Source organism: Anomaloglossus baeobatrachus, chromosome 1 (genome assembly GCF_048569485.1).
Source record: "Anomaloglossus baeobatrachus isolate aAnoBae1 chromosome 1, aAnoBae1.hap1, whole genome shotgun sequence".
NCBI lineage: Eukaryota > Metazoa > Chordata > Amphibia > Anura > Aromobatidae > Anomaloglossus > Anomaloglossus baeobatrachus.
Genome location: NC_134353.1, coordinates 740,173,157 through 740,698,011, shown reverse-complemented (window position 1 = coordinate 740,698,011; position 524,855 = coordinate 740,173,157). Strand labels below are relative to the sequence as shown.

Sequence of the window (524,855 nt, the reverse complement as noted above, 5' to 3'; positions counted from 1 at the left end):
AGGCAATGATCAGCATTGTCCCCTCTTCTGATGGACGGGAGGGGCGGAACTTACATAGAACATTCAGCGTCTGTGCTGTATACTGGTGGAGACTCTGTCAGGGCAGCAGGGTTTCCACTGACTTCCAGGTGGGCAGTGAAATCGCTCTCTTTAATAGCAGCAGGCAATCGCCCAGCAGATACACAAAGCCGGGGGCCGGGTGATCACTGCTGCTATTACTGCTCTCCCCACCCATAATTCCGCCCAACTCTCAGCTCCGGCTTCAGTGGAAAGAGGTGGGCGGGATTATGGGCGGGGAGAGCAGTGCATATGCATTTTTTAAGTAGCTGGGACATGTGTTACCCCAGAGCTGGCTGCAGTGATCATGTTCCGCTGCAGTTTGCAGCACAAGGTCCATACTGGGCTCAGTGCTGCGATATATTTCAGCTGGATGTGGTACTCTGTTTCACATCCAGTTGAACCAAGTGCTGAGGTCGAGGACGGGCCCTTTGAAGCCCCGAGCCCGGTCACAGTGGCAACCCCTGCGACCGCGATCGTTACGCCCCTGCCAAAGCGACTTGAAGCTGTAATCGCAGCAAAAGGTGGCACTACAAAGTATTAACTTAAAGGGGACAAATAATATTGCACGCCCCACTTTTCAGTTATTTATTTTTTTAAAAAGTTTAAGATAAGCAATAAATTTTGTTTAACTTCACAATTGTGTCCCACTTGTTGTTGATTCTTCACCATAACATTACATTTTTTATCTTTACGATTGAAGCTTGAAATGTGGGAAAAGTTTGAAAAATTTAAGGGAGCCTTGAATATACAGTGCCTTGCGAACGTATTTGGTGTATATACACTACAGTAAAAACGTTTAGGGTCACTTAGATATTTCCTTATTTTTAAATTAAACAGAAATACACTCTATATATTGTTAATGTGGTAAATGACTATTCTAGCTGCAAACGTCTGGTTTTTAATGCAATATCTACATAGGTGTATAGAGGCCTGTTTCCAACAACCACCACTCCAGTGTTCTAATGGTACATTGTGTTTGCTACATGTGTTAGGCTGGGTTCACACATAGCGACAGCGACGTCGCTGTTACATCACCATTTTCTGTGACCTTGTAAGTCGCTGTTATGATCGCTGCTTAGCTGTCAAACACAGCGACGCAGCAGCGATCATAACGTCGCTACATGTGCAGAGAGCAGGGAGCCGCGCACACTGCTTAGCGCTAGCTTCCTGCTCTACTAGCTACAGTACACATCGGGTTAATTAACCCGATGTGTACTGCAGCTACATGTGCAGAGAGCAGCGCACACTGCTTAGCGCTGGCTCCCTGCTCTCCTAGCTACAGTACACATCGGGTTAATTAACCCGATGTCTACTGCAGCTTCATGTGCAGAGAGCAGGAGCCGGCACTGGCAGCGTGAGAGCGGCAGAGGCTGGTAACGAAGGTAAATATCGGGTAACCACCTTGGTTACCCGATGTTTACCCTGGTTACAGCTTACCGCAGCTGCCAGATGCCGGCTCCTGCTCTCTGCTCGCTTTATTTCGTCGCTCTCTCGCTGTCACACACAGCGATCTGTGCGTCACAGCGGGAGAGCAACAATAAAAAAAATGAACCAGGGCTGTGTGTAACGAGCAGCGATCTCACAGCAGGGGCCAGATCGCTGGTCAGTGTCACACACAGCGAGATCGCTAATGAGGTCACTGTTGCGTCACCAAAACCGTGACGTAGCAGCGATTTCGGTAGCGATCTCGCTATGTGTGAAGCACCCCTTAGAAGGCTAATGGATGTTTAGAAATCCCTTAAAAACCCTTGTGTAAGTATGTTAGTACAGCTGGAAACAGTTTTACTGATTAGAGAAGCTATAAACGGACCTTCCTTTGAGCTAGGTGAGAATCTGGAGCATTACATTTGTTGGTTCCATTCACAATGGCCACAAAAAGAAAACTTTCATGTGAAACTTGACAGTCTATTCTTGATCTTAGAAATGAAGGATATTCCATGCAAGAAATTGCCAAGAAACTGAAGATTTCCTACAACGGTGTGTACTACTCTCTTCAGAGGAGAGCACAAACCGGCTCTAACCAGAGTAGAAAGAGACGTGGGAGGCTCCGCTGCACAACTGAGCAACAAGACAAGTACATTAGAGTCTCTAGTTTGAGAAATCGACGCCTCACAGGTCCTCAACTGGCAGCTTCTTTAAAAAGTACCAGTGTCAACGTCTACAGTCTATGGGTGCAAGAGAAAATGAATTGGATTCCACCCTCAGCATTCTGCGATTGTTTTCTTGGTCCTAATAGGGCTGAGAAAAAAAATCACTCATGGGAGTCGCCCCATAGAGTAACATTGGTCCAAGTGTAATGCGATTTTCAATCACATTTCACTCGCTCCGTTTTACTCGCTGTGTGTCCTTAGCCTAAAGGGTGCTTTACACGCTGCGACATTGCTAGCGATTGATAGCGATGTCGAGCGCGATAGTGTTAGGTCCTGGTGGTGGATCCTCGGGGCCGTGTACCGGACTCCTCCAGTGAGGCAACCCGGAGCTAACCCCTATACAGGGACTGTCCGGTCACCCCACCAGAGGGCCTAGATGCACGGTAGCTGGAGCACTAGTGGTACAAGGTCAGCGTCCTTCAGGGGACTGGTAGCAAGATGTCTCTAGAGTCACAGAGTTCCTGGAGGCAATGCAGATGACATAGACCAGGTTCAGGTACTGGATAGGAACATCAGGCGAGATCTGGATCCTGCTGGACATAAGGGCCGAGATCACAAGGTGAAGTCGGGGATTGGAGACAGGTTCAGGCTGAAGGAAGATGATGGGAGTCACAGCCAACAGTCACCAGAGGACTTCCTGGGCAATCCGCAGTCAGGACCAGGTTAAGGTAACAGGAATGGCTCTGTGGAAGACACAGGATTAGAGAGAGGCAAGGCACTAGGAGACCTGAACACCTAGCTTACAGAACACATTGAACAGGCCCTGCCCACATGGAAAGGGGAGTGTTATATATACTCTGCACCTGTCTCAGCCATATTCTGTTTCAGGAGTGCTGGGCCTATAAGACAAGGTGAGTGGGCACAGCCCCGCCCTATACACATGCAAGTGCCTAAGAATCAGAGTCAGACTGAAGAGACCAGGAACAGGACGCAGGAGAGCACGAGCGGGAGCTGCAGCCGTGACCGGTGGGCACGTGAACCAGATCAGTGGGTAAGGAGTGATGCCCTGACGGTGAGACTGGATCAGTAGGTAAGGAGCGGTGCCGTGTGGCGTGACCGGATCAGTGGGTTATGGGCGGTGCCGGGACACCGCGAGCGTGACAGATAGCACCTGCCCCCGTCGTTCGTGCGACATTTGGTGCTCGCTGCCGTAGCCAACATTATCGCTACGGCAGCGTCACACGCACATACCTTTGCAGCGACGTCGCTGTGACCGCCGAACAATCCCTCCCTCAAGGGGGAGGTGCGTTCGGCGTCATAGCGACTTGACTGCGGCGTCACTAAGCGGCCAGCCAATAGAAACGGAGGGGAGGAGATGAGCGGGACGTAACATCCCGCCCACCTCCTTCCTTCCGTATTGCCAGTGGACGCAGGTAACGTCGTTCCTGGGGTGTCACGCATAGCGATGTGTGATGCCGCAGGAACGACGAACAACATCGTACCTGTGGCAGCAGCGATATTAAGGAAAGGAGTGACGTGTCAACGATCACTGTTTTTGAATGATTTTGCGACACTCCTTGGTGTCACATGCTGCGATGACGCTACCGGCGCCGGATGTGCGTCACTAACGGCGTTACCCCGACGATATATCGGTAGCGATGTCGCAGCGTGTGAAGCACCCTTAAGACTGAATAGGGGGTATCAAGCTACACCTAAAGATAGGAAGTTACCGGGAGAGTCGGGATTCCCTACCGCCTTGGAGAAGTGGGGGAAAAGAAAACTTGTGAGCTGTGCCTGATACTAGATTAAATATGCAGATAAAAAAATGTCTTTATATTGCCCACCATACTCAATGAATCTGGAACATCGACAATGGTACCTCCATTTTAAAACCAATGTGCATTTTTAACTGCAGCAATTTATGCGTGGCATAGACAAATCTGATCAGATATTGCAGTTACAGTGATGCCACCTGTAAATATGTTACCTGGTGCAAAAAAGTTGCTATCTATCTTATAACTTTGAATGCTGAGTTAAAGGGAACCTGGTAGGTGCAGTATGCACCCAGAACCACGAGCAGTTCTGGGTGCATATTGCTAATCCCTGCCCCTGTATACACTAACATAGTTAAAGTGACCTGCCCCAGGGCTATGGGGTACTCGGTCCCGGGCCGTATATGTACGAGGATTGGGGTGTAACGACCGCGGTCGCAGGGGACGCCACTGCAACCGGGCCCGGGGCTTAAAAGGGCCCGTTCTGGACCTCAGCACTTGGTTCAGCTGGATGTGAAACAGAGTACCACATCCAGCTGAAATGTATCGCAGCACTGAGCCCAGTCTGGACCTTGTGCTGCAAACTGCAGCGGAACATGGTCACTGCAGCCAGCTCTGGGGTAACACATGTCCCGGCTACTTAAAAAATGCATATGCACTGCTCTCCTCGCCCATAATCCCGCCCACCTCTTTCCACTGAAGCCAGAGCTGAGAGGTGGGCAGGATTATGGGCGGGGAGAGCAGTAATAGCAACAGTGATCACCTGGCCCCCGGCTTTGTGTATCTGCTGGGCGATTGTCTGCTGCTATTAAAGAGAGCGGTTTCACTGCTCTCCTGCCCACCTGGAAGTCAGTGGATTCCCCGCTGGGTCCTGACAGTCTCTCGTCCAGCATACAGCACAGGCACTGTATATTCCATGTAAGTTTCGCCCTTCCCGTCCATCAGCAGAGGGAGAAAAGCTGATCATTGCCTCCTCCTCAGCACAGCGATCCCCTGCATTGCACTCATTTCAGAGCATCACAGCAGTAAGCCACATCCTCCGACACGGGCCTGCTGTGGAGTCTCAGGCCTGTGCAGGAAGTGCAGCTGAAATACAAGAAACCTCTGAGGAGATTGTATCCCTCCCTCCTGCATGTCATCGCCCTGTAGTCGACACTAGCAGGAGGGGAGGCTCCAGAGGACACAATGTGAGCTGAAGTGAGTACTGGAGCTCCCTGAATGATGTCTGTAGCCCCCTCTGTCCTCTTCTATCCTCCTATTTGCCCCTCACAGATGCACTCTCTTGCCCCCTCCCCAACTCCCCTGTTCTCTGCTTCACATATTCTCCTTTTTGACCCTCACAGATGCACTCTCTTGCCCCCTCTTCACTTTTCTCCTTCACCTATCCTCCTATTTGCCCCTCACAGATGCACTCTCTTGCCCCCTCCCCACTCCCCTCTTCTCTCCTTCACCTATCCTCCTATTTGCCCTTCACAGCTGCACTCTCCTGTTCCCTCCCCACTCCCCTCTTCACCTATCCTCCTATTTGTCCCTCACAGATGCACTCTCTTGCCCCCTCCCCCACTCCCCTCTTCTCTCCTTCACCTATCCTATTTGCCCCTCACAGTTACACTCTCCTGTTCCCTCCCCACTCCCCTCTTCTCTCCTTCACCTATCCTCCTATTTGCCTTTCACAGATGCACTCTCTTGCCCCCACCCCACTCTTCTCTCCTTCACCTATCCTTCTATTTGCCCCTCACAGATGCACTCTCTTGCCCCCTCTTCACTTTTCTCCTTCACCTATCCTCCTATTTGTCCCTCACAGATGCACTCTCTTGCCCCCTCCCCCACTCCCCTCTTCTCTCCTTCACCTATCCTCCTATTTGCCCTTCACAGCTGCACTCTCCTGTTCCCTCCCCATTCCCCTCTTCACCTATCCTCCTATTTGTCCCTCACAGATGCACTCTCTTGCCCCCTCCCCTCTTCTCTCCTTCATCTATCCTCCTATTTGCCCCTCACAGTTGCACTCTCCTGTTCCCTCCCCACTCCCCTCTTCTCTCCTTCACCTATCCTCCTATTTGCCGTTCACAGATGCACTCTCTTGCCCCCTCCCCACTCCCCTCTTCTCTCCTTCACCTATCCTCCTATTTTCCCTTCATCGCTGCACTCTCCTGTTCCCTCCCCATTCCCCTCTTCACTCTTCACCTATCCTCCTATTTGTCCCTCACAGATGCACTCTCTTGCCCCCTCCCCCACTCCCCTCTTCTCTCCTTTACCTATCCTCCTGTTTGCCCCTCACAGCTGCACTCTCCTGTTCCCTCCCCACTCCCCTCTTCTTTTCCTATCCTCCTATTTGCCCCTTACAGATGCACTCTCTTGCCCCTTCCCCAGTCCCCTCTTCTCTGCTTCACATATCCTATTTGCCCCTCACAGATGCACTTTCTTGCCCCCTCCTCCACTCCCCTCTTCTCTCCTACACCTGTCCTCCTATTTACCCTCACAGATGCTCTCTTGCCCCCACTCCCCTCTTCTCTCTTTCACCGATCCTCCTATTTGCCCCTCACAGATGCAGTCACTTGCCCCCTCCCCACTCCCCTCTTCTCCACCTATCCTCCTTTTTTCCCCCTCATGGCTGCACTCTCTTGCCCCCTCCCCACTTCTCTGCTTCACCTATCCTATTATTTGCCCCTCACAGATGCACTCTCTTGCCCCCTCCCCACTCCCCTCTTCTCTCCTTCACCTATCCTCCTATTTGCCCTTCACAGCTGCACTCTCCTGTTCCCTCCCCACTTCTTTATTTCACCTATCCTCCTATTTGCCCCTCACAGATGCACTCTCTTGCCCCCTCCCTACTCCCCTCTTCTCTCCTTCACCTATCCACCTATTTGCCCCTCATAGCTGTACTCTCCTGTTCCCTCCCCACTCCCCTCTTTTCATATCCTCCTGTTTGCCTCTTACAGATACACTTTCTTGCCCCCTCCCCAGTCCCCTCTTCTCTTCTTCACCTATCCTATTTGCCCATCACAGATGCGCTTTCTTGCCCCCTCCCCCACTCCCCTCTTCTCTCCTTCACCTATCCTCCTATTTGCCCCTCACAGATGCTCTCTTTCCCCCACTCCCCTCTTCACTCCTTCACCTATCCTCCTATTTGCTTCCCACAGCTGCACTCTCCTGTTCCTCCCCCACTGTCCTGTAGCTGATGATGCCTCATTGCTGTCCTGTGATGGTGGTCTAGCCTCCTCATCTTCATGGTTTGCTGTCAGACATCCAACTTTCTTATTTCTTTGTGCATACAGTGTGTTTAAAAATGCAGACATACAGTATATAACCTAAATATATAACAGATATAGTGTGTATGTCTGCATTTGTGTGAAGAAGTTACTGTGTACATCCGACATTTTAGTGATAAAATTCAGACATTAAAAAGCATAAATAATACTAAAAGCACAAAAAAAAGCGCTTAAAAATGGCAAAACTCGTGTACCATTAAAAAAACAACTACCATATTATATGCAAAATTAATAAATCTATAATGTTATTCTTAGCACAAATACGTACAGAAAAAAAGGTGAATGGGGCCATATACAAGGACGGAAACATATACGAGGATGGGGGGACAAAGATACAAGCATGGGATGGGAAAACTGGATGCTGAGGGAATAAGGCTCTTTCTCTCGGAACCCAGCTTCTGCATGCTTTGTTATACATTTGTCCCTGAACCCCACTTTTCCCATGCTCTTCTAAACATCTTTCCCTCAACACTCAGCTTTCCCATGTTCTATAACACATCTTTCCCTCAGCATGCAGCTTTCCCATGCTCTGCTATACATTTTTCCTTCAGTACCCAGCTTTCCCATGCTCTGATAATCAAGAGCAAGCTGGGTGCTGAGGTAAAGATGTACAGCAGGGCATCAGAAAGCTGAATGCTGAGGTAAATATGCATAGCAGAACATCGGAAAGCTGGATGCTGAGGGAAAGATTTAAGTTAGGTTCCCGGATTACAGAGATATACCTTGCCGTTGGTTTCCAGGCTTACATGCATTGGCCAATACATAAACTAAATATCTCTCTTTTGCAGTAATGCAGTGCCATATTTGCCTTTGTACATATTTGGCTTTTTCAGAGTGCAACTGTATACATTTATAGTTACTATGTTTTTTCAGTTAGCACCTGTTCACATTTGTTGGATGTCCGGGTCAGTTTTTTGATATTTCGAGGGAAAGATGTATAGCAGAACATGGGAAAGCTGGATGCTGAAGGAAAGAGTGATATCAGAGTATGGGAAAATTGGGTGCAGAGGAAAAAATATGTACAGAAGACCATGGGAGGGCAGGGTGCTGAGGGAAAGATCCGATTGTCAGCATAATTATCCTGTACTCCGAGCTGGAGGTAGCTGAAAGGAGATGGGGGGCCCAGGTCCAAATTTTGCACCTGGGCCCATTGAACTCTAGTTACGCCACTGTATGGGGATGGTGTGTCACAGGTGTGTAATGGCCGATGCCCTGTTCCGTGACACTGGAGGTCGCTTCAAAAGGGGTTATATACAGGGGAGATTAGAGAGTTTATGTCGTGAAGCCACTTGCTGGTTGCCGCTAGGTAGATGGAGCCACCGCTGCATAGTCTATTGTCACTGGGGCTGGTGGTGATGGCAGCTTGGATGTTGGGCCCTCCGCCAGTAAGGCCGAGCCCCAGGGGAGTGAATGATGGAGTTCGGCGTGGAAAGAAGGGAAACTACACTATGGGAATGCAGTGCAACTGGTGTTTACTCACAGCGGTGGTAATGCTGGTTCACTGTGGATGGCTAGTTTTGACCCCTGGTCCCTTTAGTCCCGGTGACGGTGTGGTAACCTGGTGGCTTTTTTCCCCTGCCCCTCTCACTGGTTGGAGTAACCTCGTGGCTTGGAGCATCTAGGGGATCCCCTCCTGTTTGTCGTTCAGTGTTCTGTTCTGGTCCCTGGCTCTCTCGTTACTACTCGTGCCCCCAGATTCTTGGGTAAGTGGGTCCTGGGTGGTCCCCTCACTGTGCAGGTATTTGTCAGGTAGCCTGAAGCGTTCGCCTGACCTAGGACCCTGTGCCCTGTCAGTGCTATGGTTCCCTCCCTGGCAACCACTTTCCTTTACTAGCTAGGTCACTGCTACATGACCCCGTCTGAAGACACATCCGTCTCCTACAACTGTCACTACAGACTGCCTCACTGTTTCACTCCTCCCCCACGGTTGTCGTCTAGTGGGCTGGATCGGCTCCAAACCTGGGTGGCCATCCATTGGGTACGAAACTAGTCAGTCACCAATAATTGGGAGAGGGAAACTGGGGGTGTTTATGTGTTTTGATGTTACCGGCACTGGTCTGCCAGGTCCCTGGGGGTAGGCCCTGCATCTTTGAGAGGATGCAGCACCTTGTAGTGCCCTGATGGGTTCAGGGGCGCTACAAAAGCGATCTTTAGAAAAAGTATTTCTAAGGATCTTTATCTTATGCTAATGAGGCCAGCGACTAGCTGCCAGGGCGTTATATCCTCCGACTAGCCGTCCTCTTAGCATGTTAGTACGCCCACAGGGGCGTACTTACATGCTTTTCAATGCAGCATTACCAGCGGTGCCGTGCGTATCTGTGTTTGCTGTGACCGTGCTTCTGAAGAATGCTGGGCACTTCTGGTCATGCGCAGTATGAAGCTGGGTCTATGCATCCTGACTTAAGAGAGGTCTACTGCGCATGACTGGAAGTGCCAGGGCATTCAGAAGCACGGTCACAGCAACCGCTGGTGACGCTTCATTGAGTAGCATGTTAGTACACCCTGTGGGCGTACTAACATGCTAAGAGGGCACCTAGTCGGGGGATATAACGCCCTTGGGACTAGTCTCATTAGCATAAGATAAAAGAGCTTTAGAAATACTTTTTCTAAGATCTGTTTATCTATGCTAGTGTATACAGGGACGGTTATGCAGGGATTAGCAATTTCCACCCCGAACTGCTCGTGGTTCTGGGTGCATATTGCACTTAACAGGTTCCCTTTAAGGCTTGTTATTGACTTTAGGGTTTGTTACATCCAACAGATGGCGCCAGAGATCAAATCCTCTTCCTTCTGTAGAGGCTATTTGTATACATACAGTAGGTACTACCGGGTAGTATTTAGGGTTTAAATTCAGCAATCCAAATGTCATTCATAAAATATCAAGTGGAGCTTGTCACATATCTTGTAACTACAGACGAAGATGTGGAGTCACCCATTGTAACTGACACTGATGCCAGGAAGATATTTTATAAGCAAAACACCACCTAGCCTTGCCAAATTAAATGCACAGAAATGTTGCAGGATTTGAGAAGAGGGATTAGCAAACTAGTCATCTGAGGAAAGGTACATTAACACTGTATGATTATTGTGGACACTTGTTCCTAGAAATGCAAATTTCACGATAATTGTGCATTCTAACTAGGCTGCTGTTTACAAATTGAACAGGCAAAATAGTCAATTGCTGGGTGAAATGATCTTTTGCTTTGAACAAAAGATATTCGTTCTCAACAGCACATTGTGACCTGTACTGCTGAGAACAATGGCATCCAATGCGCACTGCATGATCTATTAAAGATTATTCAGTGTGCGTCTTAAGCACAGTTAATCTGTGAAAACAGGCTATTAACCCCTTAAGGAACTAGCCACTCACATGTTAATGACCAAGCTTCATTTTTCAAATCTGACGTGTCACTTTATGTTGTAATAACAGTGGAATTCCTGAACATATCCAAGTAATTGAGATGGGTTTTTTATGACACATTTCACTTTATGTTAACTATAAATTTAGGTCTTTAAGTTTTTTTGGGATTTCTTGTGTGTGAAAATATCTCAAATTTGACAAATGTATTGAAAAACAATTTTTTTAATTTTTAATTTTGATGCTCTTAAACCACATAATCATACCACACAGAATAGTTAATAAATAAAATGTACCACATGTAAAGCAGACATCAGCATCATTGTTGAAAATACTTTTTTTCTTAGGATGTTAGAAGCATTAAAACTTTAGCAGCAATTTTTCATTTTGTTTGATACGCCTTTTGACGGCGGCTGCTAAGGGGCCTTTAACGGTTATTCCCATCTTCAAGATCCTATCCTAATGTGTATTAGGTGTAATAATAATGATACAGTGGATCCTTGGTTTACGAGAACAATCCGTTCTGCGAGTGTGGTCGTAAACACACACACACACATTATACTCACCTTACCCGCCGTTCCCTCGGCGGCCTCCTGGTTTTTGTAGCTGTATGTGTATGTGTATCCGGTAACCATCGCGACGATGCAGGAGCTTTAATGGTATCATTAACCAAAAAGGATTTACGTTTTTTTTGGGAGAGGCCTGTGAACATTGCATCTTCAGCCGACTCCATAGGTTTTCCATCTTGAATCCCCATGGTGGAGCGAACAAGCCCTAACTAGACCATCCATCCCCTCCAGAGGAAAGCATGATTTCCTTGCCTCATCTGCTGAGGAGAAAGAGCCGTCAGAAGAAGAGACGTCCGACCCGACTTCGGAACTAAGGGAGGAGTCAGGGAGCGGAACTTCTTTCCTACGTTTTTTAGACGCCTTCAAGGTTTTTAAGGAAGATTGAACCTCAGTGTGGATTAGGTCCCTAAGGTCCGTTGCTGGTATATAGGACGCAGGGGCTTCTTCCTGTATAGTTTTTTGAATACAGGATTCACAGAGCCATTTTTGGTATGAGCGCGGTAATGCTTGGGCGCACAAGGGGCATTCCTTATTTTTCTGTTTACTCTGACATTTCCTATGGACCTAAACACAGTTATAGTCAAGAAGGGGGACATTAGCTATTGGAGTACATTCACGAAGATCACTCGCCCATAGCCAGAAAAAGACGGATACCGGATCTGGATGCGGAGACGAGGTGGTCGTCTGGTGGACTTTATAGGGTTTGGATCTGCTATGATCTTCCTTCCTCTTCTGAATGGCAGTGTCACTCTTAGAGTGACTACATGCACTGCTGCTTTTCCTGGATGTTCGATCCTGGGATGGCTTCTGAGAAGGCTCCCTGCATCATCGGGGTGACTGCGGGTTTCCATCACTGGAGAGGGCTGGAGCGAGGACCGCTCTCACGGAGTCAACTCCACATTTTAAGGGTGGAGGACCGCCACAGCCCCCTCTAGCGTTGCCTCCTCCGGATCTGTCACCCCGGAAGTGTTCCTGTATACTTCCGGGGCAATGCAGCGGTGGCGTGGCCAGTCACTGCGCATGAGCGGTCAGGCATATCCCGACACCCTCCCCATGCGTGCACACATGACCCGGAAGTGTTACACACATCCGGCAGCGCAGCAGGGAGAGTGCCCGCTCGACCGCACACCGACCCCGGGGCACAGCGTGCACGCCGGCCAGCAATGAGGGAAGCAGCCCTCACCCTCCCGCAGGCGCGGTTTCCCTAGCGGCCTTACCCAGACCAGAGCAAACCGTGCGGGACACTGGAGAATGGAGCCCACAATGGCACTCCCACCGACAGCGCTTCCAGACCCAGAGCTCTGCCATTCCCTCGGACACCGCACGGATGCTACTGAAGCCCAGGTACTGCTATAGGTTCTGATTCATCAGGACTGGAAACCAACTGATGAGGGAGAGGGACCGTCTTTTTTTTTTTTTTTTATATAGGTTTCTTGTCCTAATGGGGTGGATCCCACTCTCAGTGGGTGCTGTCATGGCGATAGGAAACAACAGTTTTCATGATGTTTGGTGCAGTTTTCTGCCAGGATATGTAAATTTGATGCTGAAATGTCTGCACCAGATTTTTTCATCAAATTTGCATCTCCTGGCAGAAAACTGCACCAAAACAGTTTGTGCACTTTTTTGCTAAATTATGTAGATTTGGTGCTGAAATTTATACACCATATTCCTGCACCCAGTCTGCATTTGCTGGAAAAAAAATCGCATCAACACCATATCATACTGCATGCGGTTTTCAAGCTATTTTATTGCCAGGAGATGCAGATTTGGTGCAGGAATATGGTGTATATATTTCAGCACCAAATCTGCACCTCTTGGCAAACTCACCCCCCACAGTTTTCTGCCAGTAAATGCAGGTCTGTGAACTCAGTGACCTTGCCTGAGGTGAGGTCACCTGATGTCATTTTACCTGCAGTCACAGGTGGGGTACCATGGGAACCTCATGACAGCAAATAAATTGAGTGATGTCACCGCTTATCACTGAGGCTGTCAGTCTCTGGCTGAAGCCACAACGTGTGGACATGTTCTGTGCCCACGTGCTGGGACATCAGTATGTATGTAGTAGAGCCGTAATCATCATAGGACCTTGTGTGGATTACATCAGAACTGGGTGTTTGGGGTTAATAAAGGGGTGAAAGAGGGTGGGGGTTTTTTGTATTTTACTTCAAATAAATGATTTTTTCAGTGTTTGTGTTTATTTCTTTTTACTTACAGATTAGTACTGGGGGTGGTCTCCCATTACTAATCTAGGGCTTAGTGGCAGCTGTGAGCTGTCATTAACTCCTGATATTTCCCAAATTGCTACCGCACCAGGGCAATAACCATGGGCCTCCCTATCCTCAGAATACCAGCCACCAGCTGTCAGCTTTATCATGACTGGGTATCAACATTGGGGAAAACCACATTTTGTTTTTTTTTTTTAATTTAACCCCTAACGGACGAAGCCAGTTTTGTACTTAATGACCAGGCCATTTTTTGCAATTCTGACCAGCGTCCCTTTATCAGGCTATAACTCTGGAACGCTTCAACGGATCCCAGTGATTCTGAAATTGTTTTTTCGTGACATATTGTACTTCATTATACTTATAAATTTAGAACGATATTTTTTGCTTTTATTTGTGAAAAAAATTGAAACCTTGATGAAAATTTTAAAACATTTTGCAATTTTCAAACTTTTAATTTTTATGCTCTTAAATCAAGAGAGTTATGTCACACAAAATAGCTAATAAATAACATTTCCCACTTGTCTACTTTACATTAGCGCAATTTCTGAAACAAATTTTTTTTGGATTTATGAAGTTAGAAGGGCTCAAAGTTCATCAGCAATTTCCCATTTTTTCAACAAAATTCACAAAACCATTTTTTTAGGGATCACATCATATTTGAAGTGACTTTGAGAGGCCGAAGTGACAGAAAATACCCTAAAGTGACATCATTCTAAAAACTGCACCCCTCAAAGTACTCAAAACCACATTCAAGAAGTTTATTAACCCTTCTTTTGCTTCACCATAACAAAAGCAAAGTGGAATGAAAAATATATATATATATTTTACCTAAAAATGTTGCTCTTGCGCCAATTTATACACTTTTTGAAGAAGTAACACAACAAAATGGAACTCAAAATTTGTTACCCAATTTCTTGTGAGTGCACTGATACCCCACATGTGGTCAGAAATCTATGTTTGGACAAATGGGAGGGCTCAGAACAGAAGGAGCAATATTTGAATTTTGGAAAGCAAATTTGGCTGAAAAAGATTGCGGGCACCATGTTGAAATTGTAGGGCCCCTAAGGTACCTAAACAGCAAAAACCTCACACAAGTGACTGCATTTTGGAAACTAGACCCCTCAAGATATTTATCTAGATGCTTGGTGAGAACTTTGAACACCCGGGGGCTTCACAGAATTTTATAACGTTGAGCTGTGAAAATAAAAAAATATATATTTTTACCACAAAATTGTTACTTCAACCAAGTAGCTTTTTTTTTTTTTGTTTACAAGGGTATCAGGAAAAAATGCAGCAAAAATGTATTGTGCAATTTCTCATGAGTATGCCAGTACCTCAAATGTGCTGGAAATCAAATGTTTAGGTGCACGGCAGGGCTCGGATGGGAAGGAGCACCATTAGACTGCAAAATTGGCTGGAATCATTAGTGGGCGCGGTGTCACGTTTGGAGAGCCCCTGAGGTGCCTAAACAGTGGAGCTCCCCACAAGTGACCCCATTCTGGAAACTAGACCCCTCAAGGGTTTTATTCAGGGGTATAGTGAGCATTTTGAACCCCCAGGGGCATCACAAAAATGTTGTTCTAGCAGCAAATTTTTCACTTTTTGGCTATGTGCCCACGATCCGGTGACACTGAGTCTGTGGAGATGTGAGTGATATCCACGGCCACGGTCCAGGTTCGGGCTGCTGCTGACTTTAGCTCTATTCTCTTCACAGAGAACTCTCGTCTCCACAGCATACATTGACATGTTGCAGCACCAAATGACAGTTTGTGCTGTGGAGAAAATAAGCACCATGGGCAGGAGATTTCTAAAATTCCTCCCACTGCACTTCTACTGTACAATGCAGCGTTATGGACGCAGTGAAAACTCAGCATCCAAAACGATTGAAACCCTAATCACGGGCACGCAGCCTAAAAAGCTAGGATGGATGGATGGATGGATGGACAGACATATGTCAAACACATATATAATGTCCTACCCCCCTACATATTCTAAGCTGACACCCTTTAGTGACTTTCATGTGGCACTAAAGGATGCCTAGACTTGTATTTAGCCAAAAAATAAATAATGAAAAAAAAAAATACAAAAAACGTGAGTCCCCCCATTTTTCATAGCCAGCTTGGGTAAAGCAGATGGCTGCAGCCTGCAAACCACAGCTGGCAGCTTCACCTTGGTTGCTGATCCAATTTGGAGGGTCCCCAGGCTCTTTTTTTTATAATTATTTATAAATAAATAGTAAATAAAAAAAAAGAGAATTTTGTTTACTTACCGTAAATTCTTTTTCTTATAGTTCCGACATGGGAGACCCAGACCATGGGTGTATAGCTTCTGCCTCCGGAGGACACACAAAGTACTACACTAAAAAGTGTAGCTCCTCCCTCCGAGCATATACACCCCCTGGATGACCACATCTAGCCAGTTTAGTGCAAAAGCTGAAGGAGGACATCCACCCACAAGTAGAGATAGAGTAAAACCCGGACTAACCGGAACTTCTGTCTACAACAACAGCCGGTGAAAACACACGGAACAAGAACTGCCAACAGGCAACAGGGAGGGTGCTGGGTCTCCCATGTCGGAACTATAAGAAAAAGAATTTACGGTAAGTAAACAAAATTCTCTTTTTCTTCATCGTTCCTTATGGGAGACCCAGACCATGGGACGTCTCAAAGCAGTCCATGGGTGGGAAATAAACAGAAACTGAGAAGTAGGCAAAACCTAACTTCACAAATGGGCGGCAGCCGCCTGAAGGATGCGTCTGCCCAAGCTCTCATTTGCCGAAGCATGAGCATGCACTTGGTAGTGCTTCGAAAAGGTGTGCAGACTAGACCAAGTGGCAGCCTGACAGACCTGCTGAGCCGTAGCCTGGTGCCTGAAAGCCCGAGAGGCACCGACAGCTCTGGTCGAGTGCGCCCTAATCCCCGGCGGGGGGGGAGCACCTGAGAATTTTGGTAGGCATCGGATATGGCCGACCTAATCCAACGAGCTAGGGTCGGTTTAGAAGCCGAGAGACCCTTGCGCTGACCTGTGGTCAGCACAAAAAGAGAGGTGCACCGCCTAAGAACAGCGGTGCGTGACACATAGATCCGGAGCGCCCGCACTAAATCTAAAGTATGCAACGCTTTCTCAAAGCGATGCACAGGGGCCGGACAAAGGGAAGGCAATAAAATGTCCTGGTTAAGGTGGAAAGGAGACACCACCTTAGAGAGAAAGTCCGGAGTCGGACGGAGAACCACCTTGTCTTGGTGAAAAACCAAAAAGGGTGACTCCGAAGAGAGCGCAGCCAAATCAGAGACTCTCCTGACAGAAGTTATGGCCACCAGAAAGACCACTTTCTGTGAAAGACAAAACCTCCCTAAGAGGCTCAAAGGGGGGTTTCTGTAAGGCCGTGAGGACCAGATTGAGGTCCCAGGGATCCAGAGGCCGCCGGTAAGGCGGAATGATGAGAGATGCGCCCTGCATGAAGGTGCGCACGTGGGCCAGTCGGGCGATACGCCGCTGGAACAACACTGACAGAGCCGAGACCTGTCCCTTGAGGGAAATGAGGGATAGTCCTAGCTGCAGACCGGACTGTAGAAAGGACAGGATGGTCGGCAAGGAAAACGGCCAAGGAGCATGGCCGGAAGAGCGACACCAGGACAGGAAAATTCTCCAAGTCCTGTGGTAAATCCTGGCCGAGGAAGACTTCCGAGCCTGAGTCATAGTGGAGATGACCTCGGAAGGAATGCCTGAAGCCGTCAGGATCCAGGACTCAAGAGCCACGCCGTCAATCTGAGAGCCGCAGAATTCTGGCGGAAAAACGGACCTTGTGAGAGAAGGTCTGGGCGGTCCGGGAGATGCCACGGCACCTCTACGGACAGACAGAGCAGGTCTGGGTACCAAGCTCGCCTGGGCTAGTCTGGAGCAATGATTATGACCCGACGGCCCTCCATTCTGATCTTGCGCAGGACTCTGGGCAAGAGAGCTAGAGGGGGAAACACGTAGGCCAGACGGAACTGGGACCAATCCTGAACCAGCGCATCCGCCGCCAAGGTCTGAGGATCGTGGGAGCGAGCCACGTAAACCGGGACCTTGTTGTTGTGCCGGGATGCCATTAGATCCACTTCTGGAGTGCCCCACTTGCGGCAGATTGACCGGAACACTGCCGGATGCAGGGCCCACTCGCCGCTGTCCACGGTTTGACGGCTGAGATAATCTGCCTCCCAGCTTTCTACGCCTGGGATGTGGACTGCGGATATGGTGGACTTGGAGTCCTCCGTCCACTGAAGGATACGTTGAACTTCCAACATTGCCAGGCGGCTGCGTGTCCCGCCCTGGTGATTGATGTAGGCAACTGCTGTCGCGTTGTCTGACTGGACTCGAATGTGCTTGCCCGCCAACAGGTGGTGAAAGGCTACGAGAGCTAGGAGCACAGCTCTGATTTCCAGCACATTGATCGAGAGGGCTGATTCGGACGGAGTCCAAGTGCCCTGTGCTCGGTGGTGGAGAAACACTGCTCCCCAGCCGGATAGACTGGCGTCCGTGGTGAGAATCACCCAGGACGGGGCCAGAAAGGAGCGCAAATGGGACAGAGAGAGGGGCCGAAGCCACCACTGAAGAGAGCTCCTGGTCTGTGGCGACAGAGCCACTGGCCTGTGCAAGGAAGAGGTCCGCTTGTCCCAACAGCGGAGAATGTCCAGCTGCAGGGGACGCAGATGGAACTGGGCAAAGGGAACCGCTTCCATTGACGCCACCATCTGACCCAGCACCTGCATGAGGTGCCTGATGGAATGACGGTGGGGCCTCAGCAGAGAGCGTACCGCCAGATGAAGGGACTGCTGTTTGACTAAGGGCAGCTTCACAAGTGCCGGCAGAGTCTCGAATTGCATCCCTAGGTACATAAGTTCCTGGGTCGGGGTCAGAGTGGACTTGGATAGATTGACAAGCCACCCGAACTGGACTAGAGTGGCGAGAGTGAGCGAGACACTCCGCTGACAGTCTGCACTGGATGAAGCCTTGACTAGAAGGTCGTCCAGGTAAGGAATCACTGCCAACCCCTGGAGGTGCAGAACCGCAACCACTGCTGCCATGACCTTGGTGAATACCCGAGGGGCCGTGGCTAACCCGAAGGGGAGAACCACGAATTGGAAATGTTCCTCTCCGATTGCAAAACGTAGCCAACGCTGATGTGAAACTGCAATTGGCACATGCAGATAGGCATCTCTGATGTCGATGGATGCTAGAAAATCTCCTTGGGTCATTGCGGCAATGACCGATCGCAGAGATTCCATGCGAAAGTGCCGCACCTGAACATGCTTGTTGAGAAGCTTGAGATCCAGGATGGGCCAGAAGGAACCGTCCTTCTTGGGGACTAGGAAGAGGTTTGAGTAGAAACCTCTGAACCGTTCCCGGGCGGGAACCGGTACAATTACTCCGTTGGCCTGCAAGGAAGCCACGGCCTGAGAGAAGGCGGCGGCTTTGGAGCAGGGGGGAGCGGACAGAAAAAATCTGTTTGGCGGGCTGGAAGAAAATTCTATCCTGTAGCCGTGAGAGATTATATCTCTCACCCACTGATCGGAGACGAGTTGGAACCACACGTCGCCAAAGTGGGAGAGCCTGCCACCGACCAAGGACGTTGCTGGCGCAGCCAGATAGTCAAGAGGAGACTGCCTTAGTGGCAGCGGCTCCTCCGCTCTTCTGAGGACGCGGCTTCGTGCGCCAGCTGGGTTTTCGATCCTTGGCTGAGTTAGTGGACGAGGCTGAGGGCTTAGAGGATGACCAGTTAGAGGAACGAAAGGAACGAAACCTCGACTGGTTCCTGCCCTGGACAGGTTTCCTGGTTTTAGTTTGTGGCAAGGAAATACTCTTCCCGCCAGTAGCTTCCTTAATAATTTCATCCAGTTGTTCACCGAACAGCCGGGACCCAGCAAAGGGGAGCCCAGCAAGGTACTTCTTAGAAGAAGCGTCTGCTTTCCACTCTCGAAGCCACAAGATCCTGCGGAGCGCGAGGGAATTAGCGGAAGCCACCGCCATGCGGTGAGAAGCCTCCAGAATGGCAGACATGGCATAGGATGAAAAAACCGAAGCCTGGGAAATTAAGGCAACCATTTCGGCATATGCATCTCCTCCAGAGAAGCAGAGACGGCCTTAAGAGCCCACACCGCTGCAAAAGACGGGGAGAACGAGGCCCCTGCCGCCTCATATACAGATTTGGCCAGAAGGTCAACCTGGCGGTCAGTAGGATCCTTAAGTGAGGTGCCATCGGCCACAGATACAACTGTCCGGGCTCTAGACACCGGAGGATCTACCTTTGGTGAATGCCACTCCTTGACAACCTCTGGTGGAAAGGGAAAACGTTCATCAGAACTACGCTTTGGGAAGCGTTTGTCAGGACAGGCCCTGGGCTTGGTCACAGTGGCCTGAAAACTGGAGTGGTTAAAAAACATACTCCTTGCTCTCTTAGGTGAGGTAAACTGGTGTTTTTCTACCAGAGAGGCTTGTTCCTCTGACACTGGTGGATTGAGGTCCAGTACGGAATTAATGGACGCAATCAAGTCACTAACATCCGCATCCCCTTCAGATAAAACAATGGGGTACATAGAGGTAGCGTCCGAGCCCACAGTAAAGGCATCCTCCTCGCCCTGCAATTCAGCTCGTGAATCAGAGCCGTGGGACGAGGAAGGAGAAGAGTCCCTGCGTCTCCGTTTAGGAGGCCGGGAACAGATGAAAAATCCTCTGTGAGCTCTCAGAGCGAGTCGGAGCAGCAGAGGCGCCCTGAGAAGGGGGCTGATGCATGGTCAGCAGAGTCCGGGACAGCTGTCCCATGGAGTCGGCAAGGGACTGGGAGATAGCTTTAGAAAACGAAGCTACCCAAGCCGGGGGTTCAGCCACCGGTGCCGGAGCAGCCGGAGGGACCCCTGGGGAGACTCCAGGCTGAGGCACCACCATGTTAAAGCAGGCATCCCAATGTGGATATGTGCTCGGTTCAGGCAGTATGAGCTGACATGCAGTGCATATAGAGTAAAGCCTTGCAGCCTTGCTCCTAGTGAGAGACATGCTGCTGAGGTGGAGGTTCTGCAGTAAAGAACACACTCCTTCAGAATGACCCCCAGAGAGTACAAGAAAGTCCACAACCAGAGGTTGTGGCCGTTTTGTGTGCCCTCCGGATTCCACAGCTTGGACCCCCAGACAGATGCAGAGCTGCAGCAGCCAGCGCCGATCAGTGTGTGAACGCTGATAAAATGGCGCCGGAGTGAGGAGGGGGGGCGGAGGATTAGTCCAAGAGCGGGAACCGGAGGGCCAAGGGGATATACAGGGGAGGGAAACATCTCCTCAGAGAGGAGTGTCCTACCCTGAGCTGAACGGCTGGTGGGCGGCGCCGCACTGTCCCCCTGCATGACTGACATGCAGGGGCAGTGAAAACGAAACTAGGCAGCAGCCGAAGCCGGGGCCTAAATTTTCCCATGCGGCCGACGAGCAGGCACCCTCGGCGCGGTTCTCAGGAGAAAACCAGAGAACCGGCCGGAAATCACAGCAAAGTGAAATAACCCACTCTCCCCACAATAAATGTACAAGGGACCACACAATAACGTCTCAATACTTAGCTTATGAGACGCAGGGCCAGGTCCCTGAAGGGTGAGCGCTCCGTCCGGCAGGGTCCTGAAAGGGCTGCGGATGGAGACCTGTCTCCTGCAAAGCAGTGAGAACCGTGATGGCTCCCACTTCAAGCCAGAGCCCGAGGGATGGTGAAGGAGCGCGGCATGTAAGGCTCCAGCCTTGTAAAATCAACCTTAACAGCACCGCCGACACAGTGGGGTGAGAAGGGACATGCCGGGAGTCCAGTTTGGACCCGCTTTTCTTCCAACTCTTTGAAATCAAAAATCAGATGAGAATGCATGTGTGTGTGACCTCCTGAACACAAAGCATTGAACTGGCTAGATGTGGTCATCCAGGGGGTGTATATGCTCGGAGGGAGGAGCTACACTTTTTAGTGTAGTACTTTGTGTGTCCTCCGGAGGCAGAAGCTATACACCCATGGTCTGGGTCTCCCATAAGGAACGATGAAGAAAAAAACATTGGGTCCCCCCAGATTGGATCACCAGCTAAGGTAAAGCAGACAGCTGTGGTCTGGTATTCTCAGGGCGGGAAGGTCCATAGTTATTGGCCCTTCCCAGCCTAAAAATAGCAGGCCGCAGCCGCCCCAGAAGTGGCGCATCCATTAGATGCGCCAATCCTGGTGCTTTTTCCCAGCTCATCTGTTGCTCTACTGTGGTGGCAAACGAAGTAATATATGGGATTGATACCAGCTGTGTAATGTCACCTGGCATCAAGCCCTGGGGTTGTCATGTCACGGCGTCTATCAGATACCCGACATCACACACCCAGTGAATAATAATAAAAAAAAAAAAAAAAAAGACAGCAAAAAAAAAAAAATTAATTTAAAAAAGTCTCCCCAGCACATTCCCTCTTTCACCAATTTATTGAAGAAGAAAAAAAAAATCTGGTCCGCCATAATCCATTTTGGAGTTCCCACGACGACTCTGTGTTCCAGTATATGGGGATACGCTCAGGGAACGTATACACCATCTTCTGGAAGTGCAGGCACTGCATTTGAGGAGTGTGAGTGCAGTGATACTGCACTCACGCTCCCCAGCTCGCAGCTCAGCAGTGTGAACCTGCAGCAAGCTGTGTCCCTGCGTGCAGAGAGCCAGCTGACAGGCGCTCTGCGCATGCAAGGCGAGCAACATTTCCCTGAAGACAAGGAGAAGGAGGGGCACGGGGGACCGATGCTGCAGGAGGAAACGGGAGATACCGGGGGTGACAGCCTGACAGGGGGTGACCTGGGAGGACCTTTCTGTGCCATCTGCCATGTCAGATGGCACAGAAATCAAAGGAGGAGGATGAATGCAGCGGGACACAACTCGTGCGGCGGCGGCCATTTTAGATCGTCAGAAGGGGGGACGGGAACCGGGGGGTGAGGAGATTTTGGCCACACTGGGGACCGGGGGAGGATATTCATCTCCCATCTGACATGTTTGATCATGCCATATGGGAGAAGAATCATTTTTTTTTACCGGCGCGACATTAACTTTCACGTCATCGCCGTTACACGGTTTCTAACGGTGATCACGTGAATGAGGACTGGAAAAACCAACCCTGATTATGATCTCCAGGGTCTCAGCTACCCCAGGTAGCTAAAATCACAGAGATTTTCTAATTCTGGGGGGCGCTATACCCTTTTTTCCGACCGCCGTAAAACAGTGTCGGATCGGAAGAAATACCCTTAATTACCGCCGTTAAAAGGCGTATCGGCGTTCGTTAAGGGGTTAAAAAAAAAAGCCGCATATGATCCCTCTTATTTTGATACACAGCTAAGATAAGTACACGGCTGGGGGCTGCAGCCTTTAGCCGTATGCTTTATTTGTGCTGGATATCATAATATGGGGGACCCTATGCCAATTTTTTTAAATTTATTTCTACACCATGATAGAGACGCACACAGCATCTGTGATTCTATGCAGTTAGATAAGCTGTCTCAGTGTGGGGACACGGTCTGACTGCAAACAATCAATCTGTGGACAGCCGGTGGGCGGGGGAAGCAGTGCATATGTGAGGGTAATGAGTGGCCGCAGTGGTAGTGTTACAGACGCACAGGAGACTGGTATAATGTACTTGCTTTATTCCTATATTTTTTTTTTTCAATTACAAGGGTGGTTAGAGCCGGAGAGTTACCCAGCGAACTTAGGGCTCGGGATCGGTGCACATGTACTAGAGATCCCTCGCGGATCCGGACTTTTACAGACCAAATTCGCCTATCACTATTTACAAGCAGTCAGAGAGATAGGGTGGGTATATGTGAACAGTCATTCCGACCTAAGGCATGATACAAGAGGTAAAATGGAGACCATTTGTCTCATTCAGGCATCTGTGTGTGGAGGTGTGCATACTACCTCAAGCCCCCTTCACACGCATGTGTCTCTGGTACGTGTTTGTTCCGTTTCCGTATATACCGGAGACACGAACACACGTACTCCAATGTTATTCAATGCTTGGAGTTACACGTGCGTTTTTCCGTACGGTCCGTGTGCGTGATACGTATGTGTATCTGTATTACACGGATGCATGTACATTTTCTGCACGGAACACGCACCCAATGAAAGTCTATGGGTCCATGAGCACACGTCCGTGACATGGATGCATCTCCGTATGGTCCGTGTACGTTTTGTGCTTTTTTGAAGCGATGTCGGTCAATCTTTTTTTTCTGTGTATGTCTGTCAATCTCCCTCAGTCCGTTGGTCAGTCTCTCTCTCGTCTGTCCCTCACTCAGTCTGTTGGTCAGTCTCCCCCCTCTCTCATACCCACCGTTCCCCGATCACCGGCGCGGCGCTGCACAGCTGTTTAAAAAACCTCCGGCGGCTTTTACTATGTTGATAAAGCCGGCCGCTCATTATTCAGTCTCGTATTCCCTGCTTTCCCCGCCCACAGGCGCCTATGATTGGTTGCAGTGAGACACGCCCCCACGCTGAGTGACAGCTGTCTCACTGCAACCAATCACAGCCGCCAATGGGCGTGTCAATATCGAGCAGTAAAAAAAAAATAATTAAGAAAAAACGGCATGCGGTCCCCCCAATTTTGATACCAGCCAGGGTAAAGCCACACGGCTGAAGGCTGGTATTCTCAGGATGGGGAGCTCCACGTTATGGGGAGCCCCCCAGCCTAACAATATCAGCCAGCAGCCGCCCGGAATTGCCGCATCCATTAGATGCGACAATCCCGGGTCTGTACCCGGCTCATCCCGAATTGCCCTGGTGCGGTGGCAAACGGGGTAATAAGTAGTTAATGGCAGCAGCCCATAGCTGCCACTAAGTCCAAGATTAATCATGACAGGCGTCTCCCCGAGATACCTTCCATGATTAACCTGTAAGTTAAAGAAAATAAACACACACAACGAAAAATCCTTTATATTAAATAATCAAAAAAAAAACCCCACCCTCGGTCACCACTTTATTAAGATCTGAAAACCCCTCCAGGTCCGGCGTAATCCACGGAGGTCCCGCGACGTTCTCAGCTCTGCTACATGAAGGTGACAGGAGCTGCAGTAGAACACCGCTGCTCCTGTCAGTTCCACGCAGCAACTGAGGAGAGAAGCGCGATCAGCGATGATGACACTCAGGTCACTCGTGGCCACCGCTGGATCCTCCAACTGTGACAGCAAGTCTCCCGAGAGACTGAAGTGCGCTGCGCGATCAGTGATGAAGTCACACTAAATTCATCCCAGCATGGGTGGCCCAGCAGGCAGGAAGAGTCAACCTGTGGATGGCAAGACGGATAACAGTACCTGAGTTGTATAATAGGGCTGGTTGTAGAGGCAAGGAGACTCCTTGACAGCTGTTTCGCTGCGTTGCTTTATCCTTTTGTGTGCATACTTATGCTGGGATGCGGTACCCTCATTTTGTCCTAGCCTGGGTGTCCCTGCAGCGCCTGAGTTAACCCTTACTGCTGTGGTGGTGTGTCCGTATGGAGAAATATACTTTGACACTTTGTCTTCTAAATTAATGAATTTAGATTCATGGTATACTCTCTCCTCCTTTCCATTCTCCACCGGGCCACCACCCTGTTACAAGCTTGATATGATGGCATAGATTTTCACTCCTGTCATACACATCGGCTGGTTGTGAGGCAATTTGTTGCCCACACTTTAACCACTTCATATACTCCCACATTAACGTTAGACTTGTCCTAATTTTGTGTCTTTTGTACCATATATTATGTGATTTTATCTAATAAAATGCAATTTTTCATACGTACTTTCTTGTCTTATCTCCTCTGTCCTCCTATTGTGTTTAGTACACAAGCAGTAGGAGAAAAAAGCCAGTAAAAACTTCTCAACAGAGGAACATGAGAAAAAAAAGTCATAACCAAATAAGGTACTGAGAGAACCAAGGCCCAACAGGGCAACAGGGTGGGTGCTGTATCCCCTAATGATGGCTAAGAGAAACCGATTTTACAGTGAGTACACAAAAATCCGTTTTTCTCTGACGCCTCATTGGGGGACACAGGACCATGGGACATCCTAAAGCAGTCCATGGGTGGGAAAAATAAAAACAAGACAACGCAACCCAAGGACTAGGAACCAGTCCCAGACAGCCTGGAGCACCTACTGAGAGAAGGTGCTCTACTGCCGTTTGCAGAATTGTCCTACCCAGATTTGCCTCAGCTGAAACCTGGGTATGGACTCTGTAATGCTTTGAAAACGTATGTGGGCTAGACCAAGTCGCAGCCTTACACACCTGTTCCACTGAAGCCTGATGCCGAATGGCCCACGAAGCGCCAATTGCTCGCGTGGAATGAGCCCGCAGCCCACCAGGAATGGGCTTGAGTTGCAAGCGGTAGACTTCCTGGATCGCAGAGCGAATCCAGCGAGCCAGAGTTGCCTTTGAAGTTGCCTGTCCCTTCTTAGGCCCCTCAGGAATGACGAATAAAGAGTCAGTTTTCCTAAAGGGGGCTGTCCTGGATATGTAATATCTGAGAGCTCTGACGAGGTCTAACGAATGCAGAGACCTTTCCACCCTATGAACTGGGTGTGGACAAAAGGAAGGCAGAACAATGTCCTCGTTCAAATGAAACGGGGTAGGAACCTTTGGAAGAAAATCCGGAAGGGGGCGCAGAACCACCTTGTCCTGGTGAAAGATCAGAAAAGGCTCGCGGAAAGAGAGTGCTGCTAGCTCCGAAACCCGTGTGATGGACGTAATTGCCACCAGGAACGTTACCTTCCAGGACAGAAAAGCAAGGGAGGATTCCTTGAGAGGTTCAAAGGGGGACCTCTGGAGACCGTCCAGAACGAGACTGAGGTCCCATGGTTCCAGCGGCTGTTTGTACGGGGGAACTAGATGGGAAAACTCCCTGGAGGAAGGTCTTGACCTGCGTTTTTTGAGCCAGGCGGCATTGGTAGAAGATTGAGAGCGCTGAGACCTGCCCTTTAAGGGAACGGAGAGCCAACCAGCAGAAAATCGAGAATTCTGGGGATGGCCAGAGGCAGAGGCTGGACGTTCGTTTCCCTGCACCATGAAAGGAAGATTTTCCACGTACGGTGGTAAATACGGGATGAAGCAGGCTTTCGGGCGCTGATTATGGTGGTAATAACCGCGGGGGAGAATCCTGCTCTTGTTAATACCCAGGTCTCAATGGCCATGCTGTCAGCTTCAGGGCTCTGGAGTTCCGATGGGAAATGGGCCCTTGTGTCAGCAAGTCTGGGATGTCTGGAAGGCGCCAAGGTAAGTCTACGAGCATTTGTACTAATTCGGCGTACCAGGCGCGCCTGGGCCAGTCCGGTGCTATCAGTATCACCGGGACTCCCTCTGCCTTGATTTTCCTGATTACCCGCGGCAGCAGAGGTAAGGGTGGAAATATGTAAGGCAGGCGGAAGTGGAGCCAGGAGCAGACTAGAGCATCCGCGCCGATGGACTGCGGATCGCGTGACCTGGCTATGAACGCGGGTACCTTTGCGTTCAACCTTGAGGCCATTAGATCCACGTCTGGTGTACCCCAGCGAGTGCAGATGTGTAGGAACACTTCTGGGTGGAGAGAACACTCTCCGGCGGCCAGGCCTTGGCGACTTAGAAAGTCTGCTGCCCAGTTCTCTACTCCCGGTATGTGTACCGCTGATATCACTGACCCTGTCGATTCGGCCCACCTGAGGATCCTGTAGGCCTCGAGATAAGCTACTTGCTGCAGGTGTACCCCTTGGCGATTGATGTAGGCTACAGCTGTCACATTGTCCGATTGGACTCTAATCTGATGACCCGCTAGCAGAGGGCAGAATGCCCTGAGCACGAGGAAGATCGTGCAGATTTCCAGGATGTTTATGGGTAGGGAAGACTCCTGGGGCGTCCAACGTCCTTGAGCAGTGTGGTGCCGGTACAGTGCTCCCCAGCCTAGGAGGCTGGCGTCAGTGGTCAGGACCAGCCAGTTCACTGGGAGAAAAGATCTCCCCTTCGATAGGGATGAGGACCGAAGCCACCAGCGGAGTGCGTACCTGACTGAAGGCGTCAGGTGAAGATGTCTGTCTGGGGAGAAGGGGCTCTTGTCCCAGGCCGCTAGAAGGGCTAGCTGCAGTGGGCGGAGGTGCAGTTGAGCAAAGGGTACTGCTGCCATAGCCACCATCCTGCCGAGCACCTTCATGCTGAATCGAATGGAGCGAGACGGAGGACGTAGAAGGCAGCGTACCGCTCGTTGAGGAGCGATCGCCTTGTCCAGGGGGAGATAGATCAAGCCCTGACGGGTGTCCAGGGCCATGCCCAGGAAGGTGAAGGATCGTGATGGGATCGGGGATGATTTGTCCAGATTCACTAGCCACCCTAAGCGGGATAGGGTGTCCACAGTGATCTGTACGCTGGTTGAGCAGTCACGGAAGGAGGGGGCCTTGATGAGGAGGTCGTCCAAGTAAGGGAGAACGACTACTCCCCTGGCGTGAAAGATGCTCATGGCGGCCGCCATGACTTTGGTGAAGACCCTTGGTGCGGTGGCAAGGCTTAAGGGTAGAGCTACGAATTGAAAGTGGGAGTCCTGAACTGCGAAGCGGAGGAACTTTTGGTGATCTGGGGCGATGGGTATGTGCAGGTACGCGTCCTTGATGTTTAAGGCGAGGAATTCCCCTTCAACCATGGATGCAATAATGGACCTTAGGGACTCCATTCTGATTCTCCGTATGTGCACCTGTTTGTTCAGGTGTTTGAGGTCCAGGATGGGTCGAACTGACCCATCCTTTTTGGGGACCACAAAGAGGTTGGAATAAAAAAAAACCCTGAACTTCACGTCGTCCAGGACAGGTATTATCACTCCTGCTGTTTGGAGCGAGTGGATTGCTGAGAAAAGAAGGGAATTTTGTTTACTTACCGTAAATTCCTTTTCTTCTAGCTCCAATTGGGAGACCCAGACAATTGGGTGTATAGCTACTGCCTCCGGAGGCCACACAAAGTATTACACTCAAAAGTGTAAACCCCTCCCCTCTGCTATACACCCTCCCGTGCATCACGGGCTCCTCAGTTTTGGTGCAAAAGCAGGAAGGAGGAAACTTATAAATTGGTCTAAGGTAAATTCAATCCGAAGTATGTTCGGAGAACTGAAACCATGACCAAGAACAATTCAATCTGAACAACATGTGTACACAAAGAATAACAGCCCGAAGGGAACAGGGGCGGGTGCTGGGTCTCCCAATTGGAGCTAGAAGAAAAGGAATTTACGGTAAGTAAACAAAATTCCCTTCTTTGTCGCTCCATTGGGAGACCCAGACAATTGGGACGTCCAAAAGCAGTCCCTGGGTGGGTAAAAGAATACCTCGTAATAGAGCCGTAAAACGGCCCCTTCCTACAGGTGGGCAACCGCCGCCTGAAGGACTCGCCTACCTAAGCTGGCATCTGCCGAGCGTAGGTATGCACTAGATAGTGCTCCGTGAAAGCGTGCAGACTCAACCAGGTAGTCGCCTGACACACCTGCTGAGCCGTAGCCTGGTGCAGCAACGCCCAGGACGCACCCACGGCTCTGGGAGAATGGGCCTTCAGCCTTGAAGGAACCGGAAGCCCAGCAGAACGGTAGGCTTCAAGAATTGGTTCCTTGATCCACCGAGCCAAGTTGACTTGGGAGCTTGCGACCCTTTACGCTGGTCAGCGACAAGGACAAGAGCGCATCCGAGCGGCGCAGGGGCGCCGTACAAGAAATGTAGAGTCTGAGTGCTCTCACCAGACCTAACAAGTGCAAATCCTTTTCACGTTGGTGAACCGGATGAGACAAAAAGAAGGTAAGAAGATATCCTGATTGAGATGAACAGAGGATACCACCAGGAAGGGGGACTTTACATGACAGCGCTGCTATGTCAGACACTCTGCGGAGTGACGTGACTGCCACTAGGAAGACCACCCTCTGCGAAAGGCGTGAAAGAGAATATCCCTCATTGGCTCGAAGGGTGGATTCTGAAGAGCCGGTATCACCCTGTTCCGATCCCAGGGTTCTAGCCGACGCTTGTAAGGAGGGACTATGTGGCAAACCCCCTGCAGGAACGTGCGTACCTGAGGGAGTTTGGCTAGACGCTTTTGAAACAAACACAGAAAGCGCCGAAACTTGTCCCTTAAGGGAACCGAGAGACAATCCCTTTTCCATTCCGGATTGAAGGAAGGACAGAAGTGGGCAAGGCGAATGGCCAGAGAGTAAATCTCTGATCAGAGCACCAGGATAAGAAGATCTTCCACGTCCTGTGGTAGATCTTGGCGGACGTTGGTTTCTTGGCCTGTCTCATAGTGGCAATGACCTCTTGAGATAACCCTGAAGACGCTAGGATCCAGTACTCAATGGCTACGCAGTCAGGTTGAGGGCCGCAGAATTCAGAATGCGTCTGCCGCCAGAGCTCTGTGATCTTGAGAACGTGCCCTGCATGCCGGGACCTTGTTGTTGTGCCGGGACGCCAATAGGTCGACGTCCGGCCTCCCCCAGCGGCAACAATCTCTTGAAACACGTCCGGTCGAAGAGACCATTTCCCTGCGTCCATGCCCTGGCGACTGAGAAAGTCTGCTTCCCAGTTTTCTACGCCCGGGATGTGAACTGCGGAGATGGTGGAGGCTGTGGCTTCCACCCACAGCAGAATCCGCCGGACTTGCTGGAAGTCTTGCCGACTGCTTGTGCCGCCTTGGTGGTTGATGTATGCCACCGCCGTGGCGTTGTCCGACTGAATTCGGATCTGCCTGCCTTCCAGCCATGGCTGGAACGCTATTAGGGCTAGAACACTGCCCTTATCTCCAGAACATTGATCTGGAGGGAGGACTCTGCTGAGTCCATGTACCCTGAGCCCTGTGGTGGAGGAAGACTCCCTGACAGACTCGCGTCCGCCGTGACCACAGCCCAGGATGTGGGCAGGAAGGATTTTTCCTTCGACAAGAGTGGGAAGAAGCCACCACAGAAGGGAGGCCATGGCTGCCCGAGAAGGAGCAACGTTCTTGTCGAGGGACGTCGATTTGCTGTCCCATTTACGGAGAAAGTCCCATTAAAGTGGGCGCAGATGAATCTGCGCAAATGGAGCTGCCTCTATTGCTGCCACCAACTTCTCTAGGAAGTGCATGAGGCGCCTCAAGGGTGTGACTGGGCTCGAAGGAACGATTGCACCCCTGTCTGTAGTGAACGCTGTTTGTCCAGCGGAAGCTTCACTATCGCTGAGAGAGTATGAAAACTCCATGCCGAGATATGTCAGTGATTGGGCCGGTGTCAATTTTGACTTTAGGAAAAATTGATGAACCACCCGAATCTCTGGAGAGTCTCTAGAGCAATGTTCAGTCTGTGTTGGCATGCCATCCGAGAGGGGGCCTTGACCAGCAGATTGCCTGAGAGAGTAGGACCGCTACCACCGTTGTCATGACCTTGGTGAAGGCCCGTAGGGCTGTCACCAGGCCGAAAGTTAGTGCCACGAACTGAAGGTATTCGTTCCCTATGGCGAAGCGCAGGAAGCGCTGATATTCTGGTACAATCGGCACGTGGAAATAAGCATCCCTGATGTCGATTGATGTTAGGAAACCTCCTTGGGCCATCAAAGGTGATGGCAAGCGGAGAGATTCCATCCGGAACCGTCAGGTTCTCAGTCCGTTGAGCCGTGTGAAGTCCAGAACGGGGCGGAGTGATCCGTCCTATCTGGTACCACGAACAAGCTGGAGTAAAAAGCCGCGACTACGTTCTTGAAGGGGAACGAGGATCGCAACTCCTCCTGCCTTCGGAGTGTTCCCCAACTGGAAACGTGCATTGGCTCGCTCGGGGGACGGAGATGCTGTGAAGCAACGAGTCGGAGGACGAGAACTGAGCTCTATCCTGTGACCGTAAGACAGAATGTCTCCTACATCGGTCTTGGACATGTGGGGACCACTCCCCTGACCTGGACCGCCATGCAGAAAAGGTTCTCTGTGCACGGCGGAGGATGAAAATACCACCGCCTGAGACGTCAAAGACGCTAATTGCGGAGCACAGGATGACCGCAATGATCTGAGACAGAGCAGCTGAGATAGCCTGGAGTGCCCACCCCTGCAGAGGCTGGGGCAACGGACGCGCCTATGGCTTCATAGATGGATCCCATTAGGAGTTCTATCTGTCTGTCCGTGGCATTCTTGAGCGTGGACCCGCCAGCCACTGCTACTACTGATCTAGCCGCCAGTGCGAGACTGGCGGGCACCTTATGACACTGAGCCGAAACCTTAACAACGTCAGAGGGGAAGGGACAACGTGTGTTATAAGGCGTTCAGTAAAACGCTTGTCCGGGAAGGTGTGCTTCTGGACAGAATCTGTGAAGCCTTGAGAGCCACGTCCGGACTGAGTCCTGGGTTGCGACCTCCGCCCCATCCTCTAGAGGGTCCTCAAGCTGAGACCCTAGAAGTCAGGGAAGATTCCAAGCAAGGCTGCTTAGCCGGACTGGGACTGCGGTTCGTGCTGGAGTTTACCACGTAATAACTAGAGGCCACCCCAGGAACACGCTTCGTCGCAGACCGAGGGAGGCCTGGGGCGATCCCGCAGTGCCCGGGGCCTGTGTAAGGGGCCGGTCTGGACTGCAAACTCCTAGTCTCTTAGCCGACCATTTGTCCATAGCCTGAGACATGGATAGTGAAAATGACCCAGAGAGTTTCTCAGCAAAGCTGTAACTCTGTCCCTGCCGCCTGGACAGGGAACGCCGGCGAAGCTCAACCAGTGAAACTGCATTCAAACATTATATAGCCATATATACAGTGTATCACATATACAGTTCATCACTCTAGGGGGCCCAGCATCGAGAAGAAGCCCCCTGGTGTACCGACCCTGAAGCAGTGTGCTGCTGAAAACATGGCTGTCGGCGTGTACAGTGGAGGGGGGAGCCGTGGGCATAACCCCAAAAGTGCGAGAATCTGGTGCCCTGAGCGAAACGTGAGGGAGGCGGAGGACAGCCAAGTGTGCTCCAGCCGTCACTGCTAGCCTCCGACTGACCGTCCCGCCCTTCTCCCTGACTGGCAGGGCCAGGGACGGGAGTTTAAGGCGCTAGGCCGCAAAAGCCGGGAACTAAAGTTACCGACCGCGGCCGGCCAGCAGGCGCGGTCGGCGCGGTAGTCGCCAAGTCTGAGGCGAAGCTGCTCTCTGCGCCTTCCCCAAGGGGACACTGAGTCCTTGAGGGGATCAGTTCCGTAGCGTGATTAGTGAGGGGGGCGGAGGACAGCGAAGTGTGCTCCGGCCCTCACTGTCGGCGTCAGCCCGACTGTCCCACCCTTCCTCCTGACTGGCAGGTCCGGGGGTGGTATAATGATTGAACAGTGCCCGGGGCTGGACTGTAAGGCTTCTCTAGGAGTAGCCAAAAATCAACAGTGCGACCATACAACAAGTATATATATATATGTACACTTCGGCACTCAGTGGGGCCAGCACCTCAGGTGCTGCTTACCGACCGCTCACAGCGGTTGTGTGATCACCAGAATCCGTGCCCGGGCCCCCCTGATGTTGTCTCTCCTCTCCAGCGTCAGAAGTGCTGACAGTAATGGCTGCCGGCGTTCTGTGGGGAGGAGGGGGCCGTGGGCGTGCCCTAGAAAGTGCGGGAATCTAGTGCCCCACTGTGCTGAGTGAGGGGGGAGGAGGATACAGAGTATGCTCCAGCCCTCAGTGCTGCCGTCCTGTGCAGCGTCCCGCCCTTCCCCGGCAAATAAGCACGGCCGGCGCGGTAGTCCCCGGCGCACTAACACACCCAGCAGTGCTGCAGTGTGTATGGCACAAGCGCTCCATGCGCGGTCCCCACGGGGACACAGAGTACCTCACAGTAGCAGGGCCATGTCCCTGATGATACCCGGCTCCTGTCCAGCAAGTTCCCCAGGGGCTGCGGAGGGAGCACGGTCCCAGTGCCTGGAGACCGATTAGGATCCCACTTCACCCAGAGCCCATCAAGGGATGGGGAAGGAAAACAGCATGTGGCTCCTGCCTATGTACCCGCAATGGGTACCTCAACCTTAACAACACCGCCAAGAGTGGGGTGAGAAGGGAGCATGCTGGGGGCCCTGATATGGGCCCTCTTTTCTTCCATCCGACCTAGTCAGCAGCTGCTGCTGACTAAGATGTGGAGCTATGCGTGGATGTCAGCCTCCTTCGCACAAAGCATAAAAACTGAGGAGCCCGTGATGCACGGGAGGGTGTATAGCAGAGGGGAGGGGTTTACACTTTTGAGTGTAATACTTTGTGTGGCCTCCGGAGGCAGTAGCTATACACCCAATTGTCTGGGTCTCCCAATGGAGCGACAAAGAAAGGCTTTGCGTCGTTTGAGTCTTTGGGGGGTTTGAGAGAAAGAACAGACTCGGGGGTCGGGTCCTGGTAACCGGAAGACACAAGGTCTCGCACCCATTTGTCGTCTGAGGCGGCAGCCCAGATGTGTTGAAAAGAGCCGCAGTCGACCTCCTACAAGGAGTGTGTCTTCCTGGGCGCCGAAGGAGTCATAAGGGAAGAAAACGTCGTGGACGAGTCTCCCTAGTCCTGGACTGTTTCGGTCTAGGCCGTCATGACGAAGTGGGTTTCGGGGAGAGCTGAGGTGGTCGGTCCCTGCATAGTCCGCGGCTGGCGGTGGGGACAGCATGATGCCGACCAACCATATGAGTTCCGAAGGAGCAGAACGAGGACTGTGGACGTCTGGTGAAGGTCGTCCTGGACTTCAGCTGGGGGAAGGAGGTACTCTTTCCTCCCGTGGCGTCAGAAATGAGCTTGTCCAGACGTTCGCCAAACAATCGGTCTGGAAAAAAGGTAAGGCCCGTGAGACTTCTTGGAGGCAGAGTCCGCTCGCCATTATCAGCGCCAGAGAGCTCTACGGATGGCTATGGCTATGGTATTTGAGGCGGCAAACGCTGCGCAGGTAGCAGCGTCCATGGAGGCCTGCATGAGGTACTCCGCCGCAGCGGCAATTTGAGCTGTTACCTCTGTGAAGGTATGAGGGAACTGGGATTCCTCAAGCGAAGTGTAAAGGGATTCTGCCCAGACCGAGATCGCCTTTGCGACCCACACAGAGGCAAAGGAGGGCGAGAGGGAGGAACCCGCAGCCTAAAAAGCAGAGCGGGCGAGGTGCTCCACCTGTCTGTCGGGTTCTTGATGGAGGAACCATCGGGTAAAGACAGGAGCATCTTTGTGGCAAGGCGGGAGACCGGATCGGCCCAGACCTTAGGGACAAGGCAAAAGGTTACCGGGACTCCATAAGTTTTTGGTTACCGAAGCGCCTGTTAGGCTTCTCCCTTTGCTTTGTGAGGATATCCTGAAACTCTGGGTTATCAGCGAAAACCTTTTGGGGTTTCCTTGCCCTCTTAAAGGAGACCACAAGGTCAGTGGTAGTGGATGGGGGATCCTCCACATGCAGTGTTTGGTTGACTGCTGCTATAAGGGAGTCTATTGCAGTTTCATCATCTGGGGAGGATGAAACCAAGGAATCCTCCTAGTACAAACAGCATTCTCCCTCCTCCAGCTCTTCAGAAGCCGTGGAGCGTGTGGGAGAGCCTGCCCTGTGTGCTCCCGAGGGAGAGTCATGGGGGCCATGAGAGAGTGCTGGAGACACCTGGCAGTGTGCTCTTTTCCTGATCCCTGCAATCGGTGAAGCATGTGCCCGGATTACCTCAGAAGGATCCTCCTTAGGGGTATCCTCAGGCTGCGTTCCGTCCAGGGACCCAGAAGGGTGTGGAGGACGACATTGTATAGCCTGCACCAGGTCCCCCCCCCCCTCCAGCCAGCACGCAGCTAGGAAAAGAATTAAACACTGTTCAGGATTCCTGGGGCTCTCCTCCTTGCAATCAGGAAGGGACTTTCTGCACCGTCTTTTCTCCCTTTGTCTGGGAAACCAGTCAGGGGGGGGATCTCACCTTAAACACTGCTTCAGTCCAGGCAGTGGAAATCGAGTCAGCTTGCCGTCCGGTCACACAGTGCAATGTTCAACTCAGAGCCTGCAAAGAGGGGCTGAGGAATTGTGCTTCTGCCCTGGGCTCTGGAAAAATCGGTGCCTGTGGGACCCGTCGTCCAGTGAGATGCAGCCCAAAATCCAGCGTCGCAGGAGGGGGTACGTGGAGGCAGCACTCCGCATTCCCGCCCATTAATGGTATTGGGAGATCGGTCGCAAAAGGAAACAGTCGCACTCAAAAAAAAATAACAAAACCTTGAAAGATGTGCCTCCTACAGACACCAAGCTAAAACTGAGCTTGCCTGGCCCGGCCAGGGGTGTATACTGCAGAGGAGGAGCTATGCTTTTGCATCTACTTAGTGTCCTCCTATGGATAGGCAGCATAACACCCATGGTCCTGTGTCCCCATGGTCCTGTGTCCCCCCAATCAGGCGTCAGAAATATAAAAAATTTTATTTTTTTTTATATTTTGCTCAATTAAAAACAAAATATTTAAACAAAACATTGAAACATTACATTTTTCAGTTATTGAATTTTGACGACACCTTCCCTTCAACCCCTTCAGCCCCCGGGTCACTTTCCGTTTTTGTTTTTTGCTCCCCTTCTTCCGAGAGCCGTAACTTTTTTATTTTTCCATCAATCTTTGCATTTAAGGGCTTGGTTTTTGCAGGACAAGTTGTACTTTTAAATGAAACCATAAGTTTTACCATATAGTGTACTGGAAAACGGCAAAAAAATTCCAAGTGCGGAAAAATTGCAAAAAAAAAGTGTGATCATACAATAGTTTTTGGGAAATTTTACTCACTGTGTTCACTATATGGTTAAACTGATGTATCTATGTGATGCCTCAGGTCAGTGCGCGTTTGTAGACACCAAACATGTATAGGTTTGCTTGTGTCTAAGGGGTTAAAAAAAAATTCACAAGCTTGTCCAAAAAAAGTGGCGAACGTTTTGCGCCATTTTCCAAAACCCGTAGCGTTCTCATTTTTCGGGATCTGAGGCTCAGTGATTGCTTATTTTTTGCGTCTCGACCTGTCGTTTTTAACGGTACTATTTTTGCGCAGATGCTACGTTTTGATCACCTATTATTGCATTTTGAGCCAAATTTGCGGCAACCAAAAAACGTAATTTTGGCGTTTGGAATTTTTTTGCCGCTACGCCATTTACTGATCAGATTAATTGATTTTATATTTTGATAGATCGGGTATTTATGAACGCGGCGATACCAAATATGTATATTTTTTTAACCCTCTAATTTTCAGTGGGGTGAAAGGGGGGTGATTTGAACTTAGGTTTTTTTTAAAATTTTTTTTTTTTTTTTTTTACTTTTTTTATTTTACTAGTCCCCCTAGGGGTCTATAGCGATCAGCAATCCGATCGCTCAGCACTATCTGCAGATCTCAGCTACAGAGCTGAGAACTGCAGATTTGGTGCTTTACTTTCAATGCCGGCTGTATTCCGGCATTGAGATGAAGTGAGTCATGTTAGCTACAGGCGTCATCACATGACCCTGTGCTACCATGGCAACCACCGCAAGTCACGTGATCATGTAACGTGACTTCCGGTGGGGGCGGGGTAAGTGACTTTCATGGCGGCGCGCATATACATATCGCTGCCAGATTTTGGCAGCGGATGTAATGGGTTAATGGCCGCGGGTGGAAGCGATTCTACTCGCGGCTAGCAGGCACATGTCAGCTGTTGAAAACAGCAGGTATGTGCGTGGATCGCCACCGCCTGCCCGCGGCAGGGGGCGGGGCTTAACGGCACACGATCCATGACGTACCCAGTACGTCATGGGTCGTTAAGGGGTTAAGGTTTAGTCTTCTCAGTGTTAAACTATACACATCTATAGTGTGTCTGTCCAAAATGACGCCATTACAGTGACAACCGTCGCCACAGCGCGTGCGCTAAAGAGCCTGCGACCAACGGCTCAGCTAAGGTTCCCTACACACGTAACCAGGGTACACATCGGGTTACTAAGCAAAGTGCTTTGCTTAGTTACCAGATATTTACCCTGGCTACGTGTGCAAGGAGCCAGCGCTAAGCGGTGTATGCTGGTAACCAAGGTAAATATCGGGTAACCAAGCAAAGCGCTTTGCTTAGTAACTCGATGTGTAGCCTGGTTGTGTGCAGGGAGCCTTAGCACTCCGCATGTATACACTGAACGAACACACACACACACAAATAGTCACCTGTCCCAAGCCATGCAGTGCCCAGCACTGACGTCCTCAGCGCCATGGCCACGCTCGCACACATTACCCCGCTCGGCTCCGCCCCCCGCATGTATACACTGAACACATACACACACATACACACTTGGATAGTCACCTGTCCCCGGCACTGAAGTCCTCAGCGCCATGGCCCCGCTCGGCTCCACCTCTCCCACAACACATTACCTCGCTTGGCTCCACCCCTCCCACGCACATTACCCCGCTCGGCTTCGCCCCCCCACACTCCGCATGTATACACTGAACACACACACACACACACACACACACACCTACCTGGATAGTCGCCTGTCCCCAGCCATGCAGTCTTGGCACTGATGTCCTCAGCGCCATGGCCCCGCTCGGCAAAACCCACCCTGCACTCCGCCCCCCGCACACATTACCCCGCAGGATGGGGGCACATGTCAGGATGGTGGCTGCACCACGATGGGGGCACATACCAGCATTGGGCCACATCACAGCATCAGCATATTTTTACACGGTTCATGGCCTTCTTTCATTACAAGCCATGGACATCATTGAACATTAGACTCATCTATTAAAACTGTTCCTTCTGTAGTTTGTCATTTTAAAACCAAAAACAATTACGATACAAGAATACTAAATTAAACCTAACCCATCCAGTCCATTCATTACCTTATTATTCAATCTGCTAACCTACATACACGTACTATACTACAAGATACGTTAGAATCGGACCACCTTCTAGTATCTATATAAAAGCATTACAACCATGAGAAAAGAGACAAGCAATGTGGAATATAAACACTAGTAAATTAGCAATAATTAAATATGTAAATCACCACGATAAGTCTATGTTAGTACAATGAATTTTATTTGCTCCCTCTAAGGTATAATTACCTCATAGGATATTATTTCCCCAAACAGGTTTATACAGTCTCAAAACGTTCAATAGTGCAACCTGTGCAAGCAAGAAATGACAAACATTGTCCTTTTCACTTTCTTATAAACATGAACAATTGAAGGCAAAAAAAAAAAAAAAAAAAAATCTTACCGATATTATAGATAACTATTCACATTTGTACATTACAATTTTAAACAGCTCAAGAAACTCTACAATGTCTTACAACATAGTAAATTGTATTCAAGTTACAGAGAAGGCAAAACACCACACAGCAGGGAGCCTTGAGTGATCTACGCAAGTGTACCATTCAAGATGTGCCTTATTTTACCAAATTTGTTTTCATTAAATTACAATAAAGCAATTTGTTAAAAGGAAAAAACAAAAAAAGAAAAAAAAAAAAAAAAAAAAGAAAAATGGAATTGAATTGTTCCCATTTTTTATATGTCAAAAGGGGAAAAAGAAATGCAATAGGCACAAGCCCTTTGCTGCAGCACATTAGAAAATGTCCTTTTTTTACACTTAAAATTACACTTTTCATCACAATTTTTAAGAGCATGTGTTGAAATAGCATCATACACAGAAGAAAATGTACTCAACTTAAATAATTAAATTTAAAATACTATGTAAAAATGAAAAAAGGGCTAAGTAGAGACCGGGAACTGATTGTTACCTATGGATTGCCTAAGTCTTTGTATTCATGCTGTCAAAGACATTCGCTGCATTAACCAATGTGAAGGAGGAACACAAATATATCCTTTTAAATACAGTGCATTTATGAATGCATGCATCTTTATTACACAAGTTAGGAAAACCTTTTATATACATATATTTGTCTATGCATCATACACTCCATGTACATGCACTTGTGGAAAACTCCCCTTTAAAAATTATTGATTACCAAATAAGACCCTGAGCACTATATGGGAAAGGAAAGAAACAAAGCAGTGCATCTCTGCCTCCATGTCACAAGGAGGAAGGAAAGTGTTCTAGGGGGTAACAAACAAAAAAACAACCCACAAAATTAAATAAGGACTATGAAAGGTGGAGCTGACGGAAAGCACCAACAATGGAAAAAAAAACAATTAAAAAAAAAAAACAAAACTAGTATGTGCCATTCTAAAGGAACTTGCAGATTGCCACAAAGATCTCTTGGTGTACATCAAGTCCTGGTATTCAGTCTACTTCTTTGTAGATGAACTCTTTGGAATCTGTCCCTGATCCATACGCACTGTAATGGTTTCCACAGTTTGTCACTACTAAGTCCAGGTTTCTGCTTGGCAGATATTTACGGGGTGCTGAAATTGCTGATACTCTGAGGATGAAGTTGCTGCCACATCTGTTGCTGTTGTACCGCAATCTGCTGAGACTGGTCTGAAGTCGATAACAGGGTGATGAGTGATGATACACAATTTGCTGGAATGATTAGCCCTGCAAAGAGAAAGCAGATTTTAAAAGGTTAATGACTAGATCTCCACTTTTGACAATTTCATATAGGAAAGTGAAGAGAAGTTAATTACAATCAAACATACAAAAAACACCTTTAAAAAAAACTTTAACCCTTTCACACCTGGGCAAATTTCCGTTTCTTTTTTTTGCTCCCCTTCTTCCGAGAGTCGTAACTTTATTTTCCCGTCAATCTAGCCATATGATGGCTTATTTTTTGTGGGACGAGTTGTACTTTTAAATAAAACCATTTAGTGTACTGCAAAACGACAAAAAAATTCCAAGTGCGGAAAAATTGCAAAACAAGTGCAATTGCACTATTATTTTTGGGATATTTTATTCAGTGTTCACTATATGGTAAAACTGATGTGTCGATGCGATGCCTGAGGTCGGTAATGAGTTTGTAGACACCAAAACATATATAAGTTTACTGTTACCCAAGGGGTTTAAAAAAATTCAGACACTTTTTGCACCATTTTCCGAAAACTGTAGCGTTCTCATTTTTTCGGGATCTATGGCTCAGTGACTGCTTATTTTTTGAGTCTCAAGCTGATGTTTTTAATGATACCATTTTTTGCACCGATGCTATATTTTGATCGCCTGTTACTGCATTTTGCGGCGACCAAAAAACATAATTTTAACGTTTAAATTTTATTTACTGCTACGCCGTTTACCAATCAGATTAATTGATTTTAAATTTTGATAGATCGGGCATTTCTGAACGCGGCGATACCAAATGGGTATTTTTTTTTAACCATTTAAGTTTCAATGGGGCGAATGGGGGGGGGTGATTTGAACTTTTAGGTTTATTATTATTTTTAACTTTACTAGTCCCCCTAGGGGACTAGAACGATCAGCAGTCTGATCGGTCATTCTTTTCTGTAGATCACAGCAGCATTGCTCTGATAAGCAGAAAAGCTGCTCTCCTCTCACACACGGCCCTCTGCCAGCTGTAAGAGGAACTGACTCATGATAGCTACAGAAGTCATCACATGACCCTGTGCTACCATCGGATTCACATGATCACGTCATGTGACTTCCAATGGAGCCAGGCATGTGAGTGCTTACCGCGACTGGGATGTACACATAACTGTCCCCTTTTGACAGCGCGGTGCAGGGGGTTAATATTCATGAGTGGATAGCAGATCCCCTCGTGCCCGATAGCCACACGTCAGCTGTTCAAATCAGCTGACATGCTCAAAACTCGCTGCCGCAGTACATTTAATGTCGGTGACTGGTTAATAGCCTGTCAGTATACAGTGAAAGAAACTAGGCAGACAAACATGATCAACCAGACTACTCAGAATGTAGCATTGTCCCAGGGCACCAATACAGGAGTCTACAGACAATGGTGCTTTTACTAAGAGAAAGCAAAAATGTTTTCTGATCTTGCACAAAAACCAAAGGGGTTGCAATCAGGAACTTAAATTTCAGGGGCATCACAACCTCACATGAGCCCTGGCATCGCAAGGCTGGACATTGATGGAAACATCCAGGCACAGGAGGGGAGTATAGGCTTTTTTTTATTATTTTACCTGGTGGACATGTGTGGAATCAGACCAGGTTGTCCTTGTAGTGGAAAACAAATAAGAAACCTTCGCATTTAACACTGAGTATATTGCTTCACTATCAGTTTTTGAGAAGTCAATTGATTGTCATAAGGTGTTTGCTTCAGTAAGTTATTTGTAAGCAAACTTTATTTCTGATAACTTTAAAGTTACAATAAGGTGTCTTTGTGCATAAAATTTGTATTTTTTGTAGTACAGCAACATTTGAGGGGCTATGCCATCAGATTAGAAAATGGAAATGCTATTTCAAGAATTATTCATGTGAGGGGGGGGGGGGGGAAGCAACAATGTAACCAAATTGTATCCTGGGAATAAACACCAGTTAGATATTATGCTGCATGCTGAGAATGTTGTTGAATGACAACTTCTGCATCCCCTACAGGTTTACTTACCAACAATTCTTTGCCCGTCTTCAGTTCGTAATCGAACTATTTGCATTTTCACATTTGTGCCACTAACTGACGCAAGAACTCCTTCCACTTTAGTCCAAACACTTAGAACAGAACCACAGAGAACATAATATGTCCGACAGCGTAGGCCGATCTCACACACCAGTCCCAAGCTTGCCTTTTTACAATTGCCTCTCCTGCAGAGAAAACAGTTTTAAAAACAGTTACACATATATACATACACACAATTCTCTATTGGTAGGGAAGTTGCACTGCTGTGCTGACTGCACCATGAAAACAACCAGTTTATTCGAAGGTGTAAATGTTGTTCTGTAAGTGGTAATTACTATAACCTACTCACCAATAAGCATGGGTACATATATCAGCAGATGAGGTGTACTGTTCTTTCCAGTGTGAAAAGGCATCATCAGATGTTACCTGACAATACAAGAAAAGCCAACATTTAAAACCTTGACATTACTTGTGAACATGACAATTGCTAGGAAACTTACAAGAATCCTAACATGTAAACATTTCAGCCTATCCAACATGCCCGCTAAAAATACATAAAAAGAAGGGAATTTTGTTTACTTACCGTAAATTCCTTTTCTTCTAGCTCCTATTGGGAGACCCAGACAATTGGGTGTATAGCTTCTGCCTCCGGAGGCCACACAAAGTATTAGGGTATGTGCGCACGTTGCTTTTTACCTGCTTTTTTTGCAGCTTTTTCTTCTGCGCTGTTTAATGCCAAAATGGATGTGTTCTTCTATTCAAGCAAAGTCTATGGGAATTTGGGTTTCTTGTTCACACTATGTTGTTCAAAATGCTGCCTTTTTGTGGCAGAACTTTGGTCAAAAACTCAGCTTTGCAGTGCAAAACCCAAATGGCAAAAACAATTGACATGTTGCTTCTTTGAAAAGCTGAGTTTTTGACCAAAGTTCTGCCACAAAAAGGCAGCATTTTGAACAACATAGTGTGAACAAGAAACCCAAATTCCCATAGACTTTGCTTGAATAGAAGAACACATCCATTTTGGCATTAAACAGCGCAGAAGAAAAAGCAGCAAAAAAGCAGGTAAAAAGCAGGTAAAAAGCAACGTGCGCACATACCCTTACACTTTAAAAAGTGTAACCCCTCCCCTCTGCCTATACACCCTCCCGTGGATCACGGGCTCCTCAGTTTTGGTGCAAAAGCAGGAAGGAGAAAACTTATAAATTGGTCTAGGGTAAATTCAATCCGAAGGATGTTCGGAGAACTGAACCATGAACCAAAAGAACAATTCAACATGAACAACATGTGTACACAAAAGAACAACAGCCCGAAGGGAAACAGGGGCGGGTGCTGGGTCTCCCAATAGGAGCTAGAAGAAAAGGAATTTACGGTAAGTAAACAAAATTCCCTTCTTTGTCGCTCCATTGGGAGACCCAGACAATTGGGACGTCCAAAAGCAGTCCCTGGGTGGGTAAAAGAATACCTCAATAAAAAGAGCCGAAACGGCCCTCCTCTTACAGGTGGGCAACCGCCGCCTGAAGGACTCGCCTACCTAGACTGGCGTCTGCCGAAGCATAGGTATGCACCTGATAGTGTTTCGTTAAAGTGTGCAGACTAGACCATGTCGCTGCCTGACACACCTGCTGAGCCGTAGCCCGATGCCGCAATGCCCAGGACACACCCACGGCTCTGGTAGAATGGGCTTTCAGCCTTGAAGGAAGCGGAAGCCCAGAAGAGCGGTAGGCTTCGAGAATCGGTTCCTTGATCCACCGAGCCAAGGTTGACTTGGAAGCCTGCGAACCCTTACGCTGGCCAGCGACAAAGGACAAAAAGCGCATCTGAACGACGCAGGGGCGCCGTGCGAGACACGTAGAGCCGGAGTGCTCTCACCAGATCCAAAGAGTGCAAATCCTTTTCACATTGGTGAATTGGATTAGGGCAAAATGAAGGTAAGGAGATATCCTGATTGAGATGAAAAGGAGATACCACCTTAGGGAGAAATTCCGGAACCGGACGCAGAACCACCTTATCCTGGTGAAAAACCAGGAAGGGGGCTTTGCATGATAGCGCTGCAAGCTCAGACACTCTCCGGAGTGATGTAACTGCCACTAGAAAGGCCACCTTCTGCGAAAGACGTGATAAAGAGACATCCCGCAGCGGCTCGAAAGGTGGTTTCTGAAGAGCCGTTAGCACCCTGTTAAGATCCCAGGGTTCCAGCGGACGCTTATAAGGTGGGACTATGTGGCAAACTCCCTGCAGGAACGTGCGGACCTGCGGAAGCCTGGCTAGACGCTTTTGAAAAAATACGGAGAGCGCCGACACTTGACCCTTGAGCGAGCCGAGTGACAAACCCTTGACCATTCCGGATTGGAGGAATGAAAGAAAAGTGGGTAAGGCAAACGGCCATGGAGAGAAACCGTTATCAGAGCACCAGGATTAGAAGATTTGCCAAGACCTGTAATAGATCTTGGCGGACGTTGGCTTCCTGGCCTGTCTCATGGTGGCAATGACATCCTGAGATAATCCTGAAGACGCTAGGAGCCAGGACTCAATGGCCACACAGTCAGGTTGAGGGCCACAGAATTCAGATGGAAAAATGGCCCTTGTGACAGCAAGTCTGGGCGGTCTGGAAGCGCCCACGGCTGACCCACCGTGAGATGCCACAGATCCGGGTACCACGACCGCCTCGGCCAGTCTGGAGCGACGAGAATGGCGCGACGGCAGTCGGACCTGATCTTGCGTAACACTCTGGGCAGCATCGCCAGAGGAGGAAACACATAAGGCAGTCGGAACTGCGACCAGTCCTGAACTAACGCGTCCGCCGCCAGAGCTCTGTGATCCTGAGACCGTGCCATGAATGCCGGGACTTTGTTGTTGTGCCGTGACGCCATGAGATCGACGTCCGGCGTTCCCCAGCGGCGACAGATCTCTCGAAACACTTCTGGGTGCAGAGACCATTCCCCCGCATCCATGCCCTGACGACTGAGAAAATCTGCTTCCCAGTTTTCTACGCCCGGGATGTGAACTGCGGAGATGGTGGAGGCTGTGGCTTCCACCCACTGCAGAATCCGCCGGACTTCCTGGAAGGCTTGACGACTGCGAGTGCCGCCTTGGTGGTTGATGTATGCAACGGCAGTGGCGTTGTCCGACTGGATACGGATCTGCCTGCCCTCCAGCCACCGCTGGAAAGCTAATAGGGCTAGATACACTGCCCTTATTTCCAGAACATTGATCTGAAGGGAAGACTATCGGAGTCCAGGTTCCCTGAGCCCTGTGGTGGAGAAAAACCGCTCCCCACCCTGACAGGCTCGCGTCCGTGGTGACCACAGCCCAGGTTGGGGGTAGGAAGGATTTTCCCTGCGATAGAGAATTTGGAAGGAGCCACCACTGAAGTGATGTCTTGGTTGCAAGGGAAAGAGAGACGGTCCTGTCGAGGGAAGCCGACCTCCTGTCCCATTTGCGGAGAATGTCCCATTGGAGCTGCCGTAGATGGAATTGCGCGAACGGCACTGCCTCCATCGCTGCCACCATCTTCCCCAGGAAGTGCATGAGGCGCCTTAAGGGGTGTGACTGATTCCGAAGAAGAGATTGCACCCCTGCCTGCAGAGAAAGCTGTTTGTCTCGCGGTAGCTTGACTACCGCTGACTGTGTATGAAACTCCATCCCGAGGTAAGTCAGTGATTGGGTCGGTGTCAACTTGGATTTCGGGAAGTTGATGATCCACCCGAATTGCTGGAGAGTCGTCAGAGCGACTGTAAGGCTGTGTTGACACGCCACCCGAGAAGGGGCCCTGACTAGGAGATCGTCTAGGTAGGGAATCACCGAGTGGCCCTGAGAGTGTAGGACCGCCACGACGGATGCCATGACCTTGGTGAAAACCCGTGGGGCTGTCGCCAGGCCGAAAGGCAATGCCACGAACTGAAGGTGTTCGTCCCTGATGGCGAAACGCAAGAAGCGTTGATGTTCGGGTGCGATCGGCACGTGGAGATAAGCATCTTTGATGTCGATCGATGCTAGGAAGTCTCCTTGTGACATCGAGGCGATGACCGAGCGGAGAGATTCCATCCGAAACAGTCTGGTCCTCACGTGTCTGTTGAGCAGTTTGAGGTCCAGAACGGGACGGAATGATCCGTCCTTTTTTGGCACCACGAACAAGTTGGAGTAAAAGCCGCGACCACGTTCCTGAAGGGGAACGGGGGTCACAACTCCTTCTGTCTTCAGAGCGTCCACCGCCTGAAAAAGTGCGTCGGCCTGAGCGGGGGGCAGAGAGGTTCTGAAGAAACGAGCCGCAGGACGGGAGCTGAACTCTATCCTGTAACCGTGAGACAGAATGTCTCTCACCCATCGGTCTTGAACATGTGGCCACCAAAGCGGGAGAGCCTGCCACCGACCGAGGATGCGGTTAGTGGATGCCGATAGTCATGAGGAGGCCGCCTTGGAGGCAGTGCCTCCTGCGGCCTTTTGGGGGCGTGACTTAGGCCAGAGGAACTCCTATGCGTGGTGGTCCTTCTCCTGCCTGCTGGACGAAGAGGATTGGGGCTTGGCGGAGGGACGAAAGGACCGAAACCTCGATTGTATTTTCCGTTGTTGAGGTCTCTTAGGTCTGGACTGGGGTAAGGAGGAGTCCTTTCCCTTGGATTCCTTAATAATCTCATCCAATCGTTCGCCAAACAAGCGTTCGCCAGAAAACGGCAAACCGGTTAAGAACCTCTTGGAGGCAGAGTCTGCCTTCCATTCGCGCAGCCACATGGCCCTGCGGACTGCCACAGAGTTAGCGGATGCCACAGCTGTACGGCTAGCCAAGTCTAGGACTGCGCTCATGGCGTAGGAAGAAAAAGCTGACGCTTGAGAAGTCAAAGACGCAACTTGCGGAGCAGAATTACGTGTGACAACATTAATCTCGGTCAGACAAGCTGAGATAGCTTGGAGTGCCCACACGGCTGCAAAGGCCGGGGCAAAAGACGCGCCCGTGGCCTCAGAGATGGACTTCACCAGGAGCTCTATCTGCCTGTCAGTGGCATCCTTTAGCGATGAGCCATCTGCCACCGATACCACAGATCTAGCCGCCAATCTAGAGACTGGAGGATCCACCTTGGGACATTGAGCCCACCCCTTAATGACTTCAGCGGGGAAGGGGTAACGCGTGTCAGTGAGGCGCTTAGTAAAGCGCTTGTCCGGAACTGCTCTGGGCTCCTGGACAGCGTCTCTGAAGTTAGAGTGATCGAAGAACGCACTACGTGTACGTTTGGGGAATCGAAACTGGTGTTTCTCCTGCTGAGGCGCCGACTCCTCCACAGTAGGAGGTGGGGGAGAGAGATCCAACACCTGGTTGATGGACGAGATAAGATCATTCACTAATGCGTCCCCCTCAGGTGTATCGATGTTAAGGGCGACGTCAGGGTCAGAACCCTGAGCTGCGACGTCCGCCTCGTCCTCTAGAGTCCTCAAGCTGGGAACCCGAGCAGCGTGAAGAAGTCGGGGAAGATTCCCAGCGAGCCCGCTTAGCCTGTCTAGGACTGTGGTCCTGGCAGGAGTCCTCCGCGTGGGACCTAGGGCCCAACCTGGGAGCGCGCTGCGGCTCGGACCGAGAGGGGCCTGGAGGTGACGATCCAACAGGGGCCGGGGCCTGTGTAAGGACCGGTCTGGACTGCAAAGCTTCTAGCAGCTTGGCAGACCATTTGTCCATAGACTGAGCCATGGATTGTGAAAGTGACTCAGAGAGTTTCTCAGCAAAAGAGAACTCTGTCCCTGCCGCCTGGACAGGGGGAGCAGGGGGGTCTACATGAGCCGAGGGGTCCACAAGTGACCGAGGCTCCGGCTGAGCAAGTGAAACAGGGGTCGAGCATTGCTCACAGTGAGGGTAGGTGGAACCCGCAGGTAACATAGCCCCACAAGAGGTACAGGTTGCAAAAAACCCCTGTGTCTTAACAGCTTTGCTCCTTGTGGACGACATGCTGTTGTCACCCAGGAGAATGATCACTGAGTGTATATGGGCAAAGAAGGGAATTTTGTTACTTACCGTAAATTCCTTTTCTTCTAGCTCTTATTGGGAGACCCAGACGATTGGGTGTATAGCACTGCCTCCGGAGGCCACACAAAGCAATTACACTAAAAAGTGTAAGGCCCCTCCCCTTCTGGCTATACACCCCCAGTGGGATCACTGGCTCACCAGTTTTAGTGCAAAAGCAAGAAGGAGGAAAGCCAATAACTGGTTTAAACAAATTCACTCCGAGAAACATCGGAGAACTGAAAACCGTTCAACATGAACAACATGTGTACCCGCAAACAAACCAAAAATCCCGAAGGACAACAGGGCGGGTGCTGGGTCTCCCAATAAGAGCTAGAAGAAAAGGAATTTACGGTAAGTAACAAAATTCCCTTCTTCTTCGGCGCTCTATTGGGAGACCCAGACGATTGGGACGTCCAAAAGCTGTCCCTGGGTGGGTAAAGAAATACCTCATGTTAGAGCTGCAAGACAGCCCTCCCCTACGGGGAGGCAACTGCCGCCTGCAGGACTCTTCTACCTAGGCTGGCGTCCGCCGAAGCATAGGTATGCACCTGATAATGTTTGGTGAAAGTGTGCAGACTCGACCAGGTAGCTGCCTGGCACACCTGTTGAGCCGTAGCCTGGTGTCGCAATGCCCAGGACGCACCCACGGCTCTGGTAGAATGGGCCTTTAGCCCTGACGGAACCTGAAGCCCCGCAGAACGGTAGGCTTCAAGAATTGGTTCTTTGATCCATCGAGCCAGGGTGGCCTTAGAAGCCTGCGACCCCTTGCGCTTACCAGCGACAAGGACAAAGAGTGCATCCGAACGGCGCAGGGGCGCTGTGCGGGAAATGTAGATTCTGAGTGCTCTCACCAGATCTAACAAATGTAAATCCTTCTCATACCGATGAACTGCATGAGGACAAAACGAAGGCAAAGAGATATCCTGATTAAGATGAAAAGAGGATACCACCTTCGGGAGAAACTCCTGAATGGGGCGCAGCACTACCTTGTCCTGGTGGAAGACCAGGAAGGGAGCCTTGGATGACAGCGCTGCCAGCTCAGACACTCTCCGAAGAGATGTGATCGCTACCAGAAAAGCCACTTTCTGTGATAGCCTAGAAAGTGAAACCTCCCTCAGAGGCTCGAAGGGCGGCTTCTGGAGGGCAACTAGTACCCTGTTCAGATCCCATGGATCTAACGGTCGCTTGTACGGGGGTACGATATGACAAACCCCCTGCAGGAACGTGCGCACCTTGGAAAGTCGTGCTAGACGCTTCTGAAAAAAGACAGATAGCGCCGAGACTTGCCCTTTAAGGGAGCCGAGCGACAAACCTTTTTCTAACCCAGATTGGAGGAAAGAAAGAAGGATAGGTAATGCAAATGGCCAGGGAGACACTCCCTGAGCAGAGCACCAGGATAAGAATATCCTCCACGTTCTGTGGTAGATCTTAGCAGACGTGGGCTTCCTAGCCTGTCTCATGGTGGCAATGACCCCTTGGGATAAGCCTGAAGACTCTAGGATCCAGGACTCAATGGCCACGCAGTCAGGTTGAGGGCCGCAGAATTCCGATGGAAAAACGGCCCTTGGGACAGTAAGTCTGGTCGGTCTGGCAGCGCCCACGGTTGGCCGACCGTGAGATGCCACAGATCCGGATACCACGCCCTCCTCGGCCAGTCTGGAGCGACGAGTATGACGCGGCTGCAGTCGGATCTGATCTTGCGTAGCACTCTGGGCAAGAGTGCCAGAGGTGGAAACACATAAGGGAGCCGGAACTGCGACCAATGTTGCACTAGGGCGTCTGCTGCTAGAGCTCTTTGATCGCGAGACCGTGCCATGAAGGTTGGGACCTTGTTGTTGTGCCGAGACGCCATTAGATCGACGTCCGGCCTTCCCCATCGGCGACAGATTTCCTGAAACACGTCCGGGTGAAGGGACCATTCCCCTGCGTCCATGCCCTGGCGACTGAGGAAGTCTGCTTCCCAGTTTTCTACGCCGGGGATGTGAACTGCGGATATGGTGGAGGCCGTGGCTTCCACCCACATCATAATGCGCCGGACTTCCTGGAAGGCTTGCCGACTGCGAGTCCCGCCCTGGTGATTGATGTATGCCACCGCTGTGGAGTTGTCCGATTGAATTCGGATCTGCTTCCCTTCCAGCCACTGCTGGAAGGCTAGCAGGGCAAGAAACACCGCTCTGATTTCCAGAACATTGATCTGAAGGCTGGACTCCTGCTGAGTCCACGTACCCTGAGCCCTGTGGTGAAGAAACACTGCTCCCCACCCTGACAGACTCGCGTCTGTCGTGACCACCGCCCAGGACGGTGGTAGGAAGGATCTTCCCTGTGATAATGAGGTGGGAAGAAGCCACCACTGCAGAGAGTCCTTGGCCGTCTGGGAAAGGGAGACTTTCCTGTCCAGGGATTTTGACTTCCCGTCCCATTGGCGGAGAATGTCCCATTGAAGTGGACGCAGATGAAACTGCGCAAACGGAACCGCCTCCATTGCCGCCACCATCTTCCCGAGGAAGTGCATGAGGCGTCTTAAGGAGTGCGACTGACTCTGAAGGAGAGCCTGCACCCCCGTCTGTAGTGACCTCTGCTTGCTCAGCGGAAGCTTCACTATCGCTGAGAGGGTATGAAACTCCATGCCAAGATACGTTAGTGATTGGGTCGGTGACAGATTTGACTTTGGGAAGTTGATGATCCACCCGAACGCCTGGAGAGTCTCCAGTGCAAAATTCAGGCTGAGTTGGCATGCCTCCTGAGAGGGTGCCTTGACCAATAGATCGTCCAAGTAAGGGATCACAGAGTGTCCGTGAGAGTGCAAGACTGCTACCACTGCTGCCATGATCTTGGTGAACACCCGGGGGGCTGTCGCCAGACCAAATGGCAGAGCCACGAACTGAAGATGTTCGTCTCCTATCACGAAGCGCAGAAAGCGTTGGTGCTCCGTAGCAATCGGCACGTGAAGATAAGCATCTTTGATGTCTATTGACGCTAGGAAATCTCCTTGGGACATTGAGGCAATGACTGAGCGGAGGGATTCCATCCGGAACCGCCTGGCGTTCACATGCTTGTTGAGCAGTTTTAGGTCCAGAACGGGACGGAAGGAGCCGTCCTTCTTTGGAACCACAAAGAGGTTGGAGTAAAATCCTCGGCCCCGTTCCAGAGGGGGGACAGGGATCACGACTCCTTCTGCTCTTAGAGAGTCCACCGCCTGCAGCAGGGCATCTGCTCGGTTGGGGTGTGGGGAGGTTCTGAAGAACCGAAGTGGAGGCCGAGAACTGAACTCGATTCTGTACCCGCGAGACAAAATGTCTGTTACCCACCGGTCCTTGACCTGTGACAGCCAAATGTCGCAAAAGCGGGAGAGCCTGCCACCGACCGAGGATGCGGAGGGAGGAGGCCGAAAGTCATGAGGTAGCCGCCTTGGAAGCGGTTCCTCCGTTTGCTTTCCTGGGGCGTGAGTGAGCCCGCCAGGAATCTGAGCTCCCTTGTCCTTTCTGAGTCCCTTTGGACGAGGAGAATTGGGGCTTGCCCGAGCCTCGAAAGGACCGAAACCTCGACTGCCACTTTTTCTGTTGAGGTTTACTTGCTCTGGGCTGTGGTAAGGAAGAGTCCTTACCCTTGGACTGTTTTATGATTTCAGCCAATGGCTCACCAAACAGTCTGTCTCTAGATAATGGCAAGCTGGTTAAACATTTTTTGGAACCAGCATCTGCTTTCCAGTCCTTTAACCATAAGGCTCTGCGCAAAACCACAGAATTGGCGGCCGCCATAGAGGTACGGCTCGTAGATTCTAGGACAGCATTGATAGCATAGGTCGCAAACGCAGACATTTGCGAAGTTAGGGACGCCACCTGTGGCACTGCTGGATGCATGATAGCATCCACCTGTGCTAAACCCGCTGAAATAGCCTGTAGTGCCCACACGGCCGCGAATGCTGGAGCAAACGACGCGCCGATAGCTTCATAGACAGATTTCAACCAAAGGTCCATCTGTCTGTCATTGGCATCTTTAAGTGAAGCGCCATCTTCTACTGCGACTATGGATCTAGCCGCCAGCTTGGAAATTGGGGGATCCACCTTTGGGCACTGGGTCCAGCGTTTGGCCACTTCAGGGGGAAAAGGATAACGGGTATCCTTAGAACGTTTAGAGAAACGCTTGTCTGGATGAGCGTCGTGCTTTTGGATCGATTCTCTGAAGTCAGAGTGGTCCAAAAAAGCACTTAATTTACGCTTGGGATACAGGAAATGGAACTTCTCCTGCTGTGCAGCTGCCTCCTCTGCAGAAGGGGCTGGGGGAGAAATATCCAACAGCCTATTAATCGCCGATATAAGGTCATTAACCATGGCGTCACCATCAGGGGCATCCAGATTGAGAGGGGCCTCAGGATTAGACTCCTGATCACCGTCCTCAGTCTCATCACAGAGAGACTCTTCTCGCTGAGACCCTGAGCAGTGTGATGACGTCGAGGGTCTTTCCCAGCGAGCACGCTTAGGCTGCCTGGGACTGTCATCTGAGTCAGAGACTTCAGCCTGTGATGCTTGAGACCCCCTTGAAGTACGGATTAGTTCCAACTGAGGGGGACCAGTGAGCATAGCCACAGCAGTGTCCATAGTCTGAGGAACTGGCCTGGCCTGCAAGGTCTCCAGGATCCTTGTCATAGCCTCAGACATTTTATCAGCAAACACTGCAAAGTCTGTCCCCGTCACCGGGGCAGGGTTCACAGGCGTCTCTGCCTGGGCTACCACCACAATAGGCTCTGGCTGGCGAAGTGCCACTGGGACTGAACATTGCACACAATGTGAATCATTGGAGCCTGCTGGTAGATTAGCCCCACATGCAGTACAAACAGTGTACACAGCCCGTGCCTTGGCAGCCTTGCGTTTTGCGGATGACATGTTGCTGTGTCCTCAGAGCAGTACAGAGTGTCCAGCCAGAAGCGACCTTACAGTGCACTATATAAATATATATATATATATATATATGGTACCAATAAAGAAGTACACTAATATATCACTGAGGCACTAGTGGGGCCTGCACTACTGTGCAGCTTACCACCCGCTTAGGAGCGGTGTGTGGTCGCCAGAAATCCCTCTAGTCTGGGTCTCCCAGAGCCTGCTGCCTCCTTCCAGCCAGATCGCATGTGTAATGGCTGCCGGCGTCCTTGTGGAGAGGGGGGGCGGGCCCTGGGCGTACACCGACGAAGAGCGGGAAGTCTGCTTCCCCTTGTGCCTAGTGAGAGGGCTGGAGCATGTAAATAAGGCTCCAGCCCTCGGCGCAGCCATTGAGCAGCGTCTTTCCCCTACCCTGATTGACAGGGTGGGGGCGGGAACGAAGCGGCGCTAGGCCGCAGAAGCCGGGGGCTAAAGTTAAAAACGCCGCCGCCGTACAAGCGCGGTCGGCGCCAAGCCCCCGGCGCACTACAAGTCGCAGCTGCGCCGCCGCTCCAGGAGCGGTCGGCGCAGTAGTTCCCAACACACAATCGTCACTCAGCAAAGCTGCAGTGACCTAATCCCCAGCGTACAGCGTCACTGTCCCCGGCGCACTATAACGCTCAGCAAGCCCTGAGAGTGTCCGTGCCTGCCGGGGACACAGAGTACCTGAAGTTGCAGGGCCATGTCCCTGAACGGCACTCCCGCTCCCAATCCAGCAGGTTCTATGGGTCTGTGGATGGAGCCCGGCCCCAGGGCTTGGGGGCCGGCAGGATCCCACTTCCACAGAGCCCCTCAGGGGGATGTGGAAGGAAAACAGCATGTGGGCTCCAGCCTCCGTACCAGCAATAGGTACCTCAACCTTACAAGCACCATCACGGGTGAGAAGGGAGCATGCTGGGGGCCCTATATGGGCCCTCTTTTCTTCCATCCGATAGAGCCAGCAGCTACTGCTGACTACAAACAGTGGAGCTATGCGTGGATGTCTGACCTCCTTCGCACAAAGCAGAAAAACTGGTGAGCCAGTGATCCCACTGGGGGTGTATAGCCAGAAGGGGAGGGGCCTTACACTTTTTAGTGTAATTGCTTTGTGTGGCCTCCGGAGGCAGTGCTATACACCCAATCGTCTGGGTCTCCCAATAGAGCGCCGAAGAAAACAGGGTATACAGCCCGACCGAACAGAAATATATATATAAATATGTATCTATTCCGGCACCCTAGGGGGGACCAGCACCGGGTGACCGGTGTGGCTTACCGACCGCTAACAAGCGGAGTGTGTGCATCCAGATTCCCAGCCTTAGGTCCCCCGGAGCTGCAGAGCTGTTCCTGAGAATCCTCCACCGGCAGAATGCCCAAAAAATGGCTGCCGGAGATCTCAGGGGAGGAGTGGAGCCGTGGGCGGCGCCAGGAAAGTGCAGGAATCTGGAGTCCCCACAGTGATCAGTGAGGGGGGAGGAAACATGCAGGATGCTCCAGCCCTCACATCCGACGTCAGGTCGGCAGTCCCGCCCTTACCCCTGACAGGCAGGCCCGGGGGCGGGATTTTAGCGACTAGGCCGCGATGCAGCCGGGGACTAAATTTGAGACCGCGCCCGACAAGCAGGCACGGTCGGCGCGGAAGTCCGCCGGTCTTCTCAAATCAGCAGCTGCCGCAGCGTCCGGGAAGAAGGTGCGCTCCCTGCACAGTCCCCTATGGGGACACAGAGTACCTTAGAGTTGCAGGGCCCGGTCCCTGAGGTTGAATAGACTCCGGTCCGGCAGATTCCCACAGGGGCTGCGGAGGGAGCACGGTCCCAGCAACCGGATGACCGTTCAGGATCCCACTTCTCCCAGAGCCGCTAAGGGATGGTGAAGGAGACGGCATGAGGCTCCGGCCTTTGTACCCGCAATGGGTACCTCAACCTTAACACCGCCGACGTAGTGGGGTGAGAAGGGAACATGCCGAGGGCCCCGTGGGGGCCCTCTTTTCTTCCAACCGACATAACTAATATGAGAATGCATGAGTGGATGTGTGCCTCCTTCCACACAAAGCATAAAACTGAGGAGCCCGTGATCCACGGGAGGGTGTATAGGCAGAGGGGAGGGGTTACACTTTTTAAAGTGTAATACTTTGTGTGGCCTCCGGAGGCAGAAGCTATACACCCAATTGTCTGGGTCTCCCAATGGAGCGACAAAGAAAAAGAATTTTTCGGGAGTTGTCCATGTTTTGTTCACAGCTAAACTGGTCCAATCTGCTATGAATTACCATTATTAGCATATTTTAAAAAAATAAATAAAAATAATGGATTACAATAGAATTTGAGATATTTGCCAAACAGAATACAAATGCACATACTAATTTACAACCAAAGCGCACCAGATTTGGAGCATCGGTAAGAAGGGAATTTTGTTTACTTACCGTAAATTCCTTTTCTTCTAGCTCCTATTGGGAGACCCAGACAATTGGATGTATAGCTTCTGCCTCCGGAGGCCACACAAAGTATTACACTTTAAAAAGTGTAACCCCTCCCCTCTGCCTATACACCCTCCCGTGCCTCACGGGCTCCTCAGTTTTGGTGCAAAAGCAGGAAGGAGGAAACTTATAAATGGTCTAAGGTAAATTCAATCCGAAGGATGTTCGGAGAACTGAAACCATGAACCAAAAGGAACAATTCAACATGAACAACATGTGTACACAAAAGAACAACCAGCCCGAAGGGAACAGGGGCGGGGGTGCTGGGTCTCCCAATAGGAGCTAGAAGAAAAGGAATTTACGGTAAGTAAACAAAATTCCCTTCTTTGTCGCTCCATTGGGAGACCCAGACAATTGGGACGTCCAAAAGCAGTCCCTGGGTGGGTAAAAGAATACCCCGATAAAAAGAGCCGAAAACGGCCCCCTCTTACAGGTGGGCAACCGCCGCCTGAAGGACTCGCCTACCTAGACTGGCATCTGCCGAAGCATAGGTATGCACCTGATAGTGTTTCGTGAAAGTGTGCAGACTAGACCAGGTAGCCGCCTGACACACCTGCTGAGCCGTAGCCCGGTGCCGCAAAGCCCAGGACGCACCCACGGCTCTGGTAGAATGGGCTTTCAGCCCTGAAGGAATCGGAAGCCCAGAAGAACGGTAGGCTTCAAAAATCGGTTCCTTGATCCACTGAGCCAAGGTTGACTTGGAAGCCTGCGACCCCTTACGCTGGCCAGCGACAAGGACAAAGAGCGCATCAGAACGGCGCAGTGGCGCCGTGCGAGACACGTAGAGCCGGAGTGCTCTCACTAGATCTAACAAGTGCAAATCCTTTTCACATTGGTGAACTGGATGAGGGCAAAATGAAGGTAAGGAGATATCCTGATTGAGATGAAAAGGGGATACCACCTTAGGGAGGAATTCCGGGACCGGACGCAGAACCACCTTATACTGGTGAAAAACCAGGAAGGGGGCTTTGCATGACAGCGCTGCAAGCTCAGACAGACACTCTACGGAGCGATGTAACTGCCACTAGAAAAGCCACCTTCTGCGAAAGACGTGATAGAGAGACATCCCGCAGAGGCTCGAAAGGTGGTTTCTGAAGAGCCCTTAGAACCCTGTTAAGATCCCAGGGTTCCAGCGGCCGCTTGTAAGGTGGGACTATGTGGCAAACTCCCTGCAGGAACGTGCGGACCTGCGGAAGCCTGGCTAGACGCTTTTGAAAAAACACGGAAAGCGCCGATACTTGTCCCTTGAGAGAGCCGAGAGACAAACCCTTGTCCATTCCGGATTGAAGGAAGGAAAGAAAAGTGGGTAAGGCAAACGGCCAGGGGGTAAAACCCTTATCAGAGCACCAGGATAAGAAGATCCTCCAAGCCCTGTGATAGATCTTGGCGGATGTTGGTTTCCTGGCCTGTCTCATAGTGGCAATGACATCTTGAGATAACCATGAGGACGCTAGGAGCCAGGACTCAATGGCCACACAGTCAGGTTGAGGGCCGCAGAATTCAGATGGAAAAATGGCCCTTGAGACAGCAAGTCTGGTAGGTCTGGGAGTGCCCACGGTTGACCCACCGTGAGGTGCCACAGATCCGGGTACCACGACCTCCTCGGCCAGTCTGGAGCGACGAGGATGGCGCGGCGGCAGTCGGACCTGATCTTGCGTAACACTCTGGGCAGCATTGCCAGAGGGGGAAATACATAAGGCAGTTGAAACTGCGACCAATCCTGAACTAATGCGTCCGCCGCCAGAGCTCTGTGATCCTGAGACCGTGCCATGAATGCCGGGACTTTGTTGTTGTGCCGAGACGCCATGAGATCGACGTCCGGCGTCCCCCAGCGGCAACAGATCTCTTGAAACACGTCCGGGTGAAGAGACCATTCCCCTGCGTCCATGCCCTGGCGACTGAGAAAGTCTGCTTCCCAGTTTTCTACGCCCGGGATGTGAACTGCGGAGATGGTGGAGGCTGTGGCCTCCGCCCACAGCAGAATCCGCCGAACTTCTTGGAAGGCTTGACGGCTGCGCGTGCCGCCCTGGTGGTTGATGTACGCGACCGCCGTGGCGTTGTCCGACTGTATGCGGATCTGCCTGCCCTCCAGCCACCGATGGAACGCCTTTAGGGCTAGATACACTGCCCTTATCTCCAGAACATTGATCTGAAGGGAGGACTCTGTCGGAGTCCAGGTTCCTTGAGCCCTGTGGTGGAGAAAAAACGCTCCCCACCCTGACAGACTCGCGTCCGTCGTGACCACAGCCCAGGATGGGGGCAGGAAGGATTTTCCCTTCGACAGAGAAGTGGGAAGAAGCCACCACTGAAGAGAGGTTTTGACTGCCAGAGAAAGAGAGACGTTCCTGTCTAGGAACGTCGACCTCCTGTCCCATTTGCGGAGAATGTCCCATTGGAGTGGACGCAGATGAAACTGCGCAAAGGGGACTGCCTCCATTGCTGCCACCATCTTCCCCAGGAAGTGCATGAGGCGCCTCAAGGGGTGTGACTGGGCCCGAAGGAGAGAGTGCACCCCTGTCTGCAGCGAACGCTGTTTGTCCAGCGGTAGCTTGACTATCGCTGAGAGAGTATGAAACTCCATCCCAAGGTAAGTCAGTGATTGGGTCGGAGTCAATTTTGACTTTGGGAAATTGATGATCCACCCGAACCTCTGGAGAGTCTCCAGAGCAACGGTCAGGCTGTGTTGACATGCCACCCGGGAGGGTGCTTTGACTAGGAGATCGTCTAAGTAAGGGATCACCGAGTGGCCCTGAGAGTGTAGGACCGCCACAACGGATGCCATGACCTTGGTGAAGACCCGTGGAACTGTCGCCAGGCCGAAAGGCAGTGCCACAAACTGAAGGTGTTCGTCCCCAATGGCGAAACGCAGGAAGCGTTGATGCTCTGGTGCGATCGGCACATGGAGATAGGCATCCCTGATGTCGATTGATGCTAGGAAGTCTCCTTGTGACATCGAAGCGATGACAGAGCGGAGGGAGTCCATGCGAAACCGTCTGGTTCTCACGTGTCTGTTGAGCAGTTTGAGGTCCAAAACGGGATGGAATGATCCGTCCTTTTTTGGCACCACAAACAAGTTGGAGTAAAAACCGCGACCACGTTCCTGAAGGGGAACGGGGATCACAACTCCTTCTGTCTTCAGAGTGTTCACCGCCTGAAAAAGTGCATCGGCTCGCTCGGGGGGCGGAGATGTTCTGAAGAAACGAGTCGGAGGACGGGAGCTGAACTCTATCCTGTAACCGTGAGACAGAATGTCTCTCACCCATCGGTCTTGGACATGTGGCCACCAGGCGTCGCAAAAGCGGGAGAGCCTGCCACCGATCGAGGATGCGGTTTGGGGAGGCCGAAAGTCATGAGGAGGCCGCCTTGGAGACGGTGCCTCCGGCGGTCTTTGGAGGACGTGACTTAGACCGCCATGCATAAGAGTTCCTCTGGCCCTTCTGTGGCCTGTTGGACGAGGAGGATTGGGACCTGGCTGAGGGCCGAAAGGACCGAAAGCTCGCTTGAATTTTCCGTTGCTGAGGTCTGTTTGGTTTGGACTGGGGTAAGGACGAGTCCTTTCCCTTGGATTGCTTAATAATTTCATCCAATCGCTCGCCAAACAATCGGTCGCCAGAAAATGGCAAACCGGTTAAGAACTTCTTGGAAGCAGAGTCTGCCTTCCATTCGCGTAGCCACATGGCCCTGCGGACTGCCACCGAATTGGCGGATGCTACCGCTGTACGGCTAGCAGAGTCCAGGACGGCATTCATGGCGTAGGATGAAAATACCGACGCCTGAGAAGTCAAAGACGCAACTTGCGGAGCAGAGGTACGTGTGACCGCATTAATCTCAGACAGACAAGCTGAGATAGCTTGGAGTGCCCACACGGCTGCAAAGGCCGGGGCAAAAGACGCGCCTGTGGCTTCATAGATGGATTTCATTAGGAGCTCTGCCTGTCAGTGGCATCCTTGAGCGATGAACCGTCTGCCACTGATACTACGGATCTAGCCGCCAGTCTAGAGACTGGAGGATCCACCTTGGGACATTGAGCCCAACCCTTGACTACGTCAGAGGGGAAGGGGTAACGTGTGTCATTAAGGCGCTTAGTAAAGCGCTTGTCCGGAAATGCTCTGTGCTTCTGGACAGCATCTCTGAAGTTAGAGTGATCGAAAAAAGCACTCCGTGTACGTTTGGGAAACCTAAACTGGTGTTTCTCCTGCTGTGAAGCCGACTCCTCTATAGGTGGAGTTGGGGGAGAAAGATCTAGCACCTGGTTGATGGACGCTATAAGGTCATTTACTATGGCGTCCCCCTCAGGTGTATCAAGATTGAGAGCAACGTCAGGGTCAGAGCCCTGAGCTGCGACCTCCGCTTCATCCTCCAGAGAGTCCTCAAGCTGAGACTCCGAACAGCGTGATGAAGTCGGGGAAGATTCCCAGCGAGCCCGCTTAACCGGTCCGGGACTGCGGTCCGTGCCGGAGTCCTCCCCGTGAGACCTAGGTGCCACCCCAGGAGCACGCTGCGGCGCAGACCGAGAGGGGCCGGGGGCGATGATCCCGCAGTGCCCGGGGCCTGTGTAAGGGCCGATCTGGGGCACTTATAAATAAGACCTGGGATAGGCTGAAAAGGGTGAGAGGGGTGACCCGGTTAACCAAGTTTACACCTATCTGGGATAACAGTAATCTCCCGGAGATTCAGAAAATGGGGAATATTGAGGAGTGGAGACGCAAGGGTGTAATATACATGCATCAGATATTGGACGGAGGAATTGTGAAATCGTTCCCGCAGTTACAGAGTGAGTTTCAGTTACCGGCGTCCGGCTGGCTCCACTACAGCCAATTAAAACATGCGATTGCAGCCCAAGCGGCTAAACAAAGTGTGGCCATACAGACTGACCTGGTACTGGAGTATGTGTGTAAGGGCGGAGGAAGCACTAAAGGGATCATTTCTGGCACGTATAAAGATATACTACATACCTTTCTGTTAGAATACCCAATTAAAACTAAATCTAAATGGGAGGAGGAAGTTGGGCCGATAACGGAGGAGGTGTGGGAGAGTATCCTGGCGTATGTCCCTAAACTTTCCATGAGCGAACCGGCCAGACTGTCTCACCTATACGTGATTCACCGGGTATATAGGTCTCCCTTACTGATGTTTAAAATGGGGTTGAAAAGGAATTCGGAGTGTCCAAGGTGTCAGGGATCTGACGCAGGTATTTTTCACATGATGTGGTCTTGTCCGAGACTGGTCTCCTTTTGGACTAAGGTTATCCACAAGATAGGAAGAACATATGGGTGTGTTCTCCCCAGGGAACCAGTGATCTGCCTATTGGGATATGTTGAGGAGCTTGGGGTGGTCCTGGATTAAAAAAGACCCCCCGACCAGGGGAGAGTACATTAAAAGGGTGAAGTGTATTCTTCAGCTGGAACGGGGAGTATATGAAAGAAGGGGGAATGTTAAAATGTTTGAGAAGCTCTGGTCTCCTTGGCTGCAATGCGGATAGGACGAGTGATGGACCAGTAAACTGATATGGGACGGGGATAGCCGTCTGAGACCTCTGATGTGTATGTTTTGTTTTATTTGTGTTACTAGTTGTTCCTCCTGCACAACGGGATGGTTCTATACTACAGTTGAAGGGTATTATAAGTGTGTACTATATGGGATGTAGTATCGGGGAGAAGTGTTGCTGCCGGGGTGGGGGAGGGGGCGGGAGGGGGAGTTAAAGGGGTAATAGATGTGATAAATTTAATTTGGATGCCGATTTGTTATTCTGTTGTATGTATTCTGTTTTAATAAAAAAGTATCGGATTTAAAAAAAAAGGGCCGATCTGGACTGCAAGGCTTCTAGTATCTTAGCAGACCATTTGTCCATAGACTGAGCCATGGATTGTGAAAGCGACTCAGAGAGTTTCTCAGCTAAAACTGCAAACTCTGTCCCTGCCACCTGGACAGGGGAAGCCGGCGGTTCTACGTGAGCAGAGGGTCCCACCAGTGCCCGAGGCTCCGGCTGAGCGAGTGCCACAGGGCGCGAGCATTGCTCACAGTGAGGGTAGGTGGAACCTGCAGGTAGCATAGCCGCACAAGAGGTACAGGTTGCAAAATAACCCTGTGTCTTGGCACCCTTGCTCCTTGTGAACGACATGCTGTTGTCTCCTATCCTAGGAGAGTGATCACTGAGGGTATATAGCCAAAAGCAAAACAATGCGGCCGAACAGAGAAAATGTATACATATATATATATGTATACATATATATATATATATATATATATATATATATATATATATATATATATATATATATATATATATATATATATATATATATATATATATATATATATATATATATATATATATATATATATATATATATATATATATACACACATATATATATATATATATACACACATAGATATACATACATACATACATACATACATACATACATACATACATACATACATATATACATACATACATATACATACACACACACACACTTCGGCACCCTAGGGGGACCAGCACCGGGTGACCGGTGTGGCTTACAGACCGCCCAAAGCAGTGTGTGTCCACCAGATTCCCTGCCTTGGGTCTCCCAGAGCTGCAGAGCTTGTTCCAGAAGTCCTCCACCGGCAGAATGTGTTTAAAAAATGGCTGCCGGAGCTCTCAGGGGAGGAGGGAGCCGTGGGCGGCGACTAATAAAGTGCGGGAATCTGGTGCCCCACAGTGATTAGTGAGGGGGGAGGAGGACACCTAAAGTATGCTCCAGCCCTCACTGTCGACGTCAGGTCGACCGTCCTGCCCTTACCCCTGACTGACAGGCCCGGGGGCGGGAGTTATGATACTAGGCCGCATGAAGCCGGGGACTAAATTTAATACCGCGGCCGGCAAACAGACGCGGTAGTCCCGGTCGTCATAAAAATAAAGCAACCGCTGCAGCGTCTGTGACAAAAGCGCTCCATGCACCGTCCCCAAGGGGACACAGAGTACCTTTAGATGCAGGGCCCTGTCCCTGATGATACCAAGTCTCCTGTCCGTCAGATTCCCACAGGGGCTGCGGAGGGAGCCCGGTCCCAGTGAATGGATGACCGGTTAGGATCCCACTTCTCCCAGAGCCTCTAAGGGATGGGGAAGGAAAACGGCATGTGGCTCCAGCCTTTGTACCCGCAATGGGTACCTCAACCTTAGCAGCACCGCCGACTTAGTGGGGTGAGAAGGGAGCATGCCGGGGGCCCTGTGGGGGCCCTCTTTTCTTCCATCCGATACAATCAGCAGCTGCTGCTGACTAAAATGGGAGCTTGAGTGAATGTGTGCCTCCTTCAACACAAAGCATAAAACTGAGGAGCCCGTGAGGTACGGGAGGGTGTATAGGCAGAGGGGAGGGGTTACACTTTTTAAAGTGTAATACTTTGTGTGGCCTCCGGAGGCAGAAGCTATACACCCAATTGTCTGGGTCTCCCAATGGAGCGACAAAGAAATCAAGTGCTTCAGAAGATCTTAATTCTCAAAAGCAAAAAAAAAAAAGTTAACCACAGACAAACCAAGCAGACCAGTGTGAATCCAGGTAATTCCTCTAGTACTTCAATAATAGGTAAGGGTACCAAACACAAAGTTTGGTTCATGAATGATTGGGTCTCTAGTATTCAGTGAGGTCCCTTATAAGACAAGCAAAAAGACTTAGCACACACTTCCAAGTTCATCCTGGAGGATTTTTACCTTCTTATATTTCTTTTTCAATTCTGCCAATGTTTCAAGTTTTAGCTGCTTTCCAGTATTAGGCCTGTAGACAAGGAAAAGTTTCTTTTTGGGGTTGATTTCCTTAACTAAAACAGCAGTTTTCTTATTATTTCTTATCTGCAAATGAACAATATTTAAAATAGTTACAAAAACAGTGTGAAGGAAAAAAAAAAAAAAAAAAGTTAGCAAAAGATAATAAACTGGAACTATACAAAATATTAAAGCAGCCACAAGCTCTCAATGTAACTCAGTCAGAATGATGCTTTCATAGACCGTTGTGACCTCTGGTGTGCTTCATGAAACACTGGAGTTGCCGGCAGGTCACAAATCGAAAGAGAACAACAGGAGTAAAAGACTAAGATGCCGGCAGGAGAGTATAATACAGGGGGCATGGGACTTCCATTTAGGGTACGCTCACACAAGCGTATGAATCGGACGAGTGCAATGAGAGAAAATCTCTCATTGCACCTGGACCAATGTTAGTCAATGAGGCAGAGCAGTCGGTCAGCTTTTTTTTCCATTCCAGATTCAAGATGAGAGAAAAGTCACAACATGCTGTGATTTACTGCCAAGATTTAAGATAGAGCCTTAATGAGTTGGAAATTTAGTTTTGCGCCAGGAATGCTGTACGGTATGGTTTTTTTTTTGTTTTTTTCTTGGAGTTAGGCAGTAATGCTGCATTTGTAACATAGGGCTCCAATTTATGCCACTACATAGTCCTACGTTAGCACATGTCACCCACACACCTCAGCAACAGAGGGCCAGGGATTTTTCAACATTTTAAGCTACTAGACAACACCTTTAACTGCAGATATTGTTGTATATATCTTACCTGTAGTGATAAATAAAACCCATCCTCCGTTCCGGTTTGTTCAGCCCAGATTTTAGTTGCATCCTCCCAAGACATTCCTCTTTCTACACTTATCTGTAAATAGTAGAATATTGATTCGTCAATTACTTCTGTGAGCATTTCCTTACTGTTCAAAAGAACAGTAACTTTATAAAAAAAAAAAATAAAAAAAATTATTAATATATATATATATATATATATATGAAGGGAATTTGTTTACTTACCGTAAATTCCTTTTCTTCTAGCTCCAATTGGGAGACCCAGACAATTGGGTGTATAGGCTATGCCTCCGGAGGCCGCACAAAGTATTACACTTAAAAGTGTTAAGCCCCTCCCCTTCTGCCTATACACCCCCCGTGCTCCCACGGGCTCCTCAGTTTTGGTGCAAAAGCAAGAAGGAGGAAAAAGAATTATAAACTGGTTTAAAGTAACTTCAATCCGAAGGAATATCGGAGAACTGAAACCATTCAACATGAACAACATGTGTACACAAAAAAAAAACAGGGGCGGGCGCTGGGTCTCCCAATTGGAGCTAGAAGAAAAGGAATTTACGGTAAGTAAACAAAATTCCCTTCTTCTTTGTCGCTCCATTGGGAGACCCAGACAATTGGGACGTCCAAAAGCAGTCCCTGGGTGGGTAAAATAATACCTCGTAGGAGAGCCGTAAAACGGCCTCTTCCTACAGGTGGGCAACCGCCGCCTGAAGGACTCGTCTACCTAGGCTGGCAGCCGAAGCATAGGTATGCACCTGATAGTGTTTCGTGAAAGTGTGCAGGCTCGACCAGGTAGCCGCCTGACACCTGCTGAGCCGTAGCCTGGTGCCTCAAAGCCCAGGACGCGCCCACGGCTCTGGTAGAATGGGCCTTCAGCCCTGAGGGAACCGGAAGCCCAGCCGAACGGTAGGCTTCGAGAATTGGCTCCTTGATCCACCGAGCCAAGGTTGATTTGGAAGCCTGTGACCCTTTACGCTGGCCAGCGACAAGGACAAAGAGTGCATCCGAGCGGCGCAGGGGCGCCGTACGAGAAATGTAGAGTCTGAGTGCTCTCACCAGATCTAACAAGTGCAAATCCTTTTCACATTGGTGAACTGGATGAGGACAAAAAGAAGGTAAGGAGATATCCTGATTGAGATGAAAGGGGGATACCACCTTAGGGAGAAATTCCGGAACCGGACGCAGAACCACCTTGTCCTGGTGAAAAACCAGGAAAGGTGCTTTGCATGACAGCGCTGCTAGCTCAGACACTCTCCGAAGTGAAGTGACTGCTACTAGAAAAACCACTTTCTGCGAAAGGCGTGAGAGAGAAATATCTCTCATTGGCTCGAATGGTGGTTTCTGAAGAACTATCAGCACCCTGTTCAGATCCCAGGGTTCTAACGGCCGCTTGTAAGGAGGAACGATGTGACAAACCCCCTGCAGGAACGTGCGTACCTGTGGAAGTCTGGCTAGGCGCTTCTGGAAAAACACAGAGCGCTGAGACTTGTCCCTTAAGGGAGCCGAGCGACAAACCCTTTTCCAGTCCAGATTGAAGGAAGGACAGAAAAGTGGGCAAGGCCAGGGAGAAAAACCCTGAGCAGAGCACCACGACAGGAAAATTTTCCACGTCCTGTGGTAGATCTTGGCGGACGTTGGTTTCCTAGCCTGTCTCATAGTGGCAATGACGTCTTGAGAGAACCCTGAAGACGCTAGGATCCAGGACTCAATGGCCACACAGTCAGGTTGAGGGCCGCAGAATTCAGATGGAAAAACGGCCCTTGAGATAGCAAGTCTGGTCGGTCTGGTAGTGCCCACGGTTGGCAGACCGTGAGATGCCACAGATCCGGGTACCACGACCGCCTCGGCCAGTCTGGAGCGACGAGGATGACGCGGCGGCAGTCGGCCCTGATCTTGCGTAACACTCTGGGCAACAGTGCCAGCGGAGGAAACACATAAGGGACCTGAAACTGCGACCAATCCTGAACTAAGGCGTCTGCCGCCAGAGCTCTGGGATCTTGAGACCGTGCCATGAACGTCGGTACCTTGTTGTTGTGCCGGGACGCCATGAGGTCGACGTCCGGCACCCCCCAGCGGCAACAGATCTCCTGAAACACGTCCGGGTGAAGGGACCATTCCCCTGCGTCCATGCCCTGGCGACTGAGATAATCTGCTTCCCAGTTTTCCACGCCTGGAATGTGAACTGCAGAGATGGTGGAGGCCGTGGCTTCCACCCACATCAAAATCCGCCGGACTTCCTGGAAGGCTTGCCGACTGCGTGTGCCGCCTTGGTGGTTGATGTATGCCACCGCTGTGGAATTGTCCGACTGAATTCGGATCTGCTTGCCTTCCAGCCACTGCTGGAACGCTTTCAGGGCAAGATACACTGCCCGTATTTCCAGAACATTGATCTGAAGCGAGGACTCTTGCTGGGTCCATGTACCCTGAGCCCTGTGGTGGAGAAAAACCGCTCCCCACCCTGACAGACTCGCGTCCGTCGTGACCACCTCCCAGGATGGGGATAGGAAGGATTTCCCCTTCGATAATGAAGTGGGAAGAAGCCACCACCGAAGGGAAGCTTTGGTCGCCTGAGAGAGGGAGACGTTCCTGTCGAGGGACGTCGGCTTCCTGTCCCATTTGCGTAGGATGTCCCATTGAAGAGGACGCAGGTGAAACTGCGCGAAAGGAACTGCCTCCATTGCTGCCACCATCTTCCCCAGGAAGTGCATGAGGCGCCTCAAGGGGTGTGACTGGCCTTGAAGGAGAGATTGTACCCCTGTCTGTAGTGACCGCTGCTTGATCAGCGGAAGCTTCACTATCGCTGAGAGGGTATGAAACTCCATGCCAAGGTATGTGAGCGATTGGGCCGGTGTCAGATTTGACTTTGGAAAATTGATGATCCACCCGAAACTCTGGAGAGTCTCCAGGGTAGCGTCGAGGCTGTGTTGGCATGCCTCTTGAGAGGGTGCCTTGATCAGGAGATCGTCCAAGTAAGGGATCACCGAGTGACCCTGAGAGTGGAGGACCGCTACTACAGTAGCCATAACCTTGGTGAAAACCCGTGGGGCTGTTGCCAGGCCGAACGGCAGTGCCACGAACTGCAGGTGTTCGTTTTCTATGGCGAAGCGCAAGAAGCGCTGGTGCTCTGGAGCAATCGGTACGTGGAGATAAGCATCTTTGATATCGATCGATGCAAGGAAATCTCCTTGGGACATTGAGGCGATGACGGAGCGGAGGGATTCCATCCGGAACCGCCTGGTCTTTACGTGTTTGTTGAGAAGTTTCAGGTCCAGGACAGGACGGAAAGACCCATCCTTCTTTGGGACCACAAACAAGTTGGAGTAAACACCGTGACCCTGTTGCTGAATAGGAACAGGGACCACCACTCCTTCTGCCTTCAGAGTGCCCAGCGCCTGCAGAAGAGCCTCGGCTCGCTCGGGAGGCGGGGATGACCTGAAGAATCGAGTCGGGGGACGAGAGGTGAACTCTATCTTGTAACCGTGAGACAGAATGTCTCTCACCCAACGGTCTTTTACCCGTGGCAGCCAGGCGTCGCAAAAGCGGGAGAGCCTGCCACCGACCGAAGATGCGGAGTGAGGAGGCCGAAAGTCATGAGGAAGCCGCTTTGGTAGCGGCACCTCCGGTGGCCTTTTTAGGACGTGACTTAGACCGCCATGCATCAGAGTTCCTTTGATCTTTCTGAGGCCTTTTGGACGAGGAGAATTGGGACCTGCCCGCGCCCCGAAAGGACCGAAACCTCGACTGCCCCTTCCTCTGTTGGGGTATGTTCGGTTTGGGCTGGGGTAAGGATGTATCCTTTCCCTTGGATTGTTTGATGATTTCATCCAAACGCTCGCCAAACAATCGGTCGCCAGAAATTGGCAAACTGGTTAAGCGCTTTTTGGAAACAGAATCTGCCTTCCATTCCCGTAGCCACAAGGCCCTGCGGAGTACCACCGAATTGGCGGCTGCAACCGCCGTACGGCTCGCAGAGTCCAGGACAGCATTAATAGCGTAAGACGCAAATGCCGACGTCTGAGTGGTTATGGACGCCACCTGTGGCGCGGACGTGCGTGTGGCTGCGTCAATTTGCGCTTGACCTGCTGAGATAGCTTGTAGCGCCCATACGGCTGCGAACGCTGGGGCAAAAGAAGCGCCGATAGCTTCATAGATGGATTTCAACCAGAGCTCCATCTGCCTGTCAGTGGCATCTTTGAGTGAAGCCCCATCTTCCACTGCAAGTATGGATCTAGCTGCCAGTCTGGAGATTGGAGGATCCACTTTGGGACACTGAGCCCAACTTTTGACCACGTCAGGGGGAAAAGGATAACGTGTATCCTTAAGGCGCTTAGAAAAACGCTTATCTGGACAAGCATGGTGATTCTGGACTGCCTCTCTGAAATCAGAGTTGTCCAGAAACATACTCTGTGTACGCTTGGGAAACCTGAAACGGAATTTCTCCTGCTGAGAAGCTGACTCCTCCACCGGAGGAGCTGAGGGAGAAATATCCAACATACGATTGATGGACGCAATAAGGTCGTTCACTATGGCGTCCCCGTCCAGAGTATCAAGATTGAGAGCGGCCTCAGGATCAGAATCCTGATCAGCTGTCTCCGCATCATCAACCAGAGATTCCCCCCCCTCTGAGACCCTGCACAATATGATGATGTCGAGGGAAAATCTAAGCGAGCTCGCTTAGTCGGTCTGGGGCTGGGGTCTGTGTCAGAACCCTCAGCCTGGGATCCATGAGATACCCCGGGAGGACATTGTTGGTCCAGCTGAGGTGGGCCAGGGAACAAAGATTCAACAGAGTCCCTGTGCTGAGATACCGGCCTGGACTGCAAGGCTTCTAGTATCTTAGCCATAGTCTCAGAGAGTTTTGCAAACTCCGTCCCCGTCACCTGAACAGTGTTAGCAGGTGGCTCCCCCTGGGCCCCTCTTAGCAGAGGCTCCGGCTGAGTAAGTGCCACAGGGGCCGAACAGTGCACACAATGAGGGTCAGTGGAACCTGCCGGTAGCGGGGTCGTACATGCGGCGCAGGCAACATAATAAGCCTGTGTTTTGGCACCCCTGCCTTTCGTGGGCGCCATGCTATTATCTTCCCTGAGTAACACAATAGGGTATATAGCCAGAAATCAACTGTGCACCATACAGTGTAAAACATATATACCATAAACATATAATGTTACACTACTGCACAATGGGGCTAGCACCACAGGTGCTGCTTACCACCCGCCTAAAGCGGTTGTGAGGCCACCAGAGTCCCTGCCTGGGTCTCCCAGACTTTGTCCCCCTCTGCTGCGTCCGAGGAGCTGACAGGAATGGCTGCCGGCGTCCTGAGGAGAGGAGGGAGCCGTGGGCGTGACCCAGAAAGTGCGGGAACTGGTGCCCGCACTGTGCACAGTGAGGGGGGTGGAGTATGCAAAGCATGCTCCAGCCCTCAGTGCTGCTCGTTCTGTGCAGCGTCCCGCCCTTCCCCTGCCTGTCAGGGCTGTGGGCGGGAGGAAAGGAAACTAGGCCGCAAAAAGCCGGGGACTCTAGTAATAAACGCGGCCGCCGTAAAAGCGCGGCCGGCGGGAAAGTCCCCGGCGCACTACAAGTCCCAGCCGCGCCGCAGTGTTTCCATGGCCGCGGCGGTCAGTGCGGCAGTCCCTATACATAAACACACTCAGCAACGCTGAGTGTGTAATGGCACATATTAACCCGGTCAGCGCTGTGGTCCCCGGTGCACTAGCACACCCAGCAAAGCTGGAGTGTTGCTGTGCGCGGTCTCCACCGGGATACAGAGTACCTCCAAGTAGCAGGGCCATGTCCCTGAACGATACCCGGCTCCTATCCAGCAGGCTCCACAGGAGTTGTGGATGAAGCGCGGTCTCAGTGCCTGGAGACCGATAGGATCCCACTTCCACCAGAGCCCTAAGGGGGATGGGGAAGGAAAAACAGCATGTGGGCTCCAGCCTCCGTACCCGCAATGGATACCTCAACCTTACAACACCACCGACAAGAGTGGGGTGAGAAGGGAGCATGCTGGGGGCTCTATATGGGCCCACTTTTCTTCCATCTGACATGGTCAGCAGCTGCTGCTGACCAATCTGTGGAGCTGTGCGTGCATGTCTGACCTCCTTCGCACAAAGCAAAAAACTGAGGAGCCCGTGGGAGCACACGGGGTGTATAGGCAGAAGGGGAGGGGCTTAACACTTTTAAGTGTAATACTTTGTGCGGCCTCCGGAGGCATAGCCTATACACCCAATTGTCTGGGTCTCCCAATGGAGCGACAAAGAAATATATTATATATATAATATATATATATAATATAATATAATATATATAATATATATATATATAATATATATATATAATATAATATAATATATAATATATATAATATATATAATATATATAATATATATATATAAATATATATATATAAATATATATATATATATATATATATATATATATATATATATATATATATATATATATATATTATAATATATATATATATATATATATATATATATATATATATATATATATATATATATATATATATATATTATATATATTATATATTATATATATATATATATATATATATATATATAGAGTCAGCCAGGAAGAAGCCAAGTGACTCAGATACTTTAATATTTCACTTTAACAACATTAGACATACCAACAGTCAATGAGGGTTGGACAAAAAAAAACAAAAAACCCAAAAACTCTTGGGCTCCCAAGTCGAAAAATGTTGTTTAAATACTTGTTTGCCAATTTAAATGATATACTTTTTAGATCTGTTAAAATAAAACACTTGTTTAGCTATTTTCTGGGATCTAGATCCCCCCCCCCCATCCCCCATCATTTAGGATATGTGTGCATGCTGCAGATTAAATGCACAGACATTTTCTGCACCAAAAAACACATGCGCTTTTTTTGGGAAATACCTGGAAGGGCTAAACAATGCAGGAAAAACGCACCAACAACGGACATGCTGCAGATTTTTTTTCTGCATCCAAAACTACAAGGAAAAAAAAAAAAAGCAGCAACGTGCGCACAGCACTTCAGAATTCTCATTGACTTTGCTGGTATAAGGATAGACATGCAGATTTGGGTAACAAACTGCACAATAAAATGCACCAAATCTGCAACACAAAAACCTCAATTGTGTGCACACAGCCTCAATCGTTCGATTGAGCAGTTTGAGGATTCAATTTTTTTTTTACTCCGTGACCTGTATTGGTACCATTTTGGGATACAAAGCTTAAAAAAAAATGAAGCTTTGTATGTACAAAGCCCCGGCTACCGCAAAGAGGAACAAAAAAACCCCCAAAACCTTACCGTATACAATTCCACATGACCTGACGTGGAATAACCTGGGGTCAGAAACTTCTTCACTTCTGCTTTTCTAACCTTTTCATCACCAGAACCAAGATCTGTGCAAACAAATAATGCAATTAAGAGTGATATAAAACAATGCAATAAAAAAAAAAAATATATATATTTTCAGATGTAAAGTTTAAGTGGATTAAAAAAAACCTATGTGAGCCCCATTATTCCATTACCTAGAATGCCCATGTCATATCTGCCATTTTTCTTAGCGTTCTGTATAACTGCATTGAGCGTGTCAGAGAAATACTGAAAGAGCGCATTTTGCTGGTGCACTTCCATGCCCAAAATACGATTGAGAAACTTTCCAATGTTGTTGTAATCTGTAAAAATAAATTTTAAACACTTGTTACTTGCGTATAAGCAGTTTCTTAAGATTTGCATGACTTGCTCATTAGTGATCACACTGCAATCATGCCTTCTCCAAACCAAGCACTGTGCAGACATCTGCAGGTTCGTTCGGTGCTGAGGATTAAAAGTGTATAGTGGTAATTCTGCTTTAGGCTACTTTCACACTTGCGTTGAACGGTATCCGTTGCATTGCGTTGTGTAACGGATGCAACGGATGTGTTGCATATAGTGACACAACGGATGCAACGGATGCTGCAAAACAACGCAATTCGTTTTGATTTTTTTTTTTTTTTTTCCCCGGTTTTACCAGCGGCAGACTATAGTGAACGATCAGCTGATCGTTCCCTGCAGCCGGCCGCTGGGTGATCAGCTGATTGCTCCCAGTAGCCGGCCGCCGGGTGATCAGCTGATCGCTCCCGCCCGCCGGGTGATCAGCTGATCGCTCCCGGCTGCCGGGTGATCAGCTGATCGCTCCCTGCAGCCGGCTGCCGGGTGAACAGCTGATCGCTCCCGCCCGCCGGGTGATCAGCTGATCGCTCCCGGCTGCCGGGTGATCAGCTGATCGCTCCCTGCAGCCGGCTGCCGGGTGATCAGCTGATCGCTCCCGCCCGCCGGGTGATCAGCTGATCGCTCCCGGCTGCCGGGTGATCAGCTGATCGCTCCCTGCAGCCGGCTGCCGGGTGATCAGCTGATCGCTCCCGGCCGCCGGGTGATCAGCTGATCGCTCCCTGCAGCCGGCCGCCGGGTGATCAGCTGATCGCTGTCACTTGCCGGCGCCCGGGCATGCCGGCGGGCGGGCGCTCAGCTGAGCGCTGTGACTTGCCGGCGGCCGGGCATGCTGGTGGCCGGTCATTCAGCTGAGCGCTGTCGCTTGCCGACGGCCGGGCGCTCAGCTGAACGTTCGGCCACCGCGAGCCAAAATAAAGTTTGATTTAAAAAAAAAAAAAAAAAAAAAAAAAAAAAAAAAGAGCATGCGCAGTGAAATCCAGAGGATTCCGCTGCTCAAAATAACGTTACATGCTGCGTTCCTCCCGCTGGGCGGAAGCAACGGAGCGTCGCCCAGCGGAAGCAACGCAGCTCCTTTTGGTACAATCCGTCAACCATACAAGTCTATGGGAAACAGCGGAATCCGTTAACGGATTCCGCTGTTTCCCAAAAGGGCGGATTGTAACGGAAGGAAAATAACGCAAGTGTGAAAGTACCCTTAGTCATGCTGTGGACATTGTGTTTTGATAGTCAGTGGGGCTTTCTAGCAGCACACTATTGCAAGCCCTTGAGAGAAGAAATCAGCAGCTGTCCAAATTGGGCTACATTACTGTAATTGTGCAACAATGTTTCTACTATTTAGAGTAAGGCTGGTTTCACACTACGTCTTTTTAACATCCGTTGAAAACGTTTTTTTTAGCGGAAGTACGGATCCTGCTTTTACAGCAAATACCGTATGCAAACGCATATGTTATTTTGCAGGATCCTGCACTGGATGTTTAGGGGCGGGCATTAGAGTCATGTGATCGGGAGTGAGGGGAACTAGACTGGGAGCCGGCTTCTGACAGCTGCAGACGCTGGTAACCAAGGTAAACATCGGCCTTGGATACCCGATATTTATCTTGGTTACGAGTGTCTGCAGCTGCTAGGAGCAGGGCTGCCTGCACGCGTAACCAACGTAAACATCGGGTAACTAAGAGAAGTGGTTACGCGATATTTACCTTGGTTGCGAGTGTCCGTAGCTCTCAGGTGGGGGAGAGGGAGGGAGGGAGGAAGGGGGAAAGACAGATAGAGAGAGAGAGGGTGAGGGAGGGAGGAGAGAGAGACAGATCACGCGAGACTGGTTCTGGGCATGCTCAGTACTTTCTGGGCATGCTCAGTACAAAAGCAGGATCCTGTCTATCAGCACGCCAGCGTTCACCTGCGTTCGCGTGCGTTATAGTGCGGATCCGGTGACTTGCAGTATTTTGACGCAGCTCAAAAACGCTACAAGTAGCGTTTTTGAAACATGTTAAAAAACTGCAAGTCACCGGATCCGCACTATAACGCACGCAAACGCAGGTGAACGCAGGTGGACGCGAGTCCATTGCAAATGCATTGAAATGAAAACGCATTTGCACTGGATCCGTACTTCCGCTAAAATAACGTTTTCAACGGATGTTAAAAAGACGTAGTGTGAAACCAGCCTAAGGCCTAAGACACGGTATGAAAATCAGTGCGAGTGGAGTGCAATATTAAAAAAAAAATAAATAATCGCATTCCACTCAGACCAATATTAGCCCATGTGAGAGCACCCATGAGCTATTTTTTCTCAGCCTAATCGGACCCGAGAAAACAATCGCAGCATGCTGCGATTGTAATGCGATCATTGTATCTCTTGCACCCATTCAGCTGAGGTCGCTCGCACGATCGGACCTCAGCCGCAGAGATACTCGGCTCTGCTGTGCTGCCAGCGTGAGCCAAGTGTCATGCGAGGGGATCGCAGTAATCCCAGTGTGGCCCCAGCCTTAGGGTGCGTGCCCTTGATCAGTGTTTGCAGCGTTTTGGATGTAGAGTTTTCGCTGCGTCCAAAATGCTGCGTTGTACAGTACAAGCATAGTGGATGGGATTTCTAGAAATCCCATGCCCATTGTGCTTTTTTTTTCTGCAGCAAACACTGACCTGCGGTGCGGCATTCCAAGCCGCAGCATGTCAATTGTTTGCTGCGGATTTGCATGCTTCCTCCGTAGGGAGAAGACAAGTGAGACAGCAGTGCACCAAACCCTGATCGTAGGTAGGAGCAGCTACAGTCTCCTGCGGAAGAGACTCGCGGACCCACAGGTCAGGAGCCGCTGCATCCAGGATGCAGAGTCCTGATCGTAGACACATACCCAAACAACAAATTGTCTTATGCAGGAGTTTAGCGAAGCTGCACAACCCTGACAAAAACGGTTAGCTTTTTAGCAACACTGAATGAAGTTCCAGATTCAGTCCACAAAAACATTACTTTACCATACACACTGAATTGTATAAAGCCATCTTAGTCTTGTAAAGACATAGAATCTACTAGAAAATGCATAATTCATACCTTTATCAAGAGTCAAAATCCCAGAGCGATCTTCTACATTTATAAGTCCAACTCCAATCAACCCTTGACGGACATCTAGAATTGGAAATGCAAACGTGTTAGTGTGCGTCCTTGTGTCTTATGATACAAAAGTCCATTCTGGTGGATATTATGCACTTAAAGCAAAAATCAATTTGCATTTCTTAGACGCAATTTACTTCACCTTTAAAGAAATCCCCAGGATAATCTGCAGGGGAAGAAACCAATGGGGAATCCAGGCTTACAATCGACTTCATAACAATTTCCAGAGCGTTCCTGCCGTACTGAGAATACCAAAGAAAGTGGCAGTGAAAAACAGTCTTCAGGAAAACGAGGACAATTTGTAGCTACATAGGACAATTAGGATCATTACCTTGTTATCAAAGTTAAAGCGACTTAAATCCCTAGATTCTGTTGCTCTTCGATCACCATGTGTCAAAGCCCCCTATAAAAAAGCAAAATAATCAATTTCACAGTATTAAACACAAGTTCTTAGAGCTGGCCAGACATCTTCTCATCAGTCGAACTCGATTATTTCAATCAAGTATTGTGTATGGTGGTGACGTTATCTCTTATGACAGTAAACAATGCTATTAAAAAACAAAACTGAATTCAACAGCATTTTTTGTTTCTGCACGAGATCCCCCTCTGTGGAATGACTGTGGGCCAAATAAGAGCTCACTAGTAAAGTCTGCACTCAGTGACTACGTTGCAGGAATAGCATAAGTTTTATTATATGTAAAATGGATCAAAATATAGCAAAATTCATGAGGGACAGACTGGCACTGTGCATAGCCTCACAACAGAAGCATTTATCGCTGACGTGCAACTTACCAAGCTTTCCAATCTCTTGGCAACAATTGAAGCAAATCTTTGTTCTCCAGCTAATTCTGAGATGAGGAAGACATATTCTGGAGCAGTAACTTGATTCGATCTGTGTGTCCTACCTACAACAAGCCAAATTGTATGAAAAAAAAAAATTAAAAAACTAAAAATTAAAAATCGCAAAATGCACTTTTTTTTCTTATTGCATGGAAAGAAAGCCTGTGTATATTTTCCTTATCTAAATCACACTCACCGAACTGCTGAATAGCTCGATCTGCACTCCAGGGTAATTCCAACGTCATATGTACTCTTCTCCTCTGATTCTTAGCTCTGCGATCAGCTTGTAGTGAAATTCCTGAACTGGCAGCTTCTGAGATGATTGCTATATTCTAGAATACAAAAATCTTTATGTAAGTAAACTATACGACTTCTGATTTTTTAAGGACATCCCAAACTGCGAAATGTAGTGAATATTGACTGTACATGTGCAAGGTTTATATTTACTTAGTATAATTTGGTGGCTGCTGGGATAAGAACCGCCATCTAAGTAGAGATGTATTTTACCTATTTTTCAACATAAAGGGGATACAAGAAGGGAATTTTGTTTACTTACCGTAAATTCCTTTTCTTCTAGCTCCTATTGGGAGACTCAGACAATTGGGGTGTATAGCTTCTGCCTCCGGAGGCCACACAAAGTATTACACTTTAAAAAGTGTAACCCCTCCCCTCTGCCTATACACCCTCCCGTGCATCACGGGCTCCTAAGTTTTGGTGCAAAAGCAGGAAGGAGGAAACTTATAAATTGGTCTAAGGTAAATTCAATCCGAAGGATGTTCGGAGAACTGAAACCATGAACCAAAAGAACAATTCAACATGAACAACATGTGTACACAAAAGAACAACAGCCGAAGGGAACAGGGGCGGGTGCTGGGTCTCCCAATAGGAGCTAGAAGAAAAGGAATTTACGGTAAGTAAACAAAATTCCCTTCTTCTTTGTCGCTCCATTGGGAGACCCAGACAATTGGGACGTCCAAAAGCAGCCCTGCAGGAATCGAAAGCCCAGAAGAACGGTAGGCTTCAAGAATCGGTTCCTTGATCCACCGAGCCAAGGTTGACTTGGAAGCCTGCGACCCCTTACGCTGGCCAGCGACAAGGACAAAGAGCGCATCAGAACGGCGCAGGGGCGCCGTGCGAGAAATGTAGAGCCGGAGTGCTCTCACTAGATCTAACAAATGCAACTCCTTTTCACATTGGTGAACTGGATGAGGACAAAAAGAAGGTAAGGAGATATCCTGATTGAGATGAAAAGGGGATACCACCTTAGGGAGAAATTCCGGGACCGGACGCAGAACCACCTTATCCTGGTGAAAAACCAGGAAGGGGGCTTTGCATGACAGCGCTGCCAACTCCGACACTCTACGGAGCGATGTGACTGCCACTAGAAAGACCACCTTCTGCGAAAGACGTGAAAGGGAGACATCCCGCAGTGGCTCGAAAGGTGGTTTCTGAAGAGCCTTTAGAACCCTGTTAAGATCCCATGGTTCCAGCGGCCTCTTGTAAGGTGGGACTATGTGGCAAACTCCCTGCAGGAACGTGCGGACCTGCGGAAGCCTGGCTAGACGCTTTTGAAAAAATACGGATAGCGCCGATACTTGTCCCTTGAGAGAGCCGAGAGACAACCCCTTGTCCATTCCGGATTGAAGCAATGAAAGAAAAGTGGGTAAGGCAAACGGCCAGGGGGTAAAACCCTGATCAGAGCACCAGGATAAGAAGATCCTCCAAGTCCTATTATAGATCTTGGCGGACGTTGGTTTCCTGGCCTGTCTCATAGTGGCAATGACATCTTGAGATAAGCCTGAGGACGCTAGTAGCCAGGACTCAATGGCCACACAGTCAGGTTGAGGGCCGCAGAATTCAGATGGAAAAATGGCCCTTGAGACAGCAAGTCTGGTCGGTCTGGGAGTGCCCACGGTTGACCCACCGTGAGGTGCCACAGATCCGGGTACCACGACCTCCTCGGCCAGTCTGGAGCGACGAGGATGGCGCGGCGGCAGTCGGACTTGAACTTGCGTAACACTCTGGGCAGCATTGCCAGAGGAGGAAATACATAAGGCAGTCGAAACTGCGACCAATCCTGAACTAATGCGTCCGCCGCCAGAGCTCTGTGATCTTGAGACCGTGCCATGAATGCCGGGACCTTGTTGTTGTGCCGAGACGCCATGAGGTCGACGTCCGGCGTCCCCCAGCGGCAACAGATCTCTTGAAACACGTCCGGGTGAAGAGACCATTCCCCTGCGTCCATGCCCTGGCGACTGAGAAAGTCTGCTTCCCAGTTTTCTACGCCCGGGATGTGAACTGCGGAGATGGTGGAGGCTGTGGCCTCCGCCCACAGCAGAATCCGCCGAACTTCTTGGAAGGCTTGACGGCTGGCGTGCCGCCCTGGTGGTTGATGTACGCGACCGCCGTGGCGTTGTCCGACTGTATGCGGATCTGCCTGCTCTCCAGCCACCGATGGAACGCCTTTAGGGCTAGGTACACTGCCCTTATCTCCAGAACATTGATCTGAAGGGAGGACTCTGTCGGAGTCCAGGTTCCCTGAGCCCTGTGGTGGAGAAAAAATGCTCCCCACCCTGACAGACTCGCGTCCGTCGTGACCACAGCCCAGGATGGGGGCAGGAAGGATTTTCCCTTCGACAGAGAAGTGGGAAGAAGCCACCACTGAAGAGAGGTCTTGGCTGCCAGAGAAAGGGAGACGTTCCTGTCTAGGGACGTCGACCTCCTGTCCCATTTGCGGAGAATGTTCCATTGGAGTGGACGCAGATGAAACTGCGCAAAGGGGACTGCCTCCATCGCTGCCACCATCTTCCCCAGGAAGTGCATGAGGCGCCTCAAGGGGTGTGACTGGGCCCGAAGGAGAGAGTGCACCCCAGCTTGCAGCGAACGCTGTTTGTCCAGCGGAAGCTTGACTATCGCTGAGAGAGTATGAAACTCCATCCCAAGGTAAGTCAGTGATTGGGCCGGAGTCAATTTTGACTTTGGGAAATTGATGATCCACCCGAACCTCTGGAGAGTCTCCAGAGCAACGGCCAGGCTGTGTTGACATGCCACCCGGGAGGGTGCCTTGACCAGGAGATCGTCTAAGTAAGGGATCACCGAGTGGCCCTGAGAGTGCAGGACTGCCACAACGGATGCCATGACCTTGGTGAAGACCCGTGGGGCTGTCGCCAGGCCGAAAGGCAGTGCCACAAACTGAAGGTGTTCGTCCCCAATGGCGAAACGCAGGAAGCGTTGATGCTCTGGTGCGATCGGCACATGGAGATAGGCATCCCTGATGTCGATTGATGCTAGGAAGTCTCCTTGTGACATCGAAGCGATGACAGAGCGGAGGGAGTCCATGCGAAACAGTCTGGTTCTCACATGTCTGTTGAGCAATTTGAGGTCCAAAACGGGACGGAATGATCCGTCCTTTTTTGGCACCACGAACAAGTTGGAGTAAAAACCGCGACCACGTTCCTGAAGGGGAACGGGGATCACAACTCCTTCTGTCTTCAGAGTGTTCACCGCCTGAAAAAGTGCATCGGCTCGCTCAGGGGGCGGAGATGTTCTGAAGAAACGAGTCGGAGGACGAGAGCAGAACTCTATCCTGTAACCGTGAGACAGAATGTCTCTCACCCATCGGTCTTGGACATGTTGCCACCAGGCGTTGCCAAAGCGGGAGAGCCTGCCACCGACCGAGGATGCGGTTTGTGGCGGCCGAAAGTCATGAGGAGGCCGCCTTGGAGACGGTGCCTCCGGCGGTCTTTGGAGGACGTGACTTAGACCGCCATGCATAAGAGTTCCTCTGGCTCTTCTGTGGCCTGTTGGACGAGGATGATTGGGATCTGGCTGAGGGCCGAAAGGACCGAAACCTCGCCTGAATTTTCCGTTGCTGAGGTCTTTTTGGCTTGGATTGGGGTAAGGACGAGTCCTTTCCCTTAGATTGCTTAATAATTTCATCCAATTGCTCGCCAAACAATCGGTCGCCAGAAAAAGGCAAACCGGTCAAGAACTTCTTGGAAGCAGAGTCTGCCTTCCATTCGCGTAGCCACATGGCCCTGCGGACTGCTACCGAATTGGCGGATGCTACCGCTGTACGGCTAGCAGAGTCCAGAACGGCGTTCATGGCGTAGGACGAAAAAGCCGACGCCTGAGAAGTCAAAGACGCTACTTGCAGAGCAGAGGTACGTGTGACCGCATTAATCTCAGACAGACAAGCTGAGATAGCTTGGAGTGCCCACACGGCTGCAAAGGCCGGGGCGAAAGACGCGCCTGTGGCTTCAAAGATGGATTTCATTAGGAGCTCTATCTGCCTGTCAGTGGCATCCTTGAGCGATGAACAGTCAGCCACTGCTACTACGGATCTAGCCGCCAGTCTAGAGACTGGAGGATCCACCTTGGGACATTGAGCCCAACCCTTGACTACGTCAGAGGAAAAGGGGTAACGTGTGTCATTAAGGCGCTTAGAAAAGCGCTTGTCCGGAAAAGCTCTGTGCTTCTGGACAGCATCTCTGAAGTTAGAGTGATCGAAAAGAAGGGAATTTTGTTACTTACCGTAAATTCCTTTTCTTCTAGCTCTTATTGGGAGACCCAGACGATTGGGGTATAGCTACTGCCTCCGGAGGCCACACAAAGCAACTACACCAAAAAGTGTAAGGCCCCTCCCCTTCTGGCTATACCCCCCCCGTGGTATCACGGGTTCTCCAGTTTTAGTGCCAAAGCAAGAAGGAGGAAGCCAATAACTGGTTTAAACAAATTAACTCCGAATAACGTCGGAGAACTGAAAAAACCGTTCAACATGAACAACATGTGTACCCGCAAACAACAAAAGAATCCCGAAGGACAACAGGGCGGGTGCTGGGTCTCCCAATAAGAGCTAGAAGAAAAGGAATTTACGGTAAGTAACAAAATTCCCTTCTTCTTCAGCGCTCTATTGGGAGACCCAGACGATTGGGACGTCCAAAAGCTGTCCCTGGGTGGGTAAAGAAATACCTCATGTTAGAGCTGCAAAACAGCCCTCCCCTACGGGGATGTCACTGCCGCCTGCAGGACTCTTCTACCTAAGCTGGCATCCGCCGAAGCATAGGTATGCACCTGATAATGTTTGGTGAAAGTGTGCAGACTCGACCAGGTAGCTGCCTGGCACACCTGTTGAGCCGAAGCCTGGTGTCGTAATGCCCAGGACGCACCCACGGCTCTGGTTGAGTGGGCTTTCAGCCCTGAAGGAACCGGAAGCCCAGCAGAACGGTAGGCTTCCAGAATTGGTTCTTTGATCCATCGAGCAAGGGTGGCTTTAGAAGCCTGCGACCCCTTGCGCTGGCCAGCGACAAGGACAAAAAGTGCATCGGAACGGCGGATGGGCGCCGTGCGAGAAATGTAGATTCTGAGTGCTCTCACCAGATCTAGCAAACGTAAGTCCTTCTCATACCGGTGAACCGGATGAGGACAAAAAGAAGGCAAAGATATATCCTGATTAAGATGAAACGAGGATACGACCTTAGGGAGAAACTCCGGAATGGGGCGCAGCACTACCTTGTCCTGGTGGAACACCAGGAAGGGAGCTTTGGATGACAGAGCTGCCAGCTCAGACACTCGTCGAAGCGATGTGATCGCAACAAGAAACGCCACTTTCTGTGACAGACGAGAAAAGGAAACGTCCTTCAGAGGCTCGAAGGGCGGCTTTTGCAGAGCAACTAGTACTCTGTTAAGATCCCATGGATCTAACGGCCGCTTGTACGGGGGCACAATATGACAGACCCCCTGTAGGAACGTGCGCACCTTAGGAAGACGTGCTAGACGCTTCTGAAAAAACACAGATAGTGCCGAGACTTGCCCTTTAAGGGAGCTGAGCGACAAGCCCTTTTCCAACCCCGATTGCAGGAAGGAAAGAAAAATGGGCAATGCAAATGGCCAAGGGGATACTCTCTGTGCAGAGCACCAGGATAAGAAAATCTTCCACGTTCTGTGGTAGATCTTAGCAGACGTTGACTTCCTAGCTTGTCTCATTGTGGCTACGACTCCTTGAGATAATCCTGCGGACGCTAGGATCCAGGACTCAATGGCCACACAGTCAGGTTCAGGGCCGCAGAATTCTGATGGAAAAACGGCCCTTGGGACAGTAAGTCTGGTCGGTCTGGCAGTGACCACGGTCGGCCGACCGTGAGATGCCACAGATCCGGATACCACGATCTCCTCGGCCAGTCTGGGGCGACGAGTATGACGCGGCTGCAATCGGACCTGATCTTGCGTAACACTCTGGGCAAGAGTGCCAGAGGTGGGAAGACGTAAGGGAGCTGGAACTGCGACCAATCTTGAACCAAGGCGTCTGCCGCCAGAGCTCTTTGATCGCGCGACCTCGCCATGAATGCCGGGACTTTGTTGTTGTGCCGGGACGCCATTAGGTCGACGTCCGGCACTCCCCAGCGGCGACAGATTTCCTGAAACACGTCCGGGTGAAGGGACCATTCCCCTGCGTCCATGCCCCGGCGACTGAGGAAGTCTGCTTCCCAGTTTTCTACGCCCGGGATGTGAACCGCGGATATGGTGGATGCTGTGTCCTCCACCCACATTAGAATGCGCCGGACTTCTTGGAAGGCTTGCCGACTGCGCGTCCCTCCTTGGTGGTTGATGTATGCCACCGCTGTGGAGTTGTCCGACTGGATTCGGATCTGCTTTCCTTCCAGCCACTGTTGGAATGCTAGTAGGGCAAGATACACTGCCCTGATTTCCAGAACATTGATCTGCAGGGTGGACTCCTGCGGAGTCCACGTCCCCTGAGCCCTGTGGTGGAGAAACACTGCTCCCCACCCTGACAGACTCGCATCTGTCGTGACTACTGCCCAGGATGGGGGTAGGAAGGATCTTCCCTGAGACAATGAGGTGGGAAGAAGCCACCATTGTAGAGAGTCCTTGGCCGTCTGGGAAAGAGAGACTTTCCTGTCGAGGGACGTTGACTTCCCGTCCCATTGGCGGAGGATGTCGCATTGAAGTGGGCGCAGATGAAACTGCGCAAAGGGAACTGCTTCCATGGCTGCCACCATCTTCCCGAGGAAGTGCATGAGGCGCCGTAAGGAGTGCGACTGGCCCTGAAGAAGAGATTGCACCCCTGTCTGTAGGGACCGCTGCTTGTTCAGCGGAAGCTTCACTCTCGCTGCTCGAGTATGGAACTCCATGCCAAGATACGTTAGTGACTGTGTCGGTGACAGATTTGACTTTGGAAAGTTGATGATCCATCCGAAAGTCTGTAGAGTCTCTAGCGTAGCATGTAGACTGAGTTGGCATGCCTCTTGAGAGGGTGCCTTGACAAGTAGATCGTCTAGATAAGGGATCACCGAGTGTCCCTGAGAGTGCAAGACTGCTACCACCGCCGCCATGACCTTGGTGAAGACCCGTGGGGCTGTCGCCAGACCGAATGGCAGAGCTACGAACTGCAGATGGTCGTTTCCTATCACAAAACGTAGAAAACGTTGATGTTCTGTAGCAATTGGCACGTGGAGATAAGCATCTTTGATGTCTATTGAGGCAAGGAAGTCTCCTTGAGACATTGAGGCAATGACAGAACGGAGAGTTTCCATTCGGAACCGCCTGGCGTGCACATGTTTGTTGAGCAGTTTTAGGTCCAGAACAGGACGGAACGAGCCGTCCTTTTTTGGAACCACAAAGATTGGAATAAAACCCTCGCCCTTGTTCCTGAGGCGGTACAGGAACCACTACTCCTTCCGCTCTTAGGGAGCCCACCGCCTGCAGCAGGGCATCTGCTCGGTCTGGATGTGGGGAGGTTCTGAAGAACCGAGCTGGAGGACGAGAACTGAACTCGATTCTGTACCCGCGAGACAAAATGTCTGTCACCCACCGGTCTTTGACCTGAGACATCCAAATGTCGTAAAAGCGGGAGAGCCTGCCCCCGACCGGAGATGCGGAGGGAGGGGGCTGGAAGTCATGAGGTAGCCGCTTTGGAAGCGGTTCCTCCATTTGCTTTCTTGGGGCGTGCGTGAGTCCGCCAGGAATCTGAGATTCTTTGCGTCCTCTGAGTCCCTTTGGACGAGGAGAATTGTGTCTTGCCCGAACCTCGAAAGGACTGAAACTTCTGCTGCCACTTCTTCTGCTGAGGTTTGCTTGGTCTGGGCTGGGGTAAGGAAGAGTCTTTACCCTTGGACTGTTTAATGATGTCAGCTAATGGCTCGCCAAACAGTCTATCTCTAGATAATGGCAAGCTGGTTAAACATTTTTTGGAACCAGCATCTGCTTTCCAGTCCTTTAACCACAAGGCTCTGCGCAGAACTACCGAATTGGCGGACGCCATTGAGGTGCGGCTGGTAGATTCTAGGACCGCATTGATAGCGTAGGACGCAAACGCAGACATCTGCGAGGTAAGGGACGCCACTTGCGGCACCGCTGGATGTATGATAGCATCCACTTTTGCTAAACCAGCTGAAATAGCTTGGAGTGCCCATACGGCTGCGAATGCTGGAGCAAACGACGCGCCGATAGCTTCATAGACAGATTTTAACCAAAGGTCCATCTGTCTGTCATTGGCATCTTTAAGTGAAGCGCCATCCTCCACTGCAACTATGGATCTAGCTGCAAGTTTGGAAATCGGGGGGTCAACCTTTGGACACTGGGTCCAGCGCTTGACCACGTCAGGGGGGAAAGGATAACGTGTATCCCTAGAACGTTTAGAGAAACGCCTTTCTGGATGAGCGTCGTGCTTCTGGATTGATTCTCTGAAGTCAGAGTGGTCCAACAAAGCACTCAATTTACGCTTGGGATAGAGGAAACGAAACTTCTCCTGCTCTGCCGCTGCCTCTTCTGCTGAAGGGGCTGGGGGAGAAATATCTAACAGTCTATTGATGGCTGAGATAAGATCGTTTACCATGGCGTCCCCATCCGGGGCATCGAGATTGAGAGGGGTTCCAGGATTAGACTCCTGATCACTCTCTTCAGACGCATCACAGGGAGACTGATTGCGCTGAGACCCTGAGCAGTGTGATGACGTTGAGGGTCTTTCCCAGCGAGCTCGCTTAGGGTGGCTGGGGCTATCATCTGAGTCATAATACTCAGCCTGTGAAGCCGGGGACCCCCTTGCAGTCTGAATTAGTTCCAACTGAGGGGGATTAGAGGACAGAGACCTCGCCGTGTCCATAGACTGAGCCCCAGGCATGGATTGCAAAGTTTCAAGGATTTTTGTCATAGTCACAGACATTCTATCAGCAAAAACTGCAAAGTCCGTCCCTGACACCGGGGCAGGACTTACAAGCGTCTCAGCCTGGGTCACTACCTCTCCGGACTCCGGCTGGCGAAGCAGCACCGGATCTGAGCATTGCACACAATGGGGGTCATTGGAGCCTGCTGGTAGAGCAGCCCCACATGCAGCACACGCAGTGTACACAGCCCTAGCCTTGGCAGCCTTGCGTTTTGTGGATGACATGTTGCTGCGTCCTCAGAGCGATCTGGGGTATCCAGCCAGGAAGCGACCTCACAGTGCAAGAAATAAATAAATATATATATCTGGTGACACAGTACACCAATACACACTGAGGCACTAGAGGGGCCAGCTGAAATGCCGCTTACCGCCCGCTTAAGAGCGGGTGTGTGGTCGCCAAAAGCCCCCTAGTCCAGGTCTCCCAGAGCCTTGCGTCCTTCCTCCAGCCAGACTGCATGTAATGGCTGCCGGCGTCCTGGGAGAGGAGGGGGGGCGGGCCCTGGGCGTTCCTGGCTAAGAGCGGGAAGCCTGCTTCCCTCTGTGCCTAGTGAGAGGGCTGGAGCATGTAAATCAGGCTCCAGCCTCCGTCGCTGCTGCGAAACAGCGTCCCTCCTCTACCCTGATTGACAGGGTGGGGGCGGGAACGAAGCGGAGCTAGGCCGCAAAAAGCCGGGGACTAAAGTTATAAACGCCGCCGCCGTAAAAGCGCGGTCGGCGTGTCCCCGGCGCACTACAAGTCACAGCAGCGCCGCCGGTCCAGTGGGGGTCGGCGCTGCGTTCACACAACACAAAAGTCCCCCAGTAAACTGCAGGAACACCAACTCAAGCGTTACGGTCCCCGGCGCACTACAACGCCCAGCCAGCCCGGAGTGTGTCTGTGCCTGCCGGGGACACAGAGTACCTGTATGATGCAGGGCCATGTCCCTGATTGTACTCCTGCTCCGTATCCATCAGGTGCTATGGGTCTGTGGATGGAGCCCGGCGTCAGAGCTTTGAGGCCGGCAGGATCCCACTTCCACAGAGCCCTATCAGGGGATGTGGAAGGAAAACAGCATGTGGGGCTCCAGCCTCTGTACCAGCAATAGGTACCTCAACCTTACAACACCATCCACGGGTGAGAAGGGAGCATGCTGGGGGCCCTATATGGGCCCTCTTTTCTTCCATCCGACATAGTCAGCAGCTGCTGCTGACTAAAATCTGTGGAGCTATGCATGGATGTCTGACCTCCTTCGCACAAAGCTTGAAAACTGGAGAACCCGTGATACCACGGGGGGGGTATAGCCAGAAGGGGAGGGGCCTTACACTTTTTGGTGTAGTTGCTTTGTGTGGCCTCCGGAGGCAGTAGCTATACCCCAATCGTCTGGGTCTCCCAATAGAGCGCTGAAGAAAAGCACTCCGTGTACGTTTGGGAAACCTAAACTGGTGTTTCTCCTGCTGTGAAGCCGACTCCTCCACAGGTAGAGGCGGGGGAGATAGATCTAGCACCTGGTTGATTGACGCTATAAGGTCATTTACTATGGCGTCCCCTTCAGGTGTATCAAGATTGAGAGCAACATCAGGGTCAGAGCCCTGGGCTGCGACCTCTGCCTCATCCTCCAGAGAGTCCTCAAGCTGAGACCCTGAACAGCGTGATGAAGTCGGGGAAGATTCCCAGCGAGCCCGCTTAGCCGGTCTGGGACTGCGGTCCGTGCCGGAGTCCTCCACGTGATACCTAGGGGCCACCCCAGGAGCATGCTGCGGCGCAGACCGAGATTGGCCTGGGGGTGATGACCCCGCAGTGCCCGGGGCCTGTGTAAGGGCCGGTCTGGACTGTAAGGCTTCTAGTATCTTAGCAGACCATTTGTCCATAGACTGAGCCATGGATTGTGAAAGTGACTCAGAGTTTCTCAGCTAAAACTGCAAACTCTGTCCCTGCCGCCTGGACAGGGGAGGCCGGCGGCTCTACCTGGGCCGTGGGTCCCACCAGAGCCCGAGGCTCCGGCTGAGCGAGTGCCACAGGGCCCGAGCATTGCTCACAGTGAGGGTAGGTGGAACCTGCAGGTAGCATAGCCGCACAAGAGGTACAGGTTGCAAAATAACCCTGTGTCTCGGCACCCTTGCTCCTTGTGACCGACATGCTGTTCTCTCCTAGGAGAGTAATCACTGAGGGTATATAGCCTAAGACTAAACACTGCGTCCGAACCTAGAAAATGTATACAAATATATATATATATATATATATATATATATATATATATATATATATATATATATATATATATATATATATATATATATATATATATATATATATATATATATATATATATATATACACAGTTCGGCACCCTAGGGGGACCAGCACCGGGTGACCGGTGTGGCTTACCGACCGCCCAGAGCGGTGTGTGTCCACCAGATTCCCTGCCTTGGGCCTCCCAGAGCTGCAGCCAGAAGTCCTCCACCGGCAGAATGTGTTTAAAACATGGCTGCCGGCGTTCTAAAGGGAGGAGGGAGCCGTGGGCGTGATCAATAAAGTGCGGGAATCTGGTGCCCCAGAGTGATGAGTGAGGGGGGAGGAGGACACTAAAGTATGCTCCAGCCCTCACATTCGACGTCAGGCCGACCGTCCCGCCCTTACCCCTGACTGGCAGGCCCGGGGGCGGGAGTTTAATGCACTAGGCCGCAAAAGCCGGGGACTAAATTTAATACCGCGGCCGGCAAGCAGGAGCGGTCGGCGCGGTAGTCCCGGTCGTCACACAAAAACAGCAGCCGCTGCAGCGTCTGAGACCAAGTGCTCCATGTACCGTCCCCAAGGGGACACAGAGTACCTTTATGATGCAGGGCCTGTCCCTGATGATACTCAGTCTCCTGTCCGTCAGAATCCCACAGGGGCTGCGGAGGGAGCCCGGTCTCAGTGCCTGGATGACCGGTTAGGATCCCACTTCTCCCAGAGCCTCTAAGGGATGGGGAAGGAAAACTGCATGTGGCTCCAGCCTTTGTACCCGCAATGGGTACCTCAACCTTAACAGCACCGCCGACTTAGTGGGGTGAGAAGGGAGCATGCCGGGGGCCCTGTTAGGGGCCCTCTTTTCTTCCATCCGATACAATCAGCAGCTACTGCTGACTAAAATGGGAGCTTGAGTGAATGTGTGCCTCCTTCAACACAAAGCATAAAAACTGAGGAGCCCGTGATGCACGGGAGGGTGTATAGGCAGAGGGGAGGGGTTACACTTTTTAAAGTGTAATACTTTGTGTGGCCTCCGGAGGCAGAAGCTATACACCCCAATTGTCTGGGTCTCCCAATGGAGCGACAAAGAAATAGGCATTTATAGCATATACATTCCCCAAAATCCATTACCATATAGCCATAACCGTCCCTCATGAACCCCTTAGGCTATGTGCCCACGGGGACAGTGTCCTGCGGATACATCCGCAAGACATTCCGCAGGTGCTCCCAGGAAACAGCACCACAACTTTTGTCTGTTTCCATGCTGCGGAATGTCCTGCGGATATGGTGCGGGTTTTCTGCATTGAGGATACAGTACCATGGCTTCGGCACTGCATCCTCAATGCAGAACAAGTGCTGCAGTGATCGGGGTGCTCATACTTACCTCCGTCATGCAGCACCTCGCTTTCCGGCGGCCGGGTCACTGTCAGGCAGCGTCTGGTTCACTGTGCTGGAGGTGGGCGGGTCACATGACCGGAGCTCGTGCAGGCCCCGCCCACCTCTTCCTTCCTGTACCTGGCTGGATCCACCGCGCTGCTGTACACCGGACGGAGAAGTGACTCGGGTCTATCAAGGCAGGTAAGTATATGGGACCCTGCAGAGAAATCCGCAACAATAATTGACATGCTGCAGATTTTTCCGCACAAAAATCCGCACGATTTCCGCTGCGGAAAAATCCGCAGCGTGAGCACAGCATTTCTTAAATGCCATAGAAATGGCTGGGGAGTAGCTGTGCTGCAGATTTCTGAAAAATCCGCGCATTTTCCGCAGCGTGGGCACATAGCCTTACTGACATCTGAAGAACATGTGCTGTGCAAATTAGCAGAGGGTGTACGGAGCAGGCTCACCGGGCTCATCCCATACCCGGTAAGTAAAGGCTGTGTGTTACAGCCAGGATCTGTCTAACAGCCGCGGGTGGACCTAAGCTTCACCCATGACTGTACACCTGTTAAAATGCTGATGTAAAACTCTCGACAGCCATAATAACAGTGTGCTGGCATGTGGGGCATCAATCCATAACCCCACCAGCATTCCTGTGATGCAATCGCAAGGCACCGATGGGTTTGTAGGACATCCTGGCGTCTGGTGAAGACTTCTGGGCCTGTCATTACAGAGATCCAGAGAAACCCCACCGGGGTGGGGGTGACAGAAATGGGCTGCAGTGGGAAGTCATTAAGATATCTTGCAAAATGTCTAAAATGTATAATACCAACCTTTTCACCATCCATAAACCTCTGTTTCTCAGTGATATTTAGGATTTCTACGGGTACATCAAGTTCTGATCGAGACTCGTACGATATGCTTCCATCGTCATTACTGACCACTCTACCTTTCCGACCAGTCATCTTTAAAAAAAGCAAATACAAGTATAAAATACAAACCCAGACAACACTACAGTGTCTTATATGGTCGCTTAACACAAAAAACCCCTACACCCACCACCCCACTTGTCTGATGGGTTCTGTAAAAACAGTTATTTCCGGAAAAAAAAAAAAAATTACCTCTGCCACATTATCGGGTCCTCCGAGCTCATCAATAAGTTCATCCAATGTATTTGGGGGCAAAGCTTCTGCCAAATTATCTAGTTTATCGAGGAGCTCTTTCTTCATTTGTTGCGCCCTTTCCACAGAATCTTGACTGGTTATGCAGCTGTTACTGGAATTGGCATTACTGGAAATTGCATTACTAGAAATAGCTAAAAGAATAAAAGGAATGCGGTTATTGTCTTGGACTTATTAATCAACAAAAAATTATTACTGTGCGTGTTATAAAACTTTTCTTAAATCACCTGGAAGGCTGGGGACAGTACTTGTTGGAACAGATTTGACAGCAGATGAAAAGCTGGGCCGCTTGGACCCAAGCCCTGATGCTAATAAGGCACTTTGAATGGAGTCAGGATCAATGCTTTTCTTTTTCTTTTTATCTTTACTCTTCTTGTGTTCTTTTCTAATCAGCCAAGGATCTGTAACAAAGCGTGAAGATGCAAATCTATTCAGCAAAAGGACATACAGAAATGTACTTTTTTTTTAACTTCTTTAAAAAGATAAAGTTAATACCATCTTCGTCATCGCCACTCGATTCATCTCTAAATGGATTAAAATCATCTTCATCATCTCCGGAGCTCACAGATTTAAAGCTTTCACTTTCGCTTTCAGCTTCTTTATCAGAAGAGTCAGATGCACTATCCAACTCATCTGAACTGCTGCCAGCAAGTCCACCTGTTTTACGAGGTTTCTTAGAATTTCGTGATAGAGCTTCACCTAAAATGATTCAATAAAATTAATATTTATAAAAAAATAAATAAACAAACATCTTATCCCAAAAACAAAATACACAAAACAAAGACAATCACCCACCTTTCCTCTTCTTTGCTTTACTATCCTTGCTAGGGCTTTCCCTCGGAGAATTATTATTGCTTTGTGCTGTTAGGTCTATTCCGAGAAGACTAAACAGTTTCTTACGATCGGGAGCAGGAAAGTGCTTTTCAACTAAAGATTGCAGTACTCCCCTAAGATGCAAAATAAGTAACATTGTCATTTTCTATTACATAAATACTGATCAATTTCTAAAAATAGCAATGAAAACACCCTTATCCTATATTCATCACATAAAAATCTAAAAACAATTAAAAATATATTTTTGGCATTTCTTTGTTGAATAGACAGAAGGGAATTTTGTTTACTTACCATAAATTCCTTTTCTTCTAGCTCCAATTGGGAGACCCAGACAATTGGGTGTATAGCTATGCCTCCGGAGGCCACACAAAGTATTACACTAAAAGTGTAAAGCCCCTCCCCTTCTGCCTATACACCCCCCGTGCCTCACGGGCTCCTCAGTTTTGGTGCAAAAGCAAGAAGGAGGAAAAAATTATAAATTGGTTTAAAGAAAATTCAATCCGAAGGAATATCGGAGAACTGAAACCAATCAACATGAACAACATGTGTACACAAAAAACAGGGGCGGGTGCTGGGTCTCCCAATTGGAGCTAGAAGAAAAGGAATTTACGGTAAGTAAACAAAATTCCCTTCTTTGTCGCTCCATTGGGAGACCCAGACAATTGGGACGTCCAAAAGCAGTCCCTGGGTGGGTAAATAATACCTCATAATAGAGCCGTAACGGCTCCGTCCTACAGGTGGGCAACCGCCGCCTGAAGGACTCGCCTACCTAGGCTGGCATCTGCCGAAGCATAGGTATGCACCTGATAGTGTTTCGTGAAAGTGTGCAGGCTCGACCAGGTAGCTGCCTGACACACCTGCTGAGCCGTAGCCTGGTGCCGCAAGGCCCAGGACACTCCCACGGCCCTGGTAGAATGGGCCTTCAGCCCTGAGGGAACCGGAAGCCCCGAGGAACGATAAGCTTCGAGAATTGGTTCCTTGATCCACCTAGCCAGGGTTGATTTGGAAGCTTGTGTCCCTTTACGCTGGCCAGCGACAAGGACAAAGAGTGCATCCGAGCGGCGCAGGGGCGCCGTACGAGAAATGTAGAATCTGAGTGCTCTCACCAGATCTAACAAGTGCAAATCCTTTTCACATTGGTGAACTGGATGAGGACAAAAAGAGGGTAAGGAGATATCCTGATTGAGATGAAAGGGGGATACCACCTTAGGGAGAAATTCCGGAACCGGACGCAGAACCACCTTGTCCTGGTGAAACACCAGGAAAGGGGCTTTGCACGACAACGCTGCTAGCTCAGACACTCTCCGAAGTGAAGTGACTGCTACTAGGAAAACCACTTTCTGCGAAAGGCGTGCGAGAGAAATATCCCTCATTGGCTCGAACGGTGGTTTCTGAAGAACCATCAGCACCCTGTTCAGATCCCAGGGTTCTAACGGACGCTTGTAAGGAGGGACGATGTGACAAACCCCCTGCAGGAACGTGTGTACCTGTGGAAGTCTGGCTAGGCGCTTCTGAAAAAACACAGAGAGCGCAGAGACTTGTCCCTTAAGGGAGCCGAGCGACAAACCCTTTTCCAATCCGGATTGAAGGAAGGACAGAAAAGTGGGCAAGGTAAATGGCCAGGGAGAAAAACCCTGAGCAGAGCACCACGACAGGAATATTTTCCACGTCCTGTGGTAGATCTTGGCGGACGTTGGTTTCCTAGCCTGTCTCATAGTGGCAATGACCTCTTGAGATAAACCTGAAGACGCTAGGATCCAGGACTCAATGGCCACACAGTCAGGTTGAGGGCCGCAGAATTCAGATGGAAAAACGGCCCTTGAGACAGCAAGTCTGGTCGGTCTGGTAGTGCCCACGGTTGGCCGACCGTGAGATGCCACAGATCCGGGTACCACGACCTCCTCGGCCAGTCTGGAGCGATGAGGATGGCGCGGCGGCAGTCGGCCCTGATCTTGCGTAACACTCTGGGCAACAGTGCCAGAGGAGGAAACACATAAGGGAGTTGAAACTGCGACCAATCCTGAACTAAGGCGTCTGCCGCCAGAGCTCTGTGATCTTGAGACCGTGCCATGAATGTCGGGACCTTGTTGTTGTGCCGGGACGCCATTAGGTCGACGTCCGGCATGCCCCAGCGGCAACAGATCTCCTGAAACACGTCCGGGTGAAGGGACCATTCCCCTGCGTCCATGCCCTGGCGACTGAGAAAGTCTGCTTCCCAGTTTTCTACGCCCGGGATGTGAACTGCAGATATGGTGGAGGCTGTGGCTTCCACCCACAGCAGAATCCGCCGGACTTCCTGGAAGGCTTGCCGACTGCGTGTCCCGCCTTGGTGGTTGATGTATGCCACCGCTGTGGAGTTGTCCGACTGAATTCGGATCTGTTTGCCTTCCAGCCACGGCTGGAACGCCTTTAGGGCAAGATACACTGCCCTTATCTCCAGAACATTGATCTGAAGGGAGGACTCTGTCTGAGTCCAAGTACCCTGAGCCCTGTGGTGGAGAAAGACCGCTCCCCACCCTGACAGGCTCGCGTCCGTCGTGACCACCGCCCAGGATGGGGACAGGAAGGATTTCCCCTTCGACAGAGAAGTGGGGAGAAGCCACCACTGAAGGGAAGCTTTGGCTGCCCGAGAAAGGGAGACGTTCCTGTCGAGGGACGTCGACTTCCTGTCCCATTTGCGCAGAATGTCCCATTGAAGTGGGCGCAGATGAAACTGCGCAAAAGGAACTGCCTCCATTGCTGCCACCATCTTCCCTAGGAAGTGCATGAGGCGCCTCAGGGGGTGTGACTGACCTTGAAGGAGAGATTGCACCCCTGTCTGTAGTGAACGCTGTTTGTTCAGCGGAAGCCTCACTATCGCTGAGAGAGTATGAAACTCCATGCCAAGATATGTCAGTGATTGGGCCGGTGTCAGATTTGACTTTGGAAAATTGATGATCCACCCGAAAACTCTGGAGAGTTTCCAGAGCAATGTTCAGGCTGTGTTGGCATGCCCCTAGAGAGGGTGCCTTGACAAGTAGATCGTCTAAGTAAGGGATCACCGAGTGTCCCTGAGAGTGTAGGATTGCCACCACTGTTGCCATGACCTTGGTGAAGACCCGTGGGGCTGTTGCCAGGCCGAAAGGCAGTGCCACGAACTGAAGGTGTTCGTCCCCTATGGCGAAACGCAGGAAGCGCTGATGCTCTGGTGCAATCGGTACGTGGAGATAAGCATCTTTGATGTCGATTGATGCCAGGAAATCTCCTTGGGACATTGAGGCGATGACGGAGCGGAGCGATTCCATCCGGAACCGCCTGGTTTTCACATGCTTGTTGAGCAGTTTTAGGTCCAGAACGGGACGGAAGGATCCGTCCTTTTTTGGCACCACGAACAAGTTGGAGTAAAAACCGTGACCCCGTTGCTGAAGAGGAACAGGGAGCACCACTCCTTCCGCCTTCAGAGTGCCTACCGCCTGCAGAAGAGCCTCGGCTCTGTCGGGGGGTGGAGATGTTCTGAAGAAACGAGTCGGAGGACGAGAGTTGAACTCTATCCTGTAACCGCGAGATAGAATGTCTCTCACCCATCGGTCTTTTACTTGTGGCAGCCAGGCGTCGCAAAAGCGGGAGAGCCTGCCACCGACCGAGGATGCGGGTTGAGGAGGCCGAAAGTCATGAGGAGGCCGCTTTGGGAGCGGTTCCTCCGGCGGTCTTTTTAGGACGTGACTTAGACCGCCATGCATCGGAGTTCCCCTGACCTTTCTGAGGCCTTTTGGACGAGGAGAATTGAGACCTGCCCGCGGTCCGAAAGGACCGAAACCTCGATTGTACCTTCCGTGGTTGAGGTCTGTTTGGTTTGGACTGGGGTAAGGATGAATCCTTTCCCTTGGATTGTTTAATGATTTCATCCAATCGCTCACCAAACAAGCGGTCGCCAGACAATGGCAAACCGGTTAAGAACTTTTTGGAAGCAGAGTCTGCCTTCCATTCACGTAGCCACATGGCCCTGCGGAGTACCACCGAATTGGCGGATGCCACCGCCGTACGGCTCGCCGAGTCCAGGATAGCATTAATGGCGTAGGACGCAAACGCCGACGCCTGAGTGGTTAAGGACACCACTTGGGGGGCAGATGTACGTGTTACTGAATTAATCTGCGCCTGACAAGCTGAGATAGCTTGGAGTGCCCATACGGCTGCGAATGCTGGAGCAAAAGACGCGCCGATAGCTTCATAGATGGATTTCAACCATAGTTCCATCTGTCTGTCAGTGGCATCTTTGAGTGAAGCCCCATCTTCCACTGCAACTATGGATCTAGCCGCCAGTCTGGAGATTGGAGGATCCACCTTAGGACACTGAGTCCAGCCCTTTACAACCTCGGGGGGGAAGGGATAACGTGTGTCCTTAAGGCGCTTGGAAAAACGCTTGTCTGGACAGTCTCGGTTTTTCTGGATTGCCTCTCTGAAGTCAGAGTGATCCAGGAACATATTTAATGTACGCTTGGGAAACCTGAAACGGAATTTCTCCTGAGAAGTAGACTCCTCAATTGGAGGAGCTGGGGGAGAAATATCCAACACCTGATTGATGGTCGCTATAAGGTCATTCACTACTGCGTCACCTTCAGGTGTATCTAGGTTGAGAGCGGCTTCAGGATCAGAATCCTGATCTGATACCTCCGCTTCATCCTCCAGAGAGTCCCCCTGCTGGGACCCTGAACAGTGTGATGAAGTGGAGGGAATTTCCCAGCGACCCCGCTTGGGCGGCCTGGGACTGCGGTCCGTGTCAGAGACCTCACCCTGGGACCTATGGGTTACCCCAGGGGCACTTTGCTGTTCCAATTGAGGGGGACCAGGGGTCAAGGATTGGACAGTGCCCGGGGCCTGAATCACCGGTCTGGACTGCAATGCTTCCAGTATTTTAGCAGACCATTTATCCATACTCTCAGACATTTTGTCAGCAAAGGCTGCAAACTCCGTCCCTGTCACCTGGACAGTGGTAGCAGGTGGTTCCACCTGGGCCACCAGTCGCAGAGGCTCCGGCTGAGTAAGTGCCACAGGGGCCGAGCATTGCACACAATGAGGGTCAGTGGAACCTGCCGGTAGTACAGCTGTACAAGAGGTACAAGTTGCAAAGTACGCCTGTGCTTTGGCACCCTTGCTTTTTGCGGATGACATGTTGTCTCCCCTGAGAACAACCAGGAGGGTATATAGCCAAAAATCAACAGAGCGACCGTACAGTGCAAATGTATAGCTATATATATATATATATATATATATATATATATATATATATATATATATATATATATATATATATATATATATATATATATATATATATATATATATATATATATATATATATATATATATATATATATATATATATATATATATATATATATATACATACACACACTTCGGCACTCAGTGGGGCCAGCACCACAGGTGCTGCTTACCGACCGCTCAGAGCGGTTGTGTGATCACCGGATTCCCTGCCTGGGTCTCCCTGTGTTGTCTCTCCTCTCCAGCGTCTGAATCGCTGACAGGAATGGCTGCCGGCGTTCTGTGGGGAGGAGGGGACCGTGGGCGTGCCCAAGAAAAGTGCGGGAATCTAGTGCCCCAGTGTACTGAGTGAGGAGGGAGGAGGATACTAATGTATGCTCCAGCCCTCAGTGCTGACGATTTGTGCAGCGTCCCGCCCTTCCCCTGACTGGCAGGCCTGTGGGCGGGAATATACGACACTAGGCCGCAGAAGCCGGGGACTAAAGTTATAAGCGCGGCCGGCAATAAGCGCGGCCGCGCGGTAGTCCCCGGCGCACTAACACACCCAGCAGTGCTGCGGTGTGTATGGCACAAGCGCTCCATGCGCGGTAGTCCCCGGCGCACTAACACACCCAGCAGTGCTGCAATGTGTATGGCACAAGCGCTCCATGCGCGGTAGTCCCCGGCGCACTAACACACCCAGCAGTGCTGTAATGTGTATGGCACAAGCGCTCCATGCGCGGTCCCCACGGGGACACAGAGTACCTCATAGTAGCAGGGCCTTGTCCCTGACGATACCCAGCTCCTATCCAGCAGATTCCCAGGGGCTGCGGAGGGAGCACGGTCCCAGTGCCTGGAGACCGATCCGGATCCCACTTCACCCAGGGCCCATTAAGGGATGGGGAAGGAAAACAGCATGTGGCTCCTGCCTGTGTACCCGCAATGGGTACCTCAACCTTAACAACACCGCCGACAAAGTGGGGTGAGAAGGGAGCATGCTGGGGGCCCTGTTATGGGCCCTCTTTTCTTCCATCCGACCTAGTCAGCAGCTGCTGCTGACCAAGCTGTGGAGCTATGCGTGGATGTCTGCCTCCTTCGCACAAAGCATAAAAACTGAGGAGCCCGTGAGGCACGAGGGGTGTATAGGCAGAAGGGGAGGGGCTTTACACTTTTAGTGTAATACTTTGTGTGGCCTCCGGAGGCATAGCTATACACCCAATTGTCTGGGTCTCCCAATGGAGCGACAAAGAAAATAGGTTAAAAAAAAAACAAAACCACAAAACAAACCGCAGACATTTAGGATTTTCTTGGCCTGTGTTTTTAAAAGGACTATTCTCAAGTTCTCTTTAGCAGCACACAACTCTCCCGCCTTTTCACCGCCTGATTTCTGGCAGGATGAGCTCTACTTTTTCACAGTCTGGTGTATAGCAGAGATGTAGTAGTAGTAGTACAACTAATAAGCTCATCAAACGTTCTGTGTACGTGGCTTGTTCTAGAGCAGAGGTTCCCAACTCCAGTCCTCAAGGCACACCAACAGTGCATGTTTTCAGGATTTCCTTAGTATTGCACAGGTGATAATTTAATCACCTGCAAAGGTGCTGAATCCAACACCCATGCAATGCTAAAGAAATCCTGAAAACATGCACTGTTGGTGTGCCTTGAGGACTGGAGTTGGGAACCTCTGTTCTAGAGTGTAAATACAGTGATAACAGGGCATTTGAACAAGCAAGTGTCTCCCTGTACAAGCAGAACCCTGATGGTGTGGTGCCAGGGGAAGGTGATTACATAGGACTGCTAAGAGCACTATCAGGAGCTAAGATTCGGAAGCGAGCAGTTAATGGCTATAGAAATCAATGGACTAGAGAGTTGACTGGCATTTTAGGAGTTAATTTTTCTAGGAATGTAACTACTGGGTCAGGGAACCAGTGGCCGAGCTCCATAGAAACAAGCTGTAACTTATGAAAGATAAACAACAAACCTAAAAAAAGTAAAAAAGCATCTGATAAAAGACTTGTGACTACCTCCTACGGACACTAGGCTAAAACTGGTTTGGCCCAGGGTCTCCAAATGGTTGCAGCCTGCAGGGGGGAGGAGTCCATTTTCTTTAAAGGGGTTTTTGAACAGCAAAGTTAATCAAGACATATTGGACTCATAGCAAGTTCCACAATTGGGTAGGTTTATTAAGTTAAAAAAAAAAAAAAAAAAAAAAAAAGTCCCTGTGCTGAGGATCTTATAGATATGTCCTTACAATGGCAGTGTGACTGTACAGGGACATGCACAGGGGTAGAAAAGACAAATAAAATAAATATTAAACATCCAATTGTGCAACTTATTCTTTCAAGATCTATTGATTGATGGGAAGACCCCTTTAAGTGCAATCCTTGGTATGAGCCGCCTCGAGCCAGCAGCATAGACTCCATGGCTTCCAATGTCCCCCAATGAAACGATAAAGAATGAATGACGATAGAAAGGGCAAGTCAATTGCAAACTTACTTATTTTTATGCAGTCTACTTAACCCCTTCACGCCCGGCCAATTTTTTGCTTTCCGTTTTTTTTTCGCCATTCTTCTTCTGAGACATGCAACTTTTATTTTTCAGTCAATATGGTCATGTGAGGCCTCATTTTTTTGCGGAACGCGCTATACTTTTAAATTAATCCATAGGTTTTACTATATAGTGTACTGGAAAACAGAAAAAATTCCAAATGCAGAAAAATTGCAAAAAACTGCGATAGCACTATTGTTTGAGATATTTTATTCACTGTGTTCACTATATGGTAAAACTGATGTGTGGGTGTGATGCCTCAGGTCTGTGCGAGTTCATTGACACAAAACATGTATAGGATTACTTTTATATATGGGGTATAAAAAAAAAAAAAAACAACAACAAAAAAAAAACGGAAGTTTATCAAAAAAAAAATGGCACACGCTTTATGCCAAATTCTGTGACCTGTAGCGTTATCATTTTTTGGGATCTGTGGCTCAGTGACTGCTTATTTGTTGCGTCTCGATCTGACGTTTTTAACTGTACCATTTTTGCGCAGATGCTACGTTTTGATAGCCTGTTATTGGATTTTGCACAAAAGTTGTGGCGACAAAGAAGGGAATTTTGTTTACTTACCGTAAATTCCTTTTCTTCTAGCTCTAATTGGGAGACCCAGACAATTGGGTGTATAGCTACTGCCTCCGGAGGCCACACAAAGTATTACACTTAAAAGTGTAAGGCCCCTCCCCTTCTGCCTATACACCCCCCGTGGGATCACGGCTGCTCAGTTTTAGTGCAAAAGCAAGAAGGAGGAAAGCCAATAAACTGGTTTAAGCAAATTCAATCCGAAGGAATATCGGAGAACTGAAACCATTCAACATGACTAACATGTATACCCCAAAAAAACAGGGGCGGGTGCTGGGTCTCCCAATTAGAGCTAGAAGAAAAGGAATTTACGGTAAGTAAACAAAATTCCCTTCTTCTTCGTCGCTCTATTGGGAGACCCAGACAATTGGGATGTCCAAAAGCAATCCCTGGGTGGGTAAAATAATACCTCGTGATAGGCCGTAAAATGGCCTTTTCCTACATGGGGGCAACCGCCACCTGCAGGACTCTTCTACCTAGGCTGGCGTCCGCCGACGCATAGGTATGCACCTGATAATGCTTGGTAAAAGCGTGCAGACTCGACCAGGTAGCCGCCTGGCACACCTGCTGGGCCGAAGCCTGGTGCCGTAATGCCCGGGACGCACCCACGGCTCTGGCAAAATGGGCCTTCAGCCCTGAGGGAACCGGAAGCCCCGCAGAACGGTAGACTTCAAGATCTGGTTCGTTGATCCACCGAGTCAGGGTGGATTTGGAAGCTTGCAACCCCTTACGCTGACCAGCGACAAGGACAAGAGTGCCTCCGAGCGGCGCAGGAGCGCCGTGCGGGAAAGTAGGTTCTGAGAGCTCTCACCAGATCCAACAAAAGCAAATCCCGATCACATTGATGAACTGGATGACAAGACGGTAAGGAGATATCCCGATTGAGATGACAGGGGGATACCACCTTAGGGAGAACTCCTGAATCGGGCGCAGAACCACCTTGTCCTGGTGAAAACACCAGGAAGGGAGATTTGCAAGACAGCGGTGCTAGCTTGGCCACTCTCCGAATAGACGTGACCGCCACTAGAAAAGGCCACTGTCCGTGAAAGGCGAGAAAGGGAAACATCCCTCATAGGCTCGAAAAGCGGCTTCTGGAGAGCTATTAGAACCCTGTTCAGATCCCAGGGCTCTAACGGCTGCTTGTAAGGAGGGACGATCTGACAAACCCCTTGCAGGAACGTGCGTACCTGTTGGAGTCTGGCCAGGCGCTTCTGAAAAAAAAAACAAAAAAAAACACAGAGCGCAGAGACTTGTCCCTTAAGGGAGCCGAGCGACCAGCCTTTTTCCAACCTGGATTGCAGGAAGGAAAGGAAAGTAGTCAATGCCAATGGCCAGGGAGAAACGTCCTGAGCCGAGCACCAAGCTAAGAATATCTTCCACGTCCTGTGGTAGATCTTGGTAGAGCTTGGTTTCCTAGCCTATCCCATGGAGGCAATGACCTCTTGAGATAATCCTGAAGACGCTAGGATCCAGGACTCAATGGCCACACAGTCAGGTTCAGGGCCGCAGAATTCAGATGGAAAAACGGCCCTTGAGACAGCAAGTCTGGCCGGTCTGGTAGTGCCCACGGTTGTCCTACCGTGAGATGCCACAGATCCGGGAACCACGACCTCCTCGGCCAGTCTGGAGCGACGAGGATGGCGCGGCGGCAGTCGGACCTGATCTTGCGTAGCACTCTGGGCAACAGCGCCAGAGGTGGAAACACATAAGGGAGCCGGAACTGCGACCAATCTTGAACTAAGGCGTCCGCCGCCAGAGCTCTGTGATCGTGAGACCGTGCCGTGAAAGCTGGGACCTTGTTGTTGTGCCGGGACGCTATTAGGTCGACGTCCGGCATCCCCCAGCGGCGACAGATCTCCTGAAACGCGTCCGGGTGAAGAGACCATTCCCCTGCGTCCATACCCTGGCGACTGAGGAAGTCTGCTTCCCAGTTTTCTACGCCCGGGATGTGAACTGCGGATATGGTGGATGCCGTGTCTTCCACCCACGTCAGAAACCGCCGGACTTCCTGGAAGGCTTGCCGACTGCGTGTCCCCCCTTGGTGGTTGATGTATGCCACCGCTGTGGGGTTGTCCGCCTGAATTCGGATCTGCTTGCCTTCCAGCCACTGCTGGAAGGCTCGTAGGGCAAATTACACTGCTCTGATTTCCAGAACATTGATCTGAAGGGTGGACTCCTGCTGAGTCCACGTACCTTGAGCCCTGTGGAGGAGAAAAATTGCTCCCCACCCTGAAGACAATGAGGTGGGAAGAAGCCACCACCGAAGAGACTCCTTGGCCGCCTGAGAAAGAGAAACGTCCCTGTCGAGGGGACGTCGACTCCCCGTCCCATTGGCGGAGAATGTCCCCTTGTAGTGGACGCAGATGAAACTGCGCGAAAGGGACTGCCTCTAATGCTGCTACCATCTTCTCTAGGAAGTGCATGAGGCGTCTCAAGGGGTGCGACTGGCCTTGACGGAGAGATTGCACCCCTGTCTGAAGTGAACGCTGTTTGCCCAGCGGAAGTTTCACTATCGCTGATAGAGTATGAAACCCCATGCCAAGATATGTTAGCGATTGGGTCGGGGTCAGAATTGACTTTGAAAAGTTGATGATCTACCCGAAACTCTGGAGAGTCTCCAGCGCAACGATCAGGCTGTGTTGGCATGCCTCTTGAGAGGGTGCCTTGACGAGTAGATCGTCCAAGCAAGGGATCACAGAGTGACCCTGAGAGCGCAGGACTGCTACTACTGCAGCCATGACCTTGGTGAAGACCCGTGGGGCTGTCGCCAGACCGAAAGGCAGGGCTACGAACTAAAGGTGTTCGTTTCCTATAACGAAGCGTAGAAACGCTGGTGCTCTGGAGCATGTCCATTGATGCTAGGAACTCTTCTTGAGACATTGAGGCGATGACGGAGCGGAGGGATTCCATCCGGAACCGCCTGGTCTTCACATGCTTGTTGAGCAGTTTTTTAGGTCCAGAACAGGACGGAAAGACCCGTCCCTTTTGTGGCACCACAAACAAATTGGAGTAAAAACCGTGACCTTGGTCCTGGAGAGGAACAGAGATCACCACTCCTGCCTTTAGAGAGCACCCGCCTGCAGACGAGCACCGGCTCGGTCGGGAGGTGGAGAAGTTCTGAAGAATCGGGTCGGAGGACGAGAACTGAACTCGATCCTGTACTCTTGAGACAGAATGTCTCTCACCCAACGGTCTTTGACCTGTGGCAGCTAAATGTCCCCAAAGCGGGCGAGCCTGCCACCGACCGAGGATGCGGAGAGAGGAGGCCGACAGTCATGAGGAAGCTGCCTTGGTAGCGGTTCCACCGGCTGCCTTCTTTGGGCGTGACTGAGCCCGCCAAGAATCTGAGCTCCTCTGAACCTTTTGAGTCCTTTTAGACGAGGACAATTGGGCCCTGCCCGAGCCTCGAAAGGACCGAAACCTCGACTGTCCCCTCCTCTGTTGGGGTTTGTTAGGTTTGCGCTGGGGTAAGGAAGAATCCTTAGACTTGGACTGTTTAACGATTTCATCTAATCTCTCACGAAACAGTCTGTCACAGAAAATGGCAATTAAGCACTTTTTTGGAAGCAGCATCTGCCTCCATTCCCTTAACCCCAAGGCTCTGCGTACAACCACGGAGTTGGCGGACGCCCCTACCGTACTGCTCGTAGAGTCCAGGACAGCATTAATAGCGTAAGACGCAAATGCAGACATTTGAGAGGTTAAGGACGCTACTTGCGGAACAGATGTATGTGTGACGATGTCAATCTGCGCCAGACCAGCTGAACTAATTTGTAGTGCCCATACGGCTGCGAATGCTGGAGCAAACGACGCGCCGATAGTTTCATAGATGGATTTCAACCAGAGCTCCATCTGTGTCAGTGGCATCTTTAAGGGAAGCCCCATCTTCCACTGCAACTATGGATCTAGTCGCCAGCCTGGAGATTGGAGGATCCACCTTTGGACACTGGGTCCAGCTCTTGACCACGTCAGGTGGAAAGGGATAACTTGTATCCTTAATACGTTTGGAGAAACGCTTATCTGGATAAGCGTGGTGTTTCTGAACTGCCTCTCTGAAGTCAGAGTGGCCAGAAAAGTACTCAATTTACGCTTGAGATACTGAAATGGAATTTCTCCTGCTGTGAAGCTGACTCCTCCACTGGAGGAGCTGAGGGAGAAATATCCAACATTCCATTGATGGACGCTATAAGATCATTCACCATGGCGTCACCATCCGGTGTATCCGGCTTGAGAGCTGTCTCAGGATCAGAGTCCTGATCAGCTACGTCTGCCTCATCATTAGAGTCCTCCTGCTGGGACCCTGACCAGTGATGAAGCCGAGTGCCGCTCCCAGCGAGCTCGCTTAGGCTGTCTGGGACTGTTGTCCGTGTCAGAGCCTTCACCCTGGGATGCATGGGACCTCCCCGGAGCACTGATTTGTTCCAAATGAGGGTGGCCCGGGAGCATTGAATCAACATTGCCCATGGTCTGTCTGGACTGCAAAGTCTCTAAGATGTTAGTCATAGTCACAGACAATCAGCCGAAACTGCCACTCCGTCCCTTTCCCTGGACAGGGTTCACAGGTGGTTCCTTTGGCCACCTCTAGCAGAGACCCCGGCTGAGCGAGTGCTACAGGGGAGCATTGCACACAATGGGGGTCAGTGGAACCTGCCGGTGGAACGGTATCACATGCAGTACAAGCAGCATAGAAAGCCTGTGCCTTGGCACCCTTGCTTTTTTGCTGCTGTTGTCTAGCCATCTAGGATAGTATATAGCCAAGAATAGCGACCGTACAGTGGGGGAAAGGAGAGAGTCATCCACTGCTCAGGTATTATTAGAGTTAGGCTAACGTCTCAATGCACAATGATGTTAAAGCAATATGGTATATATGATTCGTGCGGTGCTGTATGATACTATCGATCATACACTGTGAATTTATATTAGTGTTTGGCCACACTTATTACAGCTTTGTGTGGCAAAAGGCTGGTTACGGCTTTGCTTGTGGACTGATAGGCAGAAGTGTGTCACTGTATTGTATGCCTAAATCCATGCGACATTTTGTCGGACATATAAGGCTATCAGTGTGTCACTGCTTCTATGCCTAAACCTAGGTGAAACCGCTAGTATTATCTATTTATCGGCTGTTAGTAGTATATTAAAAAAAATTGTTTTTGCCAGTGAGGTATTTTGAACATAATATTAGACTATTTGGTATAGAAGTTTCTCCCCTAGTCCTTTGGTGTTATGTTTAGATATATGTCTACAAAATAGAGGCCGATATTTCATGTCCCCTATTACTGCTTTTACATATAAAAATCAGCCGGTTAATTGATATTTTCAGAGGCAAAAATTTAATACTTTTTTTGCCAGTATGATAAGCCGCTGCACTGTATGAATCAAACCATATATATATATATATCAAAAACTAAAATTTTAAAAAATTGATGATCACTGCATAGCAGGATATGTATTGCCAAACCTTTCTAACCTGTGACAGTTTTTTGGATGTAACATAATCTCCTTTGTGGTGTGGTGTTTGTTTGAATAAAAAATAAAAAATGATGGAATGAAAAAACCTTTTGAATTTATTTCTTAGCGTTTCTTCAAAATACCCAGGTAGATTGCCCATGGTCTGTCTGGACTGCAAAGTCTCTAAGATGTTAGTCATAGTCACAGACAATCAGCCGAAACTGCCACTCCGTCCCTTTCCCTGGACAGGGTTCACAGGTGGTTCCTTTGGCCACCTCTAGCAGAGACCCCGGCTGAGCGAGTGCTACAGGGGAGCATTGCACACAATGGGGGTCAGTGGAACCTGCCGGTGGAACGGTATCACATGCAGTACAAGCAGCATAGAAAGCCTGTGCCTTGGCACCCTTGCTTTTTTGCTGCTGTTGTCTAGCCATCTAGGATAGTATATAGCCAAGAATAGCGACCGTACAGTGCAATGTATAGCATACAAGCATAAAGTACAAATGAACACTTCAGCACATGCAATACACGCAGCATAGAAAGCTTGTGCCTTAGCACCCTTGCTTTTTGCTGCTCTTGTCTAGCCATCTAGGAGGGTATATATCCAAGAATAGCGACCGTACAGTGCAGTGTATAGCATACAAGCATAAAGTACAAATGACCACTTCGGCATTAGTGGGGTCAGCACTTCAGGTGCTCTTACCGCCCGCACAAAAGCGGGTGTGTGGTCGCCAGAATCCTGTGACTGGTTGCCCAGAGCTTGTCTCCCTTCTCCAGCTCGGACTGCATGCAGGAATGGCCGCCGGCGTCCTGTGAAGAGGGGCAGGCCGTGGGCGTGCCCCAGACAAGAGCGGGAAACTGGCGTCCCACTGTGTCCAGTGAAGGGGGCTGGAGAATGCAAAGCAGACTCCAGCTCTCGGCGCTGACTTTCTGTACAGCGTCCCGCCCCTCCCCTGACTGGCAGGGCTGGGGGCGGGAACGAAACGAAAACTAGGCCGCAAAGCCGGGGACTCGAGTAATAAGCGCGGCCGTCCTATGCACGGCCAGCGCGGAAGTCCCCGGCGCACCACAAGTCCCAGCCGCGCCACAGTGTAAAACACCCAGCCGCGGCAGTTCCTAATACATAAATTCACTCAGCTAAGCTGCAGTGAATAAAAGCACAAGCGCTCCGCGCTGTTGTCCCCGGCGCACTAACACTCCCAGCAATGCTGGTGTGTGTGTGCGCGATGTGTACGGAGACACAGAGTACCTTAATGTAGCAGGGCCCTGTCCCTGACGATACTCAGCTCCATATCCAGCAGGTTCTCTGGGTCTGTGGATGGAGCCCGGTCTCAGTGCCTGGAGACCTGTAAGATCCCACTTCACCCAGAGCCCTGAGGGGGATGGGGAAGGAAAGCAGCATGTGGGCTCCAGCCTCCGTACCCGCAATGGATACCTCAACCTTACAAACACCGCCGACAGAAAGTGGGGTGAGAAGGGAGCATGCTGGGGGCCCTAGTATGGGCCCTCTTTTCTTCCAACCGACATAGTCAGCAGCTGCTGCTGACTAAAAACAGTGGAGCTATGCGTGGATGTCTGACCTCCTTCGCACAAAGCATGAAAACTGAGCAGCCGTGATCCCACGGGGGGTGTATAGGCAGAAGGGGAGGGGCCTTACACTTTTGAGTGTAATACTTTGTGTGGCCTCCGGAGGCAGTAGCTATACACCCAATTGTCTGGGTCTCCCAATAGAGCGACGAAGAAAAGTCATTTTGGCGTTTGGAACTTTTTTGCCGCTATGCCGTTTACTGATCAGATTAATTGATTTTATATTTTGATAGATTTGGTATTGCTGCGTTCAGAAATGCCCAATGAGTGTACGTTTATTTTTTTAACTTTGAATGGGGCGAAAGGGGGGTGATTTGAATGTTTAGGTTTTTTTAATTTTTTTTTTTTATTTTACTAGTCGCCCTAGGGGGTTATAGCGATCAGCAATCCGATCGCTCTGCCCCATCTGCTGATCACAGCTACACAGCTGTAAACAGCAGATACGCTCACTTTCTGCTTCACTCGGCTGCGGGCCAAGTGAAACTGAAAGTAGTTTATGTCTAGTACAGGAGTCATCACATGACCCTGTGCTACCATGACAACTACCGGAAGTCACGTGATCACGTCATGTAACTTCCGGTATCGGGCGGTAAGTAAAAGTTTACCACCGATGCCGTTATAATGGCGCTGTCACATATTGACAGCGCCATTTAACGGGTTTAACGGCACGAACAGATAACGATTCTGCTCAAGCCTAGCAGGCACACATCTCAGCTGTGAAAATCAGCCGGCAGCAGACCGCGGGCAGCAACATTATGATCGCTAGGATTATTAATATTACTGTCCGCGGTCGTTAAGGGGTTTAAAACAAATAACTTGAGACTACCCATTAACCCCATAACGACCCATGACGTACTGGGTACGTCATGGATCGTGTGCCGGTAAGCCCCGCCCCCTGCAGGCGGCCGCGATCCGCGCACATATCATCTGTTATTAACAGCTGACATGTGTGCCTGCTAGCCGCGGGTGGAATCGCTTCCACCCGCGGCCATTAACCTCTTACATTTCGCTGCCAAAATCTGGCAGCGATATGTATATGGGCGCCGCCATGACAGTCACTTACCCCGCCCCCACCAGAAGTCACGTGACATGATACCGTGACTTTCAGTGGTTGCCATGGTAGCACAGGGTCATGTGATGATGCCTGTAGCTAACATGACTCACTTCCTCTCAATGCCGGAATACAGCCGGCATTGAAAGTAAAGCAGCAAATCTGCAGTTATCAGCTCTGTAGCTGAGATCTGCAGATCGTGCAGAGCGATCGGATTGCTGATCGCTATAGCCCCCTGAGGGGACTAGTAAAATTAAAAAAAAAAGTAAAAAAAAAAAGTTTTAAAAAATGAAAAAAAAATAAAAAAACCCTTAAAAGTTCAAATCACCCCCCTTTCACCCCATTGAAAATTAAAGGGTTAAAAAAAATACAAAAAAGAGAAATTTGTTTACTTACCGTAAATTATTTTTCTTATAGTTCCGTAATGGGAGACCCAGACCATGGGTGTATAGCTTCTGCCTCCGGAGGACACACAAAGTACTACACTAAAAAGTGTAGCTCCTCCCTCTGAGCATATACACCCCCCGGATAACCAATTATAGCCAGTTTAGTGTAAAAGCTGAAGGAGAATAGCCACCCACAAGTAGAGATAGAGCAAAAACCGGAACAACCGGAGCCTCTGTCTACAACAGCCGGTGATAACACGCGGAACAAGAAACTGCCAACAGGCAACAGGGAGGGTGCTGGGTCTCCCATTACGGAACTATAAGAAAAAGAATTTACGGTAAGTAAACAAAATTCTCTTTTTCTTCATCGTTCCTATGGGAGACCCAGACCATGGAACGTCTCAAAGCAGTCCATGGGTGGGAAATAAACAGAAACTGAGAAGTAGGCGAAACCTAACTTCACAAATGGGCGACAGCTGCCTGAAGGATGCGTCTGCCCAAGCTCGCATCTGCCGAAGCATGAGCATGCACTTGGTAGTGCTTCGAAAAGGTGTGCAGACTAGACCAAGTGGCAGCCTGACAGACCTGCTGAGCCGTAGCCTGGTGCCTGAAAGCCCAAGAGGCACCGACAGCTCTGGTCGAGTGTGCCTTGATCCCCGGCGGGGGAGGCACTTGAGAACACTGGTAGGCATCAGAAATGGCCGACCTAATCCAAGGAGCTAGGGTCTGTTTAGAAGCCGAGAGGCCCTTACGCCGACCTGTGGTCAGCACAAAAAGAGAGGTGCACCGCCTAAGAACAGCGGTGCGCGACACATAGATCCGGAGCGCCCGAACCAGATCTTTTTTTTTAAATCAGATACTTTTTTATTAAAACAGAATACATACAACAGAATAACAAATCGGCATCCAAATTACATTTATCACATCTATTACCCCTTTAACTCCCCCTCCCGCCCCCTCCCCCACCCTGGCAGCAACACTTCTCCCCGATACTACATCCCATTTAGTACACACTTAGGATACCCTTCAACTGTAGTATAGCAACCATCCCGTTGTGCAGGAGGAACAACTAGTAACACAAATAAAACAAAACATACACATCAGAGGTCTCAGACGGCTATCCCGGTCCCAGACCAGTTTATTGGTCCATCACTCGTCTTATTCGCATTGCAGCCAAGGAGACCAGAGCTTCTCAAACATTTTAACATTCCCCCTTCTTTCATACACTCCCCGTTCCAGCTGAAGAATACACTCCACCCTTTTAATGTACTCTCCCCTGGTCGGGGGGGTCTTTTTTAATCCAGGACCTGGCGATTAGCTTTCTTGCCGCATACAGCAGCCTAGCAATGACAATTTTCATAGTATTTTCCACCCCAAGCTCCTCAACATATCCCAATAGGCATATCACTGGTTCCCTGGGGAGGACACACCCATATGTTCTTCCTATCTTGTGGATAACCTTAGTCCAAAAGGAGACCAGTCTCGGACAAGACCACATCATGTGAAAAATACCTGCGTCAGATCCCTGACACCTTGGACACTCCGAATTCCTTTTCAACCCCATTTTAAACATCAGTAAGGGAGACCTATATACCCGGTGAATCACGTATAGGTGAGACAGTCTGGCCGGTTCGCTCATGGAAAGTTTAGGGACATACTCCAGGATACTCTCCCACACCTCCTCCGTTATCGGCCCAACTTCCTCCTCCCATTTAGATTTAGTTTTAATTGGGTATTCTAAAAGAAAGGTATGTAGTATATCTTTATACGTGTCAGAAATGATCCCCTTAGTGCTTCCTCCGCCCTTACACACATACTCCAGTACCAGGTCAGTCTGTATGGCCACACTTTGTTTAGCCGCTTGGGCTGCAATCGCATGTTTTAATTGACTGTAGTGGAGCCAGCCGGACGCCGGTAACTGAAACTCACTCTGTAACTGCGGGAACGATTTCACAATTCCTCCGTCCAATATCTGATGCATGTATACTACACCCTTGCGTCTCCACTCCTCAATATTCCCCATTTTCTGAATCTCCGGGAGATTACTGTTATCCCAGATAGGTGTAAACTTAGTTAACCGGGTCACCCCTCTCACCCTTTTCAGCCTATCCCAGGTCTTATTTATAAGTGCCATTGTAGGAGATGTTCTACCCAGGAGCCCCACCGCACCATCCTCTAGTCCCATTACCAATGGACTTCTACCCACTATGTATTCCAGTACTTCTTTAATGCCCCCATCTTTCTCTCGATCAGACCAACCCCTGAGGTGTTGACATTGCGCCGCTATATAATACAATTCCGGATTTGGGATTGCTAGACCCCCCTCATCCTTCGGCCTTTGTAAAGTCTCTAATCGCACCCTAGGCTGCTTTTTACCCCACACCAGGTCACTAAACAGCGAGTTTATCCCTTTAAATCTTTTCCTTGAAATACAAACAGGGGCATTGTGCAGTATGTATAGGAGTTTAGGCATTACTACCATCTTTAGTAAATTAACCCTTCCAACAACTGACAAATGTAGCTTGTTCCAGGCATCCACCTTGGTTCTCAATTTTTTAAGGAGCGGCCATAAGTTCACCTGTATGTATTTTTCTACTGGCAGAGATATCTGGATACCTAGATATTTAAATTCGTCCACATTCTTCAATTTGTTAGCCCCAGTATCCTCATTTGTCCAGGCTACTTCCCCATCCACCTTAAAGAGGCTCGATTTAGACCAATTAATGGTCAGTCCCGAAACTTCTCCAAATTTCTCTATTATCTGCATGGCATGATCCAATGAGGCTGATGGATCCCCTAAGAAAGAAGGGAATTTTGTTACTTACCGTAAATTCCTTTTCTTCTAGCTCTTATTGGGAGACCCAGACGATTGGGTGTATAGCACTGCCTCCGGAGGCCACACAAAGCAATTACACTAAAAAGTGTAAGGCCCCTCCCCTTCTGGCTATACACCCCCAGTGGGATCACTGGCTCACCAGTTTTAGTGCAAAAGCAAGAAGGAGGAAAGCCAATAACTGGTTTAAACAAATTCTCTCCGAGTAACATCGGAGAACTGCAAACCGTTCAACATGAACAACATGTGTACCCGCAAACAAACCAACAATCCCGAAGGACAACAGGGCGGGTGCTGGGTCTCCCAATAAGAGCTAGAAGAAAAGGAATTTACGGTAAGTAACAAAATTCCCTTCTTCGTCGCTCTATTGGGAGACCCAGACGATTGGGACGTCCAAAAGCTGTCCCTGGGTGGGTAAAGAAATACCTCATGTTAGAGCTGCAAGACAGCCCTCCCCTACGGGGAGGCAACTGCCGCCTGCAGGACTCTTCTACCTAGGCTGGCGTCCGCCGAAGCATAGGTATGCACCTGATAATGTTTGGTGAAAGTGTGCAGACTCGACCAGGTAGCTGCCTGGCACACCTGTTGAGCCGTAGCCTGGTGTCGTAATGCCCAGGATGCACCCACGGCTCTGGTAGAATGGGCCTTCAGCCCTGATGGAACCGGAAGCCCAGCAGAACGGTAGGCTTCAAGAATTGGTTCTTTGATCCATCGAGCCAGGGTGGCTTTAGAAGCCTGCGACCCTTTGCGCTTACCAGCGACAAGGACAAAGAGTGCATCCGAACGGCGCAAGGGCGCCGTGCGGGAAATGTAGATTCTGAGTGCTCTCACTAGATCTAACAAATGTAAATCCTTCTCATACCGATGAACTGCATGAGGACAAAACGAAGGCAAAGAGATATCCTGATTAAGATGAAAAGAGGATACCACCTTCGGGAGAAACTCCTGAATAGGACGCAGCACAACCTTGTCCTGGTGGAAGACCAGGAAGGGAGCCTTGGATGATAGTGCTGCCAGCTCAGACACTCTCCGAAGAGATGTGATCGCTACCAGAAAAGCCACTTTCTGTGATAGTCTAGAAAGTGAAACCTCCTTCAGAGGCTCGAAGGGCGGCTTCTGGAGGGCAACTAGTACCCTGTTCAGATCCCATGGATCTAACGGCCGCTTGTACGGGGGTACGATATGGCAAACCCCCTGTAGGAACGTGCGCACGTTAGGAAGGCGTGCCAAACGCCTCTGAAAAAAGACGGATAGCGCCGAGACCTGACCTTTAAGGGAGCCGAGCGACAAACCTTTTTCTAACCCAGATTGCAGGAAAGAAAGAAAGGTAGGCAATGCAAATGGCCAGGGAGACACTCCCTGAGCAGAGCACCAGGATAAAAATATCCTCCACGTTCTGTGGTAGATCTTAGCGGACGTGGGCTTCCTAGCCTGTCTCATGGTGGCAACGACACCTTGGGACAATCCTGAAGACGTTAGGATCCAGGACTCAATGGCCACACTGTCAGGTTCAGGGCCGCAGAATTCCGATGGAAAAACGGCCCTTGGGACAGTAAGTCTGGTCGGTGTGGGAGTGCCCACGGTTGGCCGACCGTGAGCTGCCACAGATCCGGATACCACGCCCTCCTCGGCCAGTCTGGGGCGACAAGTATGACGCGGCTGCAATCGGATCTGATCTTGCGTAGCACTCTGGGCAAGAGTGCCAGAGGTGGAAACACATAAGGGAGCCGGAACTGCGACCAATCTTGCACTAGGGCGTCTGCCGCCAGCGCTCTTTGATCGCGAGACCGTGCCATGAAGGTTGGGACCTTGTTGTTGTGCCGTGACGCCATTAGGTCGACGTCCGGCACCCTCCAGCGGCGACAGATTTCCTGAAACACGTCTGGGTGAAGGGACCATTCCCCTGCGTCCATGCCCTGGCGACTGAGGAAGTCTGCTTCCCAGTTTTCTACGCCGGGGATGTGAACCGCGGATATGTTGGAGACTGTGGCTTCCACCCACATCAGAATCCGCCGGACTTCCTGGAAGGCTTGCCGACTGCGTGTCCCCCCTTGGTGGTTGATGTATGCCACCGCTGTGGAGTTGTCCGACTGAATTCGGATCTGCCTTCCTTCCAGCCACTGCTGGAAGGCTAGTAGGGCAAGATACACTGCTCTGATTTCCAGAACATTGATCTGAAGGGTGGACTCCTGCTGAGACCACGTACCCTGAGCCCTGTGGTGGAGAAAGACTGCTCCCCACCCTGACAGACTCGCATCTGTCGTGACCACCGCCCAAGACGGTGGTAGGAAGGAGCTTCCCTGTGATAATGAGGTGGGAAGAAGCCACCACTGCAGAGAGTCTTTGGCCGTCTGGGAAAGGGAGACTTTCCTGTCCAGGGATGTTGACTTCCCGTCCCATTGGCGGAGAATGTCCCATTGAAGTGGACGCAGATGAAACTGCGCAAACGGAACCGCCTCTATTGCCGCCACCATCTTCCCGAGGAAGTGCATGAGGCGTCTTAAGGAGTGCGGCTGACTTTGAAGGAGAGCCTGCACCCCAGTCTGTAGAGACCGCTGCTTGTCCAGCGGAAGCTTCACTATCGCTGATAGAGTATGAAACTCCATGCCAAGATACGTTAGTGATTGGGTCGGTGACAGATTTGACTTTGGGAAGTTGATGATCCACCCGAACGCCTGGAGAGTCTCCAGTGCAACATTCAGGCTGAGTTGGCATGCCTCTTGAGAGGGTGCCTTGACCAGTAGATCGTCCAAGTAAGGGATCACAGAGTGTCCCTGAGAGTGCAAGACTGCTACCACTGCCGCCATGATCTTGGTGAACACCCGAGGGGCTGTCGCCAGACCAAATGGCAGAGCTACGAACTGAAGATGGTCGTCTCCTATCACGAAGCGTAGAAAGCATTGGTGCTCTGTAGCAATCGGCACGTGGAGATAAGCATCTTTGATGTCTATTGATGCTAGGAAATCTCCTTGAGACATTGAGGCAATGACTGAGCGGAGGGATTCCATCCGGAACCACCTGGCGTTCACATGCTTGTTGAGCAGTTTTAGGTCCAGAACAGGACGGAAGGAGCCGTCCTTTTTTGGAACCACAAAGAGATTGGAGTAAAATCCTCGCCCCCGTTCGTGAGGGGGGACAGGGATCAGGACTCCTTCTTCTCTTAGAGAGTCCACCGCCTGCAGCAGGGCATCTGCTCGGTTGGGGTGTGGGGAGGTTCTGAAGAACCGAAGTGGAGGCCGAGAACTGAACTCGATTCTGTACCCGCGAGACAGAATGTCTGTTACCCACCGGTCTTTGACCTGTGACAGCCAAATGTCGCAAAAGCGGGAGAGCCTGCCACCGACTGAGGATGCGGAGGGAGGAGGCCGAAAGTCATGAGGTAGCCGCTTTGGAAGCGGTTCCTCCATTTGTTTTCCTGGGGCGTGAGTGAGCCCGCCAGGAATCTGAGCTCCCTTGTTCTTTCTGAGTCCTTTTGGACGAGGAGAATTGGGCCTTGCCCGAGCCTCGAAAGGACCGAAACCTCGACTGCCACTTTTTCTGTTGAGGTTTACTTGCTCTGGGCTGTGGTAAGGAAGAGTCCTTACCCTTGGACTGTTTTATGATTTCAGCCAATGGCTCACCAAACAGTCTGTCTCTAGATAATGGCAAGCTGGTTAAGCATTTTTTGGAACCAGCATCTGCTTTCCAGTCCTTTAACCACAAGGCTCTGCGCAAAACCACAGAATTGGCGGACGCCATAGCGGTACGGCTCGTAGATTCTAGGACAGCATTGATAGCATAGGTCGCAAACGCAGACATTTGCGAAGTTAGGGACGCCACTTGCGGCACTGCTGGATGTATGAAAGCATCCACCTGTGCTAAACCAGCTGAAATAGCTTGGAGTGCCCACACGGCCGCGAATGCTGGAGCAAACGACGCGCCGATAGATTCAAAGACAGATTTCAACCAAAGGTCCATCTGTCTGTCGTTGGCATCTTTAAGTGAAGCGCCATCCTCTACTGCGACTATGGATCTAGCCGCAAGCTTGGAAATTGGGGGATCCACCTTTGGACACTGGGTCCAGCGTTTGGCCACCTCAGAGGGAAAAGGATAACGGGTATCCTTAGAACGTTTAGAGAAACGCTTGTCTGGATGAGCGTCGTGTTTCTGGATCGATTCTCTGAAGTCAGAGTGGTCCAAAAAAGCACTTAATTTACGCTTGGGATATAGGAAATGGAACTTCTCCTTCTGTGCAGCTGCCTCCTCTGCAGAAGGGGCTGGGGGAGAAATATCCAACAGCCTATTAATTGCCGATATAAGGTCATTAACCATGGCGTCACCATCAGGGGCATCCAGATTGAGAGGGGCCTCAGGATTAGAATCCTGGTCACCGTCCTCAGTCTCATCACAGAGAGACTCTTGTCGCTGAGACCCTGAACAGTGTGAAGACGTGGAGGGTCTTTCCCAGCGAGCTCGCTTAGGCTGCCTGGGACTGTCATCTGAGTCAGAGACTTCAGCCTGTGATGCTTGAGACCCCCCTGAAGTACGGATTAGTTCCAACTGAGGGGGACCGGAGAGCATAGACACAGCAGTGTCCATGGTCTGAGCAACTGGCCTGGACTGCAAGGTCTCCAGGATTTTTGCCATAGTCACAGACATTTTATCAGCAAAAACTGCAAAGTCTGTCCCCGTCACCGGGGCAGGGTTCACAGGCGCCTCTGCCTGGGCTACCACCACAATAGGCTCTGGCTGACGAAGTGCCACTGGGACTGAACATTGCACACAATGAGAGTCGTTGGAGCCTGCTGGTAGATTAGCCCCACATGCAGTACAAACAGTGTACACAGCCTGTGCCTTGGCACCCTTGCGTTTTGCGGATGACATGTTGCTGCCTCCTCAGAGCAGTACAGGGTGTCCAGCCAAGAAGCGACTTTACAGTGCACTATATAAATATATATATATATATATATATATATATATATATATATATATATATATATATATATATATATATATATATATATATATATGGTACCAAGAAAAAAGTACACTAATATAACACTGAGGCACTAGAGGGGCCAGCACTACTGTGCTGCTTACCGCCCGCTTAGGAGCGGTGTGTGGACGCCAGAAATCCCTCTAGTCTGGGTCTCCCAGAGCCTGCTGCCTTTCCCCAGCCAGACCGCATGTGTAATGGCTGCCGGCGTCCTTGTGGAGAGGGGGGGCGGGCCCTGGGCGTACACCGACGAAGAGCGGGAAGTCTGCTTCCCCCTGTGCCTAGTGAGAGGGCTGGAGCATGTAAATAAAGCTCCAGCCCTCGGCGCTGTTAATTGAGCAGCGTCTCTCCCCTACCCTGATTGACAGGGTGGGGGCGGGAACGAAGCGGCACTAGGCCGCAGAAGCCGGGGGCTAAAGTTAGAAGCGCCGCCGCCGTAAAAGCGCGGTCGGCGCAAAGTCCCCGGCGCACTACAAGTCGCAGCTGCGCCGCCGCTCCAGGAGCGGTCGGCGCAGTAGTTCCCAACATGAAACGTCACTCAGCAAAGCTGCAGTGACCTAACCCCGGCGCACAGCGCTACTGTCCCCGGCGCACTATAACGCTCAGCAAGCCTGAGAGTGTCCGTGCCTGCCGGGGACACAGAGTACCTGAAAGTTGCAGGGCCTTGTCCCTGAACGGCACTCCCGCTCCAAATCCAGCAGGTTCTATGGGTCTGTGGATGGAGCCCGGCCCCAGGGCTTGGGGGCCGGCAAGATCCCACTTCCACAGAGCCCTCCAGGGGATGTGGAAGGAAAACAGCATGTGGGCTCCAGCCTCTGTACCAGCAATAGGTACCTCAACCTTACAAGCACCACCGCGGGTGAGAAGGGAGCATGCTGGGGGCCCCATATGGGCCCTCTTTTCTTCCATCCGATATAGCCAGCAGCTACTGCTGACTACAAACAGTGGAGCTATGCGTGGATGTCTGACCTCCTTCGCACAAAGCAGAAAACTGGTGAGCCAGTGATCCCACTGGGGGTGTATAGCCAGAAGGGGAGGGGCCTTACACTTTTTAGTGTAATTGCTTTGTGTGGCCTCCGGAGGCAGTGCTATACACCCAATCGTCTGGGTCTCCCAATAGAGCGACGAAGAAAGTAATAAATCGTCAGCATAAAGAGCTATTTTCTCCTCTAAATGCCCATACTTAAATCCATGGATCTCCTTTGTTTTCCTAATGGCCGCCGCCAGAGGCTCTATTGCAATAGCAAATAGGAGCGGCGATAGTGGGCAGCCCTGCCTCGTTCCCCGGTGCAACTCAAACGCTGAGGAGGTCATACCGTTAACTCTAACTTTAGCAGTAGGCCTATTATACAACAGCTGCACCCACTTTACAAACCGTGGGCCAAAACCCATATGCTGCAACACTTTCCACAGATACCCCCACTCAACACTATCGAACGCTTTCTGGGCATCTAGCGAAGCGATCACCCTCCGGCCAGGGTTGTCAGGCGGCAACTGTAGATTAAGGTACAATCTCCTGATATTAGCAGCTGTCGACCTATTGGCCATGAACCCTGATTGGTCCATATGGATTAGGTTAGATATAACTCCAGTCAGCCGGTTTGACAACACCTTAGCCAGAAGCTTCACGTCCGCTGTTAATAACGAGATGGGTCTATATGAGTCTGGAAGCCTCGGATTTTTATCCTCCTTAGGAATTACTACTATTATTGCTTCTCTCATAGATTCAGGCAATACACCTTCCCCCTCCGCCACCTCAAAGACTTTCAATAGTTAGGGTAATAGGATTTCTTCTAACTGTTTATAAATTTCAACTGGTAGCCCGTCTGCTCCCGGTGCCTTGTCATTGCTCATGCCATGCAGAGCGCCCTCCAGTTCATCAATAGTAATAGGTGACTCCAGTTTCTCTCTATCCACCACAGACAACACAGGAAGCTCACCTCGCTCAAGAAATGAGTCCACCTCTTCCACCCTCATCTCTCCGCTAGAAGAATATAGCGTGCGATAGAAATCTTTAAAGACCCCAAGGATCTCCTCAACCTCAGTGACCTGTGTCCCCTCCACCGTGTCCATACCATGCACAAATGAACTACTCCTTTGAGCTGCAGCTATGACCGATAATAGATGACCAACTTTTTCCCCCTCCTCATAAAAATGCAATTTTTGGAATGCCTGCTTCCTTACCGCCTTCTCCAAAAGCATCTTATTAACCTGTTCATGCGCCTGCCTAAGATTTTGCTTCGCGTCCGTTGTAGTACTCCGGATTGCTTCCAGCTCTGCCTTATCTAAGGCCTCCAGCCTATCTTTCTCATCCTGCCTCGTCTGTGTTTTACGTTTACAGATATCCCTGAACAGGAGCCCCCTGAGGTATGCCTTCATCGCATCCCATACCACCAGCGGCCCAGTGCTACCCTCGTTATGGATAAAGAAATCCCCAAGATCCCGTTCTATATTCCCCATATTAATATGACGGATCCATGCTGGATGAAGCGTCCACTCTCCCCTCCTTCCCCCTGTCAGGGTCCCCCGTCGTATGGACACTAGAATTGGGCTATGATCTGAAATCACTCTTGTCAGATATTGCACGTCGCTTATCATTGCATCCATCAGATCACTAGCTAGAGCCATGTCAATGCGGGACAGAGTGTTATGCGAGGCCGAATAACAAGAGAAGCAGGATACCCTCCCATTCCTCACTCGCCAGGCATCCACCATTCCAAGTTCCCCAATAAGAGTGCCAAATGAAGTCATACAACTATCCTGGATACCTGGAGGTCTACTACTCCTATATCAGTACAGATCTATCACATTATTGAAGTCCCCCACCAGTAAAAAAGGGATTACTCCCCCCTTCTCAGAGAACTCCCTTATCTCCCTTAGTTTAGTGCACTTATATGGAGGTGGTATATATATTGCAGCTATACACATGAGTCTGCCAAATATTTTACACTTGACGGCCACACACTGTCCCTCTTTATCCACATACACTTCTTTCTCTTCATATTGCACAGAGTTATGGATCAGCAGTGATACACCCCTTGCATAGTTGGAAAAGGTGGAGTGATAGGCCTTCTGCACCCATCTCCTATTTAAAACATGTGTTGTCTCCTTTGTGAGATGCGTTTCTAGTAGACATATTACTGACGGGTTCTGGTCTTGAACATATTTAATTAATGCCGCTCTCCTAGACCTATCTGATAACCCTCTAATGTTCCAACTCAACACCTTAATTCTATCCCCCATTATCCCACCCAGTAAAACCATCAAACCTTGTAGTATCTCCCCATGCTGCCTCTACCCTACCCCTTTCCCCCCTCCCCCCCTGCTCCCCTCCCCTCCTACTCCCCACCACTTCCTGTTTTCGAGTACTCCCGTGAAGCATCGGGATTTCCAAACCTGGTCCATAATCCCTACTAAATTCCCCCCTACCTCCCTCACCTTCCCCTCTTAGACACATTTTAAAACTCGTCCCTTTTCCAACAATTCTCCACTCCCCCCCTTTCTATGTATAATCATATTCCACTCAACCAATATAACAGTAAAATGGCGAACAGTAATTAAACTGGAATCTCAAATTGTAAATACCACCACCGCGCCTAATTAGGCAGTCCCCATGTCCTGCGAAGCTCACATCAAACCCTTCGCATTCCCCCTGCATACTACCTCAATCCCAAAGGGAAGGAGAAAAAAAAAAAAAAGAAAAAACAAGAAGGGTCCCCTGTAAGCTCCTAAGGATGTTGTAGAGCCTCAGCCGGCCTTCTCCAACACACTGCAGATTCAGACAGTCAGCTCATTCCTTCAAACGGATCCGCTTTTCGTTTGCGTCCAACCACTGCATGGCTTCCTCTGGAGTTGTAAAAAAGTGCACCCGCTCCAACGCAGTCACTCTTAGCTTTGCCGGGAACATCATTGAGTATTGCACCCCCATCTCTCGCAGGCGCCTCTTTACTCCTGTAAAAGTCATACGTAGCTTTTGAACAGAAATGGAGTAGTCCGGGTATATGGAAATTCTCTGGCCGTCAATCATAAGATCCTCCATGTCTCTTGCCTTTCGCAGTATAGTGTCCCTGTCTCTGTAGTTGAGGAGCTTGGCTAGCATAGTGCGAGGGCCCCTGCCTGCTGGTTGGGGCTGCATCGGGACTCTGTGTGCACGTTCCACGGCATAGAGCTTGGATAAGACATTAGCACCCATTTTCCCCCTGAGCCAGTCTTCTACATATTCAGTGGGGTTTCTTCCTTCCGCTTTCTCAGGGATGCCGACAATTCGGATGTTATTTCTTCTAGAGCGGTTCTCTAAATCATCATTTTTTGCCATGATTTCAGCTATCTGCTGCCCGAACCAGATCTAAAGTATGCAACGCTTTTTCAAAGCGATGAACAGGAGCCGGACAAAAGGAAGGCAAGGAAATGTCCTGGTTAAGGTGGAAAGGAGATACCACCTTAGGGAGAAAGTCCGGAGTCGGACGGAGAACCACCTTATCTTGGTGAAAAACCAAAAAAGGTGACTCCGAAGAGAGCGCAGCTAAATCAGAGACTCTCCTGAGGGAAGTTATGGCCAGTAGAAAGACCACTTTCTGTGAAAGACGAAACAAAGAAACCTCCCTAAGAGGCTCAAAGGGGGTTTTCTGCAAAGCCGTGAGGACCAGATTAAGGTCCCAGGGATCCAAAGGCCGCCGGTAAGGCGGAATGATGTGAGATGCGCCCTGCATAAAGGTGCGCACCTGAGCCAGCCGGGCGATACGCCGCTGGAACAGCATTGACAGAGCCGAGACCTGTCCCTTGAGGGAATTGAGGGATAGTCCTAGCTGCAGACCGGACTGTAGAAAGGACAGGATGGTCGGCAAGGAGAAAGGCCAAGGAGCATGGCCGTAAGAATGACACCAGGACAGGAAAATTTACCAAGTCCTGTGATAAATTTTGGCCGAGGAAGACTTCCGAGCCCGAGTCATAGTGGAGATGACTTCAGGAGGGATACCAGAAGTCGTCAAGATCCAGGACTCAAGAGCCACGCCGTCAATCTGAGAGCCGCAGAATTCTGGCGGAAAACCGGACCTTGTGAGAGAAGGTCTGGGCGGTCCGGGAGATGCCACAGCACCTCTACGGACAGATGGAGCAGATCTGGGTACCAAGCTCGCCTGGGCCAGTCTGGAGCAATGAGGATGACCCGACGGCCCTCCATTCTGATCTTGCGCAGTACTCTGGGCAAGAGAGCTAGAGGGGAAAACACGTAAGACAGACTAAACTGGAACCAATCTTGAACCAGCGCGTCCGCTGCAAAGGCCTGAGGATCGTGGGAGCGAGCCACGTAAACCGGGACCTTGTTGTTGTGCCGGGATGCCATTAGATCCACTTCCGGAGTGCCCCACTTGCGGCAGATTGACCGAAACACTGCCGGATGCAGGGACCACTCGCCGCTGTCCACGGTTTGACGGCTGAGATAATCTGCCTCCCAGTTTTCTACGCCTGGGATGTGGACTGCGGATATGGTGGACTTGGAGTCCTCCGTCCACTGAAGGATGCGTTGAACCTCCGACATTGCCAGGCGGCTGCGAGTCCCGCCCTGGTGATTGATGTAGGCAACCGCTGTCGCGTTGTCTGACTGGACTCGAATGTGCTTGCCCGCCAACAGGTGGTGAAAGGCTACGAGAGCTAGAAGCACAGCTCTGATTTCCAGCACATTGATCGAGAGGGCTGATTCGGATGGAGTCCAAGTGCCCTGTGCTCTGTGGCGGAGATATACTGCTCCCCAGCCGGATAGACTGGCATCCGTGGTGAGGATCACCCAGGATGGGGCCAGGAAGGAGCGTCCCTGAGACAGAGAGAGGGGCCGAAGCCACCACTGAAGAGAGCCCCTGGTCTGTGGCGACAGAGCCACTAACCTGTGCAAGGAAGAAGTCCGCTTGTCCCAACAGCGGAGAATGTCCAGCTGCAGAGGACGCAGATGGAACTGGGCAAAGGGAACCGCTTCCATTGACGCCACCATCTGACCCAGCACCTGCATGAGGTGCCTGATGGAATGACGGCGGGGCCTCAGCAAAGAGCGCACCGCCAGATGGAGGGACTGCTGTTTGACTAAGGGCAGCTTGACAAGTGCCGGCAGAGTCTCGAATTGCATCCCTAGGTACGTGGGTTTCTGGGTCGGCGTCAGAGTGGACTTGGGCAGATTGACAAGCCACCCGAATTGAACTAGAGTGGCGAGAGTGAGCGAGACACTCCGCTGACAGTCTGCACTGGATGAAACCTTGACTAGAAGGTCGTCCAGGTAAGGAATCACTGCCAACCCCTGGAGGTGCAGAACCGCAACCACTGCTGCCATGACCTTGGTGAATACTCGAGGGGCCGTGGCTAACCCGAAGGGGAGAGCCACGAATTGGAAATGTTCCTCTCCGATTGCAAAACGTAGCCAACGCTGGTGTGAAACTGCAATTGGCACATGCAGATAGGCATCTCTGATGTCGATGGATGCCAGGAAATCCCCTTGGGTCATTGAGGCAATGACTGATCGCAGAGACTCCATGCGAAAATGCCGCACCTGAACATGCTTGTTGAGAAGCTTGAGATCAAGGATGGGCCGGAAGGAACCGTCCTTTTTGGGGACTAGAAAGATTTGAGTAGAAACCTCTGAACCGTTCCCGGGCGGGAACCGGTACAATTACTCCGTTGGCCTGCAAGGATGCCAAGGCCTGTGAGAAGGCGGCGGCCTTGGAGCAGAGGGGGAGTTGACAAAAAATCTGTTTGGCGGGCTGGAAGAAAATTCTATCCTGTAGCCATGGGAGATGATATCCCGCACCCACTGATCGGAGACGTGTTGAAACCACACGTCGCCAAAGTGGGAGAGCCTGCCACCGACCAAGGACGTTGCTGGCGCGGCCAGATAGTCAAGAGGAGGCTGCCTTGGTGGCAGCAGCTCCTGCGGACTTCTGAGGACGCGGCTTCGTGCGCCAGTTGGGCTTTTGGTCCTTGGCTGAGTTAGTGGACGAGGCCGAGGGCTTTGAGGACGACCAGTTGGAGGAACGAAAGGAACGAAACCTCGACTGGTTCCTGCCCTGGACAGGTTTCCTGGTTTTAGTCTGTGGCAAGGAAGTACTCTTCCCGCCAGTAGCTTCCTTAATAATCTCATCCAATTGTTCACCGAACAGCCTGGACCCAGCAAATGGGAGCCCAGCAAGGTACTTCTTTGAAGCGTCTGCCTTCCACTCTCGAAGCCACAAGATCCTGCGGATAGCGAGGGAATTAGCCGAAGCCACCGCAGTGCGGTGAGAAGCCTCCAGCATGGCAGACATGGCGTAGGATGAAAAGGCTGAAGGCTGTGAAGTTAAGGCAACCATTTCAGGCATAGAGTCCCTGGTGAGGGAATGCATCTCCTCTAGAGAAGCAGAGATGGCCTTGAGAGCCCACACTGCTGCAAAAGACTATATTACGTACCGGTAATGGGATTTTCCTGAGTCCACGACAGCACCCACGAGAGAGGGATCCGCCCCCTTCAGGACAGGAAACCTACAGATAAAAAAGGGGCGGTCCCCCTCCCTCATCAGTTGGTTGCAGAGACCGGGAGAGGAACCGCCAAAGAATTAGTAAATAACACAGACCAATCCCAGGACACCGAAGCGTGAGAAAAAACAAACAAAAAAAAGGGCAGGGGTGTAAAGGGTGCTGTCGTGGACTCAGGAAAATCCCATTACCGGTACGTAATATAGTCTTTTCCTTTCGTCACGACAGCACCCACGAGAGACTTAGAGAGAAGACACACTGAGGGCGGGATAACCACGGGAAAAGCCAAGCTGCCAAAACGGAAGGTTAGTGGAAGAACCAAAGGCCAGCCGGCAGAGCCCGGAAAAGTTGAAGGAGAAGACCAAGGCACAGTCTTACAAAACCGTCGAGGAGACATCCGCCACAGCCACCAAGTAGGAGGCCACCCCGCAGGAGAACGATCCGTCACCGAGGAGGACAGGAGAACAGGCTGCTACAGACGCGAGGGAAACCGTAGCCCACAGCCATCGGGGCAAAGGCCGGCACGACACCAGAGGAGCACAGCCGGAACCCTGAAAGACAGAAAACAAAAGACCCATCCAGCCGCCAAGGGGCCGCCGAGCGGGGGTGGGGGGGGGGGGGGACAGCGGCCCCCCAAGCACGGACGCGAAAGGAAGGAAGGGAGAAAGAGCACATGACAGAGAGGGGCAAGAAGGGCGCAAAGGGTAGGGCGCCCAGCCCCAGAGCAAGACCCCAGGGAGGAGAGCCGGTAGACGGGCCGGCTGGCAGCGGCCCCCAGCCGGAAGGAAGCGCACAACCCCTCAGAACCCGCAAGACGGGATGTAAACAGGGCGCCCAGGGCAGAAACAGTCACCCGGAGGGGACCGACCGAGAGACCCATAACCCTTCCCGACAGGAGAACGGCAGAACAGAGGACAACGGAGGACAGCAGATGAGGAGGGAGGAAGGGAGGGCAGGAAGAGCATCCACAGCCGACCACAAGGTTGGGTGCGGACTGGCGGCCTACAGCGCAGCAAGGACGGGAAGGCAGCAATGCCCCGAGAAAAAACACCAGAAGCGAAGCAAGAAGCCCGAGGCGCCAGGCCCGGCGCAAGGCGGCAGAGGTGGAAGACCAGAACACAGGCCCCCGCGGCCCAGACGCACAGAGGGCCAGACGCACAGAGGGCCAGACGCACAGAAGCCCCCAGAGGCACAGAAGCCCAGAGGCACAGACGGCCAGAGGCCCGGCTGCAGGAGACACAGAGGCCCAGAGGCACAGAGGCCAAGAGGCACAGAGGCCAAGAGGCACAGAGGCCAAGAGGCACAAAGGCCAAGAGGCACAGAGGCCAAGAGGCACAGAGGGCAGAAGGCACAGAGGGCAGAAGGCCAGGAAACACCAGGGCAGGAGGCCCAGAGGCCCGAGGCCAGGAGGCACAGAAGCAGGAGGCCAGGAGGCCCAGAGGCACAGGGCCCGGAGGCCCAAGGCCGGGAGGTCCAGAGGCCAGGAAGCCACAGAGGACACAAAGGCCAGGAGGCCCAGAGACCAGGAAGGCCGGAGGCCCAGAGACCAGGAAGGCCGGAGGCCAGGAGGCAAGGAAGCACAGAGGCCAGGAGGCAAGGAAGCACAGAGGCCAGGAGGCAAGGAAGCACAGAGGCCAGGAGGCAAGGAAGCACAGAGGCCAGGAGGCAAGGAAGCACAGAGGCCAGGAGGCAAGGAAGCACAGAGGCCAGGAGGCAAGGAAGCACAGAGGCCAGGAGGCAAGGAAGCACAGAGGCCAGGAGGCAAGGAAGCACAGAGGCCAGGAGGCAAGGAAGCACAGAGGCCAGGAGGCAAGGAAGCACAGAGGCCAGGAGGCAAGGAAGCACAGAGGCCAGGAGGCAAGGAAGCACAGAGGCCAGGAGGCAAGGAAGCACAGAGGCCAGGAGGCAAGGAAGCACAGAGGCCAGGAGGCAAGGAAGCACAGAGGCCAGGAGGCAAGGAAGCACAGAGGCCAGGAGGCAAGGAAGCACAGAGGCCAGGAGGCAAGGAAGCACAGAGGCCAGGAGGCAAGGAAGCACAGAGGCCAGGAGGCAAGGAAGCACAGAGGCCAGGAGGCAAGGAAGCACAGAGGCCAGGAGGCAAGGAAGCACAGAGGCCAGGAGGCAAGGAAGCACAGAGGCCAGGAGGCAAGGAAGCACAGAGGCCAGGAGGCAAGGAAGCACAGAGGCCAGGAGGCAAGGAAGCACAGAGGCCAGGAGGCAAGGAAGCACAGAGGCCAGGAGGCAAGGAAGCACAGAGGCCAGGAGGCAAGGAAGCACAGAGGCCAGGAGGCAAGGAAGCACAGAGGCCAGGAGGCAAGGAAGCACAGAGGCCAGGAGGCAAGGAAGCACAGAGGCCAGGAGGCAAGGAAGCACAGAGGCCAGGAGGCAACAGAGGCACGCGGCCAGGAAGCACAAGGCACAGAGGCCCGAGGCCAGGAGGCACCGAGGCCCGAGGCCAGGAGGCACCGAGGCCCGAGGCCAGGAGTCCACAGAGGGCAAGAGGCCAGGAGTCCACAGAGGCCAGGAGTCCACAGAGGCCAGGAGTCCACAGAGGCCAGGAGTCCACAGAGGCCAGGAGTCCACAGAGGCCAGGAGTCCACAGAGGCCAGGAGTCCACAGAGGCCAGGAGTCCACAGAGGCCAGGAGTCCACAGAGGCCAGGAGTCCACAGAGGCCAGGAGTCCACAGAGGCCAGGAGTCCACAGAGGCCAGGAGTCCACAGAGGCCAGGAGTCCACAGAGGCCAGGAGTCCACAGAGGCCAGGAGTCCACAGAGGCCAGGAGTCCACAGAGGCCAGGAGTCCACAGAGGCCAGGAGTCCACAGAGGCCAGGAGTCCACAGAGGCCAGGAGTCCACAGAGGCCAGGAGTCCACAGAGGCCAGGAGTCCACAGAGGCCAGGAGTCCACAGAGGCCAGGAGTCCACAGAGGCCAGGAGTCCACAGAGGCCAGGAGTCCACAGAGGCCAGGAGTCCACAGAGGCCAGGAGTCCACAGAGGCCAGGAGTCCACAGAGGCCAGGAGTCCACAGAGGCCAGGAGTCCACAGAGGCCAGGAGTCCACAGAGGCCAGGAGTCCACAGAGGCCAGGAGTCCACAGAGGCCAGGAGTCCACAGAGGCCAGGAGTCCACAGAGGCCAGGAGTCCACAGAGGCCAGGAGTCCACAGAGGCCAGGAGTCCACAGAGGCCAGGAGTCCACAGAGGCCCAGAGGTCACAGGAAGCCACAGAGGCCAGGAGTCCACAGAGGCCCAGAGGTCACAGGAAGCCACAGAGGCCAGGAGGCCACAGAGGCCAGGAGGCCACAGAGGCCAGGAGGCCACAGAGGCCACCGAGCACAGACCAAGAGGGCACCCCAGCGCACACCCCAGTGCAGACACCACCAGGACGCCTGCCACAGCACAGCATGAGGGACGCTGATGGCAGAAGGACCGTCCCAGAAGGGGACTAACCCCGGACAGAAGGACAGGGGGAAGGGCTGGCAGAGATCCACAGCCGAGCACCCCCCCGATCCGCAGAAGCAGGAACACAGCCGGGCCACCGTCGTGGAGACAGAACGCGGACGCGGCAGGCCCAGGATACCCCTTCCCGCGTGCACACGCCGTGCAGCGGTGAAGACACAGGCACGCGTCAGGGAGAGGCTCCGGCCCGACCGCCATAGCAACTCACCAGCACCGCAGCGTCCGGCCAGGATGGAGGGGACCACGGGCTTCACTAGGAACCTTCCCGGCCGCTCCCCCGGAAGCGCTCCTGCATACTTCCGGGTCACTACAGCAGGGAGCGTGCGCTGACGCGGCAGGGCCCCCCCCCCGCCGCGAGCACGCTCTGCTGCAGGCGTCATATCCCTGGAGGCAAAGCCGGACCAGGAGAAAGAGGACGAGGTGCACCGGAGGACGGAGTCCACGAGGGGAGCTCCACCAACCGTGCTTCCGGATCCTGAGCTCCGCCGTTCCCTTGGAGACCGCACGGACTCAACTGGACCCAGGTACTGTAGGTTCCGATCCCTGCAGGACAGAAAACCAACTGATGAGGGAGGGGGACCGCCCCTTTTTATCTGTAGGTTTCCTGTCCTGAAGGGGGCGGATCCCTCTCTCGTGGGTGCTGTCGTGACGAAAGGAAAAGATGGGGAGAACGAGGCCCCTGCCGCCTCATATACAGATTTGGCCAGAAGGTCAACCTGGCGGTCAGTGGAATCCTTAAGTGAGGTGCCATCAGCCACTGATACAACGGTCCGGGCTGAGAGTCTAGACACCGGAGGGTCTACCTTTGGTGAATGAGCCCACTCCTTGACCACCTCTGGTGGAAAGGGAAAACTGTCATCAGAACCACGCTTTGGGAAGCGTTTGTCAGGACAGGCCCTGGGCTTGGTCACAGTGGCCTGAAAACTGGAGTGGTTAAAGAACACACTCCTTGTTCTCTTAGGTGAGGTAAACTGGTGCTTTTCTGCCAGAGAGGGTTGCTCCTCTGATACTGGCGAATTGAGGTCCAGTACAGAATTAATGGACGCAATCAAATCACTAACATCTGCGTCACCCTCGGACAGATCAATGGGGCACATGGAGGTAGCGTCCGAGCCCCCAGTAAAAGCATCCTCCTCGTCCTGCGAGTCAGCTCGTGAATCAGAGCCGCGGGACGAGGAAGGAGAGGGGGCCCTGCGTCTTTTAGGAGGACGGGGTCTGGGACCAGATGAAGAATCCTCTGTGAGCTCTGCAGAGCGAGCCGTAGCAGCAGAGGCACCCTGAGAAGGGGGCTGATGCATGCTCAGCAGAGTCCGGGACAACTCTCCCATGGAGTCGGCAAAAGACTGGGAGATAGACTTAGAGAAGGATTCTACCCAAGCCGGGGGTTCAGCCACCGGGGTCGGAGCAACCGGAGGAACCACTGGGGAGACTCCAGGCTGAGGCACCACCATGTTAGAGCAGGCATCACAATGTGGATATGTGCTCGGTTCATGCAGTACGAGCTTACATGCAGTGCATATTGAGTACAGCCTTGCAGCCTTGCTCCTAGTGTGAGACATGCTGCTGAAGTGGGGGCTCTGAACCAGAATGACCCCCAGAGAGTGTATAAGCAGGTCCACAACCGGAGGTTGTGGCTTACCAGACCGTTTGTGTGCCCTCCAGATCCCACAGCCCGGACCCCCAGGGAGATGCTGCAGCCAGCGCCGATCGGTGTGAGAATGCTGATAAAATGGCGCCGGAGCGAGGAGAGGGGGCGGGGCCTACTCCAAGAGCGGGATCTGGAGGGCCAAGGAGATATACAGGGGAGGGAAACATTTCCTCAGAGGGGAGTGTCCCTCCCCTCTGCCGAACGGCCGGTGGGCGGAGCCGCACTGTCCCTCTGCATGACTGACATGCAGGGGCAGTGAAATCGAAACTAGGCCTCAGGCGAAGCCGGGGCCTAAATTTAACAATGCGGCCGGCGCGCAGGCACCCTCGGCGCGATTCTCAGGTGAAAACTAGAGAACCGGCCGGAAATGTCACAAAAGTTAAACAGCACACTCTCCCCAACCATAAAGTACAAGGGACCCCCCGACAATAACGTCTCAGATACTTAGCTTGTGAGACGCAGGGCCAGGTCCCTGAGGGATGAGTGCTCCGTCCGGCAGGGTCCTGAAAGGGCTGCGGATGGAGACCGGTCTCCTGCAAGGCAGTGAGAACCGTGCTGGCTCCCACTTCAAGCCAGAGCCCGAGGGATGGTGAAGGAGCACGGCATGTAAGGCTCCAGCCCTGAAATCAACCTTAACAACACCGCCGACACAGTGGGGTGAGAAGGGACATGCCGGGGGTCCAGGCTTGGACCCGCTTTTCTTCAAACTCTTTTCAAAAATCAAAAATCAGATGAGAATGCATGTGTGGATGTGTGCCTCCTGAACACAAAGCATTGAACTGGCTATAATTGGTTATCCGGGGGGTGTATATGCTGAGATGGAGGAGCTACACTTTTTAGTGTAGTACTTTGTGTGTCCTCCGGAGGCAGAAGCTATACACCCATGGTCTGGGTCTCCCATAGGAACGATTAAGAAATACACACATTTGGTATCGCCACGTTCAGAAATGCCCGATCTATCAAAATATAAAACCAATGAATCTGATCAGTAAACGGCGTAGCGTCAAAAAATTTTTTTTTAACCCCTTAGATACAAGGAAACCTATACATGTTTGGTATCTACAAACTCGCACTGATCTGAGGCATCACATAGATACCTCAGTTTTACCATATAGTGAACACAGTGAATAAAATATCCCAAAAACTATTGTACGATCACACTTTTTTTGCAATTTTTCCGCACTTGCAATTTTTTTGCAGTTTTCCAGTACACTATATGGTAAAACTTATGGTTTCATTTAAAAGTACAACTCGTCCCGCAAAAAACAAGCCCTCATATTGCAAGATTGATGGAAAAATAAAAAAAGTTACGCCTCTCGGAAGAAGGGGAGCAAAAAACAAAAACGCAAAAACGGAAAGTGCTGAAGGGGTTAAAGGGGTTGATCAATTCAATGTGAGAAAAATCTTACTTTGCAGTAGATACAAAATCATTCAGTTCACCACCTCCTTCCTCTAAAGCTTCCAGAGTTCTTGCTTCTCCAGTGGACTGGAGACCAATAACTACACACTGGAACACAGAAAGCAGCAAGTTAATGCATTGCAATCCTTCTGACATTTTATACGATACACAAAACTCAGCTTACCTTTCCATTTTTTATTTCTTCTCTGGCAAGCTGTACTACTCTTCTGACTTTGGATGCTATGCAGAGGTATTTGAAAAACCTCTGGTGTGCAGACCAGAACTGACCCCACATGGACTTTTTCATCCGCTGTTCGGCATCAATAAGGTCCGCGGCTTGTTGAAAACGCTCTCTGGCCAACACCCACTAGAGGTAATAGATGATAAAACATAAGTGTGTAATCTTTACATTAAAAGGGTTATTCCCATCTCCAAGATCTTGTCTCAATATGTAGTAGGTGTAATCATAACATTAGCAAAATACTAACAATTTGAAATATAGTATACTGTAGTTCTCCTGATTAGCTATGTCACTTACCTCATGTGCAGAGAATCACAGTAGTTTAGGAATCCATGGCTACAACCACTCAGACAGTTAAAGGGAACCTGTCACCACTTTTTTTGGTCTATAAGCTGCAGCCACCACTACCAGGCTCATATATACAGTGTCATACACACTCGCCGGCATTTAGGTCCTGAGCAGGGCAGATCAAAGTATTGTAGTGCGCCTGCACAGGACTGGCGAGTGTGTATGACGTAGACGCGTCATGCACACAGGCTTCAGAAAGAGGACAAGATGGACGAAAGAGAAGGAACCGACTCGGGGGTCTGGTCCGAAATTCTATGTGGTAACCGGAAGATACAAGGTCTTGCACCCATTTGTCTGAGGCGGCAGCCCAGATGTGTTGAAAGAGCCATAGTCGACCTCCTACAATGAGTGTGACTTCCGGGGCGCCGAAGGAGTCATGAGGGGGGAAAACATCGTGCACGAGTCTCCCTAGTCCTGGACTGTTTCGGTCTAGGCTGCCATGACGAAGTGGGTTTCGGGGAGAGCAGAGGTGGTCTTTCCCTGCGTAGTCCGCGGCTAGTGGCAGGGGCAGAACGGGATGTCGACCAACCAAATGAGTTCCGAAAGGAGCGGAACGAGGACTGTGGACGTCTGGTGAAGGTCGTCCTGGGCTTCAGCTGGGGAAGGGAGGTACTTTTTCCTCCAGTGGCATCAGAAATGATCTTGTCCAGACGTTCGCCAAACAAAATCGGTCTGGAAAAAAGGGAAGGCCCGTGAGAGACTTCTTGGAAGCAGAGTCCGCTCGCCATTGTCGGAGCCAGAGAGCTCTACGGATGGCTATGGTATTTGAGGAGGCAAAAGCTGCGCAGGTAGCAGCATCAATGGAGGCCTGCATGAGGTAGTCCGCCGCAGCGGCAATTTGAGCTTACGTCTGTGACGGTATGAGGGAACTGGGATTCCTCAAGCAAAGTGTTAAGGGATTCTGCCCAGACCGAGATTGCCTTTGCGACCCACACAAAGGCAAAGGAGGGCGAAAGGGAGGAACCCGCAGCCTCACAGGCAGAGCGGGCGAGGTGCTCCACCTGTCTGTCTGTCTGTCAGGTCCTTGATGCAGGAGCCATCGGGTAAAGGCAGGAGCATTTTTGTGGCAAGGCGAGAGACCGGGGCGGGGGGGGGGGGGACCGAGGGCGGATCGGCCCAGCCCTTAGGGGCAGGTGAGGCAAAAGGGTACCGGGACTCCATGAGTTTACGGTTATCGAAGCGCCTGTCAGGCTTCTCCCTTCGCTTTGCGAGGATATCCTGAAACTCTGGGTGATCAGTGAAAACCTTTTGGGGTTTCCTTGCTCTCTTAAAAGGAGACAACCTGGTCAGTGGTAGTGGATGGGGGATCTTCCACATGCAGAGTTTGGTTGATTGCTGCTATAAGGGAGTCTATTGCAGTTTGATCATCTGGGGAGGGTGAAACCAAGGAATCATCCTGGTACAAACAGCATTCTCCCTCCTCCAGCTCTTCAGACGCCGTGTAGCGTGTGGGAGAGCCTGCCCTGTGTGCTCCCGAGGGAGAGCCATGGGGGTCATGAGTGCGTGCTGGAGACACCCGGCCGTGTGCTCTTTTCCTGATCCCTGCAACCGGTGAAGCATGGGCCCGGATTACCTCAGAAGAATTCTCCATAGGGGTATCATCAGGCTGCGTTCCGTCTAGGGGCACAGAAGGGTGTGGAGGACGACATTGTATAGCCAGCACCAGGTTCTGTGACAGTTTTTCCATGGATTGGGACAGAAACTGCCCATTCCGGTGGGCTGGGAGCCCTACGCTCTGGGCTGACGGTTGCGGCGGTGGTAGGGTCTTGGGGGGCTATAGGGGCACAGGACTCGCAGAGAGAAGAGGTGTGTTTACGTTGTAGCTCAGCGTGGCAGTGCAGTGCAGTGCAGGCTGAATAATAGACTATGTGAGCCTTAGTACTCTTAGTACCCTTAGAATTCTGCATGTTCCTAATAGGAGTATGCCAGGAGGGGGAGCAATGATATGCAGAGCTACAAGTGAAGCAGTGGGAAGCAAGGATTGTATTTGCTTCGGTGTACCTCACCAGAATCAGCCGATGGCCCTGCGTCCTCAGGAAGGAGTCTCTGTGGAGATCTTTGCGCGTTTTCCTGGGGGGCGGGCTTAGTGCTAAAAGAGTGCCAAGAAGAAGTCAGTGTGCCTCCCTGCTGTCGGCAGTAAAAAAACGGTGGGAAGGGAGCCTCTGTGACAGTTTCTCCCCCTCCCTCCAGTCAGAACACCGTTACCAGTAGATTATCTCTACAGGAGTCCCTGCAATCAGCAAGGGGCTCCCCCTCCTCCAGCCAGCACGCAGCTAGAGGGAATACACACTGAGTTTATGAGCCCTGGGAGCCTTCCCCCCGCCACCGTTATATTATTATCTCTGCAGGATTCCCTGCAATCAGCAAAGGACTTTCCTCTCCTCCAGCCAGCACGCAGCTATGGTGGGAATAAAGACTAAATTCAGCAGTCCTGGGAGCCTTCCCTGCACAGTCTTTCTCCCTTTGTCTGGGAAACCAGTCAGGGGGGATCTCACCTTAACACTGCCTCAGTCCAAGGAGAGGAATAGCAGAGTCAGCCTGCTGTGTCCGGCCACACAGGTGCAATGTATCAACTCAGAGCCTGCAAAGAGGGGCTGAGGAATTGTGCCTCTGCCTTGGAAAATCGGTGTCAATGGGACCCGTTGTCCAGTAAAAGGCAGCCCAGGATCCAGCGTCGCAGGAGGGGGTACGTGGAGGCAACACTCCGCGTTCCCGCCCGTTGGTGGTATTGGAAGATCAGTCCCTAAGGGAAACAGTCGCCCTCAAAAAATAAAACCTTTAAAAGGATGTGCCTCCTACAGACACTAAGCTAAAACTGAGGTTGCCTGGCCCGGCCAGGGGTGTATACTGCAGAGGAGCTAATGCTTTTTGCATCTACTTAGTGTCCTCCTATGGATAGCAGCATAACACCCATGGTCTATGGTCCTGTGTCCCCCAATGAGGAGTCAGAGAAGAAGGGAATTTTGTTACTTACCGTAAATTCCTTTTCTTCTAGCTCCTATTGGGAGACCCAGATGATTGGGGTGTATAGTACTGCCTCCGGAGGCCACACAAAGCATTACACTAAAAAGTGTAAGGCCCCTCCCCTTCTGGCTATACACCCCCAGTGGGATCACTGGCTCACCAGTTTTAGTGCAAAAGCAAGAAGGAGGAAAGCCAATAACTGGTTTAAAACAAATTCACTCCGAAGTAACATCGGAGAACTGAAAACCATTCAACATGAACAACATGTGTACCCGAAAAACAACCAAAAATCCCGAAGGACAACAGGGCGGGTGCTGGGTCTCCCAATAGGAGCTAGAAGAAAAGGAATTTACGGTAAGTAACAAAATTCCCTTCTTCTTCGGCGCTCCATTGGGAGACCCAGACGATTGGGACGTCCAAAAGCTGTCCCTGGGTGGGTAAAGAAATACCTCATGTTAGGGCTGCAAAGACAGCCCTCCCCTAAGGGGAGGCAACTGCCGCCTGCAGGACTCTTCTACCTAGGCTGGCGTCCGCCGAAGCATAGGTATGCACCTGATAATGTTTGGTGAAAGTGTGCAGACTCGACCAGGTAGCTGCCTGGCACACCTGTTGAGCCGTAGCCTGGTGTCGTAATGCCCAGGACGCACCCACGGCTCTGGTAGAATGGGCCTTCAGCCCTGATGGAACCGGAAGCCCCGCAGAACGGTAGGCTTCAAGAATTGGTTCTTTGATCCATCGAGCCAGGGTGGCTTTGGAAGCCTGCGACCCTTTGCGCTTACCAGCGACAAGGACAAAGAGTGCATCCGAGCGGCGCAGGGGCGCCGTGCGGGAAATGTAGATTCTGAGTGCTCTCACCAGATCCAACAAATGTAAATCCTTTTCATACCGATGAACTGCATGCGGATAAAAGGAAGGCAAGGAGATATCCTGATTAAGATGAAAAGAGGATACCACCTTAGGGAGAAACTCCTGAATGGGGCGCAGCACTACCTTGTCCTGGTGGAACACCAGGAAAGGAGCTTTGGATGACAGCGCTGCTAGTTCAGACACTCTCCGAAGAGACGTGACCGCTACCAGAAAGGCCACTTTCTGTGAGAGTCGAGAAAGTGACACATCCCTCAGAGGCTCGAAGGGCGGCTTCTGGAGAGCAACAAGGACCTTGTTTAGATCCCACGGATCTAACGGCCGCCTGTACGGAGGTACGATATGACAAACCCCCTGCAGGAACGTGCGCACCTGAGAAAGTCGTGCTAGACGCTTCTGAAAAAACACGGATAGTGCCGAGACTTGCCCTTTAAGGGAGCCGAGCGACAAGCCCTTTTCCAACCCAGATTGCAGGAAGGAAAGAAAGACAGGTAACGCGAATGGCCAGGGGGATACTCCTTGTGCAGAGCACCAGGATAAGAAAATCTTCCACGTTCTGTGGTAAATCTTAGCAGAAGTGGACTTCCTAGCCTGTCTCATGGTGGCCACGACCCCTTGGGGTAATCCTGAAGACGCTAGGATCCAGGACTCAATGGCCACACAGTCAGGTTCAGGGCCGCAGAATTCCGATGGAAAAACGGCCCTTGGGACAGTAAGTCTGGACGGTCTGGTAGTGCCCACGGTTGGCCGACCGTGAGATGCCACAGATCCGGGTACCACGACCTCCTCGGCCAGTCTGGGGCGACGAGTATGACGCGGCCGCAATCGGATCTGATCTTGCGTAACACACTGGGCAAGAGTGCCAGAGGTGGAAACACATAAGGGAGCCGGAACTGCGACCAATCTTGCACTAAGGCGTCTGCCGCCAGAGCTCTTTGATCGCGAGACCGCGCTATGAAGGTCGGGACCTTGTTGTTGTGCCGAGACGCCATTAGGTCGACGTCCGGCACCCCCCAGCGGCGGCAGATTTCCTGAAACACGTCCGGGTGAAGGGACCATTCCCCTGCGTCCATGCCCTGGCGACTGAGGAAGTCTGCTTCCCAGTTTTCTACGCCCGGGATGTGAACTGCTGATATGGTGGATGCTCTTTCCTCCACCCACATCAGAATCCGCCTGACTTCCTGGAAGGCTTGCCGACTGCGTGTCCCTCCTTGGTGGTTGATGTATGCCACCGCTGTGGAGTTGTCCGACTGAATTCGGATCTGCTTTCCTTCCAGCCACTGCTGGAAGGCTAATAGGGCAGTATATCTTGCCCTGATTTCCAGAACATTGATCTGAAGGGTGGACTCCTGCTGAGTCCACGTCCCTTGAGCCCTGTGGTGGAGAAAAACTGCTCCCCACCCTGACAGACTCGCGTCTGTCGTGACCACTGCCCAGGATGGGGGCAGGAATGATCTTCCCTGTGATAATGAGGTGGGAAGAAGCCACCATTGCAGCGAGTCCTTGGCCGTCTGAGAAAGGGAGACTTTCCTGTCTAGGGAAGTTGTCTTCCCGTCCCATTGGCGGAGAATGTCCCATTGAAGTGGGCGCAGATGAAACTGCGCGAACGGGACTGCCTCCATTGCTGCCACCATCTTCCCTAGGAAGTGCATGAGGCGCCTTAAGGGGTGCGACTGACCCTGAAGGAGAGACTGCACCCCTGTCTGTAGTGACCACTGCTTGTCCAGCGGAAGCTTCACTATCGCTGAGAGAGTATGAAACTCCATGCCAAGATACGTTAGTGATTGAGTCGGTGCCAGGTTTGACTTTGAAAAGTTGATGATCCACCCGAAAGTCTGGAGAGTCTCCAGCGCAACATTCAGGCTGTGTTAGCATGCCTCTTGAGAGGGTGCTTTGACAAGTAGATCGTCTAAGTAAGGGATAACCGAATGTCCCTGAGAATGCAAGACTGCTACCACTGCCGCCATGACCTTGGTGAAAACCCGTGGGGCTGTCGCCAGACCAAATGGCAGAGCTACGAACTGGAGATGGTCGTCTCCTATCACGAAACGTAGAAAACGTTGATGCTCTGTAGCAATTGGCACGTGGAGATAAGCATCTTTGATGTCTATTGATGCAAGGAAATCTCCTTGAGACATTGAGGCAATGACGGAGCGGAGGGTTACATCCGGAACCGCCTGGCCTTCACGTGCTTGGTGAGCAGTGTTAGGTCCAGAAGGGAACGGAAAGAGCCACCCTTTTTTGGCACCCCAATCAGATTGGAGGAAAAAACCGTGTCTTGTTCCTGAAGAGGAACAGGGATTACCACTCCTTCTGCCTGCAGAAGAGCATCGGCTCGGTGGGGGGGGGGGGGGGGGGGGGGGGGGGAGTTCTGAAGAATCGAGCCGGAGGACGAGAACAGAGCTCTATCCTGTACACGTGAGACACAATGTCTCTCACCCACCGGTCTGTGACCTGCGGCAGCTAAATGTCGCCAAGCGGGAGAGTCTGCCACCAACCGCGGATGCGGAGAGAGAGAGCTGAAGTCATGAGGAGACCGCCTTGGTAGCGGTTCCTCCTGCAGCCTTCCTTGGGCGTGATTGAGCCCGGCCGGAATTTGAGCCCCTCTGAGCCTTTTGAGCCCTTTTGGACGAGGACAATTGGGACCTGCCCGAGCCTGGGAAGGACCGAAACCTCGACTGTCCCCCCAGGACAGCATTACTAGGGTAAGTCGCAATGCAGACATTGCGAGGTTAAGGACACCACATGCGGCACAGATGTACATGTGCTCAAGACCAGCTGCGCAAGACCAGCTGAAATAGCTTAGAGTGCCCATACGGCTGCGAATGCCGGAGCAACCGACACGCCGATAGCTTCACAGACAGATTTCAACCAGAGGTCCATCTGTCTGTCAATGGCATCTTTAAGTGAAGTCCCATCTCCACTGCAACTATGGATCTAGCCGCAAGCCTGGAGATTGGGGGATCCACCTTTGGACCCTGGGTCCAGCGCTTTACCACGTCAGGGGGAAGGGATAACGTGTATCCTTAATACGTTTGGAGAAAACGCTTATCTGGTAAGCGTGGTGTTTCTGAACTGCTTCTCTGAAGTCAGCGTGGCCAGAAAAGTACTCAATATACGCATGAGATACTGAAAAAGGGATTTCTCCTGCTGTAAAGCTGACTCCTCCACTGGGGGAGCTGAGGGAGCAATATCCAACATTCCATTGATGGACGCTATAAGATCATTCACTATGGCGTCACCATCCGGTGTATCCGGATTGAGATCGGTGTCAGGACCAAAGCCCTGATCAGCTACGTCTGCCTCATCATACAGAGAGTCCTCCCGCTGGGACCTTGACCAGTGATGAAGCCGAGTGCCGCACCCAGCGAGCTAGTTTAGGCTGTCTGGGTCACCCTGGAATGCCTGGGACCCCCCCGGAGCACTGATTATGTTCCAAATGAGGGTGGCCAGGGAGCATTAATCAAGATTGCCCATGGCCTGTCTGGACTGCAAAGTCTATCAGCCGAAACTGCAACTCCGTCCCTGTCCCTGGACAGGGTTCACAGGTGGTTCCTTTGGCCACCTCTAGTAGAGACCCCGGCTGACCAAGTGCTACAGGGGAGCATTGCACACAATGGGGGTCAGTGGAACCTGCCGGTGGAACAGTATCACATGCAGGAAAAGCAGCATAGAAAGCCTGTGTTGCTTTTTTGCTGCTGTATTCTAGCCATCTATGCAATGTATAGCATACAAGCATAAACACTTCAGCACATGCAATACAAGCAGCATAGAAAGCCTGTGCCTTGGCACCCTTGCTTTCTTGCTGCTGTTGTCCAGCCATCTAGGAGAATATAGCCAAGAGTAGCGACCGTACAGTGCAATGTATAGCATACAAGCATAAGTACAAATGAACACTTCAGCACATGCAATACAAGCAGCCTATAAAGCCTGTGCCTTGGCGCCCATGCTTTTTTGCTGCTGTTGTCCAGCCCTCTAGGAGAATATAGCCAAGAGTAGCGACCGTACAGTGCAATGTATAGCATACAAGCATAAGTACAAATGAACACTTCAGCACATGCAATACAAGCAGCCTAGAAAAACTGTGCCTTAGCACCCTTGCTTTTTTGCTGCTGTTATCTCGCCATCTAGGAGGGCATATAGCCAAAGATAGCGACCGTACAGTGCAGTGTATAGCATACAAGCATAAAATACAAATGGACACTTCGGTATTTAGTGGGGTCAGCACTTCAGGTGCTGCTTACCGCCCGCCTATAACGCGGGTGTGTGGTCGCCAGAGCCCTGTGAGTGGTTGCCCAGAGCATGTCTGCGTTCCCCAGCTCGGACTGCGTGCAGGAATGGCTGCCGGCGTCCTTCTCCAGCTCGTGTGACGAGGGGCGGGCCGTGGGCGTGCCCCAGACAAGAGCGGGAAACTGGCGTCCCACTGTGTCCAGTGAAGGGGGCTGGAGAATGCAAAGCAGACTCCAGCCCTCGGCGCTGACTGTCTGTACAGCGTCCCGCCTCACCCCTGACTGGCAGGGCTGGAGGCGGGAACGAAACGAAAACTAGGCCGCAAAGCCGAGGACTCGAGTAATAAGCGCGGCCGTCCATGTGCACGGCCAGCGCGGAAGTCCCCGGCGCACCACAAGTCCCAGCCGCTCCACAATGTAAAAAACACCCAACAGCGGCCGGCGCGGCAGTTCCCAATACATAAAGTCACTCAGCAAAGCTGTAGTGAATAATAGCACGAGCGCTCCGCGCTGTTGCCCCCGGCGCACTAACACTCCCAGCAATGCTGGTGTGTGTGTGCGCGCTTGCCCGGGGACACAGAGTACCTTAATGTAGCAGGGCCTGTCCCTGACGATACTCAGCTCCATATCCAGCAGGTTCTCTGGGTCTGTGGATGGAGCCCGGTCTCAGTGCCTGGAGACCTGTAAGATCCCACTTCGCCCAGAGCCCTGAGGGGGGATGGGGAAGGAAAACAGCATGTGGGCTCCAGCCTCCGTACCCGCAATGGGTACCTCAACCTTAACAAACACCCGACAAAAGTGGGGTGAGAAGGGAGCATGCTGGGGGCCCTAGTATGGGCCCTCTTTTCTTCCATCCGACATAGCCAGCAGCTGCTGCTGACTAAACAGTGGAGCTATGCGTGGATGTCTGACCTCCTTCGCACAAAGCAGAAAACTGGTGAGCCAGTGATCCCACTGGGGGTGTATAGCCAGAAGGGGAGGGGCCTTACACTTTTTAGTGTAATGCTTTGTGTGGCCTCCGGAGGCAGTACTATACACCCCAATCGTCTGGGTCTCCCAATGGAGCGCCGAAGAAAAGAGGAGTTTAGATAATGCATAAATGGTCCCATCAGATAAGCAGTGGGTGCTTGGAAAAGACATTATAGACACAGGTCTATATACCAATTAGCCGAAAACATGAAAAAATAAATATCTACATCGGAGAGAAAATAATCCAATAGTTGTTCTGTCTGCTGAACTCACATGGCTCCAACCATATCACCCAACCATTCTCAGCAGCGATTAACAGGCTGCAGTTTATACAGACAGAAATAATCCAGCTGTCACTGAGAAGGGAGTAGAGTGTTCTGGTCATGAAAATAGCCAACTACCGCTATACTGTATACCAACTGCTAATAGACAAATGACGAAAATAAATATGTGCTCTTCTGACTTCTAGGATTATGGACAGATGCTTTTAAATCTAAAATATTGTGTTCCATTAAAATGGGTTTTCCAAGACCATGGAACGGCTGCAGGTCTCCCAACCTAAATTTACTAGCTTCATAAGCATGAGGTCAGGAGACTGCAATCAGTCCATGTATCGTCAACCCATGACACAAGAGGACACGTGACTTTTGCATAATACCATTGGCCTATTAAAAGAGGTTGCACACTACTTGTACAACTTCTTAATCATGGTGTCTGCACCCCTTTTAAAACAAATGCACCCATTCTCCCCTCTGGAACTGGTGTAGTTGTAGCGGTGTCATTACTAGATCTCCTAGAGTTCAAAAAATCTGGTGTCACGCAATGCCTGCGGCCAATCAGCAGCTGTTGCACTCTCCCCGCCATAGGACGTATCACATACATCTAGAGAAAGAGCAGTGGCGCTTAATTGCTTCGAAGGTAAGTGATTTTGTCCAAAGCATGGAGAGTGAAGCGTTTGCTTAGTGGCTATAGGATTCGCATGGTCTCAGACTGTTATGTGAGCAACAGGAGAGCTAGTAAAGACTCCGGTGATGAGTAGATGTGTACTTTTTAAAAAAACAAACAAAAAATGAGAATTAATCAGAATGAGAAGGGGTTGCCTGAGTAGTTGACAAACCCTTTAAGTCTTAATGTGTATGAACAATGGGTTTATCTAGGTAACAAAAGAGACTAGGGCCTCTCCAAGACAGGTGATCAGTATTTAAAGTCATAAAGACCCACTTAAACGATGCAGTTTGTGTAGCACAAGTTTTGCATGAAAATAGGACTATATGGCTAGTTAGAAAATATCACTTATAATGGAATCATTGGATTCAATCCTCAAGCTAAAAACACAAAGCAATTCTTACCAGTTTTACAGATTTGTTGTACATTTTCACATAATCCTGGGAGAGGGGAACTTCTTCAATTTTGAAAGTAACACCAGTAAAGCTCAGCTGTCTTGCAATATACATGCCCCTCAATTTCATATCCATGGCCACAATTTCCATGGCACCAACACCCCTGCAGAGAAATCATAAAAACATTAAGATATAATAAAATATTATATTTATATAAAAAGGAAGACCGCAAACAAATTTCAAACCTTCTTTCAACGGCCTGAATGAAATCGTTAAATTCTCGGAAGGGAGTGCCTTCACCCCAAATTCCCAAGCGGTTCATATAGGCCATATTTCTGGGCTCAGAGGCACCTGAAATAAAACATTTCCTTATAATCTGTAAAGGAAGCTGAATATTTGGGTATTTTACAAAACCAAACCTTATCTACATACCTGTGGCACTGGCGTATATAACTCTGGCTTTGGACAGTTTGTTCTGAAGCTCTAGCACTGCTAAACCAGTTTTTGTTGGTTTTGAGGATCCAACGGGACACAGATTTTTTGCCTTGTGACATTCATCAAACACAATCTATAGTTTAAGTCATTAAGGAAACTTGTAAAGAAATGTAAAGGGTGCTTTACACGCTGCGACATCGCTAGCGATATAGTTAGCGATGTGACAAGCCAGATCGCAGATAAGATATGCCGAGATCGCACATAGGTCATTTTTGTAGCACCAGTAACATGTGCGATCTCGGCAAATGGTATGTGCGATCTGGCGTGTTACATCGCTAACGAGATCGCTAGCGATGTCGCAGCGTGTAAAGCACCCTTAAGATGTGCATGTATAGCCATTACAGGTAAATCAGCATTTAACCTAAACCCTGAAGTATCAGTCATATCCATTGGTTCAGACCTTTATTTTGAAAACAAACTCACCACATTCAAACCTGCACTAAAACAATCTATAGAAAAAAAGTGAACATCAGTAACAGTTTGTGATTAAAAGGATACAACGCCATCAAAATCTTCTCCGCACCAGTGAAGGAGCTGCTTTAAGCGGGTTTTGTATTTACCACCAGACTGGCTTTCACCAATCAGTGAGGAGTATGTAGCAAATATAACACCTTTCTTTACACTGCCATTATGTTTTGATGAAATTTTTCCATATTTAAACTATAGAAAGAAAAAAAAATGAAATAAAATTACTGAATTCATAAAAACCAAAGTACAGGTTTCCAAGTCAGGCTGCTTTCACACTACATTTTTTTTTAACAAACGTCATGAACGTTTCTTGCTGTAAAAGCGGATCCAAAAAAACGCATGCAAACGCATGTGTTATTTTGCAGGATCCTGTCACTTTAAGTTTATGGGGCGGGCATTGAAGTCATGTGATCAGGAGTCAGTGGAACTGAATGTGACAGACTGGGAGCCGGCATCTGACAGCTGCGGAGGCTCGTAACCAAGGTAAACATCAGGTAACTTGCTTGGATACCCGATATTTACCTTGGTTACGAGCATCCGCAGGTGCTAGGAGCCGGGCTGCCTGCTGCCTGCACACGTAACCAACGTAAACATCGGGTAACTAAGAGAAGCGCTTTGCTTGGTTACCCGATATTTATATTATTATATAATAGCAGAAACGTAGTTAATATCAACCTTAATATTTCAAAATGTAAACCAGCAAGGTCTCAAATCACATAAATCTCCTAGGAGACACTAATATAAGACTTAACATTTAATATGTTGATTAAAAAGTGAACAGGGTCACTGAAAAACGTGACATACTAAACACAAAAAACAACAAATACATATATGGTGTTAGATCACAGCCCCACACGTATTATCAAAATAGGTGCACTAGCACACCATCACACTCAGTACCAATGTCAGGCCATTCGAGAATCAACACCAATGTATATGACACATTTATATGTCCATATGAGCATCATGGACATTGAAACCTAAGAATTAACCCCTTGTTTAACTATCCTAGGAACTAACCACCTAATATAGGGGTACCCAGAAATAGAAGGGGAACAGGTCTCACTCGAAGTAGCGGGCTATATTAATGCAGCAAACCTGGAACTCGACTGTCATAGATCGAGTATACTTGCTTCCTTGATTTGTTAATGCATTTTTGGGTGAAAACTTCCATCAATGTACACATAACTTCCGACGCGTTTCATTAATAATCCTCAGGGAAGTCAATAATCCAAACCAGAGGGTAATACCACCGTCATAAGGGCAAGCATCCCCAGTGGAACCCCAGTGCTGGACCAAGAAACAGGTTCTATAAGTCCTTGTGCTAGGCCACATCAATTGCCCATCTATGAACGCACACTAGAACAAATAAGACTATTAAACCACCACTCATTGCAGAATCATAGGGGAAAAGGTCCCGAAATCAGGAACACTCACCAAAGCACGTCCTCCACATGTATTCTGTTCAGAAATGTGCCGCGCTGCCGGCCTCATGGGCCGCGCCATCTTATATCACGCGCGCATGCGCAGTACACCCCATTCAATGGTATGACGCACAACCGGAACCACCCGAAACCGGAAGGTAGCGCGTCATCATTATCCGCCGCCCACATCATCACATGATGTCGGCCGCCCATCCGGTGACGCTAAATCCGGAAAATGGAACGCAAGCTAGGAAACATCATAAATTCGCGTCATTACCTTACTCACGCTTGCGCTCCAATACTGAAAAACACTAGCAGTGAACGAGAACAAGCTCCATTCATAACGTTTCAAGTTCATCACAGGCAGAATGCAACACCCCTCAGATAAAAACACACCACTAACATACAGTGATGTTAAGGCAAAAGACACCCCCTCCACAGGAATCGATCAGAGTAACCCCACTATCACATAGTCGGAGAAAATTACAGGCTATGTCCCATCATACAGACGGCCCCTAAACACATAAAGCACCATCAAAAAGATCTAGAAAGAGGGCAGACCACCAATATCAATCCAGAAGGCCTAGAGCAAAAAACCCCCTGAAAGAACTACAAACCACCCCACAAAGAATCCTCAAGCTATAACAGGAGAAAGAAAGGGAGGAAAAACCAAGAAGAAGGGAATTTTGTTTACTTACCGTAAATTCCTTTTCTTCTAGCTCCAATTGGGAGACCCAGACAATTGGGTGTATAGCTACTGCCTCCGGAGGCCGCACAAAGTACTACACTTAAAAGTGTAAGGCCCCTCCCCTTCTGGCTATACACCCCCCCGTGGGAGCACGGGTCCCTCAGTTTTAGTGCAAAAGCAAGAAGGAGGAAAGCCAATAACTGTTTCAAAAACAAATTCAATCCGATAAACAATATCGGAGAACGTAACTTATCAACATGAACAACATGTGCACCCGAAAAACAAATACCCTAAGAAAAAACAGGGCGGGTGCTGGGTCTCCCAATTGGAGCTAGAAGAAAAGGAATTTACGGTAAGTAAACAAAATTCCCTTCTTCTTTTTCGCTCCTAATTGGGAGACCCAGACAATTGGGACGTCCAAAAGCAGTCCCTGGGCGGGTAAAAGAATACCTCGTGATCGGGCTGTCAGGCAGCCCTTTCTTACAGGTGGGCCACCGCCGCCTGCAGGACTTGTCTACCTAGGCTGGCATCCGCCGAAGCGTAGGTATGCACCTGATAATGCTTGGTAAAAGTGTGCAGACTCGACCAGGTAGCCGCCTGGCACACCTGCTGAGCCGTAGCCTGATGCCGTAATGCCCAGGACGCACCCACGGCTCTGGTAGAATGGGCCTTCAGTCCAGAAGGAGTCGGAAGCCCAGCAGAACGGTAGGCGTGAAGAATTGGTTCCTTGATCCACCGCGCAAGGGTGGATTTGGAAGCTTGCGACCCTTTATGCTGACCAGCGACCAGGATAAAGAGTGCATCCGAACGGCGCAGAGGCGCCGTGCGGGAAATGTAGATCCTGAGTGCTCTCACCAGGTCCAACAGATGCAAACCCTTTTCAAATTGGTGAACTGGATGCGGACACAAAGATGGTAAAGTGATATCCTGATTGAGATGAAAGGAAGATACCACCTTGGGAAGAAACTCTGGAATTGGACGCAGTACTACCTTGTCTTGGTGAAACACCAGGAAGGGAGATTTGCAAGATAACGCCGCCAGCTCTGACACTCTCCGAAGAGACGTGACCGCCACCAGAAAAGCTACTTTCTGTGAAAGCCGAGAAAAGGAAATCTCCTTCATAGGCTCGAAAGGTGGCTTCTGGAGAGCAATTAGAACCTTGTTCAGATCCCAGGGTTCCAATGGCCGCTTGTAAGGGGGAACGATATGACAAACCCCTTGCAGGAACGTGCGTACCTTAGGAAGTCGCGCCAGGCGCTTCTGAAAGAATACGGATAGCGCAGAGACTTGTCCTTTAAGGGAGCTAAGCGACAAACCTTTTTCCAACCCAGACTGCAGGAAGGAAAGAAAAATAGGCAATGCAAATGGCCAGGGAGAAACTCCCTGAGCAGAGCACCAAGATAAGAATATCTTCCACGTTCTGTGGTAGATCTTGGCGGAGGATGGTTTCCTAGCCTGTCTCATGGTGGCAACCACCTCATGAGATAAACCTGAGGCCCCTAGGATCCAGGACTCAATGGCCACAGTCAGGTTCAGGGCCGCAGAATTCAGATGGAAAAACGGCCCTTGAGACAGCAAGTCTGGACGGCCTGGTAGCGCCCACGGTTGTCCTACCGTGAGATGCCACAGATCCGGGTACCACGACCTCCTTGGCCAGTCTGGAGCGACGAGAATGGCGCAACGGCAGTCGGACCTGATTTTGCGGAGCACTCTGGGCAACAATGCCAGAGGTGGGAACACATAAGGTAGTCGGAACTGCGACCAATCCTGAACTAAGGCGTCTGCCGCCAGAGCTCGGTGATCGTGAGACCGTGCCATGAAAACCGGGACCTTGTTGTTGTGCCGTGACGCCATCAGGTCGACGTCCGGCATCCCCCAGCGGCGACAGATCTCCTGAAACACGTCCGGGTGAAGGGACCATTCCCCTGCGTCCATGCCCTGGCGACTGAGAAAGTCTGCTTCCCAGTTTTCCACGCCTGGGATGTGAACTGCGGATATGGTGGATGCGGTGTTTTCCACCCACGTCAGAATCCGCCGGACTTCTTGAAAGGCTTGCCGACTGCGTGTTCCCCCTTGGTGGTTGATGTACGCCACCGCTGTGGAATTGTCCGACTGAATCCGGATCTGCTTGCCCTCCAGCCACTGTTGGAAGGCTCGCAGAGCAAGATAGACTGCTCTGATTTCCAGAACATTGATCTGAAGGGTGGACTCTCTCTGAGTCCACGTACCCTGAGCCCTGTGGTGAAGAAACACTGCTCCCCACCCTGATAGGCTCGCATCTGTCGTGACCACCGCCCAGGATGGGGGTAGGAACGACTTTCCTTTTGACAATGAGGTGGGAAGGAGCCACCATCGGAGAGAGTCCTTGGCTGCCTGAGAGAGGGAGACATCCCTGTCGAGGGACGTCGACTTCCCGTCCCATTGGCGGAGAATGTCCCATTGTAGAGGGCGCAGATGAAACTGCGCGAAAGGGACTGCTTCCATTGCTGCCACCATCTTCCCTAGGAAATGCATGAGGCGCCTCAAGGAGTGGGACTGGTTCTGCAGGAGAGATTGCACCCCTGTCTGCAGAGAGCACTGCTTGTCCAGTGGAAGCTTCACTATCGCTGAGAGAGTATGAAACTCCATGCCAAGATATGTTAGTGATTGGGTCGGGGTTAGATTTGACTTTGAAAAGTTGATAATCCACCCGAAACTCTGGAGAGTCTTCAGTGCCACGTCCAGACTGTGTTGGCATGCCTCTTGAGAGGGTGCCTTTATAAGTAGATCGTCCAAATACGGGATCACGGAGTGACCCTGCGAGTGCAGGACAGCTACTACTGCTGCCATGACCTTGGTGAAGACCCGAGGGGCTGTTGCCAGCCCGAAAGGTAACGCTACGAACTGCAGGTGTTCGCTTTCTATAACGAAGCGTAGAAAACGCTGATGCTCTGGCGCAATCGGCACGTGAAGATAAGCATCTTTGATGTCTATTGATGCTAAGAAATCTCCTTGAGACATTGAGGCTATGACGGAGCGTAGAGATTCCATCCGGAACCTCCTGGTTTTTACGTGTTTGTTGAGCAACTTTAGATCCAGGACGGGCCGAAAGGACCCGTCCTTCTTTGGCACCACAAACAGATTGGAGTAAAAACCGTGACCTTGTTCCTGAAGAGGAACGGAAGTCACCACTCCTTCCGCCTTTAGAGCGGCCACCGCCTGCAGCAGAGCATCGGCTCGGTCGGGCGGTGGGGAAGTTCTGAAGAAACGAGTTGGAGGACGAGAGCTGAACTCTATCCTGTACCCGTGAGACAGAATGTCCCTCACCCAACGGTCTTTGACCTGTGACAGCCAAATGTCGCCAAAGCGGGAGAGCCTGCCACCGACCGAGGATGCGGAGAGAGGAGGCTGAAAGTCATGAGGAAGCCGTCTTGGTAACGGTTCTTCCTGCTGTCTTTTTTGGGCGTGACTGAGTCCGCCAAGAATCTGAGCCCTCTGATCCTTTTGAGTCCTTTTTGGACGAGGAGAATTGGGACCTGCCTGAGCCTCGAAAGGACCGAAAACCAGACTGACCCCTCCTTTGTTGGGGCTTGTTTTGTCTGTGTTGAGGTAAGGATGAGTCCTTACCTTGGAGTGTTTAATGATTTCATCCAAACGCTCCCCAAACAATCGGTCACGAGAAAAAGGCAAACTGGTTAAGCACTTCTTGGAAGCAGAATCTGCCTTCCATTCTCTCAACCACAGGGCTCTGCGCAAAACCACGGAGTTGGCTGACGCCACCGCCGTACGGCTCGTAGAGTCCAGGACAGCATTAATCGCGTAAGACGCGAATGCAGACATTTGAGAGGTCAATGGTGCCACCTGCGGGGCAGATGTACGTTGTGACCGAGTCGACTTGTAGAAGCCCAGCTGAAATGGCTTGGAGTGCCCATACGGCTGCAAAAGCTGGCGCCAACGACGCTCCAATAGCTTCATAGATGGATTTCAGCCAGAGCTCCATCTGCCTGTCAGTGGCATCTTTAAGTGCCGCTCCATCTTCTACTGCAACTAAAGATCTAGCTGCAAGCCTGGAGATTGGAGGGTCCACCTTGGGACACTGGGTCCAACCCTTGACCACGTCAGGGGGAAAAGGATAGCGTGTATCTTTAAGCCGTTTAGAAAACCGCTTCTCAGGATAAGCGTGGTGTTTCTGGATTGCATCTCTAAAGTCAGCGTGGTCCAGAAAAGTGCTTAATTTACGCTTGGGATATCTGAAATGGAATTTCTCCTGCTGTGAAGCTGCCTCCTCCGCAGGAGGAGCTGGCGGGGAAATATCTAACATCCTATTGATGGACGCTATAAGATCATTCACTATGGCGTCACCATCCGGTGTATCCAGATTGAGAGCGGTCCCAGGATCAGAATCTTGATCAGTTACATCCGCCTCATCACCCATAGATTCGTCCCGCTGGGAATCCTGACCAGTGAGACGAAGTTGAGGGCCCCTCATAACGAGCCCGCTTAGGTTGTCTGGGACTGTTGTCTGAGTCAGAATCGTCACCCTGGGGTGCATGTGACACCCCCGGAGCTTGGAAGTGTTCCAGCTGAGGGGGACCAGGGAGCAATGATGCCACAGTGTCCATGGTCTGAGTTACTGGTCTAGACTGCAATGTTTCAAGAATCTTTGACATGGTCATAGACAATCTGTCAGCAAAAGCTGCAAACTCTGTTCCTGTCACCTGGACAGCATTCACAGGTGGTACACTCTGGGTCACGTCCAGCAGAGGCCCCGGCTGTGCAAGTTGCACAGGGGACCGAGCACTGCACACAATGGGGGTCAGTGGAACCTGCCCGTAGAGCAGCCCCACATGCGGTACAGGCAGCATATAATGTCTGTGCCTTGGCACCCTTGCGTTTTGCGGACGACATGCTGTTACCTCCTTGTAATCTAGGAGGGTATATAGCCGAGAATCACCAGCGACCGTACAGTACAAAGTATTTGCAAACACAAAATATTCAGTATACAAACGGCACAAGTGGGGGTGAGCCCTTGAGGGCTGCTTAACGCCCGCTGAACAGCGGGTATGAGGCCGTAGAATCCCGTGTCTGGGTCTCCCCCGTCTCCCCTCTGCAGCTCAGCGTGCAGGCAGGAATGGCTGCCGGCGTTCTGTGAAGAGGGGCGGACCGTGGGCGTGCCACAAACAAAGTGCGGGAAACTGCGTCCTACTGTGCCTGGTGTGAGGGCTGGAGTATGTAAAAAAGACTCCAGCCCTCAGCGCTGATGCTCTGTGCAGCGTCCCGCCCTCCTCCTGACTGGCAGGTGCGGAGGCGGGAACGAGACGAACTAGGCCGCAAAAGCCGGGGACTGTAGTAATAAGCGCCGGCCGTGATATATGCACGGTCAGCGCGGAAGTCCCCGGCGCACCACAAGTCCCAGCCGCGTCGCAGTCCCAGCGGCCGGCGCGACCGTTCTCCCTGAGTCTACCCACTCAGCTAAGCTGAAGTGAGGAAATGGCACAAGCGCAGCAGCGCTGTTGTCCCCGGCGCACTAACACACCCAGCAATGTGCGGTCGTGTGCGCGCGTATGCACGGGGACACAGAGTACCTTGACGGAGCAGGGCCATGTCCCTGACGATACTCAGCTCCATATCCAGCGGCTTCTCCAGGGGCTGTGGATGGAGCACGGTCTCAGTGCCTGGGAGGACCGGTAAAATCCCACTTCGCCCAGAGCCCTAATGGGGGATGGGGAAGGAATCAGCATGTGGGCTCCAGCCTCCGTACCCGCAATGGGTACCTCAACCTTAACAAGCACCACCGACAGAAAGTGGGGTGAGAAGGGAGCATGCTGGGGGCCCTGTATGGGCCCTCTTTTCTTCCATCCGACATAGTCAGCAGCTGCTGCTGACTAAATAGTGGAGCTATGCGTGCGTGTCTGACCTCCTTCGCACAAAGCAAAAACTGAGGGACCCGTGCTCCCACGGGGGGGTGTATAGCCAGAAGGGGAGGGGCCTTACACTTTTAAGTGTAGTACTTTGTGCGGCCTCTGGAGGCAGTAGCTATACACCCAATTGTCTGGGTCTCCCAATTAGGAGCGAAAAAGAAACTAGGTGCGCACTACATCCAACCCTCACTCTTTGGAAACTCTCCCTACCTTACTGCAGAGGTTGGCACCGTAAACAATACCCACGCCCATGGCGCCCCCACTCACCGTCGACTGGCCCTCCTACACTACCCCTATACGCTAGGGTGCACCTAAAAAGGGGGTAAAAGATAGTTGCTCATTAAGGCCATTTGGGGCCATGGTACCCAGTGTGTAAATCCAAAACCACTCCTTACGGAGTATCAACTTGTCCCAGTTGCCTCCTCTTGGTGGTGGTCTAATGTGATCAATGCCCATAATCCTGATACAATTCTCATCTCCATCGTGGTATGCATTGACATGTCTAGCCAATGGGGTGTCGTTCCTATTTCGGATGTCATTCTTGTGCTCGCCAATCCTCTTTCGTAGTAGGGACACGTCACCCTGTATATGACACCTCTAGTCCTACACGTGATAAGTGACCTAATCTCAAATGTCCTGTCATTGATCCGACCACGGAAAGTCTTACCCTCTTCAACGAGGAAACAGTTCTTACAATTGTGACACTTAAAACAACCTCTAACCCCACAGATCAACCATGGTGGTCTGTCCTCTTTGAAAAAGCTGTGGACCAATCTGTCCTTCAAAGATCTCGCCTTCCTATAAGTTATAGAAGGATGATCCGATATGTATTTACCCACAATTGGGTCCATCTTCAGGATCGGCCAATGCCTACAAAGAATTTCACGTAGGCCAATTGCCCCATTGTCAAATGTGGTGATATACCTCAACGGCTCATTCAGCTCTTTGCTCTTGGGTCTTGGATTAAGAATCTCTGTACGGTCCATATTACAAACTGATTTAAAGGCTCTCTCAACCTCCTTTTTCGGATAGCCTCTTTCATCCAGCCGCTTTGTTAGATCCTCAGCCTGCACTTTAAAGGCCTCGTCACTAGAGCAGTTGCGCCTCATCCTTAAGAATTGGCCCTTTGGGATGCCCTTTTTGTGAGACCTGGGGGTGCGCACTCTCCCATCGTAACAATGAGTTGGATGATGTCTCCTTCCTGTACGTACTTGTCATTAGCTTACCCTCCGGTCCCCTTTCTACCAAGACATCCAAAAAAGCCAGCCTGTTGGGATGCATCTCAAAAGTAAATCTAAGGCCCATGTTGTTACTATTCAAAGAACCCACAAAGTCCCTGAAACCATCCTCATGACCCTTCCAAATATTTACCTTGGATACGAGTGTCCACAGCTCTCAGGCAGAGGGGCAGAGACACAGCGTGAGGGGGGGCAGAGACACAGCGTGAGGGGGGCAGAGACACAGCGTTGAGGGGGGCAGAGACACAGCGTGAGGGGGGCAGAGACACAGCGTGAGGGGGGCAGAGACACAGCGTGAGGGGGCAGAGAGACAGCGGGAGGGGGGCAGAGAGACAGCGGGAGGGGGGCAGAGAGACAGCGGGAGGGGGGCAGAGAGACAGCGGGAGGGGGGCAGAGAGGACAGCGGGAGGGGGGCAGAGAGACAGCGGGAGGGGGGCAGAGAGACAGCAGGATGGGGGCAGAGAGACAGCGGGAGGGGGGGCAGAGAGACAGCGGGAAAGGGGCGGGGAGAGAGACAGCGGGAGGGGGGGGGGAGACAGCGGGAGGGGGGCAGAGAGACAGCGGGAGGGGGGCAGAGAGACAGCGGGAGGGGGGCAGAGAGACAGCGGGAGGGGGGCAGAGAGACAGCGGGAGGGGGGGCAGAGAGACAGCGGGAGGGGGGCAGAGAGACAGCGGGAAAGGGGCGGGGGGAGAGACAGCGGGAGGGGGGAGGGGAGACAGCGGGAGGGAGGGGGGGAGACAGCGGGAGGGGGGGGGGGAGACAGCGGGAGGGGGGGGGGAGACAGCGGGAGGGGGGGGGGGGAGACAGCGAGGGAGGGGGGGGAGACAGCGGGAGGGGGGGGAGGAGAGACAGCGGGAGGGGGGGAGACAGCGGAGGGGGGGAGACAGCGGGAGGGGGGGGAGACAGCGGAGGGGGGGAGACAGCGGGAGGGCGGGGGGAGGAACAGCGGGAGGGGGGGGAGACAGCGGGAGGGGGGGGGGAGACAGCGGGAGGGGGGGGGGAGACAGCGGGAGGGGGGGGGGAGACAGCGGGAGGGGGGGGGAGACAGCGGGAGGGGGGGGGGAGACAGCGGGAGGGGGGGGGGAGACAGCGGGGAGAGGGGGGGGAGACAGCGGGAGGGGGGGGGAGACAGCGGGAGGGGGGGGAGACAGCGAGGGGGGCGGGGGAGACAGCGGAGGGGGGGGGAGACAGCGGGGGGGGGGAGACAGCGGGAGGGGGGAGACAGCGGGAGGGGGGGGAGACAGCGGGGGGGGAGACAGCGGGGGGAGGGGGAGAAGCGAGGAGGGGGGAGACAGCGGGAGGGGGGGGAGACAGCGGGAGGGGGGGGAGACAGCGGGAGGGGGGGGGAGACAGCGGGAGGGGGGGGGAGACAGCGGGAGGGGGGGAGACAGCGGGAGGGGGGGAGACAGCGGGAGGGGGGGAGACAGCGGGAGGGGGGGGAGACAGCGGGAGGGGGGGGGGAGACAGCGGGAGAGGGAGGGGGGGGGGAGACAGCGGAGGGGGGGGGAGCAGCGGGAGGGGGGGGAGCCAGAGGCGCAGGGGGGGGGAGCCAGCGGGAGGGGGGGGGAGCCAGCGGGAGGGGGGGGGAGCCAGCGGGAGGGGGGGGAGCCAGCGGGAGGGGGGGAGACAGCAGGAGAGGGGGGGAGACAGCGGGAGGGGGGGAGACAGCGGGAGGGGGGGAGACAGCGGGAGGGGGGGAGACAGCGGGAGGGGAGGGGAGACAGCGGGAGGAGCAGGGGCTGGGAGACAGCGGGAGGGAGGGGGGGGAGACAGCGGGAGGGAGGGGGGGAGACCGCGGGGAGGGCGGGGGGGAGACAGCGGGAGGGAGGGGGGGAGACAGCGGGAGGGAGGGGGGGAGGACAGCGGGAGGGAGGGGGGAGACAGCGGAGGGAGGGGGGGAGACAGCGGGAGGGGGGGGGGAGACAGCGGGAGGGGGGGGGAGAAGCGGGAGGGGGGGGGGAGACAGCGGGCAGGGGCGGGGGAGACAGCGGGAGGGGGGGGGGAGACAGCGGGAGGGGGGGGGGAGACGGAGGGAGGGGGGGGGAGACGGAGGGAGGGGGGGGGGGGGGAGACGGAGGGGGGGGGGGGCGAGAGCGGAGGGGGGGGGGGGGAGCCGGAGGGGGGGAGACAGCGGGACGGGAGGGGGGAGACAGCGGGAGGGGGGGAGACAGCGGGAGGAGGGGGGGGGGAGACAGCGGGAGGGGGGGGGGAGACAGCGGGAGGGGGGGGGGGGAGACAGCGGGAGGGGGGGGGGGGGGAGACAGCGGGAAGGGGGGGGGAGACAGGGGAGGGGGGAGGGAGACAGCGGGACGGGGGGGGGGAGACAGCGGGACGGGGGGGGGGGGAGACAGCGGCGAGGGGGGGGGGGGAGACAGCGGGAGGGGGGGGGGGGAGACAGCGGGACGGGGGGGGGGGGGAGACAGCGGGAGGGGGGGGAGACAGCGGGAGGGGGGGGGAGACAGCGGGAGGGGGGGGAGAAGCGGGAGGGGGGAGGGAGACAGCGGGGGGGGGGGGGAGACAGCGGGAGGGGGGGGGAGACAGCGGGAGGGGGGGCGGAGACAGCGGGAGGGGGGGGGAGACAGCGGGAGGGGGGGGGAGGGAGAGACAGCGGGAGGGGGGGGGAGACAGCGGGAGGGGGGGGGAGACAGCGGGAGGGGGGGGGGAGACAGCCGGGAGGGGGGGGAGACAGCGGCTGAGGGGGGGGGAGACAGCGGGGGGGGGGGGAGACAGCGGGGGGGGGGGGAGACCAGCGGGGGGGGGGGGAGACCAGCGGGAGGGGGGAGACAGCGGGAGGGGGGGGGAGACAGCGGAGAGGGGGGGGGAGCCAGCGGGAGGGGGGGGGAGACAGCGGGAGGGGGGAGAGACAGCGGGAGGGAGGGGGGGAGACAGCGGGAGGGGGGGGGAGACAGCGGGGAGACAGCGGGAGGGGGGGGGGGGGGGGGAGACAGCGGGAGGGGGGGGGGGAGACAGCGGAGGGGGGGGGAGACAGCGGGAGGGGGGGGAGACAGCGCGGGAGGGGGGGGGAGACAGCGGGAGGGGGGGGGAGACAGCGGGAGGGGGGGAGACAGCGGGAGGGGGGGGGAGACAGCGGGAGGGGGGGGGGGAGACAGCGGAGGGGGGGGGGAGACAGCGGGAGGGGGGGGGAGACAGCGGGAGGGGGGGGGAGACAGCGGGAGGGGGGGGGGAGACAGCGGGAGGGGGGGGGGAGACAGCGGGAGGGGGGGGGGAGACAGCGGGAGGGGGGGGGGAGACAGCAGGGGGGGGGGGGAGACAGCGGGAGGGGGGGGGAGACAGCGGGAGGGGAGACAGCGGGGGGGGAGACAGCGGGGGGGGAGACAGGCGGGGGGGGGGGGGAAGACAGCGGGGGGGAAGACAGCGGGAGGGGGGAAGACAGCGGGAGGGGGGAAGACAGCGGGAGGGGGGGGTAGACAGCGGGGGGGAAGACAGCGGGGGGGGGAAAGACAGCGGGGGGGGGGAAAGACAGCGGGGGGGGGGGGGGGGAGACAGGGACTGATCACGCGAGGCTGGTTTCTGTGCATGCTCAGTAGAGCGAGCAGGATCCTGTATCAGCATGCAAGCGTTCACATACGTTTGCGTGCAGTATAGTCAAGATCCAGCAATTTGCAGTATTTGGACGCAGCTCAAAAATGCTACAAGCTGCGTTTTTTGAAAAATGTTAAACTGCAAGTCGCTGGATCCTCACTAACGCACGCAAACGCAGGTGAACGCATGTTGACACGAGTCCATTGCAAATGCATTGAAATGAAAACGCATTTGCACTGGATCAGTTTTTGCGTTAAAAAAATGTTCAGGACGCATGTTAAAAAAACCAAACAAAAAAACGTAGTGTGAAAGCAGCCTCACTTACAATTTATATTATCTTTTACATTTATAAAAACAAAAACTGGTGAACACACCTTGTTTAAAGAATGGACCTGAATATTTTTTGCTCCAATATCCCTCAAGTCTCTTTCAGCATCATACTTTAAGTCATTTGAAACACTGAACCTGCAGAGCAAAAACAAAATTGATTGACAACATAATTCCAATAGATCTTAAATGGTACTAAAATAAAAAAAGGGATTGTAAGAGGCTAGAAAAATTAACTTACTTTTCACTACATATGGCTACATGCACATGTTGAGTATTTGGCGAGTTTTCTTATATCAGTATTTAAAAACACCACAATTCTCAAAATTAGAGCCATAAACAGGCTGGCCTAGCCTCGGAATAGCTAAGCCAGCACTTACATATGCATCAAAACCAGAGGAAACAGTATTAGTGCAAAAAGGTACAATTTTATTAGAAAAAAAATCAGAGGTAAAAAAAGCATATTAAAACCAGCTACTTAGAGACATGGGGAATATCATATCATTAAGGTGAGAATGGCAGGGTTCCCTGTTGAAAACGCATGTATGTATCCAGCCACTCCCAAACCCAACAAATGCACAAAGTTCCACATATATAAAGAGGAGAAAACACTCCAAATATAAACTATGTTTTAAGGGTTAAAGGTGGGCAAACATCAGAATGAAATAGAATAGCATAAATGCCATAGTTAGCTAAAGTGCTAGTACAAGGGAACCACTGTAAAAGCATACTCAAACGGCATGACAAGACCCCAGGAATATATCTAAAAACCACTGACGCGCGTTTGGCGAGGATAGTCTTCAAGGAGGGAAGATCCTAATGGCATATAAAGGCCCACACAGCTATAACTAACCCCTCCATTAATGAAAAATCCACAGCAGGTGTGTTATATGCAGAGAGAGAGTCAGGAAGTAAGGACAGCCACCGGAAGTCCCGCCCCCATCGGCTGGCCGGAGAGCGCAGGCGCAGAGCCGAGGACACATCGCCCGGACAACCACAGCGTGCATCTCATCACGGCCTGCTCGAGCAAGGCGCACGCGCCCCATTCGAGACTGGTCACCAAGCAGGGGTGCGCGCACACACACATGCGCGCGTGCAACCCCAGGGAAACGTCACCCCAGAAACAGCGGACGCGCACTTAGCCAGGCCACTGTCGACAGGGAGTGTAACCAGAGACACCAAACAACTGACATCAGGATATAGAGAAGTGAGTGAATGCTACCAATGGGTGAGTAGCATATCGGAACACAAAGGCAAAGTAATGCATAAGTATAAATGTGTGCAAATAATAAGATATATAATTGGGACATTAATACTGAGCATTTGTGCAACAATCTTCAAAACCCTTAAAACATGATATTTTATATATTTGGAGTGTTTCCTCCTCTTTATATATGTAGAACTTTGTGCATTTGTTGGGTTTGGGAGTGGCTGGATACATACATGCATTTTTAATGGGTGACCCTGCCATTCTCGCCTTAATTATATGACATTCCCCATGTCTCCAAGTAGCTGGTTTTAATATTTTTTTTACCTCTCTGATTTTTTTTTTTTACTATAAAATTGTACCTTATATCAGTATTTATAGTGGTGATTTTAATTGTTTGAACCTCCATCTATTCAGCCGTGCGGGCTCACCCTGTTATCCCCATGGTTCGTCATTTGGATACATGACTTACTATATTTCCATGGGTTTTCATCTCTAGCCTGTTGCACTATACATGTTCGGGTGAATGTGCTATATTTCTGTCCTCATTTCCCTGTGTTTATTCTAAACACTGTATACTCTAATTTAATATTATGGAAATCCAACCTGTTTTTATATATTCTATAATAAATTTGTTTTTTATATGCATCAAATAAGGTTGTGACTCTGATTTATTATGACTTCTCTACGCACACTGAGTCCTTTTGCTCTTTTGTATTCAATATATGTGTCAAGGACGTGCTTTAGCGGCCATTTGATAGCCGCATATGTGTTTCCACGACTGCGTTTTTTTCTATTTATATCAGTATTTGTAGCTAAACTCCAAAGTGGGTGATAAATACAGAAGTGGTGTCCGTGTTTCTATTATACTTATCCTCTGATTGGTCAGTATTTTACCTCAGTAATTGTAGCCAAAACCAGGAGTGGAACAAATACTAAATGTGTGTACGAGACCCAAGAAACACTTGGCAAAAAAATCTCTTGCTAAAATCTGTGCGTGTCTTATGGTCCAGAGGCAGCTTCGTGAATGGAGAAGAACGCTGACACCGCATGCTTCCCAATCCACAGAACTGCTCTTTCCTTTTGCCGTACACTGATCAATGTGATCAGGTCAGAGCAGGAGAGGAAGATTACTGGGATCTGAATGAACGGTGCACCAGCTGAAGGCCCAATTAACTCAAGGTCCTTTCAGGTCATGTGACCGATCTGTCCTCACCTATTGTACCATCACCCATTCCCTGTAGACTGTAAGCCCTCGCGGGCAGGGTCCTCTCTCCTCCTGTACCAGTCTGTTATGTACTGTTAATGATTGTTGTACGTATACCCTTTCACTTGTAAAGCGCCATGGAATAAATGGCGCTATAATAATAATAATAATAATAATAATAATAATAATAATAACTAAAAAGTCCTTCAGTTAATGGGGTGGAAGGTCCTTGAGATGTGCAGATCCTGCAGTCTGCATTCCGGAACTGTAAAAAAGAATTTTGTTACTTACCGTAAATTCTTTTTCTTATAGTTCCTATTGGGAGACCCAGACCATGGGTGTTTAGCTTCTGCCTCCGGAGGACACACAAAGTACTACACTAAAAAGTGTAGCTCCTCCCTCTGAGCTTATACACCCCCTGGTAGCCAGTTTAGTGCAAAAGCTGAAGGAGAATAGCCACCCACAAGTAGAACCGAGTAAGAACCGGAACAATCGGAGACTCTGTCCACGACAACAGCCGGTGATAACACACGGAACAAGAAAATTGCCAACAGGCAACAGGGAGGGAGCTGGGTCTCCCAATACGGAACTATAAGAAAAAGAATTTACGGTAAGTAACAAAATTCTCTTTTTCTTTATCGTTCCTTTGGGAGACCCAGACCATGGGACGTTCCAAAGCTGTCCCTGGGTGGGAATAAACAGAAAAAACTAAGAAGTAGGTGGAGCCTAACTTCACAAGTGGGCGACAGCCGCCTGAAGGATGCGTCTGCCCAAGATCGCATCTGCCGAAGCATGAGCATGCACTTGGTAGTGTTTCGAAAAGGTATGCAGGCTAGTCCAAGTGGCAGCCTGACAGACTTGTTGAGCCGTAGCCTGGTGCCTAAAAGCCCAAGAGGCACCGACAGCTCTGGTCGAGTGTGCTTTGATCCCCTGCGGGGGAGGCACCCGAGTACTCTGGTAGGCGTCCGAAATGGTCGATCTAATCCAACGGGCCAAGGTCGGCTTAGAAGCAGAGAGACCCTTGCGCCGCCCTGTGGTTAGCACAAAAAGAGAGGTGCACCGCCTAAGCGCAGCGTTGCGAGACACACAGATCCGGAGAGCACGCACCAGATCTAGAGTATGCAGCGCTTTCTCAAAGCGATGAACAGGGGCCGGACAGAAGGAAGGCAAGGAAATATCCTGGTTAAGGTGGAAGGGAGAGACCACCTTAGGAAGAAAGTCCGGGGTCGGAGGGAGAACTACCTTCTCTTGGTGAAAAACAAAAAAAGGTGACTCCGAGGAGAGCGCAGCCAATTCAGAGACTCTCCTGAGAGAAGTTATGGCAACTAGAAAGGCCACCTTTTGAGAAAGACGATACAAAGAAACCTCCCTAAGGGGCTCGAAAGGGGGTTTCTGCAATACCGTGAGGACCAAGTTAAGGTCCCAGGGATCCAAGGGCCGCCGATAAGACGGAATGATGTGAGACACACATTGCATGAAGGTGCGGACCTGAGTCAGCCGGGCGAGACGCCGCTGGAACAGCACTGATAGAGCTGAGACTTGTCCCTTGAGAGAGTTGAGGGACAGTCCTAGCTGCAGACCGGACTGTAAAAAAGACAGAAGGGTCGGCAAGGAGAATGGCCAAGGAGGATGGCCGGAAGAGCAACACCAGGACAGGAAAATTTTCCAAGTCCTTTGATAGATCTTGACGGAGGAAGACTTACGGGCCCGAGTCATAGTGGAGATGACTTCAGGAGGAATACCAGAAGCCATCAAAATCCAGGACTCAAGAGCCACACCGTCAATTTGAGTGCCGCAGAATTCGGGCGGAAAAACGGACCTTGCGAGAGCATGTCTGGACGGTCCGGAAGATGCCACGGCATCTCCACGGACAGTTGGAGCAGGTCCGGATACCAAGCTCGCCTGGGCCAGTCCGGTGCAATGAGGATGACTCAACAGCCCTCCATTCTGATCTTGCGCAGGACTCTGGGCAAGAGAGCTAGAGGGGGAAACACGTAGGACAGACGAAACTGGGACCAGTCTTGAACCAGAGCATCCGCGGCGAAGGCCTGAGGATCATGGGAGCGAGCCACGTAAACCGGAACCTTGTTGTTGTGACGGGATGCCATTAGGTCCACGTCCGGAGTGCCCCACTTGCGGCAGATTGACTGAAACACTGCCGGGTGCAGGGACCACTCGCCACCGTCCACGGATTGACGGCTGAGATAATCTGCCTCCCAGTTTTCTACGCCAGGGATGTGGACTGCGGATATGGTGGACTTGGAGTCCTCCGCCCATTGAAGAATGCGTTGGACCTCCAACATTGCCAGGCGGCTGCGTGTCCCACCTTAGTGATTGATGTAGGCAACCGCTGTCGCGTTGTCTGACTGGACGCGAATGTGCCTGCCCGCCAACAGGTGGTGAAAGGCTAGGAGAGCTAGAAGCACAGCTCTGGTTTCCAGCACATTGATTGAAAGGGCTGACTCGGACAGAGTCCAAGTGCCCTGTGCTCTGTGGTGGAGATGTACCGCTCCCCAGCCGGATAGGCTGGCATCCGTGGTGAGAATCACCCAGGACGGAGTCAGGAAGGAGCGCCCTTGGGACAGCCACCACTGAAGAGAGCTCCTGGTCCGTGGCGACACAGCCACTAACCTCTGTAAGGAGGAAGGCAGCTTGTCCCAACAGCAGAGAATGTCCAGCTGCAGAGGACGCAGATGGAACTGGGCAAAGGGAACAGCCTCCATGGAGGCCACCATTTGACCCAGCACCTGCATCAGACGCCTGAGGGTATAACGGCGGGGCCTCAGGAGAGAGCGCACCGCCAACCGGAGTGACAGCTGTTTGTCTAAGGGCAACTTCACAAGTGCCGGAAAAGTCTCGAACTGCATCCCTAGGTACGTGAGACTCTGGGTCGGAGTCAGAGTGGATTTGGGAAGATTGACAATCCACCCGAATTTTGCTAGGATAGCGAGAGTGAGCGAAACACTCTGCTGACAGTCTGCGCTAGATGTACCCTTGACCAGAAGGTCGTCCAGATAAGGAAGCACTGCTAACCCCTGGAGGTGCAGGACCGCAATCACTGCCGCCATGACCTTGGTGAATACCCGAGGGGCCGTGGCTAACCCGAAGGGGAGAGCCACGAATTGGAAATGATCCTCTCCTATCGCAAAACGTAACCAACGCTGATGTGACACTGTGATTGGCACATGTAGATAGGCATCTCTGATGTCGATGGACGCCAGGAACTCCCCTTGGGTCATAGAGGCAATGACTGATCGCAGAGACTCCATGCGAAAATGCCGCACCCGGACATGCTTGTTGAGAAGCTTGAGATCCAGGATGGGCCGGAAGGTACCGTCCTTTTTTGGAACTGGGAAGAGATTTGAGTAAAAACCTCTGAACCGTTCCTGAGCGGGAACTGGGACAATCACTCAGTTTGCCTGCAAGGACGCCACGGCCTACGAGAAGGCGGCGGCCTTGGAGCAGGGGGGAGTTGAGAGAAAAAAAAATCTGTTTGGAGGGCTGGAAGAGAATTCTATCCTGTAGCCGTGAGATATGATGTCTCTCACCCACTGATCGGAGACTTTCTTTAACCAAGCGTCGCCAAAGTGGGAGAGCCTGCCACCGACTAAGGACGTGGCTGGAGCGGGCCGAGAGTCATGAGGAAGCTGCCTTAGTGGCAGAACCTCCTGCGGTCTTCTGCGGACACGCTTTTGGGCGCCAGTTGGATTTCTGATCCTTGGCTGAGTTAGCGGACGAGGCGGAAGGCTTAGAGGATGACCAGTTGGAGGAACGAAACCTCGATTGATTCCTACCCTGGGCGAGTTTCCTGGTCTTTGTTTGTGGCATGGAAGTACTCTTCCCGCCAGTAGCTTTTTTAATGATTTCATCCAGCTGTTCAAACAGCCGTGAACCAGCAAAAGGGAGCCCAGCAAGAAACTTCTTGGAAGAAGCATCTGCCTTCCACTCTCGAAGCCACAAAATCCTGTGGATAACAAGAGAATTAGCTGAAGCCACCGCAGTGCGGTGAGCAGCCTCTAGCATGGCAGACATGGCATAGGATGAAAAAGCTGAAGCCTGAGCAGTTAAGGTAACCATCTCAGGCATAGATTCCTTGGTGAGGGAATGCATCTCCTCTAGAGAAGCAGAGATGGCTTTGAGAGCCCACACTGCTGCAAAAGTCAGGGAAAACGCGGCCCCCGCAGCTTCATACACAGATTTGGCCAGAAGGTCAATCTGACGGTCAGTGGAATCCTTAAGTGAGGTGCCGTCAGCCACCGACACAACGGTCCGGGCTGATGGCCTAGACACCGGAGGGTCTACCTTTGGGGAGTGAGACCACTCCTTGACCACCTCAGGTGGAAATGGAAACCGGTCATCAGAACCACGCTTTGGAAAGCGTTTGTCAGGGCAGGCCCTGGGTTTGGTCACAGCGGTCTGAAAACTGGAGTGGTTAAAGAACACACTCTTCACTCTCTTAGGCGAGGTAAACTGATGTTTTTCTGCCAAAGAGAGTTGCTCCTCTGACACTGGCGGATTGAGATCCAGCACAGAATTAATAGAAGCAGTCAAATCACTAAGATCTGAGTCACCCTCAGAGAAATCGATGGGATACATAGCCTCCGAGCCCCCAGTGAGGGCATCCTCCTCATCTTGAGAGTCAGCTCTTGAGACCGAGCCGTGGGATGGGGAGGGGGAGGAAACCCTGCGCCTTCTCTCAGAAGGACGGGGTCTGGGATTAGATGATGAATCCTCCGTGAGCTCCGATGGACGGAGGTCAGAGGATAGGAGTCCTCTGTCAAGAGTATTAGAGGCACCCTGTGAGGGGGGCTGATGCATATTCATCAAAGTCCTGGACAAAAGCCCCATGGTCTCAGCACATGACTGGGATATGGACCTAGAAAAGGATTCTACCCAGGCCAGGGGTTCAATCACAAGGTGCAGCAGCAGCCTGAGAGACCACTGGGGGTGAGACTCCAGGCTGTGGCACCGCCAAGTTAGAGCAGACATCACAATGTGGATAGGTGCTCGGCTCAGGCAGCAGGAGCTTACATGCAGTGCATGCAGAATAAAGCTTTGGAGCCTTGCTCCTTGTGTGAGACATGCTGCTGGAGTGGGGGCTTTGCAGAGAATGAACCCCAGGGAGAATATACAGAGGTCCACAACCGGAGACCGGCTGTGGCTTACCAGACCGCTGGGCGCGGTGTTGTGTGCCCTCCAGATCCCGAAGCCCGGTCCCCCAGTCGCAGCACCTCAGCAGAGATGCAGAATGCAGGATGTCCCAGAGCAGAGTGAACTCTGCTTGAGAAGAGGGCGTTCCTATAAAAGAGCGGGAACTGGAGGGCTATAGAGACCTGCAGGGAAGGAGGGACGCCCCAGCAGTGTGGAGTGTCCCTCCCCTGTGCAGAACGGCCGCCGGGAGGAGCCGAACTTGTCCCTCTGCATGAGTAACATGCGAGGGCAGGAAAATGAAACTAGGCCTCCGGCGAAGCCGGGACCTAAATTTAAGCGGCGAGGCCGACAAGCAGGCACCATCGGCGCGGTTCTCAGGCAAAAGCTAGAGAACCCGCCGGAAAAGTTAAAACAATCACATACAGCATACTCTCCCCTTACAATAAAGAACCGGGACCCCCAACATAAACGTCTCAGGTACTTAGCTGCTGAGACGCAGGGCCATGTCCCTGGGGATGAGTGCTCCGGTCCAACAGAATCCTCAAGGGGCTGTGGATGGAGACCGGACTCCTGCCAGGCATGGAGACCGTGCTGGCTCCCACTTCAAGCCAGAGCCCAGAAGGGATGGTGAAGGAGCACGGCATGTAAGGCTGCAGCCTTGTAAATCAACCTTAACAACACCGCCGACACAGTGGGGTGAGAAGGGACATGCCGGGAGTCCAGACATGGACCCGCTTTTCTTCAAACTCTTTCAAAAAGTCAAACAAATCAGATGAGAATGCATGTGTGGATGTATGCCTCCTGACAAAGCAATAAACTGGCTAGGACTGGCTACCAGGGGGTGTATAAGCTCAGAGGGAGGAGCTACACTTTTTAGTGTAGTACTTTGTGTGTCCTCCGGAGGCAGAAGCTAAACACCCATGGTCTGGGTCTCCCAAAGGAACGATAAAGAAATGTGGTAGTGTGCACATACGTCTATGTGCATATGTAGCAGAGCTGTGTGTGCATGTATAGGTGCATATGTGGAAGAGCTGTGTGCGTATAATACATACCGCAGAGAGCTGCTAACAAATTTATTACCTCCCTATTCTACTCTAATGCATTAAAATTAGTGATAATGACCCTTTCGCTTTAGATCACCAAAAATATAAAATTATATATGATTTGTTTTATTGTCTACTTCATGTCTTGCTTTTTCCCCTCGCTCCAGAAACTTTTATTTGCAGGAGCAGAAACGTCACTTTTTTTGAAAAAAAAAACCCCACACCTTTCATTTTTAGACCATTATGAATAATATGAACTACCATCAAACTAAAATTCCCGAGTGTTTCATTAAGTGAGATACCTTAGGCAGGAGTCTATAGACTAATTGGTAACATACCGTATTTTTCGGATTATAAGGCGCATTAGCAATGAGAGCCTGCTAAGACGCCTAGATTCATATATAAGGCGTACCGGATTATAAGCCGCAGCGCATTTAGTTCATGACAGCTGCGAAAAGGCCGGGATGCAATCCGGAGTTCAGGTGAGAGCACCGGAGATGAGCCCGGGATATCTGCAGCTGTCATGAACTGAACTGCAATTGCCGGGGATTCAAATTACTCGGCACTCACGGTACAGTCTAGGCTGCACGCCGGAGCTCAGGTGAGAGCTCCGGAGTGCACTGCAGGTACCTGAATCCAGGACTGGCATTACTGGAGTTTCCTCCGGTAGCCAGTCCGACGCTGCTCTTATGTACAGCATTCTAACATGTTGTATATAAGAGCGCAGGCCACACTGTAGAACATAAAAACTCACCTAAATCGGTCGCTCCGGTGTTGGTTGGCCAGATGGGCGGCGCTGTTCTCCGGGAATGGCGCCTCCTCTTTCGGCCATCTTGCTCCTCCTCTGTCTTCTGAAGCCTGTGTGCATGACACATCCACGTTATACACACTCGCCGGCACGGAGGTCCTGTGCAGGCGCACTTTGATCTGCCGTGATCAGGGCAGATCAAAGTACGGTATTGTAGTGCGCCTGCGCAGGACCTCCGTGCCGGTGAGTGTGTATGACGTGGACGCGTCATGCACACAGGCTTCAGAAGACGGAGGAGGAGCAAGATGGCCGAAGGAGGAGATGCCGGTCCCAGAGAACAGCGCGGCCCATCTGATCAACCAGCACCGGAGCGACCGTTTAGGTGAGTAAGCATGTCTCTTAACAGGAGGCATAATGCTCGCTCGTATTCATATACAAGGTGCACTGGACTATAAGGCACACTTTTGATTTCTGAGAAAATCATAGGCTTTTATGTGCGCCTTATAGTCCGAAAAATACAGTAGAAAAAGGCACTACAAGAGCTTGATAAACAAGATCGTTACAATATAGCAGTGATACAAACACAAGACAGACAAAACCAATCACTCCCAAAGTAATTATCCCATCTATAAATCCAGAATCAATACAAATACCTAACTCATTGTAAGTAAAAGGATTAAAGGGAACCTGTCAGCAGAAATTTCGCAATAAACCTAAAAGATTCCCCCTCTGCAGCTCCTGGGCTGCATTCTAGCAAGGTTCCTGGGCGGCATCCTCACTTATGGAAATGAGCGATGGGGGATGGTGTAAAGCAGCAGGAGGGCGACTAACGGATGCAAGAGAGCCCGCCCCCATGTACATAAAAAAGGATTTGCATACAGAAAGGTAAGACTTTATAAAGTATTTATTTTGGTCTCAAAGGGGGCACAATAACAGGAACCTTGCTAGAATGCAGCCCAGGAGCTGCAGAGGGGGAATCTTAGGTTTATTGCAAAATTTCTGCTTCCCTTTAACTGTTCTATTAGTAAGAGTTAGTCAGGAACAGCAGTTGCTAGTGTAACAACCCAGGCAGACCAGACATTTAGGCTATGTTCACAAAACCAGTAACATGGTTATATACAGTATATTAAAAAAAAAAAAAAAACGCATTTAAAATTTTCTGCTTAAAAAACAAAAAGGGTGGCAAAGGGAAAAAAAAAAAATACAACTAGCAATTTAACAATTAGCATATTTGTAATCATGACTGCAGGGTTCCCCCTCTTTGAGGCCATACCAATGAAGTTGCTCTGGGTCTTAATATGCATTTCTTAAGAAGACTTAAAAGCAACAGTCAGATGTAATTTGTGTTTATTGAAATGTAATGATTTGGAGTGGTGTTTTCTACTCACCACAAAGATCTTTTTCTACTTAGCAAGTAGTTTTCAAAAATTATTCCAGCGATTGTTCTTCCTTTTCCTACTCCTGCCCCATCCCCAATTAGGAATCCAGCTCGCTCACCATTGGGAAGGAAGGTTTCATGTTGCTATGAAAACAGAATAAAAAGGTTATGTACGCAAACTAAAAAAGGAGACAACTCAGTGTGTTAAGCTAAATAATAGCTATGACACAATGGATACATATGGGTAATAAATCACAAGAATGAAGACACCAACCTGTGCAGCATAAGTGACCGCTTCCAACTGCAGAGCAGACAGCCAGCCGTTATCAATGGTCTCTTCAGGAATGGTGGTTTGGAACCAAACATCTGGAGGAGTCACACTTGACAGGGAACTGGTTTCCACAACAGGATCTGGATGTCTCAGCCCAACTTTAACTAGAGAAGAAATATATAAAACTTATACTAATAAAAGGTCAAGCTCTCAAATCATGAGACGAAAAAAAAAACAAAGACATCCCGGCCCACTGAAACCTGACACATTGAATACAATATAAAACTCTTAAATTTTCCTTGGATGCTTCATCATACACAGTTCTAAGATGGGAAATGTATATGCAGCAATGCACAAAAATTATTTGCAGGACCAGAAACTGTTTGTCTAATACTTTCAGATCTCACAATATATGCAGTTTTCAGTGAGTGTCAGAGCTCATCACATTTAAGTACAAAAATGCAGATATTAAATGTCACATACGTTTTATTGGCATATATTCAGCATACGTCTCAGCATGGCCCATCTCTTCTTCATCTTCTTCCTCGGGCTCATCCTCCTCTTTTACTTTCTGAAATAAACATTGTAGATCATGGTAATACAAATTCTTGTAAGGCTTTTTTTGGTGGATGTACTACTTTGTAAGGCTTTTTTTTGGTGGCTGTACTACTATATGAGATGAGACTGTTGTATTTACTCTGAAAAGCGAATGACAGAATTGCTGAATAAAGCACTTACATGAGTTGGGGAAAAGCTTCTCATTTTAATATCATCATTGATCCATATTCTGGTCACTTCTTTATTAGTAATATCTTTTTTTGCACCGTTGATCAGATCAGCTACAAATAGAAAATTTTAGAATGTGAAGACAAACTAAACAGAATTTTTTGCAGTATTTCAAAGCAGTAGTCTATAACATTTCCTGAAAACACAGCAAGCCTTTAGATTGAGGTTTAAGGGAGATTAAAAGGGAACCCATCACGTGGTACAAGCAGTCTGATCTGTAGACAACATAGTATAGAAAAGGATAAGCTAAGCAGTATAATATATTAGGTTGGAAAACACTTAGTATAAAGGCTCATTCACATGACCGTTCCGTTTGTCCTGGTCAGTTCCTGTTTTTTTGCGGACCCACGGACAGGACCATCTTTTCAATGTCTTTTGTGTAGGATCGGATGGCACATGGAAGAACCTCCGTATGCATCCGATCCTACAAACAAAAAAACACATCGGATGCCGTGTGTCCGTTCCGTTATTATATAAACATGTCATATTCTGTTCCATAACGGACCGTGACTCAATACAAGTCAGTGGGCCCACAAAATCCCTGGACGCTGCACGGAAGCACTTCCGTGTGACCTCCGGGTTCCCGTGCAGTCTGTGTCCCGCTCCCTGCCAGCCCCACGGCTGCCCGCACAGCAGTGTCAGTGTCTGCCCGCAATGCAGTATCAGCAGCTTCTCACCCTGCAGTGCGGGCAGCCGCGGGAATGACGAGAGCTGCTGTCAGGAGGTTAGATAAGATCATTACCTGCTGTGACGATCTCCTGCACTCCTGACGTCAGCGCTGTCACTGCCTTCTATGCCCGTCTCGCGGGCGGCCCGAGACTGTCACTAGCGGTGACGTCATGGGCTCCCGCGATTCTTCGCTGTGAACGCAGCGGGCATAGAAGTCAGTAACAGCGCTGGCGTCAGGGGAGTGCAGGACATAGTCACAGCAGGAAAATAATCTCATCTAACCTCCTGACAGCAGCGCTCATCATCCCCTGCAGTGATCTGGTCTCACCTATTGATGTTAGCTCAGGTCACTGCATTGCTCTCCCAGCCAATGGGGAACCTTCTGTTCTTCAATGACTGGGACATCGACTATGGTATGGATCATCGTGGGATCCCCTTATTGGATTACGCCGGACCCGGATTTGATTGTTCTTTTCAAAAAATTGGTGAAAGAGGGAATATTTTGGGGAGTATTTTTTCAAATAAAACTTTTTTTGTTGTCCATTTTTTTTTCTTACTGACTGGGTTGGTGATGTCAGGTATCTGATAGACGCGTGACATCACTAACCCCAGGGCTTGATGTCAGGTGACATTACACATCTGGCATCAACCCCAAATATCGCCCAGTTTGCCACCGCACCAGGGCAATGGGATGAGTTGGGGCAAACCACCAGGATTGGCACATCTTATGGATGCGCCACTTCTAGGGTGTCTGTAGCCTGCTATTTTTAGGCTGGGGAGTGTCCAATAACAGTGGACCTCCCAAGTCTGAGAACACCAGACCACAGCTGTCCGCTTTACCTTGACTGGTGATCCAATTTGGGGGGGACCCCGTGTTTTTTGTTTAAAATTATTTAATTTAAAATAACAGCGTGGGGTGCCCTCTGTTTTGGATTACCAGCCAAGGTGAAGCTGCCAGCTGTGGTTTGCAAGCTGCAGCCGTTTGCTTTACCCTAGATGGCTACAAAAAGATAGGGGGGACCCCCACGTCATTTTTTTTAATTATTTATTTTTTTGCAAAATACAAGGCTAAGCACCCTTTAGTGTCACATGAAAGTCACAAAAGGGTGCCAGCTTATATAATGTCCCAGCCCCTGCATATTCTATGTCTTTCTCATCTATCTAGCTATCCCTCTATCCATTCATTCCTCTGTCTCTATATCTACCCATCTCTATATCTACTCATCTATCTTTCTTGTGGCTTCCGTTTTTTGCAGTCCGCAAAAAAAAAAAAAAAAAAAAAAAAAAAAAAACGGAAGGCACACGGATGATACACGGACCGTATACGGAATGAATGTCACACAAATTCATCCGTGGAAAATGGAAAAAAAAAAAAAAAAAAAAGGACCATTTTTTGCGGCCCGCAAAAAAACGGAACGGTCGTGTGAATGTAGCCTAGCTTGTATTCTATTCATTCAAATCCCTGATAGAATGTATACGAGTCCATTGGGTGGTCTTACTAGTGATTGACAGCCATCTCTGCATGTAGTTATACAGGCAAGACTGTCAATCACTGAGTTGGACCACCCACCGGATTTTTAAGCATATAAAAACACCAAGGATTAAAAATAAAATGAAAGTTTTACTGATCAGCTCTTCCTTCTCGATATCATCCTCCCAGCAGATCAGATACAGTTACCAATACAACAGGTTCCCCTTAAATCAGTCTAACTTTACAGTGCAGGAATGTTTCTGATGCTTTTCAAGAATGTCAGAGGAGTTCATGGTGCAATGTTAGGTAATATGGCTGTATGAGTCAAACACCACTTAAAGAGGAAGTTATCAAATTACTTGTGTATGCCATTTGGAAAATTGCTATGAAAAGGAGTGATTATGGACTTGTACTGATGACCTGTCGTAAGGATCAGTCGTCAGCATATGACTGGTGGGGAGCCTGCACTTGGTACCCCAACAGATTAGCGTTTTTCAGAATAGTTTGCTAAAACACAGCTTTACACTGGCCGATCTCTGCTATTGAAGGGAATTGGAGCTGATCAGCAGTATAAGAGAATGGCCACTATAGTTTATGAAGTCATGCTCTTCTAGATTTTTAACTCATTCTATAAGGCCTGGGATAACCCCTTTAAAGCAATCAACACTACCTTAGAAGATGAAAATTATGTATTGCTTCATGGAAACATTACAGAAAATGAAACACCGAAAACGTGTATTTCAGCATATAAAAGTGGAGAAGCGAAAATAAGGCAATTCCCACTCCCCAAAGTTGGAAACAAAACTTCTATAATAATTGCAGATTTTATCAACAGTGACTTTTACACCAGTTTACAAGGTTCAGAGCAGCTGCTTGAAATTAAAATACATCCCACAAAAATCCCGAGTGAACAGAGTGTGCGCGCTCTGAAGCTGACGACAAGTGATGTGAACAGTGATCTCCTGCATCCAGCACCCAACTACTGCCTTACCTGTTTTGGTGGCACTTACCACCTTCGGAGTGAATATAACAATTTCTGTAACAGACAGAACATATTTGGGAATGCTGCAGAATACCAACCACAACCATAATATGAACAGCTACAGACATACTGCTCTATTCAAGATGCTACAGAAAAAGAGAATTTTGTTACTTACCGTAAATTCTTTTTCTTATAGTTCCGTATTGGGAGACCCAGACCATGGGTGTTTAGCTTCTGCCTCCGGAGGACACACAAAGTACTACACTAAAAAGTGTAGCTCCTCCCTCTGAGCTTATACACCCCCTGGTAGCCAGTCCTAGCCAGTTTAGTGCAAAAGCTGAAGGAGAATAGCCACCCACAAGTAGAACCGAGTAAGAACCGGAACAACCGGAGACTCTGTCCACGACAACAGCCGGTGATAACACACGGAACAAGAAAATTGCCAACAGGCAACAGGGAGGGAGCTGGGTCTCCCAATACGGAACTATAAGAAAAAGAATTTACGGTAAGTAACAAAATTCTCTTTTTCTTTACCGTTCCTTTGGGAGACCCAGACCATGGGACATTCCAAAGCTGTCCCTGGGTGGGAATAAACAGAAAAAACTAAGAAGTAGGCGGAGCCTAACTTCACAAGTGGGCGACAGCCGCCTGAAGGATGAGTCTGCCCAAGCTCGCATCTGCCGAAGCAGGAGCATGCACTTGGTAGTGCTTCGAAAAGGTATGCAGGCTAGTCCAAGTGGCAGCCTGACAGACTTGTTGAGCCGTAGCCTGGTGCCTAAAAGCCCAAGAGGCACCGACAGCTCTGGTCGAGTGTGCTTTGATCCCCGGCGGGGGAGGCACCTGAGTACTCTGGTAGGCGTCCGAAATGGTCGATCTAATCCAACGGGCCAAGGTCGACTTAGAAGCAGAGAGACCCTTGCGCCGCCCTGTGGTTAGCACAAAAAGAGAGGTGCACCGCCTAAGCGCAGCGGTGCGAGACACATAGATCCGGAGAGCACGCACCAGATCTAGAGTATACAGCGCTTTCTCAAAGCGATGAACAGGGGCCGGACAGAAGGAAGGCAAGGAAATATCCTGGTTAAGGTGGAAGGGAGAGACCACCTTAGGAAGAAAGTCCGGGGTCGGACGGAGAACTACCTTCTCTTGGTGAAAAACAAAAAAAGGTGACTCCGAGGAGAGCGCAGCCAAATCAGAGACTCTCCTGAGAGAAGTTATGGCAACTAGAAAGGCCACCTTTTGAGAAAGACGATACAAAGAAACCTCCCTAAGGGGCTCGAAAGGGGGTTTCTGCAATACCGTGAGGACCAAGTTAAGGTCCCAGGGATCCAAGGGCCGCCGATAAGGCGGAATGATGTGAGACGCACCTTGCATGAAGGTGCGGACCTGAGCCAGCCGGGCGAGACGCCGCTGGAACAGCACTGATAGAGCTGAGACTTGTCCCTTGAGAGAGTTGAGGGACAGTCCTAGCTGCAGACCGGACTGTAAAAAAGACAGAAGGGTCGGCAACGAAAATGGCCAAGGAGAATGGCCGGAAGAGCGACACCAGGACAGGAAAATTTTCCAAGTCCTGTGATAGATCTTGACGGAGGAAGACTTACGGGCCCGAGTCATAGTGGAGATGACTTCAGGAGGAATACCAGAAGCCGTCAAAATCCAGGACTCAAGAGCCACGCCGTCAATTTGAGTGCCGCAGAATTCGGGCGGAAAAACGGACCTTGTGAGAGCAGGTCTGGACAGTCCGGAAGATGCCACGGCATCTCCACGGACAGTTGGAGCAGGTCCGGATACCAAGCTCGCCTGGGCCAGTCCGGTGCAATGAGGATGACTCGACGGACCTCCATTCTGATCTTGCGCAGGACTCTGGGCAAGAGAGCTAGAGGGGGAAACATGTAGGACAGACGAAACTGGGCCCAGTCTTGAAAAAGAGCGTCCGCGGCGAAGGCCTGAGGATCGTGGGAGCGAGCCACGTAAACCGGAACCTTGTTGTTGTGACGGGATGCCATTAGGTTCACGTCCGGAGTGCCCCACTTGCGGCAGATTGACTGAAACACTGCCGGGTGCAGGGACCACTCACCACCAACCACGGATTGACGGCTGAGATAATCTGCCTCCCAGTTTTCTACGCCAGGGATGTGGACTGCGGATATGGTGGACTTGGAGTCCTCCGCCCATTGAAGAATGCGTTGGACCTCCAACATTGCCAGGCGGCTGCATGTCCCGCCTTGGTGATTGATGTAGGCAACCGCTGTCGCGTTGTCTGACTGGACTCGAATGTGCCTGCCCGCCAACAGGTGGTGAAAGGCTAGGAGAGCTAGAAGCACAGCTCTGGTTTCCAGCACATTGATTGAAAGGGCTGACTTGGACGGAGTCCAAGTGCCCTGAGCTCTGTGGTGGAGATGTACCGCTCCCCAGCTGGATAGGCTGGCATCCGTGGTGAGAATCACCCAGGACGGAGCCAGGAAGGAGCGCCCTTGGGACAGGGTGAGGGGTCGAAGCCACCAATGAAGAGAGCTCCTGGTCCGTGGCGACAGAGCCACTAACCTCTGTAAGGAGGAAGGCCGCTTGTCCCAACAGCGGAGAATGTCCAGCTGCAGAGGACGCAGATGGAACTGGGCAAAGGGAACCGCCTCCATGGAGGCCACCATTTGACCCAGCACCTGCATCAGATGCCTGAGGGTATAACGGCGGGGCCTCAGGAGAGAGCGCACCGCCAACCGGAGTGACAGCTGTTTGTCTAAGGGCAACTTCACAAGTGCCGGAAAAGTCTCGAACTGCATCCCTAGGTACGTGAGACTCTGGGTCGGAGTCAGAGTGGATTTGGGAAGATTGACAAGCCACCCGAATTGGGCTAGGGTGGCGAGAGCGAGCGAAACACACCGCTGACAGTCTGCGCTGGATGTACCCTTGACCAGAAGGTCGTCCAGATAAGGAAGCACTGCTAACCCCTGGAGGTGCAGGACCGCAATCACTGCCGCCATGACCTTTGTGAATACCCGAGGGGCCGTGGCTAACCCGAAGGGGAGAGCCACGAATTGGAAATGATCCTCTCCTATCGCAAAACGTAACCAACGCTGATGTGACACTGCGATTGGCACATGTAGATAGGCATCTCTGATGTCGATGGACGCCAGGAACTCCCCTTGGGTCATAGAGGCAATGACTGATCGCAGAGAATCCATGCGAAAATGCCGCACCCGGACATGCTTGTTGAGAAGCTTGAGATCCAGGATGGGCCGGAAGGTACCGTCCTTTTTCGGAACTAGGAAGAGATTTGAGTAAAAACCTCTACACCGTTCCTGAGCGGGAACTGGGACAATCACTCCGTTTGCCTGCAAGGACGCCACGGCCTGCGAGAAGGCGGCGGCCTTGGAGCAGGGGGGAGTTGAGAGAAAAAATCTGTTTGGAGGGCTGGAAGAGAATTCTATCCTGTAGCCGTGAGATATGATGTCTCTCACCCACTGATCGGAGACTTGCTTTAAACAAGCGTCGCCAAAGTGGGAGAGCCTGCCACCGACTAAGGACGTGGCTGGAGCGGGCCGAGAGTCATGAGGAAGCTGCCTTAGTGGAAGAACCTTCTGCGGACGCGCTTTTGGGCGCCAGTTGGATTTCTGATCCTTGGCTGAGTTAGCGGACGAAGCGGAAGGCTTAGAGGATGACCAGTTGGAGGAACGAAAGGAACGAAACCTCGATTGATTCCTACCCTGGGCGGGTTTCCTGGTCTTGGTTTGTGGCATGGAAGTACTCTGCCCGCCAGTAGCTTCTTTAATGATTTCACCCAGCTGTTCACCAAACAGCCGTGAACCAGCAAAAGGGAGCCCAGCAAGAAACTTCTTGGAAGAAGCATCTGCCTTCCACTCTCGAAGCCACAAAATCCTGCAGATAACGAGAATTAGCTGAAGCCACCGCAGTGCGGTGAGCAGCCTCTAGCATGGCAGACATGGCATAGGATGAAAAAGCTGAAGCCTGAGCAGTTAAAGTAACCATCTCAGGCATAGATTCCTTGGTGGGGGAATGCATCTCCTCTAGAGAAGCAGAGATGGCTTTGAGAGCCCACACTGCTGCAAAAAGCCGGGGAAAACGCGGCCCCCGCAGCTTCATACACAGATTTGGCTAGAAGGTCAATCTGACGGTCAGTGGAATCCTTAAGTGAGGTGCCGTCAGCCACCGACACAACGGTCCGGGCTGAGAGCCTAGACACCGGGGGGTCTACGTTTGGGGAGTGAGACCACTCCTTGACCACCTCAGGTGGAAATTGAAACCGGTCATCAGAACCACGCTTTGGAAAGCGTCTGTCAGGGCAGGCCCTGGGTTTGGTCACAGCGGTCTGAACACTGGAGTGGTTAAAGAACACACTCTTCACTCTCTTAGGCGAGGTAAACTGATGTTTTTCTGCCAAAGAGAGTTGCTCCTCTGACACTGGCGGATTGAGATCCAGCACAGAATTAATAGAAGCAATCAAATCACTAAGATCTGAGTCACCCTCAGAGAAATCAATGGGATACATAGCCTCCGAGCCCCCAGTGAGGGCATCCTCATCTTGAGAGTCAGCTCTTGAGACAGAGCCGTGGGATGGGGAGGGGAGGAAACCCTGCGCCTTCTCTTAGAAGGACGGGGTCTGGGATCAGATGATGAATCCTCCGTGAGCTCTGATGGACGGAGGTCAGAGGATAGGAGTCCTCTGTCAAGAGTATTAGAGGCACCCTGTGAGGGGGGCTGATGCATATTCATCAAAGTCCTGGACAAAAGCCCCATGGATTCAGCAAATGACTGGGATATGGACCTAGAAAAGGACTCTACCCAGGCCGGGGGTTCAGCCACAGGTGCAGCAGCAGCCTGAGAGACCACTGGGGGTGAGACGCCAGGCTGCGGCACCGCCAAGTTAGAGCAGACATCACAATGTGGATAGGTGCTCGGCTCAGGCAGCAGGAGCTTACATGCAGTGCATGCAGAATAAGGCCTTGGAGCCTTGCTCCTTGTGTGAGACATGCTGCTGGAGTGGGGGTTTTGCAGAGAATGAACCCCAGGGAGAATATACAGAGGTCCACAACCGGAGACCGGCTGTGCCTTACCAGACCGCTGAGCGCGGTGTTGTGTGCCCTCCAGATCCCGAAGCCCGGTCCCCCAGCGCAGCACCTCAGCAGAGATGCAGAATGCAGGATGTCCCAGAGCAGAGTGAACTCTGCCAGAGAAATGGCCACCGGAGCGGAGAGGGGGCGGGACTAGGGGCGTTCCTATAAAAGAGCGGGAACTGGAGGGCTATAGAGACCTGCAGGGAAGGAGGGACGCCCCAGCAGTGGGGAGTGTCCCTCCCCTGTGTAGAACGGCCGCCGGGAGGAGCTGAACCTGTCCCTCTGCATGAGTGACATGCGAGGGCAGGAAAATGAAACTAGGCCTCCGGCGAAGCCAGGGCCTAAATTTAAGCGGCGAGGCCGACAAGCAGGCACCATCGGCGCGGTTCTCAGGCAAAAGCTAGAGAACCCGCCGGAAAAGTTAAAACAATCACATACAGCATACTCTCCCCTTACAATAAAGAACCGGGACCCCCAACATAAACGTCTCAGGTACTTAGCTGCTGAGACGCAGGGCCATGTCCCTGGGGATGAGTGCTCCGGTCCAACAGAATCCTCAAGGGGCTGTGGATGGAGACCGAACTCCTGCCAGGCATGGAGACCGTGCTGGCTCCCACTTCAAGCCAGAGCCCAGAAGGGATGGTGAAGGAGCGCGGCATGTAAGGCTGCAGCCTTGTAAATCAACCTTTAACACCGCCGACACAGTGGGGTGAGAAGGGACATGCCGGGAGTCCAGACATGGACCCGCTTTTCTTCAAACTGTTTCCAAAAGTCAAACAAATCAGATGAGAATGCATGTGTGGATGTATGCCTCCTGACACAAAGCAATAAACTGGCTAGGACTGGCTACCAGGGGGTGTATAAGCTCAGAGGGAGGAGCTACACTTTTTAGTGTAGTACTGTGTGTGTCCTCCGGAGGCAGAAGCTAAACACCTATGGTCTGGGTCTCCCAAAGGAACGATAAAGAAAAACTATTATCTAGAAAGGTGTAAGGGGAAAAAAAAAAAAAAAAAAGAAGTTGCTGTATCACATATTAATCCTATTAACCCTTTAAACTTTGGTCATATGAGATTCACTGGACCCCAAGAGTTTATTTTTGTCATATTCCCACAAGTATGGAAGCTAGGTATCTGAGAGTTTCAGTAGGCTCCTACGGTAGCTCGGGCGCCCCTCCCTCAGTGCATCATAAGATACAGCGTGAACTACACGTGCCACGGCGAGGTGCAGAGACCAATAGTAAACGTATTTTGGGCGCTACTGATGGTTAGAAGGGAATGCAGCAGCAGATTTTTCCCTCCTAATTGAGGGCAGCATGATGTAGAAGAGACAAAATCTGACTCCAGTGATGTGTCACTTATTGGACTGTTAGTTTTTTAAAAAAAATCACTTATCAGGAGATCACCACTAGAAGATTAGTAAACCTGCTGCCAGGTAATCCAGCCACACTCCCACCACCAATTGACAGCTTTCTGCCTATGCACAGCGTACACAGAAAGCTGCCAATCAGTGGTGAGGGAGTTATACAGAGCTCAGCAATGAAAGAACTGGTACATCTGCAGCAGATCAGAGATTTAATCTAAACTGCAGCAACAGCCCAGTAAGTGACAACTGGACTCAGGGTCTCTGTCTCTACATTAAAGGGAACCGGTCACCAGTTTTATGGCCTATAAGCTGCGGCCACCACCAGTGGGCTCTTATATACAGCATTCTAACATGCTAGATATAAGAGTGCAGGCCGCTGCGAGAGCATAAAAAACAAACACTTTATAATACTTACCTAAACCGGTCGCTGCGGTGCTGGTTGGCCCGGTAGGCGGCGCTGTTCTCCGGGACCAGCGCCTCCTCTCTCGGCCATCTTGCTCCTCCGTCTTCTGAAGCCTGTGTGCATGACGCGTCCACGTCATACACACTTGCCGGCACTGAGGTCCTGTGCAGGAGCACTTTGATCTTCCCTGCTCAGGGCAGATCAAAGTATTGTAGTGCGCCTGTGCAGGACCTCCGTGCCGGCGAGTGTGTATGACGTGAACGCGTCATGCACACAGGCTTCAGAAGACGGAGGAGCAAGATGGCCGATAGAGGAGGCGCCGGTCCCGGAGAACAGCGCCGCCCACTGGGCCAACCAGCACCGCAGCGACCAGTTTAGGTAAGTATTATAAAGTGTTTATGTTGTCACAGCGGCCTGCGCTCTTATATATAGCAAGTTAGAATGCTGTATTTAAGAGTCCACTGGTGGTGGCCGCAGCTTATAGGCCATAAAACTGGTGACAGAACAGCTTAAAGGGAACGTAAGAGTAGCAAAAACCTGGTGATGGCCATGACTATTTTTCCATCATAGTTGCATAAAGGCTATTGTTTCTATAGGACAGGTGATAGTTTTAAAAATCTGCACGTAGCAGAGCTGTGTGCTTAATACATACTATGGAGAAACACGAAGAATAGAATACATATACATACATACATACATACATACATACACTCTAAGGTGTGTCTTATAGTATAAAAAAAATGCGGTAGTTCAAATTATGGTTTCTTGTGGGCTTCACAGGAGAGATAATACAGCAACAGGGTTGGGGTGGGATTAGGCACAGTAAGGTACACCCGTGCAGGATCCTAGGACCTAAATGCTGTCAGCAATAGACTCTTCTCAAAGAATGAGTAAAACTACATTTTTTAACCCCTTCAGCCCCCAGCCTGTTTTCACCTTAAAGACCCGGCCATTTTTTGCAATTCTGACCAGTGTCACTTTAGAAGGTTATAACTCTGGAACGCTTCAACGGATCCTGGCGATTCTGACATTGTTTTTTCGTGACATATTGTACTTCATGTCAGGGGTAAATTTAGGACGATATGTTTTGCATTCATTTGTGAAAGTTTAGAAAATTTTGCAAATTTTATGTCCATAAATCTGAGAGATGTCACACAAAATACATACTAAATAACGTTTCCCACTTGTCTACTTTACATCAGAGCAATTTTCAAAACATTTTTTTTCGTTAGAAGGGTTCATCAGCATTTTCTAATTTTTCCAACAAATTTTTTTTTTTTTTTTTGTTTTAGGTACCACATCACATTTGGAGTGATTTGAGAAACCTAGGCAACAGAAAATACCCAAAAGTGAGCCCATTCTAAAATCTGTACCCCTCACCCTGCTCAAAGCCTCATTCAAGAAGTTTATTAACTCTTTAGGAGCTTCACAGCAACCAAAGCAATGTAGAAGGAAAAAATGAAAATTGTATTTTTTTTAAACACGTTACTTTAGCCAAAAAATTTAGCATTTTCACAAGGGAGAAAAAAGAGAAAACGCACCATAAAATGGATTGTGCAATTTCTCCTGAGTACACAGACCTCATAGGCGGTGGAAAATAATTGTTTGGGCGCACGGTGGGGCTCAGAAGAGAAGGAGCGCCATTTTACAGCAAAATTGATTGGAATTATTAGCAAACGCCATGTTGGGTTTGGAGACCCCCTGAGGTGCCTAAACAATGGAGCTCCCCCACCTGTGACCCCATTTTGGAGACTTCCCACCCCCCCCCTTTACAAAAAAAAATTATTAGTTTGGCGAAATAAAAAATATGGGACGTAAAAACAAAATAAAAATATAAATAAATAAATAAAATAGGAGTGCCTGCAACTGACACTAAGGCAAGTGCCACACGTGAGAGCGATGCACGAATCTCGCATTGCATCATCCAAAACAGCCGCCCACTCCTGTCTGGAAGAGAGCGACCGTGCCGGATGATGCGATGAGAGACTCGTGCGTTGCTCTCATGTGTGGCACTGGGCTGACCCTTACAATAGTCAGTAAAAAATACTGTAGTTGACGATTACTACAGTATAAATTTACTGGCCCTACACAGGGATGGAAAAAAGATGGATGGAGCATCGGAGAGGGCGCGGCGGAAGATCAGGGTAAGAGGTGGGGGAGGGGGCAGCAGATGAAGAGGATGGGGAAGAGCAGGCATCGGGACATAAGTGGTAAGCCGGCCGATCAGCTGAGCGCTCCCTGCAGCCGGCCGATCAGCTGAGCGCTCCCTGCAGCCGGCCGATCAGCTGAGCGCTCCCTGCAGCCGGCCGATCAGCTGAGCGCTCCCTGCAGCCGGCCGATCAGCTGAGCGCTCCCTGCAGCCGGCCGATCAGCTGAGCGCTCCCTGCAGCCGGCCGATCAGCTGAGCGCTCCCTGCAGCCGGCCGATCAGCTGAGCGCTCCCTGCAGCCGGCCGATCAGCTGAGCGCTCCCTGCAGCCGGCCGATCAGCTGAGCGCTCCCTGCAGCCGGCCGATCAGCTGAGCGCTCCCTGCAGCCGGCCGATCAGCTGAGCGCTCCCTGCAGCCGGCCGATCAGCTGAGCGCTCCCTGCAGCCGGCCGATCAGCTGAGCGCTCCCTGCAGCCGGCCGATCAGCTGAGCGCTCCCTGCAGCCGGCCGATCAGCTGAGCGCTGTCACATGCCGGTGCCCGGGCATGCCGGTCGCTCAGCTGAGCGTTGTCACTTGCCGACGGCCGGGCGCTCAGCTGCACAATCGGCCACTGCGAGCCAAAATAAAGTTTGTAAGAGCATGCGCAGTGAAATCCAGAGGATTCCGCTGCTCAAAACAACGTTACATGCTGCGTTCCTCCCGCTGGGCAACTGAGCGTCGCCCAGCGGAAGCAACGCAGGTCCTTTTGGTACAATTCGTCAACCATACAAGTCTATGGGAACGTTAACGGATTCCGCTGTTTTCCAAAAGGGCGGATTGTAACGGAAGGAAAACAACGCAAGTGTAAAAGTACCCTAATACTCGCGCATTTGTTCCAAATAGCGTATGCAATGCAAGCCAATGGGTAAACTCGCAATGTAACGAGTAACCCGAATGCCGCACCATTCGCTACTCACATGATGAATAAGGATGATATCCAAAACATGTCCTCTTTGATTGCTACAATGGATCTATGTTTTTAACATGAAGTGATTTCTATTTTGATAATAAAGTTATGGATTTCTTATAACTGGACTTTGGATGCTGGGAATTCTCTTTTTGGATCTTTATTTTGATTTTTGGCCAAAATCTGTTTCCTTGCACCGTCGTCTGGGACCACAAGCTTCCAAGTACCTCCTGATTGGGCGAGCTGAAAAATTCAGGGTTTTTTGCGAGTATTAGGCTCTGTGCGCATTAGCTGGATTTTCCTGCGGATTTGCTGCAGAAAGTGTTCTTAACCTTTCTGCAGTGATTCACCAGCAAATCCTAGGGGGGAAAAAAAAAGCTGTGCGCACTAGGCTGAATTTGACAGCTGCAGGTTTTGCTGCGGGATTCCCGCAGCAAAAACAATTACATGTCACTTCTTTTCCGCAGGTACCTGCAGGATTTCACTAATGTAATTGCGAAATCCTGCAGGGAACAACCTGCGGAAAAACGCACCAAATCCTCACCAAAGCGCATGCGGATTTCGGTGCGTTTTTTTCTGCAGGAGCAGAAATCTTGGAGAGCCTGCAGAATTTTCTTAGGAAAATTCAATTTTCTAGTGCGCACAAGGCCTTAGGCAGTATTCGTTATGAGTATAGAGAGTACGAATACTCACTCAACTCTACTGCAGTTATCTGGCTGGTGAGTTTTAACAGCAGCTGTCACTTATTTCTTCTTGCACTGCGTAAGAAGGGAATTTTGTTTACTTACCGTAAATTCCTTTTCTTCTAGCTCCAATTGGGAGACCCAGACAATTGGGTGTATAGCTACTGCCTCCGGAGGCCGCACAAAGTACTACACTTAAAAGTGTAAGACCCCTCCCCTTCTGGCTATACACCCCCCCGTGGGATCACGGGTTCCTCAGTTTTAGTGCAAAAGCAAGAAGGAGGAAAGCCAATAACTGTTTCAAAAACAAATTCAATCCGATAAACAACATCGGAGAACTGAACTTATTAACATGAACAACATGTGCACCCGAAAAACAAAATCCCTAAGAAAAAACAGGGCGGGTGCTGGGTCTCCCAATTGGAGCTAGAAGAAAAGGAATTTACGGTAAGTAAACAAAATTCCCTTCTTCTTTGTCGCTCCTAATTGGGAGACCCAGACAATTGGGACGTCCAAAAGCAGTCCCTGGGTGGGTAAAAGAATACCTCGTGATAGGGCTGTCAAGCAGACCTTTCCTACAGGTGGGCCACCGCCGCCTGAAGGACTTGTCTACCTAGGCCGGCATCCGCCGAAGCGAAGGTATGCACCTGATAATGTTTGGTAAAAGTGTGCAGACTCGACCAGGTAGCCGCCTGGCACACCTGCTGAGCCGTAGCCTGATGCCGTAATGCCCAGGACGCACCCACGGCTCTGGTAGAATGGGCCTTCAGTCCAGATGGAATCGGAAGCCCAGCAGAACGGTAGGTGTGAAGAATTGGTTCCTTGATCCACCGCGCAAGGGTGGATTTGGAAGCTTGCGACCCTTTACGCTGACCAGCGACCAGGATAAAGAGTGCATCCGAGCGGCGCAGGGGCGCCGTGCGGGAAATGTAGATCCTGAGTGCTCTCACCAGGTCCAACAAATGCAAACCCTTTTCGAATTGGTGAACTGGATGCGGACACAAAGACGGTAAAGTGATATCCTGATTGAGATGAAAGGAAGATACCACCTTGGGAAGAAACTCTGGAATTGGACGCAGAACTACCTTGTCCTGGTGAAACACCAGGAAGGGAGATTTGCAAGATAACGCCGCCAGCTCGGACACTCTCCGAAGAGACGTGACCGCCACTAGAAAAGCCACTTTCTGTGAAAGCCGAGAAAAGGAAATCTCCTTCATAGGCTCGAAAGGCGGCTTCTGGAGAGCAATTAGAACCTTGTTCAGATCCCAGGGCTCCAACGGCCGCTTGTAAGGAGGGACGATATGACAGACTCCTTGCAGGAACGTGCGTACCTTAGGAAGTCGCGCTAGGCGTTTCTGAAAAAATACGGATAGCGCGGAGACTTGACCTTTAAGGGAGCTAAGCGACAAACCTTTTTCCAACCCAGACCGCAGGAAGGAAAGAAAAATAGGCAATGCAAATGGCCAGGGAGAAACTCCCTGGGCAGAGCACCAAGATAGGAATATCTTCCACGTCCTGTGGTAGATCTTGGCGGAGGATGGTTTCCTAGCCTGTCTCATGGTGGCAACCACCTCATGAGATAAACCTGAGGCCGCTAGGATCCAGGACTCAATGGCCACACAGTCAGGTTCAGGGCCGCAGAATTCAGATGGAAAAACGGCCCTTGAGACAGCAAGTCTGGACGGTCTGGTAGCGCCCACGGTTGGCCTACCGTGAGGTGCCACAGATCCGGGTACCACGACCTCCTTGGCCAGTCTGGAGCGACGAGAATGGCGCGGCGGCAGTCGGACCTGATCTTTCGGAGCACTCTGGGCAACAGTGCCAGAGGTGGGAACACATAAGGTAGCCGGAACTGTGACCAATCTTGAACTAAGGCGTCTGCCGCCCAAGCTCGGTGATCGTGAGATCGTGCCATGAAAACCGGGACCTTGTTGTTGTGTCGTGACGCCATCAGGTCGACGTCCGGCATCCCCCAGCAGCGACAGATCTCCTGAAACACGTCCGGGTGAAGGGACCATTCCCCTGCGTCCATGCCCTGGCGACTGAGAAAGTCTGCTTCCCAGTTTTCCACGCCTGGGATGTGAACTGCGGATATGGTGGATGCTGTGTCTTCCACCCACGACAGAATCCGCCTTACTACCTGGAAGGCTTGCCGACTGCGTGTTCCCCCTTGGTGGTTGATGTACGCCCCCGCCGTGGAATTGTCCGACTGAATTCGGATCTGCTTGCCTTCCAGCCACTGTTGGAAGGCTTGCAGGGCAAGATAGACTGCTCTGATTTCCAGAACATTGATCTGAAGGGTGGACTCTTTCCGAGTCCACGTACCCTGAGCCCTGTGGTGAAGAAACACTGCTCCCTACCCTGATAGGCTCGCATCTGTCGTGACTACCGCCCAGGATGGGGGTAGGAACGACCTTCCTTTTGACAAAGAGGTGGGAAGAAGCCACCACCGGAGAGAATCCTTGGCTGTCTGAGAGAGGGAAACATCCCTGTCGAGGGACGTCGACTTCCCGTCCCATTGGCGGAGAATGTCCCATTGTAGAGGGCGCAGATGAAACTGCGCGAAAGGGACTGCTTCCATTGCTGCCACCATTTTCCCTAGGAAATGCATGAGGCGCCTCAAGGTGTGCGACTGGCCCTGAAGGAAAGATTGCACCCCTGTCTGCAGCGAGCACTGCTTGTCCAGTGGAAGTTTCACTATCGCTGAGAGAGTATGAAACTCCATGCCAAGATATGTTAGTGATTGTGTCGGGGTTAGATTTGACTTTGCAAAGTTGACAATCTACCCGAAACTCTGGAGAGTCTTCAGTGCCACGTTCAAACTGTGTTGGCATGCCTCTTGAGAGGGTGCCTTGATAAGTAGATCGTCCAAATACGGAATCACAGAGTGACCCTGCGAGTGCAGGACTGCTACTACTGCAGCCATGACCTTGGTGAAGACCCGAGGGGCTGTCGCCAGCCCGAAAGGTAGCGCTACGAACTGCAGGTGTTCGCTTCCTATAACGAAGCGTAGAAAACGCTGATGCTCTGGCGAAATCGGCACGTGGAGATAGGCATCCTTGATGTCTATTGATGCTAGGAAATCTCCTTGAGACATTGAGGCGATGACGGAGCGGAGAGATTCCATCCGGAACCTCCTGGTTTTTACGTGTTTGTTGAGCAACTTTAGATCCAGGACGGGACGAAACGACCCGTCCTTCTTTGGCACCACAAACAAATTGGAGTAAAAACCGTGACCTTGTTCCTGAAGAGGAACGGAAGTCACCACTCCTTCCGCCTTTAGAGCGGCCACCGCCTGCAGCAGAGCATCGGCCCGGTCGGGCGGTGGAGAAGTTCTGAAGAAACGAGTTGGAGGACGAGAGCTGAACTCTATCCTGCACCCGTGAGACAGAATGTCTCTCACCCAACGGTCTTTGACCTGTGACAGCCAAATGTCGCCAAAGCGGGAGAGCCTGCCACCGACCGAGGATGCGGAAAGAGGAGGCTGAAAGTCATGAGGAAGCAGTCTTGGTGACGGTTTTTCCTGCTGTCTTTTTTGGGCGTGATTGAGTCCGCCAAGAATCTGAGCCTCTCTGATCCTTTTGAGTCCTCTTAGACGAGGAGAATTGGGACCTGCCTGAGCCTCGAAAGGACCGAAAACCAGACTGACCCCTCCTTTGTTGGGGTTTGTTTTGTCTGTGTTGGAGGTAAGGATGAATCCTTACCCTTGGAGTGTTTAATGATTTCATCCAAACGCTCACCAAACAATCGGTCACGAGAAAAAGGCAAACTGGTTAAGCACTTCTTGGAAGCAGAATCTGCCTTCCATTCCCTCAACCACAAGGCTCTGCGTAAAACTACGGAGTTGGCTGACGCCACCGCCGTACGGCTCGTAGAGTCTAGGACAGCATTAATCGCGTAAGACGCGAATGCAGACATCTGAGAGGTCAATGGTGCCACCTGCGGAGCAGATGTACGTGTGACAGTGTCGACTTGTGTAAGCCCAGCTGAAATAGCTTGGAGTGCCCATACGGCTGCGAATGCTGGCGCCAACGACGCTCCAATAGCTTCATAGATGGATTTCAACCAGAGCTCCATCTGTCTGTCAGTGGCATCTTTAAGTGCCGCTCCATCTTCCACTGCAACTAAGGATCTAGCTGCAAGCCTGGAGATTGGAGGGTCCACCTTGGGACACTGGGTCCAGCCCTTGACCACGTCAGGGGGAAAAGGATAGCGTGTATCTTTAAGCCGTTTGGAAAACCGCTTATCGGGATAAGCGTGGCGTTTCTGGATTGCGTCTCTAAAGTCAGAGTGGTCCAGAAGAAGGGAATTTTGTTTACTTACCGTAAATTCCTTTTCTTCTAGCTCCAATTGGGAGACCCAGACAATTGGGTGTATAGCTACTGCCTCCGGAGGCCACACAAAGTACTACACTTAAAAGTGTAAGGCCCCTCCCCTTCTGGCTATACACCCCCCCGTGGGATCACTGGCTCCTCAGTTTTAGTGCAAAAGCAAGAAGGAGGAAAGCCAATAACTGTTTTAAATACAAATTCAACCCGAGAAACAACCTCGGAGAACTGAACTGTTCAACATGAACAACATGTGCACCCGAAAAAAACAAATTTCGTAAGAAAAACAGGGCGGGTGCTGGGTCTCCCAATTGGAGCTAGAAGAAAAGGAATTTACGGTAAGTAAACAAAATTCCCTTCTTCTTTGTCGCTCCTAATTGGGAGACCCAGACAATTGGGACGTCCAAAAGCAGTCCCTGGGTGGGTAAAAGAATACCTCGTGATAGGGCCGTCAAACAGCCCTTTCCTACAGGTGAGCCACCGCCACCTGAAGGACTTGTCTACCTAGGCCGGCATCCGCCGAAGCGTAGGTATGCACCTGATAATGCTTGGTAAAAGTGTGCAGACTCGACCAGGTAGCCGCCTGGCACACCTGCTGAGCCGTAGCCTGGTGCCGTAATGCCCAGGACGCACCCACGGCTCTGGTAGAATGGGCTTTCAGTCCTGATGGAATCGGAAGCCCAGCAGAACGGTAGGTGTGAAGAATTGGTTCCTTGATCCAACGCGCAAGGGTGGATTTGGAAGCTTGCGACCCTTTACGCTGACCAGCGACAAGGACAAAGAGTGCATCCGAGCGGCGCAGAGGCGCCGTGCGGGAAATGTAGATCCTGAGTGCTCTCACCAGATCCAATAAATGCAAACCTTTTTCAAATTGGTGAACTGGATGCGGACACAAAGACGGTAAAGTGATATCTCGATTGAGATGAAAGGAAGATACCACCTTGGGAAGAAATTCTGGAATTGGACGCAGAACTACCTTGTCCTGGTGAAACACCAGGAATGGAGATCTGCATGATAACGCCGCCAGCTCGGACACTCTCCGAAGAGACGTGACCGCCACTAGAAAGGCCACTTTCTGTGAAAGACGAGAAAGGGAAACCTCCTTCATAGGCTCGAAAGGCGGCTTTTGGAGAGCAATTAGAACCTTGTTCAGGTCCCAGGGCTCCAATGGCCGCTTGTAAGGGGGGACGATATGACAAACCCCTTGCAGGAACGTGCGTACCTGAGGAAGTCGCGCCAGGCGTTTCTGAAAAAATACGGATAGCGCGGAGACTTGACCCTTAAGGGAGCCAAGCGACAAACCTTTTTCCAACCCAGACTGCAGGAAGGAAAGAAAAGTAGGCAATGCAAAAGGCCAGGGAGAAACTCCCTGAGCCGAGCACCAAGATAGGAATATCCTCCACGTCCTGTGGTAGATCTTGGCGGAGGATGGTTTCCTAGCCTGTCTCATGGTGGCAACCACTTCATGAGATAAACCTGAGGCCGCTAGGATCCAGGACTCAATGGCCACACAGTCAGGTTCAGGGCCGCAGAATTCAGATGGAAAAACGGCCCTTGAGACAGCAAGTCTGGACGGTCTGGTAGTGCCCACGGATGGCCTACCGTGAGGTGCCACAGATCCGGGTACCACGACCTCCTTGACCAGTCTGGAGCGACGAGAATGGCGCGGCGGCAGTCGGACCTGAGTTTGCGGAGCACTCTGGGCAACAATGCCAGAGGTGGGAACACATACGGTAGTCGGAACTGCGACCAATCTTGAACTAAGGCGTCTGCCGCCAGAGCTCGGTGATCGTGAGACCGTGCCATGAAAACCGGGACCTTGTTGTTGTGCCGTGACGCCATCAGGTCGACGTCCGGCATCCCCCAGCGGCGACAGATCTCCTGAAACACGTCCGGGTGAAGGGACCATTCCCCTGCGTCCATGCCCTGGCGACTGAGAAAGTCTGCTTCCCAGTTTTCTACGCCTGGGATGTGAACGGCGGATATGGTGGATGCCGTGTCTTCCACCCACGTCAGAATCCGCCGGACTTCCTGGAAGGCTTGCCGACTGCGTGTTCCCCCTTGGTGCTTGATGTATGCCACCGCTGTGGAGTTGTCCGACTGAATTCGGATCTGCTTGCCTTCCAGCCACTGTTGGAAGGCTTGTAGGGCAAGATAGACTGCTCTGATCTCCAGAACATTGATCTGAAGGGTGGACTCTTTCCGAGTCCACGTACCCTGAGCCCTGTGGTGGAGAAACACTGCTCCCCACCCTGATAGACTCGCATCTGTCGTGACCACCACCCAGGATGGGGGTAGGAACGACTTTCCTTTTGACAATGAGGTGGGAAGAAGCCACCACCGGAGAGATTCCTTGGCTGCCTGAGAGAGGGAGACCTCCCTGTCGAGGGACGTCGACTTCCCGTCCCATTGGCGGAGAATGTCCCATTGTAGTGGACGCAGATGAAACTGCGCAAAAGGAACTGCTTCCATTGCTGCTACCATCTTCCCTAGGAAGTGCATGAGGCGCCTCAAGGGGTGCGACTGGCCCTGAAGGAGAGATTGCACCCCTATCTGTAGCGAGCACTGTTTGTCCAGTGGAAGTTTCACTATCGCTGAGAGAGTATGAAACTCCATGCCAAGATATGTTAGTGATTGGGTCGGGGTAAGATTTGACTTTGAAAAGTTGATAATCCACCCGAAACTCTGGAGAGTCTTCAGTGCCACGTTCAGGCTGTGTTGGCATGCCTCTTGAGAGGGTGCCTTGATAAGTAGATCGTCCAAATACGGGATCACGGAGTGACCTTGCGAGTGCCATGACCTTGGTGAAGACCCGAGGGGCTGTCGCCAGCCCGAAAGGAAGAGCTACGAACTGCAGGTGTTCGCTTCCTATAACGAAGCGTAGAAAACGCTGATGCTCTGGCGCAATTGGCACGTGTAGACAAGCATCCTTGATGTCCATTGATGCTAGGAAATCTCCTTGAGACATTGAGGCGATAACGGAGCGGAGAGATTCCATCCTGAACCTCCTGGTTTTTACGTGTTTGTTGAGCAGCTTTAGATCCAGGACGGGACGGAACGACCCGTCTTTCTTTGGCACCACAAACAAATTGGAGTAAAAACCGTGACCTTGTTCCTGAAGAGGAACAGAAGTCACCACTCCTTCCGCCTTTAGAGCGGACACCGCTTGCAGCAGAGCATCGGCTCGGTCGGGCGGTGGGGAAGTTCTGAAGAAGCGAGTTGGAGGACGAGAGCAGAACTCTATCCTGTACCCGTGAGACAGAATGTCTCTCACCCAACGGTCTTTGACCTGTGACAACCAAATGTCGCCAAAGCGGGAGAGCCTGCCACCGACCGAGGATGCGGAGAGAGGAGGCTGAGAGTCATGAGGAAGCAGTCTTGGTAACGGTTCTTCCGGCTGGCTTTTTTGGGCGTGATTGAGTCCGCCAAGAATCTGAGCCCCTCTGATCCTTCTGAGTCCTTTTGGACGAGTAGAATTGGGACCTGCCTGAGCCTCGAAAGGACCGAAAACCAGACTGTCCCCTCCTCTGTTGAGGTTTGTTTTGTCTGGGCTGAGGTAAGGATGAATCCTTACCCTTGGAGTGTTTAATGATTTCATCCAAACGCTCACCAAACAATCGGTCACGAGAAAAAGGCAAACTGGTTAAGCACTTCTTGGAAGAAGAATCTGCCTTCCATTCTCTCAACCACAGGGCTCTGCGTAAAACCACAGAGTTGGCTGACGCCACCGCCGTACGGCTCGTAGAGTCCAGGACAGCATTAATCGCGTAAGACGCGAATGCAGACATTTGAGAGGTCAAGGGTGCCACCTGCGGAGCAGATGTACGTGTGACCGTGTCGACCTGTGTAAGCCCAGCTGAAATAGCTTGGAGTGCCCATACGGCTGCGAATGCTGGCGCCAACGACGCTCCAATAGCTTCATAGATGGATTTTAACCAGAGCTCCATCTGTCTGTCAGTGGCATCTTTAAGTGCCGCCCCATCTTCCACTGCAACTAGAGATCTGGCTGCAAGCCTGGAGATTGGAGGGTCCACCTTGGGACACTGTGTCCAGCCCTTGACCACGTCAGGGGGAAAAGGATAGCGTGTATCTTTAAGCCGTTTGGAAAAACGCTTATCTGGATAAGCGTGGTGTTTCTGGATTGCGTCTCTAAAGTCAGAGTGGTCCAGAAACGTGCTTAATTTACGCTTGGGATACCTGAAATGGAATTTCTCCTGCTGTGAAGCTGCCTCCTCCGCAAGAGGAGCTGGTGGAGCAATGTCTAACATCCTATTGATGGACGCTATAAGATCATTCACTATGGCGTCACCATCCGGGGTATCTAGATTGAGAGCGGCCCCAGCATCAGACTCCTGATCAGTTACATCCGCCTCATCACACAGAGAGTCGTCCCGCTGGGACCCTGACCAGTGTGATGAAGTTGAGGGTCGCTCATAGCGAGCCCGCTTAGGTTGTCTGGGACTGTCGTCCGAGTCAGAGCCGTCACCCTGGGGTGCATACTCCTTCGCACAAAGCATAAAACTGAGGAGCCCGTGATCCCACGGGGGGTGTATAGCCAGAAGGGGAGGGGCCTTACACTTTTAAGTGTAGTACTTTGTGTGGCCTCCGGAGGCAGTAGCTATACACCCAATTGTCTGGGTCTCCCAATTAGGAGCGACAAAGAAAAGAGCTTAATTTACGCTTGGGATATCTGAAATGGAATTTCTCATGCTGTGAAGCTGACTCCTCCTCAGGAGGAGCTGGCGGAGAAATATCTAACATCTTATTGATGGACGCTATAAGATCATTCACTATGGCGTCACCATCCGGTGTATCCAGATTGAGAGCGGTCCCAGGATCAGAATCCTGATCAGTTACATCCGCCTCATCACCCATAGATTCATCCCGCTGGGATCCTGACCAGTGAGACGAAGTTGAGGGCCCCTCATAGCGAGCCCGCTTAGGCTGTCTGGGACTGTCGTCCGAGTCAGAGCCGTCACCCTGGGGTGCATGTGACACCCCCGGAGCCCGGAAGTGTTCCAGTTGAGGGGGACCAGGGAGCAATGATTCAACAGTGTCCGTGGTCTGAGTTACTGGTCTAGACTGCAATGTTTCAAGAATCTTAGACATTGTCATAGACAATCTATCAGCAAAAAGCTGCAAACTCCGTTCCTGTCACCTGGACAGCATTCACAGGTGGTACACCCTGGGTCACGTCTAGCAGAGGCCCCGGCTGAGCAAGTGCTGCAGGGGCCGAGCACTGCACACAATGGGGGTCAGTGGAACCTGCCGGTAGAGTAGCCCCACATGCGGTACAGGCAGCATATAAAGTCTGTGCCTTGGCACCCTTGCGTTTAACGGACGACATGCTGTTGCCTCCTTGCAATCTAGGAGGGTATATAGCCGAGAATCACCAGCGACCGTACAGTGAAAAGTATTTGCAAACACAAAATACCAAGTACACAACGGCACAAGTGGGGGTGAGCCCTTGAGGGCTGCTTACCGCCCGCTGAAAAGCGGGTATGAGGTCGTAGAATCCCGTGTCTGGGTCTCCCAGGCTCCCCTCTCCAGCTCAGCGTGCAGACAGGAATGGCTGCCGGCGTCCTGTGAAGAGGGGCGGACCGTGGGCGTGCCACAAACAAAGTGCGGGAAACTGCGTCCTACTGTGCCTGGTGTGAGGGCTGGAGTATGTAAAACAGACTCCAGCCCTCAGCGCTGATGCTCTGTACGGCGTCCCGCCCTCCTCCTGACTGGCAGGTGCGGAGGCGGGAACGAGACGAACTAGGCCGCAAAAGCCGGGGACTGTAGTAATAAGCGCGGCCGTGATATATGCACGGCCAGCGCGGAAGTCCCCGGCGCACCACAAGTCCCAGCCGCGTCGCAGTGTGACTGACCCCAGCGGCCGGCGCGACCGTTCGCCCTAAGTCTACCCACTCAGCCAAGCTGTAGTGAGGAAATGGCACAAGCGCAGCAGCGCTGATGTCCCCGGCGCACTAACACACCCAGCCATGCTGCGGTGTGCGCGCGGTATGCACGGGGACACAGAGTACCTTGACGGAGCAGGGTCTGTCCCTGACGATACTCAGCTCCATATCCAGCGGCTTCTCCAGGGGCTGCGGATGGAGCACGGTCTCAGTGCCTGGAGACCGGTAAAATCCCACTTCACCCGGAACCCTAATGGGGATGGGGAAGGAATCAGCATGTGGGCTCCAGCCTCCGTACCCGCAATGGGTACCTCAACCTTAACAAACACCGCCGACAGAAAGTGGGGTGAGAAGGGAGCATGCTGGGGGCCCTGTATGGGCCCTCTTTTCTTCCATCCGACATAGTCAGCAGCTGCTGCTGACTAAACAGTGGAGCTATGCGTGCGTGTCTGACCTCCTTCGCACAAAGCAAAAAACTGAGGAACCCGTGATCCCACGGGGGGGTGTATAGCCAGAAGGGGAGGGGCCTTACACTTTTAAGTGTAGTACTTTGTGCGGCCTCCGGAGGCAGTAGCTATACACCCAATTGTCTGAGTCTCCCAATTAGGAGCGACAAAGAAACATGCAATGTTCACCACTAAACGCTGCGTTCATATGCAATGAAGGATTTTGTCCCAATGCTGCCAGCGACAGGACGTACTTTGTGAGCGATGCACTACCGTCCCTCAGATTACTACAGCAGCCATAGTGTGAGATGTATGTACGCTAGCCCCACTGTCTCCTTAGTGATGTACAGACTCCAGCCCCAGCATCTGCTATATTATGTATATTCTCCACCCCCAGTGTCTCCTTTCTGATATACATACACAACAGTGTCTCTTGTGATGTATATGGCAGATTCTCAGTTTCTCTTATGTGATTTATACGGCAGACTTCCCAATGAGCATTATAAATGTAACCTGAACAATAATGAATTTCCCACCGTGAAAACACATGCAGTGTAATATGCTTCTGTGTTCGGTACAACTTACTGCTGCGGGGTCTTAACAAAACTTATCACAGACTTGTCTGCACTCCAGACCGAAGCAAAACTGGAAAAACAGTCATGAGTAGCAACATCATCACCACCACCTAACATCCCATGTTGCATCAAAGAAGCAGTTCCAGCCAGCACATTAGGGATGAATTAAATGCTGTAACTAAATATAGAAAGATCATTTCAAAGTTGATCATGTTATATGGGCTACAACTGATTGTATAAAAGACTCAAATAGCGCGTGGCAGAAAAATAAGGTTCCCCACCCCTGGACTAGTGCGCAAGAGAAATTTGCTTTGTATGTATGACAAATTGACATAGCAAAAATCGCAAACCAATCAGTACAAAATTAAAAAAGGGGCTGGCCAGGTAAGGAATGAAAGTCCGATTCTCTGGTGTACAACAGCAAGAGCGGGCAGCCACACTCGTGATTTCAAGTATGCAACTTGCATATATGAGGTCATGTGCAGACTAAATGCGCGTGGCCTCGCTCAATTCACTTGTCCTGAACGAGGCTGCACAAGTGTAGTTGGAATATGTTGCAGTAAGTATGCAAATTTCATACTGTCACATGACCACTTATTCTCACAGACTACGGGAGAATCATGACCGCACGTGGGGCACATGCAGTGAGGATTCAAAAGTTTGCAGTCACAGAAAGACTAAGGCTAAGTTCACACTTGTGTTTTGCATCAGTCACAGTCATCAGTTGCGTGACTGATGCAATGGAAGCGTTGCAGATAGTGGCACAACTGATTTGACTGATGCTGAAGAAAAAAAAAAAACAAAACTACACGATCCGTTTTGGGGTTATTTTTTTATTTATTTTTTTTTACAGTTTTACCGGCGGACGGCTTTTGTGAACAATCAGCTGATCATTCCGGCCGCTGGAACTGAATTTACAGTCATCATGGTTTTTTTATTGTGCGCATGCTCACAGCAAAAACGATACACCGCACACAAAAATAAATTACATTCAGCGTTGCTCCCGCCTGACGGTCAGTCGGTAAACTACTGATTTGTCAGCGGTGGATGCAACGCAGGACCATCAGTCCCAATCTGTCGCTAATTGAAGCCTATGGGGGAAAAAACTGATTCCTGCAAAATATTTAGCAGGATACCGTAATTCCTCAAGGCGACGGATTGTGACTGATGCAAAACAATGCAAGTGTGAACTTTAGGCTAAAGACTTTCAACCCGAAGCTGGACATCCTTGTTTTCTGATTCCAAACAAGGAACTCAGCACAGCCTGCAATGACCAGATGCATGTTAACAGGTAAGAGTTATACATACTTGCAGCAGTTGCAACTGGCTGGGCGATATTTGAAGGTGGTTTCAGTTTCATTAATTTATTAAGACTGCTGGTTTTCAGAAGGTCTTTTAGCTGGATTTGTTCTTTAGAAGGTACAGCAGATACAGTGGTTTGGACGACAGGGGCAGCTGTAGATGGTCTTGTTGCAGCGGCGGTTTGAAGAATTTTTGTCACTGTGATAGTCTGGCGAGCTGAAGTAACAGTAGGAGTCTTTGTCATCACTATTGTGTTGCCAAGTGTTGGTAATTGATTTATTTGATTTAGGACAAAGGTTGTAGTTGATGGAGGCTGAAAAAGAATTAAAAAAACACACACACACCTGTAAATAGTTGTTGACTTTGAAGTCTTATACATACAGTTTCCAGTACATTAAAAATAAATAAATAAATTAAATAAAATGGAGCAGAATGAGACCGTACCATTAAAAAAAAGTATGTGCACAAAGTATTTGCACCAGAAATTTCAGCATCACATGTGCATCTCTTGGCAGGAAAAATGCTGCAGATTTGGTGCAGATTTTTCCCCACTCAGAACATGTGAAATCTTCAGCAAAAACACTAAGAACCTACATGAGGCAGATTTAATTCTGCTGCAAATATGGAAGGCAAAAATAAAAAAAAAAAAAAAAAAAGAATCTGGTACACAAGGCTTCAGGAATCTCATTCACTTTGCAGGGACTAGGAAATTCTTCACGTTTTGTCATACATCAGCGCAGGAGAAAAAACCCCAAAACAAATAAAAATGCAACAAAAACTTCAACGTGTGCTCAGGGCCTTATTGTGAAATCTTTCTTGTATGCAGATATGAGCCCAGAGTTCAGGTCAGGTTACATGATCTACAGCGGCATTAATGACTTCCGATTGGTAAACACTTACCATTCCACGGTCATGTAACATTCTGTTTAGGGCCTGTGCACATGTGGTTTTGTTTCATTTAAATCGCAAAACCTGAAAAGGTTTCCTGATTATTGAGAATCCAGAGGCTCATGAACAAATTGCTACTTTTTGACTTGTAAGCTAGGTGCAGATCTAAAGGGGGCTTTACACGCTACGACATCGCTAATGCGAACTTGTTGGGGGTCACGGAATTGGTGACGCACATCCGGCCGCATTAGCGATGCCGTTGCGCGTGACACCGATGAGCGCTTTTGCATCGTTGCAAAAATGTGCAAAAATCGCTCATCGGTGACATGGGGGTCCATTCTCAAATATCGTTACTGCAGCAGTAACGAGGTTGTTCCTCGTTCCTGCGGCAGCACACATCGCTCCGTGTGACACCGCAGGAACGAGGAACCTCTCCTTACCTGCCTCCCGCCCGCAATGCAGAAGGAAGGAGGTGGGCGGGATGTTACGTCCCGCTCATCTCCGCCCCTCCGCTTCTATTGGGCGGCCGCTCAGTGACGTCGCACGGACCACCCCCTTAGAAAGGAGGCGGTTCGCCGGTCATAGCGACGTCGCCGGGCAGGTAAGTATGTGTGACGGGTCTGGGCGATGTTGTGCGACACGGGCAGCGATGTGCCCGTGTCGCGCAAAAGATGGGGGCGGGTACCCACTAATATAATATAATATAATATAATATATATATTATATATATATATATTCTCTCTCTCTCTCTTCAGCCTCTTACACACGTTCGTGAAAAACCACGCACGTTTTTCACGGACGTGTGTAAGAGGTGCATTTTGCCCTTTGTGAGCAGTGTTTATGGCCTAAGTGCGTTCTCCATGTGTTATCCATGATAACACATGGAGAGCGAGAACTTTCTACTCACCTGTCCCTGGCACTGATCTTCAGTCTCCGGTCCTACCGACTCCCAGCTGCTGCTTCCGGCTGCATTGAAGTGAATATTCAATGAGCGGCGGTCAGAAGCAAGCGACAGCAGTGGCAGAGACAAGAGGGCTGGGGAAGGGGAGTAAAGATTTTTTTTATTTTCTCAAACACGTGTGTTTTCTCAGGCACGTGTCACACGGAACACCTCTGTGTGGTCCGTTTGCGTTCCGTGTGACACCGTGATGCCGGAGAAAAACTGACATGTTGACGTGTGGAGCACACGGACACACATATGCTCCACACATACACATGGCCCATGGCAGAACACACACGTGACCGCAGACCCATTGATTTTAATGGGTCTACGTGTGCCCGTGTCTCCGGTACGTGAGGAAAAGGACCAAACACGTACCGGAGACAAGGACGTGTGAAAAGCCTTAAGCTGCGTTTTTCCTGCCAAGAGATGCCGAAATAGTGCAGCAATATCTGCACCAAATACTGAACGTGCGCACATACCTTTACACAGGATGGTTTTGCTCATTCTTAGTAGCTGTTTACACTGAAATCATTCATGATAATCTTTCAATGTAAACACAGTCTGACTAGTTTCACAATTTTAGGAGACAGAGGCTGGCACACAATGTAGCCAATAAATAACATACAGTTTGGCCTAACTTGAGGGAAGGGGAAAATAAACCCATTACATTTTCAAATAAATAGTATGCAATTCTACATAATCAAGCTTTAACCTGTTTCAATTTAGTGCAATCATAAAAAGGAATTTTTTCTTCTTTACTAAAAAAACCCAAGAAGTATTTTTTCTATAAACCACAATTACACAACATTTTGTACAAGTATTTGTCTTTTACTTTCAGTTTTTTAAGGAGGTAATAAGTATTTGTAAAATCGACAATTTCAAAGATTACATTAATATCTTGCAAGGTATAAGACTTAGGCCCTGTGCGCACTTACCGGATTTTGCCGCGGATTTTCTGCGGATTTGCTGCATGTTTCGCTGCAGAAAATGTTCATAACATCTCTGCAGTGAATCACCAGCAAATCCTATAAAGAAAAAAAATCCTGTGCGCACTGGGCGGAATTTGACAGCTGCATGTTTTGCTGCGGGAATCCCGCAGCAAAAACAAGTGCATGTCACTTCTTTTCCGCACATCGCTGCGGGATTTCACTCCATTGACTCCAATGTTAATCATGAAATCCCGCAGGGAATAACGCAGGCAGCAAATTCTGTGCGGTTCACTGCGTTTTCCTGCGTTATTCCCTGCGGTATTTCGCGGTTTACCTCCGGTAATGTACATCGCCTGTCTGCTGTTTTGCAGGGAAGTGATGTCATTACAGGAAGAGGAAGCAAAGCAGAGAGTAAACACAAACACATCACAGACACAGAACACACATAGAAAGAAAACGGAAATATAGAAAACAAAGAACGTGGGCTCCGCTGTATATTTACCGTCCAGCCGAGGTAAGCACACAGCGGCGGCCCGGTATTCTCAGGCTGGGGAGGGAGAGGGGCAGGGTTAATGTCCCCTGCCTCACTCCCCCTCCCGCAGCCGAGAATATCAGCCGCAGCTGCCCCGGCACTGTCGCATACATTATGCGGCAGCACCGGCGTGTCCTCGGCTCTTCTTGCCGCCGTGTAGCAGTGGCAGCAAGGTAATACAAGGGGTTAATGATGGTGGGGGACCACCGCCATTAACTCCAGGCTTGATCATGGCAGCGGCTATGTGACAGCTGACATGATCAACCCGTAAGTAAAGTGAAAAAAACAAAGACACCGAAAAATCCTTTATTTTAAATAAAACAAACAAGCCTCGTTCACCATTTTATTAACCCCTCCCGCACCAAAGCTCCGGCGTAATCCACCGCTCCGACGTCCTGCGCTGCTTACATCCAGCCGCGACTGTCACAGACACAGCGCTGAATGAAAGCAGCAGACAGCAGAGGTAATTAACGGTCATTTCCCACGGCCGGTAATGTGAACTCACTGCCGACCGTGGGAAATGCAGCGATCTGTCCTCTATCTATCCCTCTGTCTATCTATCTATCCCTCTATCTATTCTTCTGTCTATCTACTATCTCAGAATTAAATGACTTTTTTTTTTTTTCCAATGTGCTTTATTGCATTGAATGCAATAAAGCACATCCCAACCCGCACGCGGCAAAACCGCGAATAATACCGCGGTAAAACCGCAGCAAACCGCGACAAACCGCATGCGGTTTTCGGGTGCGGTTTCCCGCGGTTTTTTACCGCGTGTGCGGTAATCTTTGAGAGCATGCGGAATTTTCTCAAGAAAATTCCATTTCCCAGTGCGCACATAGCCTAAAGGACGGGCACATTGTCCTGAAAAAACTAGAAGCCCTGGAAAGCGCTCTTATTCCTCAATTTTTGCCCAAACTTTGATTACTAGAGATGTGCAATATCCTCCTGTGATTGAATTCCACTAACTCTTGGGACAACGATGGTGGCATAATTTTAACCGATTAATTGAAGTAGTAAACTGCCAAAACTATGCCAACTTCACTTCTTTATCCACCCCCCCCCACCCCCCGAAATAGAAAAGGAGCAGGCAAGGAATGTTACGGGAGATTTTTGCATCCGAAGCGAAAACCAAGTGTTTCCACTCAGACTCTCTTCTCATCCGTAACATCTTTTCTTGCAAGTTCAAAGATTAGTAACAGGGTTTTTGAAGGTTGAATAAGATGGACATTGATCTTACACGTCATAAATTTCTTTACCAGACAGACGTGCTTGATGACCGAACGATGAAGGGAATTTTGTTTACTTACCGTAAATTCCTTTTCTTCTAGCTCCTATTGGGAGACCCAGACAATTGGGGTGTATAGCTTCTGCCTCCGGAGGCCACACAAAGTATTACACTTTAAAAAGTGTAACCCCTCCCCTCTGCTATACACCCTCCCGTGCATCACGGGCTCATCAGTTTTGGTGCCAAAGCAGGAAGGAGGAAACTTATAAATTGGTCTAAGGTAAATTCAATCCAAAGGATGTTCGGAGAACTGAAACCATGACCGAAAAGAACAATTCAACATGAACAACATGTGTACACAAAAGAACAACAGCCCGAAGGGAACAGGGGCGGGTGCTGGGTCTCCCAATAGGAGCTAGAAGAAAAGGAATTTACGGTAAGTAAACAAAATTCCCTTCTTTGTCGCTCCATTGGGAGACCCAGACAATTGGGATGTCCAAAAGCAATCCCTGGGTGGGTAAAAGAATACCTCGATAACAAGAGCCGAAAAACGGCCCCCTCTTACAGGTGGGCAACTGCCGCCTGAAGGAGTCGCCTACCTAGGCTGGCATCTGCCGAATCATCGGCATGCACCTGATAGTGTTTCGTGAAAGTGTGCAGACTCGACCAGGTAGCCGCCTGACACACCTGCTGAGCCGTAGCCTGGTGTCGCAATGCCCAGGAAGCACCGACGGCTCGGTAGAATGGGCTTTCAGCCCTGCAGGAATCGGAAGCCCAAAAGAACGGTAGGCTTCAAGAATCGGTTCCTTGATCCACCGAGCCAAGGATGACTTGAAAACCTGAAATCCCTTACTCTGGCCCGCGATAAAGACAAGAGCGCATAGGACCGGCGCAGGGGCGCCGTGCGAGAAGTGTAGAGCCGGAGTGCTCTCACCAGATCTAATAAATGCAAATCCTTTTCACATTGGTGAACTGGATGCGGACCCAAAGAGTAAGAAGATATCCTGATTGAGATGAAACGGGGATACCTTAGGGAGAAAGTCCGGGACCGGACGTAGAACCACCTTATCCTGGTGAGACACCAGGAAGGAGGCTTTGCCTGACAGCGCTGCTAGCTCAGACACTCCTTTGAGTGATGTGACTGCCACTAGGAAGGCTACCTTTTGCGAAAGGCGAGATAGAGAGATCCCGCATCAGCTCGAAAAGTGACTTCTGAAGAGTCGTCAGCACCCTGTTAAGATCCGAGGGTGCTAACGGACGCTTGTAAGGTGGGACTATGTGGCCAACCCCCTGCAGGAACGTGCGGACCTGCGGAAGCCTGGCTAGACGCTTTTGAAAAAACACGGAAAGCGCCGATACTTGTCCCTTGAGCCTTGAGAGAGCCGAGAGACAAGCCCTTGTCCATTCCAGATTGAAGGAAAGAAAAGTGGGCAAGGCAAACGGCCAGGGAGTAAAACCCTGAGTCAGAGCACCAGGATAAGAAGATCCTCCAAGTCCTGTGATAGATCTTGGCGGACGTTGGTTTCCTGGCCTGTCTCATGATGGCAATGACGTCTGGAGATATCCCTGATGACGCTAGGAGCCAGGACTCAATGGCCACACAGTCAGGTTTAGGGCCGCAGAATTCAGAAGGAAAAATGGCCCTTGAGACAGCAAGTCTGGTCGGTCTGGGAGTGCCCACGGTTGACCCACCGTGAGGTGCCACAGATCCGGGTACCACGATCACCTCGGCCAGTCTGGGCGACGAGGATGGCGCGGCGACAGTCTGACCTGATCTTGCGTAACACTCTGGGCAGTAGTGCCAGAGGAGGAAATACATAAGGCAGTCGAAACTGCGACCAGTCCTGAAGTAGCGCGTCTGCCGCCAGAGCTCTGTGATCCTTGGACCGAGCCATGAATGCCGGGACTTTGTTGTTGTGCCGAGAGGCCATTAGATCGACGTCCGGCGTTCCCCAGCGGCAACAGATCTCTAGAAACACGTCCGGGTGAAGAGACCATTCCCCTGCGTCCATGCCCTGGCGACTGAGAAAATCTGCTTCCCAGTTTTCTACGCCCGGGATGTGAACTGCGGAGATGGTGTAGGCTGTGGCTTCCGCCCACAGCAGAATCCGCCTAACTTCTCGGAAGGCTTGACGACTGCGTGTGCCGCCCTGGTGGTTGATGTACGCAACCGCCGTGGCGTTGTCCGACTGTATGCGGATCTGCCTGCCCTCCAGCCACCGCTGGAACGCCTTTAGGGCTAGATACACTGCCCTTATCTCCAGAACATTGATCTGAAGGGAGGACTCTGTCGGAGTCCAGGTTCTCTGAGCAGAGTGGTGGAGGAAGACCGCTCCCCACCCTGACCGACTCGCGTCCGTCGTGACCATAGCCCCGGCTGGGGGCCGGAAGGATTTTCCCTTCGCCCAGGAAGTGGAAGGAAAAAGACGTTCTTGTCTAGGGACGTCGACCTCCTGTCCCATTTGTGGTGTCCGATAGAAGCGGACGCAGACGAAACTGCGCAAGGGAACTGCCTCCCTTGCTGCCACCATCTTCCTTAGAAAGTGCATGAGGCGCCTCAAGGGGTGTGACTGGGCCCGAAGGAGAGAGTGCACCCCTGTCTGTAGTGAACGCTGATTATGCAGCGGAAGCTTCACTATCACTGAGAGAGTATGAAACTCCATCCCGAGGTAACTCAGTGATTGGGTCAGTATCAGTTTTGACCTTAGAAATTTGATGATCCACCCGAACCCCTGGAGAGTCTCCAGAGCAATGGTCAGGTTGTGTTGACATGCCACCCAGGAGGGTGTCTTGACTAGAAGATCGACTAGGTAAGTGATCACCGAGTGGCCCTGAGAGTGTAGGACCGCCACCACTGCTGCCATGACCTTGGTGAAGACCCGTGGGGCTGTTTCCATGCCGAAGGCAGTGCCCCGAACTGAAGGTGTTCGTCCCCGATGGCGAAACGCAGGAAACGTTGATGCTCTGGTGCAATCGGCATATGGAGATAAGCATCCCTGATGTCGATTGATGCTAGGAAGTCTCCTTGTGCCATCGAGGCGATGACAAAGCGGAGAGATTCCATCCGGAACCGTCAGGTTCTCACATGTCTGTTGAGCAGTGTGAAGTCCAGAACGGGGCGGAATGATCCGTCCTTTCTTGGTACCACGAACAAGTTGGAGTAAAAACCGCGACTACGTTCTTGAAGGGGAACGGGTAACGCAACTCCTCCTGCCTTCAGAGTGTTCACCGCCTGAAAACGTGCATCAGCTCGCTCGGAGGGCGGAGATGTTGTGAAGAAACGAGTCGGAGGACGAGAACTGAGCTCTATCCTGTAACCGTGAGACAGAATGTCTCTCATCCAACGGTCTTGGACATGTGGAGACCGCTCCCCTGACCTGGACCGCCATGCAGAAGAGTTTCTCTGGCTCTTCTGCTTCTTGAAAGCAGAGACTGCCTTCCATTCTCGTAGCCACATAGCCTTGCGGACTGCCACCGGATTGGCGGATGCTACCGCTGTACGGCAAGCCGAGTCCAGGACAGCATACATGGCGTCGGATGAAAAAACCGACGCCTGGGACGTCAAAGACGCTAATTGCGTAGCAGAGTATGACCGCATTAATCTCAGACAGAGCAGCTGAGATAGCCTGGAGTGCCCACACTGCTGCAAAGGCTGGGGCAACGGACGCTCCTATGGCTTCATAGATGGATTTCATTAGGAGCTCTATCTGCCTATCCGTGGCATTCTTGAGCGTTGAACCGTCAGCCACTGCTACTACGGATGTAGCCGCCCGTCTAGAGACTGGAGGGCCACCTTGGAACACTGAGCCCAACCCTTAACCACGTCAGAGGGGAAGGGATAACGTGTGTTATTAATGCGTTTAGTAAAACGCTTGTCCGGGAAAGCCCTGTGCTTCTGGACAGCATCTCTGAAGCATTGAGAGCCACGTCCGGACAGAGTCCTGGGCTGCGACCTCCGCCTCATCCTCTAGAGAGTCCTCAAGCTGAGACTCTTGATGAAGTCGGGGAAGATTCTAAGCAAGACCGCTTAGCCGGTTTGGGACTGCAGTCCGTGCCGGGGTCCCCCACGTAATAACTAGAGGTCCCCCCAGGAGCACGCTTCGTCGCGGACCGAGCGGGGCCTGTGAGCGATCCCGCAGTGCCCGGGGCCTGTGTAAGGGGCCGGTCTGGGCTGCAAGCTTCTAGTATCTTAGCAGACCATATGTCCATAGACTGAGCCCTGGATTGTGAAAATGACTCAGTCTTTCAGCAAAAGCTGCAAACTCTGTCCCTGCCGTCTGGACCGGGGACGCCGGCGGTTCTACCCGGGCCGAGTCCAACCAGTGCCCCAGGCTCCGGCTGAGCGAGTGCTCACAGTGATCACTGAATATGTACCGCCGAACTGTGAAAATGCATACAATTATATATATATATATATTAATATATATATATATATATATATATATATATATATATATATATATATATAATATTATATTATATTATATTATATTATATTATATTATATTATATTATATTATATTATATTATATTATATTATATTATATTATATTATATTATATTATATTATATTATATTATATTATATTATATTATATTATATTATATTATATTATATTATATTTATATATATATATATATATATATATATATATATATATATATATATATATATATAATATTATATTATATTATATTATATTATATTATATTATATTATATTATATTATATTATATTATATTATATTATATTATATTATATTATATTATATTATAATATATATATATATATATATATATATATATATATATATATACATATATATATACATATATATATACACATACATATATATATACATACATATATATATACACATACATACATACACACACACAGTTCAGCACTCTAGGTGGCCCAGCCCGATGGGAAGAAGCCACCTGGCTTACCGACCGCTCAAGCAGTGTGTGCTGCTTAAAAACATGGCTGTCGGCGTTTACAGGGGAAGAGGGGGCCGTGGGCGTAACCCCAAAAGTGCGGGAATTTGGAGTCCCGGAGTGAAAAGTGAGGGGGGCGGAGGACAGCCAAGTGTGCTCCAGCCCTCACTGTCGGCGTCAGACCGACCGTCCCGCCCCTCCCCCTGACTGGCAGGTCCGGGGGCGGGAGTTTAAGGCACTAGGCCGCAAAAGCCGGGGGCTAAAGTTAAAAACCTCTGCCGGCCAGCATGCGCGGTCGGCGCGGTAGTCCCGTACTACCCCCGCAATCGCTGCCAAGTCCAAGGTGCTCCATGCACCGTCCCTAAGGGGACACTGAGTACCTATGCGGGGATCTGTGCCATAGAGTGATTAGTGAGGGGGGCGGAGGACAGCCAAGTGTGCTCCAGCCCTCACTGTCGGCGTCCGACCGACCGTCCCGCCCTGCCCCCTGACTGGCAGGGCCGGGGGCGGGAGTTTAAGGCACTAGGCCGCAAAAGCCGGGGACTAAAGTTAAAACCGCGGCCGGCAAGCAGGCGCGGTCGGCGCGGTAGTCCCGGCGTCATACCAATCACTGCAGTCGCTGCAGCGTCTGAGGTCCAGGTGCTCTATGCACCGTCCCCAAGGGGACACAGAGTACCTGTAGATGCAGGGCCCTGTCCCTGATGATACTCAGTCTCCTGTCCGTCAGATTCCCTCAGGGGCTGCGGAGGGAGCCCGGTCCCAGTGCCTGGATGACCGGATAGGATCCCACTTCTCCCAGAGCCCCTAAGGGATGGGGAAGGAAAACGGCATGTGGCTCCTGCCTGTGTACCCGCAATGGGTACCTCAACCTTAACAACACCGCCGACTCAGTGGGGTGAGAAGGGAGCATGCCGGGGGCCCTGTGAGGGGCCCTCTTTTCTTCCATCCGATAAAATCAGCAGCTGCTGCTGCTGACTAAAATGGGAGCATGAGTGCATGTGTGCCTCCTTCAACACAAAGCATAAAACTGATGAGCCCGTGATGCACGGGAGGGTGTATAGCAGAGGGGAGGGGTTACACTTTTTAAAGTGTAATACTTTGTGTGGCCTCCGGAGGCAGAAGCTATACACCCCAATTGTCTGGGTCTCCCAATGGAGCGACAAAGAAAGTTTATTTTTAAGAAGCTCCGACCTACACCTGATGTAGTTAACTTTTCTCTGTCACAATTTCAAAATGACATTTTCTACTAAAAATTATTAAGTGCACGTGCACTTGTCAAAGTTAAGACTTGTTTCCATAGCAGCAAGATGTATTTTCGTCTACTAGAAATATTCAGCAACTAATTATCAGTAGCCTCATACTGCTACTGCAGATGTGTCCTCAGATCTCCGCAGGTATATGACATTGCTCATGCTTTGGAATCCTTTTTGTGGTTTGTTTTTTTGGAAGATAAAAATGTGTAACTTTTTTTTTGTTGTTTTTGGGAGAATATGGGAAATCCATGAATCCTGCATGCGTATATCAGTCATACAAGGCATTACCTAAATGCCTACACGCTGCCAAGCATAAAAGGCTATCGGGGTAACCAAAAATCTTATTTTTCTAAGTATATCAACGTCAATCTATTTTTACTCACTGCTTGATGGCCCCCACGGAGCCCACACACGGCCTAGCGGAGCCCACACACGGCCTAGCGGAGCCCACACACGGCCTAGCGGAGCCCACACACGGCCTAGCGGAGCCCACACACGGCCTAGCGGAGCCCACACAGTGTTAGGGGCCACACAATAAAAAGATACTCACTTCTCTTTCCCCTGCTGCTCCTGGTTTCGGCAGCAAATTCTCTCAAGCTCTTCAATGCCCACCAATAATTGAGGTCATCGCACCCTCTGGTCTGAGACATCAGATAAAGAAGGAAGAGGAGAGCTGTCTGCTCCCTTCCCCATCAATTACTGCTTTCAACTGTATCAACATCCAAGACCAGCATCTTGGGCCAAATAAAGTCATCATGAGGGCCAGATTTGGGCCGCAGGCCAGAGTTTAACATATGTGGTCAAGAGCCAATACATCTCAGTGTCACACTGCCACCGTTAGCTTATCTTCTTCCATAGTGCATCACGGTTCCATCTCTTTCCCAAGCAAGTGACAAACACAAAGAATGTAAGTCATTAGACAAGGCTATTTTAATTGCTCCACAGTCCAGTTCTGATGCAGAGGTGACTCTTGTAAGAGTGTTTGGTCATGGACAGGGGTGAGCATGGTTCTTCTGACATGTTAACGGGTATGCTGCTAGCTGAGATTCAGTGTTTGCGCCTTTCCATCACCGCCTGAAGTAGCTTTCAGCAATACGTATTAGTAGTGCTTCCGTAGAAATGCACCATATTGCCGAACATTCACTCCCAATAAGCATCAATGAACGGGGCGTGGCTTGAGCTTGATGGCAGGCAGACGTGCTCTGTAGGAGCTCTTGCAAGCTGAGGTGGCAAATAACATAGCAAAACCCACCTGGCACTCTCTAACATGCCGGGGAAGAGAGGCACAGCACCACAGACTGGACCACCAGCCCTGAGAAGCAGCAGCGCAGCAGTGGATCGTCTGTTCAAAGGGGGGAAGCTCTCTCCGGTCTCCAGGCCTGCTTCAGTAATGGCACCTGCATCCATGAGGCAGGGGCCTGCAGCAACAGCAGCCGTCAGTGGTGGCAGCGGGACAGAAGTGGCGGTGGCGATGCATAGCGTGCAGGTACAGGGCGGTACCGTCAGAGATCAGCTGGGCCCGAGATCTCTGCTTTCGTCACAGAGACCAGTGGTGCAGGGGTATACAGGAGGTGAGGCTGCTGCACAGAATACTCAGAAGGAGGGGGGCGGTGGAGTTCAGGCCCCACAGCAGAGCTTGATGAGCCAGGCTGGTGAAGAGAGCAGGAGTCTGGGCACTGATGGAGATATGCATGGGGGTAATGAATGCAGGGCCTCCCAGGCATGTCAGGAGTTGTCAGGCTCCCAAAGCAGTCAATCCCCACACAGTCAGGGGAACCAAAATGGAGGTCAGCTCACACAAGGAGTTAACCCAGGAAGCTCCACTGTGGATACAGAGCGCATCCTGCAGCTGCTGGCTGCTCTCCCCACCAAACATGACCTGGACAATCTAGTTACTAAAATGGAGGCGGCACATGAGAGGGCTCTGTCCATTGTGAAAGGGGACATTGATGCTCTGGATACACGCACCACTGCAGTGGAGAATGATGTGTTTACACTATTTGAAAGAGTTAACACACTGGAGCAAACTCTATCCAAAGCTAGTACACACCTGCAAAATGTCGCCATCCTGTTAGATGATCAAGAAAACAGGGGGAGGCGAAATAATATTCGTTTAAAAGGCATCCCAGAAGAGATAGCAGCAGCTGCCCTCCCTAAGGGTACTTTCACACTTGCGTTATTTTCCTTCCGTTACAATCCGCCCTTTTGGGAAACAGCGGAATCCGTTAACGGATTCCGCTGTTTCCCATAGACTTGTATGGTTGACGGATTGTACCAAAAGGAGCTGCGTTGCTTCCGCTGGGCGACGCTCCGTTGCTTCCGCCCAGCGGGAGGAACGCAGCATGTAACGTTATTTTGAGCAGCGGAATCCTCTGGATTTCACTGCGCATGCTCTTTTTTTTTTTTTTTTAAATCAAACTTTATTTTGGCTCGCGGTGGCCGAACGTTCAGCTGAGCGCCCGGCCGTCGGCAAGCGACAGCGCTCAGCTGAATGACCGGCCACCAGCATGCCCGGCCGCCGGCAAGTCACAGCGCTCAGCTGAGCGCCCGCCCGCCGGCATGCCCGGGCGCCGGCAAGTGACAGCGATCAGCTGATCACCCGGCGGCCGGCTGCAGGGAGCGATCAGCTGATCACCCGGCGGCCGGGAGCGATCAGCTGATCACCCGGCAGCCGGCTGCAGGGAGCGATCAGCTGATCACCCAGCGGCCGGCTGCAGGGAACGATCAGCTGATCGTTCACTATAGTCTGCCGCTGGTAAAACCGGGAAAAAAAAAAAAAAAAAAAATCAAAACGAATTGCGTTGTTTTGCAGCATCCGTTGCATCCGTTGTGTCACTATATGCAACACATCCGTTGCATCCGTTACACAACGCAATGCAACGGATACCGTTCAACGCAAGTGTGAAAGTAGCCTAAGTCTGTAACTTTAATTTTCAACAAAGTGATGGGAGCTGCAGAGGACTCCACTTATGTGATCGACAGAGTCCACAGAGTGTTCCGCCAGGGGCCGGGTGACACAGCACAGCCGAGAGATGTTCTGTGCAGACTGCATTACTACACGGATAAAGAAGCCATACTGAGGAAGGCATGGGTCCATGGAACCGTCTCTTACAAAGGGTCTGAAATCAAGCTTTTTCCTGACATATCAGCCAGAACCCTGTATATGAGGCGTCAGCTTCTCCCTATTCTACAAAAAATTAAAGAGAAAGGAGCATCTTACAGATGGGGACATCCATTTCACCTAATAGTACGCCACAATGGAGACCAATATCTGCTGAAGCGGCCGGAGGAGGTGGAGGGTCTCTTCCAATTTCTTGATACACCGGCAGTAGAGATCCCTAACTGGCTACATATGGACAGACCCGCCGGGTTACCCCAAAGAAGAAGAGAAGGTGGACGCCGCCGTGCAAGACCTCAGAAGAGTTCCAGGGATCCCAAGCCGGCCGGAGAATCTTCCCAGGAGGAGCCAGATTGAAGACTTGGGTCTGATTGCGGTTTTTTATCTTGTGGTGGGGGGAGCGGGAGATGTGGGAGGATGGCCCCTTATAGGCCGGACGCGAACTTAAATATTGGGTTAATTGCTACTTGAAATGTATTTGTCTCTCTTTTCTTGGGTGGCAGGGAGAGAGGTGGAGAGATTATTATTCCCCCTCTATGCTCTCTTTTATCAGTTTGTGTTCCTCCCTCTTCTCTCTTTTTCTCTACCTCTTCTCTCTCTCTCTTCCCTCTCTTTCTCCTCTCTCGTCCCTTTCTCTCTTCTCTCTCTCTCTGCTCCGTCGTTTCTCTTTCGCCCCTTTTTCTCTCTTCCTCCACTCTCTCTCTTCTTTATCTTTTTCTCCCCTTTTCTATCTCTTTCGCTCTCCCTTTCACACCACCTCTCTTTGTCTCTCTCTCCCCCTAAGGGGGTCTCACATGGACCCTTCAATTGATAATGTTGATGGATAGTCTGATAAACGTGTTGTTCTTCTAAGAAATGTGCCTCTCACTGCCCTGTCGTGTAACGGGGGGGGGGGGGTGAGACGTGGGTTTTCAGTTCACTATAATATTGTCATTTCTGCCTCGAGCTTGTTTAGCTTTTGCCCTTGGTCTTCCACGCACCCCAAGGGTGGTTCTCCCAGCTGGAGAGCACCAGGTCTCTAAGTTCTTCAGAGACTGCATAGTTTTATTGTGTGAAACTTACTGGCCATTCCTTTAGGCCAGCTGTTACTGTTCATATTTTCTGTCTGCTAATACTTCTCGTTTTTTTTTTTTTCCCCCTCTCTCTCTGCTCTTTCTTCTCTGCTGCTAGTTCTTTTTTCTACCTGATTCTTGATCCCCCCCCCCACCCGATCCTTACCCCACTTTCCCGTATCCGGTCAGTGTTTTGTAGGGGGTTCAACAATGTTCCTGACCCAACATGCATAAACCAGGGAACTCGGAGGTGAAATGTGGGACATTGAATGTGAAAGGTTTACATAGCCCGGGTAAGAGGTCTATCCTGGCAAATACGTTAAAAAAAATGGGGGTCCAAATTGCATTCTTGCAAGAAACGCATCTGTGCAAACATAAACCGTTTAAATTGACATCACGCTGGTTCCCTGAGGCGTATCATAGCTTCTCGCCGGACCCGAAGTCCCGAGGTACTAGTATTCTTGTCTCGCGCTCCATCCCTTGGGAATTCATGGACTCTCGCAGTGATGACAGGGGACGGCTATTGTTGGTGAAGGGCAGGATCGCTACGCATATTTACACATTAGCTTCTATATATCTCCCCAATGTGGGGCAAATTGATACCCTGGCCGGATTTGTTGAAACTATGGAGGATTTCGTGGAGGGGACACTCATTATGGGGGGGGATTTCAATATCGCTCTAAACCCAGCTCAGGACACCTCCTCGGGGGCCTCTACACATCCTACATCAGCCCTCCGCAGGCTGCGGTACTTATTACATGAGCAGCAGCTCGTGGACACATGGAGATTGTTACACCCGTCTGACAGGGACTACTCTTTCTATTCAAATGCACATTGAGTATACTCCAGATTGGACTACTTTTTTGTAAAACATAAAGACCTCGAAAGGATCTCCAAAGCCCAGATAGATAGCATAACATTCTCTGACCATGCACTTTGCACTGTGTCTATGGTGCTACAGTCTCCGTTTCCACAGCAGTGGCAATGGAGACTGAACACTTCCCTACTGGAGGACCCTGAAAGCCTTCAGTCAGTACAGAACTCCCTGACTGAATACTTTACGTTGAACACGGGTGGGGATACATCACCAACGACGGTCTGGGAGGCCCACAAATGTGTTATTCGAGGGGTTCTCATACAGCAAGGGGCAAGAAGAAAGAGGGAAAGGGAACTAGAGGTCAACAGACTGCTAACACAGCTGAGAGATCTGGAGACACAACATAAGCAGATGCCCTCGGCAGAGGTGGGAGGAGCCTTATTCAAAGTCCGGGACGAGCTACGAAAACTACTCAACAGCAAGGCAAAAGGGGTCCTCAATAGATGCCGTAGACATTTTTATGAATACGGGAACAAGTGTAGCAAGACATTAGCGAGAGCACTCAGACAACAACAGGCGACAACCTTTATATCAAAAATTTCCCCTACACACCCTCAGGGATCAATATTACATTCTTCGGCAGAAATTGCGGAGACGTTCCAAAAATTCTATGCATCCTTATATAATTTAGAGACACATGACCCCACTTTGTCAAAATCATCTATTAAAAGTAAAATTTCAGAGTACATCAGAGAAGCAAAAATGCCGCGGTTGACAGACTCCGAGATAGCCGCATTGGAAACTCCAATTTCAAATCAAGAGCTGGTGGACGCAATAGGGTCATCCAAATCGGGAAAGGCACCTGGGCCTGATTGACTCCCCCTCGTATACTACAAAAAACTTAAGGAGATTATATCCCCACACCTCCTGTCAGCCTTTAATTCTAGGGCTTCAGAGGGCTCAACTCCCAATGCAGATTCATTGAGAGCACACATCACGGTAATACCTAAGATGGGGAAAGACCCAACACAATGTACTAGCTATCGCCCGATATCCCTGTTGAATATGGATACAAAATTATTTGCTAAAATCCTTGAAAGCAGGCTGGCACCTCTGATCTCTCAAATAATCCACCCAGATCAGGCAGGGTTTATGGCGGGTCGTGAGGCACGTGATAATACAGTTAAGGCCATTAATTTGATATATAAAGCTAAAAGTGGGGGTCTACCCTCTATCCTGCTGTCAACTGATGCCGAAAAGGCTTTTGATAAAGTGGATTGGACCTTTATGGAAGCCACGCTCGGGTGTCTGGGGTTGGGAAGTGGAATGATGGGTTGGATCATGTCTTTATACTCGGTACCCTCGGCGAGAGTCCGAGTGAATGGGATTCTGTCGGACCCATTTAAAATATCTAATGGCACCCGTCAGGGATGTCCGCTGTCTCCCTTAATCTTCATCTTGACGCTAGAACCCTTCCTCAGACACGTACGAGCCAACTCAGATATTGCGGGTATTGGGGTGGGCCATGTTACGCACAAAGTAGCTGCATATGCGGACGATCTCCTGTTTTTCGTTTCAGCCCCCAAGATCTCCCTGCCCAACTTAATGAGGGAATTCCGGAGATACTCCAGTTTATCAAATTTCAAGATAAATTTCACGAAATCTGAGGCCCTTAACATAAATCTCTCATCCAAAGAGGTGGAAGAGTTGAAGGGATCGTTTAAGTTCCGATGGGCATCCCAATCTCTAAATTACCTGGGGATACGGCTGACTGGGGATCTCGGTCTGCTCTACTCTCAAAATTTCCGTCTCTGCTGTCTTCCATTAGGCGAGACTGTGACAGATGGGGGAAATCATTATTCTCTTGGTTTGGCAGAAGCCAGATTTACAAAATGAATATCTTACCTAGAATTCTATATCTACTGCAGGCGCTCCCAATCAAAATACCCTCAGGATTTTTCAAATCTCTGGAGTCCATTCAGTCCTCCTTCATTTGGGCAGGTAAATCGGTACGAATAAAAAGAGCTATTTTGCACAGGACCAAGTGTAGCGGGGGGATTGGGCTGCCAGACATGAGAAGGTATCATTTAGCAGGTCATCTAACTAGAATGATTGATTGGTGCAGGAACGGGTCTCAAAAGGCTTGGATACAAATTGAACAGTCCTTTTCCCCAATTCCCCTCAACAAATTGCCATGGGTGCTCTCGGAGGTCCCTGCAAGCTTGAAAACACATCCAACTATCGGGTCAACTGTGAAATACTGTAATACGGGGAAGGTGCAATCAGAAATGTTACCCAGGCAATCGAGCTTGACGCCAATCCTGAGCCATCCTGCCTTTGAGCCAGGCAGAGCGGATCCAGTTTTTCAGTCTTGGGTTCGGGGCGGGGTGGATCGGGTAGAGGACTTTGGAAACCGGGACACCTGGCCGTCGGTAGAGGGATTGGCAGCTAAACAGGATCCCAGCTCACTTGGTCATTGGAGATGCTTGCAACTGGCACACTTTTTCAGTAGCCTTCCAGCCAGATCCCTCTTTCAGCGACCCAAGACACAGTTTGAACAAATATGTATGGGACCAGGCACGATACGGCATTCTCTTTCGGCAGTATATTCGCTCTTATCTTCGCCCCCGGACCAACAAATCCCCCCTTTTGCTTCACAGTGGGAACGGGATCTGGGAATCCAGCTGACACCAACACAGTGGGAAAGGGTCTTCAGATTGGCGCACACATCCTCCATCAGCTCCAGGTTTCAAGAGGCTAGCTACAAGCTGCTAACCAGATGGTACAGAGTACCTTCGAGGTTACATGCGATGTTCCCAACGGTTGATCCCATGTGCTGGCGGTGTGGCACAGCAGAGGGCAACATTCTACACGTGTTCTGGGAATGTGAGGCGATCCGGCCCTTCTGGAGGGGAGTGTCTGATATCATTTCACGGGTGACGGGTGGAGAGGAGGAATTGGGACCTGCTGCCGCCCTGTTACATCACTGCGGGACTTCTGAAAAAATATACAAAAAAATCTCTGAGGAAATTCCTCATCATGGCGGCGAGAGTGTGCATCCCAGAGAGATGGAGGAGCACAGCACCCCCCTCGCTGGTTCAATGGATCAATAAGGTCAATGACCTCGTGTATATGGAGGATCTAACTTCATCATTACACAACTCATATGAGAAATTTTGGGCCACGTGGAGGGAGTGGATGGACTTCCAGCATTCGGAGGACTATGGTGCTCTGGTGGGCAGTGTTGAGGCGGCTGAGGGAACCACAGAAGGTAGTACATAAGCGGATCCCCAGACCCCCCCCCCACCCCTTGTTACCCTCACCTGGCCCCTCCACCTCCCAGCCCCCCCACCACCCCTTCTTACCCTCACCTGGCCCCTTCACCTCCCAGCCCCCCCCCCCACCCCTTCTTACCCTCACCTGGCCCCTCCACCTCCCAGCCCTCCCCCCCCACCACCCTCCTCCTTTTCCCCAGTTTCTCACTCTTTTCTATTCTTTGTTTTATTTCTCTTGCTTTCTTTCTGGTCTTTTCCTCTTTCGCTTCTTACTATTCTTGGTGAGTTACGTATGTTACCTGTTAAATGTGAATTTATTCTTTGAAAAAGCTAGATGGAACCTTGAATGTCTATACACCTGAAAGGGGGCATTTGCGGGAACATTTTCTGTCACAATGTAAAAATGTAAAGTGTGCCTTATGTCCTATTTCTTGGTGTGTTGAATGTATCTTACAAAGGTCCATTTGATCTTAAGAACTGTTACGTGTACTGTTAAAGGATTACATTTATAAATAAAAGAATTTAAAAAAAAGAAGGGAATTTTGTTTACTTACCGTAAATTCCTTTTCTTCTAGCTCCAATTGGGAGACCCAGACAATTGGGTGTATAGCTACTGCCTCCGGAGGCCGCACAAAGTACTACACTTAAAAGTGTAAGGCCCCTCCCCTTCTGGCTATACACCCCCCCGTGGGAGCACGGGTCCCTCAGTTTTAGTGCAAAAGCAAGAAGGAGGAAAGCCAATAACTGTTTCAAAAACAAATTCAATCCGATAAACAATATCGGAGAACGTAACTTATCAACATGAACAACATGTGCACCCGAAAAACAAATACCCTAAGAAAAAACAGGGCGGGTGCTGGGTCTCCCAATTGGAGCTAGAAGAAAAGGAATTTACGGTAAGTAAACAAAATTCCATTCTTTTTCGCTCCTAATTGGGAGACCCAGACAATTGGGACGTCCAAAAGCAGTCCCTGGGTGGGTAAAAGAATACCTCGTGATCGGGCTGTCAGGCAGCCCTTTCTTACAGGTGGGCCACCGCCGCCTGCAGGACTTGTCTACCTAGGCTGGCATCCGCCGAAGCGTAGGTATGCACCTGATAATGCTTGGTGAAAGTGTGCAGACTTGACCAGGTAGCCGCCTGGCACACCTGCTGAGCCGTAGCCTGATGCCGTAATGCCCAGGACGCACCCACGGCTCTGGTAGAATGGGCCTTCAGTCCAGAAGGAGTCGGAAGCCCAGCAGAACGGTAGGCGTGAAGAATTGGTTCCTTGATCCACCGCGCAAGGGTGGATTTGGAAGCTTGCGACCCTTTATGCTGACCAGCGACCAGGATAAAGAGTGCATCCGAACGGCGCAGAGGCGCCGTGCGGGAGATGTAGATCCTGAGTGCTCTCACCAGGTCCAACAGATGTAAACCCTTTTCAAATTGGTGAACTGGATGCGGACACAAAGATGGTAAAGTGATATCCTGATTGAGATGAAAGGAAGATACCACCTTGGGAAGAAACTCTGGAATTGGACGCAGTACTACCTTGTCTTGGTGAAACACCAGGAAGGGAGATTTGCAAGATAACGCCGCCAGCTCTGACACTCTCCGAAGAGACGTGACCGCCACCAGAAAAGCCACTTTCTGTGAAAGCCGAGAAAAGGAAATCTCCTTCATAGGCTCGAAAGGTGGCTTCTGGAGCGCAATCAGAACCTTGTTCAGATCCCAGGGTTCCAATGGCCGCTTGTAAGGGGGAACGATATGACAAACCCCTTGCAGGAACGTGCGTACCTTAGGAAGTCGCGCCAGGCGCTTCTGAAAGAATACGGATAGCGCAGAGACTTGTCCTTTAAGGGAGCTAAGCGACAAACCTTTTTCCAACCCAGACTGCAGGAAGGAAAGAAAAATAGGCAATGCAAATGGCCAGGGAGAAACTCCCTGAGCAGAGCACCAAGATAAGAATATCTTCCACGTTCTGTGGTAGATCTTGGCGGAGGATGGTTTCCTAGCCTGTCTCATGGTGGCAACAACATCATGAGATAAACCTGAGGTCCCTAGGATCCAGGACTCAATGGCCACACAGTCAGGTTCAGGGCCGCAGAATTCAGATGGAAAAACGGCCCTTGAGACAGCAAGTCTGGACGGCCTGGTAGCGCCCACGGTTGTCCTACCGTGAGATGCCACAGATCCGGGTACCATGACCTCCTTGGCCAGTCTGGAGCGACGAGAATGGCGCAACGGCAGTCGGACCTGATTTTGCGGAGCACTCTGGGCAACAATGCCAGAGGTGGGAACACATAAGGTAGTCGGAACTGCGACCATGTTTTCCACCCACGTCAGAATCCGCCGGACTTCTTGAAAGGCTTGCCGACTGCGTGTTCCCCCTTGGTGGTTGATGTACGCCACCGCTGTGGAATTGTCCGACTGAATCCGGATCTGCTTGCCCTCCAGCCACTGTTGGAAGGCTCGCAGAGCAAGATAGACTGCTCTGATTTCCAGAACATTGATCTGAAGGGTGGACTCTCTCTGAGTCCACGTACCCTGAGCCCTGTGGTGAAGAAACACTGCTCCCCACCCTGATAGGCTCGCATCTGTCGTGACCACCGCCCAGGATGGGGGTAGGAACGACTTTCCTTTTGACAATGAGGTGGGAAGGAGCCACCATCGGAGAGAGTCCTTGGCTGCCTGAGAGAGGGAGACATCCCTGTCGAGGGACGTCGACTTCCCGTCCCATTGGCGGAGAATGTCCCATTGCAGAGGGCGCAGATGAAACTGCGCGAAAGGGACTGCTTCCATTGCTGCCACCATCTTCCCTAGGAAATGCATGAGGCGCCTCAAGGAGTGGGACTGGTTCTGCAGGAGAGATTGCACCCCTGTCTGCAGAGAGCACTGCTTGTCCAGTGGAAGCTTCACTATCGCTGAGAGAGTATGAAACTCCATGCCAAGATATGTTAGTGATTGGGTCGGGGTTAGATTTGACTTTGAAAAGTTGATAATCCACCCGAAACTCTGGAGAGTCTTCAGTGCCACGTCCAGACTGTGTTGGCATGCCTCTTGAGAGGGTGCCTTTATAAGTAGATCGTCCAAATACGGGATCACGGAGTGACCCTGCGAGTGCAGGACAGCTACTACTGCTGCCATGACCTTGGTGAAGACCCGAGGGGCTGTTGCCAGCCCGAAAGGTAACGCTACGAACTGCAGGTGTTCGCTTTCTATAACGAAGCGTAGAAAACGCTGATGCTCTGGCGCAATCGGCACGTGAAGATAAGCATCTTTGATGTCTATTGATGCTAAGAAATCTCCTTGAGACATTGAGGCTATGACGGAGCGTAGAGATTCCATCCGGAACCTCCTGGTTTTTACGTGTTTGTTGAGCAACTTTAGATCCAGGACGGGCCGAAAGGACCCGTCCTTCTTTGGCACCACAAACAGATTGGAGTAAAAACCGTGACCTTGTTCCTGAAGAGGAACGGAAGTCACCACTCCTTCCGCCTTTAGAGCGGCCACCGCCTGCAGCAGAGCATCGGCTCGGTCGGGCGGTGGGGAAGTTCTGAAGAAACGAGTTGGAGGACGAGAGCTGAACTCTATCCTGTACCCGTGAGACAGAATGTCCCTCACCCAACGGTCTTTGACCTGTGACAGCCAAATGTCGCCAAAGCGGGAGAGCCTGCCACCGACCGAGGATGCGGAGAGAGGAGGCTGAAAGTCATGAGGAAGCCGTCTTGGTAACGGTTCTTCCTGCTGTCTTTTTTGGGCGTGACTGAGTCCGCCAAGAATCTGAGCCCTCTGATCCTTTTGAGTCCTTTTGGACGAGGAGAATTGGGACCTGCCTGAGCCTCGAAAGGACCGAAAACCAGACTGACCCCTCCTTTGTTGGGGCTTGTTTTGTCTGTGTTGAGGTAAGGATGAGTCCTTACCCTTGGAGTGTTTAATGATTTCATCCAAACGCTCCCCAAACAATCGGTCGCGAGAAAAAGGCAAACTGGTTAAGCACTTCTTGGAAGCAGAATCTGCCTTCCATTCTCTCAACCACAGGGCTCTGCGCAAAACCACGGAGTTGGCTGACGCCACCGCCGTACGGCTTGTAGAGTCCAGGACAGCATTAATCGCGTAAGACGCGAATGCAGACATTTGAGAGGTCAATGGTGCCACCTGCGGGGCAGATGTACGTGTGACCGAGTCGACTTGTATAAGCCCAGCTGAAATGGCTTGGAGTGCCCATACGGCTGCAAAAGCTGGCGCCAACGACGCTCCAATAGCTTCTTAGATGGATTTCAGCCAGAGCTCCATCTGCCTGTCAGTGGCATCTTTAAGTGCCGCTCCATCTTCTACTGCAACTAAAGATCTAGCTGCAAGCCTGGAGATTGGAGGGTCCACCTTGGGACACTGGGTCCAACCCTTGACCACGTCAGGGGGAAAAGGATAGCGTGTATCTTTAAGCCGTTTAGAAAACCGCTTCTCAGGATAAGCGTGGTGTTTCTGGATTGCATCTCTAAAGTCAGAGTGGTCCAGAAAAGTGCTTAATTTACGCTTGGGATATCTGAAATGGAATTTCTCCTGCTGTGAAGCTGCCTCCTCCGCAGGAAGAGCTGGCGGGGAAATATCTAACATCCTATTGATGGACGCTATAAGATCATTCACTATGGCGTCACCATCCGGTGTATCCAGATTGAGAGCGGACCCAGGATCAGAATCTTGATCAGTTACATCCGCCTCATCACCCATAGATTCGTCCCGCTGGGATCCTGACCAGTGAGACGAAGTTGAGGGCCCCTCATAACGAGCCCGCTTAGGTTGTCTGGGACTGTTGTCTGAGTCAGAATCGTCACCCTGGGGTGCATGTGACACCCCCGGAGCTTGGAAGTGTTCCAGCTGAGGGGGACCAGGGAGCAATGATGCCACAGTGTCCATGGTCTGAGATACTGGTCTAGACTGCAATGTTTCAAGAATCTTTGACATGGTCATAGACAATCTGTCAGCAAAAGCTGCAAACTCTGTTCCTGTCACCTGGACAGCATTCACAGGTGGTACACTCTGGGTCACGTCCAGCAGAGGCCCCGGCTGTGCAAGTTGCACAGGGGCCGAGCACTGCACACAATGGGGGTCAGTGGAACCTGCCCGTAGAGCAGCCCCACATGCGGTACAGGCAGCATATAATGTCTGTGCCTTGGCACCCTTGCGTTTTGCGGACGACATGCTGTTGCCTCCTTGTAATCTAGGAGGGTATATAGCCGAGAATCACCAGCGACCGTACAGTACAAAGTATTTGCAAACACAAAATATTCAGTATACAAACGGCACAAGTGGGGGTGAGCCCTTGAGGGCTGCTTACCGCCCGCTGAACAGCGGGTATGAGGCCGTACAATCCTGTGTCTGGGTCTCCCCGTCTCCCCTCTGCAGCTCAGCGTGCAGGCAGGAATGGCTGCCGGCGTTCTGTGAAGAGGGGCGGACCGTGGGCGTGCCACAAACAAAGTGCGGGAAACTGCGTCCTACTGTGCCTGGTGTGAGGGCTGGAGTATGTAAAAAAAGACTCCAGCCCTCAGCGCTGATGCTCTGTACAGCGTCCCGCCCTCCTCCTGACTGGCAGGTGCGGAGGCGGGAACGAACGAACTAGGCCGCAAAAGCCGGGGACTGTAGTAATAAGCGCGGCCGTGATATATGCACGGCCAGCGCGGAAGTCCCCGGCGCACCACAAGTCCCAGCCGCGTCGCAGTCCCAGCGGCCGGCGCGACCGTTCTCCCTGAGTCTACCCACTCAGCTAAGCTGAAGTGAGGAAATGGCACAAGCGCAGCAGCGCTGTTGTCCCCGGCGCACTAACACACCCAGCAATGCTGCGGTGTGCGCGCGTATGCACGAGGACACAGAGTACCTTGACGGAGCAGGGCCATGTCCCTGACGATACTCAGCTCCATATCCAGCGGCTTCTCCAGGGGCTGTGGATGGAGCACGGTCTCAGTGCCTGGAGACCGGTAAAATCCCACTTCGCCCAGAGCCCTAATGGGGATGGGGAAGGAATCAGCATGTGGGCTCCAGCCTCCGTACCCGCAATGGGAACCTCAACCTTAACAAGCACCACCGACAGAAAGTGGGGTGAGAAGGGAGCATGCTGGGGGCCCTGTATGGGCCCTCTTTTCTTCCATCCGACATAGTCAGCAGCTGCTGCTGACTAAATAGTGGAGCTATGCGTGCGTGTCTGACCTCCTTCGCACAAAGCAAAAACTGAGGGACCCGTGCTCCCACGGGGGGGTGTATAGCCAGAAGGGGAGGGGCCTTACACTTTTAAGTGTAGTACTTTGTGCGGCCTCCGGAGGCAGTAGCTATACACCCAATTGTCTGGGTCTCCCAATTAGGAGCGAAAAAGAAAAAAGCATCAATGAACCTGGGCACCCATGACCCAGCTACTGGCTCAACAATTGTCTTTACTACCTATATGAAACATGGTCTAAGAAATCACTGCATATTAAACACTGCACAACACTTGCCATTTTGGAGATGCCCTCCCAAATGTATTTTGCTCTGAGTGGATGTGCAGACATGTTTATATGCATGTGACCTTCTCTTTTGAAACTGTCACTTTTTCATACTCTGACACTCCACAGTATGTCATTATACAGTTTATTTTAAATTGACAGATCATGTTAATATTGCAGAATGTATTCCAACAAGGTACATAAACTTATTTTTCTACCATTGATTACCTTTATATGCTTTAATTTTGCATTCCACATGTGCAAAATAGAATGAAAGTGTAATTCACTGAAAAAATGTAGGCTGCTTAATAATGTGGAACAGCCTTCTTAAGTAGTCTTGCCTTTATTTTGGACACACCTGCCAAAATAATGTGGCCAGGTATCTGCAATTGCTTTCAGTGATATAAAGAGCCCTGACACACATCACCATCAATGAGTTTAAATGACAAAAAACATTTCTAACCTTATCACTCCTAAACTCTTTTTGCATAATAATTTGGAACAGTGTATATCCAATGTCAATCTATTTTCACTCACTGCTTGATGGCCCCCACACGGCCTAGCGGATATGTATAAACATTCTTGGTTATTGTGTTGTCAGTGTTCACATAGGCAGCATGTTGGCAATGTAAATCAGTGTGCTAGTGTGTGAACAGCTTACACATTTATTCACAATTTTGGATGAAATCCGTTTGCATTTAAGGTTTCCTAGGTTGAAATTTCCATAAAAATATGAAAATCAGAGGCATCCTTTAGGCCCTGTCCGCACACTGCGTTTTTACCCGCTTTTTTGTGTTTCTGCTGCAGATATTTCTTGAGAAAATGGTTGAAACCTTTCTGCAGACATTCCCCTAATGGAAAAAAAAAAAAAAAAAAGCTGTGCGCACACCATTTTTTTTCTCAAGAACATTCTTTCTGCACAATTTCTTGAGAAAAAGAATGAGCATATCACTTTTTTTCTGCAGGTACCTACGGTTTTTGCCATAGATAAATAATAAAAAAACGCATCAAAAACGTGGTAAAAAACGCATGTTTTTCTGTGCGTTATTTGAACGCAAGTGCGCTAATCTGTCAGACTCAAGAAATTTGAAAAAAAAAAATTTTTCTAGTGCGCACAAGCACTAGAAAAGTGAAGCGAGGTCACAGGAGGCAGAGGTTGTGCTGGCAGGCGCGGCGTCTGTGGCGTCCGTGGCGGCAGCAGCAGCGGGCAAGTGGTGCAGCAGGCCAGTGTGGGGAGTGTCCCACTGTCCGCAGTCCCAGTTCAAATGATGGCGCCTGGAGCGGCGCATGCACAGATGGAGCTCTTGGATGAGAGCTCAATCTGCACATGTGCTGACTCCCTGCGCCATCATTTGAACTGGGACCGCGTACACACTGGGAAACCTACCGTATAGCCACCTGCACGCACAGAGTGGCAGCCAGCAGGCCACCCACCTGCACAGAGGCAGCTGGCACAGGCAGGCACCCGACTGCCGCCCGCACGCAGCCACCCGGCTGCTGCCCGCACGCAGCCGCCCAGCCGCACGCAGCCACAGGCACCAGGCTGCCGCCAAAATGCAGCCACAGGCACCCGGCCGCCTGAACGCACCCGATTGCCGCAGACAGGCCCCCCAGGTAAAGCTATATTTGGATTTTAAGACGTACCCCTCTTTTTGCATAGTGATCCTAAACCCAATCACCCATTATCTTTTTGTAACCACACAAAAGGAAAAGAGAAGATTGACATCACATGCAAACATGTGCGGCCCACACTTGAAGTCGTAATGCAAACTAGCATTACACTACATTTTCATGGAAAGAAGGGAATTTTGTTTACTTACCGTAAATTCCTTTTCTTCTAGCTCCAATTGGGAGACCCAGACAATTGGGTGTATAGCTACTGCCTCCGGAGGCCGCACAAAGTACTACACTTAAAAGTGTAAGACCCCTCCCCTTCTGGCTATACACCCCCCCGTGGGAGCACGGGTCCCTCAGTTTTAGTGCAAAAGCAAGAAGGAGGAAAGCCAATAACTGTTTCAAAAACAAATTCAATCCGATAAACAATATCGGAGAACGTAAGTTATTAACATGAACAACATGTGCACCCGAAAAACAAATACCCTCAGAAAAACAGGGCGGGTGCTGGGTCTCCCAATTGGAGCTAGAAGAAAAGGAATTTACGGTAAGTAAACAAAATTCCCTTCTTTTTCGCTCCTAATTGGGAGACCCAGACAATTGGGACGTCCAAAAGCAGTCCCTGGGTGGGTAAAATAATACCTCGCGATCGGGCTGTCAGGCAGCCCTTTCTTACAGGTGGGCCACCGCCGCCTGCAGGACTTGTCTACCTAGGCTGGCATCCGCCGAAGCGTAGGTATGCACCTGATAATGCTTGGTGAAAGTGTGCAGACTCGACCAGGTAGCCGCCTGGCACACCTGCTGAGCCGTAGCCTGATGCCGTAATGCCCAGGACGCACCCACGGCTCTGGTAGAATGGGCCTTCAGTCCAGAAGGAGTCGGAAGCCCAGCAGAACGGTAGGCGTGAAGAATTGGTTCCTTGATCCACCGCGCAAGGGTGGATTTGGAAGCTTGCGACCCTTTATGCTGACCAGCGACCAGGATAAAGAGTGCATCCGAACGGCGCAGAGACGCCGTGCGGGAAATGTAGATCCTGAGTGCTCTCACCAGGTCCAACAGATGTAAACCCTTTTCAAATTGGTGAACTGGATGCGGACACAAAGATGGTAAAGTGATATCCTGATTGAGATGAAAGGAAGATACCACCTTGGGAAGAAACTCTGGAATTGGACGCAGTACTACCTTGTCTTGGTGAAACACCAGGAAGGGAGATTTGCAAGATAACGCCGCCAGCTCTGACACTCTCCGAAGAGACGTGACCGCCACTTCTGAAAGAATACGGATAGCGCAGAGACTTGTCCTTTAAGGGAGCTAAGCGACAAACCTTTTTCCAACCCAGACTGCAGGAAGGAAAGAAAAATAGGCAATGCAAATGGCCAGGGAGAAACTCCCTGAGCAGAGCACCAAGATAAGAATATCTTCCACGTTCTGTGGTAGATCTTGGCGGAGGATGGTTTCCTAGCCTGTCTCATGGTGGCAACAACATCATGAGATAAACCTGAGGTCCCTAGGATCCAGGACTCAATGGCCACAGTCAGGTTCAGGGCCGCAGAATTCAGATGGAAAAACGGCCCTTGAGACAGCAAGTCTGGACGGCCTGGTAGCGCCCACGGTTGTCCTACCGTGAGATGCCACAGATCCGGGTACCACGACCTCCTTGGCCAGTCTGGAGCGACGAGAATGGCGCAACGGCAGTCGGACCTGATTTTGCGGATCACTCTGGGCAACAATGCCAGAGGTGGGAACACATAAGGTAGTCGGAACTGCGACCAATCCTGAACTAAGGCGTCTGCCGCCAGAGCTCGGTGATCGTGAGACCGTGCCATGAAAACCGGGACCTTGTTGTTGTGCCGTGACGCCATCAGGTCGACGTCCGGCATCCCCCAGCGGCGACAGATCTCCTGAAACACGTCCGGGTGAAGGGACCATTCCCCTGCGTCCATGCCCTGGCGACTGAGAAAGTCTGCTTCCCAGTTTTCCACGCCTGGGATGTGAACTGCGGATATGGTGGATGCTGTGTTTTCCACCCACGTCAGAATCCGCCGGACTTCTTGAAAGGCTTGTCGACTGCGTGTTCCCCCTTGGTGGTTGATGTACGCCACCGCTGTGGAATTGTCCGACTGAATCCGGATCTGCTTGCCTTCCAGCCACTTTTGGAAGGCTCGCAGAGCAAGATAGACTGCTCTGATTTCCAGAACATTGATCTGAAGGGTGGACTCTCTCTGAGTCCACGTACCCTGAGCCCTGTGGTGAAGAAACACTGCTCCCCACCCTGATAGGCTCGCATCTGTCGTGACCACCGCCCAGGATGGGGGTAGGAACGACTTTCCTTTTGACAATGAGGTGGGAAGAAGCCACCATCGGAGAGAGTCCTTGGTTGCCTGAGAGAGGGAGACATCCCTGTCGAGGGACGTCGACTTCCCGTCCCATTGGCGGAGAATGTCCCATTGTAGAGGGCGCAGATGAAACTGCGCGAAAGGGACTGCTTCCATTGCTGCCACCATCTTCCCTAGGAAATGCATGAGGCGCCTCAAGGAGTGGGACTGGTTCTGCAGGAGAGATTGCACCCCTGTCTGCAGAGAGCACTGCTTGTCCAGTGGAAGCTTCACTATCGCTGAGAGAGTATGAAACTCCATGCCAAGATATGTTAGTGATTGGGTCGGGGTTAGATTTGACTTTGAAAAGTTGATAATCCACCCGAAACTCTGGAGAGTCTTCAGTGCCACGTTCAGACTGTGTTGGCATGCCTCTTGAGAGGGTGCCTTTATAAGTAGATCGTCCAAATACGGGATCACGGAGTGACCCTGCGAGTGCAGGACAGCTACTACTGCTGCCATGACCTTGGTGAAGACCCGAGGGGCTGTTGCCAGCCCGAAAGGTAACGCTACGAACTGCAGGTGTTCGCTTTCTATAACGAAGCGTAGAAAACGCTGATGCTCTGGCGCAATCGGCACGTGAAGATAAGCATCCTTGATGTCTATTGATGCTAAGAAATCTCCTTGAGACATTGAGGCTATGACGGAGCGGAGAGATTCCATCCGGAACCTCCTGGTTTTTACGTGTTTGTTGAGCAGCTTTAGATCCAGGACGGGACGAAAGGACCCGTCCTTCTTTGGCACCACAAACAGATTGGAGTAAAAACCGTGACCTTGTTCCTGAAGAGGAACGGAAGTCACCACTCCTTCCGCCTTTAGAGCGGCCACCGCCTGCAGCAGAGCATCGGCTCGGTCGGGCGGTGGGGAAGTTCTGAAGAAACGAGTTGGAGGACGAGAGCTGAACTCTATCCTGTACCCGTGAGACAGAATGTCCCTCACCCAACGGTCTTTGACCTGTGACAGCCAAATGCCGCCAAAGCGGGAGAGCCTGCCACCGACCGAGGATGCGGAGAGAGGAGGCTGAAAGTCATGAGGAAGCCGTCTTGGTAACGGTTCTTCCTGCTGTCTTTTTTGGGCGTGACTGCGTCCGCCAAGAATCTGAGCCTCTCTGATCCTTTTGAGTCCTCTTGGACGAGGAGAATTGGGACCTGCCTGAGCCTCGAAAGGACCGAAAACCAAACTGACCCCTCCTTTGTTGGGGCTTGTTTTGTCTGTGTTGAGGTAAGGATGAGTCCTTACCCTTGGAGTGTTTAATGATTTCATCCAAACGCTCCCCAAACAATCGGTCGCGAGAAAAGGGCAAACTGGTTAAGCACTTCTTGGAAGCAGAATCTGCTTTCCATTCTCTCAACCACAGGGCTCTGCGCAAAACCACGGAGTTGGCTGACGCCACCGTCGTACGGCTCGTAGAGTCCAGGACAGCATTAATCGCGTAAGACGCGAATGCAGACATTTGAGAGGTCAATGGTGCCACCTGCGGGGCAGATGTACGTGTGACCGAGTCGACTTGTATAAGCCCAGCTGAAATAGCTTGGAGTGCCCATACGGCTGCGAAAGCTGGCGCCAACGACGCTCCAATAGCTTCATAGATGGATTTCAGCCAGAGTTCCATCTGCCTGTCAGTGGCATCTTTAAGTGCCGCTCCATCTTCTACTGCAACTAAGGATCTAGCTGCAAGCCTGGAGATTGGAGGGTCCACCTTGGGACACTGGGTCCAACCCTTGACCACGTCAGGGGGAAAAGGATAGCGTGTATCTTTAAGCCGTTTAGAAAACCGCTTCTCAGGATAAGCGTGGTGTTTCTGGATTGCATCTCTAAAGTCAGAGTGGTCCAGAAAAGTGCTTAATTTACGCTTGGGATATCTGAAATGGAATTTCTCCTGCTGTGAAGCTGCCTCCTCCTCAGTAGGAGCTGGCGGAGAAATATCTAACATCCTATTGATGGACGCTATAAGATCATTCACTATGGCGTCACCATCCGGTGTATCCAGATTGAGAGCGGACCCAGGATCAGAATCCTGATCAGTTAAATCCGCCTCATCACCCATAGATTCGTCCCGCTGGGATCCTGACCAGTGAGACGAAGTTGAGGGCCCCTCATAACGAGCCCGCTTAGGTTGTCTGGGACTGTTGTCTGAGTCAGAATCGTCACCCTGGGGTGCATGTGACACCCCCGGAGCTTGGAAGTGTTCCAGCTGAGGGGGACCAGGGAGCAATGATGCCACAGTGTCCATGGTCTGAGTTACTGGTCTAGACTGCAATGTTTCAAGAATCTTTGACATGGTCATAGACAATCTGTCAGCAAAAGCTGCAAACTCTGTTCCTGTCACCTGGACAGCATTCACAGGTGGTACACCCTGGGTCACGTCCAGCAGAGGCCCCGGCTGTGCAAGTTGCACAGGGGCCGAGCACTGCACACAATGGGGGTCAGTGGAACCTGCCCGTAGAGCAGCCCCACATGCGGTACAGGCAGCATATAATGTCTGTGCCTTGGCACCCTTGCGTTTTGCGGACGACATGCTGTTGCCTCCTTGTAATCTAGGAGGGTATATAGCCGAGAATCACCAGCGACCGTACAGTACAAGTATTTGCAAACACAAAATACTCAGTATACAAACGGCACAAGTGGGGGTGAGCCCTTGAGGGCTGCTTACCGCCCGCTGAACAGCGGGTATGAGGCCGTAGAATCCCGTGTCTGGGTCTCCCCGTCTCCCCTCTGCAGCTCAGCGTGCAGGCAGGAATGGCTGCCGGCGTTCTGTGAAGAGGGGCGGACCGTGGGCGTGCCACAAACAAAGAGCGGGAAACTGCGTCCTACTGTGCCTGGTGTGAGGGCTGGAGTATGTAAAAAAAGACTCCAGTCCTCAGCGCTGATGCTCTGTACAGCGTCCCGCCCTCCTCCTGACTGGCAGGTGCGGAGGCGGGAACGAACGAACTAGGCCGCAAAAGCCGGGGACTGTAGTAATAAGCGCGGCCGTGATATATGCACGGCCAGCGCGGAAGTCCCCGGCGCACCACAAGTCCCAGCCGCGTCGCAGTCCCAGCGGCCGGCGCGACCGTTCTCCCTGAGTCCACCCACTCAGCTAAGCTGAAGTGAGGAAATGGCACAAGCGCAGCAGCGCTGTTGTCCCCGGCGCACTAACACACCCAGCAATGCTGCGGTGTGCGCGCGTATGCACGGGGACACAGAGTACCTTGACGGAGCAGGGCCATGTCCCTGACGATACTCAGCTCCAAATCCAGCGGCTTCTCCAGGGGCTGCGGATGGAGCACGGTCTCTGTGCCTGGAGACCGGTAAAATCCCACCTCGCCCAGAGCCCTAATGGGGATGGGGAAGGAATCAGCATGTGGGCTCCAGCCTCCGTACCCGCAATGGGTACCTCAACCTTAACAAGCACCACCGACAGAAAGTGGGGTGAGAAGGGAGCATGCTGAGGACCCTTGTATGGGTCCTCTTTTCTTCCATCCGACATAGTCAGCAGCTGCTGCTGACTAAACAGTGGAGCTATGCGTGCGTGTCTGACCTCCTTCGCACAAAGCAAAAAACTGAAGGACCCGTGCTCCCACGGGGGGGGGTGTATAGCCAGAAGGGGAGGGGCCTTACACTTTTAAGTGTAGTACTTTGTGCGGCCTCCGGAGGCAGTAGCTATACACCCAATTGTCTGGGTCTCCCAATTATGAGCGAAAAAGAAACGTTAGCAGCTTATCTAGCAAATGTTAAAAAATTAAAAACAATCAAATGTTTTTCCCATTTTATACCATTTTAAAAAAAGGTTATAGTATTTTTACAAAATTTACTTAGAAAAAAAAAAAATTAAAATAGATAAGTACGAGTACACAAAGTACCAAACGTACCTGGAGGATCAGTGTGGAACTGCACTTTTTACAATTTTTCAACACCCTTGGATTTTTGTTTCCTGTTTTCCAGAGCATCACATGATAAAGTGAATGATTTCTTTCAAAAGCACAACTCATCCCGCAAAAAAAAAAAAAAAAAAAAAAAAAAAAAAAAAGTAAACCTTCATAAGGCTATGGGATTGGGGAAAAAAAAAATGATTATGGCTCTTGGAACAAGGGTAGGAAGAAAAGTAAAGTGCAAAAAATGGAAAAATCGCAAGGCCATGTGAAAGGGTTAAAGTGGTTCTTCTAAAAATAGAACAAAAAAAATAAAAATAAATATATAATAAATAAATAGTAAAACAGAAAGGTATTTTTAAATAAAGAGGTTGTTCACTATTTTTACATTGACGTATCCTAACGATACGTCATCAATGTCCGATTGGCCAGCATCCAACACCCCTGTGGATCAGTGCAGCCAGAAATGCTCAGCTCCGGAGCTCGCCCGTCAACTGATAGCGGCCATGGCCAGGTTGTGCACTTCCGCCTCCCTTTCAAATCAATAGGAGGCAGATGTGCAGTACCTGGCCGCGGACACTATTGGTAGACAAAACCGCTCTGGAACTGAGCATTCCGTCCACGAGGAAGAGCTGATCAGTGGGGGTGCAGGGTGTCGAACCCCGATCGATTAGACATTGATGACTTAATGTCGCAAGGATAGGCCATTAATGCAAAATTAGTGGACAACCTCTTTAATTAGCAAAGGACAAAAGTTGTGTCTAATGAGGTAATCACTACAGAATTAAAACGGCTATTATCTGATACAATTACAGAAACCTCTGTCCTACAATGTTAGGACAGATAGCTATGAGCATGTGCAGTAGGAAGCGCGGCTGCAGTGACCTGGACATACTTATTTAGAAAAACGAGGTGGACCTAAATGTGAACAGCAACTGCAGCAAGTCAACACTTTGTGCGTTTTTGTCCTGTTTTTTTTTTTTATCCCATCCAGCTATGGATTTCACACACAACAAAAAAAAGAAAAACACTGCATAGGACAAAAACGTGCAAAAACCCCTGTTTTCCAGCACAAGGTGCAGTTTTTCGAGCACACATACCCTTTTCTTTTAGATGGCTTGTTTTGTAATAATCCTTATGAGTAAATAGGCTGCTGATCACCTGAAGAGCGCTTGTTCGTCAGGTAAAATGATCTTTTGTGTAACGTGAAAGATCATTGTTCTCTGCAACACATCGTGCTGTGTAAACAGGGCTTGCACTGCAGAGAACTATGGCAGCTCCTGAGCACTGAACAATCTACTATAGATCACTCCATGCACATTATTTATAACAATCTGCTTCTGCAAACAGACCATCAGACTGGTAAACGTTTACCAATCACTAGTCGTTTTAGTGCTGCCGGTCGGTCTGTGTAAGGGGTGCTTCACACATAGCGAGCTCACTGCCGAGATCGCTGCTGAGTCACGCTTTTTGTGACGCAGCAGTGACCTCATTAGCGATCTCGCTGTGTGTGACACTGAGCAGCGATCTGGCCCCTGCTGCGAGATCGCTGCTCGTTACACACAGCCCTGGTTCGTTTTCTTCAAAGCCGCTCTCCTGCTGTGACACACAGATCGCTGTGTGTGACAGCAAGAGAGCGACAAATGAAGCGAGCAGGGAGCAGGAGCCGGCGTCTGACAGCTGAGGTAAGCTGTATCCAAGATAAACATCGTGTAACCAAGGTGGTTACCCGATATTTACCTTAGTTACCAGCCTCCGCAGCTCTCACGCTGCCTGTGCTGCCGGCTCCGGCTCTCTGCACATGTAGCTGCTGTACACATGGGGTTAATTAACCCGATGTGTACAGCAGCTAGGAGAGCAAGGAGCCAGCGCTAAGCAGTGTGCGCGGCTCCCTGCTCTCTGCACATGTAGCTGCATTACACATCGGGTTAATTAACCCGATGTGTACTGTAGCTAGGAGAGCAAGGAGCCAGCGCTCAGTGTGCGCGGCTCCCTGCTCACACTGGTAACTAATGTAAACATCGGGTAACCATACCCGATGTTTACCTTAGTTACCAGTCTCCGCAGCTTCCAGACGGCGGCTCCGTGCAAGCGCAGCGTCGCTTGCACGTCGCTGCTGGCTGGGGGCTGTTCACTGGTCGCTGGTGAGATCTGCCTGTTTGACAGCTCACCAGCGACCATGTAGCGATGCAGCAGCGATCCTGACCAGGTCAGATCGCTGGTCGGATCGCTGCTGCATCGCTAAGTGTGAAGGTACCCTAAAAGGGCCCCTAGTATATGTTCCCACTGAGTTTTGGTGTTGGAGAATTTGGGAAAATTGCACACACAATTCAACGCACCCACAAAACAAATTGTCAAAAAAAAAAAAAAAAAATTAACAAAAAAGCCCTGTGTGAACATAGCCTAAAAGGTACCGTCTCACTAAGCAACATCGCTAGCAACATCGCTGCTGAGGCACAACTTGCTAGCGATGTTGCTGTGTGTGACATCCAGCAACAACCCGGCCCCTGCTGTGAGGTCCTTTGTTGTTGCTGAATGTCCTGGACCATTTTTTAGATGTTGCTCTCCCGCTGTGAAGCACACATCGCTGTGTGACAGCGAGAGAGCAGCAACTAAATATGCAGGCAACAGGAGCCGGCTTCTAGGGATGCTGGTAACAAAGGTAAATATCGGGTAACCAAGAAGCCCTTTCCTTGGTTACCCGATATTTACCTTCGTTACCAAGCGCAGCATTGCTTCCACACGTCGCTGCTGGCTGGGGGCTGGTCACTGGTGAGATCTGCCTGTGTGACAGCTCACCAGCAACCCGTGTAGCGACGCTCCAGCGATCCCTGCCAGGTCAGGTTACTGGTGGGATCGCTGGAGCCTTGCTTAGTGTGACGGTACCTTAAAAGGTGGCTTTACACACTGCAACATCGCAAACGACATCGCTGTAACGTCACCGGTTTTGTGACGTAATAGCGTCCTCCCCATGACATTGCAGTGTGTGAAACACATCAGCGACCTGGCCCTTGCTGTGAAGTTGCTGATCGCTACAAATCGTTCAGGACCATTCTTTGGTCCTTTGTTTCCCGCTGTGCAGCAAAGTCTCAGTGTGTAAAGGGGACTTAAAACACTGGAAACGAGTGATGTGTCACAATATCTGTCAATCACCATTCTCTGTCAGTCGGTCTCTCCCTCTCGGTCTCTATTCTCTCTCTGTCGGTCCGTCACCATCTCTGTCCCTCTCTCACAGTCTGTCGGTCATTTTCCCCTCCTCTCTCATACTCACCGATCCACAATGCGGCGCTGCACGGCATTCACACTGCTGTGGTGGCTTTTACTATTTTGAAAAAGCCGGCCGCTCATTAAACAATTTCGTATTCCCTACTTTCCCCGCCCACAGACGCCTATGATTGGTTGCAGTGAGACACGCCCCCACGCTGAGTGACAGGTGTCTCACTGCACCCAATCACAGCAGCCGATGGGCGTGTCTATACTGTGCAGTGAAAAATAATTAAAAAAAACGGCGTGCGGTCCCCCCCAATTTTAATACCAGCCAGATAAAGCCATACGGCTGAAGGCTGGTATTCTCAGGATGGGGAGCTCCACGTTATGGGGATCCCCCCGACCTAACAATATCAGTCAGCAGCCGCCCAGAATTGCCGCATACATTATATGCGACAGTTCTGGGACTGTACCCGGCTCTTCCCGATTTGCCCTGGTGCGTTGGCAAATCTGGGTAATAAGGAGTTATTGGCAGCCCATAGCTGCCACTAAATCCTAGATTAATCATATCAGGTGTCTCCCCGAGAAACCTTCCATGATTAATCTGTAAATTACAGTAAATAAACACACAACTGAAAAAAATCATTTATTAGAAATAAAAAAAACAAATTCCCTCATCACCAATTTAAATCAGCCCCAAAAAGCCCTCCATGTCCGGCGTAATCCACGGACCTCCAGCGTCGCTTCCAGCTGTGCTGCATGGAGGTGACAGGAGCAGCAGAAGACACCGCCACTCCTGTCACCTGCACGCAGCTAATGAAGACAGCCGCGCGATCGGCTGAGCTGTCACTGGATCCAGCGGTGGATGCAGCGATGGCCGCGGGTAACCTCAGTGACAGCTCAGCTGATCGCGCTACTCACCGCCGCTCTGGTCAGCTCCATGCAGCAACTGAGGTGAGTAGCACGATCAGCTGAGCTGTCACTGAGGTTACCCGCGGCTACCGCTGCATCCACCGCTGGATCCAGTGACAGCGGGTAACCTCAGTGACAGCTCAGCCGATCGCGCGGCTGTCTTCATTAGCTGCGTGGAGGTGACAGGAGCGGCGGTGTCTTCTGCTGCTCTGGTCACCTCCATGCAGCACAGCTGGAAGCGACGCTGGACCATCCTGGATTCCGCCGGACAAGGAGGGCTTTTTGGCGCTGATTAAATTGGTGATGAGGGAATGTGTTTGTTTTTTATTTCTAATAAATGATTTTTTCAGTTGTGTGTATTTACTGTAATTTACAGATTAATCATGGAAGGTTTCTCGGGGAGACGCCTGCCATGATTAATCTAAAACTTATTGGCAGCTATGGGCTGCCAACAACTCCTTATTACCCCGATTTGCCAACGCACCAGGGCAAATCGGGAAGAGCCGGGTACAGTCACAGAACTGTTGCATATAATGTATGCGGCAATTCTGGGCGGCTGCTGACTGATATTGTTAGGCTGGGGGGCTCCCAATAACGTGGAGCTCCCCATCCTGAGAATACCACCCTTCAGCCGTATGGCTTTATCTGGCTGGTATTAAAATTGGGGGGGGGGCCACACGCCGTTTTTTTTTAATTATTTATTTATTTCACTGCACAGTATAGACCCGCCCACCGGCTGCTGTGATTGGGTGCAGTGAGACACCTGTCACTCAGCGTGGGGGCGTGTCTCACTGCAACCAATCATAGGCGCCTGTGGGCAGGGAAAGTAGGGAATACGAAATTGTTTAATGAGCGGTCGGCTTTTTCAAAATAGTAAAAGCCGCCGCAGCAGTGTGAATGCCGTGCAGCGCCGGGAATCGGCGAGTATGAGAGAGGAGGGGAAAATGACCGACAGACTGAGAGAGGGACAGAGATAGTGACGGACCGACAGAGAGAACAGAGACCGAGAGGGAGAGACCGACTGACAGAGAATAGTGATTGACAGATATTGTGACACATCACTCGTTTCCAGTGTTTGACTAGCTAGGTCGTTCTGCAGGTCCGGATCGCTGTTGCGTCGTTGGCCAGGTTTGCCTGTTTGACAGCTCACCAGAGACTTTGTAGCGATCCCGGCCAGGTTGGGATCGCTGGTGGGATCGCTGAAAGTCTCAGTGTGTAAAGCTGGGTTTACACACTGCAACATCGCAAAGGACATCGCTGTAACGTCACCGGTTTTGTGACGTAACAGCGACCTCCCTAAGTCTCTGCTAAGTCACTGGTGAGCTGTCAAACAGGCAAACCTGGCCAACAACTCAACAGCGATCCGGACCTGCAGAGCGACCTAGCTGGTTGTTGGGGACGTTGATAAGCAGCCTTTTGAAAGGGAAGTTGCTAACAAAGTCGCTGCAAAGTCTTTCACATGCTGAAACTTTCCAGCGATGCATGCTGCACAGCTGGAATCAAAGGACCTAGAAATGGTCCTGAACGATTTGTAACGATTACAACTTCACAGCAGGGGCCGGGTCGCTGATAGGTTTCACACACTGCAGCATCCCAAACAACATCGCTATTGCGTCACAAAACCGGTGACTTTACAGCGATGTCCTTTGAGATGTTGCAGTGTGTAAACCCAGCTTAAAGGGGCCTTTAGAAGAAGGCCAGAAAATCTGAGAACTCAAGCTGATAATGGATGTTTGTCAATAGAAACACCTGGATTTATGACAGACACTTCACACCTCTACAGACTGACTCCAGACACTAAGCCATATCACACCCACAACATCTCCATTGTAAGAAAACATTCAATTCATTACCATAGCTTATCTCAAGGAGGCATCATGCACAAAAGTCCTTAAATGTTGTTTGTGTCAGCAATTCCTTTGTAATTATGCCTGAAAAAGGAGTGTTTGTGCTAGAAAGCTTGGGAGTATAATCTCTTTGGCTAGTCAAAGGTATCACTCCTAGAATACTGTGTCTTTTTAGTGTATAAGACCATTACAACAGAGGAAGACTATTGCCAAACTGGATGTAGAGCTGTGTACGGCTGTGCTTGTGCTGCCATTCAAAAGGTTCTGTTGGCAAGACAAGGACAGCACACGGAGGCACTCAGAAGCCAGACACAACCCACCAGTGGAGAGCATCAAGATATCAAGGAGTCTTCAGATAATTTCAGGCATTAGAACTTCTTTGGTGAATAGAAGCCACAACACATTTGTAAACCGATCCTCAATTCACGCAGCGCAAACAATGGGCAGCATGAACCCGAGCCTGTGTAGGACTGTAGACACGTATGTTTAACTGTGAAACACTGGCATTTAGAGAACACACCGGGTCACCAGTTTCCCCATTGTTCTGGAGTAATTTGTACCTTTCAAGTGGCTTTAGTATTTGCGTCTCAGGCTGCTTTCACACATCCGGTTTTTGCAGTGCAGCTCAATCCGGCTCAAAAACCTATGCAACGAATGCGGCGGGAAAAAAAAAAAAACGGATCCGTTGCATAAGTTTTTCCATGCGGCCCGTCCGTTTGACGGATGTGGCTTGATACTGAACATGCACAGTGCAAAAAAAACCGCATCCAGCGACCAGATGCAGTTTTTGCCGGCGTCCATAGACTTGCATTGTAAATCGCGCCGTATCCGGCAGTTGCGTTTTTTCTGCAAAGCACCGTATTGTGCCGCTCAGCAAAAAACGGATGTGTGAAAGCAGCCTTACTCTATACATTTTGCTCCACATTTTTTTTGGTTCCAAATGTTTTAGATAGATTAACAAGATGCAGCCTTTACTTGATGTTATTTTTGTATTTTTAGCACATCTCAGTTCATTGCCTCCTGCCTTGCAGTAAGGTTTTCAGGGGGGAGTTTCCAATTTGGTGCAAATTTGACTTTTCAAAGGTTTTTTTTTTTTAGGCTATGTGTCCACGTTGCTTTTTACCTGCTTTTTCAACTGCAGCGTTTAATGCCAAAATGATGTGTTCTGCTTTTCAAGCAAAGTCTATGGGCTATTGAGTTTCTTGTCCGCACTATGCTGTTCAAAATGCTGCCTTTTTGGGGCAGAAATTTGGGTAAAAACTCTGCTTTGCAGTTCAAAACGCAAATGGCAAAAACAATTGACATGTTGCTTCTTTAAAAAGCAGAGTTTTTGCCCAAATTTCTGCCACAAAAAGGCTGCAGTTTGAACTGCACAGTGCGCACAAGAAACCCAAATTCCCATAGACTTTGCTTGAAAAGCAGAACACATCCATTTTGGCATTAAACGCTGCAGTTGAAAAAGCAGCAAAAAAGCAGGTAAAAAGCAATGTGGACAACACTAGAAATCCCCAGAGAGGGGTCATTTAACATTTCTACCATTGTAACCCTATGGAGCTCGAAATTTCTGGGACTTCGTGTTAAAGCATTTTTAATTTTGCATCAAATTTAACTTTTAAAATTTGTCACAAAAAAAGCAAGTGAATATCACAAGAAAAAAAATAATACGGAATTCAATAAATCAGCCTCACAGCTTCAGCAGAAGCCGGGGACCACGGGGAAAAGCATGACCCCACTGAAAGGGAACACTGAAAACTGCCGGCAAGCATAAAAAAAAAAAAAACAAAAAAAAAACCACAAAACCCCACACTAAAAATTATATTATAATATACACACACACACAATCATATGCCAAACACTTTCTATATGGGGCAAGTGAGTTATCTAAGCCAACTTGATATTGGGCCGTAGTTCTTCAGTTTCTACAAACAGGTGTTATGGTCCCTTCCAACAACAATGCTTTAATTTCTTCATAAAACAAACATCCTATAAACATAGGTATTGTATTTGATAAAACTTACTTGCTGGTGGACAGGGACGGGTCCTGGAGCAATGACACCAATATCCAAGGAATCGCCATCAAAGAGATCATTGGGGCTGATGCCGCTCTCACTCAGAGCAGCGAGCAACAAATCTTGTCCTGGATCCATCATCTTGGAGTGCATATGAGGGGGAAAAAGTGAATATTAGAAGCACAGAAATACTCCCGGAGTACACTACATTGACCCTTGCAAGAAATGGGGACAGACAACAAGGTCCTGTCCTTTATGAGCCACTTCAGGGGGTGCGGCTTTTCATTAATACCATTAGGGATTTGCCCTTGAGCAAAACTGAAGTAAAACTAGGGGCAGCCCAATAACAAAAGGCTGAGCCATTCTCACCCTCAACAAATATATCATTACCATCTCTAAAGAGCACTGGAATAGAGGAGACCAACAACAAACAGCAGTCCACAACCAGCAGCAGGACACAATCAGGGGCAATCACTTTACATATGAGAGACTGAAGGACATTGGGGGATGCGGATCTCATCTGGGACCCCTGAACAATCGCTTCTACCAAGGGGTTCCGTGTGCTGTGCGATAGATACATACCGGACAGCACACGGATGTGAGAATCAGCCACAGGGTTAGGGAGTGACATCTAAAGCCCAAGCAACAGAGTGCAGTGATCAGGACCCTATGCCAGCTGTTTGGCACCACAAAGTATGAGCACAAAGGGCAATGATGACTGCCCTGTAATAGTCAATCACCTGGGCAATCCTGGAAAAGAAAGAGGCGAGAAACTGGAAGATCTAAGTGACTACGGCCATTGTGCCCGCAGATCTAGCCGGGTCTCTGTGCGGGCTGGCCGCAGTAGGGACCTGATCACACGAGGGCAGAGCTAATGTAGCCGGGAGCTGTTCACACGGAGCACACTGCCGGCCGCAGAGCCCCTGTAGACGTGCGCTGTGCAGGGACCTGTTCACACGGAGCACACAGCCGGCCGCAGAGCTCGTGGGCCGGCACTGAATGGCTCCCACCCGGGCACCCGCCGAGCAGAGGTCAGCGCCCGCACCACCACGTGGTCACGATATAAACTTCCGGGTTGGGCCAGGATGACTAATGCAATGACCAGTGATGCAGGAGAACCGGACCGTGCGTGTCCCGGGGTGAGGGAAGCGGCCGCACCGGAGCGCTACACTGCCGGGATAATGCCGCACGCAGCCAGCACCGGCCACACATGGAGGGGCCGCGGAGACCTGCTCGGTATCTCGGGCCTTCGGGGGCCGCAGCTGACCCTCCACAAGTCCTCACAAACAAGATTTCTAGTGTACGGAGCCTCCCCGCCCCCAGCCCGTCTGCCCGCCCTCCCCGGTCACTCACGGTGCTGGTCCCGGAGAGGTCGCCTCACAGCTGCTGTGTCCACACCAAACTGCTGCTGTTATCCGAGCTGCTGCTTTCTACCTCACAGCCGCCATCTTTACCGGGGAAACACCACAGCTCAGCACCACGTGACCCGCGCCGTCCGAGGCCTGTTCACCCGCCCACACTCCGGCCCGGCCCCGCTGTGACCGTCTGGCCGCGCTCTCCCGGCTTCTTCCCAGCACACGCGTCTTCGGTGAACACCGCTCTGGTGATTTTATTATAATCCATTATTATTCTTATTTTGCAGGGTTTCAAGAGAAGGCAGTTTACAGCCACGTGACATGAGGTCCCTCCCTCTAGGAAATGACGTCGGGGGGCGGCACCAGGCGGGGACTCGTCCTAAGGTGTCCGCCATCTTGAGAAGGTCACGTCCGTTGTGAGTATGGTCCGGGTCAGATGATCGGGGGTGTGGCATCCGGGAGTCTCGCGGTGTTTGCCGATTGCACGCTACTGTTCAAAATGGATTCACAGGTGTGATGTCCCAGGGTGAATAGGGCAGGTCCGCGCTGGGCAGCATTGATGGCTCCTAGGGAAAGCCTGGAGTGGATCCTACAGAGAAACAATGGAAAAGAAATGGCCGCCATATATACAATCAGGGGCGGACTGGGGTGTCTGGGGCCCACAGGGGGAATTGACTCCAGGGGTCCACCCTACAGCGGTATGCAAATACCTGTTAGCCGTTATCCCCGTTATAGCGGAGCGTTGAGTGTAAAGCACAGGCGGCTCCTGCACATCTGTGCACCATAACTGATGTATAATTACTGTAGTTTGCAGTAAGGGGGATATTAGGTGAAAAGTGATCACCGATCCACAGGTTAGGTAAGTGATAACTTATTGATTAGTGAAATCCAACCAGTGGAAACCGCTTATATGCCCATTATACAATGCAGCGGCAGCAGGTGGGGTGTGTGACCGCAGCTCCATTCATCCTCTTTGGGGCGGTCAGAAAAAGTCAAGAACAGCACTTGCAGCCACTGAAGGATCAGGGGTCGAGTCAGACATGAGCTCCAGTGTAATGGGGATAAAAGTTGCACATTTTGCCGATCAATCGGGTCCCAGCAATCAGACCCCACTGATGAATAAGTTATCACTTATTCTTAGGACACGTTCAGTATTTGATCAATATCGTACATCAGTATTTGTAACCAAAACAAGGAGTGGGTGAAACATACAGAAGTGGTGCCCTTGTTTCTATTATACTTTTCCTCTGATTTTACCACTCCTGGTTTTGGCTACAAATATTGAGGTAAGATACTGACCAAATACTCATCGTGTGCACGAGGCCTTAGAAAAGGTGATCACTTGTTTTCAGAGGAGAACCTCTATAAGTGCATATTTGCTGCAGTGTAATAACAGGACATGGAGAGGTTAAATGTTGAAGTATTTGATCTTTACTGGAAATAAAGAATCTTCCCCATATTGAGATCAAAGAGAAAATGTGACCTCCATACACAACACAATCCACAATACCAAGACCAATAATACCACATACAAGGGAGAAATACCACCACACCGTGACCAGACCACCTATTATCATCACATAGTGACCGAATACAACCACATACAAGAGAGAAATACCGCCAAACGGTGACCATATAACATTTTACCAACACATAGTGACTGAATACAACCACTTACAAGGGAGAAATACTGCCACACCGTGACCGAATACAACCACATATAAGGGAGAAATACCGCCACACCATGACCAGACCACATGTGGAGGTCACCTGAGCTGTAGTATGTTTGTTTAAACGTAATAAGAATATCCGTGTATATAAATAATCAAAATGTAGATGTAGTTATATAATTATCTGTCTGTCTATGTAGCCATCGCACAGACTTATAGAATAATTCAAAGTTGTATAATCATGAAGGAGTTAACCAAAGATAATGAAGCCAAAATGTGAAGCTACAAACTCTTATCAGTAGTGTCCACACAGAATGTTTTAATGAACAGATGTATTGTACAAATGCTGGGAGAAATAGGGGAGTGAAAGCACTCCTTCATTAGCTTCAAGGTTATTTATGCTTACTTACTGTATAATTGGATCTATCGTATTATACGAGTCAGTTGCTGACGCTGGCTGAACAGAGAGCATGTCTGTGTTCTTTGTCTTATATACATTGATATATATATATTGGCACTGATATACAGCTAATACGGCACCGTCTCTGGATATCCCAAATGAGGACTCCATTCGCAGTCTGCAACGCAAATTCCTCCCTTGACACACACACTGACCAAATAGTACTAAATACAAAGGAAAAATACCGCCTTTTCATGACCAGACCATGTAGTGACCGAATAATATCACATACAAGGGATAAATACTGCACACTATGATCAGACCACATATTGACCAAATAATACCACATACAAGAGAGAAATACCACCACACCGTGACCAGAACACACATTACCATCACATAGTGATCGAATACAGCCACATACAAGGGTCAAATACAAACACCCCATGACCAGGCAACATAGTGACCAAATAATACTACAATAATGATCATGAATAAAAGCCACAATACTAATAACACTAATATTACCATCAGTGCCATTATACACAGGCTCTGTATATACTGTCAGTGTACAGGTAATACAGTGATCGGTGACATTATACGCCGGAATTCTGTATATAGTGTACAGGTAATACAATGATCACTGGTGACTGTATAAACAGGAAATCTGTATATAGGTAATAGTGATCACCAGTGTCAATATACACAGGAGGTGTTACGTCACCGCCGGAGTCTGCTCCAGCGACTTCTGCTCCGATCGCCAGGCGACGCCGTGTTCCTGCCGTAGATGGTGGTGGTGATGGGAGAGGAGTCGATGCCAGCAGCACCGGTGGGTGCAGGCTCCGATCATCCACTGGGCTGGGTTATCTTGGGATCTGCAGTACCGCTGGCTGACTGTAGGTGGCGGGTGTCTCCCAGCTGAAGTACCATCATTCAGCTACAGCTAATGGGAAGACACCACACCCTTCTTATTCCCCCTCCTGTCTGCTGGCCTCTGCCAGAGATAGTTCTGATTCTGGCTCATGTGCTGTTTGTTTTGTGATTCCTGTGCGCTGACTTGCTTGTTGTTGACTACCCTTCTGCCTGCTGTTTTGTACCTCGCTGCCCGACCCGGATCTGACCACTGCTACGTTTTCTGTTTACGCCTTTGCCTGCCGATTCTGTCCCTGTTCTGCTGTTCCTGGTTTGACCCTGCCTGACGACTACTCTCATCGGACTACAGCCTTCCACGGATAGAGATCTCCAGGGCCTTGTGTAATTCCAAATCCCTGTATAGGGGTTAAAGGGTTTCAGGGTGCTGGGGTCCTGCTTGGTGAGGGGCTTCCCTTTAGTCTGTCCATTACATCCTACCTGAATCTGTTTATCCAGGCAGGTGTTACAGGAGGTCTGTAAATAGTGTATCGTGTGTGTACATATAATACTGACTTACCAGTGACGTCTCTAGTTGAAGGTATTCATCATCGTCTTCCTCTTCATCTGGCGCTGACCGCCATCACTTCTTCCTGCCATGACGCAACTCTGCAGAGAATAACACACTGTCACCTAAAGCTGATCACTCCCAGAGCACTTCCCACACTTTTTCCACAATTCCTACACTACGACACTCCCTCCACCCCCCCCCATGGAAGACCGTAGCCTCAAAATTAAATTATATTACAGCAATAATGTCTCCCTTCCTGGCCCCCTTCATTTAATAATGTCTCCCTTCCTGGCCCCCTTTTATTTAATAATGTCCCCCCATTTGTGCCCCTATGTTCCCCCATCCCAGACACAGAAATTCCCACAGACACACATGCACACTTACATACGACACAGACACAGACATGTTGGCACACACACAGACGGGCACACGTACACATAGGCAGACACATAGACATGCACACACACAGAAAAATGTACACAGGCAGACAGGTGCACATAGACAGACACATGCACATATTCACACAGACATGCACATGAACACAGACCCACACACATACAGTACATATCCACACTGATGCATGCACACATACAGACATGCACAAGAATGCAGCCAGGTACATGCATTCATGCACGCACACAAACACACACACACACACACACATATAAATATGCAAACCCATGCACACATATGTAGACACACAGACAGGCACAAGAATGCACACACAGGCACATACGTGCACACAGAATGCAGTGAGGCACATGCACTGACAAGCACAAATACATAGACGCAGGCATACGCATGCATAGACATTCACAAGAACGCAGACATGCACATGCATGCAGACAGACACAAGAACGCAGACAGGCGCATGCAGGCATAAGAAAACAGGCATATGCATGCACAAGAATGCAGATACAGTGCCTACAAGTAGTATTCAACCCCCTGCAGATTTAGCAGGTTTGATAAGATGCAAATAAGTTAGAGTCTGCAAACTTCAAACAAGAGCAGGATTTCTTAACAGATGCATAAATCTTACAAACCAACAAGTTATGTTGTGCAGTTAAATTTTAATACATTTTCAACATAAAAGTGTGGGTCAATTATTATTCAACCCCTAGGTTTAATATTTTGTGGAATAACCCTTGTGTGCAATTACAGCTAATAATCGTCTTTTATAAGACCTGATCAGGCCGGCACAGGTCTCTGGAGTTATCTTGGCCCACTCCTCCATGCAGATCTTCTCCAAGTTATCTAGGTTCTTTGGGTGTCTCATGTGGTCTTTAATCTTGAGCTCCTTCCACAAGTTTTCAATTGGGTTAAGGTCAGGAGACTGACTAGGCTACTGCAACACCTTGATTTTTTCCCTCTTGAACCAGGCCTTGGTTTTCTTGGCTGTGTGCTTTGGGTCGTTGTCTTGTTGGAAGATGAAATGACGACCCATCTTAAGATCCTTGATGGAGGAGCGGAGGTTCTTGGCCAAAATCTCCAGGTAGGCCGTGCTATCCATCTTCCCATGGATGCGGACCAGATGGCCAGGCCCCTTGGCTGAGAAACAGCCCCACAGCATGATGCTGCCACCACCATGCTTGACTGTAGGGATGGTATTCTTGGGGTCGTATGCAGTGCCATCCAGTCTCCAAACGTCACGTGTGTGGTTGGCACCAAAGATCTCGATCTTGGTCTCATCAGACCAGAGAACCTTGAACCAGTCTGTCTCAGAGTCCTCCAAGTGATCATGAGCAAACTGTAGACGAGCCTTGACATGACGCTTTGAAAGTAAAGGTACCTTACGGGCTCATCTGGAACGGAGACCATTGCGGTGGAGTACGTTACTTATGGTATTGACTGAAACCAATGTCCCCACTGCCATGAGATCTTCCCGGAGCTCCTTCCTTGTTGTCCTTGGGTTAGCCTTGACTCTTCGGACAAGCCTGGCCTCGGCACGGGTGGAAACTTTCAAAGGCTGTCCAGGCCGTGGAAGGCTAACAGTAGTTCCATAAGCCTTCCACTTCCGGATGATGCTCCCAACAGTGGAGACAGTTAGGCCCAACTCCTTGGAAATGGTTTTGTACCCGTTGCCAGCCTTGTGACCCTCCACGATCTTGTCTCTGATGGCCTTGGAATGCTCCTTTGTCTTTCCCATGTTGACCAAGTATGAGTGCTGTTCACAAGTTTGGGGAGGGTCTTAATTAGTCAGAAAAGGCTGGAAAAAGAGATAATTAATCCAAACATGTGAAGCTCATTGTTCTTTGTGCCTGAAATACTTCTTAATACTTTAGGGGAACCAAACAGAGTTCTTGTGGTTTGAGGGGTTGAAAAATAAATGAGCCTCTGAATAAACTTTTCACAATTTAAAAAAAAAAATAAAAAAAGAAATAACATTCTTTTTTGCTGCAGTGCATTTCACACTTCCAGGCTGATCTACAGTCCAAATGTCACAATGCCAAGTTAATTCTGAATGTGTAAACCTGCTAAATCTGCAGGGGGTTGAATACTACTTGTAGGCACATGCATGCAGGCACAGAAATGCATACCGGCACATAAATGCAGGCACAGGAATGTAGACCGGCACATGGAGGCACAAGAATGGAGACAGGCACATGCATGCAGGCACAAGAATGGAGACAGGCACATGCATGGAGGCACAAGAATGGAGACAGGCACATGCATGCAGGCACAAGAATGAAGACAGGCACATGCATGCAGGCACAAGAATGCAGACAGACACACGCACTAAACTACATACATACACACACAGGTACACAGATTATACTCATTTATACAAGAAAAGTCATATAAACAGACATCCAAATGTACACAAGCACACACACATATTAGAGGAGTTTTTACCTTCCCTCAGCTTCTCTCCCATCCGGCCCGCAGGCTCCAATGAAGATCCTCTCCGGCAGGAAGCAGCAACGCTTGCCACGCTGCCTGATTTCACAGTTAGCAGATGCCGCCGCGTCTGTTAACTGTGAGACTGTCGGGGTTGAACACGAACAATTGTAGGCGCAGTGCAGCCCCAGCCAATATAGAAACAGGTGGTCCGCAGCCTCGGCACTGCCGCTGGTGGAGCTGCCTGGGGCCCTCCATGATAGCCTATCCCAGGGCCCTATGTGAAGCACGGGGGTGCTTTTAAGGCCCGGGGGATACTCGGGCAGCCCGGTGGGTCAGTCCAACTTTGCATATGATCTCCCTAGGGTTAAGCCTGGAGTGGATCCTACACAGATAAAGAATGGAAAAGATATGACCACCATACATACATGATCTCCCGAGGAAATGCCTGCAGTGGATCCTACACAAAGAATAGAAACAAGATATGGACACCATACATACACGATCCACCATTGGTAAAGCCTGGAGTGGATCCTACACGGGGAAAGAATAGAAAAAAAAAAGATATGGCCACCATACATACACAAAAGCAGCCAGATGAATAAATTATAAATAACGCCTAAAATTTAACTTTTACTAAATATACTTTAAAAAGTTCATAAAAAAAATCATTGGAAAAAAACACTTGTTTCATGGCTAAAACCATGCATCAATAGCATACCCAGTATAGAAGCCCCGTCATCAAACGTTTTTTAGGGCCAGACACAGGTACCTTCACAGATAGGTATTCATTAATTATATAGGGAGCATAATTATCTCCACAGCAAAACGGTATTAAAATGGAACTCTCACACCCAATTTCAGTAGAGTCCCGCACTCTGGTCGATAGCTGTTCTGTTCACAGAGTTTCCGGTTTATTTAAGGTAGATGAATGGCCCTTATCACATAGCTCAGAATCCCCCAGTAACTCAGCCGGTATCTGCGTACAATATCAATAACCTAAAATATCAAGAAGTATTAGCTACCTCTTACATTCCCAGTCATAAAAGAGGTCATTTTCTGCAGCAGGATGGTGCTCCATCTCATACATCCATCTCTACAACAAAGTTCTTCCTGGCAAAGAAGATCAAGGTGCTCAAGGACTGGCCAGCCCAGTCACCAGACATGAACATCATTGAGCATGTTTGGGATAGGATGAAAGAGGAAGCTTGGAAGACAAAACCAAAGAATCTAGATGAACTTTGAGAGGCATGTAAGCAGGGCTGTGGAGTCGGAGTCATGGAGTCAGAGATGGTGTTCATTTTGGTGGAGTCGGAGTCTGTATAAAATGTACCGACTCCGACTCCTAAAATATATAATAAATTGGGTACAGTAGTTCAATGCAGAATGTGCTGAATATTTTTTCATAGGAATTTGGGAAAGTTATGAAATGTCCTATAAATGGCTGTTCTATTCCTGATCTAAGGCTGCATTCACACACAGCGTTTTTGCTGCATTTTTTGAGTATACGTTTTTCAGCTGCAAAAGCAGATCAGCTTTTTAAAAAACTGCATCACCTGAAACCGTTTGATGCGGTTTTTTAAAAAGCCGATCTGCTTTTGCAGCTGAAAAACATATCCTCAAAAAAATGCAGCAAAAACGCTCATAGATGTTTTCAGTAGCAAAAGCAGATTAGAAAAACACCACACAAACTGACATGCTTATTCTTTGTGAGGATCCGTTTTTGAGCCCAAAAACAGATCCTCACAAAACAATGCTTCAAACATGATAAGTACAATTAAACTGATGAATGAGAGTAATGAGCAACAGCTAGAAGAAAATTTAGGATTCAGTATGTTAGAGATGGAAGGCCACAGTGCTGTTCATGTAACGGAGGAACAAGCAGATATTACAACAGAAGAACAGCAAAATGATACTTTAGAACTAGATGATCTTGTTGAAGCTGCTTCAAAACACTTTCATATTCATCACATGCGCTGTGTTGTGCACAAGCTGCAGGTGGCAATAAGAGATAGTCTGCAAGAGGGACATGCTGGAAATCTGATTGGAAAAGTGAGGAAATTGGTTATTGCCGCCAGAACCCCTAAAATTGATTCCATTTTGAAGAGACGTGCTGGGAAAGGGGCAATTGTCGATCAAGCCACTCGGTGGGGCAGCACTTATTTAATGATTGAGCGATTGCATGAACTAAAACCGTTTCTTATAGATATGGCGAACCCTCAAGTAACCCTAAATGAAGGTCAATGGACACAGGTGGCTGAACTGAAGGAATTGCTTAATCACCCATTTACCGTGACTAAAAAATTACAAGCTGAGAATTTAACTCCTGGCATTTTTATAAGGGAGTGGAAGAACTTGCTATTTTGCCTGTCCCAAAAAGGGGGTTGAATCACAGATGGCATTTCTGCTTCAATGAAATGGAGAGAAACACAGCTATTGGAAAATAAAATTCTTCTGGCAGCTGTTTATGTGGACCTAAGTCATCGTATACTGCTTGATGATCAACAGCTTACTAAAGGAAAAGAAGCTCTGACTGAGGTAGCAGTTAGGATGAGTGGCCTACAGGACTGCCAGGCGCAAGAGGACTTAGGTCCTGACAGGGCTACTTCTGCCATATCTTCATCCTCATCAGATGAGGAGTTTAACTTTAACAAGTATTTGAATGACATGTTGCAGGCAAAGCGTTGCTGCAAGGAAAAATATTTCACTCCGTCTCCTATAGCAAGCAGATTGACCATATTTCAGCAACATTTTTCACTTGCTCTCAAATAATAGAAAAATTCAACCAAATTCAATCAAAACTGACTGTGCCTGAGGCCATTCCTTTATACCCGGAAATTGTTAGGCCCTGTGCGCACTAAAAAATGGAATTTTCTTAGGAAAATTCTGCAGGCTCTGAAAGATTTCCGCACCCATGGAAAAAAATACCCAAAAAAAACTACACCGAAATCCGTATGCGTTTTGATGCGGTTTTAGTGCGTTTTTTCCGCGGGTTGGTACATGTATTTTAATGCATTTAATGCAATAAAGCACATTGAAGAAAAGAAAAGGTAATTTCCTTCTGATGTAGATAGATAGAGAAATATATAGATAGATAGATAGATGGATAGATAGATAGAAGGATAGATAGATAATCAATAGATTGATCTGTCCTCTATCAATCAATAGAGTCCCTGTGAGGACACACTGCAGTTCTCACGGTCGGTAGTGTGTTCACATTACCGACCGTGAGAAATGACCTGTAGTTACCTCTCTGCAGGCTCCTTACGAGGCTGCTATCTGTACAGTGTGTCAGTCGCACCTGGATGCAAGCGTCATGAGACCTGCGTGGATTACATCGGAGCTGTGTGTTGGGGGGGGTTAATAAAGGGGTGAAAGAGGGGGCTTTTTTGTCTTTTATTTCAAATAAAGGATTTTTCGTGGTGTGTGTTTATTCACTTTACTTACGGGTTAATCATGAAAGCTGTCTCATAGACTCTGCCATGATTAAGCCTGGACTTAAATGGCAGCGATCCGCAACGAAAATGAAACAAAAATCAAATCATTGATCATTTCACACAAAACTCCAAAAATGGGCCAGACAAAAGTATTGGCACCCTTAGCCTATTACTTGGTTGCACAACCTTTAGCCAAAATAACTGCCAACAACCGCTTCCGGTAACCATCAATGAGTTTCTTACAATGCTCTCCTGGAATTTTAGACCATTCTTCTTTGGCAAACTGCTCCAGGTCCCTGAGATTTGAAGGGTGCCTTCTCCAAACTGCCATTTTGAGATCTCTCCACAGGTGTTCTATGGGATTCAGGTCTGGACTCATTGCTGGCCACTTTAGTAGTCTCCAGTGCTTTCTATCAAACCATTTTCTAGTGCTTTTTGAAGTGTGTTTTGGGTCATTGTCCTGCTGGAAGACCCATGACCTCTGAGGGAGACCCAGCTTTCTCACACTGGGCCCTACATTATGCTGCAAAATTTGTTGGTAGTCTTCAGACTTCATAATGCCATGCACATGGTCAAGCAGTCCAGTGCCAGAGGCAGCAAAGCAACCCCAAAACATCAGGGAACCTCCGCCATGTTTGACTGTAGGGACCGTGTTCTTTTCTTTGAATGCTTCTTTTTTTCCCTGTAAACTCTATGTTGATGGCTTTTCCCAATAAGCTCTACTTTTGTCTCATCTGACCAGAGAACATTCTTCCAAAATGTTTTAGGCTTTCTCAGGTAAGTTTTGGCAAACTCCAACCTTGCTTTTTTATGTCTCGGGGTAAGAAGTGGGGTCTTCCTGGGTATCCTACCATACAGTCCCTTTTCATTCAGATGCCGACGGATAGTACGGGTTGACACTGTTGTACCCTCGGACTGCAGGGCAGCTTGAACTTGTTTGGATGTTAGTCGAGGTTCTTTATCCACCATCCGCACAATCTTGCGTTGAAATCTCTCGTCAATTTTTCTTTTCCTTCCACATCTAGGGAGGTTAGCCACAGTGCCATGGGCTTTACACTTCTTGATGACACTGCGCACCGTAGACACAGGAACTTTCAGGTCTTTGGAGATGGACTTGTATTCTTGAGATTGCTCATGCTTCCTCACAATTTGGATTCTCAAGTCCTCAGACAGTTCTTTGGTCTTCTTTCTTTTCTCCATGCTCAATGTGGTACACACAAGGACACAGGACAGATGTTGAGTCAACTTTAATCCATGTCAACTGGCTGCAAGTGTGATTTAGTTATTGCCAACACCTATTAGGTGCCACAGGTAAGTTACAGGTGCTGTTAATTACACAAATTAGAGAAGCATCACATGATTTTCAAACAGTGCCAATACTTTTGTCCACTCCCTTTTTTATGTTTGGTGTGGAATTATATCCAATTTGGCTTTATGACAATTTTTTTTATTTTTTTTCATTGAAGACAAATTAAATGAAGATAATAATACCAAAGAATTTGTGATTGCAATCATTTACAGGAAGAAACTGAGTATTATCTGACAGAATTGCAGGGGTGCCAATACTTTTGGCCAGCACTGTATATAAAATCTGCTATATATTACATAGTGTTTTACATATTTACAATTTATTACCGTTTTTTGTGTTCTAAAGTTGTATTTTAATATATTTTGTTCTATCTAAGTATCTTGATTATTTTATCATAAAAATGATTAAATGTCTGATGTTAACATTGTACTACAATACATTTTTCACTTAAATATAAGCAATATATGTGGGAGTCGAAGTCGCAGTCGTGGAGTCTGAGTTGGTGCAAGGGAAACTGAGGTGTCGGAGCCGCAGGTTTGGCTTACCGACTCCACAGCCCTGCATGTAGGACTGCATTCTTTGCTATTCCTGATGACTTCACCAATAAAGTGTATGAATTATTGTTGAACCACATGGATGCATTCCTTCAAGCTCTTGGAAGTCACACAAAGTATTAAATATAGGGGGCTTTACATGCAGCGGTATCGCTAGCGAGCGTACCCGCCCCCGTCGTTTTTGCGTCACGGGCAAATTGCCTGTGGTGCACAATATCGTTAGGAGCCGTCACACGGACTTACCTGCCTAACGACGTCGCTGTGGCCGGCGAACCACCTCCTTTCTAAGGGAGCGGTTTATGCGGCGTCACTAAGCGGCCGCCCAATATAAGTGGAGGGGCGGAGATGAGTGGCCGTAACATACCGCCCACCTCCTTCCTTCCTTCCTCATTGCCGGCGGCCGCAGGTAAGCTGTAGTTCGATATTCCAGAGTTGTCACACACAGTGATGTGTGCTGCCTCGGGAACGAAGAGCAACCTGCGTCCTCAACAATCAACGATTTTTTTAAAATGAACGACGTGTCAACGATGGACGATTTAGTGAGTATTTTCCATCGTTAACGGCCGCTCGTTGGTGTCACACGCAATGACGTCGCTAACGATGCCGGATGTGCATCACAGAATCTGTGACCCCGGCGATATATCGTTGCGTGTAACGGGGCCTTATGGCTATAATAGCTCCACAACTTAATTTACCAATGTTATGCAACATATCTTTGTATTATAAAACAGGAGGAAAATGAGTAACTTGCTTCAAAAAATATGTATTTTATTTTCATTTCACATTTCATGTGCTTAATTTTAGTGATACTTTCTTTGTCGCTCCATTGGGAGACCCAGACAATTGGGTGTATAGCTATTGCCTCTGGAGGCCACACAAAGTATTACACTTAAAAGTGTAAGGCCCCTCCCCTTCTGGCTATACACCCCCAGTGGGATCACTGGCTCACCAGTTTTGTGCTTTGTGCGAAGGAGGCAACACATCCACGCATAGCTCCACTTTTTAGTCAGCAGCAGCTGCTGACTATGTCGGATGGAAGAAAAGAGGACACATATAGTGTCCCCAGCATGCTCCCTTCTCACCCCACTGTATGTCGGAGGTGTTTGTAAGGTTGAGGTACCCATTGCGGGTACGGCGGCAGGAGCCCACATGCTGATTCCTTCCCCATCCCTTTTTACAGGGCTCTGGGTGAAGTGGGATTTACCGGTCTCCAGGCACTGAGACCGTGCTCCATCTACAGCCCCTGGAGAAGATGCTGGATGGAGCGGAGTACATCAGGGACATGGCCCTGCTTCCTCAAGGTACTCTGTGTCCCCGTGCATTTGGCGCTCACACCGCAGCATGCTGGGTGTTGTAGTGCGCCGGGGGACATCAGCGCTGCGGCGCCTGTGCCATAGCCTCATTCAGCTTAGCTGAAGCAGGCACACTTATGGGACTCGGCCGCGCCGGCCGCTGGGACTGCGGCACGGCTGGCACTTGTAGTGCGCCGGGGACTTCAGCGCGGCCTGCGCTTTTACGGCGGCCGCGCTGATAACTACAGTCCCCGGCTTTTGCGGCCTGCTTCCGTTCGTTCCCGCCCCCAGACCTGCCAGTCAGGAGAGGGGCGGGACGCTGCCCACGTCTAGGACTCGGGCGCGCCGGCCGCTGGAACAGCGGCGCGGCTGGCACTTGTAGTGCGCCGGGGACTTCAGCGCGGCCCGCGCTTTTACGGCGGCCGCGCTGATAACTCGAGTCCCCGGCTTTTGCGGCCTGCTTTAGTTCGTTCCCGCCCCCAGACCTGCCAGTCAGAAGAGGGGCGGGACGCTGGCCACTTCTAGGGCGGTCGCGCCGGCCGCTGGAACTGCGGCGCGGCTGGCACTTGTGGTGCGCCGGGGACTTCAGCGCGGCCCGCGCTTTTACGGCGGCCGCGCTGTTAACTCGAGTCCCCGGCTTCTGGGCCTAGTCTCCCTTCGTTACCGCCCACAGCCCTGACAGTCAGGGTAGGGGCGTGACGCTGCATAGAGCAGAGCTGAGAGCTGGAGTATGTTTTGCATACTCCACCCCTCTCACTGTGTGCACTGTGAGTCCGGATTCCCGCACTTTCTCAGGCACGCCCACGGCTTCCTTCTCTACAAGGACACCGGCAGCCATTAGTGTCAGTTTCTGTACGATACAGAGACAAGTGTGGAAGACCCTGGCATTCTGATAGTCACACAATCGCTGTAACAGGCGTTAAGCAGCACCTGTGGTGCTAACCCCACTAGTGCAGAAGTGCACTTATAGATATGCTTGTACTATATACATTGCACTGTTTGGTCGCACGTTGTATATACCCTCCTGGATTATGCGGAGGAGTTATCAGCATATTCTCTGTGTAAAACAAAGGTGCAGAACCACATGTTTTTCTATACAGCTGGTACAGCATGTACGGCTATACGGCCGGCAGGTACATAGACTCCCATTGTATGCACTAATGGCCAGGGGATGAGGACGGTGTCTGCAGTATTTACTGACAGTTTTTCTGAGACTATGGCTATGATACTAGAAGCCTAGCAGTCCGGACATGTCTCTCACAATATGGGCACTGTTGAATCATTGATCCATGGCCCCCCTCAGTGTGAATAACTAACAGCTCCGGGAATGTCACACGCATCCCAGAGTCACGGCTCTGCACGGACGTCAGTCCCAGACAGCCTAAGTGGGCTCGCTATGAGCGGCCTCGGTTTCATCAGGGTCCTAACAGAAGGACTCGCTGTGTAATGAGGCGGAAGTAGCGGCTCAGGATTCTGATCCTGAGACCGCTCTCAATCTGGATACACCTGATTGTGACGCCATAGTAAATAATCTTATAGCGTCCATCTATAGAATGTGGGTTATTTCTCACAACTCCTCCAGTGGAGGAGTCAGCTTCACGTATTTTTCTGGACCACTCTGCCTTCAGAGAGGCAGTCCAGGAACACCACGCTTATCCAGATATGCGCTTCTCCAAACGGCTTAGGATACACGCTATCCCTGTCCCCTGACTTGGTCAAGGACTGGACCCAATGTCCCGAGCGGCATCCTCCAATCTCCAGGCTTGTAGCTAGATCCATAGTTGCAGTGGGAGATGGAACTGCAAACTCAAAGATGCCACTGACAGACAGATGGATCTCTGGTCGAAAGCCATCTATGAGGCTGTCGGCGCACCGTTGGCTCCGGCATTCTCTCCCTTGGGGCACTCCAAGCTATTTCAGCTTGTCTTACACAGATTGACACGGTTACACGTACATCTGTGCCGCAGGTGGCATCCTTAACCTCTCAAATGTCTGCATTTGTTTCTTACGCGATTCAGGTTGTCCTGGACTCTGCGAACCGTGCGGCGGTAGCCTCCGCTACTCCGTGTTTTTAAGCAGAGCCTGGTCTGCTCGTTAAGTGAATGGAAGGCAGATTCTGCTTCCAAAAAAGGTTGCCTAACCAGTTGCCTTTTTCTGCTGACCGACTGTTTGGTGAGCGTTGGATGTAACCATCAAACAGTCCAGGGGTAAGGATTCATCCTTTCCTCAGCCCGGACACAACAAACCCCAACAGAGCAAGAGGCAGTCGGGGTTTTCGGCCTTTTCGAGGCTCGGGCAGGTCCCATTTTTCCTCGTCCAAGGTGGACTCAAAAGGATCAGAGGAGCTAAGATTCTTAGCGGGCTCAGTCTCGCCCAAAAAAGCGACAGTCGGAAAACCCGCTTCCAAGGCGGCTTCCTCATGACTTGCGGCCTCGGTCGGTAGCAGGCTCTCCCGCCTTGGCGATATTTAGCTGCCATAGGTCAATGACCATTGAGTGTGAGACATTCTGTCTCACGGGTACAGGATAGAGCTCACTTCTCGTCCTCCAACTCGATTCTTCAGAATTTCTCCACCTCCCGGCCGGGCCGCTGCTCTTCTGCAAACAGGGTGCACTCTATAGGCAGAAAGAGTGATGACCCCCGTTCCTCTTCAGGAACAAGGTCACGGTTTACCCCAAATTCTTTGCGGTACCTATAACAACGGGCCGTTCCGTCCCGTTCTGGATCTAAAAATGCTCAGCAAGCTCGTGGACACCAGGCGGTTCCGGATGGAATCCCTCCGCCATGTCATCGCCTCAAGGTCCCAAGGATATTTCCTAGCATCATTAGGCATCAAGGATGCTTATCCACACGTGCCGATTGATCCAGAGCACTAGCGTTTCTACGCTTCGTTATAGGAGACGAACACCCTCTGTTCGTAGCTCTACCTTCCGGCTAGCGACAGTCCAACTGGTCTTCGCCAAGGTCAGGGCAGCAGTAGTCACAGTCCTGCACTCTCAGGGTCACTCTGTGGTCCCGTATTTAGACGATCTACTTGTCAAGGCACTCTCTTAGGAAACATGCCAACACTGCCCGAACGTTGCGCTGGAGACTCTCTAGAGTTTTGGGTGGATCATCAACTTTTTAGAGTCAGATCCGACCCCGACCCTATCGATAACATATCTAGGCATAGAGTTTCTTACTCTCTCAGCGATAGTGAAGCTGCCGCTAGACAAACAGCATTCACTACGGGCTGCAAGCTCTTCTTTAAGAACCAGTCGCACACATTGACACGCCTCATGCACTTCCTACGTAAGATGGTAGCAATGGAGGCAGTTCCTTTCGCGCAGTTTTACTGCGTCCACTACAATGGGACATTCTCCGCCAATGGGACGAGGAGTCGACGTCCCTCAACAGAGTCGTCGTTCTTCTCAGGCGGCCAAGGAATCTCTACGGTGGTGGCTTCTTCTCACCTCTTGGTCAAAAAGAAGGTCCTTCCTATCCCCGTCCTGGGCGATAGTTACGACAGACGCGAGTCTATCAGGGTGGGGAGCAGTTTTTCTCCACTACAGCGCTCAGGGTACGTGGACTCAGCAAGAGTCCACTCTTCAGATCAATGTTCTTGAACACAGAGCAGTGTATCTTGCCCTACAATCCTTCCAACAGCGGCTGGAAAGCAAGCATATCCGACTTCAGTCGGACAGCTCCACAGCGGTGGCATACATCAACCACCAAGGAAGAACGCGCAACCGGCAAGCCTTCCAGGAAGTCCGGCAGGTTCTGATGTGGGTGGAAGACACGGCATCCACCATATCCACAATTCACATCCCAAGTGTGGAAACTAGGAAGCTGACTTCCTAAGTCGCTGAGGTGTGGCCGAAAGAGTATGGTCTCCTCACCCGGACGGGTTTCAGGAGATCTGGCGCCGCTGACAGAGGCCGGACGTCGATCTAATGGCGTCACGGCACAACAACAATGTGCCAGCTTCATGGCACGGTTTCACAATCATCGAGCTCTGGCGGCAAACGCCTTAGTTCAGCATTGGTCGCAGTTCCAGCTACCTTAGGTGCCACCTCTGGCATTGTTGCCCAGAGTACTGCGCTAGATCAAGACCGACTGCGGCCGCGCCATCCTCGTCGCTACAAATTGGCCGAGGATGTTGTGGTACTCGGTTCTGTGGTGCCTCACGGTAGGCTAACCGGGGGCACTACCAGACCAATCAGACTGGCTGTCTCAAGGGCCATTCTTCCATTTGGATTCTACGGCCCTCAACCGGATGGTGTGGCATTGAGTCCTGGAACCTAGTGTCGTCAGGATTACCTCAGGACGTGGTTGCCACCATGAGACAGGCTAGCATACCAACGTCCGCCAAGATTGACCACAGGACGTGGAAGATGTTCTTATCTCGGTGCTCGGCGCAGGGTGTTTCTCCCTGGCCGGTTGCATCGTCTATGTTTCCTTCCTTCCTGCAATCTAGGTAGGAAAATGGGTTGTCGCTCAGTTCCCTTTAGGGACAAGTCTCAGCGCTATCTGTATTTTTTCAGAAACGACGACTTCCTCAGGTACGCACGTTCCTACGGGGAGTTTGTCTTCTCAGCACTCCGTACAAGCGGCCGTTAGAGCCCTGAGATCTGAACAAGGTTCTAATTGCTCTCCAGATGCCGCCTTTCGAGCCTTTGAAGGATGTCTCCCTTCCCGTTTTTCACGGGAAGTGGCCTTCTAGTAACGGTCTCGTCTCTTAGGAGAGTTTCCGAGCTAGCAACGCTCTCATACAAACTCCCTTCCTGGTCCTTCACCAGGACAGGGTAGTTCTGCGTCCGGTTCCGGAATTTCTCCCTAAGGGGGTATCCCATTTTCATATCAATCAGGATATCACCTCACCTTCTTTGTGTCCTCGTCCAGTCCATCAATTTCAGAAAGATTTGCATCTGTTGGTTCTGGTGAGAGCACTCAGGTTCTACTTCCCGCATGGCGCTCCTGCGCCACCCGGATGCACTCTTTGTCCTTGTCGCTGGTCGGCGTAAACAGTCGCAAGCTTCCAGATCCACCCTTGCTCGGGGGCTCGAGGAACCAATTCTTGAAACCTACAGTTCTACTGGGCTTCTGGTTCTCTCAAGGCCGAAGGCCCATTCTACCAGAGCCGTGGGTGCATCCTGGGCATTACGGCACCAGGCTACGGCTCAGCAGGTGTGTCAGGCACCCACCTGGTCGAGTCTACTTACTTTTACCAAGCATTGTCAGATGCATACCTACGCTTCGGCAGACGCCAGCCTAGGTAGATAAGTCATTCAGGCGGCGGTTGGCCACCTGTAGGAGAGGGCCGTTTGACGGCCCTATCATGAGGTATTCTTTTACCCACCCAGGGATTGCTTTTGGACATCCCAATTGTCTGGGTCTCCCAATGGAGCGACAAAGAAGAAGGGAATTTTGTTTACTTACCGTAAATTCCTTTTCTTCTAGCTCCAATTGGGAGACCCAGCACCCGCCCTGTTTTCTCGGGGTTTTTCTGTTTTTTCGGGTACACATGTTGTTCATGTGGTATGGTTCAGTTCTCCGATGTTTCCTCGGATTGAATTGGTCTTTAAACCAGTTATTGGCTTTCCTCCTTCTTGCTTTGGCACTAAAACTGGTGAGCCAGTGATCCCACTGGGGGTGTATAGCCAGAAGGGGAGGGGCCTTACACTTTTAAGTGTAATACTTTGTGTGGCCTCCAGAGGCAATAGCTATACACCCAATTGTCTGGGTCTCCCAATTGGAGCTAGAAGAAAAGGAATTTACGGTAAGTAAACAAAATTCCCTTCTTTGTTAAATAAGTACAAAATACATAGAACCGTATCTAGATCAATAAATAACAACAATTTAAATGGCCGAGAGGAAGGGTGTTAAAAAAGGGGCACAAATTAATCCTGCCAATCTCAAAATGTATAATACGTATCAATAACATGAAAAATTATTTTACATGAAAATATCCACGTGTTCCTACATAAAAGAGTAATTACACCACATGCAGATGAATAAAAAGCAATTTCCCCACTGAGGATTGTGCGAAGAGCTCAATAAGTACATTGCACATACTACCACCCACATTGATCAGTCAAGATCAGAATGTCCTGGTTAATGTAACCCATTCAAAAAGCAAGATCAGTCGGTGGAGCAGTGTCAGCAGATGCCGAAGCAGAGCCCATGCACAGCTTGCTAAAAAGGGACTCAAAGGCCCAAATTCTCACCAGCAAGGGTTGTCAATATGTCAGAAAATAGACGTGTATAACTATATCAAAGAAGGTTGCGCATGACGCTCCGATCAAAGACTGCACAACATACTGACCAACCGGGTTATAGGAGGATGTGCATAGTAGTTACCCAGTCTTGGTACAGTAATGTTAGTACAAATCCAAAAGAGAGCAACCGCACACCTCATTAAGGGGGTCCCAATATTAAATTATATTAATGGTGCAGACAGTCATGCAGAGGTCCCACCCGCATCGTACACAGAACGCTGCACTGATAGTCACCACATACTCCTATCTCCAGGCGTCAGTATGCTATAAGAATCATGTGCCTGGGACTCAATGCAGCAATACTGAGTACATGCAGGAGAAGACCCACTACATACCGTACAATGCTGGTGTAACGCAGGGAACACAACGGCAGGCAGGAAGAATAGATGAGGAGGGGAATACACCCCGAAACAGACTCCAACGTACGTTTCACGAGGAAATATAATGTAACCACGCTTCGTCAGGGAGTGGTTTGTCCCAGTGACCGGCAGGTTTAAGTAGCCGGAAAGCAGCCCGTAATCAGCTGTATAGAGTGAATGGATTATCAACGGCGCATGCGCGCGCGGCGCTCCCAGATCCCAGAAACCTCACCGGCCGTCATGGAGACGGCGCATGCGCGAGAGCAGAGACGCGTCGCCATAGCTCCCGAGCATGCGCCGATGCCAATCAGAGACGGTCAGGAGGAGAACGGGCCGGAGGCACAGCACACGCACGCGCACCATCCATAGCAGGTATTACAGGAAACACATGAGTACATTGTTTAGATATACCCCATCTATATAAACACTACCGACGATATAAATGATCAATAACCATGACATACAAAAATAAAATATAACATCATAAATATTAAGTACAAATCTTGAATCCATGTCAGTAGTAGGTACGTCAGTAGTTCATTCCAGTATATCCAATGTATATGATATTAAGCCAATTCGGATGGACGACAGACAGATCCGAGCTGCTTAGGGGGGACATATGAAAGAAGGACAAAAGACCAATAAATATCACAGAAACAAATAAATAACGTTAAAAACATTAATCCTTCAAACCCTTAAAGGGAGAAATCCCAAAAGGGGGATGTCATAAAAAAGAGGCAAAACTCAGAGCCTCATTAAGGCCCGAGGGGGTGACTGTACCCAACGTCACCATCCATCTTGTCTCGCGTTGGGCAAGCCTTTTCTTGATATTGCCACCTCTGATACCACCATGAACCACCTCAATTCCACGCACAGATAAAGATTTTGAATCACATCCGTGGTGGATCTTGAAGTGGCGTGGAATGGTCTTCAGAGAGGCAACATCCTCCACGGTCCGAGCCGCAGCAATGTCCCTGACATGTTCGCGGACGCGGATACGTAGCTCACGCGAGGTCAGGCCAATGTAAATCAGTGGACACCCACAAACAGCATAATATATGACGTTTGAGGTGCCACATGACACATAATCCCTGATCTGAAACTCGCGCGTCCCGTCCGCTGATGAAAATACTGAACTCCGCAGGACATTGCTGCAGGCCAGGCAGTGGCCACATGGAAAGCAGCCCACACGAGGATTCCTCGAACCCAAGAAACCAGATACTGGCGGAACATAGTGACTTTTAACAAGTACATCACGAAGATTGGCCGATCTTCTGGCCGTCATCATAGGGTGATCTGAGAGCGAGCCCTTCAAAAGTGGGTCAGTACTCAGAATGGGCCAGTGGCGGTTCAGGATGGCTCTAATGTTATGCCATTCATGGTTAAAGGTAGTAATAAACCTGGCCACTGAACCATCTGATACATCTTTGTGTCTCGCCACGAGAAGCTGGGATCTCGGAGTATTTTTGGCCCTAAGGTAACCCCTCTTAATACTGCGATTGCTATACCCCCTTTCTCGGAAGCGTGACATGAGGTCGGCAGCCTGTTCACACATCTGTGCTTTTTGATAAGTGTTGGATCCTATGTATTTAATATCTTTGTATTAGAAGTTAATTATTTGTTTGAATTTCACATTACTTTCTGTGGCGGACAAAACTTTTGTCTTGCCAAAATCTGACCTTTCTGTGTTTATTAAATGATCAATATTTCAGCTTTGCAGCAACTTTATTTTCATAACCTAAACCAAATTTGGGAGGGTTTCAGCTTTCAAAGGAGTAATTTATAAAACCAATGGATGAATTTAAAGTCAGGTTATACCGTAAGCTTTTATTTACATAACATGGGTAAGCAAAAGAACTTCTGTCAGGGAGTGTATATAGTCACAATTAGTTAGTTGCTCGTGGTAGTAACCGTGTATACCTAAGGTCCTGCAATACTCTGGACATGAGGTAAGCGACATAGGGAATCAAAATAACTATTCTACACTTCTAATTGGAGGTATTTGCTAATATTAATATTATTACACCTCCTACATATAGTGATAGGATCTTGGAGATGGAAATACCCCTTTAAGTAAACATTACTTTGAGTCTTTATTGTAAGTCATAGAACAAAACTTGATCCATTTCTTAAAACAAGACATGTGTATGGGTAGGGTCGTTCTTTCCAAATCAAGAGAATTCATCTTCCTCCTGAGGACTTTCCCTATTTCTCGTCTCTACTGCCTCTTTCACAGGATTCAAAAACTGATGAATGCCTTTATTTGGGCAGGTAGAAAGCTATGGATTGTGAGGGTCCTCGATTTTGATGAAACTGGTTGAAAGCTTAAGCTGCATTTACACTGGCTGAATCAGAAACAGGCAACCCAATGTAAGATATTAGAATAAAAATATATGAAATGTCAGTACATAGATTTGTGCAAATGGAATGCATCAAATTTTTATTATCTCTGAATCCAGTGAATTTGAGCAATTTTCTAAATTACTGGAATAGCCACCTCCATTTTACACATTACAGAAGATTACATCAACCACATATGGCTCACATGACCTTAAGACCCTGTGCACACGTTCAGTATTTTACTTCAGTATTTGCAGCCAAAAACCAGGAGTGGAACAATCACAAATAATGTACCTTGTTTATCGAAAAAATAAGCCCTCCCCCAAAAATAAGCACTAGCAGTAATTTCCATGCTTTTCGGAGCAAGGTTTAAATATAAGCCCTACCCTGAAAATAAGCCCTAGTCACGGTTCAATAATGAAGAGTCCATGCAGCTAACAAAGTAAAGAATACTGCAGGAGACTTTATTATAGAAAGAAGACAACCCTAAAAGAGAAAAGAAAGAAGACCCCTAATCATACCAGATGGCAAGCGGGAGAAGCTGCAGTAGATCGCACACCCACACACATCAGCTTGTGCTGACAATGAGATCGCACACCCACACACATCAGATCGCACACCCACACACATTAGATCGCACACCCACACACCTCAGATCGCACACCCAATCACACATCACATCGTACACACACCACATCCAGTGATACCGATTGCTTCTGGCTGGCAGAAAATCCTGGGACGCAGTATGGTGGCACATATAGAGGACCTGTGGCGGAACGCATTGATGTGTTTCACCGTCGAGTCCTCAATGCATTCCACTGCACTGTGTCCCATCTTCCCCTGCTGGCCGGAAGCAATCCGTATCACTGGATGTGGTGGGTGAGTATGTGTGTGAGCGATCTGATGTGTGTGTGTGTGTATAAGGGCGTCTTTTGCACGTTGCAACATCGCACGTGCGATGTCGGTGGGGTCAAATCGAAAGTGACGCACATCCGGCATCACTTTCGACATCGTTGTGTGTAAATTCTAGATGATACGATTAACGAGCACAAAAGCATCGTTATCGTATCATCGGTGCAGGCTCCGACTTTTCCATAATTATGCTGCCGCAGCACACATCGCTGTGTGTTACGCCGCAGGAGCGAGGTACATCACCTTACCTGCCGCCGGCGGCTCTACGGAAGGAAGGAGGTGGGCAAGATGTTTACATCGTGCTCATCTCCGCCGCTATGGGAAGCCTTACGTGGGACGTCGCTATGACGCCGCACGACCCGCCCCCTTAGGAAGGAGGCGGTTCGCCGGCCAGAGCGACGGTCGCAGGGCAGGTGAGTGCATGTGAAGCTGGCATAGCGATAATTTTCGCTAGTCCAGCTATCACAAGATATCGTACCTGCGACGGGGGCGGGGACTATCGCGTGCGATATCGCAGCATCGGCTTGCGATGTCGCAACGTGCAAAGCCCGCCTAAGTGTGTGTATAAGTGTGTGTGTTGGCTAGAAGCAGGGGAGGACTGCGTGGAGCATACCTGCAAGGAGCGCCCGCTGAAGATCGCAGGAGGACCTGGGTGCCACGCAGATGTCCGGGGTCTGGTAAGTATGATTCCCCTGGGAGGGGGGGGGCTGCTTTTGAGGGGGATGCACTTACCCCCAACCGTGTTGCCCCAAAAATAAGACCTATCCGAAAATAAGCCCTAGCGCTTCTTTCGGGGCAAAAAACCCCAAGCTATAAGACAGTGTCTTATTTTTGGAAAAACACTGGTATAATAGAAACACATCACCACTTCTACATTTTTTACGCACTCCTGGTCTTGGTTATCAAAAACTGAGGTAAACAAAGTCACCAAATACTCAACGTGTTCATGTGGCGTATGTGTGGTCGACCGGGCTTCCGCAAAATCCCTTGAAGTGATTGCATCACATGGTATAACATAAACAATAAGGCAAGACTATCATAACCCGTATGAAAGCAGACAAAGAATTCAGCAGCCATTTTGTGGTGAATCTGGATAGTTAGTGAATATCACAGCCTATTTAAGCAGCATATACCCAATATACAAAATATAAAAATCAGCTTTGTTTATATTCAAATTAAAAACTACCCCAGACAAACACAACAATACGACAATATTCAAAACAACATAAAAGCTGTGAATATACACAAAAAAATTATCAATATAGTGCAATGATTATGTAGGAAGTAAGAAAAAGTAGTAGAATTCCTAGTAACCAAATTTACATCAGGGCACATACAGTACAGACCAAAAGTTTGGACACACCTCATCTCTAGAACATCTGTTAAGAGGAGACTTTCTGCAGCAGGCCTTCATGGTAAAATAGCTGCTAGGAAACCACTGCTAAGGACAGGCAACAAGCAGAAGAGACTTGTTTGGGCTAAAGAACACAAGGAATGGACATTAGACCAGTGGAAATATGTGCTTTGGTCTGATGAGTCCAAATTTAAGCTCTTTGGATCCAACCACCGTGTCTTTGTAGAAAAGGTGAACGGATGGACTCTACATGGCTGGTTCCCACCGTGAAGCATAGAGAAGGAGGTGTGATGGTGTGGGGGTGCTTTGCTGGTGACACTGTTGGGGATTTATTCAAAATTGAAGGCATACAGAACCAGCATGCCTACCACACCATCTTGCAGCGGTGTGCTATTCCATCCGGTTTGCATTTAGTTGGACCATCATTTATTTTTCAACAGGACAATGACCCCAAACACACCTCCAGGCTGTGTAAGGGCTATTTGACCAAGAACGAGAGTGATGGGGTGCTACGCCAGATGACCTGGTCTCCTCAGTTACCAGACCTGAACCCAATCGAGATGGTTTAGGGTGAGCTGGACCGCAGAGTGAAGGCAAAAGAGCCAACAAGTGCTAAGCATCTCTGGGAACTCGTTCAAGACTGTTGGAAAACCATTTCCGGTGACTACCTCTTGAGGCTCATCAAGAGAATGCCAAGAGTGTGCAAAGTAGTAATGAAAGCAAAAGGTGGCTACTTTGAAGAACCTAGAATATAAGACATATTTTCAGTTGTTTCACACTTTTTTTAAGTATTTCATTACACAAGTGTCAATTCATAGTTTTGATGCCTTCAATGTGAATCTACAATTTTCAGAGTCCTAAAAATAAATTCTTTTAATGAGAAGGTGCGTCCTAACTTTTGGACTGTACTGTACATTATTCTAACTAGGAGGTCAAAAAATTCACTTAGGTTTCTAATGGGGGGATAGCAATGTATCATTGTGTGTCAAAAAATGATGACATTGGTGGGGTGCAAAAGTAAACAATACCTAATTGGATCTGCCCCTACCTATCAATGGAGTAAACACTCTAATTTACACAGTGTTCCCATTCCTCAGGGACTTTCCCTGTTTCTCTTCCTATACTCCCTATCAAGACACCAATCTAATGATGAGATTATATATAGGGAGAATCACAAATGTGAGCATAAACAATAGTGTTATGTTACTTATCTGTCATCCCCACAGAAAACAGTTGGTATGCATTGCCATTATTTTTACTTCATAGCTCTATGTCGTATCTCGACGCGTTTCTCCCCAAAAATACTGCTTGGGGCTCATCAGAAGATCAAAAGAGGCACAGTGGCCTCATGATGCTTTCCAGGATTAGACAAATGTAATCCTTTCCATTTTTATTTATTTTTTTTCAACAACTGAAAACATTTCCAAGTATTAATGTTTTGTTTTTGTTTTTTGTTTTTAATGCTAATATTTTTTTTAATGGTATAGAATCTGAAAAATAATTTTAAAAGTTGGACATTTTCCACTTTTGAACACTAGGTGGAGCAGCTGTTGAAATTTACCATGAAAAGTTAGCGGACAACTACGGTAGCTCACTTTACGACTACAGTTAAGTGGGTAGGATCTGCTCACATGTGTGTGATGTCTCCTCCCCTTTTGGGCACTTGCAAAAACTATAAGGGAGAAAGAAGTTTAAGATCACAGTACCCAGCCATGTTCTTTGTGACTGCAAGGTAATACTAAGATCTGGATAGTGTCACCAAGGAAGGCTGGCAGCATTGACTCTGTAAGGTCCTTTTCACATGTCCATGTTTGCAGTGTGTGTGGTACCCATTGTCTGTTTTCACAAGAACTGGAGACTGCATATGTGTAGTATAGGGAACCAAAACTGACTGACCCTGACCACTCGGGGCTAGTGGGGAGGAGTGGAGACAGTTGGTTGGACCCCCAGAGATGGTAGGTGGAGAGGAAACTGGGCATGACCGAGCGCCTGGAGTTAGTGGGTGAGACCGGAGATGTGGGAATGACCTGGCTTTTCTTTTTGCAGTGCAGTGGAAGAAACATTAACTTTTAACTCCATCTGGCCATGGAGTTCTTTATAATAAAAACGGGGGTCTGAGAGTAAGACACTCAGACAGGAGGGCCATGCCCCCACTTGTATAATTAAAGCAGCATACTTATAGCTTAGTTTGAGGGTGTGATGCCCATCTTAGTGGGCGTGAACCGGCATTATTATGCAAAGGGAGATTTCACTTCCCACTGCACCACTCCCGCCTGGGTATCTTACCCTCATACCCCTTGCTCTATTATAAAGAATTCCAAGACTCCGTGGACTTAAAAATGAATGCTTATTCCCAGCCTGTCACACCCAGTATCTCCACTTCCACCCACTAACTCCGTGCGGTCACCCCACTGGATCTGCTCCTGCTCACAAACTCCAGGCGGTCACGCCCACTGGATTTGCTTCCGCTCACTAGCTCCTGGGCAGTCATGCCCACTGGATTTGCTTCCACTCACTATAGGCGGTCAAACACACTAACTTTGCTCCTGCCCACAAACTCAAAGCAGTCACACCCAGTTGCTTCCGGTCCCTATACTACAAGTATGTCCTATAGACACGATCACACAATACTCATTAAAATCTGTTACTTTTCACACCTCCATGTTTTAAGTTGGACTATGTGTTTGTGTGAACCACACGTGTGTGCATGTGATCCACATGGAGACAATCATTTTTTAGCACAAATGACAAGGACCGATAGAAGTTTATGGGTGCGTGAAAAACATGCACAGCACATGGATAGCATCTGTGTGTCATCCATGTGCCGTATGTGTTACGGATACAAATTAAATGCATTCAAGAAATTAAAGATTTTTAAAACATGCAAAGATGATAGTTTGAGAGAGAAATAGATGATAGCTAGATGGATGGAGAGAAAGATAGATGATAGATAGCTAATAGATAAAGTTTACAGTGATTAGCCAAATAAATAATTGAAAGAAATCGATGTGGGGTCTGGTCCCCCCCATTTATGATACCCAGCAAAGGTAAACCAGACAGCTGAGAGCTGATATTATAAGGTTGGGAAGGTCCATAGTTATAGTCCCCGCAGAAGTGTATTACATTAGATACCCAAATTCTGAGGCTTCGCCTCGGCTCTTCTCGATTGGCCTGATGTGGTGGCATTCCAGGTAATGGTAGTTGGGGTTGATATCAGCTGGTATCAAGCCCTGGTGTTAGTAATGTAGAGTTGTCTATCAAACATACCCATTACTAATCTAGTAATCCCAAAAAAAAGACACGTACACTAAAAAATATATTTTTTTTCAATAAACACTCTCAAAACTTTCATTCATTTACCATTTTATGTAAAAAAAAAATAAATTCATGCAGCTCCACCAAAGCCCACTGAATCTGCCACAGTGAAGGACGGCTTTTTTCCAGGGTTGAGGCAGACAGGGGGGATGTCCTCCCACGGCCCTGCCCTGGTAGTTTCCTGAAGGGGCCCCTTTTTTCTAATTTTTCCCGCTGAAGGATTGATTTTTTTCCTACCTGCTAGCCGGTGTCGGCCGTGCAGTGTCTATTCTGAGGAGGGGTGGGGGGAGTTCAGCTGCGCACCTGTGTCGGCACCCGGCGGTTGTCCTTACAGGATTTGCCACTCCATCCCCTCGGTCTGGTTGCAGCTTGGCGCCCGGCGGCTGTCCCTGCTGAGTTCACCACTCTGTCCTCCTGGTCTATGCTCCTGCTCGGCGCAAGTGGCTGTCCCTACAGGTTGTGCACGCCGAGGCATGGATTCCCACCGCAGCAGTTCCGGGTAGAGAGTGACGTCAGAAGACCGGAAGTCACTTCTGCGTATGCGCGGGGGGCGGCAAGATGGCGCTGCCCACCGCTAACAAGCTTTATGCATGGAACAGGCAGTAGACTGCTCCTGGGGGCTCTTCCTTCGTTTTTCCATTGACACAAGGAGGCGGTCGCAGCATCCAGGGAATGGCGAGGGTCGCTCCAGTGCGAGACGACCCGACCAGTGGTCAACAGCTTCATGCAGGAGTCCTCAGATAGCCTCTACAGGCCCGGTACCGTATGGCTGTGGTGGGTAAGTGACCTCCAGTGTACTATTTCCATAAATGGAAATTTCCCTTTTTCCTTCTTCTTGCCTGTATCCTTGGAATAAGCTTGGGAAAAATCTGGAAAGAGGGGAATGTCCCTTGTGCAGGTCCCCATTGCCTGCTGACAGCCAGAAGAAGTTGTGTAGTCTTTCTATCAGGAAGACCATAGCAGAGGAGGCGCCGGACATAGCTACCAGCCTTAATGAAGTTATTAGAGCGGAGGTCAGGGAGTCCCTGATGGATTTTTGTTCTCTGCCGATCATGCCTACCACCTCCAGCATGTCCAGAGTTCGGGCCGAGAGTCAGGGGAGGCTTCGGACTCTGCCACGGATTCCTCCTCTTCTTTTTCTTCCGTTTCATCCTCGGAGGAAGATGTGGGAGGCCGACAATGTTTTCCGGCTGCTGATGCAGTGCAGCCTGTCAGTTCTACAATGGGTCTGGTGGAGATGAAGGGTCCAGAGCCTATAGAGGATCTTATATTCGGAGACCTTGAACATAAAAGGCGACATTCCTTCCCTGCCCACGCCAAACTTAAAAGATTGATCTTTTATTGATCTTTTTTGAACGGATCAGTGGAACAAATGTGACGCCCTGGACTAGCCAGGTAGTCATAGATAGCGCCCCCGCACACCAGTCCCACACAAGGTAACACCAGCCAAACTACATAAACCCTAGTCACCTCCCTCAGTGCTTAATGGACACACCAGAGGGCGGAGCCAGGCGGTTGGTCACACCCACCGAGGAGTTCAGAGGGCTTGAGGCAGGAAAGAGTTCAGTTGAGTTGTAGACAGATTAGTGACAGGAGTGAAAGAGAGTGGAAGCAGGCCTGTGTGACAGGCCTGTAGTAGTCTGACTGGTGTGAGGGTCGTAGCCCGCACACCTTGGCTAGGAGGCAGACAGTGGCCTAGCCTGCAGGAGCCAGGAAGACAGCTCGGTGGAACCGTGGTGGACCGGGACAGGATAGTGGCCTGCCGGTACCGACCCGGGGAACCGACTCGGAAACCAGAGCACACAGGGGGGTACTCAGACCCTGAAACGAGGTCCAGAATCCACTGGACTGAGTTAATGTACTGATTGCGGTCTGGACTATAGGTCCTTTCCCACCCAAGTGCCGACTGAAGACAACAGCCCACCGAGGGAGATAGAAAGCCACCGCACAGGCAGAGAGATCCCACGGGCCAGCGTCTGCGGGAAAATGGGCTCCTCCGACATACACAAAGTTGGGGAGCGGACTCCCATCGCTGAAGCGCAGGCAGTCTACACATACACTACACGGTGCAGGAGAAAGGCAAAGACCACCGAACTGGGTGGGGGAGCGGACGCAGCCGGCTGTGGGCACCGACCACCATCAACTTTGTCTACCAGAGACTTGTGTGTGTCAATAACAGTGAGTATCACAGTGCCATCCGGCCGCGCACCGCCCAGCTACTTTACCCAACGGGTCCCGGGGCCATCATCCCTGCCCACGGATGCATCACCATCTCCCCCGGGTGCCCCGTAACCGCAGCGGTGGTGTTTACACCTTCACCACATCCCGTGGGTGGCATCACGAACTCAAACATGGCTCCGGCCGTACACCTACCTACCACCCCCATAAGTAGCGCCAGCACCCTTTCAGAGCGAAGTGACCCCGGGTCGAGCCACCCACCAACGAGCCCGGATTCGAGCGGCTCGGCTGCAGCCGAGTGCGGGGCGGTACACAAACCTAAGTGGAGGGCATACCCTCCAACTTTGTTTGAGAAACAATACCCTTTTCAGGATGGGGATTCTTCCATGTGGGTCCATTGTCCCGAGATTGACGTGGAGGTGGCCAAAACAGCGAGGCAGTCCTTTCTGCATTTTGGAGTCCTCAGTTTCTTTACAGTTCTACTTGGCCGGATGGCTGACATGGTGCAGGGAACCTATCTTCGATCCGCCTGGAAAACATCTGCAGGAGCGCTTCGGCCGGCAGTCGCGGGTGCCTGTCCCTATTGGTCTGGCTGCAACAGTTGGAAGTCCAGATCACAGTGGAAGCCCCTCGCGATTGAGTCCTCGCTGCCATTCCTCAGGCTAAGGGAGCAGCGGCTCTCTTAGCCGATGCCTCCGTGGATACTCTTTGCTTATCTGCCAAGTCGGCGGCCCTGTCTAATTCAGCAAGGTGATCGCTTTGGTTTAAGGGGTGGCCGGGAGGCTCACGTTCGAAGTCTAAGCTCTGTGCCATGCCCTGCGAAGGGAAATATCTGTTCAGCACCGTGGCTTCCAAAGAAAGGGGTTCCCCAAAAGGACACAGCCCTCAACGCAAGAAGGGTGGAGAGACACTAAGAGACAGTGTTCAGGCTTCGTGTTCACTCCATCCAGTGAAGGTCAGTAGAGATGCAGCTCACTTTGCAGCAGGAAGTGGAAGGTCTCCTCAGGAAATCTCCTTAGGTTACGGTTCCTAGATTAGAGGAAGGCTTTGGTTTTTCTTCTCCGCTGTTTCTCGTAAGAAAACCAGATGGCTCCTTCAGAACTGTTATTAATTTGAAGCACCTCAACAGTCATGTGGTGTATCATCATTTCAAAATGGAGCGGCAATACAGCTACTGTTTCCAGGCTGTTTCATGGTAGTCCTGGATCTCAGGGACGCGTATTATCATGTTCCAATTCTCGCTTCCTATCAGAGGTTTCTCAGGGTCGCCCTCCCTATCAGTGGGGTAGTAAGACATTTCCCGTTCAGGAGGAACATTGAGCCCAGATTTGGTCTGGTAGTCTCTATCCTTCACAGTCTGGGGTGGTTCTTGAACCTTGAGAAGTCAAGGTTACAGCCCTCCACCAGGCAAACATTTTTGGGCCTGATTCTGGACTCTCGTTCTCAACTCTGCTTTCTCCCTCGGGTGCAGGTGTCTTGCATCAGGACACGAGTCTCCCTAGTCATCGCGATTCCAGTCCTAACTCTGAAAGGCCATATCCCTACTAGGGTCCCTGGTAGCGTATATCCCTGTCGTTCCCTGGGCAAAATTATACACACGGGTCCTTCAGGGGGAGGTATTGAGAGCACAACGGCTATTGAGAAAGTGTTTGGAGAGGTACATCGCTCTTTCTTCCGGAGTTGTTCTTTCCCTCCGTTGGTGGTTACAGGTTCGGGATCTCTTGATCTCTTCCCTGGTCTCCTCAGTTTTCGGATATTGTCACAACGACTCCATTGCACTAGCTTGGGGGGGCTCACTTGCGGATCTGGTGGTGCAGGGAACCTGAAGTCCTCAAGAAAGTCGACACTCCTCAAACTTCAGGGAGTTGTCTGCAGTTGGAAAGGCTTCACAGTGAGCCAAGCTTTTGGTCTGTACTGTACATAGATACACTTCATACATGTACTTACAAACACATTACAGATATTAGTAATCTGGGGAAGCCATCCGCAGCCTCACCTCCCCTGCTTTTCTCCGTCCAGCTCTTCCTGGGCATGTGGCTGTGCAGGGTGCACTGGGTGATGGCTATCACTAACAGACATGGCCGCATAGTGTACACTGACACTGCTGTATATACATGACAGGAGGGGCTGAAGGTAAATACATCCCTGGGGCATAGACAGCACTGGGGGGGCATACACGTTACTGGGGTCACAGGGGGGCATACACATTACTGGGCAACACTGGGGCATACACATTACTGGGGGATGCTGGGGGCATACACATTACTGGGGGATGCTGGGAGCCTGTGGGATATACACATTTCTGGGGAGCATACACATTACTTGGGGACATACACATTACTGGGAGACCCTGGGAGCCTGTGGGATATACACATTACTGGGGACGCTGGAGGTCTGTGGGATATACACATTACTGGGGGACGCTGGGGGCATACACAATAATGGGGGACGCTAAGAGCCTGTGGGATATACATATTAGTGGGGGAGGCTGCGGGCCTGGGGGCATACAGATTGCAGGGGGCATATGTGCCGCCCCGGTGTTAATCGGGCTGCTTGGATCCGGGATCGTCATGGCTCCAGGGGTCCAGACCCGGCTTGGCGGACACTCTCATCCGATAAAAAGGGTTATTTACAGGGGAAAAGTTCGTGACACCACCTGCGGGTTGCGGTAATGAGAGTACCGCCGCTGCTGGAGGGAGGACTGGTGTAGATGGTGTGAAGCATCAAGGTGTCAGTCCCTCCACAGGTAGGAAAGGCCCTGGGCTCAGGGGGTTGGTAGATTTAGGAGGACAGGGTGCAGGGTCCAAGGTACTCACTGCGGGTAGTCGTAGTGTTGGATGAGGTGGAGAAAGGAGACACTCACCGTAGGTAAACCAAAGTGTCTGAGTACAGCTGCCGCTGCCGGGAGCTCGTCCAAGTACCCGGTCCCACCGGTGTCACTTAGTGATTCGGAGCCTGCCTCCGTGCACAATTGTTTTGTCCGTTGGTGGTCCTAGTCGTTTTGAAGCTGTTGGGGGTCCTACTTAGTATGTGTAGTGTAGCCGTGCTCCTAAGGGCTGGCACTTGGGACCTCAGTGGGTTGCTGTGTCTGGAAAAACCCTGTCCCCCTTGTTGTGCTGATGCCCTCAGTCTCTGAGCATTTAGGGAAGTCCTTGAAGATCCTCTCCCTTTCAGGTGAATTGTCAGGACGTTGAATCAGCTCCTGACCTAGGGTCCTGTACCTCGTCGTGCTCGGTACCGGTCAGTTCTGTTGGGCCCTTCTGATGTCGATAGTCCCTCCGAGACTACGTCCGTCACAACTCTGTCCAATGTCCCTGCAACCGGTCCCCGACTCCTCTGGACCCGGATCACTGCTTGCTACCCAATGAGTTTCTCTTAGCTCCCCAGGAGCTAACTCTCCAAGCTCATCACTCTCTGAAGCTCACTTATTCACTCTCCCCTTTCAGTCTGCTTATTTGCCAAGTGGCTAGCTCATTTTCCAGCCAGTCCAACCCCCTTGGTGTGTCTGGCAGTGACTGATGTGAGGTGATTTGGTTTTGTGGTGCACATGGGAGTGACACTGGTTCCCTGGGTACCTGGAACCATGGGGGATAGGCCCTGCACCCTGGGTAAGGATGCAGTTTCCTGTAGCACCGTGATATATTCAGGGACGCTACACATACACATTACAGGGGGGCATACACATTACTGGGTCATGCTGGGAGCCTGTAAGCTATACACATTACTGGGACATGCTGGGGGGCATACATATTAACACATTACTGGGTCATGCTGGGAGCCTGTAAGCTATACACATTACTGGGACATGCTAGGGGGCATACATATTACTTGGAGGCCTGTGAGATATATACACATTGCTGGGGGCCATACACATTGCTGGGGGGCATACACATTGCTGGGGGACGCTGGGAGCCTGTGGGATATACACATTACTCGGGGTCATTGAGAGCCTGTGGGATATACACATTACTGGGGGCATAGATGTGGCGCCCCTGAGGGTACTGCGCCTCACTTAAGGTGCAGTGCTCAACCCTGATCCATAGGATGGTGCCGGTTTCACCACTTACACAACTCAAACACACAACCAGGTTGTCCTTCCCACTGGGGACCGGGCTAGGGTAGGGTCCTAATGCTGTCCCCAAACATGGGGGGCAGCCACCCACTAGTGACAGGGACCCGGGGGAGGAGCAGCCACCGGGGGAGTCAGGAGCCAACACAACAGTTAGGGAGATCTCCAGCAGGAGAGGAAGAGAGCAGACTGTCTCACGGGGATCCAACTTACATGGCACTAGGAGGGAGGGCCCACCGACCACTACAGCGGACTGCCTCTTAAGGGATCCGAGTTCGACGGGCCCATCACAGCAGGTGATGGTACTACCTGGGGGCACAGCATAACAGTGAGTAAAAACAACCTGAAACCACAAAGACTGTGTGAGCCTGTTATTGCTGGCACCGCCGCTCCACACCTTGGCGCCCGCCATTACTACTCTGTTAAGTTGAACTCTTATAAAGTTCCACAAGTTGCCTACTGCCTGATTCTAATTGGTGTGGATCGAGTGCATGCTTGAAAAATGAGATCAGACGCACAGTTGGATATTCATCTTTCCTCGACCAAAGTCGGCCCAGAAACGGCTTTATTTCAACGGAAACATGCTCTAATATAACCTTGGAAAGGGGCATGTCCAGATGTGTTCATTGGTCAGTGGGTTGAACAATGTGTTAGTCCATGAGCTGATTGGTGGGCGTCATCGTAGACGGGTCTATGTCATCTGGGGCCATCTTGGTGATGCTGATGGGCGGGTCTATGATGTCATCGGGGGCCATCTTGAGTTCCTCTGAAGACTGGCTTATGTATAGAGAATCGATTTCATTGAACACACTTCTCACAGTGCTCTATGTCCAGAGGATAATTAAGTATTTCATCTTATGGCCCTCTTCAACCACTCCCCCCTCGTCATCCTCTTTGGGGCCCACCCCAAATGTGGGGATTGAAACCATCTTTGCTGCTACTATAATCCGCCCCGGAGGACAACGACAGCAGCGGCGGCTAATTCCCTGGCGACATACCGCAGGTGGCGTCACAACAACATCTTCCTATCTTCCCCCCTTTTATTGTGGACACCTCGGGGCATGAAACCGGACAGGCCACCGCAACATCTCAGACTTCCACACCGGCCCCCCTTTGTTCTACAACTTGGCGTCACGAACATGATAACAAGCCCGGGCAAAACCCGGGTACTGTGCGCCTTATGGACTGAATGCTCAAAGAACTGTTTAATTGAAAAGTTTGCAACCAGTAGCAATTATTGAACAGCAAGGGGTCAAAGAATGCCCGCACCTTCATGGGTTGGGAAGGAGAGTGGCGCAAAAGTCAAGGCCCGTCCCCTCCCATGCCAGAAAAGGAGAGATACAAAATTAACCTGAGGAGAGTGGTGTGAAGGTGGAGCTCCGCCCCCTTCGATGCAAGGAGAAGAAAAAAATGAAACTATCGTAAGGGGAGTTGGATCTTGGAGCTCAAGGAGAACAGACGTACCGGGACCACCTGAGGCGCAGGGTGTCAGCAATGGCAAACCCTGGCCCGTCATGGGGCAACACCGGTGTGCCCTCTATTCTGGAGTGCTCGGGACATGGAAGCGGAGGTGGCTCGGGTGAGCCAGATGCTGTGGAGGGTGCAGATGGACACCATCCGTGACTGGGAGGCATCCATGATGGGAGTGGTGTGAGCCAATGCGGGCCCACAAATAACGTAAGCTGCCAATCCTGGAGGAGGAAGAACCTGTAGTGGAGGCTGCAGGGACCCCGGTCACCCCTACAATCGGTGACACCCTCCAGGCTCCATCAAGCCGTCCACAACCCTTGGTCGCAGGTTCACCTAACCCGGCCGCTGACGCCTAGGCACCAGAAGACCCGGCTACCCATGCAGCTGACGACCCGGCTACTGACTTTCTGGCAACTTACGACCTGGCTACCGACACCCCGGTAGCAGAAGAGCCGGCTACCGACCCCCAGGCAGCTGAAGACCCGGCTGATTACCTACAGGTGGAAGAAGAACCAGCCACCAGGAACTTGGCCGCCTCTAACCCGTGGCCAGAGACGGAGACTTTGACCAGTGAGCTGGATGCCGCCCTCCCAGGGATGGCATGGAGAGGGTGCCCTGCTGTCCAGCAATTCCTCTCCGCCGTGTCAAGCAGTGAGAAAGATGATAAGTAAACCATTGCCAAGCCACCCTTGCCCAGCTGGCTGCCAAAGAATGGCATCACCAAGAAAGTATGACAGAAGCAGAGGCCCGTAACCTGGCAGCAAAGCAGTGGCTACGGAAGGCCAGTTCATCAGTCCGGGGACTGCTACGAGTAGGGATCATTATCAGTTTTGATCTATAGCGGAGGGGATTCATCTTGGAGGAAGGACTGTCTAAGGAAGTCATGGTTTCCGCCGAGATGTTGAATCTCGCCTCCGTAAGGGTCACCGCGGTAGGAACCTGTTCCCTGGAGACAAGGTAACCTACACTCAGCACAGGGGAGAGTGGGGCTGGTATGCCCTAGATGTGGGATTGTGTCGCTTGGAGACTGCAGCTTCAGCATCACCACCTACTCCAGAGGTATGTCCAGATCCTGTCCCCGCTTCCCGCCAAACCTCTGGCACACCCGGTAAGCAGGACAGAGGTAAGCAGACTCTGGGAGACGGCTCTTTGTGACCAGCCAGTCAGAAGCTTCCTCACCCCGAGTGATGGAACTGTTACCCCCTTAATTACGGTTGATGTTTGCGTTAACTTTGGTTTATGTTTGCGTGTGATAATGGTTGATTTTTTGCGTTGAATGGACAACCGGGCTACAAAACTGATAGTGGTCAGAATTGATTTGTATATAGTTGCACCAATTGTGCACCCTACCAGAATTAGGGTGGCTCATAAACATTAAATATTAAAAGAACTGCCTGTTGACCGGGAGCGGTGCACCGTCAAGTGGCACAAAGGGACAATTTTTTAATCCTTTTATTGTTAAGTTTTACCTGTTTGATACGCATGCAAGTTTTATAACGCTGACTAGAATATTTAATATTTGCACTAATTTTGTAATTATGATGATTCTCTGAACAAGTTTGTAAATGTTGAGAATTCTATGCTGCTAATTACCAGTGTTTGAAAAAATGTTGTTTTTTTTTATTACCATGTTGAACAGTGGACCGTGCAGAGTTAACATGTTTTGCAACGTTAATCTGATGTGCCTCACATAAAGGGAAGAATGTTTGCCTGTTATATTGCATATTAAAAAATTGCGGTGTACTAACTTTGCTTGGTTGAAGCCTGGGAGTGCTGCAGTTTGCTGTGGGGGAATGTGGCACCCCTGAGGCTTTGGTCGCCACAGGGTACTGCGCCTCACTTAAGGTGCAGTGCTCAACCCGGATCCAGAGGAGGTCGGTGCCAGTTTCATCACTTACACAACTCAAACACACAACCAGGTTGTTCTTCCCACTGGGAACCGGGCTAGGGTAGGGTCCTAATGCTGTTACCAAACATGGGGGGCAGCCACCCACTAGTGACAAGGACCCGGGGGAGGAGCAACCATCAGGGGGAGTCAGGAGCCAACACAACAGTTAGGGAGTTCTCCAGCAGGAGAGGAAGGGAGCAGACTGTCTCAGTGGTGGCTCTGGTGGGACACAGGAGTTCATACGGTTGCCGAGGGTAGAGCTTCATTGCTCCCTCAGGAACGGCACCACACAGAGTGCAGGACCCTAGGGAAAATCATTCTTCAAGTTGGTTTTCCAGAATCTGCCGAGACGGGGAGATTGCACGTCTCCCTGGCCAACACAGTGCCTGAAGCACAGTGCCATATAGGATCCAGGGCCTTGATCAGCATCAGGCCCCATTGCGGAACCGCGGCACCTGCAAACAGGACGGGAGTTTCACTCAACACGGACTGGGGTCCCCAAGTAGCTTTAAGTCATGGGGATCCAACTTACACGGCGCTAGGAGAAAGGGCCCACCGACCACTACACCGGACTGACCTCTGAAGGGATCTGGGTTCGAAGGGGCTCATCACACCGGTACTACATGGGCGTGCAGCATAACAGTGAGTAAAAACAAACTGGAACCGCAGAGACTATGTGAGCCTGTTATTGTTGGTGCCGCCGCCTCGCGCCTTAGCGCCCGCCATTATTATTCCCCTCATCATCCTCCCCGGGGCCTGCTCCACATGTGGGGAGCAAAACCATCTTTGCTGTTACTATCATCCGCCCCGGAGGACAGCGACAGCAGCGGCGGCTAATTCCCTGGCCGCATACCGCAGGTGGCATCACGACAACACCTCCTATCTTCCCCTTTTTTATTGTGGACACCTCGGGGCACGAAACCGGGCAGGCCACCACGACATCCCAGACTTCCACACCGGCTCGGTGACGAGTAACAGGTGCCAGACCGGACCTGAACCCCCTGCCCCCCAGTGTTCCACATAGACAGCACTGGAAGTGGGGCATACACGTTACTGGGATCACTGGGGGCCGGGGCATACACATAGTGGCCCTGGGGGCTGGGCCATACACATAGTGGCCCTGGGGGCTCATGGGGCACACACATAGTAGCCGTTGGGGCCTATGGAGCACACACATAGTGGCTCTGGGGGCCCATGGGCATACACATAGTGGTCCTCGTAGCCTATGGGGCATACACATTGTGGCCTTGGAAGCCACATACTGGCTCTGGGGGTATATGCAGACAGGCAGGAGGCAGCACTGTAGTACGCAGGGGGCCGGTAGTTGCTCCACTTCACCTGTGGGACAGGAGCGCATTTCAGACTAGCTCTGCCCACTGATGAATCCTGGCTTGCAATGCACGTGCACCTGTCCTGGGCGCGTGCATGGCTGGTTTAAAGTACTGGCAGCCAGCAAAGTGAGGCTGCCATTCGGTGCACTATCTGCGGTCCCTGGAAATCTGCCCAGGGGTCACAGGAAAGCTACTGATGACCTGCTCCTGCCGACCGTGAGTGGGCCCCCTCGGCTGTCCACGGCCCCAGCACTTGCCAAGGTATGTCGGGTGCTGATGCCGGCAATGCACATACGATACCATTGTTCTCAGTAACTTGTGTCCTAGTCACACAGGACGATGTGCTCCAACAACGATTATTTTTAACCTATTCCTTGTTTTATTCCTACAATTCTTCCTAGAGTCATAGGTTTTATAGTTTTCCATCAACTTAGTCATATGAGGGCTTATATTTTTGCTGTACTTGTTGTAGTATTAAATTTCACCATTTATTTCACCGTTCAATGTCCTGGAAAACGAGAAAAAACTCCAAATGATGTGAAAATGTGGAAAAAAACAACTAAATTCTGCAGTTGTTTTTATATATATTTTTTTTTATGGCATTTATTATATGGTAAAATTGACTGTTAAACATAATTCTCCAGGTCAGTAAGATCACATTGATACAAAAATTGTATACATTTATTTTTTAAATAAAGTATTGTGTTACGTCCGGGTGGTGGAAACACTGGACCGTACACCGATCTCCCCTGAGGAGGCAGCCAGGCCGGTCACCCCGCCAGAGGGTCCTGATGCACGGCAGCCGAAGCACAATTGGTAGCTGGACAGTCCGTAGAGGAGCAGGAAAGGTGGATGGCGCAGAGCACACAAAGTTCTGGATGGTAGCCCGGGTGACGAGGCTCAGGGTCCGAGGCCGGGTTGTAGGGTCAGGCGGGATCCAGAACCTGCTGAGCGATGGAACGGGTCACCGAACGGAGCCAGGGACTGGAGACTGGCGGAGCTGCAGAGGTGGTGGAACATCCGCCGAAGTCACCGTCAGGGTCCAGGGATGGACTTGGTTCGGAGCGACTGGCGTGGCAGGGCAGGCTCTGCGAGACAGACAGGGTTAATGCAAGGCAAAGCACAGGGCAAAGCAATACGGGGACCTGAACACTAGCTTGCTAAACACGTAGAACAGGCCCCGCCCACCAGGAAAGTGAATCTTAATATACCGTGTACCTGTCTAAGCAATTTCCTGTTTCTAGGTGCTGGCCCTTTAAGAAAGGGTCAATGACCGCGCGCGCGCCCTAATGCGCATGCGCGAGGCCCGAGTACCAGAAGCCAGTCCAGGGAGCGGTGCAGAGGAAGCAGGGGTGCCCGGCTGGGAGTCCCACGTCGCAGAGGAGCGCCGGGAGCGGGGAGCTGGACGCATGGAGGCCGCAGGCGGGGAAGAGGAGGCCGGGACCGGAGTGGTGAGCAGGGGACGCCGCCGGGGAGCGGGGAGCGGGCCACGGGGACCGGAGAGCTGAGCCAGGGGACCTGGAAGCGTGACAGTACCCCCTCCCCCACGCCCCCCTCCACGCAAGCGGGACAGGAAGGCACGAATCAGAGGAGTACCAACATTCTCCCGGGGCTCCCAGGACCTATCCTCGGGACCATAACCCGCCCAGTCCACCAGGAAGTATTGCCGACCTCGCACGATCTTCATGGCCACGATATCCCTTACCGCATAGATGTCATCGTCAGCAATAGGAGGGGGAGCAGTACCGACCTCAGCGGAGAAGGGACCAAGGACAACAGGCTTGAGCAAGGAGACATGGAAGGAGTTGGGTATCCGCATCGTGGCCGGGAGCTGCAGTTTGTAGGAGACTGCATTGATCTTGCTGATGATCTTAAACGGCCCGATGTAGCGAGGACCCAACTTGTACGAGGGTATCTTCAATCGGACATATCTGGATGCAAGCCAGACCAGATCACCTGGGGAGAAACACGGGGGATCCAGGCGCCTCTTGTCCGCATGTCTCTTCATCCGCAATGAGGCACGTTCTAGGGAAGACTTGACAGAGTTCCATATAGCTGAGAAGTCCCGAACCAGAGCATCTGCTGCGGGGACGTCGGAAGCCGAGGATACTGGCAACGGGACAGAAGGCTGCAGTCCGTAAACGACCTGGAAGGGAGAGCTGGAGGTGGACTCGCTGATGTGTTAGTTGTGGGAGAATTCAGCCCAAGGAAGGAGCGTGGACCAATCGTCATGATGGATGTTGACGTAGTGGCGCAGGAAGGAGGTCAGGATCTGATTGACCCGTTCCACTTGGCCATTCGACTGAGGATGGTAGGCCGAAGAAAAGTCCAAGGACACTCCCAGATGTTTGCAGAGAGCCCTCCAGAAGTGCGAGGTAAACTGAGTTCCTCTGTCGGATACAATGTGTACGGGGAAGCCATGCAATCGGAATATGTGCTGTATGAAGGAGTCAGCTAGCTCCTGGGCAGAGGGCAGCCCTGCCATGGGAACGAAGTGGGCCATCTTTGAGAAGCGATCCACCACAACCCATATGACCGTATGTCCGGAGGATAAGGGTAAGTCCGTAATGAAGTCCATTGCGATATGTTGCCACGGAACGGAGGGAATGGGCAAAGGCAGAAGACGTCCATATGGTAGGTGCTTGGGTGTCTTGTTCCGGGCACAGGATGGACAGGCTAAGACGAAGGTTGCGACGTCTTTACGGAGGAACGGCCACCAGTAGTGACGGACAATCGTACTCCAAGTCTTCTTCTGACCAGCATGGCCGGCGATCTTAGAGGCATGGCCCCAGTGCAGGACTCTCTGTCTGTCAGTATCTGAGACATAGGTTTTCCCAGGGGGTATCTGAGTTAGAGCGACAGGAGTCACCGGAATGACTTTACTGGGGTTGATGATGGGCTGGTATGTCTCCTCCTCCAACTCCACGGGCACGAAGGACCTGGACAAAGCGTCTGCCCGCACATTCTTCTCCGCAGGCCGAAAATGGAGTTGGAAATCAAATCGAGCAAAAAACAAGGACCAGCGGGCTTGTCGTGGGTTCAGTCTTTGGGCAGACCGCAGGTACTCCAGATTCTTGTGGTCCGTGTATATGATCACAGGGTATACAGCTCCCTCCAAGAGGTAGCGCCATTCCTCCAAGGCCAGCTTCACGGCCAGTTGCTCCCGATCCCCGATGGTGTAGTTGCGTTCGGGTGCCGAAAAGCTCTTGGAGAAGAATCCACAAGTGACCATCTTTCCGGAGGGGGAGTTCTGCATCAACACTGCCCCGGCTCCTGAGGAGGAGGCATCCACCTCTAAGGTGAACTGTCGGTTCAATTCAGGGCGATGGAGAACCAGGGAAGAAGCAAACGCCTGTTTCAAGGAGCAGAACGCGGCATCGGCCGCCGGGGACCAGTCCTTAGGATTAGCTCCTTTCTTAGTCAAGGCAGAGAGAGGTGCAGTCAAGGCAGAGAAATGCGGGATGAATTGACGGTAATAGTTCGCAAAGCCGAGAAAGCGTTGGATAGCCTTCAGTCCGGAAGGAGGAGGCCAGTTGATGATGGCAGACACTTTCTCTGGGTCCATCTGCAGGCCAGTGTCCGAGATTACATAACCCAGGAAGGGAAGAGACGACTTTTCAAAGATGCATTTCTCATACTTGGCGTATAGACGGTTCTCTCTAAGCCTCTGGAGAACTAGCTGCACGTTCTCTCGGTGGGTTTGTAGATCCGGAGAGAAGACCAGGATGTCGTCCAGATACACCACGACACAGACATAGAGGAGATCTCTGAACACGTCGTTCACCAGTTCTTGGAATACTGCCGGAGCATTACACAGACCAAAGGGCATGACACAATACTCGTAGTGCCCATCCCGAGTGTTGAATGCGGTTTTCCATTCGTCTCCAGAGCGAATGCGAACCAAGTTATAGGCCCCACGGAGGTCCAACTTGGTGAATATACGGGCTCCTCGGAGCCGATCGAATAGTTCGGGGATAAGCGGCAGAGGGTATTTGTTTTTTACGGTAATCTGGTTTAATCCCCGGTAGTCAATGCAAGGGCGCAGATCACCTTCCTTCTTCTTGACGAAGAAAAACCCTGCTCCGGCAGGGGACGAGGACCTCCGAATGAACCCCTTAGCCAGGCTCTCGGTGATATAGGCAGACATAGCTCGTGTTTCAGCAGGGGACAAGGGGTATATCCGTCCTCTAGGAGGCGTAGTTCCTGGCAGTAAATCAATGGCACAGTCGTAGGGGCGATGAGGCGGTAGTACCTCTGACTCTTTTTTGTCAAAAACGTCCGAGAAGGACCAGTAGGCAGAAGTCAGTCCTGGTAGAGACTCTGGAACCGGAGGACGTCGGACGGGCTGGATGGATTTCAGACATCTCTCGTGACACGAGGAGCCCCATCGGGTGATTTCACCTGTACTCCAGCTGACCGATGGTTCGTGTGTCCGTAACCATGGGAGTCCCAGCAGGATCTGATGAGACATGCGCGGGAGAACGTAGAAGGTGATCTTCTCGGTGTGCAGAGCACCGATCCGTACTTCCACAGGCTTGGTGATCAGTGAGACGGTGTCAGAGAGGGGTCTCCCATCTACAGAGGCGATCACCAGCGGTTTCTCTAGTGGGAGGACAGGCACCTGGTACTTATCCACCGTGGCCTGCTGAATGAAGTTGCCTGCTGCTCCGGAATCGAGATACGCCTCTGCCGTGAACCGGGTCTCTTCAGTAGTGACTTGAATAGTCCAGGTAACGGAGTCTGAGAGAGTCCCAGCACCTAGGGTGGCCTCTCCTACCAAGCCTAGGCTTTGGAGTTTCCCGGCTTCTCAGGAGAGGAGCGTAGCAGGTGTGTGCCCTCACCGCAGTAGAAGCAGAGACCCTTTGCTAGTCGTTCTGCTCGGCGTTGCTCCGACTGCCTCAGGCGGTCAATCTGCATGGGCTCGTAGGTAGACGCGCCAGGTGACGCCAACTGGGGAGCGATGGACTTCTGTGGTGGGGAGGAGTGCCGTATCGGACGCCTCTCGCGGGACACCTCTTTGGATCGTTCCTGAAAGCGAAGATCCACTCGAGTCGCTAGAGCAATCAGGGCATCCAGGGTGGACGGCACGTGACGACCAGCCAGCTCATCTTTAATACGACCCGAGAGTCCCTCCCAGAAGGCGGCAGTTAGGGCCTCATTGTTCCACCCGAGTTCCGAGGCCAAGGTGCGAAAACGAATGGCATATTGGCCCACCGTCAGAGTCCCCTGATGTAGCCGGAGGAGGGATGAGGCAGACGCGGAGGCGCGTCCGGGCTCGTCAAAGGTGCTGCGAAATGCCTGCAGGAATTCCTGGATGTCGGTGGTTACCGGATCCTCCTTCTCCCACAAGGGGTTCATCCAGGCCAGTGCCTCTCCCTCTAGATGGGACATCATGAACACGACCTTAGCTTGGTCAGAGGCAAAAAGGTGCGTCAGCAGCTTGAAATGGAGGGAGCATTGATTGATGAATCCCCTGCAGGTCTTGGGATCTCCGGCGTACCGGGGTGGTGAGGCCAAACGAAGTTTGGAAGCATCCGAGGAGGTTGCCACGGGAGCTGTGGCCGTGGATTGTACAGTGGAAACCTGAGATGCCAAGGATGTGTCCGTCGCTTGTAGCGTGTTCAGGCGGGTATCCACAGAAGACATAAAGTTCAGCATGCGGGTCTGGGTCTCGCGCTGGCGTACGAGTTCCTGCTGCAAGGCCGCTAGTGCTTCGGCGGGATCCATGGCCTGTTCTAGCTGTTACGTCCCGGTGGTGGAAACACTGGACCGTACACCGATCTCCCCTGAGGAGGCAGCCAGGCCGGTCACCCCGCCAGAGGGTCCTGATGCACGGCAGCCGAAGCACAATTGGTAGCTGGACAGTCCGTAGAGGAGCAGGAAAGGTGGATGGCGCAGAGCACACAAAGTTCTGGACGGTAGCCCGGGTGACGAGGCTCAGGGTCCGAGGCCAGGTTGTAGGGTCAGGCGGGATCCGGAACCTGCTGAGCGATGGAACGGGTCACCGAACGGAGCCAGGGACTGGAGACTGGCGGAGCTGCAGAGGTGGTGGAACATCCGCCGAAGTCACCGTCAGGGTCCAGGGATGGACTTGGTTCGGAGCGACTGGCGTGGCAGGGCAGGCTCTGCGAGACAGACAGGGTTAATGCAAGGCAAAGCACAGGGCAAAGCAATACGGGGACCTGAACACTAGCTTGCTAAACACGTAGAACAGGCCCCGCCCACCAGGAAAGTGAATCTTAATATACCCTGTACCTGTCTAAGCAATTTCCTGTTTCTAGGTGCTGGCCCTTTAAGAAAGGGTCAATGACCGCGCGCGCGCCCTAATGCGCATGCGCGAGGCCCGAGTACCAGAAGCCAGTCCAGGGAGCGGTGCAGAGGAAGCAGGGGTGCCCGGCTGGGAGTCCCACGTCGCAGAGGAGCGCCGGGAGCGGGGAGCTGGACGCATGGAGGCCGCAGGCGGGGAAGAGGAGGCCGGGACCGGAGTGGTGAACAGGGGACGCCGCCGGGGAGCGGGCCACGGGGACCAGAGAGCGGAGCCAGGGGACCGGGAAGCGTGACATATTGTTTATTTGAAAACTTGTAAACACAAGATTTCACTTGAGTTGCTAGTTTCTTGTTTTGTTACATTTTTACTTGATGGAGCTATTTCAGGGCTAGTTGTTTGCGTGGCGAGCTGATGCTCTCATTTATACCATTTTGGAGTATACAAGTGTATCTCAATAAATTTGAATATACTCAAAAAGTTAATTTATTTCAGTAATTCAATTCAAAAAGGGAAACACATATTATATAGAGTCATTACACACAGCATGATCTATTGCAAGTGTACATTTCTGTTAATGTTGATGATTATGGCTTACAGCCAATGAAAACCCAAAAGTTGTTATCTTAGAAAATTAGAATATTATATAAGAGCAACTGAAAAAATTATTTTAAACTCAGAAATGTTGGCTTACTTAAAAGTATATACAGTAAATGCACTCAATACTTGGTCGGGGCTCCTTTTGCATGAATTACTGCATCAATGCAGTGTGGCATAGAGGCGATCAGCCTGTGGCATTGCTGAGGTGTTATGGAGGCCCAAGTTGCTTTGATAGCAGCTTTTGGCTCTTCTGCATTGTTGGGTCTGGTGTCTCTCATCTTCCTCTTGACAATACCCCATAGATTCTCTATTAGGTTTAGGTCAGGCAAGCTTGCTGGCCAATCAAGCACAGTGATACTGTGGTTATTAAACCAGGTATTCCTCCTTTTGACAGTGTGGAAAGGTGCCAAGTCCTGCTGGAAAATAAACTTCCATCTCCAAAAAGCTTGTCGGCAGAGGGAAGCATGAAGTGCTCTAAACTGTCCTGATAAGACGGCTGTATTGACTTTGGTCTTGCTAAAACACAGTAGACCTACAAGAGCAGGTGGCGGCTCCTCAAATCATCACTGATTGTGGAAACACACTAGACCTCAAGCAGCTTGGATTGTGGCCTCCTCAATCTTCCTCCAGACTCTGGGACCTAGATCTCCAAATGAAATGCAAAATTTTCTTTCATCTGAAACACCTTGGACCACTGAGCAACAGTTCAGTTCTGTTTCTCCTTGGCCCAGGCAAGACGCTTCTGGCCTTGTCTATTGGTCATGAGTGGCTTGACACAATGAATGCAACAGTTGTAGCCCATGTCCTGGATACGTCTGTGTATGGTGGCTCTTGAAGCACTGACTCAAGCAGCAGTCCACTCCTTGTGAATTTTCCCAAAATTAACATTCCTATTAAGGCTGCGGTTATCCCGGTTGCTTGTGCACCTTTTTTACCACACTTTTTCCTTCCACTCCACACTCTATTAATATGCTTGGATACAACACTCTGTGAACAGCCAGCTTCATTAGCAATGACCTTTTGTGGCTTACCCTCCTTGTGGAGTGTGTCAATTATTGCCTTCTGGACATCTGTCAAGTCATCAGACTTCCTCATGATTATGTAGCCAACTGAACCAGACTAAGGGACCATTTTTAACACTTAGGAAGTCTTTTTTAGAGGTAATTACTTTTGGGTTTTCATTGGTTGTAAGCCATAATCATCAATATTAACAGAAATAAACACTTGAAATAAAGCACTTTGTTTCTAATGATTATAATATGTTTCCCTATTTGTATTGAATTACTGAAATAAATGTAACTTATTGAAGATATTCTAATTTATTGAGATGCACTTGTATATGGCATTTTTAGCACTTTTTATTGTATTATTTTTTTAGGAATGTTTGGTCACTAGTGATGGGCAAACTTGCAGATATTTGGGATCAGCGGGACTAACCTGATTAAAAAAACAAACAAAAACAAAACAGGTCCAGACCAGAATTAATCTTGGATATATGGCCAGATGCAAGTCCCCATATAAGTCTATGGGGACCAGAATCCGACATTTAAAAATGGTGGTAGAAGGGATAGGGAGATTAGAGCAAGCGCGCTCTACTTATCGTCTTTGGCGCAGCTGTAACTACTCCCAGGCTGCTCATTCTACTTCCGGGGCCACTCCTTATTGCTCATGCATATTCACTGCTTCCCCCGCCCATGGCAGTTTTGGGATCTGTAATTGGTTGCAGTTAGAAAGCGCTTCCAGTCTGTGTGACAGCGTGTCTGGCTGCTTGCAATCATAGACCCTGTCTGCGGGTCAATGTAGATTGTAAAAACAAATAAAAAAAATATTGTCATAGTGTAGCATCCCTTCGGTACGAGGGGCCACAAATGTAACCCGTGGAAATCCAAATCCCAGAATATCCTTGCCAGTAAGTACACCAGCACCTTCAGGCCAAACACACTACCCCAACACTTACCTGGGAGACTGCCTAGTAACAGGTAAAAGGGGAGGGCGCTGATTGAATGTAGCCGCCCAACCTGTAGGGAGAGAGTGAGGGGGAGGGGCCAGTGGTCAGTTGGGAAGCTGGCAGGAAGTAGTGAGTTCAGAGAGGGAGTTGGAGGAGTAGAAAGTGAGGAAGTGAAGGAAAAAGTAAAGTACAGAAAGGGACCTGTAGAGACAACAGAGAGCTGTAAAAAGGAGTGAGAACTGTGGAGTATGGAACCTGGACTCCAGGCACCGTGGGGTTACCTGTGGAAGCAGCAGACTGCAGGAACCACGGAGGGCCTGTGGACGTTCGGAACCAAGGCTCACGGGACTCAGCACAAGGCGGGGTGCAGACCCTAGGACAGTGGGACACTTTATGGTCAGCTGTTAACTCTGCTGGGCGAGAAGATCTCCAGGGTCAATCAACAACCTAAGAAAGCCTGAAGCACAAGCAGCAAAGAGGGGACCGGGGACTGAACCCCTTAAATAGTCCAGGCTGCCTGCATTAGGGCCCAGACTGAAGAGAAGGGACTTCCAAGTAGCTCCAGTACACGGGAGTCCAATCACAACAAGTGTGCACGGAGGACAGCCATCCCAGGTCCAGCTGGCACAGAGAATAAGGGGAGCGGGTACACCTGGAACCGGCATCCGTGGTTCCATCACTAAAAGTAAACAAGGCAAGTTAAACTGCAACACTGGTTTGGACTGTTTCTTTGACGGCGTGCACTCACATAGACTGTTTCCCACTAAAACCCCCATCATCCACTGCTGGGGCCTGTCCTGCTTGCGGAGGGCTCCATACATCCAGGCTGCATCCATCACTCCATCAGCCCCAGCAGAAACCTGCTGCGGCAGCCCCAACTAACCTAGCTGTACACCGCAAGTGGCGTAGTCGACAAACACTTTTATTATTTTCTTTTATTTTTACCAAAAACCCCCTTTTCTTTCCTCAGGGACGGCACCCCAAGGGCCACGGTACCGGGCTGCGACCACGACTGACCCCACCGAGCACTACAGAGCCCGGGACCGAGTACACCACAGCCCTGGGGCGTCACAATAGGGTCCCCCCATATTATGATACCCAGCACAGATAAATCATATGGCTACAGGCTGCAGCCCTAGATTAGTAATGGGAGGCATCTATGAAACCCCCCATTACTAATCTGTAAGTGAAAAGAAATAAATCATAAACACTGAAAGAATCCTTTATGTGAAATAAAATACAAAAAAACCCACCCTCTGTCACTCCTTTTTTAACCGCAAAAACACCCAGGTCCGATGTAAACCACAAGGTCCCACGATGATTCCAGCTCTCCTACATCTGAAGTGACAGCGAGCCATAGAACATGACCGCCTGCTGTGGACTTCAGGCAGAGAATATCTGAACCACACGATGAGCGGTGTCGTCACTCAGGCCATTTGCGGTCACAGGTGGAGTTTCCCTGAAGAGTCTGGCAGCAGCTGTCTCATGTAGAGAGGAAGTCAACACCCATACTGCTCTGGAATCAGTACCAGGCTCTCACTCAGGAGAACGATGATCATGAACATCAAAATATAACTTTGCCCACAAAGAACAAGCCATCAGAGTCCTATTGGATGGAGAAAGAAAAACATTGTTGTAAAGAAGAATGGAAGAGTGGTGGTCATGTGGGATTCCCTGTTGAGAGAAACAAAGGCCGCTATCTGCAGACCGGATATAACCTCAAGAGAAATGTGCTGTCATCCAGGTTCAGAAATCAAAGATATGTCTGATAGGATGTCAGGACTTTTCAGACCTACAGATGACTACCCTTTCCTGCTAATAAATGTAGGGACAAATGATACTGCAAGAAAGAACCTGGAAACCATTTGCAGTGACTTTGAAGACTTAAAGGGAACCTGTCAGGTGAAATATGCACCCAGAACCACGAGCAGTTCTGGGTGCATATTGCTAATCCCTGCCTAACAGTCCAAGCATATAGTAGCATAGATGAAGGGATCTTTACATAAAGTATTTCTAAAGATACCATATGATATGCTAATGACGCCAGCGACTAGTCACGAGGGCGTTTCTTCCCTTGGCTAGTCGGCCCCCTTAACATGTTAGCACGCCCCTGTGGGCCCACTTTGAGCTCCACACAGCAACTGAAGTGGGCGGTCAACGATGATGTCACTCTGGTTAGCTGTGGCCACAGCTGGAGTCCTCCACCCGTGACAGCAAATCATCTGAGTGACTGAAGTGAGCCGCACGATCAGTCATGACATCACTCGAGTGATCTGCGGTCACAGCTGGAGACCTCTACCTGTGACCCCAATTTAGGCCGCGAAGGAAGTGAACCGCAGGTGGAGGATTCACCTGAGTGACGTCACCGCTGATCACGCGGCTCACTTCAGTCGTGGCCTGAATCTCACAGTGGTAGAAGCATGACATCACTGCCTCCTCCCACCAGCAGCCTCGTAATGTGATCACAGGACGCCTATGCGTGATCATGACACCCATGGGTCAGCTGATGACCCCTGTCACTGTCATGACAAACTTCTCACAGCCGGCATTCATAGGAAGTCCGCATTTCTGCTGCACAGAGCAGTGCTGATAAGACAAAGGAAAGGTTGTCAGCTGTAAGTTACCGAATATAGCTGTACGGTATTCTCTTAATATGTTTTGCAACACCAGATATCTACCAATTTATGGTCACTATATAGTGGTAATATCGATGTTGGTCTTTCTATAGAGATTTTTTTTAGTAACAGCGCTGTCTTTTGCTAAGATTCACCTATACCCACTATTAAGATAGGGTCACATGACCATATTTTCTCCATCCGAGAAAAAAAGTCTGATTATGCAACTCAGATTCTTATCATAGTGTTGTAGAATAAGCAAAACAAGACTGCCGCGGAAACACCATCACATGTCTCAACGCTGGCAGGAAACTAGCCAGGTCTTTCACCGGGAAGGAACAACCACGGGAAGGGCAGTCTCCAGTCAAGGAAACCGCCTATGCCAAAACATGGTATCCATCCACAGACAGCTGTTTCGGGGTATTTGCCCCTCATCAGTGTGGAGTAGGAAACTGGCTAGTGGGAGCAATGCCTAGTAAAAGACTTCATAAGCAAGGATGATTGACCTTAGGGAGATCAACATCCAGCACCACGGAGACACCATCACGTGTTTCTCAACGCAGTGATTCTAGAACAAGGCCCCCTGGGAAAATATGCAAAACAAGACTGCCGCGGAAACACCATCACATGTCTCAACGCTGGCAGGAAACTAGCCAGGTCTTTCACCGGGAAGGAACAACCACGGGTAAGGCAGTCTCCAGTCAAGGAAACCGCCTATGCCAAAACATGGTATCCATCCACAGACAGCTGTTTCGGGGTATTTGCCCCTCATCAGTGTGGAGTAGGAAACTGGCTAGTGGGAGCAATGCCTAGTAAAAGACTTCATAAGCAAGGATGATTGACCTTAGGGAGATCAACATCCAGCACCACGGAGACACCATCACGTGTTTCTCAACGCAGTGATTCTAGAACAAGGCCCCCTGGGAAAATATGCAAAACAAGACTGCCGCGGAAACACCATCACATGTCTCAACGCTGGCAGGAAACTAGCCAGGTCTTTCACCGGGAAGGAACAAACACGGGAAGGGCAGTCTCCAGTCAAGGAAACCGCCTATGCCAAAACATGGTATCCATCCACAGACAGCTGTTTCGGGGTATTTGCCCCTCATCAGTGTGGAGTAAGAAACTGGCTAGTGGGAGCAATGCCTAGTAAAAGACTTCATAAGCAAGGATGATTGACCTTAGGGAGATCAACATCCAGCACCACGGAGACACCATCCTGCCAGCGTTGAGACATGTGATGGTGTTTCCGCGGCAGTCTTGTTTTGCATATTTTCCCAGGGGGCCTTGTTCTAGAATCACTGCGTTGAGAAACACGTGATGGTGTCTCCGTGGTGCTGGATGTTGATCTCCCTAAGGTCAATCATCCTTGCTTATGAAGTGTTGTAGAATGACCCGTGGCGTTAGTCATGGACGAGGGATTGACTCCGGACACCTGAGCACACTACATGGAAAAATTGGTTCTGGCTGGGTGTGAGGACTTGTGTTATGTGGGCTGGGAACCCATGCAGGCTGCACTCTATCGTTCTTGTCGGCTGCCCAGGTCCAGATGGCAACTTGTTTCCACTAGGAGACCAACAGTTCATTTCAAACAACACTTACTTAACCTCTTCACCACCAGGCAATTTTCTGTTTTTCATTTTTGTTTGTTTTTTTCCCCCTTCTTCCGAGAGCCGTAACTTTTTTATTTTTCCATCAATCTTGCCATATAAGGGCTTATTTTTTTTGCAGGCAATGTATTGTTGAATTAAATTAGTTTTACCACATAGTGTACTGGAAAACGGGGTAAAAATTCCAAGTGTGGTGAAAGTGAAAAAAGTGCAATTGCGCAATTGTTTTTGGGATATTTTATTTACAGTGTTGACTATTTGGTAAAACTAACAGTGTCAGTATGATGACTCAAGTTGTTACAACTTTGATGATGCCAAACATGTATACTTTTACTTTTATCTAAGGGGTTAAATACAATTCCAAAGTTTTCCCAAAAAGAATTGTGCTTTTTCGCCATTTTCTGAGACCTAGTAGCGTTCTCATTCTTCGGGATCTGGGGCTCAGTGATGGCTTTTTTTTAACCTTCTTTTTATTAGCTTTTAATAACAAAAATAGATAATCAATAATCATATAATACAATACATTATGATTATGTTAAACTAGAAAATTACAGATAATGTATCTCCTCGAATCCCAACCCCCCTCCCGACCTACCCCCACCCCACCTCTGCGTGTCCTCTCTCCAAACCTAGATCTTTATGATATTGGATTGTGCCCTCCAATGACCTCCCGCAGGTACCATGAGGTATTTTCAAATTGTGATCTAAGACTATTTTTAGTGTCTATGGGGAGTGTCTGGATGTATGGACTCCATGTTTCAAAAAATTTCCTGGTCAATTTTTCCTTGTTTGTCAGTGTCTCCAATCTCTCCACTTTAAACAGAAATTTGATTTTTGTGTCAACCAATGCCATAGTTGGGGGATTTGAGTTTATCCATTGGTGTAAAATGCTTTTCCTAGTGGCCGCTGCCCAAATAGAGAGTGCCGCCTTTGTTACCCTGGGGATACTTTGCTGAGTCTACCCTAGGATATTAAAGATAGCCCATTGAGGGGTTAACTGGAATTTAATCTTGTATGTGCTTTGAATTCTCAGATGTACTTGTTTCCACAGTTCCAAAATTTGCGTGCATTCCCAAAACTGATGGTATAGTGTAGCTTGTGCCAGACCACACTTAGCGCAAGCGTATATTGTAGATGACATCCTGTACCGAACCAGAGGTGATATGTATGCTCTATGAAAGACCCGTAAAGCCATGTCTGTGTAACTAGCATATGGCACTAAGGCTATGTGCACACGTTGCTTTTTTTTCAGCGCGGAAAAAAACGCACCCTCTGGCAGAGGGGCGAATTGTAAACAATGCTTTTTGAGATAAACGCATAGAAAACGCATGCGTTTTCCATGCGTTTTTCATGCGTTTTGCATGCGGTTTTCATGCGTTTTTCATGCGTTTTTTTAGGTGCGTTTTTTTAAGACTTGTCAGTGTTAATAAAGTTGGTTGAACACAGACCTTTGGAAAAAAAAAACTGTGATGTCATTTCCTTCTCCACATTCTGTTTGGATAAATGGGAGGGCTTGGAATGGAAGGAGCACCATTTGAATTTTGGAAAAGTTGAAATAAACTTCGCGCACCATGTCACATTAGCAGGGCCCCTTGGGTACCTATACGTCAGAAAACCCCCACAAGTGACCCCATTTTGGAATCTGCACCCCTCAAGGATTTTATTCCGGAGTATATTAAGCATTTTGAATCCACAGCTACTTCCCCCCAAAATGTTGCTGTAGCAACAATATTCTCACTTTTAGGCCCGTTTCACACGTCAGTGAAAAACACTGACGTTTTTCACTGGCGTGTAAAACACGCACATGTCCCTCCGTGTGCCGTGAATCACGGCCCACGTGGGTTGTCTAAGTGCAATCCGGGCTCCGTTCTCCGTGGCCCGTGATTGCACTCAGTAATCATTTCACCTGCGCCCGCTCCCGCTCTCCATGGTGCTGATCGCTCCCGCGGTGCAGCATCCGGCTGGTGCTGACCCCCGCAGCAGCTGCTTCCGGGTCGGCTGTGTCGCATATCATGAATATGCGCGACAATAATGAGCCGGCTCAGAAGCAGCAAGCAGAACGGGCTGCAGAGGACATCGCTGGACGCCGGGTGAGTTAAAATGATTTTTATTTTAAAAGCACGTTTTTTTCTGGCACGTGTTTCACGGACCACACCACTGCGTGGTCCGTGGAACATCAGTGATGCCAGACAAAAATGGACATGTCTCCGTGCGGCAATCACGCACACGCGGGTACGCCGCACGGAGACACGTGCAGTGAAAAATCACTGACGTGTGAGCAGACCCATTCATTATAATGGGTCTGCGTATGTCAGTGATTCTGGTACGTTTAAAAAAAAGCACAAACGTACCAGAATCACTGACGTGTGAAAGAGGCCTAAGGCTATGTGGCCATGATCCAGCGACACGGCGTCTAGTACACAGTGTCAGCCTCCCTGCAGCTGCCCATGCCCACGATTTGGGTTCAGGCTGCTGTGGATCTCTATGCTACCTGCAGAGAACACTCTCGTCTCCGCAGCATAAATTGACATGCTGAGGCTCGGGAAGCCACGCCACCGGTCAGTTTATGCTGCGGAGAAAAGAAGCACAGTGGGCATGGGATCTCCAAAAATCCTTCCACTGTGCTTCTACTGCACAACGCAGCGTTATGGACGCAGGGAAAACACTCAGCGCCCATAACGCTGCAAACCCTGATTGTGGGCACACAGCCTAAAAAGCGTCAATGGATGAATGGATGTCAAATATATATAACGTCCCACCCCCGCCTGCATATTCTAAGCTGGCACCTTTAGTACCTTTCATGTGGCACTAAAGGGTGCATAGCTTAGTATTTATCCATAAAAAAAAAAAAAAAAAAAAACAATGAAAAAAATGGCGTGGGGTCCCCCCTATTTTTGATAGCCAGTCAGGGTAAAGCAGACAGCTGTAGCCTGCAAACCACAGCTGGCAGCTTCATCTTGGCTGGTGATCAATTTGGAGGGCTCCCCAGGCTTTTTTTTTATTTATAAATAAAGAATTAAAAAAAAAATAAAGTGGGGTCCCCCCAAATTAGATCACCAGCCAAGGTGAAGCTGACAGCTGGGGTCTGGTATTCTCAGGGTGGGAAGAGCCATGGTTATTGGACTCTTCCCAGCCTAAAAATAGCAGGCCGCAGCCGCCCCAGAAGTGGCGCATCCATTAGATGCGCCAATCCTGGCGCTTCGCCCCAACTCATCCCGCGCCCTGGTGCGTTGGCAAACGGGGTAATAAATGGGGTTGATACCAGATGTGTAATGTCACCTGGCATCAAGCCCAGCAATTAGTGATGTCACGGCATCTATCAGATACCCGACATAACTAATTGACAGTAATAAAAAGCAAAAAAAAATGACAAAAAATTTTTTATTAGAAAAAACACTCCCCAAATCATTCCCTTGTTCTCCAATTTAATCAAAAAAATTGAAAAAAATGGGTCAGCAGAAATCCATTTGGACGTCCCACGTCGCCTCTGGACCTTCTAGAATATGGGGGCACGTTCAGGGAACATATCCCCCATTTTCTAGGAGGGCAGACCCTCCATTTGAGGAGAGTGGGTGCCAAAAATCTGCACCCACTCTCCCCGGGTCACAGCTGCAGAGTGCAAGCAGCCAGCACAGCTCTCTGAACACAGTGCTGGCTGTCAGCTGCTCTGCACATGTGACCGGCCAGCGTGCACTGTGAAGGAGGAGGGGGCCGCGGGGGATCAGCGCTGCGACCGGACAGGTAAGGGGGAATACCGGGGGAATAGAAGGTGACCTGGCAGGGCCTGGGGGGCATTTTTCTGTCGCATGTCTCAAGGCACATGCGACAGAAATCATAGGAGCAGGGCGGCCGGTGCGCTACTGTGCGTGCGGCCATGTTGGATTTTCGGGAGGGGGTCGGGGCGGGCACTTTGGCGACACCAGGGGCTTTCCAGGACTTTGCCAGGAAGTGAGGTCAACAGGAAACCTCTTGACCTCACTTGCAGGTAAATTCCTGCGTTCTGGCATGCCGACAAAGCCCGCGGACCGCAACAAAAAAGCAGTGAACTGTGGTGTAGCTGCGTTCTGACCCAGATCATTGATTGAATGGGGGAGAGAACGCAGCCACACCGCACAAAAGAAGTGACATGCTGCTTTTCTTTCCGCACCGATTTTTGGCATCCAAAACGCTGCGTTTAGAAACGCAGCGTGTGCACTGATTTTTCGGCTTTCTCATACACTTTGCTGGGAAAGCTGAACGCATGCAATTTGCCACTGAAACGCTGCGGTTCTAAACGCAGCGTTTCCGCGGTAAAAAAACGCAACGTGTGCACACAGCCTAATTTTCCTAGAGACAGGGTAGCTCCCAGTATATCTGCTATCTCATATTCCGGCAACTCTGTTTTCCATTTTGCCGGGCCCGCCTTCTCCTCCTCCCAGTTCCAGTGAGGACGTAGCAACGAGTATATCTGGCAAGTGGAGGTGGCTTGCGTCCTAGCATTACGGATAAAAGTGTCAAATTTTCTACTTGGCCCAACTCCTGCATGGCTTATTTTTTGCGTCTTAGTTGACCTTTTTAATTATACCATTTTTGTGCAGATGCTACTTTTTGATCGTCTTCTATTGCATTTTAAAAAAAAATTTGCAGAGACCAAAAAATGTAATTTTTTCTTGCCATCTGGTGTACCGATCATATTAACTGATTTTATATTTTGATAGATCGGGCATTTCTGAATGTGGCAATGCCAAATATGTTTATATTCTTTGTGATGGTGGAATATTGTGGATTGTATACCATTTTGTGTGGGTTAATGTTTGGGCATGGTTCACTGTCTTATTTATACTGCTTCTGTGTACATTGTCCCATTTGCAGGTTTAATTCGTACCCTGCCAGCTTTTTGTTCCTAAGTCGGGGGAGGGGGTGTGAGATCCACCTACTGTAAACTCTCTGCTTACCTGGGAGATTCGGGCAGTCTGTTGGGAACTTGAAGGGAGAAGGATTGATCCTCTGGGAGAAGCTGAGACTTCTCAGACCTGGACATTTATCGGTTACTGGACTATATTTGTGTTACTGGACTAATTTTACTAATTTGTGGATTATGTTATCGACCATTTGCTTTGCTTGGAATAAATACTCTTTGGATTGTACCGCCATCTCTCGCTCTGTTGATTGTGTGATATGGGAGAAGGACCCCGTGACAACTGGTGGCAGCAGTGGGATCAACAGAGCACAGCTTAATGGAGATCAACCCACAGAGTGAGTACAGAAACTGGACCGCATCCAGTCTAAAGGAGAGAGCCAGATATCTGGCCTGAGCTACCAGGGACTGAGTAAAGAAGCCTTAATTTATCTACTAGTGGGTGCGAGCCAGTCCATCTCCCAGATGTCTGACGGACAAACACTGGGGACGGGTATCCCTGCCCCAAAAAGCCAGTGGTTGGTGTGGTTTGAAGATGAGATGGTAGCTCTTGGCCCTGGTGCATCTCAGGAATATAAGGAGCAGGCTGCTCACCAAGCACAGAGGAGACAAGAAGCAATGGAGTCCGACAGAGGGAGTAATGTGAGTTGGAGTGTAAACCCAGCGATCCAGGAGCCTGTACGGATTACCCGGGTGGACTTAAAGCCATTTGATGAGGCTTCCGGAGATGTCGAAGGGTTCTTCAAGGACTTTGAGCAGCAGTGTGTCATGATGGAGGTTCCCCACTCTTGCTGTGTGCGTTTGTTAGTGGGGCTCCTGAACGGAAGCCTGGCAGAGGCTTATCGCACCATTGATTCACAGCAGAACCGGGATTATAACATTGTAAAGCGGACTATCCTGGATTACCATGCTATTACCCCAGACTCACATAGGGCACAGTTCCGAGACGTCCCATGCATCACTGGCGGATCGTTTAGGATGTATGCCTATAAGATGTTCCAGGCATGTCGGAGACGGCTGGAAGCGGAAGACGCCTTCACTGTGGAAGACATTATACAGGTATTTCTTATAGAACAATTTCTTTACAAGTGTCCTTCAGAAATACGGGAATGGGTCAGAGAACGCACGCCGTGTGTCACAAACCACCGGGGGGGTCACTCAGAAATCCCCCGCGCTGGCTACCAGTACGTCACAATCGGGGGGTAACAAGTGGGGGTCACCCCTCCTTTATACCTCCCGACCGACAGACAGAGCACGTGACGCGCTCTCTAGCGCCCCTCTTATAGTCAGGCCAATTATGGAATTGCCCGACCATAAGCAAGGAGGCCGCTATACTACTTATGCCGATTATTGAAGGGTCCCCGGTGAGAGTAAGGTATATATTCCCCCGACCTCCGCGGGCGGAATATATAAAATCTCCCCGAATCTCACTGGCCTCCCCACAATAATCCTTGGCACAATTCGCTGCCACCAACCGATTTACGGTAACTATTAGCCGAACACACAGACGTGGGATTCAAGATCGAGATAACAGAACAGCCCAAGATTAATTATATAATTTAATCAGCCTAAAGCACACTAGAACTACAATATATACAATAGGGAATCTACAGAATATACATATGTCAGAGTACAGTTACAGATAAAGCATGGTTTACAAACAGGCATACACAGTTCCAGCAGTTACCTTGTTGCGTCTGGCCACAGGGGGGCGCTGTAGACCAGGTTTCCAGGAACTCCCACAGATGTTTCCTACACGTGCCCCCAGCGAAAGAACACTGGAAAATGGCCGAAGTAGGGTTATCAACCTGGGCAGATCCAGGTCCCCTCCTACCTTAGTGACCTCACAGGGAAGCACTGCCACTCCCCCTGCATGGATCAGAATTATCCAGCAAAGGGGATATTGGCCATAACTTTGCCTGGGAGCGTCGTAGGCGGACGCCAATGCTCTCATTGTGACAGTTATGAATTTAGCTACAGAACGAGGGGACTCATGACCTGTCTGCCAGTTCCCCATTGGCTGATATCACGCCTGGGGCATTTCCCAATGTCCTGCTCCCATAAAAAGGGTGTGCCGGCATCGTCTGCATGCGGAGACACCATTTTTATGGTTGCCATATTTATCGGAAATATGGCTTGCGAGATATGAACCATTTTTTACTGGAGTCGTTCTGTCTGGCTATTTCCATAGCCTTGCTAACTAGCTAGCAGCTCCTACTACAGGGTGACGGCAGGGAGTCATCCTGTGTCCATTGTTCCCACACCACCTCATTTCCATATCACAGGACATGGCCATGGAGGTGTAACACCTTCACAGATGCTGGACATTGAGAACAAGAAGGGAGGGGGCACTGCCAGGGAGTGATGAGAGATTATGACTGGAGTCATAATTCATCTTCATATCCCGGGATTTGCCTCACACCTCCCCCCTTTTGAGGGCGCTAGGGGGCAGCACACTCCGGTGTTCCCCCGTGCGCCCGTCCGCGACCTCTCCTTGTCGGGACAGCCCGTCTGCGTTACCGTGGTCACGGCCCCTTTTGTGGCGAATGGTGAAGTTGTATTGCTGGAGCGCAAGGCTCCATCGCAACAATCGCCCATTCGTCCCAGAGACGGTGTGCAACCAGCTGAGGGGATTGTGGTCCGTCTCCACGATGAAGTGGCGCCCGTATAGATAGGGTTGCAGACGCTGCAGGGCCCACACTATGGCCAGGCACTCCTTCTCCATCGTGGAATAGGCAACTTCCCTTGGTAACAGCTTCCTGCTCAGGTACAAGACTGGGTGCTCTTGGCTCGCAGAGTCCACCTGGCTGAGCACCGCACCGAGGCCGAAGTCACTGGCGTCGGTCTGTACTACAAACGGCCGCGTGAAGTCGGCTGCCTGTAGCACGGGCGGGCTGGACAGGGCGTCCTTTAGGGCCCGGAAGGCTGTCTCGCAGTCCATTGTCCAATCGACTGCAGAGGGCAGCTTCTTCTTGGTGAGGTCCGTCAAGGGCTTTGCCAGGCTACTATAGCATGGAACAAACCTCCTATAGTACCCAGCGGTCCCCAAGAAGGACATCACCTGCTTCTTGGTCCTGGGGGTGGGCCAGGATGCGATGGCCTCCACTTTCTCAGGCTCGGGCTTCAGTGTTCTCCCGCCTACCCGGTGACCGAGGTACTGGGCCTCGCTCATGGCCAGCTGACACTTTCCCGGCTTGATGGTCAAACCTGCCCGGTGGATCCGCCTGAGCACCTGTGCTAGATGCTCTAGGTGGTCCTCCCAGGTGGGACTGAAGACGGCAATGTCATCTAGGTACGCGGCCGCGTACCCTTCAAGTCCCTTGAGCAGGGTGTTGACCATCCGCTGGAAAGTGGCAGGGGCATTCCTCATCCCGAATGGCATCACCGTGGACTCGTATAGTCCAAATGGGGTAATAAAGGCAGAGCGTTCCCTGGCCTTGCGAGTCAGGGGGATCTGCCAATATCCCCGGCTCAGATCCATGATGGTCAGGTACTGAGCCCCGGCCAACTGATCGAGCAGGTCATCGATGCGTGGCATTGGGTACGCATCGGCGACCGTGACAGCATTGAGCCCCCTGTAGTCCACGCAGAACCGAGTGGTTCGGTCCTTCTTAGGGACGAGGACTACAGGCGAGGCCCAAGCGCTGTTGGATGCCTGGATCACCCCCAGCTTCAGCATCTCGTCAATCTCCTGGCGCATGTGTTGCTGCACCTCCAGGGAGACCCGATATGCTGAACGCCGGATCGGGGGATGATCCCCAGTGTCCACGTGATGGACAGCCAAGTCAGTCCTTCCGGGCTGGTTGGTAAACAACCCCCGGAAGGGGTGTAGGGTGGCCCACAGCTGGGACCGTTGGTCCTCCAAGAGCTGGTGGCCAACCTCCACATCCTCAATGGATCCGCCTGCCCTAACCTGGGCTAGCATATCCAAGAGGGTTTCCGCTTCTCCCTCCTCGGGCAGGTTGCACACGGGGAGCGCACATGCCTCCCGCTCCTGATGTGCCTTCATCATGTTCACATGGAAGGGCTTCCGCCTTCCACGGGCAGGGTCCAGGGTGACCAGGTACGTCACAGGGTTGAGCTGCTGGTACACGAGGTATGGGCCTTCCCAGGCTGCCTGAAGCTTGTCCTGTGGTACGGGGACCAGTACCCACACCTTTTGACCCACTTGGTAGGTCCTCTCACAAGCGTTCTGGTCGTACCAACGCTTCTGATCGGCCTGGGCTTGAGCCATATTGTCGTGTACCAGTTGCGTCAAGGCCTGCATTTTGTCCCGGAAGCGCATGACATACTCGATAACCGACACTCCAGGGGTGGCCAAATCCCCTTCCCAAGCCTCTTTCACCAGAGCCAGGGGGCCCCGCACACGTCGCCCGTACAGGAGCTCAAACGGTGAGAATCCTGTTGAGGCCTGTGGAACCTCCCGGTAAGCAAATAACAGGTGTGGGAGATACCGCTCCCAGTCACGCCCATGGGAGTCGACCAACATCTTAAGCATCTGCTTTAAGGTGCCATTGAACCGCTCGCACAGGCCATTAGTCTGTGGATGGTACGGGCTGGCCACCAGATGTCGCACCTGGACTTGCTTACAGAGGGCCTCCATCAGCTGGGACATGAATTGGGTCCCCCGGTCAGTGAGCATTTCCTGGGGAAAACCCACTCGGGAGAAAATCTCCAGCAATGCGGTGGCCACCTTGTCAGCCCGAATGGACGACAAGGCCACTGCTTCTGGGTACCGGGTGGCATAGTCCACTACCGTCAGTATGAAGCGTTTCCCGGAGCTGCTGGGGATGGCCAGAGGGCCGACCAGATCCACAGCCACCCTCCTGAAAGGCTCATCGATGATGGGCAGAGATACCAGTGGGGCTTTGGGGCGTGGCCCCGCCTTCCCCACTCTCTGACAGGTTTCACACGAACGGCAGTAGGCAGCCACATCGGCCCCCATTTTTGGCCAGTAGAAATGCTGGTTTAGCCTGGCCTTGGTCTTAGCGATCCCTAGGTGTCCGGCCATCGGAATCTCATGTGCGATCCGCAACAACTCCGTCCGGAACGGATAGGGTACCACCAACTGTCGGTCCCTGGGCCACGCCTCCGGTGAACCCTGCTGGACCGTGGCCCGGTACAGCCGTCCTTGGTCCCAGACCACTCGCTCCGGGTCCGAGTCCGAGGGAGGCTGTGCCGCCTGCTCCTTAAGAGCTTTCAGGCTGTCGTCAGCTTCTAACGCTGCCTGAAACCCCTGACTAGATGTGGCCAGAATCAACGAGACTGTCACATCTTCAGTCAGTACCCCGGGACCTGTGTCCTGGCCTCCACCTGACTCGGCTGCCACTTGGTCAGAAGGGGAAGAGCTATCGGACCTCCGGGAGGCCCCTTGGCTTCCAGCACTCCCACTGCGGGTGACAGCGGCCACAGCCGCTGCGACCGTGGGTCGTGCCTGCTCCTCCTCCGTTCCTGACCAAGTCGCCGGTTCAGGCAGACCTACCTGGCTTCCTGACACCCCGGTTGTGGGGGAACCATGCACCGAGATCTTACCTGGGAGCACTTCCGCTCCTGGACCGGCCCCAATCTCACCTGCCTGTTCCCCTCCTGCAGCAACAGAACCCCGCTGTGAAATCTCTGGGGACCCCACATTTGCTGTGGTAGCCCCCACCCCACACACTGGTCCTCCCCCTGCAGCACCCTGCTCTCTGCTTATCCCTGCAGAGGGCAACAGATCCCAGCTCACAGGCTGATTACTTGTAGAGGCATTGTCACACCTTTCTCTGACCCCCTCCCCTGTCACAGCTGCAGCTGAGTGTGTGTCTATGGTGTCTATGCAAGCAGAAATATCAGAGTTCACTCCCTCCTCCCTTACATCATTCATAGATGACACATTAACATTGTCCGGAGGCATGTCAGCACTGGCTGAAGGTTCAGCCCTTGGTTGGGGCCCAAACTGGGAGGTTATCTGCCCCAAATCTGTCCCAAGTAGCACGTTTGCAGGGATCCGATCAGTTACCCCCACCTCCCTCACCCCTCGCCCTGCGCCCCAGTCCACATAAATGTCAGCAACAGGCAGCGCCGGGTCAGTGCTTCCAATCCCGGAGACAGCGAGGGTTTTTCCAGGGATCAAGTCTTGGGGGGACACCATCTCAGGCCGCACCAGAGTCACCTCCGAGGCGCTGTCTCGCAGTCCTATGGTCACAGACCGGCCGACGGTGACAGGTTGGAAGCTGTCCAGGGACCTACCACCACCCCCACCCACACAATACACCTTGGGCGGCCCTTGGGACGGGGACGGAGCCGGGGCCTTGGGACGCTGAGGGCACATGGCCTTGAAGTGTCCAGGTAGGTTGCACTGGTGGCACCGTCTTGGTTCTGCCACGGGCCTGGAGAGGGGAGTTGAGGGGGACACCCCCTGCAGTCTAGGGGCAGGTGGGGCAGTCGCAGAATTCATCTTACCCCCTCTCCAGGTGCTGCTGGTGGCCGCTCTCCTGGCCTCAGGGGCCCGGTTGTTGGTGTAGTCATCGGCAAGGGCAGCTGTAGCCGTGGACCCCTTTGGCTTCTGGTCTCGGATGAACTGGCGGAGATCCTCAGGGCAGTTCCACAAGAGTTGCTCCGTGATGAACAAGTCCAGGATCTCCGGTCCGGTGGAAAGCTGCAGGCCTTGGGTCCAGTGGTCGGCAGCTCGGGCAAGTGCCCGCCGGTGGTCAGCCCAGGAGTCCTTTGGTCCCTTCTGTAGGCTCCGGAACTTCTTGCGGTAGGACTCTGGAGTGAGGTTGTACTGTTGGATCAGGGCCCGCTTGATGGTGTCGTAGCCCTGATCTGCCTCAGCAGGCAAATCCCTAAGGATATCCAGGGCCTTACTCCTTAAACGGGGGGTCAGGTATTTGGCCCACTGGTCCTTGTCCAGATGGTGCTGCAAGCAAGTCCGTTCAAAAGCAGTCAAGAAAGAGTCCAAGTCTCCATCCTTCTCCAGCACTGGGAAGTCCTCAACACGGACCTTTGGAAGTTTGGTGTCTCGAAGGTCACATGTGGCTGATGAGGGCCGGAGCTGAGCTAGCTGCAGCTGGTAGTCACGGTCTGCCTGTCGCTCTCGCTCTTCACGCGCTGCCTGCCGCTCTCGCTCCGCAGCCTCACGCTCTGCGTGCCGCTCTGCCCTGCGCTCTGCCAGGAGTTCCTTGTAGCCCTTCTGGTCTCCAGCCTGGAGAAGGGCCATAGCCATTTGAAGAAGGCTATCCGAGCCTCCCAGGCTCGGTGGAATGGCACGTGGTGAACTCCGGCACGCTGCAGAGCTAGGCGATTCACTGTCTCTTTCAGAGCGGAGGGCTGGCATCTGGCTCGTTGAGGAACCTTGGGTGAGCTCCTCCTCATCTTGTCCAGCAGTGCCAGGTTGCGCAATGTCCTCGGCAGAGCGGTTTTCTGGCGTCGAGCTCCTGGAGGACTCGTGGGCAACCTCCTCATTACTGCCCACAGCACCGTCCTCCCTCTCTTCGGCTCCTGCTTTAGCATCGGCCAGTTGCCTAGCTCTGCTCCTGGTGCCATCAGCCATTCTTGCAGACTTTTGGTCACTGACACAGAACTGACACCTGATGCCTCCACACACCTTACAGTATCTGCACTCTGACACTCTAGTGTTGAGCTAGTCTGAAGACCTCAGCAGCCACAGCTGCTGCAGGCAGTCTTTAGTGTCTGGGAGTATGGGTCTCACACTCACACACACTATTATCTCGATCCCACCGCTATGCCACCAATATGTCACAAACCACCGGGGGGGTCACTCAGAAATCCCCCGCGCTGGCTACCAGTACGTCACAATCGGGGGGTAACAAGTGGGGGTCACCCTTCCTTTATACCTCCCGACCGACAGACAGAGCACGTGACGCGCTCTCTAGCGCCCCTCTTATAGTCAGGCCAATTATGGAATTGCCCGACCATAAGCAAGGAGGCCGCTATACTACTTATGCCGATTATTGAAGGGTCCCCGGTGAGAGTAAGGTATATATTCCCCCGACCTCCGCGGGCGGAATATATAAAATCTCCCCGAATCTCACTGGCCTCCCCACAATAATCCTTGGCACAATTCGCTGCCACCAACCGATTTACGGTAACTATTAGCCGAACACACAGACGTGGGATTCAAGATCGAGATAACAGAACAGCCCAAGATTAATTATATAATTTAATCAGCCTAAAGCACACTAGAACTACAATATATACAATAGGGAATCTACAGAATATACATATGTCAGAGTACAGTTACAGATAAAGCATGGTTTACAAACAGGCATACACAGTTCCAGCAGTTACCTTGTTGCGTCTGGCCACAGGGGGGCGCTGTAGACCAGGTTTCCAGGAACTCCCACAGATGTTTCCTACACGTGCCCCCAGCGAAAGAACACTGGAAAATGGCCGAAGTAGGGTTATCAACCTGGGCAGATCCAGGTCCCCTCCTACCTTAGTGACCTCACAGGGAAGCACTGCCACTCCCCCTGCATGGATCAGAATTATCCAGCAAAGGGGATATTGGCCATAACTTTGCCTGGGAGCGTCGTAGGCGGACGCCAATGCTCTCATTGTGACAGTTATGAATTTAGCTACAGAACGAGGGGACTCATGACCTGTCTGCCAGTTCCCCATTGGCTGATATCACGCCTGGGGCATTTCCCAATGTCCTGCTCCCATAAAAAGGGTGTGCCGGCATCGTCTGCATGCGGAGACACCATTTTTATGGTTGCCATATTTATCGGAAATATGGCTTGCGAGATATGAACCATTTTTTACTGGAGTCGTTCTGTCTGGCTATTTCCATAGCCTTGCTAACTAGCTAGCAGCTCCTACTACAGGGTGACGGCAGGGAGTCATCCTGTGTCCATTGTTCCCACACCACCTCATTTCCATATCACAGGACATGGCCATGGAGGTGTAACACCTTCACAGATGCTGGACAATGAGAACAAGAAGGGAGGGGGCACTGCCAGGGAGTGATGAGAGATTATGACTGGAGTCATAATTCATCTTCATATCCCGGGTTCTTCAAGGACTTTGAGCAGCAGTGTGTCATGATGGAGGTTCCCCACTCTTGCTGTGTGCGTTTGTTAGTGGGGCTCCTGAACGGAAGCCTGGCAGAGGCTTATCGCACCATTGATTCACAGCAGAACCGGGATTATAACATTGTAAAGCGGACTATCCTGGATTACCATGCTATTACCCCAGACTCACATAGGGCACAGTTCCGAGACGTCCCATGCATCACTGGCGGATCGTTTAGGATGTATGCCTATAAGATGTTCCAGGCATGTCGGAGACGGCTGGAAGCGGAAGACGCCTTCACTGTGGAAGACATTATACAGGTATTTCTTATAGAACAATTTCTTTACAAGTGTCCTTCAGAAATACGGGAATGGGTCAGAGAACGCACGCCGTGCACCTTGGATAGAGCTGCCGCCCTGGCTGATGAGGCCCTTACTATCCAACCGCAATGGAGGATGCTTCTAGACAATAAGCCACAGCCTGCTCCTGCACCCCTGCCCTCTCCGGTTATATCTGCCCCTTCACCCAGCAGCAGGCCGGTGACAACCTGGGCTCCCAATCCTGGGCCCCAACAGTTCCAACCACGCCCTGAGAGAATCACAGAGATGAGATGTTATGGGTGTGGACAACCTAAGCACCTGCAATCCAGTTGTCCCGCAAGTATTCGGAGAGACCCCCACGCACCTCTATCTCGTCCGGTGCATTTTGTGCATTCCATCCCGCCTGAGGAAGAGTTACCACCACCTCTACCAGAGTGTACTGCTGACCCCTGCACCATAGATGCCCCTGTTGGAGTGTATGGCCTCCGGCCTTTGTCACCAGGTTCTCCTACTGCCTTCTCCAGAATTCACATTAGAAGGAGTACGACGCAGAGGAGATGTTATCGATGTGGGCAGCCTGGGCATTTGCAAAACACTTGCCCTGCTGGTCGATTGAGGAATGACTTTGTACCAAATCGACCTGTTCGTTCTCTACAGCCAAATACAAGGTGGGAAGAGTTCTCACCCTTTCAGGTGGACTTGCCTAATGACTCAGACACTCATGGTCGGCCACTAGGGGTTTATGGGGTGCGAGTCACAGCCCCGAGTTCCTTTCACCATCAAAGTAAGCACTTACAGGAGGTTGTGCTGGATGGACAGAGAGTCATTGGATTTTGTGACTCTAGGGCATTTCTCACAATAGCTAATCCCCGAGCGGTTCGGCCAGAGGCAATACATTATGGACCAGAGATTGTTATTGAATTGGCTGGAGGACAAAGGAGGAATATCCCAAAGGCGACTGTAGATCTGGACTTTGGCTTTGGGATCAAGCAATGTGTGGTTGGGGTGATAAGCAGCCTGCCTGCAGATATTCTCCTTGGAAATGATGTGGCAGATCTACAATGTCGATTTGTGGGTGCAGGAAACACAGTTTGAGTGAAGGAGGACACAAAGGGAAGCTTGTCCTTCCAACCCTATGGCTGTACAAGGGACTACCTACAGCTTCACCATCCAATACAAGCGTGGAAGCTAACACCAGAATGTTGTTGGACTGTTTTGGCAAGAAGAACCATAGACTATCCACAGCTGAGCAACATGGACTTAAGTGAGATGGCCAGAGGTCTGTGTAGACCTCATGGCATACTCACTTATTCAGAAGGAGGGAGAGGTTGTGATGGTGGAATATTGTGGATTGTATACCATTTTGTGTGGGTTAATGTTTGGGCGTGGTTCACTGTCTTATTTGTACTGCTTCTGTGTACATTGTCCCATTTGCAGGTTTAATTCCTACCCTGCCAGCTTTTTGTTCCTAAGTCAGGGGAGGGGGCATGAGATCCACCTACTGTAAACTCTCTGCTTACCTGGGAGATTCAGGCAATCTGTTGGGAACTTGAAGGGAGAAGGATTGATCCTCTGGGAGAAGCTGAGACTTCTCAGACCTTGAAATTTATCGGTTACCGGACTATATTTGTGTTGCTGGATTAATTTTACTCTCTGTTTTGTGGATTATGTTATCAACCATTTGCTTTGCTTGGAATAAATGCTTTTTGGATTGTACCGCCATCTCTCGCTCTGTTGATTGTGTGATATGGGAGAAGAACCCCATGACATTCTTTATTTTATTTATTTATTTATTTTATTTTAACTGTTTTATTATCCATGGGGTGAATGGAGAAAGGAGAGTGATTTGAACTTTTTGATTTTTTAAAATGATTTCATATTTTTAAAACCTTTTTTTTACATTCTTTTTATTTATTTTACCAGACGCCCTACAGGACTTTATGGATCAGCAGTCTGATCGCTTGTTAATTTCTGTTGATCAGAGCTGCACAGCAGAAATGCAGCGTTCCTGTGAGAGACAGCACTCTGTCGACTCTGACAGGAAATACATCATGACAGCAATAGGGATCGTCACATGATCTGTCGCTACCATGGCAACTATCGGCTCCCCGTGATCGCGTCACAGGGCTGCCGATGGCAGAGGGGAACGGCACGATCCCCGCTGCGACAATTTAGATTTCGCTGTCTCATTTTCACAGTGCAATCCAAGTGGCAAGAAAGTGCAGGTGGATCGCGGTCAAACCAGCAGACATGTGCAGGGATCATTGCCGGCTCACCGCAGCAGCCAGCGATGATTACCGCGATACGACCAAGGACGTACAGTTACGTTCTTGGTCATAAAGGGGTTAATAGTTCATTCTCTGCACTAACTTTGCACTCCAGATATCAGGCACATATCTTCCAGCATGTTACAGTTATACAAGGCATAGTTAGACAGTCTAGGTTCCCACTAGGTTACTTCAGATCTTATGGTCCTATGAGTTCAAGTACAACCCAACTCAATGTTACAGTAAAACTCATGAAGGTCACAACCTCCTTCCTCAATAAGAGCATTGAATATGGGTCGTGGCTGGGTATTGCAGTATGACAACGACCTGAAACACACAGCCAGGGTAACTAAGCAGAGGCTCTGTAAGAAGCATTTCAAGGTCCCAGAGTGGCCTAGTCAGTCTCCAGACCTGAACCCAATGTAAAATCTTTGGAGGGAGATGAAACTCAATGTTGCCAAATGACAGCCCCAAAATCTGAAAGATCTGAGGAAAATCTGTATGGAGGAATGGGCCAAAATCCCTGCTGCAGTGTGTGGAAACTTGGTCAAGCACTATAGGAAACTTCTGACCTTTGTAATTGCAAGCAAAGGTTTCTGTAACAAATATTAAGTTCTGTTGTTCTATTGTATCAAATACTATACTTAGTTTTTGCAATAAAATGCAAATTAATTATTTAAAAATCATACAATGTGATTTTCTGATTTTTTTTTTATTCTGTCTGTCACAGTTGAAGTGTACCTATGATAAAAATTACAGACCTCTCCATTCTTTGTAGGTGGGAAAACTTGTAAAATGGGCAGTGTATCAAATACTTATTTTCCCCACTGTACAGTCATATGAAAAAGTTTGGGCACCCCTATTAATGTTAACCTTTTTTCTTTATAACAATTTTTGTTTTTTGCAACAGCTATTTCAGTTTCATATATCTAATAACTGATGGACTCAGTAATATTTCTGGATTGAAATGAGGTTTATTGTACTAACAGAAAATGTGCAATCCGCATTTAAACAAAATTTGACCTGTGCAAAAGTATGGGCACCCTTATCAATTTCTTGATTTGAACACTCCTAACTACTTTTTACTGACTTACTAAAGCACTAAATTTGTTTTGTAAACTCATTGGGCTTTGACCTTCATAGGCAGGTGTATCCAATCATGAGAAAAGGTATTTAAGGTGGCCACTTGCAGGTTGTTCTCCTATTTGAATCTCCTATGAAGAGTGGCATCATGGGCTCCTCAAAACAACTCTCAAATGATCTGAAAACAAAGATTATTCAACATAGTTGTTCAGGGGAAGGATACAAAAAATTGTCTCAGAGATTTAAACTGTCAGTTTCCACTGTGAGGAACATAGTAAGGAAATGGAAGAACACAGGTACAGTTCTTGTTAAGTCCAGAAGTGGCAGGCCAAGAAAAATATCAGAAAGGCAGAGAAGAAGAATGGTAAGAACAGTCAAGGACAAGCCACAGACCACCTCCAAAGACCTGCAGCATCATCTTGCTGCAGATGGTGTCAATGTGCATCGGTCAACAATACAGCGCAAGTTGCACAAGGAGAAGCTGTATGGGAGAGTGATGCAAAAGAAGCAGTTTCTGCAAGCACGTCACAAACAGAGTTGCCTGGGTATGCAAAAGCACATTTGGACAAGTCAGTTACATTTTGGAAGAAGGTCCTGTGGACTGATGAAACAAAGATTGAGTTGTTTGGTCATACAAAAAGGCATTATGCATGGAGGCAAAAAAACACGGCATTCCAAGAAAAGCACTTGCTACCCACAGTAAAATTTGGTGGAGGTTCCATCATGCTTTGGGGCTGTGTGGCCAATGCCGGCACCGGGAATCTTGTTAAAGTTGAGGGTCGCATGGATTCAACTCAGTATCAGCAGATTCTTGACAATAATGTGCAAGAATCAGTGACGAAGTTGAAGTTACGCAGGGGATGGATATTTCAGCAAGACAATGATCCAAAACACCACTCCAAATCTACTCAGGCATTCATGCAGAGGAACAATTACAATGTTCTGGAATGGCCATCCTAGTCCCCAGACCTGAATATCATTGAAAATCTGTGGAATGATTGGAAGCGTGCTGTCCATGCTCGGCGACCATCAAACTTAAAGGGGTTATCCGGCTTATTTTGACTTTTTTATTATTATTACCCTATTGGGCTACATTGGGGCAGTTAAGTAGATAGTGAGCATTTACCTGCCCTGCTGTCAGCCCCTCTCCCCCGGCACAGAGTGGTCATGTGACCGCTCCTGCCACGATTTTGCTGCTTCCGGTCATTTCATGTCAACATGGGCAGGACCATGTTGACATGCAAATCTGGGAACAGCTTGTTGCCGCCCTGCTGGGCAGCTACAGTGCGTGGAGCCTCCGCCTCCTTCCCTGCACCCTCCCACACATTCCCCCGCAGCCCGTACTCTCCCCGCCCACGATGTCACCGCCAGCACCGGGCTCCTTGCTTACAGTGCTTAGGATAGCAGGAGTGCCCGTGCAATCTGTGTCCCGCTCCCTGCCAGCCCCGCGGCTGCTCGCACTGCAGTGTATCAGCAGCTTTTCACAGTGCGTGCAGCCGCGGGGATGACGAGCGCTGCTGGTAGGAGGTTAGATGAGATCATTACCTGCTGTGACGATCTCCTCCTCTGCCGACATCACCGCTGTCACTGCCTTCTATGCCGACCGCGTTCTCACGTCACGTCTCGCGGGCGGCCCGAGACTGTCACTAGCGGTGACGTCACGGGCTCTCGCGATACTGCTGAGAACGCGGCGGGCAATGGAAGTCAGTGACAGCGCTGACGTCAGCAGAGGAGGAGATCATCAAAGCAGGTAATGATCTCATCTAACCTCCTGACAGCAGCGCTCGTCATCCCCTGCAGTAACCTGGGCTGACCTATTGATGTTAGCTCAGGTCACTGCACTCCTCTCCCAGAGAATGGGGAACATTCTGTTCTTCATTGACTGGGACAGTGACTATGGTATGGATCGCCGTGGGACCCCCTTATTGGATTACGCCAGACCCGTATTTGATTGTTCTTTTCAATAAATTGGTGAAAGAGGGAATGTTTTGGGGAGTGTTTTTTTCAAATAAAACTTTTTTTGTCGTCTATTTTTTTTTTTTCATTACTGACTGGGTTAGTGATGTCGGGTATCTGATAGACGCGTGACATCACCAACTGCTGGGCTTGATGCCAGGTGACATTACACATCTGGCATCAACCCCGTATATTACCCCATTTGCCACTGCACCAGGGCAACGGTATGAGTTGGGGCGAAGCACCAGGATTGGCACATCTAATGGATGCGCCACTTCTGGGGCAGCTGTAGCCTGCTATTTTTAGGCTGGGGAGTGTCCAATAACAGTGGACCTCCCTAGTCTGAGAATACCAGACCAGAGCTGTCCGCTTTACCTTGGCTAGTGATCCAATTTGGGGGGGACCCCACGTTTTTTGTTTTAAATTATTTATATAATTTAAAATAACAGCGTGAGGTGCCCTCTGCTTTGGATTACCAGCCAAGGTGAAGCTGCCAGCTGTGGTTTGACAGCCGTCTGCTTTACCCTACCTGGCTACAAAAGATAGGGGGGACTCCACGTTGTTTTTTTTAATTATTTATTTTTTGGCTAAATACAAGGCTAAGCACCCTCTTAGTGCCACATGAAAGTCACTAAAGGGTGCCAGCTTAGAATATGCAGGAAGGTGGGACATTATATATGTCTTTCTCATCTATCTATCGATCCATCCATCCATCCATCCATCCCATTCATTCATCCGTCAATCTCTCTGTCTCTATATCTATCTATCCATCTCTATATCTACTCATCTATTTATCTTTCTTGCTGCTTCCGTTTTTTGCGGTCCGCAAAAAAACGGAAGGCACACGGATGACACGGATGCATCCGTGAAGAAAACGGACCTTTTTTTTGCGGACCGCAAAAACTGAACGGTAATGTGAATGTAGCCTGCATGTGTTCCCTATGGGGGTAGGGGTCGGTACAGAACGATGGGGGGCGGTCGGTACAGAACCATGATGGGGGGGTCGGTATAGAGCGCCGATTGTGTGTGTGTGTCGGGGAGGGTTGCAGAGCCCGATGTGTGTGGGGGGCACAGAGCCCGATGTGTGTGGGGGGCGCAGAGCCCGATGTGTGTGGGGGGCGCAGAGCCCGATGTGTGTGGGGGGCGCAGAGCCCGATGTGTGTGAGGGGCGCAGAGCCCGATGTGTGTGGGGGGCGCAGAGCCCGTGGTATGTGGGGGGCGCAGAGCCCGATGTGGGGCTGTTATTTCCAATGCTAGAGTGATAACAGGTCAGTGCTGGGGTAGAATACTGACAGGGAATGTGTGTGTAGGGGGCGGGCAGGGGGCGAGGCTGGACAGTGAGGGCAGGCAGGGAGCGAGCCTTGACACTGAGGCCGGGCAGTGCCAGCTGTAAATGGGAGGTGTAGCACAGGAAGAGGTCAGTTTGCTGGAGCTGAATGTAAACAAGGAGCTGCAGAGAATAAAGGGATAATTCAAGAGGAACAAAAGTTAGAAAACAAAAAATAACAATGTAGGGGTGATTTATATGACAATACAGCACAGATAAACTCAAAAATGTTTGGTAAGCTAATGTTAGACAACTCCTTTAACTGAACTGGAATTGTTTTGTAAACAGGAATGGTCAAACCTTCATCCAGGATCCAGGAACTCATTAAAAGCTACAGGAAGCGACTAGAGGCTGTTATTTTTGCAAAAGGAGGATCTACAAAATATTAATGTCACTTTTATGTTGAGGTGCCCATACTTTTGCACTGGTCAAATTTTGTTTAAATGCGGATTGCACATTTTCTGTTAGTGCAATAAACCTCATTTCAATCCAGAAATATTACTGAGTCCATCAGTTATTAGATACATGAAACTGAAATAGCTGTTGCAAAAACCCAAATTGTTATAAAGAAAAAAGGTTAACATTAATAGGGGTGCCCAAACTTTTTCATATGACTGTATGTGCACAGAGCAGGCTGGTAATCAATGTGCCAGGTAGTGATTACAATGAGCTCACTGAACTGTGAGCAGTGGGCTCCATGTACTGCCCTGATGATGGACAAATCGAGCAGCTGCAGGTAGAATGTAACTTCATATCTCCCTTTAGCCGCTGCTCCACTATACAGAGTTTTAATGCTATTGAATTACAGTTTAACCCTATATCTGCAGGTATTATTTCTAGAGGTGACAGGTTCACAATAATGTATATAAACCTGGAGTGTTGTGTAATATGAGGCGAGCAGCATATATGAACCTTCGGCCTCCGTCTGACCTCCTTTCTGGCCTTTTTTGCGGCGTGAATCTTAGGCTAGGTTCACATTTCCGTTGCTTTAAATCTATCAGATCCGTCAGCGACGGATCCGTCGTTTTTTAGATGGCAACTGACGCAACGGATGTGTTCTTCACAGGATTCCGTTCACAGGAATCCTGTGAAAAAACTGATCCGTCGTGTCCGTTACATCCGCTGTGCGTCTGTTTTTTGACGGATCCGTCATGATCCGTTTGTGTTTGGGACAGCCCAGTGGGTGTGCCAAACAAGCTGAGCATGCTCAGTAGAGCATGACGGAGTCCAGCACCATAGACATCCATTACAAGCTTGACAGATTGCGACGGATTCCTGCGCGCTGCGTTAATTTTGACGGCCCAAAAAAACGTTACATTCTGCGTTGTTTCCGCCCAGCGGTCAGTCCAAAGACGACTGACTGCGGCGCAGCGGATGCAACGCAAGGTCATCAGTCGCAATCCGCCACTCATACAAGTCTATGGGAAACAACAGAATCCGCCAAACAATTCCGTTATTTACCAGAGCCACGGATTGTGACTGATACAAATTGACGGAAATGTGAACCTAGCCTTAGAAGGCACCGATGGCACACACCTCGAGGTCAGGATTTTCAGGACTGCCATTATTTTCCGTTTTCTGCTTCTATATAAGGGAATACAATAAATAAACGTAGATGTGAACTGAGTTCTTTCTTTTACACATTGTACCACTAATAAATAGAAACAATGGTGAGATCACGATAAACAAATACAAAAATAAAATATCAGCCCATCCTTGGTGACTAGCAATGAAATAGGTAGCAGGTAACTGACAGAGCAGAGAGCATCCTGGCGGCCAGGACACGTGCCGACTCCTACAGTGGTTGCCTGGATAACTGTATTCTCCATACAACCAATCAGCTTCCAGAGACGGGATTTTCATACAGCCAATCAGATAGCTTCGCGATTTTAAAACTACAGGCACCATACAAAGGGAAGAAAACGCTAGGGGGCGGGGAAAAGGCGGGTTAACACTTGATTACCAATGAGAAGCCTTGATAATCTAACAGGCAGCATTTTGAGCCAATCCACAGTGAGGTGGGCGGTGAGACGCACTCGCTCCGCCCTTAGAGCGGTATCCACTGCGTGGGGCTTTAAACTTTGTTGGAGGTTGTTAGTAACGGGTTAATGTGGCGAATTCCCGACTGCTTGTAGTTAGCCTTCAGCTTGTTCCTAGCGGCCGCACAGGATCTGCACCGGAGACATCATGGGGAGAGGTAACGAGCTGCTGATCACACCGGCGACCGCTAACACCGGCGACTGGAGGGGCCCGCGTGTGTGGGCTTGTGTCAGTGGGGGCGCAGCAGCCATTCATTGGAATGTGCGCATTAAACGGGTGTAGTGTCGGTGAGTGAGGGGCTATGTAATGGGGAGTAATGTGTCCCCTGATAAAAGCATTTATGGCTGGGAAATTGGCCAAATAATGGGAAATCTAGAGATTAGCTACAGCTGATCACAGTAGTCTCCATACCAGGACTGGTCACAGGTGAAATGTAAGAGCAAATGGTTATTTAAAGGGTTTGTCCCCAAATCTCATGTTATTGGGGCTCCAGGACCCTAAGGACACGTGCCCACGATCAGGGTTCATGGTGTTTTGGATGCAGAGTATGTTTGCAGCATCCTAAGTGCTGCATTGTACAGTACAAGCACAGAGGATAGATATATATAGAGATCTCCTGCGCACTGTGCTTCTTTTCTCCACAGTGTAAACTGCTTTCCGAGCTGCAGCACATCAATTTATTCTAGTGCTCAGAGCAAGAGGACAGAGAGACAGTTCGCAGCAAACCGAACTCTGATCGAGGGCACAGACGCTGTGTTCTTCTTCAGAGACACTCACAGCCCCGCAGGAGGCTGCTCTAGAATGCAGCATGTGCGGGCGTGGACATAATCCTAAGCTGCGTGCCCACGATCAGTGTTTTGCACGGATTGTATTTTCGCAGCATCCAAAATGCTGCGTTGTATAGTACAAGCACAGAGGATGGGATTTATAGAAATCTCCTGCCCACTGCCCTTGTTTTTCCTGTGCGGTAAACTGATCTGTGGTGTGACTTCCTGAGCAACATCATGTCCATTTATTGCTGCGGAGCCACAAGTGTTCTCTGCAGAGAGAAAGTCAGCAGCTTCCCGAACCCTGATCGTGGGCACGGGCGCTGCGTTCTCCTGTGGAGAGCACTCTAGCCCAGAAGGATCCAGGACACAGCATGTCTGGACCGTGGGCACATAACTTAAAGGGAACCTGTCACCAGATTTTTCCCTATTAAACCAAATATATCACCTTCTGCAGCTCCTGGGCTGCAGTCTATGAAGGTGCACCTTGTTGCTGGCCCCCTTTTCAGACCTCCAAAACAACTTTATAAAATATTATTTTCGTATGCAAATTAGCTTGGTTGGCCAGATGGGTGGGTTCATTTTCGCCTTCTGTCCCCCCTCCTGCCGCTGTTCGCTGTCCCCCAGTCTTGATTTGCATGGATGATGACTGCCCCGTCATCCTCCATGCTGATGCTGAAGTCTCGCGCAGGCGCAGTTAGAGACCACTATCGCGGGCCTGAGCAGAAACTATCTCTCTCGTGCGTCGGTGATGTATTTGTGCAGGCATAAGATTATGGTGCCAGAGATTGCGGTACCTGCATGTGCAGACTCCAGAGCTTAGTTTATTGAAGGCATCATTACTGTGGCATTTCGCACATGCCACCAATAGCAGCAATGGCGGTGTTGCGCGATATTTAAATAAGTTTTCACGCCATAGAGGACAGGGGATGAATTTACAGCGAGGACCCGACCCACAAAGGTCCGCTCCCGAAGCACACGTCCATCAAGGCACAGTGCTTTTATGTAACTGTTGATTACCGATATTTCAGCAATCAAACATCCGATCTTCCTATAATAGGTATGCCTGGATTCACCATCCTAGTACCAGTATGGCACTGCCTTTAACTCATATAGCGAAGTCCTGGTGGTGGTTCCCTTTTAAATTCCCGGGTGTCCTTACAGCCACCACTTGGTGTAGAGAGCGGTGACTGTAACCACGTCGGCACACATCTATGACTGAAAGCTGGCGGCTTCTGGGAGGAATAAAGCTAGTTTGTCTGGATGCCGTACTTTCGGTACAGCGGACGGGCAGCTTTCTAATACTAACCTGCATCCGATGTGACAGGTTTCCTTTTAAAAGGTGAGTTCTGGTTGGTGAAATCAATCACCTTCCCACAGTGGGGGTCCGGTCGCTGGGACCAACAAAGCCGATCTCACTCTTTGCTTTGCTATGATATCTGCATGAAAATCCTGACACAAATCAATTTTCTGCTTTTATAAAGGGTTTGTGCCATGTTCCATCTTCAGGCGCTCCCCACCTCCTCATTGCTGTGAGCTGGTGATTTCCTTATGACTGACCGTTTTGCTATCAGCATTGGCGGAGTATAGGGACTGGCTATAATTAGCCATCCCGCCGGCTTCATGGCAACACTGGCAAGTTCTATGCTAAAAAGCTTACAAATGTTGCATCTGTTACCCACGAGTCAGACCACTGATCAAAGACTGCAGAAGGGCTGGTAACCAAGGCAACGAGCTCTAAACAATCATATAAAATCCTTCCATTCTTGAGCAGAACGGATTTTTAGTAAGGGGTTATCTGCAAAGTTGCTTGCTTTTATACTCCATATGGGGCATACTCCTTTAAAGAGAACCTGTAAGCAGGCGTTTGCTAAGTAAAGTACAGACATGGCCATATTGGCGCTGTAATACTGATTAGTATGATACCTGTATTGTAATCCCGTTTGTGATTTTGTGTAATCCATGATGGTCGTTTTCTTGTAATGATGTATTTGTGCATTGGGGTAGGGTCTTATTTTGGTGCTCCGGCCTCTCCATATACCTCAGGAGTGGGGAACGTCCGGCCCGCGCGCTGTATGTGGCCCACAATGAAGTTCTCTGCGCCCCTAGGGCAGGTTCCTGAGTCCGCAGTGCTCTGGCTGGCCACCGTGTCTTGCCGGCAGCCAGCGCTTTAAGTTCCTATGTGCGCTGCGAGGACGCGCATTCCGGAGTCACATTTGTAAGTGACTCGCGCTAGTCTCACATCACATCACCCGACACAGCCGCACACACTCCTGACAGGAGCGGGTTGGCTGTATGTATTTATATGCTGTTGAGACGCTCGTGTCAGGTGAGTGTGCATCTGTGCTGGGTGATGTGATGTGGGACTAGAGCAAGTCACTTGCAAATGTGACTCCGGCGCCGAAGTGTTCACTACTAAACGCTACGTGAGTGTACCATTGGGTCCTCACGCTGGCCAGTGCCAGTGTGCTCAGGACTTACTGTGTGGGCGGGGTTAGTGCTCTGCACTCCCGTCCCATAGAAGACGTGCAGCAGCTTCACGGCTTTCAGTGCTGTGTGCTCCCTCCTTCAGTGCTGCGTGCCACCACCCACGGTGATGTCCATGTTCCCCTGTGATGTCTGTCCTTTGCAAGTGTTATCAGATTTTCCCAGTCGTCCCTTAGTGGTGTTTGTGCTTTCCTCGTGATATTCAAGCCACCCTTGTGCTGTCCTTGCCCCCCCCCCCCCCCCCAAGTGCTGTCTGTGCCCCTCAGCTATATGTATGTATGTATATGTATATGTATGCCCCCAGCCCCTCTTTTGATGTATACATCACTGGAGGGGCTGGGGCATATACATCACATTGGAGATGCTGGGGGTATATGCATGTGCCCCCCAATGTCTCCGGTGATGTGTGTATATATAGCAGTCCCAATGTCTCCTATGGGATTATATATGGTTTACCAATATTATTACAAAGAATCGACTACGCTCCAGACAGAGACAAGCCTTGAAATGTAGTTATGAAAAGCAATGTTACATGATCGATGTCACCGAAAATTAACCGCCGCACCAAAGAGAAGTAGCTCCGACCACCACAGTAGAGGTGAGTTAATTAATTGCTTGATCATATATAGGCGGGTAATTTGCACATTGATAATTTTGTGCGGCCTCCGGAGGTTGGTAGAAATTTAAAAATGGCCCCCGGCAGTAAAAAGGTTCCCCATCCCTGATCTACCTGTTTGTGAATGACAGGACAATGATCCGTCAGTGACTTGCCCCCTGTTTTAAATATCGCACCAGCATCTACATTTGGCATTAGGTCTCCAATAAAATGGTGCCCTCAGCTGCACATGCGTGGTCGCATCCACATATCATCAATGCGGATTTCACTGCGCATGCGCTAACAGCGACATTTTATTGGAGACCTAATGTAGGTATAGCTTGAGATTTAAAAAAGGCAGCAGATCAGTGTCCGGTCATTCACAAATAGGAAGCAGATGGAGGGACTGGAACACCAAGATAAGACCCTAACCACAGTCATGAGCTAATGTATCAATACAAAAAAAGGTCAAACAATGATTACACAAAAAACACCAAACAGATCTTTGTTTGCTGCAGATCTACCAGTTTATTCTAAGCTCTGTCTAAGCCCATCCCCCACCACTGATTGTCAGCGTTCTGCCTATGCACTGTGAACATAGAAAATTGTCAGTCAGTAGTGGGGATGGGGTTATATAGAATATGAAGGACTACATGGCAGCAGGTTTAGTGGTCCTCATGATAAAATCACTTATCAGCAAGAGATAACTAATCTACAGCAAGCACCGCAGTATGTAACACATTGCTGGAATCAGGGTCTCTGTCTCTACCTTACGATGCTATCAGATTAGGTAGTGAAAATCTGGTGATAGTCCCTTTTTAAAGGGGTTGTCCACCTTGGGCTACAAGTCTGCAGTCACATAGTGACGCATAGTGGCTGCAGGACCAGTATCCTCAGGCTAGAGACCCCCTTGTAGGGAGCATCCACAGATCCAGGCAGAAAATCCACTGTGTAATATGTGGCAGCATTGTGGATGTGACATTACAAAATGTCGTCTGCAGCATACATTCACATAGAATTGTAACGCGCTGCAGACTATGTTGGCGCTATAGAAATAAAGATTATTATGGATTTGACTTTGCAATGTGGAATGTTAGAGATTAACCCACAGTAAAATCCTCCGAGGTTTAGTGTGGCACAAATTCTGTAACAAATACATCTTGTGTGGAAGTACCAGAAAGGGAACCTGTCAGACACCTCTACCCTCGCTCCCAAACCACTTCTAGCCCTTTAGATGACATTTCAGCCTTCTATGCCTCCACACATTGATGCTACGGCGCTGTCAAGTTCAATTTCCATCAATCTGGCAGTGCGTTGGTTGATGACGATGCACTGCCCGCTCCTCAGCCTCGCACTGTATTCCTGGCCTAGTGCCTCCCTCTTCTCATTGATTGACAGGTCGTTTGCTCTGGCACATGGCCAAAGACCGATCAGTCTACCAGGCATCATATGCAAGGAATCTGTATGTTCTCCCCGTGTCTGCGTGGGTTTCCTCTGGTTCTCCGTTTTGTTTTTGCCCTTTTTTCTTTTTTTCCCTCTCACTCCAAAGGCATACTGATGGTGAATGTAGATTGTGAGCCCCAGTGGGGACAGTGATTATATATATATATATTTTTTTACATACATACTTTGGTTCCGGGAGTATGCTCTTAAACCAAGCTAATCTTATATCAAAGCACATTTTCCCATAGGAGAGAATTGAAATGCAGAAAGACAATGCGTTCCACAGCCCAAAATATTTACTGCATTTATACAAATTTATTACAGTAATACAAATTGTCCTGTATTCATATAAAATTATTGCAGTACACTAATACAAAATACTATACAGTAAAAAACATATAAAATAAATTAAACTGCACGATAGCTTACAATATTAGAATTGTTGGTGTGCGAGAGGTGCACTATAGAGAAAAAAATGATGTATAAATATGATAACCGTTATTCTAGTACAGTACACAAAAAACACACCCCAAATCTATTCTCCCCAAAATAAGGGCAGAACCAGGCCAAATGTGGGGTATAAATACTGCACAGGCAATTAGATTACAGTAGAAGCAATGTGCTGTACTGGTTAGCAGAAAGAGAGTACAATACAGTGCAAACTAATAGACATGCTATATAGTATATACTGTATAGAGTACAGAAAGTTACCGTCATATAGCGTGCTGAAAGGGTGGAACCGGAAGTGTGCATGGTGAGTATTTGCTCTTATTGCAAAGCATTGCTCTTAAACCAAGTTACAAATTTGTATAAAGCTTTGCTTGTCCTGCAAAACGCTCTCAAACCAAGTTACTCTTAATCCAAAGTTCCACTGTATTTGTGTATGTAACATTAATAGGGTGGTGCTAGGCAGTGCATACAGCGTGGAACTGCATGGTCATGTCCCACTCACTGCTAGACATGTATATGAGAGTACAATCTTTTGAATTCTCTCTGCTGGAGCAGTGCATTGAGGACATAAAGGGTTAAGAGTTAGGCTGCTTTCACACATCCCTTTTTTTTTTGCCGTCCGGCAAAAAAACTGATTCAACGGATCCGGTGAAAAAGCTGATCCGTTGCATCAGTTTTTTTTCCATGCGTTCTATTTTTTTTAACGGATCCGTTGTGCTGCTGAGCATGCGCAGTTCAAAAAACCGGATCCGTCGTTGGATTCCATCATATGCTGGATGAAGACGGATCCGGCGCCCATAGGCTTTCATTGTAACGCACGGCACCAGATCTGGCGCCATGCGGTTTTTCGCCGGAGACAAAAAACACTGCAAGCAGCGTTCCATCCGGCCGCCGGATCAGCTATTTACGCTGGATCCGGCAAAAGCTGGATGCAACGTAAGGCCATGCGGCACAATCTGGCGCCAATACAAGTCTATGGGGGAAAGGACGTTTTTTCCCGGATTGTGTTGCACGGCGAAAAATGGATGTGTGAAAGCAGCCTTATCTGGTCTAAGAAAAGCCTGAACTCACTCTGGCTGCAGACTGCTGGTCATTACAGTCTGCCAATCCGCTGTATGCCCGTGCAGGCCGGCACTTATGTGCACCGGCACACACAGACAGAAAAGGGCCCCTGTGCAATAAGTCAATGGCCCCTTTGCAGCCCAAAAACTCTTACAAATGCACTATTCCACCTACTTTGGAGGTAGAAATGGTCCCCCTAACTTCCTGGGCCCCATGCGGTTGCACAAGCTGCACCAATGATATGTCCGCCTCTGCTTATGTGACCACATGTATGTGATTTGGCTATTTGCAGCCACTTACCGACTAGTCTTATTCAGCTTCTAACCAATTCTTTTCTTTTGGGAAAGGCCAGGCTAGACTCTGGAATCCTGACAGTGTGTGCATCACGTGACCGTCCACTGCAAAGAACTTACAGGGGAATCCTGACAGTGTGTGCATCACGTGACCGTCCACTGCAAAGAACTTACAGGGGAATCCTGACAGTGTGTGCATCACGTGACCGTCCACTGCACAGAACTTACAGGGGAATCCTGACAGTGTGTGCATCACGTGACCGTCCACTGCACAGAACTTACAGGGGAATCCTGACAGTGTGTGCATCACGTGACAGTCCACTGCACAGAACTTACAGGGGAATCCTGACAGTGTGCGCATCACGTGACCGTCCACTGCAAAGAACTTACAGGGGAATCCTGACAGTGTGTGCATCACGTGACCGTCCACTGCACAGAACTTACAGGGGAATCCTGACAGTGTGTGCATCACGTGACCGTCCACTGCACAGAACTTACAGGGGAATCCTGACAGTGTGTGCATCACGTGACAGTCCACTGCACAGAACTTACAGGGGAATCCTGACAGTGTGTGCATCACGTGACAGTCCACTGCACAGAACTTACAGGGGAATCCTGACAGTGTGCGCATCACGTGACAGTCCACTGCACAGAACTTACAGGGGGAGTTCTGACAGTGTGCGCACCACGCACTGACATAGTGACTGCAGACTTTTCTGCTGAAACCGGGCAACCCATTTACTCCTATTGTATTTTGAAAGGCTAAATAGTCCTGGACATGGCTTAGGGGGTTTATGGAGGCGTTTCTGACCGGTTCCTTTAAACAATCGCACACAAAAGTCAGTTATTTTTGTTTTGTTTACACCTGCCCTACTTTGATACAGTAATGTGCTGCAGCGCATCAGTCCCTATTCTGTATGTGTGGATGATCCTGCCCAGCTCCATGCTCTGCGCTCACAGGGCGCTGCTGCAGATTGTGCCGGGGGACATCTGATCTCAGACCCCGGGAAGCTGCCGGCACCCAGCGATCACACACAGCCGCTCTGTATACACAGGGATCCATGAGCTGTGGTTCCCGGGGCTACCCAGTACATGGCGGGGAGGCGGCACCGGGGGCTCGGCCTTCTGGTAGCGTCGGCCTGAGCCCTCCCTCCTTCAAGCCCTTTAAAGATGGCGGCGCTAGGCCCTGTCATAAGTCTCTGACCAACCCAGTACCGCATTCAACCCACCCTGTCTGTCTCCTAGGTAAGAAAATGTCCAAGTCTAGCGACGGAAGGAGTGGGGACGCACCGGAAACCTGCCGTACCGGGGGAACCAATGAAAACAACCCGAAAGTGACCGGGGTCGGTGGGCTACTAACTGTTTTGTGTGTGTGCTGCCGGGCGCCCCCTAGCTGTAGTCTGCCGCATGTGACATGAAACTAGTTCTTGTGTATAGGGGATGACAGCTGCTGTGTTGTGTGGCTGCCTGGTGGAGTGGACGCTGTGTGTGTGTGTGCGTCTGGCTGGTGGAGTGGACGCTGTGTGTGTGGCTGTGTGTGTGTGTGTGTGTGTGTGGCTGCCTGGTGGAGTGGACGCTGTGTGGCTGTGTGTGTGCGGCTGCCTGGTGGAGTGGACGCTGTGTGTGTGTGCGGCTGCCTGGTGGAGTGGACGCTGTGTGTGTGTGCGGCTGCCTGGTGGAGTGGACGCTGTGTGTGTGTGCGTCTGGCTGGTGGAGTGGACGCTGTGTGTGTGTGCGTCTGGCTGGTGGAGTGGACGCTGTGTGTGTGTGCGTCTGGCTGGTGGAGTGGACGCTGTGTGTGTGTGCGTCTGGCTGGTGGAGTGGACGCTGTGTGTGTGTGCGTCTGGCTGGTGGAGTGGACGCTGTGTGTGTGTGTGCGTCTGGCTGGTGGAGTGGACGCTGTGTGTGTGTGCGTCTGGCTGGTGGAGTGGACGCTGTGTGTGTGTGCGTCTGGCTGGTGGAGTGGACGCTGTGTGTGTGTGCGTCTGGCTGGTGGAGTGGACGCTGTGTGTGTGTGCGTCTGGCTGGTGGAGTGGACGCTGTGTGTGTGTGCGTCTGGCTGGTGGAGTGGACGCTGTGTGTGTGTGCGTCTGGCTGGTGGAGTGGACGCTGTGTGTGTGTGCGTCTGGCTGGTGGAGTGGACGCTGTGTGTGTGTGCGTCTGGCTGGTGGAGTGGACGCTGTGTGTGTGTGCGTCTGGCTGGTGGAGTGGACGCTGTGTGTGTGTGCGTCTGGCTGGTGGAGTGGACGGCTGTGCGTCTGGCTGTGCGTCTGGCTGGTGGAGTGCTGCACTATTGCTAGAGGACTGTCAGTGATGGTAATGACAATTGCTGTAAATGTATCTGGCTTTTACTGCTATCGATCTAAACCAAGATGCAATGATTGCCCCAATATAACCAGCCTTCCTTGGCACCATATTACACCCTGGACCGTGTGCCGTGTCCCAGCCTGGAGGGTGGTGATGTGAGCATTAGAGGGGGATTTCTTATTGTCGCCTTCTGCAGATTAAACATTGCCATCCTTTGATATGTTGGAGGTGGCATTACAGAGTTCATTGCCAATGTTTTTTCGAGGTCCTCCCACACGCCCACAGGACAGTTCCTATACATCTGCCCACGTGAATCGTCCTCTGTATAGGCTGGGCCATTATAATAGAGGATCTGCAGGAACTGAAACAGGTTTTCCAGTATGGAGTGTGGCTAAGTTTCCACAGTGCAAAAAACACATTGTATGTTCCGCAGTGTTCTGCAGTCGGCATATATACAATCGCTTTTTTGCTGCCAAGTATTTTTTGGCATTGTAAACTTCACAGGAGCCGCGGGTTTAGGCTCCACATCCTGTGTGTGTGTGTGTGTGTGTGTGTGTGTGTATATGTATGTATGTATGTACACAAAGGGATGTTCTGCCGTCCAGCCATTAATTTTAACCCCACGTGAAAATGCAAGTAGGAGTTTGTTCTTTTTGGTGGCTGGTGGCTGGAATGTTTAGGCGCTGATCAGGTACAACCGTTGCTGTGATCGGTAATTTGGCTGATCTGCCCGGCTGTAAGGGCCACTTTAGGGTATCTGAAAGCTAAATACCTTATAGCGAACTACCTATATAACCAATTAGTCTGTGTTTTTCTTTTCTCTGCAGGATCTGGGACATGGGGGGCAGTCAAAAATCTCCTCTTTTATGAGCCCTACTAAATCTACCAGTGCAAGACCTCCCCTTCAGGAAGAAAACTCTGTGACCCACAATGAGGGCAAACATCCGGGCAAAGCCTCTGTAGATCCACCTAAGAAAGCGGATGGTACGAATTCTTACGTAACATAATGTCTGTGTACCTGACTGTGTGGTTGATGCACGTGCCGTAATGTAACCAAAATATTCCAAAACAAATTTTATTAGATTTTCTTACAATCTGTTAAAATCCCATATTGTAGCTAATAAAATATATATATTATTTTTAACACCATTTTATTGGAGAGTAACTAACTTTGCTGTCCAGTACAGTTAAAATAAAAAATTATAGGCCTATACAGTGTGGCCAAAAGCCTTAATCTGTTACCATATCTTATATTACTGCTAGTAAGCCAGCAGCTGCAGGGAAAATAAAGCTTACATTTTCTCCATGTAGTCACTGTTCCAGTTGTGCTACCAGACAGTCACTATTTACTGACAGGTTAGCACTATTTATGCAGCTAAATGGTGTTTTTGGAAGCCGCATATTTCTGAGTTATTAGACATCGGTGATTGACATTTGTATATGATATGTCATTTTAGTTGAAAAACAAAAACCTGGCACCACCTCTAAGCCGTCAAAAGTTGTCGAACACGGACAGAACGAGTGTAATTCCACAAAAGTGATCACTGACCAAAAACAATCAGTCCCTGAAACTCAGAAGAAATCATCGTTGCCGCTTACTGCTAAGACATCAGCGCCTCAAAAGATGGTGAAGGCGAAATCTAATAGAAGAAAGTAAGTGTGGGGTGTCTGGCCATCATGACCTGCGCCTGCATAAAGTCTCCTTCTTCATCACATAAACCGACTGGCTTTGCTTTACAAATATGCTTGATGGTTTAGATGAGCTTTTCATCCCTCAAGTTAGAGGGAGGAACAAAAGTGTACTCCTTACCAAAGTCCTTTTGTGTTTGTCATATGTTCGAGTCTGGAAGAGGAAGCGCAGAGATTGGGGGGGGACCCTAGGCAGACTTGGTAGGGGCAGGGGTGTGTGTATTTTTATTAATAAAGTTGGTGAGCAAAAGAAAAATCTAATCTGATCAGTCATTTGCACACAGATGAAGAAATTTAGCAAGGAGACTATTCTAAACATCTTGGAGAACTAACCACAGATCTTATGTGGACCTAAGTTTGAGCAAATCCTTATGTCATTTCATGTAATTTCAGACAGACTCAATGATGTTAAGATCCATGACCTGTAGAGGCCATATCAACACTTCCAGGATTCTTTTTTTTTTTTTTAATTAAATTTTAAGATAGCTATTAGAGGCAACCTGTCACCTCCTCGAAAATGCAATTACCTATAGATATAGGATTAATTTCCAGATGAATGGCATTACAATGCTGCCCAGTGGCTCTACTGGGAACAAATTTAACTTCTCTACTAAGAGCCTCTGGCTTTCAGTCATACGAGCATGCATAGTGATCAGTCACCGTATGTAAAAATGCGCTGTACAGCCAGCTGTCAATCAAAGTTAGTATGTGAGCAGGGACTGTAGCCGCTCTCTGCACACCCCCATGACTGAAAGCCGGCAGCTCCTGGGAAGAAATAAGTACTTCATCTCTTGGTAGCCGCAGTGGAGCTAGTCAGGAGCACACATGAGAGAGGAGGGGATCTTTGGAAATGGAGGAGAAGCATTTGCTACCGGGAAATGTAGTTTTAGGATATAAGAACAGGATCACCCAATTTGCTATGTGAAACTGGGTGCACAAAGAGGCAGATAGATGAAAAGGTATCACAAAGACACTTCCCAATATGTAGTAGGTGTAATAATATGTGCAAACTTCCAATTCGAAAAGTAGTATAGTTCTCCTGATTAACTATGTTGCTTACCTCATGTTCAGGGCATTGCAATAGCTTGGGTATCCATGATTATGACCAATAGCGACTAACTCACTGGTCAAAACCATGGATATCGTAGCTGCTGTAATGCCCTGTAAGTGACAGTTAATCAGGAGAACTATACTACATTTCTAATTTGAGGTATTTGCTCCTATTATTACACCTACTACATATTGGGTTATGGTCATGGAGATGGGAATAAACCTGGAATACCCACATACCTATTTTAAGTTTAGTCTGTAAATTACCAATAAGTATGCATTTACTATGCTTTGTGAAAAATATCATTTGGGGAATAACTCTTTTTAAGAGGATATCTGGGACGACCTACACACATCATGCTGTGTGTGTGTGTGTGTGTGTGTGTGTGTGTGTGTGTGTGTATATATGTAAAGCTGAGTTTTGTGTGTGTGTCTGCCTAAAGGAATCCGCACAGTCGCATGTAGAATCACAAAATTTTGCACAGACACTTCATGTGACCCAGGGAACGTCGTAGACTATGTTTTGACAGGAAAATTTAACCCTGCGCTTTACAGTTACTCTCCAAAAAACATGCCTCCATTAAGTAAATGGAGCCTGGAGCTAGTGGTTTTAATAGCAGCTGTGATAGGTTGCTATAGGAAGAAAAGACATTGTTAGTATAAGAACCTTATCTGTGAGGTGATATGATGTCAGTGGGGAGACGGATAGAGAGAGAAAGAGAGAGGGAGAGAGAGACGACACAGACATACATAGGCACAGACAGAGTAAGAGGCAGACAAGGAAAGAAACAGACAGAGACAGATCGGGAAAGAGACAGAGAGATACAGACAGATTGTGGAAGAGACAGGCAGACAGGGAAAGAGGATACAGGCAAAGATAGATGGGGAAAGAGACAGACCTTGATAGAGACAGACTGGGTAAGAGACAGAGAAATAGAGATAGACAAGGAAAGAGGCAGACAGTAAAAGACACAGACAAAGAGATGGACAAAGACAGAGAGGGACAGACCTAGGGGGAAAGACAGAGAGACTGATACAAAGACATAGACACAGACAAGGAAAGAGACAGACACAGCGACACACAGACAGAGACTTGGAGAGAGACAGTTACTATCCCGGGCAACACCGGGTACTACAGCTAGTATGTATATAAATTATGCATATGCACTGTCCCTTTTTTTTTTTTTTTTTTTTTTAAAGGCATTTTTCACTGAAACTTGTGCACAGTACTGCTGTCAAAATGGCTTCATGTGGCGTCATACACAAGCTGAACATCACCTTTCTTGTGCACAATAGACTACACTGTAGGCTTAGAACATGAGCAAACTTATTTTTGTCGTTTTGTTTTGCATTCAAACCACCACTTGTTCCTCTTTTTAAAGCTTTAGCGTTTCAGTACATTATTGGTTAACTTGGATTTCTATCAAATGGGGTTTTTGATACGATGAATTTTTGCGTATTTTCTACAGGGCACAAGGAACAAAATCTCCCAACAGGAAAGTTACAGATTATTTCCCTGTCAGACGAAGCTGCAGGAAAAGCAAAAAAGATTTGGAGGTAACCACAAACCTTGTCCTATGAAGAGATCCACACATGTACCGTTAATGGTGCTGATGGTGTTTTCAATTTCTTCTTCAGACCGAAGAAAAGCAGAGAATTGATGACCTTATTCAAAGTGGCAGAGAGGAAGGGATGAAGGTGGGTACTGCGCAATGTGTGTTTCTAGCTGTGATCATCGTTTTTATTATACCGACCTATGTTTTTACTAGAATGTGATCTAGGGCTGATCGCTTAGTTATTGTTTACACCAGTTATACTTTTGTTGTGTTTAATGTTAAAGGAAACCTGTCGTGTAAAGAGGACACAAACCCCTGAAAAAATAAAAGCGCTATTAATCTGTAGGTCAGTAGTGTTCCAACACCATACCGCCGCCGCACAGAGCACCCCGCTGCCAGGAGGAAATTAAATTTATTCTTCTCGGCAGCCATGGGCTTTCAGTATTAGAGCCGCTGTGGTACTGGTCACCACTCGGTGAATAGTGAGCAACGGCTGTAACTGCACCCCCAACACTGATTGACAGGCGGCTCAGCATTGCATCAGTACTGAGCCGGCTGCTCACGGCAGTGGGGCTATCAGTGCAGCGGCTGCAGTGTCAAAATGCTATTAACCTGCTAACTAAAGGGAATTTGTCACCAGATTTTTGCCCCCTAATCTGAGAGCAGCATAACATAGGGGCAGAGATATTGATTCCAGTGATATGTCACTTACTGGGCTGCTTAGGGTAGCTTTGATAAAATCACTATTTAATTAGCAGTAGATTATAGAGGACTATTTAGCGTACTGCCATATAGTCCAGTGTATTCAGTAATTTTGTATTTTGATTTTATCAAAATGACAGCAAACAGCTCAGCAAGTGACACATCACTGGAATCGGCGTCTGTCTCTACATCATGTTGCTTTCAGATGGGGAAGGAGCAAAAACCTGGGGACAGTCCCTTTAAGATCCAGTGAAGGACTATAGCTGGAGACCAGATTCGTCTGCCTCTACCCCTGCCCGGCTCCTCCCAGCTCTGCTAGAGGTGATTGACAGGTCTCTCTCTGTATACTTAAGACAGAGACCTGTCAATCTCCTGCAGCGCCCCTGGGGAGAGCTGGCCAGAGGTGAGGCTTAACTAGATGAATCTCCGGCTAGGTTTCTCGGCTGGATCCTCGTCGTATATTTTCAGAGAATATTTATACTTTGTTGCAGATTGTGCTGTGTTTAGGGCAGGTCTGACAGTCTCATGTAAAAATATCCTGTTTGCAAACTGACTTTCATTTTAGATACAAACATTGTTTTAACAATAAATCCTAAAATTGGACATTGTTTATACATTTTTGGGCTGATGGCCTTGAGAATCTTTCCTTCTTTCACAATCTTGCTCTTGCACAAAGCTGAATATATTTTTGTTCAAGAGAACACAGCATTCTCTAAAATCTCTACTAATGACCTCATTTTTCTTCTCTTCAGGTTGACATGATTGCCGATAAAGGTAGAGGGGTGATTGCAACTCGCAACTTCCAGCGTGGGGAATTTGTAGTGGAATATCATGGAGACCTCATAGAGACGACCGATGCGAAAAGGCGAGAGGCATTATACGCTCAGGATTCATCCACCGGCTGCTACATGTACTATTTTCAGTATCTGAATAAAACCTACTGGTGAGTTGAGGCTAATGAGCAGCACTTTGTTGTCCATTGTAAGTTTAATGCTTAAAATCAGTCCTGTATAGAGCTGCTGGGATTGGGGATCATGAGAGATTTTCTATTTATGACCTGTTCATGTAAGACCATGTTTAGACACTTGATTGCTTGTCTATGATTAACCTGAAGAAATCTTTGATTTTTGTCAAGTTCTTCAATGCATTTTATTTTTTTGTATCTTCAATTACCTATTTATTGTCTAGGTGTAGCCCCATCTTAAAATACCACTCAAGTATTTATTTGTATTTTACGGCTACAGAGATGCTTTAAAAGGAATCTGTTACAAGGTTTTTGCCACGTAATCGGAGAGCAGCATAATCTATGGGTAGAAACCCCGATTCCAGTGGTGTGGCAGTTACTGGGCTGCTTAGTGTCGTTTTGATAAAAATCACTGTTTATTCAGCAGTAGATTATCATTAGAGGACTACTTGGCGTGCTGCCAGATAGTCCAGCATATTCATGAGCTCTCTGTATAACTGCTAGATCTGTAGCAGAGAAACCATTGATTTTATCAAAATGACAGCAAACAGCTCAGTAAGTGACACATTGCTGGAATCAGGGTCTCTGTCTCTACATTATGCTGCTCTCAGATGAGGTAGCAAAAACCTGGTGACAGATTCCCTTTAAATCGAAGTCCCCTGCCCCTAGACTTGTACTTGCCTGTTGCTGTCTTCTACTTTTATCATTGCCGCTCCCATTGGTCTCTGGCAATTTGTAACCTGTCAGCAGTTAAAGGGCTACATGGAGCGTGCCAGAGGTCACGTTTCAATACAAGTTTATGAGAGCCTTGTTCTGGCTCTCATAGACTTGTATTAAGTGCTTGTGACGTCAGACGTTGAGGGCAGAAGACCGCACTGCGGCACCGGAGGTGGAAAAGACAGAGGGTGAGTAAAAGACTAATCCATTGCTAGAGGAGAAAAAAAAAACAAAATACTGGAATGATGGTTTGAGTTGTCTAGCATAGTGCTGTTAAGGACTTATCCTTAGAATGGATCATCCATATCAGACTATCGACAATCTGATTGAATAGGAGCTGAACTTTGTTCTCGGCACTGGTATTTGCTCAGTGAATGGAACCTCACTGTTCCAGATCATTTCAATGTTTACATCCGGCTAAAGGTGTTGGCTCTCCACTTACCTGGTAATAACACCCTATCTTGAGGGTAGGTCATCAGTATTACAAGACCTGACAATTCAGTCATTCCTTTTTAAAGACCGATCTACAACTTGCTTGTTCCATAATGTATCACCTGTGATATTTAACCCATTTCTTGTCTATTCTTACACCAGTGTTGACGCTACAAAAGAGACCAACCGCCTAGGAAGACTAATAAACCATAGCAAGAATGGGAATTGCCATACAAAGCTACATGATATCAAAAATATACCTCACCTTATACTGATCGCATCAAGGGACATAAAGGCAGGAGAGGAACTGTTGTATGACTATGGTGATCGGAGCAAGTCTTCCATTGAAGCACATCCATGGCTGAAAAACTGACTTTCATGAGGACTACTGGATTTTACACCTTGCTTTTTGGACTGGTTTTATCCCTCCTCCCTTTCCATTCATATATGCACAGATACTCGTAATGCAGGCGTTCCTAGAGACTGATTATTCTGTGATTTGCAGGGGGGGAGTTTGAGCCTCTTGTGCATGCATTTTGTAGGCATTAATTCTACATCTCTTTGCTGGACCGAAAAACTAACAAATAATGTTTCTCCAGGGTATTGATGGCTAGTCCATTTTTTTTTTTTCCCACGCACAAAAAACAATCTGGAATGACATGGCAGGAAACAAATGGTTTTGTATAGAAATGAGGCAATATTCTTATCTGATTGAGACTGTTTAACAGTAACTTTATAGTTTTTTTTTTTTTTTTCCCCACCCGACTTGGTAAAATGGACATGAGCTGTATTTATTGGAGTAATCATGTCTAAAGTTCTACCAGAACTTGTGACCAAGTTGAAATCATAGGCTGAAGATCTGTATATGATCTGTCCCCTCCTATCTAGATGCACTGTACATCTGATATATTTTATGTGCTAGCTATAAGCAGCCCTTTTAAACAAATGTGAATTAACTTTAAAGAGCCTTTCGGGACAGAATGACTGTTCAAACCAGGCACAGGCGCTCGGTGCACACTTGGCGTGGCCAGACATGTAAGTGCACCTTCCTACCTACTGTCCTTCTTTGGCTCTATATTACATCGGGTATGGAGATGCGCAAAAAGAAGTAGATGGAAGATGCACTTCAAGGTTGTTTCATACGTATGCGATCATCCGTCCGATCCCGGATTGCAATGCCGAGATTGGCACCTGATGTGAACGCGCCAGCCTCAGGAACATATGAAGCTGTCCCATTCGGATCATGTACATACATTGCTATCGAGATCGGACTAATTAATCATGGACGTCTGAAAGTGCCCTAAACGTGCCTGTACTTGGTTTAATGAACTTTGCCCCTCCCTTTAATTAACTTTTTTTTTGATCAGATGTCTATGAGATTTGACATTTGCCATCTGTAATCTCCAACTGGTGATTTTCTTGGCATTTGAATAGCAGAAGTGGTGGGAAAAAAAATGACGTTTTAGTGTAGATTTTAAATAAAGGCTTCATGCACACTGAGGAGCTGTATACATGGAACCTGTGCGTCACCAAAGCTCTGTACTGTGGAGCACAAGCACTCCGTATACTGCCATCTGGCACAGTAATTCCCACATTAGAAAAATGGCATCCAATGGAGCGAGCAAATTCATACATTGTCTTTTCTCTGGGTTCTACATGAATCCTTGAGAAACCTCGGTCTGAGATCCAATGCAAAGAGATTAAGAAAGGACCCAGATTTCTATAGGTGTCACAGTATGTATATGTGATGTGCATGAGGCCGGAGACAGTAAGACTTAAAATCCTGGTCCAGGAAGCCATAAGGCTGTTGGTCTACAAGACCCGATTGCTATAGTGAGATTTTTTTAATGCATTGAGTGTTAAAGATCACATTGTAAAGATATTTTTTTTTTTTATACTTCATTGAAAAGAGTATTCTGTGGAATAAATATTTATTGATAGAGAAAATAAAAGTCCTTCTTTTGTATGTATATTTGTGATTATTATACACTGCTAATGTGCTATTAAATGGCTATTCCCATTTCAGATATTTGTAGCAAATTCCCATAATATGCAATTAAAGGGAACCTGTCAGGCGCAATATACACCCAGAACCATAAGCAGTTCTGGGTGCATATTGCTAATCCCTGCCTAACCGTCCCTGTATACACTAGCACAGATAAAGAGATCTTTAGAAAAAGTATTTCTAAAGATCCTTTTATGATGAGCGCAGGGACTAGGTGCAAGAGGGTGATTTCCGTGACTAGTCTGCCCTCTTAGCATGTTAGTATACCCACAGGGGCATGATAACATACTATTTAAAGGGAACCTGTCAGGTCAAAAAAGCGTTCTGACATACAAGCAGGAGCCTGTGTGAGCTGCTAACCTCTTCCTACCCATCCCTGTGTTATATTGTGTAATATGAAAGTAATAAAATAAGTTATTACTTTCATATGTCCTATGTAAATAGTATAGGTGTCTAGCCCCATGGGGGTCTCATCGCTCTGTAGGCAGGATACCATGGATTTACATGAGCAACATCACTTCGGCAGCTTCCGAATCTCGCGTGCGCTTACCATTCTCGTCGCCTTCTCATCCTGGCGTTTGCTTCTCGGCTTCTGACGTGCACTGCGCATGACCGGAACTGCAGGAGTCTTCTGAGCATGTGCAGTGCACGTCAGAAGCCGACACACACACCAGGATGAGGCAGCAAGAATGGTAAGCACGCGTGAGATTCTGAAGGAGCAACGGTCACGTCACTGATATAAATCCATGGTATCACGCCCACAGGGGCGTGATACCATGGAAATAATGTAGACGCCCACAGGGCGATGCGATGCCCATCGGGCTAGAGACCTGTGCTATTTACATAGGGAATATGTAAGTAATAAAACGTATTTTATTACTTTCATATTACACAATATAACACCGGGATGGGTAGGAAGGGGTTAGCAGCTCACGTAGGCTCCTGCTTGTAGGTTAGAACGCTTTTTTGACCTGACAGGTTCCCTTTAATACCCATTGCCCAGTGTCAACAGCAGTGACGCACGTACCTGTGTCCATTATCACCGCCTCAGATGATGGACTTTGGGTCAATGTGCATGAACAGAAGTTCTGGTCGTGCGCACTAACCTGGCTACAGAGAGGTCTATTGTGCATGACCGGAAAAGCTGGGACTTCTGATCATGTGCACTGACACTAAGCCTGGTATCTGAGGCGCTGACAATGGACACATGTACGCATGTCATAACTGATTTGCAATGGGCATTGCATAGCATAACCATGCCCCAGTGGTCATTCTAACATGCTAAGAGGGCAGACTAGTCGGGGTGGGGGAGAACACCCTTACGACTAGCCCCTGCACTCATTAGCATATCATAAAGTATCTTTACAAATACTTTTTCCAAAGATATGCTGGGACAGTTAGGCAGGGATTAGAAACTGCTCGTGGTTCTGGGTGCATATTAGGCCTGACAGGTTCCCTTTTAATGTATCATAAATGGTTCCTTCTACTAGAATCCACATTTTTGAAGAATGATCTCTCCGTGAAGAGAGGTGGCCATTTGTATAGGACTCCTGAAAATTTCAGAGTAAAATCCATTGTAAATCTATGGCATATCCTGTGTATATGCCACAAATGTATCGATGTATCGACCGATCCTTATGAAATGCTTTATCATCATCTGCAAATACAAAATCCTGCATTTTAGCTTAAAATCTCAATTGTGCCTTTATTCAGATATATAGGGGCTTATGACTAAGTACAACTAGAACTATGAAATTCCGGGGAGGTCTGTGTAGTAGATTTTTGTTAAGCTCTGTGCACATTGTCCGGTCTAAGAAGCAAAGTCTGCTATTCATGCTATGTGACTGCAGAATCATGTACAATGCATACTTAGTCATGTACCAGCTAGTCTCAGCAAGCTTTTCTCAATATGCAGTCACGTGACCCTAGAGCAAACAGAAATTGTGACAGTGCATTTAGCACACTGTCAAGATTCAGCAGTACACAGTCATATTTTATAATTCAATGTTTTATTGATTTTAAGAAGGATATTGATCAGAGAAAATATGCAAAAAAAACCCCAAAACAAATACACAGTCACATATCGGGCTCAACAACAGTACATATGTAAATACAAAAGTACACTGTCAATAAAATAGACAATAATAGAACATAGGAAAATAAACATTACAAGAAACAGGGGTAGAGGAAGGGAAGGATAAGGATCACAGGGGCTGGGACTGGTGTGTCGTCTGTATAACTGTAGGCTAGAAAAATGGGTTGTGTGAATAGCGCATACCAAGGGAACAATCAACTAGGGGATTAATGTAGTAGGAGAAACTTTGGCCCACAGAGGAAAGATTCCCAGTGGAACCACTTGGTGGCAGTAGCCGCAACCTATCCCCGCGACTGAGCCATCACCCTCTCTGTGTCACATTCACCTCCATTACCCACTGCTCCAAGGACGGTGGTGTCAGGTGTTTTGCAATGACTTGGGATCACTGTCTTGGTGGCCTGAAGGAGGTGCCGTAAGAGGGACTTTTTATATAAGTCTTTTCCGGCACATTGAACCTGTATAACAAGACTGCTTCGGGGTGCTTGGGGACCGTAATCCCCGTAACCTCCTGCATCGCCTCAAGACCTTCTCCTAAAAGGCCACAAAGCCTGGGTAATACCACCAAATATGGGATATAGTGCCACCTTGCGCTCCACAGCGCCAGCAAATATCCGGTACATCTGGACACCACGCATGGAGAGACGATACCATCGCGAAAGTATTTTGTAACTCCTCCCTTGCGACCTAGTGGCGACCGTAGACTTGTGGGTCAGGCGGAGGCAACGTTCCCAATGGTCCTCAGAAAACACCTGATTGAGTTCCGTCTCCCAAGCTGAGCAAGAATGAGGGAGGGATTTCACCACCATAGAAGTCAAGATTTTGTAGACCTGTCATATTGCGTAACTGGTGTCAGAGGCAGTGGTGCAAAGATTTTCAAAAGGAGTCTAAGTCTGAGGGTGGGCCATAGCATGTCCCTGTGAGGATAGAAAGTGCTGTAATTGGGCGTATTCAAAATGGGACTGCATTTTAAAACTACAATTCCCCTTGATGTCAGGGAGCAGGAGTACCACCCAGTCTGGCGCAAATTGCTTCAACCTCAGGGGATTCTGTTTTGAGCTGCCAAGTAAGGAATTGGACGATGCCCCGGCATAAATCCCAGGTTATCAGTCAATAGCATAAGAATGTGTAGTTTTTGGGCATGTATCGTATTCAATGTTTATTTAGTACTGTAGGACAATGTAATGTTATGTAAGTGGGGGCCACATCCACGGCAGGGTTGGCACTAACAAGGGGCACAAGTCTTACACTAAGCAAACCTACATCTTTGATTTGGAATTATATAATAAGTCCAAAGTTCTAGTGTAAGCGGCTGCTAGGTACTATTGACCTACAAACTGATTAAATAGGCACTGTAGCTTCACCTAGTAATTCGCCGGCATGTAAACCGGGACCATCTGCAGGAGGTATAGCAGTCTGGGCAGGGCAGTCATCTTGAGAGCGCTAATCCTACCAAACCAAGAGAGAGTGCCCCGATGCCAGGAAGATAAATCTTTTTCGAGTTTGGATAAGAAACATTGAAAATTGAGAGAGAAGAGCTTGGATAGGTCGGACAAGATGGTGATACCGAAGTATCCAATACTGTTATGGGATGGCCATTTAAAGAGAAAATTTGGTTTTATGCTATTGTCTGTGGCAGGGAAATATTTAGGGCCTCTGATTTATCAAGATTGATTTTGAAATTGGACCAGTTATTATTTTATTATTATTATTATTTATTTATAGAGCACCATTGATTCCATGGTGCTGTACATGAGAAGGGGGTTACATACAAAATACATGTACAAGTTACAGTAGACAGACTAGTACAGAGGGAAGAGGGCCCTGCCCTTGCGGGCTTACATTCTATAGGATTATGGGGAGGAGACAGTAGGTGGGGTGTAGGTGGGGCGGCAGCTCCGCACGGTGGTGGGGCGGCAGCTCCGCACGGTGGTGGGGCGGCAGCTCCGCACGGTGGTGGGGCGGCAGCTCCGCACGGTGGTGGGGCGGCAGCTCCGCACGGTGGTGGGGCGGCAGCTCCGCACGGTGGTGGGGCAGTGAGGTCATTCAAGGTTATAGGCATTTCTGAACAGATGAGTCTTTAGGTTCCGTTTGAAGTTTGCAAGTGTAGTAGATAATCTGACGTGTTGAGGCAGTGAGTTCCAGAAGACTGGGGATGTTCGGGAGAAGTCTTGGAGACGGTTGCATGAGGAGCGAATGAGAGAGGAGGATAGAAGGAGATCTTGGGAGGACCGGAGATTACGTTTTGGAGTGTAGCGAGAGATTAGTTCAGAGATATATGGAGGAGACAATTTGTGGATGGCTTTGTAAGTCAGTATTAGTAGTTTGAATTGGATACGATGGAAGATTGGGAGCCAGTGAAGGGACATGCAGAGAGGAGAAGCGGGGTGGTAGTGAGGCGAGAGGTGGATCAGTCGGGCAGCAGAATTAAGGATGGACTGGAGGGGGGCGAGTGTGTTAGCAGGGAGACCACATAGGAGGATGTTGCAGTAGTCGAGGCGGGAGATTATGAGAGCATGCACTAGCATTTTTGTAGATTGAGAATTGATGAAGGGACGGATTCTGGAAATATTTTTGAGTTGAAGACGACAGGAGGTGGTGAGGGATTGAATGTGTGGTATGAAGGACAAGGCAGAGTCAAAGGTCACTCCGAGGCACCGAACTTTGGGTGCTGGGGAGAGCGTGATGTTATTTATTGTAATAGATAGATCAGGTAGAGAGTGTAGGGGAGATGGAGGAAAGATGATCAGCTCAGTTTTGGCCACATTGAGCTTTAGGAAGCGAGAGGAGAAGAAGGAAGATATAGCAGATAGGCACTCTGGGATTCTGGACAGCAGAGAAGTGACATCTGGACCAGAGAGGTAGATCTGAGTGTCATCGGCATATAGGTGGTACTGGAAGCCATGGGACTTTATGAGTTGTCCCAGGCCAAATGTATAGATAGAAAAAAGTAATGGTCCCAGGACAGAGCCTTGAGGGACACCAACAGAGAGAGGACGGGATGAAGAGGTTGTGTGGGAGTGGGAGACAGTAAAAGTGCGGTTGGAGAGGTATGAAGAGATCCAAGAGAGGGCGAGGTCTCTGACACCAAGGGAAGAGAGGATCTGTAGTAGGAGGGAGTGGTCAACAGTGTCAAAAGCTGAGGATAGGTCTAGAAGTAGGAGTATAGAGAAGTGGTTGTTAGCTTTGGCAGTAAGTCATTTGTGATTTTTGTCAGGGCAGTTTCAGTGGAATGATGTGGACGGAAGCCGGACTGTAGGTTGTCAAAGTGAGAGTTAGAGGAGAGGTGGGAGGAAAGTTCAGCATGGACGTGCTGTTCCAGGAGTTTTGAGGCGAATGGGAGTAGCGATATGGGGCGATAGCTGGCAGCAGAGGTTGGGTCGAGGGAAGGTTTCTTTAGGATGGGTGTGACTGTTGCATGTTTAAAGGCAGAAGGGAAGGTACCAGTTGATAAAGATAGGTTGAAGAGATGGGTTAAGGCTGGAATTAGGATAGTGGTGAGGTTGGGGAGGAGGTGGGTTGGGATGGGATCACGTGCGCAGGTGGTGAGGTGACCAGTTGCTAAAGCGTGTTCGTTCCGACATTAGGAACGGGAGTGAGATGAGGGGGGGTTTTCCATGTAGATGAGAAGATCGTCAGCGAATGCAGAGCATTTATATTCCCAATTAGCAATCTTAAGCTATTGGATGTCGGGGTTCACTCGAATGGCTGATAGTAGGTGTACACACTCATATTGACTCCGTCTGGCTGGAGGAACAACTGCATTGTGGTATAAGGCGCTGAAGATTATTAAATGGATTAGGTTTCATTATAAAAATTCTATGACCTCAATGGCTCCACTCGCCTCCCGATGCTGAAGTGTTCAGAACAGCAATAACCCTTTAAATGCCATCCAGTTCTTACTACGCCTAGAAAATAAATAAAGCTTCGCTTGCAAAATTCTATTGTTTATTGGCAGTAAATAAAATTTAATGCATGTTCATAAAAAAAAAAAATCACAAATGTATTATGCATAATGTAAATATACTTCGTTCTTACAAGAAAAAAATACATTCTGGATATTCTTCAGGTCTTAAAGCACAAGAATAATACATAGGATAGTACACTGAAAAGATTCTGGCAGAACAGCGCCGGTTTATTTATTATAGAACTGTTTTTAATTGTCTTATTTTTTTTTAATCTGTTGCACGAATCATGCTCTAATGCTGATTTTTGGATCTGGTCACATCACTTTAATGTCTTCTATCCGACATAAACCACATATTTAGAAATCCATGTATCATTTCCTTTATACTTCACAAATACTTGCTACCTAGTTTTGGTATAAAATCCCAATGAAACACATTTAAGTTTGTGGGTGTAACATGAAAATAATGTAGAAAAGTTTACAGGGTATGAAAACTTTAAGATACTTTTATTTATATATATATTATATATATATATATTATATATACGGTATATGTATTATATTATATATATATATATATTAAATTATATATATATACATATTATATTTATATTATATATATATTATATAATTATATATATATTATATACGGTATATGTATTATATTATACTATATATATATTATATATATATACATATATATTATATATATATATATATATACACAATATATATATTATATATATTATATATATATACATATATATTATATATATATATACAATATATATATTATATATATATATATATATATATATATATATATATATATATATATATATATATATATATATATATATATATTATTGTTATATATATATATATTTCTTTGACCTTTGCTAATTTCGGATCGTCGGAGGAGCTGTGATCATAGCTTTAACCAGTCAGTAATAGTAGCAAGTGGAAAGCTAATCTGAAAATGACGATTTTAACATGTATCCTGCACGTGCCCATTCGTTCATTGAGAGATGAAGTTATTTGTCTTCCAATATCACCATCTTTCTTATAAATCAGATTTTGTATATACACCCTAAAGAACAAGGCTCCTATTGGTGAAAAAGTCCAGTTTTGGATAAACTTACCATCTATATCAAACACTTTATACATTGGTCTTTTAAAAATACTCCAGGTAAAAATACTGAAAACGACATTACTTTTGTTCTTGCTTGTCTTGTTTAAATGGAGAAAACCTGTACAAAAAAAAGTTAGAATTAGTATTCTTCTTATATTGTTACTATAGGTATAGCCAAATGCTGGGGGCAGTGTGCATCCTGAATTAGTTTAAAGAGGTCGCAGTTAGGCTAGGGCTACATGGCAAACCTGTAATAAGGCTGAAATGGCAGCTACACTGCAACACTGGATGTTATCAATATCTATGGAGTCACAAAATGTGTTGGATTTTCTGTCTCTGGTCGCCAGTGACACAATTGCCATTGACTTCAATGCAAAGTGCGACTTATTTACACCTGGCTATTTTATTTTACAGCAAAATCACACATCTAAAATAGTTGCAGACAAGTTGCGCAGATTTTTTTTTGCATAATTTGTCAGTAATATTACTGTTGTGTGACAAATGTCGCCATGTAGCCCATAGCTTAACCCTATACTTTCCTTTATGTTAAAGCCAATATAAAATATAGAACAAGAGAAATAGAGAGGCTAAAATACTGAGAAGACCATGGCCTTATTTGTAGTAAGGTAAGGTGTCTATACAGCTTGAAAAAAAATGCTTATATTTACTGATTAATTTATTTAATATTTTGCTAGAATGGACTTTTACAAATGCAGCAATACCAAATGTGTATTTTTTTTGTTTTTAAATATCTTATTTTAATGCTGTAAAATGGGCTTGATTTAAACTTAGATTTTTTCATATTTTTTAAAAACACTTTTCCACTTTTATATGTATTTGATACATATAAAGTCCCTAAGGGGACTTAAACCTGTGATCATCTGATCGCTTGTAGTATGCATAGCATACTACTATGAACAGAGAAAATCCTCATGAAAAGCACAGAGGTCTTCAATAATACATTAGAGGAATAATTCAGATATCATCTACCAGGAAAGATGTGGGTTTGGTGTGAGATCCCGCTTCAAAGTTAGACACACGGCTATGAAATAACTGTACATCATATGTTGTGCAGGGGTCAAAGGGACTCTGTCAGCACAGAATGATAAGTACAGGCGCTTGTGTCCAATGGTGGGGCTAATCATTTACACATTTCTGCCTGGTGTTATCCTTCAATCTCTACGCTCCCCTCTTCTTTAATTGATGGCTCTGGCTTTATAGAGGCAAAGAAGGGTGGAAACAGATGGACAACAAACTGGTGGGAAAATGCATTTAGGCTATGTGCGCACGCTGTGGATTTGCTGCAGATTTTGCCGCGGACTTGCTGCAGAAAATGTGTCTAACATTGCTGCAGTCATTCCCCAGCAAATCCTATGGGTTTTAAAAAAATGCTGTGCGCACACTGTGTTTTTTTATACCTGCGGATTTTCCACTGCGGAATTAATGAGCATGTCACTTATTTTGCACAGGTACCTGCGTTTTTTGCCATAGATAATGGTAAAAATCCGCGGAAAATACGTGGAAAACCGTGGTAAAACCGCATGCGGATTTCATTGCGGTTTTGGTGCGTTTTTTATTTTTTTTACTGCGGGTGCGGGATTCTTTAAGAGGGTCCGATTTTTCTTAAGAAAAAGACACTTTCTAGTTCGCACATAGCCTTAAAGGGACTTTGTCAGCACAGAAAGACTGTTCAAACCAAGTACAGGCACTCGTGCATCATGGTGTAGCCAAAGATTTATGTGCACCTTCCCAACTGCTTGTTTTCCATCTATCTCCCCCTTATTTGGCTCTAAGGAGCCAGCGATATTAATTAAAGAAGAGGGCAGGGTGGAGATAGAGGGAAAACAAGCAGGTGAGAAGGTGTATTTAAACGATTAGCCCCACCATGATGCATCGAGTACCTGTACTTGGTTTTAACAGCCATTGTGTACTGACAAGAGTCCCTTTAAGGAACACTCAGTTTGGTTGCCACCTTTGTCAGTGGCCAACACATGAAATATGCTGGTCCCTTGACTTGTCTGTAATGTGTGTGGTCACCTTAAATAGTTTTAAACATGTATCACTTCTTGAAATGAGTTAAAGGGTTTCTATCAGCACATAATGACTGTTCCAACCAAGTTCAGGAGCTCAGAGCTTCATAGCGGGGCCAAACATTTAGGTGCACCTTCCCACCTATTTGTTTTTCCCCTACCTCCACCCTCCCAACATCTTTGATTGACAGCTTCATTGATCCAGAGAAAGGAGGAGATAAATAGAAAACTAGCATGTGGGTAGCTACACTTTAAGATTGTCCTCGCCATAATGCACCGTGCGCTTGTACTTGGGTTGAACAATCATTCTGTGCTGACAGAGAAAGAATAAGAAGTTGAACGCAAAAGGATAATTCTAGTCTTTTATGGAAATTACAACAACAATGTGCAGAGAAGAGTAACACTTACAGGCGGCTAATCGTTGACTTGTCTTTGCTGCTATCGTTTGGTCTTGGTGAACTGGTGATTATAGATTCATTTTCCAATGTCACAATCTGGTCTTCAGTTGGAGGAATGACACCACTATACACAGGGGTTGGAGAAGGTTATTTCTAACTCAAAGAATATATTTTAATATTACAAATTTAATTTTAATTTGTATCACAACTTTGAGTCGCCAAAGCTCATACAGAAAATTACCTTCTATAGCACTGCAATTCATCTTGTGCCACCAAGAGCTGAACCTTCAGCTTATTCCGCTCCTGCAGCACCTCCCTTAATTCTTGTAATGTAAATCGTGGCCGGTTTGGGTCTGTGAGATCTATAATCATTTTGTCGGGTCCTAGGTCAGTCTGCAAAAAAAAAAATAAAATCAGTGCACGCATCTTAATAAATTAGAGATATTCAACTCTACCATTAAACCTGTGTTACAAAGCATAGCCTTATTTAAAAAGGGTTGTCTACTAGTAGGAGAACCCCCAGTGATTCCACATGTTTTCCCAGGTAAAATAGTAAAGCTTATACTTGTATCCAGTACCTGTGCTGTTTCAGGGGAGCCGCGGCTCGCGGTGCACGTTGGGTTATGACGTCACGCGAGCCCTACATTCAATCAGTGGTGAACAATGAACAGGAAGTGAGTGCAGCTGCAAACCTCACTTCCTGTTGATAACCTTCTTTGGTCTAAAGGAGGGGAGATAGAAGACAATGCTGATTGGACGTGGGGCTTACATGATGTCATAACCCCATGTGAGCCCCAGCACCGCGAGTCCAGACTCTGCTGGATCGACAACGGTGCGGGAGGTGAGTATAGAATTTATTATTTTACCTGGGGAAACGTGGAATCAGAAGAGGTTCTCTTATTAGTAGACAACCTCTTTAACTCAATTGATGGTCAGTATGGATCTGGCAGTGGTGGGGTCTTCTCATGTCTATGAAGTATGGAATATTTTTTGCACCTATAGCCCAGCATGCTTTTTTAAAACTGTATATTTAGTACCGTGAGATGGTTACAATATTCTTAATAAAACAACATAATTAAATTCAAAACTTTAGCTATATAGGTCAATGATTTAACCTCCCCCCTCTCCCATACATTATCACTGTGTAAGCAATGATTACTGTAAAAATATACAGCTCCAAGCAATAAATTACATGCTGTATTTACGTGAGGCCGGGTTCAGATGTATGTACAAAAAAAAGGTACAAAGAAGGGAATTTTGTTTACTTACCGTAAATTCCTTTTCTTCTAGCTCCAATTGGGAGACCCAGACAATTGGGTGTATAGGCTATGCCTCCGGAGGCCGCACAAAGTATTACACTAAAAGTGTAAAGCCCCTCCCCTTCTGCCTATACACCCCCCGTGCTCCCACGGGCTCCTCAGTTTTGGTGCAAAAGCAAGAAGGAGGAAAAAAATTATAAACTGGTTTAAAGTAAATTCAATCCGAAGGAATATCGGAGAACTGAAACCATTCAACATGAACAACATGTGTACACAAAAAAACAGGGGCGGGTGCTGGGTCTCCCAATTGGAGCTAGAAGAAAAGGAATTTACGGTAAGTAAACAAAATTCCCTTCTTCTTTGTCGCTCCATTGGGAGACCCAGACAATTGGGACGTCCAAAAGCAGTCCCTGGGTGGGTAAATAATACCTCATAATAGAGCCGTAATGGCTCCGTCCTACAGGTGGGCAACCGCCGCCTGAAGGACTCGCCTACCTAGGCTGGCATCTGCCGAAGCATAGGTATGCACCTGATAGTGTTTCGTGAAAGTGTGCAGGCTCGACCAGGTAGCCGCCTGACACACCTGCTGAGTCGTAGCCTGGTGCCTCAAAGCCCAGGACGCACCCACGGCTCTGGTAGAATGGGCCTTCAGCCCTGAGGGAACCGGAAGCCCAGCAGAACGGTAAGCTTCGAGAATTGGTTCCTTGATCCACCGAGCCAGGGTTGATTTGGAAGCCTGTGACCCTTTACGCTGGCCAGCGACAAGGACAAAGAGTGCATCCGAGCGGCGCAGGGGCGCCGTACGAGAAATGTAGAGTCTGAGTGCTCTCACCAGATCTAACAAGTGCAAATCCTTTTCACATTGGTGAACTGGATGAGGACAAAAAGAGGGTAAGGAGATATCCTGATTGAGATGAAAGGGGGATACCACCTTAGGGAGAAATTCCGGAACCGGACGCAGAACCACCTTGTCCTGGTGAAACACCAGGAAGGGGGCTTTGCATGACAGAGCTGCCAGCTCAGACACTCTCCGAAGTGAAGTGACTGCTACTAGGAAAACCACTTTCTGCGAAAGGCGTGCGAGAGAAATATCCCTCATTGGCTCGAACGGTGGTTTCTGAAAAACCATCAGCACCCTGTTCAGATCCCAGGGTTCCAACGGACGTTTGTAAGGAGGAACGATGTGACAAACCCCCTGCAGGAACGTGCGTACCTGTGGAAGTCTGGCCAGGCGCTTCTGAAAAAACACAGAGCGCAGAGACTTGTCCCTTAAGGGAGCCGAGTGACAAACCCATTTCCAATCCGGACTGAAGAAAGGACAAGAAAGTGGGCAAGGCAAATGGCCAGGGAGAAAAACCCCGATCAGAGCACCACGACAGGAATATTTTCCACGTCCTGTGGTAAATCTTGGCGGACGTTGGTTTCCTAGCCTGTCTCATAGTGGCAATGACCTCCTGGGATAATCCTGAAGACGCTAAGATCCAGGACTCAATGGCCACACAGTCAGGTTGAGGGCCGCAGAATTCAGATGGAAAAACGGCCCTTGAGACAGCAAGTCTGGTCGGTCTGGTAGTGCCCACGGTTGGCCGACCATGAGATGCCACAGATCCGGGTACCACGACCTCCTCGGCCAGTCTGGGGCGACGAGGATGGCGCGGCGGCAGTCGGCCCTGATCTTGCGTAACACTCTGGGCAACAGTGCCAGCGGAGGAAACACATAAGGGAGTTGAAACTGCGACCAATCTTGAACTAAGGCGTCTGCCGCTAGAGCTCTGTGATCGTGAGAACGTGCCATGAATGCCGTGACCTTGTTGTTGTGCCGGGACGCCATTAGGTCGACGTCCGGCATCCCCCAGCGGCAACAGATCTCCTGAAACACGTCCGGGTGAAGGGACCATTCCCCTGCGTCCATGCCCTGGCGACTGAGAAAATCTGCTTCCCAGTTTTCCACGCCTGGGATGTGGACTGCGGAGATGGTGGAGGCCGTGGCTTCCACCCACATCAAAATCCGACGGACTTCCTGGAAGGCTTGCCGACTGCGTGTTCCTCCTTGGTGGTTGATGTAAGCCACCGCTGTGGAGTTGTCCGACTGAATTCGGATCTGCTTGCCTTCCAGCCACTGCTGGAATGCTTTCAGGGCAAGATACACTGCCCTGATCTCCAGAACATTGATCTGAAGTGAGGACTCTTGCTGGGTCCATGTACCCTGAGCCCTGTGGTGGAGAAAGACTGCTCCCCACCCTGACAGACTCGCGTCCGTCGTGACCACCGCCCAGGATGGGGGTAGGAAGGATTTCCCCTTCGATAATGAAGTGGGAAGAAGCCACCACCGAAGGGAAGCTTTGGTTGCCTGAGAGAGGGAGACGTTCCTGTCGAGGGACGTCGGCTTCCTGTCCCATTTGCGTAGGATGTCCCATTGAAGAGGACGCAGGTGAAACTGCGCGAAAGGGACTGCCTCCATTGCTGCCACCATCTTCCTCAGGAAGTGCATGAGGCGCCTCAAGGGGTGTGACTGACCTTGAAGGAGAGATTGCACCCCCGTCTGTAGTGAACGCTGCTTGTTCAGCGGAAGCTTCACTATCGCTGAGAGGGTATGAAACTCCATGCCAAGATATGTCAGCGATTGGGCCGGTGTCAGATTTGACTTTGGAAAATTGATGATCCACCCGAAACTCTGGAGAGTCTCCAGAGTAGCGGTGAGGCTGTGCTGGCATGCCTCTTGAAAGGGAGCCTTGACCAGCAGATCGTCTAAGTAAGGGATCACCGAGTGTCCCTGAGAGTGGAGGACCGCGACTACTGTAGCCATGACCTTGGTGAAAACCCGTGGGGCTGTCGCCAGGCCGAACGGCAGTGCCACGAACTGAAGGTGTTCGTCTCCTATGGCGAAGCGCAGAAAACGCTGATGCTCTGGAGCAATCGGAACGTGGAGATAAGCATCTTTGATGTCGATTGATGCTAGGAAATCTCCTTGGGACATTGAGGCGATGACGGAGCGGAGGGATTCCATCCGGAACCGCCTGGTCTTTACGTGTTTGTTGAGCAGTTTTAGGTCCAGGACAGGACGGAAAGACCCGTCCTTCTTTGGAACCACAAACAAGTTGGAGTAAAAACCGTGACCCTGTTGCTGAAGAGGAACAGGGACCACCACTCCTTCTGCCTTCAGAGTGCCCAGCGCCTGCAGAAGAGCATCGGCTCGCTCGGGAGGCGGAGATGTTCTGAAGAATCGAGTCGGAGGATGAGAGTTGAACTCTATCCTGTAACCGTGAGACAGAATGTCTCTCACCCAACGGTCTTTTACCTGTGGCAGCCAGGTGTCGCAAAAGCGGGAGAGCCTGCCACCGACCGAGGATGCGGTGTGAAGCGGCCGTAAGTCATGAGGAAGCCGCCTTGGTAGCGGCACCTCCGGCGGCCTTTTTAGGGCGTGACTTAGACCGCCATGAATCGGAGTTCCTCTGATCCTTCTGAGGCCTTTTGGACGAAGAGAATTGGGACCTACCCACACCCCGAAAGGACCGAAACCTCGACTGTCCCCTCCTCTGTTGGGGTAAGTTTGCTTTGGCCTGGGGTAAGGATGTTTCCTTTCCCTTGGATTGCTTGATGATTTCATCCAATCTCTCACCAAACAAACGGTCGCCAGAAAATGGCAAACCGGTTAAGCACTTTTTGGAAGCCGAATCTGCCTTCCATTCCCGGAGCCACAAGGCCCTGCGTATTGCAACCGAATTGTCGGCTACAACCGCCGTACGGCTCGCAGAGTCCAGGATAGCATTAATAGCGTAGGACGCAAATGCCGACGTTAGAGATGTTATGGAAGCCACTTGCGGCGCAGACGTACGTGTGAGTGCGTCAATTTGCGCTTGACCCGCTGAGATAGCTTGGAGTGCCCATACGGCTGCGAATGCTGGAGCAAAAGACGCGCCGATAGCTTCATAGATGGATTTCAACCAGAGCTCCATCTGTCTGTCAGTGGCATCCTTGAGTGAAGCCCCATCTTCAACTGCAACTATGGATCTAGCCGCCAGTCTGGAGATTGGAGGATCCACCTTGGGACACTGAGTCCAGCCCTTGACCACGTCAGGGGGGAAGGGATAACGTGTATCCTTAAGGCGCTTAGAAAAACGCTTATCTGGACAAGCCCGGTGTTTCTGGACTGCCTCTCTGAAGTCAGAGTGGTCCAGAAACATACTCGTTGTACGCTTGGGGAACCTGAAACGGAATTTCTCCTGCTGAGAAGCTGACTCCTCTACTGGAGGAGCTGAGGGAGAAATATCCAACATTTGATTTATGGACGCGATAAGATCATTCACTATGGCGTCCCCATCAGGAGTATCAAGGTTGAGAGCAGCCTCAGGATCAGAATCCTGATCAGCTACCTCCGCTTCATCATACAGAGAGTCCTCCCGCTGAGACCCTGAACAATGTGATGATGTCGAGGGAATTTCCCAGCGAGCTCGCTTAGGCGGTCTGGGACTGCGGTCCGTGTCAGAGACCTCACCCTGGGATCTATGAGACACCCCGGGAGGACATGGTTGTTCCAACTGAGGGGAACCAGGGGGCAATGACTCCACAGTGCCCATGGTCTGAGATACCGGTCTGGACTGCAAAGCTTCTAGTATCTTAGCCATAGTCTCAGACAGCCTTTCAGTAAAAACTGTAAACTCCGTCCCTGTCACCTGGACAGTGTTAGCAGGTGGTTCCCCCTGGGCCACCCTTAGCAGAGGCTCCGGCTGAGTAAGTGCCACAGGGGCCGAGCAGTGCACACAATGAGGGTCAGTGGAACCTGCCGGTAGTGAAGCCGTACATGCGGCGCAGGCAGCATAGTAAGCCTGTGTTTTGGCACCCCTGCTTCTTGTGGGCACCATGCTGTTGTCTCCCCTGAGCAACCCAGGAGGGTATTGTGAGACTGTGACCGGGGTAATCTATGACGGCCGGTATGTCTCGCCCAGGTTGTGCTCACTCCATGATAGAAAGTAAATCCACTATAGGGTTAATGCTGTTTCCCTACAGGCTTAAGGAAGGGTTAAAAGGAAACAGGAACGAGGGCAGGTGTGCCGGGTGTGGGGGAAGTGACCAGAACTTCCTGAGCCCTCTGCTGGAGAGGCACATGTATTTTGTTATGGACTTTTTGTTTGGACATTAAACACCGTGTGCTGTGAACCTTGATGCCTGGATCCCGTGTCTTCTGCTGCGCAGCCGACCGAGCTACCTCACATATGGTGGAGAATCGGCGGGCATGACAGCCGGTGAGGTGTAGCATCCATCCCTGGTGACCCAGCTGCGCATGTCCTGGATTCGAGCGGCTATACTACAGCCCAAACCCGGCGACGCCATGGAGGACATACTAAAGCATTTGGCTCAGGCTAATGCACAGCAGCAACAGGCTAATGCACAGCAGCTACAAACCAATGCACACCTGCTCCAATCCTTGCAAGTGCAGGAAAAAAAACTCCAAGAACAGTTGGATCAGGCCAATGCACGTCAGCAGCAATCCTTGCAAGTGCAGGTCAAAATGCACCAAGAACAGATGGAGCAGGCCAATGCACGTCAGCAGCAATCCTTGCAAGTGCAGGACAAAAGGCACCAAGAACAGATGGAGCAGGCCAATGCACGTCAGCAGCAAGCCTTACAATTGCAGGAAAAAAGGCACCAAGAACAGATGGTTCTCCTGGCCAAGTCGATCCGTGCCGGACCGGCAGCAACAACCCCGGGACCGGGTGACGACGGCAGCGTCCGGAAAGCGGTGAGACAAGCGTTGCAAAAGATGACCCCGGGTGATGATGTGGAAGCGTTCCTGGCGGTGTTTGAGCGGGTGGCCGAGCGGGAAAAGCTGCCGACCCCGCAGTGGGCTGAGGTATTGTCGCCCTATCTGACGGGGGAACCCCAAAAAGCGTACCTGGACCTCGGTACCGAGGACGCCATTGACTATGTGACCCTGAAAGCCGAAATACTGGCTCGGTTGGGGGTGAATACCTATGTACGGGCTCAGCGGGTAAATCAGTGGTTCTATGAGGAAGCCAAACCCGTACGCTCCCAGGCCTATGACTTATTACATCTTGTAAAAAAGTGGTTGCAGCCTGACACTCTGAGCCCGGCGCAAATGGTGGAAAGGGTAGTAGTGGATCGTTTTGTGCGCACTTTACCCGTCACCGTTCAACGGTGGGTAGGACAGGGTGACCCGAGTACCCTGGACCAATTAGTGTCCCTGGTAGAGCGGCATGTGGCTACGCAGGACTTGATACGGGACACTGAGACTTTGCGTACCGCCCGTCGGTCCGGCCCCTCCAAGCCTAGGGCCAAGGACCCACCGCCGACACCGGTACAGGAGTCCGCTACCATCCTGGCTGAGGCCGCGCCCGCCGTTCCTGAGGTCCGGAAGGCCATGTACCCTAAACGACAACTTGTCAAGGGGGTTTCCTTCCCTATTAGATGTTGGCGGTGCCAGCGGGTGGGACATATGGAAGCCCAGTGTCCACTCACCACGGAGCCCATGGATTGTGGGGTTACCCGGCGGGGTTCAATGTATGCTCAGGTGGTGTGTACCGCTGACCTGGTCTCCCCAGAGACAGAGCCCCACTTGTGCCAAATACAGGTGAATGGATGTCCGGTTACAGGATTGTTGGATTCCGGAAGCTTAGTGACCCTTGTGCGATCCACCTTGAGAGCTAAAGTAAAGGCCACAGGACGCACTGTGGGGGTGGTTTGCATACATGGGGACCGCCACGACTATCCCACGGGGATTGTCACCATCACAGCACCTTGCGGTCAGGTGCAACATGAGGTGGGACTTCTTAACACTCTTCCTTATGACGTGATCCTAGGAAGGGATCTGCCCTATTTTTGGACTTTATGGAGGGGACCCCCTAAGTCCCCTCAGATATTGGTCGGTCCGGGACCTGAGCCCTACAATCCTGAATCCGGGACACCTGCCGTAGGGGTCACGATGATAGGGACAGAGTGTGAACCCGATAGGTCACCCCTAGAGGTATTGGCAGGAGAGGCTGAGACGGTCGAGCCCATCCCGGAGTTGGAGGCGTCCCCGGATACGTTTGGGACAGCCCAACTCCAGGACCCTACGTTAATACATGCCCGGAGTCGGGTGACAGTAGTTGACGGGGTGGCACAGCTGCCCAGTGCCCAGGTAAGGTACCCCCATTTCGCTCTTAAGCAGGATTTACTCTACCGGGTAGATGAAATACGGGGCGTAGGGGTAGAACAGTTGGTGGTGCCCCAGCCGCATCGCCGGCGGGTCCTCGACTTGGCTCATAAACACCTGATGAGTGGCCACCTAGGGGTCAAGAAAACGCAGGAGCGAATATTGCAAAGGTTCTATTGGCCCGGGGTCTTTGGGGAGGTAAAACGGTTCTGCGAAACCTGCCCGGAGTGTCAGCTTACTGCACCCCTGACCCATTTTCGCAGTCCGTTGGTACCGTTACCCATTATAGAAGTCCCTTTTGAACGGATAGGGATGGATCTGGTGGGGCCCCTCGTAAAGTCCGCTCGAGGGCACCAACACATCCTAGTGATCGTTGACTATGCCACCCGGTATCCCGAGGCGATACCTCTCAGACATACTGCAGCAAAGCTTATAGCTCGGGAGTTGTTTGCTGTGTTCTGCCGGGTGGGATTGCCCAAGGAGATCCTTACGGATCAGGGGACCCCATTCATGTCTAAAGTGACCAAAGAGCTATGCCGGCTACTCCAGATCAAGCAGTTGCGTACGTCTGTGTATCATCCGCAAACGGACGGTTTAGTCGAGCGTTTCAATAAAACCCTGAAAACCATGCTAAGAAGGGTGATTTCAAAAGACGGGAAAGACTGGGATATGATGCTTCCCTATTTGATGTTTGCCATACGAGAGGTGCCACAGGCATCCACGGGGTTTTCGCCTTTTGAATTGTTATACGGGCGACATCCCCGGGGATTGTTGGACCTGGCAAAGGAAACATGGGAACAAGAGCCCACCCCCCATAAAAGTGTGATTGAACACATTTTGGGTATGCAGAACCGCATAAGCGCGGTCATGCCAATTGTGAAGGAGCACTTACAGGAGGCTCAGGCCGCGCAAAGCGGCCGCTACAATAGACAAGCCACCGTGCGGACCTTTAAACCCGGGGATCGGGTGTTGGTATTGATCCCCACGGCGGAGAGCAAATTCCTGGCTCAGTGGCAAGGCCCCTACGAGATAAAGGAAAGAGTAGGGGTGGTTAACTATAAAGTATTGCAGCCCGGTAGGCGGAAACCTGAACAAATATACCATGTCAACCTATTAAAACCTTGGCAGGAACGGGAAAGCCTGATGGCTGTTTTTTCCCCACCTCCCTCCTCTTCGGGTCGTTCACATCCGGCTCCAGCGACCTCCGGAGAGGACGAACCGGAAGTAAGGATTGGAGAAGCCCTCACCAAGCAACAGAGGCGAGAGGCCAGACGGTTGGTTCAGCAGAACCCCGATGTCTTCTCCGAGCTGCCCGGTAGGACCAGTCTGATACGACATGATATTGTCACCGAGCCCCACCTGAAGGTACGCCTGAAGTCATACCGGGTGCCGGAGGCTCGACGACAAGCCATATCGGAGGAAGTAAAGACAATGTTACGCCTGGGGGTCATCGAAAAATCCCGGAGTGAATGGGCTAGTCCGATTGTCCTAATACCAAAACCCGATGGCTCCTTAAGGTTCTGCAATGACTTTAGGAGATTGAACGAAATATCCAAGTTCGATCTCTACCCCATGCCCCGGGTGGATGAGCTGATTGATAGGCTGGGACAGGCGCGATATTTTACCACGCTCGACCTGACCAAAGGGTACTGGCAGGTGCCACTAACGGAGTCCGCCAAGGAGAAAACAGCTTTTGTTACGCCGGAGGGTCTCTTCCACTATGTTGTCTTGCCTTTTGGGTTACATGGCGCTCCGGCCACGTTCCAGAGGTTGATGGACTTAGTGCTGGAACCCCACCAGGCGTATGCATCAGCGTACCTGGATGACATCATTATTTACAGCTCCGATTGGCAGACCCACTTGGAACAGGTACAAGCGGTGGTGGACGCGCTTCGAACAGCCGGATTGACAGCCAATCCCAAGAAATGTGCATTGGGACTCACGGAAGCCCGCTACTTGGGCTACGTGATAGGCCAAGGAGTGATTAAGCCCCAAATTAACAAGGTTGAGGCGATCCAGAAGTGGCCTAGACCCCTGACCACGAAGCAGGTTAGGGCCTTCCTGGGTATCGTGGGGTACTACAGGAGGTTTGTAAAGGATTTTGCGGGACTATCAGCCCCCTTGACGGACCTTCTCAAAGGCAAGAAGTCCGTCATGGTGCGGTGGACTCCGCAGGCCGAGGACTCCTTCCGGGCCCTGAAGGGGGTCCTGTGCGGACAGCCCGTTCTGGTCAACCCTGATTTCCGGAAGGAGTTCATAGTACAGACTGACGCCTCGGAGGTCGGCCTGGGGGCAGTGCTGTCTCAGGTGGTTCAGGGGGAGGAACACCCCGTCACCTTCTTGAGTAGGAAGCTCACCCCTCCCGAGCGGCATTATAGCGTAGTGGAGAAGGAGTGCCTGGCGATCAAGTGGGCCTTGGAGTCCCTACGCTATTACCTGCTGGGACGGCAGTTTCGCTTGGTGACGGATCACTCTCCACTGGTCTGGATGAGGTCCGCCAAGGAACGGAATGCCCGGGTTACCCGGTGGTTCCTTTCTCTGCAGAACTTCCGGTTTACGGTTGAACACCGGGCCGGTAGGTTGCAGGGCAACGCCGATGCCTTGTCCCGCGGCCCGTGCTTGATGGCTGGAGTTCAACCCCGCACGCTTGAACTGAGGGGGGGGGGTATGTGAGACTGTGACCGGGGTAATCTATGACGGCCGGTATGTCTCGCCCAGGTTGTGCTCACTCCATGATAGAAAGTAAATCCACTATAGGGTTAATGCTGTTTCCCTACAGGCTTAAGGAAGGGTTAAAAGGAAACAGGAACGAGGGCAGGTGTGCCGGGTGTGGGGGAAGTGACCAGAACTTCCTGAGCCCTCTGCTGGAGAGGCACATGTATTTTGTTATGGACTTTTTGTTTGGACATTAAACACCGTGTGCTGTGAACCTTGATGCCTGGATCCCGTGTCTTCTGCTGCGCAGCCGACCGAGCTACCTCACAGTATATAGCCAAAAATCAACCGTGCACTATACAGTGTAAAGTATAGCCTATAATCATATAATCTATAAGTACACTTCTGCACAAGTGGGGCCAACACCTGAGGTGCTGCTTACCGGGCGCTCAAAGCGGTTGTGTGGCCACCAGAATCCCTGCCTCGGTCTCCCAGAGCTTGTCTCCCCTCTCCAGCGTCAGAAGAGCTGACAGGAATGGCTGCCAGCGTCCTGAGGAGAGGAGGGGGCCGTGGGCGTGCCCTAGAAAGTGCGGGAAACTGGTGCCCCACTGTGCACAGTGAGGGGGATGGAGTATGCAAAGCATGCTCCAGCCCTCAGTGCTGACATTCTGTACAGCGTCCCGCCCTTCCCCTGACTGGCAGGCCTGGGGGCGGGAAGAGAATGAGACTAGGCCGCAAAAGCCGGGGACTAGAGTTATAAGCGCGGCCGCCGTATAAGCGCGGTCGGCGCGGATGTCCCCGGCGCACTAACAGTCCCAGCCGCGCCGCATGTATAACAATGGCAGCGGCGGTCAGCGCGGTAGTCCCCCAATACACTACACACCCAGCCACGCTGCAGCGTGTGATGGCACAAGTGCGGTCAGCGCCGCGGTCCCCGGCGCACTAACACACCCAGCAATGCTGGAGTGTTTCTGTGCGCGGTCCCCACGGGGACATAGAGTACCTCAAAGTAGCAGGGCCATGTCCCTGACGATACTCGGCTCCTTATCCAGCAGAATCCCCAGGGGCTGTGGATGGAGCACGGTCTCAGTGCCTGGAGACCGATTAGGATCCCACTTCACCCAGAGCCCTAAATGGGATGGGGAAGGAAAACAGCATGTGGGCTCCAGCCTCCGTACCCGCAATGGATACCTCAACCTTAACAACACCGCCGACAAGAGTGGGGTGAGAAGGGAGCATGCTGGGGGCCCTGTTATGGGCCCTCTTTTCTTCCATCCGACATAGTCAGCAGCTGCTGCTGACTAATCTGTGGAGCTATGCGTGCATGTCTGCCTCCTTCGCACAAAGCAAAAAACTGAGGAGCCCGTGGGAGCACGGGGGGTGTATAGGCAGAAGGGGAGGGGCTTTACACTTTTAGTGTAATACTTTGTGCGGCCTCCGGAGGCATAGCCTATACACCCAATTGTCTGGGTCTCCCAATGGAGCGACAAAGAAATTGTGTGCTGCCTCCTATTTCATGCCGCAATTACCATTGTATCAAAATCACAAATTAATGTTCATACCTTCCTAGATACTATAAAACAAAACATCAGGGTCTGAAGATTGGTGTAATTTGGACCTAGGTAGTTTTCCCATAAAAACTTAGAACCATCAAAGCAAACCAGGAAGACGACAGGGAATAAGAGCTGTGGACTCTGGGATGAAAGTATGCAAATGTGACTGCACACTTCTAAATCCTGACAGCGTGTGGTCTGTACACTGTCAGGATTTGCCCTCTCTCAGTGCACTTCAATTCAGAGGACGAGCATGTTTTGTTGGCTTGTGACCTCGAGTATGCAAATCGCATACCTGTAGTTATGTGTACATTAGTTTGCACCAGCAACTGTGGAGGATCCTTACAGTGTGCAGACCACATACGGTCAGGATTCAAAAGTCTGCAGTCAAATAGAAACATTGCAAATTTTCTTCCCAAGCCTGGGCAACCCCTTTGGGTGTTTTATAAATATGAGGAACTTATGTGTTTACACATAAAACTCCTAAACCTCAATCCATACCCATATATCTATAGCCTTAGCCCCTGATGAAGCCAGACATGGTGAAACATGTTGGGGAGGCTATTAGTTAGCTTTTATTAGGCAGGGTAGGGCAATATCACCGTGACAATTATTGTAGGACAGTTGTTCACTTACTCATAGTGTCCGATCAGCGGACGTATACCTGATTTAGTATATGTTTGATTGCTCTACCTGCTACTGATTTTAGATTGATCTGTGTTAGTTTGTTAGTATTAAAAGTTAAGTTTTATTAATCTTTAGTTTAGGGTACCTCTAGTTGCCCTTTGGGCAAATTGTGTTTACACATAAAACTCAACTCCAGAATCGTCAGATACCTGATCCGCCTGCAGACCTTCTCTCATCAGTCTTTCCACCTCTCCCTTTAGGTTATCCCTTTCCATCTTCATCTCCTCAGTAGCAAGACTTGACTGGTTCACCAGTGTTTCCAGGACTTCCAGGACACGTACAATTTTAAACTGAAGATCTGCCACAAGGTCTGTTACCCCTCGGGCTTCCTTGCCGATCTTCATAAGATCCTGTCCTATCACGTGTGAGATATCGTACACGTCTTCTACTGTCATTTGGAAGGGGTCCTTTTCAAATGCTGTTTGGGGGGACAGGTCCTCTTGTTCACTTTCCATCTTCTCTGTAATCCCTTTACTTCCTGACAAAAAAAATAACCCAAAATGTTATATTATATCTAAGCAAATATCAAAGATTTGAGAAAACTGTTATGTCCTCTATGTTACAGATCACTAGGCGTATACCAATGTGGCTACTGGCCACACATGCTTGGCCACCTTACTTTCTACAAGTCTACATTTTAACTATTTCACTTGCTGGATGAAGTATATTGTGGCCATTTTAATGTTTCTCGTCAGCGTTGTCTTTGGTATAACATCCCCAACAGGCAAAGGACCATTGATTACAGTTTGGATAATTTGGAACAAATCCTTGCCACAATTTTTTTTGGTTAAAGGCCCCGTCACACTAAGCAACATCGCTAGCAACATCGCTGCTAACGAACAACTTTTGTGACGTTGCTAGCGATGTTGCTGTGTGTGACATCCAGCAACAACCTGGCCCCTGCTGTGAGGTCGTTGGTTGTTGCTGAATGTCCTGGGCCATTTTTTAGTTGTTGCTGTCCCGCTGTGAAGCACAGATCGCTGTGTGTGACAGCGAGACAACAACTAAATGTGCAGGCAGCAGGAGCCGGCTTCTGCAGAGGCTGGTAACCAATGTAAACATCGGGTAACCAAGAAGCCCTGTCCTTGGTTACCCGATATTTACCTTTGATACCAGCCTCCCCCGCTCTCACTGTCAGTGCCGGCTCCTGCTCTGTGCACATGTAGCTGCAGGACACATCGGGTTAATTAACCCGATGTGTGCTGTAGCTAGGAGAGAAGGGAGCCAGCGCTCAGTGTGCGCTGCTCCCTGCTCTGTGCACATTTAGCTGCAGCACACATCGGGTAATTAACCCCATGTGTGCTGTACTAGGAGAGCAGGGAGCCAGCGCTAAGCAGTGTGCGCTGCTCCCTGCTCTGTGCACATTTAGCTGCAGCACACATCGGGTAATTAACCCCATGTGTGCTGTACTAGGAGAGCAAGGAGCCAGCGCTAAGCAGTGTGCGCTGCTCCCTGCTCTGTGCACATTTAGCTGCAGCACACATCGGGTAATTAACCCCATGTGTGCTGTACTAGGAGAGCAGGGAGCCAGCGCTAAGCAGTGTGCGCTGCTCCCTGCTCTCTGCACGTGTAGCTGCGTGAGCTGGTAACCAAGGTAAATATCGGGTTGGTTTCCCGATATTTACCTTAGTTACCAAGCGCAGCATCTTCCACGGGGCGTCGGGGGACTTGTCACTGGTTGCTGGTGAGCTCACCAGCAACTTGTGTAGCCACGCTCCAGCGATCCCTGCCAGGTCAGATTGCTGGTGGGATCGCTGGAGCGTTGCAGTGTGACATCTCACCAGCAACCTCCTAGCAACTTACCAGCGATCCCTATAGTTGTTGGGATCGCTGGTAAGTTGCTTAGTGTGACTGGACCTTAAGAGCTCCGAGCACTGATGTGACTAAAGCCTAATCGACATGATTACACATGCAAATCACACGCTTTTCATTTACTGAGTGCATAATCCACTTTCTGAACTTCTTCCACACAAACATCCAGTGATTCTCTACAGATAGTGGGAAAAAAAGAAAATGCTGATCCTTTCATGTTAATTACCAGCAAATGGAATGTGGGTCACACAGAAGTGTGAATAGGTGTCAGCTGCCCTGCACTTTTGCTGTGGTAATGTATGGAAATAAAGTCCGCCACCTCATCCAGGGCTGTGGTCACACACTTGATAAGGGTTTTAATCTATTAAATGTGTAAAATACAATGGTCTGTTAAGGCCCCGTCACACTAAAGGCCCCGTCACACTAAGGGGTGCTTCACACACAGCGAGCTCGCTGCCGAGATCGCTGCTGAGTCACGCTTTTTGTGACGCAGCAATGACCTCATTAGCGATCTCGCTGTGTGTGACAATGAGCAGCGATCTGGCCCCTGCTGCGAGATCGCTGCTCGTTACACACAGCCCTGGTTCGTTTTCTTCAAAGCCGCTCTCCTGCTGTGACACACAGATCGCTGTGTGTGACAGCAAGAGAGCGACAAATGAAGCGAGCAGGGAGCAGGAGCCGGCGTCTGACAGCTGAGGTAAGCTGTATCCAAGATAAACATCGGGTAACCAAGGTGGTTACCCGATATTTACCTTAGTTACCAGCCTCTGCAGCTCTCACGCTGCCAGTGCCGGCTCCGGCTCTCTGCACATGTAGCTGCTGTACACATCGGGTTAATTAACCCGATGTGTACAGCAGCTAGGAGAGCAAGGAGCCAGCGCTAAGCAGTGTGCGCGGCTCCCTGCTCTCTGCACATGTAGCTGCATTACACATCGGGTTAATTAACCCGATGTGTACTGTAGCTAGGAGAGCAAGGAGCCAGCGCTCAGTGTGCGCGGCTCCCTGCTCACACTGGTAACTAATGTAAACATCGGGTAACCATACCCGATGTTTACCTTAGTTACCAGTCTCCGCAGCTTCCAGACGGCGGCTCCGTGCAAGCGCAGCGTCGCTTGCACGTCGCTGCTGGCTGGGGGCTGTTCACTGGTCGCTGGTGAGATCTGCCTGTTTGACAGCTCACCAGCGACCATGTGGCGATGCAGCAGCGATCCTGACCAGGTCAGATCGCTGGTCGGATCGCTGCTGCATCGCTAAGTGTGAAGGTACCCTAAGCAACATCGCTAGCAACATCGCTGGTAACGAACAACTTTTGTGACGTTGCTAGCGATGTTGCTGTGTGTGACATCCAGCAACAACCTGGCCCCTGCTGTGAGGTCGTTGGTTGTTGCTGAATGTCCTGGGCCATTTTTTAGTTGTTGCTGTCCTGCTGTGAAGCACAGATCGCTGTGTGTGACAGCGAGACAGCAACAACTAATGTGCAGTGAGCAGGGAGCCAGCTTCTGCTGAGGCTGGTAACTAATGTAAACATCGGGTAACCAAGAAGCCCTGTCCTTGGTTACCCGATATTTACCTTTGATACCAGCCTCCTCCGCTCACTGTCAGTGCCGGCTCCTGCTCTGTGCACATGTAGCTGCAGCACACATCAGGTAATTAACCCGATGTGTGCTGTAACTAGGAGAGCAAGGAGCCAGCACTAAGCAGTGTGCGCTGCTCCCTGCTCTGTGCACATTTAGCTGCAGCACACATCAGGCAATTAACCCGATGTGTGCTGTAACTAGGAGAGCAAGGAGCCAGCGCTCAGTGTGCGCTGCTCCCTGCTCTGTGCACATTTAGCTGCAGCACACATCGGGTTAATTAACCTGATGTGTGCTGTAACTAGGAGACTGGGGGCTGGTCACTGGTTGCTGGTGAGCTCACCAGCAACTCGTGTAGCCACGCTCCAGCGATCCCTGCCAGGTCAGGTTGCTGGTGGGATCGCTGGAGCGTCGCAGTGTGACATCTCACCAGCAACCTCCTAGCAACTTACCAGCGATCCCTATCGTTGTTGGGATCGCTGGTAAGTTGCTTAGTGTGACTGGACCTTAAGCAACATCGCTAGCAACATCGCTGCTAACGAACAACTTTTGTGACGTTGCTAGCGATGTTGCTGTGTGTGACATCCAGCAACAACCTGGCCCCTGCTGTGAGGTCGTTGGTTGTTGCTGAATGTCCTGGGCCATTTTTTAGTTGTTGCTGTCCCGCTGTGAAGCACAGATCGCTGTGTGTGACAGCGAGACAGCAACAACTAAATGTGCAGGCAGCAGGAGCCGGCTTCTGCGGAGGCTGGTAACCAATGTAAACATCAGGTAACCAAGAAGCCCTGTCCTTGGTTACCCGATATTTACCTTTGATACCAGCCTCCCCCGCTCTCACTGTCAGTGCCGGCTCCTGCTCTGTGCACATGTAGCTGCAGCACACATCGGGTTAATTAACCCGATGTGTGCTGTAACTAGGAGAGCAAGGAGCCAGCGCTAAGCATTGTGCGCTGCTCCCTGCTCTGTGCACATTTAGCTGCAGCACACATCGGGTTAATTAACCCGATGTGTGCTGTAACTAGGAGAGCAAGGAGCCAGCGCTCAGTGTGCGCTGCTCCCTGCTCTCTGCACGTGTAGCTCCGTGCGCTGGTAACCAAGGTAAATATCGGGTTGGTTACCCGATATTTATCTTAGTTACCAAGCGCAGCATCTTCCACGCGGCGCTGGGGGCTTGTCGCTGGTTGCTGGTGAGCTCACCAGCAACTTGTGTAGCGACGCTCCAGCGATCCCTGCCAGGTCAGGTTGCTGGTGGGATCGCTGGAGCGTCGCAGTGTGACATCTCACCAGCAACCTCCTAGCAACTTACCAGCGATCCCTATCGTTGTTGGGATCGCTGGTAAGTTGCTTAGTGTGACTGGACCTTAAGTCTATTTAGTGCATATACTGTACTTATGGGGGTTCCACATCAGATGTTATTGATCGGCAGATTTGTGGTGTCGTTTAGGGTACCGTCTCCCTAAACGATGTACCAGCGATTCCGACCACGATATGACCTGGTCAGAATCGCTGGTGCGTCGCTACATGGTCGCTGGTGAATCAGGCAGATCTCACCAGCGACCAGCCACCAGCCAGAAGCGACTCGTGGAAACGATGCTGCGCTTGGTAACCAAGGTAAATATCGGGAAACTAAGCAAAATGCTTTGCTTGGTTACCGAATATTTACCCTTGTTACCAGCGCACACCGCTTAGCGCTGGCTCCCTGCACTCGTAGCAAGGGTACACATCGGGTTACGAAGCAAAGCACTTCGCTTAGTTACCTGATGTGTACTCTAGCTGCGAGTCCAGGGAGCAGGGAGCCAGCACTGGCAGCCTGAGAGCGGCATACACTAGTAACCAAGGTAAATATCGGGTAACCAAGCAAAGCGCTTCGCTTGGTTACCCGATGTGTACCTTGGTTACCAGTGTCCGCAGCTTCCAGACGCCGGCTCCCTGCACATTTAGATCGTTTCTCTCTCGATGTCAAACACAGCGATGTGTGCTTCACAGCGGGAGAGCAACAAGCAAAAAATGAACCAGCACTGTGTGTAACGATCAGCGATTTCACAGCAGGGGCCAGGGCGCTGCTTAGTGTCACACACAGCGAGATCGCTGATGAGGTCACTGGTGCGTCACAAAACCTGTGACTCAGCAGCGATCTCGCTATGTGAGAAGTACCCCATAGTCATTGGCACCACTCACTTTTCATGTGGAAATCTGCAGCTCTGAATGGTGTCAGATAACCCCCTTTAAGGATGGTCTAAAAAGAAGTGAACAACTGGTAAGAAAACAGAATCACATATGCAGATTCTTTACTGTAAGAGACTATGGAACTCTCTGCCACTTAATGTTGTAATGGTTGATTCATAAACTAAAATTTAAGAGGCCTGGATGCCTTGAAAAATAAAATATTATTGATTATGTGCAATAGATTCTGTGATAGGGCGTTGATCCAGGGAACTAAGGGTAGGGTATGCTCATCTCTACCACTAGACAGGGTACTCAGAAGTAATGTAGTATACAGTTAGGTCCAGAAATATTTGGACAGTGACACAAGTTTTGTTATTTTAGCTGTTTACAAAAACATGTTCAGAAATACAATTATATATAATATGGGCTGAAAGTGCACACTCCCAGCTGCAATATGAGAGTTTTCACATCCAAATCGGAGAAAGGGTTTAGGAATCATAGCTCTGTAATTCATAGCCTCCTCTTTTTCAAGGGACCAAAAGTAATTGGACAAGGGACTCTAAGGGCTGCAATTAACTCTGAAGGCGTCTCCCTCGTTAACCTGTAATCAATGAAGTAGCTAAAAGGTCTGGGGTTGATTACAGGTGTGTGGTTTTGCATTTGGAAGCTGTTGCTGTGACCAGACAACATGCGGTCTAAGGAACTCTCAATTGAGGTGAAGCAGAACATCCTGAGGCTGAAAAAAAAGAAAAAATCCATCAGAGAGATAGCAGACATGCTTGGAGTAGCAAAATCAACAGTCGGGTACATTCTGAGAAAAAAGGAATTGACTGGTGAGCTTGGGAACTCAAAAAGGCCTGGGCGTCCACGGATGACAACAGTGGTGGATGATCGCCGCATACTTTCTTTGGTGAAGAAGAACCCGTTCACAACATCAACTGAAGTCCAGAACACTCTCAGTGAAGTAGGTGTATCTGTCTCTAGGTCAACAGTAAAGAGAAGACTCCATGAAAGTAAATACAAAGGGTTCACATCTAGATGCAAACCATTCATCAATTCCAAAAATAGACAGGCCAGAGTTAAATTTGCTGAAAAACACCTCATGAAGCCAGCTCAGTTCTGGAAAAGTATTCTATGGACAGATGAGACCAAGATCAACCTGTACCAGAATGATGGGAAGAAAAAAGTTTGGAGAAGAAAGGGAACGGCACATGATCCAAGGCACACCACATCCTCTGTAAAACATGGTGGAGGCAACGTGATGGCATGGGCATGCATGGCTTTCAATGGCACTGGGTCACTTGTGTTTATTGATGACATAACAGCAGACAAGAGTAGCCGGATGAATTCTGAAGTGTACCGGGATATACTTTCAGCCTAGATTCAGCCAAATGCCGCAAAGTTGATCGGACGGCGCTTCATAGTACAGATGGACAATGACCCCAAGCATACAGCCAAAGCTACCCAGGAGTTCATGAGTGCAACAAAGTGGAACATTCTGCAATGGCCAAGTCAATCACCAGATCTTAACCCAATTGAGCATGCATTTCACTTGCTCAAATCCAGACTTAAGACGGAAAGACCCACAAACAAGCAAGACCTGAAGGCTGCGGCTGTAAAGGCCTGGCAAAGCATTAAGAAGGAGGAAACCCAGCGTTTGGTGATGTCCATGGGTTCCAGACTTAAGGCAGTGATTGCCTCCAAAGGATTCGCAACAAAATATTGAAACTAAAAATTTTTTTTTGGGTTTGGTTTATTTGTCCAATTACTTTTGACCTCCTAAAATGTGGAGTGTTTGTAAAGAAATGTGTACAATTCCTACAATTTCTATCAGATATTTTTGTTCAAACCTTCAAATTAAACGTTACAATCTGCACTTGAATTCTGTTGTAGAGGTTTCATTTCAAATGCAATGTGGTGGCATGCAGAGCCCAACTCGCGAAAATTGTGTCACTGTCCAAATATTTCTGGACCTAACTGTAGTTCTCCTGATTAGTTATGTCACTTAGCTCATATGCAGGCATTACAGTAGCTTAAGTATCCAAGGTTACGGCCACAGAAATGGAGGCCCATTTCCAACAACCACCACTAATGGTACATTGTGTTTGCTGTATTAGAAGGCTAATGGATGTTAAGAAATCCCTTGTGCAAGTATGTTAGCACAGCTGAAAACAGTTTTGCTGATTATAGAAGCTATAAAACTGACCTTCCTTTGAGCTAGTTGAGAATCTGGAGCATTACATTTGTTGGTTCCATTAAACTCTCAAAATGGCCAGAAAAAGAGAACTTTCATGTGAAACTGAACAGTCTATTCTTGTTCTTAAAACTGAAGGATATTCCATGTGAGAAATTGCCAAGAAACTGAAGATTTCCTAGAACGGTGTGTACTACTCCCTTCAGAGGAGAGCACAAACAGGCTCTAACCAGAGTAGAAAGAGAAATGGGAGGCAAGCACATTAGAGTCTCTAGTTTGAGAAATCAACGCCTCACAGGTCCTCAACTGACAGCTTCATTATATCGTAGCCGCAAAACGCCAATGTCAACGTCTACAGTGAAGAGGCGACTCCGGGATGCTGGCCTTTAGGACAGAGTGGCAAAGAAAAAGTCATATCTGAGACTGGCTAATAAAAGGAAAATATTAATATGGGCAAAAGAACACAGACATTGGACAGTGGAATAAGTGTTATGGACAGACGAATCAAAGTTTGAGGTGTTTGGATCACACAGAAGAACATTTGTGAGACGCAGAACTACTGAAAAGATCCCGGAAAAGTGCCTGACGCCATCTGTCAAGCATGGTGGAGGTTATGTGATGCTCTGCGGTTGCTTTGGTGCTGGTGAAGTGGGAGATTTGTACAAGGTAAAAGGGATTTTGAATAAGGAAGGCTATCACTCCATTTTGCAACACCATGCCATGCCCTGTGGGCGGCGCTTGATTGGAGCCAATTTCATCCTACAACAGGACAATGACCCAAACCACACCTCAATATTATGCATGAACTATTTAGGGAAGAAGCAGGCAACTGGTATTCTATCTGTAATGGAGTGGCCAGCCCAGTCACCAGATCTCAACCCTATTGAGCTGTTGTGGAAGCAGCTTGACCGTATGTACGCAAAAAGTGCCCATCAAGCCAATCCAACTTGTGGGAGGGGGAAGCATGGGGTGAAATATCTCCGAATTATCTCAGCAAATTTAGGCTATGTGCGCACGCTGCGTTTTTTTGACGCTGCGTTTTTAGACGCTAAAAACGCACAAAAACGCACCTGCGTCGAAAAAACGCATAAAAAAAGCATGCGTTTTTACCGCGATTTGGTGCGTTTTTGGCTGCGTTTTTGATCTCTGCGTTTTGCTGCATTTTTCCAATCCATTGCATGGGGGGAAAACGCAGAAAAACGCAGGAAAGAATTGACATGTCCATTATTTTTTTTCAAGCTCAAAAACGCAGCTTAAAAAAACAGTTGTGTGCGGACAGCAAAAATGAAAAATCATAGACTTTGCTGGGGAAGAAAAGTCATGCAGTTTTGAGGCCAAAAACGCACCTGAAAAACGCGCAAAAACGCCGCGAAAAACGCACTGTGCGCACATAGCCTAACAGCTAGAATGCCAAAGGTCTGCAAAGCTGGAATTGCTGCAAAGGAGCATTCTGTGACGAAAGCAAAGTCTGAAGGAGAAAATTATTATTTCAAGTAAAAATCATTATTTCTAACCTCGTCAATGTCTGGACTATATTTCTATTCATTAGGCAACTCATTTGATAAATAAAAGTATGATTTTTCATGGAAAAGACAAAATTGTCTGGGTGACCCCAAAGTTCTCAACTGTAGTGTGTATATATATAATTATATATATATAAATAAACACACACGCACACTTTCATTGCTGCATACAGATGGCTTCATGCACAGCCGCTCACGCACCGTCACTATCCTCCTTGCATTGCAGGCAGTTGCAGCCATTCCCCGGGTTTCATATATAATATTCGGGCAGGTCTCTTACCACAAGTGTCGCAGCCGAGGCCTCCGTTTTGTCCTCAGTCCGGTCACTTCCTTAAGTCACTTTCTAGAGCTCAGCAGGTGACTCTGCTGGCGGTTGTCATGGATACGGCATTCTTTAGTTCACTCCCTAAAACCGGGGCAGCCCTCCGGCTTCCGTGCGTTCCAAGCCTCAGTATAGGCCATCCAATAGTTGTGCGCGTTAAGGTAAAGGAAGACTCTGATTGGTTTACATTACCAGCGTGAGTGGCACGTTGTGAGCGCTTGGTTTCTCTGGTCTTCAGACAACCCTCCTCCTGCGCGCTGAGTGTACGGTAGGCTGGTTTCTGCTCGTGTATGAATGACCGCAGCAGTGGGGGCTATGGCGGTGATCGGGGGAGCGTGCTCCGGACATTACCTGCGGCTCCGGCTCCTCACGCCTGTGCTGGCCTGGCTCTCCGGCATTGTGCCACGTCCTAGCCCTTGTCTCACCTCAGCGCTGACGGTTTCCCTAGGCCAAGATTTCGTTCTTTATTGAAGGGGTTGTTCACATTCCAAGACATTTTTTTCCTTAAATGCATGTGTTTTGAGCTAAAAAGAAACCCTCTTTACCCTGTGGGTTGATTAAAATTCGTGCACCGTTTGTTCCCTATAGCTTCTGCTGTAATGTCTATTGCAGGCTGCAGAAGGAGTTAACTGAGAATCTGTCAGTGAGTAGCTGTGCTCTTTCATCTGTCTTTTTCTGAGCTCTCAGCTGATTCATGACCACACTACATCAGAGTTGATGGTACATGGAAGCAGCCTGGAAGAGGAAACCGGTGTAACATAAATGAAACCCAATTGCAAAAAAATTGTGTCCCAAATACTTATCTTAAGCAAAAACAAACAACACAAAACAACGACCAGTCAGCTCCTCCGTAGCCGCGATCTGCCGGCCACTTAGAGATTTGCCAGTGGCTGTAGGACGTGCTCTCATCATGTTATAAGGGCTATAGTCACGTATACGGTGACATCACTGTGTATGATCTTTGAGCCATTGTGGATCTTGCCCTGTACTGTGACATCACTGCATTTACAGGGGAAGTGCAATCTACACCTAGAAGGTCTTGTAATATATCCTGTTAGAGTAATCTGCACCCCCTCAAACCTACGATCCACATGGAGCAAAAAGAAAAGCATCTCCAATCCGTTTTAGTCAAAGCAATATGGACGGTGAGCTCACTGAACTATCAGGTTACAGCTCTTAACTCTATGGAGGATGAGTGAGGAGATCAGCACTGGGAGGGACTAGGCTGATCATGCTGTTGCTTCTAGAAAAATCATTTAAAAGGAGCCTGTCACTTGTAAAAACCCTAAACCTGGAGATGTGGGGTTAATCTGCAGGGTAATAGTGTTTGAAACCTGCCCAAAACCTTAGCATAGGTTTAGTCACTGCTCTGTGTATGGAGAGCGGCGGCTGTAATCCTGGCCCCCGCAATGACCAACAGCGGGATCTAATTCTGAGTGGCTGCCAGTCGGAGGGGGGTGCGGTTACAGATGCCACTTTCCATACACAGCAGTGACTGAACCTGCGCCAGCGCCGCCCTCATAAGTAAAACCGGAACACTATCCGGGGGAATAAAGTTAATTTCCCCCCAGGCAGCGGGGTTTAATGTGCCGGCGCCGGGCAGATTTCAAACACTAGTAACCTGCTGATTAACTCCATATTTGCAGGCTAATAGTGTTTCACACTTCACAGCTTCCCTTTAATTCCAGTGCTGGATTCACAGCCACACAGCTCAGTACTGATGTGTAAAGATCCTCGTGCAGCTTCTGTGGTACAGAGAAAGGGGTGAAGGAATGAATCTATGTATACGGTGGATGGAAGACATGATCGGAGCACTCTCTAACTCGGAGAGTGTATGGAGGAGAGAAAATTCCAGGCCGGTTAATGCCCAGATAATATATTATCTCTCTTTATACACACATTTATTTAAACATTTTACATGAGAGAGGTTCTATTTAAAGGGAATATGTCACTCGGTTTTTGCCACCTCATATGAGAGCATTAAAATGTAGGAAAAAAGACCCTGGATACAATGATGTATCACTTTGTGTCACAGGTGCTGAACCCAGAGTTCTTAGATGTAGGTTGTAGCAGGGCTGAGAAAGCTAACCCCACCCACACCACAGCTAATCCTATATAGTGTCTATTGACAGTGAGCTGCTAATCATTGCTAGGAGCAGGGCTGTGGAGTCGGTAAGCCAAACCTTTGACTCAGACTCCGACTCCACAATTTCTCTTAAGGTCCAGTCACACTAAGCAACTTACCAGCGATCCCAACAACGATAGGGATCGCTGGTAAGTTGCTAGGAGGTTGCTGGTGAGCTGTCACACTGCGACGCTCCAGCGATCCCACCAGCAACCTGACCTGGCAGGGATCGCTGGAGCGTGGCTACACGAGTTGCTGGTGAGCTCACCAGCAACCAGTGACCAGCCCCCAGTCTCCTAGTTACAGCACACATCAGGTTAATTAACCCGATGTGTGCTGCAGCTAAATGTGCACAGAGCAGGGAGCAGCGCACAATGCTTAGCGCTGGCTCCTTGCTCTCCTAGTTACAGCACACATCGGGTTAATTGCCTGATGTGTGCTGCAGCTATCTGTGCACAGAGCAGGAGCCGGCAGCACAGGCAGTGAGAGCGGAGGAGGCTGGTATCAAAGGTAAATATCGGGTAACCAAGGACAGGGCTTCTTGGTTACCCGATGTTTACATTGGTTACCAGCCTCAGCAGAAGCCGGCTCCCTGCTCACTGCACATTAGTTGTTGCTGTCTCGCTGTCACACACAGCGATCTGTGCTTCACAGCAGGACAGCAACAACTAAAAAATGGCCCAGGACATTCAGCAACAACCAACGACCTCACAGCAGGGGCCAGGTTGTTGCTGGATGTCACACACAGCAACATCGCTAGCAACGTCACAAAAGTTGTTCGTTACCAGCGATGTTGCTAGCGATGTTGCTTAGTGTGACGGGGCCTTTACTCTGACTCCAACTCCGACATATATTGCTTATAGTTAGGTGAAAAATTTATTGTAGTACATGAACATGTGTATGTGAACATCAGACATTTAATAACTTTTATGATACAATGATCAATATATTTGGATAGAACATAAAATATATTTATTGGATACAACTTTAGAACACAAACTGTAATACATTGTAAATATGTAATACACTATGTAATATACAGTAGATTACATATATATCTTGTGTGTGTATTTAGTGTGTGTGTGTGTGTATATATATATATATATATATATATATATATATATATATATATATATATATATATAATTTATATATATATATATATAATTTATATTAGTATTACATATTTACAATTTATTAGTTTTTTGTGTTCTAGAGTTGTATTCTAATAAGTATATTTTACGTTCTATCCAAATATATTGATTATTGTATCGTAAAAATAATTAAATGTCTGATGTTCACATTGTACTACAATAAATTTTTCACTTAAATATAAGCATTATAGTAAATGTTATTATTTAGTAAAATATTCAGCACATTCTGCATTGCACTACTGTCCCCAATTTATTATTTATTGTCGGAGTCGGTGCATTTTATACCGACTCAGACTCCACCAAAATGAGCTCCGACTCCACGACGCCGACTCCACAGCCCTGGCTAGGAGTGAGTCGGATCAGGTTTCACATGGGCACCAGTCTGGCCAGTGATAATCTCCTGCTGTTAAAACACTCATTTCTGTTGTTGCAATACAATAAGTGTCACTTCCCTGAAATCAGTGTCTCAGCCTCATGCTGTCCTCAGATTACATAGCAAAAACCTGTTGACACATTTCTTTTTAAGAGCAATTGTGTTCTTCGTTTTGATTGATGGACTGAACAAGTTAAGCCAGGGGTCTCAAACACGCAGGCCGCATGCAGCCCCTGAGGCTGGTTGTTGCGGCCCTATGCTGGAGATCGGCGCCAGCAGAGCATAGTTGAATCATTTTGCAGTGCTGCGCATAGGAGCTTTCTGCACTATTCCAATGGCTGCCACCCGCCAATCAGATGCAAGGATGTGACATCGCTGTATGACGTCACCTCCTTGCATCTGATTGGCGGAGAGCAGCCATTGATATAGTGCAGAAACCTCTGCTTGCCGGAGCCGATCCCCGGCTGGCATAGGCCCGCATTCTTCACTGGGTCTGCGGGCTGCAACAAGCAAGTAATACATGCCCACGATAAGGACTCACTGCTTCCTGGACGCAGCGGGGCCTGACCTGTGGAGCCACAAGTCTCCTCTGCAGGAGAACGCAAGAGACCGCAGCGGCCCGTGCCCACAATCGGGGTTCAGTGCTCTGCGGTCTCCTCGCTGTGTTCTCTCTGCAGAGGACACTTGCGACTCCATTGCAAACAACTCACATGCTGCGGCCTCGGAAAAGCACACCGCAAGTCAGTGTTTGCTGCGAGCCACACACGCACAGTGGCATGGGATTTCTAGAAAAACCCACTCTGCTTTTACTGCACATTGCAGCGTTTTGGACGCAGCTGAAACATGCTGCCTCCTAAACTCTGCAAACCCTGGTCGTGAACACGTATCCTTGGAACGGAGGAAAGGTGAGGAGAATTTTTTTTTTTTTTTGAGTATTACTAAAGGATGGGCAGAATACCACAAGGATTAACACAATACTGCAGGGCACAATACTACTGGGCGCAAGGCTGGGCACAATACTACAAGGCTGGGCACAATACTACAGGGCACATGGATGTGGATGAGCACAATACTACAGGGCACAAGGATGGGCACAATGCTACAAGGATGAGCATATTACTACAAGGCACACTGATGGGGGACATTACTGCAACATGTTAGCTAAGATTGATATATGATGCTGGTAATTGTAAAACAATATTACAAGAAGGTGATACAATGTAACAAAATATCAAAATAAAGCATGCATTTTTTGAATATATAAACTTAACTAAACAAAGTGCAGGTTTGTCATAATAAACAAGCAAAAATTGATCCAAAGGAAGGTGTATAGAAAAAAACTATGGAATCAATAAAAATGTCACTTTGTCCTGCAAGGAATGCGGCCCCTCTCAATTTTTTTTCTTCAGTGTGCGGCCCATACACCCAGCTGAGTTGGAGACCCCTGAGCTAAGCTTTGCCTTTTGCTATGAGGTCCCTGAGCCACAGATTGAAGGTGTAGGTTTCACCGAGCATCTCTCCTGACCTCTACACTACAGTATATACTCAGCAGAGGGGATTAAGCTACTTCCAGACTGCAGTGGTAGCAACTTATTTCCCTAGAGAACAAAAAGGATCAGGTATTAAAATGCAACATGGCTGATCCTTCTTATCTCCTAGAACAAAATCGAGGGGAGAGTCAGGAGGCCTCAATAAAATTACTAGACTGTCTTCCTGTTGTGCTGAAATTGACTTGTTTGGGTGACGTTTCTCAAATATGTATAAGGGCACAAACACATCAGCGGTATTCTGCCGCACTGCCCGATCCGGCATAAGGGGCAGTACAGTACAATACAGTTCACAGACAGTGCGGCAAGCCCCGGTCACATGCTGTCACATGCTCCGGTCACATGACCGCATGTGCCCGGAGCTTGCCAGTGAACTGTAAAGTACTGTACTGTCCTTGTGCCGGATCTGCGAGTGCGGCAGGAAAACGCTGATGTGAAACCAGTGTAAGGCCTTAAAGGCGAACTCTGGTCTGCAGTCACTCCATGTGACTTGATTCGTGGCAGTGTGTGATGTGCATAGTCACGGTTACCCTTGCAGACAGTCATGTGGCCTTATGTATAGGATTTCCATACTTAATGTCAAATGCCGGCTAGGTTCCCCGGCTTCTCCAGCACTGAGAGAATGGGGGGGGAGACTAATTAGCAATTGACCACAGCATTGCAAATTGCATAAATGGGGTGATATGACCACCCACACGGGGAATAAACTGGCTGCAGACTTTTCACTACATCATAGAAAACCCCTTTAAGATGTTATTGCTGCCTTTATTTCGGTGCTAGATGCAAAAAAGCTCATTACTGTTCTGTAGAAAATCATTAGGCCCATATGCATTATTCTGTTGTCTCTAATATATACATTTCCTTCTTTTAGAAAATGAGTGAATGGACACCTATCGCAAAGGATTACGATCCTCTTACAGCTGGCAGTATTGATGGCACTGATGAAGAACCTCATGATCGCGCTGTGCTTAGGGCAATGTTGGCCCGTTATGTCCCCAATAAGGGTGTGGTTGGAGACCCCCAGTTGACTTTATTTGTGGCTCGCTTAAGCCAACAAACAACTGAGCAAAAACTAAAAGAAGTGTTTTCTCGTTATGGAGACGTCCAGAGGATCCGACTGATTAGAGATTTCATCACTGGTTTTTCCAAGTGTTATGCATTCATTGAATATAAACAAGAACAGGCCATAAAGAAAGCCTACAGAGATGCCAACAGGCTAGTGATAGATCAGCGGGAAGTCTTTGTGGATTTTGAACTGGAAAGATCTCTGAAAGGATGGGTGCCTCGCCGGCTAGGAGGAGGATTTGGTGGGAAAAAGGAGTCGGGCCAGCTGAGGTTTGGAGGCCGCGACAGACCATTTAGAAAGCCAATTAATTTGCCTATTTTTACAAGCAATGCCTATAGAGAAAACCGACAAAGAGAAAGGCGTTATGGCTGGAGAGAAAGGAGGACAGAGTATAGGTGGTCAGAAAGATACGACCGAGAACATGCTACAGAGAGATACGCCAAGGAGGAAAGGAACAGAGACCGCGAGAGAGATGACCGGAGAAGAGAAAGCAAAAGGGAACGAAACCGAGAACAAGACAGTAGAAAATGACGCTGTTCTTATATATACCAAACTAAATCTATCGTACAATTACAAGCTAGAGGTTGGCATACCCATGTGAGGGGGTTCATGAGATTATGCTACATGCTTCAGAAGCCTTACACGCCTTTGTGCCATATTGTGTTTTTACATACCTTAAGTTGTTCACCAAGAAATGGCCGTGGTCTAATATGTGACACAGCTTGCCAAAATTGTTGGGTAAACTTAGAGTAGACAGTCTAGAGATGCACCAGGCTTATCATCCGGCATAAGCCACGCTGATTGAGACTGTCCACTTTAGGTTTACCAGGTCTACAAACTAGACCGTTTAAATAAAGCTGCCCCAGGGGTTTTTCGGAAAATAGCATTGCAGCTTTTTATTTTTTTTTTTTTTATACAAAGTTAGTAAGAAAAGAAGTATAACGTACTTACGATAAGTTTTGGTGCAGAAAAAGTAAACCGTGTCTTCCAGTTCCAGGAAACGGTTTCTGATTTATAGAAATCTCATGCCCACTGTATTTTTTTTTTTTTTAATGTATAACTTATGTGACACTGTTGAGGATTGAAATCAAAAGTATAAGGCTCCGCTTCACCATAAATAATAGGTGCTCAGAAAACATTAGACCATATAATAGAGGACATTTCTTGCACACAGAGTGGTGAAATATTTTTTTTTTATTTATTTTTCACTCATTTCTGCAAAAAGTCACACCAAAAACTCCTTATGCCAACGTTTCGGCTCTTTTAGGCAGAGCCTTTTTCAAGGCAAAGGATCCTGGGGTGTGGACTATAGCAGGGTCTGCAGAAATGGGTTGCAGAGAATTTTATGGCATTATAGGTGATAGCACTTGCCAGTGCTGTAGGGAGACAGGGGGTATAGCAACTGTGGGTGAATGATGTGCTGGTGCCTTTGGAAGCAGCTGGGAGTCTTGGACGTCGTCCTGTGTGCAAGCTATGCTGTGCTGTTTCTGCCTAAAAGAGCCGAAAAACGTTGGCATAAGGAGTTTTTGGTGTGACTTTTTGCAGAAATCAGTGAAAAATAAATTAAAAAAAAACATTTTTCACCACTCTGTGTGCCAGAAATTTCCTCTATTATACTTTTGAGGATTGAGACACAAGCGGTCTCCCGGGATCTGACTACTGTTTCAAATTATAATGTCATGTGTGCAATGAGAAAAAATAAGATAACGGACTGCGAGTCAGTTATAACTTTCTCTCATGACAGACGTCGGAGATTTCGTCTGTTTATTGTTCACAAAACTTTATAGTTCTATAAGGGTACTTTCACACTTGCGTTAATTACTTTTTGGCGCAATCCGCCCTTTTGGAAAACAGCGGAATTCATTAACAGATTCTGCTGTTTCCCATAGACTTGTATGGATAACGGATTGTGCCAAAAGTACCTGCGTTGCTTCTGCTGGCCGACGCTGCGTTGCTTCCGCCGGGCGGAAGGAATGCAGCATGTAACATTTTTTGAGCTGCGGAATCCTTTATTTTTCACTGCGCATGCTCATTTTTTTTTTTTTTTAAATCGCAGAAACTTTATTTTGTCTCTCAGTGGCCGAATGTTCAGCTGAGCGCCCGGCAGCCGGCTTTTGAGAGCGATCAGCTGAGCGCCAGGCAGCCGGGTGATCAGCTGATTGTTCACAATAGTCTGCTGCCCGTAAAACTAAAGAAGAAGAAGAAAAAAAAAAAGCTTTCTGTTGTTTTGTACGATCCGTTGCATCCATTGTGCCATTATATGCAACGCATCCGTTGCATCTGTCACACAACGCAATGCAACGGATGCCGTTCAACGCAAGTGTGAAACTAGCCTAAGATAAGAAAAGGGTGTAGACAAAATATATAGTCCAATCAAATATTGCAGGTCGGGCTTAGGGCGTGTAGCAACTTGCATAGTCTCTACTGGATGATTAGTTCCAAACTTTGGGTGTTTTCAATCTCCTTATCACCTTAGGCGTTGTCCATGATGCAGGTGCCATCTTTGCATTACATGTGCTAGCATTTTGTATTAAGGAAAATCACTGAAATGAAAATATATATGTATATATAAATACACTGTATGTGTAAGTAAGAAACAAAAGTGTTCATAAATGTTAGGCTACATCAACTAAACTATATATTTGAGTCTATGAAATGGCTGAATTAAACATTTCAGTTTACTCAATTCTTACCCTCAACAACATAAGATGGCAAAAATTCACAAGTAAAAACACATGTATTCCGCACATGACTATATCAATAAAGTTTTGGCAAAGAAAAATACCAGGAACTATGAAAAACAAAGCAACTTTATTTAAAACATGTCACACCAAGAAGACAAAAATTGCAGTCATAAACGCATGAAGTAAAGCAATATTAAATAAAAAATACAAGTAACCTAAGGCTATGTGCGCACTGGGAAATGGAATTTTCTTGAGAAAATTCCGCATGCTCTTAAAGATTACCGCACCCGCGGTAAAAAACCGCGGCAAACTGCACCCGAAAACCACATGCGGTTTGCCCCGGTTTCACCGCGGTATTGTTCGCGGTATTGCCGCGGTTTTGCTGCGTGCGGGTTGGGATGTGCTTTATTGCATTCAATGCAATAAAGCACATTGAAAAAAAAAAAAAAGTCATTTAATTCTGAGATAGTAGATAGACAGAAGAATAGATAGAGGGATAGATAGACAGAGGACAGATCGCTGCATTTCCCACGGTCGGCTGTGAGTTCACATTACCGGCCGTGGGAAATGACCGGTAATTACCTCTGCTGTCTGCTGCATTCATTCAGCGCTGTGTCTGTGACAGTTGCGGCTGGATGTAAGCAGCGCAGGACCTGTAGATTACGCCGGAGCTTTGGTACGGGAGGGGTTAATAAAATGGTGAACGAGGCTTGTTTGTTTTATTTAAAATAAAGGATTTTTCGGTGTCTGTGTTTTATTCACTTTACTTACGGGTTGATCATGTCAGCTGTCACATAGACGCTGCCATGATCAAGCCTGGAGTTAAGGGTACGCTCACACGAGCGTGAAGGCCCTGTCACACACAGAGATAAATCTTTGGCAGATCTGTGGTTGCAGTGAAATCATGGACATATTGTTCCATTTGTACACAGCCACAAACCTGGCACTGATTGTCCACAATTTTACTGCAACCGCAGATCTGCCAAAGATTTATCTGTGTGTGTGACAGGGCCTTGAAAATCGGACGAGTGCAATGCGAGAAATTATCGCATTGCACTCTGACCAATGTTAGGCAATGAGGTTGAGCTGTTGGTCAGCTTTTTTCGCATCCAGATTCTGGATGCGAGAAAAGCGGCAGCATGCTGCGTTTTGCTGCTACCGCCGTATCTCTCGCACCCATTCAAGTGAATGGATGCGAGAGATACATCGGACTGCACTCGGATGTTATCCCAGTGCAGTGCGATCTACGCACAGGCTGACAGTGGAGGAGATGGGAGGATTGACCCCTCCCTCTCCTCCGCAGCGCCTACACTCAGCTTCACAGCTGTGACCCGATCGCAAGATCGGGTTACAGTCGCATGACACCCGGCTCACGCTCGCAGCAGAGCCTGAGCCGGGGGACATTAGCATATCGCATCCGATGCTCTCGCATCGGATGCCATACGCTCGTATGAGTCCAGCCTTATGGCGGTGATCCACCATCATTAACCCCTTGTATTACCCTGCTGCCACTGCTACACGGCGGCAGGAAGAGCCGGGGGACACTCCGGTGCTGCCACATAATGCATGCGACAGTCCCGGGGCAGCTGCGGCTGATATTCTCGTCTGCGGGAGGGGGAGTGAGGCGGGGGACATTAACCCTGCCCCTCTCCCTCCCCAGCCTGAGAATACCGGGCCGCCGCTGTGTGCTTACCTCGGCTGGACGGTAAATATACAGCGGAGCCCACGTGGTTTTTTTTTTTCTATATTTCCGTTTGCTTTCTATGTGTGTTCTATGTGTCTGTGATGTCTGTGTGTGTGTGATCTGTGTGTGTGTTTACTCTCTGCTCTGCTTCCTCTTCCTGTAATGACATCACTTCCCTGCAAAACCGCAGACAGGCGATGTACATTACCGGAGGTAAACCGCGAAATACCGCAGGGAATAACGCAGGAAAACGCAGTGAAACGCACAGAATTTGCTGCCTGCGTTATTCCCTGCGGGATTTCATGATTAACATTGGAGTCAATGCAGTGAAATCCCGCAGCGATGTGCGGAAAAGAAGTGACATGCACTTGTTTTTGCTGCGGGATTCCCGCAGCAAAACATGCAGCTGTCAAATTCCGCCCAGTGCGCACAGGATTTTTTTTCTCCATAGGATTTGCTGGTGATTCACTGCAGAGATGTTATGAACATTTTCTGCAGCGAAACATGCAGCAAATCCGCGGAAAATCCGCGGCAAAATCCGGTAAGTGCGCACATAGCCTAATAGGTGCAGAAACACTGCAATATCAATTACTTATCATGGGAATGCAAGTTTAGACAATAGAAAAAAAAGTGGGGGAAAAGTCAATCTGGACAAATTGACATGAGCAGAAGGTGCAACATTTAAAGGGAAAGTGTTGGGTCATTCCGTGTCAAGTGGACCAGTTTTAAAAATCGTCCCCACTCGACGTTCTCCGATTTTGCTGAAAATTTATAAGGATGTACATGTATGTTTGAAAAGAGGTTCTGTAAATTTTTAGGGCCAGATCTCAAATATATTGGGCACTGTTGACCTTTCACTGGAGGCCCCCCCCAAGGCTGCGGCTTCAGCTAAGAGGATTTTGCAAACTTTGGCACATAGCCATTAGAGTTCTATACTGGCTATGATGCTGAAATTTGGCATACTAGCTCAACTTTTGCTGCTAAACGTGATAAAATTATTACCGGCTATGACAGAACAATATTTCGGCCGCAATTTTGTGTCAAAGTAGCTTGCAAAACTCCTCGCATAAAATTTATACCAAACTTTGCCCATATATAACTCAAGACCAAAAACCAATAGGAACTGGTGCTTTACCCTGTACAACAAACATCTTCATGACTTTGCATTGCTGCAATATCACGGTCAAAGCATATGTATTTGTGGAAATATTCACACCCACATATGATGACAAACTTAAAAAAAAAAAACGAATTTTACCTATTTTTAGGTCAAATTTCCCAAAAAGGGTACCCCTAAAATATATTAATTCTGTTATCATTTGAAAGAGCACATTTTTCTCTACAAGGATCATTGGGGTTTTTTTTGGAGTCTCTCCATTTAAGGCTATGTGCGCACGTTGCGTCGGAGTACCTGCAGTTTATTCTGCACGTTTTATTTCCCTTGGTTTTTGACCAAATGACTTTTGACCATATTTAAGCGCTAAAAACGCATGCGTTTTTAGTGCGTTTTCAGCGCTTTTTACCTGCGTTTTCTCCTGCGTTTCTGCAGATGCGTTTTGTAGATCAAGACACTGAGAAATAAAGTTGAAATAGTCAAAAAGAATGAAAAAAGAGAAAAAAAAAAAGTATAAAATTAACTTTTAATAAAACTATATGGGAAATTATCAATTTTAATGAAAAAATAGTGGTTATGCACATTTTAACAGAAAAATAGGTAAAGGTTATTATTTTTTAAATTCTTTATTTTAAAGCCAAACTCGTAACTAAACATTACATCCCCTGCTCCCAACTGGGACGCAGGTATTATTACAGAAATGACGGTAATATATATACAAACAATCAGCACACATATACAATTCCCATCCCCACTACTACTCAAGTCTGGCCCAGTTTACACCTTTTTATAAGCCGACCCAACTTAATGTAAGTAGGGAGAAGAGCGAAGAAAAAGAAATCAAAGCCTGAAGAAGATTGAAGGCCTGTAGAGAAAGAGAGATGAAAAGGAAGGGGTGGGAGGAGAAAGCAGGGGGGAGGGTCAGGGAGTAGTGTAGGAAAGAAGGAAGGGGGGGGGGGTGGGCGAGGGAGAGAGAGGGGGGGGGGAAGGTGGATCACGACTCCTGAGGTTCAGAGAACAAGTCCGCGTACTCCGCCGAGTAGGTGAACTCCAACCATGGAAACCATGTCCTATAAAAGTCTTCCTGGCGGTCGTTAATAGAGGATGTCAAATCCTCCATATGCATCAGATCGGTTTATTATTTTTTAACATTTAAATTTTCGGTTATTGTGTGTGTGTAAAGGAACATTAGAACCCATTAATTTTTGGCCAGAAAAGCATGCGTTTTAGGAGCCAAAAACGCTGTGGAAAAGCAGGTAAAAAGCATGAAAAACACAGGAAAGTTGATTTTGGTTGCATTTTGCCATTTCTCATTGACTCCAATGTTAAGGAAACGCTGCAGAAATGGCAAAAACAACTGACATGCTGCTTCTTTTTCAGCATGGTTTTTGACCACAAATATGCAAATTAAACGCTGCAGAAAAAAAAGCAAAGTGCAGACAGGATTTCTGCTTTTCCCATAGAATTTGCTGGAAAACAAAAACGCATGCGTTTTAGCGCAAAAACGCTGCTGCTAAAAACGCTGCAGAAACGCGGTAAAAAACGCAACGTGCGAACATAGCCTAAGAAAAGAAAAATGCCACTGAACATGGTGTTATTTATTAATACGCAATGAATGCTAACTGCACTATTCAAACCCTTGCGTTGGTCCATGGTGGTTATACCACAACCAATTCCCTAAGAATTGGTCTTCTAATCCTATTAAGAACTGTAATAATGCTGTCTTTCGAGAATTGGCAGCCCCATCGCCTAGGAGCCATGGCCGATAGCCGTGCAAGGCAAGTCGCGGGTGGTCTCTTTATCGCAGGTTCCAAAGCCTGAGGGTGGGTGTCTTTGCCTAGGATCCCAAGCCTAATATTGGGTATCTTTTGTTGGTTCCCAAGCCATAATGTTCAGTCTAAGTAAGTGGTCTGGAATTGTTGCTGAATTTGCAACATAATCGGTTCAGAGAAGCTGTATTGTCGGCCCATTGCTGTTGCAGCTGGTGCTGGAATTATTGCAATGATCGACTGCTCGGGAATCCAGCATGTATCATTTCTCACAGGCCAGTGAAAGAAGCTAGCTGGTCCATGAGGATGTATAAAATGTATTAATGCATCATGGTCGTCGACTGAAATTTCAGAAATATTTCCAATCCACCAGTTCCTATCGTAAATGCAGGCAATGTATTACCCTGGCTGGAGGTTTGCAATTGGCACAAAAGGCATTTCTGATCTGACAGATCCATCTACATGAGATGGGGTATGGCTAAGCACACCGTTTAGAGTGGGTGCTCTGGAGAAAAAAAATCGAACTATAGTATAAGTAACTCCGGCACTCAAGAGGAATTTTATTTTGATTATTTTTATTCAAAAAAAGTTTTCTTCCAGTAAGGTTATTATAAATAAAAGAATTTTTTCAATATCTTAATCAACAAATACCTGGTTTAACATTCACCAAGCATATGGATCAGCGGTCTATTAATTTTTTGGATACTTTGATTACTATTGATTCGCGAGGCACCATTTCATCAGACCTATTTGTCAAAGAAACTGATAGGAATAGCTTACTTCATTATAAGAGTTGTCATCCTCGTCATCTTAAAGAATCTTTACCCCATTCACAGCATAAAAGTGTTGCCAGGATTGTGTCAGAGACTATGCAACGTAAACTCAGACATAAAGAAATGCAGGAGAAATGTATACAGAGAGGTTATCCCCCAGATATTGCCGACTATGTGGCACAGGATAATGTTGTAAAAGAAAAAAAACGACGAGGTCCCTTTATAACATTTGCCAACACCTTCCACCCGTTTCATTCTATCCTTCGGGGCATTATTCTAAAACATTGGAAATTATTACATCAGTCTTATCCGGATATAGACGAATTTGCTGCCTCTCCTTTATTCAGTTTCAAACGACCATCCAATTTTAGGGACCTTTTGGTCCGGGCTGATATAGGGTCTTCAATTCGCAAGTCGAGACAAACCTTTCTGGCTACTCCAAAACAGGGTAATTACCCATGTCTACGGTGTCCTCAATGTTCAAATATGGTGAGGGGTAATACGTTCACACACCCCCATACTGGTAAGGTCTTTTACATCAAAGATTTTTTCACATGTGATACATCTTTTGTAGTGTATTTACTGAAGTGCCCGTGCGGTCTCGGGTATGTTGGGGAAACCACCATATCCGGGACCGCATTGGCAAGCACAAGTCGACCATTAGATGTAAATTATTAATGCTGCCAGTTCCCCACCATTTTTTGACCTTGGGACACACCATTTCTCAATTGAGATTCCAAATTTTGGAACATGTTCCACCTATGAGACGTGGAGGGGACAGGGTCAAGAGACTCAAAGAAAGAGAGTCTTTCTGGATACACACTCTAAGAACTCTGTCCCCCCACGGCTTAAATCGCGAATATGATATGTTACCATAAATGAATATATACATATTGGATGGGTAGATCGGATTCGTTTATATCCGTGAATTTTGTGATATGTTATCATCAACTCTATCTTTTTACTTTAAAGAATATATAGATTTCCATGGGAAATTCCCATATACCTGTTTTTACATATATGCATGTATGTTTCTATATATGTGTGTGTTGGCTAATGTATATGTATGTGTGTGTGTATATATACATGTTCATGTATGTGTGTATATGTACATATATGTATATATGGCCATTATATTTCAATGTAATATGCCATATATCCTTTGCCACCATGTCATATGTATGATAATAATATATTCATACATTATCACAAGGATTCCTATTGCTTAAATGTGGATTATAACTATCCTTTTGTATCTTGCCACTATGACTGATAGTTATTAATGTTTCTTTCAGACCTGTTGAATGTCAGGAGCGGTTCTTCCAGAGCTGTTCGCGTCTTTTTTTCCCTTTGATTGCACTGCGCATGTGCGCACTTTCTGATTTCATTGCGCACGCGTGGCGTGCGTCTCACCCCCTGCACTGCTTGCGTTTCATAAAGAGGAATTTGGCACATGCACCCGCCCTCCACCATTATATAAACCTGTGCAGGGTTATCCCTTCACTCACCACTTCTCCTCTGGTCACCAATGGAACAGGTAATGAATGGATCTCATGTGAGCTTTGCCATCTCATGTTCTACAGATAATGAGTTCCTTATGGACTGTTGTGTCCTTTGTAGCCTATTATATGCTTATTTTTCCTAATGGTAATTATACCTTTCTCAAATGTTTGGCTGTGTTCTAAGCCATTATTACCATTTACTGCATTTTTTCTTATTATTTTTTTATTTTTTTATTTTTTTATTGTTCACATTAGATCCTTCATTTCATGACCTGATGTTTCCTGTGCCTTAAGGGCATTATATCACAAAGTAACTTGTTAATTATCAGAGCAGCATGAGGTATGTGTCTGGATATATACAGATGGCATTTATGGTGAGGGCTGATTTGATTGTTATCAGTTTCGTTCATTTGAACCCTTTCATAGTCTCTCATTGATATCCTGCAGCTTGCAGTAAACCTGTATCTTGCTGACAAACAGCTGTCTATAATAGTATTACAATTCATATGTATGCATTTTTATTTTTCACACAGATAATTTCACTTCAATTGCATAAGCAAATATAAAAGTGTTGTGAGTCCAGCACCTATCTTCCATTACCAGAGGTAATGGATAATTGAATTTATTAACAAAATGGAGAAATTAATTTTTCTGTTTATTTTTACTGTACATTCCCAAGTATGGTTGATATTTTGATTTACCCCGTTTGTGACATGATTTTCTCTTCTATTTGATGTATGTGTATATACATATTGTATTGATACTTTGTTTTCTCATTATATAGAACCATATAAAATTGAAGAAGGCGAATAGCCGAAAAGTTTTATTTATAATAACCTTACTGGAAGAAAACTTTTTTTGAATAAAAATAATCAAAATAAGATTCCTCTTGAGTGCCGGAGTTACTTATACTATAGATCCATCTACATGGGCAATGAAAGATGAAGGGTCATTTGACACCCTTGAAATGCGAATCTTTTTGTCATCAATTTCATTCTCCATCACTAAAAAATAAATAATATATGCATTAAAATGTAACAATAGTCAATAGGTTTATAGGTTTTTGATTATAATAGACATTGCTAGCAACAATACAACTCTGTAACATGTGATAAGAATCTGAAAATCAAACACAAAATCAATGCATTACGCGCATACATAACACCATGTTCAGTGGCATTTTTCTTTTCTTAAATGGAGAGACTCAAAAAAAAACCCAATGATCCTTGTAGAGAAAAATGTGCTCTTTCAAATGATAACAGAATTAATATATTTTAGGGGTACCCTTTTTGGGAAATTTGACCTAAAAATAGGTAAAATTCGTTTTTTTTAAGTTTGTCATCATATGTGGGTGTGAATATTTCCACAAATACATATGCTTTGACCGTGATATTGCAGCAATGCAAAGTCATGAAGATGTTTGTTGTACAGGGTAAAGCACCAGTTCCTATTGGTTTTTGGTCTTGAGTTATATATGGGCAAAGTTTGGCATAAATTTTATGCGAGGCGTTTTGCAAGCTACTTTGACACAAAATTGCGGCCGAAATATTGTTTTGTCATAGCCGGTAATAATTTTATTGCGTTTAGCAGCAAAAGTTGAGCTAGTATGCCAAATTTCAGCATCATAGCCAGTATAGAACTCCAATGGCTATGTGCCAAAGTTTGCAAAATCCTCTTAGCTGAAGCCGCAGCCTTGGGGGGGGCCTCCAGTGAAAGGTCAACAGTGCCCAATATATTTGAGATCTGGCCCTAAAAATTTACAGAACCTCTTTTCAAACACACATGTACATCCTTATAAATTTTCAGCAAAATCGGAGAACGTCGAGTGGGGACCACTGGTCCACTTGACACGGAATGACCCTGATTGTAAAAAAAAAATAAATCAATAACTGAAAAATGTAAAGTATTAATGTTTTGTTAAATATTGGTTTATAATTGAGCAAAATATAAAAAAAAATGCCAAAAGTCTGATATTTTCTACTCTTAAATACTAGGGGGAGCAACTACTGCAATCCTAGTGTACAATTAGCTCACATTACAGCTGCAGTAAAAGTGGGCAGAATCTGCTCTCCTGTGGGTGATGTCATGCCTCCTCCTCCCAATCTGGGTGTTTCCAAAAGGAAAAGGGAAGATGAAGTTTAGGGACACAGTGCGGAACCATTTTGTTGGTGACCACAAAGTGATCTTAATATGTCTAAAGTGTCACCATGGACAGCTGGCATAGAGCCACACTGTATACTATGCCCCGATATTTCTGTGCCCCCCATATTCCTGTGCCCTCATATACTGTGCTCTGAGCGCTGAGAGGAGGAACGGCCGAGACACCAGGCTGACAAGAGAAGCTGCTGGATGGGACCGGGGGTCCGAGGTGACATGCGGCAAGGAGGGGTGGTCTGCAGCCTGACCCCATGACTGCACTACAGATGTCACATCACGATCACCGCTCCCAGCCGCTGCACTCACCTCAAACCTCTGCTCCCGGCAGCCTCTCTTGTCAGCCTGGTGTCTCGGCTGTTCCTCCTGTCAGCGATCAAAGCACAGAGCAATGAGGAGGAGCTCCGAGGTGTGTACATGCTGCGGTGATCACAGCTTGCCACCTCCTGGCAGCGCACAGAGCAGTGAAAGGAGTAGCTGACGAGAGAGGAGCTCTGATGTGAGTACATGCTGCGGTGAGTGTTGATCACAGCCTGCCGGCTATAATACAATACTACGATCACGCTGCAGATCGCCGCTTGCCACTGTACTCAGGGGGGGAAGTGGAATGCAAAGTATATGCACTGTGGGCTCCACAGAGATGGCGGTGGTCTCCTCCCAGAGCTGTGATCTGGACAGCCCAGGGGCTTGTCCAGGTCACAGCAGGGAGCAGACACAGTGTAAGGGTACGCTCACACGAGCGTGAAAATCGGACGAGTGCAATGCGAGAAATTCTCGCATTGCACTCTGACCAATGTTAGGCAATGAGGTTGAGCTGTTGGTCAGCTTTTCTCGCATCCAGATTCTGGATGCGAGAAAAGCGGCAGCATGCTGCGATTGTCTGCGAGAGCTGTATCCCTCGCACCCATTCAAGTGAATGGATGCGAGAGATACATCGGACTGCACTCGGATGTTATCCCAGTGCAGTGCGATCTGCGGACAGGCTGACAGTGGAGGAGATGGGAGGATTAACCCCTCCCTCTCCTCCGCAGCGCCTGCACTCAGCCTCACAGCTGTGACCCGATCGCAAGATCGGGTTACAGTCGCATGACACCCGGCTCGCGCTCGCAGCAGAGTCTGAGCTGGGGGACATTAGCATATCGCATCCGATGCTCTCGCATCGGATGCCATACGCTCGTGTGAGTCCAGCCTAAAAGATAGGGTCGGAGACCGAATACGATCTCTTATGCATAGGGGCTGTCTAATTTTGAGATGAGTAACTCGTTACACAAAGCAAATCCAAGATGGCAGCCCCCAGTGTTTGTGTAGCTATAGAATGAAAAAAAACCCCACCTAAATTAAACAATGAATTTAATTTTGTATTAAAATAATTGATTCCATAATCACTATTATTAATACAAAAATTAAAAAACGTGATATCTTCCCTTTCACACCTTCCACCTTCTCTACAATCACCTTGAAAAGACAAACAACGCCCTGCTATACTTGTCATGGACTTTCTGGGGGGATTCTACATCAGAATATTTCATTAGTCATCCTGATGTGCTTATTTATCATAATTAATATTATCAGGACTTTTAAAATTAGCAAGTGGGCTCATGGATGGGACGAGAGGCACCTTATATTGTGAATGGGTAACAAGGTGAACACATGGACAGGGGCAACTACCACAGTGGATTGACTTCGTATTGGTGGCACAGGGGGGACTCTGTCACCTGTGTCACCAAGTTTGTAGTTAGACTAGCGCCCTGTTCCAGAATAGCATCCCTGCACGCTCCCAGTCTCCAGAGGGGGCACCCTTCTCACCCGCCTCCTAGTCCCATGTGCTCCGTGCCCTGGTCCCAGTGCAGCAGCCTCACACACTCCCACTCCCAGGCCTCGGAGGGGTCACCGCTCTCACCTGCCCGGCACTTGCACGCTCCTCTCTCCTGCCCTGGGGTCTGTTCCTGTCTCTCCTTGCTTCCAGGCCGCGTGCAGGCCTTCAGTGTGTACCCATAGGGTGGGTGCGTGGCCATGTCCCCTTTCTTAAAGGGCCGGCGTCCCATTACCTGGAAGTGATGCCTGTGCTCACCTATTACCTTAAGGTATTTAAGACTGCCTCCCCATTCAGAAGGCGCCTGAGCAACGTTGTCTACTAGTTAGTACATTGCTAGTTCTCAGATCCCATTACGTTACTGTGCATTACTCAGGCTGCTGTGTCCTTGTTCCAGTTTCAAATCTGGAACTGCAACTTTGCTGCCATTAGTGATTGGGCAGAGTATTTTGCTCAACAAATAGAGTGGCCAACGTGGTTAGTTCAGAAAACACATGTCCAAAGCATTTCTAAATGTATGTTAAACAAGAAATGAGTCTCATTTGTTGCTCTTGGTCTGCACTTTATATAAAAATTGACAGTTCTTGGGGATTCAGTCTTTAGAGTTTTTTTCTGTCCACCATTGTTGTGCAGGGCTGGATGGGGAAGGGGAGTCCCTTCCCACCATTTTTTTTGTTTATTATATTTTCTCATGCCTTCTTGTCAGAGCTAAGCCCCATCCCCTCACGAAAGCGCGCGTAACCCTCCTCACACAGGATCTGCAGAGCATTGCTCCCTCTTGTTGGCATCAGAGCCTGTGGGTGTCTCTCAGAGCTGGCTTCCTCCTTCCCACAGGAACTGTGACACAGGAGGAGGGGGGGAAGGGCCATCAGTGTTCTGGGTGAGTTATATCCTCACTTGCACATTAGCTGTGCAGAGCATTGCACCCTCATTACAATCAGAGTTTGTGGCTCACTAGCCAGAGGCTGCAGTCACATGTTTTATGCCCTGCACAACTACAGCAACAACTATAAGACTTTTAATGCATCCTGCCACGCTGAGCTACTAGGGGATGATAGCACCTCTTCCTTCCGTGAGTCCGGTGCCCCTGTAGCTCCCCACCCCCGCCACCACCGCAGCAACCGCTGCCAGCCCAGAGCCTACGGTTCCCAGTCCCCCGGAATGGGCACAGTTCCCAGAACCTGGTGCTGGCTATGCAACATCGTCCTCCCACCCCTCGGGGCCCCTGAACAGAACGCAGCCTGATGACCCCTCTATTATAGAGGGTCCTTCTGATGAGAATCAGTCCTCTGCTTCACCGGTTGCAGATCAGAAAAAGGGCATGACCCCCATGGTTCTCCATCTGGGGTACACAGATGGGGTTCTCCCACGTGTTCCGCGGTTTCTGAGGAGCCGGAGGAAGGGGAATGATATTTGTACCGGGATGATTCCTTGGTTTCAACCTCCCCGAGCGATCAAGCTGCGATGGACTCCCTTATTGCAGCAATCAACCAAAACTCTGCATGTGGAAGATCTCCCATCCACTACTGACCCTGCGGTCTCCTTTAAAAGGGTGAAGAAACCTAAAAAAAAAACAAAAACGCCGCTTCGGTATCTGTAAACTCATGGGGTCCCGGTACCCCTTTGGCCTTTGGCTTAGCTGTCTCTAAGGCTATGTGCGCACTAGAAATGTGAAGTTTCTCAAGAAAATTTCTTGAAAAACTTCTGGGAGTGAAAGATTTCCGGACCTCCGGAAAAAATCTGCACCAAATCCGCATGCGGATTTGCCGCGGATTAGCCGCGATTTTGCCGCGATTTTCCCGCGGGTGGTTCCCTGCGGATTTTGCAGGCTGTACTGCCGAAATCCGCAGGGTACCTGCGGAAATAATGAACATGCTCATTTTCTCAAGAAATTTTCTCGAGAAATTCTTCTCAAGGAAATTTCTTGAGAAAAATCCGCACAGTGCGCACAGCTATTTTTTTCCCATAGAATTTGCTGGGAAATGTCTGCACAAAGATTGCAGACATTTCTCAAGAAATTTCCGCGGGTAAATCCGCGGATAAAAAGGTCTAGTGCGCACAGAGCCTAAGGGCTGGGCCGATCCGGCCTCGGTGGATCCTCACCTGGCTTCCGCCTTCCTGAAGGACCCTCCTGTCTTTTACTTGATGGATCCTCCTTCAAGGACCCGACGGACAGACAAGTGGAGCAGCTCAATCGCTCTGCCTTGAGGCTGCGGGTCCCTCTCCCCTTCCATGTGGGTCGCACAGGCACCAGGACTACCCGTTTCCCTCAGACCCTCACAGATGTAACAGTTCACATTGCTGCGGCGGCAGAATACCTCATGCAAGCCTCCCCCGACGCTACTACCTGCGCAGTTATTGCCGCCTCAAATACCATAGCCATCTGTAAGGCCCTCTGGTTCCGATAATGGAGAGCGGACTCTGTCTCTAAGAAGCCTCTCACAGTACTCCTTTCCAGACCGATGGTTTGCCGATCGTCTGGACAGGCTCTTTTTTTTGTCTGACGCCACGGGAGGGAGAGAGTACCTCCCTCCCCCAACTCTAGCCCAGGATGTTTTTTACTAGACATGCAGGGCCCAACCTTCTCAGCCCTCCCCGAGTCCACCTCGTCCTGGCAGTCTAGACAAAGACTGAGGAGTCTCGTCCTCCTCCATCTGGGCTGCCGTCTCAAACTCCAAATGGGTGCGATACCTTGTGTCTTTTGGTTACCACATTGAATTCCGAACCCAATCCCCTGGTCAGTTTTTTTCTCTCAAACCCCCCCAAAGGCTCCAAAACACCGTGAGGCCTTCTCCTCAGCGATCCACTCCCTCCAAACGGCGGGTGTGATGGTACCTGTTCCGGAAGGCGAGAGGTTCAAGGCCTTCTATTCCAACCTCTCATGGTCCCCAAAAAAGGACGGGTCAGTTCGACCCATCCTGGACCTCTAACACCTGAGCAAACATGTGCACGTAAGGAGATTCAGACTGGAATTCCTAGGGTCCATTTTTACCTTTATGGTCGAAGGAGAATTCCCTGCCTCCCTAGCTATCAGGGACGCGTACCTGCACATACCCATCGCTCCAGCTCGCCAAAAATTCCTCCACTTCGCTGTTCAGGACTTCTTTTTTTCATTTGTGGCCCTACCCTCGGCTCTGCCACAGCACCAAGGGTCTTAACAAAGGTCATGGCGGCCGCCATGAGTGCCCTTCACGCCAAGAGAGTGGCTGTTCTGCCTTGCTTGGATGACCTCCTCATCAAGGGCTCAACCAGAGTGCGGATCTCTGTGGGCACCCTATCCCGCTTAGGGCGGCTTCTGACTCCAGTCAAATCATCACCGGTCCCGTCAAAATCAGTCACCTCCCTGGGCATGTCCCTGGACACCCTTCGGGGCTTGATATTTCTCCCTCAAGACAAGGCGACTGCTCTACAACAAGCGGTACACTGCCTTCTACATACTCCTCTCGCTCCATACGATTCAGTATGAGAGTGCTAGGTAGGATATCGGCGGCTATAGAGTCAGTGCTGCTCGCTTAGCCACACCACCGCCCACTGCAGCTTGCGCTTCTAGCTGCCTGGGACAAGAGCCCCTTTTCCTTAGGCCCCCTTCACACGTCCGTTAAAAACACGCACGTGTGTTACGGGCCGTTTTTCGGGTCCGTGTCCCGTTTTTGTGTCCGTTTTTATGGTCCGTGTGGCATCTGTGTGAATTGCGTATGCTAGCCGTGTTTGTGTGTAGAACGTCCGTGTGTGCGTGTGGAATTAACGTGTATGTGTACGTGTAATGTCCGTGTGTAATGTCCGTGTGTGTGATGCACAATGTCGTTTATAAATGTCGGCTGACAGCAGACAGAGTTGCGCGATGAGAATGAACTCGGGTGAACTTCACCCGACTTCATCCTCATACCGCGGCTCTGTCTGTGTCGAGTACTGATTAGCGGTCACCTGTGAAGGATTCACCGGTGACCGCTAATCCCCCGAGTGACTGAAGTTTCCCCCCCTCTCTCATACTTACCGTTCCCCGATCTCCGGCGCAGCGCTGCACGGCATTCAACCTGCTGCGGCGGCTTTTACTATTTTGAAAAAGCCGGCCGCTCATTAAACAATCTCCTATTCCCTGCTTTCCCCGCCCACCGTCGCTTATGATTGGTTGCAGTGAGACACGCCCCCACACTGAGTGACAGGTGCCTCACTGCACCCAATCACAGCAGCCGGTGGGCGTGTCTATACTGTGCAGTAAAATAAATAAATAATTAAAAAAAAACGGCGTGCGGTCCCCCCCAATTTTAATGCCAGCCAGATAAAGCCATACGGCTGAAGGCTGGTATTCTCAGGATGGGGAGCTCCACGTTATGGGGAGCCCCCCACCCTAACAATATCAGTCAGCAGCCGCCCAGAATTGCCGCATACATTATATGCGACAGTTCTGGGGCTGTACCCGGCTCTTCCCGATTTGCCCTGGTGCTTTGGCAAATCGGGGTAATAAGGAGTTATTGGCAGCCAATAGCTGCCAATAAGTCCTAGATTAATCATGTTAGGCGTCTATGAGACACCCTCCATGATTAATCTGTAAATTACAGTAAATAAACACACACACACCAGAAAAATCCTTTATTAGAAATAAAAAACACACACATATACCCTGGTTCACCACTTTAATCAGCCCCAAAAAGCCCTCCATGTCCGGCGTCATCCAGGATGGTCCAGCGTCGCATGCAGCTCTGCTGCATGGAGGTGACAGGAGCTGCAGAAGACACAGCCGCTCCGGTCACCTCCACGCAGCTAATGAAGACAGCCGTGCGATCAGCTGAGCTGTCACTGAGGTTACCCGCTGTCACTGGATCCAGCGGTGGCCGCGGGTAACCTCAGTGACAGCTCAGCTGATCGCACGGCTGTCTTCATTAGCTGCGTGGAGGTGACCGGAGCGGCGGTGTCTTCTGCAGCTCCTGTCACCTCCATGCAGCAGAGCTGGATGCGACGCTGGACCATCCTGGATGACGCCGGACATGGAGGGCTTTTTCGGGCTGATTAAAGTGGTGAACCAGGGTATATGTGTGTGTTTTTTATTTCTAATAAAGGATTTTTCTGGTGTGTGTGTTTATTTACTGTAATTTACAGATTAATCATGGAGGGTGTCTCATAGACGCCTAACATGATTAATCTAGGACTTATTGGCAGCTATTGGCTGCCAATAACTCCTTATTACCCCGATTTGCCAAAGCACCAGGGCAAATCGGGAAGAGCCGGGTACAGTCCCAGAACTGTCGCATATAATGTATGCGGCAATTCTGGGCGGCTGCTGACTGATATTGTTAGGGTGGGGGGCTCCCCATAACGTGGAGCTCCCCATCCTGAGAATACCAGCCTTCAGCCGTATGGCTTTATCTGGCTGGCATTAAAATTGGGGGGGACCGCACGCCGTTTTTTTTTAAATTATTTATTTATTTATTTTACTGCACAGTATAGACACGCCCACCGGCTGCTGTGATTGGGTGCAGTGAGGCACCTGTCACTCAGTGTGGGGGCATGTCTCACTACAACCAATCATAGGCGACGGTGGGCGGGGAAAGCAGGGAATAGGAGATTGTTTAATGAGCGGCCGGCTTTTTCAAAATAGTAAAAGCCGCCGCAGCAGTGTGAATGCCGTGCAGCGCTGCGCCGGAGATCGGGGAACGGTAAGTATGAGAGAGGGGGGGAAACTGACCGATAGACTGTGAGAGAGGGACAGACAGACAGAGAGACCGACAGAGAGACCGACCGACGGACTCAGGGAGATTGACCGACATACACAGAAATAGAAAGAATAGGCGACAATGACATCACTAGAAATAAAAACACCAAACGGACACGGACTATAGGTATATGCATACGTGTTTACTAACGTGTGTGCACATACCCATAGACTTTCATTGTGTCCACGTGTGCGTGCTCCGTGCAGATAACGGACATGCATCCGTGCAAAACGCAAAGACATACGGATCACGGACACGCACACACGGAGATAATGAAATAATGCACGTGTGACCACAATCATAGATTAACATTGGTGCACGTTTGGCCGTGTCTCCGGTATATACGGAAACGGACCAAACACGCACGTGTATCACGGACGTGTGAAGGGGGCCTTAGACGAACTTTTCACCTGACATCTTCAGTCAGGTATGCGCTTTGCTGGTGGCTTAAGTCCTCTTCCATATCGAGAGGGAGTTTTTCTCCCCCAAGTGGACTGGCTACTCCTGACTACGGACGCCAGCCTCTTAGTCTGGGGAGCAGCGCACTGGCTCCACATTGCTTGGGGACGTTGGATGCCCCAGGAGTCTTCCCTTCCCAGAAATCATCCTGAAAATCAGCGTGATCTTTTTCGCGCTCAGGTCATTCCCCCCTTCTGCTAGCAGGTCGTTTGATTCGGGTCCAATTGGACAATGCAACAGCTGTGGCCTAGATCAATCTGCAGGGAAGTACCAGCAGCAAGACAGCTTTTCTCGAGGTCCTCAGGATCCTCACCTGGGCCGAATCGACGGGGGTCTGTGTTTTCAGCGTTACACATACCGGGAGTAGAGATCTGGGCGGCGGACCTTCTAAGTCGCCAAGGCCTGGCCGCCGGAGAGTGGTTTCTCCACCCAGAAGTGTTCCCACACATCTGCACTTGCTGGGGTACACCAGACGTGGAACTAATGGCCACGAGGTTGAATGCAAAGGTACCCGCATTCTTAGCCAGGTCACGTGATCCACAGTCCATCGGCGCGGATGCTCTAGTCTCCTGAAGTCGCTTCCGTCTACCTTACATGTTTTTCGCCTCTGCCCCTGCTGCCGCGAGTAATCAGGAAGATCAAGGCAGAAGGAGTCCCGGTGATACTAATAGCACCGGACTAGCCCAGGTGCGCCTGGTATGCCGAATTAGTACAATTGCTCATGGCGCCTCGTAAGCATTCCAGACCTGCTGACCCAAGGGCCCATTTCCCATCAGAACTCCAGAGCCCTGAAGCTGACAGCCTGGCCATTGAGACCCGGACTTTAACAAGAGCGAGATTCTCTCCCGTAGTCATCTCCATCACGCGAGCAGTTGGCGCCTCTTGGTCATCAGGCTTCAGTGGAACAGGGGTGTAAGGCTGCGACCTGGTCTTGCCTACGTACTGTTTCAAAGCATTAACAAGTCCATACCCAGGCTGAGGCTGAGGCGAACCTAGGTAGGAAAATTCTGCAAACGATAGCCAGGAGCGCCTACTGAGATAGGTGCTCCACTATCTGGGACTGATTCCTAGTCCTTGGGTTGCGTTGTTTGTTTACCCACCCAGGGAATGCTTTAGGACGTCCTATGTCCCCCAATGAGGTGTCAGAGAAAAACGGATTTTTGTGTACTCACCGTAAAATAGTTTTCTCTTAGCCATCATTGGGGGATACTGCACCCACCCTGTTGCCCTGTTGGGCATTAACTTTTTTTTTATCTCTCAGTACTTTTTTGTTATGAGTATTCACTCACGTTTTTTGTTACTTGTTCTCCTACTGCTTGTGTACTAAAACTGAAGTAGCCTGGCTGGGCCATGGGGTGTATACTGCAGGGGAGGAGCTAACATCTTTGCATCTACTTAGTGTCCTCCTATGGATAAGCAGCATAACACCCATGGTAAAGTGCCCCCCAATGATGGCTAAGAGAAAACTATTATACGGTGAGTACACAAAAATCCGTTTTTTTGGGTGGTAGATTCCCTTAAAAATGCTTAAAAATGTAACCATATGAACAACTGTTTTGCTCCTGCATCAGGTAATTGACCGATAATCAGCAACAGTGTAAATGCACTTTAAAGAGTAACTAAACAATTGAGAAATTATTTTATATGCTTTAAAGTCATCAATTTTGAGCAGATCTCGAGGTAAAACTGTTCTGAGTCATCCACCAATCGCTCAAAGGACCTCTTAGAAAACTGCAGCTCATGAGACAGGAGAGCACAGATCAGAGCGGATGCAGTAGAACATCATAGTTCTGTCTTCTGAGCTGTGTACTTCATCTATGGGGATCTCAGGACACATTACTGCCCCAATCTGCTACTAATTTATGGACCTAAAACAAGATATCTCCTAAACGGGTGGTCCTAAGAGTACCGTCTCACTAAACAATGTACCAGCGATTCCAACCACGACATGACCTGGTCAGGACCGCTGGTGCGTTGCTGCATGGTCGCTGGTGAGCTGTCAATCAGGCAGATCTCACCAGCGACCAGTGACCAGCCACCAGCGACTTGTGGAAACGATGCTGCGCTTGATAACCAAGGTAGATATCTGGTAACTAAGCAAAATGCTTTGCTTGGTTACCCGATATTTACACTGGTTACGCACACCGCTTAGCGCTGGCTCCCTGCACTCGTAACCATGGTACACATCGGGTTACTAAGCAGAGCGCTTCGCTTATAGTTACCCGATGTGTACCTTGGCTACATGTGCAGGGAGCAGGCAGCCGGCTTCTAGCAGCTGCGGATGCTGGTAACCAAGGTAAATATCGGGTAACCAAGCTTCTGCAGAAGCTGGCTCGCTGCTCCCTGCACATTCAGATCGTTGCTCTCTCGCTGTCAAACACAGCAATGTGTGCTTCACAGCGGGAGAGCAACGAGTAAAAAATGAAACAGCACTGTGTGTAGCGAGCAGCGATTTCACAGCAGGGGCCAGGTCGCTGCTCAGTGTCACACATCTCGAGATCGCTGATGAGGTCACTGGTGCGTCACAAAAAATGTGACTCGGCAGCGATCTCGCTACGTGAGAAGTACCCCTTAGGCAAAGTAATTTTTATTCTAAATCCCTTTCTTTTTAGAGCCATAATCTAATCTATTTTCCAATATACTTGCATTACAAACTCCCTATTGTTTGTTAACTACACTATTTGATTGCTTTAGTATTTTTTAACTACTTCCTTATGGCAACTCCTTGTTTGAGAATCCCAGTGCATCCTGCGAAACGCAAATATAGTGTCATCAGAGGGCAGAGGCTGCAGGTACTGCCGCAGCCTTTGCCCCTCCATGAAATGAAACATCATCAGTTAAGTGCATTAAAGGGACTGGGCTCCTGATGATGGATTTGATAAATGCTCGTCTACTGATTGTGGTTGTGATGATTTATGTCTGTGCTGATAATGGTTCTGGTAATGTAGTCGTGTACTGATGGTGGTTCTGGTGATTTATCAATGTAGATGTTGTAATCTTTAATTTATTAGACATGATGTTTGATCATCATAGGTTCATTTTGCCGCGCTGATAATACTGCCACCTGAATTAGGCCATATTTGTCAACTGAACAAGTGATTAACTATTGCCCCATACATATAGACAACTGTGCTCATTCAGCCCGTAGCTACACACATGGTCAAAATTGTTGGTACCCCTCGCTTAATGAAAGAAAAACCCACAATGGTCACAGAAATAACTTGATTCTGACAAAAGTGATAATAAATAAAACATCTTTGAAAATGAACAATGAAAGTCAGACATTGCTTTTTAACCATGCTTCCACAGAATTTTATAAACAATAAAGCACATGAAACAGGCCTGGACAAATGATGTTATCCCTGAAAACAATATGTATTTTAAATGATTTTAATCATGTTTTGTGTGTAATCTTGATTGTTTAATAAAATGGACTATTAATTATATTGAGGATCATTGTGATATGGTTTCATCCTTTGGATTGCGCGTCCCTTATGCATGAGCTTTCCTCTCCCCAATTGATCCCTGAAAACAATGTGACAAAATGTTAAATCAAGGTATGTCCACTAATTAGCATCAAAGGTCTCTACAATCTTGTAATCAGTCAGTGGGCCTGTATATAGGGTTACAGATACTCACTGTGCTGTTTGGTGACATGGTGTGCATCACACAACATGGACCAGAGGAAGCAAAGAAAAGAGTTGACGGAGGAGATAAAGAGAAAATTATAGACAAGCTTGTTCAAGGTAAAGGTTATAAGACCCATAACAAAGCAGCTTGATGTTCCTGTGACTACAGTTGCACATATTATTCAAAAATGTAAGAGCCATGGGACTGTAGCCAACCTCCTTGGATACGGCCGCAGAAGGAAAATTTATGACAAAACACAGTGATGGATAATACGAATTGTAACAAAAGAGCCCAGAAAAACTTCTAGAGAGATTAAAGGTGAACTTCAAGCTCAAGGAACATCATTGTCAGATCGCACCATCCATCGTTGTTTGAGCAAAAGTGGACTTCATGGGAGATGCCAGACTGGAATTTGCCAAACTACATGTTGACAAGCCACAAAGCTTCTGGGAGAATGTCCTATGGACAGATGAGACAAAAATTGAACTTTTTGTCAAGGCACATCAGCTCTATGTTCACAGACAGAAAAATGAAGCATATTAATAAAAGAACACTGTCCCTACTGTGAAACATGGAGAGGCTCAGTAATGTTCTGGGGCTGCTTTGCTGCATCTGGAACAGGGTGTCTTAAATCTTTGCAGGGTACAATGAAATCTCAAAACTATCAAGGGATTCTAGAGAGAAATGTGCTGCCAAGTGTCAGAAAGCTTGGTCTCAGTCGCAGGTCATGGGTCTTTCAACAGGATAATGACCCAAAACACACAGTTAAAAACACCCAAGAATGGCAAAGAGGAAAACATTGGACTATTCTGAAGTGGCCTACTATGAGTCTTGACCTAAATCTTATTGAGCATCTTTGGAAAGAGCTGAAACCATCTGGAAAATGCAACCTTCAAATACGAGACAACTGGAGCAGTTTGCTCTTGAGGAGTGGCCAAAATACCTATCGAGAGGTGCAGAAGTCTCATTGACAGTTACCGGAATCATGATCGCAATGATTGCCTCAAAAGGTTGTGCAACAAAATATTAAGTTAAGGGTACCATCATTTCTGTCCAGGCCTATTTCATGAGTTTTATTTTTTTTAAAATTCCGTGGAAGCAGAAAAGCAGCAATGTCTGACTTTCATTGTTCATTTTCATAGATTTTTAATTTATTATTAGTTTTATCAGAGTCAAGTTATTTCTGTGGCCATTGTGGGTTTTTCTTTCATTAAACGAGGGGTACCAACAATTTCATCTTTCTTTTGCTTGTTTTCAGTAATCTATTGGGGACCATTTTTAATTAAATTGTATTAAATAAACTATTGAGCAGCTTACAAGCAGACGTCATCTGAGAAATGGTCAGATCACTTTGTTCAACTGCTTCACATCTTTGGAAACCTGAAGCAGTTAAAGGTGCTCAAAAGCCTGAACATATGATCAGCAAGTCATTTTTACACTGCAGGGCATATATCCAGTCATTTTAGAGGTTATTTAGCGCTTTTCAGGTAGCTAATGGAGCAGATCCACTTGAAAGATGTTGTGTGCACATACCCTTAGGGGTACTTTGCACACTACGACTTCGCAAGCCGATGCTGCGATGCCGAGCGCGATAGTCCCCGCCCCGTCGCAGCTGCGATCTCTTGTGATAGCTGCCGTAGCGAACATTATCACTACGCTAGCTTCACATGCACTCACCTGCCCTGCGATGTCGCTCTGGCCGGCGACCCGCCTCCTTATTAAGGGGGGGGTCGTACGGCATCATAGCGACGTCACACGGCAGGCAGCCAATAGAAGCGGAGGGGCGGAGATAAGCGGGACGTAAACATCCCGCCCACCTCCGTCCTTCCGCATAACCGGCGTGAGCCGCAGGACGCAGGTAGGAGATGTTCCTCGCTCTTGCGGCTTCACACACAGCGATGTGTGCTGCCGCAGGAACGAGGAACAACATCGTAACATCGGTCACTCCCAATTCATGGAAATGACAGAGGCTACACCGATGATACGATTACGACGCTTTTGCGCTCATTAATCGTATCAAAAATGCTTTACACACTAAGATATCGCCTGCGACGCCGGATGTGCGTCACTTTCAATTTGACCCCACCGACATCGCACCTGTGATGTCGTAGTGTGCAAAGTGCCCCTTAGTCTGACTTAAGGCCCTGTCACACACACAGGCAGATCTGTGGTTGCAGTGAAATTGTGGACAATCAGTGCCAGGTTTGTGGCTGTGTACAAATGGAACAATATGTCCATGATTTCACTGCAACCACAGATCTGCCAAAGATTTATCTCTGTGTGTGACAGGGCCTTTACCAGTAGGGGCGTGACACGTTAAAGTGCCTAGGGCAGTATGAATGCCAAATATGGCCCTGCCTGTCTTTCCTACCTAAATTGTCCTCAGAATCTGTCCCCTTTTATCATCTATATCCACACAGTACATGCACTCAATAGCACTTTGTATCTGGACTTATACAGATACAGGCGGATGATCAGTTCATGCAGCTTTACTTGAATATCCTTATCTATTATAATTATGTCACTTTTACCTTTTGTGACTCCACTATTTCCTCATAGACTGTCAGCTTACAAGCAGGGTTTTCACTAGAGATACGTGAACTTGCGGGTCCCTGTTAAATTTTTTTAAAAATCCAGTTCCGGTCCGGAATCCGGTACCCATAAAAGTTAAGGGGACCAAAATCCGGAAATTAAAAAAGGTGGTGGAAGGGATGGGGGGATAGGAGTGCATGCGGTGTACTCACCAAGGCTGTGTCATGGCTGTATACTCCTTCAGGGTCATGCATTCACTTCCTGAGCCGATAATTGAATATGCACTGCTTTCCCCACCCAGCGGCGCCTGTGATTGGTTGTAGTCAGATGCGCCCCCACAATGAGTGACAGTGTGGCGCCCCTGACCTGGTCAGGCACCACTGAGTACTGCACCCATGCTGGGGGCAGTAAAATACAGGTAATCCAGAAGGCTGACCGAGGTGTGACTACACAGGCGCATAGTAATCAGGTCTCACACATCTACCTTTGGGAGGAGCCCTGGGGAATCCAGGAGGGGGCGTAGACTCCATGTCCACTCAAGGGGTGTGGTGGAGAGCCTGGTTGCTAGGCTGCGTAGGCAAGAACAGGAGAGGAGGAGTAGTGAGCCAGTTAGTGAGTGCACCTCAGGGAGAGCAGACGCATCTAGCAGACCCTGGAGTCTGTCACAATCTGACAACGTACGCGCAGTGTCTACCGATGGGGGAGATCGGTCACCTGGTAGTGCCACCCGAAATCCACCCAAGGCTAGAGAGAGCAAAGAGGTGGCAGAGTAAGGGGACTGCCAGGGAGGTACCAGGCCCGCAAGGGTAACAGGTCCCAGTGCAGAGATAGATTCACCTTTCTTCTGCCAAACCTGCCGGTGGGGGCACTTCAGACCCACGCCATACTACCACCACAGATTCCGCAGCCACGTAGCAAAGAGAGGGCCCATAGTTCACAGGAGGCAAGCAGCCGGAGTGACCTGGTCCAGGCTACAAGCAAACGGGCCAAAAAGAAGGGGAGAGAGGCATCAGCAACTTCCCTGGGTGACCCCAGCAGGGCTTCAAGTAGGGGTCACCCCAAATCACACAGGGCTAAGGAAGGAGAGTTGGTAGTCACCCTCATCAGCCAGACGGAAGGATGCCTGGTTCATCCCAGCTACGCCCGGGTTACTCACCCTGCCATCAACTGTAAAAACCCTGAAAGACTGCCTGGACTGTGTTTGAGTCATTCTGCACCTTGTGATTCCACACACTTACACAGGGCCCTGGGGCTTGCCTCACTCTCGGGAGGCCACTACAACTGACTGCACCCACCATCAACCCCAGGCACCCCTTAATCTGCGGTGGCAGTCACCCTGACCGCAATACAGAGAGTGGCGTCACGAAAATCCTAAAGAGAAGGTTCCCTACCTGTGACCAGACTGTTCCTCCATGTGGAGTCCCTGAAGGTAATGCACCGACACAACACCTGTGGGGCTTCACAACAGTATGTCAGTTGACTGCTTCAAGTCACAGGTGCTGTGTGCATCTATAGCGTACAGTAAAAATAAATAAAACAATTGACGTAGGGTCCCCCTATATTATGATACCCAGCGCAGATAAAGCCCACGGCTAAAGGCTGCAGCCCCCAGCCATGCGCTTATCTTGGCTGTGTATCAAAATCAGAGGAACCACATGTGGATTTTTTTTTTAAACTACTTAAATAAATGATAAAAAAAAAAAAAAAAAAATCAGTGTGCGGTCCCCTTGCAATTTTTGGTACCCAGCCATGATAAATCCCAACAGCTGGGGCTGGTATTCTTAGACTGGGAAGACCTATGATTATTTGGCCCTCCAGCCCAAAGAAGCAAACTGTAGCTGCCCGAGATTGTTGCATCTAATAGATGCAATAAGCTCGGCACTTTACCTGGCTCTTCCTGAGTGCCCTGATGCGGTGGCAATCAGGGTAATGAGGGGTTAATAACAGCACACAACTGTCATCCAGCCCAAAATTAGTTATGGGAAGGGGTCTATGAGACCCCCCCATTACTAATCCTATAAGTAAAAAGAAAAGCATCCTCTTTCACCACTTTATTAACCCCCAAAACACCCCTGTAGGTCTGATATAATCCACGAGGTTCCACAGCGATTCAGCTCTGCTACATAGCTGAAGTCACAGAGCGCGATCATGGAACATGTCTGCACGCTGTAACTGCAGGCAGAGTATGAACCGCAATCAGCTGTGACGTCACTCAGGTAAGTTGCGGATAAAGCAGAAAGGTTCCCATGGTCCTCCTTCTCTGAGTGACGTCACCACTGGTTGCGGCTGGCCTGCACCCCCTTGCCGGAACTGTCACTGTTAAAGTGCGGGGTTGTATTCCGCTCTCCGCCAAACCTTTCACAGTGACATTGCTGGCAGGGGAGTGAGGGGCAGTTTCTTAAAGAGACAACACACCTTTAGCAAAAACCCCACCATGCCCGCACCCTGCCAGCCCTTTAACACTGACAGTGCCGGCCGGGGAGTGCGGGGCAGCCCGTGCCCCCCCTGCTGGCACAGTGACTGTTAAAGGACTGGTGGGTTGCACTCACCAACCAGCACTGTCAGTGTTAAAGGGCTGGCGGGGTGCGGAACACGGCCCCGTACTTTAAGCCAGAGTGCTTCAGGTCACCAGAGTCACGCAGGAACACTGTAGATGTGGAACTATTACTGTGCTGCTGAAAATATGACATAAATCCAGGAAAGGTATAATGCAAGGTGGCTTAATTCTATGTGTTTTGAAGTTTTACCCCACTTCTTGCTCAGGAAATCCACCTATATTACATATAATGGGTAAGACCCTGTTGCGCTTTTCTTCCCTTCATCTGTCTATTCAGTTCCCCAGAGGTCATACCGTAGGAACCAGAGTATAACCTCCGGTGAACTGAGTGATGTCACTGCTGCCAGCCGGGTCCCTCTTGTCAGTGTTTCCCGGAGTGTGGAGAGATCAGACATGTTTTTGGTCTCTCCAGGCTCGGATGTAGCAGAGTCAGGACAGTCGTCGGACCTGCAAGAGTGTTTTTGGGGGTTAATAAAGTGGTGAAAGAGGGTATTTTTTTGGTATTTTTTTGGTATTTTTATTCCAAATAATGGATTTTTTTACGGTGTTTGTGCATTTATCTTTACTTATAGGATTAGTGATGGGGGGTCTCATAGAACCCTTCCCATCATTAATTTTGGGCTTGATGATAGTTGTGCACTGTTATTAACCCCTCATTACCCCGATTGCCACTGCATCAGGGCAATCGGGAAGAGCCAGGTAAAACACCAAACTTGTCACATCTAATGGATGCAACAATCTCGGGGAGCTACAGGCTGCTATTTTTAGGCTGTGGGGGGCCTAATAACCATAGGCCCCTACCTAGGTAATTATGTTTATCCCTCTGTTGCAGTAGGCGCCTCTCTATCCCAAATAGCCTGCACCCATGTGTCAGTCTGCACCGTCCTATCCCACACAGTCTGCACCCCTCTGTCACAGCCTGCGTCCCTCTATCCCACACACCCTGCAACCCCTAATTCCACACACCTGTCACAGCTATGTCAAGCCCGGAGCCTCTGTCACAACCTACACTCCCCATCGGAGCTTGCACCCCCTTGCCACAGCCTGCAGCACTATCACAGCTTGCACTCCCCTGTCACAGCCTGCACCCCTCTGTCAAGCCCAAAACCGCTCTGTCACAGCCTGCACCTGTCACAGCTTGCACCCATTTGTCCCAATCTGCACTCCCCTGTCACAGTCTGCACCCCTCTGTCACAGCCTGCACCCACATATCCTCCTTTTCCCTTATTACCTGTCACATGTGCCCCTATCTTCTACAGCTTCTTTTTTATCTTCTGGCTCCTCCCACATGGGTCATAAGGGCTGACATCGCAGGTCCTTCACCAATTGCAGATATTTTCTTCCGTCTGGGCAGGGAGCTGATGAGAGCTTCCCAGTCTCTGTAGCGTGCTCATGTATTAAATCTCTTTCACTCCTAAAAAAAAAGTGGTATCTTAACATGGCCCTGGGTGTCACTAGCTCTGGGTGGGCCCCTCTGAGTCATGGGCATGGGGCAACTGCCTCCCAGTAGCTAAGCTACTGATTGGCATGGATACTGAGGTATGGGTTATGGGAAAGTTACCCACTGTCTGTCAGGATTATTCCCAGGGGACAGTCTACAAAGCCAATGTTGTCATGGAGAAATTCCATAGGTTTGGGAAATCTCTATCTTAGGCCTGTTTCACATGTCAGTGAAAAACCCAGACGTGATTCACGGCACACGTGAGTTGTTCATGTCCAATCCTTGATATTTGCTCAGTTATCCGTAATTGCACATGGACTTACACTCACCTGTCCCGCTCCTGCTGTCTGTGGTGCAGAACTCTTCGGCTCTGCTATTTCTGGCCGGTGCAGACCTCCGCTGCAGTGCGTATGTCAGTGATTCTGGTATGTATAAAAACTAGCACATACGTACCAGAATCACTGACGTGTGGTAACAGGCCTTAACAGTAAATGTCTGCTGTAATCAATCTCGAATTGAAGGTCGCTGAGAGCCGGCTGAGATATTCAGACCACACAATATATATGTATGAATTCCTTCTCAGTGAAGGTGCACATGTGACAAGCTTTATTTTTCCAAGCCTTTTATAGGCCAGTAATGAATTAATCTCTTAGTAAAATTTCTAAGTATGCCATTGGCTATATTAAAGCATATGGAGAAAGCCTGTGACATTTATCCATTTTTGGAAATTCCCCTCTCCGTCCCTTCCATTGCTCGCGGCACTGTAGTCATGTAGCTCCGGGGTGCCTTATCTTCAATTCACCATAGCTCGAGGAGCCCTTGTCTCACGGCTTCAGCTGCTGACCTATGTATACACATACTTGCTTTCTTGATACGCAGTAGTAATCAGAAAATAGGCTCTCTCTTCTTACTCGTATAAAAAGAAAGTTTGGTTATAGAAAAGCATATAGAAATTTTATATAATATATATATTTCTCACAGTAAGAGCATATAGAAAAATATTTTGTATTCTCACACTGTCACCTGCAGTTAGAGTGCCCAGAAAGCATAGAATGTGCTGCTTTCTGAACCCTCATCATCCAAAAGGGATAATAAGACCAGTTACTGACCCAGAGCAGTTCCCAGAGGGGTCCAGTGAGGTTGGGGACTAAACATCGCCGCTGGCTACCTCCTAGTCCAAAGTTTCAGGCTGCACTACACAGATATGCTAGTATAGAGGCATTGAGGAACCTCACAGAGAACCCACCTCAAAGTCCAAGAAGGAGAGTATTGTGGAATTCAGGGACTGGGAGTTAGTACGGAAGACAGATTCATAGATCATCTCCAAAGCCCATATCTAAAAGTGGGAGGTGCTAAATGTAATTCTAATATGGAACCAATTTCTGAGGGGACGGGTCATCTTTATATTGAGTATAGAAGCGTGATTTCATTATCAATTCTAAATGAAAGAAAAAAAAAAAGCTAACACTTCATTCAAACCCTTTGTATGACAACCCCCTATGCTGTGAGGTAGCCGAGGAGCTCAGGTTTTGGTACTGACCCACACTTCATGTACATGCGGCATCTGAGGTCACCAAGGGAGATAACTCTTACCTGGTAAAAGCAGTGCCTCGCGTGTATCTCGCGCGAGTCTTGCGTTGCATCACCCGGCACAGACTCACACTCTCCTCACAGGAGTGGGTCGGTTGCAAGCATCTCTATGCATCTCACCAGCTCCTGTGAGGAGAGTGCGAGTCCGTGCTGGGTGATGCGAGATGAACTCGCAAGTGCCTTGGAAGTGTGACACCGGCCTTAGAGCTATTGTTTAGTACTGGGAGATACAGCTCTCTGTAAGACTTTACCATTTCCCAATCTGCGTACACCCTTCCGCAAGATATAAGCCCATCCAATGGAAATAGGTGTAATAATTTTCTTTTATGTTTAAGTAAGTGCTTGTATATATTGTAATGTCTTGTTCCCTTTGTAACATCTTCTGCATATTGTTATAAGCACTGCCAAGTTGGTGAATTAAGAATAAGACTTAATAGCTTTGTAACTTTTTGCTTTAGAAACCACAGCCCTGAAGTCTCGTGAGACAAAGCATTAGAAGTAATAGGTGCCCAATCAGCCTGCATGACTGATTAGTTATTGCAGAGCTTGGCAGTGACCGTAGTAAAGGGTGTGTAATATAGAAGTGTTTTGAAATCTGAGAGATATAGATAGATATATCGATCTATATCTATCTATATCTATCTATATCTATGTTCATCGTGAGGCGCCCAATAACCGGCCACATAGAGAGGGCAAAGGCACTTTTCGCTATCAATAGTCAATTGTGTGATTGTACTGACACTTGATGGCAAGCTGAGTGCTGTTCATGACAAATTATGGGGAGTTTCATATACAATATCAGAAGATGAGAATACATTGTCATTTCAATGATTGGGCTATTATTTTAATGCTACTTTGACTTACTACAGGATGTTTGACTGATACTTGCCGTCCACCTTATTTTCTTGGCTTGAGGGCGCCTCATGTAAACTACAGACTTACCTCCTCCTCTGTATGCAAGCCAAGCCTGATTTAGCACATGAATAAATAGAGTTTACATCAATATATCAGTACTATGATGCTAAATGGGGATAAAAAGGAGGAGGTAAGTCAAGCCCCGCTTATCAAATGAATAGTGACAGAAATAGGGTTGTCTGAAATGGTCAAATTAGGCATCACACAACTCCAGGACAATCAATTAATTAATAAAATTACAAAACCATTTCCATGTTTGCTGTTAATTTCCCTTTATTGATTTCTTCCACATCAAACTTTGATGATAATATCCAAACATAATTCTCATATTCCTGGAGCAGATTACATTGCACTTCATAAGAACGCACTGTCCAGTGTCTCTAAAACAAGAAAAGAACACAACTGAAAAACCTTTATACTAAATATATTAATACTGTAAAACCATATGGCAAATGCAATTCTTTGCATATAGAATTTATTAGGCACGAGACACAACCTGTGACCCACCTCTGCCTATAAAATGTGATAATTGAACACGATTTCCCCTTTGGAATAAATAATGTTTTATCACTCTATAAAGTTATAAAAAAAAAAAATTGCATAAAGTAAGTGGTCAGGTAAATATTCTCTAACAAATCCTCCGTTTGTGTGTTAGTCGGTGCCTCCCAATGGTAGCCAAAATCTGTTACTAAGCCCTAATAAAGACATACTACAGGCTGAGTAACGTAAGCTTTTGGGTACATCCACATAGGTTGGTAAATCTGCAGTGACCATATCTGGACTAAACAATGGAGATTTTTCTGTGGATTTTGCCACAAATTGCACCCTTTGCGTTGCAAAAAGTAATATCTGCCATAAAAAAAAAAATCTATATATATATATTCTGTATGAGCCACGTGTCAAATCTACAGCATTGTTCAAGCTACACTGCAAATTTCATCCTGCAACATCTGCTCCATATGTGATCTGTGTGATAGAGATATATATATATTATATATATAAAAAATCTCCAATATATAAAATATATATAAAATATATATAAAATTATTTTTTTTTTTTTTTTCGCACTTGTCTTTATGACTCATTGTGATCCTGAAGAGAGAGGGGAAAAAAAAAATAAAAAAAAAAAGGTTTATCCACAAGAATGTTACTCCAAAGTTACTAATTAAAGAGGTTGTTTGGCTCAGGATAATAGTCTGGAGTTACTCATGTGACTGCAGACTTTGGGAATCCTCACAGTGCACACACTCAGCGCTGTGAGGCTTCTCCAGGAGCGAAAGCGGTGGGCGCATTCCTGGAAAGATAAAATTTGCTTACATGCCGACTAGACATGCACAGTCTCACGCAATGCAAGTAAGCATGATCGGATAAGTCTTGTTGGAATATGGCTGTAACTATGCAAATTACATACTTGCGGTCATATGAGCGACTGCTCTGGCATCGGAGAATCCTAACTGCATGGAGTGTGCGTGCTGTGAGGATTCACAAGCCTGTACCCTAAAGGCTTTTTACCCAAAGACTGGACAACCCCTTTAAAACTTAAGCTGGCTTCAAGAAAAAAAAAAAAAATAAATAAAAAATCGGCACATCCAAAAATATAGAGTAAAATTTCAAGATTTTATCTAAGTATCAAACAATTAATATCCACATACTGGTAGTAGAAAAAAGAAACACTTGCATGTTTCTGGCATGGTGTGCGCCCTTAGTTCTAGAGAACCTACGAAACACGCAAGAGTGTTTTTTTTCTATTATCCAGTATGTGATTTTTAAATTGCTTGATACTTATGGAATAAAAGTGTGAAGATGTTATCTTTTTTTTTGGATGTGCTAATCATCTTTATTTTTCTTGCATATATTTTTTGATGGTCAGCAGTATTTGAATTGGCACCCATTGCATACAAAAGATAGATTTAATCATTCAGTGCACAATGAGCGATTTATTTAACCTTAAGGGGTACTTTGCACACTACGACATCGCAGGTGCGATGTCGGTGGGGTCAAATTGAAAGAGACGCACATCCGGCGTCGTGGTCGACATCGTAGTATGTAAATCCTTTTAGCTACGATTAACAAGCGCAAAAGCGTCGTAATCGTATGATCGGTGTAGTGTCCGACATTTCCATAATTTGGCTGAAGCGACGGTACGATGTTGTTCCTCGTTCCTGCGACAGCACACATCGCTGTGTGAGAAGCCGCAGGAGCGAGGAACATCTGCTTACCTGCGTCAACGCGGCTCACACCGGCTATGCGGAAGGACGGAGGTGGGTGGGATGTCTACTTCCCACTCATCTCCGCCCCTCCGCTTCTATTGGCCACACACGACCCGCCCCCTTAGGTCGCCGGCCAGAGCGACGTCGCAGGGCAGGTAAGTGCATGTGAAGCTGCCGTAGCGATAATGTTCACTACGGCAGCCATCACAAGATATCGCAGCTGCGACGAGGGCGGGGATTATCATGCTCGGCATCGCAGCAATCGGCCTGCGATGTCGTAGTGTGCAAAGTACCCCTAAGGCCTCTACACACGCAATGTACCCCTAAGGCCTCATGCACACATTATTTGTTGAGTTTTTTACCTCAGTATTTGGAAGCCAAAACCAGGAATGGGTAAAAAAAAAAAAAAAATGTGGACGTGGAGCACGTATTTCTATTATACTTTTCCTCTGTTCGACTCCTGGTTTTGGCTACAAATACTGGAGGTAAAAAAAACTCCTCAAATACTCCACATGTACAAAATAGCTGAAACTGGCTTCAACTCAGCATCATTCACAGTTAGTATAGAGACCGCAATGCCCGGTCTGGTGGAAGGTCTCCAGACCTGAACTTACAGCCAGTATCTATGAAGCTGTAAGTTCAGGTCATGAGATTAGCTATGAGTCCGGGCATTTTGGTCAGTATACGGACTGTGCAATATGCCTGTCTGAATCCAACCGAAAACCAGAGTCATTTATAGGCCTCAATCCTTACAACCATTCCTTGGATAAGACAAATGTGCCTAAAAAGCATTGTTTGATATGCAAGTTAGTAAGCTCAGTGTGGCCAAGAGGTTTAGTGCAGTTTTGCCTCCTCAGGATATACTGCCACTTCATAACTGAAGAAAAAAAACCAAAACAATGCCTTGCCAGTGTCATAGTGCCAAAACTTCAACACATGGGCCATTGTGATGCTATAGGTAAAGTCATTACAGTGTTCATCCAATGTACAAAAGTGGAACTTGCCATCTGTAAAAAAATACTTCTATTTATTCATAATTAAACAACGAACTGCTAGGGATGTGTGGACTCCATGAACTACCGCTGCCCCCTGTGGATTGCCAGCGCTCACTTGCTCAGAATGATGGCTGCCTGAAGAGAATCCTCTGGTGTGCGCGCACACACAGCGTAACAGCAGCAGCCAGTGTGTGTGGAGTGGGAAGCTGCGGTTCATGCCAATTGAAGGGCAGAATAGAGTACCAAATCTTTTGGCCATAAAACATTCTAATTTTCATATCAAAGTAAATTATTTTTTTAGGCACAACTAAGGATATGTGCATACAGCATCTTGAAGATGACGGTAGACCAGCCAAGATTTTCCAAGACAAATTTACCTCCGGAAGAAGCTAGCAGTCTTTTTCTTGAAGCACTTTACAGTTTACGAGCCCTGATGCAGTTAAAGTAGTAACAAAAGATTGAACATGTGCACAGCAATGTTGGTTTTAAATTGCTGTGCATTATATTTACTTCTTGCAGAAGCTTTGCGCTGCCTTTTCAAGTGGGCTCCAAGCGGAATCTGCCTGAAAAGATGTTATGTGCGCATACCTAAAGGCAGCTTTTACTGCAACAAAGGTTTGGTTTTACAAGGGCCAAGTCTCCTTTAGTACTAGGAGCTTAGTTTAAATATTAAATCTGGGGTGACAGACTCCCTTTAAGTTGGTTTGTGGATAATTTTAGAAAATCACAAATCAAAAAAAGCATGAGCAAATTTTCCTACTGCACCATGATGGATAGTAATCCATATGAAGGCCGGATTCACATTCACACACGTTTATTATAAATATATATAATTATATATACACACATACATACATATACATATATATATATATATATATATATATATATATATATATATATATATATATATATATATATATATATATATATATATATATATATATATATATATAAAAAATCACTTTTAAAACCTTTGGGAGAATGCAAATATCTTTTTAAGTCCTGTTTCAAATTATTTTTTCTGGCTCTCCTTTGCAATTGTTTTTGTGAAAATATAGTTTTTTATACGGTAAGAAAATATCTGCTCTTTTGATGCACAGGTAAAATTACGAGTACTTAAGTCTTGAATATTAAGATTTTGGCATGAATTTTGAAAAAAAAAAATAAGGATACCTTTTGTTAACTGGAGTGATTATATAAGGATATGCTGCAGGATTGCCACTTACTTGACTATTGTTAACTTGAACATGAAAAAAAAAACAAAAAAAAAAAAAAAATCACAACTTTAGGTTCAGACAAGTGTCCTGACTTCTGATCAAATGGAGTCTATAAGGATAGGATGATGCAAATAATAAAACACAAAAAGGGGGGAAAATCCCTCTAGTAGTAACCTCTCAGGTTATTTTCATGGGACTTATTTTTATCCATATTTCCGGCTGTAATCTTGAGCTAATTGTTAATCTTTTTCAGCTATTTACACGAGCATATAAAATCTGTGCATGTTTTAACAATGGTGCATGCTCTGTTCTCTTTCACTTTGTGGATGGAAAATGCCCAGTGAAAAATAAGATATAATACTAATGCCATATCTATTTAAACAGTCACTTAGAATTTCAAAATGTCCATCATTTGCAAGTGATTTTCCTCCCTGACAGCTCATCCATACAACTAATGTGGAATACTGTTTTGATGACATACTGAGGATACATCACTTGTGATACTGTGGGTCCGTGCGACACTGTGAAACTGGCCTAAGCTGAACTCCCAGGATCTACTATGTTACTTGTTTATTTAATTCTTTAAAGGGTTGATCCAATAGTGATGAGAAAAAAAAAAAAAATAAAAATCTAAAAACTAAATTATTTTTAGGGTTTTTTCCTGGATTTTATTTCTAATGGATTAAAAATAATGCAATGAGGCATACTCCTCTTCCAGCGCCTATGTGGATGCTGCACATTCCTTTGCTGCAGCCAATTGCAAACTGCTGCGGTTCTGAGTTTTGAATGGGGCAGACAGTCAGGTGAGTTGAGGACCATATCATCACTCCTTAATCAATACATGCACAAAAAAAATAAATAAATAAATAAAAAAAAAAAAGGTGAAGATGTATATATTTACTCTGCCTCTTTCTCCTTCCAGCTTGTCACCCCTTTCCCTCTTCAGACCTCTATAGTCAGAAGGGGGTCATCTGATCCCTCCATAATTTGGGAGGTGTTAAGAGAAAAGCTGATCGATTAGTAAAAAGGCCATTCTCCACTTGAAAAATGAAAAGGAAAAAAACCCCCACACATTTTTTGGTAAAGCAAACTTTTCATTGTGATGTAATAAGGCCTGTAAACACAGCACAAGACTTTCCCTGGGTCCTGAACGTCAGGCTAATGGCTTTTACAGATACCAGGCGATAGGTGATGGCTGGTTTTCTGTCAAGAATATTTCCATCCCATCATGCTGAGACTAGACCTGGCATTTTGTTGTGCCATAATACAATTGGTATGCACATAGATGAATGTGATAACCAAGATATAATATAAAACTTTCCCCCATGGGACAACAAAGATTGCAGTAACGGGTCTGTATGGCGAGTTCTGTGTGATCTTGTAGCACAATTTGATGGCCTTTTTCTAAATCATTTGTGGCACCAAAGCGCCCTTAAGAGCAGGGGCAGACGACCTTAAGAGTCCCTCATCTGAAAGAATTGGATCGATTGCGTGTAAATAATACTTGGATCAAACTCTGATCAGAGTGTTGGCATAGTGTGATCAGATTCTCTCGTATGAGAGAATCGGAGAAATTTTGTTCTCCATCTTCTCACAATGTGCTCCATCTCCTCCTTCCTGTGAGTGCGTCATATCACCTGAGTGCAATCCGATGAATCACACGCACTCATTCACTTGCATTGCCAAGTGCAATCAGAATATTGGATCAAACTTGGACATGCAATGATTTTTTTCCTCGGACAAATATTGTCCAAGGAGAAAAAAAATCTGACGTATGAGCGTCTTCATAGACTAACGTAGGCCTGAGTGCAATCTGATGTTCTGTTGGATCACACTATGACCGAAAATACAGCCATCTTGCCTGCTGTGTTAGTGCTTAGAGCCCTTGTTCCATTGCAACCTCTGCCTTTTGTAGAGCCAAGCAGTATACAAAACGTTTGCTGGAGCGATTTGTGAGAGATCAATTGCTACACAACCTCTAGATGTATTTTGCTCCAGCAACATCAGTGTGCCCTCCTTGTCATATGGTCATATACAGTGATTTCTGTTTTTATAGCGAGTGCTCTATTAAAAAAAAAAAAAAAAAAAAAAAGATTGCAACATGCTCCATTGTCTCTTTTGAACTCTAAGAGCCCACACAAATGTAAGTTTTTCATATGTGTTCTATCCACGGATCGAATGTGAACCCATTATAGTCTATGAGACTATTCTCATCTGTGGGTTTTTTGTTTTTTCTTTGGACTAAGTGGTCCGCATCACAACACAGAGACATGTCCAATTTGGATCCGATGCACTGACCAAACTCCACAATGGAAGTCTGGGGATCCATTAAGAAAAAAAAACAAAACAAAACTTGACTGAGGGGTGGATGGATTGGAGGCTCCATAATGTTTTTATTACAAAGTGGACCAGAAAGTTGCAATTTATTATAGAATAGTAAAACTTTACCAAAATAACAGTGGATAGCTTGTTAAATTCTATGCATTTGCCTGTGTGGCCCTAGATGTATACACACTTCTATTGAAAGCCCACTTGCATATAGTAAAAGACACTTTGGCACAACTGTTACATGAGACAAGCAGTCCCTTTCTTTCCATCTCCTGCAGCACTGGATACAAGCGACAAAAGTAATGTAGTTATCCAATGTAATCTTAGCTCTTTATCTGAAGTTGTGCCCAAGTAAATTTATTCACCCTAAAAGGGTTATTCCCATCTCAAAGATCCTATCCTGATCTGTAGTAGGTGTAATAAGAATATTAGCAAATACCTCCAATTAGATATTTAGTATAGCTCTCCTGCTATATCCATATCTCTTACCTCATGTGCAGGGCATTACAGCTTAGGTATCCATGGTTACGACCTCTCATATAGTGACAGTTAGTTGCTTGTGGTCATAGTCATGGATACCTAAGCTGCAATGACCTGCAAATGAGGTGAGAAACCTAGCTAACCAGGAGAACTATACTACTTTTCAAATTGGAAGTATGTGCTAATATTAATATTACACCTACTACACATTGGGATAGGATATTGGACATGGGAATAACCCTTTAAGGTCAGTTTACACAGATCAACTCACAGCACGATATGACTGCCAATCAGTAAAGGTTTGCTGATCGGCGGTGATTTGACTGCCTGTTTACATAGGAGATCAAAGCAAACAAACTATAAGACGTTGCTCAGTGCATAGAGGAAGACAGTTCTCGGCAGGGCGAGTGCCATTTACACAGGATGATTCCCCACGGAGAACGAGGATCTTCGACACTGCACAAACGAGAGAATGTCACCTGAGAATGGAGCGTTTTGCTCGTTCATCAGGTGAGCAGCAGACGGTTTACATGGGAAGAGAATTGGGACACGGGCCATTTACACTGAAAGATGATCGTGAACTAGCGTTGGGAGAAATGCTCTTTACCATTTTCACAGTTTGGAATAAATTTATAGCCTTGAGATAAAAAGTCTATAGACTCTGGAAGCTGCACAAAATAGAAATGCCTCATAAAAGATGTAAGCAGTAACAAAAAAAGCTAATCTTCAGATAATCTATAGTGCAAACCGTTTGTAACAGTAAAATGGAGGGGTTGTGAAAAGTGGTGCTCAGAAAAAAAAGGTACCTGCAAATCACAGCAGCCAAAATTGTCCTTTTTTATAGTACCCACATGAGCGCATCATAACACAAGCAGATCTGTTCCAGTTTTTCAATATAACAGTTTTTACAAACCTCAATTTGTACACCATATATAGAGAGAATTGGAAGACATTCTCATCCTTTACGTTATCAGTGGTCCATGCAGAGAGAGTGTCACCTGCAGCAAGCAGTGTCATGGCAGTCCAGAATGTGTCATAGCCATGCATATTCTACAGCAAGTACATGAAAATGACTCTGAAGACAAAAAAAATACCCCAAAAACAAACCTTGTGCATGTGGTTTTCAATTAATGCTTATGTATTACTAACAGTGCGCAAACACAGCTTTCCCTATCCCTGTTAGTACAATTCTGTCCTTTAATTTAGGATTACGTTCCTAATAAACTATTGCCCATCACTTGCTCTAGTGCTGCTGCAGCAGATTCTGTGATCACAGATAAATTTAGTGTAAAAAAAGGTGCATCTGCCGGCTCACCATTAAAAGGGGCAGTCTCATGTTTGGAAGTTTTCTCCTATCCATGGGACAGGGAATAGCTTCCCAATCGCTGATGGTCCGACAGCTGGGACCCCCTCTGATCCAGGGAAATGTGACTCTGAATAACCCTGTGGGAATGTAGGTCAATCATGCGCACTTCCGCTCAAATCTTTCTTATGGGAGTCCTGAAGACCATCCTAGTGGAGTGACTGGCTATCTCCAGAGTTCCCATTAAGAAAGAATGGAGTGAGCGCGTATAATCAACTTCCACTTCATCTACACAGGCCTATTAGAGCCCTGGATGTCAAACTGCAGAGGACCCAACAGTTGGACCCCCAGCAATTGGGAAGTGATCCTCTATCCATTGGAAAAGTGTTACCTTCTAAAACTGGAGAGTACCTTTTTAAGCGACTGCCGGCTTTTTATATACAAGACGATTGGCAGTAATTTAATGGCAGTCAACATTGTTCTTCTGAGCATAAAATACAGCTATTGGCAGCACACCTCCTGATTATGATCCAAATCACCTGACAAAATAGTTTTCGTACATTTGTCTGTGATGGCCAGCTTGTTTACAGAGAAGAGAGAAAAAAAAAAGAAGCTTTTATTATTCTCTGCTACAGGGCAGTCCGGTCAGATGGGCATCGCTGGTCTTGATCCGTCGCCTCCTCTCTTCTTGCCATCACAGTCTTCCTTACCCATTTGGTGCGGATGACGTATCCCATATCATCCTCACAGTGTCCCTCATCGCGCTCATGCACTGGCGTATTGTTGTGAGAATGCACCGGCGCAGGAGAATGACGTGTACCTGTGCGAGAGCACGATAGGGGAGACTGTTGATGACGTAGAACACTTTATCCACAAGAAGCAAGAAAGAGGACGGCAATCGTAAGAAGAGAGGAGGCACCGGATCAAGACCAGAGACGCCCATCGGACTGTCCTCTAGGGAAGTATTAGAAAAGCTTTTTTTGCCTTGCAGAGAGGATTGGAGACATATATACAACATTCTAGTATTCTGTAAAGGGGGCATATAGGTGCTGGCCATACTTTATATGGGGAAAACCTGGTGATAGGCTCCCTGTAACAGGGTACTCTTTCCATGTCTTGTATACAACATTCTTCTATCTTATATCTAGTTTTGATCCATTGCATCATCTTTTCCATCAAACAGATTTTAAAGCCCCCCCCCCATTACCTACATACAGTTAAGCTAGTAACATTACTTCTGTAAGATATAAAAGCATGGCTTGGTGTGATCTTTATCGGTGTTCACAGATCTGTTGACTTCAAGGTGGTATAAAGCCTAAATATTCCTAAGAATGGAGCGGACTTGACAAGACATGAATGACACGTGCCAGGCACTGTGTTTTTAGAATATTAATTAGAAGCTATGCCAACTGTGTATACTCCATACTACACCGAAGAGGAATCAATCCTTAGGACTTCGACACTTGATGCAGCTTTTCCCTGCACTTTTAATACAAACAGACCAGCATAAAGTAACCGGGTTACTAGATTGATCCTCCATGCTGTGCGCAGGCATCCTCGTATTACTCCTGGTAACTGATTCAGTATTGTTATGGCGTGGTGAAATGTTCTCAGTCATGTAAGGCAAAATGAAAACGTCAGCGGCTGCGAGTGCTCATGTACTGTCACATATGCTGTAAGGCTTCTTGTCCCTGTTCTGTGTATCCGTCGTCTCTGTTGTAATCTGCCCAGACGCCAAAAGATTCCTGAAAGGGGACGTTTTTCTGCATCATGGGCATCCGCTTTTTATCCCGTGAGAAAAAGCTAAACCTAAAGAAAGAGAAAAATACAGGATAATTCTATAGACAAGGACATCACACAGCATTAGGGTAAGTTTACATAAGGCAGATCAGGTTACATGCGGCTGAAAGTCCGTTCTATACCGTTGAATGTTTAATTTTCTCTGCAGCATGTGCGTGGATTTCGGCAATCCCATTGAGATGTATAGGATTGGTACAACCATATCTGCAGTAGGAATTTGTCACAGCCATATCTGCAGGGGGAATCGGCACAGCCATATCTGCAGGGGGCAATTAGCGCAGCCACTTCTGAGATTGTGACATTATTATTCTAGTGAAACTAGAAATGTCAGAATTCAAAAGTTTGGGACAGGACAAATACTTTTCTTTATAGGTTTGCAGCGAAGACCATGGCACCTGATGTTAGTAGAGCTGCCCTGTATTACATCTCTTTAAAGTGGAGAAAAAAAATAAAAATTGAACCCCCCCCAATGGCTTTTGAGATGACCTGTATAAAAATCGGTGAGGGTAGCGGTTCATATTATGAAGAGAGGTCTTACCAAGAAATATTCTCAGGGCTGGGTTCAGACAACTTATTATTGGTTCAACATATTGACCAAAAATCTAGTGGTGAATCTACGCACATCGGCAATTTTACACAGAAATTGAGGGACCTTGTGAAAAAGACCCACCAAAAAACAAAGTGCAGTAGATCAGAGCAGACAGAGTCGGCCATGTCCGCAATAAATAGGTTTCAAAATTTAAGCATGGAAATGAAACTTTTTTTTTTTTTTTAAATAAAAAAGGGGAAGCTAGTTGCACATTTGGAGAGGTTTTTTTTATATGGACGGCGCCACTTACTATGACACTGCAGTTTTCATCTTTTTTTGTAATGTCATGTTTACAGGGAACCAGTCATGTCAAAAACCGCTATAAACCGGCAGATATGAAATTAAATCTGCAGGTTAATAACATACTAAGGCTATGTGCACACAAAAGTATTTGGTGCAGAAAAATGCAACGGCAAAATATTGGGAGTTTTTGGTGCACACGTTTCCTATACATTAGTATGGGAGAATTCTATGTAATTTATGACAAATATCAGAGCTGCTGCTGAGGTCAGCGGATTGTTGAGTCTGCTTCCGGAGATCTGTCACCAGGTATCCATTACCTCATGTGAGAGCAGCATGATTTAGGGGCACAGACCCAGTTTCCCGCAATGGATCACTCAGCGATTTTATCACCACTGCTGCATCCAGTAAACTGTTTTCTCTGTTGTAGATCTATCAGCGCTTGGAATGTTGAGCTGTGTATAACTCCATTTACACCAGTGATTGACCAAAAGCTACTACACTCCTTGACAGACGTTTGTCGCTTACCCATGTTATGTAAATAAAAGCTTATAACCTGCCTTTAAATTCATCAATTGATTTTATAAATTACTCTTTTGAAAGCTGAAACCCTCCCAAATTTGGTTTAAAGTTATGAAAATAAAAGTTCCTGCAAAGCTGAAATATTGATCATTTAATGAACACAGAAAGGTCAGATTATGGCAAGACAAAAGTTGTCGTCTTGTCATATAAAGCACCCAATCCTAGTTTACATCCTCACCTGTGCTCACTAAATGATCAGTTAATTAGTGGGTGTGTTTTAAAAGAAACCCAGCACCCCAGACCTTCACTTGAACTGCAACTTGACCTCTGAGAACATGCCAAAAATCCACCCTGCAACTAAAGCCTTGATTATCAAGAGGCTGAAGAACAGATCCATTGCAGAGGTGGCTGGCACCTTTAATGTGTCTCAGCGTCAAGTACAAAGAATTAAAAAAAGATTTGAAGAGACTGGAAAGAAAGGTTTTTGACAAGCCCAGGTCCGGCAAACCCCGCAAGACAACTGCTCAGGAGGAACGTTTATTGGTTAGAAAATCCAAAGCCTCTTCCACTGCAGCAGAGCTCCAAAAGGCCTTGTCACCTCAAGTCCCTGTGTCAACTAGAACAGTTTGTAGGATTCTGTCTCGAAATGGCCTCCATGGTCGAATCAGTGCCCAGAAGCCAGCACTAAACAAAAAGGCAATTAAAAAAAACGTGAGACTTCCGGTTCCGGTCCTGGCTGCGGTGGAGGCTTGAGGGAGAAGCTCCTGCCACCCCCTGGAAAAACCAGTCAGAAAGAAGCCCCACGCCTCCGGGAACAAGACAAAAATCACTCAGCAGGAAAGCGGAGGCCAGCAGTGATGGATCGCTACCTGCTGAGAAGCGCTGGCTGCAGTGAAGGATCCGGGAGGAATGGCGACGCTGCGGCTGGGAGAGATGTGAATGCACTGATCATGGCGCCGGCAAGCATGTCGGGGGCGGAGCCAGAGGTGCAGGGGAGAGACGAGACGGATCCATGCTGGAAAGGCAGAGTAATGGAGGACACGGCTGAGGAGACAGAGGAATCCGGAGCTGGAGAGAGGTGGATGCAGGGGCCAGAGGAGGGCAGCTCACAGTGGGAGGATGAGGGAGACATGGAGGGTGGGCTGAGAGAGGAGGAGGTCGGCGATATGGAGGGGGGCAGTGGAGGACCAGGAGGGCCGGAGGAAGATGCATGCCAGCAGAGGAGGGAGAGAGGAGGCAAATGGGGGCAATCTCATTACAGGAGGAGATCATCCTCTGCCATTCCTGGTAAAGGAAGTAAAAAACAGCAAGACACACTTCCATCTCAGCCCTATAAGGCGACAGAGGGAGGCAGAGGCTCCACACTAACAAGAAGGTCTATGAAAACAGCACCACCTGCTGGTCACAATAAGCAAGTACAAGAGATACATGTGGACTATAAAAAATTGGCAATAGAAGTGACATCTCATCTATCTAAGGAGATAAAAATAGCCATAGAGGCAGCCATACAATCTTCACTAGCCGCCATGCAGAAGCAATTGACTGATCACTCAAATAGACTGACAGAAACAGAGCAGAGAATCTCTAATTCTGAGGAGGCAATCTCGACCATGCAAGATCAAATAGCAACTTTAATAAAATCTAATGAATACCTGAAAGACAAGGCAGAGGACCTAGAAAACAGATCGAGACGAAATAATCTACGTATTGTGGGGCTGCCAGAATCGGTATCATTGGGGCAGCTAGACAACATCTGCGAGGTGGATCTACCACAGGCGTTGGGTATAAAAGCGAAATTCAGAGTGGAAAGGGCCCACAGAGTGGGACCATTGAGGCAACAAGAGATGAGCAAAGGAGAGGGACAAAGTCCAAGCAGTAAATACCCGCCAAGAGCCAGACAGGTGATAGTCAAATACCTCGACTACAAGCACAAAGAAGAAATATTGAAGGCCTTTAGAGAACGTAAACGGCCCCTACAATACCAAGGAAATAGACTGCTGATCTTTGGGGACTATTCGGTTGATGTATCCAAGCGGAGGAAGGACTTCAGCAAGCTGTGCACATTTCTGTACAACAAAAGAGTAAAATGCCAACTACTTTACCCAGCCATACTAAAAGGTCAGGAACTCCAATGGAACATTCTCATATTATAAAGACCACAAGGAAGCGGAAAACATCCTTATGTCAGATCACGACAGAAGTCGGGCAGAGCCTCTGGAGAGGAGATCTAATGAAGGAGGAAATTACAGAAAAGGCTCCTCTACAGGTTCAGGAAGAGGGGACGGACAACACAGCAGGCAAACACACCCTGAGACCAACGGAGAGGGGAATCGGAGTCCAGCACAGCAACCTAGCCCCAGACCGGACTTCAGGGAGCAGCACCCTTGAGAGCCACCAAGTCACGTGATGACTCTTGAACTGATTTTTACTGGCTTTTCTCTGAACCCCTTGACCAAGGAGGGGGAGCGGGCCGAGGGGGGGGGGGGGTCGGTGTGAGAGGGACGGAGAGGGAACCAATCGTTTTTCCTACCTTCGGTGACGGGGGAGAGGAGAGGATGAGAGGTCCTTTTTCTGCTTCCTCTCTCTCTTCTCCTTCCTCTTCTTCTTTTTCTTTTCCTTCTTCTTCTACCTTCTTCTTCTCCTTCTGCTTTTCTTTCTCCTTATACTTCTTCTCCTCCCCCCCTTTTTTTTTTTTCTTTTCCTCCTCCTCTCTTTTTCCTCCCCTTTCTCTTCCTCTTTTTCTCTCTTCTTCTCTCTCTTTTTCTTCTCTTCTCTCCTCTTCTTCTTCTCCTCTCTCTTCTTCTTCCTCTTCTTCTCTTTCCCCTTCTTTTTCTCCCCTCTTCCTCTTTTCTCTCTCTCTCCTTCCCCTTCTCCTCTCTCTTCTTTTTCTCCTCTCTTTTTCTTCTGCTCTTTCCCCTGTTTTGTCCTCCTCTTCTTCTTCGTCTCTCTTTTCTTCCTCACCTTTCTCTTTTTCCTCTTCACTCTCTTCTTTTTCTCTCTTTTCTGGGCTCTGCTTCTCTCTCTCTGGATTTTCTTTCAGATCTCAATACAGTGGATCCGAACGGGTTGAAAGGAAGGTCCCACAAAATCAGGACTAAGCCAGCGGAAGAACTCTCGCTAAAGTTCTACTATATATGACATATTGTTTTATTCCTTGCATAATACCTAAGGTTGTTGTGCGATACTCGGGGGAAAGAAACATAGAATTTGTTTATCAGGGGGGTGATTAGGGAGACTCATAATTTGGCCAGGAAGAAGGGAAGTCACTAACATGGCAAAAAGAGCCGAAAGTCCCTTTAAAGGGAAAACCTGTTTGGTAGTTATAGGATTTATATTTTTCATATGTTGTATAGGGGTTTATTTTAGAGTTGGGGAAAAGAAATGCCATTCTGTAGGAACCACTTGTGAGTGCATTGTTGACAGTCGTGTCTCTCTTACAGTCGAGGTCTTGAAGGGCAGTATCACCAAGAGCAAACCATTTAGACAAACATGGTGCAACTAATAACGTGGAATGTTAAGGGCCTTAGATCACCTAACAAGCGAGCAATGATATTAAGACACTTGAAAAGACTAAAAACTGATATTGCGCTTCTACAAGAAACTCACTTAGGGAGGGAAGATTTTTTCCGCATGAAAAAATACTGGGTGGGTTCAGTATATGGGGCAGCGGCACAGGGAAGGAAGGCGGGCACAATGATTTTGATAAACAAACAGCTTAGCCATGAAGTGGTGGCTCAGGAAGAGGATGATCAAGGAAGATGGCAGCATTTAACAATTACCAGCCCAGCGGGAACACTCAGTATATATAATGTGTATGGCCCAAACTCGAAACAGAATCAGTTCCATGACACCATAAAATCCATAATTCTCTCAGATAGGGAAACTAACATCATAGTGGCGGGGGACTTTAATGCAGTGCCAGACTCAGCGGAGGACAGAAGCAAGGGAGAGGGTGTGGTGGGACAAGGGGACAAGGGCTCAGCCCACAGAGAGGTTTCGTTGGAGGATGTAGGACTAAAAGACATTTGGAGAGTAACTCACCCACATGACCGAGAGTACACGCACTTCTCTCACCCACATAACAGTTGGTCTCGTATAGATCAGATTTGGTTGTCTTTGGAATTGGAAAATGGTGTGCAGAACTGCATGATTGAGAGTATGGTGATCTCAGATCACAGTCCGGTGAGAGTGGGTCTTAGAGAGAAATTCAAGAGAGGATCAGACATTATATGGAGATTCCCGTCGTTTCTCCTAAGACAGGACAATTTTCACAAGATAATAAAGGAATGGTGGGAAGAGTTCTCAGAAAATAATAAGGAACATAGGGCGACGCCAGTATTATTCTGGGAAACGGCGAAAGCGGTCTTGAGAGGACGCTTGGTGGGGTATGCGGCCATGGTTAAACGAAAGACGAACGTGAAATACAATTTTCACAGCGAGGCAGTGCGACTAGCGTATACCAACTATCTGACAGACAGGTCTATCACGGCAAAAGATAGGTGGATGGCGGCCAAGAGAGACTTTGACGAGTGGGCAAAAAAAAAGGAACAACTATTCTGGTCACATAAAGAGGCGGATCTTCATAGATTTGGGAATAAGGCGGGGAGGATGTTGGCAAATTTAGCAAGGGGCAACAGAAAGATGATGGTAATCTCTAAAATGAAAATAAAGGGTGGAGGGGTGACATCGGATCCCAAGGAAATTAATAAGGTCTTGGAAGAATATTACAGAAAGTTGTACGGGCCAGGACATAACGACATGACTGAGGAGGCGGAGTGGCTAAGGCAAGCCCAATTATCTAGCTTAACGGAGGAGGAACTGGAAGTCTTAAACGCAGATATCACAGAGGAGGAGGTTTCAAAAACAATTGGGGAACTTAGTACTGATAAGGCTCCAGGGCCCGATGGTTTCAACAGCGAATTTTACAAAGTCCTCAAGGATCTGATTTCTCCGGATCTAACTTCAGTCTTTAACGCAATTCTGGGGGGAACAGAAATCCCTAAAAATGCCAATATAGCATACATTAAATTAATACCCAAGGGAAACAAGGACCTGGACGACCCTTCGAGTTATCGGCCCATCTCGCTCATCAACCAGGACTTAAAAATAATGTCTAAAATCATGGCGGACAGATTGGCCACGGTCTTACCTAGGTTAATTTCAGAACATCAGGTAGGGTTCATAAAAGGGAGAAATGCGGTGACCAACATTAGGAAGACGATTCTAGTGGTAGACGCAGTGAGATTGGGGCGCACGAAGGGGGGGGGTAAGTCCTGCATTAGTCACACTCGACGCCGAGAAAGCGTTCGACAATGTTAACTGGAGCTGGTTAGACAAGGTGATGGAGGCCGCGGGGATCATAGGTAAGATGAGACTCTATATTAACAGTCTATATGCCAACTCAGGAGCAAGGATCCACACCCCGGGTTTTTTGTCCGACGTGTTCCCCCTGAAGAAAGGGACGAGACAAGGATGCCCGCTATCCCCATTGTTATTTAACCTGGCAATTGAACCCCTATCAAGAGTGCTGCAGGGTCATAAAAGTTTTAAAGGGATCAACATAAGGGGTACAGAAATGAAGATAGCGCTTTTTGCTGATGACGTGATTCTATTCATGGGGGATCCTGGTGCGGACCTGCCCCGGACACTTAGCATGATAGAAAAATTTGGCACCTTTTCAGGTTTTAAATTAAATAAAAAGAAATGTGAGTTGCTATTCCTGGGCAGGGACCAAGGGCCAGCTGGGGGTATGTTAAGCGATGGGCATGTGAATGGAATTCCGGTAGCACAAACATCAGTCAAATACCTGGGAGTACATGTAGGAAGGTCGGTGCAATCAATTTATAAAATGAACTATGGTCCACTGATCAGAAAAATCATAAATCAATTGAAGGGCTGGAAGGGACTACCCCTGCCATTACTGGCAAGATGTCACCTCATAAAAATGATGAGCTTCCCTAGACTGCTGTATCCCTTCCAAACGATTCCATTATTGTTAACACTAAGGGATGTCAACAGACTCAACTCAGCGTATGCAGATTTTATTTGGAGGGGAAGGAAACCCAGAATAAAGCTGCGCACGCTGATGAAGTCTGTGGAGGAGGGAGGGATACATTTTCCGGACGTCAGAGGGTATAACATTGTGTGCATCATGAGACACGTGATCGATTGGCTGAGAGGAACTAGTAGGCACTCGGATTATGGTATGGAACTCAAGTACGTTGAGCCATGGGATCTGACGTCTATTCTTCACTCCCCATTGTCCAAGGTTGAAGGTCACATAAGAAACTCCATTATATTCCGAGACACCATGTTGGCCTGGAGATTGGTAAGACGGAAATTGGGACTTTCATGGAAGGTATCAAAATACCTAAATCCTTGGGCATCACCAAACTTCCCCCAGGGGAGAGAGAATAGACTATTCCTCAAATGGAAAGAGAAGGGCGTTAGGAGAATGACAGATGTAATGAATGTGGAAGAGAGAAGGTGGATGACAGGTCGGGAAGTGCTTGATAAATACAACCTCAATGGCTTCCACATTATTCAGTACGAACAATTGAAACATGGAATAATGAGAGAGCTGGGTGAGATTGGTAGGGAACTGAACAAGAGTATGATTGACGAGCTTATGGAAGGCGATGTAACAAATTTGAATGTCTCTCGAATATACCGAACATTTAGAGGTGTGCTAATATCCCGGGAAGATAGTCGTACACTTTTAGCATGGAAAAAACAACTGAAAGGGCAAGAAGTGGTGGAGGTCATATTGAAAGGATGGGTTCAGATGCGGAAACAAGTCACCAATGAGAGCTGGAGAGACACCCAATTTAGGATATTACACAGGGCAGTTTTGGGTTTCAACATACCGGGCAGGGAGGCACGGTGTCCTAAGTGCCATAAAGAAAAAACAGACATGCTACATGGCCTGTGGGAATGCAGGATGATAAAGAGGTTCTGGAATCAAGTCGGAACACTAGCCCAGACAACATGGAAAATTTCCTGCAAACCAGAGCTAATGGTGTGGATTTTTCACTTCTTTGAGGGCGGAGTGAGAGGGGGTCTGAATTCTCGGGACAAAAAGACATTTGCAATCATACATGATATAGCTATGATAGCTAAAAGGTGCATCCTAAAGCATTGGATACAGGAGGAGGCTCCATCCACAGGGGAAGTCATCGGGGAATTACATAATCTTTTGAGGATGGAGAAACTAGAAGCAGAAAGGGACAAAGACAATAAGACTACCAAATTTTTTAGTAGGTGGAAAACTTTTATTGAAGTTTATCTTAAACAGGAAGAAATAGATCATTTAGTGGCACCTTTTAGGAATACGGAGTGGTACCTTCTGAGTGAAATCCAGGGCAGCTTGGGAAAATTGAGGATTACTTAGCGGGGACTAAGGTGAAGGACAAGGGTAAGATGGTATGACATGACCAAGGCACGGCGTCAACAGTAGAAATATTAAAGAGTGGCACAGGGACTTAAGGGTTTGTTTCATGTAAGTTAAGTTTGGATTCTATAATTTTGACTTATTTTATGTCAATGTACCTGATAATACTTCGTATGATACGATATTGTGTAGAATATGTAAAATCAATAAAAACTGTTTGGAAGAAAAAAAACGTGAGGCATTTGCCAAGTCCCACAGCCTGCTAAACAGATGGATGCTGGAAAAGTGGCAGAAGGTGGATTTCTCTGATGAATCTTCAGTTGAATTACACCACAGCCGCCGCAAATACTGCAGGAGACCTACTGGAGCCCCTATGGATCCAGAAAACAGTTAAGTTTGGTGGTGGAAAGATCATGGTCTGGGGTTACATTCAGTATGGGGGGTGTGCGAAACATTTGCAAGGTGGAAGGCAATAGCCTAAAATATTAAGAAGTATGAGCTACCGCTTACATTCCCAATCATAAAAAGGGGTCAGATTCTGCAGCAGGATAGTGCTCCATCTCATACATCCATCTCTACAACAAATTTCCTCCTAGCAAAGAAGATCAAGGTGCTCAAGGACTGGCCAGCCCAGTCACCAGACATGAACATCGTGGAGCATGTTTGGCATAGGATGAAAGAGGAAGCTTAGAAGACAAAACCAAAGAATCTAAATGAAGTCTGGGAGGCATGTAAGACTGCATTCTTTGCTATTCCTGATTTCTTCATCAATAAATTGTATAAATCATTGTTGAACCGCATGGAAGCAGTCCTTCAAGCTCATGGAAGTCACACAAAATATTAAATATGGCTCTAATAGCACCACAACTTCATTCACCAATGTTATGCAACATATCTTTGTATTAGAAGTTAATTTGTTTGAATTTCACATTACGTTCTGTGGGCGAGAAAACTTTTGTCTTGCCAAAATCTGACCTGTGTTTATTAAATGATCAATATTTCAGCTTTGTAGCAACTTTATAACCTAAACCAAATTTGGGAGGGTTTCAGCTTTCTAAAGAGTAATTTATAAAACCAATTGATGAATTTAAAGTCCGGTTATAAGCTTTTATTTACATAACATGGATAAGCGACAGAACTTCTGTCAGGGACGGTAATCGGTAGCAGGGTTACAGAAAGCAGAGGACTAGGAAGCATGAGGCAGTTAGTCCTGTAGTGATAATCTCCTGATTTTATTTAAACCGCAATACACAGCTCAGTAAGTGACACATCGCTGTAATCAGCTTCTCTATCCCCACATTATGTTGCTTTTAGATTAGATAATATAAACCTTATGACAGATTCCCTGTGAAGAACATGGATATCATATGCATGGTTAACGTTTTTCAAAATATGAATATAAGTGTAAAAGTTAAAACCCACAACAAAGCCTATAAAAGTCGTTGCTTTACTTTGGAGCAGCAATATAAGTTAACTAAAGAGATATCATCTACATAAATCAATAGTGTGAAGGGACAGATATATTACAAATACATGACTCTGGCTAGTACAAAGTAAAATATTGGTTAAATGAGATCTGTAAAGTTAAGATCTGGCATCAATCCAAGTGGTAAGTTAAGCATGCAGTTAGACAGTGCCACACTACAGCACATGCACAGTGCACGCACCACCGCACGGCAGTCAAGGTAGTATCAAGTATTACATAGGTGTACAGAAAATCTTATCTCCAAATGTTCTTTTCTTACACTCCTCAATCAACCACCATTTTATCCAATGTCTTTTTAGACTTATTATATCCTATTAAGGAATAACGTAAATAATATTCTGCAGATTGGTCCGATACCAGGGGGAAGCTCCCCGAGTGCAAGGAAGATCCATTGCTACTATTGATTATCCAGGGTTGGGAATAATAATACACTTCACTGCAATCAACAAAACAAAAAAAAAAAAAAAAAAAAAAAAAAGAAGAAGGTTGTACACTGTACACTACACGTGGCTTAACCATGGCGGCGTGAAGAAGTCCCTCATAGGAGCTCCTCGGACCCAGACGGCAATCACGCTTTACCCACCGGATGAACTGCAGAAGATGTCCAGGAGTAAGGCTGCAGTGGCCCTGAACACCCCCCCTGCCTCCCGAAGCAGCAGTGCAGTGGTCTCCTGGATTTTTCAAGGTGGGCGACAATCTACAAAATCCAGGCTGGGCTCAGCAATGGCGCCTGCAGCAGCACAGCGGAGACAGGAGAGCAGGATGCCGTGGGAGATGCAACGGGCAGAGGAGCTGCTGTGGAGATGGTGGTTCTCGACACCCAGGAGACTGTCCCTCCGGCCTCAGTATTCCCAATGGAGACTGTCCCTCCGGCCTCAGTATTCCCAATTCAAGCTTTGTCCAGACCTGCAGGTATGGGCCCCGGCGGGCGGGCACTACGTGGGAGGCAGGAGGATAATGGCGGTGCTGAGCCTCTGGAGCACCAGACAGCTCAGGGCAACAGACTGTGCTGAAGGAGAGAGGGGGCGTCACACACCTGGGAACAGCCTGAATGACTCTGAGGTCACAGATACTCTTAGGGGGACCTCGACTGTGAGGTCAGAGGCATATGAACCAGACAGGCTCCGGAGGCAGAATGGCACCCGGGCCCTGCAAAGTCTTAATACCACCATGACTCAGGCAGATACCCGTCGCATACAAGAGCTACTCACAGCCCTCCCGGCTAAAAGTACAATATACCTTTATATTCTTGTTAGCGGTTATAATCGTAACTGGTTTAGTGGCCGTCCTTTCCCTGAATCTGTGAGAGGACACTGGCTGGCTATTCTGATTGGCAGCCGGATGCATGATTCTCATTTCAACAATCCCACAATCAGCCAATCAGAATGGCGGCAGATTTAACACATGATAGCAGCACACCCACTCCATGCACAAAAAGTGACAAGCGCAATACAAAGGCAATGAAAACGGGTCCTACAAGAGAGATAAGCCTGCTGATTGGCTGCAATGTGGGATCATCTGCAATCAATCCAGCTGCTACCATGGGCATTATGGCTGTAAACATCCTGATGGAAACAGACACAGACAGCAAAAACAAAATATCATTATAGTACATTAAGCATCATAATAATAATAAAAAATAATATGTAATACAAATGGTATAACACACGTATGAGCTGTGAGGGAATAATACTACCTACAAAAGAGCAGATCCACCTACATTCACATTTGTTATGGTAACAATATCCTGACATTGGACCACTAGTGAAAGGTAGTGCACTTTAGTATACAGCGGGAGCATTTCAAGTCCTAGGCGAAGATCACATGTCCAGTAACCATCCATTAGAATGTTAACAAAAAAGTTATACAGAAACTTTTTGGCAGGCTAAAACCGATTTCAAACAGGATCATGGGGAGGAAGCACACCAGAAACGTGCTGATGCATATGCCACTATAGCGGTTTTCTTGTGCGTGTTTGATGTCTCGTGTACTTGAATTTATCAAGAAATAAAGAAGAAATTGTTTATTTGAGCTGGACCTTCCTATTTTATTCATCAGATTTACATACTTATAACTACCAGACTATACATTAAGGAATGAATGGCTCAGCCATATGTAATTTATGTGCAATTAAATATGTTCACACTCAGCGTCTTTGTGGCTGTTTTTTCCCCCCTTTTTTTGGTGAAGAAGGTGGTTTTAAAGAAGGAGCAAAATAAACCAAATTTCTAAAGTCTTAAGCGGGCGTCACACGGGATGATTTATTGTGCGATCGCATAAGCGATCGTACCCGCCCCCGTCGTTTGTGCGTCACGGGCAATTAGTTGCCCATGGCGCACAAAGTAGTTTAACCGCTGTCACACATACTTACCTGCCGGACGACCTCGCTGTGGGCGGCGAACATCCACTTCCTGAAGTGGGATGGACGTTCGGCGTCACAGCGACGTCACACAGCGGTCGGCCAATAGAAGCGGAGGGGCGGAGATGAGCGGGATGTAACTTCCCGCCCACCTCCTTCCTTCCGCATTGCCGGCGGGACGCAGGTAAGCTGTGTTCATCGTTCCCCGGGTGTCTCAAGGAGCGACGTGTGCTGCCCCGGGAACGATGAACAACCTGCGCAAATAAGAATAAACGATTTTTAAAAAAAATGAGCGACAAGTACACGATCCACGATTTTTAACAGATTAGTGATCGTTTGGAGTCGCACATAGGCGTCACACGAGAAGACGTCGTGAACGATGCTGGATGTGCGTCACGAAAACCGTGACCCCGACGACATCACACGATGGATCGTCTCGTGTGACGCCAGCATTATTCACACTATTTTTTGAGCGAATTTTCGTTTTTTTGGGGTTTTTTTTTCAGGACATGTTAAGAGCACTGTCTCAGGATGTGCTTCAGAATGTCGGAGACCAGGGAAATCTGCAGAGATGAGTTGGGGATGTGAAAAACCCTCCTGGCATTTGACCAAATAGAGATGAAAGAGATAAGAATGATTCCAATCAAAAAACACTTCACCTGTGGGGTTTCTGGATGTAAGAAGGGAATTTTGTTACTTACCGTAAATTCCTTTTCTTCTAGCTCTTATTGGGAGACCCAGACGATTGGGTGTATAGCACTGCCTCCGGAGGCCACACAAAGCAATTACACTAAAAAGTGTAAGGCCCCTCCCCTTCTGGCTATACACCCCCAGTGGGATCACTGGCTCACCAGTTTTAGTGCAAAAGCAAGAAGGAGGAAAGCCAATAACTGGTTTAAACAAATTCTCTCCGAGTAACATCGGAGAACTGAAAACCGTTCAACATGAACAACATGTGTACCCGCAAACAAACCAACAATCCCGAAGGACAACAGGGCGGGTGCTGGGTCTCCCAATAAGAGCTAGAAGAAAAGGAATTTACGGTAAGTAACAAAATTCCCTTCTTCTTCGTCGCTCTATTGGGAGACCCAGACGATTGGGACGTCCAAAAGCTGTCCCTGGGTGGGTAAAGAAATACCTCATGTTAGAGCTGCAAGACAGCCCTCCCCTACGGGGAGGTAACTGCCGTCTGCAGGACTCTTCTACCTAGGCTGGCGTCCGCCGAAGCATAGGTATGCACCTGATAATGTTTGGTGAAAGTGTGCAGACTCGACCAGGTAGCTGCCTGGCACACCTGTTGAGCCGTAGCCTGGTGTCGTAATGCCCAGGATGCACCCACGGCTCTGGTAGAATGGGCCTTCAGCCCTGATGGAACCGGAAGCCCAGCAGAACGGTAGGCTTCAAGAATTGGTTCTTTGATCCATCGAGCCAGGGTGGCTTTAGAAGCCTGCGACCCTTTGCGCTTACCAGCGACAAGGACAAAGAGTGCATCCGAACGGCGCAAGGGCGCCGTGCGGGAAATGTAGATTCTGAGTGCTCTCACCAGATCTAACAAATGTAAATCCTTCTCATACCGATGAACTGCATGAGGACAAAACGAAGGCAAAGAGATATCCTGATTAAGATGAAAAGAGGATACCACCTTCGGGAGAAACTCCTGAATAGGACGCAGCACAACCTTGTCCTGGTGGAAGACCAGGAAGGGAGCCTTGGATGATAGTGCTGCCAGCTCAGACACTCTCCGAAGAGATGTGATCGCTACCAGAAAAGCCACTTTCTGTGATAGTCTAGAAAGTGAAACCTCCTTCAGAGGCTCGAAGGGCGGCTTCTGGAGGGCAACTAGTACCCTGTTCAGATCCCATGGATCTAACGGCCGCTTGTACGGGGGTACGATATGACAAACCCCCTGTAGGAACGTGCGCACCTTAGGAAGGCGTGCCAAACGCCTCTGAAAAAAGACGGATAGCGCCGAGACCTGACCTTTAAGGGAGCCGAGCGACAAACCTTTTTCTAACCCAGATTGCAGGAAAGAAAGAAAGGTAGGCAATGCAAATGGCCAGGGAGACACTCCCTGAGCAGAGCACCAGGATAAAAATATCCTCCACGTTCTGTGGTAGATCTTAGCGGACGTGGGCTTCCTAGCCTGTCTCATGGTGGCAACGACACCTTGGGACAATCCTGAAGACGTTAGGATCCAGGACTCAATGGCCACACAGTCAGGTTCAGGGCCGCAGAATTCCGATGGAAAAACGGCCCTTGGGACAGTAAGTCTGGTCGGTGTGGGAGTGCCCACGGTTGGCCGACCGTGAGCTGCCACAGATCCGGATACCACGCCCTCCTCGGCCAGTCTGGGGCGACAAGTATGACGCGGCTGCAATCGGATCTGATCTTGCGTAGCACTCTGGGCAAGAGTGCCAGAGGTGGAAACACATAAGGGAGCCGGAACTGCGACCAATCTTGCACTAGGGCGTCTGCCGCCAGCGCTCTTTGATCGCGAGACCGTGCCATGAAGGTTGGGACCTTGTTGTTGTGCCGTGACGCCATTAGGTCGACGTCCGGCACCCCCCAGCGGCGACAGATTTCCTGAAACACGTCTGGGTGAAGGGACCATTCCCCTGCGTCCATGCCCTGGCGACTGAGGAAGTCTGCTTCCCAGTTTTCTACGCCGGGGATGTGAACCGCGGATATGGTGGAGGCCGTGGCTTCCACCCACATCAGAATCCGCCGGACTTCCTGGAAGGCTTGCCGACTGCGTGTTCCCCCTTGGTGGTTGATGTATGCCACCGCTGTGGAGTTGTCCGACTGAATTCGGATCTGCCTTCCTTCCAGCCACTGCTGGAAGGCTAGTAGGGCAAGATACACTGCTCTGATTTCCAGAACATTGATCTGAAGGGTGGACTCCTGCTGAGACCACGTACCCTGAGCTCTGTGGTGGAGAAAGACTGCTCCCCACCCTGACAGACTCGCATCTGTCGTGACCACCGCCCAAGACGGTGGTAGGAAGGATCTTCCCTGTGATAATGAGGTGGGAAGAAGCCACCACTGCAGAGAGTCTTTGGCCGTCTGGGAAAGGGAGACTTTCCTGTCCAGGGATGTTGACTTCCCGTCCCATTGGCGGAGAATGTCCCATTGAAGTGGACGCAGATGAAACTGCGCAAACGGAACCGCCTCTATTGCCGCCACCATCTTCCGGAGGAAGTGCATGAGGCGTCTTAAGGAGTGCGGCTGACTTTGAAGGAGAGCCTGCACCCCAGTCTGTAGAGACCGCTGCTTGTCCAGCGGAAGCTTCACTATCGCTGATAGAGTATGAAACTCCATGCCAAGATACGTTAGTGATTGGGTCGGTGACAGATTTGACTTTGGGAAGTTGATGATCCACCCGAACGCCTGGAGAGTCTCCAGTGCAACATTCAGGCTGAGTTGGCATGCCTCTTGAGAGGGTGCCTTGACCAGTAGATCGTCCAAGTAAGGGATCACAGAGTGTCCGTGAGAGTGCAAGACTGCTACCACTGCCGCCATGATCTTGGTGAACACCCGAGGGGCTGTCGCCAGACCAAATGGCAGAGCTACGAACTGAAGATGGTCGTCTCCTATCACGAAGCGTAGAAAGCATTGGTGCTCTGTAGCAATCGGCACGTGGAGATAAGCATCTTTGATGTCTATTGATGCTAGGAAATCTCCTTGAGACATTGAGGCAATGACTGAGCGGAGGGATTCCATCCGGAACCGCCTGGCGTTCACATGCTTGTTGAGCAGTTTTAGGTCCAGAACAGGACGGAAGGAGCCGTCCTTTTTTGGAACCACAAAGAGATTGGAGTAAAATCCTCGCCCCCGTTCTTGAGGGGGGACAGGGATCACGACTCCTTCTGCTCTTAGAGAGTCCACCGCCTGCAGCAGGGCATCTGCTCGGTTGGGGTGTGGGGAGGTTCTGAAGAACCGAAGTGGAGGCCGAGAACTGAACTCGATTCTGTACCCGTGAGACAGAATGTCTGTTACCCACCGGTCTTTGACCTGTGACAGCCAAATGTCGCAAAAGCGGGAGAGGCTGCCACCGACTGAGGATGCGGAGGGAGGAGGCCGAAAGTCATGAGGTAGCCGCTTTGGAAGCGGTTCCTCCATTTGTTTTCCTGGGGCGTGAGTGAGCCCGCCAGGAATCTGAGCTCCCTTGTTCTTTCTGAGTCCTTTTGGACGAGGAGAATTGGGCCTTGCCCGAGCCTCGAAAGGACCGAAACCTCGACTGCCACTTTTTCTGTTGAGGTTTACTTGCTCTGGGCTGTGGTAAGGAAGAGTCCTTACCCTTGGACTGTTTTATGATTTCAGCCAATGGCTCACCAAACAGTCTGTCTCTAGATAATGGCAAGCTGGTTAAGCATTTTTTGGAACCAGCATCTGCTTTCCAGTCCTTTAACCACAAGGCTCTGCGCAAAACCACAGAATTGGCGGACGCCATAGCGGTACGGCTCGTAGATTCTAGGACAGCATTGATAGCATAGGTCGCAAACGCAGACATTTGCGAAGTTAGGGACGCCACTTGCGGCACTGCTGGATGTATGAAAGCATCCACCTGTGCTAAACCAGCTGAAATAGCTTGGAGTGCCCACACGGCCGCGAATGCTGGAGCAAACGACGCGCCGATAGATTCATAGACAGATTTCAACCAAAGGTCCATCTGTCTGTCGTTGGCATCTTTAAGTGAAGCGCCATCCTCTACTGCGACTATGGATCTAGCCGCAAGCTTGGAAATTGGGGGATCCACCTTTGGACACTGGGTCCAGCGTTTGGCCACCTCAGAGGGAAAAGGATAACGGGTATCCTTAGAACGTTTAGAGAAACGCTTGTCTGGATGAGCGTCGTGTTTCTGGATCGATTCTCTGAAGTCAGAGTGGTCCAAAAAAGCACTTAATTTACGCTTGGGATATAGGAAATGGAACTTCTCCTGCTGTGCAGCTGCCTCCTCTGCAGAAGGGGCTGGGGGAGAAATATCCAACAGCCTATTAATTGCCGATATAAGGTCATCAACCATGGCGTCACCATCAGGGGCATCCAGATTGAGAGGGGCCTCAGGATTAGACTCCTGGTCACCGTCCTCAGTCTCATCACAGAGAGACTCTTGTCGCTGAGACCCTGAACAGTGTGAAGACGTGGAGGGTCTTTCCCAGCGAGCTCGCTTAGGCTGCCTGGGACTGTCATCTGAGTCAGAGACTTCCGCCTGTGATGCTTGAGACCCCCCTGAAGTACGGATTAGTTCCAACTGAGGGGGACCGGAGAGCATAGACACAGCAGTGTCCATGGTCTGAGCAACTGGCCTGGACTGCAAGGTCTCCAGGATTTTTGCCATAGTCACAGACATTTTATCAGCAAAAACTGCAAAGTCTGTCCCCGTCACCGGGGCAGGGTTCACAGGCGCCTCTGCCTGGGCTACCACCACAATAGGCTCTGGCTGACGAAGTGCCACTGGGACTGAACATTGCACACAATGAGAGTCGTTGGAGCCTGCTGGTAGATTAGCCCCACATGCAGTACAAACAGTGTACACAGCCTGTGCCTTGGCACCCTTGCGTTTTGCGGATGACATGTTGCTGCCTCCTCAGAGCAGTACAGGGTGTCCAGCCAAGAAGCGACCTTACAGTGCACTATATAAATATATATATATATATATATATATATGGTACCAAGAAAAAAGTACACTAATATAACACTGAGGCACTAGAGGGGCCAGCACTACTGTGCTGCTTACCGCCCGCTTAGGAGCGGTGTGTGGACGCCAGAAATCCCTCTAGTCTGGGTCTCCCAGAGCCTGCTGCCTTTCCCCAGCCAGACCGCATGTGTAATGGCTGCCGGCGTCCTTGTGGAGAGGGGGGGCGGGCCCTGGGCGTACACCGACGAAGAGCGGGAAGTCTGCTTCCCCCTGTGCCTAGTGAGAGGGCTGGAGCATGTAAATAAAGCTCCAGCCCTCGGCGCTGTTAATTGAGCAGCGTCTCTCCCCTACCCTGATTGACAGGGTGGGGGCGGGAACGAAGCGGCACTAGGCCGCAGAAGCCGGGGGCTAAAGTTAGAAGCGCCGCCGCCGTAAAAGCGCGGTCGGCGCAAAGTCCCCGGCGCACTACAAGTCGCAGCTGCGCCGCCGCGGTCGGCGCAGTAGTTCCCAACATGAAACGTCACTCAGCAAAGCTGCAGTGACCTAACCCCGGCGCACAGCGCTACTGTCCCCGGCGCACTATAACGCTCAGCAAGCCTGAGAGTGTCCGTGCCTGCCGGGGACACAGAGTACCTGAAAGTTGCAGGGCCTTGTCCCTGAACGGCACTCCCGCTCCAAATCCAGCAGGTTCTATGGGTCTGTGGATGGAGCCCGGCCCCAGGGCTTGGGGGCCGGCAAGATCCCACTTCCACAGAGCCCTCCAGGGGATGTGGAAGGAAAACAGCATGTGGGCTCCAGCCTCTGTACCAGCAATAGGTACCTCAACCTTACAAGCACCACCGCGGGTGAGAAGGGAGCATGCTGGGGGCCCCATATGGGCCCTCTTTTCTTCCATCCGATATAGCCAGCAGCTACTGCTGACTACAAACAGTGGAGCTATGCGTGGATGTCTGACCTCCTTCGCACAAAGCAGAAAACTGGTGAGCCAGTGATCCCACTGGGGGTGTATAGCCAGAAGGGGAGGGGCCTTACACTTTTTAGTGTAATTGCTTTGTGTGGCCTCCGGAGGCAGTGCTATACACCCAATCGTCTGGGTCTCCCAATAGAGCGACGAAGAAAGGTTTATTTGTGATACTGTCTGCAGCTCATCAGTACTGTGGTTCCAGTATGGTCCACAGCGTGATGATGGCTAATAACTCCTAGCATCTCCTTACCATTATTAGGGACATACTGGGAATTCTATTTTCATGCTATTCAAGTGCAATGTCAGGTCAGCCCAATATAAACTTTCTTCACAGTATTAAGTTTTATTCTTGTAGTCAAAGTACTGAAGGTGGTTCTGATGATAAATACAAAAAGAAAATCACCATTACACAAATACAGCACTAGAACCATCTGTAGTACAAGAATACTACAGTACAAGAATACTGCAGAACAAACACAATCAGTTTTGTTGCAAGCTGTATTTTTGTCTAATAACAAAAAGGTAAACCCCATCAGACGTAACCCTTTTACTATAAAAAGGGTTCTAATTGGTTTCTGTTTCACTCAGGCAAAGATAAAACCTGGGACTCTGCTATTATAAATACAAAATTTTCCATCATACATTTTTTTTTATCCTATATGAAAAGTTTGTATACAAGGCAGAGCCATCATAAGAGGATAGCCAGTGTCCAGCATTGTTATTGTTATATAGCACACATCGTTCTCTATACATGTCTGCTAGAGGTATTTTACGTATTCCTAGCTGAGATCAATCATATGCCCATCTCCTAACCTCAAAATAACTATTTATTTAGTAGGGTTTTCCAAAAAGATGCACTGATCTAGCATCTTGTCCTGTCCTCCATGGCAGAAAGACCATGGCAGGCTTCACTTCTGTAGTCGGCATTCTCAGTGTCAAAGTCGCTAGACTAATAAGCGTCCAAGTTGACAGCTGTAGAAGTCAAGACTGTTTTACTCCATCTGCCATGATGGAACGGACTGGATGCTGGGGTTTGTTGTTTTTTGGTTTTTTTTTTGGAGTCATGGTCTGTGAGAATATAACTGGATGCCTCACCAGAGTGGCAAATTTTTCTGCTTAAAAGGGAACCTGTCAGGTCCCATATGCGTTCTGACTTACAAGCAGTGTGATATGTGGCCAAGAAACCTCTTCCTACCATCCCTGTGTTGTAATATTGTGTAATATGAATGTAGAATAAAAAAAAAGTATTACCACTTACGTGTTCCCTATGTAAATGATTAGAGGGTCTAGTCTCCTGGGCATCACATTGCCTCGCCCCCTGGGTGTTTGCATGCTTTGTGTGGTATCACACCCCTGTGGGCGTGATACCATGGATTTACATGGGCGACGTTACTGTCAGCTCCTGGAGATCTCACGCGTGCGCACTTCTCATTCGCGCAGCCTTCTTATCTGGGTGTTTACTTGCCGGCTTCAGACGTGCTATGCACATGATCGGAATCGCAGGAGTCTTCTGATCATGCGCAGTGCGCTTGTGAAACAGACAAGCAAACACCCAGATAAGAAGGCTGCGGGAATGGTAAGGGCACACGCGCGGGATCTCCAGGAGCCGACTGACCTCGCTCATGTAAATCCATGGTATCACGCCCACAGGGGCGTGATACCACAGAATGCATGCAAACGGTTGCAGGGCGAAGCGACACCCAGAGGACTAGACCCTCTGCTTATTTACATAGGGAACAAGTTATAAAACTTTTTTTTTATAAATTCATATTACAACACCGGGATGGGTAGGAAGGGATTTCTAGGCCACACATCACCCTGCTTGTAGGTTAGAGGACATATGGGACCTGACAGATTCCCTTTAACTCCATTTTTTTTACCCATCTGGTCCTTTTTCACATTGTCAATAGATATTGAAGTCCATAGAAACAAGCAATCCAGACGTCCTATTTTTGCCATAAACTGTATAGATATCTTCTAATCTCACACATTTCTTTTAATGCAGATTTCTTATCTTAGGGTGGAAGACATTACTCCCATATTGCTGCTGCGTATATACTGTGGGGATGGAAATTAAAAAAAAAAAAAAAAAAAGGAAAAAAGAAAAATCACACGTGTGCCACAGTTCTCTCTCTAGGGCCACCATCAATTTAGGTTTCTCTCCCTCTTCTATGGACGAGCAATGACTTTGGGACCTGCATGGTTATTGGAGAAAAGTAAAGAAGTTGCAGTTGAATAACACTTTTACACATAATTGTGTAAAACTGTTAGGAGGACGTGACAAATGATGACACACTGATGAGACATCAGGATCATGCAGTTTCAGAACATGCTCAATGACTGGAAACCATGAGGAAGTAATGGAGAGCCTTGTTACCTGGAAAATGCGATCATAGAGAGGAAACAGACAAGCCATGATGTGACAATAAGCAAATAACTGTATATTGTGTGGAACTCATCACTACAAAAAATGAGAACAACTTCACATTATATCAGACATATTTTAGGAAATGTTAACGTTTACTAGTTTCAGTGGTATACAGTATTAGAAAAGGATAGGAGGCTAAAACAGCAAAATATGGATCAGTACATATTAATCCTGCTGAATGAGGTCTTAACAGGAGAATATTTCATTTGCTTCCTATGTTAGTACCACATAATATGGACATTGTAGATTTATGGTAACCTGGTAGACCTCATGTTCTGAACTATAGTGGCATGCAATGGATGCGTAGGGTGAATGACATCTAAATAATGGAAGATCTCGTCTCTCGAGGGAAAGAAAAACATTGCTTTGATTTACACATGGAAATACTTGGTCAAGTTGATCTCTCTCTGGGGAGTTTATTTTACCATAGAAATAAGAATCATTGGACCGGACAAACCAAGACAGATTATGAGGTGTTCTGAATCCTTTATACTATCTAACTCTTAAGCCAAATTCCAACATCCATAAAACACAGTCCAAGTGCTGATATACAGACTGACCGTTGGTCTCACCACTCAAACTCAACAGCTTTATACATGAGGCTGCCGTTTTGGGGTAAGGCTGCTTTCACACCTCCGGTTTTTGCTATGCGGCACAATCCGGCACTTTGCAGGAAAAACGAAACCGTTTTTTTTTTCTGCCGATTGCGTTTTTCCTGCATAGACTTTAATTAGTGCCGCATTGTGCCGCATGACCTTGCGTTCCGTCCGTTTTTTGAAGCATGCAGCAGATTTAGCCGATGCGGCGGCCGGATGGAACGTTGCCTGGCACTTTTTTTGTGCGGCAAAAAAACCCCGCATCGCACCGCATCCGGCCGATGCGGTGCTTTTTTCAATGCATCCCTATGGATGCCGTATGCGGCGCCATGCGGCAAAAACCGCATCCGGCCGCCGCATGCGGTTCATTCCACTGCGCATGCTCAGTAGCATGCCGCAAGCGGCAAAAAACGGACGGGCCGCATGTAAAAAACTTATGCAAAGGATGCAGTTTTTCACCGCATCCCTTGCATAGGTTTCACAGCCGGATTGAGCCTCACGGCTCAAACCGGATGTGTGAAAGCAGCCTAAGGAGATCCACAAATCAGCCGGTGCATAATGGTCCATACTCTGTTCAAGGGAAAAACCTCTTTATGGCCAAATTCCAACTTCCATGAAGCAAGAAGTAAGTTAATTTTAAATCAATAGATCTTAAAATTAAAAACAAAAGAAGTTCCACAATTGGATGTGTTAAATAAAATAAAAATAATGTTCCTGTGCTTAGATAAATGTTATAAATGTGTCCCTGCTATGTACTGTGTAATGGATGTGTCTGACCGTACTGTATAGAAGCATGGTCTGATCATACCACATATCCTGGGCGGGGAAGACTTAAACAAAAAGATAAAGACATTACAGAATGGGATCACAAATTATTCTCCCTTTGGTGGGAAGACATTAACCAAGAAAAAAAAACAAACAAAAAAAACAAACAAACCCCACAGGTAAAGAAATGCTACCTCACAAAAAGAATCAGCTGTAATACCATGCTGTAATCTCTTTATAGTCTTGAGTCCTCTCCGGCCCAGGAGATGTGGTATGATCAGACCATGTCCCTGTACGGTCAGACACGCCCATTACACAGTACATTGCAGAGGCACATTTACAAGATTATCACAGCACAGATTTTTTTTTTTTAAATATATGCACCTCCAATTGTGGAAATTATTATTATTCCAAGATCTATTGATTACAATCATCTTTAAAAACTAACTTGGAAAAACCTACTTAGGAGGTACCTTTTTGACATTATGCCTGCCCCATGTATCTCAGCTTTCCTGCCTTACTGCCATCTCTAGTTCTTCTTTGAGCCAGCCATCATAAAAAAAAAATAAAAAAAAAAATTAAAAAAAATATGGTGAGCAGGCCCTAAAAGGATAGGACTATTTAAGAAGGAAATCATACTTTCATGTTACTTTTCAGGACTAGCAGTTCTATATGTATAATTTGAGGAATAACACTATATGGACTTGTATCCTAAACTTTCATAAGTTTCCCCCTATGTAGGCTCTATTCCTAACTGTGCTGGTGGGAGGACTCTAGCTACCATGATCTCTGCCATGCACAGCACACACAGAGGGATTCCCGTTCTTCATTCATTTTGTTTAACACACACTAGCAAGCAGCAGCAGCATGAAAGACAATACAGCAATCAGAGCAGCTGTGGAGTGAGGTAAAAGACTTGTTAGAAAGCTCAGCATGATCTTTCTGCATCTCGGTCTGCTTGTTTCTTTCCCTGCTCCTCTCACCCTCTCCATAGAGTATAATGGTCTGCGTCACATGACACCACAATGAGCTGGCAGCTCAAATCACTTCACTGAGACAAGATAGACTACGTTTTTTCAGAGTTTATGTTCGGGTGGAAAGGCAGAAGTGACTAATATGTCATATCAGCGAATTCTCCTTTTCCCATTTATCAAAGTTGCTTATATTCACCTGAACTATTAATTTACGGAAAGTTTGTTGAAAGTAGAGTTCCCATTTAAGCATCAAGAACATTAGCATTGTTTTTGGTTCATCTGTGTTTCTTAGCACTCGTTCTCTGCATGTAGGGTTAGACTATATACAGTGAAGTCCAGAAATATTTGAACAATGGCAGAATCTTCACGACTTTGGCTTTGCATGCCACCATTTTTTTTTTTTTTTATTTATAACAAAACAACTGAGATGCAATTAAAGTACAGACTTTCAGGTTTAATAAAAAGGAGTTGAATAAATATATGCTGTGAAACGTTTAGAAATCGCAGCCATTCTTCTACAAATCCTCCTCATTTCAGGGGCTCAAGTAAATTAGCCAAATTTACTTAACAAGAAATAAAATACTTTGAAGAGAATCCTTTACAGACAATAACTGCTTGAAGTGTTGAAGCCATGGACGTCACCAAACGCTAGGTTTCCACCTTTGTGATGCTTTGCCGGCTTTTACTTCAGCTGACTTCAGTTATTAGGGTATGTGCGCACGTTGCTTTTTACCTGCTTTTTACCTGCTTTTTTGCTGCTTTTTCTTCTGCGCTGTTTAATGCCAAAATGGATGTGTTCTTCTATTCAAGCAAAGTCTATGGGAATTTGGGTTTCTTGTTCACACTATGTTGTTCAAAATGCAGCCTTTTTGTGGCAGAACTTTGGTCAAAAACTCAGCTTTGCAGTGCAAAACCCAAATGGCAAAAACAATTGACATGTTGCTTCTTTGAAAAGCTGAGTTTTTGACCAAAGTTCTGCCACAAAAAGGCAGCATTTTGAACAACATAGTGTGAACAAGAAACCCAAATTCCCATAGACTTTGCTTGAATAGAAGAACACATCCATTTTGGCATTAAACAGCGCAGAAGAAAAAGCTGCAAAAAAGCAGGTAAAAAGCAGGTAAAAAGCAACGTGCGCACATACCCTTACTTGTGACTTTCTCTGCCTTAAGTTTTGTCTTAAAGAGGACCAACCAACCAGGATTTTGCAATATGAACTAAAGACACTGCCATACAGGCACCAAGATTCTACAACAGGTATTCCTGGATTCAGCAGGATCAGATGCTTGGTTGTGGAAGTATCTTCAATCAAAGAGCAGTGAATTTCTGCAACTTTGATTAAAGAGTGCAATGGGGGCGGCCTTTGTAGGTTAGATCCTCGCTGTAAAGTCCTCCTCCAGCGTCCTCTACGATGTGCTCCCTTTTCTTTATTTCAATATTGCGCTGCAGAAAACAGCAATGGCAGAATCTAGCTTTTAATGAAGACAGAATTACTGTGTCAATGTGCATTGCTGTTGTTGGCGGCACGATATTCAAATAAAGAAAAGTGGGCACGACCCGACCCACAAAGGCCCGCCCCCGTTGCACTCGTCAAAGTACAGTGCATTTCTGCAACTTTGATTAAAGATTTCTGCAACCAAGCATCCAATCTTTCTACAACAGGTATGCCTGGATTCAGCATGTTAGTGCCTGTATAGCACTGCATTTAGTTCATATTGCAAAATCATGGTGATTGGTCCTCTTTAAGAAACCGATCGGGTTGAGGTCTGGTGTTTGACTCAACCATTGCAGAATATTCCACTTCCATGCTTAAAAAAAAAAAAAAAAATCCTGTGTTGCTTCTGTAGTAAGATTTGGGTCATTGTCCATCTGTACTGTGAGGTGCCGTCAAATGAACCTTGCTGCATTTGGTTGAATTTGAGCAGAAAGTATAGCCCTACACATGTCAGAATTAATCCGCTTCTGCTTTTGTCTTCAGTCACATCATCAATAAACACTAACGACCCACTGCCATTGGAAAACATGCCCGGCCATCACGCTGCCTTCACCATGTGTTAGAAGATGTGGTGTGTTTTGGATCATGAGCCGTTCCAAGCCTTCTCCATAATTTCTTCTTCTTCCCAGAATTCTGGTACAGGTTGAAGTTAGTTACATCTGTTCTAAAGAAGCCACCCAGTTCTGGAAAAGCATTCTTTGATGTTTTTTTTTCTTGGCACAGTCTAATCTGGCCTATTTTTAAAACAGATTAATGGTTTGCACCTCGTATTCTGCCATTTCTCTGACAGTGTTTCTCTTCCATTGAAAGCTCCTTTGACTGCATGTTGTGGGTTCACAAACAGCTTTCAAATGCAAATGCCACCACTGAAATCAGCTCCAGACCTCTTACCTGCTTAAAGGGAACCTGTCACCAGATTTTTCCCTATTAAAATCTAAAAGAATCACCTTCTGCAGCTCCTTGGCTGCATTCTATGAAGGTGCACCTTGGCCCTGACTCCCCTTCCAGACCCCAAAAATAACTTTAGAAAACTTGGCCCTTAGGTATGCTAATTACCTTGGTTGGCCAGATGTGTGGGCTCATTTTTTGCTCCTTTATCCCCCTCCTGCCGCTGATCGCCATTCTCCTTCCTTGATTGACGGGATGATGTCATTCTCCTCGTCGCATTTTCAAATCTTTTGCCTGTGCAGTTAGGTCGGCTTGCGCAGGCGCAGTTTGCTCTGCCATAACGCGGGCAGAGCAGTACACATAGCTGCCCTAGCTCGCACCGGTGAGCTAAGTGCGCAGGCGTGACCTCTTTTTTCCTCTGCTCCGTGCCGAGGAAGAATGAAAGTGAAACTTCATAGCAGCAGGCGTCATCACATGACCTTGTGCTACGATGGCAACCACCGAACGTCACGTGATCACTCACGTGACGTCCGGAGGGGGCGGCGGTAAGTAAAAAACATGGCCGCGCGCATATAGATCTCGCTGCCAGACTTTGGCAGCGAGATGTAAGGGGTTAATGTTCCAGGTGGAATGCGATTCCACTCGGAACATGTAGGCACACATGTCAGCTGTTGAAAACAGCTGATATGTGTGCCGATCCACGCCGCCTGCCCGCGGCAGGGGGCGGGGCTTACGGGACACGATCCATGACGGAAAGATCCGTCCATGGTCGTGAAGGGGTTAATAGGGAAAAATCTGGTGACAGGTTCCCTTTAATTCATGTGGGATTATTTTTCAAGAGAATTAGCCCTGAAGCCCAATAAAGAGCTTATAAAATTGTGAGATTAGAAAAGAGATAATTGTCTAATATATTTTAGTCCCCTGAAACATAGGCAGCCACTTTTAAAAGGGAATCTGTCACAAGGTATTTGCTACCACATCCGAGAGCAGCATAATAACAGAGACCCTGATTCCAGCGATGTGTCACTTACTGAGCTGTATGCTGTCATTTTGATAATCAATATTTTCTCTGCTGCAGATCTAGCAGTAAGGACTCTTTCACACGTCTGTGCAAAACACAAACGTTTTGCATGGTCCATGGTGAAGCTGCATACGTGTGTGTGTTCTACCTGTGTGGTCACTGTGCGATCTGCATAACATAGCACACGGACAGCATGAGCTGGTATACTTACCTGTCCCCGGCTGTTACTTCTGGGTCCATGGTGAGTGCAGTGAATATGCAATGAGCGGCCCTGGAAGCAACAGCAGAGGCAGAGACAGCAGCTCTGGAGGCAAGAAAATATAAAAATTCTTTGTTTTTAAGACACATGCGTATTCTCCGGTACATGTCACACTGACACACGCATCACACCAGTGCGCGGTCTGTGTGACACCAGAGCTGCTGGCAATAAACAGACATGTTGCCATGTGGAGCACACGGAGAGCGTGAAAACACAGACGTCTGCGCAGACACATTGATTTTAATGGGTCTACATGTCCGTGTCTCTGGTACATGTGCAAATGGACTTCACACATACCGGAAACACATATGTGTGAAGGAGGCCTTATACAGAGCTCATGAATATGCTGGACTACCTGGCAGCAGGCCAAGTAGTAATTTAATGATAATTTACAGCTGATTAAACAATGATTTTTTTTTTTTAATCAAAACTACACTAAGCAGCCCAGTAAGTGATACCGCTGGAATCAGTATCTCTGCCCCTACATTATGCTGCTCTCATTAGGTGGCAAAACCCTGGTGAAAGATTCCCTTTAAAGATCTGTAATTCCTAAACCCTTACTAATACAGTATTAGGATGTGAATGTCATCAAACCAAAGCTGGGAGTCTGCACTTTAAGCTGATATTGATTATATAACCATCTTGAATATGTTTTGATAAACAGCTAAAATGCCAAAAGCTTAGATCCAGAAATATTTGGACAGTGACACAACTGTGTTTGTTCTGACTGAATTATAGGGAGATATTTTAGTAGTCAATAGGAGAGTTATGAAAATGGTCTACAAGAAAAGCTGCCATTGTTGTCGATAACCAATCACAACATTGCTTTATAACGGTGGAAGGGGGTAAACGTCCGTCCCGCAAGCCACATGCGGCTCAAGATTACCTTTTCTACGGCCCCCGAGCAGATTCCCGGGGGCAGCAGTGCTCCGGCCGCTGCTGCGCTCTTGCTGGCTATCGGCCCTTTAAATCCCCACATGCACATACCAATGGGCTCTCTCACTGGCCAGTACTAGAGTGCTGAGGAGTTACTTTGTGGTCGGTTTTAGCGCTCTGCGCTTCCATCCCCCAGCAGCTTCAGTCCGGCACTGTGTGCCCTGCGCTTCTTCTCCGGCGCTGTATGCTCGCCCTCCGACACTGTGTTCCTTGAACCCGCTCCGACACGGTGGGCAGCTCCGAGTGCTGTGTGTCACCTCCAGTGTTCCCTCTAATGCTGTGTACCACCCCCAGTGCCATGTGCCCCCTAGTGATGTCTGTGCTCCGCAAGTCCTGTCCGTGTCCCCCAGTCTCCCCCCCCCTCCCCCAGTGATGCCTGTGCCTCCCTAGTGAAACCATGTCACCCCCTAGTGATGTCTGGGGCCCACAGTATGCTGTTCAAACTGCAGCCTTTTTGTGGCAGAACTTTGGGTTTTGCACTGCAAAGCTGAGTTTTTGACTAAAGTTCTGCCACAAAAAGGCTGCAGTTTGAACTGCATAGTGCGGTTTAGAAAACAAACTTCTCATAGACTTTGCTTGAAAAGCAGAACACATCCATTCTGGCATTAAACGCTGCAGTTGAAAAAGCAGGTAAAAAGCAGGTAAAAAGCAAAGTGCGTTCTTACCCTTACAGATTAATAATGATGGGTTGGTCGCCTAGATGTCTTCTATTACTAATCTATGGCTTTGTGGTAGCTATGAGCTGTCATTAACCCCCTTATATTACCCAGATTGCTACTGCACCAGGGCAAATCGGGGTGAGCCAGGTAAAGTGCCGGGATTGTCTCATCTAATGGCCTTGACAATTCTGGTTAGTTGTAGGCTGTTATTTTTAGGCTGAGAGGGAGCTACAAGAACAATGGTTCTCCACAGCCTGAGAATACCAGCCTCCAGCATGGGGTCCCTCTTATTTTGATATATAGCCAAGATAAGCAAACAGCTGGGGGCTGCAGCAGCCTGACTTGTGTGCTGGGTATCATGATATGAGGGGACCGTACGACTATTTTTTTTATTTAAAAATTATTTTTACACTACAATACACACGCACACACAGACATGCTGTTACACAGGGTGAAGTGCGGTCTGACTGCAAGTAGAGATGCTGGGACTGTCGGTGGGCGGGGGATGCAGTGCATATGTATAAGTGGCCCCGAAAGTAGTGTTAAGCCATGTGCCCACGGGAAAAAGTGACTGCCAATTTTGCCGCGGAAAACCCGCGGATTTTCCAGATAAATTTGCGGGTTTACGCAAATACAGACACTCCCCATGTTATCCTATGGGATTTGGGGAGTGCTGTATCAATGCTGCAGTATTTGCGGCTGCGGAAAATGCTGCGGATTTCCAGCAGCTGCAGATAACTGCATGTCCATTATTCATGTGGAATTATCTGCAGAATTCCCGCTCCTCCACTATGGAAATACAGGGTGGGAATTCCGCACGTTTTCCACAGGTTTACCGCAACAACTCCGCAGATATACCGCAGCAATGGATAGCTGCGGATTCCGGGGACTTGCTGCGTGAACCTGCAGAAATACCTGCAGAAAAGTCCGCAGGTACGATCTCCCGTGGGCACATGGCCTTACAACCATGCGGGAGACTCTGTAAAGTAGAACGCTCCTTATCCCCATGTTCTTTTTCCATTATTATTTAAATAGGCTGGATCACGACAGTTACACAGAGTTTCCGGGGTCGGTGCACAGATACTAGGTATCCTGCACAGATCCCAAATTTTACAGTCTGGGTTCGCCTATTACTTCTTATTGACAATGTGTCAGATGACAGCAGGAATTTAAGCAACATCACAGCTCTCCCCAGCAAAGTTTTAAACAAATTATAATTTAATTTAGATTGTGTCGCATGACTTAAGGCCCCGTCACACTAAGCAACATCGCTAGCAACATCGCTGCTAACGAACAACTTTTGTGACGTTGCTAGCGATGTTGCTGTGTGTGACATCCAGCAACAACCTGGCCCCTGCTGTGAGGTCGTTGGTTGTTGCTGAATGTCCTGGGCCATTTTTTAGTTGTTGCTGTCCTGCTGTGAAGCGCAGATCGCTGTGTGTGACAGCTAGACAGCAACAACTAAATGTGCAGGGAGCAGGAGCCGGCTTCTGCGGAGGCTGGTAACCACAGTAAACATCGGGTAACCAAGAAGCCCTGTCCTTGGTTACCCGATATTTACCTTTGTTACCAGCCTCCGCCGCTCTCAGCTGTCAGTGCCGGCTCCTGCTCTGTGCACATGTAGCTGCAGGACACATCGGGTTAATTAACCCGATGTGTGCTGTAACTAGGAGAGCAGGGAGCCAGCGCTCAGTGTGCGCTGCTCCCTGCTCTGTGCACATTTAGCTGCAGTACACATCGGGTAATTAACCCGATGTGTGCTGTAACTAGGAGAGCAGGGAGCCAGGGCTAAGCGGTGTGCGCTGCTCCCTGCTCTCTGCACGTGTAGCTCCGTGCGCTGGTAACCAAGGTAAATATCGGGTTGGTTACCCGATATTTACCTTAGTTACCAAGTGCAGCATCTTCCACGCGGCGCTGAGGTCTGGTCACTGGTTGCTGGTGAGCTCACACCAGCAACTCGTGTAGCCACGCTCCAGCGATCCCTGCCAGGTCAGGTTGCTGGTGGGATCGCTGGAGCGTCGCAGTGTGACATCTCACCAGCAACCTCCTAGCAACTTACCAGTGATCCCTATCGTTGTTGGGATCGCTGGTAAGTTGCTTAGTGTGACTGGACCTTTATTGATTCACCCTTGCATCTGCTTTACTGATTTTCTATACAGGGCTTACTGGAAATTAAACTACCAACGTTCCCGCCCCCCCTCTTGATCCCAGAGGAGGTGCCTTAATTAGCTCCCACTTTTCCAGTCCACCTGTGGATAGCATACAATTATTGGCATTTGCAGTACCTACTACACTTTGATCAAAGTCTTTCACTTGATCCCTCTCCCTACAGTATTTAGAGTATACATACTGTATATGATTGAAAGCACGAGTGTATCGAGTTTTTTTTTTTTTTTAAATCTTTTGATTTGACAGGTTTTAAACAGGGTCCTTGTCCTCTACCAACAACTCCAACACTTGTCAATAAAATTATGGAGTTTCCTCAATAATTATACAAGTGTGAGAGCCAGAGTTTGGCTTCTTTTATTGTTCGATATAAAGTACAATGTTTGGAAAAATTCTACAAATAAATCTAAAATCCCCCCCATTACATAGTTACTTAGGTTGAAAAAAAAAAAAAGACCCAAGTCCACCTAGTTCAACTCCATATATGTGGTATAGCGGTGTCCAAAATAGTCATTACAAGTATCACAATCTATAAATGAACCCAATTCTAAAATCGCTTTAATGAGAAGAAAAAATAAAAAATATAATTATTTATATATATATAATATATATATATATAAATAATTATATTTTTTATTTTTTCTTCTCATTAAAGCGATTTTAGAATTGGGTTCATTTATAGATTGTGATACTTGGGCTTGATAATGGGCTATCAGGTCTTATAAGTACACCCTTGATTCCACCAAACTGGCATGTGTGGCCCAAAAAGAGCCATATTTGAGGAGATTAAGTTTTTTAACCTAAGATGTATACTTTGTATTGGTGGAAGAAGTTAATAGATATATCAGAGGCTTTATTTCGTAATATGGTAGAATGTGAGCAATTACACATCACGGAGCAATTTGGCTTTGAAAAAAAAAGAAACAATACTTCACATGCAGTACCTAGGTATTATTCTAGCCCCCAATAAAACCACTATAAATTGAACTATACACCGCTCATGCAGAGTTTCATCAGAGACCTTAACAAATGGGCCCCTATTTCCCTACCCTGGCTAGGCAGAATTCATTCTATAAAGATGGTTAGACTTCCCAGATTTTTATATCTATTTTGATCTTTGCCCATCAATATTAGCGCAAAAAAACCAAACATTCTCTGATAAATCACAGAAAGCGGGCCTCCTGAGATACTGTCTTACGGCCGGCACACATGGTGATCCCGACACACTGGAGATCGATTGGGGTGCCTTCTGTGAGGGAGTGGTTTGCGGAGATGGCCATCATTCACAGGATGGAGTCCCTCATGGCAGAGACCAATGACTCAGTGGATAAATTCCTTAGGGAATCAAGAGCCAGCGACCAGGGGGTCCAGATCCTATCATTTCAGAACCTTATTGGTAACTCAGAACATGTGTTACGTTAGTCCAATGTAGCGGCCCGAGTACTGGGGAAGTAATCCCCACCATGCCTTCCCTCCCTCTCTGTCTGCTGCTCTTCTTTCCTCCCTTCCCTTCTTTTCCTTATCTTTCCCTCTTGCTACTTCCTTTTCTCCTTGGTTCTCGTTAAATCTTCAAATTTTTTTTTTTTTTCGGCAGTAGCCTCGTTTTGGTTGAGGCGTATTTCTCCTTTGGAAGGAGACTGTTCGTATTATAAAATGTAGTTACAGGTCCTTTGCGTGCCTTGTGATAGTTTGTAAGAGAGGATGTATTAGTTAGGACGTGGCTTATACTCTTCTCTGTAAGTTGACATGAAGTAATCACTTATTTGAATCTTTTTTTTTTCCTGTAAATTCTCTTGTTTACTTTAATAAAGAAAGATTAAACACAAAAAAAACAATTCTCTGAAATCCATAAGCTCATCTCAAACTATATTTTGCAAGGACGAAGGCTGAGAAAAAAGGTTAAAAACCATGTTTCTCCATAAGAAGTTAGGAGGTTTGTCTCTCCCAAATTTCGCTCTCTATTACAAGGCGGCTCAAGCTGCCCAACTGGCAGTAGTCTCGGCCCCATATAATGGGCCAAGGTGGGTCAAACTTGAAAACACATTTTTAGCCCCTCACTCATTAAGCAGGCATCCTATGGATTCCAGACCCCCTCCCAGACAACTTGGCACACATGTATCCCTATACCTTTCACTCCCTCTGCCTCTGGAGATGGCTCAGACAACACCACAAGCTACAATCATGCCCCTCTCCCTTAACTTCGTTATGTCACAAGCCATTGTTTCCCCAAGGTCTTGAGCAACAAGCTTTTGTCTGGTGGAAACTAAAAGGGGATCACTACATTACAACACATTAGGAATATTAATAACAAAAGTATTGTCTAGAGCTGACTTTATCAAAAAATATATGACACGCCACCCAGAAAGGCAATGAGGATTAACTAAGTATTACATTTTGGAAACTCGAGGTACAAATAATATACCCCCTATCTTTTTTGAATCATTTGCTGCCAATAACCCCTTTGGAAAGAAGGGAATTTTGTTTACTTACCGTAAATTCCTTTTCTTCTAGCTCCAATTGGGAGACCCAGACAATTGGGTGTATTGGCTATGCCTCCGGAGGCCGCACAAAGTATTACACTAAAAGTGTAAAGCCCCTCCCCTTCTGCCTATACACCCCCCGTGCTCCCACGGGCTCCTCAGTTTTGGTGCAAAAGCAAGAAGGAGGAAAAAAATTATAAACTGGTTTAAAGTAAATTCAATCCGAAGGAATATCGGAGAACTGAAACCATTCAACATGAACAACATGTGTACACAAAAAAACAGGGGCGGGTGCTGGGTCTCCCAATTGGAGCTAGAAGAAAAGGAATTTACGGTAAGTAAACAAAATTCCCTTCTTCTTTGTCGCTCCATTGGGAGACCCAGACAATTGGGACGTCCAAAAGCAGTCCCTGGGTGGGTAAATTAATACCTCGTAATAGAGCCGGAAAACGGCCCCTTCCTACAGGTGGGCAACCGCCGCCTGAAGGACTCGTCTACCTAGGCTGGCATCCGCCGAAGCATAGGTATGCACCTGATAGTGTTTCGTGAAAGTGTGCAGGCTCGACCAGGTAGCCGCCTGACACACCTGCTGAGCCATAGCCTGGTGCCTCAAAGCCCAGGACGCGCCCACGGCTCTGGTAGAATGGGCCTTCAGCCCTGAGGGAACCGGAAGCCCAGCAGAACGGTAAGCTTCGAGAATTGGCTCCTTGATCCACCGAGCCAGGGTTGATTTGGAAGTCTGTGACCCTTTACGCTGGCCAGCGACAAGGACAAAGAGTGCATCCGAGCGGCGCAGGGGCGCCGTACGAGAAATGTAGAATCTGAGTGCTCTCACCAGATCTAACAAGTGCAAATCCTTTTCACATTGGTGAACTGGATGAGGGTAAGGAGATATCCTGATTGAGATGAAAGGGGGATACCACCTTGGGGAGAAATTCCGGAACCGGACGCAGAACCACCTTGTCCTGGTGAAACACCAGGAAAGGGGCTTTGCACGACAACGCTGCTAGCTCAGACACTCTCCGAAGAGAGGTGACTGCTACTAGGAAAACCACTTTCTGCGAAAGGCGTGAGAGAGAAATATCCCTCATTGGCTCGAATGGTGGTTTCTGAAGAGCCATCAGCACCCTGTTCAGATCCCAGGGTTCTAACGGCCACTTGTAAGGAGGAACGATGTGACAAACCCCCTGCAGGAACGTGCGTACCTGTGGAAGTCTGGCTAGGTGCTTCTGGAAAAACACAGAGAGCGCTGAGACTTGTCCCTTAAGGGAGCCGAGCGACAAAACCTTTTCCAGTCCAGATTGAAGGAAGGACAGGAAAGTGGGCAAGGCAAAAGGCCAGGGAGAAAAACCCTGAGCAGAGCACCATGACAGGAAAATTTTCCACGTCCTGTGGTAGATCTTGGCGGACGTTGGTTTCCTAGCCTGTCTCATAGTGGCAATGACCTCTTGAGATAATCCTGAAGACGCTAGGATCCAGGACTCAATGGCCACACAGTCAGGTTGAGGGCCGCAGAATTCAGATGGAAAAACGGCCCTTGAGATAGCAAGTCTGGTCGGTCTGGTAGTGCCCACGGTTGGCCGACCGTGAGATGCCACAGATCCGGGTACCACGACCTCCTCGGCCAGTCTGGAGCGACGAGGATGACACGGCGGCAGTCGGCCCTGATCTTGCGTAACACTCTGGGCAACAGTGCCAGCGGAGGAAACCCATAAGGGAGCTGAAACTGCGACCAATCCTGAACTAAGGCGTCTGCCGCCATAGCTCTGGGATCTTGAGACCGTGCCATGAACGTCGGTACCTTGTTGTTGTGCCGGGACGCCATGAGGTCGACGTCCGGCACCCCCCAGCGGCAACAGATCTCCTGAAACACGTCCGGGTGAAGGGACCATTCCCCTGCGTCCATGCCCTGGCGACTGAGATAATCTGCTTCCCAGTTTTCCACGCCCGGGATGTGAACTGCAGAGATGGTGGAGGCCGTGGCTTCCACCCACATCAAGATCCGCCGGACTTCCTGGAAGGCTTGCCGACTGCGTGTGCCGCCTTGGTGGTTGATGTATGCCACCGCTGTGGAATTGTCCGACTGAATTCGGATCTGCTTGCCTTCCAGCCACTGCTGGAACGCTTTCAGGGCAAGGTACACTGCCCGTATTTCCAGAACATTGATCTGAAGTGAGGACTCTTGCTGGGTCCACGTACCCTGAGCCCTGTGGTGGAGAAAAACCGCTCCCCACCCTGACAGACTCGCGTCCGTCGTGACCACCTCCCAGGATGGGGGTAGGAAGGATTTCCCCTTCGATAATGAAGTGGGAAGAAGCCACCACCGAAGGGAAGCTTTGGTCGCCTGAGAGAGAGAGACGTTCCTGTCGAGGGACGTCGGCTTCCTGTCCCATTTGCGAAGGATGTCCCATTGAAGAGGACGCAGGTGAAACTGCGCGAAAGGGACTGCCTCCATTGCTGCCACCATCTTCCCCAGGAAGTGCATGAGGCGCCTCAAGGGGTGTGCCTGACCTTGAAGGAGAGATTGTACCCCCTTCTGTAGCGACCGCTGCTTGATCAGCGGAAGCTTCACTATCGCTGAGAGGGTATGAAACTCCATGCCAAGATATGTCAGCGATTGGGCCGGTGTCAGATTTGACTTTGGAAAATTGATGATCCACCCGAAACTCTGGAGAGTCTCCAGAGTAGCGTCGAGGCTGTGTTGGCATGCCTCTTGAGAGGGTGCCTTGATCAGGAGATCGTCCAAGTAAGGGATCACCGAGTGACCCTGAGAGTGGAGGACCGCTACTACAGTAGCCATAACCTTGGTGAAAACCCGTGGGGCTGTTGCCAGGCCGAACGGCAGTGCCACGAACTGCAGGTGTTCGTCTCCTATGGCGAAGCGCAAGAAGCGCTGGTGCTCTGGAGCAATCGGTACGTGGAGATAAGCATCTTTGATATCGATCGATGCAAGGAAATCTCCTTGGGACATTGAGGCGATGACGGAGCGGAGGGATTCCATCCGGAACCGCCTGGTCTTTACGTGTTTGTTGAGCAGTTTCAGGTCCAGGACAGGACGGAAAGACCCGTCCTTCTTTGGGACCACAAACAGGTTGGAGTAAAAACCGTGACCCTGTTGCTGAAGAGGAACAGGGACCACCACTCCTTCTGCCTTCAGAGTGCCCAGCGCCTGCAGAAGAGCCTCGGCTCGCTCGGGAGGCGGGGATGACCTGAAGAATCGAGTCGGGGGACGAGAGGTGAACTCTATCTTGTAACCGTGAGACAGAATGTCTCTCACCCAGCGGTCTTTTAACCGTGGCAACCAGGTGTCGCAAAAGCGGGAGAGCCTGCCACCGACCGAGGATGCAGATTGCGGAGGCCGAAAGTCATGAGGAAGCCGCTTTGGTAGCGGCACCTCCGGTGGTCTTTTTAGGACGTGACTTAGACCGCCATGAATCAGAGTTCCTTTGATCTTTCTGAGGCCTTTTGGACGAGGGGAATTGGGACCTGCCTGCGCCCCGAAAGGACCGAAACCTCGACTGCCCCCTCCTCTGTTGGGGTATGTTTGGTTTGGGCTGGGGTAAGGATGTATCCTTCCCCTTGGATTGTTTGATGATTTCATCCAAACGCTCGCCAAACAATCGGTCGCCAGAAATTGGCAAACTAGTTAAGCGCTTTTTGGAAGCAGAATCTGCCTTCCATTCCCGTAGCCACAAGGCCCTGCGGAGGACCACCGAATTGGCGGATGCAACCGCCGTACGGCTCGCAGAGTCCAGGACAGCATTATTAGCGTAAGACGCCATTGCCGACATCTGAGCGGTTATGGACGCCACCTGCGGCGCGGAAGTGCGTGTGGCTGCGTCAATTTGCGCTTGACCTGCTGATATAGCTTGTAGCGCCCATACGGCTGCGAATGCTGGGGCAAAAGAAGCGCCGATAGCTTCATAGATGGATTTCAACCAGAGCTCCATCTGCCTGTCAGTGGCATCTTTGAGTGAAGCCCCATCTTCCACTGCAAGTATGGATCTAGCCGCCAGTCTGGAGATTGGAGGATCCACCTTGGGACACTGAGTCCAACCTTTGACCACGTCAGGGGGAAAGGGATAACGTGTATCCTTAAGGCGCTTAGAAAAACGCTTATCTGGACAATCATGGTGATTCTGGACTGCCTCTCTGAAATCAGAGTGGTCCAGAAACCTACTCGCTGTACGCTTGGGAAACCTGAAACGGAATTTCTCCTGCTGAGAAGCTGACTCCTCCACCGGAGGAGCTGAGGGAGAAATATCCAACATTCGATTGATGGACGCAATAAGATCGTTCACTATGGCGTCCCCGTCCGGAGTATCAAGATTGAGAGCGGCCCCAGGATCAGAATCCTGATCAGCTGTCTCCGCATCATCAACCAGAGATTCCCCCCGCTGAGACCCTGAACAATATGATGATGTCGAGGGAATCTCCAAGCGAGCTCGCTTAATCGGTCTGGGGTTGGGGTCCGTGTTAGAGCCCCCAGCCTGGGATCTATGAGATACCCCGGGGGGACATTGTTGGTCCAACTGAGGGGGGCCAGGGAACAATGATTCAACGGAGTCCCTGTGCTGAGATACCGGTCTGGACTGCAAGGCTTCTAGTATCTTAGCCATAGTTTCAGAGAGTTTATCCGTAAAGACTGCAAACTCCGTCCCTGTCACCTGGAGAGTGTCAGCAGGTGGCTCCCCCTGGGCCCCTCTTAGCAGAGGCTCCGGCTGAGCAAGTGCAGTAGGGGCCGAGCAGTGCGCACAATGAGGGTCAGTGGAACCTGCCGGTAGCGGCGTCGTACATGCGGCGCAGGCAGCATAGTAAGCCTGTGTTTTGGCACCCCTGTCTTTTGTGGGCGCCATGCTATTGTCTTCCCTGAGCAACACAATAGGGATATATAGCCAGAAAACAACTGTGCACTATACAGTGTAAAGTATATACCATAAACATATAATTACACTTCTGCACAATGGGGCTAGCACCACAGGTGCTGCTTACCACCCGCTTAAAGCGGTTGTGAGGCCACCAGAATCCCTGCCTGGGTCTCCCAGAATTTGTCCCCCTCTGCAGCGTCCGAGGAGCTGACAGGAATGGCTGCCGGCGTCCTGAGGAGAGGAGGGAGCCGTGGGCGTGACCCAGAAAGTGCGGGAACTGGTGCCCCACAGTGCACAGTGAGGGGGGTGGAGTATGCAAAGCATTCTCCAGCCCTCATTGCTGCTCGTCTGTACAGCGTCCCGCCCTTCCCCTGCTTGTCAGGGCTGTGGGCGGGAGGAAGAAAGACTAGGCCGCAAAAGCCGGGGACTCGAGTAATAAGCGCGGCCGCCGTAAAAGCGCGGCCGCGCGGAAGTCCCCGGCGCACTACAAGTCCCAGCCGCGCCTCAGTGTTAAACATGGCGGCGGCGGTCAGCGCGGTAGTCCCCCTACATAAACACACTCAGCGACGCTGAGTGTGTAATGGCACATTTAACCCGGTCAGCGCCGCGGTCCCCGGTGCACTAGCACACCCAGCAATGCTGGAGTGTTGCTGTGCTCGGTCCCCACGGGGACACAGAGTACCTCCAAGTAGCAGGGCCATGTCCCTGAACGATACCCGGCTCCTATCCAGCAGGCTCCCAGGAGTTGTGGATGAAGCACGGTCTCAGTGCCTGGAGACCGATAGGATCCCACTTCACCCAGAGCCCTAAGGGGGATGGGGAAGGAAAACAGCATGTGGGCTCCAGCCTCCGTACCCGCAATGGATACCTCAACCTTAACAACACCGCCGACAAGAGTGGGGTGAGAAGGGAGCATGCTGGGGGCCCTATATGGGCCCACTTTTCTTCCATCCGACATAGTCAGCAGCTGCTGCTGACCAATCTATGGAGCTGTGCGTGCATGTCTGCCTCCTTCGCACAAAGCATAAAAAACTGAGGAGCCCGTGGGAGCACGGGGGGTGTATAGGCAGAAGGGGAGGGGCTTTACACTTTTAGTGTAATACTTTGTGCGGCCTCCGGAGGCATAGCCAATACACCCAATTGTCTGGGTCTCCCAATGGAGCGACAAAGAAAGGAATTATTTCCTGGCTCTATTCCTCCATTATCACCCTCCAGACCCAGTAAAATTGCCCTTTGTGACACAATGGGAAAATGACCTGACTATCAATTCCCCCGGAAAAATGGCACCTCTGCTGTACTACACTCACTAAAGGCAGCCATCAATCTTCCCTCACAGAAACGGCAGGTAAATGGCTCCATAGAGTATATTATGTCCCGGCTAGGCTTAAGGTCCAGTCACACTAAGCAACTTACCAGCGATCCCAACAACGATAGGGATCGCTGGTAAGTTGCTAGGAGGTTGCTGGTGAGATGTCACACTGCAACGCTCCAGCGATCCCACCAGCAACCTGACCTGGCAGGGATCGCTGGAGCGTGGCTACACAAGTTGCTGGTGAGCTCACCAGCAACCAGTGACAAGCCCCCAGCGCCGCGTGGAAGCTGCTGCGCTTGGTAACTAAGGTAAATATCGGGTAACCAACCCGATATTTACCTTGGTTACCACCGCACGGAGCTACACGTGCAGAGAGCAGGGAGCAGCGAACACTGAGCGCTGGCTCCCTGCTCTCCTAGTTACAGCACACATCGGGTTAATTACACGATGTGTGCTGCAGCTAAATGTGCACAGAGCAGGGAGCAGCGCACAATGCTTAGCGCTGGCTCCTTGCTCTCCTAGTTACAGCACACATGGGGTTAATTTCCCGATGTGTGCTGTAGCTACATGTGCAGAGAGCAGGGAGCAGCGCACACTGAGCGCTGGCTCCTTGCTCTCCTAGTTACAGCACACATGGGGTTAATTTCCCGATGTGTGCTGCAGCTAAATGTGCACAGAGCAGGGAGCAGCGCACAATGCTTAGCGCTGGCTCCTTGCTCTCCTAGTTACAGCACACATGGGGTTAATTTCCCGATGTGTCCTGCAGCTACATGTGCACACAGCAGGAGCCGGCAGCACAGGCAGTGAGAGCGGCGGAGGCTGGTATCAAAGGTAAATATCGGGTAACCAAGGACAGGGCTTCTTGGTTACCCGATGTTTACATTGGTTACCAGCCTCCACAGAAGCCGGCTCCTGCTGCCTGCACATTTAGTTGTTGCTGTCTCGCTGTCACACACAGCGATCTGTGCTTCACAGCGGGAGAGCAACAACTAAAAAATGGCCCAGGACATTCAGCAACAACCAACGACCTCACAGCAGGGGCCAGGTTGTTGCTGGATGTCACACACAGCAACATCGCTAGCAACGTCACAAAAGTTGTTCGTTAGCAGCGATGTTGCTAGCGATGTTGCTTAGTGTGACGGGGCCTTTAAACGTCTTTACCCACATGTATCAGATCAATGCTTCAGGGGGCTGTGGCATGATTGGAGATATAGATCAAATATGGTGGGACTGCCCAAGAGCTCAAGCCTTCTGGAACAATGTTAAGCAACTAATCCACAATACCTCGAGAAGCAACCTATATCTGTGCCCATCCACCCTTTTACTAGGAGATAAGCCAGTGGGACTAGCCAACAAATCATTCGGTCTTCTTTGCTACATTACTATAGCGGCAAAAATTCACCTTGCCTCTAAATGGAAAACCTCTCATTTGTTGATTCAGGCAGTAAGGGATAGACTTGATAAGATAAATGTTATATGAGCGTATAGAAGCAACACGGTCAGCCAACTTGGAAAATTTTATAGCTTTATGGATCCCCTTGGTAGATTCCCATTAGGGTTGCGGCAACAACCTCAAGTATTGCGCCTATCCTCATGAGCCACCTCCGCCTTGAGAGGCCTATGGATATGTAGCTCTGACCCCAGTGAAATGGAACAGGTGCAAGTCAACTCTCCCACCTCCCCCTCTTTCCCTATAATCTCTATGTCAGTCTATTTTCTTTTTACCTCTCCCTATGTAGCTTGTATTACATTTTCTGTTCCTTTCTCACTTTTTTTTTTTTTAATATTTTTTATTTTCTGGTTTATTTTTCTTATAATAAGTACTTTCACTCGCAGTAACCCCAGATAGGGGGAAGTATTTGAATTGTTTGTATTGTATTGTTGAAAAATCAATAAAATATTTGAAATAAAAAATGTAAGTCTTAAAAAAAAAAAAAAAACAAAAACAAAAAACCCCAACAACTTATATGTCTTGTCAAGCACACCGACCATGCTCCAATCAGTCCATCGATTCATTTTCACAACTGCCTACGACACCATCCTGCTCTAAACAATATTGTCTATTTAATATGGATCTTACAGTGTTTTTTATTAGGGGTTTTTTTGGGAAGGGGGGGAGGGGGTAAGAAATTCATAAATTATATATAAAGAACCGTATAACACACAAATAAAGTCTGGGTGATAACAGTAAAACAATTACAAAGGTCTCTAACAATATAACAGGTTAGCTAAAAGTATCACATAAATCAGAAGATCTTTACTTACAGCCTTTTGATTCCAGACTCCTGTGGGTTGGAAGGTTTGGGGTGAATTACAGGGGATGACTGGGGAACTTTGTTTTCCTCATCTGCTTCCTCACTGGAGACACAAAATGATGTCAGAATAATTTATCAGACTGTGAAAACCATACAAGAAAAGCAATAATAACTAAATACCTCTGCATATAACACAAACATGTGGCACTGAGTCAACTAACCAAAAATGGGAGTCAGACAAAATTTTAAAGGGGTTGTTCAGATTAGAAAAACAAATTTCAATCTACCTTAATAGAGAGTTTGGTATTAACAGACAGGGGCCCTGCTCAGGACGCTCATTTGTCTGTCACGAGTATCTCCGGCTCTGGAGGACCCTGATCATCCTGCACTACATACACAATCTAAGATTCTAATAGGCACGGTGTAATACTACATTTCTCCTGTGGAGGAGCTGCAGGAAAATCAAACACTAGCTTTCCCAATTTTGCTATAATAAGAATTGGGCAAAGCTGAGAAACCCCTTAGGCTATGTGCCCACGGGGACAGTGTCCTGCGGATATATCCGCAGGACATACCGCAGGAGCTCCCAGGAAACCGCAGCACAACTTTTGTCTGTTTCCATGCTGCGGAATGTCCTGCGGATATGGTGCGGGCATTCTGCATTGAGGATACAGTACCATGGCTTCGGCACTGCATCCTCAATGCAGAACAAGTGCTGGAGTGATCGGGTGTTCATACTTACCTCCATCATGCAGCACCTCGCTTTCCGGCGGCCGGGTCACTTTGTCAGCGTCTGCAGGAGAAGGTGGGCGGGCCTGAACTAGCTCCGGCTGTCACATGACCGGAGCTCGTGCAGGCCCCGCCCACCTCTTCCTTCCTGTACCTGGATCCACCGCGCTGCTGTACACCGGACGGAGAAAGTGACTCGGGTGTTTGCTATCAAGGCAGGTAAGTATATGGGACCCTGCGGAGAAATCCGCAGGAATAATTGACATGCTGCTGATTTTTCCGCAGGGAAATCCGCATTATTTCCGCTGCGGAAAAATCCTCAGCGTGGGCACAGCAGTTCCCAAATTCCATAGAAATGGCTGGGGAGTAGTTGTGCTGCAGATTTTTGAAAAATCCGCGGAATTTCCGCAAAAAATCTGCGGCAAATTCTGCGCATTTTCCACAGCATGGGCACATAGCCTTAAAGCTTTAGCCTCTTCTACACTCAAACGCACTGCTCACCAATTGACTGGTGTTCTGCTGGGGCCAGAGAGCTCTAATGACTGACAGTTTGGACTGAGAAAATGGGTGCACGGCTGGTCTGAGCTGAGCCTCCTCTGATGCTGCAAGCAGATACAGCTTTTCTTCTGGAACATAAGACGAGTGTAGGGGCATTGAAAGCAAGCAAAGCCAGCGACCAGGCCAGCACCTATACACCAATGGAAAGAGCTCGCAAGCACGTACACCTTGAATAGGAAACCTGCCACCTCTGATATACTACAGTATACAGTAACGAACAGTGAACAATCAGATGAAGAAAACAAAACCTATGGTTTTTGAAAATGAAGTTGAATAAAATTGTAAAGTTGCTTGTTTTTAAAAGCAATTTACAATTTGCTGTTTAAGAGACGAAATTACCGCTTTAAAAGGGAATCTGTCACCAGGTTTTTGCTCCCCATCTGAGATCCGCATAATGGAGAGACAGAGACCCTGATTCCAGCGATGTGTCACTTACTGGGCTGTTTGCTGTCATTTTGATAAAATCAATGCTTTCTCGGCAGCAGATCTAGCAGTTATTCAGAGCTCATGAATATGCTGGACTACCTGGCAGCATGCCAAGTAGCAAAGTAGTCTTCGAATGATCTACTGCTGATTAAACTGTGATCAAAATTACACTAAGCAGCCCAGTAAGTGACATCGCTGGAATCAGGATCTCTAGCCCTACATTATGCTGCTCTCAGATTGGATGGCAAAAACCTGGTGACAGATTCCGTTTAAAGGCAATGTGCAATATTAAGAAAGAAAGAAAGAAAAAAAAATAAAAAAATTACCGTATTTTTCGCTTTATAAGACGCACCTGATTATAAGACGCACCCCCAAATTTGGTGAAGGAATAGAGAATTTTTTAATTGGGTCCGTCTTATAGTGCCAGTGTCCGTGTAACAAATCATATAGGGTATATGTCCCTCATAGTCCCCCATCCTAAAATTAGCCCCCTTAATCTGGATATGGCCACCTTATATTGAATATAGCCCCCTTGTGCTGGCACACGTCCCCCAGTGGTGCCACATGTCCCCTATGGCTGGCACACGGCCCCCCCCCCCTGTGGCTGCACACACGGCCCCACCCTGTGGCTGCACACATGCTGCTGCTTTTAGTAAAATAAACTCTTTCCTTACCTTTTCCAGCACTGTCCTGTCTCGTGACTCCCTCCTCGGGGTTGAGCTCCGGCCTCCTGCCTCCACTTCCTGGTTCTTGCTGCCGGTCATGTGATCGGCACGGCAGAGTGATATCATCTCTGTGTGCCTTATCACAGACAGCTGCAGCAGGAGACCGGGAGATCAGCGCTGGAGGTAAGTAAAGCTTTTTTTTTATTTTACTATGGGCAGCAGCACGGGGGCCATAGCTAACACAAGGGGGGCATGTGCGATGAAAGGAGGGCGAAGGCAGATATAATATGCGCCGCTCCCCCAGCCCATCGCCGTAGTGCGCTTTCAGCACCACGGAGATGGACAGCGGCTGTGCATATTATATGAGCGGGAGCAGGAGATCAAACGCTGCCGCTCGCAGCTGTCACCTGCCCCCAGCACCGCTCAAGAGCTGCCACCACCTCCCCTGGACTCTGTAGTGTGTGCGTGTATACATACACATAATATACATATATATAATATAAATATACATACATACATATATTATATATATTATATATATATATATATTACACATACACCCCCCCCCGTATATTCGGATTATAAGACGCACCCCCTACTTTCCCCCAAAATTTGGAGGAACAAAAGTGCGTCTTTTACAGCGAAAAATACGGTAAGTTAGAAAATGAGGCACTGAAGAAATATATGTACAATGTACTTGGTTGTTGAGTAAGTAAATTATTAATCTAGTTTTAAAATAAAATGATATACAAAATTAATAAAAATAAAAAAGGCGTATAGAGGCATCACACATCTGGTCATGCATAGCTGGGTCATCGGGTGCACAGAGTTCAGTTTTTTTTTTTTTTTTTTTTAAATCAGATCATTTTTATAAAACATAAAGCAAACAGGAATACACATTGCATGACATGTATACACTTATAAAAAGAGAGATTTAAGTGTCGCAATGTTCTGCAGACGTCCAAACCTTCCCTCCGTACAAATATACATGACCATTTTAAAACAGTTAAAACAGTATAACTGCATAGATTAATACAAAACAAAAAAAAAAAAAAAAAAGGTTAGATTTAACAACAGTGCCTCTGTCCAGCTTAAAACTCATTTGCCAGCCGCATCAGTCTATAGCTTATTTCTGTTTATCTGACATGCGGTCCTGAACCAATGCACCAGAGGAAAACCCGGGCTATCCTTCCATGGTTGTCAAATTTTGTAAAATGTACTCAGTGCTTTACTTTTTAAGCAAACTCCTCTTTTCAGTCTAAGGACATTATTCACCTTACTCTTAAGCTCCATTATAGTCGGAGGAGAGGGGTCCAGTCAGTAGTACGCCAACAATATCCTTGCTTGATAAAGAATACATACTATACCCAAAGCCACTGGAGAATTGGGATCCGTCCCCCTCTCCTACAAAACCTACCAAATAGATACGGGGCAAGGCCTATATTTGAATATGATAAACCTGTTCTATAACTCCCAGGATTTGCCTCCAGAACCCGGTATGCCCACATTCCCCCACACATTAAATTGGCATGGTCTTGCTCACATCTGACACATAGGGCTGAGACCAAAGGCACAATTTTACACATGCAACTAGGCGTTCTGTATATCATAAACAACTGACAGCCTCTGACACTCCGAAATCGCCATTTTAGGAATCTGCTCCAATATAGCAGACCATTGGTCCTCAGTTAAAGAACCTATGTCCCGCTCCCATTTATTGTTGGCCGTTAGCGGATACCTATCCAAATGAGCAGGCAGTCTCATATATTAGGCCTCTAGAGGACTCAGATATAGCCAAAGTATGCAACATAGAGTTATGTGTCACATTCACAGGGCCCGACCTCCCCTGCTTCTCAAGTGCATGTCATAACTGTAGGTATTGATAGAAAAAAGCGAAGGTGAAATTCAGTCCGCAGTTATTAAAAATTCTTAACATTATTTTGCAGAATATGGGACACCAGGCAGACCCCTCTGACTTCCCACCCTTTAAATCCTACAAGCTTCTGAATTTCTTGCAGATCCGGGTTCCGCCATAGTGGCCAATACTCCATAGGCCCACTAACCCTGAGCAGAAGTTTAAACCAATTCCATACCTTGAAAATAATGGCTAACGTTGGATATCGCACTCTGTTTACTTGTCGCTGTCCCACCTCCAGCCGACTGTAAAGGGGGCTTTACACGGTAGCGATATCGCTAGCAATTTCTAGCGATAGCGAGCGTGTAAGTACCCGCCCCCGTCGCGCATGCGATTGTGATCGCTGCCATAGCGAACATTATCGCTACGGCAGCGTCACACATACTTACCTGGTCGGCGTCGTTGCTGTGACTGCCGAATAATCCCTCCTTCAAGGGGGAGGGACGTTCGGCATCACAGCGACGTCACCGCAACGTCACTAAGTGGCCGGCCAATGAAAGCGGAGGGGCAGAGCTGAGCGTGATGTAAACATCCCACCCACCTCTTCCTTCTGCATTGCGGCCGGCGGCAGGTAAGGAGACGGTCCTCACTCATGCGGTGTCACACATAGCGATGTGTGCTGCCGCATGAGCGATGAACCACAACGCTAAACAACCCTTACCGATTTTTGAGTTTGGGACGACCTCTCCATGGTGAACGATTTTCACCATTTTTGAGGTCGCCTAAGGTCGCTGGTAAGTATTACACGCTGCAATATTGTTAATGACGCCAGATGTGCGTCACTAACAATGTGACCCCGACGATAAAACATTAACGATATCGAAGCGTGTAAAGCCCCCTTAAGGGTAATTCCAATCCGAGCCTTCTCTCACCAGTTACATCACAAGCCCCCTGCCATGGCCAGATTTATCTATGTGTGAAAGGTGCGGTTGCACAGGGCGCCGGACAACAGAGGGGGCGCCCAGGGAGCAGCAATTCACTTTCACTTTGCTGCTCCTTTGGTGCACAGGCTCCAGCAGAGGGCACCGTCCCGTCCAGTTTTCTCAGCACAGGAGGCAGAGACAGAAAAAGAGGCTGTGCATAGGAGGCTGTGTGGGGTCTCCTGCTGTGCATAGGAGGCTGTGTGGTGGCTCCTGCTGTGCATAGGAGGCTGTGTGGTGGCTCCTGCTGTGCATAGGAGGCTGTGTGGGGGCTCCTGCTGTGCATAGGAGGCTGTGTGGGGGCTCCTGCTGTGCATAGGAGGCTGTGTGGGGGCTCCTGCTGTGCATAGGAGGCTGTGTGGGGGCTCCTGCTGTGCATAGGAGGCTGTGTGGGGGCTCCTGCTGTGCATAGGAGGCTGTGTGGGGGCTCCTGCTGTGCATAGGAGGCTGTGTGGGGGCTCCTGCTGTGCATAGGAGGCTGTGTGGGGGCTCCTGCTGTGCATTGGAGGCTGTGTGGGGGCTCCTGCTGTGCATTGGAGGCTGTGTGGGGGCTCCTGCTGTGCATTGGAGGCTGTGTGGGGGCTCCTGCTGTGCATAGGAGGCTGTGTGGGGGCTCCTGCTGTGCATTGGAGGCTGTGTGGGGGCTCCTGCTGTGCATTGGAGGCTGTGTGGGGGCTCCTGCTGTGCATTGGAGGCTGTGTGGGGGCTCACTCATCCCTACTCCTGACCACAGCGCCAACAGATTAACCATAAACCGAATTAGATATCAAGGTAAATTATTCATAAACCAAAGAGACTAAATTACCTAAAAAAACATTTTATTCACATATATGCCACAAACAAGGTACACATATTAAAATTAGTGATGAGAAGAAAGGTGGGAATCAATCTCCTCTAATCCTCACCCTTCCTGTCATACAGGGGTCGACGTCCTAAAGTTTGTTGACGCCCCCGTTCCTCGTCGACTTGAGTCCTATACTGACCCTCCACTCACTAAGAGAAATACCATGTGTCTAAATTAGAAGTGGGTAAGGTGAAACACCCAAGGTCAGAACCACAGAGCTAGTATGTGACATCAAGTAATAAAAGGTACTTAATTTCTGTCAGTAGATGTCATGGAGTATCTATGGGAAAGGGTCTGACTCAGTCGACTGTCAATCAGAAAAAACAATAAAGAAAGACTGTTGCTGCATTTTGTCCAGGATGCACCCTACGCGTTTCGCCCTCTTATCAAATCAGTAGGGCTCATCAGGGGTATGGCAGCATAGATCCTTGACATTTATGTAACAGCTACAACCATTAATATTAAGATGATACCAGGGAACTCATATTGTTAAAAAGTTCCTCCACCAGGATCAGGACCAAGACATCAATTGTATCTGAACATCAATAGCATATATAATCAGCACGCCAGAGGGCCTATCCAAAAGGTCCAAAATCACACACATGTGTATCTGGCAAATACAAGATCAAAGAATGTGTGAACTACATACGTGCATCTTCCCTCCTCGGATTAAAAAGGTCAGCACGTATATATGTACCTAATATAGATGAGCATATCTGCGGACTCATCCAATGGTCCAAGCTCATTCACATGTGTATCTCACACAGATGATATAATTCAGCACGTCTGAAGACTTAACCACCAGTCCAGGCTCATTCATGCATGTATAAATGAAGTCCATTCACAGGAGACAATACCCCTTTAAGAGATGAATACGTTTCCCAAAAATAAGAATACCACTATGGTGAATCCTGATCCAGTGCGGCCAGTTAATGGTGAGACAAACACCTCTGATCAATCAGTGTATCCTGGATAACGATGTGTATCCAGTACGGGTGTCTGCTTAAGCGCCAACAGAACAAGTATTCAGATGATGCCAGTGTCGGCCGATTACTTGTTCTGTGTACCCCTGTCTCTCTGCATCCATCGCAGCGTGTGTGGGCTTTGAGGTCAGCTGAGTTCAGTCCGGCACTGGAGTCCACTGATCTCAACTCAGCTGAACTCCAGTCCACACACGCTGCGATGGATGCAGCGGGACACAGAACAAGTAATTGTCCGACACTGGAGTCTGCTGATCTGAACTCCTGACCACACAGCCCGCACATGGTCACATGTGATCGGCAGCAGGTAGTGACTGCTGTTAACCTGCATCCATTGCAGCGTGTGCGGGCTGTGAGATCAGGAGTCAGCTGACTCCAGTGGCGGCCGATAAATTCTGTGTCCCGCTGCAGAAGGATCCGGTAAAATAACAATTGCGGTTGCACGTGTTGCACGTTTAATCCACAGGATCCGGTCATATGCGGTTTGCATTTTTTTGTCTACAAGCAAAAAAAAAAAAAAAAAAAAAACGCTGATGTGAAAGTAGCCTGCAAAATGCATGCCACACCGATGATACGGACGACACACACAGAGACTAGGCAAGAGGGGAAAAAGCAATCTCATGACCCCATCATTTTTTCCCCCAATTATTTATTTTTTTTCACATGTTGCGCCGGCTAAGGCTGCTTTCATACATCAGTTTTTTGCAATCAGGCACAATCCGGTGAAAAACGGTTAAAGCCGGATCAGTTTTTTTCTACATTGAATTGTATTCGCGCCAGATTGTGCCTGATGCCCTTGTGTTGCATCCGTCGTGCACGGATCCAGCGAAATTTATGTGTGTCCAGCTGCCGAAAAAGACGCAGCATGCAACGTTTTTTGGCAGCAACAAAAAAAAAAAAAAAAAACGGAGAGCGCCGGATCCGGCGTCATGTACAATGAAAGCTTATGGGCGCTGGATCCGTCGTAAAGCGGCATACAACGCATTACAGCGACTGATTCGTTTTTTTTCTACTCAGCATGCTCATTAGCACAACGGATCCGTCCAAAAACTGAAGGAACTGATGGAAGAAACTAATGGAACTGATCTGATTTTTCTCCTGATCCATTGCATCAGTTTTTACACCGGATTGTGCCTGATGCCAAAAAAGTGATGTGTGAAAGCAGCCTAATCATAATTTACACAAGATAATGATAATACAGTGGAACCTCGCTTAACGAGTAACCCAGTTAACGAGAATTTCGCTTAACAAGCAAAGCTCTCTGTAAATTTGTAACTCTGTTTACAAGAAAGCTTTGCTGTACGAGCAAAATACTCACCGCACACACTTGCGGTTCCGTACATCCACCGCGCTCTGACCCGCACTTGCAGTCCACACAAACACACACACAGTATTATGCTCACCTTACCTTCCGTTCCACCGCCGGCCTCATGGTTCTTGTAGTCCGCCGGTATATCGCGACGTCCTCGCGGCGAACTACAAGACCCAGGAGGCCAGCGATGGAACGGAAGGTAAGGTGAGCATAATATGTACCTTCCGTTCCATTGCCGGCCTCCTGTAGTTCGCCGCTCCACTGCAGGCTGTGCATCGGCAACCATAGTGACGAAGCAGGAACTTCCGCTGTCACAGCTACTCAAAGGCAGCGCGCTGGCTAATCAGAGGCAAGCGTCTCCTGCCTTTGACGTCAGCACTCTGGCAGCGGAAGTTCCTCCCTCGTCGTTATGGTAACTCGATACACATCCCGTACCGGAGAACAGCAAGTCCCAGGAGACCGGCGATGGAACGGAAGGCAAGGTGAGAATAATATGTGCGTGCGTGCTTGTGTGTTTGTGCATGCTTGTGTGTGTGTTTGTGCATGTGTGGAATGGCACAACAGGGGACCAGGATGGGACATTTAACAAGTTGTGGAACGAATTATCTGCATTGCAATGATTTCCTATGGGAAATCTTGCTTTGCTGAACGAGTAACTTGGTTAAGAAGCACACTCCCAGAATGAATTGTTCTCGTTAACCAAGGTTCCACTGTACTCAGTTTCTTCTTGAAAATTATTGCAATCACAAATTCTTTGGTATTATCTTCATTTATTTTGCTTGCAACGAAAAAACACAACACAAAAGAGAATGAAACAAAAATTAAATCATTGATCATTTCACACAACTCCAAAAATGGGCCAGACAAAAAGTATTGACACCCTTAGGCGGGCTTTACATGTTGCGACAATCGCTACCGATATATCGTCGGGGTCACGTCATTAGTGACGCACATCCGGCGCCGGTAGCGACATCGCAATGTGTAAATCCTAGGTGCGACGATGAACGAGCACAGAAAAACAAACAAAAATCACTGATCTGTGTCACGTCGTTCATTTCCATAATGTCGTTACTGCTGCAGATACGATGTTTGTCGTTCCTGCAGCACCACATATCGCTGTGTGTGAATCCGCAGGAGAGACAAACATCTCCTTACCTGTGTCCACCGGAAACGCGGAAGGGAGAAGGTGGGTGGTTATGTTGTGGAGGTCACCTGAGCTGTAGTATGTTTGTTTAAACGTCATAAGAATATCTGTGTATATAACTAATCAAAATGTAGATGTAGATGCAAAATTATCTGTGTCTATGTAGCAATTGCACAGACCTATAGTATAATTTAAAGTTGTATAGTCATGAAGGAGTTAACCAAAGATAATGAAGCCAAAATGTGAAGCTACAAACTTATCAGTAGTGTCCACACAGAAAGAATGTTTTAATGAACAGATGTATTGTACAAATTCTGGGAGAAAATGGGGAGTGAAAAGCACTCCTCGTTAGCTTCAAGGTTATTCATGCTTGCGGTATAATTGGATCTATCTTATTAAACTAGTTCAGTTGGTGACGCTGGCTGAAAGAAGGGAATTTTGTTTACTTACCGTAAATTCCTTTTCTTCTAGCTCCTATTGGGAGACCCAGACAATTGGGTGTATAGCTACTGCCTCCGGAGGCCACACAAAGTATTACACTTTAAAAAGTGTAACCCCTCCCCTCTGCCTATACACCCTCCCGTGCATCACGGGCCCATCAGTTTTGGTGCCAAAGCAGGAAGGAGGAAACTTATAAATTGGTCTAAGGTAAATTCAATCCGAAGGATGTTCGGAGAACTGAAACCATGAACCAAAAGAACAATTTCAACATGAACAACATGTGTACACAAAAGAACAACAGCCCGAAGGGAACAGGGGCGGGTGCTGGGTCTCCCAATAGGAGCTAGAAGAAAAGGAATTTACGGTAAGTAAACAAAATTCCCTTCTTCTTTGTCGCTCCATTGGGAGACCCAGACAATTGGGACGTCCAAAAGCAGTCCCTGGGTGGGTAAAGGAATACCCCGATAAAAAGAGCCGACAACGGCCCCCTCCTACAGGTGGGCAACCGCCGCCTGAAGGACTCGCCTACCTAGACTGGCATCCGCCGAAGCATAGGTATGCACCTGATAGTGTTTCGTGAAAGTGTGCAGACTAGACCAGGTAGCCGCCTGACACACCTGCTGAGCCGTAGCCTGGTGCCGCAATGCCCAGGACGCACCCACGGCTCTGGTAGAAAGGGCCTTCAGCCCTGAAGGAACCGGAAGCCCAGAAGAACGGTAGGCTTCAAGAATCGGTTCCTTGATCCACCGAGCCAAGGTTGACTTGGACGCCTGCGACCCTTTACGCTGGCCAGCGACAAGGACAAAGAGCGCAACTGAACAGCGCAGGGGCGCCGTGCGAGACACGTAGATCCAAAGTGCTCTCACTAGATCTAACAAATGCAAATCCTTTTCACATTGGTGAATTGGATGCGGGCAAAATGAAGGTAAGGAGATATCCTGATTGAGATGAAAAGGGGACACCACCTTAGGGAGAAAGTCCGGGACCGGACGTAGAACCACCTTATCCTGGTGAAATACCAGGAAGGGGGCTTTGCATGACAGTGCTGCAAGCTCTGACACTCTTCGGAGTGATGTAACTGCCACAAGAAAAGCCACCTTCTGCGAAAGACGTGATAGAGAGACATCCCGCAGCGGCTCAAAAGGTGGTTTCTGAAGAGCCCGGAGAACCCCGTTGAGATCCCAGGGTTCCAGTGGCCGCTTGTAAGGTGGGACTATGTGGCAAACTCCCTGCAGGAACGTGCGGACCTGCGGAAGCCTAGCTAGACGCTTTTGAAAAAAAACACGGAAAGCGCCGATACCTGTCCCTTAAGAGAGCCGAGAGACAAACCCTTGTCCATTCCGGATTGAAGGAAGGAAAGAAAAGTGGGTAAGGCAAACGGCCAGGGGGTAAAACCCTTATTGTGAAAGTGACTAAGAGAGTTTCTCAGCTAAAACTGCAAACTCTGTCCCTGTCACCTGGACAGAGGAAGCCGGCGGTTCTACCTGGGCCGAGGGTCCCCCCAGTGCCCCAGGCTCCGGCTGAGCGAGTGCCACAGGGGCCGAGCATTGCTCACAGTGAGGGTAGGTGGAACCTGCAGGTAGCATAGCCGCACAAGAGGTACAGGTTGCAAAATAACCCTGTGTCTTGGCACCCTTGCTCCTTGTGAACGACATGCTGTTGTCTCCCAGGAGCGTGATCACTGAGGGTATATAGCCACAAGCTAACAGTACAGCCGAACCAAGAAAAAGTATACAAATATAATATATACAAATATAATATAGATTATATATATATATATATATATATATATATATATATATATATATATATATATATATATATATATATATATATATATATATATATATTATATATTATATATATACAGTTCGGCACCCAAGGGGGACCAGCACCGGAGACCGGTGTGGCTTACCGACCGCTCAAGCGGTGTGTGGCCACCAGATTCCCTGCCTCGGGTCTCCCAGAGCTGCAGCCAGAAGTCCTCCACCGGCAGGATGTGCTTAAAACATGGCTGTCGGCATTCACAGGGGAGGAGGGAGCCGTGGGCGTGTCTAAATAAGTGCGGGAATCTGGTGCCCCAGGGTGATTAGTGAGGGGGGAGGAGGACACCTAAGCGTGCTCCAGCCCTCACTGTCGGCGTCACGCCGACCGTCCCGCCCTTACCCCTGACTGGCAGGCCCGGGGGCGGGAGTTTAAGGCACTAGGCCGCAAAAGCCGGGGGCTAAAGTTAAAACAGCGGCCGGCAAGCAGGCGCGGTCGGCGCGGTAGTCCCGGTCTCACACCAAAAACACCGCAGCCGCTGCAGCATCTGAGGCCAAAGTGCTCCATGCACCGTCCCCAAAGGGGACACAGAGTACCTGTTGATGCAGGGTCCTGTCCCTGATGATACTCAGTCTCCTGTCCGTCAGAATCCCACAGGGGCTGCGGAGGGAGCCCGGTCCCAGTGCCTGGATGACCGGTTAGGATCCCACTTCTCCCAGAGCCCCTAAGGGATGGGGAAGGAAAACGGCATGTGGCTCCAGCCTCTGTACCCGCAATGGGTACCTCAACCTTAACAACACCGCCGACTCAGTGGGGTGAGAAGGGAGCATGCCGGGAGCCCTGTTAGGGGCCCTCTTTTCTTCCATCCGATACAATCAGCAGCTGCTGCTGACTAAACTGGGAGCATGAGTGCATGTGTGCCTCCTTCAACACAAAGCATAAAACTGATGGGCCCGTGATGCACGGGAGGGTGTATAGGCAGAGGGGAGGGGTTACACTTTTTAAAGTGTAATACTTTGTGTGGCCTCCGGAGGCAGTAGCTATACACCCAATTGTCTGGGTCTCCCAATGGAGCGACAAAGAAAGAGAGCATGTCTGTGTTCTTTGTCTTATATACATTGATTGATAGATATATATTATATATTATATATAGGCACTGATATACAGCTAATATGGCATCGTCTGTGGATATCCCAAATGAGGACTCCATTAGCAGTCTTCAACGCAAATTCCTCCCTTGACAATGTCCCGCTCATCTCCGCCCCTCCGCTTCTATAGGCCGGCCGCTTAGTAATGTTGTGGTGACGCCGAACGCACCTCCCCTTTGAAGGAGGGATTGTTCGGCGGTCACAGCGATGTTGCCGACCAGGTATGTGCGTGTGAAGCTGCCGTAGCGATAATGTTCGCTACGGCAGCAAGCACCAGATATCGCATGAACGACGGGGGCGGGTGCTATCGTGTTAGACATCGCCAGCAGTTGCTAGCGATGTCGCAGCGTGGAAAGCCCGCCTTAGCCTAATACTTGGTTACAGGAAGCGGTTGATCAGTTATTTTGGCTAAAGGTTGTGCAACCATCAATGAGTTTCTTACAATGCTCTGCTGGAATTTTAGACCATTCTTCTTTGGCAAACTGCTCCAGGTCCCTGAGATTTGAAGGGTGCCTTCTCCAAACTCCCATTTTGAGATCTCTCCACAGGTGTTCTATGGGATTCAGGTTTCAGGACTCATTGCTGGCCACTTTAGTAGTCTCCTGTGCTTTCTCTCAAACCATTTTCTGGTGCTTTTTGAAGTGTGTTTTGAGTCATTGTCCTGCTGGAAGACCCATGACCTCTGAGGAAGATCCAGCTTTCTCACACTGGGCCCTACATTATGCTGCAAAATTTGTTGGTAGTCTTCAGACTTCATAATGCCATGCACACAGTCAAGCAGTCCAGTGGCAGAGGCAGCAAAGCAACCCCAAAACATCAGGGAACCTCCGCCATGTTTGACTGTAGGGACCATGTTCTTTTCTTTGAATGCCTCTTTTTTTTTTCCTGTAAACTCTATGTTGATGGCTTTTCCCAAAAAGCTTTACTTTTGTCTCATCTGACCAGAGAACATTCTTCCAAAACGTTTTAGGCTTTCTCAGGTAAGTTTTGGCAAACTCCAGCCTGGCTTTTTTATGTCTCGGGGTAAGAAGTGGGGTCTTCCTGGGTATCCTACCATATATACAGTCCCTTTTCATTCAGACGGATAGTACGGGTGGACACTGTTGTACCCTCGGACTGCAGGGCAGCTTGAACTTGTTTGGATGTTATTCGAGGTTCTTTATCCACCATCCGCACAATCTTGCGTTGAAATCTCTCTTCAATTTTTAATTTTCCTTTCACATCTAGGGAGGTTAGCCACAGTGCCATGGGCTTTACACTTCTTGATGATACTACGCACCTTAGACACAGGAACTTTCAGGTCTTTGGAGATGGACTTGTAGCCTTGAGATTGCTCATGCTTCCTTTAAATTTGGATTCTCAAGTCCTCAGACAGCTCTTTGGTCTTCTTTCTTTTCTACATGCTCAATGTGGTACAAACAAGGACACAGGACAGAGGTTGAGTCAACTTTAATCCATGTCAACTGGCTGCAAGTGTGATTTAGTTATTGCCAACACCTATTAGGTGCCACAGGTATGTTACAGGTGCTGTTAATTACACAAATTAGAGAAGCATCACATGATTTTTCAAACTGTGCCAATACTTTTGTCCACCCCATTTTTGATGTTTGGTGTGGAATTATATCCGATTTAGCTTAATGTTTTATTTTTTTTTTCTTTTCATTGAAGACAAATTAAATGAAGATAATACCAAAGAATTTGTGATTGCAATCATTTTGAAGAAGAAACAGTATTATCTGACAGAATTGCAGGGGTGCCAATACTTTTGGCCAGCATGTGAGAACAAGCAGAAGATAGCCGCTTTCTTCCCCTGGTTGTGCAGAGCTGCGAGCTTCTGCTGTCTCTATTGTGATTGCTGTCAGTGCATCCAAACTGGGAAGAGGCAGGGAGGAGTCATTGGGTGGAGAGGAGAGCTGAGTGGGTGTGTTAGATACAGCCCTAGAGCCACAAAGAATTATGGGAGTTGTAGGAACTGAACCCAGGAAGTCAGAAGAGAGATTAACCCCATCAGAGCTGGAGCCAGCAATGAGGATGTGCCGCTAGAGCACGATAAAAGGTAATATTGCTGAAATAACATAATAGATGTGTGGAGAGGCACATATTAGCAAGATTTATGAGAGAAAAAAAAAAACAAAAAAAAAAAAAAAAAACAAAACAGTTTTGGTAACTGGACAACTTTTTTAAGCCTCCAAACAGGTCTGATCGGAGTAAGAGTTCCCCATGAAATTTTGACATGTAGCAGCGAATGATCAGATACACTTCTGTGCAGGTAGCAATCTGTATGTACGAGGTCAGAAGTGAATTACCAACAGCCAGGTCTATTCAGAATTCAGTTATTTACTATTATTTTTATCATACCTTTTATAATATGCAAGTTCTTCCTGCAGCATAAAGACTTTGGCTTTCAGTTCGTTCCTTTCATGCAAGACATCCCTCAGTTCTTGCAATGTAAACCTGGGTCGATTGGAGTCTTTAAGCTCCATAGACAGTTTCTCAGAGTCAAAAATACAATCTTCACTTATGGCTTCAGTCTAGAAAAACAAAACATCAAAGCACAATCAGATTTATGACTTTAGGTTGACTGTGTTCCACGTCTTGCAGGTGACTGCCACATCATCTGCTAAGAAGTCACAACCCTCCCTTCTTAATTTCTCCATTAATGTCCCTTCTCTATTGTTTCTTTTCAGTTTCCCTCTTCAGAAAGAACAGGGGACCAGAGTTCACTGTTCTCTCCTGGATGAGGAGTGCAGACTGGATGAGTTTAATAGAGCATGGGGTTGCTCATGTGGCACTCCAATTACTACACCAACGAAGTAAGCTGAGCGCAGTGAAATGCTGGTCTATCCTCAGTGTATACTATATGGAGATAAGGTATGCACACCAGTGACTATGTAAGGGGAATACATGTAATAGCAGAAACTGCTATGTGAATACTGACATGAAAAATCCAATAGCTATATGTAAGAATGAAGGTATGAAAAATGGAACCTGCATTACTGCCATGAACATATGAATCAAGAGAAATTTAGCTATTGAATTGATCAATGCAACAGAGCCCCAACACTACGCCAAAGTATTTCTCTACGTTGGGGTCCCTAGCTAGTGTGTGTCCTCATGCAGTAAAAAAAAAAAAAAAAAAAACTTACCGTGTATGGGTATGGGAAGCTGAGACCCAGGCTATATATACGTATAATGTGGACTGGCTTGGGTGGGGCCGGGTTCACAAACGAAAGACTACAAATTAATCAAAAATAACATCTGGAACACCATACTGAGTCTGAACTGGGTGCAACAAAACCTAAAAAATCTACACTATGTGGAGAGAAGGTATGCACACCACTGGTGGACTTTCAGTCAAGGGTGAACCAGGATGTAAAGGGAGGCGGCATGGGCAGGGGGTGGGGTGTAATACACAACTTCCCCTTTGGTAGACCATGGAATCTTAGCATTAGGACCATATTATTCTGGGTTGCCAACCGTTAAGACATTCCAGGAAAGTCCATAAAAATAAGGAACTTTTTTTTTTTAACTGAAGAAACTTAAGCAGAATATATTTTGACTGTAGTTATTTTACAAATTGTTCAGCTGATGTATTTATAACAGTATTTAGGATTGTAGACATGAATCACTTATGATTAAGAGTATGTGCGCACGTTGCGTTCTGGCGTGACAAATAAAATGCAGCGTTTTGTCACTGTATGTGCATTTAAAAACGAATGCAAAACGATGCGGTTTTGATGCATTTTGAATGCAGAATGGATGCTTGCTCTCCCACAGCCAAAGAGGGAAACGCAGCCAAAACACAGATAATAAGTGACATGTTGCTTTTTAAAACACATCGATTTTGTAAAAAATTTGGCATCCAAAACCGCTGCGTTTTAAAACGCAACATGTGCATGGAATTTGCTTGTCATAGACTTTGATGGGGACGCACAACGCATGTGTTTACGCTTCAGTTTAAAACGCTGCGTAAACGCATGAAAAAAATGCAACGTGCGCACAGACCCTTAAAAAGGTTTTACAATTTGTCCATTAAAAAAAAAAAAAAAAAAAAAACAACCCACACACAAAACAGTTCCTGGAAAATGACAGTATTTTTCGTTTTATAAGACGCATCGGATTATAAGACGAGATGAAGAGATATCTCTCTATCACACACACACAAAGGTTTGAACACCCCTTCTGATTCAAAGAGTTTTCTTAATTTTCATGACACTGAAAATTGTAGATTCACTTTGAAGGCATCAAAACTATGAATTAACACATGTGTAATGCAATACTTAAAAAAGTGTGAAACAACTGAAAATATATCTTATATTCTAGGGTCTTCAAAGTAGCTACCTTTTGCTTTGATTACTGCTTTGCACACTCTTGGCATTCTCTTGATGAGCTTCAAGAGGTAGTCACCGGAAATGGTTTTCACTTCGCAGGTGTGCCCTGTCAGGTTTAATAAGTGGGATTTCTTGCCTTATAAATGGGATTGGGACCATCAGTTGTGTTGTGCAGACGTCTGGTGGATACACAGCTGATAGTCCTACTGAATAGACTGTTAGAATTTGTATTATGGCAAGAAAAAAAAGCAGCCAAGTAAAGAAAAACGAGTGGCCATCATTACTTTAAGAAATGAAGGTCAGTCAGTCCAAATAAATTGGGAAAACTTTGAAAGTGTCCAAGTGCAGTGGCAAAAACCATTAAACGCTATAAGGAATGTGGCTCACATGAGGACCGGCCCAGGAAAGGAAGACCAAGAGTCACCTCTGCTGCGGAGGATAAGTTTATCAGAGTCACCAGCCTCAGAAATCGCCGGTTAACAGCAGCTCAGATTAGAGACCAGGTCAATGCCACACAGAGTTCTAGCAGCAGACACATTTCTAGAACAACTGTTAAAAGACTTTGTGCAGCAGGCCTTCATGGTAAAATAGATGCTAGGAAACCACTGCTAAGGACAGGCAACAAGCAGAAGAGACTTGTCTGGGCTAAAGAACACAAGGAATAGACATTAGACCATTGGAAATATGTGCTTTGGTCTGAGGAGTCCAAATTTGAGATCTTTGGATCCATGTCTTTGTGCGAGGCAGAAAAGGTGAACGGATGGACTCTACATGCCTGGTTCCCACTGTGAAGCATGGAGGAGGTGTGATGGTGTGGGGGTGCTTTGCTGGTGACACTGTTGGGCATTTATTCAAAATTGAAGGCATACTGAACCAGCATGGCTACCACAGACTCTTGCAGCAGCATGCTATTCCATCCGGTTGGCGTTTAGTTGGACCATCATTTATTTTTCAACAGGACAATGACCCCAAACACACCTCCAGGCTGTATAATGGCTATTTGACTAAGAAGGAGAGTGATGGGATGCTACGCCAGATGACCTGGCCTCCACAGTCACCAGACCTGAACCCAATCGAGATGGTTTGGGGTGAGCTGGACCGCAGGATGAAGGCAAAACTGCCAACAAGTGCTAAGCATCTCTGGGAACTCCTTCAAGACTGTTGGAAGACCATTTCCGGTGACTACCTCTTGAAGCTCATCAAGAGAATGCCAAGAATGTGCAAAGTAGTAATCAAAGCAAAAGGTGGCTACTTTGAAGGACCTAGGATATAAGACATATTTTCAGTTGTTTCACACTTTTTTGTTAAGTATTTCATTCCACGTGTTAATTCATAGTTTTGATGCCTTCAATGTGAATCTACAATTTTCATAGTCATGAAAATAAAGAAAAAACTCTTAGAATGAGAAGGGGTGTCAAAACGTTCGGTCTGTAGTGTATATATGTCTGTTTTATAATCCGGTGGAGGTGGGGCGGCAGCAGAGTGTGTGGGGGGGGGGGGAGGTGGGGATGTCACAGGAGGCAGGGGCGGTGCTGGAGTACAGCAGTGGGGCGTCTCCTCTGCTCTGTGCTTGGGCGGCCGCTGCTGCTCTGTGCTGGGGCGGCCTTCGAAGAAATGGCGGCTGGAGTCGGCCCTGCGCAGATGAGAGCTTGAGCTTCATCTGCGCACGTGCCAACTGTGCGCGATTATTCGAAGACCGCACCGCCGACATCTTCAGAATGTCCCGTGCCTCGCTGCCAGCCGCACAGAGCAGCGCCCGCAGCACAGCAATGCCCTACCTCCCGTGACCCCTCTCCACCAAGCCCCGGTAAGCTACAATCGGATTTTAAGACGCACCCCTCATTTTCCTCGCAAATCCAAAAAAATACGGTATACACTATTAAAGAATGGTACCCAGTGAGTAGACTGCGATTTACAGCCATTTTTAGCTCACCTACCTGTTCCTTTTTCTCTTCACCATTTTGCACTGGTTCTCCTTTCAGCCTCTCTCTCAGTTTAGCAATTTCCATTCTCATATTCCCAGACTCCTGCTCCTTGGCTTGCAGATATGCCTCCAGCTCCACTTTCTGCTCAATCAGTGACTTTCCCTGTGCCTCTACCACTGTAATCCGGTGTCGTAGGTCATGATTAATCTTCATGAGGCGGGTCTGCTGCTGCTGCAACTATAGTTAGCCCATAAATACATAATTAGATTTTTATCATCTAGAGCGACATAATTAAAAGTTTGTAAAATGAGCAGCTTTTTCAATGACAGCAGGTGCCGATCAGTTGATATCTGGGGTGTATATTCATAAGGATTCCTGCCTCCCCGTCCTCCCCCTCTTATTTATACTAATTCTATTATAGAATTGTTTTAGTAAGTGACTAGAAAGACCTGTGCTGATGTCATACCCATGTCACCAGAAGGGTCGGGGCCTCAGCCAATATAACTGATACCTGAAAGCAACATTTTTCTGTTATCTTAGGCCCCGCCCCTTCTGGTGACATGGGTATGACATCACCACAGGTCCTTCTAGTCACTTACTAAAACGACTAATAGAATTTGCATAAATACCAGGGGGAGGACAGACAGGCGGGGGCGGAAATCACTGTGAATATATCCACCCAAGCTGATTAGCAAACTTTATTTGCTTGTGTTTCAAAACCTATACATCCTAGCTGACAACTAAGGGTACGCTCACACGAGCGTATGAATCGGACGAGTGCAATGCATGAAAATCTTGCATTGCACTTGGACCAATGTTAGTCAATTAGGCAGAGCAGTTGGTCAGCTTTTTTCTCATCCAGATTCTGTATGAGAGAAAAGTCGCAACTGTGAAGATGTAATTTACCCTCTCACTGTATATGCTGTACAGATTCCTATTTCAAGCTGGGTTCATTGTCTTATTTGAACTACTTCTGTGTACATTTCTATTGTTGTAGGTAATCACCCCCTAAAATGCAAGGTTATATCCTCTTGAGGCACTTCCATCCCTGGGAGTAGGGGGAGGTGGGCCTAGAGTCCAACTAGTGTAAACTCTGCTTACCTGGGAGATTCAGTCAGAGTGAGCTGAAACTTGAAGAGAGCAGGAGCTCCAGCCTGTGTGGCTGTGGACACGGACGGAGCTAGGCCTGTGTGGCGGCCCGTGGGATTGTGTGGAACTCTTTGGACTACTGTAAGGACGATTGCTTTGTATTCCGGTCCGAGGATTGTCGGGAAGGGCCCCCGAATCTGTTTTACGTGGACTTATCGTGTGCTGTTCCAGTGTTCTTGTGAATAAACCTGTTGGATCGTCCCTCGGCCTCGTCCATCCTTTGCTCTGTTGTACACCCCCGTCACAAACTGGTTGGCAGCGCTGGGATCAGAGCAGAAGGAATGGAGGACAACGGCCCATTAACATCTGGAATCAGAACCTCAGAGTACAAGAACTGGACTGTGGTGAGCCTACAAATAATGGCCCGTGAAGTAGGAGTTCGTTTCAAAGGACTCTCCAAGGAGCAGCTGATTGAGGCGCTAGAAGGAGTCTGTTCGCAAAATGACGTGGAGGAAGGATCCTCACAGCAAACGGAAGAAAGACGGCAGCCGGAGGTGAATACCCAAAAAAGTCAATGGGTTGTGTGGTACAAGGAGGAGATGGCACTGCTTGGAGATGAGGCCACCATAGAAGATAAGAGGGAGGCCATGCGTGGAGCTAAAGAGAAGGAGCGCAGGATGGAGGAGATGGCACTGCTGGATAAGGAGCTCGCTGTGGAAGCCGCGAGAGGTTCCAGACAGACTGTAACCCCAGCACCCATCATGAGGGAACTTCCCAGGGTGTCCCGCAAAGACTTTAAGCCGTTTAATGAGGCTGCAGGCGACATTGAGGGCTTCTTCCAGGACTTTGAGCATCAGTGTCGATTAATGGAAGTCCCGGACAGGGAGCGTGTCCGGCATCTGGTTGGGCTCCTAGAGGGGGGAGCTGCTGAAGCCTATAGAGCTATGGACCCTCGGTGGAACTGTGAGTATGCGGAGATTAAACAGACTATTCTAGAACATTATGCTGTGACCCCAGACACTTACAGGACTCAGTTCCGTGCTTTAGCCTGTGATGGGGAAGTGTCTTTTAAGATATATGCTCATAGACTCAAACAAATATGTAATCGCTGGCTGGAGGCAGAGGAGGCCTTATCTTGGGAGACCTTCCTGCAGGTCATCCTAAAAGAACAATTCTTTGCCCAGTGCCCCGCTGAGATCCGGGAATGGGTGCGTGAGAAAAAACCAGCGACAGTGGAGGAAGCTGCTGCTCTAGCTGATGAGGTGCTCACTATCAAGCCTCAGTGGAGGGTTCTGTTGGAGGATGGAGAGACGCCTAACAGCTCCACAACACCGGATGCCCCCAGTTATTCTGTCCCCATTGTTCCCCGTTCCGCTAAGCCACCACATGTTGATACCCGTGTTAATGTGCCTCCAGTTGCTTCTACTGCACTTTCTGGAATACGCCGGGGTCCCGGGCATTTGCAGGCCTCATGCCCAGCCAGGCCATGGAGGAATCATCCTCAAACCCCTACAGCACCTTCAGGTGGGAGCCGGCCTCCAAGTTCCCCTACCCCTTACCCAAGAGGACACCTTGGATGGAGGGAGACCCAGCGCAGATGCTATCAATGTGGACAGCCAGGGCATCGGCAAGTCTCCTGCCCAGCTGTTCAAATGAGGACTGATCCTGCACCCAATCGGATTGTTAATTATTTACAGCCCAGTGCCATGGAGGAAGATGTGGCACCGTTATGTGAGGACTGGCCTAGTGACTCAGCCCCCCATGTTGCACCACCAGGAGTTTACGGGGTGCGACCCGCAGTTATGACGACTTCTGCTCATCGAGGTAAGCACTTGCAGGAGGTTGTGCTGGATGGACAGAGACTTGTTGGATTTTGTGACTCGGGTGCTTTCCTCACACTGGCTGATCCCCGAGTGGTTCGGCCTGAGGCAATCCATAGAGGACCTGGGATTGTTATTGAACTGGCTGGTGGACAATGGAGGACTATTCCCACAGCCACTGTGGATCTGAACTTTGGTTTTGGGGTCAGGCGATGTGTGGTTGGGGTGATGGGTGGTCTGCCTGCAGCTGTTCTCCTGGGCAATGATGTGGGAGAGCTACGATGCCAATTCGTGGCTGCATGAAGCCACATGTAAGTAACGCTCTGCCTGTGTGTACTTAACCAGTGACCTGTAGAGGTCCCTAGTACGTACACAAGTTGGGAGGGGGAGGGATTGTGAAGATGTAATTTACCCTCTCACTGTATATGCTATACAGATTCCTATTTCAAGCTGGGTTCATTGTCTTATTTGAACTACTTCTGTGTACATTTCTATTGTTGTAGGTAATCACCCCCTAAAATGCAAGGTTATATCCTCTTGAGGCACTTCCATCCCTGGGAGTAGGGGGAGGTGGGCCTAGAGTCCAACTAGTGTAAACTCTGCTTACCTGGGAGATTCAGTCAGAGTGAGCTGAAACTTGAAGAGAGCAGGAGCTCCAGCCTGTGTGGCTGTGGACACGGACGGAGCTAGGCCTGTGTGGCGGCCCGTGGGATTGTGTGGAACTCTTTGGACTACTGTAAGGACGATTGCTTTGTTTTACGTGGACTTATCGTGTGCTGTTCCAGTGTTCTTGTGAATAAACCTGTTGGATCGTCCCTCGGCCTCGTCCATCCTTTGCTCTGTTGTACACCCCCGTCACAGCAACATGCTGTGATTTGCTGGCGAAATCGTCTGAGACTCGCCAATACAAGTCAATGGGTGCGAAAACAAAACGGACGCTACATGGACCATCCTAGTGATGTCCATTTCTTTGGTCACAATCCTATCAAGAGAACACTCTAAATGGTCCTGTAAATCACTAATAGCTGCTGAGGAAAAAAAAAAAAAAAACACAAAACAAACACAGATTGCACACAGACAAGCACATGGATGACAAGTGAGAAGGGGGGGGGGGGGGGGAAGAATCGTCCTACTTTCCCGGATGAGAATGGGACCATTTTTTTTTCATACATCCGTGTGAGTCCAGTCTAAAGCTGGGTTTACACACTGCAACATCGCAAAGGACATCGCTGTAACGTCACCGGTTTTGTGACGTAACAGCGACCTCCCTAAGTCTCTGCTAAGTCGCTGTTGAGCTGTCAAACAGGCAAACCTGGCCAACAACTCAACAGCGATCCGGACCTGCAGAGCGACCTAGCTGGTTGTTGGGGACGTTGATAAGCAGCCTTTTGAAAGGGAAGTTGCTAACAAAGTCTCTGCAAAGTCTTTCACACACTGAAACTTTCCAGCAATGCATGCTGCACAGCTGGAAACAAAGGACCTAGGAATGGTCCTGAACGATTTGTAACGATTACAACTTCACAGCAGGGGCCGGGTCGCTGATAAGTTTCACACACTGCAACATCGCAAACAACATCGCTATTGCGTCACAAAACCGGTGACGTTACAGCGATGTCGTTTGAGATGTTGCAGTGTGTAAACCCAGCTTAAAAGGTATGTATAGAATCAGCATGACAGCACTGGCTTTAGATTGTATAGCAAAATCCTGGTGTGCTTTATAGTTTGGAAGGATGCGACTCGAGGACCCAAGTAGCAAGTCAATGAGGAACTCAAGCATTTCTACTGAAGATTTCATGGAAAAATGCTCGAGTTCCCCATTGACTTTCAGTATACTTGAGTACTGGAGTCAAGCCCGACAGAGTGTCCAACTGCTCATTACAAACAGCAAGCACCTGAGCAAGGTAGAGATATCGCTCATCACTAATGGAAAGCCAATGTACACTGCACATCAAGCATGCAGCGCCGATTAACAATAGGAAGTGCCGTGGCTGCAGTTGCCAATTGTCTCAAAGGGGGATGAGCAGCAAATGTGCTATATTTCAGATTTTGAAGCAAGACCTGGGAACTTCAAGTCAATTTAGAAAAAAAAAAAAAACCCAAAACAAACAAAAGGATCAGCGAAAAATCATGTTTTCTAACAAACATCTCAACGATCATTGATTAGAAAACAGAATATACATTGCTACAGGTTAGCATGGTTACATAGAATAATTGAATCTACGTGATTTACTTAGAAATTGTAAGAGGTTTAACTACTCAATTATGATCAAGTCACCGGAAGATTTCTAACAAAGTTAAATTCATTTACATTTACTACCAGATAGTCCGAAATAAAGGAAAACCTTTCATTTCCTGTATCCATGTTGCCCATCGGTTGTGCATGTCACCGACTTTCCTAAAGTTAACACAGATGACTGAATAATTTCCTACATAAACAAAATTTGAGAAAATGAACTGAAAATTGACCCGATACTCACAGCTTCTACATCTTCATTCTTCAGAACAAGTTCTCTGTCTTTGGCTCGTATCTCATCTCTTTGTTTGTCCACCACTTCCTTCAACTTTTTCATTACTTGCCTCTCTCTTTCTGACATGCCTAGAATTGCCCAAGACAAGAATAGTAAGAGGATAGCTAAGAAACTACTATGTGAAAAGAAAATTCCTTAAAAACAAATTAAAAATAATGAAAGAGTAGGCAGTGTTAAAGGGTTCAAAACAGAACAAAAAAGGTCTTGAAATTTGCCCAAACAACATCATATCGCCAGATCAAAATTGACTCAAACAAGCACCAATATCAAAGTACAAAAAAAAAAAAAAAGAGTATTTTATTAAGTATCACAAAAGGTGCAAGGAGATGGAAAATACATATAATAATACATATAGTAAAATAGATAGGACAAACAACAGATGAGGGTGAAAGAAATATCCCCACATCTTCCCAATTAATACAGCCAAATAAAGCTCATGTATGATAGTGCCAAAAAGTAAATATGCCTTCCCAGGTACAAAAGATATTCACTAGTGATGAGCGAGTATGCTTGTTACTACTCGGTACTCGCACGAGTATCACTGTACTCGGGCTACTCGGCGGGTACCGAGTAATTTCGTGATACTCGTGCTTTACTCGTGGTCTTCATTTCTGCATGTTGGCGCTCTTTTGAGAGCCAGCCCTCATGCAGGGATTGGCTGGCAGACCACTGCAATGCCACAGCCCTGTTAGTTGTGGAATTGCAGTGATTGGCCGGCCTGCACAGCGTGACCGAGCCTTTATACCGGCCGGCGCGCTGTGCTCTGTACACAGCCATCTCATATTCCCTGCTTTCCACGCCCACAGGCGCCTATGATTGGTTGCAGTGAGACACGCCCCCACGCTGAGTGACAGGTGTCACACTGCACCCAATCACAGCAGCCGGTGGGCGTGTCTATACTGTGCAGTAAAATAAATAAATAAATAATTAAAAAAACCGGCGTGCGGTCCCCCCAATTTTAATACCAGCCAGATAAAGCCATACGGCTGAAGGCTGGTATTCTCAGGATGGGGAGCTCCACGTTATGGGGAGCCCCCCACCCTAACAATAACAGTCAGCAGCCGCCCAGAATTGCCGCATACATTATATGCGACAGTTCTGGGACTGTACCCGGCTCTTCCCGATTTACCCTGGTGCGTTGGCAAATCGGGGTAATAAGGAGTTATTGGCAGCCCATAGCTGCCAATAAGTCCTAGATTAATCATGTCAGGCGTCTATGAGACACCCTCCATGATTAATCTGTAAATTACAGTAAATAAACACACACACCCGAAAAATCCTTTATTAGAAATAAAAAACAATAACAAAGTCCCTCATCACCAATTTATTACCCACAACAAAACCCTCCATGTCCGGTGTAATCCACGGTCCTCCAGCGTCGCGTCCAGCTCTGCTGCATGCAGGTGACAGGAGCTGCAGAATACACCGCCGCTCCGGTCACCTCCACGCAGCTAATGAGGTGAGTATAGCGATCAGCTGAGCTGTCACTGAGGTTACCTGGATCCAGCGGTGGATGCAGCGGTGGCCGCGGGTAACCTCAGTGACAGCAGCTGATCGCGCTACTTACCGCCGCTCCGGTCAGCTTCACACAGCAACTGAGGTGAGAAGCGCGATCAGCTGCTGTCAGTCAGGTAACTCGCGGCCACCGCTGGATCCAGCGGTGGCCGCGATTAACCTCAGTGACAGCAGCTGATCGCTATACTCTCCTCAGTTGGTGCATGGAGCTGACCGGAGCGGCGGTGAGTAGTGCGATCAGCTGCTGTCACTGAGGTTACCCGCGGCCACCGCTGGATCCAGGTAACCTCAGTGACAGCTCAGCTGATCGCTATACTCACCTCATTAGCTGCGTGGAGGTGACCGGAGCGGCGGTGTATTCTGCAGCTCCTGTCACCTGCATGCAGCAGAGCTGGATGCGACGCTGGAGGACCGTGGATTACACCGGACATGGAGGGTTTGTCGGGGTTAATAAATTGGTAATGAGGGACTTTGTTATTGTTTTTTATTTCTAATAAAGGATTTTTCGTGTGTGTGTGTTTTTTAACTGTAATTTACAGATTAATCATGGAGGGTGTCTCATAGACGCCTGACATGATTAATCTAGGACTTATTGGCAGCTATGGGCTGCCAATAACTCCTTATTACCCCGATTTGCCAACGCACCAGGGTAAATCGGGAAGAGCCGGGTACAGCCCCAGAACTGTCGCATATAATGTATGCGGCAATTCTGGGCGGCTGTTGGCTGTTATTGTTAGGGTGGGGGGCTCCCCATAACGTGGCGCTCCCCATCCTGAGAATACCAGCCTTCAGCCGTATGGCTTTATCTGGCTGGTATTAAAATTGGGGGGGACCGCACGCCGTTTTTTTTAATTATTTAATTATTTATTTCACTGCACAGTATACACACACACCGGCTGCTGTGATTGGGTGCAGTGTGACACCTGTCACTCAGAGTGGGGGCGTGTCTCACTGCAACCAATCATAGGCGCCGAAAAGCAGGAAAGCAGAGAATACGAGATTGATTAATGACCGGCCGGCTTTTTCAAAAGAAGAAAAGCCGCAGGAGCAGTGTGAATGCCGTGCAGTGCCGCAGCAGTGATCGGCGAACGGTGAGTAAGAGAGAGGGGGGAGAATGACCGACAGACTGTGAGAGGGGGACAGACAAGACAGAGAGAGACCGACAGAGCGAGACCGACCGACGGGAGATAGAATGAAAAAAAAAATGACCGACATCGCTAGTAAAAAGCACAAAACGTGCGTTTTGGACATCTGAGTGCCACACAATGTTTATGTAAAATCTTTCATGTATTAATCTCAAAAAGTAACATACACCAGCTCTATCTCACTATTGGGTATGTGCCCTTAACATTTCCGCCATGAAAATTCATTTTGGGGTCATTTTGCAAGGTTTTCTGGTGAGTCCGTAAAAATGGCGTAAAACTCGGACAAAATTGTTCACAGCTGTGACTTTTGAGTGATAAATGCTTCAAGGGGTCTTCCCCATGCTGATGCCATGTCATTTGAGCACTCTTCTGAGACTTTTGTGACAGTTTTAGGGTTTCTCCATGCTGCCGGGGGGTCATTTCACAAAAATACTCGGGTCTCCCATAGGATAACATTGGGCTCGTTGCTCGGGCCGAGTACACGAGTATCTTGGGAGGCTCGGCCCGAGCCTCGAGCACCCGAGCTTTTTAGTACTCGCTCATCACTAATATTCACCCATAAGGTAATCCTACAGTGCCTCCCAACAGTACCAAGAGGAAGCGGTAACACATGTAGGGACTTTCCCCACACCTCCCCTGGCCTTTTGGTAACCAATAGGTAAGCTCTAGATATGTATGAATTGCCTTTATAATCTGATGCACCATACATATATATATATATATATATATATATTATATATACATACATACATTTTTTTTTTTTTCCATCTCTTTGCACCTTTTGTTGAGTGAATTTTGATCTGGAGATGTGAGGTTATTTGGGCAAATTTAAAGACTTTTTTTGCTCTCCATTTGCACGCTTAGTGTAGTTGTTGCCCTAAAACAATGCAATTAAGTCCATCTATGCCTTTAATTTGGTTAGAATATAGTGTTAAAGGGATTGTGGACACCACAATCCCAGTCCATATGTAACTCCCCTTTTATTTGCCAAAACAAAAAGCAATTCTGCTACATTGTTGCCCTCTTGGCCGCCGTTCCTGGTCCATGCAGTGCTTGGCCGGCCATTTATTTATTTGAATGGCCACAATGTAATGCCATATTTCTTTTGCAGTGGTGACTTCAGGGAAAACCTGTGTGATGAAACGCCACTAGGTGTCACTAGAAGCTACTAGAGACAGGGACGTTAAATACGCCAGTGGTCAGAAACCAGAAAGTCAGAAGGTACACAGGGAGCGAGGTCAGAAGCCAGAGGGATAATGGCAGAGTCAGGAGCACAGGCAGAGAAGGGTAACAAAGGTCCAGGGTAGGGATGCAAGATCAGAACAACAAAACTCGTGGGAGTCAGAGAACTCACTGCAGAGCAGGACTATGACTGGCAGCGTTCCGGGTGACGTTGCTCTCTAATGAAGCCGAGCCTTCACCCGGAACGAGGCGCCTGAACACAGGCCACAACCCGCACCAGTGCAGAACCAAAAGGCTGAGAAGCAACCAGTCAGAACATTGGCTCTGCTGGAGAGCAAAGCACTGCGGATCATGACACTGGCTGCCTATAAATTCCCCCAATAATGAGTTGATCTCCAGAAGTGAAAAATGCAGCGATTGCCTGAGCTTAGACTTGAAAGGTTGCTCTTGGGGAACAACTCCTTCAATATATATTTCCCAATTTTGCAATGTGAAAGCTTTGTACTACCTGTATGTTGTAGTCCTGCATACTGTATTTCTCACATTGTTGTATCATTTGTCTGTTACATCCACAACACAAAATATTTCCAGCCCGGAGACAAGGTAAGTCATGTGCCTTTTCCCTGTTGCTAAACAAATATCCGCATATTTCACCTAGACTGATCAGATTTTGGCACAAATCCTTAAATTAGATAAAGAGCAAAATCATTGAAATCAAAAATATTACATTGTTTGGTTGTTTTTTTGTTTGAGAAAAATAATCCAATATCATGTCTGTTCCTGGCAAAAGCATGTGAACTTTGAGGATTAGATAAATTGAAGGTAAGATTAGAGTATGGTGTTTTCAGTGTGAGTGGGCGACCTGTTTTATGTACAGACAGGGATCTTTCCAAGTCTCATTTTTATTACACACTTTATAAAATATATCATGACATGAACAAAAGGAGATTTCGGTGGATCTTAGAAGAAAAGTTATTGATGTTCATCGGGATTTAAAAGTTTACAAAACCATCTAGAAAGATTTAGGACTCTGCCATAAAAATGCTCGACTTTCCCATTGACTTCCATTATACTACAGTTGAGCCCGTCCGAGAGGCCGACCTGCTCATTTCAAGTACTGAGCACCTTAGTGCTTGCTCATGACTAAACAAGAAGTATCAAAAAGCAAGACAGTTTTCTCTAAAAACATGGACATATCAAGAAGAGAATGACAGCAGCAATAAAAACAAAAGTATAAATAGAAAAAAAAAAAAAAAAAAAAAAAAAAAAAAAACCACCACACCAAAACAAAAACCCACAGTCCCATTCTCATCCAGGAGAGTAGGACGATTTTGTTTCTCACTTGTCATCCGTGTGCTGTCTGACTGCAATCCGTTTTTTTCTTGGCAACTATTATTCATTTACAGTGTTCTATGCAATAGAATAGTAATGGGTCCTTTAAAAAAAAAAAAAAAAAGATATCACTAGGATGGTCCGTGTGGCGTACGATTTCGGCATCCTCTTGCAGCATGCGCAACTCTTTTTTCACATCCAGAATGTGGATAAAACACTGACCATCTGCTCATCAGAATCTCAGTGACAACTGCTATCTCCTATGTAGTGGAAAGAGCTCTGTCATTAGCTCCACCCTCTTCTAGCTACATAGAATCTCATCAGCACCAACTTCCATCTCTCTCAGTAATGGGAAAGTCTTCACTGAATACAGATTTTACCTCAAAATTGAGAAGTTTGATAATTACTGATCAATTCTGATAGCGTAAAACAGATTTGTCTAATAAGATATATTACAAAGTTACTTATTTTCATGTGTACTAATAAATTATGGAATAAAATGTCGGATAAGATAGGTTAATTAGTATTGATGGGCAGCATGAAGAAAAAAAAAATTAATTGGATTGGAAAGGACAGATGTGCCAGTTAAATAGGGCACTCAATCCATTTTAAAGCATGTACTCCAGGCATTAGAACAGCCAATGACATCAGCAGGGGCATCAAAGCTACGGAAACAGATTTTGTTGACACTTTAGTAACAGCATGTTGTCACAATGATAAAATACACAATCAAGTTCCAAAAGATTTGTTATAAAACAGACATGTCCGGTGTCCTTTTCAGATCCATTTAGTGGACACATTTCTATGCAACTTTGATATTTTATAAAAGAAATAATAATTAAGAGGGAGATTTGATTGGTGCCAAATGGGGAGGGGGGAAATAAGCGCTGCCAGAAACCTTAATTGATGGGTTCAGCCCACATTCATTTACTGCATATGGCTAACTTTTGTTTTATTTGCTTCTCCTTATACAGTGGAACCTTAGTTAACGAGAAACCCAGTTAGCGAGTATTCCGCTTATCGAGCAAAGCTTGCTGTAAATTTGTAACTTAGTTTACGAGCAAGCTTTGCCGTACGAGCAAAATACTCACTGCACACACTTCCGGTTACGTACATCCACCGCGCTCTGACAGTCCACACAAACACACACATATTATGCTCACCTTACCTTCCTTTCCATCGCCGGCCTCACAGTTCTTGTAGTTCGCTGGTACATGATGTGTATCGGTAATCATCGCAATGAGGGAGGAACTTCCGCTGTCAACCGCTACTCATTGGTCAGCGCGCTGACCAATCAGAGGCAAGCGGCTCCTGCCTTTGACGTCAGCGCTCTGGCAGCGGAAGTTCTGGCATCGGTCGTGACGGTTACCCGATACACATCTTGTACCGGTGAACTACAAAGATCCAGGAGGCCGGCGATGGAACGAAAGGTAAGGTGAGCATAAATGTGTGTGCGTGTGCGGAATGGCACACTAGGGGACCAGGATGGGACATTTAACAAGTTGTGGAACGAATTGTCTGAGTTCGCATTATTTCCTATGGGAAATCTTACTTTGCTAGATGAGTAACTTGGTTTACAAGCACACTCCCAGAACAGATTGTTCTCGTTAACCAAGGTTCCACTGTAAGGGGTTTTTTTTTAGTGTTCAATTCTATGGTAAAAACTACCAGGAAATTTGATTTCCTATTTCAGTACAAGTATGGTGATACACACTTTTTGTTTTATTTACTAGGAGAAAATAATATTTAAAAAAAAAAAAAAAATTATATATATTAAATAATATAATAATCTTGCACACAGGCAAGGCCCTCAGTGCCAATGACAGCAAAACAACAACTTTGAACCTCCACTATAGTTGACTGTAGGTAACGTGTTCTTTTCTTGGTAGGCCTCTTTCTGTTTCCGGTAAGCAGTATAATAATGTGCTTTACCAAAACACTCACTTGCTCTCATCTGTCCACAAGATGCTTCACCAAAAGGATTTTGGCAAGCTGCAGTGTAGCTTTTTATGTCTCTGCAACACCCACACCGGCATCTCTGAACTGTCCTGCCCCCTCCCTTTGTGGGGACGTCTGCTCTCACCAGTTTGGCTTGCTTGCATAGGCCGCTTCATTCCTGGCCCATGCTGCTTTCTCCCGGAGGTTGTGCACACATCGTAGGCCTCCTGGATGTGCCTGAAGGACAGGCCTGCGGCCATAACCCCTTTCCTAAAGAGCTGTGCACCCCAACCTAGAAGCATCTATCAGGTCAGCTGAGAGGCTGCAGGTATTTAAAACACTTCCTCCTTTTAGGAAGTGCCTGGACAATGAGCTAGTTACATTGCTAGTCCTCAGGTCCCTTAGTACTGCTGCAGATATTGTGCCGTTTGCCGCTGCTGACATTGGTTTCGATTTCAGTTCTGTATTAGCTTGCTATGCTGCTGCCGCTACCATCCTCGCCAGCCGGCTTACCTGATACCCGTCACTGCAAGTATCCACGTCGGTCGCTGCTGCTGCCGCCGCTTCCTCCTATACACTGAACTGTGTTTGTGGCGCCAGCTGCCAGGGTATTGCTGGTCCCCTGGAGCTGACCTCTGCTGGCTGCTTACCAGCCCATATCTCTGCTGCCACCTCCAATGGCAGTAGTGAAGACTCAGCAGCCGGTCCAGTTCACTCCCTCAGGCAAGTTAACGGTACCTTGGTCAAGTGGACCCACTAATAAGAGTGTTATGCAGGCGGGGCAAGCACTGTGTGTCAACAGTAGGGTCCTCCTGCCATTGCATTTAATTTCATTCATATGTGAATAGATAGTTCATGCTAACATTAATGCAGGGAATCATTAATGCAGGAAAACATGAATTTCCTTGGAACTTGATTGGGGCTGCTTATCCACCATCTGGACAATCCTGTGTTGCACCTTTTCATCAATTTCTCTGCTGTGCATGTCCAGGGAGATTAACTACACTGCCATGGGTTGTAAACTTCTTGTTGATTATGTTGTTCACTGTAGACAAAGGAACATCAAGATCTCTGCAGATGGACTTGTAACCTTGAGATTGTTGATATTTTTCTCCTCTTCTTGTTCTCCATGCTTAGTGTGGCACACAAAGACACAATGCAAAGTTTGAGTCAACGTCTCCCCATTTTATTTGGTTTCAGATGTTACGTACCACAGGCGAGTTTGAAAGAGCATAACCTTCTTGAAACAAAAATGGTTTACCCACAATTTTGGAAAGGTGGCAACAATTTTGTCTAGACCATTTTTTCGGGTTGTGTGAAATTATGTCCAAATTTGTTTTTATTTTTTTTTTTAATATGATCCAATAAATAGGTGTACAACAAAATATGTGTAACTGCAATACTTTCTGGGAGAAATACTTTATTTTCTAGAATAATTTCAAGGGTGCCAACACTTTTGGCCTGGACTGTATGTTGGTAATTTTTTTTGTCGCAAAAAAGGGCAGCATTCTACAGTATCAGAATAGTTAATGAGAATTTGGGAGTCTCACCCACATGCTGCTTATTTTCAGATCTGCAGCATGTCAATTATTTCAGCATTGAAGTGCAGTGGGCAAAAAAAAAAAAAAATCACCCTCCCTGCAAATGTATGATGATATAGACACACATATAGACACACATATTTATTTTTTTGTGTGACTTAGAAAATTAGAATATACAAACAAACACACCCCTTATCAAAGTATAGGATTCTTTGGACAGTCAATATTTGTAAGTAAATGTAAATTATATTCCGTTGTCCTGTTATACCCTTTCGGACCTGTATAGCTGTGGCAGGGCTCCAGCCAATAGCACCGACTCATCTGTATTCACCGCTAACAGGAAAGGCTTCACTATTTCCAGCACAAGCTGTTCTATTCTAAGTGGATAAATGGACATGAGAGGTATTTCTGTCTGCAACACATGAATGTCCTTACGAAGCGGTGCTAGATTTAATAAGCAGAGATTCGGAGGTGTTATACACTAGAAACGAAGTCTGAACAACCACCGATCAAAGTTTAATTACAATTATTGTTTTAAAGTCTATTTTTTTTTTATTACACAAGTAAAATAAAAGCAGTTATTTAATAAATAATAGGATTTACTTAAATAGACAAAGTCGATAGGTTCTCTAAGGGCGCATAAAATCTAATGAGAGAAAAAAAAAAAAACACCACACACACACACACAAAATTTGAAAGCCATAGGACCATCAGTATGGTATCCAATTGTTGCAGATATTTTACAATTCTATCAGAAGGGAAAATGTAAAAGATTAATAGCTTTTGAGAAAAGAGAAAAAAAAAAAAAAAAAAAAATGTAATTATAAGACGCACTGGGAGGGCTGCCTATCTGTGCCGGCGGCCTCTCTGTGCCGGATGTTCCAGATAGTCGGTCCGCGGTCAGGGCTTCAAAAGATGGCGCCTGAAGTCAGCACGTACGCAGATTGAGCTCTTGGATGAGAGCTCCATTTGCTAACAAACCGCTCCAGGCGCCATTTCTTTGAAGCCCGGACCGCCGACAGAGCATCAGTGACACTCACCACACCGGCCTGCTGCACCACCCGACCACTGCAGCCAGCACTAAGCTGCCGCCACCAGCTCTGACCTGCCGCCAGCACAGCCTCCTGTGACCCCGCTCTACCGCTGCTGCCGCCCCCATCCGGTAAGACAACACTGGAGTAGAAGACGGACCCCATTTGGTTTTTTTCCTCTAAATTTGGGGTGCGTCTTATAAAATGAAAAATATGGTAAATGGTCTGACTTTTCCGGATGAGAATGAGGGGGTGTTTTTTTTTTTTTAACACGCTCGTTTGACCCCACACTTAAGGGGGCTTTACACAGTAGCGATATCGCTAGCAATTTGTAGCGATAGCGAGCATGTAAGTACCCGCCCCCATCGCGCATGTGATTGTTTGTGATCGCTGCCGTAGCGAACATTATCGCTACGGCAGCGTCACACATACTTACCTGGTCGGTGGCGTCGCTGTGACTGCCGAACAATCCCTCCTAAAAGGGGGAGGGGCGTTCGGCATCACAGCGACGTCACCGCAACGTCACAAAGCGGTCGGCCAATCAAAGCGGAGATGAGCAGGACGTAACATCCCACTCACCTCCTTCCTTCCGCATTGTGGCCAGCGGCAGGTAAGGAGATGTTCCTCGCTCCTGCGGTGTCACACACAGCGATGTGTGCTGCCACATGAGCGATGAACCACCTGGATAAACAACCCTTACCGATTTTTGAGTTTGGGATGACCTCTCCATGGTGAACGATTTTCACTTAAGGTCGCTGGTGTCACACGCTGCGATATCGTTAATGACGCCGGATGTGCGTCATTAACAACTTGACCCCGACGACAAAACATTAACGATATCGTAGCGTGTAAAGCCCCCTTAATAGTTGTAGCCATTCTCTCGTCTAGCATACCTTCATGCTTCTGGAAGTCCTCCTCAGTCAAATTGACATCCTTCAGAGAGAGATTGGAAAGTAGCTGTTTATTCTCCTCCTGTAGTTGAGCAATTTGGCCAAGAAGGTCCTGCGCTTCTCCCCTCCAAACATCCTCCACCAGCTCTAGCTCCTGAAAGATCAACGTCTTATTACTGATTATTTACTAAAGTTCACAAAAAACACAAAATTTACGCCAATGTGTAACACTTACTGAGACAAAGCTGACACACTTTTGGACTCTGGTGAATAAAGCTCTATAGATATATTTTTGCCCAGTGTATACACCAAAATTAGGGCTTCAACACAATGTACAAAAAGCACGCCACAGCAAATGGAAATCACTCGCCTCCTATATCGAGTGTAATGGAAGTCAATGGGGATCTTGAGCATTTTTATGGAAGATCTTCTGGAAAAATGCTGGAATTCCCCAGTGACTTCCATTATACTTGGTACATGAGTGGGGCCTGTGCAACAGCTCGTTACAAGTATGGTGCATGGTAGTGCCCACTCATCGCTAATAAGGATCTGAGCACCTTCAACAACAGCATCTGGGTCAGAGGGTTTGTTCTTAGGGTTTCCCTGGTGGGCAGTGGTTAGTACCTACTAACGATAGTTCATGGAAGGACAACCGCTAAACCGACAAGTGTCATGGAGCCGATGCTCAAGGGAAAATTATTTATTCAGTTCAAGACATTGAAGTGATCAGGAGACGGAGCAGGCAGAAGTGAGGGGAGTAAGGGGCGACGTCACGTGCGGGCTGCGCCATCGCTTTACTGCTTGGTAAAGTTCTCAGCTGTTTTTGCGATATCACCCTTTAGTTAGTCCTGACAAAATACTTGCACCATTAGTAGCGTGGAGTCGCTGTGGCACGTGTCGTGTACGCAGAGTCTTGCGATACACTGAAGGGGGAGGGGCGCCCAAGCTTGGAAGCCACCAAAGCAGACGGTTATCTACCTTCTATAACTTACAGAAATATGGAGGTTATGCGAGTTACCGTATTTCTTTTGTTTACAGCTTGCTACCTTGGAGACCGACCCCCACTGCTAGGCAGCATATTATGCAGTGGTTACAAGCTCTATCTATGGAGTTTGTAAGCACTGTTTTGAGACTGGCTGAGGCAGGCGGTGTCCTAATCCCGGGCAGCTTCAGCCCAACTCTTCCAAGGTTAGACAACAGTGGTGGTCTGTCTCCTAGGCAACAAGCTGAAAAACAAAGGAGGGTTAATATCTTAAAAACCAGTGAAGCAGTAAATTGCAGAGGTGCGTTGTTTTTACAAGCACTATCCGATCATACCCTCTATGACGAGGGGAATAACCCTTTACATACAAGTGTCAATCAGCATGAACACCTGATGATGGAGATTGTCCGCTCTGTATTTCCCTCCTCTGTAGTGGAATGAGAGCGGCGGGGGCTACAATGGGGCATTGTTCGGACCACTCTGTATACTGCCATACACCATGTTGGTAAATACCGCACATAGTAGTTTGGCATCTTCCCAAATCTCTCCATTCTGATGGTCTGGATAGGAGGCCTCCATGTGCGGCACATTTGGCCGGATTTCCACATCTGGCTCTCAGCTCTGCCTAGGGGACAATGATGTGCCTAACAATGGGGTGCCGGGACTGGGTGACACTGACGTGAGCCGGATAAGTCACCGAGTGTCGTCTGATCAAACCCAGAAGGAATGCGAAGCGCCACAAGAAAGGAGGGTCTGTGGTGACAGCAGAAACTTCATGTGACTGCAGGGGGGCTCCTAGCAGTGGCTCTATAGGACGTATATATACTATACGTGCCTCACCTTCTGGTGCTTCTTCTCCTTCTCGATCCTGTCCATCCGCTCCAGCCTCAGCCTGTCCAGCTCCAGCCTCAGCTCCTCCATCTCCGGGTTCATGTTGTTCCTGCTCACCAGCACCTCCAGGATCTCCAGCACACGCACCACTTTGGGCATGAGCCGGCTGATGGCCTCGCAGCCATAGTGGTCAATGACTCGCTCAAACTCCTGTCCCACCGCTGAGGCGATGTCATACACGTCCATGACTGTCAGCTCCGCCACATTCTTCTCCAGGGCTGAGATCCCCTCCATGACTTCTCCCCTCCTCCCTGCTTCCTGCCCGCACACGGCCGCCTCCGATAATGGCCGGGGAGGGCGCTCTCCTGCAGGCGGTGCTGGGGTCCTGTGTGGCTGGGGGGCTACATACTCTGCAGCCCGGCGGGTCCCGGCCTTATGGTGGGCGCAGGAGAACTGCTGAAGCCAGGCGACTCACTGCAGCCAGCACGCAATATGGTTATATGACACCAGAGGGCGCTACTGCGCATGTCCGAGCTGCCTGCTCCGTTAACCCATTCACTGACCGATGATTTATACAATGGTAAGGCTGGGACAAATGATATCACTCCGAATGAATAAATCAGGAGCAGGCAGGAGATTAAAGGGAACCTGTCACCAGAATTTCCGCTATTAAACTAAAAGAATCCTCTTCTGCAGCTCATGGGCTGCATTCTATAAAGGTTCATCTTGCCACTGGCCCCCCTTTCAGACCTAAATAACAACTTTATAAAACATTACCTTTTGCTATGGTAATGAGGTTTGCTGGCCACGTGGGCGGGCTGTATTTCGTCCGTTATTCCCCTTCCTGCCGCTATTCGCCGTCCCCCAGCGTTCATTTACATAGATGAGGCCGCCGCCCACATCTTCCACAGTGCTCCTGAAGTCTCGCGCATGCGCAGTGGCACTATCGCGGACTGAGCGCTGTTTTCAAATCAGGAGCGCCGGTGATGTTATTGATTATGTGCGGTGCTGTGAATGTCATCACCAGCGTCATCCAAGTACCTGCCCATAATCTCGTGCCCGCGTTTTTACCTCTGCCTCTACTGTTATGCGCAATAACATCACCGGCGCTCGCGATTTGAAAACAGCGCTCAGTCCACGATAGTGCCACTGCGCATGCGCGAGACTTCAGGAGCACTGTGGAAGATGTGGGCGGCGGCCTCATCTATGTAAATGAACAATGGGGGACGGCGAACAGCAGCAGGAGGGCGAATAACGGACGAAATACAGCCCGCCCCCGTGGCCAGCAAACCTCATTACCATAGCAAAAGGTAATGTTTTATAAAGTTGTTATTTAGGTCTGAAAGGGGGGGACCAGTAGCAAGATGAACCTTTCTAGAAAGCAGCCCAGGAGCTGCAGAAGGGGATTCTTTTAGTTTAAGGGTACGCTCACACGAGCGTATAACTCGCATGAGTATCGGACCGCATCACTCGGTGCGGCCGCACACTCTCCGGACAGGAGCATGTCAGCCGCATAGAAATACATGCAGCTGAGCCGCTCCTGTCAGCAGAGAAGCTAGCCGCGCCGGGTGATGCGGTCCGATACTCATGCGAGTTATACGCTCGTGTGAGCGTACCCTTATAGCGGAAATTCTGGTGACAGGTTCCCTCTAAGTGACTGCAATGTGTGTGCTACTTCATTCTCAATGCAACTGGTTTATTAATCTTACCAAGTGGTCACAGACAGTAGAAGCCCCTGTGCAAGAAAAGTGCATGGGTCCAGGGGTCCAAAATCTCATCAGAAAGGACAATGGTTTGGGGATAAAAGTGCAAACTATCGACTAAAGAGATGAGACAAAATAAAGTTAACCCCTTCACCCATTTTGCGTTTTTCATTTTTTTCTTCCCCTTTTTCCAAGACCCATAACGTTTTTATTTTTCCATCAATATTGCCATATGAGGACTGTTTTTGCAGGACGAGCTGTAGTTTTGAACAACACCATTCATTTTACCATATAGTGTACTGGAAATGGGAAAAAAAATCAAGTGCGATGAAAGTGCAAAAAAAGTGCGATTCACAACTGTTTTTTCCCCTTTTTTTATTTACCACATTCCCTATATGGTAACACAGACCTGGCAGTATGACTCCGCAGGTCAGTACGAGTGTTTGGATACCAAACATGTATAGTTTTCTTTCAATAAAAGTAGTGGGGAAAAAATCCTGAAATTTGTAAGAAAAAAAAATGCTTTTGGCGGCATTTTCTGAGACCGGTAGCGGTTTTTTTTCAGGTTCTTTGGCTGTGTGATGGCTTATTTTTTGCGTCTTGAGCTCACTTTTTTAATTAGACCATTTTTGGTTAGATACAATCTTTTGATCGCCTGTTATTGCATTTTATTGCCAAAAAAATATATAATTTTGGGGTTTTTAATTTTTTTTCCATTACGCCGTGTACCGGTCGGACTAATTAATTTAATGTTTTGATAGATCGGACAATTCTGAACCCGGGGATACCAAATATGTCTTTGGTTTTTATTCTTTTGTTTTTAAAGGGGCCAAAGGGGGGTGATTTCATCTATTGAGTTTTAACATATTTTTAACAAATTTTCTTCTTCACTTTTTATTGCTTTACTAGGTCCCCTAGGGAACTTGAGCTGTACAGAGCAGGGTATCAGCACCGCTATGTACAGCAGAATTGATGACTTCCTATGAACACCAGCTCACAGCCGGCGTTCAAGGGAAGTTAATGATGACAGGCACAGTGGTCATCAGCTGACCCCCGACTGTCATGACAACCCATCAGCATCCTGTGATGACATCACTTGCCTGCCAATGGGAATGGGGAATGATGCGCTCCCCACTTTCGCATGTTAAATTCTTCTGTCAGAGATTGATAGCGGAATTTAACTGGTTAACAGCCACGGGCAGATCTCCAATCTACCTGCGGCTGTCAGAGGCACATGGCCAGAGTGTAATGTGCATTAAGCATAAAACTGGGCACAAATGTGAGATTCACAGATGGCAGATTCACTGAGAAAATCAGTTCCAGCTCATCTGACGGTGGTTTTAGTGACCTTAAAAACAACCATTATTTCTCCTCCAAATAAACTTTAGAGTTGGCACAATGTAGTCAGGCAGGTGCCATTCACCACCCCAGACTTGTCCATCAGATGTCCACATAGGGAATGTTTCCACTGCTCCAGCCCAGTGACAATGTGCTTTATGCCTCCATATGATGCCTGGCATTGTGCTTAGTGATGTAAGACTTGCATGTAGCTGTTCCGCCAATGAAGCTTATGCCATGAAGCTCCTGAATTATAGATTTATTACTGAAGTTAATCTCAGACAATATTGAACTGCAGTTATTGAGTTAGTAGACAGTTGTCAAATATCACGCCATGTTGTCACGATTACGTTGGGATAGCGGGGAACCGGAGCTCCTAGGCTGTCCTTCAAGACCCTAATGTTACGCATGGAGTAGGAGAAATCCGTATGCACCGCGTGACACATGCGTTCAGACAGACAGGTGTCTGACATGCAACAAAAAACATCACAAACAAAAGGGGGACACTAGGGACCCTTTAACAATGGTGGGAAAATGGCTAGGGAGAGGGATGAGGGGACACCTCCTGAACTCACCTCAAGCTGTTACCTGAGCTGCCTTGCGTCCCTATACGGGGTGCTTCAACCCATTGCCAAGACGGATACCTAATCCCTCATTAGCCCTGAAAACCCCCCTGGCTAGTGAGATGGCTGGAGGGAAACAATCCCACTGCTGCACTAATAAACACAGAGGGAAAATTAAAGACAGGGGGATAAACAGAAGGATACAAACACCAATCCATGGCTGCAGACAGACTCCAAAGTAGAGATTGGACAGGCACAGGACAATTCTCCAGCAGCTTCTTCCACCAGGATGGCCAGAATAGAATTCATTCTATAAACAGTTGGGACTGCTGAGAAAACTCCACTATTTAAACCTAAAGGGGCATGGGCTCAAAGCAGATACAGCTGACCTGCTAAGAGCTGCTGACAACAAAACTGACATTAACTCATGAGTCACCAAAATAACAAAACTTTGTTTAAATAAGGAGTCAAGATGGAAAATAAGAGTCTCCAGTCCAAAACCTGTAACTAGTCTCTAAACAGGAGGGAGATGACCGTGACACATATGCTATCTCTAATCTGGGCGTGCGAGGTGCTGCAGTAAAGTGCGGGGATTGCAGATAAGTGCGGCATAGTTTAAACACAATCGCATGGTGGTAATAACTGTAATTGTTTAATTTCATTAAGGAATTGTGTGTCTGTTTGTCTGTGATACTGTGATAAAGCAAAAAAACAAAAAAAAAGTTTGTCTTGTGATTTAATTAGTGGTATTAGCCACACCTGTTTCTAGAAGCTTCTGGCAGCTTCTGGTAGTCCTTGTGGAACTATATAAACCAGCTAGAACAAGCGAGGTTCTGCGCGTGCGAGGTGCTGCAGTAAAGTGCGGGGATTGCAGATAAGTGCGGCATAGTTTAAACACAATCTTATAGAGTTGATAACTGTAATTGTATAATTTCATTAGGGAATTGTGTGTCTGTTTGTCTGTGATACTGTGAAAAAGCAAAAAAACAACCAAAACGTTTGTCTTGTGATTTAATTAGTGGTATTAGCCACACCTATTTCTAGAAGCTTCTGGCAGCTTTTAGTAGTCTTTATGGAACTATATAAACCAGCCAGAACAAGCGAGGTTCTAAGCGTGAGAGGTGCTGCAGTAAGGTGCAGGGATTGCAGATAAGTGCGGCATAGTTTAAACACAATCGCATAGTTTGACACAAGAACATAGTTTAAAATTAATCCTTATACGTTTGCCATTGTTTTTTTTTTTCTTTGTTTTTCTACTGTTTCTCCCCATTTGATAGGTGCTCCATGGACAATGCTACCAGGTGTGTATCTTGTCAGATGTATGCATGCCTTGAGCAGCCGTTCGAGGGTGAATATGTCTGAACTCGATGCAAGCATGTTGCGTATTTGGAAGCCAAGGTAACTGATTTAAATAAGCAGTTTGCAACACCCAGGGGCATTGCAAACTTGGAGAGTAGTTTAGAGCTCACTGAGCTTTCTCTGGCTGGGGCCAGTGATATGGAGGAGGGTGGAGGTGGGGAAGATCAGGACCCAGAGGTAGGTAGCTGGGTAACAGTTAGAAGAAGAGGTAGGGGGAAAAGTGTCAGGGAGCCTAGTCCTGACCTGGCACAACCTAGTAAATATGCCTGTTTGGCTGATATTAGAAATGAAGGGCCAGGACTAGGGTCACTACAGCAGGACGTTGCTACTAGCAACCAGGAGAACGACTGCTGTAGGAAGGAGGGAAATAGGAGTGCAGCAAAGCCCAAACAGATGTTGGTGGTAGGGGACTTTATAATTAGGCGGACAGACAGGGTCATCTGTCGCCGAGACCGTGAATGCCGAACAGTGTGTTGTCTGCCGGGTGCTCGGGTTCGGCATATTGCGGATCGGATAGACAGATTGCTGGGTGGGGCTGGGAAAAAAACAACGGTCATGGTGCACATTGGTACTAATGACAAAGTTAGAGGCAGGTGGAAGGTCCTTAAAAATGATTACAGGGAACTAGGAGAGAAGCTGAAGTCCAGGACCTCCAAGGTGGTGTTTTCAGAAATACTACCGGTGCCACGAGCGTCACTAGAAAGACAGCGACAGCTTAGGGAGATAAATACGTGGCTTAGAAATTGGTGCAGGAAGGAAGGGTCCGGGTTCATGGAGAACTGGGCTGACTTCTCAGTCGGCTACAGGCTCTACGGTAGGGACGGGCTGCACCTCAATGGATGGAGGAGCTTTTAAACTAGGATCTGGAGGGAGGGAGGGTAGTGGAGCAAAAAAGGGGATAGACAGAGCAGATAGAGACAGTGAGATGGTAGGGGTCAATGAAGGATTAAAGGGGATGGGACATGCAAGGAATGTAGGCAGGCTAGGAGTAATAAAGGTGTTAATAGTATTAAATGTCTACTGGCAAATGCAAGAAGTCTTGCAAAGAAAATGAATGAATTGGAGACTCTTATGTCAACCATGGACTATGATGTGGTGGGCATTACGTAAACCTGACTGGATGAAAACCATGACTGGGTGACAAACATACAGGGTTATAGTACATTTAGGAAGGACAGGAAAGACAAAAAAGGTGGTGGGGTGTGTATATTTATCAAATCTAACCTAAAGCCTGTGTTGAATGATGACATTGGGGGGAACTGCAACAATGTAGAGTCAGTATGGGTAAATGTACATGGGAAGGGGAATAATGGAAAAATGCTAATTGGAGTTTGCTATAAGCCTCCTAACATACCTGAACAAATAGAGGGTGAAATGTTGGAACAAATTGAAAAGGCAGCTAATAATAATGATCGGGTTCTTATTATGGGGGATTTCAACTATCCAGACATTCAGTGGGACATAGAATCTTCTGGTTCTGCTAAAAGCTGTAAGTTCTTATCTACTATTGAAGACAATTTCCTCTCTCAGATGGTAGATGAACCGACAAGGGAAGATAATCTGCTAGATCTGGTCCTGTCAAATAGACCGTATACAATGTCAGATCTACAGGTCCGGGAGCACTTGGGCAATAGCGATCATAATATGGTAAGCTTCAAAGTAATATTCAATAGAACATTTCAAAGGGGAAATGCTAAAACCTGGAATTTTAGGAAAGCTGATTTCAACAAATTAAGGGAAGAACTTAAATGTGTAGATTGGGACAAAGTCATGGTAACTGGGGGTACCGAACATAAATGAGGTAGGTTTAAGGATATACTGCTAGAGTCCTGTAAAAAACTTATACCCTTTGGTAATAAAATGTCCAGGAATAAAAAGAAACCACTATGGATAAATAAGACTGTACAAAGTTTAATAAAACAAAAACAAAGGGCATTTAAAATCTTTAAGGCTGAGAATACAGAAATATCCTTTCAGAAGTATAAAGAAATCAATAGGAAATGTAAAAAAGAAATCAAACAAGCAAAACTAGCTACTGAAACAAAAATCGTCAATGACATTAATACAAATACCAAAATCTTTTATAAATACATTAATGCCAAAAGGAAAACATAGGATAGTATCGGCCCCTTAGAATATAATAACATGTTAGTTATAGAGGACAAACAAAAGACTGAGATATTAAATAGGCATTTCTCATCTGTGTTCACCAAGGAACTGACTGTACCAGGGATCATTCAACAAGTGAAAAATCAAAGTTCACCACCCGATATAATTAATTTAACACAAGATGAAGTACGCCTACGTCTGAGTAAATTAAACATTGACAAATCCCCAGGGCCAGATGGCATTCATCCACGAATATTGAGGGAATTGAGCTCTGTAATCGACAGACCACTGTATCTCATCTTTTTAGACTTGCTTGTAACAGGGTTGGTGCCTCAGGATTGGAGGATTGCTGATGTGGTACCGATATTTAAGAAAGCTAAGAGGGTAGATCCAAGCAACTACCGTCCAGTAAGCCTGGCAGTAGTATGCAAAGTTTTTGAGGACATTTTAAGGGATGACATGCAAAAATATATTGCAGAAAATAATATAATAACTGACAAACAGCATGCATTCATGAAAGATAAGTCGTGTCTAACCAACCTGTTGGGGTTCTATGAGGAGGTAAGTGCAAATCTGGATATTGGTAATGCAGCTGATGTGATTTATTTGGACTTTGCACAGGCATTTGATACTGTACCACATAATAGCCTTATACTAAAGCTCCAGAAGCAAGGACTAGGGGAAACTATATGCAACTGGGTAAGGAATTGGCTAAAAGATAGGAAACAAAAAGTAGTCATAAATGGTACATTCTCTAAATGGGCTATAGTCAGCAGTGGGGTGCCGCAGGGATCTGTACTAGGACCGAGTCTTTTTAATCTCTTTATTAATGACCTTGTGGATGGGATTGATAGTAAAGTGTCAGTCTTTGCTGATGACACCAAACTATGTAGGATATTAAAAACTGACCTTGATAGTACAATATTACTAAAAGATCTGGATAAGATGTCAGAATGGGCAGATACTTGGCAAATTAAATTTAATGTTGATAAATGTAAAGTAATGCACCTAGGACGGAGTAATCCTATAGCTACGTATACATTAAAATGGAAGTAAACTCGGGACTACAGAACAGGAGAAGGACTTGGGTATTCTCATTACAAATAAACTGAGCAGCAGCATTTAATGTCAGGCAGCAGCTGCTAAAGCAAGCAAGATTATAGGGTGTATAAAAAGAGAGATTAGATGCCGTGATCCCAACGTATTGTTACCCCTCTATAAATCACTTGTAAGGTCACATCTGGAATATGGGATCCAGTTTTGGTCTCCACATTTTAAAAAGGACATTCAGAAGTTAGAGTCAGTTCAAAGGTGGGCAACTAAACTACTACAAGGAATGGAAGGCCTCCCATATGATGACAGGTTGAAAAAGTTAGATATGTTTAGCTTAGAAAAAAGACGTCTCAGAGGAGATCTCATTTATATGTATAAATACATGTCTGGTCAATATAAAGGACTGGCACATGACTTATTTCTTCCAAAGACAGTACTAAGGACCAGGGGGCACTCACTGCGAGTGGAAGAAAAGAGATTCCGGCAGCTAAATAGGAAAGGGTTCTTTACAGTTAGAGCAGTCAGACTGTGGAATGCCCTACCACAAGAAGTAATAATGGCAGATAATATAACAGCTTTTAAAAAAGGCCTGGATGATTTCCTCAGTTCACACAACATTGTTGGTTATAAATGACTAAAGGCTGCTTTACACCAGACAATCTATCGTGCAATAGATCGTCGGGGTCACAGTTTTTGTGACGCACATCCGGCATCGCTGGCGATGCCAGCCTGTGTGACACCTCCTAGCGACGCAGTATCGCTCACAAATCGTGAGTCGTGTACTGGTCGCTATGTTCCATAATATCGGTTCTGAAATCGGGCGCCGGTTGTTACATCGCGTACGTGCCTCCCACGTCAGCCGCCGCCTCTATGTGGAAGGAAGGAGGTGGGCGGGATGTTTACATTCTATTCATCTCCGCCCCTCCGCTTCTATTGGCCGGCGGCCGTGTGACGTCGTTGTGACGCCGAACGTCCTTCCCACTCCAGGAAGTGGACGTTCGCCGCCCACAGCGTGGTCGCACGAGAGGTAAGTATGTGTGATGGGGGTTACCGACTTTGTGCGCCATGGGCAGCGATTTGCCCGTGACGCAAAAAGGACGGGGGCGGGTACGATCGATTGTGAAATCGCACAATCGGTCGTACCATGTAAAGCAGCCTTTAATGACCAAATGTAGAACTGGTGGAGGAAGGATGAACTAGATGGACCTAGGTCTTTTTTTCAACCTAAGTAACTATGTTACTCCTGGTGTTGGAAAGGCCTGAGTCTCCTTCCTGGCCTTGCTCCTGAGCAGTCCTGAGCTGATTCCCTTTTTCCCTCCTACCAGGGAGGAATGAAACAGAAGTGTGCTGACAGCCCCAGATAAAGACAGACAAGGGGAAAAAAAAACAACCTGTCACACAGCATGTGTCGCGGGCGGCGGGGCGCTGCGCTCGCTAACGCTCGGGTCCGGCGCTGCTGCTGCTGCTCAGTGGCTCGAGCGGTGGGCCGGATCCGGGGACTCGGGCGGCGCTCCTCGCCCGTGAGTGAAAAAGGGGGTGGTTTGTTTGGGGATTTAGTCCGTGACGCCACCCAGGGGTTGTGGTGAAGATGGGCACCACCGCTGCTGGTGACGGGGATCCCGGGAGCGATGGTAGGGAGCAGCTGGGATGTTGTTTTCCCCCTCCGTGGGTAGGGGTTGGTGGTCCTGGGGCCCGGTGGTGTGACGGGGAGGCAGGGTTGGTGAGGTGCAGGATTGCAGGGACAGCGCGGCGCGGTGCCGGATGTCACTGGTGTACTCACTCAGCAATAGATGCACAAAGGCTCCGGTAAACCAAACGGCTGGATGGATGGGTCCCGCAGCCGGCTGCAGTGCCTCTCCCCGGACAGGTGATGGTGGCTGTCTTTCCCTGCACCTGTTAGAAATGTTCTGACTCCTGTGGTTGCCCACCGGTAGTCCGCTCCCCGGCGTATAGATGCCGTAGGAGCCCGTTTTGCCCGCAGGCGCTGGCCCTTGGTTCTCTATCCTGTGGCGGTGGCTGCATATCCTCACGGTGGGAGCGGTTGCCCTCAAATCGGGACTTGGTTGGTATGGAACCCCGGGGGTTCCTGTCACATTCGGATTTGACTATTGATGGTGGCTCCAAGCCTGGTCGGGGTCCGATGGCCCTGCCTGTGTGCTTAGCTTCATTCCGTTCCCCGGTCCGGTACCGGTGGGCCACCACCCAGCCCCAGTCCTTATGGCTCTGCGGAGTTCCACCAACTCCTGCAGACGGCCACCACCGTCTGCCAACCTTGCTGACAGTGCCTGGGCTCCGACCCAGACACCTGCAGTTTGTGACCTCTCACTTTCACATCCTGAACTGAACTACTGCTTTTCCCGCCTCCAGGCCTGTGAACTCCTTGGTGGGTGGGGCCAACAGCCTGGCTCCGCCCCACCTGGTGTGGACATCAGACCCTGGAGGGAGGCAACAAGGGTTTTTGTCTGACTAATGTAACTGTCTGGAGGTGTGGGGGGGTGTGTGGGTTTTGTCTGTGGCTACCTGGCTAGTCCAGGGCGCCACATTCCCCCTTGGTAAAATGCAGACCGTCCGTGGGCTGCCCGTCCATCACCGGTTTTATTTTTCAGACTGAAAAAGATAAATAACATTGGAAAAATGGTAAAACATGAAACATAGGCATACTTTAGGTCCTCTTAAACCTTACAACACACATCAACTTTTTTAATAACGGACGGACGGATGTGTTCCGCTCTCCCACCCAAGCAACCTAGCCCTGATGCTGCCCCTAGGAAGTGGGCAGCACCCCTTTACCCCAGTCCAGGTTCAGGCTGCCCGAGCGGGAACGAGTACGGTGTCTCGCACCCGGCTGTCACTTCAGGGGACCCCACGTCCAAGGGGAAACCCCTGACCCCCGGAGGATCGCCACCAGTTACGGTAGTGGCGGGCCTGGGCCATCACTTTCCTCCAGGCTCATCCTCCAAATCAGCCTCTCCGGAGGCGGCAACGGTATCCATCCCACAACATTATTTACAAGCCCACAAGTTTGTTGGTGGCCTGCAAGTTCTCGGCCATGTCCATGAGCAGTATCTCATGTGGGTATGGGGAGTTAACTTAACAAAAGGAGCAACTCCAATCCCAACGGGGACGGTTCTCTTCTCGGACGGTAATCTGGTGATTTTTCGGATTGATTAGTAGTCATTCACTCACATATTTACACAATCAACAGGTTGCACCCCTAAATGTCGGTTTGCCTATACCTAAGCGGGGGCCTACCTAGGTTGGAGCGTGTGGACCTTCGGGGCCCAATGTCAGTAGTAACAGGCGAGGGGACAGAGGAGACAACCAGTTCCTCTTCCCGTATACCGTGTAGGGCAGGCGGAGACCCAGGGGAACTAGGTACATGTGCAGCCCTGGGCACTGGCTCACTGGCGGTTACTTCCGTCTCCTTTTCCTCCACGGGTTGTGGGAACATTATCACCGGAATAATCACCGCGCCGTTCTGCGTAGGACAGTCCGCTGGGAAGTCACCCATCACTGTGTGGATCACCTCTTTTTCTTTCTCCCCGGTTGGTCTGGGGGCCGGAACTTCAGTTGCCACCCTCAATGGAGGTGGGCACCTCTTCAGGTGATCCCTGGAAACTGTGGCTGAAGTCTCCCCTTGGTCACGACTGATCTGGTAAACCTTCTCATTCTCCCATTCAGTGGGTTGTATGACATACGGGGTTTTCTCCCACTGGTCATCAAGCTTATGGGTTCTTCTTTTCCGTTTTAGCACTACATCCCCAGGCTTAAAGGGACCAGCTGGAGCCCGCCTGTTGAAGCACTGTTCTTGCTGTTCCCGGCTCCGACACAGGTTCCTTTCCACGTACTCCTGGACCTGTCGGTAATGCGCTCTCCGCCGGGTGTCCCAGCCAGCAGTCGAAGGAAGGGCCTCTGGAGCTTCCAAGTCCATTTCCAGGTCCACCGGCAACCGGCCCGGTCGGGCTCTCATCAGATACGCTGGCGTGCATTTGGTAGAGCTACAGGGAATGTTATTGTACATGTCTACCAGGTCAGGCAGCTTTTCTGGCCACAGGTTCCGCTCTTCTAACGGTAGCGTCTTAAGGAGATCCAGGACCAGATGGTTCATCTTCTCACACATGCCATTAGTCTGGGCATGGTATGGCATGGTCCGAATCTTCTTGCAGCCGTATAACTGGCAGAATTCTTGAAACACCTCCGCTTCGAAAGCTGGGCCCTGATCGGTAAGCACCCTCTCCGGGTACCCGTGCGGTCGGCAAAAGTAGGCCTGAAAAGCTCTAGCTGCGGTACGGCCGGTCAGATCTTTGACTGGGACAACCACCATGAATCTTGAATAGTGGTCTACGATGGTCAGGGCGTAGGTGTACCCACTTCGGCTAGGGGTGAGCTTGACGTGGTCCAGGGCGACCAACTCCAGCGGTTGATGGGTAATGATTGGTCGTAGAGGGGCCTTCTGGCTGGCTTCGTCCCTTCTTCTCAGTGAACAGGGGCCACACTCTCGGCACCAGGCCTCTACAGACTCCCGCATCCCACTCCAAAAGAACCGCTCTCTCAACAGCATCTCCAGATTCTTCCACCCAAAGTGCCCAGCACCGTCATGGTAAGCTTGTAGAACTGTGGCCACGTTAGCCTGGGGAACCACCAGCTGGCAAACCTTCTCATGAGTCTTCGGGTTGATCAGTTCCCGATACAATTTCCCCTGGCACAGGTGCAGCCGGCCTCATTCTTTCCACAGCTGTTGGGCCTCGGGAGGAGCGGCAGGGTCCATTCCAGCAGAGCCTTGTTCAATCATGGTCTTGACCAATTGGACGGCAGACACTTGGTCTTGGGCTTCTCGCCATCCCTGACTGGGTAGCGGGTCCAAGATCACCTGTTGCTGCTTGACATGCAACTTCTCGACTGGTGGCCGGTGGAACGCGGGCAACTCGATTTCTTCGAGGTCATCGTCTTTCGACCCCTCATCCGGCAGGTGGGGCATCCGGGATAGCGCGTCCGCGTTGGTGTTCTTGCGGCCGGCTCGGTACTTGATAGTGAAGTCATAGTTAGACAGCCTGGCCACCCACCGCTGCTCCAACGCGCCCAGCTTGGCCGTGTCCAGATGGGTTAACGGATTATTGTCAGTATAGGCGGTGAACTTTGCTGCTGCGAGGTAATGGCGGAACCGCTCGGTAATGGCCCACACCAGGGCTAGAAACTCAAGCTTAAAGGAGCTGTAGTTCTCAGGGTTCCTTTCTGTGGGCCGGAGTTTTCTGCTGGTGTAGGCGATCACCTTTTCTCTTCAATTTTGGACCTGGGACAGGACTGCTCCCAAGCCCACATTACTGGCATCGGTGTAGAGGATGAATGGGAGGCTGTAGTCGGGGTACGCCAGGATTTCTTCCCCAGACAAGAACGTCTTCAGCTGGCGGAAGGATTCTTCATGCTTCTCTTCCCGCACCAACGGGGATCCTGGGGCTCTGCCGCCTTTGGTCTGTCCCACGAGGAGGTCTTGCATGGGGGCGGCCATCTTCGTGTATCCCTTAATGAAGCGGCGATAGTAGCCCACCAGGCCCAGGAACTGTCTCACCTCTCTCACCGTGGTAGGCCTCGGCCAGACCTGAATGGCAGTGATCTTTTCGGGATCTGGGGCGACGCCTTCCGCACCCACCACATGTCCGAGGTACTGCACCCAGGGCTTCAGTAGGTGGCACTTAGAGGGCTTCAGTTTCATCCCATATTTTGCTAGGGACGCGAACACTTCAGCCAGATGCTCCAGGTGGGCCTCGTACGTCTGGGAGTATACGATCACATCGTCCAGGTACAGTAGGACCGGTTCGAAGTTAAGATGCCCCAAGCAGCACTCCATGAGCCGTTGGAAGGTCCCTGGGGCATTGCACATCCCGAACGGCATGCTGTTGAACTCGCCGAGTCCCATGGGGGTACCAAATGCGATCTTCTCACGGTCCTCTGGTGCGACCGCTACCTGCCAGTACCCGCTAGTAAGGTCAAGGGTAGAGAAGAAGTTAGCAGTTCTCAGCACAGCTAGCGACTCTTCGATACGGGGGAGAGGATAGGCATCTTTATGCGTGATCTGGTTGATCTTCCGGTAATCCACACACATTCTCATGGTGCCGTCCTTCTTCTTTACCAGCACCAGTGGGGCTGCCCAGGGACTACAACTATCCCGAATGACCCCTCCCTCCTTCATGTTCCTTAACATGTCTTTGGCGCATTGATAGTGTGCTGGCGGGATGGGCCTGTATTTTCTTTGATGGGTGGATGTAGGCCTGTAGGGATATGGTGTTGAACCCCCTTAATCCTCCCGAAATCTAATGGGTGCTTGCTGAAAACCTGTTCATACTCTTGCACCACCCTGTATACCCCTTCTTTGTGATGCGTGGGTGTGGCGTCAGTGCCTACGTGTAGTTCCTGGCGCCACTCCTCTAACTGTTCAGGGGGTATATGGTTACTGGCAGGGGATGCTGAGGTAGGAGGGATGGCTTTGTGAATGGTGTGAGCGTCTAGGGTGAGCAACTTGGCAAGGGTAGCGTAACGGGGAAGCCTGACTTCCTCCTCTCCACAATTCAGCATTCTTACAGGCACTCTCCCCTTTTTAATGTCAACCACCCCTCTGGCTGCCATCACCGTGGGCCAGTGTTCAGAAGGCGTGGGTTCCACCATCGCCGGGTAGTCGCGCCCCTGGGGGCCTACTGCTGCCCTGCACCAAATCATCATCTCACTTCGGGGTGGCACTACCAAGGGGGCCACATCCATCACCCTTACTCCACCAATCTCCCCACCAGTTGAGTTCACTTGCTGCCGATACAGAAGGGCCCGGATCTCACGCTGCACAGCCCTCTGTCGACCTCCTCCTGCTGTGGCAGCCAACTGCTGCAACAGACTCAGCACCTCACTCATACAATGCTCCATCACATGGGTCCCTAAGATTACTTTCAGGGTATGATCATTGGGGTTCATTCATCACCACAATTATCCCTTGATTCTTTAACTCCGCACATCCCACAGTCAGGGTCACTTGCTTGTATCCTACTTGGGTTAGCGGGAGTCCGTTAGCTGCGACAAGGGTCAGGCTATCATCAGAGGGGGCAAGTTCATCAGTACCCCCAATACTGCTGGTACAGTGTATATGGTATGGTGATTACCTGTGATCCGGTGTCCAAGAGGGCCATGAATGGGATGCCGTCCACTGCCAGAGGGATGATGGGGCGAGCTCCGACGTACCGGTCTCGCCAGTCGGGGGGGCCATTGGTGTCTACTCCTGAGGATTGGCCCTTGGCCCCAGGGGTTGCTCGTTTAACGGGCATTGCCTAGAGTAATGGCCAGGCTTGCTGCACATGTAACAAATAGGAGGCCCATACCGTGAGTCATTGGTCCTTCTCCGCTGCATCCAGGGGACGTCCTCCAGGCTGTCGTCGAGCTGGATCCTCCCTGGGGGCTTGACTCTCGTGGGAAGCTAGAGTGCGGCGAGGATCTTGGCTAGGTCTCCATCCATACGGCGGATCTGGGCAGCTAGCTCCTCCATCATCCCGACGGGCGCTGCAGGGGCCGGTAGAGCCGGGAGAGGAGGTGCCACCGTGATAGGAGCAATTTCAGCCAGCCATGGGGCCGCCTCAGGAGCGTCTGGCGTTGGGGCCTGCAGGGCCTTGATGGCCCGCTCCTTTAACACTGCAAAATCCAGATTGGGGTGTTAAAGGGCCCAAAGCCGTAGCTGTTTGCGGTCTTTCGCAGACCCCAGCCCCTGCAGGAACTGTTCCACTAGCATCTTATTGCTGTCCGCATCGTTGATAGTGTCCACCCGATTCAGCATACGGAGGGCTGTCTGCAGACACAGGGCATAGTCTCTTATATTGTCCGCAGGCCGCTGTCGACACTGATAAAATTACATCCGCAATTCCGCTTCCGTGCGGGTCTCAAAAGCGATTTGGAGTTTCTCAAAAATGGTAGTCACTGAGGCCCGGTCCGCGTCGGTCCAGGTCTCCGTCTCCTGCTCAGCCGCGCCGGTTAGCTGCCCTAGCACTACCGCTGCCCGTTGCCTATCAGTCAAAGGATATAAATCAAGGACCGGGCTAATCTTTTTCCGGAACACCTGCAAAGCATCAGGCTTCCCATCGTACTGTGGTAGCCAGGTAGCACCAGGCACATAGGGCAGGGAGAACGGCATCACCTGGGCGACCTCTGGGCCCGTGGCCTCTCCCGCTCTAGCGGCCGGAGCATGGGCTATCCCGTTTCCATCTACGGGCGCTGCTGCGGCTGCGACCACCACTCCTCCAATGGCTCCGTCGGGCGCAGACATCTTTTTCCCGTCCCCCCTTGGTTCTCTTTAGCACTTCCCTCTTCAGGGGCGGGGCCTCTCTTTCGCGCCTTCCCTGCTCGGGGAAGATGCTCGAGCGGGAAATCTTCGCGCCAAACATGGCGGCGCTTCAAATTTTTCGGCCGGACGCCGCCGGCAGAGACTGCGCACTTCTACCGGTAGGTAAATCGGTTCAATCCTGTTTGTGACGCCAAGTTGTCGTGGGCGGCGGGGCGCTGAGCTCGCTAACGCTCGGGTCCGGCGCTGCTGCTCGGTGGCTCGAGTGGTGGGCCGGATCCGGGGACTCGGACGGCGCTCCTCGCTCGTGAGTGAAAAGGGGGTGGTTTGTTTGGGGATTTAGTCCGTGACGCCACCCACGGGTTGTGGTGAAGATGGGCACCACCGCTGCTGGTGACGAGGATCCCGGGAGCGATGGTAGGGAGCAGCTGGATGTTGTTTTCCCCCTCCGTGGGTAGGGGTTGGTGGTCCCGGGGCCCGGTGGTGTGACGGGGAGGCAGGGTTGGTGAGGTGCAGGGTTGCACGGACAGCGCGGCGCGGTGCCGGATGGCACTGGTGTACTCACTCAGCAATAGATGCACAAAGGCTCTGGTAAACCAAACGGCTGGATGGACGGGTCCCGCAGCCGGCTGCAGTGTCTCTCCCCGGACAGGTGATGGTGGCTGTCTTTCCCTGCACCTGTTAGAAATGTTCTGACTCCTGTGGTTGCCCACCGGTAGTCCGCTCCCCGGCGTATAGATGCCGTAGGAGCCCGTTTTGCCCGCAGGCGCTGGCCCTTGGATCTGTAGCCTGTGGCGGTGGCTGTATATCCTCACGGTGTGAGCGGTTGCCCTCAAATCGGGACTTGGTTGGTAGGGAACCCCGGGGGTTCCTGTCACATTCGGATTTGACTATTGACGGTGGCTCCAAGCCTGGTCGGGGTCCGATGGCCCTGCCTGTGTACTTAGCTTCACTCCGTTCCCCGGTCCGGTACCGGTGGGCCACCGCCCAGCCCCGGTCCTTACGGCTCTGCGGAGTTCCCCCAACTCCTGCAGACGGCCACCACCGTCTGCCAACCTTGCTGACAGTGCCTGGGCTCCGACCCAGACACCTGCAGTTTGTGACCTCTCACTTTCACCTCCTGAACTGAACTACTGCTTTTCCCGCCTCCAGGCCTGTGAACTCCTCGGTGGGTGGGGCCAACCACCTGGCTCCGCCCCACCTGGTGTGGACATCAGACCCTGGAGGGAGGCAACAAGGGTTTTTGTCTGACTAATGTAACTGTCTGGGGGGGTGGGGGTGTGTGTGTGTTTTGTCTGTGGCTACCTGGCTAGTCCAGGGCGCCACACATGCACACACAAACGTAAAGATAATAAGAGATTCAGGAAGAAAAAGAAGAGCAGGGAGGAAGTCCAAAACAACAGAGTTAAAATCCACAATTCTTCCAAGCAATAGGCACAACTCTAGCACAAGGTTTACCAGAGAATCTTGAACACCACACCTCACAGACCAACATAGAATAAACAATAGCTGGCATGGGTAGAAGGATTCCACCAGCATAAATAGGAGGGGAGCAAATGTGATAGATCTTGCCATAACATGTGCCTAAAGGAGAAGCAGACTAGCATAGATTAACTATTGCTAGCCTTCCTATGAATCAATACACAGTAGGTCAACACCCAAGCCTGCTTGTTGTTGATCCCAAACACCAGAGAAACCATCGGACGGAGTGTCAGAATCTGCAATCTGCAATGTGCAAAACTCACACCTGTACACCTTCACATTCGGGGACATTTTGTGTCCGAGTTACTTTGGTTCCTGAAAGCTTCAGCTTGTAAATAATATCACTCACAGTTAATCATTGAATATTTAGGGAGGAACAAATGTCACAAACTGACTTGTTACAACTGTGGCGTCCATCTTATAAGACTTCACTGGTTTCATTGAGCTCTTTACACTTATTTTCTGACCTTATTAAAACATCTGTGTTACACATATGTGATGTATTCAATTTTTTATTTCACGGATACTGCACGTACCAGTTGTAAACACACAGAAGCATATCCATTTTTTTCCAGCAGCACTGATGATAAGGGCCAATACAAAGTCTATGGGTCTGTGAAAAACACGTACAGCACACGGATGGCTTCGTATTAAGTCCCTGTACTGGACGTGTTTAAGGGTATGTGCCCACGATCAGGACTTGCTGTGACCTAAACGCAATGGGTCCTGACCTGCGGGGCTGCGCATCTCCTCCGCAGGAGACCGCAGCTGCTCGTGTCCACGATCTGGGCTCGGGCAGTTATAGTCTCTTGCTGTGTTCTTCCTGCGGAGAACGATTGTGGTTCCACAGCAAAGAATTGGCATGCTTTTGTGGGTCGGAAAGCTGCACCGCAGGTCAGTTTTTGCTGCGGGCTGTACACGCATAGTGGGCATAGGATTTCTAGAAATCCCATCCACTATACTTGTACTGTACATCGCAGCGTTTTGGATGCAGCTGAAACATGCTATGTCCAAAATGCTGTGAACTCTATTCGTGGGCACGTACCACTGCAAAGTAGAAGCTTTTTCATTTATTTGTTTCTCTAGCCATCCGTCAAAAACACTGATGGTAAAATCAGACACACTGGTACAAACACTGATAACACTGGTGCCATTTTTCTCATGTACATTAAGTGAATGAGGCATTTCACAAATGTTTATAAATACAAATCCTTTATTTAATGATTAAGAGGTATGTTCCAATACTTTTCTCAATATAGTGTATTGATGACATATTCACTCAGTTGTATTCTGTCTCCATTAGCAGTGAATGGAGAGAGACCCGCACTTGCAGACACCTCTCCGGCAGTTCTGGTCAGGCATCAGTTGGAACAGGAGACCTGGGACCGTTATTCCAAAGGTAAATAGGTTCCAGAGGACCAAGCCACATCTAGTAGACATATACAGCATACTCTGTAGATATGCCATAAATCAGAGGTGTATGTAGGGGGGCTGGCGGTGCATGTGCCCCGGGCGCAGCTGTCAGGGGGTGCTGTTGGGCTTCCTGACGCAGCGCTCTGAGAGTCTCTCCGGTGGCTGTGTTTTACCGCCCTCGGTAGTGGGAGCCGGCTATTCTCCAGCAGTCAAGCTGACAGCCGGACTCAGAGAAAGTGTGGAGCGTTGCTCCCTGTAATTAATTGCATGGCCGGCCATGGCTATGTGTGACTTGAGCAGTTACACAGGGCTCCGGCCAGCAGACAGCACTGGGAGGACTTCCCCCTGCCTCTGGCTCCTACACGCTCCCCTGTCAGATTGCAGTTATTAGAAGGAGAGTCATGGGGAGGAGCCTGCACGACACTGTGGAGGCTGCATAGTGCTGAGCGCTCAGCCTCTCCCCCTCCCCCTGTCCTGTGCACTCTGGCCTATGTGCTGTTCAGCTCTAGCACTGCAGATTAGACAGAAAACGAGAATGAAGCCAGTGCTGATTGGCCACACATTATCCACTCAGTGCCCGGCTGCTGCATCCATTTTACATGAGGAGGGAGCATCAGTCAGGAACTTGTGCTACACCTGATCTTACAGGGGCAACTAAGCAGCAGGTACGTATATCTGAGCTAACTGTGTGTATATCTAATATATACCACCATATATCTAATGTATTAGTAACTTCAATGTTCAGTGTATGTGTGCCATATATGTCCAGTGTGTGAGTGCTGTATACAGGGTGTGAGTGCTGTGTACAGGGTGTGAGTGCTGTGTACAGGGTGTGAGTGCTGTGTACAGGGTGTGAGTGCATGTTTACGAGGTGTAAGTGATGTATATGGTTAGTGAGTGCTGTATACGGGGTGTGAGTCCTGTATATGGGGTGTAAGTGCTGTGTACGGGGTGTGAGTGCTGTGTATGGCATGAGTGCTGTATACAGTGTGTGAATGCTGTGTATGGGGTGTGAGTGCTGTATACGGGGTATGAATGCTGTTTGTGGCGTGTGAGTGCTGTGTATGGCGCGTGAGTCCTATGTACGGCATATGAGTGCTCTATATGTGGTGTGAGTAGTGTGTATGGGGTGTGATTGCTGTGTACGGAGTGTGTGAGTGCTGTATATGGGGTGTCAGTGCTGTGTATGGAGTGGGCAAGTGTTGTATATAGGGTGTGAGTGCTGAATACGGGGTATGAGTGATGTATACGGGATATAAGTGCTCTGTACGGGGTGTGAGTGCTGTGTATGGTATGTGTGAGTGCTGTATGCGGCGTGTGAATGCTGTGTATGGGGTGTAGTGCTGTATATGGTGTGTGAGTGCTGTGTACGGTGTGTGTGAGTGCTGTGTATGGGGTGTGAGTGCTGTGTATGGCGTGTTTGTGCTGTATACGGCATGTGAGTGCTGTATACGGGGTGTGAGTGCTGTGTATGGGGTGTGAGTACTGTATATGGGGTGTGAGTGCTGTATATAGGGTGTGAGTGCTGTGTATGGCATGTAAGTGCTGTGTACAGAGTGTTTGAGTGCTGTATATGGGGTGGGAGTGCTGTGTACAGCGTGTGTGAGTGCTGTATATGGCATATGAATGTTGTGTACGGGATGTGAGTGCTTTATACGGCGTGTGAGTGCTGTATACGGGGTGTGAATGCTGTGTATGGGGTGTGAGTGCTGTGTACGGAGTGTGTAAGTGCTGTATATGGGGTGTCAGTGCTGTGTATGGAGTGGGTGAGTGTTGTATATAGGGTGTGAGTGCTGAATACGGGGTATGAGTGCTGTATACGAGGTATGAGTGCTCTGTACGGGGTGTGAGTGCTGTGTATGGTGTGTGTGAGTGCTGTATACGGTGTGTGAATGCTGTGTATGGGGTGTAGTGCTGTATATGGTGTGTGAGTGCTGTGTACGGTGTGTGTGTGAATGCTGTGTATGGTGTGTTTGTGCTGTATACGGCATGTGAGTGCTGTATACGGGGTGTGAGTGCTGTGTGTGGGGTGTGCGTACTGTATACGGGGTGTTAGTGCTGTATATAGGGTGTGAGTGCTGTGTACGGCGTGTGTGAGTGCTGTATACGGCCTATGAATGCTGTGTACGGGATGTGAGTGCTTTATATGGCGTGTGAGTGCTGTATACGAGGTGTGAGTGCTGTGTATGGGGTGTGAGTGCTGTGTACAGAGTGCATGAGTGCTGTATACGATGTGTGAGTGCTGTGTACGGAGTATATGAGTGCTATATATGGGGTGTGAGTGCTAATAATTACCAAAACGTGTCGCCAAAAGGAGGTATATATATCACAATAATACATCTCCAATTAATTAATGGAACCAGGCTAATGAGTCAAACAATAACCAAAAAAGAAGAAAATATAGCCAAAAGGACACAAATTAATATTCAAATACAAAGATATTTATTGATTGGAAAAAAAAATAAAATCGTAAAAGACAAGGAGAAAAGTAATGGAAAAAGTGCCAAAGAAGAACCACAAAGCTCAGCAAGGTACTTATAAGCAGATAACAAAAAATTATAATAATTGTGGGTAATAAAGGTACAATATGAACCTCAATAAACTACCAGAGAATATTTGTCCCCAATCTGGGTATAATCAATATATTCCTATGGATGAAATATATGTATCTCAAAAGGGTTACATAAAGGGTAAGACCCACAATTAATTCAAATGAGCCAATGTTCTGGTAACATATAACTTACATGGCACAAAATACAGGTATCACAAAAAACATAGACCCAGAATCCCACAATGTGGGTAAATACCATTGTGGGATTCTGGGTCTATGTTTTTTGTGATACCTGTATTTTGAGCCATGTAAGTTACATGTTAGCAGATCTTTGGCTCATTTGAGTTAACTGTGGGTCTTACCCTTTATGTAACCCTTTTGAGATACATATATTTCATCCATAGGAATATATTGATAATACCCAGATTGGGGACAAATATTCTCTGGTAGTTTATTGTGGTTCATATTGTCCCTTTATTACCCACAATTATTATAATTTTTGTTATCTGCTTATAAGTACCTTGCTGAGCTTTGTGGTTCTTCTTTGGCACTTTTTTCATTACTTTTCTCCTTGCCTTTTACGTTTTGAATTTTTTTTTTAATCAATAAATATCTTTGTATTTGAATAATATTTTGTGTCATTTTGGCTATATTTTTTATATCACCTTCACAATTCTTGCATCCATTGAACTTGTGAGTTTTTGGAGTTTCTGCTTGAATTTCTTTGCATGATGTCAGAATAGCCTCCCAGAGCTGCTGTTTTGATGTGAACTGCCTCCCACCCTCATAGATCTTTTGCTTGATGATACTCCAAAGGTTCTCTATAGGGCTGAGGTCAGGGAAGAATGGTGGCCACACCATGAGTTTATCTCCTTTTATGCCCATAGCAGCCAGTGACACAGAGGTATTCTTTGCAGCATGAGATGGTGCATTGTCATGCATGAAAATGATTTTGCTCCTGAAGGCACGTTTCTGCTTTTTGTACCATGGAAGAAAGTTGTCACTCAGAAGCTCTATATACTTTGCAGAGGTCATTTTCACACCTTCAGGAACCCTAAAGGGGCCTACCAGATGTCTCCCCGTGATTCCGGACCAAAACATGACTCCTCCACCTCCTTGCTGACGTTGCAGCCTTGTTGGGACATGGTGGCCATCCACCAACCATCCACTACTCCATCCATCTGGACCATCCAGGATTGCTTGACACTCATCAGTAAACAAGACTGTTTGAAAATTAGTCTTCATGTATGTCTGGGCCCACTGCAACCGTTTTTGCTTGTGAGCACTGGTTAGGGATGGCCGAATAGTAGGTTGATGCACCACAGCAAGCCTTTGAAGGGTCCTACACCTTGAGGTTCGAGGGACTCCATAGGCACTAGCAGCTTGAAATATCTTTTTGCTGGTTTGTAATGGCTTTTTAGCAGCTGCTTTCTTAATCCGATGGACTTGCCTGGAAGAAACCTTCCTCATTCTGCCTTTACCAGCACGAACAAGTATTTGCTCAGAATCAGCCACAAATCTCTTCACAGTACAATGATCGCGCTTAAGTTTTCATGAAATATCTAATGTTTTCATTGCACTATTTGATGCTGTTTGGCAGCAGAGAGATCCTTTTTCTTTCAACTGTGGCCTGCTTAATATTGTGGAATATCCAGTTTTCCTTTTATTGGGCTCACCTGGCAAACTAATTATCACAGGTATCTCAGATTGATTTCAGTGATCCAAAGAATCCTGAGACACAATACCATCAATGAGTTTCATTGAAAAAACCCCAAAATAAATAATCACTATGACACTTAAATCCAATTTGCATAATAATTTGGAACATGGTGTATATACACCTCTGCGTAAATATCTATCATGAGAAAAACTCTTTAAAGACAGAGAAAAACTTCTGCTAAACCACACTGCCTCCAACACTCTTTGGAATGAAGGAGCAGAAATGTTGAAAGCCAGTTATTGCCGTAGCTGGACTTTCTAACTGCCCCTATAAATATCAGTGGTTGATCCTAATTTGCATATATGCAGATATAACATGTTCCATATACCAATTTCAGAAATGCAAGATTTACTATACACCCACAGATTATTTCCTGCTTGTTATAAATGTAGGGTGCTTGCCCCTGAATTCTTAGGCTATGTGCGCACGTGTGCGTAATTCATGCAGTTACGCTGCGCTTTGTAGCGCCGGCAGCCCCTGCTCTGTCTATGGCAGGAGCTGCAGGCAGAGAGCACGTTCTCGCCGGCACCATGCGCTTCAGAACGCAGCTTTTCAGCTGCGCTCTGAAGCGCACCTTTTCGGTGCGGTGCAGAGCGCACACGTGCGCACATAGCCTTAGAAAATATATAAAAAAAAAAACAACAAAAGCTATCAATTGTCTCTCCCAACTCCAGGACTCTCAGCTTAGTAGAGTGTGCTCAGATACACCAGTTCTGTCAGGAGGAATGGGCCCAAATTCCTACCTACTATTGTTAGAAGCTTGTGGAAGAATATCCAAAGAGTTTGACCAAGTCATAAGCGGGCTTTACATGTACCGCCCTGCGCTCGGCTGCAGCCGAGCCACTCGGATCCGGGCTCGTTGGTGGGTGGCTCGAGCGCCTCCGGACCCGGGGTCACGTTGCTCTGAAAGGGTGCTGGCGCTACTTAGGGGGGTGGCAGGTAGGTGTACGGCCGGAGCCGTGTTTGAGTTCGTGACGCCACCCACGGGATGTGGTGAAGGTGTAGACACCCGGGGGAGATGGTGATGCAGCAAGATGTTAACCCCTCCGTGGGCAGGGATGATGGCCCCGGGATCCGTTGGGGAGAGCTGGGCAGTGCAGGGCGGTGCGCGGCCGGATGGCACTGTTTTACTCACTGTTATTGACACACACAAGTCTCTGGTAAACAAAGTTGATGGTGGTCGGTGCCCGCAGCCGGCTTCGTCTGGTCCCCCACCTGGTTTGGTGGTCTTTGCCTTCCTCCTGCACCGTGTAATGTATGTGTAGACTGCCTGCGCTTCAGCAACGGGAGTCCGCTCCCCGGCTTTGTATATGTCAGAGGAGCCCGTTTGCCCGCAGACGCTGGCCCGTGGGATCTCTCTGCCTGTGCGGTGGCTTTCTATCCCCCTCGGTGGGCTGTTGTCTTCAGTCGAGACTTGGGTGGGAAAGGACCTAGAGTCCAGACCGCAATCAGTGAATTAACTCAGTCCAGTGGATTCTGGACCTCGTTTCAGGGTCTGAGTACCCCCCTGTGTGGTCCGGTTTCCAGTCGGTTCCCCGGGTCGGTAGCGGCGGGCCACTACCCTGTCCCGGTCCACCACGGTTCCACCTGTCCTCCTCCACTGAACTGTCAAACTGAACTAACTGTGTTTCCTGCCTCAGGCCCTCTGAACTCCTCGGTGGGCGTGGCCAACCGCCTGGCTCCGCCCCCCTGGTGTGTCCATTAAGCACTGAGGGAGGTGACTAGGGTTTATGTGGTTTGGCTGCTGTTACCTTGTGTGGGACTGGTGTAGTGCGGGGCGCTATCTGTGACTACCTGGCTAGTCCAGGGCATCACACTCCCCATTGGTTAACTACAGACCGCCCGCGGGCTATCCGACCACCACCATTTATTTTTCTGAACTGAAAAAGATAAAAAAACAGTGAACAAGCATACTAACATATTTACAATCATGAAGGTTTTTGGTTTCTTCCCTTGATGGGAGGCATTTGGCTTAAACATTGCAAACGTGTAAAAACAAAATTTTTATTAAACCGGGAACGAGACGGGACCGGGTCCTTTCAGTTGCCCACCCAAGCAAACCTGAACCTTGATGCTGCCTCTAAAAACAGGTCAGCACCCCTTTTCCCCAGTCCAGGAATCGGGTTCGGGTCCGGGTGTTGCCCAAACGGGCCGGGTACAAAGTTCCATACCCGGCAGTCTCTCAGAGGCCCCACGTCCAGGGGACACCTGACTCGGAGGGTAGTCACCAGTTGCAGTGGTGATGGGACCCCGGCCTCCTCTGCCGCAGGCCCTTCCTCCAACCAGCCTCCCCGGGGCTGCAGGACCTGAAAGGGTGGTCCGGGATTATTTACAAGCCCAAAAGTTATTGGGTGGCCTGCAAGTTCTCAGCCTTGTTCATTTTAAAACGGGAACATCAACAAAGTCCCAAAGTGGACGGGCAGTATGGTAGCCTGGTACCGCTACCTTAACACTCCTCTTCATCCTCGAGACTGTATGGTGGGGGACGGAACTGGGTACTGCGGCTCACCCTCCTCTTCACATTAAGGGGGAACCAGCCCCTCTCCCCACAATGCTGGGTGTAGCTCACCAGCTTTCCGGGCTCCGGGTCACGGTCCGGGTGACCTACGGGCAGGTGCGGGTGCACGTCCCTGCGGGACATGAACACTTCCGCCTCCAGGCCGGGCTCATATATAAACCCCCATCCACGGTTGGGGATCAAATTGCCGGACTTGGCCCTCGTAGGTCGGGCCCGGTACCCGATAGGTAGCGTTGCGGAGATTGTCCTTCTCCCGGATCGTCCGGGCCAGCACCTCCGCCTTCCGCTACTCTCGTGCCGTGATCTCCTGGCCCAGCTGGCACTGCTGCCGCTCCCAATACGGAGCGTCTGCCTGCTCCTTTTGTGCAGGGGTCGGGCCCAGCCAGAGTTCCCCCGTGCCGGCTACGACCGGCACCTTCTGGACTGGGGAACTCTGCTGTGACATGGCCTGCTGTGCTGCCTTGCAGCGGCAACCCTGCAATGCCTCAGCCGAGGCCTGGTTTGTGGGAGCGGCCAGCTTTACCTGCCAGGCCCTCTTCCGGTCTGCATACACCTCCATCTTGGCCGGGCGGACTGCCGGGGCCTGGATCTCCAGACCGGAATCAGCGAATTAACTCAGTCCAGTGTATTCTGGACCTCGTTTCAGGGTCTGAGTACCCCCCTGTGTGCTCCGGTTTCCAGTCGGTTCCCCGGGTCGGTACCGGCGGGCCACTACCCTGTCCCGGTCCACTACGGTTCCACCGAGCCATCTTCCCGGCTCCTGCAGGCTAGGCCACTGTAAGCCGCCTAGCCAAGGTGTGCAGGCTACGACCCTCACACCTGTCAGTCTGTTACAAGGCCTGTCACACAGTCCTGTCCTCCTCCACTGAACTCTCAAACTTGGCACCTGTCCACACTGCCAAAAGTACCAATACCTGGTTTAATAAGCACAGTATCACTGTGCTTGATTGGCCAGCAAACTTGCCTGACCTAAACCCCAGAGAGAATCTATGGCAGTGATGGTGAACCAATGGCACGCGTGCCAGACAGGGCACGCAGAGCCCTTTTTGCTGGCACACGCGCTGTCGCCACACTGCACCACTTTGAACTGTCGGTGTGGTCGCGCCAGCAGTTCAAAGTGGTGTTTAGCAGAGGAGACATTTCTCCTCGCTCTGACACACCTCCTCTCCTGAGCTGCAGGCCTGTTGCCTAGGAGACGGAGGAGCGTCAGTAGGCGGCGCCGGCGTCTTGTGGCCGAGCGGGAACTGAAGTGACTGAGGACACAGCAGCAGAGGAGCGGGGGCTAGAAGGTGAGTTTTTTTTAATTATTTTTAAGCTCTGTGCGGCTGTGCCAAGGTGTGGGGGGACAGAGCCAGCACAGGGCAAACATGGGACCAACGGGGCATATACAAACAGAGCACGGGGCAAACAGAGCACGGGGCAAACAGAGCACGGGGCAAACAGAGCACGGTGCAAACAGAGCATGGGGCAAACAGAGCACGGGGCAACAATGGGAGCACGGGGCATATACAAACAGAGCACAGGGCAAACAGAGCACGGGGCATACAGAGCACGGGGAAAACATGGAGAGCACGGGGCATACAGAGCACGGGGCAAACATGGGACACGGGGCATATACTAACAGAGCACGGGGCAAACAGAGTACAGGGCAAACAGAGTACAGGGCAAACAGAGTATGGGGCAAACAGAGCACGGGGCAAACAGAGCACGGGGCAAACAGAGTACAGGGCAAACAGAGTACAGGGCAAACAGAGTATGGGGCAAACAGAGCACGGGGCAAACAGAGCACGGGGCAAACAGAGCACGGGGCAAACAGAGCACGGGGCAAACAGAGCATGGAGCAAACAGAGCACGGGGCAAACATGAGAGCACGGGGCATATACAAACAGAGCACGGGGCAAACAGAGCACGGGGAAAACAGAGCACGGGGCAAACAGAGTACGGGGCAAACAGAGTACGGGGCAAACAGAGTACGGGGCAAACAGAGTACAGGGCAAACAGAGTACGGAGCAAACAGAGCACGGGGCAAACAGAGCACGGGGCAAACAGAGCACGGGGCAAACATGGGAGCACGGGGCATATACAAACAGAGCACGGGGCAAACAGAGCACGGGGCATACAGAGCACGGGGCAAACATGGAGAGCACGGGGCATACAGAGCACGGGGCAAACATGGTATATGGGGCATATACAAACAGAGCACGGGGCAAACAGAGCACGGGGCAAACATGGGAGCACGGGGCATATACAAACAGAGCACGGGGCAAACAGAGCACGGGGCATACAGAGCACGGGGCAAACATGGAGAGCACGGGGCATACAGAGCACGGGGCATACAGAGCACGGGGCATACAGAGCATGGGGCAAACAGAGCATGGGGCAAACAGAGCACGGGGAAAACATGGAGAGCACGGGGCATACAGAGCACAGGGAAAACTTGGAGAGCACGGGACAAACATGGCTGCAAGAGTGGGGGAAACGTGCAAAGATGGAGAGAAACGTGCAAAGATGGGGGAAACGTCCAAAGAGGGAGAGAAACATGCAAAGATGGGGGAAACATTGCTGCAAGGATGGGGGAAACATGCAAGGATGGGGGAAACATGGCTGCAAGGATGGGGAAAACATGCAAGGATGGGGGAAACATGGCTGCAAAGATGGGGGTAAACATGACTGCAAGGATGGGGGTAAACATGACTGCAAGGATGGGGGTAAACATGACTGCAAGGGATGAGGGGAACATGGCTGCAAGGATGGGGGAAACATGACTGTAAGCATGGGTGGAAACATGACTGCAAGGATGGGGGAAACATGCAAGGATGGGGGAAAACATGTCAGGATGGGGGGTACATTTAGCAGGACGGGAAACATGCCAGGAAGGGGTACATTTACCAGTATGGGGGATACATTTACCATGATGGGGGGATACATTTACCAGAATGGGAAGGAAACATGAAAGGATGGGGGAAAACATGCCAGGATTGGGGTACATGAACATGCCAGGATGAGGAAAAATGCCAGGATGGGGAACATTTAGCAGGAAGGGTGACATTTATCAGGATGGGGTACATTTACCAGGAAAGGAGACATTTACCAGGATAAGGGAACATGCCTGGATCAGGTGCATTTACCAGGAGGGGTCATTTAGCAGCATGGGGGAAAATGCCAGGATGGGATACATTTACAATGATGGGATACATTTACCAGGATGGGGTACATTTACCAGGATGGGGTACATTTACCAGGAAAGGGGACATTTACCAGGATAAGGGAACATGCCTGGATGAGGTACATTTACCAGGATGGGGTCATTTAACAGCATGGGGGAACATGCCAGGATGGGATACATTTACAATGATGGGGTACATTTACCAGGATGGGGTACATTTACCAGGATGGAGGACATTAACCAGGAATGGGGTACATTTACCAGGATGGGGCCATGATGTGGACAAATATACCAGAATGTAGGAAATATATATCCGGATGGGGAACATGTTTACCAGGAAGTGGCCAGGAAGGGGGACAGAACTACACAATGAAAGGGGAGGGGAGCAACTCGTACGTCTTTATGGGATTTCAAGATGTTCAGACTTTGAAATGTAGATGTGTATTACAGGGTGACATCTGATTGCATTCCAGGCTAAAATCTCTGTCTAATATGCTGCAATTTTTTCCAGAAAGATCAATCCAACTGCTGTGTCTGGAAAGGGCAGGGGCTCAGCTGCAATGTGTGGTAAGCAGGCATGAGCGTGATGCCCCCTGCTGAAGAGAAGAGAAGACTGCAAAGGTAAGCTTACAATCAATTATTTACATGATAGGATTGGTTGGCACTTCGGAAAAAAAAATGGGCTTAGGGCTACAGTTTGGGCACTCGGCCTGTAAAAGGTTCACCATTACTGATCTATGGGGTATTATCAAGAGGAAGATGAGAGACACCAGACCCAACAATGCACACGAGTTAAAGGCTGCTATCAAAGCAACCTGGGCTTCCAAAACACCTCAGCAGTGCCACAGGCTGATCGCCTTCATGCCACGCCGCATTGATTCAGTAATTCATGCAAAAGGAGCCCTGACCAAGTATTGAGTGCATTTACTGTACTGTCTTTTCATTAGGCGTCAACATTTCTGAGTTTAAAAATTTTCTTTCAGTTGGTCTTATACAGTGTGTCCACCCATATCCTGTCCACCGCCATTAAGGCTAGTTTCACACTTGCGTTGTGCGGCATCCGTCGCATTGTGTTGTGTGACGGATGTAATGGATGCGTTGCATATAGTGGCACAACTGATGCGATGGATCCTGCAAAAAAACCGGAATCCGTTGTAGCTTTTTTTTCAGCAATTTACACAACTGAGCATGCGCAGTTGTGTAAAGACGGATCCGTCACAGGAATCCGTCAAATGAAGGATTCCGACGGATTCCGCCACCATAGGCTTCCATTATAAAAATGACGGACTAGCCCTCTATGCTGACGACCTACTGATGTTCGTCTCACAGCCTTTAGTTTTTTTTTCCCCTCCCTACCTAGTGAATTCGAGACCTTTGGCCACTTAACTAATTGTAAAGTCAATTACTCCAAATCTGAAACTCTAAACGTCACGTTGGCCAGCCAAGAAGTGGCTAATTTAAAAGCTAACTTTCCCTTTAAGTGGCAGAGCTCTGCCCTTAATTACTTTGGGCTTAAGATACTGACAGATAGTTCTAAAATACTCACTCTTAATTATACTTCCCTACTAGAGAAGACGTTAAAAGACCTAAATAATAAGGGGGCGGAGCTGGACATGGCCGAGTGAGGAAGCTGCTTGTTAGAGCTCCTCTAAATATCCATCCAAAGGGCCGGTTTACTATATATATAATGGGCAAATCCACCAAGAAAAACAAGCCCAACACCTCAGGGCAACTTCCTGCATCTCAGGGCACAATCGGGGTGTACCTCACCCGTTCCCGGGAGCCTGGGACTGCCTCTCAGCCTGGGAGAGAACTACAGCCTGAAGGGGCCCCTGCACCGGTGTCCGCTGGGGCGATGGGCCCGAAGACCCAGAGAAGGGGTGAGGCGGCAGGGTCCCTACATGACAAGGATGGACCCTCCAAAGAACACCCGGGGACGGCGGGAATCAGTGGACCCCCTGCGGTGGAGGAAGCGGCAGCATCTGCGGCGCCATTCCAAGATGGCGGCCGCGCCATGGAGACGCCATCCAGCAGACCGGGAAGGGAAGATGGGGCGACCGCAGCAGGCGTCCTACCTGCCTCACGCCCCGCGACATCTCTGCTGGAGCCGGGTAATCCGGATGACTCACCGGCGGCCGGCATCAGGGGAGCGGAGAGTAATGCGGCGTGCGTGCATGAAGTGCACGTGTGCTCGGGCCCAGAAGATGCATCACCGTGGCAGGCCCGGGCACGGGAGAAGCAGGCGCTGCACAGGGAAGCCGCGCTGCAGGCACTGCTGCCCCTGTCTGCATACACTGGCCCGGCAGCCAGAGGAAAGGAGGGAGCAGCGATATGCCCAGAAGGACTGCTGGGAGAAAGGACCCAGGTACGGGGACCGCGGGAGGGCCTGGGGAGCGGGACTCCTACCAGAGAGGGAGGTAAAGTAACCAGCCAGGCGTATGCACCAGGGGTTAAAAGACCTGCAGGGGAAGTTGGAAATGCAGGGGAGCCACCTGATTCCTGGGTAGCTGCCAACGAATCCTGGGGGACACCTCAGAGGGAAGCAACCCCTCCCTCTCCAGATCGATGGTCCACTGGATCTTCCTGGGCTGAGAGCCCGACAGTCTCGGACAGAGAAAAGGGCATTTTGATTCCCAGAGATGGAGGGCCCAGGGCATTGGGAACACCCCCAATGCGCCATACATCCATGCCACTAATATGGGACGATATGAAAAACCCCCAAAGCACGCAAACGCAAACACTAATATACGGTCCAGCTATACAGGACTCTTTCTATACATACCCCAATACGTCTTGCGCTGCCACCTCGATGGGCGAGGACCGCCCGGCCTCCCTGGCAGACCTACGGTCACTGTTGCAAGCGATCCCCACTAAGAACGACATTGCAGCACTGGCTAATCAAGTGGTGGCGGAATGTAAACAAGAGTTTATCCAACTACGACAAGATCTTTCCTCACTTACTCACAGGGTCGACACCCTGACAGAGCAACAATCAAATTCTCAGACGTCTATCCAATCTATTCAAGAGACTGTAGAAAACCAATCCAAGCAACTATTTGCCCTTCAACAACATGTAGACGACTTAGAGAATAGAAACAGACGGAACAATTTACGTATTAGAGGTATCCCGGAATCTATTGCTGCTCCTGATATACCTACTGCTCTCCGTTCTATCTTTAACAATCTGCTAAAGAGGCCACCAGGGGCTCCCGTCGAGCTCGATAGAGCCCATAGAGCCCTACGTCCCCCGGATCCAGATGACCCCCGCCCGAGGGATATCGTGTGCAGAGTGCATTTTTTCGCTGTAAAAGAGGCCATCCTACAAGCAGCTAGGGGGAAACAAAACTTGTCGTTTAATGGCTCTACCATACGCATAATGCCGGATCTCTCACGCCACACCCTGGCCCAACGTGCGACCCTTAAGCCCCTTCTTGATGCCCTGAAGGAGAGGGGTCTACCGTTTCGATGGGGATTTCCATTCTCCCTGTCGGTGCGGAAGGACTCCCGTTGGATGGTCTTGCGATCCCCAGAAGACCTCCCGGCTTTTACTAAGAACCTGAATCTACCTACAATCCCTATTGCAACCTGGCCGACTACCCTACTCCAGCAGTGGGTACCTAGGGGACGGCCGGCCTCTTCTGGACGGTCCACACCTCCTGTGTCCGGCAGGGGGCTGCCCCCGAGAGAAAGGCGGGGTCGGGGGATGGGCCGTCCCCGGTGACCGATATAGATGTGCTCAGTGGCGGGATGTCTGCTGCCTTTAAGTTTATTCATCGCCCGTACTGCATGAATATTTGATATTGTTGCCGGTTCCTGTGGTTATCTTTAATGTTTTTCTTGCATGCACGGAGCTCGGCTTGGCTATGTCTGACATCCTTTTTCCCCAAATAGGTCGGGATCCTCTGTCCTGCCTAGATCAGGCGGATATGTTCCCCAGGAACAATTGTTCGGATTTAGTTTACTGTGCAAGGTTTTTTTTGCCTGATGTTCTCCCTGTTTTCGTTACTCTTTTCCTCTTATCCCCACTTTATCCTACTTGCCTCCAGCTTTCCCTTCTTTCTATTCTCGGCGGCCGGGCTGATAGTGTTCGATACCCTCTCTTATATATCTCTAATGTACTACTCTTTTATAGATGGCGGACCTAACCATTGCTTCTTTCAATGCCAGGGGCCTCAATGTTCCGGAGAAAAGGACACAGATACTGTATCATCTTCATAAACGGAAGGTGAGAATAGCGTGCCTCCAGGAGACACACTTCAAACAAGGACATGCCCCTATTCTTAAAAATAAATATTACCAGACATGGGTATCCTCAGATAACCCAGACTCCCGTTCTAAAGGCGTGGCGATAGCCATCCATAAATCCCTCCCACATCAAATCTTAAAGTGCACGACAGATAGTCTGGGAAGATATATTATACTCTCACTGAGGGTGGGAACCCACATTTTCACAATAATTAATGCTTACGCCCCAAATCAAAAACAGGACAGCTTTGTTTCCCGTCTGATTGACGTCGCGATCCCCTTGCTACAGGGCACGGTGATTTTATGTGGCGACCTAAATGTCACCCTCGACCCCACATTAGATAATTCCAAAGGGAAATCTAGCATTGCATACACCACCATTAAACGGATCAAAAAAGCTCTACTACGCATTCAATTGTTTGATACCTGGAGAATACAGCATCCCTCGGACAGAGACTATAGTTTTTATTCACACACTCAAGACTCTTATAGTCGTCTTGACTACATACTAATTCAACATAGCGCTCTCCCATGGATCCAACATACGGGAATGGATAATATATTGTGGTCAGACCACGCGCCGGTGTATTGCACAATAGAGATCCCCTCTCTTTCGGCTCCTAAAGGGTCGTGGCGGCTGAATGAGTCGTTGCTACTGGATGAGCTTTGTGTTACTGATATTCAGACCTCTATTACTAGGTTCATGGAGGACCACTCAGTAGATGACACAGCCCCCACATATAAGTGGGAAGCATTGAAATGTGTCCTACGAGGTATTTTTATTAAACACGGGTCCCGAATCAAGAAAGAAAAGGCCCAAAGCATAGTAAAAGCTCTCCAGAAGGTCTCTGAACTGGAGCTCATCCACAAGCGAGCCTTATCGGCCACAAATCTACAAGCCCTTTTACAAGCTAGGTTCCAGGTTAAAAAACTGCTTGATTCCTCATATCAGCGTCTAATACAGGTGGGAAGGGGGAGGTTTTACGAGTTTGGGGACAAACCCGGCAGATTGTTGGCCAACGCGCTGAGAGAAGAAAGAGCTCATACCCTCATACCTTGCATCAAGAACCCACGCGACGAAATACTCTATGCCACCCCAGAAATCTCGAATACCTTCCACGACTATTATTCCAAGTTATATAATTTACCGGTCGAGCCCCCCAGGTCGAGTGATGAGGGCCCTTTAATGCCCTCACCTTTTGGACGTCTCGATAGCTCTATAATTGACAACTTGGAAAGTCCATTTGTACTGGAGGACCTGCTGGCAGTGATTCGCGACACGCCTGGAAACAAGAGCCCTGGCCCCGACGGATTCCCCGCCAAATTTTATAAATCCTTTTCGGAACAATTAGCACCCCTAATGCTCCTTTCCTTTAACTCGATTTCGGACTCTGTCCCCTTCCCACCCCATTCCACCGCAGCACACATCTCATTACTCAGTAAGGCTGGAAAGGACCCCACGGTGTGTGGTAGTTTTAGACCAATATCACTTCTTAATGTAGATTTAAAAATTTATGCCAAGCTTTTGGCAAATAGACTTGGTCCTTTGCTTCCTGACCTGATCCATTTGGACCAGGTTGGGTTTGTTCCAGGTAGAGAGGCAAGGGACAACACCATAAAAACCTTGGATTTAATTCAACACGCACATACTAAACAACTGCCGATGATGTTGCTATCCTTGGACGCTGAGAAGGCTTTCGATAGAGTCTCCTGGCAGTCAATTGCACAGACCTTGGACCACATAGGTTTGGGACCGGTTTTCTCATCCAAAATTATGGCTTTATACCATGCCCCGACTGCTCACCTTAAGATCAATGGCACTCTATCGAAACCCTTCTCCATTCGAAACGGGACCCGGCAGGGATGTCCCTTGTCACCTTTATTGTATGTCTTAGTCATGGAACACTTGTTGTCGGCCATCCGGGCCAACCCGGACATAAAGGGAATTAAAATCGCCAACCGGGAGCATAAATGTGCTGCTTTTGCTGATGATCTCCTTATTTATCTATGTAACCCCATCACCTCTCTCCCATCCTTAATGGTGGAGCTGAACCGCTTTAGCAAATGGTCCAATTTTAAAATCAATTTTGATAAATCAGAAGCCTTAAATATTTCTCTACCCCAAACAACTGTGAATGTTATAAAACCAAACTTTCCCTTTAGATGGCCACCCCACGGTAATATTGGGTACTTGGGCATCAAGATCCCATCTGACTTGTCCAAGCTCTTTCAATTAAACTACCAAAGTTTCCTGTCACGGCTCGAGGGTGATTTAGCCCGGTGGCACAGAGGCACTCTTTCATGGTTCGGCAGGATCAGCGCACTCAGGATGACGGCGCTGCCGAGATTGCTGTACTTGATACAGACAGTTCCGGTGTATGTTCCAGCATCCTATTGGGCCAAGATGCAGCGCATATTCAATCAATTTGTTTGGTCCGGAAGGCGTGCCCGTATAGGGAGTAGCGTCCTAACTAGGACCAAGAATGCGGGAGGGACAGGACTACCTGACTGTAGGCGGTACTACTTAGCAGCCGCTTATGCCAGGATCCTGGACCTTCTACATAATACTGGTTCTAAGCTTTGGGTCTGTATGGCACAGGATATGTGCCCCTTATCATTACCGACCCTGCCCTGGACCTGGCCGCTCCTCACCAGACATAAGATTGAGATGTCTTATAGTACTAAACAAACATTGAAAACGGTCCACTCTGTGACATCACGCAATCTCATGATTCAGCCTGGAGGGCCCCTTATGCCACTAACCGATAACCCGGAGTTTTTACCGGGAGCGTCATCTAATAATTTTCTGGGAAGCACGAAACTGACTCCTTTAAGATTAAACCGGGTGGCTCCGGGCGGGTCTCTCATCCCACTCCTGGAGATAGTAGAGGGCCGGAATTTCAAAATGCGATTTAACTTTGAGTATGCTCAACTCAAGCATTTCCTAGCCTCTCAGGACACTACCAGGGCTCATTCTCCACCCCAAACTCCTTTTGAAAACCTTTGCACTGGGCCTTCCGACACGCGTCATGCAATATCAAGGGTGTATAAGCTTATGACTAGTGCAGCAGAGGGGTCGCTTCCTCGCTTTTGTAGAACTTGGGAGTTGGAACTCAACCAAACGATCCCCAGGAATCTATGGGAGCGTTGTTTCCGCTTGACCCACAGGTCGGTAGTTGCCACTAGGATGCAAGAAACCAGCTATAAAATACTTTCCAGGTGGTACAGGGTTCCGGCGTCTCTTCATGCGTGGTGCCCCGAAATACCGGACACGTGCTGGCGTTGCGGGGCCTCAGGAGGTACCATGTCTCACATCTGGTGGCACTGCCCGGGCCTGTCGGTCTTTTGGAACAAAGTACTGGTAGCCATAAAAGAGGTTACAGGGATCGTAGTACCCAGCCGCCCGGAGGCAGCTTTACTGTA

The 524,855-nt window shown here is 48.9% G+C and overlaps 5 protein-coding genes across 12 annotated transcripts; 2 read left to right on the top strand and 3 right to left on the bottom strand.

Annotated features, from left to right (window-relative positions):
* Positions 1–38,269: 38,269 nt before the first annotated feature.
* On the bottom strand, positions 38,270–234,772 carry SBNO1 (strawberry notch homolog 1). Its single transcript, XM_075322794.1, has 31 exons — positions 234,449–234,772; positions 233,105–233,236; positions 191,862–192,168; positions 165,521–165,621; positions 165,266–165,353; positions 164,786–164,946; positions 164,522–164,655; positions 153,825–153,915; positions 140,687–140,848; positions 140,126–140,261; positions 139,939–140,044; positions 139,703–139,856; positions 128,923–129,105; positions 128,749–128,846; positions 90,060–90,211; positions 89,760–89,963; positions 89,492–89,665; positions 89,205–89,398; positions 88,917–89,048; positions 75,513–75,648; positions 75,269–75,381; positions 74,808–74,879; positions 74,619–74,718; positions 74,417–74,491; positions 71,190–71,336; positions 70,966–71,060; positions 63,638–63,730; positions 62,785–62,922; positions 42,078–42,154; positions 41,720–41,913; positions 38,270–39,744 (listed from the first exon to the last, which is right to left on the bottom strand). The coding sequence occupies exons 2-31, from the start codon at positions 233,234–233,236 to the stop codon at positions 39,602–39,604; spliced, it is 4,092 nt and encodes a 1,363-aa protein (XP_075178909.1). The 5' UTR covers positions 234,449–234,772; the 3' UTR covers positions 38,270–39,601.
* On the top strand, positions 234,208–327,263 carry KMT5A (lysine methyltransferase 5A). 6 transcript variants are annotated; one of them, XM_075322818.1, is made up of 9 exons: positions 234,208–234,234; positions 234,738–234,866; positions 317,126–317,223; positions 319,015–319,171; positions 319,645–319,840; positions 322,396–322,483; positions 322,565–322,624; positions 323,937–324,127; positions 325,460–327,263. In XM_075322818.1, exons 3-9 carry the CDS (start codon positions 317,134–317,136, stop codon positions 325,668–325,670), a joined length of 993 nt encoding a protein of 330 aa, XP_075178933.1. In that variant the 5' UTR covers positions 234,208–234,234; positions 234,738–234,866; positions 317,126–317,133; the 3' UTR covers positions 325,671–327,263. The 6 variants fall into 6 exon arrangements, with proteins under 6 accessions (XP_075178933.1, XP_075178926.1, XP_075178946.1 ...); XM_075322811.1 differs by lacking the exons at positions 234,208–234,234; positions 234,738–234,866 and adding an exon at positions 308,839–308,940; XM_075322831.1 differs by lacking the exons at positions 234,208–234,234; positions 234,738–234,866; positions 317,126–317,223 and adding an exon at positions 308,839–308,940.
* Positions 327,264–334,194: 6,931 nt separating this feature from the next.
* RILPL2 (Rab interacting lysosomal protein like 2) lies at positions 334,195–359,855 on the bottom strand. Its single transcript, XM_075341815.1, has 5 exons — positions 359,718–359,855; positions 350,318–350,646; positions 337,103–337,254; positions 336,872–336,985; positions 334,195–334,551 (listed from the first exon to the last, which is right to left on the bottom strand). The coding sequence occupies exons 2-5, from the start codon at positions 350,621–350,623 to the stop codon at positions 334,512–334,514; spliced, it is 612 nt and encodes a 203-aa protein (XP_075197930.1). The 5' UTR covers positions 350,624–350,646; positions 359,718–359,855; the 3' UTR covers positions 334,195–334,511.
* Positions 359,856–359,952: 97 nt separating this feature from the next.
* SNRNP35 (small nuclear ribonucleoprotein U11/U12 subunit 35) lies at positions 359,953–366,905 on the top strand. 2 transcript variants are annotated; one of them, XM_075322785.1, is made up of 2 exons: positions 359,953–360,027; positions 365,830–366,905. In XM_075322785.1, the coding sequence occupies exon 2, from the start codon at positions 365,833–365,835 to the stop codon at positions 366,553–366,555; it is 723 nt and encodes a 240-aa protein (XP_075178900.1). In that variant the 5' UTR covers positions 359,953–360,027; positions 365,830–365,832; the 3' UTR covers positions 366,556–366,905. The 2 variants fall into 2 exon arrangements, with proteins under 2 accessions (XP_075178900.1, XP_075178892.1); XM_075322777.1 differs by lacking the exon at positions 359,953–360,027 and adding an exon at positions 360,885–360,904.
* Positions 366,906–405,135: 38,230 nt separating this feature from the next.
* Positions 405,136–488,399, bottom strand: RILPL1 (Rab interacting lysosomal protein like 1). 2 transcript variants are annotated; one of them, XM_075322767.1, is made up of 8 exons: positions 487,914–488,399; positions 486,095–486,245; positions 475,467–475,585; positions 470,093–470,317; positions 466,183–466,355; positions 450,989–451,081; positions 420,393–420,480; positions 408,612–408,697 (listed from the first exon to the last, which is right to left on the bottom strand). In XM_075322767.1, the coding sequence occupies exons 1-8, from the start codon at positions 488,196–488,198 to the stop codon at positions 408,692–408,694; spliced, it is 1,140 nt and encodes a 379-aa protein (XP_075178882.1). In that variant the 5' UTR covers positions 488,199–488,399; the 3' UTR covers positions 408,612–408,691. The 2 variants fall into 2 exon arrangements, with proteins under 2 accessions (XP_075178880.1, XP_075178882.1); XM_075322765.1 differs by lacking the exon at positions 420,393–420,480 and having other exon boundaries at positions 405,136–408,697.
* Positions 488,400–524,855: the final 36,456 nt, after the last annotated feature.

Coding starts and splice junctions, on each gene's coding strand:
- SBNO1 (XM_075322794.1), bottom strand. CDS start 233,236: ATGATGGATCCAGGACAAGATTTGTTGCTCGCTGCTCTGAGTGAGAGC. Junction 139,857..139,938: donor ATTCAGGCCGTTGAAAGAAG/GTTTGAAATTTG, acceptor ATTTCTCTGCAG/GGGTGTTGGTGCCATGGAAA. Junction 62,923..63,637: donor GGTTTTATTTATCACTACAG/GTAAGATATATA, acceptor GTTCATTTGCAG/ATAAGAAATAATAAGAAAAC.
- KMT5A (XM_075322805.1), top strand. CDS start 316,942: ATGAGCTGTGGTTCCCGGGGCTACCCAGTACATGGCGGGGAGGCGGCA. Junction 317,224..319,014: donor ACAACCCGAAAGTGACCGGG/GTCGGTGGGCTA, acceptor TTTTCTCTGCAG/GATCTGGGACATGGGGGGCA. Junction 324,128..325,459: donor TATCTGAATAAAACCTACTG/GTGAGTTGAGGC, acceptor TTCTTACACCAG/TGTTGACGCTACAAAAGAGA.
- RILPL1 (XM_075322765.1), bottom strand. CDS start 488,198: ATGGAGGGGATCTCAGCCCTGGAGAAGAATGTGGCGGAGCTGACAGTC. Junction 486,246..487,913: donor AGGAGAAGAAGCACCAGAAG/GTGAGGCACGTA, acceptor TTGATCTTTCAG/GAGCTAGAGCTGGTGGAGGA. Junction 475,586..486,094: donor GGACTTCCAGAAGCATGAAG/GTATGCTAGACG, acceptor GGGCAATTCTAG/GCATGTCAGAAAGAGAGAGG.
- RILPL2 (XM_075341815.1), bottom strand. CDS start 350,623: ATGGAAAGTGAACAAGAGGACCTGTCCCCCCAAACAGCATTTGAAAAG. Junction 337,255..350,317: donor AAGGTCTGCAGGCGGATCAG/GTATCTGACGAT, acceptor TTTTTTTTGCAG/ACTGACCTAGGACCCGACAA. Junction 336,986..337,102: donor GAATTGCAGTGCTATAGAAG/GTAATTTTCTGT, acceptor CCCTGTGTATAG/TGGTGTCATTCCTCCAACTG.
- SNRNP35 (XM_075322785.1), top strand. CDS start 365,833: ATGAGTGAATGGACACCTATCGCAAAGGATTACGATCCTCTTACAGCT.